General features: G+C 40.4%; 24 protein-coding genes, 7 long non-coding RNA genes and 1 pseudogene across 45 annotated transcripts; 13 read left to right on the forward strand and 19 right to left on the reverse strand.

The window, feature by feature from the left end:
• The first annotated feature begins 19,867 nt into the window (after positions 1-19,867).
• Positions 19,868-20,751, forward strand: LOC124644544. Its single transcript, XR_006986080.1, has 2 exons — positions 19,868-20,148; positions 20,407-20,751. It is a non-coding gene; the product is annotated as an uncharacterized LOC124644544 (long non-coding RNA).
• LOC124644543 (putative nuclease HARBI1) lies at positions 20,742-22,972 on the reverse strand. Its single transcript, XM_047183985.1, has 2 exons — positions 21,862-22,972; positions 20,742-21,753 (listed from the first exon to the last, which is right to left on the reverse strand). The coding sequence occupies exons 1-2, from the start codon at positions 22,083-22,085 to the stop codon at positions 20,883-20,885; spliced, it is 1,095 nt and encodes a 364-aa protein (XP_047039941.1). The 5' UTR covers positions 22,086-22,972; the 3' UTR covers positions 20,742-20,882.
• Positions 22,973-31,683: 8,711 nt separating this feature from the next.
• On the forward strand, positions 31,684-33,683 carry LOC124644644. The gene is made up of 2 exons (XM_047184136.1): positions 31,684-31,989; positions 32,081-33,683. Exon 2 carries the CDS (start codon positions 32,618-32,620, stop codon positions 33,614-33,616), a length of 999 nt encoding a protein of 332 aa, XP_047040092.1. The 5' UTR covers positions 31,684-31,989; positions 32,081-32,617; the 3' UTR covers positions 33,617-33,683.
• Positions 33,684-36,311: 2,628 nt separating this feature from the next.
• Positions 36,312-39,406, reverse strand: LOC124644632 (annotated as a pseudogene).
• Positions 39,407-45,487: 6,081 nt separating this feature from the next.
• Positions 45,488-47,965, forward strand: LOC124644694. The gene is made up of 3 exons (XM_047184202.1): positions 45,488-45,655; positions 45,743-45,811; positions 46,179-47,965. Exons 2-3 carry the CDS (start codon positions 45,793-45,795, stop codon positions 47,117-47,119), a joined length of 960 nt encoding a protein of 319 aa, XP_047040158.1. The 5' UTR covers positions 45,488-45,655; positions 45,743-45,792; the 3' UTR covers positions 47,120-47,965.
• A 6,443-nt stretch (positions 47,966-54,408) lies between these two features.
• LOC124644562 (adenylyltransferase and sulfurtransferase MOCS3) lies at positions 54,409-72,768 on the reverse strand. 2 transcript variants are annotated; one of them, XM_047184010.1, is made up of 11 exons: positions 72,576-72,768; positions 71,786-71,874; positions 66,333-66,466; positions 65,700-65,820; positions 64,861-65,011; positions 63,757-63,843; positions 62,941-63,055; positions 62,439-62,549; positions 61,519-61,625; positions 58,210-58,426; positions 54,409-55,133 (listed from the first exon to the last, which is right to left on the reverse strand). In XM_047184010.1, the coding sequence occupies exons 1-11, from the start codon at positions 72,693-72,695 to the stop codon at positions 54,979-54,981; spliced, it is 1,407 nt and encodes a 468-aa protein (XP_047039966.1). In that variant the 5' UTR covers positions 72,696-72,768; the 3' UTR covers positions 54,409-54,978. The 2 variants fall into 2 exon arrangements, with proteins under 2 accessions (XP_047039966.1, XP_047039965.1); XM_047184009.1 differs by lacking the exons at positions 54,409-55,133; positions 58,210-58,426 and adding an exon at positions 58,807-60,064.
• A 1,186-nt stretch (positions 72,769-73,954) lies between these two features.
• Positions 73,955-147,562, forward strand: LOC124644469 (endoribonuclease Dcr-1). Of its 6 annotated transcripts, none has more exons than XM_047183834.1 (42): positions 73,955-74,091; positions 92,511-92,665; positions 93,967-94,126; positions 94,570-94,695; positions 95,435-95,913; positions 96,297-96,446; positions 98,273-98,391; positions 99,310-100,220; positions 100,657-100,790; positions 101,003-101,107; positions 101,469-101,601; positions 101,982-103,027; positions 103,650-103,809; positions 104,386-104,491; positions 106,141-106,256; positions 109,764-109,932; positions 110,760-110,907; positions 112,057-112,173; positions 112,960-113,069; positions 113,992-114,278; positions 115,549-115,727; positions 116,020-116,190; positions 117,040-117,178; positions 117,611-117,669; positions 118,065-118,197; positions 118,671-118,785; positions 119,913-120,000; positions 120,775-120,866; positions 121,731-121,897; positions 122,787-123,311; positions 123,955-124,107; positions 126,303-126,440; positions 127,029-127,125; positions 127,943-128,118; positions 128,667-128,822; positions 129,259-129,346; positions 129,808-129,951; positions 139,113-139,242; positions 139,748-139,838; positions 140,599-140,707; positions 143,468-143,600; positions 144,581-147,562. In XM_047183834.1, the coding sequence occupies exons 2-42, from the start codon at positions 92,517-92,519 to the stop codon at positions 144,735-144,737; spliced, it is 7,965 nt and encodes a 2,654-aa protein (XP_047039790.1). In that variant the 5' UTR covers positions 73,955-74,091; positions 92,511-92,516; the 3' UTR covers positions 144,738-147,562. The 6 variants fall into 6 exon arrangements, 5 of the variants coding, with proteins under 5 accessions (XP_047039790.1, XP_047039789.1, XP_047039791.1 ...); XM_047183833.1 differs by lacking the exon at positions 73,955-74,091 and adding an exon at positions 90,209-90,511; XM_047183835.1 differs by lacking the exon at positions 73,955-74,091 and adding an exon at positions 90,209-90,511 and having other exon boundaries at positions 128,670-128,822.
• LOC124644470 lies at positions 78,643-86,348 on the reverse strand. Its single transcript, XM_047183838.1, has 3 exons — positions 86,077-86,348; positions 80,473-82,547; positions 78,643-79,410 (listed from the first exon to the last, which is right to left on the reverse strand). Exon 2 carries the CDS (start codon positions 82,540-82,542, stop codon positions 81,043-81,045), a length of 1,500 nt encoding a protein of 499 aa, XP_047039794.1. The 5' UTR covers positions 82,543-82,547; positions 86,077-86,348; the 3' UTR covers positions 78,643-79,410; positions 80,473-81,042.
• On the reverse strand, positions 79,841-80,770 carry LOC124644392 (the record flags this gene model as incomplete). Its single annotated transcript, XM_047183705.1, has 2 exons — positions 80,741-80,770; positions 79,841-80,170 (listed from the first exon to the last, which is right to left on the reverse strand). Coding segments are annotated over exons 1-2 (360 nt in total), but the record flags the coding sequence as incomplete, so codon positions are not given.
• Positions 137,313-137,893, reverse strand: LOC124644471. Its single transcript, XR_006986072.1, has 3 exons — positions 137,751-137,893; positions 137,501-137,613; positions 137,313-137,419 (listed from the first exon to the last, which is right to left on the reverse strand). It is a non-coding gene; the product is annotated as an uncharacterized LOC124644471 (long non-coding RNA).
• An 812-nt stretch (positions 147,563-148,374) lies between the features above and the next one.
• Positions 148,375-163,316, forward strand: LOC124644393 (serine-rich adhesin for platelets-like). Its single transcript, XM_047183706.1, has 4 exons — positions 148,375-148,452; positions 149,255-149,285; positions 149,645-159,861; positions 159,937-163,316. The coding sequence occupies exons 1-4, from the start codon at positions 148,375-148,377 to the stop codon at positions 161,926-161,928; spliced, it is 12,318 nt and encodes a 4,105-aa protein (XP_047039662.1). The 3' UTR covers positions 161,929-163,316.
• A 2,087-nt stretch (positions 163,317-165,403) lies between these two features.
• Positions 165,404-182,405, reverse strand: LOC124644660. Of its 2 annotated transcripts, XM_047184154.1 has the most exons (8): positions 181,932-182,405; positions 178,887-178,981; positions 178,496-178,603; positions 178,039-178,125; positions 177,421-177,611; positions 175,808-175,900; positions 175,007-175,144; positions 165,404-166,334 (listed from the first exon to the last, which is right to left on the reverse strand). In XM_047184154.1, exons 2-8 carry the CDS (start codon positions 178,969-178,971, stop codon positions 166,236-166,238), a joined length of 801 nt encoding a protein of 266 aa, XP_047040110.1. In that variant the 5' UTR covers positions 178,972-178,981; positions 181,932-182,405; the 3' UTR covers positions 165,404-166,235. The 2 variants fall into 2 exon arrangements, with proteins under 2 accessions (XP_047040110.1, XP_047040111.1); XM_047184155.1 differs by lacking the exon at positions 175,808-175,900 and having other exon boundaries at positions 181,932-182,400.
• A 6,167-nt stretch (positions 182,406-188,572) lies between these two features.
• LOC124644650 (dentin sialophosphoprotein-like) lies at positions 188,573-198,808 on the reverse strand. The gene is made up of 5 exons (XM_047184144.1): positions 198,768-198,808; positions 196,992-197,019; positions 196,397-196,555; positions 195,816-195,932; positions 188,573-195,125 (listed from the first exon to the last, which is right to left on the reverse strand). Exons 1-5 carry the CDS (start codon positions 198,798-198,800, stop codon positions 188,695-188,697), a joined length of 6,768 nt encoding a protein of 2,255 aa, XP_047040100.1. The 5' UTR covers positions 198,801-198,808; the 3' UTR covers positions 188,573-188,694.
• A 3,072-nt stretch (positions 198,809-201,880) lies between these two features.
• Positions 201,881-204,941, forward strand: LOC124644626 (adenosine 5'-monophosphoramidase HINT3-like). Its single transcript, XM_047184117.1, has 3 exons — positions 201,881-202,172; positions 202,800-202,993; positions 204,575-204,941. Exons 1-3 carry the CDS (start codon positions 201,968-201,970, stop codon positions 204,599-204,601), a joined length of 426 nt encoding a protein of 141 aa, XP_047040073.1. The 5' UTR covers positions 201,881-201,967; the 3' UTR covers positions 204,602-204,941.
• A 206-nt stretch (positions 204,942-205,147) lies between these two features.
• LOC124644625 (EEF1A lysine methyltransferase 2) lies at positions 205,148-214,219 on the forward strand. Its single transcript, XM_047184116.1, has 5 exons — positions 205,148-205,284; positions 206,127-206,327; positions 206,984-207,120; positions 212,873-213,029; positions 214,037-214,219. The coding sequence occupies exons 2-5, from the start codon at positions 206,132-206,134 to the stop codon at positions 214,192-214,194; spliced, it is 648 nt and encodes a 215-aa protein (XP_047040072.1). The 5' UTR covers positions 205,148-205,284; positions 206,127-206,131; the 3' UTR covers positions 214,195-214,219.
• A 7,556-nt stretch (positions 214,220-221,775) lies between these two features.
• Positions 221,776-224,505, reverse strand: LOC124644498 (motile sperm domain-containing protein 2-like). The gene has a single exon (XM_047183907.1). It carries the CDS (start codon positions 224,289-224,291, stop codon positions 222,921-222,923), a length of 1,371 nt encoding a protein of 456 aa, XP_047039863.1. The 5' UTR covers positions 224,292-224,505; the 3' UTR covers positions 221,776-222,920.
• Positions 224,506-225,496: 991 nt separating this feature from the next.
• On the forward strand, positions 225,497-303,691 carry LOC124644581 (alpha-1,6-mannosyl-glycoprotein 2-beta-N-acetylglucosaminyltransferase-like). Of its 5 annotated transcripts, XM_047184047.1 has the most exons (13): positions 225,497-225,947; positions 276,080-276,311; positions 277,895-277,957; positions 283,126-283,224; positions 283,799-283,938; positions 292,100-292,243; positions 294,046-294,143; positions 295,284-295,429; positions 296,127-296,287; positions 297,226-297,360; positions 301,449-301,666; positions 302,204-302,383; positions 303,492-303,691. In XM_047184047.1, the coding sequence occupies exons 2-13, from the start codon at positions 276,197-276,199 to the stop codon at positions 303,559-303,561; spliced, it is 1,569 nt and encodes a 522-aa protein (XP_047040003.1). In that variant the 5' UTR covers positions 225,497-225,947; positions 276,080-276,196; the 3' UTR covers positions 303,562-303,691. The 5 variants fall into 5 exon arrangements, with proteins under 5 accessions (XP_047040003.1, XP_047040006.1, XP_047040005.1 ...); XM_047184050.1 differs by lacking the exon at positions 277,895-277,957; XM_047184049.1 differs by lacking the exon at positions 297,226-297,360 and having other exon boundaries at positions 303,492-303,690.
• On the reverse strand, positions 284,796-301,249 carry LOC124644583. 4 transcript variants are annotated; one of them, XM_047184056.1, is made up of 7 exons: positions 301,002-301,249; positions 289,608-289,758; positions 287,307-287,408; positions 286,662-286,813; positions 286,350-286,421; positions 285,756-285,867; positions 284,796-285,134 (listed from the first exon to the last, which is right to left on the reverse strand). In XM_047184056.1, the coding sequence occupies exons 2-7, from the start codon at positions 289,638-289,640 to the stop codon at positions 284,874-284,876; spliced, it is 732 nt and encodes a 243-aa protein (XP_047040012.1). In that variant the 5' UTR covers positions 289,641-289,758; positions 301,002-301,249; the 3' UTR covers positions 284,796-284,873. The 4 variants fall into 4 exon arrangements, with proteins under 4 accessions (XP_047040012.1, XP_047040009.1, XP_047040010.1 ...); XM_047184053.1 differs by lacking the exon at positions 301,002-301,249 and adding an exon at positions 300,769-300,887; XM_047184054.1 differs by lacking the exon at positions 301,002-301,249 and adding an exon at positions 300,284-300,365.
• A 6,483-nt stretch (positions 303,692-310,174) lies between the features above and the next one.
• LOC124644704 (RNA exonuclease 4) lies at positions 310,175-313,157 on the reverse strand. The gene is made up of 2 exons (XM_047184213.1): positions 312,099-313,157; positions 310,175-311,841 (listed from the first exon to the last, which is right to left on the reverse strand). The coding sequence occupies exons 1-2, from the start codon at positions 312,936-312,938 to the stop codon at positions 311,647-311,649; spliced, it is 1,035 nt and encodes a 344-aa protein (XP_047040169.1). The 5' UTR covers positions 312,939-313,157; the 3' UTR covers positions 310,175-311,646.
• A 446-nt stretch (positions 313,158-313,603) lies between these two features.
• LOC124644703 (UDP-N-acetylhexosamine pyrophosphorylase-like protein 1) lies at positions 313,604-316,679 on the forward strand. The gene has a single exon (XM_047184212.1). The coding sequence runs from the start codon at positions 313,766-313,768 to the stop codon at positions 315,230-315,232; it is 1,467 nt and encodes a 488-aa protein (XP_047040168.1). The 5' UTR covers positions 313,604-313,765; the 3' UTR covers positions 315,233-316,679.
• Positions 316,680-358,766: 42,087 nt separating this feature from the next.
• LOC124644546 (regulator of G-protein signaling 7-like) lies at positions 358,767-390,634 on the forward strand. The gene is made up of 16 exons (XM_047183987.1): positions 358,767-359,660; positions 361,753-361,900; positions 374,218-374,304; positions 375,262-375,422; positions 376,943-377,001; positions 377,634-377,776; positions 378,754-378,834; positions 379,285-379,398; positions 380,434-380,521; positions 380,812-380,974; positions 381,688-381,801; positions 382,899-383,027; positions 384,557-384,685; positions 385,384-385,447; positions 387,951-388,043; positions 388,443-390,634. Exons 1-16 carry the CDS (start codon positions 359,599-359,601, stop codon positions 388,506-388,508), a joined length of 1,701 nt encoding a protein of 566 aa, XP_047039943.1. The 5' UTR covers positions 358,767-359,598; the 3' UTR covers positions 388,509-390,634.
• Positions 359,804-361,274, reverse strand: LOC124644547. The gene is made up of 2 exons (XR_006986081.1): positions 361,175-361,274; positions 359,804-360,015 (listed from the first exon to the last, which is right to left on the reverse strand). It is a non-coding gene; the product is annotated as an uncharacterized LOC124644547 (long non-coding RNA).
• Positions 390,635-397,283: 6,649 nt separating the features above from the next.
• On the forward strand, positions 397,284-446,156 carry LOC124644541 (serine-rich adhesin for platelets-like). The gene is made up of 25 exons (XM_047183979.1): positions 397,284-397,381; positions 398,113-398,146; positions 398,856-398,999; positions 399,891-399,947; positions 400,931-400,978; positions 404,242-404,289; positions 405,003-405,098; positions 405,573-405,620; positions 406,932-407,027; positions 407,252-407,299; positions 408,357-408,452; positions 409,048-409,095; positions 417,712-417,807; positions 418,300-418,347; positions 418,957-419,052; positions 420,049-420,192; positions 429,525-429,623; positions 430,021-430,068; positions 430,515-430,655; positions 430,940-430,984; positions 431,191-431,238; positions 431,484-431,531; positions 432,065-432,112; positions 432,827-444,778; positions 445,420-446,156. Exons 1-25 carry the CDS (start codon positions 397,340-397,342, stop codon positions 445,569-445,571), a joined length of 13,770 nt encoding a protein of 4,589 aa, XP_047039935.1. The 5' UTR covers positions 397,284-397,339; the 3' UTR covers positions 445,572-446,156.
• An 8,847-nt stretch (positions 446,157-455,003) lies between these two features.
• Positions 455,004-456,616, reverse strand: LOC124644568. The gene is made up of 3 exons (XR_006986086.1): positions 456,459-456,616; positions 455,956-456,098; positions 455,004-455,357 (listed from the first exon to the last, which is right to left on the reverse strand). It is a non-coding gene; the product is annotated as an uncharacterized LOC124644568 (long non-coding RNA).
• Positions 456,617-460,751: 4,135 nt separating this feature from the next.
• LOC124644590 lies at positions 460,752-462,005 on the forward strand. The gene has a single exon (XM_047184067.1). It carries the CDS (start codon positions 461,096-461,098, stop codon positions 461,921-461,923), a length of 828 nt encoding a protein of 275 aa, XP_047040023.1. The 5' UTR covers positions 460,752-461,095; the 3' UTR covers positions 461,924-462,005.
• A 15,633-nt stretch (positions 462,006-477,638) lies between these two features.
• Positions 477,639-478,303, reverse strand: LOC124644395. Its single transcript, XM_047183707.1, has one exon. The coding sequence runs from the start codon at positions 478,215-478,217 to the stop codon at positions 477,639-477,641; it is 579 nt and encodes a 192-aa protein (XP_047039663.1). The 5' UTR covers positions 478,218-478,303.
• A 23,153-nt stretch (positions 478,304-501,456) lies between these two features.
• Positions 501,457-502,319, reverse strand: LOC124644633. Its single transcript, XR_006986093.1, has 2 exons — positions 502,194-502,319; positions 501,457-501,836 (listed from the first exon to the last, which is right to left on the reverse strand). It is a non-coding gene; the product is annotated as an uncharacterized LOC124644633 (long non-coding RNA).
• Positions 502,320-529,721: 27,402 nt separating this feature from the next.
• On the reverse strand, positions 529,722-532,242 carry LOC124644491. Its single transcript, XR_006986077.1, has 3 exons — positions 531,953-532,242; positions 531,463-531,605; positions 529,722-530,519 (listed from the first exon to the last, which is right to left on the reverse strand). It is a non-coding gene; the product is annotated as an uncharacterized LOC124644491 (long non-coding RNA).
• A 3,586-nt stretch (positions 532,243-535,828) lies between these two features.
• LOC124644396 lies at positions 535,829-537,664 on the reverse strand. The gene has a single exon (XM_047183709.1). It carries the CDS (start codon positions 537,662-537,664, stop codon positions 535,829-535,831), a length of 1,836 nt encoding a protein of 611 aa, XP_047039665.1.
• A 2,172-nt stretch (positions 537,665-539,836) lies between these two features.
• Positions 539,837-541,476, forward strand: LOC124644564. Its single transcript, XR_006986085.1, has 3 exons — positions 539,837-539,982; positions 540,343-540,485; positions 541,083-541,476. It is a non-coding gene; the product is annotated as an uncharacterized LOC124644564 (long non-coding RNA).
• A 4,177-nt stretch (positions 541,477-545,653) lies between these two features.
• On the reverse strand, positions 545,654-550,398 carry LOC124644637. Its single transcript, XM_047184127.1, has 2 exons — positions 549,156-550,398; positions 545,654-546,938 (listed from the first exon to the last, which is right to left on the reverse strand). The coding sequence occupies exons 1-2, from the start codon at positions 549,475-549,477 to the stop codon at positions 546,001-546,003; spliced, it is 1,260 nt and encodes a 419-aa protein (XP_047040083.1). The 5' UTR covers positions 549,478-550,398; the 3' UTR covers positions 545,654-546,000.
• A 19,594-nt stretch (positions 550,399-569,992) lies between these two features.
• LOC124644683 lies at positions 569,993-572,880 on the reverse strand. Its single transcript, XM_047184188.1, has 4 exons — positions 572,805-572,880; positions 572,573-572,693; positions 572,218-572,439; positions 569,993-571,990 (listed from the first exon to the last, which is right to left on the reverse strand). Exons 2-4 carry the CDS (start codon positions 572,687-572,689, stop codon positions 570,011-570,013), a joined length of 2,319 nt encoding a protein of 772 aa, XP_047040144.1. The 5' UTR covers positions 572,690-572,693; positions 572,805-572,880; the 3' UTR covers positions 569,993-570,010.
• Between the last annotated feature and the right edge of the window lie 3,836 nt (positions 572,881-576,716).

Below are 576,716 nucleotides of genomic sequence, written 5' to 3' on the forward strand. Positions count from 1 at the left end.
CTTAGCAGTCGCATAGATTCATTGATCAAGGTTGTGTTGTGGATGTGACCATTTATCTAAACAAAAGAAGTAAAGTTTGTGACGTTGTGAATATCTCTGGATCTAGTCAGCCGATTTGGAAAATTATTACGTATGGTGCGTAAGTAATTTTCACAGGAAACAGCTATAATCTATGTCTATATGCTTTGAGTCTGACAAAGCTGTCATTTGTACATTTTCTGCAGCTGCTGCGACTAATCAGAAGCCAGAAAGTCTGTCAGTCTTACCATGGATATCGTCTTGTGTAGTTGACTGGATTGAAGATAGGTAGATAGGTAGTCGCTCCAAGCAAAATATTGGTACTCAAACAGATTCGGTGACTGGAAGCCAACACCAACATAGTTGGGGAATAGCTGGATGGATGATAAAATGAGTCATCATCATCAGCAGGCGCATAGGGTAGGATAGTTTCACTACTGGGGAGAAACACTTGTATGACGGGGATTTTCTGTGCACTTACTCACTATGATAAGGCTGACCCCACATTAGGCGTGCGTGATCCTCGGGCGTGTGAGTAGCGCGGGCGTCGCGAGCGCGCTGCGTGAACGTCGCGTTTTGCTGCCCTGCGGCCTGTGTGAAGAGTGCAAGCGACGCGCTCGCGGCGAGCACGCGGCGCTCGAGTTGCGTTCTTACCCCTTCGCCCGCTAAACGCCTTAGCAGTTAAACGTCAAGGAGAGCGGCGCGTGCAAGCCGCGAGCGCGCTGCAAATGCCGCAGGGCAGCAAAACACGACGGTCACGCAACGCGCGCGCGACGCACGCGCGGCGCCCGCGCTACTCACACGCCCGAGGATCGCGCACGCCTAATGTGGTGGCCTAAGCCGGGACTCCACCGAAATGTTTGCATTAGTTCACGAATAGGCAAAATGTACGTATCTGTGCGAGTCCACTTCATGTGTTCGTACTTGAAAACTGCAGTTTTGCCAAGATTTTCAAAATGTACGCTCGCAATTTGCCATTTCTTGGTGGAGCCAGCAAATCAAAAGAAACATAAGTGTTGTATACTGTGCGTCACTACCGCACACCGGGAAAATGTCGCTATTGCGGAGGACGTTTATATACCATATTTTGTGTCACACGTAAACAGGACGACAGTAAGTATCCACCGAAACACTGTCAAAGATCTGATGAACAAACAAATCAGACCTGACTTGGTCACCTGGGGCCAATCAGAGCTCTATGAAGCGATCATACGCTTTGGCTCCTACTGTTATTGTGGTTTCTGAAAATTTAATCACCTCATTCAACGATGAATGTAATTCTGATGGTACTATTAAGAACACTTGCTTAGCGCAGAAGCTGACGTTAGCAGGTCAAGTCTTTTGACTTCTCGAATAGGATACCATTGGTTTTTGTGCAATGCACACCTGCAATGCATTCTGGATTAGGATAGGATATAGGTGGATAGGATTTGCAACAGAGAACAATTCTGTCTTTGTGATTAAATGACATCAAACGTAGTTTTATACAAAAAGGTGTTTTTTTAGACTTGGCTCGGGTCTTACTGAGACTGTTCGTAATCGTGAACAGTGTATTTGCGATCAGAAGTTGAAAGTAAACTTGTCTCTGGTATGCGGCGCGTAATTTGTACGTTTTCAGACGCATAAAGCATTTTACGTGTGTATGGTATTAAATCGAGAAAGCTCCCATTTCTTATCTGCACTTTGTATCTGGGCTTGTTTTTAAAGCTACAGAATCCTACATTACCTACCTCACGCTTAGCAGCGCCTGCGAGAGATAGATCCTCATTTCTTCTAGGATTAATTTTACATATTTTGCATCAGAAAAAATAATTAAGGTCTACTTAATACTACTCACTCAAAGTAATTTGTTTTAAGGCCACCACATTAGTGGAAGATAAGCTAAACTATGTTTATGAAAAAATCCTGATATGAACTCCATCTGTAACTTTAAATGATAAGTAATTGTTCCACTAAAGTCATCATTTTTGACATAATGTTCAAAAAATAATTTAGATGGCACCGTTTTAAATTTGGCCGAGAACTATTAATTTTCCTTTCATCAAGGTAATAATTATAGTTGGATTTTGATGTGGCACGGCAAACTGACAAACACAATTGAAATGTCTATCGAAAAATTACACTTCGTGTTAAAATATGGTGAATTACGGAAAATACACAACTCCATCTGTTGAAATAATAATCCTCTATAAAGAATGTATGGTAATATTGTCATTTACCACCTCGCTCCTTTGACAAATTGATGATGTATTTTATTTACCACAGATGGAGCTACTTTAACCTTGGCTAAACAAAATTTTCATTTTTTTTTTCTTCCGAAGTTACTTATAAAGGTGTGATTTTCTGTGTAAAGATTAATAATAGGCCGATCAACTAATATAAGTACAACATTCAAATGTACAGTTATGACAAATAGATTGCGTGTCGTAATATTTTACATGTTGAATTCACAAAATTAATCATATCTTTTGATAGAGTGAATCGATTTCGATGAAACAAAAACTAAGTAATACCCCAAGTTACGTAGAATTTTTGTATATAAGCATTGTCTGCATTTAATTCGTGGATTTTACGTGAATCCCGAACAAACAAACAGATAAACAGACAAAAATTACAAAAATGATGGAAATGGGTTCTGTTAGTTATCCTTTAACATGCTGGCTATTTTTTTTGTCAATTTCTTCAATGTACAAAAATTACTTTTCTACAGATTTATTATATGTATAGATAAGTGTTTTTACAACATGAATGATTTTCAAACATACTTTTCATTTTTATTGTCATTTTTTTTATTGACTTATCTAGTACATTTATTTGTCTTTCAACATATTATTTATATTTTTAAATATTAGATTACAAAAAAAAGTAAAAAAACATTAAAAAATATAAAAAATAGATGGCCACCGATATCGGGCACAGGGTCCAAGGTACCGGTGGTTAGGGTCCCAGAGACAGAAACCTCCTCACAATACGCGCCGTATCAAGGAGTACTGCCTTCTGAATCAATCCCTTGATCCAGCCGCCCAACGAGAGCCTCCTGAGGTGTTGGTCGAGGCTCTTGGCTATTAGACCATTGGCCGTAATGACAATCGGCACAATAACAGCCGTGTCGACATCCCATATGGCGACAACCTCGTGCGCTAAGTCAAGATATTTTATTATTTTAATTGAAGTTTTTTACTTTACCTTAAAATTGTGAAATTATTATTTGTATGCTATTTCTAGCATGATAGCCAAACAAGATTGCTACCTGTGTACATTATTGAAAGATCTTGCATACCTGTGTATGTTAGTACCTACTCATGTTTAGAAATTAATAAATCTATTATATTCAATTCTATTCCGCACGACATGGGAATCGAACCCGGAACCTCGTGCACAGCAGTCGCGCTATACGACTACTAAACCAACGAGGTGAACAGCTCATGCATAAGATCCTAAACGTCAGTTGCACAAAGCGCCATCAAAATTAAAGCTTCATTAAATCTATTGCTGACACTTTTTATCTTGTTGACAAAGAAAGAGTCAGCAATAGATTTAATGAAGCTTTAATTTTGATGGAGCTTTGTGCAACTGACGGTTTGTGGGTAAAAAACTATGGTTGATGAAAATAAAACAAAAATATATTTAGTGTACATTTTATTTATTTCTTTAATTCATATTATTGACATATTCTTAGAAAACGCTGATCATTAAGTGCTGCACATAATAAGCAGCACACAATATTAAGTATACACATGTTACAAAATCTATTGAAAGCTGAAAATTAGCTATATAGGTACACAACCAAATCAAGTTTATGTCTTGAACATATACAATTTCCAGTAATTTGAATAATTGAATTCAAAATTAAATTCACATGGAATCATGATTATAAGTTAAGTACAAATTTTAATAGGTACACAGGGAGTTTCCCGCTGTGGGTGCAGCGTGAGGGAGTGTCAGACTCTTACTGACTAAAACCCACCATGTTCCTTCTTAAGCCCTTGACTCACGAATACATCCTCATATTATTTTAGATCTATTATATGTTTTTACAATTTAAAGGAGTTTATGTATTGCGTATTTATAATTACGTATGATTTAATTCTAAAGTCAGCAATTATAAGGAACGTATAACTTCTTTCCATTGACAAATTATTTTGCTTAAAAACTAGGAATTGAAAATTAAATGATTGAGATTCGAGCTTAACAACAAAACGGTAGGTATACATTACAATTAACAAAAATCAATGTAATAATGTTTGCATACCGAATGGTAAAATATGGCTGAACTTTATAATTATAAGAACTTTTGTATACCCATATTTGCAAAATAAAAATTCTATTCTATTCTATTCAAGTTAAACAATTATACTTATTAGCCAACAATATAATACCTAATTAAAATAACAATAGTTTTGCTAAATAGAAGTACCTATTCGAAGAATTTTTGGTCTCTCTTACTTAAACTAAACATTTTCATATTAGATTCAAAATAGGTAAGTATAAACTTAATGTTAATAAAAACAAAGAAGATGGATCAAAATTGCCCCACGTCCTATAACAATGTGACGTATCTCAAAAAAAAGATAAAAATGTTTAAAAAAATATGGCATACTCTCTAATTTATTTTTTTTACACCTTCATACGAAAAAAATGCTTTAAAAATTGTTCAGGCGCTGTTATGAAAACATCGTTCATAGGACTATTTATAGACTATTTTATTAAATTATTTTTTTGTTTGATAGGGTTTACCTCACAGGTGGTCCCATAATCATCAGGTCAGGATCTGATGATGGAAACCCTGAGAAATCCAGGGCAACTTTTGAAAGTTGTAGGCATGCGCAAGATAAAAACTTGACTATAAGGTGTATGTCTTATAACAATATGCAACAGTAAAGGTTTGGAGCTGATCTGATGATGGAGACGAAAGAAGGTCGAGGGAACTCGACAACCGAATATGTAAACTAGCTCGTGTTTGGGTTCATATTATTTGTATTGAATAGACCTTTGCAACAGTGAAGGTTTGGAGCTGACCCGACGATGGAGACCAGAGAAGGTCGAGGGAACTCGACAACAAAATATTTAAACTACCTCAGAAGTCGGTGTCTAATGGATGTACCTAAGTTTATTTCCCCACCGACTTCTAGGCCGATGTTCTTAAGACTAGTTTTTTTTGCTTTTCAGTGTTTTTGGAAGTTTTTTTTTTATTTTTGGCTTTTCAGTGACAAGCACAGTTGTCACTATCCGCATAAGTGGAAAGTTCTTATCAATACAAAAATTATGAGCCCAAATACGAGCTAGTTTACATATTCGGTTGTCGAGTTCCCTCGACCTTCTTTCGTCTCCATCATCAGGTCAGCTCCAAACCTTTACTGTTGCATATTGTTATAAGACATACACCTTATAGTCAAGTTTTTATCCTGCGCATGCCTACAACTTTCAAAAGTTGCCCTGGATTTCTCAGGGTTTCCATCATCAGATCCTGACCTGATGATTATGAGACCACCTGTGAGGTATACCCTATCAAACAAAAAAAAAATAATTTAATAAAATAGTCTATAAATAGTCCTATGAACGATGTTTTCATAACAGCGCCTGAACAATTTTTAAAGCATTTTTTTCGTATGAAGGTGTAAAAAAAATGAATTAGAGAGTATGCCATATTTTTTTAAACATTTTTATCTTTTTTTTGAGATACGTCACGTTGTTATAGGACGTGGGGCAATTTTGTATGGATTGTGATCCGTCTTCTTTGTGTAACAAAGTAATAACAAACATATAACATATAACAAAATAACAAACAAATATACAAAACATACTTACGAACTAAAGTTGCCAAAATATATTCATAGACTGGCTGTACCCCACGGTTTCAGCCACGCCCAAAGGACATACTTAGGATAATTTTTATCCAGGGGTAAAAAGTGGGTGATACCGGGGGGAACAGCTAGTCACACATCCCTGTTTCTGGGCGATACGCTAATAGGAAAGTTGTAAACTTTTTGGTTTGGTGGTTATTAGCCCAGAGCGTTAAGAATCAAGATCAACGTGAGTGATTTTTTTTCTTTGTTCTACTACGTGTATGACAATGGCGGCGGAGAATGGCTATGTGCCTCAGGCCATTCAATCTGCTAGAACATTTGAGAAACTGGATGAAGTAGGAAGCTATAACACGTGGAAATTCCAAATGAAAATAACACTTGTTTTGGAAGGCTTATGGAAATGTGTGGAGGGCACTGATACAGATTCCACTAAGGATCAGCGTGCTTTAGCCCGTGGGTGGATTTTCAAATTGGCATATTATTGGTGTGATTCTATTTTTTCACAAAAATACCACTACGCCATATGTAAAATATACCTAAGAATATTCTTTATACATTTATTTATGAATAGTAGGTAATAAAATAACAAAACAATTATACCACAATTTTAAAAACTTAAAAATTGTATCACGGAAATCATTTACTTCTCCGTTACTTTCATTACCATGCTTACTAGTTTTACAAAATCTCATACAAGTTTGCCTAAATCTTATTTGATTTAATTCCTCAAGTTTTAAGTATAAACTTAATATTTATTACTTTTCTAAATCGAGATTTACCCCTGACATCGTTACATAACCATTTAAAAATTCGTCACAAAAATATCGTCATTAGTTTCCACGATTTTTGTTTCAAGAAATTTGTTCAACGAAAATATTTAAACAAGTATCCAAACGCATTTCGAGTAGCTTCCCCCGCACGCCACCTCAGTCGTCGTTGATATTCATACGAGTTTGCACGTATACATAGTAAAATTACGTTTTGAAGTGAATTGATTTTATTTTGTCAACGAATTCCGTCATTAAACGATTGGAAATATTGTTGGTAAGTATATTTTACTTTATTTTAATGATAAATGAACATGGATCATATTGAATTTCTATTAATTATGAAGAACAGTGTTACATTGTAGGTTTGCGTTTGCTTTGACAGGAACGTGTTTCAACTTGTTTCGTCATTTATCGTAACATCATTCATCGTCAATTTGTAGATTTGTAGATGATGCAAAGGCTATGCAAAAGACGCAAGTATTTAGAAATAAAAAATGACCCCGAACTATATGCCTTAGAAAAAGAAAAACAACGAGCCAAATATAAGAAACGTAAAGAAGAAAAGAAACAGACATCCATCACAGAAAAAAGTCCACGTCAACAAAGAAAATTGCGTAAACAGTGGAAGGAAAATTCGAAGAAATATAGACAGCGACAAAAAGAAGCGCCATCAGAGTTTCCAAATGTAATTAATGTTCAAGCAGATGAAATTTCTGAAGAAACCGATTTTACAAAGGACCCTATCGGTTTATTTACAAAAGAAGACGTACAAAAAGCAGAAAGGAAGATAAGATATCACGAATTGAAGAAGAGAATTAAATTGGTAAATATTATAAAGAACCTTTTAAGGCTAAAAGCAAATCTCAATAACAAGAGTGACATATCAAAAAACCAGAATTATGATAGCAACCTAGAGATAACTAAAGAGAAGACGTGTATAAATAAGAATCGTTTTAGAGCTATTTCCCTTTTGAGGTCCAGAAAGAACACAAAATTACGCTTGCTTCGCCAACAAGTTTTAGAATCAATCGAAAATTTTTACAACAATGACGATGTAAGTACTATTTCTGCTGGCAAGAAAGAATTTATAACAAAAAACAAGAGGAGGATGCAGAAACGGTACAGCCCCACTGAAAGTTTTACACAAAAAATTACTATCAGAAGCAAATATTAAAGTAAGTTATTCATTTTTCACGAAACATCGCCCGTTTTGGGTACTTCATCCTAAACCTTCAGGCAGGGAGACATGTTTGTGTTCTCAACATACGAATATAGAATTATTAATTAAAGCTTTGTATAATGCATCCATTATAAGCATAGCTGGGCATTAACTCGTTAATCCGTTAATCGTTAATTAACGAAGTTAACATTTTGATTAGCGGATTAACTTTTAAGTTAACTTTAAAAAATGTTAACGGACTTGTTAACTTCCGTTAATTATGCAGAAGTCCGTTAATAGTTAATCCAATGCCTACTATTTACCGCACGGCTCCGCGGGAGGAGGCGCGAAAAACAGGTTCAGACAAGTGCCGGGCGCGGCGAGCGCGGCGCGTAGCAGAGAGTGAAAGACCAGATTTCAGACCAGATTTCAACCGAGTCAAAGGCCTTCTCATAGTCCACAAATGCTAGACACAGGGGCTGATTATACTCTTCGGTCTTCTGTATAATCTGCCGCACTGTGTGGATGTGGTCTATGGTGCTGTATCCGCTCCGAAACCCAGCCTGCTCCGGTGGTTGGAATTCGTCGAGTCTTCCGGCGCGAGTCGGTTCGTGACCACTCTTGAGAACAGCTTATATACGTGGCTTAGAAGGGAAATGGGTCGATAGTTCTTCAGCTGGGTTTTGTCTCCCTTTTTGAAGAACAGGACGACAACACTCCTACTCCACGCCTCTGGAGTTCTCCCTTCAAACAGGACAGCGTTAAAAAGCTTCTGCAGCTCCCCTAGTACGGGCTTACCTCCTGCTTTTAATAGCTCTGTCGTAATGCCGTCCTCGCCAGGGGCTTTTACATTTTTGAGCTGTCTCAGAGCGATCTCGATTTCGCGATTTTCTCGTGGCTTCTTCCAAGGGATTGTACGAACACCTTTGACCCCCGATTCAGCTCAATTTCTCTTTCAATGTCAAGAGTATTGGAGCACCGGATTCCTCGGAAAACAGATATTTATAAATCTATTTATTAAATACAATACTGCTATACCCTCAAGCGCTGCAGTAGAACGGCTGTTTTCCACGGGTAAAGACATTTTAACCCCAAAACGAGCCTCGCTTTCAGACGGGAACTTCAACATGTTAATGTTTATGAAGGGGAATATGCACCTTATGGCCGACGATTAAATTACACATTTATTTGGATGATACAAGTATTTTGTTTTGTTCCTAACCTGTTAACTTCCAAAACCTAAACCAACCAACAGGTTTTTTAAGTTCACTGACGCAACAATATAAAAATACAATTTTACACATAGTTAACGGATTAACGATTAACTTTAACTTGCGTTAATTCTTCCGAAATGTTACAACGCATTAACGTTTAACGAAGCTAACTTTTTTTGTAGCGGATTAACGAAGTTAACTATTTTATTAACGGTGCCCAGCTATGATTATAAGCGAAAATAACTCGCATGGATTAGTATCCCATTTATGTTGTGAACCCAGGAACGCAAAATGTTTATTAAGAGAGTGCATTGCTTGTCGAGATAAGAATATTAACTACAAAGAGTTTTCGAATGATTCCAATCTGATTTATTTTAAGTGGAAAAAAGCAACCAAAGAGTTAGTGACGAAAAAGGGATTTAAAAAGAATCAAGTAACAGTTAAGGAACGAATAATTAAAAACCACTAACAGCAATAAAAGAATTAGAAATGTTGATAAGTCCATTTTTCGTACATATTCATAATATTGAAGTCCAATATACTACAATGAAGAACTTAAAGGAAAATTTAACAGCATCAGAAGCCGTTATTCACGTAGATTTTTCAGAAAATTACGCTTTAAAGTATGCTGAGGAAGTTCAATCGTTTCATTTTGGAGGAAGCAGACAACAGGTTACTTTGCATACCTCAGTCATTAACACTCATAACTTTTCTTTAGGAGCATTACGACCAATATCTGTATGCACTATTAGTAGTTGTCTCCGTCATGATGTGGCTGCTTTTTGGGCGCATTTAATTCCTCTGATAAAACAAGCTTTAGAAATCAATCTTTTTATTACAACAATACATTTCTTGTCGGACTCACCCATTTCACAGTACCGAAACAAATTCATGTTTTATGTTATACTAGCTTCTGCCCGCGACTTCGTACGCGGATCCTGTCCCTTATGCCAGCGACTACGGGGTCAGCAAAATCAAAGATCTGAATAGTCTGATATTGAATTTTAAGGACCCGTTGACTTGAAAACAACGGAATACGCATAACCATTAGAAACGTTCCATATATTTAATTTTTGTACTTTAACGGCAAAAGCACAGCAGACTAAACAAAACGCTGAGAACTGAACCGCAATAGACGTGACCATAGGGATAAAAGCAGTGATTCTAATTAGTCCGCGTAAAAAACATTAAATAGATGACAAAGTCGTGGCGGTTTAGTGGGTAGAGAACCAATCTCTCAAGTATGAGCGTGCGTCTTTGATTCCAGGTCTGGCAAGTGCCTGCCAATGCAACTTTTCTAAGTTCGTATGTACTTTCTACGTATATTTTGGATACCAATGACCGTTATTTGGAGGGGATGTTAAACTGTAGGTTCCGGCTGTCATTGAACATTCTTGGCAGTCGTTATGGGTAGTCAGAAACCAGTAAGTCTTACCATGGGGTGTTGGGTTGAGCGGGTAACCGGTTTGTGGACGTCAGATAGGCAGTCGCTCCTTGTAAATACTGGTACTCAGTTGCATCGTGACTGGAAGTCGACCCTAACATAATTGGGACAAAGGCTCTTGAGATAATAACGACAATAATAATGAGATATAGGCACTGCAGGACATCTGAGGCTGATGACGGGGAGTAGCGACCCCGCGGGGCTATATATACTGAGTTCTCCAGGGAGAGTATACTGTCCCCCATCTCCGGCCGGTCGGAGTGAACTATGACGGGGGTAGATCTCACGCCTCTGGCTTGGCTTGGCCGTCCAGAGTGGAGTCGCTAGAGCAGGATTAGTAGCCCTGCTCGGAGGGTAGGTGCCTCATGGTAAGCACAGGGAGCGCGTAATCTGCGTTTCAAGTCCGCCGAGGTGTCCTCACCCTTCAGCCGCTCATGTCCCTGTTGCCCTCTTGTTGCTATTCAGTGACTGGTTCCCGGGGGCCCAGTAAGTGAGGTGGCGAGTCTCCACCTGCCATTTTTACATGTACCTAATACATTGTCATCCACTAATATCCCATCACAATAGCCCAAGTAGTTTTCCTCCATAGTTAGCAATAGTTTAGCACAGTACCGGGGATTGTCTTTTTTTTTTAACGACGTCCACCGGGGATTGTCCTTGGGTTCATTTTTATAGTGTTTAAAGGGATAATCGTCGGTTTTGTCATTTGTGTCACCATTTCATTAAAGTTGTCTCAAAAGGGCTTCAGCGTGTTGGCTTCGGCCCCACGTTTGCCTCCCAAAAATTCGGAACTTTGTAGTCCCGAGGTCTGGAAGAGACATACAAAATAATAATGAGATATAATAATGTTGTTGTATCTTCGTTATTATTTGTTTGTGAGAGAGAGAAAAAAAATACGTGTCCATTATTTTAGGGTTATCTTAAAGACGGGCTAATTACTTTTTTTGATTCACCATACCTATTTCATAACATTAATTTCTATACATTTCAAGTGTAGTATTGCTCTTGAAGTTCCACATCAGGTGTTCCAGATCTTCGATGTTTATATGTACGTCAATAGAGAGTGCTTATCAGATTGAACAACTTTTGCTAAAACGTCATACCTCTATATGCTATAGTCTAGCTGGGCCCCTGGAGTTCCACATCAGGTGTTTTAGATCTTCAATTTATATAAGTCAATAGAAAGTGCTTATCAAATTGAACAACTTTTGCTAAAACGTCATACCTGTATATGGTACAGAGAAGCTGGGCTCTTGGGGTTCCACATCAGGTGTTCCAGATCTTAAAATTTATTATCTCAACTGAAAATGCTCATCACATGAAACAATTTTTGCCATGGCACCATTTTTGTATCTCTTATAGTTTTGTTGGTCTGTTGGTGTTCTGCATCAGGTCTTCAAGTTTCGAAGATAAATTATAGCCTATATGTTGACCAGGCTTAATACTGATACAACAAAGAAAAAATCATTGAAATCCGTCCAGTAGTTCCGAAGATTAGCGTGTACAAACAAACAGACATACAGACATACAGACAGATTTTTTTTTGGATTTGTGCTCCATCACTGTTTCTAAACCCCACTCAATTATTTTTTTTTTAGTATATTCAATGTACAGACACAGTTTTTTTTACAGATTTTTACAGATTACAGATTACTTGGAATTATACAGAGGCAGGGCATGGAAAGGGTGCACCTGACGGTGTTGGAGCCGTTTTGAAGAGAACTGCCGCACTGTGGGATGGATTTCGGGTTGCATAGACATCCGATTAGTAACCTCGAAAGTGATGACTTTTACGCCTGAATATCTTTCGGAAGACCACATACATACTTTAAAATTGTATAATTATAGTATAGACTCATAAACGGCTCTTTGAGAAATTTTTATTCAAAAATTTGTATGAAGCTGAACGAATAAAAGGACATATCTCCGGTCTCGCACAATTGGCCCTAATTATTTTTCAGGGAGTCAATCTATGAATTATTTGAAATTTTTTGATATATTGCATTATACGGCCAGAGGTGCGAAACATTTTTTTTTTAATTATTAAACTTTTTTTTTGTAAGTATCAAAAGTTTTAGTTTAGGCCAGCTTGGCGTCTATATCTAGCGCAATAAAAATAGGAATATGAATAGGGCCATGACAATATATGATAAATATATATTTAAGTGACATTTATTGAACTTTTCTTTAAATTATTCGATAAATATTTTTGTATTTAAAATTTATTTGTATATCAGTATGTATAACATGTATGAGTATATTAATGTAATATGTGTATATGACTATGACACAAATTTCACAATATGGCTTTTAGGCTAGTTTTTTAATTAGCTTTTTACCTAATGATTCTGGTATCGAAATGGGGTTGTGACGATGCATCGAGCCAAAGTAGATATAAGCAAAAGTTGGATTCTGCAGACGATGATTCCAGCATTTTTATGACATCCTTAGTGCCTTTAAAAATAATGTGTGAAGACATAACAGTTTGGGAAAACCAAAAACCTTGTTCACCAGCTTTTTGTCGTCCAATGCAGTTTCAATTTGTAAAAGAAAGTGAGGCTGTGATGAAGGCCGAAGTAACGGAAATGGAAAAGCAAATTTCAGACCTTATGATGACAATGGTTGATGTCAAGATTTGCACTTATCTTTCAGAGGCTAAGTCCAATGCTGCATGCTACATTTGTTTAGCGAAACCGACCGAGATGAACAACTTGGAACTTGTAGAAAAAAGAGTGACATCACCGGAAATGTTGAAGTTTGGACTATCTACGCTGCATGCACGTATAAATGTGATGGGATGCCTTTTAAATATATCATACAGACTTCATATCAAAAAATCGTCTGTAAGAGGAAAAAGAAGAACAAAATGTAAGAGATGCGAAAAAGAAGATAGTTCAAGATCGTTTTTCAAAATGAACTCGGCTTACTGATTGATGTAGTGAAGCATGGCCATGGTACGACCATTGACGGTAATATAGCGAGAAAATTCTTTACAGATTCAGTGAAAACTGCCGATATAACAGGACTCGATGCGAAACTGATTCACAGGTTTGCTGTTATTTTGCAAGCGATAACTTCCGGTGAGGATGTGGATACCGTAAAATTCAAAGATTACGCATACAAAACTGCTAAAAGGTACGTATCCATTTATAATTGGTACTACATGACTGCAACCGTGCACAAATTGCTACTTCATGGAGCTGACATCATTACTTGTAATGCGATCGTACCACACAACCTCTCTGAAGAGGCTTCGGAAACCTGCAACAAGGATTTCCGAAGATTCAGGGAACACAACTCCCGTAAGAAAAGTAGAGTGAGTTCCAATGATGACATTTTAAACTTTCTTCTTCTTTCTTCGGATCCACTTATTTCATCAATAAGACCCACTTTTGACGCGAAGAAAAATAAAACTTTCTTTAGAGAAACCCTTGATTTACTTAAGCTTCAACAATCTGAGTTTGAATTCACAGACATTTCGCATTTAGACTCTGACTTTGAAATGGACTGTGACTCTGATTCGGACTCTGAATGATTGTGATGATTTGGAGTGTGATTGTTATTATGACATTAACTTTAGTTTCATGAATACCTACTTGTCTTTTTATTTTTTTTAAGATTTAAGATGTTTTTATTTTATTAATTTATGTTTTTTAAGATTGTTTCATAATATTATTTCCAAATTAATTATGACTTATCTTTGATTATGTTATTTTTATATATCGTGTTTATTATTTTAAATAATCGAATATTTCTTGATTGAGGAATAGTTTACAAATGGTTATGTTATGTATGTATGGTAAATCAAGTTAAATAATTGTCACTTAAATATATATTTATCATATATTGTCATAGCCCCATTCATATTCCTATTTTTATTGCGCTAGATATAGACGCCAAGCTGGCCTAAACTAAAACATTTGATACTTCCAAAAAAAAAGTTTAATAATTTAAAAAAAAATGTTTCGCACCTCTGGCCGTATAATGCAATATATCAAAAAATTTCAAATAATTCATAGATTGACTCCCTGAAAAATAATTAGGGCCAATTGTGCGAGACCGGAGATATGTCCTTTTATTCGTTCAGCTTCATACAAATTTTTGAATAAAAATTTCTCAAAGAGCCGTTTACGAGTCTATACTATAATGATACAATTTTAAAGTATGTATGTGGTCTTCCGAAAGATATTCAGGCGTAAAAGTCATCACTTTCGAGGTTACTAATCGGATGTCTATGAAACCCGAAATCCATCCCACAGTGTGCCGATAAAATGGTTCACTATGGACGAGATATTGGTGATTTTGACTCATTTTGTGAAGTATTAAAAGACAACGTTGAAAATATAAATATTATTATTGTAAAAGAGGATTCTATTAAACAAAGAGAAACTCTAATTCCAAAAAAGCTTAAGGCTTTCAAAGGAACCTTTTCCGTTCACCAAGTCCATTGGGATTTGTTCTCTACGAAACTTACTTTAAGAAAAGTAAGTTGTTTTTTATGTGGTTTTGATGAGCGTTGTATATGTTATGGACCATGTGATTAATTCGGGCATTATAAATAATGCCCGAGCATTATGAATAATGTCTAGCTTTATCGGGCCAAATGATTAATAACTATCTTAACTTCATTATTTATCACATTGCACGGGCATTATTATATTGCTACATGACAGTTGGGCAATTTGATAAAAAAGCTATATTTTACGCGGTGATATTTTCATTTGACTTTTATTAAGAGAAGATGTTAATTATGCCAAATAATAAGTCTAACCTCCCCACTCAGAGACATTTAATGATTACTTTACAAATCCTTCACTAAAGAATGGCTTAAGTAACCATTAAATGTCTCTGAGTGGGGAGGTAATTGCTTAAACTTTAGTTTATTTTGTTTTGTAATAATAAGTAATTTATATATATTTTATTTCTATAACAAATAAAATGTCTTGACTTAGCGCACGAGGTTGTCGCCATGTGGGATGTCGACACGGCTGTTATTGTGCCGATTGTCATTACGACCAATGGTCTAAAAGCCAAGAGCCTCGACCAACACCTCAGGAGGCTTTCGTTGGGCGGCTGGATCAAGGGATTGATTCACAAGGCAGTACTCCTTGATACGGCGCGTATTGTGAGGAGGTTTCTGTCTCTGGGACCCTAACCACCGGTACCTTGGACCCTGTGCCCGATATCGGTGGGCATCATATAAGATTTGTTGTAAAATTTTTGTTTTTTAATAATATTTTTTGTTATATTTTTAATGACTTTCCTTAACTTTAAAATGCAAAAACTAGTAAATTTTTAAGGCCGAAGTCCTTTATAATTAATCCAAATCATGAGGCTGATTATTTAAGTGGTTTGATATTTCATCATCTCGGGCATAGGACGTCCACTGTTGAACATAGGCCTCCCCCTTAGATCTCCACAGATACCTGTTGGGGGTGACCTGCATCCAGCGTCTTCCGGCGACCTTTATAAGGTCGTCTGTCCACCTTGTTAGTGGACGTCCTATGCTGCGCTTGCTAGTCCGTGGTCTCCACTCCAGCACTGTACGACCCCAACGGCCATCCGCTCTGCGAGCAATATGGCCAGCCCATTGCCACTTCAACTTGCTAATCCGGTGGGCTATATCGGTGACTTTAGTTCGTCTACGGATCTCCTCATTTCGGATTCGATCACGTAGAGAAACACCGAGCATAGCCCTCTCCATAGCTCGTTGAGCGACTTTGAGCTTTGAGATGAGGCCGATAGTGAGAGACCACGTTTCGGTGCCGTAAGTCATCACTAGCACACATTGGTTGAAGACTTTCGTCTTGAGGCACATACCTCATGTCGGACGAAAAGACATTGCGTAGTTTCCCGAACTCTGTCCATCCGAGTTGGATTCGGCGGTTGACCTCTTTCTCGAAGTTGGACCTGCCTAATTGGGCTCTTGTCCTAGCATAGCGTTTGATACTTAGTTTATTTTAAATTAAATGGCAATAACCATAAAAAAAATTGAAATTAGATATGTTTGTATTACTTTGCCCAAAAGGTCACGGGCAATATGTATAGTGCCCGGTCAATTTGATTTTTTAAATAATTATTATCAAATAGCACTCTCATATTGGGCATTTTTCATAATGACTGGGCATTATGTATACTGCCCAATTTATCACTTGGTCCATAACATATACATGGCAAGCACCTTGGATACTATGACATTATACAAAACTGTAATACTGAAAATAATTATAAAGAATCGGAAAATGTAATGATGTTATCCGCAAGTTCTGCAAGTAAAAGAAGTGTGAATAAAAATAAAAGAATTGTCATATTACAAGATTTAACTTTTAAGGATCAAAATGATATAAACTTGCATTATGCAAACCAACCATCTAGGTCTAAATCAACACAGCATTTCTTTAGACAAAACATGTAAAAAAATGTGAGTTTACTGAATTTCGATTGAAGGCTGATCGTTTTATTTTGTAGAGGCCACTTTTTGTTTAAACAAATTAAGATTAAAAAAAATATATATTGTAAGTTACGTATTAGAAATTGGAATGTGAATCATTAAGGTGGTGAGTGGTAGACCGCGAAATTTAAATTTTCTTATGTGTATTTGCACTTTGCAGGTTAGGACTTTTGATTCGCGAATATAATAGGTACGTATTTATGGAATTATAATCATTAGGCTCAATTCACACCAAAAGAGCGGCAAAGCGAAACGCGGTTTGAGTGTCATTTGAACCCGAACGAGTCCCGCCGCGGGCATCCGCGCGACTCTTTCGAGTTTGTCATGCGAAAATATACATTATAGTAATGGGAATAAAGTAAAAATTCAAATGACACTCAAACCGCGCTTCGCTTCGCTGCCCTTCGCCGCTCTTTTGGTTTGAATTGCGCCTTAGAACATCTTTGTAAGTTAGATTTGTACCATTGGAACAAAAGTGCTTAAGGTACAAATCTAACTTACAAAGATGTAGTACGTAGGATTATAATTCTGTAAATACGTACCTATTATAGTCGCGAATCAAATTTTGATTAAGATACAACCTGACACTGAAAATTGCGCAAAACTTAAGAGAAATTTATTTTCGTGGGCTACAATTGCGTATAATTTTTTAGAGGCTTATTTTTGAAAAAAAAAAAAAAAAAAAATTTTTTGTTGTGAATTTTATTTTGTTAAATACATGTATAAAATCAGACATAAGACATAAGGTGATTGTTTAATGTTCATTTTTCTTCCATAAAAAGCTGATTATAATCATTGTGTTTTATTTGCATCATTAACGTCTACATCTTATCATTGACTTCAACAGGCGATATCATTCACATCTACACAACATCATTCACTTCAATGCTATATTTATATTTCATTATTTTTCTTTTAAATGTGGTGTTTATATTATAGTTTAAATATAAAAAACTATTCGTTTTTCCATTAACAACGTAACAGTATTGATATTTTTAGTTATTCCAAGTAAAAAGTAATACCACACAAAAACTATCATATTAAATCGTAAAATGAAAATCCACCCCCGTATTCGCCTCGCTATTAAATCATGCTGCATTCAACACGTTAGATCGGCTAAAACATCGAAGGAGGCATAGGATGCCTTAAAATCTGTCTTCGAAGATAAAATTTTATTACGTTAACTTCATCGAGCTGACTACACCCATCCCATTACAACTCGATGAATGAGTATATTGAAGGTGTAATGACCCTAGTACCACAGCTAGCCGACATCGGGCGTGTTATTGAAGACAAGGAAGTTGCTGAAATTCTTTTGAGTGGACTACCACAAGAGTATGACTTCCTAGTATCCAGCCTGGAATGTTTATCGTCGCTAGAAGCTAACAAGTGAGATGGTACGTGCAAGGCTCTTGCAGGAACATTTTCGCCGTATTAACAATGGAAACAACAATGTTTGGAATCTCTAGGGTCATATCAAAATTACTCCGTGGTACCCAAAACGAACTTTCCTTAAAACTTTATAGTACCAAAACCAGTCATACAATATTTTTAACCGACTTCAAAAAAGGAGGTTTATTATAAAATAATTATATTCTTTATATTAATTTAAACCGATATCTGGACTTCAATTTCAACAGGTTATGGGCCCAGTCGCATCTGTATGAAATTAATTTATAGTAGTAGTAGTTTATAGTTGATTAAAGTTTATCAACTCCAAAGTTACGGCCACGCGGTCACCGGCGCGTATGTTTATAACGACTTCAAAAATCAGGAGGAGGTTCACATGTCGCTTAAAGGCAACTCTTGAAAATAGTAAGCACGCACGCAATTCTGTATTCGCGATATAAAAACTCTCCCTAAAACCACCACCTCGCTAGAAGCTGAACAATAACACAGTGATAGTCGGAAATGGCGAGGAAATTAGTGCGCTCGGGTGTGGCCAGGTGGCGGTACAGGTCTACAATGGCCGCGGATGGGCAAACACAACAATAGACAATGTACTCTTCGTTCGGAAATTGAAAACAAACCTGTTATATGTCAAATGTGCCACAGAGAGAGGTTATGTTAAAATGGACAATAACTTGTATAAATTCTACAAAGAAAATACTGTAAGGGCCGTAGCGAGTCGTAACGGAGATATATGTACTACATGGACGTGCGTCACAAATGTGAAATAGCGAACGCGACTGGAGTGAAATGTGGACTTAAAGAGTGGCATGAAAAACTTGCTCATCAAAACTTACAGTATGTTAGAATGGTGCTTAAAAACAACAACATTGAAGTGAAAGACTCTGACTTTGAGTGTGAGGGTTGCTTGGAGGGCAAACGCATCGTTTGCCTTTTAGTGCCAGTGAAAATAAGGGCCGATTTTTCAATCATCAGATAAAATGCCTAATAACTATTCTAAGGAATAACGTTATTGGACTGTTTATACAGACGAATAGATGCTCGTCGATTTTTCATTAGTAATTTATTGCATGAATAACGTTTTGATCCAATATTTCAACTCTAGCATTTTAAGCTTTTGAGAAGTGAAACAAATATATCGCTAAGCAATGCATTAGACAGAGACAGACTTTTTTCTATCCTGTCAAATTATCCGTCTATAATTTTTAGGTTAAAAATAGCCAGTTCAGTTTGAGTTGTTTTTGATTTTGTGAAAAACATAAAGTAAAATAATGGAAAACAAAAAACGAGAGCGCTCAGCCAATTTTGATTCTGCTGAAATTCAGCTCCTAATTAATTTAGTGGCAAAATTTAAAAATATTGTTGAAAATAAAAAAACTGATGCCGTTACTAATAAGGATAAGGAGGCAGCCTGGAGGCAAATAGAAGAGAATTTTAACTCCTGTGGAGTGTCCACAAATGCCCGATCGTGGAAGACCCTCAAATTGAAATACGAGGGTATAAAAAAAAAACACAAAAAAGAAATCTTCTCTGCAAAGGCAAGAGATGTACAAAACTGGAGGAGGGCCTTCAAAAGCTCCAGAATTCAGTGAAATCGATGAAAAGGTGCTTAGCATCTGCTCGAACATAACAGGACTTGAGCCACGTCACGACAGTGACACTATTTCAAGTAAGTATTGGCATGTTTTTGGTTACCAGTTACTATTTAAAGTGCAAAAGCTCACATGTAATAATATTTTTCAGAATCTACTCCTCTGGAAGAAGTTGAAGATAGTAATATTATTTTTGAAATAGAAGAAATACCAGAAAATTCATTCCAACCCCATCCAGTAGTTGATTTGGCCATCGGGGAAATTGTTGAGGACAATCAAAAAGGTATATGTCTATAAAAGTCAGATGTTCTTAAATTCAGTTATTTTATTTTAAGGAGCATTCTATGAGGCCATAATTTATAATTTATGCTTGCAGGCAGGTTGTAAGATTATAGTAGGGTACTACAGATTGTGTTTTGATATCTAATAATAAACCAAACAAATGAAACATGTTATGTTTAATTAGCCCATAAGCCCATACTAAATGTAGGTATACTTTCATGTAATGTATTGTATGTAATTGTTGTTGTATTACTTTCAGAAAATAATTGGGACAAATGGCACCCAAAGGCTTTAAAATCAAGGGTGTCCAATGTATTAAAACCAAATGTCTCCAAAGCTAGTGTCACCGCCAAACTAGACAAATTAAGCGAAGCTCGACTGGAGCTAGTACAGCTCCAAATGAAGACTGCCAAACTTGAGCACCAGTTTATGGAGGAGGAGCATAAACTGAAAATGTTGCATTTAGCTAATGATGAGAGAAGAAAAGAAGAATTACACTCATTACAATTAAAACAAAATGGGTGTAATTGTGGAGCAGTTCCAAATACCATGACTTAGATTTTTGTTCATTATTTTGAAAAATAAAAACTTGACTTTAATAAAATACCAATGTTTTTATTATGTAACATTAATTGAAAAAGAAATTGCACATATGATAAACATAAATTTCTATTGAATGAATATAAAGATTATATGTAGTAAAACTGTTGAAAAATTGAGCTTGGCTGCCCTAGATTATTCAGTAGGTAAGGCATGAAAATAATTTATTAAGATTAAGTTCCTAGTATGGCACCTTTCATCACCAGTAAAATCGGCTATAGCGGGTGGAAATATAGGCTGTGGTGGAATATGCAATTCTGGGTCCACTGGAGGTTCCTCCTCATTTTTTGATCTTGCCAAGTTGTGTAGTACAGCACAGGCTACAATCACATCTTGTGCAAGCGGCAGCCTACACCTTAATCCTATACTTAGGACTGAAAACCGTCTTTTCCAAACTCCAAAGCACCTTTCAATAACATTCCGTGTTCGAATTTGTGATTCATTATATAAAGTCTTAGTTGGTGTGTCTGGATTTTGAAAAGGAGTGAGTAGGTAATTAGTTAGTTCATAACCACTATCTCCAAGTATAATTCCATTGCCAAATTCACCATTCTCAAAGTGGTATTTCACATGTGAATTGGCAAATATCATGCAATCATGGGTAGAGCCAGGCCAACGTGCAACTATATCTTGAAACATCAAGTCTGCTGAACACATTGCTTGAACATTAAACGAAAAGAATCCTTTTCTATTCCTGAATTCTTCTGCAGTGTTACCACCAGGCGACTGAATCCTAATATGGGTGCCATCTATAGCCGATACTACTCTAGGGAATCTGGCTATTTTATAAAATTCTAGTTGAGTGCTTCTGATGTCTTCGTCACTTCTTGGCAAGTTTATGAATATTGTTCTTAAAGATGCTATAGCTTCAGTAACTTTTTTAATAATACGGCACATAGTGGAACTATGAATACCACCAAAATCACCAACAGTTATGTAAAAACTTCCAGTGGCATAAAATCGCAGTGCAATTAATAACTGCAACATGGGTGAAATACACTGATTTCTGAAACAAATAAAAGCCCTTATTTTAACTGATATTGTAAGTACATACATAGGTAAGCACTATCTTACATCACGGAAAGTGCGATATAACAGCTTACCGCTTACGTACCTTTCTGTTTGGTGCTTGATTTTATTTTCAATTAGGGAAAGTAAATATTGCACCGACTCTTTCCGAAGTCTGAATCTGCGATGAAATTCTTTTGAATCCCAAATCCTAAAGTGATCAGGCCTTGGGCGGATTATTCTTTCTTTTCTTTCGGGTGGATTTATATATTCATTTATTATAGTCTCTTCTTCGATAGCCAAGTCATCAATATTATCGAAAATATCCATAATAAATTGTTAATAGCGCAAGAAATAACTTTCAGGCCTTGGGCGGATTATTCTTTCTTTTCTTTCGGGTGGATTTATATATTCATTTATTAAAGTCTCTTCTTCGATAGCCAAGTCATCAATATTATCGAAAATATCCATAATAAATTGATAAATTGTTAATAGCGCAAGAAATAACTTCAAACTAAAACGTCATCTGCGTCAAATTATCAATCGAATAGTACTTACCTGGCGGTCAAGGCGGCAAATAAATTAATTCCTCAGATAAGGATTTATTCGTCCAATAGGTCTTACTCGACCATTGAAAAATTCATCAACTTCGCTATCTCTCGAATATACCCTATCTGTTTGTTTATCTGACAATTGAAAAATCGGCCCTAAAACGAGTAAACCATGCGAGTTAATACACGCAGATACGTGCGGCCCTATGGAGGTGCCGTCCGTGGGAGGATCCAGATACTTCGTAAATCTAAAGGATGACTTTTCTAACTCAGTCTCCTTTTTGTCTTTCCTCCTTCCTGTCCCTTTCAGTCTTCTTTCTGGTCAGTGTACTTTGTTAAAGGCAAAGATGAAGTTAAGAAATGTACTGAGAACTTTTTGTACAAGGCTGAAAATGTAACCAAAAACAAAGTATTGTGTATCAGAAGTGATAATGGATTAGAGTTCGTGAACAAAGAAGTTCAAAGTTTGTTTAAGAAACGTGGAATAAGCCATCAAACCACGGTTCTATATGTATACTCCAAGGCCGAACGAGAGAATCGAACTGTAATAGAAACAGGACGTAGGTACAATGTTGGGTGCAGCTAGGGCTGCCAACTCGAATTTCGCCAAACCCGGACAAACATATAAAAAACCCGGACATTTGGCGTAAATCGCATTTTTTCCCCGAACGAGTACGATTTTTTTTTAAACAAAATAATACCTAATTTGTAATCCATTTACTATTAACATATACTTAAATTCAATGAGGTGCTTCCTCACATGAAAAGTGTCCGGGTTTTCCCCGGACACTTCTTGAAACCCCGCCCGGACGCCCCCCGGACGGCCTCCAAACGAGGACAAATCCGGGGAAACCCGGACGGATGGCAGCCCTAGGTGCAGCAGGTTTACCCAAGAAGCTGTGGGCAGAAGCTGTTTATACTGCGGCATATAAATAGAACGAGTAAAAGCAATGAAACCGGAAAGACCCCATATGAAACGTGGACAGGCAAACAATTTGATATAACGGGACTTAAAATCTTTGGAAATCGTGTGTATGTCCATGGACATTAATACATTAATAAAAGTCTGCTTTAAGTTAAACGATTGTTAACATTTCTACAGGTCGAATACTAGTTATAGTTTCAAAACTCTAACTCCCAACAGCAGAGGTTTCAATCAAATTTTGAAAAATTCATATCTACGAACAAAATACCAAAACCGTCTAATTCGTCGTCTAAGTGAAATTACATCTATAATAATATTATAAAGAGGAAAACTTTGTTTGTTTGTTTGGTTGTAATGAATAGGCTCAAAAACTACTGGACCGTTTTTAAAAGTTCTTTCACTTTTCGAAAGCTCCATTATCCACGAGTAACATAGGCTATATTTTATCCCAGTACGGGCAGTAGTTACTACGGGACGCGGGGGAAACCGCGGAAAAACGGCTAGTTAGGAAATAAGCGTGAAATTCAAAATGAAAATCAATTTTTTTTTTTCGTCAGATATTGATGAGGATTACAATATATTTTAATCCATGAACATGACCGATGAGTGCCGGCGCAGTGCCGATATGTGATCATTGTTCACATACCGAAATTCTCGACTTACCTAGTTTTTAGTGAATCATCAATATCAATGTGAGATACCAATGATACGTAACTGTATCGGAAACATTTAAAAAAATGTGAAAAATTTAAAAAGTCCGGTTCTTCTCCATAAGACCCACTCTTTGGAAAACTATAGACCTATAGGAAATAAAAAAAATACTGTGATTTTATAAGATTTGAGATAACTTTTTTCGCCTATCAGCACTTCGCGACGGGCTTTTGAAGAAAATTGCGGATGAAATTAATGTGCCTCATTCTACGATTTTTCTGTGAGACACGATGAACCGAGAAACACATGGCTGTCGAAAGATTTGCAGAAATGGTTCCCGTTATACGCGAAACATTCGGGGTATTCAATATGCTGCTACTCAAGCATACCATCTTCAAACCTGCTGCTATACCAGTTTATTGTTTCTTTGGTTATATTGAGAAAAGGCTAGAAAGGAAAAAAGCCCACCATAGTTGGGAAAAGATGAGTTATGCTGAGAGTTTTTTATATACGGTAAATCTTAACAAAGCAAGACTTTTTATCCGGGTTCGGAAAATCAGTTTTTGGGTTACCTGATTGCAGACCCCCCTGCTGAAAATCATGGATACTTTATCGAATCAAAATGCTTCAACCAGCCATCAGCGAGGACATGGACGACAGTGCAAAGGTCGTCAAATATATCAACGTGGTCGTGTTGCTCAAATGGGATGCGTCAAAGGCGCCGAAACAGTCCGGAATGTTCAGGACGACATCCATCGGCAGCTATTCGTTGGTTCACACGAGGAGGATGCTCTAGACCGCCTTAGCGAACAACAGACTTTGAAAGCAATTACCCTTTCTATCACTACAAGGGGAATTGGCCTAGGAATCTGCCATCTAACTTTTATTTCCATATCATATCAAGAAAACATCATTCCTAACATATGTATATGCAATGTATCGTGTATTTCTAGGTTTGTTGAAGGCCAAACTTGAGGCCTTCAAAGCGGACTTACCGGTTGTTCCCCGTCTGACGGAACTCATCAAGCAACCCGGAGTTGGTAGTGACATGTTACGGACTGCACAGTCTATAACAATTGTGCCCGAACCAATTAGGAGAATCACTAACGCAATTGGGTTCGGGAAGTAGTTCCCTCAGACGTGGGTTCCCGCGGGGAACAGTTAGTTATACATTTAAAAACCCTGATTCTGGGCGATACGCTATCTATTTTGTTCTGCCTTTTAAAAATGTGAAAAATGAAAAATGTGGAAAATATTAGCGTGGTCAATAATACAGAGGCTCTCGTGTACACTACAGAGGAAATAGCTACAGCCAATGACGAATGGAATGAATGTGAAAACTGGAGAGGTTTAAATAAAGCCATTAAACGAAAGAACAGATAGATGAGTCACGGGTCAAAACACGCTCAAAACCGACGTGTTTGGAAGATTCCTGTATCACCTACTTTAGGCACCAGTCTCTCACATAGGTGTAAGTGTTAAGACCCCCTTGTGAAGAGAGAATATATGATTTATTATTATTGCCCCGAATGGGACTTTATCAAAAATTCAAAAACTGCCCACGCACCTGTTCTGTTAAATGGAAACATTGTAGACTCAGTCTCTTAATAACAGGTTTTTAAATATAACATCAACCTGTGCATTTGATTCTATTTTCCAGGCAGTTCTCTGAAGACCACTGTCAAATAGATCTTATTCAGATATCTTAAAATCCATGCAACTTTCCATCCCCGGTCTAAGATTCAGATGCCCCAAGACGTGATGGCGTGATGTAGTGGCGACATACATGAAGAAGTGCCATGTGTCACAATTTTGGAAAAATTAGGAAAGTTTACCCCACCACCATGTGGGATACACAGCAGGAAAAAAGAGAGAGTTTAAAATCGTCCGACTGTCCAATTATCAACATGGCACAGAGTGGCAACAATACCAGTAAAATATTGCGAGCACATTATGTTCAGCGCGTCTCAATATTGACGGATATGTCTTTGTTTAAAGAAGCAGTCAAGCCCTACACGTGCAATATAATGCGCTTCAGTCACGCACAGAATTAACGCAGGATGGATGAAATGTTGACCCTCGTATTCCCCTTAAACTAAATGGGAAAATTTACAAGACCTGCTGTCTTGTATCGATCAGAGTGCTAGCCCACAAAAGGAAATGATGAATGGAAAACAATTGCATAGCCAACCACAATGAAGTGTAATAATAATATTGGGTATGTTCCTTTATAAGCGCATGTAGTGCTGAGTTGCACTTTAGTTTATAACGTGTATGTTATAATAATTTTCTTTAGTCATTAAATAGTACTCAAGTAATGTGATTATCTCATTTAAAGCAACCGCTTTAGGAACCCCAACATTTCAACAAATATAATTGGGATGAGGGCAGGAGGATGTTGATTAGATGCAGAGTGCAATGCGGCTCATTTGACTCAATACGTTATGGAGAGAATACCGAGCTATACATCGAGCTGTTACGATTGCCAAATGTACCCTTAAATGATTAATTTACGAAAATCTCCTAATAATCAGCATTTAACCCCTCTTCGTCACAAAAGTGCCTCATCAGCATTTTTGTAATTGAGTGATGCCAGCTCTTTCTAGCCGCAGTCTCCTCCTAGATCCCGTCGCGAGCACATTATCCTAAGCGTGCCGGTTCCACATCCAAAATACATATCTTTAATTCTAATTAAGTGTAGCAATTAATTATTCTAGTTCAGTGTAACAAACAATTAAGTGCCAAGTGTAAATTGTTTTTTTTTTTAACTTTCCCGAAGGTTTCCCTTCTAACAGAGCTTTGATTGCTTCTGCGGATATAAAAACCAACATGAATACACATTAAGTGTTAACATGGACAAAATTCTTTGCCGAGGTTTCGCAAACACGTGGTACGTATTTGTAAGAAGGTGTACAGGAATCTGGGATTTATGTTGCGTCAGGCAAATGACTTCGGCGCATTAAGGGCTTTGTACGAGGCACTCGTGAAGTCATCTGGAATCCGAGCGAAATAAATTTTTAAAACGATGCTCGAGCGGAAACAAAACAAATATATCCGATTTATGTATTTAAAAATGTGTGGAAAATATCCGTAACTGCACCCCACCTTATTCTACCTCGGTAAGGTGGGGTCAGGAAAAAGGAAGTCAAGCGAGAAGTGGTATTGGCCACTTAGCTTGTAAAACGTTCGTCTACTCTAGAGGTAATATACCCACATAACTCTAGTATACTCTCAGAGATGAGTTTTTGTATACTGGCAAATTAAACATGTGAAAAATAAATAATAATAAGTATTCACGTTCATTAGTGTAAACATGGACAAAATTCTTTGAAAGGTTTTGATTTCATGCAGGAAGCTATCGATGATTGCATAACATCTGAAAAATCATGTTACCAGTGCAAAACTAAAACCTTATGTCAAAACGAATATGGGTCGCACTTGATAATAGACACATCTGCCATCAGTGATCCAGGCTACCCGAACAGTACCCGTATTGTGGGCCAAAAATTAAATTCAATAGCAAAAACAATAAAAGTAGGTGGCAAGACTTATATACTGGTAGGCATAATAAATTTTAAAATGCAGCAAAAACATTATTCCACGTACCTACAGCCTGACGGGTGAGTTCTGGTTTAAGTATGATGGCTTTATTAAAAAGCAATGCGAAATAGAATAACAGCGCATATCGTAATATATGCTGTGTATATGTAGTAATCCTCAGAATTCTACGACAGCGACAAAACAAAAAAAAAAACCGGAAACCGGAAAAATCTAACTATAGTCGACATCGTGTCGAACGACTTGTCCGACACGGAGTCACAAATGAGTGGAACGAGCGGCGTCGCAATCCGCCAGATGAGGAAGAGAGCCTTCCTCAAGCAGGGCTCCGGAGGCTCTTCGGACGCAGACGAGAAGCCCGCGAAGCGGGCGGTATTAGAAGCCGAAGACCGTCCAACCAGACTGTCCAGCCATGGCCAGCCACGGCGCCTATAGTGTCGTTTACGCGGACCACTCCTTGGAGGAAATGGAGAATCCTAGAGGTGGCCTCTAAGTCGTCCAATCTAAAGGGGACCTTCCAGAAGGGCCAGAAATGCCGGGCAGCGAGCTTGCTCGGCATTGTAAAGGAGTTGGCGCAGCGCATCACCTCCGATGAGACGCGGCAACTGCAGGCGAAGGTGGATCGCCCGCAGAAAGAGCACGCGCGCGTTGCCGAGCCCACGACGCCCCGAAGGGACGTCGGAAGGTCCAGCAACGATGCCTCCCTCTTCTAACTTTGAGGATATCATCCGCAAGGTCGTCATGGAGGAGAGGGCCTTCACCAGGGCCTGTTTTGCCGGCATCGAGGACCGACTCCTGCAGGAGACGCGTCTACGCCCTCCACTAGCGGCGGATAAGGCGCCCGGACGGATGCTCACCGCACCGGGGCCCTCAACGGCTCCAGCCCAGTCGGAGCCCCAGGTGCCAAAGACCACCAAGGGCGAGGGAAAGGGCAAGAAGACCTCACCGGCCCCGACTGCCCAGACGGTCCCTCCCGAACCGGTGAGGGAAGACCCACTGCTGCCCTCCACCACCTCTTCCAACCAGCCTTGGATTAAGGTGGTACCGAGGAAGCGGAAGGGGAAAAAGTTGGCTCCTGAGCCCCCTGCAGCCAAGCCTGCAGCTTTAGAGGACAAGAGGAGGAAGCTCGCTCCTCCAAGAACCGGAGCTGTGGTAGTCACGTTGACCCCAGAGGCAGCGGAACGAGGGGAGACGTATGAGTCCGTGCTGCGGCGGGCTCGTACAAACGTCGACCCTGCGGAACTTGCGGCTGGCAGAGTCATGTGCTGGAAGACTCAAACGGGGGCTCGTATCTTCGAGTTCTCGGGTTCCCAACGCGGCCCCAAGGCGGACCTCTTCGCGACGAAGTTGCGAGAGGCTGTCGCGGACACGGCCAAGGTTGTGAGGCCCGTCAAGTGTGTGGCTCTAGAGGTGACCTACCTCGACGACTCAGTTATGCAAGAGGAGGTGGTGGCAGCGGTTGCTGGGGCGGGGAGCTGCGCCGTCGCGTCTGTCAAGGGCCGAGCCATTAGACCTGGCCGCGGGGATATGAGCACTATGAGATTAGAGTGCCCGGTGTAGCTGCCAAGGCGGTTCTGGCTAAGGGTCGCCTCCCCACTGGCGGGAGGCATGAGGGGTCTACCGTGAGGCGGGTAATCGCCGGTGGGGGACTGGACGCCGTAGATTCGCAGGCTTCAAATATAAAATGAAATTGCTGAGTTTCCCATTGCATTGACGTCAATGCAATATCGGATATCCAGAAAAGACTGTTTTTACAGCATCAGAATAAAAAGTACTCTGTGACTATCTATTGGAATGTGCCGCTGCTAACTTTGGCCTAAGAACTAAGGAAGCCAGAACGTTTGCTTATAGGTTCGCTGTTGAATATAATAAAAAACCTTCTTCTTGGAATGAGCATGAAATGGCTGGAGAGGAGGTACGTTAATCGTCACTGGGTCACGATTAACGTACTCAACAACGCCGTCAATTTGTTAGCGTGTGGTTTGAAAGACATAGCCGCATGCGCACATCGCGAGATTTACCCGAATTCTCCGGCGACCATTTGGATTGGCTACAATTTAAGCAGGCGGGAAAACTTATGGAGGCTGCGAAAGTGTCTACGAGGTCAAGCAAGCAAGGGAAGCAGTCGCCGCATTGTTTATCAGCGCCACGTCGCCTGATAAGGTTATGGCAACGTTGGAGCTACGGTTTGGAAACCCCGACTGCATCATTTCAAAAATACTTCAAGGCGTAAAAAAGCTACAGCCCCTCCAGCAAGAATATTAGAAGGATATCGTCGCATTTTCTGTTAAAGTACAGAACGTAGTGGAAGCGATAAGGGTCAATTCCCACTGAAAGAGCAGCGGCCGGCAGCGGCCATAAGAGCACGGACAATGTAAGAGCGCGGCCCGCCGCGCTCGCGCTCAATCACTTGCATTTACGGCCGCTGCCAGCCGCTGCCGGCCGCTGCTCTTTCAGTGGGGATTGACCCTAAGAGCTGTTAAGCGAGAAGAGTACCTACACGGCGTCAACATCGCGTCAATTATCATATCTAAACTGCCCGCGCTGCTTGTCTCACGCTGGTCAGACTACAGTTACAATAAAATCTTAGAAGGTAAACGGCCCAGATTAATTATCTTATGTGATTTTTTGCATGAAGAAGCTGTAAAGATTGCCACCACCCCAGGCGAATTCACCTTGGGGTGCATTCAGAGTGCCAGGCAGTAAAATTCCTTGCACCTAGTGCAAAATCGCCATAAGTCCTATCGATTGTAATCTAGGTCCAGCCACTGTACTAACCTAGAATGAAGAAAGGATACTCGTAAAATGGATAATTTATGGCTGAAAAACACTTCCCATGTCGAACATGTCGTTTCTTTGCAATTTCAGAGGAACAAATTGGTTTATTTTAAAATAACCCCAATATTATCTTATAAAACGACATTTTCGTCAACTCAAATGAAGTTGGACCGGCTGCAGTTTGAATTTACGATGATAGCCTCGAATGATGGCACATCTAATGTACTAGCCATAACCTCGAGAAGGAAAATGTTATCTGGGGGCACGGCAGTGCCCCAGCCAAGTCTCGAGCAAAACGGGCACGGCCGTACCATCTTTTCTCGAAGCGATTCGCGGCGGTTTCGCCCCCCCTATATCTTCGACGTGGACAAAGCTAGGAGTTTAGGTTTTCGGTGAATAATAGTAGGCATTAGAACAAGCTTAAGTTCGAAATTACATGCCAATTGAATTAATAGTTTAGGAGTTACGGTCGATCAAAGTTACACCATTTTGTCACTCACTGACTCACTGACAGATCATCAAAAATCTAAGGTACTTCTAGCAGACTTAGAAACTTCAAATTTTGAACCAAGATAGGTCATTAGCCACATATAAAGGAAAAATTATAAAAACATTAAAAAATAATATGCCATAGAAAACAATTTTATATTTGCGGTTTGGCAAGAACATTATGTATGGATTTTGACTGCATTGTTAACTTTGTTCGTTGTTTAAGTACCTATTCAATTGGATGAATACATACATAGAATAGAAAAGAATAATATAAATGTAATACATAGACTATCATTAATACAAATTAATACATAAAGTTCATAATTCATTAAATTAATAAAGCTAAAACTCCATTGTATTGCGATAAATATTGTATGCGCGCTCGATAGATGGCGTTGTACCTGTCTGAATCGCGCTATGGTTTCGTTACAAAGCGCAGTCTAATTAGTACTTCAAAATAATTCGATAATTTTCATTTGATAGCGCCATCTGTCTATGAAAAACCATTTCGAAACAAAAAAATATTGTAGTGATAATTCATATTCGGAGAACTTTACGTGTTATTTAGTTTAGTTATAGTTTGTAAGTTAGTAGATATATATTTATTTAGTTAGTTATTTGTTAGTTTAGTTCTATTTAGTTTGTTAGTTATTTATTATACATATATATATGCATAAATATATATAAGTTTAAGCCCTATTAATATATTGTTATATAGTTCGGCCATTCAGAGAATGCGTTCCTGACACGTCGCGATTGAACTGACGACGTAACTTTGCAATGGCGTTGCAGTTACGATAAAAATATTTTTGCTGGTTGTTTACCGTTTTAACAATTGAGGAGCATTAAAACAACATTATTATATCAATAATCAATGAATGTTATAATTCAGTCAGTTCAATCGCGACGTGTCAGGAACGCATTCTCTGAATGGCCGAACTATAGTAGTAATTGTAAATATAGTGTAATGGAACGTGAAATATTGTACATAGAGTCTGGCCAACGAAAGCTGACCACGAATTAATTTCTAAAGTTTTGATATGGCAATATTTTAGAACTGTCAAAATTGTCCCATTGACGTTTCTTAATAAAGTCGGTTTGTTATTTTATTTCATCCTATTTTCATTGGTTTTGTGTAAAATAATGCCGAAAACAATCAAAAGTTCGACGAGAAAGCTTCTATTTACTATGATTGACAAATATAAAGACCTACAAAGTGATTTGAATCAGAAATTTGCAGAGAAAATACGACGACTGGATTCAATCATTTCACTTTTAGGTTAGTTTTTTGAATTTCCATTGAAACATCTTGATACTTTTGACTTATTTGCAAAAAACGCAATAGTTTTCACGGTGTATCTACTTTTCAGATAATATTAACGGGGACAACGGCAACGAGGAAACAAAACTTACAATTGCGGAAACAGTAAAGAAATTGAAAACTCTCGAAAATAATGAAATGTTTGCAAGTGAAACACAGTACTTAGAAAAAATATCTTCAATGACAGGTTCACTACATTAATTAAAAAATTATAGATTTATCAGTCAACTTATAAGATCTATGCTTTGAGAAAAAAATGTCTTAAACCAAATGTTTTTTTTTTGTTTTTTATATATTATTGGTCTTATGGGTATTATGGTATTATTATACTCTTACACAATTTTTGTACTTGTTCTTTTCAGATATAAGTGTGAAGACCTTAAGAAGAATTAAAATTGAAGGGTCTAAAAATCAAGGACAGTGGGATACTCCAGGAAAAAAACGTCCACATTCAGCAACAGTTTCTAATTTGGATAATTTTGACATTTCTGCTATAAGAAACAAAATAAACTCATTTTATGCAGTAAAAAAACAAGTCCCAACACTGAGAAGCCTGCACAATGAACTGAAGGAAGCAATTGGATTTATGGGATGTCGTGAAACCCTTAGAAATGTTTTACATAAGAACGGATTTGACTTCCAAAACAATAAAAATGAACGGGCTTTACTCACAGAAAAATATGAAATTGCAGCATGGAGACACAGATTCTTGAGAACAATACATCAAAAGAGACTAGAAGGTAAACAGATTATTTACCTTGATGAGACATATGTACATCAGAACTATAAAGTCAAAAAATCGTGGCAAGGACCTTCAACAAGTGGTGTCACAACAAAAATTTCATCGGGTAAAAGGCATATCATTGTGCATGCGGGATCGGAGGAAGGATTCGTGCCAGGCGCATTATTGGTATTTAGTACAAAATCCAAATCAGCTGACTACCATGATGATATGAATTCTACCAACTTCATGAAATGGTTTGAAGAAATGTTGCTACCAAATCTCACAAAACCCAGCGTACTTGTGATGGACAATGCAAGTTATCATGTAAAACAAGTGAACAAACCCCCTACTATGTCTGATTCTAAATCTAATCTCCGTATATGGCTTCAAGAGAATAATATTCATTTTGAAGAATATCATACGAAATCAGAACTAATGTGTCTAGTGAAAGATAATAAACCTGCAGTTATTTACGAAGCAGAAGAAGCCCTAAAAAAATACAGTCATATCTTGAATCACGAAATTTTGTTGCTGCCACCGTATCATTGCGACCTCAACGCCATTGAGCTTGTATGGAGTGAGGCAAAGAGAAAAGTGGCAAGTAGAAATATAGGTATACCAGGGTCGGAAATGCAAAATTTAATAAAAGAATGTTTTGCATCAATAACGGCCAATGACTGGAAGAAGTACACCGATCATGTACTTCATGTTGAAGAGCAATACAAATTAAGGGATCGTCTTATTGATACCGAACTTGAACCCTTCATAATAAATGTTGGAGGCACTAGCAGTAGCAGTGAAGCCAATTCTATAATATCAGGTGTAGAGTACTTGGAATCCGATTTCAATTATGACTCCTAACTCCTTCATTGTGTTGATATAGTTGTATCGGTGCTATCTATTCCATCGAATAAACGTTTTGTAATAACTTTTTTTTTAATTCATCCCTGTGGACTTCAATGCATGCAGAAGTTAAAAAATGCCATACCCTGGCTATGCTATGGCATTTTTAGGGTTTCGTACCCAAAGGGTAAAACGGGACCTTATTGTTTTCGCTCCTCTGTCCGTCCGTCCGTCCGTCTGTCACCAGGCTGTATCTCATGGACCGTGATAGTTAGAGAGTTGAAATTTTCACGGATGATGTATTTCTGTTGCCGCTATACCAACAAATACTGAAAACTAGAATAAAATAAATATTTCGGGGGGCTCCCATACTCATTTTTGCTCGATATCTATATATAAATATATGTATGTTTATAGAATAATAGTTTGGATGGTACGGAACTCTACGAGCGCGAGTCCGACTCGCACTTGGCCGGTTTTTAAATAATGTTATTACAGTCGTAATGTTCTGATATGAAACACTGATATAAATATCGCTATAAATAACAAGTATCAACTCCGTTTAAGCAGCGTATAGCCGGGGTTGTCAGCTCTTGATTTTTTAATATTGCCGCCTTTTTTCTTGGACAGCTTTCGTTGGCCAGACTCTAAATGGCGACCTTTGTCCACACAGAGTCATCTCTATTCCTGGAGATGTGTCGTGTTTATTTCATTCGTTGTCATACTGCATGTATGGAAGTTTTCAGTCGTCAAACGATATTAGGCGTGCTGTCGTCCATTATGTAGGGGAGAATTGGGATGATATGCAAGTCTATACCTGCGACGAACGTGGAGACGTTTATATCAATGCAGATATGTATTCAGCTGCAATGCTGAAAACAATCACCTATGGATCCGTATCCGAACTTAAAGCGACCGCTGCATTGTATCCCTTTATTTTCCAAGTTTACCAAAATGGTCGTTTGCAGGGATCATTCGGTGATGATCCTAGAAACCAGTGAAACGTTTACGATTTACTGGGATTTTTTTAGGAGGTCATTACGAAGTACTCGTTCCCGATAATTACTCCATAGTATCAGATCTTCAGGTAGATGAAAATACTTCTGATTCTCCTAGCTCGACCCAAGCTAGTGAAAAAAATCGTAGTGAAAAAGTAGCTAGTGAAAAAGTAGTATCAAAGCTCAGGAGACAACAATAGCTGAATATAATCGACTCCGAAGTATATATCGCCCAGACTTGTCTACCTTAGAAGTAACGAAGCGTCAGAGAAGAAACAAAAGAGATAGAGATAGAGAATGGGTTCTAAGCAAAGCAGTAGCTGAAGTCCAAGAAATTATGAGGTCACCTAAAAAAAAAGAAAGAAATACACTTACAAAAAATAAATGAGATCCCACCAAAAACATTAAATGTAAAAAAATGCCAAGTCTCTCGATGCAGTCTTTCCATCGTAAAAAGTTTTGAGATCTCATAGAAGCCAAGTCCTATTCAAAATATTTTGTAGTTATAAATCAACATTTAGTAATTGTATCAATAGTTTTCACATTTAATAATTATAGTGACTTGGCAATGAGCACAAGAAGAAACAAATAAAACGGCATATTTGGAGGAGTTGAAAGTTACACACACCGCATGCGTAAACATTAATATCACAAAATTAATTTTCTTTTGGTTTATCCGTGTCGTCCCAACCGAATTTCGGCAACGGCAGTCAGTCTTAGTGTACTCTCGATTCATTTACTTTCATAAAGCGATGGCCCGTAAGGTATTCTTAATTATTGTATTGGAGCATGTAGTCGGTAGTGACCATCATGATTCACACATAACAAATAATCTGATCACTGGTCTCGTCAGTAACATTTGCACATAATTCCAGGCAGCAAGCAGCTTTTAATTTGTGCTCATTGCCAAGTCACTATAATTATAATATAAAGAAAACTATTGATACAATTACTAAATGTTGATTTATAACTACAAAATATTTTGAATAGGACTTGGCTTCTATGAGATCTCAAAACTTTTTACGATGGAAAGACTGCATCGAGAGACTTGGCATTTTTTTACATTTAATGTTTTTGGTGGGATATGTTTTACCAGCTGAAGCCGGTGAATTACATAACTTACTTTTCACTATTAGGTTCCTGAAATTAAACATTGATACTGATTGAAAAAAGAGCTTTTCATTAACCTCCAAAAAAAAACGCAACAGAGATATAGTACATTCGACAGAGAATTACTATCAATCTACATGTGCATCAAGCACTTCAGGAAAATGTTCGAAGGAAGAGAACTATATAGTCGTTTACACGGATCATAAACCGCTCATCTACGCCATTCGCAAGCCACCGTCCGATATGGTCTAGTGGCCAGGATACCTTTACAAGTAAATACCCAAAAAAAAAGCGCTGACTTATTCGTACTGTCCATGACTGGTGACTTTACCTTATTGCGTATTGTCAACACACTGTGAACGAAAAAAAAGTTGGAGTGCCCTAACAGGGTCCACAAATAAATGATATAAATAATACCGTTTACACTAAGTGAGTAATTCTATATTTGATCTCATTCACTTTGATCTCATTTACTTGGTGTTTTTGTATAATTCAAATTTACTTTAAATGTCTATTCGTGTGTATAATTTAATTTTAATTGGAATTTAGTTTAATTGTCGTGTTTTGAATATTTTTATTTTATTTGATTTCATTGCATTGTTTTATTTTAATTTAATTTATTTTAATTGGTTTGTTACTATAATTCTAATTGTTTTTTTTTTTTTTTAATAATGTCGTATTGTTTTTTTTATTATTATAATTTAATGCATGCTGTGATTTCCTATAATTAAGGAAACACAAGAAAAGATAATATTTGTTCCTAAAACTTGTCTGTAATGTGTATTTCTTGTTGGAAATACAAATAAATAAATAAATAAGTGAGCCTGCTCAACGGCTGACAGTCAGTTTGTTTGAACACAGCCTTAGTATCAATTTGTGACTTAGTGAGAAGAATTGGTAAGACTGGTATCAGTCCCCACCCCTCCCCCCTCAGAAAGGCGTGCATTTTCAATATTTAGAGACGCTTATAGGCTTATACTGTATATACGCAGTGCCAGGCCACGTCGGCCATGTTTCGTACATTCGTACATTATCGGCGGGGACAAGTGAGCCTTCTTCCGCAATTTCATGTTCGAATACCATTCATTCCTAGTCGTGGGTAGATTTTATGTATGTAAGTTTGCACGCAGTAAACGGCGGAACCTAGCAGCATCCGAGGGTAGGCTTTTTAAAATATTTTGCCGGTAGATGTATACGCCAATGTACCACATTAACCGCCGCCGACTCCTACATGTCCGACATTGGCGCTGTAACTCTAGCTATTGCCGCTCTATGGTGTTGGTGTGTACTTTGCACCGAACGTTACTTGAGCCTGGTACTGGGGTCTTAAGGGATCCACAGGGATATTAGCAGTCTCTGCCGTAAATTGTCGGCTGTGGTTGACACTGGAATGTCCACGCATACCCAGTCTCAAGTGCACGCCCTTGTATGTCCGGTGCTGGTCGGACATAATATATATAGGAGTTAAGGCTAACATTTGCTGGATTTTCGGTATTAGCTCTACGTGTATTTTGTTTCTGAGTCGGCTTGTGGAACCAAATGACCAAGTTCGCGTCTGCAATGATCGATCCCTGTGGATCCCTGTCTGCAATGATTGATTTATTGCTGTAAAGGTGGGTTTCGTCGATGTTACATCTCTGTTTCTAAACAGATAATTACAGTTCTTGAACGTAACACACGACGTCATTTAGCCGGTCATGCGCGACCCAACGCTACGAAGGCGAGTCGACTGTCAGCCATGTTTTTACAGTGTTTATTGGTACTTTAAAAGTTTAATTAGTTTACTATTACATACACAACAAGTGTTTTAATTGTTAACAGACGTGCGACGGGTAGTCGAACTCCAGGTTAGTGCCATAACGAAAAGTTACAAAGGAAAACAGTGAAACCACACCCACGTGATTCCTTTACTTTATTTTTCCCGTGTCTCCAAGGGTTCCACATCCGGTGATGATAACCCGCTTCACAACCTTACCATTCCTACAAATCCATTACAATGGACGGACAATTGGCGCAAGTTCTGTCGCAAATAATGGAAACAATGCGTGGCATGCAAGCACAGCAGGCCAGCCTACAAACAGCGCTGCAAGGCCAAGGCATTCAAAGTAGAAACGTCGGTGGTATTACGCTGCAACCGTACGACGAAGATAATGAAACTGTTACAAGCTATCTACAAAGATTGGAAAATTACATTTAACAAAAAAAATACACAAATACAGATACGAAATTACAAATATTTTTGAACTGTATAGGTTATGGGCCTAGTCCCATCAAAATTGTTATCACAATGTGTTAAATTTTAGGAGAGTAGGGCTTCAATAGGACCAGATATGTAGGTCCTGGATATAATGCAGTATTTTTCTCGGAATTATCGAAGTTGAATGATGTACACAACTTAGTGCAAGGACAAGAGACGGAGACACATAATGTGTAAGAACCAATTTGACGTAAAAATACGATAACACTGACTAGAAAATGGATTTGACACGAAATTATGTCTCTAACGGCATAAAAACGGATTAGGAAAAAAATACCTGGGTTAAAAAAAGAAGACATGACAAACAATTATTGATATATACATGATAATTAAACACGTATGACAAAATTAAAAAAAAAAACTTAAGAAAGAAATAAATATTACGAAAGACTAGGCAGTATGGTCGAAAGACCTAAGAAGACCTAAAAGCCTGCCCTATGGGTAAAAGAAAACAAGAATCTGGTATAGAATAAAGATATTCAGTGTCTGTAGTAACATAAGCGAATTTCCGTCCAGTCCATGTCCGTTCTGATTCATCAGCTTATATGGATCCAGACGAAGGAAAGACTCATGCGGATTCTTTCAACTGATTCTATCGCATCAACTGATATTTCAGTGAGTGAGCTTCAAAGTCTTGAGAGAGTTGATGAACGAATCTGGTATAGAGTACAGAGATTCAGTGTCTGTAGAAACATAAGCGAATCTCCGTCTAGTCCAAGTTGTCCATGTTCTGATTCATCAGCTTATATGGATCCAGACGAAGGAAAGATTCATGAGGATTCTTTCAACTGATTCTATCACATCAACTGGTATTTCAGTAAGTGAGCTTCAAAGTCTTGAGAGAGTTGATGAACGAATCTGGTATAGAGTACAGAGATTCAGTGTCTGTAGAAACATAAGCGAATCTCCGTCTAGTCCAAGTTGTCCATGTTCTGATACATCAGCTTACATGGATCCAGACGAAGGAAAGACTCATGTGGATTCTTTCAACAGATTCTATCACTTCAACTGATATTTCATTAATTGAGCTTCCAAGTCTTGAGAGATTTGATGAACTGGTTGAAGAAAAGATACAGGGAAGACCACCAAACCGTTATGGCTATTCAAACATGTGTACATCAAACAATTTACCAAGTGCCGAGCAGATTGACCTTTCAGAAGCAACTTTATTAGAACCAACCATACCGAGACCAAATCCGACCCTTGAATAAAAGGATTTAAAATATCAAAAGAAAACCAAGTTGGAACAAAATGCATCATAAATCTTACAAATATGGTCGTTTTCGAGTCACCCCTATGAGTCTAGCAGCTTGTAACACTTGTGTCTCTTTGAAAGAAGTGGCGCTTAAGCTTGACCGTATTCAAAATTGACACATTACTGCGTGCAATTCGAATGCGCGATCTCATTTCGAAGTTTTATAGACAGACGATTACGACGAAAAACGCACTGAAAACATAACTGAAGATGAATATAAAATTAAATTATAAATTTTAAAAAACCCCCGACCCAAAAAAGTACGCAATTAGTATGACAAAAGGTTAAAAACCCTAAACCCTATAAAAAGCAAAAAATAACTTTTAACTCTACGTAAGTACCAATTAAAGCATGTCAGACTAAACTAAATTTTGTCGTGTCGGGGGACCGCTCTAATTTATTAGCCTAACGTTAGAAGTAATTAAGTATATACTACTTATAACTGTGTATATAATTTTGTTTTATACGAATGTTGTAATTAGGTAGGTATCATTTGATTTATGTAAGTATTTTTGAAGGTAAAAAGCGGTCCCCCGACACGTCAAAATTTAGTTTAGTCTGACTTGCTTTAATTGGTACTTACGTAGAGTTAAAAGTTATTTTTTGCTTTTTATAGGGTTTAGGGTTTTTAACCTTTTGTCATACTAATTGCGTACTTTTTTGGGTCGGGGGTTTTTTTAAATTTATAATTTAATTTTATTTCATGCTTTTTGAAGGAGCTCCTTAATTTTTCCTTCTTTCAGTTAATTTCTTTTATTTTAAGATGGGGTCGCTCTATGCGATCTCGGCCAAAGGATGCTGTTTAACAATCCTCATAACATACTGGCTCTGGGAGAATTGCACAGATTGAGGAAACATACACCTTTGGTCATTCTAGTATCAGGTTCTCGTCAATTGAAGAGAACTAGTCAAGACAAATTCAACGAGCCCAAACTCGATGGGTTTACTAAAAGGCAGTTCAGGGTTACGTCTCCTACCTTCGTGCCCTAACAGCAGACCAGCTCAGTGGTTCCAGAAGACATTAGTGTTTCAAATTTCAGATCCCACACATGCTTGCAAGTAAACTGAGCGTGTAACATTCCTCTCACACCTAACAAACGAGCTGATGACCTTGAAGACCTGAACCGATTTCCACCAAATATAGCTAAGAACACTCCCGAATGACACTCCTTTTAAACAAAAAAAACCGCATTACAATCGGATCATCCGTTTGGGAGCTACGATGCCACATACACACACACACACACACACACACGTCAAACTTATAACACCCCGTCGTTTTTGCGTCGGGGGTTAAAAAGGTCAAAGGAAAAAACATCGGGCCTTAGCTTCACATTATTTCTCACAACGGACCTTATGCCAACATTCACCGGCAAAGATAAAATGTATCCAGTGACACGGTGGATAGGTACAAGACGTCGAAGAAAATGGCTCATTGCGCCGAGATCCCTAGCAGGCACCGCACAATTTTGGATTTAAGCTGACTGAACGCCCTCACAAATCATGAGAAGAATTGAAATCGGCCGTGAGTAAAGAATTTCTCGACACGGTGGACATCAAAGCAATCCACGAGCTTATGACCCGAAAGAAAAAACGCGACGGCATTTGCATCGATTATATGATGGTCATGAAAGAATTGGGAAAACGAGGAAAACTTCCCGATTACGTGGCCATAAAGTACATTGTTGATGGCATTGCAGACAATAAACGGAATAAAATCATGCTGTATGGAGTCACCGCGTACCCAGACTTAAAGGAAAAGTTAAAACTTTATCGCTTTATTTTGCCACTGAATCCCACATATGTATATATCGGGTGTGTCGTACCTAATCATATTAAATCCTTTTACGATATTCTATGGCGAATTGTAAAAAAAATAACCTAATCCATTCAGTGGTTTGGCCACAGTAGTCTTTTTCGTTTTCATAATTTACAACATCATGTATAAAGCAGAGATAAAGTTAGGAGTATCGAGTGTTTTGACCAGTTGACAACTGTCAGTTCAAGGGAGAATTTCCGTTGTTGGTAATGACTGACTAATATGTGACTAGTGGGTGTTTAGGAAAAAATACAATAGCGACAATAATGTGCGTTTCAGGGCTAGGCTGGTTGCTGCTGGCTTCACCCAAAGAGAGGTGGTGGACTATACTTAAACATATTCACCAGTGCTTCGATACTCTACACTACGTTTGTTATTTGCAGTGAGTGTTACATTCAACTTTGAAATTACTCATTTAGATTTAACTACGGCATTCTTAAACGGTTATATAAATTAAAATGTGTACATGCAAGCTCCACCTCATTTAGATTGTAGAGAAAATTGTGTTCTGAAAGTAAATCGTGCAATTTATGGTAATAAACGATAGCTCTAAACTAAGGGACCAAGGAATAGAAATAGAAACGAGACATGTGTTGCTGGGGAGTTTGTTGCGCCACTTCTTCTTCCTAGCAAGAACACATAGGAGGTGGTGAAGGGTGGGCGTTTTGGAGGCTGTCTTTTGTAAATTTCTGACGTTCAAAAAGTGCTGTTTTGCAGACAAGTTTGGAAAAATTACGATGTAGACAGGAATTGTAAATACTAGGAAAAGTGACAATTCAGTGCAAGACACGAATTGGAAAAACTGGGAAAAGTGACAATTCAGTGCAAGACACGAATTGGAAAAACTGGGAAAAGTGACAATTCAGTGCAAGACACGAATTGGAAAAACTGGGAAAAGTGACAATTCAGTGCAAGACACGAATCGGAAATATTAGGAAAAGACAATATTGATCGTCAAGTAAGTAAAAAGTTCAATTCTCAGCTAATTGGATTACCCGGCGTAAAGTCCCCTAAATATGTAGCAGAGTATCAGACCCCATCAGTAACCAAAATCCTACCAAAAATGAATAAAATGATATCATTTCAAGGATATAACTGAATATGTACTGGAGAAAACAAAAGGTCTCGATGCCAGAAATAAAAATCAGCACGGAAAAATCCGTACAAATATTATAAAATAATGATTACCAGAGATAAACGTAAGACATTTTTTGATAATGAACTGAACAAGAAATTAAATGATTCCAGTTATAACACCCCCTAGCTGCTGCACTACTGATCAGGATTGGTGATAGAAGACTTAATAAAGTATCTCTTTTATCTTATTTACACAACCCTGGTAAATACTTTGACGAAAGAAATGATACTTTCGAAAGACTTAATAGTAATGAGACACTTGACAAAATGATTGATATTTTGCAAAGACTGAATTTGCGTTGTTATTATCTGTGGTACATTTATATTTATACTCTGTATTCAACATCCTGGTAACACTGTGTAGTTTCGTAATCTCGCATTAGTAACGCATTCTCTTCACCTCGTTTATTTTCCAATTTGAACATATTGTTAAGACTAGTGATTGTGTAATAACATGTAGGTACTGTTATAACCTTTATTACAAGGCGATAAAGCCTAAGTCAGCTTCACTCCCATACATAGTATTTTTATTACTGTACATTGCATGTTGCCATATGCTGAGCCTGCACTTTTCACGAAGTACGGAAAATAATATCTATATTAGTTAGTTCGATTCTGGACGCCACCGCGCCGCCGCGCCGCCGTCGCGTTACCAAATTTTGCCGATTAAGAGGGACATTTTACGGACAATTTTGTACAAAAACTTGTGTGTGTTGTGGAAAATTAAAGTGATTTTTTGCAGAAGATAGTCCTTTCTTTTTTTAAAAAGACTAACGGGGTCGGCCTAGTAACAGTACGCAAGTCATATTGACGAAACAAAACATGAATAACAAAAAGAGATTTATTTTAACATGCATCATATTGTTTTATATATATATATGTATATAATATTTAAAATAAATACATAAATACGCGGTGGACTCACATAGTCTTAAGACTAGAAGTCAGCAGACATAAGTTTGTGAGGCCAAGACGACGAAAATTATAATTAAGTTTTAAAAATGTCAATAAAAGCGCAGACCCCGAAGTCTGCGGTAAGGTTTTATTAACAATAAAAAAATACATGCATCATAGACGAAATCAACATAAATGACAGTGAGATTATAGTTCGGCCATTCAGAGAATGCGTTCCTGACACGTCGCGATTGAACTGACGACGTAACTTTGCAATGGCGTTGCAGTTACGATAAAAATATTTTTGCTGGTTGTTTACCGTTTTAACAATTGAGGAGCATTAAAACAACATTATTATATCAATAATCAATGAATGTAGTTACGTCGTCAGTTCAATCGCGACGTGTCAGGAACGCATTCTCTGAATGGCCGAACTATAACAATGATCAAGAAGTTGAAATGGTAGATAATGCAAATGAGGCTACTATAAAAAATGAAATGGAGAAAGCAGTAAGAGCAATGACGTCAGAAGGCATTAACAATAACAATTCCGAGCTAGACACAAATTGGAAAAACTAGGAAAAGCAACAATTCCGTGCTAGACACGAAAAACTAGGAAAAGTAAGCGTTAAAGAGTTTCTCAACAAAAGTACATGTCGATTTAGTGCCCACTAATTGCCGTACCTTTTTTATAACCATAATTTGAAAAGAGACTGGAATTGGAAAAACTAGGAAAAGTGACAATTCCGTGCTAGACAGGAATTGGAAAAACTAGGAAAAGTGGCAATTCCGTACTAGGCAGGAATTGGAAAAACTTGGAAATGTGACAATTCCATGCTAGACCGGAATTGGAAAAACTAGGAAACGTATCAATTCATAGTTCAAAGTGAAAAACCATACAAATGTTATAAAATAATGATTACCATACAAATGTTATAGAACAGCGATAACGTTAAGACATTTTAGACGGCGCGGCGTCGTCCAAGTGGCGACTGACAACTGGATGCGCAATCATCCTGGTCAAGCAATGACTATCCAATTCATTCCTGGTATTATTAAACAAACATTTCCTACTTCAGTCACCGATCGAAATGCAATTGTTGGATTTACATGTACCGATATAAGTCCATTTAATAGAAATATGTAAAAAAAACCACTGCAATAAGTGTCGTCGTTTTGCTTTTTACTCGAGTAATTTCCCTTAGAGAATATGTATCAAACAATAACATTGTAATTAAATATGTATCAACCTCAGAGATGCCAGCTGATATATACACCAAAAGTTAAAGTGCTAATAAACATTATAAATTCTTGAGTGCAATTGGCATGTCTGAAATTGAAAAGTAAAGTTATTACTTATATGATTGTGGAGTGTAGATTATTATACGAAAAAAAAGAATGAATATATTGTTTGTGAACCACAGATTGTCTATGATAAGAAAAGAATGTATAGCTCTCTCGCACGAAGACGCCATATTAAGAATACCTCCACCGGCATAACCTCCACACGACGTACAACGCGAGGTTTGGCGGTATTACTCTACGATCACGAGGCAATACAATGGCAGAGAGCAAGCAGAACGAGGCAGTCACTACAACTAATTCGTGGCACACGATGGATTCCGTCCCAGAGTTCACAGGCGACGACATGACATACTCATCTGTAAAATGGTGCCAAGATGTCGACGACAATGCGGAGATATTCGGGTGGACTCCACAGCAAAAGCTTATTATCGCTCGTCGATGTTTGTCCGGGACGGCAGAACTATGGATGAAGACTGAGAAGGCGTTTCGAACGTACGAAGAACTAAAAACGGCGATAGTAAAAGAATTTCCCGAGTCCGTTAATTGTAAAAAAATGCATGAAATTATGAGTGCGCGTAAGAAGCAAGCTAATGAGACATTGTATCAATACATGCTAACCATGAACGATCTCGGCAAGAGGGCTAAGTTCCCGGATTACGTGGCTATACAGTATATTATCGATGGAATTCACGATTATGAGTCAAATAAACTTCTATTCTACGGGGTAACCACCTATCCAGTGTTAAAAGAAAGATTATTACAATACCAGTGATGCCAGATGGGGGGGATTCCCCCCAATTTTGGGGGTATTTTCAGGCCTTTGGGGCAATTTCGGGGGGACAAATCCTTTGGGGGATTATGCGGAGGGAACTAAAACAGGCTTGGGGGGAATTGGGGTTTTTTGAAAAACATTAAAATCTTTTTTTTTTTCTGTACGCGATTAAAGGCGCTTATTACATAATCTGCACACATCCACGCACACTCACACACTCAAACACGCACAACGATGTGTAGGGTGGTACGAGTACGAACGAACATCGATGATAGCCGAGCGGTGCCGAAGCGAAGTTGTCATTGTCACTGTCACGCAGCGCAGCGCGCAGCCGCAGTCAGTCGTTTGTTCGGGTCGGACAAACAGGTTTATTTATACCGCCAATTGCTGAGTGTGTGCTATATTATTAAATTGTAAATCCTAAAAAGTGAGTGAAGATCATGGAAAAGACCAAACCAAAATATGTAAGAAGATATAGAAAGGAGTGGGAACAGGACCCAACATTTAAAGGTTCGTAATTCTGAAGTAACTTCATTAAAGTGTAGTGATTATAACCTAAATGAAGTAATGTCTCATAAAAGAATTTTATGTTTGTAGCTCTGAATGAGTTACCACTTGGACCAGCCGTTTAAACATCAAGTAGATATATGAATATTTCAAAAGGAGATATAAATGTAATAAGGTATAAGTAGGTATATTATCATTAACCTGGGCTCGGTTTGCTTTTACTAAAATTAAGGTGTGATTACAATATTATATATGTGGCATGCTAGCATGGCATTATTAATTTCAAAATCCCTTTCTTATGTTTTTGAGGGTTTTGGTTGGCGTGAGTTCAGCTTACAGTGTAAATGTGATTGGTTCGGTTTGGTTATGAAATGCTACTTTGAGAAGTGAGGTGTTCGTAAACGGGCGTTTTTTTTTTATGAATTAATCTCTCGTTTACTCGTTCTGAAATAGCACCCCTTGTACGTGCATGATTTGAATGTTATCAAACCTGTATTGCCATCTTATATTTTTTCCCAATTTTCAGGGTGGCTGACAGTTTGCATCGGTGACGATACAAAAGCGTGGTGCAAGGCCTGTAAGTGCACATTGATGTCTCATAAAAAGGATTTAGTAGAACATTCCAAAACTAAAAAACATGACCAATGTTTAAAACGGTCTAATATAGTTGGTCAGTCAAGTAAAATGTCAAATTTTTTTGAAAAGCCCTTGAAAGAGCCAAGAAAAAGAGCAGAATTAAAAATTGCTGCATATGTTGCTGAACATTCAAGTATTAAATCTGTGGATCATCTAGGTATAGTGATTAAAGATTTAGATCCAGCTGCTCCAGTTTTGAAAGATTTGAAGTTACACGGGTCAAAATGCACTGCTTTAATTAGAAATGTTATTTCTCCTTGTTTCTTGGAAGAATTATTGGAAGAAGTTGGAGACAATCATTACTCAATGATCATTGATGAAACAACTACTATTGACACGAAAAAAGTAATGTGTGTGATTATAAGATTTTTCAGTGAAAAACAGAATAAAATTATTACTCAGTTTTACAGATTGATTGAAATAGAATCTGCAGATGCAACTTCATTAACTGATAAGTTTAAAGCGCAACTGACTGCTGATGGCCTAAACACAGGAAAACTTTTGGGTATAGGAGTCGATGGTGCTAATGTCATGGTTGGTGAACATCACTCGTTTTCCTCTATTTTGAAAGAAGGAAACCCTGATCTGATAACTATTAAGTGCGTTTGTCATTCATTACATTTGGCGGCTGAAAATGCATTCAAAACGCTCCCCCGGTTTCTTGATTTTCTCATTAAAGAATGCCATAACTGGTTTTCAAACAGTACGAAAAGACAGACTGAATACAAGCAAATATATGAATTACTGTACGATGGAAAAACACCATTAAAAATAAACAAACTAGCTGGCACTAGATGGTTATCTAGATATGAGGCACTACAAATAAAATAATTTTCCAACAGTGGGGGATTTTTCTTAAAATATCCTAATTTTGGGGGGATTTTGAAAAAGGTTTGGGGAGAATTTATAATATTCATCTGGCAACACTGTACAATACGAAAGTTTCAAGCAAAAGACCAGCAAGCACAAAAATGCTTCACAACGATGAGATGACAAAGAAGAGCTCCCATTAATACATCTACAGCGGGAATTGCATAATAATATATCTCACATGTATCGGCCGGTTTAACCTGATCTTTGACACATGACACTTGCCGCGCTCTCTATGGTTCGAGACGCAGACGCGACGCACAGATCGCGGACACTATAGGGAGCACGATGGGGAGGTATTTGGGGAGTTTATAACATCAAAGTGCGACCTTGACGCCGAAATCAATAGCAGAATTGTTGCTGCAGCCGCTGCTTTTGGCAAACTCGACAAGAAGGTCTTGAGCTCCCATGACATAAAGCTGTCGACAAAGGTCTCTGTGTATATGGCAGTTGTGTTGCCTTGTATACTTTACTCCGCGGAAACATGGACGCCGTACCGACGCCACATCAAGCAACTAGACCGCTTCTACCTCAAATGTCTGCTCAAAATATTAAATATCCCTTGGTATGATCGTGTGGCTACCACAGAAGTTTTAAGAAGACTCAATGTAGGTGGCATTGAAGAATACCTCATGAGGAGACAAGTTCGTTGGTGCGGACATGTACTGCGCTTGCTGAATACTAGAATGCGCCACATGAAAAGCTATTCCACAGACCCGTCTCAGTGGGAGAATCTAATAAAAAATTTTTTTCTTCAGGTTAAATTTTTCCCACGCCACAAACGTATTCGAGTCATGGAAAAGATATAACTAACCTAAAAAAAAATAAACCGGCCAAGTGCGAGTCGGACTCGCGCACCGAGGGTTCCGTACAAATCCTGTACAGATAAAAAGTGAGTCTCGCGCCAACCGTTCAGTTTAGAACAATCATAGTTATGGTAATTTCGTGAGAGTCAAAATAGCTAATATTTTTTATTTTATAATATAACTAAAATAGTAGGCCAGTACTTTGTAAAAGTTATTTTATTAAAGTTATTTATATACAAAATTTAATAGTCATCATTCAGAAATCTGATTGAAAATAACTAATTATGTCTTAAAGGTCATTGGGCATATCTGACCCGCTTTGTAAAAAGTGGCGGACATGAATCAAAGTAGTTTTGAATCGTGGAGAATGGTATGACGTTTCTTTGAATATAAATATTTTATTAAAATTCCATGGAGACGAATGTCCAGGATCGTTTGAAAAATATAAAAGACAAGCAGTTTCAGAGGATTGTACAGGTTGCAATGCTAGTTTTTATTGTTAAAGACTTTTCATAAAGAAAGAACATGCCAATTCGGATGACCAGGTTCTGATGAGGATCTGGAAACCCTGAGAAATCGATGGCAACTCTTGAATATTGTAGGCACGCATCGAGTCAAAACCAGACATGTGAGTGTATTTTTGAGGGTACTTGTAAACAGTGAAGGTTTGGAGCTGATTTGATTATGGAGACTACAGAGAGTCGAGGGAACTTCTGAACGGTATGTTGCAACTACCACGTGTTTGGGCTTATTTTATTCGTATTGGCGAAGACTTTCCACATAGATAGGTTTAACTGCCATTGTGGCATCGATAGCAAAGATCAGATATAGTTATGGGAACTCCTTTACAATTTATAACGTAACCTAGTGTTGGAGCTTATTTTATTTTAGGTGATGAGAATTCACTACTAATGGGATCTTTTATTTTTTTAAACATACATAGAGTTCTCTCGACTTTCTCACGTCTCCATCATCAGGTAAGCTCTAAACTTTCACTGTTTGATAGTATCACCAGACATACATCTGAGAATCAAGTTTTAATCCTATGCATGCCTACAATTTCTGATAGTTGCCCTCGATTTTTCAGGATTTCCATCATCAGATCCTGACCTGATGACAATGGAAATAAACGGCGAGTATACTCTTTCACTACAAAGAAATGATTTCTCAAATCCGTCAAACTTGGTCGTTTAAATTCCCCATTGAAATGAGGAAAATATTTGATGTTTACACCTGATTTTCTCTAGAATCCCATGGTTCACATAGATGCGACTAATGCCATAGTAAATCAGAGCCTTTATCATTATACTGTGCTATATTTCGTTCGTATCCGCCGTGGGTATGGTTTCCATACTAAGGTGCCCAGTGACCTTTGAATGATTTAAAATTTTTCACAGTTTAGAGGCAATTATATTTAAGAAGTGTTTGATATGAATTTCAACTTTAATATCTCTACGCGTTCATGTAAAAAAGGGTAGGTAGTAAGTTTATAATTATTAAAAAAATATTTTATGTCGTGTAAGCAAAAATAATATTTTAATATTTTATGTAACTTCAAATTTATCATTTTCGCAATTTTTCCTTTATCTGTACTATATAACGCTGCTTCGTGGCGAATTTCAAGATTCTGAGTTCACGGGAAGTACCTTGTAGGTTTTGATTCCCTAGCGTGTGACGGAAATTCGTCTAAGGTGTCGGCATAACTGCTGTATCTTTTGATCGCGTTAACTTAGAAGTTTGATTTTTTTACTGCCTAAAGGGACAATAGACTTAGGTATTTGGTATAAATTTCAATTTGATATCTTTATTCGTTCGTGAGAAATAAGGTAGTAAGTTTCATTTTATTAAAATATTTTTTTTATATTATATAACTAAAAAAATGAGATTTTCGCAATTTTTCCTATATTTGCATTATGTGACAATGCTTCATGCCAAATTTCAAGACTCTGAGTTTACGGGAAGTATCCTGTAGGTTTTGATTCCTTTGCGAGTGTCCAAAATTTGTTGAAAATATCGACATAATTGGCTGTATCTTTTGATTGGCTTGGCTTAGAAGTTTGATATTTTCACAGCTTAAAGGGACAATAGACCTGAGTATTTCATGTGAATTTCAGCTTGATACGTCCACGCGTTCTTGAGATAAAGGGTCTTGACAGACAGACAGACAGACAGACAGACAGACGGACAACAAAGTGATCCTATAAGGGTTCCGTTTTTTCCTTTTGAGGTACGGAACCCTAAAAACGTATCTAGACCTCGTAGTTAAAAAAAGAGACCATTGATATTAGTGTGATTCAGGAAGACATTGTGATTAATAATATTAAATGTCGTTTCTTTTCTTACAGGTATGTAAGATGTTGCTGTTATAGTTCGGCCATTCAGAGAATGCGTTCCTGACACGTCGCGATTGAACTGACGACGTAACTTTGCAATGGCGTTGCAGTTACGATAAAAATATTTTTGCTGGTTGTTTACCGTTTTAACAATTGAGGAGCATTAAAACAACATTATTATATCAATAATCAATGAATGTTATTACGTCGTCAGTTCAATCGCGACGTGTCAGGAACGCATTCTCTGAATGGCCGAACTATAAGTACTTTTATTTCATGTGAATCACAGTGTACATGTAATGTTATCTTGCATCTGAAAGGGAAAAATGAAGCCGGGTATCCACTTAGGTTCGTTGTGGTTTGCGAGCGCGTCCGCTCCGCAAACCAAACATAATGGATACGTTGTGATCGCTGAGCGCGACTGGAGCACGATAGGAGCACGGCGGAGCGTTCAGGAAGCGGTTTTTTTTGCGCGATCTCAAAAGGGAGCGCAGTTTATTCGTGGACGCGAGCGTGTCACGACGTGTTTGTTAAGTTCGCGAACATGGAGTGGTACGATGAAAAATGTCTACAGCTCATAGAAGAATACCGTAAACATAATGTTTTATGGGACCCACGAGATGAAAACTACAAGAAAAAGAATTTAAAAGGAGAGGCCTGGAAGATAATTGGCGAAGCATTAAACACAGAACCCGACTTATGTAAAAGTAAAATATCTATACTGTTATCTGGCTTTACCGTTAGGATCACTGATTTTGCAGCCTAAGTGTGTTCGCGAAGCACACAGTGTTCGCAAACCACGGCGAACCTAAGTGGATACCCGGCTTTAGATAAATTAAGACGAGCAGAAACAGTAGAACAACGTAAATTGAACGAGCTCCATACCATATAAATAGCAAAGCTGATGAGTCCATGGAATATCACGATGTAAATATTTTACTATCTTGGGACAATAGGGAAAAATCAGGGTTTACATCTAAAATTAAATTATGCTGGCTTTACTTTCAAGGGTGACATGAGAGAAATTTGTAATTTTTGTGATGCTCTGAAATGTAGGAAAGAGACAAACGGGATGTGCTGCTCAAATGGAAAAAATGTTTTTTCAAATCAGGACCCGCCACACTTAGTTAAAAGTCTCCTTAATGGCGATCATCCCCAGTCGAAACATTTAGATAATATTCGTTTATATAACAGTGCTTTCCAAATGATTTCTTTTGGGGCAAAACAAATAACTAACGGAAAGACCGTTCATGCCAACCTTCAAAGTGCAAGGTCAAGTTTATCACCTTATTGGATTTTTACCACCCGCGGCCATCCAATATACCTACATCGGAGGAGTGCCGACTTGCAACGAATATGGACGGACATTCACTGCTAAAATTGGCTTTGTCAGTCACTGGAGAGCACACCAGCGAAGCTCTCAAAATTAAGCGCCGATCCAAGTCGCTGTGGCCGAAATCGGCCAGGATAAATATATATAACAAATAGTGAAAGCGACCCGTTCAAAGTTCTCCTCAACGTTAGAGACGAACACATACGCGTGAGTAATAGCGGGACCTAAACCGCTTCCAACGCCACCAATACTAACACTGCATAAAATGTTAGGAAAAATATTTATGATCCTAGGAAAAATATTTATGATGCTAGGAAAAACATTTATGATGCTAGGAAAAACATTTATGATCCTAGGAAAAATATTTATAACGTTAGGAAAAAAAATTAAACCAATAATGTACGCAATATTCTGCAAGCAAACACCTGCAAACAAACTTGGAAAAATAACCCTGTTACGGTATTTATGATGCTAGGAAAAATATTTATGATTCTAGGAAAAATATTTAATAATGCTATGTGTAGGGAGACATACATACGATGTTACTTCTGAGATTGCGTTTGTGCAATGTAAAGCAGCGCTTCATAAGGCCGCTACATTGTCGAATCTAATACTTGTATGGGAGCAGTATTACAGCAAAAGGTCGAAGGTCACTGGAAACCTCTAGGATACTTTTCGAAAGGACTCACAGCTACCGAACAAAAGTATTCTACTTACGACTGAGAATCGTTAGCCATTTATAAGGCAATTAAATATTTTCGCAAGTTTTTTGAAGGACGTTCTCTGACAGTGTATACCGACCATAAAGCACTGTGTTTAATATGGCAGAGTGGAGGTTATGGTAACTACCATAGTTTTGATATATCTATAATAAATTTGTATAATTTCAAGTCGGCTCGGAGCCCAGGGAAGTGCAGTGATGAGACCGCAAATGAGACCGAGTTTCTTCATCAAAAGTAAAAGCCAAAGTAATGTCATAAAGTAAAAGTTACGGTCAAATTCGCTTTTTTTCATGATTTTAACTATGAGTTTTGCTGTTACTTTGCCTTGAAAAAACGAATTTGGCCGTTACTTTATTGAAACTGAAGTAAGAGGACCATATCTATCCAATATGGGAAATTCGCCATCTATGGAAAATGTCGCGTTGGCACAGGCCACAGTTAATACTGGTGAGATTCATCATAAGTTGAACGCCATGGGTGTGATTGTAATCATATTGATGTTTATTGTAATTTGTGCTGCGATCTATGACATTAGGCTACAATGCCATCGTCGTATGAAGAATTGGCTTCGTCGTTAAGTAGCGAACGTGAGCCCACCCGTTTTACGAGTACAGACGGTGCAGCAACGGTCCTCTGCCGGACCTGCGGGAGCTTCCGCGGGATACGTATAGAGCCTCGAGCTCTCTAGGACCTACCTAGGTTTGGTTGTGTAAGTAAAATATTGTATAATAAGTATTGTTTAATATAGTATTTTAAGTGGCAAATTGTTTTTTTTTTAACTTTCCCGGAAGTTTCCCTTCTAACAGTTCAATCTAGGGATTTACGCGAAATATATCCGGCATCGGAATACCGTGTTTCTCTCAACCCCTGCACCCCACGACCAGAAGAGGTAGTACTCAATTAGGGATCCACCCAACAACCGATTAAAGCCGGCCTACATTTTAATCGATGAAAAGGTTATCAAACCTTTAGAACGCACGGACAGTAGCTGTAGGCAAGTAAATAACCGCGAAAATGTTGAGCCAGCGGAAAATAATAAGGTCACACCGACTGTAACACGACCAGGTCGCGTCAGCCGTCCAGTGGTACGATTTGCAATACATCCAGATCATCAGAAATATACAAGTGAAATACATTAATTCACTTTAGCTTACCACATTTCAGCAAATCACTGCAAGAATCACACTAGACAAATTGTTAAGTTTTTTTTTTTATAATAGGCAATTACGGCGGAAAGGAAGAAATCGTGGTGGCGCAAACTGCTGGCGGGTCAGAAGGAACCAGTATTTCCATCACTGAATTCACTATTAGTGGCGTTCTAATCGTCGGCGTCATAGCATTGGCGTTATACATGTACAAAAGCTGCAGGAAGAGATTACAAGAAGGTGTTGCGGCATGGAGTTTCTTGCCCGTTCTTCTCCATAGGAAGGTACTTTTGGAATGGGCAACTAGAATCAAACTTAGTTATATTTTTGACATTCATAAGTGCTTGTAAAGGCATAAATGAAATGAATGATTTGACTTTGTGCACACCAGGCAAGCTCAAATGGCTCCGGTCCCAAAAGTCTCCATGCGTTGCAGTCATCACGCAAACGGAGCCCAAGGACCAAGTTCGTGAAAAACGTCGCAAAAATGTGACTCAGTTTACTAAGCGCAGTAAAAACCTTGTTACGGTGAAGTGAAAATGTACAACCTATATAGCTTATCCCATAAGGGCAGTGTAATTTTAAGTTGGTGTAAAAAAGAAAGGGTAATAAATTATGATTAAAATAAAAAAGGAGGGAAGTTATGTAGAGCATAGATAGTCAGTGAACTTTATGTATGTCAAATATTATATATGATGAAATCTAATAAATAATTATTCTTCAGTCATTTACAAGTGCTCGCCGTAACCAGTTGTTTTATTTACATGACTCATCAGTCCCAATAGACAATATTATATACACTCTTTTGCAAAAAAAAGCGGGCACCTATGCAAAATCTTGGTTTTAAGGACTATACGTGTATTCCAAAGGGTAAAGTCGTGGTGGCCTAGTGGGTAAAGGACCAACCTCTCTCTCAAAGTATGAAGGCGCGGGTTCGATCCCAGGTCAGGCAAGTACCAATACAACTTTTCTAAGTTTGTAACAAAAAGACAGGTCACTTTATTAAGGACTACCCAAGGAAAAATAAACCCTGTACTTGGGGATTCTGAATGTAGTCTCTTACTCCTAATTAAAATCAGTGTTAATCTCAATATAAGTTTTCTTTAAGCCCATAAACCCATCACTATGTAAATACACAGACAGAACATACGTCAGTGTAAGCCTTTTTCATGATTTGAGAACCTCCTTTTTTTAAGTCGGTTAAAAAACACGATTTTAATGTCGAAAAGACACACCCGGTGCCCACGTACCTATACCACCGGCTTATAATAGCATGAAATGCATGCGAATGGTAACCTGTTACTTGAACCTCTTTTTTTGCAAGTCAGTTAAAAAATGCGATTGAAATATCTAAAACAGTACATATGCCAACGGCACAAATTTCCTGCTTATATAAGCATTCATTTTTAGTTGTGCCGTCGTCATTTTTAGTTGTGCCGTCGGCACTGTTTGTAAAATGACAATTACCCAGTTACTTAAGGCTAATAGATTGGGAACGTGTTATCCACGTCACTTGCCCACGCGTGCAGTCCGCCGATCACGTCGCGCACTTTGTGTCGCTCGTCTGTCGCTAGCATGTCTAGCACCATCTTAGCTGCGAGCTGAGAGTCGTTGCCTCGGCGGCAGATGAACACCACTGTGAAGAAAAAAGCATGTTAGGTAGGGATTAAAATTGTGTTAAAACATTAGAAAACACGAAAAGCCCGTCATGACAAGATGGTCACCCATCCACGAAGCGACCTCGCTAAGCGTTCCTTATGTACTTTCTAAGTTTATCTTCGACACCAATGACTCTGTTTCGGATGGCACGTTTAACTGTAGGTCCCGGCTGTCATTTAACATCTTTGGCAGTCGTTACGGGAAATCAGAAACGAGTAAGCCTGCCAACCAGTCTCACCAAGGCGTATTGGGTTGCTCGGGTAACTGGGTTGAGGTCTGATAGGCAGTCGCTACATGTAAAACACTGGTACTCAGCTGAATCTGGTTAGACTGTAAGCTGACCCCAACATATACGCGCTCACACACAGTTTTCAACTTTACAGTGTAGATTAAGTGTTTAAATATAAATATAACTTATTTGCCTATACTTTAGTCTTAGTAACAATAATAAGTAACATAGCCAATAATCTATACATCTATACATATAATAAATCTGTAAAAAAACTGTGTCTGTACATTGAATATATCAAAAAAATAATAATTGGGTGGGGTTTAGAAACAGTAATGGAGCACAAATCCAAAAAAAAAATTCTGTCTGTATGTCTGTATGTCTGCATGTCTGTATGTCTGTATGTCTGTTTGTTTGTACACGCTAATCTTCCGAACTACTGAACGGATTTCGATGATTTTTTCTTTGTTGTATCAGTATTAAGCCTGGTCAACATATAGGCTATAATTTATCTTCGAAACTTGAAGACCTGATGCAGAACTCCAACAGACCAACAAAACTATAAGAGATACAAAAATGGTGCCATGGCAAAAATTGTTTCATGTGATGAGCATTTTCAGCTGAGATAATAAATTTGAAGATCTGGAACACCTGATGTGGAACCCCAAGAGCCCAGCTTCTCTGTACCATATACAGGTATGATGTTTTAGCAAATGTTGTTCAATTTGATAAGCACTTTCTATTGACTTATACAAATTGAAGATCTAAAACACCTGATGTGGAACTCCAGGGGCCCAGCTAGACTATAGCATATGAAGATATGACGTTTTAGCAAAAGTGGTTCAATCTGATAAGCACTCTCTATTTACGTATAAACATCGAAGATCTGGAACACCTGATGTGGAACTTCAAGAGCAATACTACACTTGAAATGTATAGAAATGAATATTATGAAATAGGTATGGCGAATCAAAAAAAAGTAATTAGTCCGTCTTTTAGATAACCCTAAAATAATGGACACGTATTTTTCTTTTCTCTCTCTCACAAACAAATAATAACGAAGATACAACACGCTTGAATTTTGTGTTAAGTCACTGCTTAGTACAAATTTTACATACCTAGACGTGGCGTTACGAGCCCCCAATCTCCGACTTTGTTTCGTTATATCTCATTATTATTTTGTATGTCTCTTCCAGACCTCGGGACTACAGAGTTCCGAATTTTTGGGAGGCAAACGTGGGGCCGAAGCCAACACGCTGAAGCCCTTTTGAGACAACTTTAATGAAATGGTGACACAAAACCGACGATTATCCCTTTATACACTATAGAAATGAACCCAAGGACAATCCCCGGTGGACGTCGTTAAAAAAAGACAATCCCCGGTTCTGTGCTAAACTATTGCTAACTATGGAGGAAAAGTACTTGGGCTATTGTGATGGGATGTTAGTGGATGACAATGTATTAGGTACATGTAAAAATGGCAGGTGGAGACTTGCCACCTCACTTACTGGGCCCCCGGGAACCAGTCACTGAATAGCAACAAGAGGGCAACAGGGACATGAGCGGCTGTAGGGTGAGGATACCTCGGTGGACTTTAAACGCTGATTACGCGCTCCCTGTGCTTACCATGAGGCACCTCTCCGAGCAGGGCTACTAATCCTGCTCTAGCGACTCCACTCTGGACGGCCAAGCCAAGCCAGAGGCGTGAGACCTACCCCCGTCATGGTTCACTCCGACCGGCCGGAGATGGGGGACAGTATACTCTCCCTGGAGAACTCAGTATATATAGCCCCGCGGGGTCGCTACTCCCCGTCATCAGCCTCAGATGTCCTGCGGTGCCTGTATCTCATTATTATTGTCGTTATTATCTCAAGAGCCTTTGTCCCAATTATGTTAGGGTCGACTTCCAGTCACGATGCAACTGAGTACCAGTGTTTTACAAGGAGCGACTGCCTATCTGACCTCCACAACCCGGTTACCCGCTCAACCCAACACCCCTTGGTAAGACTTACTGGCTTCTGACTACCCATAACGACTGCCAAGAATGTTCAATGACAGCCGGAACCTACAGTTTAACATCCCCTCCAAATAACGGTCATTGGTATCCAAAATATACGTAGAAAGTACATAAGAACTTAGAAAAGTTGCATTGGCAGGCACTTGCCAGACCTGGAATCAAAGCCGCACGCTCATACTTGAGAGATTGGTTCTCTACCCACTAAACCACCACGACTTCCACTAAGTCACCACGACTTTGTCATCTATTTAATGTTTTTTTACGTAATAATACGTGTACCTAATATTTTTGCCACTCACAACTTAAATGCGGACTAATTAGAATCACCACTTTTATCCCTATGGTCACGTCTATTGCGGTTCAGTTCTCAGCGTTTTGTTTAGTCTGCTGTGCTTTTGCCGTTAAAGTACAAAAATTAAATATATGGAACGTTTCTAATGGTTATGCGTATTCCGTTGTTTCCAAGTCAACGGGCCCTTAAAATTCAATATCAGACTATTCAGATCTTTGATTTTGCTGACCCCGTAGTCGCTGGCATAAGGGACAGGATCCGCGTACGAAGTCGCGGGCAGAAGCTAGTGTTTAAATATAAATATAACTTATTTGCCTATACTTTAGTCTTAGTCAACAATAATAAGTAACATAGCCGACAAGAGCTTCCTCTCTCCTAACCCACTTATTTTGCTCGCTACCACCTAATAATACATGTGGAAAGCAATAACAGTATTGAGTATTGAGCATATTTGGGAATTTCCCGTATGACATCTCCACGCGTCATTTTGTTCTCGATACTACTTATTTACTTACCAATTTCTTTATCTTCCACAACCTTCATCAGTCTATCCAAGTTCTCTCCATTGAGCCTCTCAATAGGCCAATTATTAGCACCTACAATATGGCACATTTGATACTCGGCGTCCGCTCTCACGTCTACTATGTATGGATCCACCTTCTCTTTCAGGAGTTGGGACACTTCTGGCGCTGATATCCTGTTGCATTTCGGTAGAATGTGCAGGTCTAGTTCCTGTGGGAGGAAAGGTTGAGTTAGGATTGGGCTGGGCTGGTGGTTTAAATTATTTCCTGTGTATTTATTCTATCTACATCTATGCTAATATTATAAAGAGGTATAAGTTTGTATGTAGGGGCTAAAATCTTTGGAAACGCTGGTCGAATTTCCAAAATTCTTTCCCTGATAGTTAGCTACAATGTTCCTGAGGGGCTTAGGCTATATTTTATCAAGGTACCTACACATAATATAATATAAACTAATAAACCGATTTTAAAAAATTCTTTCACTCTTTGAAAGTAGATGGTACGGTCCCAAGTCATAAGGGCTATATTATGTCCGGGGTACGACGATTGATAAAGCGTGTTTTTAAACTATAAAATAAAACAATACACAAAAACATTGACATTATTTTAATTACAACATTTAACATAGGAAGGTATATGTTAATAACATTTATCGCAAGTTTTGTTCAATTGAAAAACTATCCAACAAATTACAGTTACTATAATTTGAAAAAAAAATCTTAACAAGAGTCGTCTCGCGACACAGGTGTCTGCCTGGTCTTGTTAACGTCTGTCGTGTCTGCCTGGCCCAGCGCGACGGCCGGGATGAGAGGTGCGAACTCTATGTCGTTCCGCCTCCTCCTTCTCGAGCATGACTGCTTCGCAGAAGGAGGAAAGAAAGCGTATTAGGGCGAAAACTGTAACGTTCCTCGTCCCCCGAACACCCGCATGTTGGCGCGCTACTTTCTTAGGAGATTTTGCGTTATATAATACTCCGCTAGTAATATTTTTCTCATCAAGGCCACTGTTCATTCAAATTATGTATTTCATAATAATACCCATCACATTTTTCAGCTTGAAAACTGAAACTCTGCACATTATGTTGCTTCACCAAGTCACAGATATCTCTTTCATTTTTAGGCTTAAAAATCCTCAAATTCTTCTTAAGAAGCACTTTTGAGAAAGTTTTCCTCGAAGCAGGTTTAATACCTTTAGACTTCATTTCGTTCACATACAAATTGTATAATTGGAATTGATTTTTCACATTCAAATCTATGTACATGATATTAGTGTTATCAGAAATGCAGAACTGACATTTTGGACCAACTTTTGGTAGGGTATCCACGTATTGGAGTACATTTTGTGATTTTATAGGACTTTTGGGGTTACCACACTTCGTGCGAGTGCCAAGCCAGCACCGTACCATGGCTTCTTTTAGCCCTAAAGTGTTCAAAAAGGTTACTCTACAAACTTGAACTTTTTCGTCATTCAATATCAAATGGTAGATTTTTGAAACGCCCTTTCTTGAGACGATTCCTTTGTGAGAACTTCTTCTTCGTTTCACAGGGACATTGTCAATTAAAGAACGAACATATTTCTTCTTGTCCTGCCATTCGAACTGCCAGAAGTCTTCGAAAATCTTCTGTCTATCAGAAGGGGTTAGTTTATTGCAGTGTCTGGTAACACTTTTGGTGCAAAATTCGGATTTGCAAGAAGGTTTTAATCTTCTCTCGGATTTTAGTACATCTTGTATCCAAACTGTCTTCTCTCCATCTTTCTGAGTTCGAAATCCAAAATAACTCTGTCCAGTCATACGTTTTTCTTTTTCGAGTTTTCTTCTTTCTGATTTTAGGCGGAATTCTTGTTTTTTCTGTGAAAGAAAATAAACTTTTAGAAAGAGTTCAGTCTTTACTGTATAGATGTTTTGTCTCTCGAAAGCGGGTGAGCTAGACTTGTTTGTGAAAATGCACATGCACATTTTGTTTGTGTGCGTAAGCGTGCTCAGTAGTGGCTGAGTCGTAAATCATAGTTAAGTAATAATATGTATTTAATAAAGATACAAAAATTAACTATGTCGTCAATACCGCGAATGTCACGAAAACAAAATGAACTCAATAAAACCAATAAAAAAGAAATAAAGATAATAGAAAAACAACAAATAATTTTAAGAAACTTACCTCCAACATTCGCAGTTTTGATTTTCTTTGAACACAGTTTTGATAAAATACATTGCTTCTGAAAGACCAGTGACAAAGTCTTGTGGCTTATAGACGGCACGGTATGTTTAGGAGACGAATCTATACTAATATTATAAAGAGGAAAACTTTCTTTGTTTGTTTGGTTGTGATGGATAAACTCAAAAACTACTGGACCGATTTTAATTCTTTCACCATTAGAAAGCTATATTATCTGCGAGTAACATAGGCTATATTTTATCCCGGTGCGGGCTGTAGCTCCCACGGGACGCTGGTGAAGTGAAATAGCAGCCCATTACGTGCTTCGCTACGTAAATAAACGAAGAACCACTCGTTTTGTGCAAACTTCACATGAACCATCTACATAGTAGTCCGAACAAAGCCTTAAACATGACAAAACGAAAATTGGCATTAATTTTATATACATAGATATAATGCAAATAAAGTTGTTAATATCAGTCTTCGTTGGTAGACTTTCAAGTCAAAAAGAATGGCAGCATTATGAAAATTAAATAATAATAATTTAAATAGTTCACTTACATACCACCTCTTCAACCAGAAAGCAAGAACAAAGAATAACATACATTTTTAATACCCTCATCTATGAAATGTTTTCTTAATTATATTAATACAAGTAGTAATAAGTAAAGGCTCCGAAACCACTAAACAGATTTGAAACATTCTTTCACTTTTGGAAAGCTAAACTATCCCCGAGTAACAGATATAGCTAGCTGTCTATTTGAAAATCAGTCAGTGAAAATTTCGACTGTCTTACAATCACGGTTCATGTGAAAGGAATAGCAAAGTTTTAGTAATATTTTTTTGATAAAATATAAAAATAGTTTTTACACTACACTTAATTAATCAAACAGAGTTGCACCTACCACTTCTATTTACCACACGTAGGTAGACTGGTAGAGAATGCCTTTTTTAATGGTAAATCATCAAATGACCCTCCCCGCTGTGTGTTATGTACAGCGTGAGGGAGTGTCAGACTCTCACTGACTAAAACCCAGTATGTTCCTTCTTAAGCCATTCCGAACACTATGTACACGAAATACTTTCAAACAATCCCAGTCTGGTAGAGAATGCCTAAGGCATTAATTCTGCTGTTAAACATAAAAATTACCTTATCATTAGCAGGCGCCCTGCAGTAGGCCTCGTAGTCGACGAGATGCGTGATGGTGGGACTGTCCGAACACGCCGCGCACATCGAGTTACGCTTACGTAGCTGCACTGAAAATTCATATTATTTTATTATGGACATATATCGATTTGGAATTAACTATATAACTTTTTTACTGAAATTGAGAAGATTAAGGAAAAAAACCGGCCAAGTGCGAGTCAGACTCACGCACGAAGGGTTCCGTACCATTATTTAAAATCACGTTTGTTGTATGGGAGCCCCCCAAAATATTTATTGTATTCTAGTTTTCAGCATTTGTTGTTATAGCGGCAACAGAAATACATCATCTGTGAAAATTTCAACTCTCTATCACGGTTCATGAGATACAGCCTGGTGACAGACGGACGGACGGACAGAGGAGCGAAAACAATAGGGTTCCGTTTTACCCTTTGGGTACGGAACCCTTAAAATTTCTTTAGTTCCTTCTTTCATCAGCCGTCAAACGTGACTGCTTACAAAGAAGTATATTTCGTGTCCAGAAAAAAGTAACTTTCCAATAAAAAATAATTTTGATATTAGTTTAGTTTTCTCTGTTAAGTTTGTCTTAAAGTTTGTAAGATTATTTTTTTAAGATTACGTAATTCAGTAGAAATAAGTAGCAACATTATTGAAATAGGTGTGGGTGTGACCTGTAATATTAGTTGTGTTTATTAAATAATCATAGTGGTGAAATACTGTTATCCCGTGCGAAGCCGCCAGCGTAAGCTAGTCTATACTAATATTATAAAGAGGAAAACTTTGTTTGTTTGTTTGGTTGTAACGGATAAAACATAAGCTATATTTTATCCCCGTACGGGCAGTAGTTACCACGGGACGCGGGTGAAACCGCGGGAAAACGGCTAGTATACAACAAAATGTCTCACCAGTCTTAGCAGTCATGTCTTCTGCATCGAATATGAACATTCTCTCGACGAGCAGCTTGCGCGGTGACACGTCCAGGATGCACTTTATAGCTTCCATCGCTTGTAGAGTACCTGTATGTGACAGATAGTCGGTATAATGACGGGTCTTTGGAAAGAAAAAAGGTAATTCCATCAATTTTAAATTAAATAATTTAAAATGACAAAAGTAAATGGAGATCTAAGGGGGAGGCCTATGTTCAGCAGTGGACGTCCTATGGCTGAGATGACGATGATGATGATGATGATGATGACAAAAGTAAGTAAGTCCCGTTGTTGCGCTTTTAGGTCAAATTACTGACGTTTTAAATAAAATTTGGTACTGACTACCTTTACAAGAGCAAAAGTGTGTGTGTTTTGTTTTACATTTTAAGAAAACTATAGCTCATTTATCGAAATGATTGCGAAACTACTTTTTAGCGATAACATGGACCCCTGTGTAGGGGGTCCAGCAGTAATACATTACCTATGAGCCCGGGCACGGGGCCGGCGACGCCATGCGCTGAGCACGAGCCCACCGCGTCAGGCGCGGGGGGCGAGGGAAACACGCAGCGGTAACATGGACCCCTGTATGTGCTGCCCTGCGAATTGATAGACTCTTTTTATTAAAGTTGGGTATATTTATCGGCACGAATCTTGAGCTCTGAACTTCACCTGCGCAGAAGTAATTTATTGGGTCCCTTTTGTGGTATGAAGTGAGGCGCGGGGGCGGGGTAAAGCGGTGATTGGCCCGCAGCGCATCGCGTCATAGCCGTCACTCGGGATTGGTTCTTTGCTAATAAATCACTTCTGCGCAGATGTAGGTCAGAGCTCAAGATTCGTGCCGATAACTATAAATGTTTAAAGAAACTGCTCAAAGGAATATGAAAGCCAGAATTTGCCAACGATTTCACTCGCGTCCCATGGGAACTTACTCACTCATGCGGATAAAAAGTAGTAGTGACTTTTACATGCTGTTCAAAATTAAGTAATATGAAACCTACACAAGTACCTTAAAAACCGATTGAAACAGAGTACCGATTTAAAAAAAAAATCCAGTGTTCGACAGGCCATTCATCAACGAAAGCTATTGGCTACTTCCTACCCTTTTGTACGAAGTGGCTCCGGGACACGGCTGAAAGCGCTGGCGGTAACTAGTCTATACTAATATCATAAATAAAGAATAATTAATACATTTTTTGTTTAAAAACTTGGAAACTACTGATTTGAAAAAATATTTCACTGTTAGAAAGCTACAATCTTCTAAACAAAAGCTAAAAACTATAAGTAAAGATATTCTCACCTTCTGCAGAGTATGTGTATCACTCCTATACCCGTATATCGTCAGTTGACCCTCCATCTTGAGTGCACTGCCCGATATTAGCGGTAACTGCAATACAAAATAATATAAAACTAAAATGTGACAAAAATATGTAAATTTTGACCATGACGTCAATAAATCTATTTAAAACATGGAGAAACTCGTGACCGTATCTTATGACCATTTAAAAAAAATCTATACTAATATTATCAAGCTGAAGAGTTTGTTTGTTTGAACGCGCTAATCTCAGGAACTACTGGTCCGATTTGAAAAATTCTTTCAGTGTTAGATAGCCCATTTATCGAGGAAGGCTTATAGGCTACTTTGTATCCGGGTTCGTGCAGAGGTTTCCTCGGGATGCGGGTGAAACCGCTGGCAGAAGCTAGTATTTTATATGTTTTTTTTTTATTTTGACTTGGAAAACATGTAAGGATTATGTTTCCATATTGCGAAATATCTTTCAGCACGTATCTCGCACAGTTACGCAGTGCATGCATAAGTTCAATTGTAAGTTCAAAAACTACCTTGAAGAATAAAAGTGTTTTCTGTTTGGCGCCCAAAATCTATAACAAAGTACCCAAAGCAATAAAACAAATGCCAGATACAATGTTTAAAACCAATCTTAAAAGGTATTTAATAAATAAATACAAGAATTTTTAAGTGAGTGATACACACTCATATTTTAAATTCTCTTTAGTGATTGTATTTATTTTGATCTCGTTTTTCTTTAATTACTTACATATTTTAATATTGTTTTTTTTTTTTTTTATATAGAGTCAATTTTAATATCTTAAGCTAGCTTAAGAACCATTTGAAATTTTGTGCGCCATCATAAGGCAAAACATGAGTTGATACTACTTTGTATAACACCTATGCTTTGTACCATGATTTACAAAATAAAGTATCTTTATCTTTATACATAACAGAAGAGAGTGAGAGACAGGCAGGGAGAGAGAGACAGAAGAATGCAACAGTTCTGATAGAAGAGAGAAAGAATAGGTAAGAGATAGTGGTAAAAGAGAGAAACTACGGAGCATAAAGCTATTCCTTGCAATGTTACTGCCTACACAACTTTGTTCGACGTACCTTAGTGAGACAGCTGAGATCGCTGAGCAGGTACCGAGTAGGCACGTTGTCGGTGCAGTCCAGTATGACATCATAGTGCTTGGCTATTTCCAGGGCGTTCTTAGAGTCCAGCTGTACGTTATACGAAGTTACTTTTATACGGGAGTTTATGCTGGAAGAGATATATTTCGAAATTAGAATTTTGTGGCCTTTTCTGCATTTGATTTGGAACTTTTTAAATACTTAAATACCAGAGCAGCGTTAGTTTAGTTAAGCATCTACTCAAATAGAGTAGACAAATACAAATTGATATATCAAACAATGTTTAAGGTTCTTCTAACCTAACAGACAGACATGTGTTGCTGGGGAGTTTGTTGCGCCACTTCTTCTTCCCAGCCAAAACACATAGGAAGTGGCGAAGGGCGGGCGTTTTGGGGCTGTCTTATGTAAATTAATGACATTCTAAAAGTGCTGTCTTGCAGCCCAAGTTTGAATAAATAAATTTTCGATTGTTTTTTTTTTTTTAGTATAGTGATTAATGAAAAGATAAAAAAAATAGTTTTGGATCAATTTCAGGTCAGGTGCAACCGATTAGCATAAGATTTGGTTGAACTCTGAAGTTGAATTCAGGACATTTCAATACAAGGAAGACGATTTTAGGAATAAATAATTGATATTTACTAAGGTATAGCAACTTTTACATATAAAAATTTGATCCTCCCTGTTGCACTTGGGTTCCATGGGAATTACTTTCCGCAACCAGGTAAAAAGTAGCTGATATTCTTTCTCAGGTTCTAGACTTAGTTTCGCATTTATAACATTAGTATAGAATATAGAACATAGATAAAACGGCTACATACCTTCTGAGTGTAGCGGCAGCTGACTCAGCCTTACTGGTATTCTCATCATATTCATAGTGTAGAATCTGTCTGTGTATGTTAGTGATCTCCACCACGTCATAGTCTATTATGCCAATCTCTCCTGCAGACAAATTAAAGTTAATTAGATAAATAATTTGTATGAATATTTCATATCATGTGAAATACAGAAATAAATAAACATGCCAACAAAAAAGAGACAAAAGATAGCATCCATCTTCACAAAACACTGAAAGGGACAAAAAAACTTTTCAAATGGCTTTAAGTCGGTATACACTAACACAGAATAAGTGTTAAGTGTGTTTGTTTTGCCAACCATGCTTATCTCAATTTTATTTAGGGTTGACACAACATTTTTTCTCCTTAAATACTCTTCAGCTTAATAATAGTAGTCTACTGACGTATATGATAACATTATTTAACCCTAAAGGGGTCTGGGCAGTTGGGTTGGATATTGTTAATGTATTCTACATTAAGGCATTTATCTGAAGCAAACACAAGGCCTGCAATAATATGTCTCCAAAAATTTAAAACTCTGTCTGCTAAAACTAGTGTAGCCTGAGGAATGCGAGCCTGACCTGACACCCCTATGTCTTGCAGGAGGATAGTACTCACCGACGCCAGCCGCAGCAAGATATACCGCCGCTGGGCATCCGAGGCCTCCAGCGCCTACTATCAGCACTCTAGCCTGACAGATGCGAGCCTGACCTGACACCCCTATGTCTCGGAGTAGAATCTGTCGGCTATATCTGTGAACAACAATAAAAAAATTAGTTGTTTGTAAAGTAGGTTTACGATCGAGATGTTTACGTGATAACGTCTTATTGGTGATATAAGTTTTTGGGAAGTAAGGAATTAATGAAGAACAAACTTTTACAAATTTTAAATTACATCTATCGTTTTATTCACACTTTTGATGATAAATTTCGGGTGTAAAAATCTCCTTTCGTTTGTATGCCGCTAGAGTGAGAGAGACGGAAGATCGGTCCACTCACTCGAACGCTATGTCAGCCTCCGCTCGTAAGGATTCCGCGTGACAAGTTTCACGGAATGACTGGCAGCGCTCGAGATGAGACAAGAGATCGGTCCGTCTCTCTCTCTCGTTATACCTGCGATCGCGCTTGTTAGATTATTGTATATTTCTTGATTTTAACTATCTTTGTAAACGAACTTTAAATGTCAAATATTGAATATTTTTACTGTCTCTGTAAACGCACATGAAAACGAGGGTACCTTTATGTAATTGTTTTATGTTCATTAAATTTTATATCTAAAATCTTACATGTTTAATGATAAAATAAATATTAAAATTATCGTTATGAGTTTTAAATAAGATTTGGTGTGTTTAAATTAGTTTATTTCAATTGTGAATTTAGTTATTTGTGTATAAAGCTTACTTGTCTGTGATTGGTCAATTGTGGCGGGATAGTATGACTGTTCGAAATAATGTTTTAAAATAGTCATGGCACTTTTCTGGTGGACGTTGAGGTGTAGACAACTCACGAAAGTTAAGTATTCTTCCTGATTTATATTTTCTTACTGTGATGTGATTATTGTAATTGTCGTTTTATGAATTATTGTGCTGATGTTTAAAATGTATAGTGATCTATCGCTTTATACATGTCTTTAAGATATATTTATGCTGTACTGTGTATTACATTGGGTACCATATGGAATTATTTCTTTATGATATATATGATTTATGTTCTAATGGGTTATAACCATACAGACAGAATTGTGTTGCTGGGGAGTTTGTTCCACCACTTCTTCTTCCCAGCAAAAACACATAGGAAGTGGTGAAGGGTGGGCGTTTTGGGGGCTGTCTATTGTAAAATCCTGACGTTCTAAAAGTGCTGTTTTGCAGCCAAGTTTGAATAAATGATTTTTCATTTCGATTTGATATTGATCATAGAAAATGTTTTATTTATTTTTTTATACCTTTATGTTTATTCCTTGCTTTCTACACTTATTCTTGAGAGTTCAGTAATTAAATAATAAATTAAATTGCTCTATTATGTATCAAATCTAACATCAGAAGTGGGATAGCCCTGCCTCAATTATATTTTTAAACGGTTTTATTTAGCTTACCCCGTTTGTTTTATTTATTCATTCTTGGGTCAAATTTAGTAATTCAAATTTCACCCTCTTCCTGTCAACCGATTAATCTCAAATTTTGTATACACCTTTAATTCCGATGACAATACAATATAGTAATATCAATAACATTGTAAATCCAATATGGCCGCCGGCACAAAATGGCGGATAACGTAGATTTTATCAATCCCATCAATATGGGTATCAAATGAAAGGGCTCAACAAGCAGAATACAATATACTATAAAAAATTGAAATCCAAGATGGCGGCCGCTACAAAATGGCGGATAACGTAGGTTTTATCAATCCCATCAATATGGGTATCAAATGAAAGTTCTCAACCAGTAGAATACAATGTACTATATAAAATTAAAATCCAAGATGGCGGCCTCTACAAAATGGCGGATAACTTAGGTTTTATAAATCCCATCAACATGGGTATCAAATGAAAGGACTCAACAAGTAGAATACAATTTACTATAAAAAATGAAATCCAAGATGGCGACCGCTACAAAATGGCGGATAACGTAGGTTTTATCAATCCCATCAATATGGGTATCAAATGAAAGTTCTCAACCAGTAGAATACAATGTACTATATAAAATTAAAATCCAAGATGGCGGCCTCTACAAAATGGCGGATAACTTAAGTTTTATAAATCCCATCAACATGGGTTTTACTTTACTATGCAAAATTGAAATCTAAGATGGCCGCCGCTACCAAATGGCTGATAACAATTTTTATCAATCCCACCAATACGGGTATCAAATGAAAGGGCTTCACAAGTAGAAAACTGTCAGTAACTCCAGCGGGGCCCAACAGGGCCAAGGCCTGCCTGGGCTGCGAGATTGTTCGAAAGAGTTACCGCGGCCCTGGTACATAAAAGGCCTACGACGGAACAAAACGGTTTCTAGTCAAGAGTCTGACACTCCCTCACCGCTGCTGACCCACAGCAGGAGAGGTCATGTGATGATTTTTGGGGTTGTTAAAAAAAAAGTATCTGGAAGGGCTATGTATTGAGGAATTAGATTGTAATAAATTGTCAGGTAAGAGACCGTGTAATAATGATACACTAAATGAATTAGATAGAATGAGGAATATTCGGTACGCATTTTCATTAAATACTAAAAACTAGAAAATAAAAAATCGGTAAAAAAACTTTTAAGTTAAACGGTTTTATCTTATGTGCACTGAAAACTAGAAAATAAAAAAATAGTTACTTACCTGTCAACCTACGTAGGTGGTCCCGGTCATATTAAACTAAAATAAAAACGTGGGGCCCCTGTGAAATCCTACCTATGGCAAAGCATATCTTTATACTTTGGTAGATCATGAGCTCGGCGTTCGCTGGTGAAGCCGCTACGGCTGATTATTGATTGTCAAAATCTCCAGTTACGATTATAGTAAGTCGATGCAATCCACACCTATTATACCTCTAGAAGAAAGTACTACAGCAATAGTTAATGGGCCCCACGTTTTTATTTTAGTTTAATATGACCGGGACCACCTACGTAGGTTGACAGGTAAGTAACTATTTTTTTATTTTCTAGTTTTCAGTGCACATAAGATAAAACCGTTTAACTTAAAAGTTTTTTTACCGATTTTTTTTTAACATATGGCCTTGTTTCAGGATGGATACTGAGACAATCGTTAAATCAAAATAATGATGTGGCGCTTCCAGTCTTTGATCTGAAAAAAAAGCGACAACGGTGCTACCAGGTGGTGCAACAACATTGAAACGGTCGCCAAGGATCTCACCTGGAGTAGCTTAAGAACAGTGGCTAAGGCAGGTAAGGCCCTTAAAGGGTCTGCTTTGATTTGGTTGGATCGAACGTTTTGTCTACAGTGGTTTATGTTGAATACGGCTTGTAATCGTTTGTCAGACTGGCCAAGCGGTTTGTGGAAGGTTCAGACTTAACTGTTCAAAAATCAACAGGTTTCACTCAAATTCGATTACTTATTGGCTGTAATGCCAACATTCCATCAATTCACTCTCGCCTTAATGATGTTAATGTTTCCGAACCTAGTATTGATGTAAGGGTAGATCGAGAATTAGCACGACATCGGTTGCAATCGAAGGCCATTAAATTTCAAAATCGTTTTGATGCTTGTAGGCGAAATACTACAAATTTTGAGATTGGAAATACGGTATATGTTTATATATATTTTGTATATAGTATTTTATTTTTAGTTTTTGTATGTTGTAAAGATAAGTAGTTTAAGTTTGTATATATTTAGCTAAAATAACCTAAATAAAAATGTACTGTGTATATCAATCAAAATCATATGGTCCATATACTATAATTTGTATTCTTCCTAATGATAGGTATACTTTGAGGGGTCTAGGTAATTCACGAAATATTATTAGTGCTAAGAATAAATTTAGACGTTGATGATAATGAGTCTGAATGATATACATTTATATACTTTTGTAATGATTGTTGTTTATTTTGTTAGTTGCTTAAAAATAAATCGATTATATATAAAATCATTGTATTAACGACTAATGTGTGGCTGTGCCTGTGGCTGTGCCTGTGGCTGTGCCTGTGGCTGTGCCTGTGGCTGTGCCTGTGGCTGTGCCTGTGGCTGTGCCTGTGGCTCTGCCAATAATAATTTATTTTATAAAGAGGTACTTCGAGAGCGAAGTACAGGTCAGTATGGCCGTGTTAGATTATTGTATATTTCTTGATTTTAACTATCTTTGTAAACGAACTTTAAATGTCAAATATTGAATATTTTTAATGTCTCTGTAAACGCACATGAAAACGAGGGTACCTTTATGTAATTGTTTTATGTTCATTAAATTTTATATCTAAAATCTTACATGTTTAATGATAAAATAAATATTAAAATTATCGTTATGAGTTTTAAATAAGATTTGGTGTGTTTAAATTAGTTTATTTCAATTGTGAATTTAGTTATTTGTGTATAAAGCTTTCTTGTCTGTGATTGGTCAATTGTGGCGGGATAGTATGACTGTTCGAAATAATGTTTTAAAATAGTCATGGCACTTTTCTGGTGGACGTTGAGGTGTAGACAACTCACGAAAGTTAAGTATTCTTCCTGATTTATATTTTCTTACTGTGATGTGATTATTGTAATTGTCGTTTTATGTATTATTGTGCTGATGTTTAAAATGTATAGTGATCTATCGCTTTATACATGTCTTTAAGATATATTTATGCTGTACTGTGTATTACATTGGGTACCATATGGAATTATTTCTTTATGATATATATGATTTATGTTCTAATGGGTTATAACCATACAGACAGAATTGTGTTGCTGGGGAGTTTGTTCCACCACTTCTTCTTCCCAGCAAAAACACATAGGAAGTGGTGAAGGGTGGGCGTTTTGGGGGCTGTCTATTGTAAAATCCTGACGTTCTAAAAGTGCTGTTTTGCAGCCAAGTTTGAATAAATGATTTTTCATTTCGATTTGATATTGATCATAAATGTTTTATTTATTTTTTTATACCTTATGTTTATTCCTTGCTTTCTACACTTATTCTTGAGAGTTCAGTAATTAAATAATAAATTAAATTGCTCTATTATGTATCAAATCTAACACGCTCGTGAGGTTTTGGTGTGACACAAGTTTCTGAACATGTCACCCGACTAAAACGATTTTAAAGACATTATCACGTCAATAAAAGGTTTTGTTAAGTAGATTTTTACTGCCAGCGGTTCCACCCGCTTGTGGATGGGACCTACTTAGACAACAAAAAATAAATCAATGCAGTACAACAGCATTACTTATTTCTTAAAAAATCTCTTCTGCCAGCCCTGATTATTTACTGAGTATTTTTATCAATGCGATTTTAGTTTCCACAAAATTAAACCTTGTAAAACTCTGGTGCTCATCCGGTTAGACTGAAAGCCAACCCGAACATAGTTGAGAAAAAGGCTCGGAAGAAGAAGATGATGGGAGATTAAACCACTGATAGAACTAAGCTTATAGCGTCATACAACTTACCTCTCTATGGCCCATTTGGGTAGCTGCCCACATTTGACCATAGATTCAGTCTCTTTACTCTGTAAACCTGCAGTTATTTCTGTCTGATTCTGAAAAAAAAAAATAACAACACTTATTAATTTTAAATTTTTAACTTTATTGATGTATGAATGACAATTGGCTGATATGATGAAGATGATGGATACCTATCCTCCAGTTGTGTTGGATTTTCATCCCATCACACTGTGAGAGAGAGGGAATAGTGTGTGCACTTGTCTGAGCAAAAGCTTGTGCAGTGTATGTGCAGCTAGCTGATCTCCTTATATGAAAACAGCAGACGACCCATTGACCAGTTACTGTGGCCGAAATCGGCTTCGGGAGCCATTATTATTACTTATTTATTTAATACTTTCGGTCAGTGGGTCGTCTTAGGAGCGGAGCACATTTTCTACAATGGCGGACTTAAATTGTTAAATTACTTGGAGTCAGCAGATTGCTTGTATAAAGTATCTGATTGCCTACATTACTAGGCATCTTAAAACATGGACAAGAAAGTTTATATAAAGTGCGTAAATACCTGTAAAGTTAACCCTGTTTGCACAAATGTTGTGCCGGTATTACAATAAGTAGGTAGGTATAGGTAAATATGTAATACTTTAATTTGAATAATAAATGCCGCGTTGTATCATGCATGGCATGGCTTTGCAATTATACTATTATATATTAAGGATTTCGGCATCAAAAATATATAAATCGGTAAATTACCAACTTTAAAAACGTTTTCACTGAAAATTTTCACATTTCAACTTACAATAAACAATTCTTTCCGTAGTTTCTCAAAATCTCTTTCCTTTTCCATTAAAGTTTTGCGCAACTCTTTGATTTCATTTTCTAACGCATTCAACTGCTCCATTTTTTGATGATTTTTCATAAAAGGTCGGGTAAAAAAATCTTTTTCACGGAGCACAAAATAAATACAACCGTAGAACGATTTGTTGGTTGGAAACAGGGGGAGGACACTCCGTACATTTTGACAGCTAAGTAAACGAAGAGTCGCCACCTTTTATTTGGCCCGGAAACTATTTACTATCTAAAAGATACCTTAAATTACCAACAGATGGCACTACACTATAATCGATTTTGTTTGTTAATATCAAATTATTTATGCAATATTAATTAGAGAAAAGTATGAGGAAAATATTAGACACTTTAAAAAAAGATATAATAGGCGAATAAATTAAATACGGTTTAAAAAAGCACAAATATCAAAATTCATCTAAAAAGACCTGGTGTCAGTATTCCAAGTAACTTAACAAAACCGATCATAATAATATCAATATGGCGGTTTTTTGCATTCCGCATACACGCGTAAATAAAAAGTAATATATAATAATTATTTGTTTTCCTTCGACCTTTTACTATATTAACGATGACATTTTCTATTAGGGTAAGTAGCACCATGTAACTATAACGATAACCAATGTTATAGTTATATGGTGCTACTTACCCTAATAGAAAATGTTATGAATAAGATGCATAATTATAATATTTTTATAGCTATAGCTATGTAGGTAGTTCGGGGCCAATTTAGAGAAAGATGGCGCATTGTCAAATTGGGTTGCAAGAATAACACGCGAGTGGGCTCTCTTTTCCCTATATATTACTTTACTCTTTGGTTGCAAAAGCTGGAAAACCATTCCAGACTACCATTACTTGTATTAGTACGCAACATTCGAAAGTGAGTGAAACCACAGATATACTTGTACTAAAGTGCGAAAGATACAGCTATGATAATAATGCATTACATTACAATAATCTCTCCGACATGAAACGCGCCCCCTTAAAAAAAATCTAGCGATGCTCCATCGAAATAATAGTCGATTGTATCATGTGATAGTCGATTTTGGAGTTATGGCTGCTAAAAATTGCTAAAATCAATGGATAAATAAAGGATATTATAAAAAAAATATGTTATTAATTGGCATCAAAAATATATCACGTCCACGTCTCGTCGCTACCAACGCTTTCGCAGGTTTCGATGTCTTGTCTCTTGACTTTTTAATTGGCAACTTTTATACGGTTCTGCCCCGTGATCACTGCGTAGTAAACTGTAATTTCACTTCAGCGCAGTGCCCAGATTGTGACGTAATAAGAGATTCCCCTAACAAAGACTCGGGACTTCTCTTAAAGCTAAAATGAGTTATTATCATACGAACTTGCTGGCTCTCGTTACATTACATTATATCATTAAACAATGTGCATTGTTATGGTTTTACAAAGTTAAGGTTTGTTTTATATGCTGACATGACGAAGAAACACTGTAATTCGTAAGTACCTATCTGTGTGTTCATTATGCTTGATATCTTACTCTTATTAATGACTAGCCATTTTCAAGCGGTTTCACATTCGCCTGTGGGAATCACTGCCCGTATCGGGATAAAATATAGTCCATGTTCCTCGGGAAGAGTGTAGCTTTTTAACAGTGAAAGATTTTTTAAATCTGTTGATTATTTCTGGGTCCCGATTCTCCTAATTTTACTTAAGCAACATACGATTCACGTTCGACTCGATTCGACTGAGACCCAATCCCGACTCGATTACGATTGAAACGTATGTGGCATTCCGCTATTTTTTCTTTGAAATAAACGTTTTTATCCTTTTCTGTCATTCAATAATGAATCATTTTGTCTGCAAATGATTAACGATTGCAAAATGATTGTACAGCAAACTACCGTATGGACCAAAATCATCAAAATAGCAGACCAATCGCACACCAATCAAATGTCAATCGAATACGATTGGTCTTTTATTAGTAGCAGAATGCCCGATATGGTTAAAACTGCTATTGCGATCATATTGCGATTCGATTTCTATTCGATTTTGACATAATTAACTTAGGAGAATCGGGCCCCTGTAGCCTTTATTGTGTTAGTATAGAAAGAGCGACAGTTTAACTAACGACGAATGTCTGATGTGCTTTCGTTGCTGAACGATGTTTAGACGGAAAGCTATGCCATTATCTAAAAGGTCCTTCTAGTACCTATAAATAATAATTTCGGCCAAGGTCGATTTCAGCCGCCGCGGCTGTTCTCATATAGAGAGTTCATCCAGCTATGTAGGACATACATACCAAAGTGCACAAACTTTTGCGCAAACATAGGTGCACTAACTACTCTTTCACTCTCATAGCCCGATGGGTCGGTACTCTGACGCCACCGGAGAGACATTCAAACGGGCGCAAGACCGACATTCACGTGCTCTCCGATGCACGGGTGTATCGATCACCAAGATCCAGACTCTGGACTGCTTTGTGAAAGTTTCTGCAAAGCGATTTCGGCCCGACCTGGACAGCAGTCGCGAACAACCACTAGATCAACGAGACAGTCACAATTTTGTAATAACAGGGTTATGGAGGTCAGGGGCCCGATTCTCTTAAGTTAATAATGTCAAAATTGAATAGAAAACGAATCGCAATATGATCGCAATAGCAGTTTTAACCATATCGGGCATTCTGCTACTAATAAAAGACCAATCGTATTCGATTGACATTTGATTGGTGTGCGATTGGTCTGCTATTTTGGTGATTTTGGTCTATACGGTAGTTTGCTGTACAATCATTTTGCAATCGTAAATCATTTGCAGACAAAACGATTCATTATTGAATGACAGAAAAGGATAAAAATGTTTATTTCAAAGAAAAAATAGCGGAATGCCACATACGCTTCAATCGTAATCGAGCCGGGATTGGATCTCAGTCGAATCCAGTCGAACGTGAATCGTATGGCGCTTAAGTATAATTAGGAGAATCGGGCCCCAGATAGGTAGTCGAACCAAGCACGGGCATGCCATAAGGTGCGCGGTCTGCAACATAATGTAGATGTTATATTAGGTACAAAATCACATTCCTATCCTAACCATGTGAATGGGTTGTATAACACTGAACATATTTTTTCGAATCGGATTACCATATTAGCTGTTCCACGGAATTGCATCCACCTCCCGGGGAAACTTCTTCCCGTACCCGGACAAAACACGGTGTAGCTTTTTAACAGTGAAATAATTATTCCAATGGGTTCAGTAGTTCGATTAGCCTATTCGATTCAAACAAACAATCAAATCTTCAGTCTTTCTTAATTAGGATAGATTGAAATTGATAGCCACAGACATGTATTTCATTATTTAATTTTGGATAACATACAGATAAAATATTACATGCATTAAATACTTAGCACCTTAAATTATAGCACACATGTATAAAAACCTTCATGATTTAAAACATTGCTTTAGTTAGAAACAAATATCAATATAATAATTTATATTCCCATACAGATCTGTAGTAAAATACATATTTTATTTATAGAATGCTCATAAATACATAATTATAAAAACGCTTACTGCCTCAACAATGCATTTAAAAATTTCATAAATCGTTATTAAAAACCGAATTTAGATGCATATAACTTAAATTCATCAAGATGCCAAAATTCTTACAGCCATCAAAAAAAGTTTATGATTGTCAGATGTCGTATTGCACTATAATGCCTCAGTAGCAGATTGAGACTACGGGATTGTTCGCGCGAGTTACCGCGGCCCTGGCACACAAAGGGCTTAAAAGGAACATGATGGGTTTAAATCAGTAAGAGTCTTAAAATCCCTCACGCTGCACCCGCAGCGGGAGGTGCCATCTGATAATTTCCCAACAAAAAAAAAACCGTCATATTAAGAAAACGCTTCCCTTATTTACATCATAAAAAGAAGTAATTTTTTACTAGATTATACACAAAGATAACGTGTTTACTAGTGGAGCACCCATGTACGCAGGGCCCGTATTATTTGCTATTCCTGCTATATTGTTAATCCGGCGCTGCAATGCCTATACATACAATACATTCAATACATCATACAATACATTACAATACATACAATACAATATATTACAATACATCATACTATACATGTTCAAGGCAAAGTTTGGTCTCGCTAGTCATGTACGAGCCCATGAACGAAATCAAACTGCCGATATATGCCAGGGTGTCGCCGTCGACGGAAACGTCTAGGAGGACATCATCATCATCATCACATTATAAACGTAGATAGGCCATGCAATATCAACATGAAAATAAGTTATCTATAAGGACATTCAATTCGATAGAAAATATATAAAAAAAACCGGCCAAGTGCGAGTCGGACTCGTGCACGAAGGGTTCCGTAAATTACAGTTAAATCAACCTATCTCAAAAACTATAAGAGATACTTTGATCAAACCAAAAATCGTTGAAAGAGTTAATTAGCATGCATCACCTCTATTTTTTTTAGAATTTTATACCCCGTAGTTATAAAAATAGAGGGGGGGGGGACATACTTTTTACGACTTTGAGAGCTGATATCTCAAAAACCGTTCACTTTAAGAAAAATGTTTTTTAGAAAACTTTATATCATTTTAAAAGACCTTTCCATTGATACCCCACACGGGTATGTACATCGAAAAAAAAAAATTCATCCCTCAGTTACATGTATGGGGGGCCCCACCCCCAATTCTTTTTTTTACTATTTAGTGTCATATTTTTGTAGCGGTTCATACAACACATATTCCCATCAAATTTCATCACTGTAGTACTTATAGTTTCCGAGTAAATCGGCTGTGACAGACGGACAGACGGACAGACGGACAGACGGACATGACGAAACTATAAGGGTTCCGTTTTTGCCATTTTGGCTACGGAACCCTAAAAACCTCTTCATCAAACAGGATAAACTATAAATATTTTTTAAGCATTTTCAGTCTTTCAAATAAACAAGAACATATCTGTAGGTATATAAAAATAAAATAAATAAGCATGTGTCCTTATTTCATTGCAATTATGAAACTTAATAAATAGTTTGTCATTTGCAAAGTTCATCCATTTAGTTTATCCCAATATGCTTAAATCTGACATATGAAATGATTAAGATTTCTTTATCCTATGAATAGCTTGCTTACACTCATGGTGAGTTACACCATTTAACTATTGTAACGATAACCGAACCATTTTCAGTTGTCAAATCGGCGACTGACCAATGGGCCGTACACGGCTGGTTATGGTTTGGTTATCGTAATAGTTAAATGGTACAACTCACTCTTAATATTCTATTTAAGTATAAAAAATGCTTCATAAATGTCGCCTACATTAAAAACATTGTAAAAATACATTTTAAATTAATCCAGGCCCGAAACAAGTTGTTTCATGCGGGAATTGAACCCACGACACGCAACGTAGTAGCTAATAAGGGTGCATCTACACGGTGCAAATAGCTTGGGCATGTTGAGGCACATGCGCAGGTTACATGCATTTTATAAACGTGCGGGTCCAGCGACTCGCGCATGTACCAAAGCGCAATACCCACCCGCGTGCTCTTGTCACTTGCGCATGTTAACACGCACGCATATTGAGCCACTATGCTAATCGTGTTGCCATTTAATGTATTAAGTATAGCTGTTATCCGCGGTATCACCCGCGCCCTGAGAAAACTAAAAAGAGACTTTTTCAGGCAGTATGTAAAGTGTCTGTGTACCAGACATTTACAGACAGACATACAGATATACTTTCGCATTTATAATATTATAAGTATGCTCAAAATGACTGAAAACTTCTGAAGTAAATACTAATTTCCTACAGCATCACTTGGCGATTATCAAAGTCAAAAAATCAAAAAGCTTTCAATATTTTTAACATACAGTATATGTAGGTACGGTAGACCGCACATCAGTGGTAACTGTCAAACACCTTAACCCAATAGTAATAAGTACGATTTTCCTATAAAACTGTTACCACTGACCTGAAGTTTACTGTACTTATCTTAGGAGCTGTTTTCCAATGTTCAGATTTTTTTATCACCGAATAAGTAAGCCAATATTTTAAGATAATAATTATGTCCAATATTTAAACTTACCCTTAAGATTAAAATCTGAATATTTGAGAATTGCGCCCATTCGCGGCACGGCACGGCAAAGTATTTTTAGGCTACAAATAAAAATATAACTTACTTGTACAAAATCAAAAATTTCCGTCTTAACTGTCGACAAAAACTACCATTGTTATCTTTTAAATTTCAACCTTATTTCCATACAATTACGTCACATTTTTATTTGCGTACCGTGCCATCAATGGGCGGCTCCCCTTGTCTTAATAAGACATAGGCCAGTTTTACCACTTCTGAAAAATTAACTATCAACCAAATGAATTTATAACCGAAAACAACATAGTCATAAAATTAATCGGCAGATAAATTAATCTCATGTAAAAGTAATGAAACTAGCCTCTAGTACAATTCTTGTCATATAACTTTACCGCTCTGAAGATGGTCACTAGTGGCTACGCAACTGTTAAGGCTGTGTCTACAGTAGACAAACAGTTAGCAGCCGAAGTTAGATGCAAACTCAGATCAATTTTCAGACTCAAATCACTTTTGCTGTGAGTCGACTACTCACTCGGCGCATGTAACGCTACAAACTGCGTAAAATGAGCTCGAACTAGCAAACTATGGACATTCCATTTCAAATATATGGAAGGTAATACGTACGGTAGACTGCACATCAGTGATAACTGTCATGCACCTTAACTCAATAGTAATAAGTACGATTTTCCTTTAAAACTATTACCACTGACCTTTTTTTTTTTTTTTTTTTTTTTTTTTTTTTTTTTTTATCGACGTAAAATCATCAAATGACCCCTCCCGCTGTGGGTTAGCAGCGGTGAGGGAGTGTCAGACTCTTACTGACTAAAATCGTCGTGTTCCGTCATAGGCCTTTTATGTACCAGGGCCGCGGTATCTCTTTCGAACAACCCGCAGCCCCGGCAGGCCTTGGCCCTGCTGGGCCCCGCTGGGGTTGCTGACGTCTCTTTGAGGAGCGCGTGGAACAACGCGCGCCGTCGACACGGGTCTGTCGTCTAGGAAGACAGAGGGACGATGAGCCACCCGAACTCACCGCCCACAGACCCACGCCTACGGTGGCCGGGAGTCATCTCGCGACACCCGGCGCCCATGGTGTCTACCTGGTCCAGCGCGGCGGCCGGGATGAGAGGTGCGGACTCTCTGGCGTTCCGCCTCCTCCTTCTCGAGCATGACCGCTTCGCAGAAGGAGGCGACGGCATCCCATTCCCTCTCGCCCCGGACCATGGCCTGAACCAGGGCCGGACGCGAGAGGTCGCCGCCGCCCAAAGCCTCGACGAGGACCCGGCGGTGCCCCTCCCATGCGGGGCACACCTGGACTGTGTGGTCCACCGTGTCCTCGGGGCTGTCCGCACAATGGTGACACCCGGGCGCCTCCTCACGACCGATGCGGTGCAGGTACCTCCCGAAACAACCGTGTCCGGTGAGGACCTGCGTCATGCGGTACGTGAGGGCGCCGTGACTCCTCCCGAGCCACTCCTCAAAGAGGGGACTTACCGCCACGATGGTGGCGTGCCCTGCACTGGGTTGCGATAGTCGCTCCCTCCAGGCCACCATGAGATCGCGCCGGAGCTCCGCCCGCTGCGCGACAACTTGCCGCGGCAACGGGGTTTCTCCCCGGCGCTGAGCCTCCTCGCGCCAGTCGTACAGGCGCAAGAAGACCCTCGCCTCCAGATCCCACGGTGGCAGTCCAGCGAGTAGGCCAGCTGCTTCGCGGGAGATCGTGCGGTACCCCCGGATTAGCCTAATGGCTATCACCCTTTGGGATTACCACTGACCTGAAGTTGACTGTACTAAACCAATAAACCAACTCAGTCGGCCAATAGCTTGCCAACTGTGAACACAGCCTTGTGTGTGTGCCAGTGCTTTCACACCAGCGAATCTTGCGCTCGGTTTTCGAACGATCCGAGTTTGAAAGCACTGTAACATGTATAAACACAAAACACTAACTCATGCGCAAGCCATCCAATGACTTACTTCAGATACGTAAAGTTTTTGACAAGAGCTGTATAAATGTTTTATCTCACGAAAGAGGTTGAATCATACTTGTGTGTAAATGTACAGAAGACGGAACATAACCTACTTCAATCTGTCAGATTTCTTCAATAGATTTTCAACCTTATCACAATAGTGGAAGGTTAATGTTCGATTGGTAAAATTTGACAGAATCGTGTAGGCCTGCTGGCGTCTACTTGTCGACTCGGCAACTATCGAGCTCTCGAGCTTACGCATACAAAGACAATGTGCATATACCTACTATTTACACACATAAGTATAGCTCGACCGCTTTCGTGAAAAAAAAAAAACATCTATAAGAAGGTTTTTCTTTCGATCCCATAACCAAAGTATCAAGGTTTATGTTTACCATCGAGAACAAATTCTATGAACCTCTGGCTTTGTTTAAACGCTTTCAATCTCTCTTTGTTGCAATCCTCCATTAGAACTATCGGAGAGAGTTTTCCGAACTCTCTATTTTCGGGAGTACTAGGTTTTTGAGTACTATGACTGCTAGTACTACTAGCACCAAGTACTTTTTCTGCAGTAAAAGTTCGCCTAATATTACAAAGACCCGGGTCTTTAACTACAGGAGTTTTTAAAGAACTAATGCCTGAAGTGGAGGGTTTGTTGAGTATTTTCGTTTGCACGTTTAATGGCGGGTCTGAGTAGCTAGCTTTTTTTTTCTCTTCTTCCCGAGTAGAAGCAGTACATTCAGCATTAGTAGATCCTCCGTCTAAAATCAATCTCTTTTTCTGATTGGCGATTTCTTCTAAATAGTCCAAACGAGCGGTTAATCGAGCCATTATTTGAGGTAAAACGACAGATTTTTCATAAAAATCCGGTCCTTTAGTGTACGTTGCTTTCAAATGATCAGGTTTCTGCTGTCGCTTCTTTTTGTACACTTTCTCGTCTTTCTGAATGGCTTTTACAGTGAATCTTGTTAAAGGGTTGCTGATTTGACTGTCGACTGGGCTCGTTTTGGGCTCAGGACGTGGTGTGACTTCGTTACTTCCGTATTCGAATTTTGAATTGGTGAAGCTATTATTCAAATTGTAGCGAGAAAAATCGGTAGTTACTTCGGATATGACTTCGTTACTTCCGGATTCGAATTTTGAATTGTTGAAGGTATTATTTAAATTGAAACGGGAAAAATCGGTGGTTATTTCTGTTAAGGGTACACTTTTATTTTTTTTAGGGCTATCTGATTTTAGTGCAGGCGCGTGAATAGTACTGCCAAGTTTTTGAGGACTGTCTGATTGCAGTTTAGGCAACTGTCTGGTTGTAACAGAACTGCCAAGCTTTTCCAAAGTCTTTTGAGTCAATACTTCGCGAACTAACTCATCAGGATCCTTCACCGGTTCGTCAAACACTTTTGGCACTAACACTCTCGGCGTTTCTTCGATAAAATCATGTTTCAGATCAGAAATTGTTTCCGTTTTATCCTGCCCTAAGTTAGTCCAGTCAATTTTCTCACCAGACTCTAACATATCGAGGAACCGGTCAAAACCGGGTGGATGTTCCACGTAGTCTGAACCCAAAACACTCGACGCACCATCATTTTCATTACTATCTGTATCTTTCTGCTTTATATGTTGCGGAGTCACGAATATATTTTGAAATAAATCGACTAAATCGTAGTCCCTATTTTTGTCAAAAAACGACGCGTTTAAATCTAAGCTGGCAACACCGGAATCTTTGGAACAATCGTCTATATCGATAAGTTTATCGACCTTGGCCCCATCACTAGTTTTGGCGGTATTTTTCTGCGGTTCCAAAATGTCGTAGACGTTGAAATTCTTCAACACGTTCGGCGGGATGGGGATCTTGCTCTCGTTTTTAGGATGCTGCATCTTTTCTGAAATGGACAAGAATTTGCATTATAATCTCAAGTTTGAATTACTGATCTCATCCTCCTCCTGCCCTTATCTATAACATTGAATTTCTTATCTTTCTAAGTATACCTACTAATAAAATACAGAGGATTTTTTTTGTTTGTTTGTAAAGGCGTCGAAACTACGGAAACCATTTAAAAAATCTTTCACTGTTGGGAAGCTAGACTATCCCCTGGTAATATTTTATTTATCCCGGTGCAGGCAGTAGTTCCCACGGGACGCGGGTGAAACTGCCTCAACACAGCCAGTGAACTTATAAACAAGGTCCAATATTAACTTCCTATACACCTTTTGGTTAGAGATTTACCCAAAAGATTAACAATCTGGATATGAGTTTTTATTTAAAAACTCAGTTTAAAAATAAAAAGCAATGTAAGTATGATAAATAACAATTACTAAATCAATTGAACATTTCAAGCAGTAGTTGATTTTATTTAGCAGATAAAATTGTAACAGATAAGCCTTGTTTGGATTTGTTTTGATCACTATTTGAATTTATAATCCACTAGTTGTGTTCCCGCGGTTTCACTTGGATCCTGTGGACACTACTGCCCATACCAGGATAAAATATAGCCTACATTACTCGTAGATAATGTAGCTTTATGATTAGGGTTGCCAACCATGCTATAATATATTATTATCCCTACTAATATTATAAATGCGAAATTAACTCTGTCTGTCTGTTACGCTTTCACGTCTTAACCACTGAACTGATTTTAATAAAATTTGGTAAAGAGATAGAGTTGACCTTGAGAAAAAACATAGGATAGTTTTTATCCCGGACTTTTGAAGAATTCTCTTGGAAACGAGATATAACCGAACGGCGGAAGCTAGTATACTATATTTCGGGTCTACCTACTATATACTGTTTAAAAAATATATAGTATGCAAAATACTATATTTTTCACAAAAAAGTCTAACAAACGAATCTTTCATTTTCATTAAAAAAAATAATGGACGCGCCTTTATACTACGCGCCACTATGGCTATAACTTTTAACTGTTGAGAGACAAAAATGTCCTCGTTGTAATATTAGTAGGTATAGATTTGAGTTACCAACCTTGATGTTGTTTTTTGCGTGTTTCGGAAAGCCCGATAGACGGTAGGTTCCGGTTATCATTAGATAATCTTCGGCCGCCTTATTTAAAAAATGTGGTCTTAAAAAAGTAAGAACCACCTTTAAAACACCGTCCCGAACAAAATCAGTGGACTAGAGCTATTACTAAAGCGGGTAATTCTTAAAACCACGTTTTATAATAAGGTGTGGACGGTTTTAAGGGTAGTCAGAGGCCAGAAAGTTTGACAACCAGTCTTAGTAAGGGATATTGGGTTGCCCGGGTAACTTGGTTGAGCAGGTCAGATAGGCAGTTGCTCTTTGTAAAACACTAGTACTTAGCTGCATCCGATTAGACTGGAAGCCGACCCCAACACAGTTAGAAAAGGCTAGGCAGATGATGATGATATACTTAGTATGTACTATAAATAATCTTGACAGGCCTTTTTACAAATAAACATTAACAAATAAACTACTGCTTAATGTTCCAAATGATTAAGTTACATTGATTTTTAGCTGCATATCTTGTAACGTAGTAAGTGTAAGTAAGTAACATCATTAAAAAGTAACTATTTTTAACTGAGGTATGTGTATGGAACTTGGTACTTATTCAGATCTCACTTCTTTCATAGGCGAAGCATTCCCATATTATCGAACTTGGCAGTCTTTCACATTTTTGTTTTGGGTGGGATTTCATTTATTTTGTAAGATTGTTTATTTTATTTTTTTCTTATGATTAAGTTAGTTAAGGAAATGTCTCATTTATACTATCTTTCAGATTTTTGAATATGCACTATGCTTCTTACAAAAAAATGAACGAGATTAACTAAATGGACTAGATGTACCAACTGACTGACATGACATGTTATCATATATTATGTTCGTGGATCAAAGTTACACATTCGTTATTTTCGAAAGCGACTCACACTTGGCCGTTTTCAGATTTTTACTTTACTTTGACTAAATACAAACCTTTGTAACGAATTTCAGATCGGTACGACCATTCGAAGATACATTATATCGGGTGTGTCGTTCACAATCACATTAAATTCTATTGTATATACTTTATGATATTCTATGGCGAATTGTAAAAAAAATAACCTAATCCATTCAGTGGTTTAGCCACAGGAGTCATTTTTTGTTTTTATAATTTACAACATCATGTGTAATACAGAGATAAAGTTAGGAGTATCGAATGTTTTGATCAGTTGACAGCTGTCAGTTTTCAAGGAAGAATTACAGTTGTTTGTAATGACTGACTTTTATATGGTGTTCTAATTTTCGCTCATTTTTATTCTATTTACTTTGTTTGAAAAATTCATTTTTTTATTTTTACGTATTTTTTTTTTCTTTGTGTTAATGGACATATATTAACCAGTATATTAACGCATTTCATTTAATGTGATTATGAACGACACACCCGATATAAATATAGATAAAAGTTCATTTTAGTTCCTTGGGGGTATAAATTTACACCGGGTATATAAACTGACTCACACTTGGCCATTTTCAGATTTTTCCCTTTACCTTGACATAAAGATCTGCCTCCATGCCAAATTTCAAGTCAATTGCGACCATTGGAAGTGGTCTAGGTTTTTGATGAGTGAGTGAGTCAGTGAGTGTATAGTAAAAATAGCGATTTTCTGATGTCAATATCTCAAGACCTTCAGTAGGTATATTAATGAAATTTTGTATTTTAGATAAGTGAGGGGGTCTCAACAGATACTAGAAATTTGATATGCGTAAATAAAATAGATTTTGAGTTATAGGGGGGTCGAATTTGGCCCGAAATGGTTCGTGTAATATAACCCACGGCCGGTGTGTCGCTTTTTTTGCTCGAACTTGGCGGACACACTGCCGTGTGTCTAGATAGTTGGGAAAAGGCTGAGCAGGTGATGATACTCTAAACTTTACTTATTATTAATTGGAACACCTTAACAAGCAAATATATATTTTTAGTTTTGATAGCGTATCTTTCTAGAAGTTTCAGTCTTTAACTGTTAATGGCTCTGAAACTACTGAAGCAATTAGAAAAATTCTTTTACTGTTGGGAAGCTACACTATCCCCAAGTAACACAGTCTATATTATATCTGGTTATGGGATCAATTTTCTCGGGATACGGGCGAAAACGCGGAAAATCAGACAGTAATAATGATGACATCCTGCTATCCCTCAAAGTTATTTGAGAATATGAATATCAATAGACACCCAATAGATCGTAAAATAAACATTATCTAACTAAATTCTATTACAAAATGTATAAATGCCAAACACCTGTTGAGGAAAATACAAAGCTTTATTTGTAAACAAAAATACCGCATTGATGATAAATAGGCAAAGACGCTTAAACTATTGTTATTGCGGCTTGTTATACTAATTACATACAACTTTTGAGACTCAAAGTAAGTATTTAAAACCAAAAATAAGTTCTTCTCACCATCAAAATATTTTCACCTCGCAGTCAACTCAAAACTTTTTTTATTTTTAACTTTTGTTAATCGGACTTTTTGGTAAAATTAACCCACTATGGCTATACTATAACACAAATATTTTAGCAGACATACACCGTTTGTTTGTTTCTCATAATGTATTAGAAAGAAAAACTTCACTTCGTAAAATAAAATAAACTCGGCTTCTCGAAAGAACTCAGAAATCGTATGAAGTGCGAAGAAGAAAAGAAACTAACTGTCAAAAATTTTAATTAGTACAGTCCCAGACAGCGGCGAATGATAACGAATGACGAATATTTTTGTGGCCACAAAGAGTATTTTTTTTAATACGTTATGCATCACACCATTTAAATAATTTAATGTAATAGATTTTATTCTTATCTATTTGCGTCTAACTACAGTATTATCTATACATATAATAAATCTGTAAAAAAACTGTGTCTGTACATTGAATATATTAAAACAATAATAATTGGGTGGGGTTTAGAAACAGTAATGGAGCACAAATCCAAAAAAAAAAATTCTGTCTGTATGTCTGTATGTCTGTATGTCTGTATGTCTGTATGTCTGTATGTCTGTATGTCTGTTTGTTTGTACACGCTAATCTTCCGAACTACTGAACGGATTTCAATGATTTTTTCTTTCTTGTATCAGTATTAAGCCTGGTCAACATATAGGCTATAATTTATCTTCGAAACTTGAAGACCTGATGCAGAACACCAACAGACCAACAAAACTATAAGAGATACAAAAATGGTGCCATGGCAAAAATTGTTTCATTTGATAAGCATTTTCAGGTGAGATAATAAATTTGAAGATCTGGAACACCTGATGTGGAACTCCAAGAGCCCAGCTTTTCTGTACCATATACAGGTATGACGTTTTAGCAAAAGTTGTTCAATTTGATAAGCACTTTCTATTGACTTATACAAATTGAAGATCTAAAACACCTGATGTGGAACTCCAGGGGCCCAGCTAGACTATAGCATATAGAGGTATAACGTTGTAGCAAAAGTTGTTCAATCTGATAAGCACTCTCTGTTGACTTATAAAAATTGAAGATGTAAAACACCTGATATGGAACTCCAGGAGCCCTGCTAGACTATATGAAGCATATGAAGATATGACGTTTTAGCAAAAGTGGTTCAATCTGATAAGCCCTCTCTATTGACATATAAACATCGAAGATCTGGAACACCTGATGTGGAACTTCAAGAGCAATACTACACTTGAAATGTATAGAAATGAATGTTATGAAATAGGTATGGTGAATCAAAGAAAGTAATTAGTCCGTCTTTTAGATAACCCTAAAATAATGGACACGTATTTTTTCTTTTCTCCTTCTCACAAACAAATAATAACGAAGATATAACACGCTTGAATTTTGTGTTAAGTCACTGCTTAGTATAAATTTTACATACCTAGACGTGGCGTCACGAGCCCCCACTCTCCGAATTAGTTGCGTTATATATATCTCATTATTATTTTGCATGTCTCTTCCAGACCTCGGGACTACAGAGTTCTGAATTTTCGGGAGGCAAACGAGAGGCCGAAGCCAACACGCTGAAGCCCTTTTGAGACAACTTTAATGAAATGGTGACACAAAACCGACGATTATCCCTTTATACACTATAGAAATGAACCCAAGGACAATCCCCGGTGGACGTCGTTAAAAAAAAAGACAATCCCCGGTTCTGTGCTGTACCATTGCTAACTGTGGATGAATACTACTTGGGCTATTGTGATGGGATGCTAATGGACTAGGAATGGGGAAACTACGGGAACTATGGCACCTGCCGATGACAATGTATTAGATACATGTAAAAATGGCAAGTGGAGACTCGCCAGCTCACTTACTGGGCCCCCGGGAATCAGTCACTGAATAGCAACAAGAGGGCAACAGGGACATAAGTGGCTGAAGTGTGAGGATACCTCGGCGGATTTAAAACGCAGATTACGCGCTCCCTGTCACTTACCACGAGGCACCTATCCTCCGAGCAGGGCTACTAACCCTGCTCTACCGACTCCACTCTGGACGGCCAAGCCAAGCCAGAGTCGTGAGACCAACCCCCATCATGGTTCACTCCGACCGGCCGGAGATGAGGGACAGTATACTCTCCCTGGAGAACTCAGTATATATGCCCCGCGGGGTCGCTACACCCCGTCACCAGCCTCAGATGTCCTGCGGTGCTTATATCTCATTATTATTGTCGTTATTATCTCAAGAGAGAAAAGTTGCATTGGCACTATTGGCAGGTACTTGCCAGACCTGGAATCAAAGACGCACGCTCATACTTGAGAGATTGGTTCTCTACCCAATAAACCACTACGACTTCCACTAAGTTATCACGACTTTGTCATCTCAGTATCATTTAATATTTTTTTACGTACAATATTATATACGTGTAATATTTTTGCCACACACTTAAATGTGGACTAATTAGAATCACTACTTTTATCCCTATGGTCACGTCTATTGCGGTTCAGTTCTCAGCGTTTTGTTTAGTCTGCTGTGCTTTTGCCGTTGAAGTACAAAAATAAATATATGGAACGTTTCTAATGGCTATGCGTATTCCGTTGTTTTCAAGTCAACGGGCCCTTAAAATTCAATATCAGATGATTCAGACCTTTTATTTTGCTGACCCCGTAGTCGCTGGCATAAGGGACAGGATCCGCGTACGAAGTCGCGGGCAGAAGCTAGTTAAATATAAAAACATTTCCTAGACAATTTTTTACACTTTTGACGATTTTCCTAGCTATGAGTAAGTAAAGTAAGCTTATGAGTCTGAATAAATCATCATAAAAAAGAAAAGTTTCAAGATTTTCGTCCTGTGTTTGCCGGTTTGTAGTTACGCCTTTATTTCTTACCTAGTATCGGGGAAGTCCTTGTGACAGGATCTGATGTTAGGGTGTTCACCCTAAAAACTACTGACAAAAATGGTACAAAAAGGTTCATTATTAAATTAATACTACCGTGTTAGATTACAATAATTAGGTCATTACGATGAGTAAGTACTTTGTAATGACGACACTGATAGGGTTTAGATATCTATATGCTAATATTATACTATGTGTTAATAAAATAATGAAGAAACATGTTTTGTTTGTACCATAAATGAAAAAGAAATAAAGAAAGAAACCGGAGTCGGCATTGCCGTGCTTTCTCCTTCACCAAAGGTAAAGCTACTAGACCGACATCTAGGTCCTATTCACGTTTACTGTGCGGGTATGGAAAACAAAATGACGAACAAAGATATTATCCGGAAATTCTCCAAAGAAAGTAGCGTCGCTTCGTCAAAATGCTGCTGTTCGGGAGACGAGGTTTTTTGGAACCCAGCCATTTTTTGAACTGAGCGTTTTGGTCAAGCCACTGTACCTATTTGAACTAGCTAGAAAGAAGGCGCCTGACCTATGTGCCTTATTACCATTCCGTGATGATGACAAAAAGTTTTGCGACTACTGTAAGTATAAATAGGTAGTGGTCGTCAAATGTATATTTCTTGCCGATATGAATAATGTTCATGAGCGAGCTACCATAATTATTTACGTTTGCAAATTGGCAGATTCATTCGCATAGAGATTACCTATATCCCAGTATCTCCCATATACTCCCTAACCGAATTTATTCCTTATTTTCTAACCCAATGAACCTCCTCCTCCTCTCCTCGGTTTGCTTTTGCCCCAGTTTCTTCGAACACATTAGGTTCAAAGGGCGAGCCCAGTTGTTCGGCCCAGGGGACGTATACCAGTCAAGATAGTCGGATACAAGCAGATTGTCGGACAATGACCACTAGTTTGCTACGTATATTAATCTGCAAACACCACCATGTAGTTCTCACGGGGTCAAATAATGTCCGTATAGGTGTACAGAATTTTTATATGCAGTTGATGGCTGTAAATTTTCAAAAGAAAATAGTATTCATCAACTACACCAAAAGTTTTTCAAACCATATTTAGTGGTTGCGATTCAAATCATTGCCGTAACGTGGTAGAATTTTGTTTATTAGTTTCTTCTAACATTTAGCAAGTTCGCGTCCGCCATTACTGTTTCTGACAATGACATTGACTCCTAACAAAATTGACGTTTTGACGTTTCAGTTTGGCATTTTTTTTGCATAGTTTGCGACTCCCGATCGCTACTTGCTGAGCTTTATTCCGACTTGTTTGTTACTTAAATTGTCGATTATATTCTTAACAACTAGGAATAAGCGTTCTGCGATCATAGAACAGAGCTTAGATCATCGTATGGTGACTTAGTTTGTCTTATAAGTCGTGTATTTGCGAAAACATGTAGCTTATAAGTATGTGTCGGCTTTAGTGATCATATTTCACGGTTCCGATAACAGTTTGTTTCATTGTGTCGCGAGAAACGAAGTGTTATGTTCGTGTTTTAGCGTTTAGCAGCCGTTAGGAGTTTGAAACGTGAGTAATTTATGGTTAATTCAACATCTTTGTTAACCTCTATTCTTATTGGATAATGGTTACATTTATGCTTGTACTGTCTATATCTTGTTGCCAATTAATATTTCCATCTAGATAATAAGTAGCTTTGTTTACCCCCGTCTAAAAATACTATTATTAAGAAGACCACGAAATTGCGAACTAGTTGACGCAATGGTCACCATGCCGGCCTGTCGAATTGATAGTCCCGGGTTCGATTCCCGGTACAGTCAACATTTGTGTGATGAGCATGTTGGTTGGCTGTGGTCTGAGTGTATATATGTTATGTGCCACTTCTGTTGGCACCCAAAAGACAAGCTAATCAATAGCTTACTATGGGGCTTTGTTTGTGAAAAGGTGTCCTGATATTAGGACATTATTTATTAATTCTTTCTGAAAATGTTCAGCTATTTTATAGTGAAATCATTACAGAAATCGGCTCATGATATATGCACTATAGTTCGGCCATTCAGAGAATGCGTTCCTGACACGTCGCGATTGAACTGACGACGTAATAACATTCATTGATTATTGATATAATAATGTTGTTTTAATGCTCCTCAATTGTTAAAACGGTAAACAACCAGCAAAAATATTTTTATCGTAACTGCAACGCCATTGCAAAGTTACGTCGTCAGTTCAATCGCGACGTGTCAGGAACGCATTCTCTGAATGGCCGAACTATAATGCTTGCTAATTTCTGCAAGTAGATACCATTATCATTTGCCAAGCCTTTTCTCAAAGAGTTAAAAATTACTGAAAGCAGCCAGCAACACAAATAATAGTAATTCTGTCTGTCTGTTAGATTGTTATAGAAAACTACTGAACTGCTGAACAGATAAAAATCAAGGTGTTGGCAATTAAAGTTTCATTGGAGACATTATGGCAATTCTCTTGCAACAAGTGCCAGTAACATCAAACAGTGCTTGCCTAAGCTGAAATAACCTTAACATTTGTGTACACAATCTTGTCAATATATACATACTAGCTTCCGCCAGTGGCTTCACCCACGTGGTGTATTGATAAAAAGTAGTCTATGTGTTAATCCAGACACACAAAAAAGTACAACCAAATCGGTCCAGCAGTTTTTGGGTGAAAGAATAACAAACATACATCCATACATTCTCACAAACTTTCACATTTATAATATTAGTAGGAAGTAGGATTAGTAGGATATTATCAGGATTATAATATTAGTAGGATGTAAGTCGTGGTGGCCTAGTGGGTAAAGGACCAACCTCTCAAGTATGAGGGCGCGGGTTCGATCCCAGGTCAGGCAAGTACCAATGCAACTTTTCTAAGTTTGTATGTACTTTCTAAGTATATCTTAGACACCATAAACTGTGTTTCGGATGGCACGTTAAACTGTAGGTCCCGGCTGTCATTGAACATCCTTGGCAGTCGTTACGGGTAGTCAGAAGCCAGTAAGTCTGACACCAGTCTAACCAAGGGGTATCAGGTTGCCCGGGTAACTGGGTTGAGAAGGTCAGATAGGCAGTCGCTTCTTGTAAAGCACTGGTACTCAGCTGAATCCGGTTAGACTGGAAGCCGACCCCAACATGATTGGGAAAAGGCTCGGAGGATGGATGGACTCCACATGCCGTTTTCCTGAGGTTCACCTGTGTCCTGTTGGAGCTACTGCCATACCACGCACAGATAGTAGTCTATACTACTCGGAAATAGTGTAGCTTCCAAATAATATTTAAAATAATTTCGGTTGTTTCGGAGCCTTTAAAACAAAAAAAGACTATTGCATTAGGTACATTAGTATGGACAGCTTCTTCGGACGCATTACGTGGACATATACTATCATGTCTTCAAAACAGTTTCGAGAGGCCCACAAGAGGTCCTCCACCATGCAGTCCTTGCTGCATCAGATCACTCTATGGAGATATGTAATTTATCATTGCAATCCTCATTACCTAGGACATGATGAAGAAAAACATGATGGATCAAGCTTTAAATTCTCTTTTAATTCCAGTTCACGATGATGGAAGCATGCTGTTCTCGCTTCACGTCAGCGGAGGGGGGCGCCCGCCTCGCTGCCGCCGCCGCCACCAAGAACATTCTTGCAGTAGAGTACGCTAGCTTCATACCCGTGAGGCTGTTGTATGAGAAGGCCTATCAGATTAGAGGGTGAGTTGCTTTGATGTAATTAAGGCATTTCAATAATGAAATTAAACAAACTTTAGAATTCATCATCTGCCTAGACTTCTCACCACTATTTTGGGGTCCGCTTCTAGTCTAACCGGAAGCAATTAAAACTAGAAGTACCGGGCTTCATGCTATACCTACTAAGACCGCGCACCGTCAATGCGATTGCATACATATTTTTTTTTTAATGTAGATTTAGCTAAACATATTTATTTATTTTTTTAATGTAGAAATAACAAATTAGAAAAAAAAAACATAAAATATGAAAAGAAACAAAGAAATAGTTAGTGAAATATTTAACAATGAAATTGCCTTGCCGTCAATTTGACTGACATGGTCTTTCTAGTGTTAAGTACCAGTGTTTTACAACAGCAACTAGCAGCTAAGATTTTTTCACATGAAATTGTATGTTACCTCACGCATTTGCGAATTGATTGAATTATCTCAATTGGTATGATCTCATCAGATTTGACACCCAAAAGTTATGTATGACAGTTGTAAAGGAATTATAAACATAACTTCACATAAGAGAGTGTGCTGAGCGTCCCTAGTTACGGTTGATTTATATTAGGCCGGGCCGTGCCGTGCCGTGTCGTGGCTTTTACAAAATTCTAAAGACGAGAGTCGTTTGTGGCCCGGACGGGCCACGGATCATGCACTATGTAATATAAACTGCTTCATACGAAATGTATGTCACGTTTCACATCCGTGCCCCGTACGAGCCACGTACACGGCACGCCCCGGACACGGCCCGGCCTAATATAAATCATCCCTTAGATTCATTTGCCATGGCTGTCGCAGTATATTCTGATAAGTGTGCCACTATTAGCCTGATTATTATAATACTCTGTATGAGATGACAATCATGTGGTGCTAGGGACTTTGTTGTGCGACTTCTTCTTACCAGCAATAACACATGATGATGTCCCAAACCGCTGTGTTTCAGCTTACTTTGAATAATTTGTTCCAGTGCTTTAAGATTCGCTATAATATTTGTAAAAAAAATTACATTACGATATTTTTTTTTTGTTTTTTGTTTTGTAAAAAAAAAAAAATATGGTGTGTTTGTTTGTCATGTTTTCACAAAATAAATTATCTTTATCTTTTGGTGCCAGGTACAGACAACTTCAGGTCAGTGGTAACAGTTTTATAGGAAAATCGTACTTATTACTATTGAGTTAAGGTGCTTGACAGTTACCACTGATGTGCAGTCTACTGTACATGACTTTGTGGCTTTACACTCTCAGATAATAATTAATCGTTCAATAACATATTTGTTCCAGCTCTCTATCTGAAGGGCGCAAACGCTCAGTCTACATTACCCGCGCGTCCCGGGTACGAGTGGTGGCCTTCGAGCTGAAGATACTCACAGACTTGGCCACGGCGGCTGCTCAGCTGTACCCTGACGTGAACGATTGGAGCGCCGAGTTGGAGACCAAGGAGGTTGGTTTAAACTTATTTACCCAGAATTATTTTTTTGTGGTCTATAAATTAGCGCGGTTTGTACTTTGTGATATACTGAGTTAAAATGACAGATGATGTATTTCTGATCCTGCTAGAAAAACAAATACTGAAACATGAATAAAAAAAAACTTTAGGAGGGATATTTTATGGAATTATGAATTACTCCATTAACAAAAGTACAAAAGTATTAATTCACTAATAAAAAGTATACAATTTAAAAGTATTGATATAATTGTGTTAATTATAAGTACTAAATAAAAAGGGAACTATCCACATAGCCGGATAAAAAGTAGCATACAACCTTCCTCGATAAATGGACTATTACACTGAAAGATCTATTCAAATTACTTTAATAGTACCTCAGATTAGCACATACAAACAAACTTTACAAGTTTGTAATTTTTTTTTCACAACTTTCCCAGGTCCTAATCTGCACGTCCTCAGTGCTGAAGCGGCTGCTAGAGGAACAACTCCTGAGCATCAGCAACATCAACGTGCTCATCATAGACAGCTGTCATCTCATATACAGCGACCAGGACTTGAAATATGTAAGTATAGTCAACTTCAGGTCAGTGGTATCAGTTATATAGGAAAATCGTACTTATGACTATTGAGTTAAGGTGCATGACAGTTACCACTGATGTGCAGTCTACTGTACATACTCCATTTGAGTAGACAATAATAGCGTCCAAGGCCAATTTCGACCACGGCGGCTGTTCTCATTTAAGGAGATCAACCAGCTGCGCAGGACATATTATAGTGCACGAGCATTTGCTTGGACACAGGTGCACTCACTATTCCTTCACTCTCATAGCGCGATGGGACGACAATCCGACACCACAGGAGAGAGATTACAAGCACGACACGATGCATGGGAATTTGAAGTCAAACAATCTTGATAGGACTTCTTACATAGCTGCCAAGAATGGCTATGTTTTTACAAAAATACTTAATAAACAAAAAAAACTACCACATCAAATCAGGGTTGGTAATATCTTCTAATGGCCTTCGTCAATAGATGGGGTAACTTAGAATTTTTCAAATTGACCCAGTAGATTCAGAGATAAGTTATACACTTATCAAGCAAACCAAAATTCTCCAGCTTTTGTTATAAGTTATATTTTTCCTACTTATTTAACTTATGTTACTCAGTAGTGAAGAGTGTAGCTTTATGAAAGAATTTTTCAAACCATTCAGTATTTACTTTTAGGGTCCAAACATAATTTTATATGACCAAATGTTCAATAATAGTAATTCTTCACTCTTAAATACTATTTTTATTTACAGATAATGCGATCATACAAAGAATGCCCACAAGCAGACCAACCAACCATACTAGCTCTCACTTACCCTCTATTTTCAACAAAAAAAGACTTAGATAAAGACAATAAAAATAAACCTAATGACACAAACAACACACAGAAAGATCTAGAACAACAATCTCCTGAAAAAGAGAGTGAGATTGAAGAAGAGAATACTACAGGAAAGATGGAGATTGAAAATACAAAAAATGTTGAAAATGATAATTCAAAAACAGAGAATGAGATTGAAGGTAAAGAAATAGCCTTAAAAGAAGAAATGACAAATGGAGAAGGAGAAAGACATGTACAAGTAGTGAAACAACAAGAGTTAGGAGAAGAGATGGGAGTGTATGAGAATTTGGATGATTTCGACATGTATGAGAAGTTAGAGTGGAAGATAGAAGAGTTGGAGAGTGAGTTGTGCTGTCAGATGGACTTGGCTGAAGATATTGATGGCGGGAAGAGGTAAGTTCGGATTTTTAATATCTGCTATCTGCTTCCCGCGGTTTCATCCGAGTCCCGTGGGAACCGCTGCTCATGTCAGGATAAAATTTACTCATGTTACTCAAGAAGAGTGTAGCTTTCCAACAGCGAAGGAATTTTTCAAATTGGTTCAGTAGTTTTGGAGCCTTTGGGGGTACAAACAAACAAAAAATATTTCCTCTTTATTCAAATATAAAAGCAAAATACCTTTATTGTCAGGCAACATTGACCTGTAGATACAGGTACGTAATACCTTTAAGTGCAACATATTTTTACTATGTTAGTATGGTACTATATTTGTACCTATATAGAGTAGATGATTCGTATAATGTTATTATTACTAATGCGAATTGAATACATTTCAGGACGGCCTCCTCAATCTCGAAGCCCAAAGAGCTAATCATAGAGTACGGTAGCCGTCCATCAGACGAGACGCTGCCCGCTCTGTACCAAGATGTAGATACATACATGAGAGTGACCGTACAAGACGCTTTACACTTCATTGATGATCACCGGTAAGTACATAATACTGCTAGAGAGTTCAATGTTCATCATAGAGTACGGTAGCCGTCCATCAGACGAGACGCTGCCCGCTCTGTACCAAGATGTAGATACATACATGAGAGTGACCGTACAAGACGCTTTACACTTCATTGATGATCACCGGTAAGTACATAATACTGCTAGAGAGTTCAATGTTCATCATAGAGTACGGTAGCCGTCCATCAGACGAGGCGCTGCCCGCTCTGTACCAAGTGTAGATACATACATGAGAGTGACCGTACAAGACGCTTTACACTTCATTGATGATCACCGGTAAGTACATAATACTGCTAGAGAGTTCAATGTTCATCATAGAGTACGGTAGCCGTCCATCAGACGAGACGCTGCCCGCTCTGTACCAAGATGTAGATACATACATGAGAGTGACCGTACAAGACGCTTTACACTTCATTGATGATCACCGGTAAGTACATAATACTGCTAGAGAGTTCAATGTTCATCATAGAGTACGGTAGCCGTCCATCAGACGAGACGCTGCCCGCTCTGTACCAAGATGTAGATACATACATGAGAGTGACCGTACAAGACGCTTTACACTTCATTGATGATCACCGGTAAGTACATAATACTGCTAGAGAGTTCAATGTTCATCATAGAGTACGGTAGCCGTCCATCAGACGAGACGCTGCCCGCTCTGTACCAAGATGTAGATACATACATGAGAGTGACCGTACAAGACGCTTTACACTTCATTGATGATCACCGGTAAGTACATAATACTGCTAGAGAGTTCAATGTTCATCATAGAGTACGGTAGCCGTCCATCAGACGAGACGCTGCCCGCTCTGTACCAAGATGTAGATACATACATGAGAGTGACCGTACAAGACGCCAAGAGGCGTCTGAGGGTTAACCGAAGACGTTCCTTATAATGGTAAAAAATCTTCAGGGCATCCCCGACAAGAATCGTACGATATTTTTGCGGGGACAAGGCCTATAGAGGCTGCGGGATTGTTCGAAAGAATCACCGCGGCCCTGGTTTCCCCATGATGGGTTTTAGTCAGTAAGAGTCTGACTTCCCCACAGCGAGAGGGGGGTCATTTGATGTCTTCCCAGGTTGGGCAGGAGTCGTTTGAAGGCAGCGGCGGGCTTCACCAGTTTGGGGCCGTAATGTAATGCTCCAAACATTGTGGGATTTTTTGGTATTTTCAAAGTCAAATAGCAGCCTGGGCGTTAATTGTAGACAATTCTTGTAATAGTAAAAATCTTCAGGGCATTATTCTCTACAAGAATCTACTATTTTTTTCTTTTGGCCGGCACTTTCATTTTTGGGTACGAAATGAATATTCTCCTAAGTAAACCTTTTTTACTGTTTGTTCAACCGATTTTGACTTCTATTGCGTTAGTAGTATGATTAATGGCGGCTGCAGTAAATACTTGGTATTGTAACCACTATTTTGCTTTCAATTCCGTTCTTTTGTCTACGGAATAGAAGTCAAAATCGGTTGAACAAACAGTAAAAAAGGTTTACTTTTTCTAATGTTATTTTAAATGGTGTATAGTCTATCCCACCAAAAACATTAAATGTAAAAAAAGCCAATCCTCTACGCAATTCCTCCACCGTAAAAAGTTTTGAGATCGCATAGAAGCCAAGTCCTGTTCTACTTTATTTGTAATAATAAATCAATATTTTGTGACTATATCAATAGTTTCGTTCACTTTATAATAATATTGACTTGGCCATGTGAGGAGAGTGAGGGGGAGAGTGTTTTGGCTGCATTCAGCCTAGATGATTTTGAAACAGTAATTCAACAACATAATTTATTCTCGTTTCCAGCCATGACCCCACAGAAATATACGGCGAGGAGATGTATGACGAGTTCATGAGTATTCCGGACCCCAAGATAGACCCCACGCTGGTGTTCAAGCAGTTCCTATACGTGCTCGATCAGTTGGGTGAGTTGTGAAATTTTAGACTTCATTGCAAAGGTTATGTTCAGAGTTCAATATTAGAATTAAGTTGTATGTTGAGAATTTGTTTCCCATGAAAAAAAAGTAAATTATAATGCATTAGTTGCTTCCCACGGTTTCACTCTCGTCCCGTCAGAACTAATTCCCGTACCCAGTTCAAATTCGTTCTCAGGGATAGTGTAGTTTACCAACAATGGAAGAATTTTTCAATTCGCTTCTGTAGTTTTGGAGCCTTCACGGTACAAACAAAAAAACTTCTAAAATACAATTACACTAGTCAACAGCATTTTCGTATCCAAGGTGAAACATATACATTTTTGCAGATTATCTATCACAGAATCGAAGTCTAGAACACCGGACTGCTCTAGCAGTTCTAGTTTTGGAGAAAAACCAATCTGAAAATGTCTGAAAACGCTTTTTTAACGATATTTAAAGCCATTTTTCTACAGACACAATTTTTTTTTCGTATTTTCTAACTAAAGGATCATTTAGTACTGCTCTTCTCAATTCAAATCCAGTTACTTTACATCATTACGAGTCTGTGATAGATAATCTGCAAAAATATATATGTTTCACCTTGGATACAATAAAAAAGGAAAATTTTGTTGACTAGTGTTATAGATAAACTAGCTTCCGCCCGCGGCTTCGCCCTCGTAGAGTTCGGTTTTATCGCGTTTCCAAGAGAATTCTTCATAAGTCCGGGATAAAAACTATCCTATGTTTTTTCTTTAGAAATTTTATCAAAATCGGTTCAGTGGTTTAGACGTGAAAGTGTAACAGACAGGGATATAAACAGTCAATTGATTTGTACATATATAAAACCATTGATTTACCGTGTACACAACCTAAATACCTCTATCTATCCTTGAAGAAATAAATCACCATTTTATCGTATAATTCCAGGCCCCTACGCAGCGGACAAAGCAGCTTTCGCATTACTAACAAAATTAGAAAAACTCAAAATCAAAATACCTTATGAACGCCACTTCATACTCATGTGTTTATGTACCACAGTATTTTTGAAAATCCGATGCTACGCCGAAATGATTTTCGAAAAAGTCGACGACGAATGGGAAAGATTAAAGACCTTTTCGTCGCCGAAAATCATGAGATTGGCCGAAATTTTGGAGAAGTTCAAACCGCCGGATATTCGGCCTAATAATTCGGCTGTTAACGGAAAGGATAGTCGGGATAGTAAGGATAGAGCAAATGAGGTTGTGTCTACTGGTTGTGATAACTTAAGTAAAGGGAATTTAAAGAAAATGTTAAGTGAAATAGAAGATTGTGATTTCGCATCTTTAGGCGACAGAATTGAAGATCGAGTGAATACTTACGTTTGTAATTTAAAAGACCTTGACTATCCTATAGAAGACTATCCTTTAAGTATTAATAGCCAAATCCTTTTAGATCAGGATATTAACGAGACAGATATTCCTGAATCGGCTGAAGATATTTCTAATAATGAAAGTTCAACTATCCCAACTGAAACAACCAATCTTATTACGAATGACCGGGATAGTGCAGAAAAATCAATTAATCGAACGGATAGTGGTGTTAATATCCCGGATAGTTGCGTTAACGGGCCGGATAGTAGTGTTAATCAGCCGGATAGTCGTAATACTGAAGTGGCGTTACAACAGCGAGGAATGTTAGGGTTTCCTAGACGTGCAGGGTACAGGATGAGGGGCAAGTCTCGGATGCAACGCAACAATGCAGCGAGGGTGCTGCAGATGCAACAGAACCCAGATGCACTTTGTGGCATCGTGTTCATGAAGGAGCCGCTGATGGCTAAGATCCTGTTTATGGTGCTCGTGGTAAGTGGCTTCTTTATATAACCGACTTCCCGAAGAGGGTTCTAACTTCAGATGTTTGTATATTTTTTTTGTTATTTTTAACCGAATTCCTTAAAAGTAAGAGGTTTTCAATTTGGAAGTTTGTAGTTTTTTTTTGTTTTATGTCTGGTTGACTATATCTGGTTTATTTACCAATCGATTGGAATAATTGTTTTTTTGGTTGAAAAGGTATGTTTCCCAAAAGTTCAATTTTCATCAGATCTGATGATGAAGAAGAAGATAATGAAGGCTACTTTCGCAAGTTAGTGGTCATGCAAAAGGTAGAAACTAATTACTCAGGTCTATGTCTGACTAACTGTTTCTCCCGGTTTCACCCGAGTCCCGTGAGAACTACTGCCCGTACCGGGATTAAATATTGCCTATACTATTGCCTATACTTTGTAATGGTTGTTCCCAGGATATGTCCCGGAGTAACCCCCACTTGTCGTACCTGAGCGTACAATACTGCGGCACGGAGCTGCCGGCCGACCCCGGGACTGAGCCCCGCGAGTGTCTGCGCCAGGGGAAGCGCCAGGAGGACGTGCTCAAGAAGTAAGTTGGATACCTAGACTATCCCCGAGTAAAATAGGCTATATTTATCGGCGCAAATAGAATGCAAGTCAGACAAACATCGTTTGATTACGTCATCCTTTTTTCAACGGTTAAACGGTTGTAAAACGTTTTTTTTTTCTAGTGTTTTTGAAACTATTGGTAAGTGGTATTTCTATTGTTTTTTTAACTGTTTACTATTTGTTTTGTTCTAGATTCCGCATGCACGAGTGTAACCTGCTTCTAGCGACGTCTGCGCTAGAAGAGGGCATTGACCTCCCGCGGTGTAACCTTGTACTAAGATGGGACGTACCGCCCTCGTAAGTAAAAATATAATAATCATTATTTACTCTTGTATAACAATTAACTATTTCCTCTTTATTATATTAGTTACTCTGTATTACATAGAGCAATAAATAAAACAGACTTTTCAATTTGGATTCATTACCAATTCGCTTGTAATGAAAAAAAAAACTATTGATTCAGTCACTAAATATTAATTTAAACTACAAAATGAGTTGAATGAACAGAACTAGGCTTCGATGAGATATCAACACTTTTTACGATGGAATTATTGCAATGAGACTCAACATTTTTTACGCGTTTTTGTCTATATTTTTTGCCTTTCGTTAAATAATTAAATTTACTACACACATATATTATTTATCATTTGTTACCCAGCTACCGCTCGTACGGTCTCTGTCGCGGCCGAGCCCGTGCCACTCGCGCGACAGCCGCGCTACTGTGCAGCAACAGTCGCGACACTACTGAGATGTTGCTGCAGAATGTCGCTACTTACAGGGAGCTGGATCAGGTAGGATTTATCATCATTTGCCTAGCCATGTTCCAAGTATGTTGGGGTCACTTCCAGACTAACCGGATGCAGCTGAATACCAGTGTTTTAAGCGACTACCTATCTGACCTCCTCAACCCAGTTACCCGGGCAACCCGATACCCCTTGGTAAGACTGGGTGTCAGACTTACTGTCTTCTGACTACCCGTAACGACTGTCAAAGATGTTGAACACTCGCGCGACAGTCATTGTACTGTGCAGCAACAGTCGCGACACTACTCTTATAAAATGCCTTTGATCCTACGTACCTAACGATTTATAAACTACTAGCATTTTCACCCGCTTTCCATCCATCCGGATAACAAATAGTACCTACTATTAATAATAATGTTTTCTTTCAGATTATCAGCAGAAAATGCGGCTGTGGCATTCAGGATGAGCCTCCGCAAACCGAGGAAGATCACGCGGACGCTTTCACAAGCTTCGTCAAACCCTACACTCCTATAGATAGTACTAGCCAAAATATACAGGAAAGCAAAGATACCAAAGAAAAAGATAAAGATAAGAATGAGAGCAAAGATAAAAATGCAGCTAGCAAAAGTAAAAAAGTTAAGTTCGAAAGTAAAGTTCAAGAAAAAGTTATAACTGATAATGCAAATGGGGTAGACACGGGTAATAATAATATAAGATTAAATAGTTCTGTGGATAATAATGTAAGTTTAAATAACGATAATGCGAATATTCATTCCAAAAATAACAACGAAAATGTTACTTTAAATGAAGAAGTTAACACTAAAAATAATGCCGAAAACATTATTAATAATGCAGTGAAAACAGTTAATAATGTTGTTAAATCTGTTAACGAAGTCATTAATAATGTTAACGAAGCTGTTAATATAGGAATTAACGATCTCATTAACCAAATTATTGACGAAACCGCTAGTTTGAATGTTAGTGATGAAATAGAAAACAATAATGGTGAGATTTCTAATAGTATAGACGCTGAAACGTCACAGAATAGCGAAACTGGTGAATTAGAGGTAAAATTGGACAAAAATCATGTTGATATCGATAATCATTCGATTAAAAACGACTCGATAACAAATGAAATCGATATTAAGCCAATTAAAACTGAAATCGAAAATCATTCGAGTACAAACGACTCGATAAGAACCGAAACCGATATCGAACCAAATACAAGCAAAATCGATAAACGATCGAATGACAAAGAAGAATCGAATAAAGAAATCGAGTTATCGTTCAATAATTGTGAGAAGTGTTACAATGTGAAGATCAGTGGTGTGTGTCTGTGTGCGAATGTTAATATGTACTATCAACTCTTAGCTAAAGCTAGTGCGATGAATAAATCGGATTTCAAGAAGAATATTAGTGAAAATGAACCTACTGCTAGCGTTGATTTGAGTACTGCCATTGCGTTAATTAATAGGTAAGTTTTTACCCTTACATTTTTAACCGGTAGTCAGAACCCAGTAAGTCTGACACCAGTCTAATCAAGGGATTGCCCGGGTAACTGGGTTGAGGAGGTCAGATAGGCAGTCGCTTCTTGTAAAGCACTGGTACTCAGCTACATCCGGTTAGACTGGAAGCCGACCCCAACATAGTTGGGAAAAGGCTCGGAGGATGATGATGATGATTTTAATCGCCTTTTTTTTACTATGTTTGCCTTTAATTTTGCCGGATATAAAGTAGCCTATGGCTTTCTTCATGTTTGATAAATGGGCTCATCATCATGTGCCTAGCCTTTTTTTAGTACAGGGGTCAGATTCCAGTCTAACTGGATGCAGCTGAGTACCAGTGTGCCATATGGGGCGAGTGCCTATCTGACCTTCACTATCCAGGTGCCTGGGCAACCTGATAACTCTTGATCAGACTTTATGTCAGCCTACCCGTAACGACTGCCAAAGATGTACAAATGACAGCCGGGACTTACCAATTTGACGTGCCTTCTGACACACGTAGGAACTCGTTATGAGCTAGCTTCTGCCAGCGGGTTTTCCCAAAGTCACTATTTCCCGCACCCGGATAAATATTGTCTTGGAATTTCTCAGATACTGCGGCAAACTACCTTCAGACACATTCACCCGGCTAGCTCCTCAGTGGTGGATGGAAGAGATCCAACTGCCGGTAGCCGGGTCCAATGATACCCGGACTGCTTACATCTGCACGCTGCGGCTGCCTCTCAACTGCCCCGTCAAGTATAATATAGTGGTGAGTTATAGTATACCCGTTTCACCCGCGTCCCGTGGAAACTTCTGTCTGTATCGGGATAAAATATAGCCTACTAGCTTCCGCCAGCGGCTTCGCCCGCGTGGTGTGTTGATAAAAAGTAGCCTATGTGTTAATCCAGGGTATTACCTATCTACATACCAAATTTCAATCAAATCGGTCCAGCCGTTTTTGCGTGATTGAATAACAAACATACATCCATACATTCTCACAAACTTTCACATTTATAATATAAGTAGGATGTTCATCGGGTATAATATAGCTGCCCGACAGTGATAGAATCTATCAAATCAGTCAAGTAGTGTCGGAGCCTTTAAGGTACAGAAAGATGTTTCATCTTAGTTATCATTATCTGTCCATGCCTTTCCCACGTTTTTTTGGTATTGTGCCACGGTCAATCCAGTTACCCGGACAACGCAACACCCCTTGGTTAGACTGGCGTCAGACTTACTGGCTTCTGACTACCCGTAACGGCTGCCAAGGATGTTCAATGACAGCCAGGACCTATGGTATACTTTTTCTATAGAACAAAGATAAATAATATAACATTGTTGCCAGGGACACCCGATGCCCACTAAGGTGTTGGCGCGAAGGATGGTGGCGCTACAAGCATGCAGGATACTGCACAAGAGTGGAGAACTCGATAACCAGCTGATGCCTATAGGTGAGTACACTTCGAATTAGAAGAAAAATAATCAAAATAAAATACGAGTATAAACATGTACACAAATTTTTTTGATTGTGAACAAATGGTCGTTTAATATATAAGGTTGATAGAATCAAAAGCAAAAAAAATAATTAAATAACTTCAATAATAGAAGTTATATGACTAAAAACTCGTAAGTTTGACATATAGTATGCTGCAACCGTATCAAATGCACTGTAAATGTAATAAAATCACGCACATACATACATGCTGGTCAAATTGAGAACCTCTTCTCTTCATCTTGAGGTCTTTTTGAAGTTGGTTAAAAACGGTGAAAATGTTGTCTTATATTTCGATACCGCTCAGTGTCATTCACGATAAATCCGTAACGTCGGAAACTCGGGAACGTTATGGTGCGCGCACTGTAAAAAGACGTTTTTTTTATCCTTAGCCTTTATTGTCCCACTGCTGGGCAAAGGCCTCCCCATATCTCAATCCTAAGAGTGCTCCCACCAGTCAGGGTTGTAGGCGTCCAGATCGTCACGCCATCTCTTCCGGGGCCTACCCCGTCTGCGGTGGCTATCCTGTGGTATCCACTGAATGACTATATTAACCCACCTGTCTGGATGCATTCGGCTGAGTGCCCAGCCCAGTCCCATTTTAATTTTGCTGTTTTTTGGCTCACATCGAAGATTCCTGTTTTGGAGCGTATGACGGTATTGCGTTCTCGGTCTATCCGTTTGATGCCTAAAGTACTACGCTCCATTGCTCTTTGGCAAACCTTGAGCTTGGACTTCTAAAAAATCGTTATTGTGTAAAAATAATCTCGTATACTAACTTTACAGACAACCATTTTTTTTTAACCGACTTCCCAAAAAGGAGGAGGTTCTCAATTCGTCGGGATCTTTTTTTTTTTTTTTTTTATGTATGTTCACCGATTACTCAGAGACGCCTCGACCGATTTGCAAATTTTTTTTTTGTTTGATAGGGTTTACCTCCCAGGTGGTCCCATAGTCACCAGGTCAGGATCTGATGATGGAAACCCTGAGAAATCGAGGGCAACTTTCGAAAATCGTAGGCATACGTAGGGTAAAAACTTGACACTAAGGCGCATGTCTGATAACACTATGCAATGGTGAAGGCTTGGAGCTGACCTGATGATGAAGACCAGAGAAGGTCGAGGGAACTTGAACAATGAATGTGTAAAAAACTACCTCGTGTTTGGGCTTATTTTGTTCGTATTGACGAGACCTTTGCAACAGTGAAGGTTTGAAGCTGACCTGATGATGGAGACCAGCGAAGGTCGAGGGAACTCGACAATTGAATATGTAAACTACCTCGTGCTTGGGCTTATATTGTTCGTATTGATGAGAACTTTCCACACGGATAGTGACAACTATGCTTGTCACTGAAAAGCTAAAAATAAAAAACTTTTTACAAAAAAATAAAACCGACTCCCAAAAACACTGAAAAGCAAAAAAAAACTATTCTTAGGTGCATCGGCCTAGAAGTCGGTGGCGTTATAAACTTAGTTACATCCATTAGACACCGACTTCTAGGCCGATGCACCTAAGAATAGTTTTTTTTTGCTTTTCAGTGTTTTTGGGAGTCGGTTTTATTTTTTTGTAAAAAGTTTTTTTTTGCTCCGTCGTTTATTTTTATACCAGGTAAAGAGAATTTCAAGGCGGCTGAGCTGGGCGGGTCGGGCGTTACTCGGGAGGCGGATGCCGGTGACTCAGCCCGCCCCGGCACCACCAAGCGCAGGCAGTATTACTATAAACGAGTGAGTTTTATGTAATAAATAAATAAAAAGCCCATTTATTTCCAATCTACATACAGTAGAATCCGGATATAACGACCTTCAAGGGACCGACGATACTATGTCGTACTAGCCGGACGACGCACAAAACGGACAGATTATTTCTTAATGTACCTACACATATTATTATAATGCATATCATTTTGGTTTTCCTGTTTAGTTAAATAAAACATTTCATAGAAATCAAAATGCTTTATTTTCTTAAACATTACAAATTACAAACATAGGTACATAAAGTACTATAATAGGAACAAATCGTAAATAAAATACACAATCACTAGAGACAAAGCTGTGTGTTAATTACGTAGAAAGTCTGTTATTTGAGTTTGTTTTTGACAAACTTTTGTTCGGTAGTACGAACTTCTTACGGCATTATGTATTCGTGACATCATTGTTTTCATCAGATCGTCATCAAGGTTAGTCTGAACGAATACACTGAGTGTTTCTGCTGCTTTCAACGCCTCAGACACACTCACAGTCGGACGAATCTCCTCTGATTCGCCATCATCACCGTCGCTATCTATGGTATTCGAGTCAGTGGCGATGATATTTTCCACAATGTTTTCATCAGACGGTTCTTCACAAGTGGCGACAGCATCATCGACAAACGCGTATTGTTCAAAGTCCTCATTTGTTATGGGTAACTGATGCCCATTAATAGCCCTTGCCCAAACACTCAGCGGAACGTCGTCTTCTTCGTTAAAATCATCTGCATTTGAAGAAGTAATGGTACATTCTACGTTGCTTTGTACAAAACCAGCGTGTTTGTAACAGTTAAAAATCGTGATTTGCTTGAGTTGGGTCCAGGCATCTTGAATCATTAGTATACCATCAAGAACAGTAATCTTTGGGTACTCAAAACTAGTGCTTCGGCAGCCATCTAGAAGCTGGATCATTTTCAGGACAAGGTTTTTACGAAAATGTGTTTTCAAAGCTCGAATAATTCCTTGATCCATGGGTTGCAACACTGATGTCGTGTTTGGAGGCAGAAACACCAGAGTTATGCTTTTTAAGTCGGCTATGTGAGGATGCGCAGGACAGTTGTCAACTAATAGCAGGATTTTCTTATTCTTTTTTGTAAGTTCACGATCCCAAGCACGAACCCATTTAGTAAAAATGTCAGCAGTCATCCAGGCTCTTCGATTGCTTTCATAATCCACTGGCAAATGTCGTACATTTTTAAAACATCTGGGGCGTTGAGATTTTCCTATTACGAGAAGCTTTTTTTTAACTGTACCACTCATGTTCGCTGCCACCATCACAGTTATTCTCTCCTTTGATAATTTTCCTCCTTTACATTTTTCACCTCTAAATTTCAACGTCTTGTCCGGGGTTAATTTATAAAACAGCCCGGTCTCATCTGCATTAAAAATTTCATCATCTGTAAATTGTGCACGTAGGGTAGGCCAAACTTTTTCTAGCCAATCGGTTACATCACTTTGGTGAACTGACAAACATTCGCCAGCAATCTTACCACCAACGATGTTGTGTCTTACTTTAAAACGGTTTATCCAACTCATGGAACACGTGAAATTTTGTATGTCTAACTGTCTAGCAAAAAAGTTTGCTTTCTGTTGTAGCAAGGGTCCATTAATAGGTATTCCCCGGTCGCGCTGAAGTTTGAACCACTGTAACAATGCCTTATCCACCTGCTCATGAGTAGACGTCCTTATACGTTTGCATTTCAAAACATTGGCATTAAATAGCGGCTCAATCTTATCTTTATTCTTTTTTATGGTGGATATTGTAGAATGAGATACGCCAAACTCCTTTGCGAGGGTTGCATTTGATTCACCGGCTTCCAATCGATGTAATATAGCACTTTTTTGCTCGATTGTAAAACACTTTCGCTTCACTGAACTCATTTTGTCGAACTTTATGAACTTGTCATAACAGGTGATAAACACGAACTGTGATTTACGCGCGCCAATAAGGATTAGAAGCGCGCGGGGTGGGGGTGCGAGTGCATAGGTAAACAAAACATTGCTCGTGTGTCGTTTTAACCGGACGTATTATAAAAAATATTGGTTGCTATAAGCAGTTGGTCGCTTAAACCGGAGTCGCACTAAACGGTTATATTGTCTTAGTACCTATATACGAAACCTAACTTGAGTAAAGATTATCGTCGCTAAAACCGATTAGTTGTTATAAGCGAAGTCGTTATATATGAATTCTACTGTAGTTATATACACTGCGATTACTTGTAAATATAAGTTTAAGTATTAATATAAAGTTTTCCTTATTCTCCTACTCGCTATCGTTGCTTTCTTCGGTACCATTGATCGGAACCCCTTCAAGGGTAAAGGCCTCTTCCAGCGTCTTCCAGAGCTCTCTATCCATAGCCTTTTCCCTCCATTTTCTTCCCGCTACCTCTTCTATATCTTCTATCCACCTCTTTCGAGTGTTATATATATTGTGTCTATATATTATATAGCTAGGTAAAGAGAACTTCAAGACGGCACCACCAAGCGAAGGCAGTATTGCTAGGAAGAAATTTTCGTGTAAACTAACTCTTCTGCTTAGAAAACTTCTGGAATTGAATTGTCTGAAAGCTGAAAAAAAATGCAGTGCCTGCTTGGCCTTGAAGCCATTTGAAAATAGATATTTATCTTTATGAAAACCACAATAATTATTCAAACATTTTCAGAAAGTACCTGTTGAGTACCAAGTATAGTTCTCCAAGAAGTACGTTTTACGATAACTCTAGCTTCTTAATGGAGGTAGCTTACGTATTCGACTATAAGTTCTTAGCTCAAGTTCACCCAAAAAACCAACCGTTTTTCTTAAAACAGTTATTTACTTTAAAATTCAAACAATTGTTTTAAAAACAACTGACGTTTATGTTTCCCTGAACATGGGACCTACTCTCCCGAAATGAGAAGCCCTTTAAAACATCATCCTCATCCTCCGAGCCTTTTTCCCAATCATGTTGGGGTCGGCTTCCAGTCTAACCGGATGTAGCTGAGTACCAGTGCTTTACAAGGAGCGACTGCCATGCCTGACCTCCTCAACCCAGTTACCCGGGCAACCCGATACCCCTTGGTTAGACTGGTGTCAGACTTACTGGCTTCTGACTACCCGTAACGACTGCCGAGGATGTTCAATGACAACCGGGACCCATAGTTATACGTGCCATCCGAAACACAGTCATTGATGTCTAAGATATACTTAGAAAGTACATACAAACATAGAAAAGTTGCATTGGTACTTGCCTGACCTGGAATCGAACCCGCGCCCTCATACTTGAGAGGTTAGTTCTTTACCCACTAGGCCACCACGACTTAAAGCCCTTCAGAACATCATTACTACCCGTGCCGATAAAGAATGGGATTAGAAATCGCGACAGCTGTATTTACCTCTCGCTCATACACTATAGCACATGAGCGAGAGTTGAATACAGCTGTCGCAATTTCTAATCCCATTCTTTATCGGCACGGGTTGTAAGTATTATTTCTCCCCCTTTACTTCCAGACAGCATGGGCATTCACGGACTGCCAGCCGGTCATAGACTCCACGGACGAGGAGATATACCCGGGCGTAGACCCGAGCACGTTGGACATAGACAGCGACACAGAGCCGGGACAGTCGGAGGATAGTCAGAAGGAAGAGGGGGGTGAGGAAGTCAGGAAAGAGGGGGGAGGTAAGTCTTGCAGACGTTTTAAAGATGTGAATGTGCTGTTGTCAGTTTTTGCAGAAGCGATCGGCGTACAAATATAGCTTATATATTTTACTACTTTGATGTTTGCAAAATCGATTCTTATTTTGGAATAGCCGTTCTCCGTGGTTTCAACTATGCCCAACAGGAAATATGTTAAATGAAGTTAGTGAAAGTCACCTCCAAATGGGTCTTCACATTTCAGATATTAGGCTTGATAAAGTAATAGATATTATTATTTTTTTAAACAAAGGCAGACACGTGTTGCTGGGGAGTTTGTTGCGCCACTTTTCTTTCCAGCAAAAACACATACTAAGTGGTGAAGGGTGGACGTTTTTGGGGCAGTCTTTTGTAATCCTGGCGTCCGAAAATTGCTGTTTTCAGCTCACTTTTAATAAATGTTTTTTTTTTAGTCACAATCATTTTCAACAAAATCTTGTTCCTCCTGCCCTGTTCCCAATTTGATTTGGGATCGGCGCAATATGTCCTCCTCTTCCATGTTCCCCTGTCACTCATCATACTGACACTCACTCTCTTCCTATTCATGTCATCTTTCAGGCAATCCATCCGTCTTTTCTTAGGTCTTCCTCTTTCTCTTCATCCATCTTTTTCAACAAATGATGTAATGAAACCAAGTCTAACCAAGGGGTTGCCCGGGTAACTGGGTTGAGGAGGTCAGATAGGCAGTCGCTCCTTGTAAAGCACTGGTACTCAGCTGTATCCGGTTAGACTGAAAGCCGACCCCAACATAGTTGGGAAAAGGCTCGGAAGATGATGATGATGATGTAGAAATAATTTTATCGTCTTCTCAGGTAATAAACGCAACATGCTATACGCGATAGTGTGCAAGCTGTGGTGTGCTCTCCCGGAGCGCTACAACACGCGCGGGCGCCGCCTGCACGCGCCGCAGCTCGCCAGCCAGGCCATCGGCATCCTCATGTCGCGGCACGAGCCTGACAGGTCAGTTGTAGAGAGAAACTCACTTAATTTTACTCAGGCCTTAAAGTCTGTTTTTTAATCTCGTAAACTAAATTGACACTTGCAAAATGTCAAACTTACAAATAATGTTGCTAGCTTTTTTGTGCAGTGTTGTACTTACGATACCGGTTTGTTGAATCGTAACTTTTTATCTATAATAGACGAATTTAATATTCATACAAAGTTTTATATTTACAATTCACGTACGTACACACGGCTGCACGACGTGCTACAAACTGCCAGGGATATCTGACCACGCAACGCCATGCGTAATCATAAGCCCATTATTTCAGGATGACTTATTGTAAAAAAACGATACTTGATTTTATTAACGCTAAGTTTCGGTCGTGCCACATCACTATTTAAGAATTTGCAATAAACTGACCACACTCGTAATGTCAGTTTAGTCTACGAGATTAAAAAACAGACCATAGTTAAAGTCACTTTAGCCTGAGGTGAAGTCACTTAATTTCACTCAGGCCTTAGTTAAAGTCAGTTTATTTGGCGAGCGCTACAATACGCGCCGCAGCTCGCCAGCCAGGCCATCAGCATCCATGTCGCGCCACGAGCCTGAAAGGTCAGTTCTACAGGGAAACTCACTTTATTTTACTCAGGCCTTGGTTAAAGTAACATAGCCGACAAGAGCTTCCTCTCTCCTAACCCACTTATTTTGCTCGCTCCCACCTAATAATACATGTGGAAAGCAATAACAGTATTGAGTATAATATTAAAGTCACTTTATTTGGCTCGGGTCTTTGAAAAAGTCGCTTTATTCCACTTGGGCCTTATTTAAAGTCACATTATTTGGCTTAGGTCTTAGCCAGAGTCACGTAATTTCATTTAGGCTTTTATGGGAAAGTTCAAAATTCTAATTAAAAAATAGTAAATAAAGTCCAAAAGTAGTTTCCTACGGGTAAGAATCGGTAAGAAAGTCCATAGTTATCTAATGCCTAGCAGTTTGCCAATTTTACGTGCTTTCTGAAAGTAAAGACGAGACGGCGACGATGACGATGATGATGATACATTCGAAAGACATCCACTGCTGGGCTGCTGGCTCCCCGTATTCTAGAAAGTACTTTAGTATTAAATGCGAACTTTGCCAGAAAATTAATATAAGTTCGTATATTTCAGCCTTCAGATCCCGGCGTTCCCTGTGTACACTCGGTCAGGCGAGGTCAGGGTGTCTGTGGAGCATGTACCGTCAGCAGATGTACGGGTCTGCCCGCGCAGAGCCAAGCTGGTCAGGAGGTAAGTGTTTGCACTTGGTGTTAGCCGACACAGTGTAAGGAGATCAGCCAGCTGCGCAGGACATATTATAGTGCACGCACATTTGCTTGGACTGCGGTGCACTCACTATTCCTTCACTCTCATAGCGCGATGGGACGGCAATCCGACACCACCGGAATGGCGGAGTTAGATCATAAGCAGGACCGACATTACGTGTTGTTTTTTTTTTCATTGGAAATCGTCAAAAGACTCTTCCCACTGTGACTAAAACCCATCATGTTCCTTCGTAAGCCTTCTAAGTAACAAGGCCGCGGTAACTCCTTCGAACAATGCCGCAGCACCGCTGGGGACGTTTACGTGCTCTCCGATGTACGGGTGTATCAATTTATTTATTTATTAACTATATTATTTTTGTATCGACCATGGAATTGAACCCGAGCCGTGCTCAGCAGTCGCACTAGAACCATCGGCACGAATCTTGAGCGCTGACCTTCACCTGCGCAGAAGTGATTTATTAGCAAAGAACCAATCCCGAGTGACGGCTATGACGCGATGCGCTGCGGGCCAATCACCGCTTATACCCCGCCCCCGCGCCTCACTTCATACCACAAAAGGGACCCAATAAATTACTTCTGCGCAGGTGAAGGTCAGCGCTCAAGATTCGTGCCGATGATTCTAGTGCGACTGCTGAGCACGGCTCGGGTTCAATTCCATGGTCGATACTTTGATGATTATACGCGACTAATAGACCAACGAGGCAGACTGATAAAATATGTTGATTAAATAACTTGATATTATCGTGATCAGATTCATGCGCTTCGTGTTCGCGGAGGTGCTGCGAGTGCGAAGACGCGGCATGAAGTTACAGAGCGAAGGCTCTACGCACAACAACTACTATATCGTGCCTACTGTTAAGAGTGAGTTGTTTATTTATTGGTTTTGCATGCTTAAAGTATATAAAAAAAAAAAAATGAATATCCTATTAAATCTAACAAATAGGTGTTATACTGAAAATTGCGTCAAAATTCTGTTCAGCCAAATAAATAATGGCGTCCACGGCCGATTTCGGCCACGGCGGCTGTTCTCATTAATTTAAATTTAAAAGGAGATCAGCCAGCTGCGCAGGACATATTATAGTGCACGAACATTTGCTTGGATACAGGTGCACTCACTATTCCTTCACTCTCATAGCGCGATGGGACGACAATCCGACACCACCGGAGAGAGATCAGGCGCAGGACCGACATTTACGTGCTCTCCGATGCACGGGTGAATCAATCACCAACTTCCAGACTACGGGCTGCTTTGTGAAAGTTTAAGAAAACCCGCAAAGCGATTTCGGCCCGACCCGAGACCTCGAGCACAGAGGCCGTGCTTGCGACCACTAGACCAACGAGGCAGTCGATCTTTCAGCTGGCTAAACAAAGATCGATTTGATTGTATTGCATACATAGAGGTCAAACTGAGCACCTCCGTTTTTGAAATCAGTTACAATAGTCGCTTTAGTCTTCCTCAGAAAAGGGCTATCTAACACCGAAATTTATTTTGTTAAAAAAAGGGGGCGCTCAATTTGGGCAGTATTTGTTTATTTTTGTGTGCAGCGTAGTAAGTGTCAGACTTAGAAGAGAGTTTTATGTACAGTCAACTTCAGGTCAGTGGTAACAGTTTTATAGGAAAATCGTACTTATTACTATTGAGTTAAGGTGCATGACAGTTACCACTGATGTGCAGTCTGCCAAACATTATAGAAGTGGATTTTATTTATTATTTAAATGTTTTATTTTTTTTTATATACTATAGTGTTATTACACTCAAAAATAATGAAATTTCAAATTCCAGCTACGAATGAAGATGGTACCCATAAAATAGACATAGACTGGGCATTCCTAGAACTGATCTACCAACATACAGAAGAAAAAAAACTCTCTGACATAGAGAAACCGCTCCTCTGGCAAGACAACCCGGATGAAGAGCATAGAGTGGAGAGGGAGAGCCATAGACGGAGGAGGGGGAAGAAGAGGATGGCTAATCCTCTTTTGAAGAAAGGAGAAGTGTTTGTGTTTGACGCTGAGAAGTATAGCGAGGCGGTCGTCACTCCGTGGTATAGGAATCAGGATCAGCCACAGGTATGTTGTATTTAACCGACTAGTGAAAAAGATGGGGTTGTAAAAGACTTTATTTTTAGGCTTCTGTTGAGGGAACTTGGTAATGAGGGCTACCGCGTATGAAATCGCCGCTAGAGGCGCTAGTGTAGCGTGAGGTCTTCGAAACGTCAAATGCTACTGTTTGTTTACGCGCGAGGGTTTATATTTCTAATTAAATTAATATTGTGAATATTTAACAATACTTTAGATTAATTATGGCAAATACAGATCAGGGTTCTATAAATGTCACTGCTTTGACACTCTTTAATCTTTCGGAAACTTGTGTTCGCATTTCTTTTTCGAGCAAAACGGCACTGCGCAACACTGTGGCATCACCAATACGTTCACACTATAGTTTTATTGTATTACATATGATCTAATATATTCATCTAATGAAGATATAAGTTTTAGCGGTCATAATACGAACTTTGATTGCCATAGTTTTAGACCTCACGCTACAGTTGCGCCATCTGGTGAAACAAAAACCGGTAGCCCCCATTACATGAATCTTTTCTAAGAATAGCACCTAGTAAGGTGCTTTCCTGCGGTTTCACCCGCGTCCCGTGGGAACTACTGCTGGTACCGGGATAAAATATAGCCTGTAAATGATAATTACGCTGGGATAATGTAGCTTTCTAAAAGTGAAAGAATTTTCAAATCGGCTCTGAAATTTCAGAGCTTTCATTAGGGCATAATAAAAAAAAATGACATCCGTAGAATATACCTTTCGCCAGTGGTTTTAACCTCGTCCAGAGAGAAAATAATCCCAATTTGGACAAAAAATATGACTATGTTATATGATAAATAAGCTTACTTACTGCCGAGTTTCATCAAAAACCATTCTGTAGTTTTTGCGTGGAAGAGGTTTCAATCATGCACCTAGATATTGACGTTTCTTAGCATCCGCAAAGGTTATTATTTCATACCAGCTTCTGCCAGCGGTTTCACCCGCATCCCGTGGGAACTATTTCCCGTACCGGGATAAAAAGTAGCCTATAGCCTTCCTCGATAAATGGGCTATCTAACACTGAAAGAAATTTTCAAATCGACCAGTAGTTCCTGAGATTAGCGCGTTCAAACAAACAAACATACAAACAAACTCTTCAGCTTTATAATATTGGTATAGATAGACCTATTCTATATGACCTTTGACTTTGACACACACACTTCCAAAATTCGCGTTTTTAATATTAGTTGGATTAGTATCTGAGTATCTAGACTACGTTAATCAACTTCTGTATTATTCTTTCAGTTCTTCCTCGTAGCGGAGATCTGTTGGAACCTGACTCCCGACTCCTCATTCCCGTCAGCGACCCACCAGAGCTTCAGAGACTACTACAGCACTAAGTACGGAGTCAGCCTGACCCAGAGGGAACAGCCGCTGTTAGATGTAGACCACACCAGTGCCAGGCTCAACCTGCTCACTCCCAGGTATGTGTGGACTGCACACCCATCTTCCGAGCGGCCTCAGCGACCCACCAGAGCTTCAGAGTAGGGTTAAAATGGAGGCCTTCTTAACGGAGGCGGATGCGAAGGCGATGTTTCACCTCCGCAGATGCGTAGGTTAACGGAGGCGGAGGCGAAGGTGCAAGATATGTAAATAAAATATTAATTTAAGGTTCAAAGTTAACTTTTTGTAATTAAAATTACGTTTGTCACTTTTAAGAATATAGCACCACGCCAGAATAGTTTTTGATAAGTAATGATTAACCCTTGTCCACAGATACGTGAACCGCAAAGGCGTGGCGCTTCCAGTGTCCTCCGAGCGTACTCGCCGAGCCAAACGCGACCGCCTCGACCAGAAACAGATCCTTATACCCGAGCTGTGCCGGGTGCATCCATTCGCTGCACCTCTGTGGTTCGCTACAGTGGCGCTGCCCTGTGTACTGTACAGGTAACAAAGTCAAAGTCAAATCATTTATTTCATTTAGGCCTTTACAAGCACCTATGAACGTCAAAATTATAACTAAGTTTGATTCTAGTTGGCCATTCCAAAAGTAGCTTCCTATGGAGAAGAACGGTCTAGAAACTCCATGGTTACTCTTTTTAAAAATAATATGGTATTACAGTTTGTATGTATTGATACATACAGTAACAGCATGCGAAGATCATGTAGAATCGCAAAGACAAATGAGGATAAAATGACAAGTAAAATGCTACATGGTGTTCACATTTACAAATTGGTTAATATTTTGGTACTAAGTTACAAACAAATAATCAAAAGATGAATACAATTTTACTTGCTGGTGTAATTTTAATTTGTACTAGCTTGTCAAGCAAACAGCAGATCCTTATACCCGAGCTGTGCCGGGTACAGTAGACCGCACATCAGTGGTAACTGTCATGCACCTTAACTCAATAGTACTAAGTACGATTTTCCTATAAAACTGTTACCACTGACCTGAAGTTGACTGTACATCCATTCGCTGCACCTCTATGTTATTGTATTAGCTAGTTACTTTGTCACACATCACGCCATCTACCGACACATCATTACCATAGTATAGCCTCAGTATCAACTCGACATCAAATCAAATACATTTATCCAAAGAAGGCTGAAAATCAGCACTTTTCAAACGTCGAAATTATATGAGACAGCCACCCACCCTTCACCTGATCCTGTGTGTTATTACTGGGAAAAAGCAGCGGCTACTTCGGGCTTATTTTATTCGTATTCATGAGATTTTCGTGTTTATTCTTCAATAGCAGCACGAAACTCAGCGTATTCCCTTTTTTTCCACAGAATAAATGCCCTTCTCATAGCGGATGAGATCCGTCGCGCGGTGGCCATCGACGTGGGGCTCGGCATACCCAAGATCAACGAGGACACCATGCCGGGCTTCCAGTGGCCTGCACTCGACTTCGGGTGGAGTCTAGCTGAGGTAAGGGAGTGGGCAAGGCTGGGCAAACTTGGTCCAGTGCTGGGCAAACCGTCCTCTTCGGGGAAAGTTAAGTCTAGTGCTGGGTAAGCTTGGTCCGCTTCTTCTTCTTCTTCCTCCTGCTCTGTTACCAAATTTTATTTGCGGTCGGCGCAATATATCATCCTCTTCCATTGTTCCCTGTCACTCGTCATACTGACACTCACTCCCTTCCTATTCATCCATCTTTTCTTAGGTCTTCCTCATCCTCTCCATCCATCTACATTCATACTTAGCACACTTGGTCCGCTATGGAGGTAAATTAAGTCCACGGCTGGGCAAAGACTTCAAAAGCTAACTCTACAAATGCTTTGCAAACGCATTGAGTACTACATACTTGTCAAATGCTGGGAAAACTTGAGAAAATTCTGAATTTTAATTAATTTTTTCTAACAGGTATTGAGCGCAGATTCAGAGAAGAATGATAAGAAGAAAGAAGAGGAAGAATCTAAGAAGTAAGTATTCCCCAATATTGCGTGTGCGAATGCCAATTCAAGCTGTAAAATTTCCAGTGGACATTGAACCTTATTATACTTCAGGGAAAAAGTTGAAAATCTATTGAAAGTCACGTTCAGTAAAATTCAAATGACAATGTGAGTTGCAAGTTTAATATATCTGACGGCCTCTGACGTGGAATTGTAACTACGATTGCTACTGAATATCATAACTGAATATAATGATTGCGGTAACCTCAGGAAATACTGATACCAATTTTTCTTCAAGTTTTAGATATTTATCCAAAAAGTTATTGGCCTCATTTTATTTGAGTGAGTGTAATATTTCCCACAGAACTTCTCTATGTAAGCTGTTACCTTATTACCACATAACATATTAAAAATATCTATTACAGAGAAAAAGAAGAAAAAGAAAAGAAGCAAATCGAAGAAGGACAGAAGAGCACAGAAGTGGAGAAGAGTGAAGAAGTCAGAGAGAAGACTATCAACGATATACTGCAGGAGAAGGAGGACGCTGCCGCTGAGGCGGTGAGTTACATTAACATGTGTTTAGCCTTTTCCTGACTATGTTGGGGTCGGCTTCCAGTCCGGACAAAGAACACAAACACAAAGTGGGCAAAGAACCAACCTTTCGAGCATGAGGGCGCGGGTTCGATTCCAGGTCAGGCAAATACCAATGCAACTTTTCTAAGTTTGTATGTACTTTCTAAGTATATCTTAGACACCAATGACTGTGTTTCGGATGGCACGTTAAATTAAACTGTAGGTCCCGTCTGTCATTGAACATCCTTGGCAGTCGTTACGGGTAGTCGGAGCTAATATCAAAATTCTATCTATAGTAAACAAATCTACAGATACAGAATATTAGGAACGGCCGTTAGCAATGAGCTATATGAATCAATCTTTCAATACATATATTTTATTCCGTTGCGGGAAGTAGATCCCTTAAGACTCGGCCAAAACCACAAAAAACAGCTACTTACTAACACATATATTTCTAGTTTGAAATCGGCACTTGGAGCAACGACATGGCGTCTTCCATCCCCGAGTCGAGCGAGTTCGACGAGCTCATGGAACCGCTGCCTTCTAACCTCACCTTCTGCACTTCTGCGAGTGGTAAGTCACAAAAGAGGGGGTTGCTGAGTTGAGAAATTAAAAAGAATTGAGGCTTATAGAAATCTACTTGGGGTTCCCACTTTAAGAGAAGATTAATATCTGGCGAAACATTCGTCGCGTATTATCGGTCCCGTAACGCCAGAACAAATCACTACATAGTGTAAAACAAAGTCGCTTTTTTTGTCCCTATGTCCCTTTATACGCTTAAATCTTCGAAACGACGCAACCGATTTTCATGCGGTTTTGATTAAAGAGGAACGTTTATATGAAAAGGTGTCCTGACATTATAATCATTCACACCAAACCGATGATGCGTTAGTGCGTCGATCATACGTTTACGATATGCTCGACGCATGTTTCGTCAGATATGAACCGACTCTAAAATACTTATTTAAAATCGAAACAAATTTTTCAAGATTTTCTAAATCTATTAAAAAAATAATTGAAACACATCACTTTTGAACATAAAAAATTACATGAGACATGCCTCGAATACCATCTTTCACGACTTTATTTTTCTGATTGTCTATACTCGACTCAGGAACCTAAGAGTACATTCACATATTAACACAGCAACATATTAGTAGGTATTGAATTCAACAAGTTTATTTGCCTTGATACATGATTATGACTGATATGATACTGACTTGATACTTGATTACTTGATTAACAAGCATATTATTTTATGAAGTATATTTTTTGTAAGAATTTAGAGAGACTAAGGGTTCGTTCAGACAGACCGGCTCGAAGAGGAGAGCAAATTCTTAACACGTTGAAAACAGAGTTCTTAGTATTTGTAGTAAGGTTTATTTTTGCATGTGCACTGCTTTTGTCATTAAGAAAGCTCGAAGGCGCTCGGTGTGAAATAATAAGAGGAGCTGATCGGCTCCGATCGCGTGCTTTTTTCGGTCTTACTGACGTTTAGATCCGATTGCATGCTCTCGCTCACGCAACCGGTCGGTTCTGGTTTGTGTGAAAAGAAAAATGCGCGCCGATGCTCTCCGACTCTGTCTGTCTGAACGGACCCTCATGAGTCAGTCCAGTCTTATCTTTAACAACTGGGTGGTGGGTGTGGGCACTAACACACACACACACACTCGCTGTATATACTAGCTGACTGTTAATAGGCGGCACCGACTGGTGCGATCCTACAGGCAGGCACAAGTACAGCAAGAACTTCGCCATGGCCGACAGTGATGACTCTTTTATGTCCAGGTGAGTTATATTCTGTTGCTGTTACAAAATTCATCGGCACGAATCTTGAGCTCTGACCTTCACCTGCGCAGGAGTAATTTATTGGGTAGGAAGTAATTTATCCCTTTAAAGGGGTAAAGCGGTAATTGTCCCGCAGCGCATCGCGTCATAGCCGTCACTCGGGATTGGTTATTTGCTAATAAGCCACTTGTGCCGATGATTCTACTAGTTTACTATTTCTCGCAAATGGTTAAAAGTCGCCTATATTTGATACTGATGTATAAGCTTATATTATTGCAAAGTATCATCAAAATCCATCCGATACTATAAGTTCTATCAACATATGTATTTTTAATGACTATCTTCTGACCGCGGATTCATCCGCGTCCTGACGGAAATGTATTCCGTACCCGAATGGGGATAAAATTGAATCATTGTTATAATCATCGGCACGAATCTTGAGCGCTGACCTTCATCTGCGCAGAAGTGATTTATTAGCAAAGAACCAATCCCGAGTGACGGCTATGACGCGATGCGCTGCGGGCCAATCACCGCTTTACCCCGCCCCCGCGCCTCACTTCATACCACAAAAGGGACCTAATAAATCACTTCTGCGCAGGTGAAGGTCAGCGCTCAAGATTCGTGCCGATGATTATATTTACATTTATAGTCAGCCGCATTTTATTGTTGACTCAATATTTGATACGTCCTGTCAAGAATATTTATAATGAAAAAAAAAAAAAAATTTATATAAACCCACTACACTACAATAGTAATTCATGTAATGTTTCCCAGTGACCTGGACTCGGATGACTCTGACCTGGATTACGACGGGACGGACGAAGAGACTGACACCAGTGGCTACGGGAGCGCCAAGAATCCTAACAGTAAGTATTCATTATATTTATGATTTACTTTCTCATCACATCATCTCCCGAGCCTTTCCCAATGTTGGGGTCGGCTTCCAGTCTAATCGGATGCAGCTGAGTTCTAGTGATTTACATGTACCGACTGCGTATCTGTTCTCGTCAACCCAGTTATAATCATCGGCAAGGATATTGAGCCCTGACCTTCATCTGCGCAAAAGTGATTTATTGGTTTATTGCCTTAAGTGTACAGTGCGCAAAGCGATCCCCACTCTTCCGCCGAGAGCTCATTATTCGTGCCGATAACTATACTTAGGCAACCCGATTCCCAATGGTATGACGGCTTGTTAGGCTTTCTGGCTTCTGACTACCCGTAACGACTGACAAACTATAGGCTAGACTGATGATGATGCGTGGACAGTTTTAAGATACATAGGCCTTATTTACAATTGAAATCTTGGTTAATATGACCTTATTTCTTAAATAAGTTGAGAATACTTTTTTTTGGTTGGAAATCACACTCTTACTGACTAAAACCCATTATGTTCCTTTTAAGCCCTTTAAGCCCTTTATGTACCAACGCCGCGATAACTCGCGCGAATAATTTCCCAGCTGAAGTAAAAAATATCTCATTTTTAACTACAAATATATAGTTATCGGCACGAATCTTGAGCTCTGACCTTCAACTGCGCAGAAGTAATTTATTGGGTCCCTTTTGTGGTATGAAGTGAGGCGCGGGGGCGGGGTAAAGCGGTGATTGGCCCGCAGCGCATCGCATCATAGCCGTCACTCGGGATTGGTTCTTTCCTAGTAAATCACTTCTGCGCAAATGTAGGTCAGAGCTCAAGATTCGTGCCGATAACTATACTATTTATTATTTCGCAGCATCAATGGGCGTCCGCATAGAATACAAGACAGCTCACGAGGCTGAAGCGTTCGACATCGAGCGAGTCAAGAAGGTCAACCCGGCACCGCTGCCCGACGAACATGATGACGCAGCCGACAGGGACGAACACGACAGGGTTATACGCCAGGGCAGTGCGCCACAAGAGGTAACTTCCCGCACCCGGGTAATAAGTCGCCTAGCTAGATAAATGGGCGTCTGACAGTGAAAGAATTTTTCAAATTGGTCCATTGGCTCCTGAGATTAGTGTGCTCAAGAAAAAAAACGAATTCTTCAGCTTTATTATATTTGTAAAGATTTTATTGCAGTATGTATATAATAAATAATTATTTTTTTAGCAAAAAGAAACGCTCAATACATTATGGCGAGATTTCATCGCATGTGTTCGGGCACAAAGGTTTTAGTTTCACGAACATTTTAGAAATGTTCGCATGCAATTTGTTACTATTTGCTAGAGCGAGTAGACAAGCGGGGTTAGCAAAAAAAAAAAACATCAATAAAGTTGGAATTCTTTACTTTTTCTACATAATCATTAGTTTGTTAGGTATTTTTTGCGAGTGACTATGTGCCTCAGGGTGCGTCCACATCTGGCGAATGAGCCGCGAATGCGCAGCACGCGAGCCGATTGCGAGCTGCCTGCGAGCTGCGCGCGTGCAGTCACTGCGATAGTTTGGTGTGCCTCTTTAGCACAACTCATGCAAGGCTCGTATAGAGTCACTCAGTTCTCGCCCTTACAGTTCCGTATACTGGCTCAGTACTATCGAAGATGTCAGACGTCGCGCGCCGCCTGCGCGCCGCTCGCGTGCGGCGCTTAGGTGGCGCGCGAACTGCGCGCGGGCCAAGCAGAAGCGGCGCACGAACAAAAATGCACGCGCGCAGCTCGCGGGCAGCGAGCAAACGGCTCGCGAGCTGCACATTCGCGGCACATTCGCCAGATGTGGATGCACCCTAACAATTCTATTGTGATTTTATTATTTTCTTAAACTATCAAACAACAATATTTAAACTTTTTTCTAACAAAAAATCGTCTTTCACAGTACATCGAAAAATTCCGCGCCTCAGTAGCCCAACATAAACAAGAGATCATACAAAAGAACCACCTAATTACCAAAGACAACCACATCACAGACATCTTACCAGAGACTAAAGACTCCTACCATAGTGCAGTCATCTGTAAACGCAGCGAGAACGATGCTATCACCGAACTCTTTCCTTATGGCACAGACGAATTAACCGTCAAAAACGGACAAATTGACATTGAAAGCATAGAAAAAAATAAACGAAAAATTCTCCAAGATTTGAAGAATAATTTGCCTAAGGAAGAAGTGAAGAAGTTGAATTGTTTCGCTATGAAAGACATAAACATTGATTCGGAAGATTATGTGAATGAAAAAGTGGTGAATGTTGGTTTCGATACGAAAGAAGGGTATGAGAAGGCCAGTAAAGGGGTGGGGGAGTTTAAGCCCTATTATGAAGACGGGAGGGGGGGCAAGGAGTTTGATTTTGATTACCAACCGACGCTAGAAGGACATCCGGGGCCAAGTCCTAGTGTTATATTGCAGGTAAGAGGTTTTTACACTTATTTGCCAGTGGTTTCAACGGCATCACGTGGTTACTCTGTGTACCCGGATAAAAATTAAGTTATGGGCATCCTCCAGATAAGTGATCCAGATAAGTGGGCTATCTGACACAGAAATATTTTTTTTTAATCGGTCCAGAAGTTTTTGAGTTTGAACTTACTATAACAAACTTGTCAGCTTTAAATATTAGCATATTTTAAACTATTTTGGCCTTACTACAAAAACTTAAACACCTGTTTTACACTTGTCTAAAAAAATGTGGCTGCAAAATGAACCATATGTCAACGTCATAATCTGTCATTTTTTTAGACAAGGCATAAACTGACGTTTCAAAGTTTTTGTGGTAAGACGGTTTATGTTTACATGCTAGCAGTACACTAGCTGTTTCTCGCGGTTTCAACTGCATCCCAAGATAAATACTTCGTGCTCCTTCATGAAATATAGTCTTTGTTACTCCCGAATGATCTACTTACCCAACGGAAAACGAATTAAAATCCGGTCGGTAGTTTCAGCGCCTACATGTAGGATGCATTTTTTTCTTTTAATAATATGTATCACTACGGGTACTGGTAAAACCGCGAGAAACAGCTAGAAAACTATAGTTCCTCTTTATTCTACTCCTCAGGCGCTAACAATGTCGAATGCCAACGACGGCATCAACCTGGAACGACTGGAGACCATCGGAGACAGCTTCCTCAAGTTCGCCATCACAGCATATCTGTACTGCGCCCACCCCACTGTGCACGAGGGCAAGCTCAGCCATATGCGCAGCAAGCAGGTGAGTGAGTGTGTGTGAGTGAGTGCTCTGTACTGCGCACACCCCACTGTGCACGAGGGCAAGCTCAGCCATATGCGCAGCAAGCAGGTGAGTGAGTGTGTGTGAGTGAGTGCTCTGTACTGCGCACACCCCACTGTGCACGAGGGCAAGCTCAGCCATATGCGCAGCAAGCAGGTGAGTGAGTGTGTGTGAGTGAGTGCTCTGTACTGCGCACACCCCACTGTGCACGAGGGCAAGCTCAGCCATATGCGCAGCAAGCAGGTGAGTGAGTGTGTGTGAGTGAGTGCTCTGTACTGCGCACACCCCACTGTGCACGAGGGCAAGCTCAGCCATATGCGCAGCAAGCAGGTGAGTGAGTGTGTGTGAGTGAGTGCTCTGTACTGCGCACACCCCACTGTGCACGAGGGCAAGCTCAGCCATATGCGCAGCAAGCAGGTGAGTGAGTGTGTGTGAGTGAGTGCTCTGTACTGCGCCCACCCCACTGTGCACGAGGGCAAGCTCAGCCATATGCGCAGCAAGCAGGTGAGTGAGTGTGTGTGAGTGAATGAGATTAGTGATGAGGGAGATTAAGAGAGTGAGAAATAGGGAGAGTGAGTGGGACTCAGTTAGAGAGCGTGAGATAGGAGAAGAGAGTGAATGCGAGAGACAATACAAAAAAATAAAACCGACTCCCAAAAACACGGAAAAGCAAAAAAAAAAAAGCTATTCTTCGGTGCATCGGCCTAGAAGTCAGTGTCTAATGGATGTTCCTGATTTTATACGCCACCGACTTCTAGGCCGATGCACCTAAGAATAGTTTTTTTTTTGCTTTTCAGTGTTTTTGGGAGTCGGTTTTATTTTTTTGTAAAAAGTTTTTACACGCTTTTTATTAGCTTCACCTGTATGTTTGTATGTTTGTAGGTTTGTTTGTAACCGACTTCTTTGGGCGCGATTTTGACCCACTTTAAACGGCCAGATTTCGTTCAAACTTTGTAGATTTATTGAGGACCGATGACAATACATTAATTTGATAAAATTATTCCATTTTTAACCGACTTCCCAAAAAGGAGGAGGTTACACATACACATCGATTACTCCGAGGTTTATAGACCGATTTACGTGATTCTTTTTTTGTTCGACTCGGAATAGCTGCCAGTTGGTCCCATAGTCATCAGGTCAGGATCTGATGATGGAAACCCTGAGAAATCGAGGGCAACCTTCGAAAGTTGTAGGCATACATAGGGTAAAAACTTGACACTCAGGTGTACGCCTAAAAGCACTATTCAACTGTGAAGATTTGGAGCTGACCTGATGATGGAGACCAGATATTCAGTTGTCGAGTTCCCTCGACTTTCTCTGGTCTCCATCATCAGGTCAGCTCCAAACCTTCACTGTTGCAAAGGTCTTGTCAATACAAATAATTTAAGCCCAAACACGAGGTAGTTTACATATTCAGTTGTCGAGTTCCCGACCTGCTCTGGTCTCCATCATCAGGTCAGCTCCAAACCTTCACCATTGCATAGTGTTAGCAGACATACGCCTCAGTGTCAAGTGTTTACCCTGCGTAGGCCTACAATTTTCGAAAGTTGCCCTCGATTTCTCAGGGTTTCCATCATCCGATCCTGACCTGGTGATTATGGGACCACCTGGAAGGTAAACCCTATCAAACAAAAAAAAAAAATGCAAATCGGTCCAGGCGTCTCAAAAAAAAAATATCCCGACGAATTGAGAACCTCCTCCTTTTTGGGAAGTCAGTTAAAAACAGTGTGACAAGTCAAAAAGAAAGTGAGTTAAGATTGGAAGACGATTCTGTAGATATGTCTGGATTATTGTGACATACCTCTGTATGTAACATATTTAAAAAAAGGACTAGAAAAAACAACTATTTAAGGTCTCTGCACACAGCGGGCGCGGCGCGGTGGGACGGGACGGCGACGCGACAATGAGCAGTTGTAATGAACTAGATATTACGGAGGCCGCCACACAGAGCCGTCCCGCTCGACGCGACGGTAACTGTCGCGCCACGCCGCCGCCACGCCGAGCGGGAATACAAGTCACGTATACAACACACACGAATGCAGGCGGGACGGGACGTGATCGCGCCCGCAGTGTGACCGATCCCGCCGCGCCAGCGCCGCGTCGCCGCCCCGCCACGCCCCGCCCCGTCGCGCCGCGCCCGCTGTGTGCAGAGACCTTTATGTATTTTTTCTGTCTAGGTATCGAACCTCAATCTATACCGCCTAGGACGCAACAAACGTCTCGGAGCGCGGATGATCGCGTCTAAGTTCGAACCTCACGACAATTGGCTGCCGCCCTGTCATAAACCACCGCCTACGCTACATCCTAGGATCAATGTAAGTATATTTATTTATTTTAAGAAGACTTACAGACTAAAAAAATACGTCCAAAGCCAATTTCGGCCATGGCGGCAGTTCTCATGTAAGGAGATCAGCCAGCTGCGCAGGACATATTATAGTGCACGAGCATTTGCTTGGACACAGGTGCACTCACTATTCCTTCATTTTTATAGGAGGGAAATACTACCCGATCGTAGATAAAAGAAGCCTATAGTTTACCTTGATAAATTTGCAACACTGAAATTGGTATTAAACTAGTTCCTAAGAATAAGAATCTTTAAGAGACACGGTATTAGGTACAGGTGTTTTGGTAAATTACATAACGTAAGATAAGATAAGGGCATTAAATGAATAAGATAAGGGGATTTAAATCTTCAGTTCTTGTCTAGCAGAGCAGAAAAGTTTTTAAACATACATTAGACTTTCTTCACTCAGGGATATTAGGTACTGAGTAGGCGGATACGAGATGTTTAAAATTCTTTTAGTTGTTAATAATTTATTCGTTTCACTTTGATAGAGTCGGGGCCTGAATTTCTCACCTTCAAAGACAAGTCTCAGTTTTGCGATATTTTGCCATGTTTTCAGGGCGAAGGCAAAGACATAATGCAGCACTTGGACACGCCGCAGGACTCGGCCGGATGCTTCATACCTTACAACCTCATCACGCAGCATAGCATACCAGGTGACGATTGTCAACTAAACTAATTTATACGCTGTTCTGTTTTATTGCAAAACTAGCTTTCGCCCGCGTCCCGTAGCCGGATGGTGACAAAAACTATCCTAAAACCTTCTCCCGGGTCTAAGTTACCTCCCCTCTAATTTTCAGCCAAACCGGTCAAGCCGTTTTCATGTTATGTCGCTTTACTAGCTTTTGCCCGCGGCTTCGCTCCCGTCAACTGACTTCTCTATTTTCCCCAATTTTTTTCATAAGAACCTTCTCCTGACTATAACAAACACAACAAAAAAAGAATTAGCCAAATTGGTCCAAGCGTTGTTGAGTTATGCGCTTACCAACACATTTTGCGATTCATTTGTATATTATATAGATATAGATAGTTAACAGAAGTAAAAAACACGCTAGTCATGTATTGTCATCAGAACTCGGAGCGTGTGCAAAATTTCAAGATTCAAGTGAGTCAAATTAAGATTCCAAGATTTTCTTACATACATAGTTACAAGTGAAGCTAATATAAGCGTGTTAAAAAACAAAAACATAAAAAAAAAGATCTCGACGAAAAGAGGCTACATTATTGTAAAAGAGATGTGTTAATGTAAAATGGCTGTTTTATTGTGAAACTAATGTTTCATTGTGACGTACTGGCCTTGCCGTTACGCAAACATTGAGATCATCTAGACTTCAAAGTTTGAAATCGGCAATCCACAGCTCGAGCACACATGGTGATTCACGGTCATTCCTTCTCTGTATGTCGAGAGACCTGGACCCTGCAGTTTGACGATAAAAAATCCTGGACTTTAAAAGATTTCATTAACGTTTTCAGACAAGTCAATAGCGGATTGCGTGGAAGCCCTAATAGGCGCGTACCTGCTAGAGTGCGGTCCCCGCGGAGCCCTGCTGTTCATGTCGTGGCTCGGCATCCGGGTGCTGCCGTGCCACCACGTGGCTCTGCACGACACCCACCCCTACGTGGCTACTGCCACCCGCAGCGACAAGCAGGTGAGTGTAGCGGCATGCAGGAGCCCTGCCAGTCCTGTACCCAGATAGACCAATGAGGCAGTTCAACTGCAAGTGCGGCTGAGCACGAGGTCTCGGGTTCGATTCCCGAGTCGGGCCGAAATCGCTTTGTAGGTTTTAGAAGACTCACAAAGCAGTCCGTAGTCTGGAAGTTACGATATGATGTCCTCCTAGCCGATTATCGGCCACGGCGGCTGTTCCCATTTAAGGAGACCAGCCAGCTGCGCAGGACATGTTATAGTGCACAATCTTGCTTGGACTGCGGTGCACTCCCTATTCCTTCACTCTCATAGCGCGATGGGACGGCAATCCGACACCACCGGAGAGAGATCAGGCGCAGGACCGACATTTACGTGCTCTCCGATGCACGGGTGAATCAATCACCAACTTCCAGGCTCCGGGTAAATGTAGTACAATAGTTGTCACTAATGTAGTTTTAAAATAGTGTTAAGTTCTTAGCAGTCGTATTATGATAACTCCTGTGAAGATGGTTATAAGGTGTTTACAATATACACAACTTATATTCCCAGCAGGCCGAGGCTTCCCCCCGTGGGCCGCGCAGCCGCGTGTCGTCGTGCTCGGAGGACGAGGCGGAGGAGGTGTTCCCGGCGCAGTCGTGGTCGTGGCCGTCGCGGGCTGTCGGCTCGCTGAGGCCTTATACTGATGAGAACGGACGGTGGATGCAGGTGAGAATTAGATCTTCTTTAATTAGACGTTGTTATGTTAGTCGGTGGGTAAAATAGTTCAGTACATAGAGAGAGAGAAAGGAAGGGATGGAAAGCGAGAGGATGTGAGAAAGTAAAAGCGAGTGCGGAAAAAGATAAAAAGAGAGGAAGGGTGAGAGAAAGAGGGAGAGCGAGGAAGAGAAAATAGAGCGATAGTCAGATGCGAGAGCGGAAAAGGGTTAGAAAAAGAGTGTGAGAGGGAGGAGGGAAGAAATGGAGAGAATGAGCGAACGATGTCGTGAGAGAGAGAGAGATCAGCAAAGAGTGAGAGACAGAGAGATCGACAGCAATTGATTCATATTTGGTTGATCCGTTCAGTATCCTTTAGTTTGATAGATGATATCGACATTCCAATTAATACATTTAATTTAAATAATAATATTCCTTTTATCCGTAGCCGATATTCGGGGAGCTGAAGGCGCCGCCGTCACCTCTGCTCCGGTACATTGAGGACCCCGACGGAGAGTTGGAACAAATGCTCTCAGGTATATTGTAAACTCTCATTACGGCTTGAGATTTAATTTTAGATTTCTTTCGATTATTTTCTTCTCTAAATATACATTTTTTATTAGCTTACGCTGTTCCACTGCTGGGCAAGGACCTTCCTTCATTTTTCTCCTATAAAGTCAAAGTAAAAAATCGTTTATTAAAATAGGCTAATTAGATTAGCACTTTTTAACGTCAAAGTTACAAAAATGTCAGCACCCCCAAAACAGCCACTTCCTAGTGTTATGGCTGGAAAGAAGTGAAGAACAAACTTCCCAGCAACTCAGCTGACTATTATATCCTCCCTGCCAATTTTCAGCTAAATTGGTTCAGCCGTTCTGGAGTTATAAGTGGAGTAACTAACACGACTTTCTTATATAATATAGATGTAAGATTATACATAGGTCTACCTATATACCTATATATTTTGTAATAAAAAGCAATATTTTCCGTCCCCCAGGCTACGACGCCCTAGAGCGCACGCTGCAGTACCGCTTCAAGGACCGCTCGCTGCTGCTGCAGGCGCTGACGCACGCCTCGCATCACGCCAACCGCCTCACCGACTGCTACCAGCGCCTCGAGTTCCTCGGAGACGCTATACTGGGTAATGTTATACCACGCTGCAGTACCGCTTCAAGGACCGCTCGCTGCTGCTGCAGGCGCTGACGCACGCCTCGCATCACGCCAACCGCCTCACCGACTGCTACCAGCGCCTCGAGTTCCTCGGAGACGCTATACTGGGTAATGTTATACCACGCTGCAGTACCGCTTCAAGGACCGCTCGCTGCTGCTGCAGGCGCTGACGCACGCCTCGCATCACGCCAACCGCCTCACCGACTGCTACCAGCGCCTCGAGTTCCTCGGAGACGCTATACTGGGTAATGTTATACCACGCTGCAGTACCGCTTCAAGGACCGCTCGCTGCTGCTGCAGGCGCTGACGCACGCCTCGCATCACGCCAACCGCCTCACCGACTGCTACCAGCGCCTCGAGTTCCTCGGAGACGCTATACTGGGTAATGTTATACCACGCTGCAGTACCGCTTCAAGGACCGCTCGCTGCTGCTGCAGGCGCTGACGCACGCCTCGCATCACGCCAACCGCCTCACCGACTGCTACCAGCGCCTCGAGTTCCTCGGAGACGCTATACTGGGTAATGTTATACCACGCTGCAGTACCGCTTCAAGGACCGCTCGCTGCTGCTGCAGGCGCTGACGCACGCCTCGCATCACGCCAACCGCCTCACCGACTGCTACCAGCGCCTCGAGTTCCTCGGAGACGCTATACTGGGTAATGTTATACCACGCTGCAGTACCGCTTCAAGGACCGCTCGCTGCTGCTGCAGGCGCTGACGCACGCCTCGCATCACGCCAACCGCCTCACCGACTGCTACCAGCGCCTCGAGTTCCTCGGAGACGCTATACTGGGTAATGTTATACCACGCTGCAGTACCGCTTCAAGGACCGCTCGCTGCTGCTGCAGGCGCTGACGCACGCCTCGCATCACGCCAACCGCCTCACCGACTGCTACCAGCGCCTCGAGTTCCTCGGAGACGCTATACTGGGTAATGTTATACCACGCTGCAGTACCGCTTCAAGGACCGCTCGCTGCTGCTGCAGGCGCTGACGCACGCCTCGCATCACGCCAACCGCCTCACCGACTGCTACCAGCGCCTCGAGTTCCTCGGAGACGCTATACTGGGTAATGTTATACCACGCTGCAGTACCGCTTCAAGGACCGCTCGCTGCTGCTGCAGGCGCTGACGCACGCCTCGCATCACGCCAACCGCCTCACCGACTGCTACCAGCGCCTCGAGTTCCTCGGAGACGCTATACTGGGTAAATTAACAACATTTTTACAGTCGTCGTCTTAGCTTGTCTAACCGCCTATTAATATTTTCCATCTCATCTCAATCAATCTCTAAAGTTGTCTGTGAGAGACCGCTCTTAGCGATAAGACAATTATGTTACCTACTAAAATCAGTTCTAATAGCAAATACATAAAATTGGTGTACCTAATCTATCTATCATAAAAAAGTCGTGTTCGAGAGACTAAAGTTAGCACTCATTTGACTCATTAAGTCAATATTTATTTTAAAAAGACCCTCCACCTTTGACCTGGACTTACTTTTTCACATTGTATTGGAATTAAATAATAAATAAATAAAATATTTATTTTTCCAAAGTAATTAATTATACAGATTCGACATATGATCATATATACGAATAACATATATTATTTGACCTAATCTATACAACAAAAATTGTAAGGCCTGCCTCTTAAACTAGGAGTCCTGTGTCTTAAGAGACAGTGTTTGACCAAAACAGTTATGTAATTAATTCCAAACAAAACACTAAAAAGCAAAAAAAAAAATATTTTTAGGTGCATCGGCCTAGAAGTCGGTGTCTAATGGATGTTACTAAGTTAATTTGACAGTTGACGTCTGTTTCGGCTTAGTCACTTGCAAAACAATTCCCTATTATTAATTTAAATAAGAGTCTAAGTGCATTAAAAACTTTATTATTATTTACATAGTGATAAACAGCTATACATAGTTTACAGTGAGCTTCAAATAGTGCGACCTTGGGCTGAAAATCAACAATTTAAAAACAGTGTTTTGGTGAGAACTTATACAGTTACCCGCCAAAATAATTTATTTGGTTTGCTGGACGTGAGTTCTACAACGTTGCCACAGACGATAACAAAGCTCCAATCGCGCATCACTATCAGCGCCATCTGTCGCGACATCGGTGACAAGCTGCTATCCGATCTGTGTAGTGGATCTCTTGTATCGCCATCTAGCGTGCCGGCCTGGAACTATTTGTGTAACAAGAATTGTACACCTTAAGGATGCCAGGTATCCAATGTGGAGGTTGCTCCCGCTTTGCCTCGCAGGTAGATGGCGCTAGGTGTGGGAAATGCAGGGTTCTATACTGCAGAATATGTGGAGGGTTCCCTGCCAAAGCCTCCATTCCTCCTACTTGGCGATGTCCCGAGTGTAAGAAAAATACTGTTAGGGACAACAGAAATGATACCCCAGTCAGAGGCTCCACGCAAATTCCTCCTAGCGATGACGCAGTGATCTCGAACCTGGACTCCAGCTCACCAAGTAGGAATGTAGCGTCGCTCAATGCCGCCTCCACCACCACTCGAGAGTTGTCACCTGTACCTAGAAATGACCTGCACGTAATCCTTCAGGAGTTGAGAGCGGTTCGTGCGGAGATACAGGTGTTTAGGAGAGAAATGGAGGTGGAAATGTCGGAGCTTAAATCCACCCTGAACTGCTGCAGCGCGCGCGTCGACGGTCTAGAGGCCAGGGTAGACGCACTTGAACAGCGTGCTACTTCGAGGCCGAACTCCGACAACGTAGGCGAAATAGTGGAGGAGCTGAGGCGAGAGCTCAATGATAGGGACCAGGAGCTTCTTGCCAATGACATAGAGGTGTCCAACTTGCCGGAGGAAAAGGCGGAAAACCCTATCCACATAATCAAAGCCTTAGGGCATAAGTTAGGGATCAGCCTAGACGATCGTGATATCGTCAGTGCGGAGCGTGTAGGTGGCAGGCAGCTCAACGCAACTAACTCAGCGGGACCAACTGTATCACGCCCGCGGCCGATAGTGGTGCGCCTTGCTCGCCGAGACCTGCGTGACCAGCTTATGGCGAGCGCGCGAGTGCGACGAGGCGCAACTACGACGGACCTTGGCATGCCCGGGCCGGCGCAGCGGTTCTTTTTTAACGAGCGGCTGACGAAAGTTAACCGCTTGTTATTTCGTCAAGCACGGGAAGCGGCCGGGGCTCTTGGCTGGAAGTTTGTCTGGACCAAGCAGGGCCGCATCCTCGTCAGGAAGGCGCCGGGGGATAAGGCGCAGAGGATCCGCACGGAGGGGGACTTGTCCCGTGTCTTCGGCACTGAAATTAATACGGCTAAGCTTTAGTAAAGTCCACCTTGATGTAATTATCTTTTTATATATAAACTGGCTTAGTGATTGCCATTATCTTTTCTGTACCGTGCTCAACCATAGACTGGATGTACGCGAAATCTACTTAACACACTTAACACAAATGACTCATCACTCATCTGCTATAAATTATTTATTTACACTATATTTACAATTTTTTTTTACACTTAACTATAATTATTTACATATCATATTTTCACTTAACCCTAACCACTTACAAGTTATACATACTTCCCATACATACATCCACTTTACATCGCCACGCTATTGTTTAAACTGGTACCATGCCCATACACATGTAATGCATACACCTAACGGTATCTATGGCTCCTAGTAAATACATTAAGTTTGGTCTATTTAATGCTGGATCTCTGGGTACTAAACAGGACGAGTTCTTGATCGCCATGGGCAACCACTCTGTGGACATCATGGCTATCAATGAGACATGGCTACGCAGTGGGGAAGAGGATCGTGCTCCCAGTATCTCTGGGTACAAATTTAAACATATACCTAGACCTATTTCTACACGAGGAGGGCGTGGCGGGGGTGTGGCTTTTTATATTAAGAATGGTATAAACGCAAGAGTCAAGGCTCACCCTGAGCACTCGACTGTTGAGCAGCTCTGGCTGGGCCTCACAGTAAACAAAACAAAGCTTCTTATAGGGACCGCGTACCGCCAACCCTGGCAGGATTTAGAACTTTTCCTCGATGCCATAACTGCTAGTATTAGCGCCCTAGGACCATACGACAACGTCATACTATTAGGAGACTTTAACGTCAACCTGCTTAATTCAAACAGCTTGTGGGTGATTGGGTGGTTTAGTACTACCTGCTCCGTTGGTCGTCGTGTGTTAAGGGTGTGGAGAAAAAGTCCCAAGTCCAGTAATGTAGCACGTGTAATTGCGTAAGCACAGGCACACACACACGGAAGATAGACAGCTAACAGATAGAATACACCACACAGAATAGAAGGAGTAGAAATTAAGTACAGGATTGGAAATATTAAACTAGATAGCGAGTACGTGCGATAGCAAAAGTTTTGCGAGCGGTAAAGCAAGCGACATGGGCTTCGCGGCCGATGACGAAATCTCGACTGGCGCGGAGTGTTGGACGGCGCGGCGCCGCAGGCGCATACGCCGTGGCAAGTTCCTAAAACCTGTTTGACAGGCGACCGCGCGACTGAGCCGTTTGTTTCCAATGCACGATATTGTAATTAGTAAATAAAATAGATTTAAGGAGATAGGCAGAATAGTAGGTGTTGTATATAATTCTTGTAAATAGTATTTAAATATAATTTTAGTGTAGTGTAGTGTAGTGTATATAAGTAATATACAAGGTGTTGATTTGCATTTGTGCCATAGTTCAGGAGGAGGACATACAATACGTAAATAATCGATTGGAATTACAGTAGATGGGAAATAACTAATATGCACTGCTTTTTTTGTCATTGTAATGTCGTGGTATTTTCGAAGTAATCCAATTTTATGAATGAAATTTATGAGTGATCGTTGCGTATGCTTTGTGTTTGCGTTTGTGTGGGGGTGCAGCACGGTTTTAACGCCAGTAACATACGCGACAAGTTTAAATAAGGCTAGATGACATTTACGGAATTCCGAAAAAAAATTAAAGAAAAAAAATTACGTACCAATTTTTTTATTGATTTGGGTCGAGAATCATTAGCATAATTACGTCCTTGAATATGGCACGGATGCAAATCAACAGCTTGTATATTGTAAATATATATTTTATGTGAAAAGGATTTGTATGTGTGTGATGAATGTGTGAGTGTGAGTGGCTACAAGCTCAAAGACTAGGCAGCTAATGGGATTTTTCGGCAATTTTAATCTGGTTCAAACTGTCACAGCAGCCACACATTTCGTGAACGACAGTTGCTCATTGATCGACATCATATGCACTGATGCTTTCACACGAAATGTCGAAGTGAACCATATTAGTGAGCTTGGTCATCATGCCTTCATCACCTGTGAAACAGTTTTCAGGAAGCCAAAGTGTAAACCAAGGATTGTCAGGTTTCGTCCTCTCGCTGACATCTTGCCAGATTATTTTGAGAAAGACCTAAACGCGATACCATGGTCTGATATAGGAGACTTGGATGACGTTGATGCTATGGTTCTAACATTTAATTCTTACATAACTCAACTCTTCGATCTCCACGCTCCTATGAAGACAAAGACCTATTATAAGCGGCCTACACCGTGGATTACCGACAATATTCGTCTAATGTTCAAGCTTCGAGATGAAGCTAGACAGAGAAGTCGCGAAACAAAGCTCCCACATCACAGGCAGTACTATCTGGATCTTAAGCATGAGGCAGCAGCCGCTTTAGTGAGGGAAAAGTCCGCATACTTTACAAAAAACATCAATGAGCTAAGTAAAGATCCCAAACTATTATGGCAGAATTTAAAATCAGATGTTCTTCCTGACCATAAAGATAAGCGGCTGCCAAGCCATTTTGATAACCCAGATAGTATAAACGCCGCCTTCTTGAATGTGCCAGGGAATTGTAGCGACAATATCTCATTGAACCACTACTTCAATTCTTGTAGGCATAGTCCAGCCAGGTTCTCCCTTACTAGTACCAATCGGCAGACTGTTCTGGGGATAATCAAGGGTCTGGGGTCAAAAGCTCAGGGTATTGATGGTATCAGTCTGGACATGTTGACACTCACTCTGCCAAACACTCTACAAGTCATCACTGATATCATCAACAAGTCCATAGAAACTAGTACATTCCCCAGCCTTTGGAGGCGTGCTATCGTTTGCCCTATTCCAAAAACTAGTGACCCAGTCAATCTGAAGGACCTAAGGCCTATAAGCATCCTGCCCTGCCTATCTAAAATTCTAGAGCGTGTGGTATACCTCCAGGTAATCGAATACCTGGAGGCAAATAATATTTTGCCCGAGTTACAGTCGGGATTTCGCAAGGGTAGAGGGACTGCAACTGCTTTGATGGATGTAGTGGGCAATATTCTGGAGGCACGCGACCGGGGGGAGGGGTCAATCCTTGTCTTGCTGGACTTTTCACGTGCTTTTGATGCAATTAATACCAATTTACTGCTGTCCAAGTTAACTTACTATGGTTTTGATGGCGCTGCGGTAGATTGGTTTAATAGCTATCTGAAGGACAGGTCCCAGCTTGTGCAAATCCACAAAGAGGACGGTACCATCATCTCGTCCCCTCCACTCCCAGTGTCTAGGGGAGTTCCGCAGGGATCGATATTGGGCCCATTGTTGTACATCCTCTACAGCGCTGATATAGTTAAATCCCTTGTGAACTGCAGATATCACATGTATGCGGATGATATCCAGCTGTACACTTCCTTCAAGGGGGATGATGTGGTAGCTGCAGTTCAAAGAATAAATGAGGATCTGCAGCGGATAGTTGCTTGGTCGGAGGGAAATTGTTTGCTGCTTAATCCCCTTAAGTCCAAGTTTATGGTGCTAGGTACAAAAAAACAGGTCACCAATATAGTAGCTGCCAAGCCTGAGATAGTCATTCAGGGGGAAAAAATTGAACGCGTAGAACAAGCGAGTAGTCTGGGCCTAACCTTGGATCCGGAGCTGCACTTTGAGGCTCACATAAACAACATCGTTAGAAACTGTTTCTACAGACTAAAGGTACTATATGGTATCCGTAATTTTCTTAGCCTGCCTCTTAGGAAACAACTTGTTGACACTCTAGTCCTATCTAAGCTGAATTACTGTGATACCGTATACGGGCCTTGCTTGCTTGCTAGGACAGATAGGCTGATACAGCGGGTTCAGAATGCCTGTGTCAGATTTTGCATCAAAGTCCCCCGCAGGCACCACGTAACGCCATATATCAATCAAATTAAAATGTTAAAAATGGCTGCCAGGCGAAAACTGCATCTTGCTAGCCTAATGTTTGGAATTGTTTCAACCCATAAGCCGCACTACTTATTTGAAAAACTGACATGGAAAGAAACATGCTACAGACATGGTCTTCGCTCCATAGTTGCTCCGCTTAGGGTCCCACCTCACAAAACTGCAGCTTTCAGGGGTAGTTTCAGATTTGCAGCCACACACTGCTGGAATGACCTTCCACCACCTTTAAGGGGCCTGAAAACAATACTAACTTTTAAATTCAATCTAAAAAATAAATTATTACTCGAGCAACTTTCTCAATAATAAATGTAAAATATTTTCACTTACCTTATGTGGTTTGGCCCACAGTCCTTGGGGGATCCCCAGCAGTGTTGTGGAGTGGTTTGGCTGCCTCCTGTCTGCTTCACTCGATATTCATCCAAAGTATATCACTTCTGGACCTGTTTCAAAGGCATAAATTTGGTATCACAACAAATTCTTATATTTAAATTAAATTTCAAATTATTTTATTTCACAATATTTGTTTTAATTATCTTGACATTGTTTATCACTATTTCGGATTCTATTTTGGACTTACCTTGAACTATCATTGGAAAGCATTTCACACACTGTGTCGCATGGTCATCCGCAACGGGTCAGCATTAACATGTTCGCCCCACACCACACTAATACTTATGATTCACACAATAAACATATCCACTCACAACCTCACAACACAATACACTTATTACATCACTCGATACAATTTCCGCCATCATAATTGCATAACAAGATATCTCTTGCGCAATTGGCCGGTTAACCTAGCTAGATCTTCATCTTTGACACATTTCTGACATTTCATTTGCCGCGCTGTCTATGGTCTGAGACGCTCACTGGGCAACTTTTTATTATTCACAAGCTTTTTGTCTATGTCTTTTCTCTTGATATTCTCGTATTGTGTTTGTTTTTGTCTATGGTTTGTTTTATATTCATTGTTACTATATCTGTTTACTACGTTTCTGTTACTTTACTAATTATGTATATATATATTTATTTATTTACCGGATTCGTGCCGAAACGGCGTCTGTTTGTATAGTCCCGAGGCAAAGTCATGTGGTGGGTCAGCGCTGAAAACCAGCGCTGTTGTCTCGTGCCTGCGTGTGCGTGACACAGCATTTATGCTGAGCGCTGCCCCTTTTTCACGCATAAGTGACGCAGCTGCAGCGCTTTTATTTTTGTTTTACTGTTAGTTTTGTCCCTAGATTTATTTGTTTGTATTTGTGTGTGTTTCGTTTTCTGCGTCATTTGTGTGTAAAATAAATGGTTTTTCTTTCTTCTTCTTTCTTTCAATTTTGCCACCGACTTCTAGGCCGATGCACCTAAAAATATTTTTTTTTTTGCTTTTTAGTGTTTTGGGAAGTCGGTTTAATTTTTTTGTAAAAAAGTTTTTTATTTAAAGCTTTTCAGTGATACGAATAGTTGTCACTATCCATACAAGTGAGAAGTTCTCATCAATACAAAGAATATAAGTCCAAATACGAGGTAGTTTACATATTCAGTTGTCGAGTTCCCTCGACCCTCTCTGGTTTCCATCATCAGATCAGCTCCAAATCTTCACAGTTGAATAGTGCTTTTAGGCGTACACCTGAGTGTCAAGTTTTTACCCTATGTATGCCTACAGCTTTCGAAGGTTGCCCTCGATTTCTCAGGGTTTCCATCATCAGATCCTGACCTGATGACTATGGGACCAACTGGCAGCTATTCCGAGTCGAACAAAAAAAGAATCACGTAAATCGGTCTATAAACCTCGGAGTAATCGATGTACATACATAGAAAAAAAAAAAAAAAAAAAAACATACCGGCCGAATTGATAACCTCCTCCTTTTTGGGAAGTCGGTTAAAAAAAATAGATTCTTTTGTATTGTCAAATATGTATGAAATATGTTTCTGTACACGTCAGACTACCTGATCACGCGTCACCTGTACGAGGACGGGCGGCGACACTCGCCGGGCGCGCTGACGGACCTGCGCTCGGCGCTCGTCAACAACACCATCTTCGCCACCCTCGCCGCCAGGCACGGCTTCCACAAGTTAGTAATTACATGTATTTCTGTGACGTTATAGATCACAATTTCATACAATTTACCGTTTGACCGTTTTTGACAGTTCAATGGTTTTGAGTTTGAGTATTGAATTTCTCTACACTCCATTTGATAATGTATGATGCCACTGCGGTAGCACCTTTGTGCGGCAACTGTCAACTACACCAAAAAAATGGTTAGACCAACTAAAGGACCATCTTGATATACTTATTTTTTTTATACTGAAACTAAATTTTAAAATGATATGCATCAGTAGTTTATTTTATTTCTTAAATATGTATTTGTATAAAAAGTCCTATCAAAATTATTTAGGTACCTTTAGTTACTACTCAAATGGAGCAAGATTTATCTCGCTACGATTAAAGTCGCTTGCAGAAGGTCCAAAATAGAATTTTGGAAATTCTTCCCAATGAAACAGTGGAAACCAAGACCAAAAGTTAACTTGACACTCCTTTAGAAATTTCTTATAATTTGTTTTGATGATAATTTGCAGATATTTCCGTCACATGTCTCCGGGCTTGAACGAGGTGCTCACCAAGTACGTCAAAATACAAGAGGAGAATGGACACTCCATTAGTGAAGAGGTAACCTTTACTTATCATCTGTCTTACCCAACTATGTTGGGGTCGGCTTCCAGTCTAACCGGATGCAGCTGAGTACCAGTGTGCCACAAGGAGCGACTGCCTATCTGATCTCCTCAACCCAGTTACCCGGGCGACCCGATTCCCCTTGGTTAGACTGGTTGACAGACTTTCTGGCTTCTGACTACCCGTAACGCCTGCCAGTCAGGGATCCACCAGGGGTGCGATTTTGCTATTTTACTTAGGCGACACACGATTCACTCCAAACACAACTAAATTACGATTGAAGCGTATGTGGCATTCCGCTATTATTTCTTTTAAATAAACGTTTTTATCATTTTCTGTCATTCAATAATGAAACATACTGTCTGCAAATTATTTACGATTACAATATAATTGTAGAGCAAACTACCGTATAGATATACCAAATAGCAGACCAATCGCAAACCAATCAAATGTCATTGGAATACGATTGGTCTTATATTAGTAGCAGAATGCCCGATATGGTTAAAACTGCTATTGCGATTCAATTTCTATTCAATTTAGACATTATTAACCCAGCAGAATCGCGACCCAGTTTGTCGTGCCTTCCGAAACACGGAAGAACTCGTCTTGAGAAGATGGTCATTCATCCACGGACCGACCTTTACCCGTTGTTTTACCTTATGATCGATCTATTCGAGCTCTCTTTAACAGTCATGCATGTTACATTTTAATTTGGTATTTTGAGTAGCTAATAATATGTTTGGTATATATTTTTCAGCACTACCTAATACAAGAGGACGAGATGGAGCAGGCTGAGGACGTGGAGGTGCCCAAGGCGTTGGGAGACTTGTTCGAGTCCGTCGCGGGCGCTATCTTCTTAGACTCAGGTCATTATCTGTACCAATGTTGTATAATATTTTTTAAATTTTAAAATAATAAATAAAAAATATAAATAACCAGCGGCCCGGTACGTGCTTCGCTACGTATAAATGAAGAACTGCTTGACCGATTTTGTGCAAACTTCACATAAGCCATCTACTAAATAGTGCGAACAAAGCCTAAACATGTCATCTGAATAGGTACACCTAAAAGTGGCATTATTTTTTGGGAAATTATAAGTGTAGCCGCAAAATTATTTATTGGACACATGATTAAACTTCTAATTTTATAACTAAACAACGGGGAAATGACATAGCCTCTAATAAACTAATTCGTCTTTTTTAGGACGCCAACTAAATATTCTATAGAAAGCTTCAAGTAAAGATCATCAATTATTGTGACTTGTCCTTCTTATTTATACATTGTCATCTAATTTACTAACTCGGCCTCGTTTTTAGTATATTGCCATTTGTAACCTTCAATTAAAAAACATTGTATTAAAAATTGAAGTTATAGTTCGGCCATTCAGAGAATGCGTTCCTGACACGTCGCGATTGAACTGACGACGTAATAACATTCATTGATTATTGATATAATAATGTTGTTTTAATGCTCCTCAATTGTTAAAACGGTAAACAACCAGCAAAAATATTTTTATCGTAACTGCAACGCCATTGCAAAGTTACGTCGTCAGTTCAATCGCGACGTGTCAGGAACGCATTCTCTGAATGGCCGAACTATAGTGACGAAAACGAATCGCTGCAAAACCGATTCCACGTAGTCTTGTCTGCCCTACCCCTAGAGTGCAATTCAAAACCGCGTAGGCGCGGAGCCGTGACAGAAGCGAGCCGTGCCGTGACAGAAGCGATGCTTGCTGCATGTCGCTTGCTTACATTTTAAACGTACTGAGTAAAAAAATTAGAAGCTAATTAAATATATTTTATGATAAATGACATCATCAATGATATCAATAGTATTTTCGAAGTTTACTGTTAGAATGCATGCTACAAATTTAGATGCTAAAAAATAACCATCATGCTGAGTTGTATTTAGAGTGGTTTACTTAGAAGATAACTAGTGGCTAAGATAGTATTATTTAGATGCTCGTTAATTGTGGCTGAATTAGTAATTTAGAAGGCAACATACATTTTTGGGGGCGAATAATGATATTAAAAAGAAGCCTGTTTAATTAGCACTCTTATTTTTTTATATGATTTCCTTGTGGAGTACAATTAAAATGTGAAGCAAAGTTAGTTCTGAGATCAATTGCCACAAACATTAACAATAGAAATGGGCTGTTCAAAAGGATCTGCTAGAAGTGCAAAATTATTTACAGTATGTATAGTTATTGGCACGGATATTGAGCCATGACCTTCACCTGCGCAGAAGCGATTTATGTGTACAGTGCGCAAAGCGATCCCCACTCTTCCGCCGAGAGCTCAATATCCGTGCCGGTAACTATAACAAATTTTATTTATATCGGTTTAATTGTTTTGGTGTAATAGTGCAAGAACCAATCAGAGTTGTTTTCGCATTTATAATATAAGTAAGGATTATATTATTTTTTAAAACAGTGTTGGCGCAAGCACACAACCTTGTTTGACCCCACAGGTGACAGGAAAGAACTCTGACTGGTCACCATTATAGGTAACACAGCAGGTCATCTCGTCGTGCAGAAGGCGAATCATTCTCACAAACTTCTCAGGACAACCTAATTTTGCCAGTAAAGTCCAGAGAGCTTCCCTCGGCAGGCAGTCAAAAGCTTTTTCTAAGTCCACGAAGCACATACACAAAGGTTGGCCTTGTTCTCGGCTTTTTTCCTGGAGTTGCCTGATGGAAAAGATGGCTTCGCCGGTGCCCCTGTTAGGTCGAAACCCAAACTGAGTTTCTGGCAATATGGCTTCGGAGACTGGTAAAAGCCGGTTGAGAAGAACTTTGGCATATATCTTCCCAGGGACAGAGAGGAGCGATATACCCCGGTCTAATAAGGTCTTACACACACATGATTTGAAGCTTTCGACAAAAATCTCCGTTTACAAGGCCATATCTTTTATACTCGGCTGAAACATGGGTCCTCTATCGGAAACATATACGGGCGCTGGACCGATTTCATCTAAAGTGCATAAGAGACATTCTGAAAATCAAATGGTCGGATCGGATTAGAAATACCGAAGTGCTACGTCGCGCGAATGTCTGCGGCATAGAAGCGTACCTGATGCGGCGACAGCTCAGATGGTGCGGTCATGTTTTACGCATGGATGATGATAGGGTGGCCAAGCGCATCTTCTTTTCTGAACTCCAGAACGGCAGACGGAAACAAGGTGGCCAGTTCTTACGCTTCAAGGATGTTCAGAAAAGACACATGAAAAGGTGCAACATTGATCCTCAGAACTGGGAGACAAAAGCCATTTGCCGCCCTGAATGGAGAGGCCTACTTAAAAATGCGATCAAAGATTTCGAAGAGCAAAGGAAATCCGCACTGGATGCGAAGCGTGATGCTCTTAAGGCTCCACCACCACCAAACCAAACACCAGTAGCCATTCATTATAACTACGTGGACGGTATCCTAACGTGCAGCCAATGCTCGCGCACGTTTACACATAAAATAGGGTACTGCAGCCATCAAAGGGCGCATAGAAGAGCTGATCATCCTAGTTCTTCTCTCAATGATAACTGAAAGCAGTCACCATAGCCGAAATCGGCAGGGAAGTATATATATATTATTTTTTAATATGTAAATTAATCGCCTACTACATTGCACGTTGCAGGCATGTCCCTGGGCGCAGTATGGAAGTCGTACGTGAACCTAATGGGTGCTGAGCTGGAGGCGTTCAGCGCCGCGGCCCCCAAGTCACCCGTCAGGGAGCTGCTCGAGGCTGAGCCTGATACCGCCAAGTTTGGGTGAGCGATCATTATTTTTTTTCTTCTGTAGATCAAACATATAGTTAACAGCGAGCAAAATCGATTTTTACTCCGGCTACTATCCACCAATGACCATGTATGAACCAACTTTTTTTTTGAAAAATCATCAAATGACCCCTCCCGCTGTGTGTTAGCAGCGGTGAGGGAGTGTCAGACTCTTACTGACTAGAATTCCATCGTGTTCCGTCGCAGGCCGCGTATGTACCAGCGCCGCGGTAACTCGCGCGAACAATCCCGCAGCCCCGCTGGGATTTATGACAATCTAAGCAAATTCCCGTAGAGGCAATAAAATACAAAAGGTTGAAATTCCAAATGCATTGCAAAGGAGGTAGTCTTAATTGTTTTGACAATTTCAAATAATTTTTAGTTGAAGCGAGTCATACATGTCAGTGGTCGGTAGTGATGATGATGATGTCCTCCTAGCCGATAATCGGCCGCGACGGCTGTTCTCGTGTAAGACGAAAATCAGTCAACTGCGCAGGACATATCTTGGACTGCGGTGCACTCACTATTCCTTCACTCTCATGGCGCGGTAGGACAACAATCCGACACCACCGGAGAGAGATCGGAAGCATTTTCCGATGTATGGGTGTATCAATCACCAATTTTCAGACTTCGGTCTGCAGTTATGTTACCAGTGTGAAGTTTTTCTAAAAAGCTGTACTTAAAACTGATATTTGAATGTTATTATTTTGCTGCGTTGGATAAAGACGAGACGAGACGTGAAATATCATAAACATCAAATATGAAAATTCGTAATGAACATTTTATAAGAAAACGGACGTTAATATTGTCGAATGAACTTGGGTCTCTGAATACCGAATACAGACATCGAAAAGTCAAATGTTTTTTTTTCTGAACACAATGAAAGTACAAATAAATATTTGCGATTTCTAATGATAGATTCATATCTTACACGGTATTAACAAACTCCTAATTTCTCCATTTGATGTCCGCAGCAAGCCGGAGCGGCTGGCGGACGGGCGGCGCGTGCGCGTGTGCGTGGAGGTGTTCGGGCGCGGCACGTTCAAGGGCGTGGGCCGCAACTACCGCATCGCCAAGGGCACGGCCGCGAGGTGCGCCCTCAGGCATCTCAAGGTGCATCGGCCACATTAGAACATAATAAAACAACCAAAATAATAGTTTAAGGCCCGGTTATTCGAAAGTTAAAGTTAAAATTTTACCACGTTGTCAATTTTGACCACGGTTTGTTTGATTGTGACGTTTTTATTATGAAGTTTTAACGCTCGTAGAACTAACTGGTACTTCAACAACGCTTTTTGAATTTAAACCCTGTTAATTTTACTGTAACTAGAATTTAACCCTAACTTTGACGTAACTGAGCTTCGAACAACCGGGCCTAAGAAACTAAAAAACACGCTTTTAGCAAGCACAAATTACAAAGTCCGCCATCTTGGGGAAGCCGCCATATTGGATTTGTAATAACGTGTCTTAGCTAGTCTTGTCTTAGTATTGTCATCAGAACTTAGCATGTGGAAAATGTCATCCTAATCGAAGGCCGGGAAATGGGTCAAAGTACGGTTCGAAATTAAGTTCCGATTTGTTATAAATATCTGTCATTATATTATAATGACTCGAAAAACTGTAATTATTACCGTATGTATGTTTACTATTTTAAACTTGACAAAGACATTATATATCATTTTAGTACTTTTTATTAATTGCACCACATTTTTTCGACCATCAAAAATAGTTCTAAATAAGGATCGCAATATATTAAAAAAATCCGTATGTAAGTAAGTATAGCTATTGTAAGTTTTGAAAAATGTTAAATGTGTAAGTTAGAATAAGAAAAATACTATAGATAATTTTAAGCTAATAATATAAGACAGTAAATATTTAACTAGTAAGCCAATTAATCTAGTTTGTAAGTCTTCTCTTACAAGATTGAATGAAATTCAACGCAAACTATCTTCATAGTTAAACCATTCATTCATTTTCAACCGGCCGATGTATTGAAAGTGAATGGAAATAGGTTCAATACGGGGACTACGATTGAATTTCATTCATTCTTTTAAAAATTATCTAATAATCGTGTTATAAAAACATGGAGAAGACTAGCGTAGATGTCGTAACTGAAAATCTCGTAAGAAAATAGCGCGACAAAATGCGTGTGTTCGAGAGACCAGGAACAATACTAACTCCGCCCCCATATACCTTTGGAAACCGCCCATTTGTTGTAAAAACCAAAAATCTTCAAATACGTAACTGGAACACCTCGTTAGGTTACTTATAACGGAGCGTGTTGGTCACGCCCACAGTATGTATTTGACCTAGGAAAAGCCGTCTCATTGGCATCTCCGCTCATCTTTCCTTCCTCAGTGGCTATAAAACATTTGTTGGCTGTAAACATGATATATAATGCTGAAAAGTGTCCAAAACACAAGTCTTCACTTATTCCGTGTTTAGAAAGACACAGCATTTGTAGGTCCCTTTTCGCAGTCGTTACGGGAAGTCAGGAGTCAGAAAGTCTTCAAATCATGCCAAGGAGTGTCGGGTTGCCCGGGTAACTAGGTTGAGGAGGTCAGATAGGCAGTCGCTCCTTGCGGGACACTGGTACTCAGCTGCATCCTGTTAGACTGGGAGCCCAGAGTTGGTATGAGGCTATTTAAGGATACTCGGTCTCGCCTGTGAAACTATACGCACATTCAACATGAGCAATATTTCGTCACGGCATATAAGAGTTTGTCACTCCACAAGTACCCCAATCTATACTAATATTATAAAGAGGAAAACTTTGTTTGTTTGTTTGGTTGTAATGGATAAACTCAAAAACTACTCGACCGATTTTAAATATTCTTTCACCATTAGATAGCTACATTATCTGCGAGTAACATAGGCTATATTTTATTCCGGGGCGGGCAGTAGCTCCCACGGGACGCGGGTGAAACCGCGGGAAAACGCCTAGTACAATATAAAATGTAGTCACAGTTAGATAATATAAAAGACAGCTAATCCTATATTTGCATGTGAAAACTATGTTCTTATTTGAAGCCAGAAATACGTGATAAAATCAGTGTATATTATAAAAGTTAAACAATGACCGTCACCCTGTCCGTCTTTTCGCGAGCATCGATAAACTACTGAACAGATTTTTATGTACTTTTCACCAATAGATAACTAAACGCCCTGAATCTGAATAAAATAACCCTCTGATCTTCTTAAAAATAAATATTTTAACAATGTTTTAGGCAGCTGGGCAGGTCGCTATCAGTCGTGCTACTTTTTATTTCCCAAGAAGTTTGTGGTTTCAAGTATTCACTAAAGGTAAATAAGTATGATGTGACTTTATATTTAAAAACTCAGTAAAAAAATAAAATGTGACAAAAACAACACAATGATAAAAAATTATCAATTGAATCATTATTTTAAGCAGTAATAAACTACTGCTGTTTGATATATGTACCTACCTATATTTCTTTGTGTAAAGTCATATCAAAATTGTTTGCCTTGTTAAGTGTACGCACTGACTCAAATGGAGTATGCTTAGATGTAAGTATAAATGATAATATAAGCAATTATAAAATCACTGCCAATTTGTATGTTTTGTGTATTTTTAATCACGAAGCTTATTTAATAAAATTTTAAGAGTGCTAAGTATATTATTTTATTCAATGTCTTACTTGTGCCACACAATCTCACTGTTTCCCGCCAACTGGCCATAGAGTATAGTATGTTATCTCCGCGTCTATGCGACAACGAGACGACAGATATTTGTGATAATACACTACACTAAACTAGGTACGGTAGACCGCACATCAGTGGTAACTGTCATGCACCTTAACTCAATAGTAATAAGTACGATTTTCCTATAAAACTGTTACCACTGACCTGAAGTTGACTGTACCCAAGTTACGATAACTTAGGGCAATGTTAAGTTATAACAGAACAGATATGCATAAATAAAGTCTTTATTGAAACAAGTGCAGTATTATTTGCATTAATTATGAATTTTCTCTTTAATAAAGCCATAAAGAAAGTTTTTATACGTCGACGTACGCAAGCAGTTGTTTCTGGGCAAATATTTTGCCCTAATAATTATTTATTAAGTTATTTATGCTAAGTAGATATTTCTCTCAAAGATTGGAACTGCATTTTGGGTCTTCTTCTCATCGAGTGAGCTCCAGGTTAATCGCCTAACAAGCCCTTGTGTCAGAGTTTTCTCAAACCAGCCTGACAGCCTCTGACGTGCGATTGTAACAACGACTGCTACAGAGTAGCGTTCGGTGATGCCGGCGACACGTGCCCTCCCAGGCAAAGGCGTGTAACATCGCCAACTTCTAAAGGCAAAAAGTTTTAAAGAATTCGGCATGAATCTGGCCCGACCCAAGAGTCGGACCAGACACCCAGACAATGATGTGTGTAAGGCCTCTTCTCATACTGAGAAAGAATGTTAATCATCGTATGTGTGAGAGGCGGAGTCGATGTCAGTTTATATAGTCCAGTTTTCTTCAAGATGCTATTTTTTGTCCACGAATCACGATATACTTACGCCTTATATGAGCTCCGCTTCAACCCCGAACCGGTCACTATAAGTTATGCAAATTAATAATAAATGCAAGCTTATTTACTGACAGAATGTATGTTATTCACAAACCAAACCAAACATAATAAATCATAAATACATCGTGCCTATAGAAATGGCAACTTACTATTAAGTATAAGTTGCATTGTACAAATAAACACGGGTTTAAAATAAAAACATTTGCTCAGCTGTTGTAATTGTGTTACCATGATATATAATGTTAGCGTTGGCAGTAAGAAACACAGACTCACCATGAAGGCTGTAGGGGCTCTGCTTCTTATAGTGGTAAGTTTATCAGTACTTATCGCTGCTTCAATTCAAAAGTACCACAAATTAAAAAAAATACAAAAGTATTTTTATCGCAAAAATGCAATCGTAAGTCTGTAAATGAGCTCCTCTGTAAAAAAGTGTAATTTTTATATATGGTAGTTTTGAATTGAAGCAGCGTTATATTCTCTCTCTCTTTCCTGCTATGCATCCCACATGGTGGTGGGGTCAGCTTTCCTTATTTTTCTTCTCCACTTCGCTCTATCCGTGACGTCGCTCTCGGACACCTGGCACTCTTTCAAGTCTTTCGACACTACGTCCCGCCATCTGGTCTTGGGGCGCCCTCTCGATCTTCGACCGGGGATGGAAAGTTGCAGAGCCAAATTTCCCACGTAATCAGGTGGTCTTCTCTTTACGTGGCCATACCACCGTAGCCGATTTTCCTGCAACTTATCTGCAACATCACGCACCCACCATAAACTTCCTCGCACGTATTCATTACGAATACGATCGAGCCTAGTGACGCCGCACATCCACCTCAGCATCTTCATTTCGGCAACCTAAATGCGAAAAAACCTTCCCAAACGTGTCTGTTTGTCGCACTTTAAGGCCCATATCTTAATTTTCATTTGAGGTCCTAATTGTGTACCTACTTTTCGACCATTTTTCTCCGACGTCTTTCCACAAGTAGGTAACATTATTTTCAGCCTGATTCTCATTTCTTTGCATATAGGTACTTGTTGGCAGGTGTTTTTAATAGATCACAGATTACATATCATCATAGATGTTAATTTATTATTAATACTCTTTTTCATCTCAGGCCCTGGTAGCCGTCCGGGCTTTTCCGCACAGTAAGTTATCATTTTAATTTAAAATATTTTAAGCTTTCTTTATATCCCAGACTACAAAATTAATCAAAATGTTCCAAAATGTTATTTGGTCCTCATCACTGCTAATCGAACCGCATAATTGATGAAAAGAAACCTGTGTGAAATATACATTTATTGTATTCTTATTGTAACTTGAATGAGTCTTTAATTCATTTTAATTTATCTATACGCTTGTTTTGTGGCCTAGTAGTTTGTCAGAAGATCGATCGATTCTTCTTTCTGTAAATCTATGTATGTATATTTATTACGTGATGTCAAAGAAATTATTACATACCATTGCATATTCCAAACCTCTCATAAAAATTAACATTTAATTGCAGCTTGCTCAGAAGGCGGCAATTCTGGAGATCCAAACAACGGTGGACCGGACAATAGACATGATTCTGAAGAATGCAATCACCAGCCTGAACATGGAGACAATACAAACGATAAGGAAGTACGTGATGAACATCGTGACAAGCCTGAACGCAATAGAAACACGAACAATGACAGACACTCGATAAACAATAATAACAATGGTGGAAAGACCCACGGTAATGCAGCTAAAAATCATCACCATCATCAAAAGAAGACTAATGAACGTAATCACAACGTTGGTAACCATGGCAACGCAGGTTCTAACGGCGGAGGATCTGGTCAAGGCGGGACAAATGACAATAATGGCTATAATACAAACACGGGCTCCAACAACCATAATTTAAATAATGGTAATGGTAGACCGAATCAAGGCAATGACAAAAAGCATCATCATCATAAAAGACCGAACAATAATAACGGAGGTTCAGCAAACAGTGAAGCAACTGGTCACGCCGTAAATGATGACAACAATGGCCGAAGTACAGTTGACTCGGAATCTAGAAGCGATGCCAGAACTGCTAGTAATGACGGGACCACCTCAGCTAATAGTGGAGCGACTGGGCATGCTAATAGAAACGACAATGGTGGTAGTACTACAGTTGCTACCGATTCTAACAGTCATGCTGAAAATAACGAGAATAGAGGAGCAGGGCTGCCTCAAAGCCATGTTAACAATCACCACCACCACCATCACCATCATAATAATGATAATCACAATAATGATGAAGGAAAAGGCTCAGCTCACGGTGAAGCTACCGGTCACGCCGAATCAGAAGGTAATAGTGACCGCAGTTCAGTTGATACAACATCTAACAGTAATGCGAGATCCGATGATAGTGGAAATAGCTCGGCCAATGGTGAAGTTACTGGTCGCGCCGATACTAATGACAATAGTGGTACAACTACTGTTGTCACTACATCTAACAGTCGTACTGAAAACAATAACAACGGAGGAGGGGTGAATCAAGGTAATGTCAAGAAGCACCATCATCATCATCATCATGATAGGCCACACGATAATAACGAGGGACATGACGCTCACGGAAACGGCAATAGTGGCGGTAATACCAATAGCAACGGAGGACCGAATCAAGGCAATAATAATGAAGGTCAAGGCTCAGCCCATGGCGAAGCCACTAGTCATGCCGACGCAAATAATAAAAACGAGCACAGTTCTGCGAATTCGACGTCCAATAGTGATGCTAGAACTGATAACAACGGAGGGACTAGCTCAGCCAGTGGTGAAGCTACTAGTCATGCAGAAACAAATGATAATGGTAGCAGTACTGCAGTTGACACCAGGTCTACCAGTCATGTTGAAAATGACGGGGGCGGAGGAAACGGGCCGAGCCAAGGTGATGGTAAGAAGCATCACCAGCATCCTCATCATCATCATCATCACCATCATCACAGACATGATAATAACGAAGGACAAGGCTCAGCTCATGGCGAAGCCAACGGTCACGCCGAAAATAACGAAAATGGTGACAGTAATAGGAATCATGAGGAATGCAATGATGAAAATCACGGAAATTCAGGGGAAGGTTCAACTGAGGGTAATCCTCATAGCCACATCAAGAACCACAGAAATGGAGGCAAGCATCATCATCATAAAAGACACAGAACTAAAACTCGAACTGGTAGCCATGTTGACCATGACGGCAGTGGCGACAGCTCTGATAATGACCATGATCAGAATCATAGAGATGGAGGTAAACATCACCATCATCATCATCACCACCATAGAAGACATGGTTCTACAGTTCATACTGAATCTAATAGTAACAGTCAGGCTGACAATGACGGAAACAGCTCAGATCATGGCAGCGGTACGACAGTCATCACCGAACCTAACAACCATAGAAATGGAAGGAAGCATCATCATGATCATAAACATCATCGCTCTACAGTTCATAATACAACGAATAGCCACGTTGAAAATGGTGGAAACGAAGGTGATCATGACGGAAGCTGCGAGTATGACGGTCACGGATCAGAGCATAACCACGATCACGATCATGACGAAGATCACAATGGCGGTCCCAGACATCATCATCATCATCACCATCACCATCATCATCATAAACGACATGACATTTCAGAAAATAATGGCAACGGAGGAAAAAGTTCTGCTTCGAGCGAAGCTTCTGGCCACGCTGAAGCAAGCAACGATGAAAGCACTACTGTAGTTGACGCTACATCTAATAGTCGAGCCGACAGTAATGACAATGATGGGAACAGCCCCAGCGACGGCCATGTAAGAAACCATGTCAGAAAACACCACAAAAGAACAACCCGAAGAAGGATACACCGTAGGAAACACAATACAGTTCACAACCACCATAGGATTCATACAGTTACTACCCGAAATAGAAACGAACATGTTAGGAATCATATAAATGATGTGAAATCTGTTAGTTCTACTGCTACTGCAGGATCAGCTGCAGAGGTCACACACAGAGGTCGGACAAGATGTCACAGACCTCACCATGATCATCATGATACGGACAATAATAATTCAGGTGTAAATACTGCAACTAACACTGGAACCACAACTACGACTACAGTAACTGGAACGGGTTTAACTGCTACATCTAACAGCGATGCGACTGCCACTGCCATAAATGAAGGTAGTTCCAACACTGCGACTGCTCAAACAAGCGCGTCATCTACTGCCAGTACGACTAGTAATAGCGACTCCGAAGACAATACGTGTGATGATGAGGATGAATATGACGAGGACTATGAGTATGATGAAGATGACGAAAACAATACATCGACTGCCTCTGCTGCTTCTAGTAGTAGCGCAAATGCCACCTCGACGAATGAAGATGGCTCTAATGTATCAACTGCTAACTCAGACAGCACTGCGACTGCCAGCTCCACTACTGCCATTTCGGGAGGCGACGTGTCTGCAACCTCTACTAATGATGAAGGCTCTATTACGGCAGCTGCTGCAAGCAACAGCAATGCCACTGCAACTTCCACGAATGATGATGGCTCAAACACTTCTGCTACTGCAGACAGTAATGCCACTGCCACTTCCACTAGTAGCAATGATTCGAATACATCCACTGCCAATTCGGGAGGAGATGCATCTGCAACCTCCACTGATAACGGTGGCACTAATACTGCTACTGCTGATTCTGGAAGCGATGCAACTGCAACGACAAACAACGCAGGAGGATCAAACACAGCAACTGCTGCAAGCGAAAGCAACGCCACTGCAACCACCACAAATGCAGATGGTTCCGATATAGCGACTGCAACATCTGGTAGTACCGCCACAGCCACTTCCACTAATGATGATGGCTCAAACACTACTGCTACTGCTGGCAGTGATGCCACTGCCACTTCCACTAGTGGCAATGATTCGAACACATCTACTGCCACTTCGGGAAGCGATGCAACTGCAACCACAAACAACGCAGGAGGCTCAAATACTGCTGCTGCTGCCGGCAACAGTAACGCGACTGCAACATCTACAAACGGAGACGGCTCTAGCACATCTACTGCAGCATCTGGAAGTAACTCTACTGCTACCACAACGAACGCAGCAGGGTCAAGTACTGCCACTACTCAGAGCAACAGCTCATCCACTGTAACTACGACAAATGACAATGACGCAGAAGACGACACATGTGATGATGAGGACGAGGATGACGAGGACTCTGAGGATGATGAAGATACTGCAACCACCACCAGCACTTCTACTAGCAGCAATACTACTGCAACCACCACTAATGCAGGAGGCGCTAGCACATCTACTGCTGCAGCAGATAGCACTGCTACTGCCACCAGTACCAATGGAGATGGCTCCAACACATCGTCAGCTGCGTCAGGAAGCGATGCGACTGCCACCACGACTAATGGGGATGGTTCAAATACTGCTGCTGCTGCCAGCAACAGCAATGCCACTGCCACCAGTACTAATGGAGATGGTTCCGGTTCAGCCACTGCAACATCAGGAAGTGACGCGACTGCAACTTCTACAAATGGAGGAGACTCTAACACTTCTGCTACTGCAGAGAGTAATGCTACCGCCACCTCCACTACTAGCAATGATTCTAATACATCTACCGCAGCTTCGGGAGGTGATGCTTCTGCAACCACAACAAATGACGGGGGCTCCAACACTGCTACTGCTGACTCTGGAAGCGATGCATCTGCAACCACAAACAACGCAGGAGGATCAAACTCGGCCACTGCCGCAAGCAACAGCAACGCTACTGCAACGTCTACAAACGGAGACGGTTCCAACACATCTACTGCAACATCTGGCAATGAAGCTACCGCCACTACAACTAACGCAGCAGGCTCAAGTACTGCCACTACTCAGAGCAACAGCTCATCCACTGTAACTACGACAAATGACAATGACGCAGAAGACGACACATGTGATGATGAGGACGAGGATGACGAGGACTCTGAGGATGATGAAGATACTGCAACCACCACCACCACTTCTACTAGCAGCAATACTACTGCAACCACCACTAATGCAGGAGGCGCTAGCACATCTACTGCTGCAGCAGATAGTACTGCTACTGCCACCAGTACCAATGGAGATGGTTCAAATACGGCTACTGCTGCCAGCAACAGCAATGCCACTGGCACCAGTACTAATGGAGATGGTTCCGGTTCAGCCACTGCTGCTTCAACTAGCAATGCTACCAGTACCAATGGAGATGGTTCAAATGCGGCTACTGCTGCCAGCAACAGCAATGCCACTGCCACCAGTACTAATGGAGATGGTTCCGGTTCAGCCACTGCAACGTCAGGAAGTGACGCGACTGCTACTTCTACAAATGGAGGAGATTCTAACACTTCTGCTACTGCAGAGAGTAATGCTACCGCCACCTCCACTACTAGCAATGATTCTAATACATCTACCGCAGCTTCGGGAGGTGATGCTTCTGCAACCACAACAAATGACGGGGGCTCCAACACTGCTACTGCTGACTCAGGAAGCGATGCATCTGCAACCACAAACAACGCAGGAGGATCAAACACGGCCACTGCCGCAAGCAACAGCAACGCTACTGCAACGTCTACAAACGGAGACGGTTCCAACACATCTACTGCAACATCTGGCAGTGAAGCTACTGCCACTACAACTAACGCAGCAGGCTCAAGTACTGCCACTACTCAGAGCAACAGCTCATCCACTGTAACTACGACAAATGACAATGACGCAGAAGACGACACATGTGATGATGAGGACGAGGATGACGAGGACTCTGAGGATGATGAAGATACTGCAACCACCACCACCACTTCTACTAGCAGCAATACTACTGCAACCACCACTAATGCAGGAGGTGCTAGCACTGCTACTGCTGCGGCAGACAGCACTGCTACTGCCACTTCCAACAATGGAGATGGTTCCGGTTCTTCCACTACAACATCTGGCAGTACAAGCACAGCCACTGCCAATTCTGCAAATGACGGAGGCTCTAATACGGCAGCTGCTACAAGCAACAGCAGTGCCACTGCAACAACCACAAATGCTAATGGGTCAAACACTACTGCTACTGCGGGCAGTGATGCCACTGCCAATTCTACTAATGAAGATGGCCCGAGTACTGCTACTGCTGACTCTGGAAGCGATGCAACTGCCACCAGTACTAATGGAGATGGTTCAAATACGGCTACTGCTAACAGCAACAGCAATGCCACTGCCACCAGTACTAATGCAGATGGTTCAAATACTGCGGCTGCAACGTCTGATAGTTCAGCAACAGCCACTTCCGCAAATGATGATGGTTCTAACACTACTGCTAATGCAGACAGTAATGCTACCGCCACCTCCAATAGTGGTAATGATTCGAAAACATCTACTGCCACCTCGGGAGGCGACGCCACTGCAAATTCTAGCAATGAAGGAGGGTCTGCTACCGCTGGTTCTGGAAGCGATGCGTCTGCAACGACAAACAACGCAGGAGGCTCAAATACTGCTACAGCTGCCAGCAACAGTAACGCCACTGCAACATCTACAAACGGAAACGGCTCTAGCACATCTACTGCAACTTCTGGCAGTGAAGCTACCGCCACTACAACTAACGGAGCTACTAGCTCAACTACCACCACTACTCAGAGCAACAGCTCATCCACTGTAACTACGACAAATGACAATGACGCAGAAGACGACACATGTGATGATGAGGACGAGGATGACGAGGACTCTGAGGATGATGAAGATACTGCAACCACCACCACCACTTCTACTAGCAGCAATACTACTGCAACCACCACTAATGCAGGAGGTGCTAGCACTGCTACTGCTGCGGCAGACAGCACTGCTACTGCCACTTCCAACAACGGAGATGGTTCCGGTTCTTCCACTGCAACATCTGGCAGTACAAGCACAGCCACTGCCAATTCTGCAAATGACGGAGGCTCTAATACGGCAGCTGCTACAAGCAACAGCAGTGCCACTGCAACAACCACAAATGCTGATGGGTCAAACACTACTGCTACTGCGGGCAGTGATGCCACTGCCAATTCTACTAATGAAGATGGCTCGAGTACTGCTACTGCTGACTCTGGAAGCGATGCAACTGCCACCAGTACTAATGCAGATGGTTCAAATACGGCTACTGCTAACAGCAACAGCAATGCCACTGCCACCAGTACTAATGCAGATGGTTCAAATACTGCGACTGCAACGTCTGATAGTTCAGCAACAGCCACTTCCGCAAATGATGATGGTTCTAACACTACTGCTAATGCAGACAGTAATGCTACCGCCACCTCCAATAGTGGTAATGATTCGAAAACATCTACTGCCACCTCGGGAGGCGACGCCACTGCAAATTCTAGCAATGAAGGAGGGTCTGCTACCGCTGGTTCTGGAAGCGATGCGTCTGCAACGACAAACAACGCAGGAGGCTCAAATACTGCTACAGCTGCCAGCAACAGTAACGCCACTGCAACATCTACAAACGGAAACGGCTCTAGCACATCTACTGCAACTTCTGGCAGTGAAGCTACCGCCACTACAACTAACGGAGCTACTAGCTCAACTACTGCCACTACTCAGAGCAACAGCTCATCCACTGTAACTACGACAAATGACAATGACGCAGAAGACGACACATGTGATGATGAGGACGAGGATGACGAGGACTCTGAGGATGATGAAGATACTGCAACCACCACCACCACTTCTACTAGCAGCAATACTACTAATGCAGGAGGCGCTAGCACATCTACTGCTGCCGCAGACAGCACTGCTACTGCCACCAGTACCAATGGAGATGGTTCGAATACGGCTACTGCTGCCAGCAACAGCAATGCCACTGCCACCAGTACTAATGGAGATGGTTCCGGTTCAGCCACTGCAACGTCAGGAAGTGACGCGACTGCAACTTCTACAAATGGAGGAGATTCTAACACTTCTGCAGAGAGTAATGCTACCGCCACCTCCACTACTAGCAATGATTCTAATACATCTACCGCAGCTTCGGGAGGTGATGCTTCTGCAACCACAACAAATGACGGGGGCTCCAACACTGCTACTGCAGACTCTGGAAGCGATGCTACTGCAACCACAAACAACGCAGGAGGTCCAAACACAGCAACTGCCGCAAGCAACAGTAACGCCACTGCAACATCTACAAACGGAGACGGCTCTAGTACATCTACTGCAACATCTGGCAGTAACTCTACTGCCACCACAACCAATGGGAGTGGCTCAAGTACCACCACTACTCAGAGCAACAGCTCATCCACTGTAACTACGACAAATGACAATGACGCAGAAGACGACACATGTGATGATGAGGACGAGGATGACGAGGACTCTGAGGATGATGAAGATACTGCAACCACTACCACCACTTCTACTAGCAGCAATACTACTGCAACCACCACTAATGCAGGAGGCGCTAGCACATCTACTGCTGCGGCAGACAGCACTGCTACTGCCACGGCTACCAATGGAGACGGCTCCAACACATCGTCAGCTACGTCAGGGAGCGATGCCACTGCCACCACGACAAATAGAGGAAGCACTAATACGGCAACTGCTGATTCCGGAAGCAATGCTGCTGCGACCACAAACAACACAGGAGGCTCTAATACGGCTACTGCTGCCAGCAACAGCAATGCCACTGCCACCAGTACTAATGGAGATGGTTCCGGTTCAGCCACTGCAACGGCAGAAAGTGACGCAACTGCAACTTCTACAGACGAAGGAGATTCTAACGCTACTGCTACTGCAGATAGTAATGCTACAGCCACCTCCAATAGTGGCAATGATTCGAATACATCCACTGCCACTTCGGGAAGCGATGCAACTGCAACCACAAACAACGCAGGAGGCTCAAATTCTGCCACTGCTGCCAGCAACAGCAATGCCACTGCCACTAGCACGGACAACTCCAATACATCGGCTGCGTCAGCGGACAGCAACGCCACTGCAACAACTACAAACGGAAACGGCTCTAGTACATCTACTGCAACATCTGGAAGTAATTCTACTGCCACCACAACAAATGGGAGCGGCTCAAGTACTGCCACTACTCAGAGCAACAGCTCATCCATTGTAACTACGACAAATGACAATGACGCAGAAGACGACACATGTGATGATGAGGACGAGGATGACGAGGACTCTGAGGATGATGAAGATTCTGCAACCACCACCACCACTTCTACTAGCAGCAATACTACTGCAACCACCACTAACGCAGGAGGCGCTAGCACATCTACTGCTGCGGCAGACAGCACTGCTACTGCCACCAGTACCAATGGAGACGGCTCCAACACATCGTCAGCTACGTCAGGAAGCGATGCCACTGCCACCACTACAAATGGAGATGGTTTTGGATCATCCACTGCTGCTTCAACTAGCAATGCTACTGCCACTTCTACCAATGGAGATGGTTCAAATACGGCTTCTGCTGCCAGCAACAGCAATGCCACTGCCACCAGTACTAATGGAGATGGTTCCGGTTCAGCCACTGCAACGTCAGGAAGTGACGCGACTGCAACATCTACAAATGGAGGAGATTCTAACACTTCTGCTGCTGCATACAGTAATGCTACCGCCACCTCCACTACTAGCAATGATTCTAATACATCTACCGCAGCTTCGGGAGGTGATGCGTCAGCAACCACAACAAATGATGGGGGCTCCAATACTGCTACTGCTGACTCTGGAAGTGATGCTACTGCGACCACAAACAACGCAGGAGGATCAAACACAGCAACTGCCGCAAGCAACAGTAACGCCACTGCAACATCTACAAACGGAGACGGTTCCAATACATCTTCTGCAACATCTGGCAGTGAAGCTACCGCCACTACAACTAACGCAGCAGGCTCAAGTACTGCCACTACTCAGAGCAACAGCTCATCCACTGTAACTACGACAAATGACAATGACGCAGAAGACGACACATGTGATGATGAGGACGAGGATGACGAGGACTCTGAGGATGATGAAGATACTGCAACCACCACCACCACTTCTACTAGCAGCAAAACTTCTGCAACCACCACTAATGCAGGAGGCGCTAGCACATCTACTGCTGCAGCAGACAGCAGTGCCACTGCCACCAGTACCAATGGAGATGGTTCGAATACGGCTACTGCTGCCAGCAACACCAATGCCACTGCCACCAGTACTAATGGAGATGGTTCCGGTTCATCCACTGCTGCTTCAACTAGCAATGGTACTGCCACCAGTACCAATGGAGATGGTTCAAATACTGCGACTGCAACGTCTGATAGTTCAGCAACAGCCACCTCTACAAATGGTGATGGCTCTAACGTTACTGCTACTGCAGAGAGTAATGCTGCCGCCACCTCCAATAGTAGCAACGATTCTAATACATCTAGTGCAGCTTCGGGAGGAGATGCATCTGCAACCTCCACTGATGACGGTGGCACTAATACTGCTACTGCTGATTCTGGAAGCGATGCTACTGCGACCACAAACAACGCAGGGAGCTCAAATACGGCTAGTGCTGCTGGCAACAGCAATGCCACTGCCACTAGCACGGATGACTCCAACACATCGACTGCGTCAGCGGACACCAACGCTACTGCAACGTCTACAACCGGAGACGACTCTAGTATATCTACTGCAACATCTGGCAGTAACTCTACTGCCACCACAACAAATGGGAGTGGCTCAAGTACTGCCACTACTCAGAGCAACAGCTCATCCACTGTAACTACGACAAATGACAATGACGCAGAAGACGACACATGTGATGATGAGGACGAGGATGACGAGGACTCTGAGGATGATGAAGATACTGCAACCACCACCACCACTTCTACTAGCAGCAATACTACTGCAACCTCCACTAATGCAGGAGGCGCTAGCACATCTTCTGCTGCGGCAGACAGCACTGCTACTGCCACCAGTACCAATGGAGACGGCTCCAACACATCGTCAGCTACGTCAGGAAGCGATGCCACTGCCACCACTACAAATGGAGATGGTTCAAATACGGCTTCTGCTGCCAGCAACAGCAATGCCACTGCCACCAGTACTAATGGAGATGGTTCAAATACGGCTACTGCTGCCAGCAACAGCAATGCCACTGCCACCAGTACTAATGGAGATGGTTCAGGTTCAGCCACTGCAACGTCAGGAAGTGACGCGACTGCAACTTCTACAAATGGAGGAGACTCTAACACTTCTGCTACTGCAGAGAGTAATGCTGCCGCCACCTCCAATAGTACCAATGATTCTAATATATCTACCGCAGCTTCGGGAGGTGATGCATCTGCAACCACAACAAATGATGGGGGGTCCAATACTGCTTCTGCCACAGGCAACGGCAATGCTAATGCGACTTCCAACAATGGAGATGGCTCCGGTTCATCCACTGCCACTTCAGGTAGCGATGCCACTGCAACATCAACAACCGGGAATGCCTCATCTACTGCAACTTCTAGTGGCGATGCTTCGGGCACTGCGACCAACCAAGGAGGCTCAAGTACTACCATCTCTCAAACGAATACCACAGTTACTATCACCAACACTGATGACGGCTCGGACGAGGATAACTGCGATACTGATGAAGATGATGATTCCGATACAGATACAGACGATGACGATGACTCTGATGAAGATGATGATAATGATTCATCAGCAGTCACTGCTACGTCTGGGAGTAATTCCAACGCCACCTCTACAAATGGAAATGGATCGAGCACAGCTACTGCTAATTCTGGGAGTAATTCGACAGCTACCACAAACAACGGAGGCTCAAACACTGCGACTGCTGCAAGCAATAGCAACGCCACTGCAAGCAGCAATGACGGGTCAAATACGGCTACTGCCACTTCGAACAGCGCAGCTACAGCAACAACCACAAATGAAGGCTCCACAGCAACAGCAGGAAGTGGTGGAACTGCAACATCTACTAATGGAGATGACACTAATACTGCAACTGCTACTTCTGAAAGCGCAGCCACTGCCACTACAACAAATAATGGTGGCCAAAGTACTTCTACTGCCACAACTGCAACTAACGCAGTCGCAAGTGCTCAAAATACAGGCTCTTCTGGTACGAATACGGCTACTGCTACTGCGAATTCTGCTGCTACAGCCACTGGGTCTAATACTGCAACAGGAACTAACACAGCAACTGCTACAAGCAACAGTGTTGCCACTGCAACGAATAACGGCTGCCAAAGTAATACTGTAACTACTTCTGCTGGTAACAACGGTCCTACTACGAATACTGGCAACACAGCACCAGTAACAAATTGTAACAATAGCAATCAGAATGGAGTACCAAACGTAAATAATGGAGGTTCTATATACACCAGTCACGTCAGTGAATCTAAGCAATCTTCAAGCATCCACACGGCTAAGAAAACAGTCATTACCAAGTCCAGCGACGGCAAAGAGTTCGTTGACACACAAGAGTCGGCAGCAAATGTTTTTGACGCCAAGAGGTCTGATGCTGATACCTTTGAAAGCAATATTGGAGGGACTCGCGTTACTCAAGTGAGACAAAATAATGAAGAGTTATACAACCAGGGTAACAGATTTCAGGCTACAAAATTAGAACGGGATAGTGATGGCAGTGTTAAGAGAGAAGTTTTTAATGATGTACAAGAAAGGGGACGGTATAGAGCGCAGGAGTTTGAGAGGAAAAAGGTCGAAAGTTCCTATGGTGTTAGTGACGTAAGCAGGAGGGATGTTAATGAGGATACCTTTGATAGACGGTTTAGAAGTAGGTCGGTGGACGGTACTGATGTTGATTGCGATAAATAATCTGTTGAGTATTTCATAATTCCAGATCTTACCAAAGGCCAAATCTATATTAACGAAACTATTGAACTGATTTGGAAAGCTACACAATACCCTGACTACTAAGGCTATTTTATAAGGCAAGGGTGAAACTGCGATACCAATCATTCATCATCATCATCATCATCATCATCTCAGCCATGGGACGTCCACTGCTGAACATAGGCCTCCCCCTTAGATCTCTACAGATACCTGTTGGAGGCGACCTTTATAAGATCGTCTGTCCACCTTGTACCAATACCAATCATTAAGTCAGTAAATTCGCACGACTAGTACATTTTTTAAGTGTTAAACTAAATAACACTATGAGTGTCGTTTAAAAATATTCAATGTCGATCGCTGCTTTCATAAAAACTCACCATATTTTAAAGTTTCTGCAGAAATCTATCACTTTTTAAGACGTTTACATTTTTTAAGAATTATCATGGCCGCGTTAATTCCCAGTGAAAAAAAAGGGAAAACAGACAATTATTTTACACTGACAAGCTTCTCGCAACTATTGTTTACACGAAAATTTTGAGTGGAGGCGGGAAACTCGAATTAAAATGTGATCCGATAAACTTTTTAATGCGAAATATACCGGTACATCGAATGTGAACTTATACGACACATTAAAAAGAAAATAGTTGAATTTTCCGTTACTAGTTGAAGCATTCAGATTCATGAATTACATTTTTACACATTTACTACAAAATATTTTCAAATAAATAATTTCAGCAAATTGCATTCCATACAAAAGCTGTCAAAACGTCAAACATATTCCTCAGATAACAGTTATCTGGCGATTGAAAAATCAGCCCTTAGGCATTTAAAATGAAATACGAGTGGATTTGTCGACTGTCGCCTGTTCCCAATATCTATCGGTTGATTTGCTAACTAATAAGGGCTGATTTTTCAATCGCCAGATAACTTCTATCTGAGGAATATTTTTAACGTTTTGACAGCTTTTGTATGGAAAATATGTCAAACCGCCATATTTATTCCTCAGATAGAAGTTAACTGATGTTTGAAAAATCAGGCCTTAATAGAATATTTTGAACGTTCCTTTTACACGGCTTTAGTCAATAATTAGGATAAAAATAAGCAAACGATTAACTGACTCCGATATGCTTTTTTTTTAGTTTCTATGATTTCAAAATTTTGTGTTTGGATATATTTTTTTTTTTTTTTGTAAAATTGTCTTTGGTCTTGTTAATAAATTGACGAACATTATTTTTATTTTATTTTTTCTTATGTGTTTGTGTAGTACCTTAGATATGATTTTACCCCATGATTTCACTGAAGAGTTTTTTTCAACAATATGCGGACTTGTGATGCGACTGGGCTTAAACTTTTGGCTGACTTAAACTTTACGGCTAATACTATTACGGCTAATATTATAATACGGCGCACGAAGGGTTCCGTACCAGAGCAAAAATAAGCAAAAAAATAACTTCGTTTGTTTAAGAGCCCCCCAAAATATTTATTTTATTATAGTTTTCAGTATTTGTTGTTATAGAGGCAACAGAAATACATCATCTGTGAAAATTTCAACTCTCTAACTATCACGGTTCATGAGATACAGCCTGGTGACAGACGGACGGATGGACGGACGGACCGAAGGACGGACGGACAGAGGAGCAAAAACAATAGGGTCCCGTTTTACCCTTTGGGTACGGAACCCTAAAAAGCTAGACTTGTGATTATTCTACGAGTAGATAAGATGACGTATCTAATCTCTATTTTCTCTCGTTAATTTTGAACTATTTCTCCTGGAATGCGAGTAAAACCAGAAGAAACGACAGGGTTCCTGTAACTACTATAATTAGATCTGTTTCGCTAATCGTTCGGCGGAACATCAAAGATGCGGTTTATATCAATTTGTGTAGTCGATAAAACAAATTACTTGGATTTCTGGTGTTAGGGGGACTGTGAGTCGGGCAGTTTTGTGGACTGTCTTTAAGTTAGTAAGTATAAATTGTAAGGTTGAGAAAATGTTATAAATACTTTCATGGACTCTATTAAAATTATGTTAAAAATAATTTACTTAGAAGGGATAAAATCGAAAACTGTTCCAGAAGTCTGTGTCTGCAGGTCTATTTTACCAATGACTTCTAGAGCCATGTCAAAAGTTTTGTGTCAGAGTTTTTTATGTAAAAGTTTTATTTCGCATTTTAGGCACTGTCTAATGGATGGGTCTAAAAAACCATAATCTTTTTACCATTTCTTAAACTCGCAATAGTAGGTATATTTTTTAAAAAGTGTCAATGCTGCTAACAAACAACCTTTGAAAATTTCCCTGGACCGCAACTCGCTTTATTTCATAATTTCCTAAGATAAATTACGGAATCAGGCGCTTGAGATCCATGACAAAATTGTTTTGGAAAAATATGCAGCGTTTCCCAATTTCACAAAATCCCAGGACAGTCTCAACAAGGTTCGTGCAAGATGGTCTCCCTTCGCGCACGCGTCTACCGCGCCACATGGCCCATAGCGGATGCTCAATATAAACTGTAACAAATTCAGACACCTTATGTATTACAGCTATTTATAGATAGACATGTAAGCACAGGTACTTGAACACTGCGGCAGTGGAAAACTTTGAGAGTTCTTTGAAGTAATTGGACTGGTATTTGGAAATTTGTGGCTAGATGACAGCCACGCGGGTCGATCCAAAAACGCTTGGTGCATGGGAACTAGTTTTTTGTGTTGGGTCATCATCAAATGACTCCTCCCGCTGTGGGTTAGCAGCGTGAGGGGGTGTCAGAATGTTACTAACTAAAACCCATCATTTTCCTTCGTAGGCGGTAACTTGTGCGAACAATCCCGTAGTGGCGCGGTGGACCTAAAAAACGTTAAATTGGCGCGTCACGACGGTGATCGAACCAACATCTTTGGCAATCGCTAAGGGTAGTTAGAAGTCAGAAAGTCTGTCAACCAGTTTGGTAAAACTGGTAGCGAGATGCTCAGGTAGGTAGGTTTGTAATTGGTCTGATTGGCAGTCTCTCCATGTAGAACATTGGTACTCAACTTTATCCGGTTAAACAGGAAACCGACCCTAATATAATTCGGCTAAAAGGCTAGGCAGATCCCATTTACTTTGGTTGGTTATTTGGTCTAAAGAAGGGTGCAAAGGATAGGTCATGGGTATGTAAGATTATTCAGGAACCTAAAGATGCGACGAGATTTAAACAAAATTGTATAAGTATGCGTCAATTTTACGGACAGTTTAGTTATGTTCGCACGCAATTTGTTAAAGTCCATTTCACGAAAGAAGTCCCGCGGAAAATTGACACTAGCGCTGCGTCTGCGTTAATTCTTTCGTGAAATGGACTTTACTGTTTGATATAGCGAGCTGACCAGAAGCTACATTTGCGTTTGTCACTGTGCCGCACACTGGGGAAACTACTGATAAAATAACTCTTTAGATAGAAATCAGGAGATTAATAAAATGCACTCAAACGGTATTTACATAGAGATATATTTGGCACTAAAGTCTTTGGTATAATACGTTGCATTAAGTACATTCATAATTATAATTAAATTAACTTAATTAATAGATACAATAATATCATATTTACTTTAATCATTTCAATAAAATTACGACTTGTCACAATTATAAATGGATCTTAGTATGAACTGTATTTTTTTTAGTATTATCACTATCATCGTTAAAAAATCTCTACAAACAAATTGAAAAAGCAGAAACAAATTGATCAATAGCAATTGGGGTACCAATAGATAGAAAAGTTGTTGTCTTATTTATACCTTTTCAGTTTATTAGTTGAGATTTTTCATGCAAGAAGGCTTTATTATTTTATTTATCATTGCACTCTAGGTATATATGTACAAAATTATTTTGGCAAAGAAATACTTAAACGATTAATACATATTGCGGTTTTATCTTTATTTTATTAATCATTGCACTGTAGGTAATAGGTATACCTATTATGTACAAAATTATTGAGGGTAAAAAATAAACAGTACAATCTATAGTGCTGCCAAGTTTCATCAAAATCAATCAAAACTGTTCAGCCGTTAGCACTTGACGACTTTTGATTTTGATGACCAACCAAGGGGTATTGGGTTGCCCGGGTAACTGGGTTGAGGAGGTCAGGCAGGGCAGTCGCTTCTTGTAAAGCACTGGTACTCAGCTGCATCCGGTTAGACTGGAAGCCGACCCCAACATAGTTGGGAAAAAGGCTCAGAAGATGATGACTTTTGATTTTGATTTTGCAGAAAGTTGTAACAAGTAAAACATTCAGAAACAGCTAGTACTATGTGAATGAGTATTAACTTTGTAAATTCTGTTCGCTCTTGAGTTCTAGAGCCCACACATGTTGCGGCCAGCCGGTGCGGCCCTTGCCTCTCTTCTCTGCTGATGATGATTGCTGTAACAAAGACAAATATTTAATAAATAAACTTCTTTAAAAGTAAACTGGGGTTGAAAAGTGCTGGAGTGGAGACCACGGACTAACAAGCGCAGCGTAGGACGTCCACCAACAAGGTGGACAGACGATCTTATAAAGGTCGCCGGAAGACGCTGGATGCAGGTCGCTTCCAACAGGTATTTGTGAAGATCTAAGGGGGAGGCCTATGTTCAGCAGTGGGCGTTCTATGGCTGAGATGATGATGATGATGATGATGAAAAGTGAGCTTTTTAAGTATTACAATAAGTAGGTATTATGAATGGGAAAGTTCGCTCTGGTGGGTTTTAGAAACTTTCACTAAGCAGCCCCTAGTCTGCAAGTTTGGTGATTGATTTGGTCTGCGGTCCCATCGCGCTATGGGAGTGAGGAAATAGTGATAGCACCTGTGTCCAAGTAAATGCTCATGCACTATTTTATGTACATACTGCGCAGCTGACTAAAACTGTCGTGTATTTGCCGCCCACCAGTCAATTAGGCGATTTGACAACGAAAAATGGTTCGGTTATCGTTAAAGTAATGCTTCTTCACGACCATATCAAAGATAGGAATTTGTTATTACTTGTACAGGACTCATTTCAAAACCATATCTCTAGTAAGCATATTATTTGGTACGGCCGTTAATCAATCACATCCTTCGACAAGTTTACCTACACAACTTCTTACAAATACCGGAACGAAAAAAACTCGAAAACAAAATGCTACTGTTAACATATTTTTTATCTATCTTCTGTGATAAGGTAAACTATACATTTCACAGACAAAATGCTTGTAACAGAGGCACGTGTGCTCAATTACATGAAAGTTTACGAACTCGTAAAAAAAAATACACAAAAAAGTACAAGTTTTACGGCTCCCGGGAGCCGGCGGATAATATTTTTTGTTCAAAACGTGTACTTGAGGTTATAAACGTTATTTTTGGTGCAGTTTACTGAAATTTAAATTTAAGCTAGGGCTCATTATTTTAACGTGTTTTCCGAAACACGGAGGAACTCGTCATGTCAATATGGTCATTATTGATCGACCCGTGCGGATGTAAGGTGGTCCCTGGACGAAAATATAATTGCTGACGATTACGATAAAAATATTCTCGGCCGATTAACCTTTTTTTTTCAGCTGAGGAAAATGCCTGACGCATACACACACCGCCACGGGGAGACGGTGGGGTTATGTGGGGCTTGCACCCACTAAAAACCTCAACTTTTGTGCCGTCTTCTGCCTTTTAGAGAGGGGCCAAAAGGACCAAAGACGACTTTCGTGACCTCTCGGCAGTAGCTGGTCGCCTCCATCTACTGGCGATCCATCTCAGCAGCAGCTCATGCAATGCAGGTGGCAGGAGTTCCCCGGTCTGCTACCCACTGCGGCCGATTAAAGTTCGCAGTGGGCCAGAACTTCAAAATTAAGAATGTATCAAGTCTGTATTTAAAGAATAATTGCACCTGTGAATATGTTTACAGCAGCACGCGAGTGTGTTTATATTTTATTTACAGTATGTTTAACTGCTTCCCTTGTTCTGTTTATGTTTAAACCGGATACTCCTTCATATGTAAATTATTGTATGTGTAACACTTTTTATAAATGACTACAGACCGTAGACTGCTTGACTGTGTCCTAGATTTTGTAATACGTCATATCCTCGACGATTTTTACAAATAAATATTATGCTTATTTGGTAGTTGTAAATGAGAAAATGTATAAGACCGTCTTTTAGATAACCCTGAATTAAAGGTCACGTATTTTTTCTTTTCTCTCACATACAATCTATGTAGCGTTACAAATATCTAAGTAAATATTATGTTTTGACAATAATCCGTCGTAGAGATAGATTCTAACCCTACACTTCTAAATCTATAAGCCCTAATTTTACACTTAAGTTAAATACTTGATTATAGTATGCAATAGTTTCATCTACAACTTAGTCAAAATCAATGTAGCTTTCCAACAGTGAAAGAATAAAAAAGAAACAAACAAAATTACATATTTTCCTTTTTAACCGACTTCCCAAAAAGGAGGAGGTTCTCAATGCGTCGGGATCTTCTTTTTTATTTTTTATGTATGTTCACCGATTATTATAATATTAAGTAGTATAGATTGTATAAATAAAATAATTGTGTAAAACAGCTCAGTATATCTGTTTGGTTGTGGTAAATTATCGGAGAGCGCGCGAACAGACGGCCATGTGGTGAAAAGTAATGAAATCTGGTTTGGTGCAAGATGGTGGCGAACGCGGTTTTTGAAGAATTTCAGTATTTTTAGCATTCATGTAGTTTAGTAGTTTACAAGCTGTCGAAGGTCATCTTTACTAATATTATAAAGAGGTAGGGCTGCCATCCATCCGGGTTTCCCCGGATTTGTCCTCGTTTGGAGGCCGTCCGGGCGGGGTTTCAAGAAGTGTCCGGGGAAAACCCGGACACTTTTCATGCACCTCATTGAATTGTATATTTTAATAGTTAATGGATTACAAATTAGGTATTATTTTGTGTAAAAAAATCGTACTCGTTCGGGAAAAAAATGCGATTTACGCCAAATGTCCGGGTTTTTTTAATGGTTGTCCGGGTTTGACGAAATTCGAGATGGCAGCATATATATATATATATAGAAGGTTTTTTTTGTTTTTGTTTGGGATAAACTCAAAATCTACAGGACCAATTTTAAAAATTATTTCCTTGTTGGAAAGCTACGCTCTTCCCGAATAACATAGGCTATTCCATCCCACATATTTTATCCCGATTCGGGCAGTAGTTCCCACGGGACGCGGGTGAAACCGCGGGAAAATGACTGGTAGTTTATCGCTCAGCTTTTAACTTAGACCGAACATAGCCACGCGCTGATCGTTTATTACTTCGCTAAATAACTTTATTGGTGTACCTGGTGTTTGTCTGACGTGGCCATACACGTCCGTGGTCAGGTTCCGTCTGACTGCGATAACATGGCGTGATGATACACAGACTCTCTGCTCGTAGTTGTGAAATACGGGGAGTTTTTTGGCAGTAATTTTTAAGAGAACTTTGAAAAGTTTTCTATTGAATTATATGTTGTAATAATGAAGATTCTAGATACTGTATGCCTTTTTATCCATGTACAGACAACTTCAGGTCAGTGGTAACAGTTTTATAGGAAAATCGTACTTATTACTATTGAGTTAAGGCGCATGACAGTTACCACTGATGTGCAGTCTACCGTACGTACGTACTAGTTATTTTCCCGCAGTTTCGCTCGCGTCCCATGAGTTCTTTTTCTTGTACCGGGATAAAATGTGGCCTATATTACTAGGGGACAGCCTATCTTCCCGACGTGGTTTCAGACGCGGTTCCTTCTGCGTACGGATAACTACTTCGCGCACTTTGATAAAAGTCAGGCTATAGACTCTAGACTATTGTGTAATGGCGTCCACGGCCGATTTCGGCCACAGCGGCTTTTCTCATTTTAAGGAGATCAGCTAGCTGCGCAGGACATATTATAGTGCACGAGCATTTGCGCAGACACAGGTGCACTCTCTATTCCTTCACTCTCATGGCGCGATGGGACGGCAATCCGACACCACCGGAGAGAGATCAGGCGCAGGACCGACATTTACGTGCTCTCCGATGCACGGGTGAATCAATCACCAACTTCCAGACTACGGGCTGCTTTATGAAAGTTTAAGAAAACCCACAAAGCGATTTCGGCCCGACCCGGGAATTGAACCCGAGACTTCGGGTACAGCGGCCGCGCTTGCGACCACTAGACCAACGAGGCAGTCAAACTATTGTGTACTAAATGTTTAAATAGTGTTTGTAGTTTTTCTTGAAAACCGGAACGACAGACAGAGTTACAATTTAGATATAGGTAGCGAGCTACTACTTTCGCATTAACTTATGCACAATCAAGTAATGTTCCATCTTAAGAGATTTCTTCTGTTTTATTTATTTACATCGTTAGGTATATACATAGATATTTACAACACAAAAAAAAACTATCTTAGTAAAACAATAAAAAAAACTATATCTAAAAAGCGTCAAAAAAATCATCCCCATCGCTGTCAACTGGGAGCGTACTCAAGAGGCTGGCAGCATTACCTCGTTGGATGGCCATGCTGATCCTTTGTCCGAGGTAATAGCCAGCCTTTTGGTCACGAGAAGCGTCAACCAGCCGCCTAGACAGATCTTTAAATAAAATGTGCGCATTTGGACCCCACGACCCGAGGGTTTCAACCCCAAACGGTTCGAAAATATAGTAGGTATATTTCTTAAGATCAAAACAATTTCTACAATCACCAACACAGCTAACAGAATGAACCTACTATTAAACATGTTAAAAATAACCCTAAGCTGCGTAGTCAAGTGCATTCTCGCGGGAATCATGGCTTATCAGTCACATGTGGTTACAAGTGCTGCGCCGGCGCCAGTGAGCTCATGACGACGTGGTGTAGTCGAGTTACTCGACTCCAGTACCTTTGTGTGAAATTGTAATTTTTGTATGGAGATCGTGGCTTGTAGGTTGGTTTGTTTGTTATTGAAAAGTATGTATTATAAATATTGTATGATACAGTACCCATACAGCCATTTTTGGTCGCAGATATGATAAAGATGTAACAAGTCGCAACAGTTTCGTAACAGGTACGACACAACGTGACTGTGTAAGGATTAGCTTTTATGTGTTGTAACGGTTCAGTAAAAATGTGACGGAAACTAGATTCAGTAACTTTGTGTGGTCGCTGTTTCGATACTTTACAGCTTAAGTTGTAACCACACATTTTAGAAACTTTGCGTTTGGTTTGTAACCAGTGTGCAATGTTGACACAATTGTGTTGTAACTGGGTAGTAACATGGTGTAGTCGATGTTCCAGAACACTTTAACACTAACTTGCATATATAAAAACATGACGAGAGCCAGTTATTCTCAAACTGTCTATGTTTTCTGCCGTTATCAACCATTTAATGAAATTTAAAATGAGTAAACAACCAAAAACCTTACGTAAACTCCGATGGACTTCAACTTTTTACAGAAGAGTTAAAGAAATAAGTACGTCCCAAAATATCTCAAGTACCTAATTGTACTCGCACACAAGTTTTTTTTTATTATAATAATATTTTTTTCATAATGTTGCATTGTTGGTAGGGCAAATTGACGGATACCCATTTTATTGAACTTAAAACTTATTCTTTTCTAGGCCATTTACAGGAAAACAGTACGGAATTTCGTACCGAGGAGCTTAGTGGTATCGTCCCTAGTGCCAAAGTTTCAACTTTCGAGCTCCAAATCGCAGTTTTTTCTTTTTCTCGGCCAAAACAAGACGTCTTCGTCTTTAACCCAAGTACTCGGCACAAGCGATATTAATTCTGATGAACAATGCAAAAAGGCATCTTGACTTGATAAAAACTTTAGAAAACACTGTAACCAAATATTAAGAGAAACCATCTTAAAAATCTAGTAATTTTGTAACAATTTACCGTAACATGTCGACACGTGTCGACACATTATCGTAACTTTGTGACTAGTTGCGACGAGCATATTTTTCAAAACAAACATCAAAAATGTTTTTTCATAGTTCATTATTTATCAATTCTATGAGTAAATCTTGCTAAAATAATTTGTATTAGGATTAAAATATTTGATATTGTATTTAAATGGAAGCTTTTGAGCACTCGATGTGCATCATTTTATATTTTTATTTTATTTAACAAAAGTTTTTCTTTCGCCAGAATTATTAAAACATGATATTACGGTGGCGCGTTGGAAATATCAACATATTCAAAGAAATTACACAGTAAACTTTTTTTCCCAATAAGATTTGAGCATTATAAACCATATTAATTTATGAAAACTAAAACTTTGTTTACTTGCCTTGAGTTCATCAACTCAAGGTAAGTAAACCATCATTATGGGATTTCTTGTATTTTGTATTATTTCGTCGTGTCACTCACGCACGAGCCAACGAAATTGATCGAACGAATGAATGATTGAATGATTAGTGCGAACTCTGGTTAAAATATGGTAACAATGCTACGACACGGCGACGTAAATTAGAAACCAAATGTTACTTGTTTATTGTGTCGAGATCTTCCCCATTTTTAGTTGCAGCGACGGCGCTAACACGGAACGTCGACGAGATTATGTTTCGAGATAGATCAGTGTCGACGCTAAGTGTCGAAACGGTTACGTTATGTTCGCAAAAATGGTTATATGGGTAGCTTCATGTAAATTATTTAGCTTCAATATCTAATGGCCAAACATCGGTTAATCTACATAAGGTACCTACTTAGTTGCATCCGATTAGACTGAAAGCCTATCCTAACATAGTTGACAGTATAAAGACAAGGCAGATGATGACAGGGTAAGAATGCTCATTAAGTATGAAATTATGTAATGGAATCTTAATCTTACCTAACCATCTTCTACTGTCGAACTGGGGCCCGATTCTCCTAATTTTACTTAAGCGACATACGATTCACGTTCGACTCGATTCGACTGAGAACCAATCCCGACTCGACTACGATTGAAGCGTATGTGGCATTCCGCTATTTTTTCTTTGAAATAAACGTTTTTATCCCTTTTTGTCATTCAATAATGAATCTTTTTGTCTGCAAATGATTTACGATTGCAAAATGATTGTACAGCAAACTACCGTATAGACCAAAATCACTAAAATAGCAGACCAATCGCACACCAATCAAATTTCAATCGAATACGATTGGTCTTTTATTAGTAGCAGAATGCCCGATATGGTTAAAACTGCTATTGCGATTCGATTTCTATTTGATTTTGACATTATTAACTTAGGAGAATCGGGACCCTGATCTGATGGTGAAGTCAGGATGTATGAACTGGAACTTCATGATAGAACTAGTTTAAAAGTTGTGTTTGGGCTTGTTAGAAAAATCTTGTAATGATTTTTACATGCATTTACAAAAGTTAAAATAATGTCTTTCTTTAATAGGTAAGCGGCTTTTTCTTCAATTCACGAATTTTAGTTCTCTTGCGATTCTAACTTTGTCGGAATAACCAGATGCAATGTTACGTGAGCACAAAATAAACAGAAATCCATAAAATATTATTTCAGAATCATTTTTTTATGATCATGTTTAATATAATTTCCTGGTATAATAAAACGTATTAGACGCTATAGTAATAAAAGCTAGCATCTGTTTTGTTTTATATCTTTCTTTGTACTCAGATCTGTTCATATTTACCTACCTTCCTACGTTAAAAGTTTTCTCCGACTACGGTGAAGCCAAAAATATCTTATAGGTAACTTTAATTAAAACGACTGAACCGATTTTGATGTTATCTATGCTAATATTATAAAGAGGAAAACTTTGTTTGTTTGTTTGTTTGGTTGTAACGAACCCACCCAAAACAAAAATGTGAAAGACTGCCAAGTTCGATAATATGGGAATGCTTCGCCTATAAAAGAAGTGAGATCTGAATAAGTACCAAGTTCCATACACATACCTCAGTTAAAAATAGTTACTTTTTAATGATGTTACTTGGCAAGTTTTCACACACCTTGTTATAAACCTACTAAACGCATGAATCAAGTATTTAATTTTCTATTAAAACGATTTTAAAACCGACTCACACTTGGCCATTTTCAGATTTTTCCCTTTACCTTGACATAAAGACCTACCTCCATGCCAAATTTCAAGTCAATACGACCATTGGAAGTGGTCTAGGTTTTTGATGAGTGAGTGAGTCAGTCAGTCAGTCAGTGAGTGTATAGTAAAAATAGCGATTTTCTGACGTCAATATCTCAAAACCTACAATAGGTATATTAATGAAATTTTGTATTTTAGATAAGTGAGGGGGTCTCAACAGATACTAGAAATTTGATATGCGTAAATAAAATAGATTTTGAGTTACAGGGGGGTCGAATTTGGCCCGAAATGGTTCGTGAAATATAACCCACGGCCGGTGTGTCGCTTTTTTTGCTCGAACTTGGCGGACACACTGCCGTGTGTCTAGATAGGCTCAAAAACTACTGGACCGTTTTTACTAAAAATTCTTTCACCATTCGAAAGCTACATTATCCACGAGTAACATAGGTTATATTTTATCCCGGTACGGGCAGTGGTTGCCACGGGACGCGGGTAAAACCGCGGGAAAACGGCTAGTAAATTAATATTCATATATTTATTGTTAAATACATATGTTCATGTTTACTCTCTCACCTGCTTTTATGTAAAAACCACACCTAAATTGGTAGATCTTTAGGAACTACAGTCTATCGGAAGGTTAAAACAGCGTTTCAAACAGAAAGCCCACCTTTTTGCGTGCCTTTGACCCTGCAGGGCAGCGCTGTACAACTCCACGCCAGGAGGATATACGAGAAAACTCTGACACTAGAGCATGTGAGAGAAGAGTGTGTTGTGTGCATGTTAGCAGCCTTCTGCTCACTCCTTATTGAGGAGACAGTCGTCTTCTGCTGGACTAATGCATCTCAAAAGGTGGGCGAATTTGTCCATACTCACCGCGTTAAGCACGCGTGTTTTCTGAGCGCAGTGTAGGATATTTTACTTCGTGCTGTATGGTAGTTCCACCGCCACTAGTCGGTTGCCAGAACCTCGTCCGAATTCCAACAAGGTGCACCATAGGCAGATTGGCAATTGGGGCATGCCCTTTTAGAACCCTCAAAGACAATATAATCAACAAATTACCTGATTCCCTTCACCAGTCCGTCTCCTAGGAGGAGTATGATGCAGATCAGCTCGGAACCCCCCCGCGGGCTCTCCATCCGTCTCCAGCACCTTCAGAAGGTAGGAGATGTACGAGGTGGCCAGCCGCAGGGTCTTGATCTAACAGGAAAAGAAATGTTAATCCCTGATTAAAATTTGAGAAATGGATTCTAGACCCCTGGGTGGGTTTCGATGTTTTTGATGGTACTTAAATAGCATTCGATTATCTGGCTGATCTTCGTGAATGGTATAGTTATCGGCACGAATCTTGAGCTCTGACCTACATCTGTGCAGAAGTGATTTATTAGCAAAGAACCAATCCCGAGTGACGGCTATGACGCTATGCGCTGCGGGCCACTCACCGCTATAGCCCGCCCCGCGCCTCACTTCATACCACAAAAGGGACCCAATGAATTACTTCTGCACAGGTGAAGGTCAGAGCTCAAGATTCGTGCCGATAACTATATGCAGACTCAACCGGCGGTTGCCGTTTTTCTGACAGTTAATATTGAAGGTAATTGTGAAGCCGATCCTTGTAATGCCCCATACTGATTTGTGACTCTGATCAAACTATTGGCCCACTGACATTAACTGCAAAGTCCACATTTAAATACTCGATTTTGCAAGTTGCATTTTAACACTAAAATGGTTTCTCATTGAACTAAGTTTGTAAGTCTCTAGTTTGAGAGACAAGATATAAAAATAGAGTTAAGTATATTTCCAGAAGTGTGTATAATAAAGTACCACCAAAAACTCTTTGTGTCACCCAGAAGTCGTACTAACCTTTGTCATCTTAGTGTCGGGAAGAACATTGGGTATATGCTGTCTCAGACTCGAGAACGCGTTATTGATGCTCTGCGATCTCTTTCGCACCATCTGGCGATGTTACACGCAAGAATAAGACGGATGTATGTCCGTCGGTACAGTTTTTAGAGGAAAGTGGGTTTTTGCAATTTTCTTTTTAGCCCGACTTTGAGAAGCAATCTTAAAGCAAACATCTGTGCTTCTATTGAAGACAGCACACACTTATTCTGTCTCTCATTCTTTTAAAATCACATATATACTTTTCTTATTGTATTGAAAATTGCAAATCTTCTAATACATTGTCTGGGGTAAGAAAAAATTATAGTGCCGTCACCAACATTAAAATAATACACTTTGTCACATTTCTATTCCTCCATTATCATTGTCCTTATCCCAATTTATATTGGGAAATAATAAGTGTAGCCACAAAATTATTTATTGGACACATGATTAAACTTCTAATTTTATAACTAAGCAACGGAAAAACAACATAGCCTCTAATAAACTAATTCGTCTTTTTTACAACGCCAACTACTAGAAAGCTTCAATAAAAGATCATCAATTATTGTAACTTGTCCTTCTTATATACATTGTCATCTAATTTACTAACTCGGCCTCATTTTTCCAAAAACGAGCCAAGAAAAACGAGATCAACGTTTTTCTTGGCTCGTTTTTTTTTTTTGATGGTAGAATTTAATTTGGATTCATTTTATTTAGCATATTGCCATTCACCTTCAATTAAAAAACATTGTACTAAAAATTCAAGTTAGTGACGAAAACGAATCGCTGCAAAACCGACTCCACGTAGTCTTATCTGCCCTACCCCGAGAGTGCAATTCAAAACCGCGTAGGCGCGGAGGGGCGAGGTGGCCTGCGAGCTGAGGCGCAGGTAGTTTCAGCGCTCGCCGCCGTGGCTGAGGCTGGCCGGCCGAGCCGGCCAGCAAGCTGAAGCTGCGGTGGTGAGCGTGAAAACCATCTGCGACGATAAGCTCGCATGGGACCGCTGGAGCCCCGCAGCGCCGGAGTCGTGACAGAAGCCATGCTTGCTGCATGTTGCATGCTTACTTCCATGCTGGGTCAATTAATATGGGATGTGTTATATTTTAAACAAAAACTCAGTAGGTACGAGTTAAAAAAATAGAAGGTAAATAAATATTTTTATGATGTAATTTAATAGTATTTTCGAAGTTTACTGTTAGAATGCATGCTACAAATTTAGATGCAAAAAAATAACCATCATGCTGAGTTGTATTTAGAGTGGAAGATAACTCGTGGCTAAGATAGTATTATTTAGATGCTCGACGCTTTACTAATTGTGGCTGACTTAGTAATTTAGAAGGCAACTTACATTTTTGGGGGCGAATAATGATATTAAAAAGAAGCCATACTTCATCATATACATAATTCTTCTTCCATACATTTTTGACGCCATCTCACAAGCACTCTTTGCAGCCATATCGTCTCTCACACAATCCATCCATCGTTTTTAAAAATCCTCTTCATCCATCCATTCATGCTCTACTGTTTATACCTAGTTTCTTCATTTATCTACAACCGAAAAGCTACAGTCTAAAAAATTGCAGTATCCTTACCTTAGAAAGCTTGGTATCAGGAGGAACATTAGGTATACAGTCTCTGAGGTCTGAGAATGCAGTGTTGATGCTCTGCGTCCGTCTCCTCTCCTTCTTGTTGGCTGTGGTCCTTCGCTTGGCGACCCTCACGAAGGAGGGGGGCGCTGGCCGGTCGTAGCGGAGGGGGAGGGATTGCAGGTCACAGTCTAGACCTTGGAGAAAGAACGGAAATCGTGGTTAAGTAACAGCCGCTTCCTCCGTGTTTCGGAAGGTACGTTAAATTGGCGGTCATTTGAACGTCTTTGGCAGCCGTTACGGGAAGTTAGAAGCCAGAAAGTGTGAAAATCTGTCTTATCAAAGAGTATCTATATATCTTAGCATAGAGTATATTTTGGCAAATAAATGATTTCTATTTCTATCGGGATGTTCAATTAACTAGGTTGAAGAGGTCAGATAGGCTGTGGTACCATTTGTGTAGCACACAGGTACTCATCTGCATCAGGTAAGACTAGAAGTCGAATCCAACGTAGTTGAAAAAAAACTAGCACATTATAGGTCGCTCTTGACTTCATTCTTCATAATTAGTCAGCTGTACGACTAGGCAACATAGATTTAATCAACGGTGTTCACTTGTCTTACCTGTATTATTTGGCGGGAAACTATGTTGTATATTGTGGTGATACGTATCGTAGGGCTCGTTGCCGACCATCTGCATTTCTTCATAGCCTGCAACAATCATAGTAACACCTAACTCAAGATAGGTCACTTCAAGATGCGGCCAGACCCAATAATTCACCGCTTGCGAGTGGCAAGCGTAGTCACAACATAAAACGCTCGGAAATCGGCTAGTATGAAAACCGATTGTCGCCTACGGCAGCTGTTCTCATTTAAGGAGATCAGCCAGCTGCGCGGGACTTGTTATAGTGTACAAGCATTTGCGCAAATACAAGTGCACTCACTATTCCTTCACTCTCATAGCGCGATGGGACGACAATCCGACACTACCGGAGAGAGATCAGGTGCCAGATTCGATCAAACTATAGGCCGACTTATAGTGTGCGGGGGATCGCCTTACTAATTATTTAGTGGAACTCACCGTAACCTCTTCCTATGTAATGTGTGGTATCGTACACGTCCTGAGCATCGAACTCGTGAGCCTCGCCGTTGGCGGCCGGCCAGTACACTCCACCGTCCATTGGACTACCTGCGAACAAGAGTCTTGATCACGTCCCTGAATTTTCTTCTGCTAAAACTAAAAAGCGTCACTGAAAGGTATCTTTCAGAAAGCGTTTGTTTGAACGCGGAGAAAAAAGTACCAAGGTTTGGATGTTTGATACTCTTTCGCACAAACACGACCGAACCGTTTTTGGAAAAAATACAATAATATAGCTTAGACAACAGACTAACAAGAATGCTACTTTTTAGTGTGCTAAACAGTTCCCTTGTGACTCAAATCGCAAGAGGCAGCATCACATTGAATGGTTTACCTTGATGCGACGGCTGGCAGTAGTACGGAGCCTCATATCTGTCAAAACCTTCGTCGGAAGGAGACATACTACCGTAACTTGACATTTAGCGGCACCTGTAAATAGAGAATTTATTGCAGCGATGTTCCAATAAATAATAAAAACAGCAGAAAACTCGCTTTTATAAATGAACAAGTCCAAACACAGCTATGATACGATGTTCCATCATGAAGTCCCAGTTCATATCTTCCGGCTCCATCATCAGATCAGTTAGACAGTACCATATTATTGTATTGTCATCAGAACTACATACAGCTGACAATGTTCATGACGCTACGGTCCTTGGAAGTTGGTTTATTAAGTTAGGTATTATATATTTTACTAGCCGTTTTCGCGCGGTTTCACCCGCGTCCCGTGGGAGCTACTGCCCGTACCGGGATAAAATATAGCCTATGTTACTCACAGATAATATAGCTTTCTAATGGTGAAAGAATATTTAAAATCGGTGCAGTAGTTTTTGAGTTTATCCATTACAAACAAACAAACAAACAAAGTTTTCCTCTTTATAATATTAGTATAAATTACAAAGTTACGTAAAGATCGACGTAATATTAAAAGTGTGTTAAAAATCGCGTCCTCGTGAGTTCAGCTAGCATGTGTTCGTGCACAAAGGTTGCAGTTTCGTTCGACATTTTGCAAATGCTCGCATGCAATTTGTTACTTTTTACTAGAGCGAGTAGATCAGAATACCTATAGGTATACATTGGCACTGGTTTAATCTCACCTTTAATATGTTTGTAATATATTCCCTTTCTTTAAACATAACCAGGTTGAGGAGGTCAGGGGCCCAATTCTCCTAAGTTAATAATGTCAAAATCTAATAGAAATCGAATCGCAATATGATCGCAATAGCAGTTTTAACCATATCGGGCATTCTGCTACTAATAAAAGACCAATCGTATTCGATTGACATTTGATTGGTGTGCGATTGGTCTGCTATTTTGGTGATTTTGGTCTATACGGTAGTTTGCTGAACAATCATTTTGCAATCGTAAATCATTTGCAGACAAAATGATTCATTATTGAATGACAGAAAAGGATAAAAACGTTTATTTCAAAGAAAAAATAGCGGAATGCCACATACGCTTCAATCGTAATCGAGTCGGGATTGGATCTCAGTCGAATCGAGTCGAACGTGAATCGTATGTCGCTTAAGGAAAATTAGGAGAATCGGGCCCCAGATAGTCAGTCGGCTTCCAGTCCAGCTAAGTACCAGTATTTTAAAAGGAACGATCCTATCTGCATAGTTACCCAGGCATCCCAATACCTCTAGGTTAGACTGGTTGTCAGACTTACTGATTTCTGACTGCCTGGAACGAACTGGCAAAGATGTTCAAATGACAGCCAGGACCTACAGTGCCGTCCGAAACTCGGTCGTTGGCGTCGCTTGACGTGGAATCGAACACAGACTCATACTCGAGAGGTTGGTTCTTTACCCACTAGGCTACCATGACTTTAAATGCATATATTTAGTTTCAAGTGGTTCTTGAGTAAGTTTGAAAGATAATGCTACCGTTGTGCATCTCAAGCATATGTTTTTGAACGATTTTTTTTTGTCTTAAGAGCCGATGCTTTTTTGTGCTTCATAGATAACGGTTCATAATCGTTTTTGGAGTAAAATCAGCTGGCTGTAGAAAAAAAATGTTGTAGACAGGAAAACAATTTGTTAGTGAGTATTTTTTCAGAGTTTCAGGCAACAAATCTTGCTAATAGGTGTATTACAACGGGAAAGTTGGTTTGTTCTTCTGCTACGTAAAAACTATTCGATGAATTTTGATGATACTTGGCAGTAATGTACAACCGAGGGGTATTGGTCAGATAGGCAGTCGCTTCTTGTAAAGCACTGGTACTCAGCTGCATCCGGTTAGACTGGAAGCCGACCCCAACATAGTTGGGGAAAAGGCTCGGAGGATGATGATGGCAGTGATGTACATCTAGCTTATGTAAGGGCGAATTTTTTATCTATATGCGAAAAAGAGTTTCCTCGAAACACGAATTAAATCACGTGATTCTGCTACCTTTCGGCATCTTATTTTAATTTTTAACACGCTTTTTGTACTTTTATTTATAAGGTCCACCTGTAGATATGTAACTGTGTAGGTAATGGAATCGGTAACTAATTTAACCATCTTCCAAGAATCGTATAGCCAGCTGTATGTACCTAGTTCTGATGACAATACAATAATATGGTACTGTCGAACTGATCTGATGACGGAGCCGGAAGATGTGAACTGGAACTTCATGATGGAATATCGTACCTATCATACTTAGCTGTGTTTGGACTTGTTAGAAAAACTTGGAATTATTTTTACGTGCGTTTGTAAAAGCGTTTTTTACTAGTATTCTGAAGCTATTAATTTTTACCATAATCACTGTCAATAATTATCCGAAACGGAAGTGTTTCCATCGAAGTGTTTCACACAATATTATTATGTTGTTAGTCTGATTAAGGTCAGTGTTCACGACATATTGTCTCGTCGTAATGTAAACTGTTTACTTTAGACTCATTTGATAACCAAATGTTGCGCACGTGTGTGCTAGCTTTATGGTTATTAACTGACTTTCAAAATACGAGGTCCTCCTATACATTTTTAGGGGATTTAATTATTATTTCGGTCAAACTCTAAGAAAAATACAATCGGGATCGGGTAAAAAGGGTGTTCACAGGTGTTCTGTTTAACATAGGTAAAATGTGAAATCCAGACCTATGGAGTCACAAAAAATCTTTTTATTAAAAACTAGCCGTTTTAGCGCGGTGTCACCCACATCCCGTGGGAATTACAAAAAATGGAAACGGTTTCTTCTTTATCGTTGTAGTTCATTTTTTTAAATCTTAATCTAATTTTGTTTCAGCTTAGTCAATAATTATTAATTGTGTATGGCTAAGTTAAGTCTTAATTTTGCTTTCTGACTAAAAAACTGCATTCAAAATAAAATTAATAAGTTGAAAATATTTTTTAACCATTTTGAAAACAGTCATAAATAAAAAGAAAAAATTATCCTTACCGTAAAAATCGACTAATTTATCACTAAAATGCACAAACTATTTTGTAAACACATCACTAATATTTAATTTAAAAAAAAAACTTTATTTATTGTTTCACCACTTTAATTAAATTTTATTAATTATCACTTTAAATAAATTAATTAAAATATTCACAAGCACTTTATTTAATAAACAATAACAATGGTAATAACTGTATATATTTTTGTAACACTTTAATATTAATAAATTTAATAATATCATCAACGAATGTCAAACATTTTGACAGGCGAGTGACATGCTATTTCGCGCCTTTTTAGTGACTGGCCGGTTTTTCTTAGTCGAGAATTTGTTCGGACATGTGGGCGGAGCTTATTTATTGGGGAGCGCTGAGATTGGTAGAAAAAGGGCGTAAGTCCTTGTCGTTTTTCGATAGCAAGAGGATACTAAAAATGTATTAAGTATCGATCGATACCATTATTGTGTGATTAATAAAGTACTCGATAGGATTGACGTCTTTTCGTGTAATATTTAAAAAATCGTCTAACTGCTATTGCATTGAGTACCTATACACACATATATCCCGTGATGATAGCACGAATAAAAAATATTTTTTAAAGGAAGACATCTAGGTACATGGAACATTAAAAAAATAGAATGAGCAAACTTGTATGAATATGAATATAGCTACCTACATAAAGTTCCCTCGCACATAGTATCTAGCAATTTTCATAAAATATATGAAAAAGACTTGTAGATATTACGTGCACATTATTTTGTATGGACGTTAAAGAAAAAATTGTAATAGGAGTCGCTTATGACCTTTTCTATAAACAACTTCACTGCACAATCCGTGAACTGAAATATCTTCCCCCGCCCTAATAGGGAGGAGCTTGTCAGAAACTTTTTATCTCTTTCTTTCACTAGAAATGTATGTATCTGCTTCTCTTTCCCCCATTTAATGATATTATTGCAATTTTATCGCTTTATGACTTGATTATGGTAAGTGTATTTCGTAATATTTTTCCTAATTCTATTATATTTTATTAACATTTGGTTTTGCTGCTTGTGGTTTCACAGATTGCAAAGGAGCCCTTTGCTAAATGACAGCTGATAATACCTGGAGGTGGATGGGTGTTCCTCCGTGTCATAATGAGTTCTTCCGAGTTTCGGATGGCACGTGTAATTGTCCAGCTTCCGTTAGAACATCTTTAGCAGTCGTTACGGGTAGTTTTAAGTCATAAAGTCTGATTAGTTAGTCTTACCAAGAGGTACCGAATCTAAAACAGTTTAGAAAAGGCTAGGCAGACTGTTTCTTCTGAACGCGGGTAAAGCTGCGTGAAGCAGCTAGTCTTTAACTATCAATAATCATTCCTCGCACTGTCGTCCCGGGGAACTTCTTCCCGTATTCTGATTAAATAACTTATGTTACGTTACGGACTGTTACTCAGGAATAGTGCAGCTTACCAATAGTTAAAGATTTTTTCAAATTAAGGGTACAAATAAACAAAAAAATGTTTCCTCTCTATTATATTAGTATAGATAAAGATCTTAATAATCACTTTAACCTCATCTAAACCTTTTATCATTAGAAGGCGTGAATGAACACACAATTAACAGAACCCCGACCACAAACAAACATCGATTATGATTGTAACATAATCTAGTTACGTCCCCTCCCTACTCGTCACCTTATCGCTTATAATTATATTATTATCTGTGCTACACGGTTTTGCAATCGCTCTAATGATCTGCGGTTTCAATCTTTCAATCATTTATTTTTATTGATGACAATATTTTGACATTTGATATTGTAGCGGTAATTTGATTTTGAAATAATATGATCACTAGTTTCTCCAGCGGTTTTATTTGCTTCCTAGAAGTATTTCTTCCCGCACTCGGGTGAAAAGTAGACTATTATGTTATTCTGATGTACCTATAAGCTATAGGTATTAGGTACTTCCAAGTTTCATCACAAATCACAACTAGCAGTATTCCCCCGGTTTTACTTTCGGTGTATCTTGGGAACTACTGCCCGTTCCCAGATAAAATATGTATTTAAATATGTAGTTAAATGAGACGTAATCATTGTTCTTTCTATAGTCTGTTTTTTAATCTCGTAGACTAAATTGACACTTGCAAAATGTCAAACTTACAAATAATGTTGCTAGCTTTTTTGTACAGTGTTGTACTTACGATACCGGTTTGTTTAATCGTAACTTTTTATCTATAATAGACGAATTTAATATTCATTCAAAGTTTTATATTTACTATTCACGTACGTACAAACGGCTGCACGATGTGCTACAAACTGCCAGGGATATCTGACCACACAACGCCATGCGTAATCATAAGCCCATTATTTCAGGATGACTTATTGTAAAAAAACGATACTTGATCTTATTAACGCTAAGTTTCGGTCGTGCCACATCACTATTTAAGAATTTGCAATAAACTAACCACACTCGTAATGTCAGTTTAGTCTACGAGATAAAAAAACCGGCCAAGTGCGAGTCGGACTCGCGCACGAAGGATTCCGTACCAGAGCAAAAATTAGCAAAAAAAATCCAAAGTATTTATTTTATAAAAAAATATATATTTGTTGTTATAGTGGCAACAGAAATACATCCTCTGTGAAAATTTCAGCTCTCTAACTATCACGGTTAATGAGATACAGCCTGGTGACAGACGGACGGACGGACGGACAGAGGAGCGAAAACAATAGGGTCCCGTTTTACCCTTTGGGTACGGAACCCTAAAAACAGACTATAGTACGTAGTACCCACATATATCTATGATTTAGAAAGCTTGTTGATAAAATTCAGGCTTGGTCTTAGTCTCATTAAAAAAAGTGTTTTAGATAATGTAGGTACAAATAACACCCAGCATTATCTAAGTAATTGATAACGCAAAAATCTTTAACCAATTACTAGAAACAAAACCCATAGTTATAAAATTCTATAAAAACTACTTTTGCCGGCACGCGAGTGCACCCGAGGGTGTGATCACGCCCATGCCTTGTTAATTACCAGAAAATAACAACTTTGACACGGCTCGTGTCGGATGACAGTACAGCTGTCAGTTTTACCGCGTTTTTAGGGTTCCGTACCTCGAAAGGAAAAAACGGAGCCCTTATAGGATCACTTTGTTGTCCGTCTGTCTGTCTGTCTGTCTGTCTGTCTGTCTGTCTGTCTGTCAAGACCCTTTATCTTAAGAACGCGTAGACGTATCAAGCTGAAATTCACATGAAATACTCGGGTCTATTGTCCCTTTAGGCTGTGAAAATATCAAGCTTCTAAGCCAAGCCAATCAAAAGATACAACCGATTATGTCGATATTTTCAACAAATTCTCGACACTCGCAAAGGAATCAAAACCTACAGGGTACTTCCCGTAAACTCAGAATCTTGAAATTTGGCATGAAGCATTGTTATATAATGCAAATATAGGAAAAATTGCGAAAATCTCATTTTTTTTTGTTATATAATATAATAAAAATATTTTAATAAAATGAAACTTACTACCTTATTTCTCACGAACGAATAAAGGTACCAAATTGAAATTTATACCAAATACCTAGGTCTATTGTCCCTTTAAGCAATGAAAAAATCAAACTTCTAAGTTAACGCGATCAAAAGATACAGCAGTTTTACCGACACCTTAGACGAATTTCCGTCACACGCTAGGGAATCAAAACCTACAAGGAACTTCCCGTGAACTCAGAATCTTAAAATTCGGCACGAAGCAACGTTATATAGTACAGATAAAGGAAAAATTGCGAAAATGATAAATTTGAAGTTACATAAAATATTAAAATATTATTTTTGCTTACATGACATAAAATATTTTTTTAATAATTATAAACTTACTACCTACCCTTTTTCACATGAACGCGTAGAGATATAAAAGTTTTGAATAAAAAGTGAAATTCATATCAAACACTTCTTAAATATAATGGCCTCTAAACTGTGAAAAATTTTAAATCATTCAAAGGTCATTGGGCACCTTAGTATGAAAACTATACCCACGGCGGATACGAACGAAATATAGCACAGTATAATGATAAAGGCTCTGATTTACTATGGCATTAGTCGCATCAATGTGAACCATGGGAATCTAGAGAAAATCAGGTGTAAACATCAAATATTTTCCTCATTTCAATGGGGAATTTAAACGACCAAGTTTGACGGATCTGAGAAATCATTTCTTTGTAGTGAAAGAGTATACTCGCCGTTTACTTCCATTGTCATCAGGTCAGGATCTGATGATGGAAATCCTGAGAAATCGAGGGCAACTATCAGAAATTGTAGGCATGCATAGGATTAAAACTTGATTCTCAGATGTATGTCTGGTGAAACTATCAAACAGTGAAGGTTTAGAGCTTATCTGATGATGGAGACGTGAGAAAGTCGAGAGAACTAGGTATGTTTTAGTTACGTCGTGTTTGGGCTTATATTATTCGTATTGACGAGAACTTTTCACAAAAGTTAAAAATAAAAACTTTTTACAAAAAAAAACAACTTCTAAAACAACAAGAAAACTGTTTATATGCATCGGTCTAGATCTCGGTGGTTAAATAAATATAGATGCATCCTCTAGACACCGACTTCTAGACCGATGCACCTAACATCTTTTTAATTTCTTTCTTGCTTTTGTTTTCTTGTTGCTTTTTTATATGATTGAAGTTGGATTTTTTTGTAAAATGCTACAAAATAAAATAATGCCGACTTTATAAAACAAAGAAAGGGACAGAATTACACTTTTGTCAAGGCTCTAGAAACGTAAAGCCAGCAGCCCCGAATCCTACTCTCTAGAAGTCGTTGTTACAATTCGACAGCTACAAGTCGTCAGGCGGTTTCGAAAAAAACCTGAAACTGGGGCTCTTTAGGTGATTAATCCCTCAAAAATAAAAGATCCCATTCCTGCAATGGCTGCTTTAACCCAAGTTAGTAGTGAATTCTCATCACCTAAAATAAAATAAGCTCCAACACAAGGTTACGTTATAAATTGTAAAGGAGTTCCCATAACTATATCTGATCTTAGCTGTCGATCCCACAATGGCAGTCAAACCTATCTTTTTGGAAAGTCTTCGTCAATACGAATAAAATAAGCCCAAACACGTGGTAGTTGCAACATACCGTTCGGGAGTTCCCTTGACTCTCTGTAGTCTCCATAATCAAATCAGCTCCAAACCTTCACTGTTTACCAGTACCCTCAAAAATACACTCACATGTCTGGTTATGACTCGATGCGTGCCTACAATATTCAAGAGTTGCCCTCGATTTCTCAGGGTTTCCAGATCCTCATCAGATCCTGGTCATCCGGATTGGCACCTTCCTTCTTTATGAAATGTCTTTAGCAATAAAAACTAGCATTGCAACCTGTACAATCCTCTGAAACTGCTTGTCTTTTATATTTTTCAAACGATCCTGGACATTCGTCTCCATGGAATTTTAATAAAATATTTATATTCAAAGAAACGTCATACCATTCTCCACGATTTAAAACTACTTTGATTCATGTCCGCCACTTTTTACAAAGCGGGTCAGATATGCCCCATGACCTTTAAGACATAATTAGTTATTTTCAATCAGATTTCTGAATGATGACTATAAAATGTTGTATATAAATAACTTCAATAAAATAACTTTTACAAGGTACTGGCCTACTATTTTAGTTATATTATAAAATAAAAAATATTAACTATTTTGACTGAACGGTTGGCACGAAACTCACTTTTTATCTATACAGCATTTGTACGGAACCCTCGGTGCGCGAGTCCGACTCGCACTTGGCCGGTTTATTTTATAAGGAACGTGATGCACTGGGATTTTGTAGCGGTTTACACGACTGCGGAATAGGAGCATAATGTTTTTGACGAGAGTATTTTTTTGGTATTTCTAATTAAGGTCTAAGAATTACTTGTCGCTTGTGTAATTAGTTCCCAACTATGACGAATAATGGCGTAATGCCACATACGCTTCAATCGTAATTGAGTCGTGATTGAATCTCAGTCGGATGTGAATCGTATGTAAAATTAGTAGAATCGCGCCCCTGTGTGACGCCAACCCATCGCCAACCTAAACTATCAATGAACTGATGTCAAAGTTCCCGCTCTTTCGCCATTTTTTACCACAGACTATAATTGAGTGCAACTTATCCGTGTAAGGAGGTGTTAATGATGGGTAAATTATGCTTAAAATAAACGCGGAAAGGAAATGGCGGACATTACTTTAATTTGATACTTTTAGGGAGAAAATATTTAGTTTGTTTGTATATAGATCCGTAGAGTAATGTTCTTATTGATTCGAATTATGTTTTACACAACTGCAAAGAAGGATTTATTTTTATGCCTTGAGGTGAATGCTTCGACTCGTAACGGGAAACCTGGGTTTTTTTTATGATCGGATGACGGAATTGTCAAAAAAGATTTTTTGATAGCTGGATTCGTATTTATTTCGGATTATATTCGAATTTTCTTTAAACTTCGGAACTTCTTAGGTACCAATTAATTATTTAATATATGAATTTCCAAACTACGTAGTTATTTAAATGGCTTGGATATAGATTTTAAACAGACAGCTTAATCCGGTATCATTAAAACTTTCGAAGGGATGCAAGTTGGGTCCCTGATTACACAATGAATTACAAATAAAAATCAAAAACAAAGCAAAAAATAAACTTTACTGAAGTGAAGTACTTCTACACAATAAGTAAAAATTACAATGCATTTTCTAAAATTATAGGACTGAGACGAAAACTTTCTTATGGCAGAATCCCTTTCTTCTTAGTACTGAGAATCCTGACTCTGTTCACTATGACCGCTAGCTTCAGATTTCTTTTCATCAATAGTTTTGTCTCCTGTGTTAGTAACACTTTCTTCTTTCGAAAGTGATACACCTGCTGAACTCGAGTAACTAGAAGACTCTTGGTGATTAGAAACGTCAGAATTTGAATTGTCAGATTGCTGGTTGCCTAAAGCTGCATTTCTAGACTGTCCAATACAGTTGCCGCCATTTTGATTTTTTTTCGCTTTATTCTGTGTTACTCTTATAAGGATTTCAGCTAACTTATTCTTCTTAGTGGCAGCTTTGTTAGTTACGAAGCTGGTTGTTTTACTTGTACTTTTAGACTGACTTGAATTATATTGAGATTCGTTCGTTTGGCTGTCTGATCCGGCTTCAGTCTTAGACACAGCGTTTGCATAATTAGTATTTGAATCAGTGGCATCATTTCCATTGTTCTTGTTAGTTGAATCATTCGAGTTCATTGTAACAGTTGCTGATGAAACATCATTGCTGTTTCCATCAGTAGAATCAGTAGCATCTGAAGTGTTGTCATTGTTGCTAACAGTCGTTGAGGATTCAGAAACTTCACCGTTTACATTCGATGATGAATCTTTATCTACGTTAGTACTTGAGGTGCTAGTAGTGGAAGTAGTTGAAACAGTTTGACTTTGTTCAGTAACTGATGGTTGATTGTTTAAATCAGTTTTGTTATTGTCATCATTATTTACGTCAGATACAGTGGTACTATCCCCTCCTGTGTTATTGCTGTCTGATGATTTGTCGTTTCCGTTATCATTATTTTGATCTGTAACTGTTTGAGTTACTTCATCATTAGTGTTCGATTGATTGCTCGTAATAGTTTGACTGTCTGTACCGTCTTTAGAACTCGAAGTCTGGTCTTTGGATGCTGAGAAATTGTTAGTTGCAGATAAGGATTTATGAACAGCAACGCTTTGATTTTTGTCTGCATTTGTTGGTGATGCATCATCTCCTGTGTTGCTATGACCGGCTTTGCTTGGTGTATGGTGTCTGCGCCTGTGTTTCAAAACTCTGTGAAGTTTCGACCAGTTTTTAGTATGATTTTTATCTTTTTTGCCAACTACTGATGCGTTTTGATTCTTTAATTGGTCATCATCAGAGCTAGGAACATTACTGTTCTTGTTATTTTCTGTTGTGTTTGATATATTATCATTGTTAGAGTCATCGTTGCCACTGTTGCTATCAACACCATCAGTAGTTACAGAACTTGAAGATGAGTTATTTTCAACTACTGTTTGGTCAACGTTTGCAGATCCATTTTCATTTTTATTTTCAGTGTCAGATCCAACACTTGATGTGCTTCCATCAGTATTGTTCACTGTAGCGGTATTTCCATTATTGATCTGATTTCCTATATTTTTGTCATTGGTTGTAGATTGGTCACTACTATCTTCATTTGCAGACTGGCCATTGTTGCTGTCACTGTTATCTTTGTCAGTACTTATAACATCTGAAGATTTTTCAGTATTTCCCGAATTTCCATCGATATTGGTTCCATTTTCATCGTTACCTGCAGAGGTAGAATCTGTTGCGGAGTCCAATACTTTGTCAGTTTTATTAGAATCGTCGTTGTTATTGCTGTTCGTACCATCGTCATCATTTACATTCTCTGTCTTATCATTGATGTTATCATTTGAATTTGAACCGTCATTGTTCAAGTATCCGTCATCGCTACCATCATCAAAGTTATCATCTTTCGATGATTCTACGTTCTTATTAGAATCCTTGTTAGCATCATTGTCATTTTGGTTACTGTTTACAACATTGTCTGTGTCATTCTTGTCTTCGGTTATTGTCTGGTCTTTTGAAATTTGGCCTTGGCTGCCTGAATTACCATCTGTTGAAGGTACAGTTGATTTATCAGTTTGTGTAGAAGAAGTGTTTTCATCGTTGTCGTTGTTTGTGGATTGATCAACACTACTATTAGTAGAGTCAGAACTATCATAGCTAGTTGTTGTTGTACTCGATTTCTCAGTTTCACTGTTATCGTTACTAGAGGTATTTCCAGCGTCTGAAGTATTGTCAGTTACAGCTGATTTATTTACATTTGTCGAAGAAGTGTTGACATCAACATGTTTGGAGTCTTGATGATCAATATTAACACTCTTTTCTCCAGTGTTTGTGTCATCTGAAGTTTTGTCATTAACAATTGAGTCATTATCAATTATGGATCCATCACCATTACTGTTTCCTCCGTCAGAACCGACGTCGTTTGGAGCGTCTTTATTATTATCCGTTACTTTATTCGTGTTTACAGTATCTTCATTGCTATCGGTTGCAGAAGATTTATCAATAATGGTAGATGAAGTACCGTCGGTGTTTCCAGAATCGGTATGATCGTTCTTTTTGTTTCTGTGTCTCCAAATTGGTTGAATATGGTGATGTATTATGTGGTTTTTGTTTACATTATCTTTAGAGTCTGAAGTTTTGTCAGTTAAAGATGTATCATCATTGGTTAGAGCGCTGTTATCACTTCCATCGATAGAGTTAGATGTTTTATCGGAATCATTACCGTTTGTGTCCTTATTGTCGTCATTTTGACTACCATTATCATTTTTGTCGATCACACTTGTTGTGTCATCCTTAATAGATTGGTCAGAATTTCCAGTAGAATTGTCATCGTTTGTTAATCCTGACGTTTCGTTATTTTGGTCGTCGTTACTAGTACCTTCTGTAGCTAACGTTTTCTCTAACGCGTCGTTATTGGCTGTAATATTACTGCCTTCTGTGGTGTCAGAATCATCGATGTTCGAAGTTTTATTAATATTGTCAGTGTCTTTACCGTCATTAATATCCTTATCAGTTACCAAGGTACCTGAATTGTCTACATCGTCATTACTTTTAATGTCAGTAGTTTTGTCAGTTGTATGATCAATCGTTGCAGATCCGTTGTCAACTACACTGCCAGAATTAGAATCTTCGACATTTATAGATTTCGATGCTTCAACTGTTTTATCGGAATCTTTACCGATGTTGTCGCCATTTTGAATACCAGTTTTGTTAATGTCGGTTACACTTGTTGAATCATCTTGGCTGGATTGATCATTATTGACAGTTTTTGGGTTATCATTTGCTGCTCCTAAAGCGTCATTTTGACCGTCATTACTAATACCGTCTGAACCTGATGTTTTGTTCTGAACTGGGGAATCTTTAACATCCGTTTTGTGTGTCAAAATGTTATGAATGTGATCATTGATTTTATCTTTTTTGCTCCCGTCATCAGCATTTGCAGCATTAGAAGTTTTGTCAGTAACCGATAAATCACCATTGTTTGCAGATCCGGAAGTCTGGTTATTTTCATCTACCTTTGTGGAGCTATCATTATCAGCAATTGCTGAATCTGTCTGAATAGAATTAGTGTGTTTGTCCTTATTGATTCCATCGCCATCATTCGTAGCGCTTATAGTTTTGTCAGTAACAGATGAATCATCATTGTTTGAAGGAGCATTCACATCGCCGGCGCCGCTGTCAGATATATCATTATTCGTTTGACTATCGTTACTGCCCGCTTCCTTGCCATTTTGATTATCAGTTTCAGTTTCGTTGGTCACGTTTGCTGTATCATCTCCAAGATTTTTGTTGTCACCGTCAGAGTCAGAATTGTCTTGGACCAAGTTCGAACTATTAACAGATTTTTCAGTAACAGACGAATCATCATTCTTTACCGATCCATTATCATTACCATCTGCTGAGTCAGAATCTTTGCCATTTGAAGATCCAGAAGTTTTATTCAAATCTTTAACTTTATCGGTATTGTTATCATCACCACTATTTTGACCATCTGACGTTTTGTCAGTTGTACTTGCTGTGTCATCTTTACTGGATACGTCATCACCAGAATTGTCATTTTTATCAGTTTGTATGGTATTTTTGTCGCTGTGACTGTTATTTACGTCAGTATTTTTAGCGGATGCGCTGACAGCACTGTGATCAGAGACAATATTGTCATTGTCTGTGTCTGATCCAATATTTTTGCTGTTCGAGTCTATCGGGCCGTTGTTATTTTGGTCATTATCATTTAAATTGTCTACCTGTGAGGAATCTGCAGTTTTGACTGACTTAGTAGTGTCTAACGAGACATCATCATTGCCTTGCTTTCCAATATTATTTCCATCCTTTGAATCATTTTTATCACCCGTTGCTTTAGATACATCCAAATTATTCTTAGAAGTTCCATCGTTGTTGTTGTCCGTTCCAGAGTTGTTATTTATCTTATTCTTCAAAGTATCAGTATTTTTCGTTGATGATTGATTATCAACAGTGGTCGATATATCACCTTCATTTTTATCGGCATCATCTTTGGTTTCGATTATCAATGTTGTATCATAGTCATCCTCATCATTTACAACCTTATGACCAGAATCATCAGAATTGCTGTCTGTAAGTTTTTGGTCACTGGTGGTGGTTACTGTGGAACCAGCTTGTGCAGTAATTGCGTTAGTATCGCTGTCTCCAGGTACAGCTCCAGTTTTATCCTTATTTTTAGACACTGAATCTTTGTCAAGTACAACACCAGAAGCAACCTTAATAGAAGCATCGGCATTGACAGCTGAATCGTCGGTTCCATCAGTATGTTTGAATGGGAATGATTTGTTCTTATCAACTCCATTGATTCCTGAACTTACTCCTGCTAATGCGTGCCCTGTAAAGTCCAAACTTCCTAGGGCAGATCTGAATTTAGTAGCAGGATGAACTCCCTCTGTGCCAGAGATGAAATCGAGTCCTGAACCGAATACTCCGTCTCTGTAGTAGCTATTATGTCCCGGGCCATTCGCTATCTGACCAGATGCTCCAACATTGTAACTGCCACTACCATCAGCAATAATGACAGGCGATGGGTTGCTTACATACTGACCATTAGCACCATTATAGTATCTTATTCCTTGGTTAGGGCCGTAATTTATACCCTTGTTACCAGAAAGATTGACGTATCTACCACGATTATTCCCAAATCCGTTAGACGCCCCACTTCTATATTTTAAGATATTTTGAGCTTTCGTTAAAAGATCGCTGATGTATTTTGTATTATGATCGCCATCATCAATTGCGTATTGTCCAGAATTATTTCCATCTACAGGTCCAGTCTTCACGGCACCAAGGGCACGATGTAAGATATCATGGAAGTACTCATGTGAATCAGTTCCTTGGTACCCATTAGTATGAGCTCCAGTCAGATATTTCCCAGAGTCTAGTCCCTGTTTTGCAGCCCCGGTTATATAAAGAGCTGCGTCTAATCCTTGACTGATAACACTACTTAAATCCTCATTAGAATCTGCACCGTAGACATATTTTCCAGAATTAGCACCTTGGTTTCCATTACCACCTACAAATTGACCAGTTTTGATTCCACTGAGGATCTGACTTAAATGCCCATTTGAACCAACTGCTTCATAATGAGAAGCGTCGTGAAGTCCAAATTCTCCACCTAAATATTTTCCAGAATTTGCGAGTTGGTGTCCAGCTTGACCAGCATTAATTCCATGGTTAAGGGCACCAGTTAAGTGTCCTTCCAAACTTCCCTCGAATTCATTCGCAGAGACATCATGAACATGTGTAAGACCTTCTAAATATTTTCCAGAGTTACCTTGGTTTCCAGTTCCACCAACCAAGTGGCCCGAGTTTACAGCGTGATTTAAGACTTCTCTTAAATGCCCGTTCAAACCAGCATTTTGGTTAGCTTCAAATCCGTGGGTGAGAACTCCTTCCAAATACTTTCCGGAGTTACTGTTCTGGTGTCCAGCTGCTCTTAAAAGATCTGATGTTATTCCGTGATTTGAGACTCCACTTAAATCCTCGTTAGATCCAGCAGCATATTGGGTAGCATCATGACCGTGAGAAAGAACTTCTTCCACTAATTCTCCAGAATCTTGAATTCCAGAACCACTTGCAAACTGACGTGCACCTCCATTTACGAAATGATTCGAATTAAAGCCTTGATATCCGGATACATGTTTTGAAATATCAATTCCATGATTATTGTTACCAATAAGCTCTCCAACATTTCGTCCATGTTGTACCTGGATTCCAGACTGACCTCCCTGGTAATTCCGTTGTCCAATCCCACTCACGTATTGACCATTACCATGTGCTTTATTCAGAACACCATTGACATACCCGCCGCTGCCAAAGTTAGCAATATGTTCATTCGAAATTGACTGTCCACGGTTTTCATCAACAATTCCAGTTAGACCGACATGTTTTCCATTACCACCTCTGTAAATTCCATTATGTTTATTTGTTATGGTTTCAACCGGACTTTGGTTTGCGTGATGAGTTTGGGATACTTGATCAACTGGGCCTCTCTGTAACACTATCGGTGCTCCAGGGTTTGCTATGATTCTTTGAATATTGTACTGATCAGCTTCACCTTGGTTTTCCCCGTTCTGAGAACCTGAAAAAACATTATTAGCTGCTTTAAAATCAACGGTGATTTTTCATGCACGCTTGAACTATCACAGTTTGCGGACGCGAAGTCTTCCCGCACATTACAAACGATTACTGTTACTGTTACAGCCTTTTTATCGTCCCACTGCTGGGCTGCGGCCTCCTCTCACAAGGAGAAGGATTGAGCATTAATCACCACGCTTGCTCAATGCGGGTTGGTGATTTCAGACTACATAGTCCAGGTTTCCTCAAGATGTTTTTCTTCTCCTTTTTATCAGCCATTGGTGTCCAAGATATACTTAGAAAGTACATACAAACTTAGAAAAGTTGCATTGGTACTTGACTGACCTGGGATCGAACCCACACCCACATACTCGAGAGGTTGGTTCTTTACCCACTAGGCCACCACGACTTACAAACGTTTAGTCGGCCGATACTTTTTTTGTCTCATAAACCAGTAAGAAGATGAATGTTAGCACGTTACTTTTGAAACGGAAACTTTGATTGGAAACATTTTTTTTTTGCAATTTGCTAACCATCAGGTCAACTGTTTAATCTACAGTATGCATAGAGATAAGTGTTATGCGAGCCGAGAGGTCTTAGCATTAGGCACGAGGTCCCATTTTACCCTTTAAGTATAAGAACATACCCTGTACCTACCCTAAAAACTAACTGTTATTAAATGAGAGAGTTTTACCTTGGTTCGCTTGACTGTTGTATGCATTATTTCCATTGCTTTCCAGCAAGAGCTCACTGGAATCATTGGAGCTCTCGAAGGAGTTTTGTCGTGTCGCACCTCCTTGCTGGGAAATCACTGCAAAGTAACATTTGTAGAAAATTAAATGATTTGTGAATGATGTTCTTATTTTGATATCGCTTAATCTGAGAGACCTACGAGTATTTTGATGACACTTTTTACACTAGCTATCATACATATTTCATGAGAGGCTGTGTAGACATTCTGTAAGATTTCATTCTTAACTTCGCGTCTGAATCCGCCGTGAGTTTCGTGATTGGCATTCCCAAACTACACAAGCGCTACTCTTGCGAGCGTGTTTGCGAGTTGAACTAAAATAAACTCGAGATTTTGACAGATAAAGTATGAGATGACTTTTAGAACGTTTTGCATCGAATGCGAAGTAAGAGTGAATAGCGAAGTGAAATGCGAGTTGTTGTCTGAATTTTATAGAATCGACGTACTGGTGACGGATAGACGAAGAGCGAAGTCTCAGTAAAAGGTCCCCTTTTCTATGTACCTAGTGTAGTATCCTTAGTTACCTTGACTATTTCTTCCGAGTCCACTCAGATCATTATGAGCGCGTGCATGGTCGTGCTGTGTGTTAGCCTCCAAGAGAGCATGTCCGTCCTTCTTGGTGACACCTTCTCCTTGGCTAACAGTAGTTCCAATGTCTGATGTCTGAACGCCGTGGTTCACCGCTGTGAAGAGAGGCACATTTTGATTTGTAATATGTACAGTAAACTGCACAATAGTGGTAACTGTCATGCACCTTAACTCAATAGTAATAAGTACGATTTTCCTATAAAACTGTTACCACTGACCTGAAGTTGACTGTACAGAGAAACTGCATGAAAACCAGCTGTCATAGTATATGATGCGGAGGAATGAAAGTCATGTTGTAAGAAAGGTTTTTGACATGAATAAGATGGATACAGAGGATGAAACGATGGATGTACTTAATGAAAGTCGATATGGCTAGATAGAAATAATGTTACTTGTGAGATGATGGCAGATAGGAGAGTATAGAAGGAGAAAATATGGTGCGCCGACCTCGAATAAAATTGGGATAAGGGCAGGGGGATGATGATGATAGGTCGACCTAATAAAAGGATATTGGTGAAACCAACTACTTACGTGGCAAACCGTTGATGGCTCCTACGGCCTGGAAATAGAATAGAACTTTAAGAAATTGCAATAGGCATGATGACAGTAATCAAAAATCATTAAAATAATATATTTATTAAATTAAACTTGAAGCTTGGAATATAAAACGCGCATTGTTTTCTTTATTAATAATGTGATTAATATGTATTTTTATAAAATAAAATTACGAAATAAGGCAATCCGCCATGATATCTTGAACACCAATCAGAGCTCGTGACGTCATCTCTGAAAACAACTCGCGCGAAAGCGCGCGAACGTCACATTTCGTTATTGTGAACTTCCACTGCGATCTTTGTTTTTAATTAATTAATTGTTTATAACACGAGTTATGGAGCCCGGATTTATCAAGGCAAACAGCGCTAATTTGCCTAGAATTGATATCATAATGCTGGGAAAGTTTTTGGCATCAAATAAAGATTTTTGTTCAGCTGAATTTAGAAATGTTAAAACTTCCATGTAAGTATACTAGTTTAATTAAAAAACAATGAGAGATGAAACCTAACCTCGAAATAGTTATTTACATTATAAACTATGCTAGAATCTAGAGAACTACGTAATAACTTACTTCAAAGTGATCTTCACAAAAATACAGTTGTACCCTGGGCAATATTGCTTTTGAATCTCGCCTTGCAAGTTTAAGCCACTTGTTTCGTATTTTTTTATTGTGAGGAACGTACACAAATAACTTATCAGGAGTTGTTTTGGATGTGTTCTTACTTGGTCCCCCAGTGACCCCACAACACCTATGCCCTTTCGAATTCATATATAATAACACAAAAAACTTAATTATTGCACGAGCGTTGTTTACTTGCGTCTTGTAATTTCAGTCGTGACGTCACAAGTGACGACATGACACTGACAAGCGTTTTCGCGCCGGATTCAAAGTGGAGAGAGAAAAATGCAATTATTTGATAAAAAAACTTCGCATTTTCTTAAAATTAATAATTTTTCACATAAAATAGACGTATACCTACATCATACAAAGGAATTTAAAAATTTGTCATCATGCCTATTAATATTTTGGAACGTCAAACCTGCAGATTAAACTGTCTTCCTGCTATGTGTCCAAGTATCGACAAATCGCAACCCTATCAAACGTTTAAGTCGACTTTTAATTCTTGTAACGTTATATGATAATTAGGGTACAACCACCTCCATACTGGATTGAAAGACCGACTTTATATAGGTACTATATTTTAACAACCAAACCAAACATACTTTTTTTTGACGACCTCTGTGGCGCAAAGGTCACCAAGCCGGACTGCCGAACCTGAGGTCCCGGGTTCGATTCCCGGTTCGGTCGATATTTGTGTGAAGAGCATGCTTGTTGGCCGTGGTCTGGGTGTTACTATATGTATTTATAAATATGTATATATGTAGCTATATGTAGTTTATCAGTTGTGTTAGCACCCATAACACAAGTTAATAAATAACTTACCATGGGGCTAACCGACCGTGTGTGAAAAGGTGTCGCGACATTATTACTATATTTTATATAGGTTATTTATATGAAAGTTTGCCGTTTGCGGATTGCCTTAGGAATTTAGGTGATACAGAATTGAACTGTTTAATTTAACAACCCTTTCGTTTGTTTGGTCCAAACTTGAAACCAGTAGACCAATTTTGATGAAAACTTAAGTGACGCAAAAAGATCTTAGACTAAAAATTACGAGTAGAATAGGACGTAAGTATCGCGAGAACAGCTTACGTTAGTGGTAATTTAATTAATTATTATTTTAAACTTACCACAAACAGCAAAACCACAGTCACACACTTCATTTTACAAATGATTTACAAAACTAAATGCGTAATCAATTTTATATGGCGTCTTTAATCCAAAATTTGTTTGTCTCATTACAAGCTGTGTCAATATTGAACCCTGCCTAGACTTACCATTGTATCATCAAAATTACATCGTATTTCATTACTATTTGAACAAAAGCTGTTTGGTTTATAAGATTTGTGGATCTGTGGCATTGTTGTTTTTCATTTTTACCTATTCGGAAAGAGGACGTCATCTTTGTTGCAGAAATTATTTGCTGTACTTCATCGTCGTCACGACTGAAGAGCATCCACTGCTGAACTGTTGCCTTCCCTGGGCTAGGGGGATTTGCCCATACTCATTTCGTTGGGCACGCGGGTTGATCAGTTTTATTTGAATGCTTGTTTACTATATAATGATGTCCTGGCCACAGTAAGCACCTGTTTCGAGAGAGCCAGCTGCGTAGAACATATATGAAGAGCGGGCGCCGTTATGACGAGATCATAAAATGGTCTAACATTGGTCTCCGAGGTACGGATATCAATCACCAACTCCCAGACTACGGATGTATCAACAACATAGCGCTATGCAACAGCTAGACGGACTTTTTTTTTTATTTAGCCTGTGTTGTCCCACTGCTAGGCAAAGGCTTCCCCCATAGCCTTCCATCTTTCCCTATGGGTCGCCATTTGTGGCCAGTCCTTGTGGATGTTGTCTAGGTCCTCTCTCCAGCGTTTTCTTGGTCTTCCTCTTGGTCGCTTACCATCATCAGGGATCCATTTTGTGGTGATGTTGGCGGGCGCCTATCATAAATGTGAATAAGGACAGATTTTTTCGTAATTAGGTACAAGTTGCGCTTAAAAATAATGTTTCCTTCCCACTGTAACTCTAGTCTCTACGTTGGAACATACATATTTACTGCTGCTAGGTAATAAATTATTGGGGTTTGTATTGTCAAAGCATAATTAATGATCTATATTAATTAAACAACGACACAGTTTACTTTGGCAGTTGCAAATTACTCAATAAATGAATTATTATTGTTTGTTTTTACGTCAGTTGTAGTGTTTTGTTATGGAATTTTACAACTTTTATACACTGTTTTCATAGGTAAATGTACCTAAGTCTAGTGAAGGCTCAGACCAGCTAGTCGAGTAACTTTTCCTCTCTGAGTCATTTAACGCCTCGCTCAGGCGGGTTGATTTACTTCACGATGGCAAAATCGGAACGGCATTTGCACCAATTTGACATTATTCGAATACTAATTATATAATTATATTATTTAACTGCCTCGTTCGTCTAGCTGTCGCAAGTGCGGCTGCTGAGCACGAGGTCTCGGGTTCGATTCCCGAGTCGGGCCGAAATCGCTTTGTGGGCTTTAGAAGACTTTCACAAAGCAGCCCGGAGCCTGGAAGCTGGTGATTGATACACCCGTGCATCGGAGAGCACGTAAATTTCGGTCCTGCGCCTGGGGCCCGATTCTCCTAATTTTACTTAAGCGCCTTTCGATTGACGTTCGACTCGATTACGATTGAAGCGTATGTGGCATTCCCCTATTTTTTTCTTTGAAATAAACGTTTTTATCCTTTTCTGTCATTCAATAATGAATCATTTTGTCTGCAAATGATTTACGATTGCAAAATGATTGTACAACAAACTACCGTATAGACCAAAATCATCAAAATAGCAGACCAATCGCACACCAATCAAATGTCAATCGAATACGATTGGTCTTTTATTAGTAGCAGAATGTCCGATATGGTTAAAACTGGGCCCCGATTCTCCTAATTTTGCTTAAGCGTCATACGATTCACGTTCGACTCGATTCGACTGAGATCCGATCCCGACTCGATTACGATTGAAGCGTATGTGGCATTCCGCTATTTTTTGTTTGAAATAAACGTTTTTATCTTTTTCTGTCATTCAATAATGAATCATTTTGTCTGCAAATGATTTACGATTGCAAAATGATTGTACAGCAAACTACCGTATGGACCAAAATCACCAAAATAGCAGACCAATCGCACACCAATCAAATGTCAATCGAATACGATTGGTCTTTTATTAGTAGCAGAATGCCCGATATGGTTAAAACTGCTATTGCGATCATATTGCGATTCGATTTCTCCTCGATTTTGACATTATTAACTTAGGAGAATCGGGCCCCTGCTATTACGATCATATTGCGATTCGATTTCTATTCGATTTTGACATTATTAACTTAGGAGAATCGGGGCCCAGATCTCTCTCCGGTCGTGTCGGATTACCGTCCCGTCGGGCTATGAGAGTTAAGGAATAGTGAGTGCACCTGTGTCTGCGCAAATGCTCGTGCACTATAGGTAATATGTCCTGCGTAGTTGGCTAATCTCCTTACAGCCGCCGTAGCCGATAATCGGCTAGGAGGACATCATATTATTAGCCAAACTGTGTGGGTAGTTTCAATCCCCACCACTTCCTATAAAAAGCGAGCGCTCAGTTGCGCTCCGAAAGGTGGTTGGCGATGATAATAATATTGTAAGACTGTTCCTTTTGCTTATCTTAATTTCTCTAATCGTGTTGATTTTGTGTTGGAGAATTAACGGTGGTTTTCGTTATATTTTTGTTCTGTGTTGAACTGTTAAGTTTAATATTGTTGTTTACATTTTCGAATTATTCTGGGTTATACTGAATTATTGTTAATTTCAGTCAATTTGTAATAAAAACAACACAACTTTAACTTTAACACTTCTGGTTTTTTTTTAATAATGTTGTTAGTAAAAACTGTCTAAGAGTTCCTCTCAAGTCTCATGAGAAATAGGTAACTCTGGTTATTTCAGTGTATCCTCGTTGGAAATTAAAATCGATGCATTATTTTAAGTCCTTAGTGTAAAAGAAAGCAGTTCATTAATGAAAAGTTGTCGTTGACGAATTTACTAAAAAAAGGTTTGTAAAAACCTCCACTGCTCACCACTCTAAATTAGAAAGCGCTGTTAAATATAATGCTTGTTAGTGTTATCGTTCAAAAAGCCAATTCCTTTATTGACATTCCACGCCCAAACCAGAATAAACTCTCCACATTCAAGTGCAAATAGCGACAAACGTCAAGCTGACAACACCTAAATCGAATACACTATGGACATTTGACATTAGGAAACGAAAACACGAACTATATAGATTTACGTTTACATAGAATTTTCTTTTTAAAATGACTACGTTACCCGCGGTTCAAAGGTCAGCTTGTATATTCTGTAACATAGCTAACAAGCTAGAACCCACAGAAATTATATATGAAGACGAAGATGTCTGTGTTTTTCCCGATATAAAACCTGCGAGCAAATTACATCTACTTGTGATACCTAAAAGGCATGTAGAAGACGTTAAGTGCTTAACGTCTGAAGATAAAGATCTCGGTAAGTCGTTAAATCGTAATTTCTCATTAAAACTGTGGTCTAAGGTGATTAAAAGTGTTATCGTTCATCGTCTGATAATATGATAATAGAGTGGCGTACTCTGAAATTTTGAAGTCCCCGATGTTTGTAATATTTTTATTAAATTGTTGTATAACATTACGTACAATAGAAATTGGGACCAAGAGCGGGTCTGATAATCGAAATTCGGATAATCAGACATAGACTGATAATATAGGAAATCGAACGCACTCATAGAAAACACTTTATTTGATCATTAGGTACTGTTTACCATAAATGATGGGTTAAATCTTAGTTCAAAAATTGGCAACACCATAGGTGCAGTCCATCAAAACATATTGACATTTGGAAAGCACAAATAAATAAAAGTTTGTTCATTTTATTGACAATTTTATCAATAGAGAGAGTAGCTGCGGGTTTAATATCTATGCATTTTTTTTGTTGCTGGGGAGGTTATTGCGCCGCTTCTTCTTCCCAGCAAAACACATGAAGTGGTGAAGGGTGGGGATTTAGGTGCTGTCTTTTGTAAATTTCTCGAAGTTCAAAAAGTACTGTTTTGTAGCCAAGTTTGATAAAAAAAAATTGAATTTGAGTTTATTCTGATTTCAGTTGATAAAATGCTGTCAATAGCTCACGAACAGTTAGCGAAGAACAATTTACCGCTAGAAGACTCTCGGCTGGGCTACCACTGGCCTCCATTCCGTAGTGTGAGACATCTACACTTGCACACCATCGCGCCGGCGTCTGACATGGGCTTTATATCGCGACTCATATTTAGAAAGGATTCATACTGGTTTGTTTCTGTAAGTATACATAAAAAGCAATTTTTATCATTGAAATTAATATTTAGTGGCAGCATTAGGACACTTATTACTACGCGCGGCGAATGATGATCATTACAACTGTCAGTTGAAATGTCATAGGGATCATGATTCGCCGCGCGTAGTATATGTAATTATGCACTTTTCTAACGGCCATTCCCAATATTCTGTCAGTCTTGTTTTGCTTTTTATTTTTACACTAGCTTCTGCCAGCGACTTCGTCCGCGTTAGAGTCGGACTTTGTGCAAAGAGAGGAAGAAATAATAAACACCAGCCCCTCCAATTATCTAAATCTATGCGTACTTACTGCTTCTTTAAGTAATAAAATGTAAACTATTAATAATTTGTAATTTGAACGAATATTTAAACACAAAAATAACTAATAGATACCAACCTATTTTATAAAATAACAACAAAAGAAAGTTAAAAATAAATTATTTAAAACCTAAAAGTCGCGCAATAAGGTTGAACGCTCTGAACGTCTATTCGCATCAATCGCACCAACAGCCAAATATTGTATGAAGCTCGCGCAGCCACTGCACCGCGCCGCGAGTCGCGTCGAGCGCGGCGACCGTTGCACAAAAATGATCCTTATAGCGTGCGTGATTCAGTATTCACGCGCGATGGCTTATTACCGTTTTTCATGTATAACTTTGGTGTTTCTTTACCGATTTAAGTCATTCTTTTTTTAATTAATAGATAATACTGTTCACTATGTTTAATTAGTGTGAGTGAGAGTGTTATAAACGAAATAGTAGACAAATATAATCAGAAAGCTCCGAACTGCTAAGCTACCGAGAGTTTTACGTGTTATTGTGAGTCAACCATAAAAGATAGACATATGCTGCCATGGGATATTTTTTACATAATTTTATGAAGAATATTTCCGTCGTACATGGTTTCTGTGTAGCTGTAACCATTAAGGCTGCACACGCGACGGAAGCTTAAAAAATGGAGTAACTTCTCCCGTTTTCCCAACATTTACCTTCACTGCTCTGCTCCTATTGATCGTAGCGTGATGGAGAGTATCCTATAACCTGCCCAGGAGTATGAAGAATATTTGTGCCAAGTTTCATTAAAATCCGTCCAGTAGTTTTTGTTTCCATAACGAACATACAGACAGACAGACAGACAGACAGACAGACAGACAAAAATTTTACTGATTGCATTTTTGGCATCAGTATCGATCACTAATCACCACCTAATAGTTATTTTGGAAATATATTCAATGTACAGAATTGACCTCTCTACAGATTTATTATAAGTATAGATAGATTAGGAATTTGACGTTACTTGCATGGGGCTAATGTCAACCATTATGTCAACTGATAGATATAATAAGACGTCATATAAACTTTAAAACTGCAAATGTTAACGAAAACAGTGATGGTTATAGTTCTCGCCAAAAATAATGTCTTCACTGCACATGCCGCGAGATGATGCAGTTGAATTTTATAATTATTTAATAGCTCCAAGTCTGAAACTTTTAACAGAGAAAGATGTGTCTTAAAAAAAATTGAAAAATAAGATTAATATGTATTTACAATCTGCTTTTGTTTTCAGCCGGACTACGTCACATCGAGGCTATGATGTGATCTCTCTTCAATAGCTTATATTATGTACTTTTCCTGATTAATATAATCTACTTTAGTTAGGTCGAATAATATGCCAAAAATCGGTTCAATTAGTAAACTTGTATTAAAGCTGCTAGCCTGTGATGCAAGGAAGAAGAAGCTAGCCTAGTTAATTTGACAATAATTATATATTTTACCACCGTAGTACAACATTCCTAAATGAAAAATAAGTTTAGTTTTGATTTTTAATCGCTCTAGAACGTTTTAATGCCATGTAAATATATATTTATTTAGTTTTTCTTGGTTTGTTAGTCTTTCTTAATAATGTATAATAAAGAATTTGTCCTGGGTAAAAATTGTTTTAATTTTCTGACAATAGGATTGTGGTTTTTACAGCAATAAACCGAATACATCTTGTACCAATCGTAAGTTTCAGCGCAAACTTATTAGAAAGAAAAACCATTTATTTACACATATATATATTTATTAGTAATAAGTGATTACGAAACAGGAAGTAGTTTTTAATTTAATAATCTGGGCAAAATTACCAAGTGAAAATTATTTAATCGACTAAGATAAATCAACTACAACCTCAGTTTAATGACAGACAACACTACTAACGTCAAAACAACTGATGGAGGTTATCAAAATAAAAACACGATTTCTATCTTAATAAAACTTTGTATATAATCATAAAAGGTAAGGTTCACAGTTAGTAAATATCCTGATATTAAATTTCGTACTGTGTATCAAGTCCGTGTGTTTTGTGGACAAACAGTACATCAACGGTTTGTTTTTATCGATGTAACCTCAAAACAACAATATTAAAACGAAAGTTATTCCGATAAGTTTGTTTATATTTTATCACGTAAAACAGCTCTTACATTTCGTTAAGTCAAATACTGAATGAAATTAAAGGTCTATTATATTACATACTCCATTTAAGTAGGCACTTAAGGTAAAGGTAGGTAAACAATCTCGATACGACCCCTAAGATGACTCACTGACCCGACTTTTTATTTGAAAATGCGTTTTAAAAGTAAAATGCGGCTAAAAGGTAATGCAAGTACACTAATAATAGATACCCAATTAATATGAGTATTATTTTATGCAGTAGTTTATTTGTGTACTGGGGGTAGTAGTTTAAAGTCTTACCTAGGGGTATTAGGATGCCTGTCCACCGGAGCGGAGCTAGGCTGCGGAGTGGAGAAACTGAGAAATATTAACCAATAGGATTGAGGAGCGGAGATTTTGTGCAATCCTATTGGTTAATATTTCTCAGTTTCTGGACAGGCAGCCTTCAATTACCAGGATAACTGTGTTGAGGAGGTCTAGACAGGCATTCGCTCTTTGTAAAACACTGGTACTCAGTTGCATCAGTTTAGACTGGAAGCCAACCCCAACATAGTTGAGAAAAGACTAAGCAAACGATGAGATATTGTGTAAAAAAAATTCTTATTGATATATAGATACATGCTAATTGTAAATCTTACTATACTTAAAACTTTTTTCACAACACAAGGTTTAAATATAATTTTCAGTAACAATGTCAGATGCCGAGCTGGACCCCTCAGAACTGGGCACACAAGACTACTGGCAGCGGGCATACATCAAGGAGATTCGCAACTTCGAGGAGCACGGAGACACGGGGGACGTTTGGTTTGGGGAGGACAGCGCCGATAGAGTAATTAATTGGATCTGCAACTGTGGGGTTGAGAGGGATACACCTGTTATAGATTTAGGTGAGACTAGGTTAATAAGAATAGTACCTAGCTAGATAGATCAGCAATCAAGTGATTGTAGTGAAGCCAAAACTGAAATGTATCAGTTGAGTGACATTTTCGTATAGTTATAAATAAATTGGGCTTTAAACAAGCCAAAAAAAATCTTGCATAGAACATAAGAATAGAATATAAGAATTGATAGTATACATAAATGTTATAAGTTTGTGTATTTCTTACTTCTTCACACTTAAACAGATGAAGAAAGTTTGACAAAAGTTATTGAGGTAGCTGACAAATTTACTGGGTTCATTTCAGACAATTTTAGTCTCAAGGTCTGATCGGCAAACCCTCTATGTAAAACCCTGGTATAATCATCGGCATGAATCCTGAGCACTGGCCTTCACCTGCGCAGAAGTAATTTATTGGGACCCTGTTTTGGTATGAAGTGAGGCACGGGGGCGGGCTAAAGCGGTGATTGGCCCGCAGCGCATCGCGTCATAGCCGTCACTCGGGATTGGTTCTTTGCTAATAAATCACTTCTCAGCAGGTGAAGATCAGCGCTCAAGATTCGTGCTGATAATTTTACTTAGCTGCATCAAAGGGGATATTAGAAAGAATACTCATCATAAAAATATGTATCTCTGTTTATAAAAATAAACCCTACATTATTCCAGGTTGTGGTAATGGCTACACACTGTCAGAGCTGGCACGCGAGGGCTTCACAAACCTGCTGGGCGTGGACTACTGCCCCGAAGCCATCACCCTCGCAGAGAAGGTGACACAGACTGAGTTCCCTCATATACAGTATAAGGTAATTATTGAGCAAATAAAATACTATTGTTAATTACCACGACAATTTTTACAAATTGACAATATCCTTAGTACCTACATTCCACTGTGTTTGCTAGAATGCATACAAACAGAGGTAGAAGTCGTGGTGGCCTAATGGGTAAATCATAAACCTCTCAAGTATGAGTGTTTGGGTTCAGCCCAAGGTTAGAGTAGTACACACAAGCACATTTTCCATGGGCGTAGCCAGCTTTGGGCTCAGGGTGGGGCAGCAGTCAACCTATCCCCCGGGGGAGGGCGGGGGCCCTCCGATTTTTTGTATCTTAAGCCGTTAATCTCAAACTTGTTAATCTCTTAATTTGAGAGGTTTATATTTTCAGGTACAGAAAATAAACAATCACACACACAGGACAGATTTTAGGTATATATTAAATAGGTATAAATTAAAGTTTTATCTAAGTATACCTATGTATGAGTAATATTACTTCAAGAGAAGACGGCGTGGGTTCTGGCAGAACCTGTCAAGCACTTCTTCTAAAAAAATATTTTTCGATTCTGAGACCCTTGTTCTGTGCACACTTAGCATACCTACACAGGCCGCTTAAACGATTTTCGCTCATGGTTGAGCGAAGCCACGTTTTGACCCGCTGTAATGTGCTAAACCAGTGGTTCTTAACCTTTTAGTCATGTTAGATTTACCAAAAGTTTGTCTTGCCGGGGACCACCTCATCGGTTTACCTAAATTGAGAGTACTTTGATAAAGAATACAAGCATACTTTATAATTAGCACTCATTTTTTTATTATTTAGCAAAAAACTGCTACAGATTTTAATTTAATGAGATTTTTGTGACAGCATTCTCTTTACTAATTTCTGAATTTTTGTTACAGTACTACTCAAAGCTAAACGCATGTCAGCAGTTGTTTAGATAAGCAAATGCAAAGAAAGAAAAACTTGCCTATGTAGCTTCCAAACACGCGAGCGAAGCGAGCGCGAAATTTTTATCGGACTTAAACCAAATATTACGTGAAATTTAGCCCAAACGTACTTAACTTTTTGTTTGTTGACGAATGCAAAAATAAGGGCATACAGTTTCTGAATACGCGAGCGAAGCGAGCGCGATATTTTAATTATTTTTTAAGACCCAAAACCAAAAACTACGTAAAATGTCGTCCAAATATACATTTTCATGAATGGGGGGACTAGGTACGACACGCGATATACGTCCATACGAAAACCCCCTTGCTTCCATAGATAAGTCGATAAAAATAAAGTTAGATAACGTATAGCAACGTCGCGCAGCTAAGCTTCGCGGACCACTTGGAATGCCTCTAGGGACCACCAGTGGTCCGCGGACCAACTGTTAAGAACCACTGTGCTAAACGATCGTTCTATTGTACAGGTCGTACATGGCTGGACAAGCAAAATAGCGAGCGCGGTTTTTACACTTGGATAAAACATTTCCGAAATTTTGATCACATCTACCAGTTCCATCTCCTTCAATGCATTATTTTTTGGATTAGATGGAGAAAATTGCACCGAACACCAGTGCGAGAGAAGGAAAACTCGGAAAAAAACCCTCTATCAACCCGTCTGGCCAGCGTGATAGCAGTAGGCTATATTCCTCTAATGTGCAGAACAAAAAAGCCACGGCCCCTAGTTCCCGGCAGTCCCGCTATTCCCGGTCACGGTGGCGACCGTGGTTACGGTGGGACAGGGGGTGCGAAGAATCTCCGGGTTACGGGAGGCCACCAAACACAACTGACTCTTGCGACGTACAACGGCCGCACGCTACGGCTTGACTCGCATCTGGCGCAACTCGAGGTGGAACTTGGGAAGATTAGGTGGCACATATTAGGGTTATGTGAAGTTCGAAGAGAGGGGGAGGACACCATAACCCTCGAATCAGGTCACCTAATGTACTTCCGAGAGGGAGACCAACAATCCCAAGGTGGCGTTGGGTTTCTGGTTAATAAGTCCCTAGCTGATAACGTTGTGGAGGTGTCTAGTGTGTCGAACAGGGTAGCGTACCTTATCATAAAGCTCACCGACAGGTATAGCCTCAAGGTAGTGCAAGTGTACGCACCGACCTCGACACATTCAGACGATGAAGTGGAGGATATATTTGATGATATATCAAGGGCCCTCCACTTCACTACAAAGACCCATTACACCGTTGTCATGGGGGACTTTAACGCTAAAGTGGGAGTACAGATTTGCGGCGAATCGGCAGTAGGATCCCATGGATTTGGAAGCAGGAATCATAGGGGGCAAATGCTCGTCAACTTCCTTGAACGCGAGGGGCTCTTTTTGATGAACTCCTTTTTCAAAAAGCAGCCCCAAAGGAAGTGGACGTGGCAAAGCCCCGACACTATGACTAAAAATGAGATTGACTTCATCATGACGAACAAGAACACATATTCAGAGACGTCTCCGTGATCAATAGGTTTAATACCGGTAGCGATCACCGACTTGTCCGAGGCTCTCTGAATATCAACTTCAAGGCCGAACGTTTCCGTCTGATGAAGGCCAGGCTCCGACCAACACTGCTCCAAACCATGACAGGATCCGAAACGTTCCAGTCAAATCTGGAGAACCGATTTGCCGCCGTGGAAACCACAACAGACGTTAACCAGAACCACGAATATGTGGTTCGGATCCTCAGGGAGGAAGGTTCGAGATTCTGTAACATGCAGCGTAAGGGCAAGAAATCAAAGCTTTCGGAAGAGACATTAGGGCTTATGAAGAAACGACGTGAAAACCCGCCTGTCACTTCGTCAGCTAAGCGGGCTCTAAACCAAGAGATCAACAAGCACGTACGACGCGACCTCCGGTGCTCCAATACTCTTGACATTGAAAGAGCAATTGAGCTGAATCGGGGGTCAAAGGTGTTCGTACAATCTCTTGGAAGAAGCCACTTGACGAAGCTGACCACAACAAGTGGAGAAGTCGTTTCTTCGGTGCCGGCAGTCCTTTCGGAAGTGGAAAATTTCTATGGCCGGTTATACGCATCGCATGCATCTCGACCTGATCCCGGAAATGAGGATTCTAGAGCCACATTAACACGCCATTTCACCGAAGACCTGCCAGAAGTCAGCAGTGGCGAAATCGAGATCGCTCTGAGACAGCTCAAAAATGGAAAAGCCCCTGGCGAGGATGGCATTACAACAGAGCTTTTAAAAGCAGGAGGTAAGCCCGTACTGGGGGAGCTCCAGAAGCTTTTTAATGCCGTCCTGTTTGAAGGGAGAACTCCAGAGACGTGGAGTAGGAGTGTTGTCGTCCTGTTCTTCAAAAAGGGAGACAAAACCCAGTTGAAGAACTATCGACCCATTTCCCTCCTAAGCCACGTATATAAGCTGTTCTCAAGAGTGATCACGAACCGACTTGCGCGAAGACTCGACGAATTCCAACCACCGGAGCAGGCTGGGTTTCGGAGCGGATACGGCACTATAGACCACATCCACACAGTGCGGCAGATTATACAGAAGACCGAAGAGTATAATCAGCCCCTGTGTCTAGCATTTGTGGACTATGAGAAGGCCTTTGACTCGGTTGAAATCTGGTCTGTTCTGGAGTCCCTGCAGCGTTGTCAAGTAGATTGGCGATACATCCAAGTGATGAGATGTCTCTACGAAGCCGCTACAATGTCCGTCCAAGTACAGAATCAGCAAACAAGGCCCATACCGTTGCATCGAGGAGTGAGACAAGGGGATGTTATTTCCCCGAAACTGTTCACTTATGCAATGGAGGATATGTTCAAAACGCTGAACTGGAAAGGACGCGGCATTAACATCAATGGCGAACACATCTCTCACTTGCGATTTGCTGACGATATCGTCATCATGGCGGAAACGCTGCAGGACCTACAACAGATGCTGAACGACCTGGCTGAATCTTCTCTACGCATCGGCCTACGGATGAACTTGGACAAAACCAAGGTCATGTTCAATGAACATGTTCTACCGGAACCGATTGCGATACACGGCGCCGTTCTCGAAGTTGTTCGGAAATATGTATACCTCGGGCAGACATTGCAGTTAGGTAGAAACAACTTTGAGGACGAGGTGAATAGGAGAATTCAGTTGGGTTGGGCTGCATTTGGGAAGCTACGTCGAGTCCTAACATCGTCGATCCCACAGTGCCTAAAGACAAAAGTCTTTAATCAGTGCGTCCTACCTGTCATGACTTACGGAGCCGAAACGTGGACACTGACGGTACGGCTGGTCCACAAGTTTAAAGTCGCTCAGCGGGCTATGGAAAGGGCTATGCTCGGCGTTTCTCTGAGGGATCGCATCAGAAATGAGGTAATCCGTCAGAGAACCAAGGTCATCGACATAGCCTATCGAATCAGCAAGCTGAAGTGGCAGTGGGCTGGCCATATTAGCCGAAGAACCGATAACCGTTGGGGTAAACGAGTTCTAGAGTGGAGACCGCGCCTCGGCAAACGTAGTGTAGGACGTCCTCAGGCACGGTGGAGTGATGACTTGCGCAAGACGGCTGGCAGGAGCTGGATGCGAGAAGCCGAAAATCGATCTCAGTGGCGTGCACTTGGAGAGGCCTATGTCCAGCAGTGGACTGCGATAGGCTGATGATGATGATGGACGGCTCGGCTCGCTACTCCACATAGCACCTATTATTTTAGGGAATACGGCTCGCTTTCAAATGACGCGCGCACCGCGCACGTTCGGGAACTCGAGCGTGCATTTTGTTTTGATCGCGCTCTTTTCGAAGTCGTCAATTTTTTTTGTGCAATAACTTACGGATAGTATGATTGTTGATGTTGTTAGTTAGAGTTAGTAAAAAAAAACATTGTTTGATCAGACACCTTATAGTTCAGAGCCAGGGCCCAGGGTGGGGCAAGTGCCCCAGCTTGCCCCAGTGTGGCTACGCCCATGACATTTTCTAAGTTTGTATATATATACTAGTTGATCCCGCGAACTTCGTATCGTTCAAACCTTCCCTGGACCTCTACAAATATTTTAAAACCAAAATCAGCTCAATCGGCCCAGCCGTTCTCGAGTATTAATCAGACTAACGAACAACAATTCATTTTTATTTATATATATATATACCCGCGCGCGGTGTATTTTTTGCCGCTCTGGTACATGGTGAGCAGTAGCGTCTACCTACACTTGGTATTGCTTTACTCATATAAGTTATGCTACCCTGGTACATGGTGAGCAGTTGCATCGAAAATTCGTTATTGGTATACTTTACTAAGGTGAATTATGCTGTTCTAGTACTTTACTTTTGTGGTTCTGCGGCATTCCGTAAGTTGGTTTTTGTCTAATCACTCCCGTCCCGGGAATCTTACTCGCAATTTTTTTTTCCTTATTTGCTCACCGTTTAGACCTACCCTGGACTACGACAAACATTTTAAAACTAAAATCAGCTCAATCGGCCCAGCCGTTCTCGAGTTTTAGCGAGACTATATAACGAACAGCAATTCATTTTTATATATATAGATTGGACATCGTGAAGATTAAATTAACTTGAAGGAATACATCTTGATGAAAACTGGACAATAGTCTGAAATCACCAACCTGCATTGAGCAAGTGTGGTGACTGATGCTCAATCCTTCTCTGGGTGAGAGGAGGCCGCAGCCCAGCAGTGGGACGATAAAAAGGTTGATTATTACGAAACTAATACAGGATAGATAAATCTTTATACTTTTAACCGACTTCTTTAAAAGTCCCTCCTTTTTAGGAAGTCGGTTCTCAATTCGTCAGGATCAATATGTATTTTTTTTTAATTTTCTTGATGTAATTTCTCAGGTATTCGACATTTTAGAAGACAGTGTCACTCAGCTCGGCAAGTTCGGCATCGTGCACGACAAAGGCACGTACGACGCTATAGCACTCAATCCCGACGACCCTAAGACGTGTCGACAGAAATATATACAGCAAGTCCACAATATGCTCGATACTGATGGTGAATATAAACTTATTTATTTACTGCATAATAAGCCGTTTACTGCCTGTTCCGGCCTATGCTACTCGGGAAGAGTGTGACTTTCCAACAGTGAAAGAATTTTTCAAATCAGTTCAGAAGTTTCGGAGCCTTTAGGGTACAAACAAACAGTTTGTTTTCTTTTTTCAAAATATTATATTAGTACAGATTTACCGGTGAAACTGGCTAAACTACTCAATCGATAAGGTAGTTGCCACGACGAGGAGTGATCTTGTGATATCAATCGCTATAATAATATAACATAGAGTAATCAAATGTCTTTGTTTCGTCATTCAATAAACGCGCTAATCATGAAATCAAATAGCAATTGCAATTGGATGACTGCGACATTTCACGGAGTAATGATGAAACCTGAACCTTAAGTCTACAAATCACCTATCCGCCTTGAGCCCATTCCTAAAAAAGGCTGCTGATTTTACCTTTTTGTCTTCCAGGGGCTCAATTCTGCTAATTTCATAATGTGTTAATTGAATATCAATGGAATCTCAATAGCAGTTTTAACCATATCGGGCATTCTGCTACTAATATAAGACCAATCGTATTCTAATGACATTCGACGTTATTGGTTAGTGAATACTCAACTACAGTCCCCCTTCCTCCGAGCCTTTTTCCCAAATATGTTGGGGTCTAGTCTAACCGGATGTCGCTGATTACCAATGCTTTACAAGGTGCGACTGCCCTATCTGACTTAATCTGACCCCCTCAGCCCAATACCCAGGCAACCCAATAACCCTTGGCTAGACTGCTGTCAGACTTACTGGCTTCTGACTACCCGTAACGACTGCCAAGGATGTTCAATGACAGCCGGGACCTACAGTTTAACGTGCCATCCGAAACACAGCCAATGGTGTCTAAGATATGCTTACCAATGATTGTGTTTCGGATGGCACGTTAATTGGTAAGTAATCTAGTTAATTGGAATATTTAACTACGGTATAGATATCAATTTGAATGTAATTTCCTTCCAGGTCTATTCATAATAACGTCGTGTAACTGGACGGAGGAGGAGCTAATAAAGCACTTCTCGGAGAAGCTGCGGCTGAAGCGCGCGCTGCCCACGCCGCAGTTCCGCTTCGGCGGGAAGGTGGGCAGCGTCGTGTCTTCCGTCGTCTTCGAGAAGATATAGGAAATATACATATTTTGTTACTTTATGTTTGTCTTATTTATTTCATACTTTCTACACTTTCTGCTGGAGTTGAGGTGGCCTAGTGGGTAAGGACCAACCACTCGAGTATGAGGGCGCGGGTTCGATCCCAGGTCAGGCAAGTACCAATGCAATTTTTCTAAGTTTGTATGTACTTTCTAAGTATGTCATTGAACATTGTTGACAGTCGTTACGGGTAGTCAGAAGCCAGTAAGTCTGACACCAATCTAACCAAGGGGTATCGGGTTGCCCGCGTAACTGGGTTGAGGGGGTCAGATAGGCAGTCGCTTCTTGTAAATAAAGCACTGGTACTCGGCTGAATCCGGTTAGACTGGAAGCCGACCCCAACATGGTTGGGAAAAGTCTCGGAGGATGATGATGAAGCAGCTGCGAGTACCGGTGTTTTACAAGGAGCGACTGGCTATCTGACCTCAACAGAGTTACTCGAATCCCTTTACTTGCCCTACCCCTCGGTAAAACTGGTTGTCAGACTTTCTGGCTTCTGACTAGTCGTAACGAATGCAAATGACAGCTGGGCCCCGATCTATCGTCCCTACCAAAACTCGGAAAAACCCGAGAACTCGTCATTAGGGTCCGTTCAGATAGACCGGCTCGGAGAGAAGAGCAAATTTTTTACACGTTGAAAATCGAGTACCTACTTGGTATTTGTAGCAAGGTTTATTTTTGGATGTGCACTGCTTTTGTCATTAAGAATGCTCGAAGGCGCTCGGTGTCAAATAATAAAAGGAGCCGACCGGCTCCGATCGCGTAATTTTTCTTGACGTTTGGCTCAGATTGCATGCTCTTTAATGCTCGCGCAGCCGATCGGCTCCGGTTTGTCTGAAAAGAAAAATGCGCGCCGATGCTCTCCGAGCTGGTCTGTTTGAACGGACCCTTACAAGATGGTCACCCATCCATGCGCCGACCCAGCGATGCTTAACCTGATGATCCATCCATCGCGCGCCTTTGGTTTAGCCACGAGCTCTTATAACATGAGATAGAAAACTAATTTTAAGTATTTGTTGTTATAGCGGCAACAAAAATACTTGAAAATTTCAGCTCTCTAACTATCACGGGTCATAAGATACAGCCTCGTGTCAGACGGACGGACAGACGAGCGAAAATAAAAACAACTCAAATATTTTTATTACACTTTATTTACTAAACATCCTTTACAATAACCAACCAGTTAAAAATCTTTGTTACATAAAGCGCTTGAAAGTTAAATAATAACGATAACCTGAAACCTTTAGTACCGATGCCTCATTCATTTTCAACCTGCCATCATAATTCAAGTTTAAACTAAACAGAAAAAGATAATTTTAAATGCAATAAGTAACAATAGAAAACATTGTATTCATGGATAATCTCTCAACTTTTGTGAATTAAAAAAAAAACAACCAGCTAACTTTGTAATAATCACAAAACACAGAAAGGGATAAAATAAAACTTTTGACGTGGCTCTAGAAGTCGGTGGCTAAATAGACTTGCAGACACCGACTTCTAGAAAGTTTTATTTTGTCCCTTTTAGTTTTTTGTGAAGTCGGTTTCTATTTATTTCTATAAAAAAACGCTTTTTGCAACTGGATATACCTAGGCAGAACGAAAAAAATATTTTTCAAAAGCCAAAGAATATTGGAGGAGGGTAAAAATACAGGCCCAACGTGAATAAGGCATCCCCAAATAGTAATACACGTAAATAATTATCTACAACCCTTACCGACTAGTTATAGCTAGGTATAATAATAATAATTGTGCATGATATAATATGTATGTAGGGCGGAGAACATTTGCAGCTATTTTGGAAATGCAAAATCACTGTTTACTAATGTTGGATAGAAGGTATAGACCATGGAGAACAAAATTACTAGTGGAGATGTCTTAACGCAAAATCTCGTAAGAAAGTAGCGCGACAACATGCGGGTGCGAGGGGGACGAGGAACGTTACTAGCTTCACCCTTACACGCTTTCTGCCGAACTCGACCATTATTTTGAAAACCAGTCAAGACCAATCTTAGACAGATCGGTTTAGATTTTGAACCCGAACGCCTCGTTAGTTCTAGTAACCGAATCGGTATGGCATCTCCGCTACCTTTCTTCCCAGATCCGTATTTTATCCAGTTCTTGCAAGTACCTACCATTGTAACTTTTGTAAGTTATACACAGGTACTTTCTCAGTTTGACTGAGTAAAGAAAGAAAACATCATGATGAATCCAGGGCCTCAATAGATAAACGCTCATTCCTTCTCCGTATGAGAAGAGACAAAATCTGATAATATTCTCCACCCTTTGACATGGAATTTCTAGTCATCATCCTCCGAGCCTTTTTCCCAATCATGTTGGGGTCGGCTTCCAGTCTAACCGGATTCAGCTGAGTACCAGTGCTTTACATGCAGTGACGGAATTTCTAGTATCTAATACTAATTTACAGTAACAAAGTAATTTTACAGGTACTTGACAAGCTTTTCAAATATATTAGGATTTTTTTATATATTTAATTTATTCTAGAGAATTTTAATTTACATGAATCAAAAATAAATGCTACAGCCGGAATTACAATCTCATGACCCTGAGTTAAATTAATATTGTTTTTTCTTTCATGTCCTCTTGATAATAGAAAAAAAAACATGATGTGAAAAAACTATTTATAAAAAGACTAGAAAAATAATGTTTGGTTAGTGTACGAACATGGAGAACAAAATGACTAGCGGAGATGTCATAACGCAAAATCTAAGAAAGTAGCGCGTCAAAATGCGGCTGTTCGGGGAACGAGGAACGTTACTAGCTCCGCCTTTATACGCCTTCTATGGGACCAATCAATCAAGACCAATCTTAGACAGATTAGTTTTACTTATGGCATCTCCGCTATCTTTGTTTCATCCGTGTGTGTGAAGAATTTAAATAGTAGGAAAAAAATCTTTGAGGAACCAAAAATCTCGCACAGTTAGTAAATTTTGGTACTTATATCGTAATTACTAATACAGGATTAACAATGCAAGTAAATAATGATAAAGTGAAAAACTAATAGATACTCAACAGCTTATCTTTGATAAAAACTAGGCCAAGAGACTCGATTTACTGATAAATCATTTTGAAATATTCTGATGAAATATTTATCAATGATTACTTTTCTAATTCACAAAGCTTACGATTTTTTTTTAATTTAAAAACTCAAATAGTGGGAAGGTTAACGCAAAATACCAAAATAAGAAAAAAAATGGAAATATGTGGAATTTTTTCGAATAAAAAGTATTTTATCACAAGTCGCTAGACACATACATAAAGATAGGCCTTAAATAGATAATTTCTTATGTAATACCAGTCGTTTATACATGTGACATATTTCTTTATAAACTAAAAAACTTTACACCTTGCCGGAATAATAAAAAAATGTAAGATAGTTAACTCTTTCACCCAAAATTAAAAGATTAATATTTTTACCCTTTTGAAGCACAGTCACATTATAACATTTCTGTAGCCGACTGCAAAAAAATACTATTTCAAGCCTCAGTATCCCAGCGGGGCCCATCAGGGCCATGGTCTGCCGGGGCTGCGGGATTGTTCGCGCGAGTTACCGCGGCCCTGGTACATAAGGGTCAATTCCCACTGAAAGAGCAGCGGCCGGCAGCGGCCGGCAGCGGCCGTAATTGCAAGGGATTGAGCGCGAGCGCGGCGGGCCGCGCGGCGCCGCACCGCGCCGCGCTCTTACATTTTCCGTGCTCTTACGGCCGCTGCCGGCCGCTGCTCTTTCAGTGGGAATTGACCCTAAAAGGCCTACGGACGGAACACGACGGTTTTTAGTCAGTAAGAGTCTGACACTCCCTCACCGCTGCTAACCCACAGCGGGAGGGGTCATTTGAAGATTTTTGATTTGTTAAAAAAAGCCTCAGTATTAATTTTGAATTATAAAACTATGAATACATTGCAAAAAGAAATGGATCCAAATATAAACTGTAACAGTTTTAATTAGTTTGAAATAAGTTATTTAACAGCTATGTTACCGATTATGAAAGCCCTAATTTAATATATTTTACACAAATAAGCATTAGGTACATTTCAAAAATGTGCGCTCATAATTTTGGAAAATCTCGCTATATGCTTTTATTGCAGACAGTCTAAGTGTTAATACAATTATTTTTAACTAGCTTCTGCCCGCGACTTCGTACGCGGATCCTGTCCCTTATGCCAGCGACTACGGGGTCAGCAAAATCAAAGATCTGAACCGTCTGATATTGAATTTTAAGGGCCCGTTGACTTGAAAACAACGGAATACGGATAAACATTAGAAACGTTCCATATATTTAATTAAATTGGACTAAATAAAACGCTGAGAACTGAACCGCAATAGGCGTGATCATAGGGATAAAAGTAGTGATTCTAATAAGTCTGCATTTAAGTTATGTGGCAAAAATGTTACACGTATTATTACGTAAAAAAACATTAAATAGATGACAAAGTCGTGGTGACTTAGTGGAAGTCGTGGTGGTTTAGTGGGTAGAGAACCAATCTCTCAAGTATGAGCGTGCGTCTTTGATTCCAGGTCTGGCAAGTGCCTGCCAATGCAACTTTTCTAAGTTCGTATGTACTTTCTACGTATATTTTGGATACCAATAACCGTTATTTGGAGGGGATGTTAAACTGTAGGTTCCGGCTGTCATTGAACATTCTTGGCAGTCGTTATGGGTAGTCAGAAGCCAGTAAGTCTTACCAAGGTATGTTGGGTTGAGCGGGTAACCAGGTTGTGGAGGTCAGATAGGCAGTCGCTCCTTGTAAAACACTGGTACTCAGTTGCATCGTGACTGGAAGTCGACCATAACATAATTGGGACAAAGGCTCTTGAGATAATAACGACAATAATAATGAGATATAGGCACCGCAGGACATCTGAGGCTGATGACGGGGAGTAGCAACCCCGCGGGGCTATACTATATGCTGAGTTCTCCAGGGAGAGTATCCCCCATCTCCGGCCGGTCGGAGTGAACCATGACGGGGGTAGGTCTCACGCCTCTGGCTTGGCTTGGCCGTCCAGAGTGGAGTCGCTAGAGCAGGATTAGTAGCCCTGCTCGGAGGGTAGGTGCCTCATGGTAAGCACAGGGAGCGCGTAATCTGTGTTTAAAGTCCGCCGAGGTATCCTCACGCTTCAGGTTCCCGGGGGCCCAGTAAGTGAGGTGGCGAGTCTCCACCTGCCATTTTTACATGTACCATTGACATCCACTAACATCCCATCACAAATAGCCCAAGTAGTTTCCCTCAATAGTTAGCAATAGTTTAGCACAGAACCGGGGATTGTCTTTTTTTTAACGACGTCCACCGGTGAATGTCCTTGGGTTCATTTCTATAGTGTATAAAGGGATAATCGACGGTATAGTGTCACCATTTCATTAAAGTTGTCTCAAAAGGGCTTCAGCGTGTTGGCTTCGGCCCCACGTTTGCCTCCCAAAAATTCGGAACTCTGTAGTCCCGAGGTCTGGAAGAGACATACAAAATAATAATGAGATATAACGCAACAAAGTCGGAGAGTGAGGGCTCGTGACGCCACGTCTAAGTATGTAAAATTTGTACTAAGCAGTGACTTAACGAAGCGTTGTTGTATCTTCGTTATTATTTGTTTGTGAGAGAGAGAGAAAAGAAAAATACGTGTCCATTATTTTAGGATAGGATTCACCATACCTATTTCATAACATTCATTTCTATACATTTCAAGTGTAGTATTGCTCTTGAAGTTTCATATCAGGTGTTCCAGATCTTCGATGTTTATACATCAATAGAGAGTGCTTATCAGATTGAACCACTTTTGCTAAAACGTCATATCTTCATATGCTATAGTCTAGCTGGACTCCTGGAGTTCCACATCAGGTGTTTTACACCTTCAATTTGTATAAGTCAACAGAGAGTGCTTATCAGATTGAACAACTTTTGCTAAAACGTCATACCTCTATATGCTATAGTCTAGCTGGGCACCTGGAGTTCCACATCAGGTGTTTTAGATCTTCAATTTGTATAAGTCAATAGAAAGTGCTTATCAAATTGAACAACTTTTGCTAAAACGCCATACCTGTATATGGTACAGAGAAGCTGGGCTCTTGGGGTTCCACATCAGGTGTTCCAGATCTTCAAATTTATTATCTCAACTAAAAATGCTCATCACATGAAACAATTTTTGCCATGGCACCATTTTTATATCTCTTATAGTTTTGTTGGTCTGTTGGAGTTCTGCATCAGGTCTTCAAGTTTCGAAGATATATTATAGCCTATATGTTGACCAGGCTTAATACTGATACAACAAAGAAAAAATCATTGAAATCCGTTCAGTAGTTCCGAAGATTAGCGTGTACAAACAAACAGACATACAGACATACAGACAAACAGACAGAATTTTTTTTTTGGATTTGTGCTCCATTACTGTTTCTAAACCCCACCCAATTATTATTTTTTAAATATATTCAATGTACAGACACAGTTTTTTTACAGATTTATTATATGTATAGATTTAACAACCAAAAGATATATAGGTATTTACATGTTTAAATAACGCCAAAATATATTACATAGTTTACATACAAATAATTTCTCAACTTCTAGCCAATTTTTTTTTTTCAATAAATAGTTGTTTTATTTCTAAAATTGCACACAACTTTACTATGAATTGCTTATAAGCAGAATTTACAGTGCTTGGCACCTAGTTAATCTAAAACTATTTCCCGCAGTTTCTCTCGCATCTTCCTGTATCCGGATAAAGTATGTAATGTATTTAAAGGTAGCAAATTTAACCATCTTCCAAGGATCGTAGCGTCATGAAAATTGGCAGTTGTATGTAGTTCTGATGACAATACAATAATATGGTACTGTAGAACTTTTTTCATGATGGAGCCGGAAGATATGAACTGGAACTTTATGACGGATTTTAGTTGTCACGTGCATTTATAAAAACGTGTTTTAGTAGTGATTTTGAATTATTACATAGTTTATTTATCCGGAAGCGCATAAAACTGTAGGAAGAAGCTACACAATTATTAGTACATTGGTTATGTATGTACCTATGACAACGCCCAGTTGATTCGGGTACAAAGTGACGTGGGAGCTACAGGCGACGGGGGCATCAACTGACATTTAGAAGCCACGACGAAATTAGGCTGCGGCGAACTTACTATGACATTTCCAAATACAGAAATAAAAAATACCGGCCAAGTGTGAATTGGATTGCGCACAAAAGGTTCTAATTAACGACGGAAAAGAATTTCTGTTGGACTCTAAAATATTTATTTGAATCTAGTTTTCAGTATTTGCATAGCGGCAACAGAATTATCTGTAAAAATTTCAACTGTCTACTAAGTACTACAGCTGTGAACTACACAGGACAGGACCGCTAAGTCTTAGTAACAGGGTAACAAATGTCATGAACAATTTAGCATAGAGATAGAAAATAGAAGAAAATAATATAGTTCTTTATGGAGGAGGAATATAGTTCTTTGCAAAACTTCTATCAAGCAAGTGAAACTGCGGAAAACAGCGAGTATTTTTATTTTTTGAAGAATAAACGAAAAAATAATAATTTGACTCATATTTGTTTAAGTTACTCATATTTATTTTCGTTCTTTTCGAACGCGGACCTAAATATCTTTTATCTATATAGTGTAATCTACTACCTACGACAGGTGTACCTATACCATCTGACTCAATGTTCTTATCAATTGCATATCTATTTTCGTCTTTACAAATTTCACTAATCTCGGAATGTTTCTTTAAGAATATTAATTATATTTTTAAACTAATTACACAAGAAAAAATTTGGATATCACGAAATTAGTTGGAAAATCGATTCACAATTTTTTTTCGAAAATTAAATACATTTTTATAAGTTGTTAATTGGAATGGCAATATTTGAAAAAAAAAAATGCATATAAATGGTAATTTGACATAACAAAACATTTTGAAACTGTATTCATGTTGTAATTTCTACAGTTTAAACTATAATGAATGTAACTGAATTTTAATAGAAACTAAACATGGTTAAGATCAAACGCTTCTGCACTATAATATGTCCTGCACAGCTGGCTGATCTCCATATATGAGAACAGCCGCCGTAGCGAATAGTCGGCTAAGAGGACATCATCATATTAACACAATTTAGTATTTCAGTGGCATATTGTAATTTCTAAGGGATTGAAAAGTTAGAGTATTCACCAATTTCAAAGTGTTTTAATTTTAAACCCCCGTCCCATAATACCGTAATTTATAAAGCACCTAATACAAATAATTGAAGTTTTGATAAATAATTTAGACATGGATTGCATGTTCTGTCTAATTATTCTAATTAGACATAATTTAAGAAAAAAAAATTAACAAACGTCTATGCTGTGTTGAACCAAACAGTCCAGAGTGTAAGAAACCAAATTTCATTACTAAAAACGTTTTTATAGAAAATACTTAAACTCACATAAACCATGATATTATTGTTTTAAACTGCTGAAAATATTCATATAATATAGCAAAATCTGTAATTTTTTTATCAGTTCAACCCAGCAAGATCCGTATTTTATAACCTCACCGTTTTAACCAGAGAGTTACCGAACAGACAATAGACTTATTTTACACATGAGCTGACTATACAAAATATAAAGAATAACATTAACTATCAACATTAGTACAAAGATCGCCATCAAATGGTCGACCTTGAAAGTGGCGTTGATCACCACTAACTCCAACGGCTACAAACGTTCACAGTACTTCGCGTCCTCACTCACATTCTCATACAGGAGGTATCCGAGAACAGCGACGAGCACTGTCATCGTCAAAGTCAGGAACTGCATCAGCTTCAATTGTTTCAGGTCTCGGTGAAGCGTAGCATAGTTCATTTCCAAATTACTCAACGTAGTTGACACTGAATCGGATTTCTCAGGAGCTTTGCCATCAATAACTGTACCGTTTTTAGGCACGTCTTTGTCTGGGAACAGGCATTTTAGACGGTACTCATCAGTCTTACTACCGGTTGACGCTTGCCAGATTTCCGTCAGTTCTTTTGGTGTCAAATCTGTCTTAGGTATCTGGATTGACATAACTAGGAATCGATCTTTGGCTACTGTTCTTAGTTGAATGCCTGGTTGGACAACGATCATGACAGTTTGTGAGGCCCCAGTAGCTAAGGTACCTGAACTGGGTCGTACACGGAACTTCTCTGGTGCCGTAGTCCTTATTTTGAAGGACACAGGACTTTCATCCATGTTCGTAATGGTGAATTGACTGGATATCTCGTCACCTTCGGTTTTGAAGGTGATTGTATCGTTGGGAACGAGCCGCAGCATCTCACCGGGAGAGTGCTGGCCGTCTCCTTGCTCAGCAAACGTGACCTTCTTCGGCGTATGTTCAGACTTGTTTTCGGGAATAAATTCAAACGTGTAGTTATCCTTACCGCCCCAGCATGTCAGAGCTTGTTCAGGAGGCACCACATCCTTCAAGGAGTCTTTGTTGACAAACCTCATCTTTTCGACTGCTCTAGCAGGTAGCAACGTCTTCACAACTTTGAAAGCAGCGGACAATACCCAGGGCATCTGGTAAATCACTATATAGTTGAGGAAGTATGGGTAATAAGCCTTGAACAGCGTGATCAGGTACTTCACGAGCTCCATGTCCATGTTGCCGAGGCCACTGCCGTCCATATCAAAAAACATAGTGATTCTCTTACCTGCCTCCTCGCGCTCCACTCTGTCGAACCAGTATATCATGATCTTCTTCAGCTCGTCGTAGTCTCTCTGACCTTTAACATGCATTTTAGCCTTGAACACGAGTAGCAGACAGCCGTCAATGTCTCGTCCTCGCGGAAAGAATACCCCTTCTTTGACATAATCCAATCGGATGTTGGTTTCGTTAATATCACTCGCGCCGACAGATTTCCGCCAAGTTAAGATGTCCCACAGCATGTCTGCGGCAGCTTTCGCATCTTTTTCGCTGTGAGCGAGCACTCTTTTGAGGTATTTCTCATCTTTCGCTCGCTCCAAGTCCAACGGATGGAATTCCGGGGGTGGCGAAGTTTCTTTCAATCTCGCCTCGAATAGAGCTCTAACGTCGGCCGGCGTCGCCATTTTCAACGAATGTTAATATCATGCGTTAATTAGGATGTAACGAACACTGTTTTTCGTCTCGTTAATTGAAATAACACACGATAAGTCCAAATTGAGATGTTGAAGTTCAAGTGATTTTTATTTTTTTGTCAATCAAATGTCAGTTGTGAGCGATTGCGACACAAAAGGTCGAGGTCCAACAAAGTTAAAAGTTTAATAAAAAAATGCAGCAATTTATTTTATTTAATTTGCCAGCGAAAATAGAAACCATGTAACTATATAGATATATTCTTCAAAACCTTTTAATTAAGTTTTCAATAGTACTGCGTTAGTTAGAAGTACATTTTTTTGACTATTTGCACTTGAATATAAATACACTCAATATATTTATTGGATTTAAAAATGTACTCTGCGTATAAAGAATCGCTGCAGAAGTGACATAAGTTTTCAAGTGTTGCTGCTTTAAAAGAAAATTACTATGCTCGTACAATCCGGGGCAAAACTGGTTTCAGAAAATCTACAGATTTTTAACCAACTTTCCGAAAAGGAGATATTTTTCATCTCAGTGGTTGTGATTTATTTTTATTGCTTATTTTTATTTACCAACCAATTTTAACGATTATAAAAAAAAAACTTGTACTGAAACTCGGAAACATTCATACATCATCCTCCGAGCCTTTTCCCAATCATGTTGGGGTCGGCTTCCAGTCTAACCGGATTCAGCTGAGTACCAGTGCTTTACAAGAAGCGACTGCCTATCTGACCTCCTCAACCCAGTTGCCCGGGCAACCCGATACCCCTTAGTTAGACTGGTGTCAGACTTACTGGCTTCTGACTACCCGTAACGACTGCCAAGGATGTTCAATGACAGCCGGGACCTACAGTTTAACGTGCCATCCGAAACACAACCAATGGTGTCTAAGATATACTTAGAAAGTACATACAAACTTAGAAAAGTTGCATTGGTACTTGCCTGACCTGGGATCGAACCCGCGCCCTCATACTTGAGAGGTTGGTCCTTTACCCACTAGGCCACCACGACTTTTTTGGAAACATTCATACATTATCATAAAAAGATATAAGCCGCATTCGATAATATAATCTATTTCCAGCTTTACGTCAACGACTCCAGAATACTTAGAGACCAAAAATATAGTTGCATACAATTTTATCCTGATGGCAGCACAAAGACATAACTGTCAATTTTCCTACCATCGAAAGTAGGTCGAAAATACCTACATATTTTGCCACTTGCTCCGTAGTGGCCTGCATTGACTTTTTATTCAATTTAAAACTGTTTATTCACTCAATTAGCATCATGTGACTGACTGCACGGCCTAAAATAGACGCCCGTATAAATAAACACAACACGACCCCCACATTTCAAAAGAAAGCCTGCAAATTAGGAAAATAACACAGTTTTTTTCATACATCGTAAACCAATCGATAGTAATCGCGAAAAATTATAAAATACAGTTGTAAACAGCTGTAATAGTGTCGCATAACTGTTTTGGAACATTAATAGCGCTTTAAAAACGCAGTGCTGTGTGTGAAACTTGTGTTTTTTGATATAAAATAGTAGTTAAAGAATTGTTTCTGTTATTTTTACGTAATATAAATTAATAAGGAGTTGTTATAAGTTGAGTGCGGAGAAAGCATGCTCGCGTTGTTTTTCTGGTGAGTAAACCTGTTTAAGTACATTATTACCACATGAAGTAGGTCACTCTAACATTAAATTTAAATAATAATTTTATTCACAAACTCAGTCCGGTTTTTCGACTTTATCTTATGTTAATTATGTTTTGAAGATATTTTACGCAACACAACTATTATAGCGTGTTTTTAATACAAAAATAAGTTATAAAATTATTGTTTTGTAAGAGTGACATACTTATATTGGAGTTAAGTTGGATTCACTAAAACTCAGAGAGTAAATAAATTAATTTTGCGTGAATATCAATTATACAATTTAATGTAGCTTTTTAAAATTTTATTCTGGTAAAGTTACCGGCATGGATATTGAGCTCTCGGCGGATGAGTGGGGATCGCTTTGCGCTCTCTACACATAAGGCAATAAACCAATAAATCACTTCTAAAAGCGGCTTCTAAAAGCTTCTAAAAGGTGAAGGTCAGGGCTCGATATCCGTGCCGATAACTTTAACATAAGTGAACTTCTCCTTCCTGTCCCGTTTTCAACATAAAATATTAAGTAATATGAACTCAAAATATCTTTACACAGTAACTTAATGAGTGTTAACTCATTTTGAACCCTAATAAATAAAAATATAACTAAACTACTATATGAATTTATTGGTCATTTTGATAAAATTAACCTCTGAATGTGCTGGCACAGAAATTTAATTTGCCAATTAATTTCTACTATTGGTTTGTGTTAAATATTTCCCGCACCTAGATAGGAACTAGCCTGTATGTATAAAATATATTACTGTAAAGTTTCACCAAGATCTGTTCAGTAGTTTTTGCCTGAAAGAGTGACAAATACTAACTTTCATATTTATTATCACTGGTTTCAGTCATGTAGCAGAGAAAGAGATAGACACTGGGATAAAATATAGCCTATGTTACTCGGAAAGAGTGTAGCTTTCTAACAGTGAAAGAATTTTTCGAAATGGTTCTGTAGTTTTGGGACCTTTAGGGTATGACCTAACAAATATAAACTGTTTCACAATAAGAATCAGAATCAGAAATATTTATTTGTTAAACATGAGTATCTTATTATTATACACTAGCTTCCGCCAGCGGCTTCGCCCGCTTGGAGTGTTGATAAAAAGTAGCCTATGTGTCAATCCAGGTTATCACCTATCTATGTTCCGAATTTCAATCAAATTGGTCCAACCGTTTTTGCGTGATTGAATAACAAACATACATCCATACATTCTCACACTTTCACATTTATAATACAAGGTATTGATTTGCATTTGTGCCATCGTTCAGGAGGAGGACATACAATACATATAATCGATTGGAATTACAGTAGATGGGAAATAACTAATATGCACTGCTTTTTTTGTCATTGTAATGTCGTGGTATTTCCGAAGTAATCCAATTTTATGAATGAAATTTATGAGTGATCGTTGCGTATGCTTTGTGTTTGCGTTTGTGTGAGGGCGCAGCACGGTTTTAACGCCAGTAACATACGCGCCAAGTTTAAATAAGGCTAGATGACATTTAAGAATTCCGAAAAAAAATTAAAGAAAAAAAATTACGTACCAATTTTTTTATTGATTTGGGTTGAGAATCATTAGCATAATTACCTCCTTGAATATGGCACGGATGCAAATCAACAGTTTGTATAAGTAAGATAGTGCACTATGTGTTACCGTTATTATGTTTATGGTTCTTCTATATTATATAAGTATAGATATGTGTGTGGTAAATACATGCTATCTACTTTAGTTTTTGACATTTACAGGAGTTAGAATTTGTCCAAAAATTCAAAAATAAATAAAATTTGCAGCCATTTGATAGAATCTTGAAATCCCTCAAAATTTTGAAAACTGTTTAGGACTATGTATGAGGACTTAAATAAGAAAACATCCCTTAGAAAGAATCAAAATAAGCAAAAAGATCTGTGTCTCATTACTATTTCTGTATTTGTCGCAGATATACTTATAGGGAATGTTTCATTAGACCTTGAATCTCAAAATAGTCATACTTGAGAAGTAAGCTCTTTACCCACTAGGCCACCATGACTTAGCATAATACCTATTTATTAGTTCAAATCAGTGCCGGATTTATATTTTTAATGAGTGTAGGCTACTTAGTTTCCTCCGCCCCATGTACAAACCTTACAAATCATAATTTTCCATATTTGTAGTAAATACGGCCAAGGGGACCTTTTTTTTCTAGTAAAGTCGGGGTGGCCTAGTGGGTAAAGAACCAACCTCTCGAGTATGAGGGTGTGGGTTCGATTCCAAGTCAGGCAAGTACCAATGCAACTTTTCTAAGTTTGTATGTACTTTCTGGACACCCAACGGCTGATAAAAAGGTGAAGGAAAACATCTTCAGGAAACCCGGACTATTTAGTCTGAAATCAGCAACCCGCATTGAGCAAGCGTGGTGATTAACGCTCAATCCTTCTCCGTGTGAGAGGAGGCCGCAGCCCAGCAGTGGGACGATAAAAAGGCTGTAACAGTAACAGACCTTTTTGTCCCTGAAATCTGCCGCCCCTGTGACGCTGCCACTCCAACGGCCTATTCATAAATCCAGGACTGGTTCAAATAAATACTGAACCACTGTGTTAACCCACTGGTCTCCACACCTAATTAGCTCCACACCTATTATGTATAGCTAATGAAAACGAACAGTTTTTACTAATTAATTTTCGTTTATAATGCCGATAAGGAAATCATTAATTAGCTCCCAGTAATGGCCAGCTTTTTATCAGTTTTTATTAGACTAGTTATTTCGTGCGGTTCCACCCGCGAACTACTCTTCTTATCAGGGTAAAATATAGCCTAAGACATTTATCAAATAACTAGCTTTCGCCCGCGGTTTCACCCGCGTCCCGTAGCCGGATGGTGACAAAAACTATCTCTATAACTAAAACCTTCTGCCGGGTCTAAGTTACCTCTCCTCTAATTTTCAGCCAAATCGGTCAAGCCGTTTTCATGTTATGTCGTGACAACGGAAAGCGGGTTTCATTTTTATATATATAGATGTGCATTTGTATTCGTAAAAAGAATGTTCAGAATCGGTTTCGTAGTTACAGAGGGATTATTCCCTACAAACTCACTTACTAAACAATACATTTCTTGTTCGCGAACAAATGTGCGCGGCTGTCATCATCTTGGCAGTAGGTACCTAGTTAGTTACGAGTAATCAGAAGCCAGTAAGTCTGGCTACCAGGTCAACCAGTCTTACCAATTGGTATCTGGTTGCCCGGGTAACTGGGTTGAGGGGGGTCAAAGACGCAGTCGCTGTTTGTAAAACACTGATACTCAGCTGCATCCGAATAGACTGGCAGCCGACCCCAACATAGTCGGGAAAAGGCTCGGGAGGTGATGAACAAATGTTCGCGAACACTTGCCATCACGCTTACATGCCTCAAAGTAGACACAAAAATGTCTACAAATTAGCCATTTGCCACTGCAGACATCGGCAACGCGTTACAATTCAAAATATTATGTTTCGGTTCATTCATGCATATCTTAGCGCGTGTGCGCAGCGTAGTAGTCGCTCATGTTTTGTCAATATTCACGTAACATTACATAGTTTGTAATCTCTTTGTTAAGTGAAAGCTGCACGGGACCATTGGGGAAAGGTTTGTCTCCTCTCAAATGTTTTTTTTTTTTATGGAAAATCATCAAATGACTCCTCCCGCCAGAGGTGTGTCAGACTCTCACTGAGTAAAACCCATCATGTTCCTTCGTAGGCCTTTTATGTACCAGCGCCGCGGTAGCTCGCGCGAACAGTCCCGCAGCCCCCATTATGTCATAACAAAGTCTTCTGTGTTCTGGAAATCATTTCAGCTGTCATTTGAACATCTTTGGCACTCTTGATTGTCCCAGGTAAATCATCAACTCTGTTTAAAAAAAATTGCAGTTGCATGGCAGTTCAGATTTATAATAAAATTCACAGGCATTTCCGAGAGATGATACTTGCAAAATTTAAAATTAAATTTAAGAAATGGCTAATTGACAAATGTTTTTATTCAATAGCTGAATTCATGTCTTGTACGTCGAGAAATATAGAAAGTTATTTGTAATTTTTTTTTTGTTAAATCGCATTTATTTATATACATATAATTTGGTTTGTCAAATATGCCTAATGACTTTGTTTTAATATTCAATATTATTTTAGATTTTTTAAATTGTAATTCCACATTATGATAATGGTCATAATAATATTTGCATGCCGGTTAAACGGCGAGACATGTGAAACACATACCTACTGTAACATCTTGTAATACCATACCATGTTTCTAGCAAATAAAATTTCTGATTTCTGATTTCTTTTAGGGTCATAGTCTTGTCTAAAAATCAGTCTTACCAGGGGGTATTGGGTTGCCCGGGTAACTGGGTCGAAGGTGTCAGAGAGGCAGTCGCTCTAAGTAAAATAGGTACTGATATTCACAGACATTCATTTTGACACATGTGTTTGGTACAGCGTTGTGCAATTTCAACAGTTTTTCTGCACGGCTCCTTATAAAATGTTCAATCATCAAAGTAGCCTAAGTACTCACAACATGTAATATACTAACTGTTTTTCCGCGGTTCTTCCCCGGATAAAATATAGCTTTCCAACAGTGAAACAATATTTCAAATAGGTTCGTTACTTTTGGAGCCTATTCATGAGGGAAAAAGACAGTCAAATCTTTCGTCTTTATAATATATAGTGTAGACTAGCGCGACCCGCTCCGGCTTCGCACGGGATAACAGTATTTCCCTGGTATTTAATGTATGGTATTATACATGTCGTAGCCATATCGTAGAATTGACCACTTCATGAAAAGCTTGAGCATTTCATGAAATGGTTGCGTTTCATGAAATGTTCATGTTAATTTGACCAGATCGTTAAATCGTCAACATTTCTCGATTTTGTCATCCACGTCTGGCCGTATGGTATAATAGGGTATCCATAAAATATTTAATATAAATCCACAATATTTTGGGTAAGGGGGAAACTCGCGTAGCGTAGGTAATTCGACCCATTGGAGTTTAATTTCATAAAATCTGGATATAAACCTTCCTCTTTAATCACTCTATCTATTTAAAAAAAACCGCATGAAAATCGGTTGCGTAGTTTTAAAAATTTAAGCATACAAAGGGACATAGGGACAGAAAAAGCGACTTTATTTTATACTATGTAGTGATGACTGCGAAAGCTCCACCAAAATTGGTCCAGCAGTTTCAGTGAAAATTGCTGATGGTAAGCGGAGGCGTATAGTTTAGTCAGTTTTTATCTGAGTACTTTTACCTCCGTGATAGCGATAACGACTGTAAATATAGCTCTCCAGTTTTACAGATAAACAGTTCTGTATTAACTACTGTAATTTGCATCGATTTTTTTTGCATTTATTTATTTAAATAACTTTTTAATAATAAATCGATTTCCATAAAAAAAAAAAGTGTTCGGAATGTCACATCGCTCTAGAATATAGAATTTGGTTGCTAAAGAGCTAAAAAATAATAAGAAATTACTTAAGATTACTTTAATGATAACGATAAAAAGTCATTTCTTCAAATTAGACTGAAAATCTTTACTTTTTGAAAAAATCGTTTGATGAGTTGTTATTAAGTTACTCTGCGGATATCCACGACATACCTGTATTATATACTAGCCGTTTTCCCGCGGTTTCACCCGCGTCCCGTGGGAGCTACTGCCCGCACCGGGATAAAATATAGCCTATGTTACTCGCAGATAATATAGCTTTCTAATGGTGAAAGAATATTTAAAATCGGTCCAGTAGTTTTTGAGTTTATCCATTACAACCAAACAAAAAAAAAAGTTTTCCTCTTTATAATATTAGTATAGATTTTTGGTTTTTCAGTATTTGGGTCCGAAACTGTATATTTTTAACACAGTGCTAGTCCGAACCATTAAATGTGGAAAGTCCTTACCAATATAAATAAAATTATGCCCAAACAAACAAGGTAGCTACCACATACATATTTTTTCCGAAGAATAAATGTTTTCCTAATAAAGATTTTGTTGTTTATATGAAGTCAGACAGGCGTGAACACCGTGCGACTTTCCTTCAAAAATACTCAAAATTTTTCCTTCACTCTCATTTTTGCCCGATAGGCATTGGCGACCGATGTCAGGCTGACAACTTATACTATCTCACGTAACGAAACCATAGCGCGATTCAGAGAGTGACAACGCCATCTATCGAGCAAGACTGTAAACTTTTACATACGAACCATGTAATGGAATTTTAACTAATTTTAACCATCTTCCAAGGATCGTAGCGTCATGAAAATTGGCAGTTGTATCTAGTTGTAATGATAATACAATAATATGATACTGTCGAACTGATCTGATGATGGAGCCGGAAGATATGAACTGGAACTTCATGATGGAACATCGTATCATAGCTGTGTTTGTACTTGTTAGAAAAGTCTTGTAATGATTCTTACGTGCATTTATAAACGTGTTTTTCTGGTATTTTTATTACCGTTATTTGTGCTTCAGTTCAATACACGATCAGCTGTTATATTAGTGTTTTTCGTATCAACATTTCGAACACACTTATGACCATACGTGACAGAATGTCGCCTACGCGAGTACAACATGTCCTGCATAGCGATCGTGCTGAGTAAGTAACCTTAGCCGAAACTAATTGACGTAGTAACAATACATTAAAATAGAATTATAATATGAAAGAAACACTCGAAATTTGTACCGCAAAGTACTACATTGATCACGAAAAATGCGAGAGGAGAGAAAATTGGGCAACTTCAGAAGTGCAAACCTATTTGGCGCGAATATGCGTGACGACCGTTTGTTCACTTATAACGATGAATGGCTGTGACTGTGACGTATTAAACCTGAAGTATACGGTAATTCTAGCGGGGATTTTATACGGTGGCGTCATCAAATGACTACATATAGGTACCTATGTCCCTTTACGTATCAATTGAAAATACGAAAGTACTTAACCTTCTCTGTCTGTCGCGATTTTGCCCCAAAACTATTGAATCGATTTAAATGAAATGTACACAGATGAGAACCTCTTTTTTTGAAGTCAGTTGAAAATGGCAGTTACAAAAGGGACTTTAATATTCCTGAGGATGCTGTTGAAAAGACATTGGGCATGGTAGTTTTCTAAGCTTGTATGTTCTTTCTAAGTATATCTTGGACACCAAATACACCAATGACTGTGTTTCGAATGGCACGTTGAACTGTAGGTCCCGGCTGGTCCCGGCTGTCAGTGAACATCTTCGGCAGTCGTTACGGGTAGTCAGAAGCCAGTAACTCTGGCAACCAGTCTTACCATGGGGTATTGGGTTGCCCGGGTAACGGGTTGAGGAGGTCAGATAGAGTAGTCGCTCCTTGTAAAACACTGGTACTCAGCTGCACCAGTTAGATTGGAAGCCGACCCCGACATAGTTGGGAAAAGGGTCGCAAGATGATGAGATGATATTAGAAAGCTACATTAAATCTGCGAGTAACATGGGCTATATTTTATCTTGGTACGGGCAGTAATTCTCCTTAATCTCACAGTACGCGGGCAAAACCGCGGGTTAACGTTTAGTCATGTATACTTTCGCCATATTGTCAAAATGAAGTACATTATGTCACGTTTTCCGTGTCGTCATCGCGTCGAGCACTCACTGAAGATGCAGATTCTAGAATCCGGTCAAGTGCGTATCTGTTTTATGCAAAAAAGGTCGTATGTGTATATAGAAACATGTTCACTCAAGACTTTGTTTTCCTGAACTGCGGGACTGGTTTTAAATAAATACATAAATAAATAAAATGTTTATTTCCAAAAAAAGAATCAGTAGGTACCTACAGTTTACAATGTAACATTGGCCCCAAACTAGGCAAGTCTGTATCTTGGTGGGTTTCACCATTTAAGTAGTATAACCAAACCATAACCAGCCGTGAAATACCCGCCCATTGGTCAAATAGGCGGTTTAATAAAGATAGGAATTCTACTTTACTTACACATTATATAATAGGGCTAGATTCTATCTCTAGTAAGGAAATAAACAGATAGAATATAGGAAACGGCCCATAAAACTCGCCTTCGAGATACATCTTCAGTTAGTATTCATGTTCTCTCACACCTAGTTTATTTAAATCCATTGATTTGCGTAGTTTTTAGTTACAATTAGTTTTTACTTGTTTCTCGTTGTCGGTAATTCGTTACAAGGCTGGTAGGTGATGCGTTTAATTGTTGTGTACTCAAGTTTACTTTGCCTAAGGTGAGGCAAAAAATCTGTCTGTATTTGTAATATTTGGCGGTTTTTCTGTGACTGTGATCATATTTGGTTTATGTAACTGATGATATGGGTCTTTTTAGTATGTAGTTAAAGTTGAAAATTACTTGACACTGAAAGTACTCGTCGCTGACGGCCGCTGCCATTCCGGAGTGACTCGGGCCTTGAAACCCTCAGCTCACTCTTTAAGAAGACACCTTTACGGCTGTTGCAATATTCTATCTGTAAACCAACATCTACATATATTTAAACTGTGCCAACATAAACTCTAACCGCCTTACCACAAAAACTTTTAAACGTCAGTTTATGCCTTGTCTAAAAAAATTTCAAGTTATGACGTTGACATATGGTTCATTTTGCAGCCAAAATTTTATTAGACAAGTGTAAAACAGGGTTTAAAGTTTTTGTAGTAAGGCCATAAGGTTCTAAGCATATCTTAGACACCAATGACTGTGTTTCGGATGGCACGTTAAACTGAAGGTCCCGGCTGTCATTGAACATCCTTGAAAGTGGTTACGGGTAGTCAGAAGCCAGTAAGTCTGACACCAGTCTAATCAAGGGGTATTGGGTTGCTCGGGTAACTGGGTTAAGGAGGTCAGATAGGCAGTCGCTTCTTGTAAAGCTGGTACTCAGCTGCATCCGGTTAGACTGGAAGCCGACCCCAACACAGTTGGGAAAAAGGCTCGGGAAATGATCTGTAAAACAACAAATAGAATATTGGGAAATACCGTAGCTTAACTCAGTCTACCCTTTAAAGCGTCATACTATAAAACGCTCGGAATAACAAGATAATTGTATACAGCGGATATTTGTAAATCCGAACTAAATACGAACATGCCAGTATGTACTTGGAACGCGAAGTAATGTAGGCTAGTTGTGAAACCAAGGAGTTCGCGTTGGTAGACTTGATTCGTTGCCATTTTATATCTGTGATTGCTGATTTGTTGAACTAGTTAATCTGCATTTTTCCCGGTTATTATAAGTATACTAGCTTCCGCCCGCGGCTTCGCCCTCGTAGTGTTCGGTTATATCGCATTTTCAAGATAACTCTTCAAAAGTCCGGGATAAAAACTATCCTATGTTCTTTCTCAAGGTCAACTCATCAGTTCAGTGGCTTAGACGTGAAAGCGTAACAGACAGACAGAGTTACTTTCGCATTTATAATATTAGTAGGGATGACCACTATGACCAGCCAATTCGTTTCTTAGACTATTATAAAATGACTAGCTGCTTTCCCGCGGTTCCACCCGCGTCCCGTGGCAGCTACTGCCCGCACCGGGATAAAATATAACCTATGTTACTCGGGAAAAGTGCAGCTTTCATACAGTGAAAGAATTTTCAAATCGGCTTAGTACTTTCCGAGCCATTGTACTATTAGTATTGAAGTATGGATTATTTGCCTAGTTTCTAACACCCACAGAGCGATTTCGGCCCGACCCGGGAGTCGAACCCGAGACCTCGAGCTCAGCAGCCGCACTTGCGACAGCTAGACCTAGGCATTTAAGCAAACTTATTGCATACTAGCCGTTTTCCCGCGGTTTCACCCGCGTCCCGTGGGAGCTACTGCCCGCCCCGGAATAAAATATAGCCTATGTTACTCGCAGATAATATAGATCTCTAATGGTGAAAGAATATTTAAAATCGGTCCAGTAGTTTTTGAGTTTATCCGTTACAACCAAACAAACAAAGTTTTCCTCTTTATAATATTAGTATAGACAATATGTTGAACTAATATAAATTAAACAAAGATGTGCTAGATGTGCTATGACTTGCAACTACTTTTAGTTAGAAGTAGTTCACAGAGCATGAAATAAATATTTTCTATCGTTATCTTAATCCAATTCAATATAGTTAATGCGAATATAATTTGTTTAAACCGTTTTGTGATTTTAACCTTTTACAAGGATATACATTTTTATCGTCATGATAGGTCTTGTCGGATTGCCGTCCCATTGGGCTATGAGAGTGAAGGAATAGTGAGTGCACCTGTGTCTGCGCGAATGCTTGTAGACTATAATATGTCCTGCGCAGCTTGGCCGAAATCGGCCTTGGACACCATTATTATACAAGGTGTTGATTTGCATTTGTCCCATAGTTCAAGAGGAGGTCATAAAATACGTAAATAAATCGATTGGAATTACAGTAGACGGGACATAGCTAATATGCACTGTTTTTTTTTTATTATTATTATCTTGTATGTCTCTAACCGACCACGGGACTACAGAGTCCCGGATTTTTGGAAGGCGAACGTGGGGCCGAAGCCAACACGCTGAAGCCCTTTTGAGACAACTTTAATGAAATGGCGACACAAAACCGACGATTATCCCTGTATACACTATAGAAACGTACCCAAGGACAATCCCCGGTTCTGTGCTAAACTATTGCTAAATCTATACATATAATAAATCTGTAGAAAGTGATTGTTTGTTCGGGATTCACGTAAAATCTACGAATTTAATGCAGACAATGCTTATATACAAAAGTTCTACGTAACTTGGGGTATTACTTAGGCTTTGTTTCATCGAAATCGGTTCACTCTATCAAAAGATATGATTATAAGATGTAAAATATTACGACACGCAATCTGTTTGACAAAACAGTACATGTTAAAGTAGCTCCATCTGTGGTAAATAAAAAACATCAAGAAGCGAGGTGGTAAATAACAATGAATTACCATTTACATTCTTTATATACTATTATTTCAATAGATGGAGTTGTGTATTTTCCGTAATTCACCATATTTTAACACGTAGTGTAATTTTTCGATAGACATTTCAATAGTGTTTGTCAGTTTGCCGTGCCACATCAAAATCCAACTATAATTATTACCTTGATGAAAGGAAAATTAATAGATCTCAGCCAAATTTAAAACGGTGCCATCTAAATTATTTTTTGAACATTATGTCAAAAATGATGACTTTAGTGGAACACTTAATTATAATTTAAAGTTACAGATGGAGTTCATATCAGGATTTTTTCATAAACATAGTTTAGCTTATCTTCCACTAATGTGGTGGCCTTAAACAAATTACTTTGAGTGAGTAGTATTATTTTTTCTGATGCAAAATATGAAAACTTAATCCTAGAAGAAATCAGGATCTATCTCTCGCAAGCGCTGCTGAGCGTGAGGTAATGTAGGCTTCTGTAGCTTTAAAAACCAGCCCAGATACAAAGTGCAGATAAGTAATGGGAGCTGCCTTATCGCGTCTGAAAACGTACAAAATACGCGTCGCATACCAGAGACATGCTTACTTTCAACTTCCGATCGCAATTAATACACTGTTCACGATTACGAACAGTCTCAGTTAGACCCGAGCCAAGTCTAAAAAAACACCTTTTATATAAAACTACGTTTGATATCATTCAATTACAAAGACAGAATTGTTCTCTGTTGCAAATCCTATCCACCTATATCCTATCCTAATCCAGAATGTATTGCAGGTGTGCATTGCACAAAAACCAATGGTAACCTATTCGAGAAGTCAAAAGAGTTGACCTGCCAACGTCAGCTTCTGCGCTAAGCAAGTGTTCTTAATAGTACCATCAGAATTACATTCATCGTTGAATGAGGTGAATAAATTTTCAGAAACCACAATAACAGTAGGAGCCAAAGCGTATTATCGCTTCATAGAGCCCTGATTGGCCCCAGGTGACCAAGTCGGGTCTGATTTGTTCGTTCATCAGATCAGAAAGTGTTTCGGTGGATACTTACTGTCGTCCTGTTTACGTGTGACACAAAATATGGTATATAAACGTCCTCCGCAAGAGCGAAATTTTCCCAGTGTGCGGTAGTGACGCACAGTATACAACACTTATGTTTCTTTTGATTTGCTGGCTCCACCAAGAAATGACAAATTGCGAGCGTACATTTTGAAAATCTTGGCAAAACTGCAGGTTTCAAGTACGAACACATGAAGTGGACTCTCTCAGATACGTACATTTTGCCTATTCGTGAACTAATGCAAACATTTCGGTGGAGTCCCGGCTTAGGCCACCACATTAGGCGTGCGCGATCCTCGGGCGTGTGAGTAGCGCGGGCGCCGCGCGTGCGTCGCGAGCGCGTTGCGTGAGCGTCGCGTTTTGCTGCCCTGCGGCATTTGTAGCGCGCTCGCGGCGCGCACGCGCCGCTCTCCTTGACGTTTAACTGCTAAGGCGTTTAGCGGGCGGCGGGGATAGCGGGCGAAGGGGTAAGAACGCAACTCGAGCGCCGCGTGTTCGCCTCGAGCGCGTCGCTTGCACTCTTCACACATGCCGCAGGGCAGCAAAACGCGATGTTCACGCAGCGCGCTCGCGACGCCCGCGCTACTCACACGCCCGAGGATCGCGCACGCCTAATGTGGGGTCAGCCTTACCATAGTGAGTAAGTGAAACTATCCTACCCTATGCGCCTGCTGATGATGATGACTCATTTCATCATCCATCCAGCTATTCCCCAACTATGTTGGTGTTGGCTTCCAGTCGCCGAATCTGTTCGAGTACCAATATTTTGCTTGGAGCGACTACCTATCTGATCTCTTCAATCCAGTCACATTACAAGACATTATCCATGGTAAGACTGACAGACTTTCTGGCTTCTGATTAGTCACAGCAGCTGCAGAAAATGTACAAATGACAGCTTTGTCAGACTCAAAGCATATAGTATGGAATAAAACTACTAGGGCTATTGGGATGGGATGCTAATGGACTAGGAATGGGGAAACTACGGGAACTATGGCACCTGCCGATAACAATGTAATAAATACACGTAAAAATGGCAGGTGGAGACTCGCCAACTCACTTACTGGGCCCCCGGGAATCAGTCGCTAAATCGCAACAAGGGGGCAACAGGTACATGAGCGGCTGAAGGGTGAGGATACCTCGGCGGACTTTAAACGCAGATCACGCGCTCCCTGTGGGTCCAGCATCACCGGCCCACTCGCCACTTACCACGAGGCACCTACCCTCCGAGCAGGACTAACCTTGCTCTAGCGACTCCACTCTGACCGGCCGATGAAGGCAAGCCAAGAGGCGGGAGACCTATCCCCCGTCATGCTTCACTCCGGCAAGCCGAAGATGGGGGACAGTATACTCTCCCTGGAGCACTCGGATATATAGCCCCGCGGGGTCGCTACTCCCCGTCATCCGCCTCAGATGCCCTGCGGGGCTTATTATTATCTTGTATGTCTCTACCAGACCTCGGGACTATAGAGACCCGGATTTTTGGGAGGCGAACGTGGGGCCGAAGCCAACACGCTGAAGCCCTTTTGAGACAACTTTAATGAAATGGTGACACAAAACCGACGATTATCCCTGTATACACTATAGAAATGTACCCAAGGACAGTCCCCGGTTCTGTGCTAAACTATTGCTAACTATGGATGAAAACTACTTGGGCTATTGTGATGGGATGCTAGTGGACTAGGAATGGGGAAACTACGGGAACTATGGCACCTGCCGATAACAATGTAATAAATACACGTAAAAATGGCAGGTGGAGACTCGCCAACTCACTTACTGGGCCCCCGGGAATCAGTCGCTAAATCGCAACAAGGGGGCAACAGGTACATGAGCGGCTGAAGGGTGAGGATACCTCGGCGGACTTTAAACGCAGATCACGCGCTCCCTGTGGGTCCAGCTTCACCGGCCCACTCGCCACTTACCACGAGGCACCTACCCTCCGAGTGGGCTGCTAACCCTGCTCTAGCGACTCCACTCTGACCGGCCGATGAAGGCAAGCCAAGAGGCGGGAGACCTATCCCCCGTCATGCTTCACTCCGGCAAGCCGGAGATGGGGGACAGTATACTCTCCCTGGAGCACTCGGATATATAGCCCCGCGGGGTCGCTACTCCCCGTCATCCGCCTCAGATGCCCTGCGGGGCTTATTATTATTATTATTTATATATTAGGTCTACCAACAATGTTGTACATCAAAGCATGCAATAACAGTAATTAATCTATAAGGTACAATGCAAACATTACTTAAAGGTAAACACCACATACCAAAAAGAATAAAAGAGAATCTTAAAACTAAACAAAAAAAAAAAAAGACTTTAAACTAAATAAACTTTACAAGAAAAATTAAATGAAATGACTTACAAATAAAGCTGAAGTACAAATAACTAAAAAACTAACTAAATAATACTTATAATATTACTTGAAATACGTTTTTTCATAGGCTTGGAATCAAAGTGAAAATCAATCCTGTCTTTTTGTCATTGTAATGTCGTGGCATTTCAGAAGTAATCCAATTTTATGAATGAAAATTATGAATGATCGTTGCGTATGCTTTGTGTTTGCGTTTGTGTGAGGGCGCAGCACGGTTTTAAGGCCAGTAACACACGCGCCAAGTTTAAATGCGGTTGGATGGCAATGACGGAATTCTGAAAAAAAAAAAATAAAAAAAAATTACGTACCAATTTTTTTGTTGATTTGGGTCGAGAATCATTAGCATAATTATGTCCTTGAATATGGCACGGATGCAAATCAACAGCTTGTATATTATATTTTAATTACCTATATGCTGGTAAATTCTTATGTGATGGACGGTTATGGGGGACGGGATATAGGAATCTAGGGAGTATTGGGTTGCTCGGGTAACTGGATTGAGGAGGTCAGATAGTCAGTCGCTCCTTGTAAAACAGTGGTTGTCAACTGCATCCGGTTATACTGGAAGCCGATCCCAACATTGGGACAAGGTTAGGTAGATGATGATGACTCTATTTTAACAGTTGAATAATAAACGTTCCTTGGTTCATAGTTTTAATAAGATAATTGTCGTCTCTTGTAAAGTTCTTCTTATCGAGTGGGCTGCACGCCACTTAGCAGGCCCTTATCCTCATATCAGAGTTTCTCCAATACCGCCTGACGGCCTCTGCCGTGGGATTGTAACAACGCCTGCTACTGAGTAGCATTCGGGAACGTCGGCGACACGTGCCCTCTAGGCACGGGAGTGTAACACCGCCAACTTCCCGACCATGGTCTGCTTTGTGAAAGTTTCTAAAACCCACAAAGCGATTTCGGCCCATCCCGGGAATCGAACCCGAGACCTCGTGCACAGCACTTGCCCTATCGATAACTAGATCAACGAGGCAGTACTGATAAATAATAAGTATTGATTGGTTCAAAATTTCAGTAAGTACAATATATGTTGAAACTTACGAGCATCGGAAGTGACGATTCGTCTGTTGACGCTAACCCTATTAGGCGATGGGAGACTCACGTACCTGCCAGGCTAAGATGTTCCTATTGTCCATTGTTCTATCAGGATACTTACTATGAGAAATTAAACATATTGGACTCATTTGAATTTTTATTGTTACTTATTTTATTAACACTACTAGCCGTTTCCCCGCGGTTCCACCCGCGTCTCGTGGGAGCTACTGCCCGCACCGGGATAAAATATAACCTATGTTACTCGCAGATCATACAGCTTTCTAATGGTGAAAGAATATTTAAAATCCGTCCAGTAGTTTTTGAGTTTATCCATTACAACCAAACAAACAAAGTTGACGATGCTAGAACCAGAGTGATCTAAGTGACATTTTTGCCAAAAATGTTTTTTTTACACAATTGCATGGAAAAATCATAATTCTTTCAGGCCATACTGATCTAAGTGCTTCCCAGTATCATTTTCCTTGAGAAATCAATTTGAGTATAGATTTATATTAGCTTCACTTGTAACTATGTATGTAAGAAAATCTTGGAGTCTTAATTTGACCCACTTCCCGGTCTTCGATTATAATGAAATTTTGCACACGCGCTGAGTTCTGATGACAATTACATGACTAGCGTGGTTTTTTAGTTTTTTAAACTATTTTTAGGGTTCCGTACCTCGAAAGGAAAAAACGGAACCCTTATAGGATCACTTTGTTGTCCGTCTGTCTGTCTGTCTGTCTGTCTGTCTGTCAAGACCCTTTATCTTAAGAACGCGTGGACGTATCAAGCTGAAATTCACATGAAATACTCGGGTCTATTGTCCCTTTAGGCTGTGAAAATATCAAGCTTCTAAGCCAAGCCAATCAAAAGATACAACCGATTATGTCGATATTTTCAACAAATTCTCGACACTCGCAAAGGAATCAAAACCTAAAGGGTAAACTCAGAATCTTGAAATTTGGCATGAAGCATTGTTATATAATGCAAATATAGGAAAAATTGCGAAAATCTCATTTGTTTTGTTATATAATATAATAAAAATATTTTAATAAAATGAAACTTACTACCTTATTTCTCACGAACGAACAAAGGTACCAAATTGAAATTTATACCAAATACCTAGGTCTATTGTCCCTTTAAGCAATGAAAAAATCAAACTTCTAAGTTAACGCGATCAAAAGATACAGCAGTTTTACCGACACCTTAGACGAATTTCCATCACACGCTAGGGAATCAAAACCTACAAGGTACTGAACTCAGAATCTTAAAATTCGGCACGAAGCAACGTTATGTAGTACAGATAAAGGAAAAATTGCGAAAATGATAAATTTGAAGTTACATAAAATATTAAAATATTATTTTTGCTTACATGACATAAAATATTTTTTTAATAATTATAAACTTACTACCTACCCTTTTTCACATGAACGCGTAGAGATATTAAAGTTTTGAATAAAAAGTGAAATTCATATCAAACACTTCTTAAATATAATGGCCTCTAAACTGTGAAAAATTTTAAATCATTCATCACCATCATTGGTCATTGGGCACCTTAGTATGAAAACCATACCCACGGCGGATACGAACGAAATATAGCACAGTATAATGATAAAGGCTCTGATTTACTATGGCATTAGTCGCATCAATGTGAACCATGGGAATCTAGAGAAAATCAGGTGTAAACATCAAATATTTTCCTCATTTCAATGGGGAATTTAAACGACCAAGTTTGACGGATTTGAGAAATCATTTCTTTGTAGTGAAAGAGTATACTCGCCGTTTATTTCCATTGTCATCAGGTCAGAATCTGATGATGGAAATCCTGAGAAATCGAGGGCAACTATCAGAAATTGTAGGCATGCATAGGATTAAAACTTGATTCTCAGATGTATGTCTGGTGATACTATCAAACAGTGAAGGTTTAGAGCTTATCTGATGATGGAGACGTGAGAAAGTCGAGAGAACTCGGTATGTTTTAGTTACGTCGTGTTTGGGCTTATATTATTCGTATTGACGAGAACTTTTCACAAAAGTTAAAAATAAAAACTTTTTACAAAAAAAAAAAAACAACTTCTAAAACAACAAGAAAACTGTTTATATGCATCGGTCTAGATCTCGGTGGTTAAATAAATATAGATGCATCCTCTAGACACCTACTTCTAGACCGATGCACCTAACATCTTTTTAATTTCTTTCTTGCTTTTGTTTTCTTGTTGCTTTTTTATATGTTTGAAGTTGGATTTGTTTGTAAAATGCTACAAAATAAAATAATGCCGACTTTATAAAACAAAGAAAGGGACAGAATTACACTTTTGTCAAGGCTCTAGAAACGTAAAGCCAGCAGCCCCGAATCCTACTCTCTAGAAGTCGTTGTTACAATTCGACAGCTACAAGTCGTCAGGCGGTTTCGAAAAAAACCTGAAACTGGGGCTCTTTAGGTGATTAATCCCTCAAAAATAAAAGATCCCATTCCTGCAATGGCTGCTTTAACCCAAGTTAGTAGTGAATTCTCATCACCTAAAATAAAATAAGCTCCAACACAAGGTTACGTTATAAAATTGTAAAGGAGTTCTCATAACTATATCTGATCTTAGCTGTCGATCCCACAATGGCAGTCAAACCTATCTTTGTGGAAAGTCTTCGCCAATACGAATAAGATAAGCCCAAACACGTGGTAGTTGCAACATACCGTTCGGGAGTTCCCTTGACTCTCTGTAGTCTCCATAATCAAATCAGCTCCAAACCTTCACTGTTTACCAGTACCCAGTACCAAAAATACACTCACATGTCTGGTTATGACTCGATGCGTGCCTACAATATTCAAGAGTTGCCCTCGATTTCTCAGGGTTTCCAGATCCTCATCAGATCCTGGTCATCCGGATTGGCACCTTCCTTCTTTATGAAATGTCTTTAACAATAAAAACTAGCATTGCAACCTGTACAATCCTCTGAAAGTGCTTGTCTTTTATATTTTTCAAACGATCCTGGACATTCGTCTCCATGGAATTTTAATAAAATATTTATATTCAAAGAAACTTCATACCATTCTCCACGATTTAAAACTACTTTGATTCATGTCCGCCACTTTTTACAAAGCGGGTCAGATATGCCCCATGACCTTTAAGACATAATTAGTTATTATCAATCAGATTTCTGAATGATGACTATAAAATGTTGTATATAAATAACTTCAATAAAATAACTTTTACAAGGTACTGGCCTACTATTTTAGTTATATTATAAAATAAAAAATATTAACTATTTTGACTCTCACGAAATTACCATAACTATGATTGTTCTAAACTGAACGGTTGGCGCGAAACTCACTTTTTATCTATACAGCATTTGTACGGAACCCTCGGTGCGCGAGTCCGACTCGCACTTGGCCGGTTTATTTTTTATTCGTCGACCTGTATGTAACTATGTAATGCAATCTAACGTAACTAATTAAACCATCTTCAAGGATCGTAGCGTTATGACAATTGGCAGCTGTATGTAGTTCTGATGACAATACAATAATATGGTACTGTCGAACTGATCTGATGATGGAGCCGGAAGGTATGAACTGGAACTTCATGATGGAACATAGTATTATACTTTGTGTGTTTAGAATCCATCCCGTTTTAGATCCTTCACATCCTTCACGTTTTAGATCAAAGATCATAAACGAAGGAAAAACAGAAGCGGTAGTACAAACCAATGTAGGGGTCAATGTGTAGGTCACTATAGTTAATATAATATAATTAAGGAAATTAAGTGCCATAAATATTGTGTAAATTGTAGTTGTTTTTGTGTTTCTTTATATTTTTGTTAATCTATTTTGTAACGTGAATACTGTATTTTTCTTCTAGTTTGTTTTGAATGTTGTGCACGTCTGTAATTGTCGTAAACACTTGCTATATGTCTCTGTTTCGTGTCTCTTATAAATGTTTGTGTTTATGATGTTGACGTGCCTTAATACTAAATAAATAAATAAATAAATAGAATTGTTGGAAAAGTCTTAATTCTTATTTATTTCACCCGTCTTCCTAAAGAGGTTGTGAATTCGGATGTTCATATATTTTTTCAGGTTCCAAAATCACAGAGTTGTTCGAGCATTTAAAATAATGTTTATTTTTTGTGAATACCAACACAAAAGATTTACCGTCTTACCACAAAAACTTTTAAACGTCAGTTTATGCCTTGTCTAAAAAAATGTCAAGTTATGACGTTGACATATGGTTCATTTTGCAGCCTAATTTTTTTTAGACAAGTGTAAAACAGGGGTTTAAGTTTTTGTAGTAAGGCCATTTGTTTTTGCATGCTAAACGCTTAACTACACCTGTCCTTGTCATTTGCTTAACAATAAAAAGAGAAGGCTGTATATTGTCAGCTGTCATTATATTTACTTCTAAAGATGTCAAACGGGGTCAGCTTTTATTAATATACAACCTTAAGCTCATTTGTACGTTTTTGTAGACTCACATAGCGAATTGCTAGACCGATTTGGGTGTTCAGAATGTTGTTTTTTAGAGAGACAAGTTTTTTTATCATTGCGTTGTATTTAGCCTACTAAGCTGAGCATTTTCCAGTTAAGTAATAATGAGTTTTTAATCGAGAAGCCACCGAGTGGATTGCGAATAATCGATATCAGATAAATGGTTAATCGGTTTATAATGCTCGACGTTGTTTCATGGCATAGAGAAAGCAGAAAGGCTCAATTCATGTTTAGGAAGACCACCAAGTTTTTTTTTCTATACTAATATTATAAAGAGGAAAACTTTGTTTGTTTGGTTGTAATGGATAAACTCAAATACTACTGGATCGATTTTAAATATTCTTTCACCATTAGAAAGCTGTATTATCTGCGAGTAACATAGGCTATATTTTATCCCGGTGCGGGCAGCAGCTCCCACGGGACGCGGGTGAAACCGCGGGAAAACGCCTAGTATTTTATACAGTTAGACCAAACAACCAACCTCTCGAGTATGAGGGTGTGGGTTCGATTCCAGGTCAGGCAAGTACCAATACAACTTTTGTAAGTTTGTATGTACTTTCTAAGTAATCTGAGACACTATTGGCTGATAAAAAGGTGAAAGAAAACATCTTGAGGAAAACTGGACTATACAGTCTGAAATCACCAACCCGCATTGAGCAAGCGTGGTGATTAATGCTCAATCCTTCTCCGTGTAAGAGGAGGCCGCAGCCCAGCAGTGGGACGATAAAAAAAAGGCTGTAACAGACCACTGATTACTCCAGACTCCAGGATGCAATGAAAACGCGGGAAACAGCCGCAACTAGAGTGACCATAATTTTTATGCTAGCAGGAAGTCCTATTATTGCTAATTGTGTGCCTCATTTACCGGACATGGGCTATTAACATTAAAACCACATATTACGACGGACAGCCCGACATTTGACTGACGGACAGATGAGATGGACATGCTGAGAGATAGAAAGTCATTAGATACAAATTAATAATTTAAAAAAAACCGGCCAAGTGCGAGTCGGACTCGCGCAGCGAGGGTTCCGTACAAATCCTGTATAGATAAAAAGTGAGTTTCGCGCCAACCGTTAAGTTTAGAACAATCTTAGTTATGGTAATTTCGTGAGAGTCAAAATAGTTAATATTTTTTATTTTATAATATAACTAAAATAGTAGGCCAGTACCTTGTAAAAGTTATTTTATTAAAGTTATTTATATACAACATTTTATAGTCATCATTCAGAAATTTGATTGAAAATAACTAATTATGTCTTAAAGGTCATTGGGCATATCTGACCCGCTTTGTAAAACGTGGCGGACATGAATCAAAGTAGTTTTAAATCGTGGAGAATGGTATGACGTTTCTTTGAATATAATATTTTATTAAAATTCCATGGAGACCAATGTCCAGGATCGTTTGAAAAATATAAAAGACAAGCAGTTTCAGAGGATTGTACCGGTTGCAATGCTAGTTTTTATTGTTAAAGAATTTTCATAAAGAAGGAAGATGCCAATTCGGATGACCAGGATCTGATGAGGATCTGGAAACCCTGAGAAATCGAGGGCAACTCTTGAATATTGTAGGCACGCATCGAGTCATAACCAGACATGTGAGTGTATTTTTGAGGGTGCTGGTAAACAGTGAAGGTTTGGAGCTGATTTGATTATGGAGACTACAGAGAGTCGAGGGAACTCCTGAACGGTATGTTGCAACTACCACGTGTTTGGGTTTATTTTGTTCGTATTGGCGAAGACTTTCCACATAGATAGGTTTTACTGCCATTGTGGGATCGATAGCAAAGATCAGATATAGTTATGGGAACTCCTTTACAATTTATAACGTAACCTTGTGTTGGAGCTTATTTTATTTTAGGTGACGAGAATTCACTACTAACTTGGGTTAAAGCAGCCATTGCAGGAATGGGATCTTTTATTTTTGAGGGATTAATCACCTAACGAGCCCCAGTTTCAGGTTTTTTTCGAAACCGCCTGACAACTTGTCGCTTGTTCGCTGTCGAATTGTAACAACGACCTCTAGAGAGTAGGATTCGGAGCTGCTGGCTTTACGTTTCTAGAGCCTTGACAAAAGTATTCTGTCCCTTTCTTTGTTTTATAAAGTCGGCTTTATTTTGTAGCATTTTACAAACAAATCCAACTTCAAACATATAAAAAAGCAACAAGAAAACAAAAGCAAGAAAGAAATTAAAAAGATGTTAGGTGCATCGGTCTAGAAGTCGGTGTCTAGAGGATGCATCTATATTTATTTAACCACCGAGATCTAGACCGATGCATATAAACAGTGTTCTTGTTGTTTTTAGAAGTTGTTTTTTTTTTGTAGAAAGTTTTTATTTTTAACTTTTGTGAAAAGTTCTCGTCGATACGAATAATATAAACACGACGTAACTAAAAACATACCGTTAAGGAGTTCTCTCGACTTTCTCACGTCTCCATCATCAGGTAAGCTCTAAACCTTCACTGTTTGATAGTATCACCAGACATACATCTGAGAATCAAGTTTAAATCCTATGCATGCCTACAATTTCTGATAGTTGCCCTCGATTTCTCAGGATTTCCATCATCAGATCCTGACCTGATGACAATGGAAATAAACGGCGAGTATACTCTTTCACTACAAAGAAATGATTTCTCAAATCCGTCAAACGTGGTCGTTTAAATTCCCCATTGAAATGAGGAAAATATTTGATGTTTACACCTGATTTTCTCTAGATTCCCATGGTTCACATTGATGCGACTAATGCCATAGTAAATCAGAGCCTTTATCATTATACTGTGCTATATTTCGTTCGTATCCGCCGTGGGTATGGTTTCCATACTAAGGTGCCCAATGACCTTTGAATGATTTAAAATTTTTCACAGTTTAGAGGCCATTATATTTAAGAAGTATTTGATATGAATTTCACTGTTTATCAAAACTTTAATATCGCGTTCATGTGAAAAAGGGTAAGTAGTAAGTTTATAATTATTAAAAAAATATTTTATGTTATGTAAGCAAAAATAATATTATTTTAATATTTTATGTAACTTCAAATTTATCATTTTCGTAATTTTTCCTTTATCTGTACTATATAACGTTGCTTCGTGCCGAATTTCAAGATTCTGAGTTCACGGGAAGTACCCAGGTTTTGATTCCCTAGCGTGTGACGGACATTCGTCTAAGGTGTCGGTAAAACTGCTGTATCTTTTGATCGCGTTAACTTAGAAGTTTGATTTTTTCATTGCTTAAAGGGACAATAGACCTAGGTATTTGGTATAAATTTCAATTTGGTACCTTTATTCGTTCGTGAGAAATAAGGTAGTAAGTTTCATTTTATTAAAATATTTTTATTATATTATATAACAAAAAAAATGTGATTTTCGCAATTTTTCCTATATTTGCATTATATGACAATGCTTCATGCCAAATTTCAAGATTCTGAGTTTACGGGAAGTACCCTGTAGGTTTTGATTCCTTTGCGAGTGTCGAAAATTTGTTGAAAATATCGACATAATCGGTTGTATCTTTTGATTGGCTTGGCTTAGAAGTTTGATATTTTCACAGCTTAAAGGGACAATAGACCCGAGTATTTCATGTGAATTTCAGCTTGATACGTTCACGCGTTCTTAAGATAAAGGGTCTTGACAGACAGACAGACAGACAGACAGACAGACAGACGGACAACAAAGTGATCCTATAAGGGTTCCGTTTTTTCCTTTCGAGGTACGGAACCCTAAAAACACTTGAAAAATAGGTACGCTTTTATAAATGCACACAGAATTCATTACAAGACTTTAATAACAAGTCCAAACACAGCTATGATACGATGTTCCATCATGAAGTTCCAGTTCATATCTTCGGGCTCCATCAACAGATCAGTTCGATAGTACCATATTATTGTACTGTCATCAGAACTACATACGGTTGTTAATGTTCATGACGCTACGATCCCTGGAAGATGGTAAAAGTTACCTAAGATTCCACTACATAGTTACATACAGATTCGACCTAATGAAAGCGTGTCAAAAAATATACTAATGCGAATTCAGAAAAATTTTGGGAAGTCGGATAAAAAAGTCGAAAATGTTTATCCGTTCAGTGCTTTTGCGTGAAAGAAAGAAAGAATTCGATACTTTTCTTGTACACGGAGAGTTCTTTTTCCTTTAGAAGTCTGGTCCCTTATACAGGGCTTTTCTGTTAATGATAAGCGTTGCAAATAGGTCCCCATCATTAGCATAACAAATGATCTATTAGTGCTAACAGTCGTACGCTTGTTACCGGCGCAGGAAGTTTGCACACGACGCAACTCAGTCGCAATGGTATGAAAAGAACCAACCTCTCAAGTATGAGGGCGCGAGTTCGATTCCAGGTCAGGCAAGTACCAATGCAACGTTTCTAAGTTTGTATGCACTTTCTAAGTATATCTTGAGCACTAATGTGTGTTTTGGATGGCACGTTAAACTGTAGTAGGTCCGGCTGTCATGATTGAACATCCTTGGCAATCGTTACGGGTAGTCAGAAGCCAGTAAGTCTGATACCAGTCTAACCAAGGGGTATCGGGTCGCCCGGGTAACTGGGTAGAGGAGGTCAGATAGGCAGTCGCTCTTTGTAAAACACTGGTACTCAGCGGAATCCGGTTAGACTGGAAGCCGACCCCAATAGTTGGGAAAAGGCTCGGGAGATGATGATGTTCCTACTGAAAGTCAGAAGCCTGAATCCTGTCTTCCGAAATAAGTTGCGAAGTGTACAACTGGCCTATGTCGGCCATTTTGCTACAAACGTTCACCGATGACCTTAGCGCACGTCATTTGCATGTCAAGTAAAGAAAATGCACGCGTGCTGATGTAGGTAATTTTTGTTCACGTGGAACTTCCATTGTGCCTACTTTGGGCTGTAAGTATATAAAAATATGACGATTTCAGTAATAAACTTAGGTCTGACAAATACTTTATTCAGCCAAACGTGAGATTATCGAATCTCCTTCTGCGAAGCAGTCAAGCTCGAGAAGGAGGAGGCGGAACGCCAGAGAGTTCGCACCTCTCATCCCGGCCGCCGTGCTGGACCAGGTAGACACCACGGGCACCGGGTGTCGCGAGATGACTCCCGGCCACCGTAGGCGTGGGTCTGTGGGCGGTGAGTTCGCGTGGCTCATCGTCCCTCCGTCTTCTTAGACGACAGACCCGTGTCGACGGCGCGCGTTGTTCCACGCGCTCCTCAAAGAGATGTCAGCAACCCCAGCGGGGCCCAGTAGGGCCAGGGCCTGCCGGGGCTGCGGGTTGTTCGAAAGAGAAGCCGCGGCCCTGGTACATAAAAGGCCTACGACGGAACACGACGGTTTTTAGTCAGTAAGAGTCTGACACTCCCTCACCGCTGCTAACCCACAGCGGGAGGGGTCATTTGATGATTTTCAACGTGGCTAAAAAAAAAAAAACCGGCCAAGTGCGAGTCGGACTCGCGCACCGAGGGTTCCGTACAAATGCTGTACAGATAAAAAGTGAGTTTCGCGCCAACCGTTCAGTTTAGAACAATCATAGTTATGGTAATTTCGTGAGAGTCAAAATAGTTAATATTTTTTATTTTATAATATAACTAAAATAGTAGGCCAGTACCTTGTAAAAGTTATTTTATTGAAGTTATTTATATACAACATTTTATAGTCATCATTCAGAAATCTGATTGAAAATAACTGTCTTACGTGTCTTAGGGTGCGTCCACATCTGGCGAATGCGCCGCGAATGCGCAGCACGCGAGCCGATCGCGAGCTGTCCGCGAGCTGCGCGCGTGCAGTCACTGCAATAGTTCGGTGCGCCTCTTTAGCGCAACTCACGCAAGGCTCGTATAGAGCGCGCGAGCGGCGCGCGATCTGCGCGCAATCAGTTCTCGCCCTTACAGTTCCGTATATTGGCTCAGTACTATCGAAGATGGCCGACGTCGCGCGCCGCCTGCGCGCCGCTCGCGTGCGGCGCTTAGGTCGCGCGCGAGCTGCGCGCGTGCGGCGCAGAAGCGGCGCACGAACAAAAATGCACGCGCGCAGCTCGCGGACAGCTCGCGATCGGCTCGCGTGCTGCGCATTCGCGGCGCATTCGCCAGATGTGGACGCACCCTTAAAGGTCATGGGGCATATCTGACCCGCTTTGTAAAAAGTGGCGGACATGAATCAAAGTAGTTTTAAATCGTGGAGAATGGTATGACGTTTCTTTGAATATAAATATTTTATTAAAATTCCATGGAGACGAATGTCCAGGATCGTTTGAAAAATATAAAAGACAAGCAGTTTCAGAGGATTGTACAGGTTGCAATGCTAGTTTTTATTGTTAAAGACATTTCATAAAGAAGGAAGGTGCCAATCCGGATGACCAGGATCTGATGAGGATCTGAAAACCCTGAGAAATCGAGGGCAACTCTTGAATATTGTAGGCACGCATCGAGTCATAACCAGACATGTGAGTGTATTTTTGAGGGTACTGGTAAACAGTGAAGGTTTGGAGCTGATTTGATTATTGAGACTACAGAGAGTCAAGGGAACTCCCGAACGGTATGTTGCAACTACCACGTGTTTGGGGATATTTTATTCGTATTGGCGAAGACTTTCCACAAAGATAGGTTTGACTGCCATTGTGGGATCGACAGCTAAGATCAGATATAGTTATGGGAACTCCTTTACAATTTATAACGTAACCTTGTGTTGGAGCTTATTTTATTTTAGGTGATGAGAATTCACTACTAACTTGGGTTAAAGCAGCCATTGCAGGAATGGGATCTTTTATTTTTGAGGGATTAATCACCTAAAGAGCCCCAGTTTCAGGTTTTTTCGAAACCGCCGGACGACTTGTAGCTTTCGAATTGTAACAACGACTTCTAGAGAGTAGGATTCGGGGCTGCTGGCTTTACGTTTCTAGAGCCTTGACAAAAGTGTAATTCTGTCCCTTTCTTTGTTTTATAAAGTCGGCATTATTTTATTTTGTAGCATTTTACAAACAAATCCAACTTCAAACATATAAAAAAGCAACAAGAAAACAAAAGCAAGAAAGAAATTAAAAAGATGTTAGGTGCATCGGTCTAGAAGTCGGTGTCTAGCTAGAGGATGCATCTATATTTATTTAACCACCGAGATCTAGACCGATGCATATAAACAGTTTTGTTGAGAAGTTGTTTTTTTTTTGTAAAAAGTTTTTATTTTTAACTTTTGTGAAAAGTTCTCGTCAATACGAATAATATAAGCCCAAACACGACGTAACTAAAACATACCGAGTTCTCTCGACTTTCTCACGTCTCCATCATCAGATAAGCTCTTAACCTTCACTGTTTGATAGTATCACCAGACATACATCTGAGAATCAAGTTTTAATCCTATGCATGCCTACAATTTCTGATAGTTGCCCTCGATTTCTCAGGATTTCCATCATCAGATCCTGACCTGATGACAATAGAAATAAACGGCGAGTATACTCTTTCACTACAAAGAAATGATTTCTCAAATCCGTCAAACTTGGTTGTTTAAATTCCCCATTGAAATGAGGAAAATATTTGATGTTTACACCTGATTTTCTCTAGATTCCCATGGTTCACATTGATGCGACTAATGCCATAGTAAATCAGAGCCTTTATCATTATACTGTGCTATATTTCGTTCGTATCCGCCGTGGGTATGGTTTTCATACTTAGGTGCCCAATGACCTTTGAATGATTTAAAATTTTTCACAGTTTAGAGGCCATTATATAAGAAGTGTTTGATATGAATTTCACGTTTTATTCAAAACTTTAATATCTCAACGCGTTCATGTGAAAAAGGGTAGGTAGTAAGTTTATAATTATTAAAAAAATATTTTATGTCATGTAAGCAAAAATAATATTTTAATATTTTATGTAACTTCAAATTTATCATTTTCGCAATTTTTCCTTTATCTGTACTATATAACGTTGCTTCGTGCCGAATTTTAAGATTCTGAGTTCACGGGAAGTACCTTGTAGGTTTTGATTCCCTAGCGTGTGACGGAAATTCGTCTAAGGTGTCGGTAAAACTGCTGTATCTTTTGATCGCGTTAACTTAGAAGTTTGATTTTTTGACTGCCTAAAGGGACAATAAACCTTGGTATTTGATTTAAATTTCAATTTGATACCTTTATTCGTTCGTGAGAAATAAGGTAGTAAGTTTCATTTTATTAAAATATTTTTTTTATATTATATAACTAAAAAAATGAGATTTTCGAAATTTTTCCTATATTTGCATTATATGACAATGCTTCGTGCCAAATTTCAAGACTCTGAGTTTACGGGAAGTATCCTGTAGGTTTTGATTCCTTTGCGAGTGTCGAAAATTTGTTGAAAATATCGACATAATCGCATGTATCTTGTGATTGGCTTGGTTTAGAAGATTGATATTTTCACAGCTTAAAGGGACAATAGACCTGAGTATTTCATGTGAATTTCAGCTTGATACGTCCACGCGTTCTTGAGATAAAGGGTCTTGACAGACAGACAGACAGACAGACAGACGGACAACAAAGTGATCCTATAAGGGTTCCGTTTTTTCCTTTCGAGGTACGGAACCCTAAAAAGATTATCGTTCACAAACATACATACATACGTGCATGTTAAACTAAGCAGCTCCTTTTTTGAAGTCGATTAAAAATATAGAAAATAATCGACTGTAATGAGGACCATATTTCTATTGCACGTGTTTTGTTAGGTACATGTTGACATTTCATATGAACAGCGATTTCTCAGTTATATTAAGATCGGCTTCTAAGTGCGTGCAGCTAAGTACCAGTGTTTTACCTATCTGACCTCCTCAACCCAATGTCCTTTGGTAAGACTGGTTGTCAAACTTTCCGGCTTCTGTCTACCCGTAACGACTGTCAACGACGTTCAAATGTTCAACCAACCCCCAAGCCAACACGTGTCTTCCGAAACACGGAAGAACTCGTCATGACCATCCATGGACCTACCGTATTACAATAAATACAATACTTATATACTTAGTTTGATGACCGGTAATGCATTATAAATTGTGGGGTAATTGACACCATGGTATCTAATTTACACAATTTCCCACGGTCAGCGTAACGTAATATTAAAATTAGTGATTCCGTTTTTTTTGTACTGTCATCATGCGTATGTAATTTTACGAGACACTCAGATATGAACCCTGGATGGTTCCGCACCCAAAAATGTAAAACGGGACCCTATTACTAAGACTTCGTTGTCCGTCTGATATCAGGCTGTATCTCATGAACCGTCGTGGTTAGACAGTTCAGTTGCCGCTATGACAACATAATATGCTGAAAACTAGAAATGTCCCATACGACAAACTTGAACTTTTTGCTCGTTTTACAGATTATGGTACGGAATCTTTCGTGCGAGAGTCCGATTTACACTTGGTCGGTATTTAAAATAAGTTTTTCCTTGAAAATCCCGTATTTTTGTTTACTTATATACAGAACTAGTTTGTGTCCATAAACATTAAACTTTTTCGAATGGCCCTTTGAAATAATATCGATAGAGGTCCAAAAGTTTTCATAAAATGAATAGTATCGGAAAAAATCCATAGCTAACCGGCAGGCTTTTTTATTTCAAAAAGACCAAAAAAGTTCCAGAATTTATTCTAAATCTTTAACTGGAGGACGACGTTCACTACCTCTTCAAAAAAAGTTTTGAACTTGTAACGAAAAAGTCCTGATAGTATTTCATACTCCATGGTTGCCGTGTCTTATTTATATCACATTACATTCGAGCGATATTATTGTATGCGTCAGCCTAAATTATAAGCGAGTGGGTTCATGATGATATCATACCGTTTTACCTAATAACGGCCGATCCCAATATGCTATCTATCTTTTCATTTTCTTACTACAGATCATTATCTCACGAGTCTTTTCTTAACCATGTTGGGGTCGGCTTCCAGTCTCACCGAATACAGTTGAGTACTAGTGTTTTACAAGGAGCAACTGCCTATCTGACCATCGCAAGCCAGTTATCCGGGCAACCCAATACCTACTGACGACTAAGACTGATTATCAGACTGACTTCTGGCCCATAACGACTGCCATAGATGTTCAATGATAGCTGCGACCAATAGTTTAACGTGCCATTCGAAACACAGTTATTGATGTCCAAGATATACTTAGAAAGTACATACAAACCTAAAACCAATGCAACTTGCATTGGTACTTGCCTAACCTGGAATCGAACCCGAAAGGTTGGTTCTTTACTTTACCGTCATCATCCTCTGAGCCTTTTTCCCAACCAAGTTGGGGTCGGCTTCCAGTGTAACCGGATGTAGCTGAGTACCAGTGCTGTACAAGTGCTTTTGGTTCTTTACCCTCTAGGATGGAGAAGGAAGAAACCGGTCAAGTGCGAGTCGGACTCGTACACTGGTGCTTCCGTAAAAAGCGCGAAAAAAAGATTATAAATTAAAAATATGTAATGTTACATAATAAATTATCATAAATGCAGCATTGTTTTACACTGAAATGCTATAAAAAGGGAACGTCTCAATGTCAGGGTACTTAGAGCAATTTGTAATACTTAGTATATTACACTGTCTGTACTACGGAGGAAGGAAAGATGAGAGATGCCATAAGGCAGGCAGGTTAGGCGCCTTCTTGTAGGTCAAGCAACGTATGGTTGGCGTGACGTTTGGGTTCCTTGTCAAATCAAAACTAATCTGTCAAAGATATTGATTGATTGGTGATTTTATTTTGAAAATAATGGGCGGGTTCCATAGAAGACGTGTAAAGGCGGAGCTAGTAACGTTCCTCGTCCCCCTCGCCCCGCATGTTGTCGCGCTACTTTCTTAGGAGATTTTGCGTTATGACATCTCTGCTAGTCATTTTGTTCTCCATGGTCTGTCCTCATTGCTGTCGTGAATTAATCATAATAATATTGTGAAAATTACCGACGTAATATCTTACTGTTAATGTATGTCATAACCTTTTATGACGTAACGATTGTTTACTAGCATTTTCATGCGGTTTCACCTGTTTCCTAACAAGCCCTGGTGGCAGAGGTTTCTCAATCCATCCGACGGCCAATGCAGTGGATTTTTTTGCGATTGCTACTGGGTAACTGTCGGGAATGCTAGGTTTAATTGGCGAGGGAGTAATACCATCAACTTCCAGACTTTGGGCTACATTGTGAATGTTTTTGAAAACCCATTTTTTTTTTCAAAACTCGCAAATGACTTCAATGATATTCTTACCTAAAACCTTTCCCTAGGTATGACAAATACTATCACGAAAACCGCATCTAAATCGGTTCAGCTAAACGTGAGATAATCACGCACAAACATACATACAGGTCAAACTAAGGACTTCTTTTTTTTGAAGTCGGGCAGAAAGCAATTTCGGTGTGACAACTGATTGAGCTTGACACGGGATTCAAATCGGGACTGAGTACGGCAGTTGGACTTTCTACCTCTAGTGCAACGGTGCAGTCAATTTATGATTTCATGCGTGGTATACAGTGTTATACACGGATCTTCGGTGTACGCCATACATATAGGATAGTACATAAATCGTCAAAAATGAAATACACCAGTTCAGTGACTTTTTTGTTAATACGTGCTTTCCTGAAATTCAATTTTGAATTTTAAATTTTAATGGGAATTTGTGGTGTTTTTTGAATTTGCTTATCAAAAAAATATATTTTGGACTCAGACCACATCTAACACGCATTGCCAATCTATAAAACGGTAGGATCCTAAGGGAAGGTTCATATCTATCAGAACATGCTTCCGCGATATCGGTAGCGTTACGCCTAAAGAGACAAATCCTACTTCCTACTTTTATACATGTGAAAGTTTGTGAGAATGTATGGATGTATGTTTGTTATTCTTTCACGCAAAAACCTCTGGAACGATGGTATGTAAATAGGTGATACCCTGGATTAACACATAGGCTACTTTTTATCAGTACACCACGCGGCCGAATCATCCTCCGAGCCTTTTCCCAATCATGTTGGGGTCGGCTTCCAGTCTAACCGGATTCAGCTGAGTACCAGTGCTTTACAAGAAGCGACTGCCTATCTGACCTCCTCAACCCAGTTACCCGGGCAACCCGATACCCCTTGGTTAGACTGGTGTCAGACTTACTGGCTTCTGACTACCCGTAACGACTGCCAAGGATGTTCATGCGAGCGGAAGCTAGTAAGTATACAATAAATCTATGGTCTAGCCTTCACATATGCCTAGGAGCCCGAATTACCATAATTTTCGCATGAGTTTCCTTGAACCGTGGCGTTTCACTCCAGTTATATAGTCGCAAGCATCTTGTTCAGTAACAAGGTAGCTGTCATTGGACATACGTAGGTACTGTTACGTCATAACAGTTGTATAACGATTGCCCATTGGACCGTGATGCGGTCATAACCAGAATCATACTTTCACTAGAAATGGTTTAAATTAATTATTAATGGTTGTTTTGTTTATTTTTGACAGTTGGTTGCTTAGTAACGGTCGCATTTAGATTAGGCTCCTATTCGTAGAAACTGCATGTCTTGGGCACCCTGTCGACAGTAACAACACTCGCATTTTGTGTTGAAGCAATCCTAACTAACAACAGTGGATTTCTATAACCTATCTTTCCGTAAATTTGCGATAAGAGATAAAATCTTGATGATCTTCGCGATGACTATTTCCTCTTTTGAAGCACTACATCGATAAGCCGTAGATACTGGTACCTATAAAATTTCAAAAATCTTATTCACGGTAAACATCATTGTAAACAAACTCCCTGACCAACCGTTCGTTACATAACTGACATTCCTTCTTACTGTAGCAACGTACTATGTTACAAGAAGAATTCTATCAATTTTCAAACAAAATGTTGTAGACCGCTTTCACACTAGTGGATTTCCCGCGTGTTGATTGTATACGAGCAATGACACAGTTTTAATAGGGTGTACTATGCCAAATCGAATGACAAATAATCGAATATCAATTGATCGACCACTATAAATTGAAATTCTAAATACTCGAACATTCATAATATCGAATGGTTATTAAATCGAACATTCAATACATCGCGCAGTCATACATCGAGTGTTCAAAATATCGAATGTTCGTTTGATCGAGCGTTAAATGCAAAACATATTCATCCTATCGAAAAATCCTTATTTTTTATGAATACAAGAAAAACTCAAAATTTATGAATAAATCATATTTTAATGTAGTTTTTATTATTATTTAACATTTTTTCTATAGCATTATCCTCCCTTTTGCCTCTTTTTTGTAAAGTAGGTCTTCCCAATCCCGCGTTTGCCTTTTCAATTCACACAAAATTTTAAAATGTACCTTTAAAAGATAAGAATTAAAGATTAAAATGTGATTTATTAGTAAATTTTGAGTTTTTCTTGTATTCATAAAAAATAAGGATTTTTCGATAGGATGAATATGTTTTGCATTTAACGCTCGATCAAACGAACATTCGATATTTTGAACACTCGATGTATAGACTGCGCGATGTATTGAATGTTCGATTTAATAACCATTCGATATTATGAATGTTCGAGTATTTAGAATTTCGATTTATAGTGGTCGATCAATTGATATTCGATTATTTGTTATTCGATTTGGCATAGTACACCCGTTTTAATATATATTCTCTTTTTAACCAAAAAGGAGGAGGTTCTCAATTCGTCGGGATCTTTTTTTTTCCTTTATATGAGAACATCCGCCGTACCTAGCCAATAATCGGCAAGGAGAACATCATATCATCATAGCGCTTAGATTTTATTATATTTTTAGAGAAATTTGTATCAGGATGTTTTAAATTATGAATTTTACTATGGTATCTGTTTTTCGTGCCGTGGCGTCCTAAAAGTCCCAACCGCTTAATTTGAAGTTAGTGTGTAGAAAACCACCCATTTTCTTTCTTTCTCTCTATGTGGCAACACCAGTCTCTCGCTGACTTCCTGAGCTATGCATCCCCTGGTATTCCCTGATAGCCTGCTGAGAGATGAGGTGGCTGCTCGCCAAGTATGCCAGCACCGCGCCCTGATTGGCCCGCATGTGACCCAATAGCTACCCGTCACAGGCCTGATTACTCTAATTAATTACGGCCAATTTCACTACGTAATCGGTTAGTTCAACGACTACATTTTTTTGCTATAATGCGGGATTTGTGAAAGCTTGTTCATTTTAGAAAAAAGAGTCCCAAACAACTTTCTAAGTATATCTTGGACACTAATGGCTGATAAAAAGGTGAAGGAAAACATCTTGAGGAAACCTGGACTATAGTCTGAAATCAGCAACCCGCATTGAGCAAGCGTGGTGATTAATGCTCAATCCTTCTCCGTGTGAGAGGAGGCCGAAGCCCAGCAGTGGGACGATAAAAAGTCCCAAGCCTTTTCACTATGTTGGGGTTGTCTTCCAGTCTTACCGTAGCTGAGTACCAGTGTTCCACGTGAAGCGACTGCCTATCTCACCTCCTCAACCCAGTTACGATATCCCTTGGTAAGGCTGGTTACCAGACTTGCTGGCTTACTACCCGTAACGACTGCCACAGATGTAGAAATGAAAACCTGCAGCAATTAATTGTGCTTTACGAAACATGTTTTAGAAACATAGGTCCCAAAGATTCGCTAGTAATAATTGATCCATGCTTGTTAATTTGTCAGATAACACTCATTTCTGTTAATCAGCTAGAATGTCTTCTATTTGCGAAGTTTATCCTTGCCTAAAAGAGTGAGGCTTAGTTAAACAACGTGCACTCGAGCAATGAAAGCGATTAGATAGCGAACGCTATTAAAACCTCATTTGAGTACAGAACATCAAACATTATTTAATTATACGAAGAGTATTCGTACACTGCAGATTTTTAGGCCAACTGCTTACAGTTTTAGGGCGTTTGATAAGTAAGAAGATCTATGAGAGTTCGCACATAACAACGATCAGATAATTGGCCCGCATTAGATCGATTAAAAACTGATTAAATACACAATTTCCAAAAAACCGGTCAAGTGCGAGTCGGACTCGTGCACGAAGGGTTCCGTACCGATTTATAAAACGGACAAAAAATCACGTTTGTTGTATGGGAGCCCCCCAAAATATACAACATGTAACGTAATTAACGCGCAACCTCAAACACCCCAATTAGAATATTATGTTATAATCTTAATACACTGAATTTTTAATTTAACATGTATATGCATTGTTATTTACTAAATTAGTTACACCAATTCTTGGAGAACTTTTTGGTCATACTAATGACCAAAAAGTTCTCCAAGAATTGGTAAATAATCATGCATGCAAATATCGCGCCGCGCGCCGCTCGACTCGACACAACATAACGAACTACGGAAAAAGCCGACAATACACGAAGTCTTATTACTTTGAGTTACGGTCTATTTGAATTTGTTTTGACTGTACAGGATTAATATGACAATAATTTCCGTAGTTTTAATTATTTTTGGGATAAAAAAATACCTATACTAAAAATGATATAAATCGATTCAGTAAACGATTCTGAACAAACTAATTTCAGGATGTGCGTTAATTAAGTTACATGTTGTTTATTTAACTCTAGTTTTCAGTTAGTTAAAAGTGTGTTGATGATGAAGCATTCTTTACTTCGTGGAGCGAGTAAAACTGCTGTGCTAAGCTGAACTGAGGACTGTAGGCATCTTCCTTGTCATAAAGATAGTACAGTAATTAATGCAATTAACACTTTAAAACGAGATTATACCGTGTCAACAATAATTTGGTCGTTAAAGACTAGTATGGAAAATTTTGACTAGTCCTATGTAAATAGCCTCCTTAAGCCGTATGATCCAATTTTAACGACAACGAATGTTATCTGTCAACACATAACATTGTAACTAATAATCTAACCACCGTTTCCAGTATTCTATCCATCTGTTATTTTGCTTACTAGAGATAGAAATTTGACATTACCTACTTGTATGTGGCTAATGTCAATATTATATCTCTAATAAGCATATCTACAGTTGTTTGTTGAATATTAGAAAAAGTGTGAGTTTAGTTGTTTGTTAACCTATCACGGAATAGTCAGAGACCCGAGGTCCACAATAACATAAACGTCCGTTTTTATGTAACGAGAAAAAAAGATGCTTTTTAAAAACTGTCATTTCAGCTGTCGGTGATCTTGGGCTAAGGACTGATTGGAATCTAAATATTGATTGGTTTAGCTTGAATCCGGTTACTGGTTGCTGTTTTTGCATATGACTCCGAGAAGATTCTTCACTGTTTAGGGTTCCGTTCCTAAAGAGATAAAACGCGACCTAATTTTTCACCGTCCGTCAATTTGTAAGGGACCGCAAAGTAGTTGGGAAAACCTACCCTAAATGATGACATTTTGCTGACAATACCGCTACCGTTGTATTTTAAGCTATTGCATAGCTTCTATCGCAGGCCTTGAGCGCAGGGACCAAATCCAGAAATTCCGTAACGAAAAAACCTCACGCTCCCCACTCCGACGGGCACGGAGGTGTGGCTTGAAGGCCGTGCATCGTCTAACGTCGTGTCAGTTCAGCAGTCTTCGACACGGCGCTGTGTGTCGTGCGATTAGACGTATTGTACGACTTTACGGAACTCGCCCGAATCGAGACGAGCTGCTCCGAAATCGGACGAATACAATACAGAATGCTATGCAATAGCTTTACCGCGGCAGTCCCCGAGTGCCACACGTATTTTTATTTTAAGTTGTCAGCGCAGTAATTGGCGTTCTAAATGACCTTGGATCGCACTGCAGTGGCAAAGGGCAGGGGTCAGTTTGCTTTTGGCTACCAGCCAGTTACATTAAGCATAACCTGAAGTAAACAATGTAGGTGTGACGTCATACCTTCTAGTAGTTTAAAGGTTAGAACACCTTTATTTCTAAGTATTTCTTAGACACCAAGGACTGATTTAAAGGTGATTTAAACGTGGACTGCAAAGGCTGAAATCACCAACGAGCACTAAGCAGGCGTGATTAATATTTTCTGTGTGATAGGAGGCTTGTGCAGTGGGACGATGAAAAGTCGATGATTTATTTTTTTTTTTTTTTTTATTTTATTTATCAAACAGCTAATTTTATCTTTACAGGTACTTAACCTAATACGATAAACTAGTTACATTATATTCGAAAACTAAACACAATATCACAAATTCAAATAACACTACCAAAGTTTGAACTTACATACTACTTATAATATAGGTGGCTCTTGTGAACTCATTCAGCGAACAAGTAAACAAATCGACCGTACTCGCCACTGTGTTGAGCGTGCGCAAGGCGCGCGTCAGTGGCGCTCGCTGCAGCAGGTTGGTGCGCGCGCTCGGCACCGCCAGCAGCTGCGGCCGCCGCCGCCTACTCACATACCCATCCGGCACGCACATGCGTAGCTCCATAAGAATTGTGGAGTTAAATAATTTACCCCGCAATACTTTAAATAAATAAACAGCCAGTGCCACTTCCCGCCTAGTCTCCAGTTTGAAGTATCCCACCATACCCAACACAAATAATGTTGGGTATAGTAGAGGATAGCCGGGGTATACCTTGTATATTTTTAAATACAAAAATCGAGTGAATTTATTTTGTATCCTCTCAACCATGAATTTGTATTTGGCTTCACTTGGTCCCCATATCACTGCACAGTACTCGAGGTGAGATCTAACCAAGGCGTCATACAAAGCCTTGAGAGCCCCCATATTATTAAAGTCATTAGCTTGTCTCAAGATAAATCCCAAATTTCTAAATGCTTTCTTACTGACTTTAATAATATGACTTCTGAATTTTAAATCGGCCGCAAAATAGACACCAAGGTCTCTAACCTCCGTCACTCTCTCCAAAGTTTCACCCTCTAACTTATAACAGTGGTGGTGTGGACTGCGCGCACGAGTGAAAGACATTACTGAACATTTGGAGACATTGAAATAAAGTCTGTTGTCATGGCTCCATTTAACAACTTTGTCTAAATCTTCCTGGAGAACATTATGGTCAGTAGTGTCTTTCATCACACGGAATAATTTTAGATCATCGGCAAAAAGCAAACAAGATGATTCTTGGACTACTGCTGGTAAATCGTCAATCATTAATATGAAAAGAAAGGGACCCAAGTTGCTGCCCTGACTAACGCCTGATCGCGTATAATATGGCTCAGAAAGGCATCCTCCACAGTCGACAAACTGACGCCTGTCCCGCAAGTAACTGGCAAAGAACCTCAACGTATGTGGCGTGCAACCCTTGCCAGCTAACTTCGAGAGCAAGACATCATTATCGACTGTGTCGAACGCCTTCCTGAAGTCAAGATACGCGACGTCTACTTGCAACCCAGCATCCACCGCTGGTACTAATGTTGACATAAGATGAAGCAAGTTTCCTGTGGTTCCACGTCCCGGACAAAAGCCATGCTGAGCGCTAGACAAGTGAGCCTTAACCTGGTCATAGAGGGAACTACGCACAGCTGCTTCAAATACTTTGGCAGGAGAAGACAGGACAGCAACAGGTCTATAATCGCTCGCCTCTGTTCCGCCACTTCCTTTTGGGACTGGCACGACGCGCGTAAGTTTCCACCTCTCTGGAAAGGTCGAAGACGAGATACAAATATTAAAAATGTGTAACAGTGGTTCACAGAATACGTCGCGACAGTCCCTCAGAATGAATGGTGGTATGCCGTCCGGTCCCACGGAGCGCTTAGATGGTAAGCGGGCGAGCGAGCGGTACACCGCTGCTTTGTCTAAACGGTCGAGTTGCGCTCGTGCTGCACACCGTGAGGCCGTGGCACTGGCTGCATTTACGTCTAACGTGGCAGGCTTGGGGCTATATACTGAGTGAAAAAATTGTGCAAACTCTTCGGCGCATTCTTTGTCAGTGAGAACTAACCCGTCTTTAACTAACTTATATTTATTAGAAGTCCCTTTTTTGGATCTCACATAATTCCAAAAAGCCTTTGGGTCTTTGGCTAAATGGTTCTGCACTCGGTCACGATAACGATCATGAGCCAACTTTGTTTCAGTCTTTACTCTCGCTCGGCACAAAGAAAACGCCTCGTAATCGGTAACTGATTTACTTGCCTTATACTTCTTATGCAGATTGTATTTTAATTGAATACTACTAATAATATCGGATGTATACCATACTGGATACGTGTACCTATTGTTATTTTTTAACTGTTTCTTTTTGAGAGGTACGCACGAATCAAATACGTCTTCTACATTCTTATAGAAAAAATTTAATGCTAAATCAATATCATTTAAAGCGTATAAGTCACTCCAGTCTATATCATTTAATAAACTATACATTTGAAAAAAATCTGCTTTATTAAAGTTCCACTGCTTAAAATATATATTATGATTTTGTATTTGATGCGTGTCGCCTGAGCGCAAGGGAGTCGCGGCAGGCGCGAGCGGCGCGAGATGCGCGGGGAGCGCGGCCGCGGCCGCGCCGATAGATACGTCGAGCGGCGGGTGATACGCATCCACGGGCTGCAAGCCCTCGTCCGCCGCGCGCACTGACACCCCCCCGCGCCCGCTCAACACTAGGTCCAACTGCCTACCGTTACAATTAGGTACTGAGTTACACTGAATGACCTCACAAAAAGCCACGAAATATTCAAAATAATTAAGAACATTATTATTACATGAGAATAAGTTGAAATCGCCTAATATTATTACATTACCTCTATACTTTATACAAACTTTTTCCAATAGACTAAACATTAACAAATATTCATTTTCTTCAGTCTTTGGCGGTATATATACAACACAACAAGTAAATAAAAATCTATTTTGTAAATGAACAGTAGCACAAATCAATTCAAATTGGTGTTTGTTTACATCTACATCGCGCGGCATAGGTACTTGCCTCAACTCGAACCGCGGTGTGGCCACTAAAAGGACGCCGCCTTGTTTGCGCCCGTCCGCTCGATCACATCTAAGTATAGGGTACCCGGGTAGAGATATTTCCGCATTGTGCATGGATTCACTGCATCCAGTTTCCGTGATGGCAAATATATCCGAACCCGATGACTCAAGTAGGGACAAAAAATTTAATGTTTTTGTTCTCAGTCCTCTTACATTTTGGTATAATATATTAAAATATTTACAGGTTTTGTGGCTTGTGTGATGTTGTTTGGGCTGTGCCACGAAACCAAATCCATTCACTATACTCAATATCTAAAGGCCATACTTCCGGATTACATATCTTATCATAGTTTCTTTCAGTTACTCCCACTTTAAAAGAAGCATAATTCCTTTCTACTTTAGACTTTACTTTTTGGACTACAATGTCCGCATCATTTCCCAATATATTCTTGACAAACTCTTTTAAACTCTCTTCAGTAGTGCTTTTTTCTAGTCTCCACACGTGGAGAAACCTCTTGCGTTCCACAGCTTTTAAAGTTCCAATAAGTGTATTACCACCTCGGTTTATTGGGGTGATTCTTTTCTTGGCTCTCACTTCAGTCCACTCAGATAGGTCTGTACTATCGCGCGTGCTCGCTGTATTAGTGGCCACACTGGCCACGGCCGCATAGCTAGCGCTCGGTTGCGACGGCGGCGGCTCGCGAGCAGGCGGGGCGGGGGAGGGCGCGCGCGCGTCCGCGGCCGGTGCGGGCGCCGGGTTTGACTGCTTGAAAACCGATGTGCTGACGCTCGGAGACATCTTAGATGATACCTTGCCCGAGGGTTGTTGATGAATGGGATTGGCGATTGCTTTTTCCTTTACTTGACCCTGATTTACTGTTTTTAACATTTTAATTTCTTCTTCTAGACTAATGCACTTCTTATTTGCAACGATTAATTCCTGGTTTAATCTACTATTTTCTAATGCTAAGTTGGTTACACTCGTCTGAATTTCTTGTAACAAATTTGCTTCCAATATTTTGAATTTATTAGAAATAACTCCTTTAACCATTTCCATTATACTTTCCATTCTACTATCAATATTATCAGATAATTTTGAAGATGAATTGTCCTTTATTAACTGTATGCCAATTTCCTCACGGTTAGCTTTCTTTACATTCTTTACATTCGTAATTCCGGTACCAGTAAACATTCCTCTCACTGGAGTATCATCAGTTACCCGCAAGCGATGGGTAACATTCGCGCAGGAACCGCACTTGAAACCCTTCTCCAATTGTTTCTCCATCGTGTTTAAACAAGCACGGTGGTATCCAGTTTTACAAGCAATGCATTCAATTAGATCACCATCCGAAATTGCGTTATTGCAGGAATCGCAAAACATTTTGTTTCCCTGGCGTACTGTGCGACAAGGACGGAGCGAGACACTTATGGGAGAGAGAAAGGGTACGTCGCGACCGCTGGCTCGTGCCGCGCGCGAATTGTTATTGTTTGTTAACACACTTAACTTATTACTTCCAAATTATGTCAAATACACTTATTAGCACTGAACTACACGTTCCACATATGGTACAAAGTTAACTTTACACTTTAGAAGCATTATTAGTACATAATAATCCATATTTCCCATTTTTAACAAATTTTTAACGCGGAGCTCGGTAGATAAGGTCACGCCTCGACGCGCGCACGCGTACAAAGATGATGATAACTCGCACTTGGCCGTTTTTTTGTTGCTACCGTCAAAAATGACATGGAGTTTCATTGTTGTTGAGTAGAACCCTTATTTATTTTCATAAACCGCCTTACTTTCTTCTATGTAGGTTCATGAGTTTCACCTGGTAACATTCGGCAAGGTTAGCCAAGTCTTGGTAATAGGATCGCATCATCTGCCGAGCCTTTTCCCAATCATATTGGAGTCGGCTTCCAGTCTAACCGGATTCAGCTCAGTACCAGTGCTTTACAAGGAGCGACTGCCTATCTGACCTCCTCAACCCAGTTGCCCGGGCAACCCGATACCCCTTGGTTAGACTGGTGTCAGACTTACTGGCTTCAGTTCTGACTACCCGTAACGACTGCCAAGGATGTTCAATGACAGCCGGGACCTACAGTTTAACGTGCCATCCGAAACACAGCCAATGGTGTCTAAGATGTTAACAGGATACCTTTTTACCTAAAAACCTGTTTTTCAATTTATAAAACTACTAATAGCACTGTGACACTGTAGCTTTCCGTAATTACTTCAAGCAGTAGCAAAGGTCGAACTATAGTGACGAATAAAAACTGGCCTTGTACACAATTACTTATGAAGGGCGATGTTTAAGTTTTTAAAGAAGGTTGGTTAGTAATTAAGTAAATACACGCTTAGATTGAACTACTTAATTAATAAATAAGCCCTCGTGGCAAGTGATAGCCACAGGGGTCGATCGATTCAGTTTAAGCTGCGTTTGGCAGAGTCGATTTTCCGATGTTTGACCATCTATGTTATGACAAAATTAATCCGTGACAGCCAGTCAGTTTCAGTTCATCACCTGTCTGTCCTTTTCCCAACTATGTTGGTGTCGGCTTCCACTCTAACCGGCTGCAGCTGAGTACCAGTGTGCCACAAGAAGCGACTGCCTATCTGACCTACAAACCCCATTTACCCGGGCAACCTGATAGATGAAGATGAAGATTGGTTGTCACACTTTCTGGCTTCAGATTACCTGTAACGACTTCCAAAGATTTTTTAATGACAACCAGGATTCACCAATTTATGGTGACTTCCGAAACACGCTTTTTCATGTAAAACACTGGTACCAGCTGCATCGGGTTAGTCTTGAAGCCCAACTTTAGATATTTGTCACATTCGTGCTACATAACAGCAAATATTGCAAACTTGACTTGAATACATAATTCAGTGGGCTCCCATAATTGTATGTTTATTGAAATATGATTTTTAGATAGAGCAGTCGCTCCTTGTAAAGCACTGGTACTCAGCTACATCCGTTTAGACTGGAAGCCGACCCCAACATAGTTGGGAAAAAGGCTCGGAGGATGATGATGATTTTTAGATATTGGTACAGAACCCATCGCGTGCGAATCCGAAATCACTTGATCGGTTTTTTGACAGTAGGTATCGTCGCTCGGACCGTTTTTGATAATAAAAATTCTGCAAGTATAAAGTGCGACATTTTCCCTCGAAAACTGACAGCTGTCAACTGCATTTAAATCATTCGGTTGGTACTCCCTTACTGAATTAGACTACTTGTTGACCATAATATTGACGAAAACTAGGCATACAGAATTACTTGAGTAAAAAAAACAGACTTATAGTTATTGGCACGGATAATGAGCTCTCGGCGGAAGAGTGGGGATCGCTTTGCGCACTGTACACTTAAGGCAATAAACTAATAAATCACTTCTGCGCAGGTGAAGGTCAGGGCTCAATGTCCTTGCCGATGATTATACAAACTCAACCTCTTTTTAACCCCCGACGCAAAAACGACGGGGTGTTATAAGTTTGACGTGTCTGTGTGTGTGTGTGTGTGTGTATGTGGCATCGTAGCTCCCAAACGGATGATCCGATTGTAATGCGGTTTTTTTTGTTTGAAAGGAATGTCATTCGGGAGTGTTCTTAGCTATGTTTGGTGGAAATCGGTTCAGGTCTTCAAGGTCATCAGCTCGTTTGTTAGGTGTGATAGGAATGTTACACGCTCAGTTTACTTGCAAGCATATGTGGGATCTGAAATTTGAAATACTAATGTCTTCTGGAACCACTGAGCTGGTCTGCTGTTAGGACACGAAGATAGGAGACGTAACCCTGAACTGCCTTTTAGTAAACCCATCGAGTTTGGGCTCATTGAATTTGTCTTGACGAGTTCTCTTCATGTTTCTGATTGACGAGAACCTGATGCTGGAAATGGGATGTGGCGGATGAAACCCTGAAATGCCGGAATGAAACGGATTAACCGATTTATATTTTTGCTGAAAATCTAGAATGACCAAAGGTTAATCTTTGTTGTTTCGCAATCTGTGCAATTCTCCCAGAGCTGGTTTGTCATGAGGATTGTTAAACAGTTTCTTTTGGCCGAGATCGCATATAGCGACCCCATCTTAAAATAACAGAAATTAAATGAAAGAAGGAAAAATTAAGGAGCTCCTTCAAAAAGCATGAAATAAAATTAAATTATAAATTTAAAAAAACCCCCGACCCAAAAAAAAGCACGCAATTATTATGACAAAAGGTTAAAAACGCTAAACCCTATAAAAAGCAAAAAATAACTTTTAACACTACGTAAGTACCAACTAAAGCATGTCAGACTAAACTAAATTTTGACGTGTCGGGGGACCGCTTTTTACCTTTAAAAATACTTACATAAATCAAATGATACCTACCTAATTACAACATTCGTATAAAAAAAAACACGTATCTAAACAAAATTGTATAAAAAGTTATAAGAAGTATATGTAATGTAGTAGTATATAATTACTTCTAACGTTAGGCTAATAAATTAGAGCGGTCCCCCGACACGACAAAATTTAGTTTAGTCTGACATGCTTTAGTTGGTACTTACGTAGTGTTAAAAGTTATTTTTTGCTTTTTATAGGGTTTAGCGTTTTTAACCTTTTGTCATAATAATTGCGTGCTTTTTTTTGGGTCGGGGGTTTTTTTGTTGGCATATAGAAGTATGTAATTAAAAAGTTAACACATTCACCGCGCCCTATTTGCTTCATAAAAACGATAAGCTGGGAGTGGTTGGCTACTAATTAAAATTTATACTTTATTCAACATTTTATTCTTGGAAATTGGAAATTAAAAACGTGTTAACATTAGGGTGCGTCCACATCTGGCGAATGCGCCGCGAATGCGCAGCACGCGAGCCGATCGCGAGCTGTCCGCGAGCTGCGCGCGTGCAGTCACTGCAATAGTTCGGTGCGCCTCTTTAGCGCAACTCACGCAAGGCTCGTATAGAGCGCGCGAGCGGCGCGCGATCTGCGCGCAATCAGTTCTCGCCCTTACAGTTCCGTATATTGGCTCAGTACTATCGAAGATGGCCGACGTCGTGCGCCGCCTGCGCGCCGCTCGCGTGCGGCGCTTAGGTCGCGCGCGAGCTGCGCGCGTGCGGCGCAGAAGCGGCGCACGAACAAAAATGCACGCGCGCAGCTCGCGGACAGCTCGCGATCGGCTCGCGTGCTGCGCATTCGCGGCGCATTCGCCAGATGTGGACGCACCCTTACGTCCGCACACTCGAAACTTTTAGTCGGCCGATAGTTGGTTTGGACTCATAAATCATTATGGAGATGAATAGCAGTACGCACATTACAAATAGCAGGTATTTAGCTGGTATAGACCGACTGTGTTTCTGTTTCGGATGGCACGTTAAGCTGTAGGTCCCGGCTGTCATTGAACATCCTTGGCAGGCGTTACGGGTAGTCAGAAGCCAGTAAGTCTGACACCAGTCTAACTAAGGGGTATTGGGTTGCCCGGGTAACTAGGTTGAGGAGGTCAGGCAGGGCAGTCGCTTCTTGTAAAGCACTGTTACTCAGCTACATCCGGTTAGACTGGAAGCGGACCAAAACAAAGTTGGGAAAAAGGCTCGGAGGATGATGAAACCGACTAAAAACTATGATTGGAATCAAGATTGTCTTTAAAGAAAAATGTTTGCCAACCACCGGGTCAACTGTCGGCCCACTGTTCAGTCGCCAATGTCCAGGTAGTCTAAATAATAAATGTTAGTCTCCCGAGAGTTGTAATTCGCGGACATTTACATCCTGCCTTATGTCCAAGTTCACCGACAACATAAACGTCAGTTTTCTAAAGTACAACTGTTTAGTATGAATTTTCACGTTCAATTTTCAAAGTAAACAGTTACTTTTAACTTTTAAAACTGGCGTTTATCGGTGAACTAGTGGTTTATTCGGGTTCGTGGGAACCTCTGCACGAACCCGAATAAAAAGTAGCCTATAGCTATCATCGATAAATGGGCTATCCACCAGGACCAGTAGTTCCTGAGATTAGCGCGTTCAAGCAAACAAACAAGCTCATTAGCTTTATAATATTAGTATAGATTTGGGATTTATATGACATTACTAGCTGTTGCCCGCAACTTCGTCTGCGTGGGCAATATAGAATAGTCAAAATACTACTTATCCCGTAGGTGCATTCTTTCACGTGACAGTATAATTAGGATTAGCACTTAGCAGTCGCATAGATTCATTGATCAAGGTTGTGTTGTGGATGTGACCATTTATCTAAACAAAAGAAGTAAAGTTTGTGACGTTGTGAATATCTCTGGATCTAGTCAGCCAATTTGGAAAATTATTACGTATGGTGCGTAAGTAATTTTCACAGGAAACAGTTATAATCTATGTCTATATGCTTTGATCTCAGTGGCATGCACTTAGAGAGGCCTATGTCCAGCAGTGGACTGCGATAGGCTGATGATGATGATGATATGCTTTGAGTCTGACAAAGCTGTCATTTGTACATTTTCTGCAGCTGCTGCGACTAATCAGAAGCCAGAAAGTCTGTCAGTCTTACCATGGATATCGGCTTGTGTAGTTGACTGGATTGAAGATAGGTAGATAGGTAGTCGCTCCAAGCAAAATATTGGTACTCAAACAGATTCGGTGACTGGAAGCCAACACCAACATAGTTGGGGAATAGCCGGATGGATGATAAAATGAGTCATCATCATCAGCAGGCGCATAGGGTAGGATAGTTTCACTACTGGGGAGAAACACTTGTATGACGGGGATTTTCTGTGCACTTACTCACTATGGTAAGGCTGACCCCACATTAGGCGTGCGCGATCCTCGGGCGTGTGAGTAGCGCGGGCGTCGCGAGCACGCTGCATGAACGTCGCGTTTTGCTGCCCTGCGGCATGTGTGAAGAGTGCAAGCGACGCGGCGCTCGAGTTGCGTTCTTACCCCTTCGCCTGCTATCCCCGCCACCCGCTAAACGCCTTAGCAGTTAAACGTCAAGGAGAGCGGCGCGTGCGCGCCGCGACCTCGCTGTAGGTAAATGCCGCAGGGCAGCAAAACGCGACGTTCATGAAGCGTGCTCGCGACGCCCGCGCTACTCACACGCCCGAGGATCGCGCACGCCTAATGTGGGGGAGGCCTAAGCCGGGACTCCACCGAAATGTTTGCATTAGTTCACGAATAGGCAAAATGTACGTATCTGTGAGAGTCCACTTCATGTGTTCGTACTTGAAACCTGCAGTTTTGCCAAGATTTTCAAAATGTACGCTCTCAATTTGTCATTTCTTGGTGGAGCCAGCAAATCAAAAGAAACAAAAGTGTTGTATACTGGGAGTCACTACCGCACACCAGGAAAATTTCGCTCTTGCGTTTATATACCATATTTTGTGTCACACGTAAACAGGACGACAGTAAGTAAAAAAAGTCCACCGAAAAACTTTCAAAGATCTGATGAACGAATAAATCAGACCTGACTTGGTCAACTGGGGCCAATCAGAGCTCTATGAAGCGATCATATGCTTTGGCTCCTACTGTTATTGTGGTTTCTGAAAATTTATTCACCTCATTCAACGATGAATGTAATTCTGATGGTACTATTAAGAACACTTGCTTAGCGCAGAAGCTGACGTTGGCAGGTCGACTCTTTTGACTTCTCGAATAGGATACCATTGGTTTTTGTGCAATGCACACCTGCAACGCATGCTGGATTAGGATAGGATACAGGTGGATAGGATTTGCAACAGAAAACAATTCTGTCTTTGTGATTGAATGACATCAAACGTAGTTTTATATAAAAGGTGTTTTTTTAGACTTGGCTCGGGTCTTACTGAGACTGTTCGTAATCGTGACCAGTGCATTTGCGATCAGAAGTTGAAAGTAAGCATGTGTCTGGTATGCGACGCGCAATTTGTACGTTTTCAGACGCATAAAGCATTTTACGTGTGTATGGTATTAAATCGAGAAAGCTCCCATTTCTTATCTGCACTTTGTATCTGGGCTTGTTCTTAAAGCTACAGAATCCTACATTACCTACCTACCTCACGCTTAGCAGCACTTGCGAGAGACAGATCCTCCTTTCTTCTAGGATTAAGTTTACATACTTTGCATCAAAAAAAATAATGAAGGTCTACTTAATACTATTCACTCAAAGTAATTTGTTTTAAGGCCACCACATTAGTGGAAGAGAAGCTAAACTATGTTTATGAAAACATCCTGATATAAACTCCATCTGTAACTTTAAATGATAATTAATTGTTATACTAAAGTCATCATTTTTGACATAATATTCAAAAAATAATTTAGATGGCACCGTTTTATATTTGGCTGAGAACTATTATTTTCCTTTCATCAAGGTGATAATTATAATTGGATTTTGATGTGGCACGGCAAACTGACAAACACTATTGAAATGTCTATCGAAAAATTACACTACGTGTTAAAATATGGTGAATTACGGAAAATACACAACTCCATCTGTTGAAATAATAATCCTCTATAAAGAATGTATGGTAATTTATTGTCATTTACCACCTCGCTCCTTTGACAAATTTTATGTATTTTATTTAACACAGATTACCACAGATGGAGCTACTTTAACCTTGGCTAAACACAATTTTAATTTTTTTTTTCTTCCGAAGTTACTTATGAAGGTGTGATTTTCTGTGTAAAGGTTAATAATAGGCCGATCAACTAATATAAGTACAACATTCAAATGTACAGTTTTGACAAACAGATTGCGTGTCGTAATAATTTACATCTTGAATTCACAAAATTAATCATATCTTTTGATAGAGTGAATCGATTTCGATGAAACAAAAACTAAGTAATACCCCAAGTTACGTAGAATTTTTTTATATAAGCATTGTCTGCATTGAATTCGTAGGTTTTACGTGAATCCCGAACGAACAAACAGATAAACAGATAAACAGACAAACAGACAAACAGACAAACAGACAAAAATGACAAAAATGATGGAAATGGGTTCTGTTAGTTATCCTTTAACATGCAGGCTATTTTTTTTGCCAATTTCTTCAATGTACAAAAATTACTTTTCTACAGATTTATTATATGTATAGATTCTAACTACCTGTTTCCTGCGACTGCACTCTCGTCCTGATAGAACGTCTTTCCGCGCGGGTAAATAGTAGCCTACGTGCTTTCTTAGCTTTTATACAATTTGCCTATCAAGGTTCAGTAGTTTTGATGTGAATGCGTAGCGGATAGACAGAGTTACATGCGCGTTTACAATTGTATTAGAAAGGAAATAAGGATTAGAAAGTAAATAATAAAGATATGGGGGTTTCCCAAATCTAAGTGGAATTTCTTATCACTTTTGTCTTAACAAAATGAAGATAAAAGAGATAATAGGTACCTCAGATAGCAATCTCTCGCGATATAGCAGTGATAGTCGTTTTCTCGCGGTTCCCTCGCCTCCCGTGTGAACTACAGCCCGTACGGGGATAAAATAAGCCCACATTACTCGCGGATAATGTAGCTTTCTAATGGTGAAAGATTCTAATCAGTCTAGTAATTTGAGAGTACAGTTTTTTATTTACAAAGAACTGTTTTGATTAGATGGATATTCTTACTCTATTGGTACTTTATTCCCGTGCATCGGAGAGCACGTAAATGTCGGTCCTCCGCCTGATCTCTCTCCGGTGGTGTCGGATTGTCGTCCCATCGGGTTATGAGAGTGAAGGAATAGTGAGTGCACCTGTGAGCCCAAATGTTTGTGCACTATAATATATCCTGCGCAGTTAGTTAATCTCCTTATGTGAGAACAGCCACCATGGTCGATAATTGGCTAGGAGGACATCATTATTATTTAGTACACGTGAAACTAATCGTATCGTAGTCATGGAGTGTGTATTAAATGTAAACGCACCTTCATGGATGAAGCGGAACACTTGAGATAGAGTTATCATATGCCCTTGCACACTTATTGAAACTGTTAGAAGTGCCTTTGGCAATGATTTTATAGTTTCACATATTATATTATTTACAGTTTTCAAGGTCACAGACCTTCGAGTTTGATCTTTATCTACTCAAACTCAAAAACGTTAATTCAAATTAGACTGATAAATCAGCACTTTTCGAACGTCAAAAACAAAAGACAGCCCTCAAAACGCCCGCCCTCCACCACTTCCTATGTGTTGTTGCTGGGAAGAAGAAGTGGCGCAACAAACTCCCCAGCAACACATGTCTGTCTGTTAGGATGGAAGAACCACTTTTGATCTCTCTCTGCGCGGCTGTGAGTATGTTTGTGCACTGAAAGTCGGGGGCTAAATTGGCCACAGCACCAAAGGTCTTAGCACTAAAGAACTTTCCAAATTTTTAACCAACTTCTATAGGTTCTTCGGTTGAAGTATGTATTTTTGTGTGCAATTATCTCACGTTTGGCTGAACGATTCTGATACGGTTTTCAGCATAGTACCTATTTGTCAGACTTAGGAAATGGTTTTAGATATATAATATTAAGTGGTCATATTTTTTGTATAACTTTTTTTTTTATTTACATTAACCTCCAATTTATCTTTATTCCATAGAAAAAACAAGCGCCGCGCAAAATGCCGTGAAACGCAAACATGGGACAGCGCCATCTATCGGGCGGCGGGCGAACCACGTAAGATGCACTTAGCGCCACCTGTCGAGCGTTGAACGAGATGCCACGCTTAAAATATGCGTCGGTCGCACGAGTCGTTGTCATACTGGGCTTGTTCTGTCTGTGGCTGCAAATCATGCTGTCGGCTTCTACCGGGGGCATGTATAGGGATGGAGGTACGTAACCTTTTTGTGTATTTTTTGACATTTATATGGTTTATATTCTTGTAGAGAAGGAGCCAGTTAAGCAGCTTACCGGATTAGCGAAAAAGTATTTGCCTTATGTACAGTTCCTAAGGAATTCGTGGTACTAATTAGGACAAAGTTCCCGTGCATCGGAGAGCACGTTAATATCGGTCCGGCGCCTGATTTCTCTTCGGTGGTGTCGGATTACCGTCCCATCGGGTTATGAGAGTGAGGAATAGTGAGTGCACCTGTGTCCAAGCAAATGCTCGTGCACTATAATATGTCCTGCGCAGCTGGCTGATCTCCCTAAGTAAGAATAGCCGCCGTGGCCAAAATCGGCCGTGGGCGCCATTATAGTACAAAGTTAGTATTAGTAACACTAAACTTAGCGAGTTATGCTAAAAGCAAAACAGAACTTTCTTTCTTGCTACTTATTATTACTTTTTTGCCCGGGTAACTGGGTTGAGAAGGCCAGACAGGTAGTCGCTCCTTGTGGCACACTGGTGCTCAGCTGCATCCGGTTAGACTGGAAGCCGACCTCAACATAGTTGGGAAAAGGCTCGGGAGATGATGATACTATGTAGACAATAATAACATACATATAAAATGAGCCATATTTCCAAGATTCATTTAGGAATTTACACAAAATTGGCTGTAAGGTTTTTATTTGTTATTTTTATAATTTTCTTTGTTGAAATTTCAGACAATGATTATGGTATTCCATTGCAAGGGATGTTGCTCACAAATAAACATGACTACAAAGTAGAAGGTTTTTATTTAATTTTTTTGAAGTTTGTAAACTTTTTGTTAATTTTCTTGGGCAATTTTAAGATCAGACTTCAATTCTATTTACTTTCTTAAGTTTTTTTTTCGTTAAGTATTTTTTTTAACTACCTATTTGTTCATGTTCATGGGTATATTTTTGATCAGACTGCCATTCTAGAATTTTATTTGTTATTTTTTTATCATATTCATTGGGATTTCTAATTAACACAAAATAAGCAGATTACTTATCTTCTCTTTTATAAAATTGCAACTGTAATTTTCTATTATTTAATTTCTTCTATGGCTACGGTCATTAGGAGCTACCAAATGAATATGGGGCAATCTGTACAAAGTAGACACCCAGGCTTATAAAAAAAAAACTGTCCCAGGTGCAGACGATATGAGCCTACCTCAATCTGTAAACTTCAATAGATTTTCAACCTTATCACAATTGTTGAAGGTTGATGTTCGCAAGCGCAGCGTAGGACGTCCACCGACAAGGTGGACAGACGAACTCATAAAGGACGCCGGAAGACGCTGGATGCAGGTCGCCTCCAACAGGTATCTGTGGAGATCTAAGGGGGAGGCCTATGTTCAGCAGTGGACGTCCTATGGCTGAGATGATGATGATGATGATGATGTTCGATTGGTAACATTTGACAGATTCGGGTAGGTCGAATTGTTGGCGTCGCGTCGGTGCAATACATAGGTTCCCTATATAAAAGTTTTGTACACTTCTAGAATAATTTAAGGAATCCGCCATATTTTTTTCTTAATTAAATTAATTATTCTTCTTTACAATTTTGCAGATAACAATAATTCTGATACTAACATGACATTGGATTCTGTACTAACGCAATTGCCATACAAAGGTTTATTTTTTAATTTATTTATTGTTTTTTTTCTTATGTTTGTTTGTATGTGTTGTTTCTTTTTTTTACACAACTGTCTCAATGTATAAAACCTTTTTGTAAGAAAATCGAGTTATACACCTATTTATATTTGTCGCTAACTTTGTATAAAAGAAAAGTCAGATAAATTATTATTTGTCTGATGGACAATCTATGTATTTATTTATACACAACCTTACATCTACCCTTACAGGACTTGCCTAATGCGGCAGATGGGTTCTTATTAATTTATTCTAGACTAAACTAAAAACACATACAAAACACATACATAACAAATCAATACAATACAAACACATACATCACAAATCAACACATACAAACTTAACTAGATTCGTAGCTTACCACCCTAGTGCGCGACTACAGTGAAGTCACTCAGCGAGCACGTAAATAAATCAACACATACAAACTTAACTAGATTCGTAGCTTACCACCCTAGTGCGCGACTACAGTGAAGTCATTCAGCGAGCACGTAAATAAATCAACACATACAAACTTAACTAGATTCGTAGCTTACCACCCTAGTGCGCGACTACAGTGAAGTCACTCAGCGAGCACGTAAATAAATCAACACATACAAACTTAACTAGATTCGTAGCTTACCACCCTAGTGCGCGACTACAGTGAAGTCACTCAGCGAGCACGTAAATAAATCAACACATACAAACTTAACTAGATTCGTAGCTTACCACCCTAGTGCGCGACTACAGTGAAGTCATTCAGCGAGCACGTAAATAAATCAACACATACAAACTTAACTAGATTCGTAGCTTACCACCCTAGTGCGCGACTACAGTGAAGTCATTCAGCGAGCACGTAAATAAATCAACACATACAAACTTAACTAGATTCGTAGCTTACCACCCTAGTGCGCGACTACAGTGAAGTCACTCAGCGAGCACGTAAATAAATCCAGCCGGTTGGCTTTTAATGTTTATGTTTCTGTTGGGTATAGACTACAGAGTGCTGATTCCGGGTTTTGTAAATTAACGCTCTGGATACGTAATTATAACAAAGCTGGAATTAAGAGTCTTAACCAAGAGGTATTAGGTTGCCCGGGTAACTGGGTTGAGGAGGTCGGATAGGGCAGTCGCTTCTTGTAAAACATTGGTACTCAGCTGAATCCAGTTAGACTGGAAGCCGACTCCAAAATGGTTGGCAAAAAGGCTCGGATGAAATTAAGAGTCGTCACAAGAAATACATCATTTGAATATTACACCTTCGTTCATTTTGACGGATAACTTGTTATGTCATGAGTGAGCGCGTTTATAATACGACCAAAAGCCGATGACAGCTTTATCAAATAAGCAGTTCTTAAATTAATGCTCCGTAATTAAGTTGTTTGATAATTTCGCATCGAGAGTGTTCACTTGCAAAACTCACAACGCCACTCTGTAGTCTGCTACAATTCTCTTATTTTATATACATAGTTCATTAAAAGTAAAACATATTGTTATATATTAATAACAACTGTATTTTGTTTGTTTCATTGTTTTAAACGTGTTTTTTTCAATATTGTTTCCTACTGTCCTCATTGTGGTTATACTGAAAACCGCTGATATATTTACTTCTGTGTTTTTTTTATATCATTCTTATTGTGAACCTTTTGAACTGAAATTTCTGTACTATAGTTGACCCCAGGATGTCGAAGGGTGACTGTCAGATATTAATATAAATCTTAATATAATATAAATCCTCTTTAATCACTCTATCTATTAAAAAAAAACTGCATGAAAATCGGTTGTGTAGTTTTAAAAAATTAAGCGTATAAAGGGACATAGGGACAGAAAAAGCGACTTTGTTAAACGGTTTTATTTAGCTTACCCCGTTTGTTTTATTTATTCATTCTTGGGTCAAATTTAGTAATTCAAATTTCACCCTCTTCCTGTCAACCGATTAATCTGAAATTTTGTATACACCTTTAATTCCGATGACAATACAATATAGTAATATCAATAACATTGTAAATCCAATATGGCCGCCGGCACAAAATGGCGGATAACGTAGATTTTATCAATCCCATCAATATGGGTATCAAATGAAAGGGCTCAACAAGCAGAATACAATATACTATAAAAAATTGAAATCCAAGATGGCGGCCGCTACAAAATGGCGGATAACTTAGGTTTTATAAATCCCATCAACATGGGTATCAAATGAAAGGACTCAACAAGTAGAATACAATTTACTATAAAAAATGAAATCCAAGATGGCGACCGCTACAAAATGGCGGATAACGTAGGTTTTATCAATCCCATCAATATGGGTATCAAATGAAAGTTCTCAACCAGGAGAATACAATGTACTATATAAAATTAAAATCCAAGATGGCGGCCTCTGCAAAATGGCGGATAACTTAAGTTTTATAAATCCCATCAACATGGGTTTTACTTTACTATGCAAAATTGAAATCTAAGATGGCCGCCGCTACCAAATGGCTGATAACAATTTTTTATCAATCCCACCAATACGGGTATCAAATGAAAGGGCTTCACAAGTAGAAAACTGTCAGTAACTCCAGCGGGGCCCAACAGGGCCAAGGCCTGCCTGGGCTGCGAGATTGTTCGAAAGAGTTACCGCGGCCCTGGTACATAAAAGGCCTACGACGGAACAAAACGGTTTCTAGTCAAGAGTCTGACACTCCCTCACCGCTGCTGACCCACAGCAGGAGAGGTCATGTGATGATTTTTGGGGTTGTTAAAAAAAAAAGTATCTGGAAGGGCTATGTATTGAGGAATTAGATTGTAATAAATTGTCAGGTAAGAGACCGTGTAATAATGATACACTAAATGAATTAGATAGAATGAGGAATATTCGGTACGCATTTTCATTAAATACTAAAAACTAGAAAATAAAAAATCGGTAAAAAAACTTTTAAGTTAAACGGTTTTATCTTATGTGCACTGAAAACTAGAAAATAAAAAAATAGTTACTTACCTGTCAACCTACGTAGGTGGTCCCGGTCATATTAAACTAAAATAAAAACGTGGGGCCCCTGTGAAATCCTACCTATGGCAAAGCATATCTTTATACTTTGGTAGATCATGAGCTCGGCGTTCGCTGGTGAAGCCGCTACGGCTGATTATTGATTGTCAAAATCTCCAGTTACGATTATAGTAAGTCGATGCAATCCACACCTATTATACCTCTAGAAGAAAGTACTACAGCAATAGTTAATGGGCCCCACGTTTTTATTTTAGTTTAATATGACCGGGACCACCTACGTAGGTTGACAGGTAAGTAACTATTTTTTTATTTTCTAGTTTTCAGTGCACATAAGATAAAACCGTTTAACTTAAAAGTTTTTTTACCGATTTTTTATTTTTTTTATACTATGTAGTGATTTATAATTAAATGTTAACAGGTCACTGAAATGTCAGATTTTTTCTTCGACTGTTCTGGTGTCAACTACTTATCCACTGTAATACGTTAGCTTGTAAATATTTTCTGTAAAACCTTTTTATTGGTGATATTTCAGGGTATTTTCTTCGGTAATGCTAATATTACTTTGTGTTATTCACTATCTCAGATGATTTGCTGCGGATTTCAATAACGGATCCGTCCGTAGTTTTGCAACTGGAGATTGAATTTTGCGTGTTTTATATGAAGCTAGTATCAAAATTCAATCTCTTATCACAAAACAGCGGATGGATCGCTTATTGAAATCCGCAGCTAACTAGTATTACGGCGAGTTGCACCATTTAAGGATAGCGATAACCGAACCATTTTTAGTGGTCACCGATTCGACCAAAGTTCAGCAAACACGGCTGGTTATGGTTTGGTTATCGTTATAGTTAAATGGAACAAACCCCCTAAAACCAAATTTTTGATGCAAACTTATGTGTGTGTAACTTTAAGTAACTTACGTCCCCACTCAGAGACATTTAATAGTTACTTAAGCCATTCCTTAGCGAAGGATTTGTATGACATTCCGTCACTAAGGAGTGACTTAAGTAATCATTAAATGTCTCTGAGTGGGGAGGTTAGTCTCTTCTGTTCTTTTTTTCTTCCCATTAAATAAGTTTGAGATTGAGTGTGCTGTTTCGCAGTTTGTGGTAAACAATCGATAGATGGCGCTTTTACCAATTTTGAATTGAGTCAATCCTCGGTGTATTTGCGATTTCGAAAGGCCTGTTGAAATTAAATATTGTATTAAAATAAATTTAAAGCGTAACGGTTTAATTACAAAATTCTGTCTCCAGTATTGGCTGATAAAGGTTACTGACATCCGATGTTAGTACTCAGTATTAGTTATCTGCTATAGGTAAATTAACACTAGAAACCGCTGTATAATAACAGGTCAGTCAGAAGAATTCCAGTACTTCTGTGTTTAACCTAAAATCTAAATAATTGGCGTCTGCCTGGCAGTAAGCCGAGTTTACGTTATTTTCGAGTACTTGACACACTTCACACAAATATTTCACAAGTGTGTGACAGATATTTTAATACAATTATCTTTCTATGGCTTCACTCGCTTCTTGAGAGAATCGGAATAAAATTATCTCACTAAGGTCTCAAGGAGGTCTACAGGAGGGGAAAAATGATGGGACACCTTATACGACACGACGATTTTATCAGAAACATCGTGGAAGGGAAGGTCGAAGGAAAGAGAGGAAGGGGTCGTTCAAGGTACAGCTACATCAAGCAAATTAAAGAAAAGGTGAAGGTTGTGACGTATAAGGAAGTTCAGGAGTTAGCGCTAGATAGGTGTAAATGGAAGGAGCTGCACCGACAAGAGTTGGGCTCTTCAATTAATGATGACGATGAAGGTCACAAACTTTTCTAATTGGAAATTCAATTAATGTAACTAAAGGAAATGGGAATGGAATTATATCTCTAGTAAGCAAATTAACAGGTAGATGTTTTTCTGGGATAGTTTTTTATATGTATTGTTAATATGTGAATAAACAAGTCGGCGGTGCCTAACAGATCGAGTATTAGGAACAGCTATAAATGTGTTTAATCCCTAAAAAGTTACAACTGACAAACAGCACAATCAAATCTCAACCCTATTCAATACATCATCAAATCTATTTTCATATCTCCCAAAACCTGTTCTCATGTTTCAAACTCCTTGAAGACATGTCGGTTGAAAATGCACCTTAAAGTCAATGCAATACGGTTGATTTCAGAAGAGCTGATGAATGGGAACGACACTTCGGAGCAGGTACTCGCTCTGGTGCCTCCGGAGCTACACAAGTACCTCACGGTACATCCCAGGAATTCCACAGGTGAGGAAAAGATAGACTACGCATGATCGGTGACCAATTTTTTGTCGGAGAAAAGTAGAACACACTGATAGCAATAGTAACGTCTTAAAAAAAGTCGGTCAGAAAATCCTAGTCAGATAGTCCACAAAAAGTCGGTCCGATTTATCTGTCCTACGTCTGACGTTGGCAACCTTACTAAACAGTACCGTTTACGCCACGTGGCTTTGCAATTTTGAAGTTAGCCACTAGACATCATGTGCATTTGTTCGTACAGTCAACTTCAAGTCAGTGGTAACAGTTTTATAGGAAAATCGTACTTATTTCTATTGTGTTAAGGTGCATGACAGTTACCACTGATGTGCGGTCTACCGTACAAATATCCAGGGTTTCCTTGAGATGTAATGTATTCCTTCACCTTTAATCGATATTTGTTGTCCAAGATATACTGAGAAAGTACATACAAACTTAGAAAAGTTGCATTGCTACTTTCCTGACGTGGAATCGAACTCACACACTCATGCTTATGAGGTCGGTGCTTCACCCACTAGGCCACAAAGATATGGATTAACTTAATGAAATTGTTCTCTGCTTCCAGTGAACTCCACAGAGCGCATAGCAACTAAGAATATAACAGAAATCAGGCGAGCCATCCAGAGGAACAATGAGGCGCAGATCATTTACAATGAAGATATATTCGGACCAGTGCAGAACGACACCGTCATCATAGCTATACAGGTTAGTTTATCATCATCAAGAGTGTTTAGCTAAGTAATAGCCGCTCGATCGATCATATGGTCAAAATCATAACATTTTATTTCGTTTAGGCCTTTACAAGCACATATTATGAACGTCAAAATTGTAAATCGACAATTCCTTATTCCATTGCTTCCTATGGATAAGAACGGGCAAGAAGCTCCATATGTTTAAGCAACACCTGGCGTCGATCCGTGGGTCATGATGAGATCCTCTGCTTAGGACGTTAAATTCGTGAGTCCCGGTTGTCATTTGATCATCTTTTGTACTTGTTACGGGTAGTCAAAGCAGAAAGTCTACCAGAAACTTACCAAAGGGGTGTCATGTCACCCGACAATACGTTAATCTCTTGAATTTTTTTTAGTAATTGGTTGAAAGACCGGGGTAGTTCCTCATATACGGATGAAATGAGCTTCCATTCCTCCCTGTCACTCGTCAAACTGACACACTCGCTCCCTTCTTATTCATGTCATCTTTCAGGAAATCCATCCATCTTTTCTTCACAAACAAGTATTTGTGGCGAGTCGGACTCGCGCACGTAGGTTTCCGTACCATCCAAACTAAAATTCTATATATATTTATGGATATCGAGCAAAAATGAGCAAAAAATCACGTTTGTTGTATGGGAGCCCCCCGAAATATTTATTTTATTCTAGTTTTCAGTATTTTTGTTATAGCGGCAACAGAAATACATCATCTGTGAAAATTTCAACTCTCTAACTATCACGGTTCATGAGATACAGCCTGGTGACAAACGGATGAACGGATGGACGGATGTACGGAACCCTAAAAAATCGAGTATCAAAATTATAAACTGTCTAGAAAATAAAACACCCACATTATTTCTAAAACTTTATTAAACTTGTAAATTACTACCTAATACAATATCACCAGCCTCCATAATACTTACCACCTTCTCACTTAAAACCGCTCAAAAACTTAGGTTTGGGCATCTTCCTTCTAGCCAGTATTAAGTCCTTGCCAGACAGTCCGGTCAAGCAGGGTCTCTTAGGAATCAGTCGAGAATCTTTGGGCTTAATACTTTGTTGTTTTTTCAACGCCTTTTTTTCCTCTTTAGTTAGGGGCTCCTTTCTGTTCGGTGAGCCTGGTCTATGCTCCATCCAGATGAGTTGGGCGTCTTCTGGAATGTTTGCTTGCAGTCTGAATCTTCGAGGGGTCTGTGAATTAAATGGAGGTCTTAATTGTGTCCGTTCAAGCTTTGAGTCAGTACGACCCAACAGGACCCAATTAACTGTACCGGTTGATTTGATGCAATATTGACATTAGCCTCATAAAAGTTATGTCAATTTTCTATCTCTAGCAGGCATACCAACCGATAGATAGGTTATTGAAGTCCGCCGATAGTCCGTAAGTAAGATTTTTTGGTCTCGTACTTCATATAGTCTTGTCCATTATCAGTGTTTTGGAAAGCACGATAAACTGTAGGTCCCGGCTGTCATTTGAACTTCTGTGGCAGTCGTTACGTGTAGTCAGAGTCCAAGAAATCTGACAACCAGTCTTACGAAAGTATATTGGGTTGCCCATGTAACTGGGTGGCGGAGGTCAGATAGGCAATCGTTCCATGTAAAACACTGGTATGCTGCTGCAGCCGGTAAAACTGGAAGCCGACTCCAACATAGTTAGGGAAAAGGCTAAACAGATGATGACATACGGGGTCACTACAGGCCCCTAAGGTGTCCATTTTCTGAACACATAGTTCTATAAAGCATTGCCAATCTAATAAACGGTAGTGGGTTCCTAAATCTATGATGGTGTATATAAAACTTCAGAGGGCTTACCAGGTACTCATTGCAGAACTCCTCAGGGGGTTCATAGTGAGGTAGCACTTCACGCGGCGGAGCCCGCGGTATTCTTGCGAACATGGTCTTTGGAAAATCTGCCTTCTGATACCTGAGGACATGTGACGTTAGTTATGAAAGGGAAAATAAAAAACACGCTTTTATAAAATATATGTAAATAGGTAAGTATTACAAGACTTTTCTAACAAATGCCAACGCAGCTATGATACCATGTTCCATCATGAAGTTTCAGTTCATATCTTCCGGCTCCATCCATCAGATTTAGTTCGACAGTACCATATTATTGTATTGTCATCAGAACTACAAACAGCTGACAATATTCATGACGCTACGATCTTTGGAAGATGGTTAAATTAGTTACCATAGATTCCATTACATAGTTACATACAGGTCGACCTAATAAAATCATGTTGAAAAGAAACAAGTGACGGACACAAATGTGAAATCTTCTGGTGTACTGGCTCTAGCAAACAGTAAGAACGCGCGTGAACATTTCTGAAATCCGTGAAACTGCAACTTTCATGCTCGAACAATTTTGTTTTAAACTCGATATTAGTACAAATAATGATTTACCATACTAAATCCCAGTGGTCTAGGTACAACGGTTTCGGATTCAAAATTTGCATCCATCGTAGTATGTCACTCCTGTAAAACAAAACAAATTCTAAAACAATTTTAGTAAATGATGCATCTGGTCTAACACCAGTCTTATCTAGGGGTATTGGGTTGCCCGGGTAACTGGGTTGAGGAGGTCAGATAGGGCAGTCGCTCCTCGTAAAACGCTGGTATTCAGCTGCATCCGGTTAGACTGGAAGCCGACCCCAACATAGTTGGGAAAAGGGTCGGGATATGATGATGCAACTAGTGACATCAAAGTCTCGTCACCTGGTCCAATTCTGTCGTATCCCCCACTGCATGCCGGTCCTGGCTTTGAACCACGTGCAGTGCGTGAGCGGCTTCCGAAACGGCAAGCCGATGCTCCGCGAGAAACGAATGAAGTCGGTCACATATAGCTTTCTTACTTCTGCGGTTATTTTCTGAAAGTTATTCATTCATTAAAAAGCTTATTTCAACAAAACTGGTTTCGAAGTTATATTGTATTCTTCATGACAAGTATAACTTGTGTCTTCTTCTTCCTGTCCTTTCCCCAATTTTATTTGGTGTCGGCGCTATATGTTTTCTGCTTCCATTCCTCCCTGTCACTCGTCATACTGACACTCACTCCCTTCTTATTCATGTCATCTTTTAGGCATACCATCCTTAGCACTCACTTATAACTAGAGAGACAGAGTATAACTTGTTTGTACGATAATGTTTTGAACAGACACCAGTACAGTCAACTTCAGGTCAGTGGTAACAGTTTTATAGGAAAATCGTACTTATTACTATTGAGTTAAGGTGCATGACAGTTACCACTGATGTGCATTCTACAGTACATCAAACTACTCCAATCTCTCAAATCCCAGTCAACATTGAACCTTATTCTAAAGAGATAAAGTTGAAAATCTATTGTGTACTCATATAACTTACTGCAATATGAGCGTAGTCGTGTATGTTGATGTCAGGCAGAGACGACGGCAGTTCCATTCGCAGCAGTCTTTTGCCATTGATTTTGTTAGCGAAAATACATCTCTGAAATACATAAAACTATTGTTTTTAAAAATGTACATATTATTACGAACTACTTTTAAAGGACAATGCTATTGTTTGTATGGAAATTGGGCTCAAGAGTTGCCCACAGTAACTGCATAGTGTATTATATTCCATAGGCTTATAATAGGTCCCAGACCGAAATATTTCGAAATCTATCCCAGGAGTCCTGAGAAAAACTGGGTTGACTCTTAACTATTACAAAAAATATGCTTACGAACTCTTAACTATTCCACTTTTATTACCTTAATTGAAATGCATTATAATATTAATCGACAAATACGAGATATTGAACGAGATTTTTTTTTTACCGACTTCAAAACTTGGAGAAGTTTCTCAGTTCGTTTGTATTCTTTTTATGTAAGTACGTGCATAACTCCGTCGTTTACCAACCGATTTAAACAATCATTTTATTGTTTGAAAGGATTTACTTTCCAAATGGTTCTTTTGTTATTCGGTCCAGGGTCTGGTGATAGAAATCTTAAAACAATAGGGAACTCTCGGAAATTGTAAGCACATATCGAATAAAAACTTGTCATTCGGGTATATGTCTCCGACACCACAAAACTGTGGAGGTTAAGACCTGACCTGACGATGGAGACAACAGTGAGACGAGGGAACTCCTCAACGGTATCTATTTACTACCTCGTGTTCGAGCTTATTTTATTCGTCTTGATAAGATTTTTCCATTGCCATTACGGATATTATATTGCATGACGCTACACGAACTTAGGACTGATTGTGGTAGATAGAGACAACCATTACCTTTAAACGTCTATTGCTGTTTTTTTTAACCTCTTAACAGTGAAACCACTAACTATCTGAATGTTATTTCAAGAAAAGAGGTTGTTAGGTTTGTGGCTGCTTAAAATAGCTTGCTAACAATGGCTGGCTAACATTTGAACCGGTTTTTCTCGGGACCTCTAGGACTGATTCCAAAAATATTTAGATTCCGTGTTAAGAGTGAAGTAAGGAACCTATTTTAACAATTTCCACTACTGGGCAAATGGCTTGGGCTTTATAAAGTGACTGTTCAAGTTTAACATTAGAACCGGTTTTTCTCGGGACCTCTGGGACCGATTTCCAAAATATTTAGATTTCGTGTTGACAGTGAAGTAAAAAACCTATTCTAACCATTCCCACTTCTGCGCAAATGGCTTGGGCTTCATAAAGTGACTGTTCAAGTTTAACATTAGAACCGGTTTTTCTCGGGACCTCTAGGACCGATTTCCAAAATATTTAGATTTCGTGTTGACAGTGAAGTAAAGAACCTATTCTAACCATTCCCACTTCTGCGCAAATGGCATGGGCTTCATAAAGTGACTGTTCAAGTTTAACATTAGAACCGGTTTTTCTCGGGACCTCTGGGACCTATTTCCAAAATATTTGGATTTCGTGTTAACAGTGCAGTAAAGAACCTATGTCGACCACTTTCACTACTGGGCAAATGGCTCAGGCTTTGTTAAGTGACTATCTATGGATAACATTTGAACCGGTTTTTTTCGGGACCTCTGGAACCGATTTCAAAAATATTTGGATTTCGTGTTCAGAGTGCACTATGGAACCAGCTGGAACTACTCCCACTGCTGGGCAAACTTTGAGCCCAGACCCTGGCATTGTCCTTTCAACCCTTCACAGCTTTGTTTACACCTGTGAGGGCTTGATAAGTATCCAGGGTTCCATATGTAAGATATTTTACCATAAATGTTACACAGTTGCGCGAATCCACTGTTGCAGTTTCGCGGACATTTTGTATCCTCACACATTTGGTTCGTACAAATATTGTCGAGAAGCTATACATGAAAAAAAAAAAAAACTCAACTCTACAGCTTTTGCGGGAGGCGTCAAAATGTCTCAACTTCAGTATTGGGAAATTGACATAGTGTGTGCTAAGTATGAATGTAGATGGATGGAGAGGAAGAGGGAGACCAAAGAAAAGATGGATGGATTGCCTGAAAGAAGACATGAATAGGAAGGGAGCGAGTGTCAGTATGACGAGTGACAGGGGAAAATGGAAGAGAATGACATATTGCGCCGACCCCAAATAAAATTGGGAGCAGGGCAGGAAGAAGAAGAAGAAGAGTATTGCGAAATTAACTTAAGCACTCCTCTTCTTGTACCTACTTCATTCTAAGTCCTGTACTACGTTGTACAAAATGAAATATTAACAGTGATACGCACCCTATACTGCGGCAAGCCGACGACGTTCACCATCCACTTGGCGACATCGGTCTCCGTCCACTTGAACGCGTCAGGGTAGTCCAAGCTGTCCACCACGGCAGCACTCAGCTCATACAGTGTCAAGGGCGATATTAGACATTGTCGCAGCTTACTGGAAGTTTTCAAAACAATTGCTTACTACGAGGGAAATTTTACCCTACCGTAAAGGCTCCAAAAATATTGAATTTGAAAATCTACGATTTGAAAATCCTTTCACTGTTGGAAAGCTCTTCGGTTATATTGTGTACGGTCGAAAGTCCAGACGAAACGCGAGTGAAACCACAAGAAACAGTGTGTAGTTATTAGAAAGACAGATAAAGTGGACTGAAGAGGACGTTAGATTTTCATCAAAACTTCCGCATCATTTTAGGAAAAGTTGGAAACATAATTCATCATTTCGATCGAAGATCCATAATTTAGAATTATCGTCTATTTATTTATAAATGCGAAAGCATCTCTGCCCTGCTGTTTCACGCCAAAACGACTGACCTGTTTTAATAAATTAAGCATCCTAAGAAAGGACATAGACCAGTAGCAGTTGTGACCCTTCGTGACCAAATTGAAGACGCTCAAGAAACGAGTACAGAGAGAAAGAGGTATAGAACTTCGCGATGGTAACATAAGTAACCTCCTTACATAGGAACGGGCTTTATTCCGGCAGTCATGACCATGATCTTGGGCTCTGGTATCGCCACGGACAAGGCGCGGCGTGGAATCTTTATTCTCTTCGGTCGACGCCTCGCTGGTAAATCGGATTTCGTCCGGCACTAGAAGACGAACATTTTTATCATCATTTTGGGGACGGCTTCTCAAACCAGATTCGGCTAAGATTTAAACGCAATCACATCTCTACAATATTTGTATGTTTTGAAAATTTTGTATAGCAACGGTTCTGGAATCCGAACGGATAGAATTGTGTTGCTGGGGAGTTTGGTTCTACTACTTCTTCTTCCTAGCAAAAACACGTAGGAAGTAGAGACGGGCTGCCTTCAAAAAGTGCTGATTTTCTGCCTTCTTAGAATAAATAACTTTAGTCTTTTATATTTATTTGGGTAGCCCCTTGATTAGACTGACAGACAAAATTCCTGTCTTCTAACTTCTCGTAACGACTGCCAAAGATGTACAAATGATGAATTCGTCATGACAAGATGGTCACCCATCCACGGAGCACGCTAAGCATTGTTTAACCTTATGATCAATTGACCCGTATGGTTGTAACTCAACTCTTGAGCCTATCAAATGAATGGTCACACATCCATGGACGCATTTATGGTTTTGAAAGGAAAAACTATCAACTTTGGTTAAACACGCTTTTATTAGGTCGACCTGTACCTATGTAACTATGTAATGACATCTAAGATAACTAATTTAAACATCTTCCAAGGATCGTGGCGTCATGAAAATTGTAACCTGTATGTAGTTCTGATGACAATACAATAATATGGTACTGACGAACTGATCTGATGATGGAGCCGGGAGATATGAACTGGAACTTCATGATGGAACATCGTATCATAGCTGTGTTTAGACTTTATAGAAGACTTGTATTGAATTTTATATGTATTTACAATAGTGGGTTTTTCTATATAGTGTTTTACAAACTATTAATTTATTTGAATTGAGATTACGTATACGTAAAATATTTTAAAGGTTACGTCAAGTTACGCGTAACTCTAATACGAAAACTTACGATTATTAAACTGGTTTCTTCGTCTTCTTCCATCATTTTGTTTTGACGAAATAATAATAAAAATAAAGATTTCTAAATAATAACGTTGCTTTGAAATAATTGTATTGATTTGATTATTTGATTTGACAGATTTGTCAGTTTGATAAGTCAGGGTTTTTTTATAAAGAGGTTTGGGAAAAAGTTTTTCGTTGTGGTCACGAACGTCTTTAGATTTTATCTCCCGTATTTTTACATATCTGCCACCATGTGACACATACTATGCACATATTATACGATAATGTTTCTTATTATATTGTTTGTCGATAGTTATTATACAGAATTATAGATAGCAAATAGTTACCAATCATCCTACTTTTTTACATCTAAAGAGTTTCTTTGTTTGTACGCGCTTATTTCAGGAACTTCTGGACCAATTAAAAAATCTTTGTATATTTTATCCAAATGCGCGGAATAAATCCTACGGGACGTTGGACAGTTGGAAGTTATTTAACTTCATACAAACGAGCTCCTCTCTTTAATAAACTAACTTCTACCTCCTGCCGCTCCTTTAAATAATCATCATCATCATCCTCCGAGCCTTTTTCCCAACTATGTTGGGGTCGGCTTCCAGTCTAATCCGGATGTAGCTGAGTACCAGTGCTTTACAAGAAGCGACTGCCTATCTGACCTCCTCACCCCAGTTACCCGGGCAACCCAATACACCTTGGTTAGACTGGTGTCAGACTTACTGGCTTTAAATAATAAGAACGTCTATTACTTGCAGGTTCACACTCGGCTAACGTACCTCCGTCACCTCATAGTCTCGTTGGCTCAAGCGAAGGAGATCGACAGAACTCTTCTCATATTCTCACACGATTATTATGACGAGGAGATTAATAATCTAGTGAGAAGCATCGACTTTACTAAGGTATGTGTTGTGTATGATCGATCGGGATTGTTTTGGGTTCCTCTAGTTACTTGGCGCTTCAAAACACTGCCGTCCGAATTAAGAAACTCCTCTTTATTGGAAAGTAGTTTAAAAAATAATTTACTTTTAGTGCACAGTCAACTTCAGGTCAGTGGTAACAGTTTTATAGGAAAATCGTACTTATTACTATTGAGTTAAGGTGCATGACAGTTACCACTACTGTGCAGTCTACTGTACACACAACTATTACATTCAAGACTATTTCCACACTAAAGTTTTAAAGGCGATTTGTCTGTGTGTGTGTATGTTAGTTTTAGACGCGTGTTTAGGCCGCAAGGATTTTGAAGAAACTTGTCAATAACGCATATAAGTTACTATTGGTGCGAGAAGCAATTTCGTTAAGAAATGGATGTAACCGCTAGTGGGAACTAGTAGTCCAATAAGAAACACATAGATTCTATATTATGTCAATTATCTCAATAGATAAAAAAAAACCGGCCAAGTGCGAATCCGACTCGCGCACGAAGGGTTCCGTACCAGAGCAAAAATGAGCAAAAAAATCACGTTTGTTGTATGGGAGCCCCCTAAAATATTTATTCTATTCTAGTGTTCAGTATTTGTTATTATAACGGCAACAAAAATACATCATCTGTGAAAATTGCAACCCTCTAACTATGACGGTTCATGAGATACAGCCTGGTGACAGACGGACGGACGGACAGAGGAGCGAAAACGATAGGGTTACGTTTTACCTTTTGGGTACGGAACCCTAAATATTGTAACCCTATAACTTCGGCCGTTCAGAGAATGCGTTCCTGACACCTATCAGTTAGTCACGACTAGTGATGGGCACAACATAACACTGAGTTCGTTACCGTTCCTTCAAAATGAACCGCCGCATTATTTTAAGATTATTTTCGTTTTAAATTGGCGGAATCATTTGTTTTATATTTTAGTTATTTAAGTGGAAACCAAAAAAAGGTAATATTCATATAATAAAATTGTTTTATTTATTCTTTGTTACAAGTACATTGAATTGAATGTGCGAACAGAATATTAATCAGACTCCGATTTGCTTGAGGAGGTGGTGTCTTCATCATCATCTTCGCCTACATGTATAATTATATTATTATCAATAACAGAATCAATCCTGATATCTCGGTCTAACAAAAGCCGGGTAATCAAATAAAAACAGATCGAAAACACTTGAAAAACGTGGTCTATGCGCACGAAACGACAACGGACGACTGTTTTAGCGTCACAAAATGGCGGCCCATAACGCCATTTGGGGTTACCATTTTTAATCTAAGTATAAAAATGCGGTTTGGTCATAGTTTTATTTTTATTTTTCATAAAAGTTATAATTAAGTCTTATAGTCCATTATTTTCCAATTCTTAAAAAGAAAATCAAAACGTATTATTTTATATTATAACTGTATAAGAACAGATTACGATACTTGCCTGTTATTTTTAGCACAGCACTACAAAATATAAACCGCTGACATAACCTTGTAATAGCGCAGTATAGATTTAGAAAAATATTGTTTACCAAGTTATTTGACACTCAGTTTGGCACAAAATTATAACATTCATTGATTATTGATATAATAATGTTGTTTTAATGCTCCTCAATTGTTAAAACGGTAAACAACCAGCAAAAATATTTTTATCGTAACTGCAACGCCATTGCAAAGTTACGTCGTCAGTTCAATCGCGACGTGTCAGGAACGCATTCTCTGAATGGCCGAACTATAATTATTAAAATGAGGATATAAGTAAAATATTGAGTGTAATGTTCGCAGGTAATGCAGATATTCTACCCGTACTCGATACAGACGCACCCGCACGAGTTCCCGGGCATGGACCCCAACGACTGTCCCCGAGACACCAAGTTTGAACAGTAAGCTATCTATCTACATATAATAAACATTTTCAATATGAATCCCTACTAATATTATAAATGCGAAAGTAACTCTGTCGGTCTGTCTGTCTGTTACGCTTTAACGTCTAAACCACTGAACTGATTTTAATAAAATTTGGTAAAGAGATAGAGTTGACCTTGAAAAAGAACACACGATAGTTTTTATTCCGGACTTTTGAAGAATTCTCTTGAAAACGCGATATAACCGAATTCTACGCGGGCGAAGCCGCGGGCGGAAGCTAGTATAAATATATTAATAAAATCTTACCTCCGTGATCAATTCAAAAATTCTTTATCTTTTGAACTATGTAGGATAATGAATGTTTTAGAAACAGATTGAATCCTAGAGATATCGATATTGTTAGCTTCACTAGCGTTCCGACTGTTCATTAATTTTGGATGAAAATTGTCAATAATACCGTTCTTTTTATTACAGCTGTTACCTAAAGGTGTTTTGTTCCTTTTTTTTGTTATTAGCTTTAAGTTTTTAAAGAGTTCCTTCCAAGTACAGCCACACTTTGTTTGAAAATACAAATCTGGCAAGATCTGCCACCCGCCCAATTCTTAATGGAGGCATGCGTTTAGTGGGCCGCATAAAAGGCCTACGACGGAACACGACGGTGTTTAGTCAGTAAGAATCTGACACTCCCTCACCGCTGCTAACCCACAGCGGGAGGGGTCATTTGATGATCTTTGACGTCGTTAAAAAAAAGGCATGCGTTTAGTTCACTTCAAAATTAATGGTGGCTCGTGCCTAATTTTTTAGTTTTTTTTTAGTATTGTATGTAGTGTACATATTTATATATACACATATATATTATTATTAACTTATTTGTGTATTTTAATATATGTAGGTTTATGTCTCATACTAGTTTTTCGGTTCTGTTTGCACCTACCAACACTTTCTCTCCGCCACCCAAAGGTAGACTGGTAGAGAACGCCTTAGGCGTTATGTCCGCCATTGTACTATATGTGCAAGAAGTATTAAATAAATAAATAAATAAATAAATAATTTCCGAACATATATTACACTGACCAGTATATTTCAGAACGATTCGCCAGTAGGTATGACAGGCCAGTATTTTCCTGTTTACTAATAAGTGACGTCACATATTCCAGGGCAGTTAAACTAGAATGCAACAACGCGTTATACCCGGACTTGCACGGGCACTACCGCGAGGCGAAGTACACGCAGACTAAACACCACTGGTGGTGGAAGGCCAATAGGATATTCAACCAGCTGCAGTGCACTGCTGGACATACAGGTGAATATAAAGGGCTTTGAATATTCTAGAACTTTTTAAACATAAACCGTCTTACCACAAAAACTTTTTAACTTCAGTTTAAGACTTGTCCAAAAAAAATGTCAAATTATGACGTTGACATATGGTTCATTTTGGAGCCACATTTTTTTTAGACAAGTGTAAAACGTAACGTAAGTGTAAAGTTAAAGTTTTTGTAGTAAGACCGTAAATTTTTACTTAGGCCCAAGAACAAAAACGTCCGCTTTTCTTACCGCAACTGTTTGCTTTGAAAATTCAAGAAAATATTAAACAGTATTTTTAAGAAAACTGACCCAATGTTGTCAGTAATGTCTAAAAGGTAGACCCAATTTATTTGTTATCTTGTATGGTACCTACTTTTATGTGTTCGCTTCAAACTGGGGTGTTTTTGGTCGGTTTTTTTATCTCACTTATTTCATCTAGCATAAACGCGCTACGCATTTCAAGGGGCATAAAACTTTCGAGCGGTTTTTAACGTTATTTTGATACATATAACGGTTGGCTATTATTTGCCGTCAAAATCGCCTGTATGAACCGGGCGAAGTCTCTTAGTTTCAGCGCTCTGAAAATGGGCCTATTTAAAAATTCTGTTTTGTGTATTTCTTTCTTTATTTACTCTTTCATTTCTTGCGCTTTGGCGATTTCTGCTGTATTAAACAATCTGTTTTCCAATTCCCAGGTTATGTGCTCTTCTTAGAGGAAGATCACTACGTAGCGGAAGACTTTCTGCACATCCTCTCTCTGCTGAAGTCCACGGCAGACAAGAGCTGTCCTCAATGTGAGATACTGTCCCTGGGTACCTATCTCAAGACCTACCAGTACCATGTCAATGGTGATAAGGTTAGTACCAACGTTACCATAATAAGGCCCGGTTGTTCGTAAGTTACGGTAAAGTTAAAGTTAAAATTTGACCGATGTCAATTTTGACCACGGTTAATTTGACGTTTTTATTATGAAATTTTTACGTTCGTAAAACTTACTGGTACTTCAAGAACGCTTTTTGAATTTAAACCCTGTTAATTTTACTGTAACTAGAATTTAACCCTAACCTTGATGTAACCGAGCTTCGAACAACCGGGCCTAAAAACGTCAAATTAACCGTGGTCAAAATTGACATCGGTCAAATTCTAACTTTAACTTTACCGTAAGGTACGAACAACCGGGCCTTGAACTAATTAAAATATGTATTGTCAAATTGTCAGCTGTCAAGTGCACATAATACGCGGTGACACTGTACCCAGTAAGCTATACTTCTTTTTCGACACGAATATTTTCCAGAAATCGTTTTCCATGCTTTAAAATAATATAGATTTTTTAATTCATTTTTTAAATAAATATTAATTGTAAATAAGCTAAATAAATAAAAAATAAGATACTTAATCGACAAAATTCGTAAAGAGAAGCGGCCAACTTGTAATAAACTGATAATCCTGATTCCATTTTCTTTGACAATCTATTCGATAAAAGAAAAGAATCGATTGAATTTCGCAAGCTTACATCACTATTATCTTATCGCGAAAGAAGTTTAGTTATATTTTATGTTGCCATTTAAAATCATCACTAAAATCACCAGCACATACCGCCGACTAGCACGATGGCTGGCTGACAGTTTATTTTGAGTACAGTAGACTGCACATCAGTGGTAACTGTCATGCACCTTAACTCAATAGTAATAAGTACGATTTTCCTATAAAACTGTTGAACCAACCACTGACCTGAAGTTGACTGTACATTCGTAAACATAATATATGTCATTTGTCCATATTAACATTGAACAGAGGAAGAAGAACCTAAATCTGAACTACATCCAGCAAGTAAAGGCCGCCAACGAAGAGAGACGGAAGAAACGAACCGAAAACCTACCAACATGGAACTTTCAAGTGTACCCCAACCTATACTCGGCTACACAAAAGGTTTTACTTTACTTTATACTTACTGATTACGGTGGATTTCAATAACCGATCTAATTACGTAATTTATATGAAGCTAGTGTCAAAGTTCTATCTCTAATTGTGGAACGATGGATGGATTCGTTGGTTACTGAAATCTGCAGATAGAAGATTGACTGTTAGACCCGGCGTCAATGAGGGCTACCGCGTATGAAATAGCCGCTAGAGGCGCTTGTGTAGCGTGATGTCTACGAAACGTCAAATGCCACTGTTTGTTTACGCGCGAGGGTTTATATTTCTAATTAAATTAATATTGTGAATATTTAACAATACTTTAGATTAATTTTGGCAAATACAGATCAGGGTTCTATAAATGTCAGTGCTTTGACACACTATAATCTTTCGGAAACTTATGTTCGCATTTCTTTTTCGAGCAAAACGGCACTGCGCAACACTGTGGCATCGCCAATACGTTCACACTATAGTTCTATTGTATTACATATGATATAAGTTTTAGCGCGCATAATACGAACTTTGATTGCCATAGTTTTAGACCTCACGCTACAGTTGCGCCATCTGGTGAAACAAAAAACGGTAGCCTCCATTGAAGGCACTTTTAGGCGACGGATAAATAATGAAACTTATTATTTAGGCCTATTTTCACTAATCAGAGAAACGCCTCATTGAAGGAATTAACTGTTTATTATAAATTGTAAACCTATTTGAGACTTCTATTCCTAAAACAATTTATTCCCAATAGAAGTTCGGATAGAAAAGTTACACGAAAATTTTGTAGTAAAAAAAGAAAAACGGCTGTTGGTGATTGGCTTTTAATAGTATGTAAATAAAATTGAGATTTTCAAACAGTTTTTTAGTATTGAAACCAAAAAAATTGTATCGCCAACTTTGAATTTTCAACTTTATTTCCATATCCACGAAGTTTTACATATTTTTATTCGTCGCCTGAAAGTGCCAAAACGTCGAGCCTTACGCCCTTTATGAAGCTTATTCTTCGTACTAATGCGTACTGTATGAAACTTATTGGCATGCCAGCTTTGTACAAAAACCTTAAGAAACAGGCTACATGGAATGTTGTATATAGGAACTGTATTTAAGTATATGTAGCTATGTAGTAATACTATTTTAATTAACTTTTCACTGCCAAACAATACTGGTCTAATTTCAGACATTAACAGCCAGTTTCTTCATCAAAAGTTAAAGCCAAAGTAAAAGTCAAAGTAATGACTAAAGTTAAAGTAACGGTTAAATTCAATTTTTCTATGAATTTTGCTGTCACTTTAGCCTTGAAAAAACAAATTTGACCGTTACTTTAACTTTAGACATTACTTTAACTTTAACTTTTGATGAAAAAACTGGCCGTTAGACAGATGGTATTAAAGTTTTAAAGAAATGGTCTCCAATTTAATGTTTGTACTTTGTATGGCAGTTAGAAAATTAATTTTGTTACTGTTGGTTTTTATACACTCTTTTGCAAAAAAAGCGGGCACCTATGCGAAATCATAGTTTTGAGGACAACGATAGGTGCCCGCTTTTTTTGCAAAAGAGTTTATTAGCTTGTACAAAGTATAATTCTGTATATTTAAAAGCTTTTTATATTTTAATGCATCTTTATAGACTGTATTTTCTTAAATTTGCGGTTCAAATAAAACGTTTTGACTGAAAATGAGCAAGTGCAAATAATATTATGACTATACTGCATTTGAGTAGTCAATTAAAGTAAAAATACATGTTAAACAAATAACCTACTGCTTAAAACAATGATTTAAATTATTTATCAATTTTTATTATCGTATTTACATTGATTTTTAGACCCACTTCACTTTCAAACTAAGTTATCAAATATGATTGTTTGTGCCTGTTCAAATCGAGTACAGGGCTTCCTATGTACAAAAATAATTGGTCACATTTCGGTTCTTTGCTGAAAATGAGTCAGCAAAAAATCGGCCGCTGACTTTACGTTTTGTTTGAACTATTTCTATTACAAAAAGGCTAAATATAGCCTCGCTTTTTAGCTTTTAGCATGAGGTGGTGGTTGAAGCCAGCATGTACTGTACCTATTTACATTACTTTAAAATAAAAATACTGTATCTACATAGTTTTCTAACACCTTAAGGTGCGTCTTGAATGCTAGCTGAGGACCGCACATGCCGCGACTGCATGAAGTCGGCCGCAGCTACACAAAAGGTTTGTATGTATTTATATGAAACCGTTTTGGATCGAAGCGAAGTATGTGCGGTCGGCAGTTGCAGTCAGCAGCCAGCATTCAAAACGTACCTTACGCTTAGATAAATAAACTGACTTAACCATACCAAAATCATTGATATACAAAAACCCAACATGCACAGTCTCGAATAAAAGTAACGCTCGAAAGTGTCCCCGAACACTAATTCTGTCTCTTTCTGTAAGGTACAAGCACACGTTATTGCAAGTTCAACTTTACGCGAATTGTTTAAAGTCGTTTTTACAACGCACTGTAGTTAAAGCAATTAAATGTTAAGACCGAAGTGGTCGGCTAGGACAAAGCAAATGAGCGCACAATTTTGAATGTTGCGCTCATTTGGTGAGGTCGTTTTGGGATGTTGAGTGTGCATCTTGGGTTTTTTTGTAAATCAATGACCGAAATCCTGTATAGCTATGTAATCTCACGAAAGCGGGTGAGTCACACTTGTGTGTGTAAATACATACACATTGTGTTTGTATTCGTGAGCTCGGGAGCGCTCAGTAGTGGTTGAGTCGCCTAGTTTTGAAATTGCCTAAGCATGTACTTGCATACTTACTTATATTTGTATTATTTGAATCCGCTAAAATGCAAGCTATGTTGTTTAAATTAAAACAGGGCTATCTGTTTTAATTTAGACATTCTATTGTAGAGTTTCAGTTGTTCTTTAGAAAAAGTCATTTACCGGATTATAGTTAGTTTACTTACCAGCGTTGCTAGACAGTCCCGATTTTTTATCAATGAAAGCGTAAACGAGTGTCACAGACGACAAAGTAGAAATCTGAAAAAGTCCTTTCATTTAAGTCCCGATTTCCTTTCATTATTTTTGGAAGCCGCACCCCGAATCCCTACTACCTCCCTACTACCTACTACCGTCTGTCTGTTACGCTTTCACGTCTAAACCACTGAACTGATTTTAATAAAATTTGGTACAGAGATAGAGTTGACCCTGAGAAAGGACACAGGATAGTTTTCATTCTGGACTTTTGAAGAATTCTCTTTGAAACGCGATATAACCGAACTCTACTCTATTTAATAATATACCTATCTAAATTTTTTATATTTTTGTGTCCAAAGTAATTAATCCGGCCTTATGTCTCCATCAGCGATTGCGAAAAAAATTGCTTTTTTTCGCTTTAAGGTTCTAAAATCTCGATTTGGCATTAAAAAAATCTCTAAACACTATTACTTACCGACCAAATGAAAGTATGTACCGATTTCTTCGTTTCAAATAAGTAGGTACCTACACCTTGTATTACTTATATCTTCTACTAAAGGTATTTATATTCAATTGCCTTGCATTTAACTTGCATGATAGCTGTAATATTGTAAATATGCTATTATACCTGTGTATGTATTTCTTTATTGAGTTAATGCTAATAAGTAGTTTATTAATGTAAATATGTAGTTTCTTATAGTTACTTACTTTTTTATAATAAGGTGGGATTACATTCGCAATACCTATTTAAAATAATGAACCTCGTTATCTCGACCCTGAAAGAATTCACAAAAGCTCTGAATCTGATCGCATTATATCATACGACGAAATATTTGAGAACCCTAAGAATATCTGAAGCTGCAAATTATTTACTAAACATTTGTTAATGAAACAATAAGTCGTACTTTCATAGAACAAACAGAATTTTCGCAAATGCAAATCCACCATTAATTCATAATTCTATTAACTGTCAAAGTCACCGCTAAGATTGACATTTCACATCAGTCAAAACTCCCGCCATAATTTGACACTTTTTTTTTTAATTTATTCTTGGCCATAGAATAATTTGACACATTAAAAAAATGTTGCCACTCCAGACATTTAAGAAAGCTACTAAATTATAAAAAGTATTAATTGAAAAAATAACGATTTTAGGTGGAAATAACGCCGTGGCATTCTAGTATGCACAACATGGGTTTTGCCTTCAATAGAACGGTTTGGGGACACATAATGGCGCTGCAGAGTCAGTTCTGCGCGTACGATGACTACAACTGGGACTATTCGCTGTTACATCTGTCACAGAACATGCCAGGGAGGGAAAAGTTTAAGGTCATCGTGTGTAAGGGGCCACGGGTGTTTCATATAGGAGAATGGTAAGTAGTAAATAGGAGTATTTTATTCTTTGTTTGTTTCTTTAATTTCATAATTTCAGTAAACTTTCTTCAGTAAACTATTTGTATTTGTTTAAATGACGGGCTTCCGCATCAGTCCTTTTAATGCCCCACTGCTGGGCTGCAGCCTCCTCTCGCACTGCGAAGGATTGAGCGTAAATCACCACGTTTGCTCAATTCGCGTTGGTGATTTCAGACTCCATAATCCAATTTTCCATCACTTTTAATCAACTATTTGTATCTAAGATATACTTAGAAAGTACAAACAAACTTAGAAAAGTTTCATTGGTATATGTCTGACCCGAAATCAAACCCATACTCATACTTGAGATAAAGATAAAGATATATTTATTTTGCAAATATGGGTACAAAGTAAATGGTGTTATAAAATAAACAAGTTCTGCCATATTTTGCCATTCGGCGTGCAAACATTTACAAGAGTTGAGAGGTTGGTGCTTTACCCGCTAGGCCACCACGACTTCTTAAGTGAGCATTTTATTAAATACATTTATCTTCCAGCGGTTTCCACCACAAGAAATCGAACTGCAACGCGTCGACAGTGATCAGTAAAGTACAGAAGCTACTGCAGAACGCCAAGCCGTACCTGTTCCCGACGCGAGTCAGCGCGACCGTCACCGCCGGCGGCGCCAAGCATAACAAGAAGCTCGTCAAGGGAAACGGCGGATGGGGGGATATTAGGTAACAATATCAATTAAACCTGTTGTATCATCATCCTCCGCGCCTTTTCCCAACTATGTTGGGGTCGGCTTCCAGTCTAACCGGATGCAGCTGAGTACCAGTGCTTTACAAGAAGCGACTGCTTATCTGACCTCCTCAACCCAGTTAGCCGGGCAACCGGATACCCCTTGATTAGACTGGTGTCAGACTTACTGGCTTCTGACTACCCGTGACGACTGTCAAGGATGTTCAATGACAGCCGGGACCTACAGTTTACCGTGTCATCCGAAACACAGTCATTGGTGTCTAAGGTATACTTAGAAAGTACATACAAACTTAGAAAAGTTGCATTGGTACTTGCCTGACCTGGAATCGAACCCGCGCCCTCATACTCGAGAGGTTGGTTCTTTGCCCACTAGGCCACCACGACTTTCCGCAATTAAACCTGTTGTTTACAATGGACAATTGATTTTCTATCGTCTTGCTAGTGGTAGAGTTCGAATTTCGTCGATAAGATAACAGTCAAAATCCAAAACACTTGTTTTGGATTGGTTACCAGTGACCATTTTCTAATAAAGAGTTCCTTCGTGTTTCGGATTTCACGTGTTAGTCGTGAGTCCCAGCCGTCATTTGGACATCTTTGACAGTCACCCGACAGTCAAAGAGTCATAAGCTAGAACCAAGAAGTTGCTGATATTGAGGCGGGATTGAGCTTAGAAATTATGTAGTAATAAATTTATGTAGTAGCTTAATAGATAGCTTTCCTCAACAACTAGCTCAATTAACTAATATTCTTCTTCAATTTAAGAGCCCAGCTCTTGTCGGTGAGCCGTTTCCATTTACGCCTATCTAGCGCCAACTCGTGAACTTCCTTATACGTCACAACCTTCACCTTCTCTTTAATTTGCTTGATGTAGCTGTACCTTGGACGACCCCTTCATCTCTTTCCTTCGACTTTCCCTTCCACGATGTTTTTGATAAAATCATCGTGACGTATAAGGTGTCCTATCATTTTTCCTCTCCTGTTATCTATGCTATGCAATAGTTGTCTTCCTCCCTATTCTATTGAGTACTTCTTCATTGCTGATTCTTTCATTAACTAATATAAGATTGTTTTTTTTTTTCACAGAGATCAAGAACTGTGTGCTAACATGACTCGAATAGGACGACAGCAGCGACCTATCGCGTACTACGCATAATACTATGTACACACACATTCCATATGCTTTTATATATATACACACATATATGTATATGTACAACTCTCCCGTATATCGCATCGGCACCTAAACTAGGTACATAGTTAAAATCATGATCAGGGGCCCGATTCTCCTAAGTTAATGTCAAAATCGAATAGAAATCGAATCGCAATAGCAGTTTTAACCATATCGGGCATTCTGCTACTAATAAAAGACCAATCGTATTCAATTGACATTTGATTGGTGTGCGATCAGTCTGCTATTTTGATGATTTTGGTCTATACGGTAGTTTGCTGTACAATCATTTTGCAATCGTAAATCATTTGCAGATAAAATGATTCATTATTGAATGACAGAAAAAGATAAAAACGTTTATTTCAAAGAAAAAATAGCGGAATGCCACATACGCTTCAATCGTAATCGAGTCGGGATTGGATCGGAGTCGAACGTGAATCGTACGTTGCTTAAGTAAAATTAGGAGAATCGTGCCCCTGAACTTCTGAATAAGGGTTTTTCTGTCAGACTTTTAATACTTACTGAGGAACCATGTTCCTTTTTTAGACTGAGACGTCCGTGTCTGACATAGCGTTGAGGTATTACCTTGACTGTTGAACCATTTAAACCAGTTACAATATTTGATAAAGAGATTTATCTAAGCGTATAGTTTAACCCTATAGGTTGTGGATATTCAATTGATGAACCTATCAATTAGGTTTTTACTTTTAAACATAAATTATTATTAGAAAAATGTGATGTAATGGCCGTAATGGGTGCCGACGGCACTTAACAGTAAGTTTTCATCATTAAATATGCTGTCCAGCAATAGAAATAAAATCCACACGCGGAACGAAAGGAATCAACGTGTGAGCGTGATGGCACTATACATAACTATGTAGGTGTAAAAGAGACAGGTATACGTAGATTAACGTACGAAATCCCTTCGTTTCCATGCGCTTTTAGAAATACATTTTCTGTGTCTTGCAATCGACTGGCGTTTCAATAATCTATCTGTCTATGGTTTTTGCTTACTAGAGATAGGAATTTGACTTGTATGAAGCTAATGACAAAATTCAATAGGTTATTGAAATACGTGTTTAGTAACTGGCTCTTCGAATATTATGTAGTCAATCCTTAGGCAAAATTTATAGAAATATACATATGTAATTTATTTTATTATTATTTAAGAGCTGTTAGTTTCGTTTGCAAGGCAATGAAAATGAGATTAAATTGAAACCATAATTGTTAAAGAGTTATGTAATATGACCCCGCTTCGCACAACTTGCATATATTCTAAAGTCTATAAAATATAAAAACTTACTGCCATCCCGCATAGTAAGAGTATTAATTAGTTAAACATGTTTACATACTAGCTTCTGCCCGTAGTTTTGCTTAGATATTGTGCACGTAAAAGTTATATTAAGCACTCAGTAATTTTTTTGTTGATGTTTTTTTTTTTATAATATTTTAAAATACCGTTCTTGGCAGTCGGGTAAAACAAGAAGATTTATTTGACTAACCATGTGACGCCACGCGCAGTGGTGTTTTATTTGTACATATTGAGTATTCTAAAGATTTACGTTTTCTAAAAGTACCTACGTTTTAAATGATAGCTGCCGACTGCAAGTACCGCGACTGCATGAAAACGTCAACAGCTGCGCTGCTGGTTTGTATGTGTTTATATGAAACCGTTTTGGATCAAAGCGGCAGTGCAGCCGATTTTAATGCAGTCACTGCAAGTGCGGTTGGCAGTTGTCATTCAAAACTTACTTGCAGAAGGCAAATTAGGTAAGATTTTTCTCAGCTCACAAACGGTATGTTGTATGGTAGTGTCAAATATTCAATTGTACCTTTAAACAGCAATTGTAAATTATTATTTGAAGACTGATTGTTGTTATTGGCAGCTAATTCACATTCCTAACATTATTTGGAAATTATATTTTTAATTTTAGTTATTTTGTAGGAACCCTACTACTCGGGATGGCAGTCAAAACATTGTTATACCAAAAAGTATTTTTTTTGTTATTGTAAAGATCCATTAATGTAGTTTTTTTTATCAATTTTTTTTGCTACACATCGTCATGCAATGTTTTTGTAGACCAAAATTTAGTGTTGCCACAAATTAGAAAAAGCTACTATAGTGTTAGTATTTTAAATAGCAACAGAACGTATTGAGATATGTACTTATTACTTTAGCTGTATATAATTTGTTGAAAATCGTATATTTAAAGTTTATAGGGCGAGTGCACCGGTTATTGGTTATAATAGGCGTGATGAGACAGGGTTGAAAATAATGATTCTAATTACCCCGTCTTTTAGATTACCCAAAAAAATTTAGCCACGTATTAAAAAAAACACGAAAAATTCACTTCGATTGGAAAGGTTGGGACGTCACGTTGATATAAAAATTGTACTCCAAAATGACGTAACACAAAATTCAATCGTGTTGTATCTTCGTTGTTATTTCTTTGTGAGAGAAAGAGAAAAGAAATTATACGTGTCCATTATTTTAGCGTAATCTGAAAGACGGACTAATTACTATTTTTCATTCACCATGCCTATTAAAGTTTTTGAAAAGTGATGCTTTAAATTAGATATATTATTATTTTGAGAGCTGAGTATCGGTGCGATCGCTCTGTTTTCTGTTATTTAATCGTAAACAAGTGATTTATTATTTTATTTAATTTTCTCTGCAATTGACAGAAATATTGATAATGTTTAATAAACTTTAAGTTTATGTGATACCGTCCCTTGAGATTAAATAGTGAACTTTTTTGTGATTGAACCTATCTTGATTGTTTTATAATTTACTAACTTCCGCCCGCGGTTTCACTCGCGTTCCGTGATAACTGCTTCCCGTATCTGGGTAGTGACTAAAACTTTTTAAACTTTTTTTTTTAACGACGTCAAAAATCATCAAATGACCCCTCCCGCTGTGGGTTAGCAGCGGTGAGGGAGTGTGCTCTTACTGACTAAACACCGTCGTGTTCCGTCGTAGGCCTTTTATGTGCCAGGGCCGCGGTAACTCGCGCGAACAACCCGCAGCCCCGGCACTAAAACTGTCCTATATCCTAAGGGGTTTAAGGGACAGTTTAAGCTAAACTTTTAAGCACCGAGTACGTCAAATATTTTTTGGTAGCAATTTTAGCTAACATACCTAAGTTTTAACCGACTTCCCAAAAAAGGAATCTTTCATTTAAGTATGTATATATTCAATTCCAAAAAAGTTCTCGTAAAAAAACAAAAGTATCTCTTCTCTTGATTGATAGATTGATCAATATTTCTGCCGTCAGACTGATCAGTACCTAAGTTTATAGAAAAAGGTGCGTAGTTATAACATAAAGCTATCTTAAATATACTGATACTAGCTTCCACCCGCGGCTTCACCCGCGTCCAGAGATAACTGCTTCCCGTAGCCGGATGGTAATAAAAACCTATGTCCTTCTTTTTAATTTTCAGCATAATCGGTCCAGCCGTTCACGTGTGATAACGTGACCAAGGGATATAGTATATTTTTTATAGGAGACCTATCCTATATACAGATATATGAAAAAAAAAATAATTTTGCAATGGATAAAGTCAAAACTACTGGACTGATTTTAAAATTCTTTCACTGTTGGAAAGTTACACTCTTCCCGAGTAACATAGGTTATATTTTGTCCGGGTACGGGCAGTAGCTCCCACGGGACGCGGGTGAAACCGCTAGTGTTTAATATTAATAGTTGTCATCAATGCATTGTTGTGGAAAAAAAAAATATGGAGGAGATTTACACGAAACGTACCTTTATTTCATTTGAGTAGGCATTTAACTAAAGGATAACAATCTTGGTATGACTACACAAATACATATTAAACAAAGAAAATACTGCTTTAGCTTAAGTAATGGTTTACATTGATTTTTAGCCATATTTATTTAGATAAAGAAGACAGCAAGATGGTTTATCTTTAGTTAAATGCATACCAAATGGATAGATTGTCTATGGAATGTTTTAACGTGTCTCAAAAATTCCGTACCTAATTCTAATAGTATTTTGATTGGTAAAAACTTATAATTATTATAATAATAATAATTTGAAAACAGTATTGTACACTTTTATAATAAGACAAAAATTATATTGACCTCGGCCTCGAATATTTTAGTTGTTAATGACAGCTGCAAAAATGGCGCGAATTTTAAAAATTGAATTCGAATATTAGTAATGCAATAAAAATGCATATTTGTATAAATATGGAAGTGTAAATCTTCACTCTAAGAACAATTTAAGAACGTTATTAATGCACAATAAGTAGAAAAACTATTGTATAAAGTTATTAACAAAATCTTTTTATTTATATATTGGCCCGTCTACACAATAGCTAAGGCTGATCGACCGTTAATTGCGATTGTCATAAAAGAGTATTATTAAAAAAATCCATATTTGTTTTAAGAGTGAAATGATGCTGAAAATTGTGCACTGTTTTAATATGTAATTTGAACAGGAACAGTCACTATTAACTTATGGTAGATTTCTATAACCGACCTATCCATTTTGACATAAGGTTTATATAAATTATGTCAATCGCAAAACTGCGGATAGTTTATAGAAATCAACCGCCGACCAGCATGGACGATTGTGTAGTTGCCCCTCAATCATTATTCTACCTAGTCATTGCGTTGCTTGTACTGAAATATTTAAAAAGATATACTTATTTAATTCGTTGATTTCAGCGCCCTCTAGTGGTCTATGACAATAAACACCTTATTAAATTTCGTCATTGAGTAACATTATCCCGACTTTTCATTTGTAAGTCGCTTATGTAAAAATCACGTAACTCACTTCTGTAAGTTGTGAGAAGTTCTAAGAAATTAGTGTAAGCGACATTTTGTTAATTTATCGTAAGCTACTTGCAAGTGTAAAGGCGGCCGTATTAGGTATATTTATTATCAATTTTATTTAACTAAATATGTGATTATATTCTATTGTATATAATAGTATGTAAAATATATGCACTTCTAACTTTAAAATGTTAACAAACTCTAACGTATATTTCTTCAGATAATAGTTGAATATTGATCAATGAGAATTTAGTATGTACCAAAATGTACGTAACTGAGCTGTCATCGTTATGTACCGTTTGTAATTTAAATTGATCTATGATTAATTCTACCAATTCATATTATCAATTTCTGTATAAATACCTACCTATTATCGTTTTTATATTATTTGCCCATACTTGCTATTTTAAAATTGAAGAAAACATACGTATTTATAATGACAGCTCATAAACAAATATGGCGGCTACAGCTGTCAAATTGACAGGTACATGTTATAATCTTAAATTGATACAACAAAATATGTCTCACTGACAATAACCTACAATAACTCTTCTAACCAATACTTGAAATCTTGACTATCTTCACAAATGTAACCAAGAATGCCCAAATGCCTTAAATTAGAAGTTAATTGTACGAGTCAATGAGTACATTAAATTAAGCACAATTTTTAGAGAAAATTCCCCAGATACAAAATGTCTAATATTCACTGTATATGCCTCACGTTTTGACAAAAAAGATGAAGTGTAGACCTACCAAGCAATCTGTTTAGTTTACCAACATAGGAAATTAAAGCTTAACAATCGTTTAATTCAGTAATACAAGGACTAGGAAATTTAATGAGCTCAAAATAGAAGGAGATTGATAACTAACCATTAATTGAAAAACATTTTGTAATCCCTTCAAAGATGTTTTAAAAATGGCAACATAAACAGATTGCTCGGTGGGTCCTATACAAGGCTACTCATATGTTATGAGGATGACAGATGAACTACAATATGCAATACGCCATCTCAAAATATCATATTTGATAAAACTTAAACTGAAAATAATTTCAATTCAAAATGGTGACTTCAATTATGTCATTTGTCAGCCTCATTCATTAATACCCATATCGATACAGTACAGTAAATGCCATAAAAATGTTTGTCCCAGTATAAAATGTCCATCCATACATTTTTGAGCAAGCAACGAAAATCAGCTAGATTATAGTATAGTTAGCGTCATGTAAAAATTGAATTTTAACTGTGGCATAATATTATAAAATTTGTAATAAAGTAATATTGACATAATAAAGTGCAGTTCGTTTTGAAAAGCTACTATTTTATTTCTCCTCGCCTGACGTTTTTAATGCATCCCAAGTGACTTCACGCACCGTTTTTTGGTAGGAAATCATCAAGTAACTCCTAGCTGTGGGTGCAGCGTGAGGGAGGGTCAGACTTACTGATTAAAACCCGCCAAGATCTTTCTGTAACTCTACCATAAGTGTAAAACTGTAAAGCAATAGTATCTATCGATACTCGGTACAGACGTTTTGTTTTTGTATGGCTAGTTCCGTAAGCGACCGCTAGAGGCGCTGTAAAAAGAAGTCAAGAAGAAACCTAGAGACGGTTATAATTTATGTAAGTACAGCAAACTAGACTATACATAGGAGAAACAAATGTGTAATTTGTTGCTCTAATAAATGTAAATATATCTATCATCCATTATTTTCTTAGGAACTATTTTTCTTTAAATCTCATATAGAAAACCTCCCATTCTACCTATTTAATCCAAAGGTGCATTTAACAAATGAAACAACAATTCGTAATAATAAAAAAATATATTTAATCAGCAACATCAACATCGGGGAACACGTTAGTGAATGAAGAATATTCTTCTCCAATCTATGGTTTGACATGCAAAAACCTTCAACATTTTACTTCTTACTAAGTACCTACAGTTTAGGTGAATTAAAGTACAGATGCTCTATTTCAAAACAACTATTTACTTAGAAAACTGAACGAGAAAATTCATAATAAACAGTTGTTTTATGAACTTGAGCATAAGAATTCGAGCGAGGTAACAGAATCAGATTGTCTATGAAAACATGGCCGCCACGGCGCGCCCGAGGACATGAAAAATGTAAAAGGCACGACACACATTTGCAAAAGATTTTAGCAATATAAGAATGTTATAGAAAAAATTACATGATGTGACAAAATTATGACATTCTGAATCATAAGTTGATAACTGACTGAATTATTTCGAACACAACACATCTGTTCAATTAGCCTATTTACAAATAAGGCATTTAGAAAACTACTACAGCGTTTTCACACAGCAGACTTTCCAAAAACGGAGTGGAAAATGCACTAGTGTGACACTGTTACAGTCAAATCTACCGTAAACGTTCATTGACGAAAGGAATAAAAATATAAGTGTGTCCACTTCGTCATGACACATTTTTATAAAAACAGCTTGTTTTACGAACTATAATTTCGTAAGTATTATTTTTTTTTTTACAACTTAAATTACTTAGTTAACTAACTAAGTAATTTAATCACAACGGTAGATCCTGCTACACAAGTTAGGAAACATGGAGAAAATTTGTCTAAAATGATAGAAGATGATCTCTTTAGCACATGTTATGTAGTAACCATGAGAAAAAAATCCTATAAAAAGCTTATGTTAAAAATACCATTAAGGTTTTGGTATTCATTACATAAAAGTTAAACAGACGTTTGACAGGTGTTTTCGAAAATCTTGCATTTGCATACATTCTTGAACAAGAGTTAAAAATCTGTTTAACTTTTTTGTAATACAGCAATTAATTTCTTTGTTATAATCATATTTTATTATTTATTATGTTTCTTACTTTAATTTTAAATCAGCTGAAGTGATTTAGATGCAATTTGATACAAAAATCGATTTGACTTTAGACAGCTACTTTTTAATCACTTTGCAGAAAAGGAATAATGATCAAATCCCATGGTTAACATATACCAATATTATAAAAAAATGGGTGAGAACCATAGATCTAGAATAGTAGATAATTTGGCTATCAAGGGACTTTAGTGAAGCAAAAAATTTACTACATCAGTTCAGTGAAATTTTCATGTCTGAACTATAAAATCGGTATTTACAGTGTAAATAACAAACTTATTAGATATTGTTATTGAAACTTGTGTTTGATGGCTTCAAAAGTAGACAACATGTAGTTATTTGTCATGCATTGCCAAACTATCAAACTGTAGCACTATCCTAAATCTATGGGTAAAACAGATTTTACTAGTCTAATCATCATCCGGGTTAACTTTCTTCTTGCCGCGCTTGTCAACAAGGGTTGGCTCCCACTGTCGAGCCACACTGCAGTATAGTTGCATGGCCGCGCGGGCGTCTTCTACGGAGCTGTGCTCGCCGGACTGTATGTCTATGCCGAGGATCTCCTTAGCGAGCCGCTTGAGCGACGGTGTGCTGCCTTTGGTTATCTGAAAAGTGGGAAGTTTATCTTTACTAATGTGATAGAGAGGAGACTTTTTTTACTGAGTTCAAAAAATGAGTTTTCGGTTTGACCTTTATGTGGGATTATATCAAGTTTGGCTGACCCGATTTTGATGCGGTTTTCAACATAGTATTTATCTGTTACACTTAGGAGATTATAGGAGCTTCGAGTTATAGGAAGAAGTTCGCTTAGGATGTCAGTGAAAATTAAAAATACAACTAGTTTAGTAGACACAATATTTACCTTCCTAAACGGTTTATATCTTGACGTATCTCTAATATTTCTCTTAGGATGTGAGAGGAACAATACAGACAAGTCATTCTTCAAAGAATGACCAACTAGTATCCTTCCCTTAATCAGTTCAGAAACTTCTTTCTGAACTTTGGTAAAATCTTCTCCGTTCAATAAATCCTCTTTTCTCACTCCACTGACATCTGTTCTATAGTCTTTGACCTCTTCCCGCGCTTTCACGAACTTGTCATAGATGCAGTCTCCGAATTTGTTGACTATGGACACTCTAGCAAGCATATGATCGTTACCGTCATAACCTACGCCTACCATTTCACAATCCATCGCTAAGAACTTTGTTATACGATTTTTATTGTTATTATTGTTTTTCACAGCACCATTAACATTGTTAGAGTTACAGTTTTTATCTAAATCTACTTTATTGACTAATGTATCTCCATTCGAAGCCAAGTTTAAAGTTTTCATGTCATTTTGTACATTGTCGTGGTCTTTTGCCTTTTTCTTCCTAGCGCGACGGAATGTGCCTGAATATTGAGCTTTGTTATTTTCCTGAGCTGGTTTCTCTGTTTTCTTGTCCATAATAAGGCTGCTTGATAAGAACTTTTGCCAGTTTGCATCTATAGCACCGCGGAGGGCAACCGTTTGGTTAGGTTGGTCATTTGAATTTCTCTTGCGTTTTTTCGATGATTCGGTCATATTTACATTAAAAACGTAATGTAATAACAATTTCAGTAATAAAAATATACTGTTTATCACACTGTAAACAATAGCAAGCACGAATTCAATCGCGATCAGGAGTAAATAAAGTACTTTCTGAATGAAGACATTTGACATCTTTTTTGACAGGTCGCCCGCATGGCGGCCATAGACTAATTAACTAATCCCAAGTTTTCATTCAACCTCTGACGTTTACTTCTGGTAAATCCCCGAGCTTGAACAACATAGTCTTACGTTAAAACAATGCTTATTATTCACATTAAATCATATTAATTAAGGAACATGTTTAGAACAAGAGTATTTTTGTAATTTTAAATGCTGAATGCTGCTGATGAAATAACGAGATGAAATTAAAAATAATAAATGTCAAAAAATACCATAGACAATTTTGTAGTGTGCGTTTGGAAACCTTAGCGTGAAATGTAGAACATTAAAAAGTTTTCTGTAAAATGCTGATATAATTTTGCAATGTTAATTGAAATAAGAATGATTAATCTAGTTTAGTGTTTGGTAAGAAAATACGACGACTGCTATTTGAAATTGTAATAAAACCTTTACTTTAAAACTTATTAAAACGGCATAACAATAAAGTCTAGCCAATTCAGAACGCACTGAAAACTGGTACCTATAGACAAAACATTGTTTACAAATATTAAACAATCTAAATTGACGCTTTTTTTTTAGTAAACCGAACAGAATGCCTGTTAAACAAAGCAATGTATACTGCTGCCATTCAAAATACCGCAAAGTTAGTAACATGGTACATCCACGAATGTAAATACGGCATTTGTATACAAAAATGTATGGAAATGTCAAATCGAGCCGACGTGTATCTTGCTCAGCCGTGGTGGGAGATTCAGTGAAAATGTTATCTTGTACTTGTTCGCAACTATGAGCCAGTGTTCGCTTTCTAATCGCGCCGGCCAGACATAGCACGATAAATAATGTCGTACGACAATTTGATCGAGAACCTAAACAGCCACGGTCAAGGGCACTTGCTGAAATACTGGCCGGAACTGAACGAAAAACAGCGGGACCAATTGATTAGTGATTTAAAAAAAATCGACTTGGCCGAAGTCAATGAGTTATTCCGTCGGGCGAATGATACGAGCAAAGTTATTTCGGAAAAAGTTGAAGACTTGAAGCCGATTCCCGACTCTCATTATGAAGCTGTTCCTAACTTGACGAACGAGAAAATAGAAGAGTATGAAAGTATTGGTTTGAAAGAAATTAGTGATGGAAAGGTCGGTGTGCTACTTCTCGCGGGCGGGCAAGCTACCAGGCTCGGCTTCGGCCATCCGAAAGGTATGTACGATGTCGGCTTACCTTCGAGAAAAACCCTGTTCCAAATTCAAGCTGAAAGAATTGTCAGAGTGCAGCAAATGGCAGCTCAGAAGTATGGAAAAGAAGGTCGTATTACCTGGTATATAATGACTTCGGAGCACACGAGGGGACCAACCGCAGACTACTTCAAAAGTCATTCCTATTTCGGTTTGAACGAGGAGGATATTGTGTACTTTGAGCAGGGAACATTGCCGTGTTTCGATTTTGAGGGAAAAATATTCCTGGATGAGAAGCATCATGTTGCGTCAGCCCCTGATGGTAATGGAGGACTCTACAGAGCATTGAAATCCCAGGGTGTATTAGCCGATATAGCTAAGCGTGGTGTTGAGCACTTACATGCTCATTCTGTTGACAATATCCTGATCAAAGTGGCTGATCCAGTATTCATCGGTTACTGTAAGAGCAAAAATGCTGATTGTGCTGCAAAAGTTGTTCAGAAGTCTTCTCCAAGTGAAGCTGTAGGTGTGGTGTGTCGTGTGAATGGACATTACAAGGTTGTGGAATACTCAGAACTGACTGATGAGGCTGCAGAAAGTCGTACCGCTGACGGCAGACTCACATTCTCAGCCGGTAACATCTGCAATCATTACTTCTCATCAGAATTCTTAAACAAAATCTGTAACTTTGAATCTAAACTGAAACTCCATGTGGCCAAGAAGAAGATTCCATATATAGACCATGAAGGGATCCGTCAGAAGCCAACAGAACCGAACGGAATCAAAATGGAGAAGTTTATATTTGACGTGTTCGAGTTTGCTGAGAACTTCATTTGTTTGGAAGTGGCCAGAGATGTGGAGTTCTCTGCTCTGAAGAACGCTGATGCTGCTAAGAAAGACTGTCCGTCAACTGCCAAGCAGGACTTGTTAAGACTTCACCGAAAATACATCAGGGAAGCCGGCGGAATTGTGGAAGATAACATTGATGTGGAGATCTCTCCGCTTCTGTCGTACGGTGGGGAGAACTTACAAGAGCTGGTCAGCGGTGAGGTCTTCACAATCAGCCCCTACCACTTGAAGAATATGCAAGAGTCCGCAGCCAACGGTAACGGAGTGAACGGTAATCATTAGTACTGTATGTGCTTTTAAAAAAATGTATATAAAAACTTTTTGGTTGTTAAAGATCAGGCAAATGAAAAATCTCTTCTGTTTAGCTATTGGTAAAATAACTTTTGAAGTTATTCAGAAAAAAAATACAAATTCTATATTATTTATTTGAGTTAAAAACAACAATATTTTAATTTGAAAGGTGTAAGTGATGTGAAATTTAAGTCATTATTATTTAGGAAATTTATCGTTATATTTTAATTTGCTTTCGATTAAGTAATTGAGGCAATAATTAGTTTATTACACAATTTATTGTAATTAGTTTAATGACAGCTTATTAAGTATCATGATTATATTTTTATTTGGAAATCAGAAAGCTTAGCTTTCATGTTAGATTGCATGCATTTCTATCATCATCACAAGAAATATTCTATTAAATAATTAATGAGGCAATTAAAAACCATAGATGGGAAATTATAAAAATGGTCTTAAGGGAAATATAGTTAGTCTTAAGTTAATGCTTCGACGGAAAGTGATTAAAATTATATACGTACTGGCCGTTTTCCCGCGGTTTCACCCGCGACCCGGGGTAACTACTGCCCGCACCGCGATAAAATATAGCCTATGTTACTCGTGGATAATGTAGCTTTCGAATTGTGAAAGAATTTTTAATAACGGCCTAATAGTTTTTGAGCCTATTCATTACAACCAAACAAACAAACAAAGTTTTCCTCTTTATAATATTAGTATAGATTCCATTTGAATTGTAAGAACTTTCAAAGTTAAACAAGGACACCGAAAAATATTTTGGGATATATTATAGCCGTGAATAATAAGAGCTCTGCCTCATTAAGACGCCATGGCGACGTCGCCAGCGGCGCAGGTCTGGCTACTTAAACGTCGCCAAGTGAGTTAGGTACCCATATACATTTCAATATTAACTGCTTGGATACGTAGCCGGCGACGGCGCCATTGGCGTCTTGCTCTAAGATCACGCCTCATATCGAATGTTAACTTAGGTAAAACATCGAAAAAATATAAAATAATATTTGAATTTTCCGCTGTCAGTCGAAGCATTCAGGTTAAAACTACCAGCGCAATGCAGATTAACAGTCGGCCGACAGTTGACCCGATGGCTGCAAAAACTTTTTCCTAAAGAAAATCTTGATTCCAATCAAAGTTTTCAGTCGGACTGATATCGGCTAAATACTTGATCTTTGTTACGTGCGTACTAGCATTCATCTTCCTACTGATCTATGAACCCAAACAAACTATCGGCCGACTAAAATTTTGCAGTGTAGAACCTATTTTTACAAAATGAATTTTATAATCTGTATCTGATTTGGCGCCAACGCTTTTACTTTCAAGGTCGCATAGTGAATCTCGTTTCACATAAGACCTGTTTGGTCTGACCTCCTTCGTCGAGGCGCTATGTTATTACGTTATAATATCGTAATCATGAAGAAATCTGTATTTTGTTGATAAAAAAAAAAACTTTAAAATGTTGTGATTGAAAGATAAATACGTAGATAAATTGGCTAGATTGAAAATGATTTTTATCGTACTTCCTTTTCGAAGAAATATTTTTTGTTTAGGTAGAGTTTTCTTGGAAAATTTAATTGAATTATTGTAAATATTGTTTGTTAGTCTGTTTGCTGAGAATAGGCTCTGAAACTATTTTACTGTTGTGGAGGAGAAATAATAGTAATTACTTGAATTAAAAGGATAGATCTTTTTTACTGCAAAATATGCACAAAATTTTATTGAGCTATTTGACTGCCTCTGAATAAAAAATATTAGTGTTTAACATGTGCATAAAACAAAAGCTTTTAATATACTGCCATGTTATTTTAATTTTGTAAATACTTTTTTCACAAAAATTCTATCTCTAGTAAGGAAATCTACAGATTTATAAATTATTGGGAGAACCGTTAGGATCAATATAGGTTTTATCACTTTAAGGCTACCTTACATCACATTTAATTAAAATACTTGTAATATAGTACTCTCGGTCTTATTTTATTGAAGTAGACAAAGACAGGACTGCATTGTTTAAATATTACAATGTCTTTCTATTCTCCATTTGAGTAGGCACTTGACTACACCCCCGTGCCTAGGACGTGTCGCCGGCGTCCCCGAATGCTACTCAGTAGCAGTCTTACAATCCCACGTCAGAGGCTGTCAGGCGGTATTGAGGAAAGTCTGACCCTAGGGCTTGTTAGGTGATTAAACCTGCAGCTCACTCGATAAGAAGTGCCTACTCAAATGAAGTATAGACCCTGAATACAATTTATTATTTACATAACTGTATTGAATCTATGTAATGAATTGTATACCAATGTATAGTACCTAGTATATATAGTACCATACGTATGGTCTCTGGCTAATCCAAGGCATAGCAAATTGGCAATATTATACTCTCAAAATATGTTTTAAATTGACAGAAATATTTTATTATATTTTACGTTATTAAAAATAATGATTCGTTGTTGTGAAATTAAATAATTAGGTATTTTTTATACTATGTTATTTTTCGGTTTTCAATAGATATAAATTATTGTTTTTTTTTTTGTATTGTAAAAATCTCAGGTTTTTTAGCATTCCTAAGCTTAAGTTTGTAAAGGAAGCAATTTTATGAGCCTATCTACGTAACTAGGCTCTTGTATTATACTGTACTTAAATTTTAGTCAATAATGGTAAAATATTAATGAGATTTTACATTATATCGTTCCTTTTAATGATAAAATTATTAAAGTACCTTTTTTTAAAAAGAAAATGCATTTTATTTTACTTCTTTTCTCATGAAGCAGGTGTGAAAAGCAATAGAAAATTTTGTTCCTTTAAGGCATCTTGAGACTCTCCGGGGTAAGCCTGACATACTCATTGAACAGAACTCCTACCCGTCACATAACTTTACCTCCCCGAAGTTGGTCCTACACAAAATGCACGAAAAAAATACTAAGTAGGTACTAGGCATGCGTGAGTGCATCATATTCCAATTATAGCCATCTTCAAAGCATGAAGAGAACGGTTTTTCTATCGCCTTTTTATGGTTCCGTACCCAAAGGGTAAAACGGGACTCTATTGTTTTCGCTCCTCTGTCCGTCCATCCGTCCGTCCACCAGGCTGTATCTCATGAACCGTCATAGAGAGCAGAAATTTTCACAGATGCTATATTTTTGTTGCCGCTATAACAAAAATACTGAAAACTAGAATTGAATAAATATTTTGGTGGAATCCCATTCAACAAACGTGATTTTTTGTCCATTTTATAAATAATGGTACAGAACCCTTCTTTCGCGAGTCCGACTCACACTTGGCCGGTTTTTTATAGTCCCACTGCTGCTGGGCACAGGCCTGCTCTCACACGGAGAAAGATAGATTTTTCAAAACTATTTAAAAAATAATAAACCCATGCATTTTTTCTATTTTATCCAATTGCTATTTCAATTTTTGAATAGAAGGTAAGTAAGTCATATTATTCAACCTTCAAATTCTTCAAAACACTTGCCCAAGCTAATGCATGGACTAATATTTTGATTCAAAAAATTATTGTAGGCACCCAGACAGAAAATGATTGCAATTTTTTGAATGTCGCAAGTTATTTTCGTAATGCCTGCCATGCGGTTGCCGATTTACAAACCTGTCTAGCTGGTTTGGTAATAAATATGTATATAATGTAAGCTAAATGCCAACTCTTTGTCTTTATAGTTCAAAAGGTTAGGTTTTAAAAGTTCAAATGATGATAGGATTTATAATAGGATGTGACATTTGATAAGTTCAGCTCTCGTCAAATAAGTTTTCCGTTGTGAAGATGGCTATTAGTGACGGCGCAGTAACGTGAGATATGCCCAGATAAAACAAAATTCGTTCAAAATATCACTTTTTATTACTTGCTATAAAAACTTGTTTACACTCTAAAAACTCCGTAACTACGGAAACGATTTAAACAATTCTTTGTTGGAAAGCTACGTCATAATTCCCGGGTGACATCTAAGGCTATATTTTATCCAAGTGCGAGAAATAGTTTGTACACCACACGGGTGAAACCGCGGGCAACAGCTAGTTGAGCATAAGTTAGTTTTAAGCAAGTTCTGGTGACTGAAAGTGAAAGGGACTCGAATAAGGTCGTACAGTTTTAGTTATTAAACTTAGAAACTGGTTCCAAATGATATTGAAATTATTTATTAGCGCCTTGTTATGTAATTTGTTTTTCAATTTCAATGTTCGAGAATGTTCTGCGTGGTTTTGATTTCAGTTGGGGGCTATAGTTATCGGCACGGATATTGAGCCCTGACCTTCACCTGCGCAGAAGCGATTTATTGGTTTATTGCCTTATGTATACAGTGCGCAAAGCGATCCCCACTCTTCCGCCGAGAGCTCAATATCCGTGCCGATAACTATAATAACCGGTCAAGATTGAGTTCGGCATTAAGGATCCTTTAATTTTAGACTTGGATGTTTGATAACGCCGTTCCTTGCCTATTTGTTGTCCTAGTGAAGGTGGAAGAGCGACATCATCACCGCGACACCGATATTCGCCTCTCTGAAATAGGTCGTGCGTGGTGGATGCGTGGGAGAGCAGATCGCAGCGCACCCCGTGCAGCCGTGGTAGAAATTCGCAGCAAATTCGGGAAATAATTTCAGTCAGGCACGTTTTTTTGGAATCTTCCGCTATTATTCCCAATCACTCGTTATACTGACTGTCACTCCCACCTTACACATGTCATCTTTCAGCCAATCCGTCTTATCTTTTCTCAGGTTTTCTTTTTGCGATGGCAAATATTAGGTATCATCTATGTATCAAATGACAATCAATCAAAATACCTACCCCTCCCGCTGTGGGTTAGCAGCGGTGAGGGAGTATCAGACATTTTACTGACAAAAAATCCAACCTGTTTCTTCGTAGGCTTTTTATGTACCAGGGCCGCGGTAACTCTTTCGAACATCCCGCAGCCCCGGGGTGCCTTAGCCCTGATGAGTCTTCTTCTCGGTCTTATAAGTATCTTACAAAAAATAAATATTACAACTATTTACATAAGTTGCCAATTCCAGATGTCATAGTACACGCTCAAACGCATCAAACTCGCGTAACGCGCCATTATTATGCCATTTTCTTAGGAACGAAACGCGCTACAACTCAATATTGCAACAAACGGGCTGCATAGCATAAGGTTCAGTGCCCTACCGCGGTGAAGGTTGCTCGACAGTCAGGGCACGTCGGCGCGAGACCAGCTGTAATGTGTAAGCTTTGTTTTAGAAAACAAATGACGCAATAAGATTAGGCACAAGCTTTTAACCGATTTCCAAAAGGTCGCATCTATAGCCTTTTAAGACCCAAGTTCTGTGACAGCAAAAACGTCTGCTTTTTAGGGTTCCGTACCTCGAAAGGAAAAAAACGGAACCCTTATAGGATCACTTTGTTGTCCGTCTGTCTGTCTGTCTGTCTGTCTGTCTGTCAAGACCCTTTATCTTAAGAACGCGTGGACGTATCAAGCTGAAATTCACATGAAATACTCGGGTCTATTGTCCCTTTAGGCTGTGAAAATATCAAGCTTCTAAGCCAAGCCAATCAAAAGATACAACCGATTATGTCGATATTTTCAACAAATTCTCGACACTCGCAAAGGAATCAAAACCTACAGGGTACTTCCCGTAAACTCAGAATCTTGAAATTTGGCATGAAGCATTGTTATATAATGCAAATATAGGAAAAATTGCGAAAATCTCATTTTTTTTTGTTATATAATATAATAAAAATATTTTAATAAAATGAAACTTACTACCTTATTTCTCACGAACGAATAAAGGTACCAAATTGAAATTTATACCAAATACCTAGGTCTATTGTCCCTTTAAGCAATGAAAAAATCAAACTTCTAAGTTAACGCGATCAAAAGATACAGCAGTTTTACCGACACCTTAGACGAATTTCCGTCACACGCTAGGGAATCAAAACCTACAAGGTACTTCCCGTGAACTCAGAATCTTAAAATTCGGCACGAAGCAACGTTATATAGTACAGATAAAGGAAAAATTGCGAAAATGATAAATTTGAAGTTACATAAAATATTAAAATATTATTTTTGCTTACATGACATAAAACATTTTTTTAATAATTATAAACTTACTACCTACCCTTTTTCACATGAACGCGTAGAGATATTAAAGTTTTGAATAAAAAGTGAAATTCATATCAAACACTTCTTTATAAATATAATGGCCTCTAAACTGTGAAAAATTTTAAATCATTCAAAGGTCATTGGGCACCTTAGTATGAAAACCATACCCACGGCGGATACGAACGAAATATAGCACAGTAATGATAAAGGATTTACTATGGCGTTAGTCGCATCAATGTGAACCATGGGAATCTAGAGAAAATCAGGTGTAAACATCAAATATTTTCCTCATTTCAATGGGGAATTTAAACGACCAAGTTTGACGGATTTGAGAAATCATTTCTTTGTAGTGAAAGAGTATACTTGCCGTTTATTTCCATTGTCATCAGGTCAGAATCTGATGATGGAAATCCTGAGAAATCGAGGGCAACTATCAGAAATTGTAGGCATGCATAGGATCAAAACTTGATTCTCAGATGTATGTCTGGTGATACTATCAAACAGTGAAGGTTTAGAGCTTATCTGATGATGGAGACGTGAGAAAGTCGAGAGAACTCGGTATGTTTTAGTTACGTCGTGTTTGGGCTTATATTATTCGTATTGACGAGAACTTTTCACAAAAGTTAAAAATAAAAACTTTTTACAAAAAAAAAAAACAACTTCTAAACCAACAAGAAAACTGTTTATATGCATCGGTCTAGATCTCGGTGGTTAAATAAATATAGATGCATCCTCTAGACACCGACTTCTAGACCGATGCACCTAACATCTTTTTAATTTCTTTCTTGCTTTTGTTTTCTTGTTGCTTTTTTATATGTTTGAAGTTGGATTTGTTTGTAAAATGCTACAAAATAAAATAATGCCGACTTTATAAAGCAAAGAAAGGGACAGAATTACACTTTTGTCAAGGCTCTAGAAACGTAAAGCCAGCAGCCCCGAATCCTACTCTCTAGAAGTCGTTGTTACAATTCGAAACTGGGGCTCTTTAGGTGATTAATCCCTCAAAAATAAAAGATCCCATTCCTAGCTGCAATGGCTGCTTTAACCCAAGTTAGTAGTGAATTCTCATCACCTAAAATAAAATAAGCTCCAACACAAGGTTACGTTATAAATTGTAAAGGAGTTCCCATAACTATATCTGATCTTAGCTGTCGATCCCACAATGGCAGTCAAACCTATCTTTGTAGAAAGTCTTCGCCAATACGAATAAAATAACCCCAAACACGTGGTAGTTGCAACATACCGTTCGGGAGTTCCCTTGACTCTCTGTAGTCTCCATAATCAAATCAGCTCCAAACCTTCACTGTTTACCAGTACCCTCAAAAATACACTCACATGTCTGGTTATGACTCGATGCGTGCCTACAATATTCAAGAGTTGCCCTCGATTTCTCAGGGTTTCCAGATCCTCATCAGATCCTGGTCATCCGGATTGGCACCTTCCTTCTTTATGAAATGTCTTTAACAATAAAAACTAGCATTGCAACCTGTACAATCCTCTGAAACTGCTTGTCTTTTATATTTTTCAAACGATCCTGGACATTCGTGGAATTTTAATTTTTCTCCATGGAATTTTAATAAAATATTTATATTCAAAGAAACGTCATACCATTCTCCACGATTTAAAACTACTTTGATTCATGTCCGCCACTTTTTACAAAGCGGGTCAGATATGCCCCATGACCTTTAAGACATAATTAGTTATTTTCAATAAGATTTCTGAATGATGACTATAAAATGTTGTATATAAATAACTTCAATAAAATAACTTTTACAAGGTACTGGCCTACTATTTTAGTTATATTATAAAACTAGCTTCTGCCCGCGACTTCGTACGCGGATCCTGTCCCTTATGCCAGCGACTACGGGGTCAGCAAAATCAAAGATCTGAATTGTCTGATATTGAATTTTAAGGGCCCGTTGACTTGAAAACAACGGAATACGCATAACCATTAGAAACGTTTCATATATTTCATTTTTTTACTTTAACGGCAAAAGCACAGCAGACTAAACAAAACGCTGAGAACTGAACCGCAATAGACGTGACCATAGGGATAAAAGTAGTGATTCTAATTAGTCCGCATTTAAGTTGTGTGTGGCAAAAATATTATTATTACGTAAAAAAACATTAAATGTTACTGAGATGACAAAGTCGTGATGAGTTAGTGGAAGTCGTGGTGGTTTAGTGGGTAGAGAACCAATCTCTCAAGTATGAGCGTGCGTCTTTGATTCCAGGTCTGGCAAGTACCTGCCAATGCAAATTTTCTAAGTTCGTTTGTACTTTCTACGTATATTTTGAATACCAATGACGGTTATTTGGAGAGGATGTTAAACTGTAGGTTCCGGCTGTCCTTGAACATTCTTGGCAGTCGTTATGGGTAGTCAGAAGCCAGTAAGTCTGACCAGTTTTACCAAGGGGTGTTGGGTTGAGCGGTAAACCGGGTTGTGGAGGTCAGAAAGGCAGTCGCTCCTTGTAAAACACTGGTACTCAGTTGCATCGTGATTTGAAGTCGACCCTAACATAATTGGAACAAAGGCTCTTGAGATAATAACTACAATAATAATGAGATATAAGCACCACAAGCCGTGTAGCGACGGCTAGCCGTGTAGCGACGGCTTAAGAATACGTATGTCGCTACCCCTTCTTCCAGTGGGTGTCGTAGAAGTCGACTAATGGAGTAAAGAATGCACCGAACACCAGTGTGAGAGAAGGAAAACTCGGAAAAAAAACCCTCTATCAACCCGTCTGGCCAGCGTGATAGCAGTAGGCTAAATACCTTCATGAGCAGCACAAAAAAGCCACGGCCCCTAGTTCCCGGCAGTCCCGCTATTCCCGGTCACGGTGGCGACCGTGGTTACGGTGGGACAGGGGGTGCGAAGAATCTCCGGGTTACGGGAGGCCACCAAACTAAACTGACTCTTGCGACGTACAACGGCCGCACGCTACGGCTTGACTCGCATCTGGCGCAACTCGAAGTGGAACTTGGGAAGATTAGGTGGCACATATTAGGGTTATGTGAAGTTCGAAGAGAGGGGGAGGACACCATAACCCTCGAATCAGGTCACCTAATGTACTTCCGAGAGGGAGACCAACAATCCCAAGGTGGCGTTGGGTTTCTGGTTAATAAGTCCCTAGCTGATAACGTTGTGGAGGTGTCTAGTGTGTCGAACAGGGTAGCGTACCTTATCATAAAGCTCACCGATAGGTATAGCCTCAAGGTAGTGCAAGTGTACGCACCGACCTCGACACATTCAGACGATGAAGTGGAGGATATGTTTGATGATATATCAAGGGCCCTCCACTTCACTACAAAGACCCATTACACCGTTGTCATGGGGGACTTTAACGCTAAAGTGGGAGTACAGATTTGCGGCGAATCGGCAGTAGGATCCCATGGATTTGGAAGCAGGAATCATAGGGGGCAAATGCTCGTCAACTTCCTCGAACGCGAGGGGCTCTTTTTGATGAACTCCTTTTTCAAAAAGCGGCCCCAAAGGAAGTGGACGTGGCAAAGCCCCGACACTATGACTAAAAATGAGATTGACTTCATCATGACGAACAAGAAGCACATATTCAGAGACGTCTCCGTGATCAATAGGTTTAATACCGGGAGCGATCACCGACTTGTCCGAGGCTCTCTGAATATCAACTTCAAGGCCGAACGTTTCCGTCTGATGAAGGCCAGGCTCCGACCAACACTGCTCCAAACCATGACAGGATCTGAAACGTTCCAGTCACATTTGGAGAACCGATTTGCCGCCGTGGAAACCACAACAGACGTTAACCAGAACCACGAATATGTGGTTCGGATCCTCAGGGAGGAAGGTTCGAGATTCTGTAACATGCAGCGTAAGGGCAAGAAATCAAAGCTTTCGGAAGAGACATTAGGACTTATGAAGAAACGACGTGAAAACCCGCCTGTCACTTCGTCAGCTAAGCGAGCTCTAAACCAAGAGATCAACAAGCACGTACGACGCGACCTCCGGTGCTCCAATACTCTTGCCATTGAAAGAGCAATTGAGCTGAATCGGGGGTCAAAGGTGTTCGTACAATCTCTTGGAAGAAGCCACTTGACGAAGCTGACCACAGCAAGCGGAGAAGTCGTTTCTTCGGTGCCGGCAGTCCTTTCGGAAGTGGAAAATTTCTATGGCCGGTTATACGCATCGCATGCATCCCGACCTGATCCCGGAAATGAGGATTCTAGAGCCACATTAACACGCCATTTCACCGAAGACCTGCCAGAAGTCAGCAGTGGCGAAATCGAGATCGCTCTGAGACAGCTCAAAAATGGAAAAGCCCCTGGCGAGGATGGCATTACAACAGAGCTACTAAAAGCAGGAGGAAAGCCCGTACTGGGGGAGCTCCAGAAGCTTTTTAATGCCGTCCTGTTTGAAGGGAGAACTCCAGAGGCGTGGAGTAGGAGTGTTGTCGTCCTGTTCTTCAAAAAGGGAGACAAAACCCAGTTGAAGAACTATCGACCCATTTCCCTCCTAAGCCACGTCTATAAGCTGTTCTCAAGAGTGATCACGAACCGACTTGCGCGAAGACTCGACGAATTCCAACCACCGGAGCAGGCTGGGTTTCGGAGCGGATACGGCACCATAGACCACATCCACACAGTGCGGCAGATTATACAGAAGACCGAAGAGTATAATCAGCCCCTGTGTCTAGCATTTGTGGACTATGAGAAGGCCTTTGACTCGGTTGAAATCTGGTCTGTTCTGGAGTCCCTGCAGCGTTGTCAAGTAGATTGGCGATACATCCAAGTGATGAGATGTCTCTACGAAGCCGCTACAATGTCCGTCCAAGTACAGAATCAGCAAACAAGACCCATACCGTTGCATCGAGGAGTGAGACAAGGGGATGTTATTTCCCCGAAACTGTTCACTAATGCAATGGAGGATATGTTCAAGACGCTGAACTGGAAAGGACGCGGCATCAACATCAATGGCGAACACATCTCTCACTTGCGATTTGCCGACGATATCGTCATCATGGCGGAAACGCTGCAGGACCTACAACAGATGCTGAACGACCTGGCTGAATCTTCTCTACGCATCGGCCTACGGATGAACTTGGACAAAACCAAGGTCATGTTCAATGAACATGTTCTACCGGAACCGATAGCGATACACGGCGCCGTTCTCGAAGTTGTTCGGAAATATGTTTACCTCGGGCAGACATTGCAGTTAGGTAGAAACAACTTTGAGGACGAGGTGAATAGGAGAATTCAGTTGGGTTGGGCTGCATTTGGGAAGCTACGTCGAGTCCTAACATCGTCGATCCCACAGTGCCTAAAGACAAAAGTCTTCAATCAGTGCGTCCTACCTGTCATGACTTACGGAGCCGAAACGTGGACACTGTCGGTGCGGCTGGTTCACAAGTTTAAAGTCGCTCAGCGGGCTATGGAAAGGGCTATGCTCGGCATTTCTCTGAGGGATCGCATCAGAAATGAGGTAATCCGTCAGAGAACCAAGGTCATCGACATAGCCCACCGAATCAGCAAGCTGAAGTGGCAGTGGGCTGGCCATATTAGCCGAAGAACCGATAACCGTTGGGGTAAACGAGTTCTGGAGTGGAGACCACGCCTCGGCAAACGTAGTGTAGGACGTCCTCAGGCACGGTGGAGTGATGACTTGCGCAAGGCGGCTGGCAGGAGCTGGATGCGAGAAGCCGAAAATCGATCTCAGTGGCGTGCACTTGGAGAGGCCTATGTCCAGCAGTGGACTGCGATAGGCTGATGATGATAAGCACCGCAGGACATCTGAGGCTGATGACGGGGAGTAGCGACCCCGCGGGGCATATATACTGAGTTCTCCAGGGAGAGTATACTGCCCCCATCTCCGGCCGGTCGGAGTGAACCATGACGGGGGTAGGTCTCACGCCTCTGGTTTGGCTTGGCCGTCCAGAGTGGAGTCGCTAGAGCACTATTAGTAGCCCTGCTCGGAGGGTGGGTGCCTCATGGTAAGCACAGGGAGCGCGTAATCTGCGTTTAAAGTCCGCCGAGGTATCCTCACCCTTCAGCCGCTCATGTCCCTGTTGCCCTCTTGTTGCTATTCAGTGACTGGTTCCCGGGGGCCCAGTAAGTGAGGTGGCGAGTCTCCACCTGCCATTTTTACATGTACCTAATACATTGTCATCCACTAACATCCCATCACAATAGCCCAAGTAGTTTCCTCCATAGTTAGCAATAGTTTAGCACAGAACCGGGGATTGTCTTTTTTTTTAACGACGTCCACCGGGGATTGTCCTTGGGTTCATTTCTATAGTGTATAAAGGGATAATCGTCGGTTTTGTGTCACCATTTAATAAAAGTTGTCTCAAAAGGGCTTCAGCGTGTTGGCTTCGGCCCCACGTTTGCCTCCCAAAAATTCGGAACTCTGTAGTCTCGAGGTATGGAAGAGACATACAAAATAATAATGAGATATAACGCAACAAAGTCGGAGAGTGGGGGCTCGGGACGCCACGTCTAGATATGTAAAATTTGTACTAAGCAGTGACTTAACACAAAATTCAAGCGTTGTTGCATCTTCGTTATTATTTGTTTGTGAGAGAGAGAAAAGAAAAATACGTGTCCATTATTTTAGGGTTATTTAAAAGACGGACTAATTACTTTTTTTGATTCACCATACCTATTTCATAACATTCATTTCTATACATTTCAAGTTTGCTCTTGAAGTTCCACATCAGGTGTTCCAGATCTTCGATGTTTATACGTCAATAGAGAGTGCTTATCAGATTGAACCGCTTTTGCTAAAACGTCATGTCTTCATATGCTATAGTCTAGCTGGGTCCCTGGAGTTCCACATCAGGTGTTTTAGATCTTCAATTTGTATAAGTCAATAGAAAGTGCTTATCAAATTGAACAACTTTTGCTAAAACGCCATACCTGTATATGGTACAGAGAAGCTGGGCTGTTGGGGTTCCACATCAGGTGTTTCAGATCTTAAAATTTATTATCTCAGCTGAAAATGCTCATCACATGAAACAATTTTTGCCATGGCATTATTTTTGTATCTCTTATAGTTTTGTTGGTCTGTTGGTGTTCTGCATCAGGTCTTCAAGTTTCGAAGATACATTATAGCCTATATGTTGACCAGGCTTAATATTGATACAACAAAGAAAAAATCATTGAAATCCGTCCAGTAGTTCCGAAGATTAGCGTGTACAAACAAACAGACATACAGACATACAGACATACAGACAGAATTTTTTTTTTGGATTTGTGCTCCATTACTGTTTCTAAACCCCACCCAATTATTATTTTTTTAATATATTCAATGTACAGACACAGTTTTTTTACAGATTTATTATATGTATAGATAAAAAATATTAACTATTTTGACTCTCACGAAATTACCATAACTATGATTGTTCTAAACTGAACGGTTGGCGCGAAACTCACTTTTTATCTATACAGCATTTGTACGGAACCCTCGGTGCGCGAGTCCGACTCGCACTTGGCCGGTTTATTTATTTAAAACGACTTTACTTAGTTTTACTAACTTTTTTTTAAACCTTATCGTGCTCAAAGTTCATCACAAGACTTTTCTAACAAGGCCAAACACAGCTATGATAAGATTTTCCATCATGCAGTTCCAGTTCATCTTCCGGTCTACATACAGATGTCAAAACTAAAGTTAATTTTCAATAGGTACCTTTCAAAATAACATCGCAAATGAATGTCAGGATGCCAAAAGTTCATCTGTGGGCTTTTAGTTCAGTACCGAAATCGTGATCAGAATTAATAACTAATAAATATACCTAAAGTTTATATGAAAAAAGTTGGAATGCCGCAACGCGACACGTTTCTAAATTTCGTCTTAATGTCAGGGCCATTTTAAATGTAGTCTTCTTCTTAAACGAGACAGAAATTAACAAATTCTTCTACGTCCGTTCCCATATTTTATCTAGTATCTGTTGATTTGCTGACTAGATATAGAATTTTGATAATAGCCCCACGCATGTAATGTCAAATTCCTATCTCTAGAGCTAGTAAACAAAACAACAGAATGATAAAATATTGGGAACGTCTGTTAGCCGTCCACAATTGGCTTAGCTTTTTTGTTGGGTTTGGCTTCCAGTTTAGCCGGATGCAGCAAGTACCAATGACTTACAAGGAGCGACTGCCCATCTGACCTCCTCAACAAAGCCGGTGCACCTGTATACCCCTTGTTTGGACTGGTTATCGATTTCAGGCTTTGACTAAAAGACTGCCACAGATTATGCCAGCCGGGATCTGTTTTAAAGCAGCTTTCGAAGCAGTGAAACTCGTCCTGCTGGCAAGGTTGTCACGGAAGGTACCCAAGGATAGTTCGCGCCAAGCGATGCATTATGAAATTAAGGAACAGCAATGGAGTAGTCGAAAATGTTGGCATAAAAAGCTGTAATAATGCAAATACTAGATATTATAATTCACAGACATAACAGGTCTTTTCTTTAGATTTTAACGACACACGACCTCATTTGCAAACGTATCGTTCTGTAGTCTATGCTCTTTCAACGTAACTTTCGCGCGCTAATATTAAATGTCAACGGTAATGGCGGGAAATGTCAAGGTCAACTGACGTTCTTTTATTATTATCGAGTATCGAGTGACGCGACGATGAGTACATAATAATTAATTGATTTCTAGCCTTATTGAAATTGTTTATATTAGTTTTTTTTATCTATTAGGTACTACTTTAATTTATTTTTATTCTTAAAACATGCACCAGTTGATTTATTTACTTTTGTTTGGTTATCCATAAGGCAGTAAGTAGATAATTGAAGTAAATACCTACCATAATATTTGGTATTTATAACAACAGTAGGTCATATAATATTATTGTAAACTAGCTGACCCGGCGAACTTCGTACCGCCTTTTCCTTATTTGCTCACCGTTTAGACCTACCCTGGACTACGACAAACATTTTAAAACCAAATTCAGCTCAATCGGCCCAGCCGTTCTCGAGTTTTAATCAGACTAACGAACAACAATTCATTTTTATTTATATAGACTAGCTGTTGCCCGCAACTTCGTTTGCGTGGGCAATATAGAATCGTCAAAATACTACTTATCCCGAAGATGCATTCTTTCACGTGACAGTATAATTAGGATTAGCACTTAGCAGTCGCATAGATTCAATGATCAAGGTTGTGTTGTGGATGTGACCATTTATCTAAACAAAAGAAGTAAAGTTTGTGACGTTGTGAATATCTCTGGATCTAGTCAGCCAATTTGGAAAATTATTACGTATGGTGCGTAAGTAATTTTCACAGGAAACAGCTATAATCTATGTCTATATGCTTTGAGTCTGACAAAGCTGTCATTTGTACATTTTCTGCAGCTGCTGTGACTAATCAGAAGCCAGAAAGTCTGTCAGTCTTACCATGGATAATGTCTTGTAATGTGACTGGATTGAAGAGATCAGATAGGTAGTCGCTCCAAGCAAAATATTGGTACTCGAACAGATTCGGCGACTGGAAGCCAACACCAACATAGTTGGGGAATAGCTGGATGGATGATGAAATGAGTCATCATCATCAGCAGGCGCATAGGGTAGGATAGTTTCACTTACTCACTATGGTAAGGCTGACTCCACATTAGGCGTGCGCGATCCTCGGGCGTGTGAGTAGCGCGGGCGTCGCGAGCGCGCTGCGTGAACATCGCGTTTTGCTGCCCTGCGGCATGTGTGAAGAGTGCAAGCGACGCGCTCGAGGCGAGCACGCGGCGCTCGAGTTGCGTTCTTACCCCTTCGCCCGCTATCCCCGCCGCCCGCTAAACGCCTTAGCAGTTAAACGTCAAGGAGAGCGGCGCGTGCGCGCCGCGAGCGCGCTGCAAGTGCCGCAGGGCAGCAAAACGCGACGCTCACGCGGCGCGCTCGCGACGCACGCGCGGCGCCCGCGCTACTCACACGCCCGAGGATCGCGCACGCCTAATGTGGTGGCCTAAGCTGGGACTCCACCGAAATGTTTGCATTAGTTCACGAATAGGCAAAATGTACGTATCTGAGAGAGTCCACTTCATGTGTTCGTACTTGAAACCTGCAGTTTTGCCAAGATTTTCAAAATGTACGCTCGCAATTTGTCATTTCTTGGTGGAGCCAGCAAATCAAAAGAAACATAAGTGTTGTATACTGTGCGTCACTATCGCACACTGGGAAAATTTCGCTCTTGCGGAGGACGTTTATATACCATATTTTGTGTCACACGTAAACAGGACGTAAGTATCCACCGAAACACTTTCAAAGATCTGATGAACGAACAAATCAGACCTGACTTGGTCACCTGGGGCCAATCAGAGCTCTATGAAGCGATAATACGCTTTGGCTCCTACTGTTATTGTGGTTTCTGAAAATTTATTCACCTCATTCAACGATGAATGTAATTCTGATGGTACTATTAAGAACACTTGCTTAGCGCAGAAGCTGACGTTGGCAGGTCAACTCTTTTGACTTCTCGAATAGGATACCATTGGTTTTTGTGCAATGCACACCTGCAATGCATTCTGGATTAGGATAGGATATAGGTGGATAGGATTTGCAACAGAGAACAATTCTGTCTTTGTAATTGAATGATATCAAACGTAGTTTTATATAAAAGGTTTTTTTTTTAGACTTGGCTCGGGTCTAACTGAGACTGTTCGTAATCGTGAACAGTGTATTAATTGCGATCGGAAGTTGAAAGTAAGCATGTCTCTGGTATGCGACGCGTATTTTGTACGTTTTCAGACGCGATAAGGCAGCTCCCATTTCTTATCTGCACTTTGTATCTGGGCTGGTTTTTAAAGCTACAGAAGCCTACATTATCTCAGATAGATCCTGATTTCTTCTAGGATTAAGTTTTCATATTTTGCATCAGAAAAAATAATACTACTCACTCAAAGTAATTTGTTTAAGGCCACCACATTAGTGGAAGATAAGCTAAACTATGTTTATGAAAAAATCCTGATATGAACTCCATCTGTAACTTTAAATTATAATTAATTGTTCCACTAAAGTCATCATTTTTGACATAATGTTCAAAAAATAATTTAGATGGCACCGTTTTAAATTTGGCTGAGATCTATTAATTTTCCTTTCATCAAGGTAATAATTATAGTTGGATTTTGATGTGGCACGGCAAACTGACAAACACTATTGAAATGTCTATCGAAAAATTACACTACGTGTTAAAATATGGTGAATTACGGAAAATACACAACTCCATCTATTGAAATAATAGTATATAAAGAATGTAAATGGTAATTTATTGTTATTTACCACCTCGCTTCTTGATGTATTTTATTTACCACAGATGGAGCTACTTTAACCTGTACTGTTTTGTCAAACAGATTGCGTGTCGTAATATTTTACATCTTGAATTCACAAAATTAATCATATCTTTTGATAGAGTGAACCGATTTCGATGAAACAAAGCCTAAGTAATACCCCAAGTTACGTAGAACTTTTGTATATAAGCATTGTCTGCATTAAATTCGTAGATTTTACGTGAATCCCGAACAAACAATCACTTTCTACAGATTTATTATATGTATAGATTACGTAGATCAGCTATGTGCACTATGTGTGCACTACGTTCACAGCTGACACGGAACCGAACAAACTTCAGTAGGTAATAATCGAACCAAATGACATAATCTGTAGTAGATAAGACAATATCATGATAACCCGTGATTTAATACTGATTTAATGCTCACATTACGTACCTACTTCTCAGTTCACGACCTAACTAACTCGCTAACTTTCCTGCCTCGTAAAAAAATAAAACCACTTATTTCTAAAAATACTGAAAAACTTTTAGGCTTCTCCAGAAGTTGGTGGCGAAATCAAGAATACTGCAAAATGCAGTCACCAACTTCTATAGCGATGTACTTAAGTAAAAATGTATAATTTTTTTGCTCAGTATGCTTTCAGGAGTTTTAAGGTTCTTGTTTATAATATTGTTTTGGGTGATATATTATAATAAAATTGTGATGTAAAGGAAGTGAGCTGTAATGTTATTTTCTCGGAGAAATAAGCTTAATTCCTTAGCTTTAAGCGATGCGTTCGTCATTTACCTACTTTTTAGTTTACTTTGATTTATTTATTAAATTATACCTACACAGTCATTAAGTAACCCCTTATCACTTTAATGGAACTATGTTACACAGTAGCTTTGTCAAGGTCGTTGATAAAAATGTAAGCATTCGCATATCCTGCTCGAATTTGGCAAATTCATGCGATTTAAAAAAAACATCCATTTTGCAAATAGGTTGAAATCAAGATTTCTATACTCTCTTCTTTGAAAGCGAGATGAAGCCGTTATTTTCTATCTGACTATACCTTGGAAAAAAACACGGAAACAAACTGAAGGGCTATGGTCCAAACGTACATGACTACACCAAGAAACGCTCTGGTAGCGCGGCAGGGGGTCCGAGAAGGAGCATTCCAAGCCGCTCCGTCTTTATTTACCTCTATGTCGAGGAGAGGAATAAACAATTACGAGTCACAGGTAGACATAGACCGGTTGCTTAGAAGGCTCTCTCTCTGTATGTGTTGCTGGGGAGTTTGTTGCGCCACTTCTTCTTCCCAGCAAAAACACACAGGAAGTGGTGAAGGGTGGGCGTTTTGTGGGCTGTCTTTTGTAAATTCCTGACGTTCAAAAAGTGCTGGCTTGCAGCCAAGTTTGAATAATTGCTTTTTGATTTGATTTTTGTAAACTTCTGACGCTGCTACTTTCAAGTCATAGAGGTCAACAAGAGGTTTTTAAGTCTTCCGGGGATGTGGGATTGTTCGAAACAATTAACGCGGCCATTACAAAGGGCTCCAGAAGTCAGGAAGAGTCTGACACTCCCTCACGATGCACTCACAGCGGGAAGAGTCAATTAATGATTTAATTGATGATTGTTACACGATCCATGCAGGTCACTCCATAAGAAAAAGAAGACTCCGAGATAGGAACAGAAGTCATGCATGTATATTTTGATAAATATGTACATAGTTATATAGCAAAAGTTGTAGTTTTGTTAATTTAATATTAAGTACACCTACACTTCGTCGTCGTTCGTTGTTTCTGCCCAAAAACATGACCTGCAAAACAAAAGTCCAAGTTTCAAAACTTTCCTCTATCTTCAGAAACCCGCATCCACTGCTTCCCGGCGACCTAGGCCAGCACAGTGGTCCTACACTTCAGTATATGTTTATTTACACACCTGCAATATTAATCTTAGTGGCCTCTTACAGCAAATAACCACTTGTCCAATCAGTGTTGCAATTAAACAATATAATTGAGAAATTCTTAACCTAGATACCAGTCGTTATCGGTTGATACCCAAACACTTGAAAATGTAATTGATCGAGAACCATGCAGGTACCCATCATTTATTACTACAGTAACAATTAAAGTAGGATAATCTAATCTATGCTGCTATTAGGTATCATACTTAGGGAGGTACTATTCTACCTACTTCTTTCCAACTGAAAAAAAAAACCTATTCAAAAGTGTATGTTTTACCCGCTTAAGAGGTCCAGACCACGGAGTAAGGAAACGTCATTTTGTTCTCCATGGTCCAGACAGACACGCATTGCGGTCATTGATATACAAAAACCATGATTGCGGTCAAACTTATTACCGAGGAGTTTGTTGCGCCACTTATTCCAAGCAAAAACGCATAGGAAGTGGTGAAGGGCGGGCGTTTTTCGGGGTGTCTTTGTATGACGTTCAAAAAGTTCTGTTGCAGCCAAGTATGAATGTTTTTGAGCTACTCCTCTTTGGTAAGAAATTACAAGCATAATAAATATGACTCATTCTTATAAAGGAGAATCAAATTACTATAATAATTTGCATAATAGAATACTAATTGTTCAATTGATCACTGTTTATCAACGGAAGCGGATGTGATATCATTCGCATATCGTAGCAGTGCACGTTGAAAGTTCTGTAAATTCATAGACAATTAGTGCGTTTTGTTTTTGTTATTACGCAGAAGCTTTTTCGTTGATGTCCTGTGGGAGCAGGCCCGCCGTAAGCGGGCGTGCAGCGCGTGCACCGCACGCGGGCGGCACGTCCTAGGGGGCGGCAAATCGAGCGACCTATCACGTAATATTAAAAAAATACAATATCTTTTTACCAATTATTTGATTTCAATATTTCCGAACACAGCAATAGCGCTAAGAATATAACTTACACTGCCGGTATCAGTTACATCTGTTGATCATTTTCAAAATTAAAAATTATTAAAAAAGATTTAAGATCAACCATTACCGTAGCGTGGGGGGAGAGAGCAGGGGGGCAAATGCCCTGAGCGGCACTAATTAGGGGGCGGCAAAATTAACCCATACGGCACAATTAAACTATAATTACCTAATAAACATATTTTTACTAAAAATAGATGAGTAGATTAGCAATAAAATTTTAGAAAAAGCCGCCCTCGCTTTGGTCGTCCCCTATCAATTTTGACGGGTTCATCCTTTGCATCCCCAAAAAAATTCGCGCTCGCTGCGCTCGCAATCAGTATCGATTTTAGGGTAGGGCGTGGTTGGGCTACGGCCCAGGGCGCCGGATATAAGGGGCGCCGCAGGCGCCCCCAACCAATCCTTGATCAGAATGTTACTCCTATTTTTGTTTTAAATTTCATCAAAGATTGCAACTTACAAGAACTGTACCCAAATGAATGGATAGCATCAGGGCCATCTTAACCTATGGTGCAGCGTGCGCGAATAACCCGGGCGCCGCGGGCTCAGGGGCGCCGAAGCGAATTTGTGTTTAATTCCGCGTTAAATTTGAGAAATTCTCGAAGAAACACTAATTTTATGTCCCAAAACTCAAAAATTTTCGCGCTCGCTTCGCTTGCGGTTTCCTTACTTAAACGCTTCAATTTTTTATCACATATAGCTACTTTTAATGTCCCAATACTCAAAAAAATTCGCGCTCCCTTCGCTTGCGGCTTCTTCACTTCACAGTCGCTTTTTATTATATATGTTTAGGACTTTTAGTGATCCAAAACTCAAACATTTTCGGGCTTCCTTCACTTTACAGTTGTTTTTATTTTTCAAGATTTTTTTAGTCTACCCTAACAAACCTAACTACCTACCTACCTACCTACCTACTTTAAGTCCCAAAATTTTAATACATAGGCGCCATCATCAACAAAGAGTTATGTACGTTTGGGCAAAATTTTAAGTAATTTTTGTTTTGAGTTCTAAAATATAACAAAAATTTCGCAATCAGAAGACATGTTCCAGTGTTTTGGCATTCATCAACCAGCAATAACTTATGTACGATTGGGCTACATTTTACGTAATTTTTGCTTCGACTTGTTAACTATAAAAAAAAATATTCGCGCTCGCTTCGCTCGCGCAATCGGTAACTACATGCGTCTCTGTTTTTCGTATGGGTTTGAATTGCGGTTGTAGGGCGCCGTAGAAATCTCGCCTAGGGCGCTGGTAGAGTAAAAACCGGCACTGATCGCAATTTATCTTTGTTTAATTGTTGAGGCATTCAATTCTGAAAAATCATTTTTCGCTCACGTCCGTTATAGCTTTTTGTTCACTTTGGCTTTTTATGATATGTTTACTTCATGAAAACTCTAAGGAAAAAATCGCGCTCGCTTCGCTCGCGGCTTCATGTACATTTGCACTTCATTTCTGTGCATATCTTACTTTTTGACTTTGCTTTGTTAATTTACAGTGGTTTTTATTTGTTTTGTGTCCTTAGACTAAAAAAAATTCGCACTCGCTTCGCTCGCGCTTCCTTACATATGAACTATGTCTCATGCGTTGACTTTTTCAACGGGAAACCCACCAAAAACCATTAATAACATATTTTACTGAAATTAAACATTGCTACAGATATTTAAGTTCGTTAGTTTAAGTTACCCATAATCTGTTCTAAGCACTTTGATATGTATATGTTACCGTAAGATTACAAACATCGTTAGATTACAATCTATCTCGAGAGATTGTAAACTGTCGAATTATTGTGAACCGTAACATCTGATTGCAATTTAACGCATTATTTTTCGCTATATTATAATCTATCGATGAGAAATTGTCAAATTGTCAACTGTCCGAAAGCTTTCTCTGATTGGTCAGTCTTTTTGTAAGATCGACCAATCACGACCAGCCGTTCTGTTCCCATGGAGTTCCCGTAGAGTTAGGAATGAAATAGAGGTGTCAGTTAAATAAAATAAATGCTCTTCAAAAATTCTTCAAGTATTAAATTTATATAAAAATAACTCTTATAAAAATACAGTTAGGTATTTTGTCTTCAAATACAAACTAATATTTAAAAATAAAATAAAAGGGGTGCTAATTAAACAGGCTTCTTTTTAATATCATTATTCGCCCCCAAAAATGTATGTTGCCTTCTAAATTACTAAGTCAGCCACAATTAATAAAGCGTCGAGCATCTAAATAATACTATCTTAGCCACGAGTTATCTTCCACTCTAAATACAACTCAGCATGATGGTTATTTTTTTGCATCTAAATTTGTAGCATGCATTCTAACAGTAAACTTCTTAAATACTATTAAATGACATCATAAAAATATTTATTTACCTTCTAATTTTTTAACTCGTACCTACTGAGTTTTTTGTTTAAAATATAACACATCCCATATTAATTGACCCAGCCCGGAAGTAAGCATGCAACATGCAGCAAGCATAACTTCTGTCACGGCTCCGGCGCTGCGGGGCTCCGGCGGTCCCATGCGAGCTTATCGTCGCAGATGGTTTTCACGCTCACCACCGCAGCTTCGGCTTGCTGGCTGGCGGAGCCGGCCAGCCTCAGCCGCGGCGGCGAGCGCTGAAACTACCTGCGCCTCAGCTCGCAGGCCGCCTCGCCCCTCCGCGCCTACGCGGTTTTGAATTGCACTCTAGGGGTAGGGCAGACAAGACTACGTGGAGTCGGTTTTGCAGCGATTCGTTTTCGTCACTAACTTCAATTTTTAATTGTGTGTAATTTGAGTCTTAAAAATTAAGTACAATTTTTGATTTTATAAAAAATTAAACCGTCACTTATTTTTGCACGTCAAAGAGCTGTGACACCGGGAGTTGCAAAGAACATTGTCTTTTTTGACGTTCTACCAATCAGCGCGCAAGATGCATTCCGTTCTACGCCAGTTGACAATTTGACCGCTCTACATCGCTCTCGATCTTACAAAAAGACTGACCAATCAGGGAGAGCTTTCGGACAGTTGACAATTTGACAATTTCTCATCGATAGATTATAATATAGCGAAAAATAATGCGTTAAATTGCAATCAGGTGTTACGGTTTACAATAATTCGACAGTTTACAATCTCTCGAGATAGATTGTAATCTAACGATGTTTGTAATCTTACGGTGACATATACATTATGTTGGTACCTACCCATTAATCACAATCTTTCAATACATAGGGGCCACTTGGGTAATGATTGCACATATTTTTTTCTGTTGGAAAAGTAAGATGGATATGAATGGGCGGGGGGGTCCGGACCCCCTGGACCCCCCCCCTTATATATTTTTTGACAAAACCCAGTATAATATGTAGTCGTAGGGCAGCGTAATCGGTTTTGCACGCGGGCGAACAAACAGCTAGCGGCGGGCCTGTGTGGGAGTTAGGGCGGGCACATACAGTAGCGGCGTAAGGGGGGGCGGAGGGGGCGGTCCGCCCCGGGTGCCACATCTCGGGGGGTGCCATCTTGGTCGGCACATATCTGCACGACTAGGATGGCGTGGCGCGGGTACAAGGGACAAGTCACTAAGGGTGCCACTCTAATCTGCGAAGTTTAGGTTCACTACCATTTACTGCGCGATATTCAAATTTTAAACAAAACTACAACAGTGCATGTGCGAGACATCGAGGCGTTCACCCCTCTCAGTCCGACTGTCACCCTTCTCTTGTATTTTTGCTTTTATCTGATTACTTAAATTAATTCCTCAAAGTTAGAAAAAAAAATCCTTGGATTGCTCTTCATTTCTAAGTTATTTGTGCTTACTTATTGAGTCCTCAATCTAGCAAAAAGTTAAAGCACCGAAGTAGCAAATACAACTGACACTCGCTTCAGTCACGGTTTCTTTTAATTTGTGATTTATTCTGAGTTGAATTAGAGAGCAGGCCCGCCGTAAGCGGGCGTGCAGCGCGTGCACCGCACGCGGGCGGCACGTCCTAGGGGGCGGCAAATCGAGCGACCTATCACGTAATATTAAAAAAATACAATATCTTTTTACCAATTATTTGATTTCAATATTTCCGAACATAGCAATAGCGCTAAGAATATAACTTACACTGCCGGTATCAGTTACATCTGTTGATCATTTTCAAAATTAAAAATTATTAAAAAAGATTTAAGATCAACCATTACCGTAGCGTGGGGGGAGAGAGCAGGGGGGCAAATGCCCTGAGCGGCACTAATTAGGGGGCGGCAAAATTAACCCATACGGCACAATTAAACTATAATTACCTAATAAACATATTTTTACTAAAAATAGATGAGTAGATTAGCAATAAAATTTTAGAAAAAGCCGCCCTCGCTTTGGTCGTCCCCTATCAATTTTGACGGGTTCATCCTTTGCATCCCCAAAAAAATTCGCGCTCGCTGCGCTCGCAATCAGTATCGATTTTAGGGTAGGGCGTGGTTGGGCTACGGCCCAGGGCGCCGGATATAAGGGGCGCCGCAGGCGCCCCCAACCAATCCTTGATCAGAATGTTACTCCTATTTTTGTTTTAAATTTCATCAAAGATTGCAACTTACAAGAACTGTACCCAAATGAATGGATAGCATCAGGGCCATCTTAACCTATGGTGCAGCGTGCGCGAATAACCCGGGCGCCGCGGGCTCAGGGGCGCCGAAGCGAATTTGTGTTTAATTCCGCGTTAAATTTGAGAAATTCTCGAAGAAACACTAATTTTATGTCCCAAAACTCAAAAATTTTCGCGCTCGCTTCGCTCGCGGTTTCCTTACTTAAACGCTTCAATTTTTTATCACATATAGCTACTTTTAATGTCCCAATACTCAAAAAAATTCGCGCTCCCTTCGCTTGCGGCTTCTTCACTTCACAGTCGCTTTTTATTATATATGTTTAGGACTTTTAGTGATCCAAAACTCAAACATTTTCGGGCTTCCTTCACTTTACAGTTGTTTTTATTTTTCAAGATTTTTTTAGTCTACCCTAACAAACCTAACTACCTACCTACCTACCTACCTACTTTAAGTCCCAAAATTTTAATACATAGGCGCCATCATCAACAAAGAGTTATGTACGTTTGGGCAAAATTTTAAGTAATTTTTGTTTTGAGTTCTAAAATATAACAAAAATTTCGCAATCAGAAGACATGTTCCAGTGTTTTGGCATTCATCAACCAGCAATAACTTATGTACGATTGGGCTACATTTTACGTAATTTTTGCTTCGACTTGTTAACTATAAAAAAAAATATTCGCGCTCGCTTCGCTCGCGCAATCGGTAACTACATGCGTCTCTGTTTTTCGTATGGGTTTGAATTGCGGTTGTAGGGCGCCGTAGAAATCTCGCCTAGGGCGCTGGTAGAGTAAAAACCGGCACTGATCGCAATTTATCTTTGTTTAATTGTTGAGGCATTCAATTCTGAAAAATCATTTTTCGCTCACGTCCGTTATAGCTTTTTGTTCACTTTGGCTTTTTATGATATGTTTACTTCATGAAAACTCTAAGGAAAAAATCGCGCTCGCTTCGCTCGCGGCTTCATGTACATTTGCACTTCATTTCTGTGCATATCTTACTTTTTGACTTTGCTTTGTTAATTTACAGTGGTTTTTATTTGTTTTGTGTCCTTAGACTAAAAAAAATTCGCACTCGCTTCGCTCGCGCTTCCTTACATATGAACTATGTCTCATGCGTTGACTTTTTCAACGGGAAACCCACCAAAAACCATTAATAACATATTTTACTGAAATTAAACATTGCTACAGATATTTAAGTTCGTTAGTTTAAGTTACCCATAATCTGTTCTAAGCACTTTGATATGTATATGTTACCGTAAGATTACAAACATCGTTAGATTACAATCTATCTCGAGAGATTGTAAACTGTCGAATTATTGTGAACCGTAACATCTGATTGCAATTTAACGCATTATTTTTCGCTATATTATAATCTATCGATGAGAAATTGTCAAATTGTCAACTGTCCGAAAGCTCTCTCTGATTGGTCAGTCTTTTTGTAAGATCGACCAATCACGACCAGCCGTTCTGTTCCCATGGAGTTCCCGTAGAGTTAGGAATGAAATAGAGGTGTCAGTTAAATAAAATAAATGCTCTTCAAAAATTCTTCAAGTATTAAATTTATATAAAAATAACTCTTATAAAAATACAGTTAGGTATTTTGTCTTCAAATACAAACTAATATTTAAAAATAAAATAAAAGGGGTGCTAATTAAACAGGCTTCTTTTTAATATCATTATTCGCCCCCAAAAATGTATGTTGCCTTCTAAATTACTAAGTCAGCCACAATTAATAAAGCGTCGAGCATCTAAATAATACTATCTTAGCCACGAGTTATCTTCCACTCTAAATACAACTCAGCATGATGGTTATTTTTTTGCATCTAAATTTGTAGCATGCATTCTAACAGTAAACTTCTTAAATACTATTAAATGACATCATAAAAATATTTATTTACCTTCTAATTTTTTAACTCGTACCTACTGAGTTTTTTGTTTAAAATATAACACATCCCATATTAATTGACCCAGCATGGAAGTAAGCATGCAACATGCAGCAAGCATAACTTCTGTCACGGCTCCGGCGCTGCGGGGCTCCGGCGGTCCCATGCGAGCTTATCGTCGCAGATGGTTTTCACGCTCACCACCGCAGCTTCGGCTTGCTGGCTGGCGGAGCCGGCCAGCCTCAGCCGCGGCGGCGAGCGCTGAAACTACCTGCGCCTCAGCTCGCAGGCCGCCTCGCCCCTCCGCGCCTACGCGGTTTTGAATTGCACTCTAGGGGTAGGGCAGACAAGACTACGTGGAGTCGGTTTTGCAGCGATTCGTTTTCGTCACTAACTTCAATTTTTAATTGTGTGTAATTTGAGTCTTAAAAATTAAGTACAATTTTTGATTTTATAAAAAATTAAACCGTCACTTATTTTTGCACGTCAAAGAGCTGTGACACCGGGAGTTGCAAAGAACATTGTCTTTTTTGACGTTCTACCAATCAGCGCGCAAGATGCATTCCGTTCTACGCCAGTTGACAATTTGACCGCTCTACATCGCTCTCGATCTTACAAAAAGACTGACCAATCAGAGAGAGCTTTCGGACAGTTGACAATTTGACAATTTCTCATCGATAGATTATAATATAGCGAAAAATAATGCGTTAAATTGCAATCAGGTGTTACGGTTTACAATAATTCGACAGTTTACAATCTCTCGAGATAGATTGTAATCTAACGATGTTTGTAATCTTACGGTGACATATACATTATGTTGGTACCTACCCATTAATCACAATCTTTCAATACATAGGGGCCACTTGGGTAATGATTGCACATATTTTTTTCTGTTGGAAAAGTAAGATGGATATGAATGGGCGGGGGGGTCCGGACCCCCTGGACCCCCCCCTTATATATTTTTTGACAAAACCCAGTATAATATGTAGTCGTAGGGCAGCGTAATCGGTTTTGCACGCGGGCGAACAAACAGCTAGCGGCGGGCCTGTAGAGAGTCCTCAAAAATAACAATTTAAAAATTCTTTTTACAGTGGATATTTCTAAGCTATTTAGGCGCTATTTGTAAGCGGAGGTGGAGGACTTTTGGGTCCCAAATCTCAAAACATTTTAAGCTCGCTACGCTCGCAGTTGCTTCACTTTCCGGTCGGTTTCTTTTTTCAAACTTGTTTGAGTACTTTTGTGTTCCAAAACTCAAAAATTACGCGCTCACTGCGCTCGCGCCTTCTTCACTTTACAGTGCTTTTTTCAAAGTTGTTTGGCTACTTTTGTGTTAAAAAACTCAAAAATTTCGCGCTCGCTGCGCTCGCGCCTTACACTTTACGGTTGTTTCCTCTGATTTTAGATATCTTTTGCATCCCAAAAACAAAAATTTCGAGCTCGCTACGCTCGCGGCTTCTTCACTATACGGTCTTTTTTAGGGTTCCGTAGCCAAAATCGCAAAACCGGAACCCTTATAGTTTCGTCATGTCCGTCTGTCCGTCTGTCCGTCTGTCACAGCCGATTTACTCGGAAACTATAAGTACTACAGTGATGAAATTTGATGGGAATATGTGTTGTATGAACCGCTACAAAAATATGACACTAAATAGTAAAAAAAAGAATTGGGGGTGGGGCCCCCCATACATGTAACTGAGGGATGAAATTTTTTTTTTCGATGTACATACCCGTGTGGGGTATCAATGGAAAGGTCTTTTAAAATGATATAAAGTTTTCTAAAAAACATTTTTCTTAAAGTGAACGGTTTTTGAGATATCAGCTCTCAAAGTCGTAAAAAGTATGTCCCCCCCCCTCTATTTTTATAACTACGGGGTATAAAATTCTAAAAAAAATAGAGGTGATGCATGCTAATTAACTCTTTCAACGATTTTTGGTTTGATCAAAGTATCTCTTATAGTTTTTGAGATAGGTTGATTTAACTGTAATTTACGGAACCCTTCGTGCACGAGTCCGACTCGTTTCAAACTTGTTTGGGTACTTTTGTGTTAAAAAACTCAAAAATTTCGCGCTCGCTACGCTCGCGCCTTACACTTTACGGTTATTTTCTCTAGTTTCTTTAGATATCTTTAGCGTCCCAAAAATCTAAAATTTCGCGCTCCCAACGCTCGCGGCTTCTTCACTATACAGTCCTTTTTTCAAACTTGTTTGGGTACTTTTGTGTTAATTCTGTATTTTTTTTACTACGTAATTATATTTTATCGTTTTTTTTGGGGGGGGAGGGTGCTCAATAAGTAGTCCGCCCCGGGTGCCACCCGATGCTACGCCGCCACTGGGCATATACACTCATGATTCCGGTTACCTAGGTTAATTTTATTCCAAACTTCATATTTTAATTTACAGGAGTGTATATTTTAATTCGGAATAACAGCTTAGCTAATAAATAAAATAACAAGGAAAGTTGTGTCTTGTTTTTCGTATGTTCCTTACAGATTTACCTGCTCAAAATTTGAACTGAATTAGAAAAATTCTAACTTTAAAATGCTGTAGTGGGCTAAAAAGGGGAAAACCCCGCGTCTGACCGATTGCCTTACAAACACTTCGGCCTTATCATGTCATTGACGTATTATCTGTCATTATACAACTTGGAAGGTTTTACTACAATAAATAATATTCTTCAGAAATCAATAAAGACTTTGATTTTCACGAAGTCGTTGATAAAGAGTGATAATATTGAGTTTCAAGTATTTACTCAGTAGGTACTTAGGCAAGGTAAGGTTAGTTCTGTAGATCGATAAAAACATCCAGACCAAAACAGCTTCTAATAATGGCGTCCAAATCTGATTTCGGCCACGGAGGCTGTATATTATAGTGCACGAGCATTTGCTTGGACTGCGGTGCACTCACTATTTCTTCACTCTCATAGCCCGATAGAACGACAATCCGACACCAGCGGAGAGAGATCAGGAGCAGATAGGTACCGCGACTAACGTACTCTCCGATACACGGGTGTATTAATAACCAACCTCCAGGGTCCAGACTGCTATTTGAATATTGCCATAACTATTTAGTAATCTGTGATATTACTAAAACCCACAAAGCGATTTCGGCCCGTCCCGGGAATCGCTTCCGTGCACAGCAGTCGCATTATGTGACCACTAGGCCAACGATGCATTTACGTGGTTTATAACTAACAACGTTAAAGTACTTTGCACTACGTTATCAAATTCATAGCGAATCGCAATAAACAGAAATAAATCGTTATCAGCGGTGATAAGTTTCTTTATTCATTTTAAAATTGCATTTACTGAGATAAGCCTCTGTCCCCATACCCGTGTTTATACATAGTGAATGTTATACTGCATACATCATCTACTTAGCTTTTCCCATGTTGGGGTTGACTTCCAGTCTAACAGGATGCAGCTGAGTACCAGTGTGCCACAAGGAGCGACTGCATATCTGGTCACCATGAGTCGTACTGTAGATCACGGCTGTCATTATAAATCTGTGGCTGTCGGTAGAAGCCAGTAAGCCTGACAACCAGTCTTACCTAGGGTTATTGGGTTGACCGTGTAACTGGGTTGAGGAGGTCACACTGCGTCTAGGGCTGATGCATCCATGCTCGCTAAGAGTGGAGTGCACCCAGGCGCCAAGGAAATAGCTACCTCTACCGTTATCATCGCTACCGATAAAAACTGAATGCTGAACTGCACAAAACATCCTTCATTGCAATGCACAGTCGGGAATAAGAGGCGCTTCAAAGGTACTTCGTGACAGGCACTTCGTGGGGTCAGCTCGGCGCAAGTAGATCTAAGTATAAAGATATTAGTGCTGTAGGTACTTTAAAAACAGCAACATTCTTTAGCGAGGCGTGGCGAATTTTACATTTGAATTGCTAATTTCCCCACAACAGATAAATGTGAGTTGTCTTGTATTTATAGTCGCTTCAAATACGCGGTGGAAACGTAAAATATCATTAAAGTGTTGATGTGACAAAGTGTCATAATCCACGTAGTCGATTATCTTCCACGGCGGATGTTCTCACATAAGGAGATCAGCCAGCTGCGCGGGACATAGGTATTATATTGCACAAGCATTTGCTTGGACACAGGTGCACTCACTATTCCTTCACTCTCATAACCCGATGGGACGGTAATCCGACACCACCAGAGATACCTTTAGAGTACATACTATCGCAAACTTTTAGTCGGCCGATGTCAGTTTGTATGAGCTCATAAATCAATAAATAAAGTCATTTTTAAGCTATTGCATAGCTTCTATCGCAGGCCTTGAGCGCGGGGACCAAATCCAGAAATTCCGTAACGAAAAAACCTCACGCTCCCCACTCCGACGGGCACGGAGGTGTGTGGCTTGAAGGCCGTGCATCGTCTAACGTTTGTGTCAGTTCGGCAGTCTTCGACACGGCGCTGTGTGTCGTGCGATTAGACGTATTGTACGACTTTACGGTGTTGGAATATACGCACGATGTACGTATAATACCTCCTTTACAAATATCCAAGATTATATAAAGCATACCTACTTCAATCATTCGTCAAACATTCAATCATTCAATGTTCACTTTAATCGTACGTTCTTACATTCGAAATATAACAGTCGTTCAGGATACATGTGTTTTCTTTGTCTCACCTGCACCCATATCCAACAGGTTATGGGCCCAGGCCGTTTTCTGTAGTTAAAAGTAATACAACAAAATTTTAAATTCAGTGAAAGAGTGTAAATTAAAATTGCATTAACAATGAACAAAATATCACATCTTATGACGGTGTTATTTCTGCGTTGCTAGGTGATGAGCAACTCAATATGGTTTCTGTGAAGACTACGCCTACTCGAACATGAATTGTATAATAATAATGAGACCCACACTCAAAATAAAAATAATTAGAGCTCTCGCTGTGGCGGCATATTGGGCTGACAAAGTGTAGTCTCACTATAAGACATGTCATCGACACGAAAGGAGAAGAATAAAAATAATTATCAACCCGGAAATTCAATGCATAAGTATAATATCAAAAAAAAAAAAAATGTATTGTGATCATTGCGGACGTCGGAATAATTTCAAAAAGGACTGCCGTTACTTAAAGGAACTGCAGCAAAATAATCAATGGGTGAACTTGAAAAGTCTGCCAATAACATTGAATACTGCAACAATGACCAGGACGGTTTCGTTTTTATGATTTCATAATATAAATTATCTGCTAATTATGTAGAAAATAATACTGTTTATTTTCTTTTAGATTCTGGTGTGACAGATCATGATGACATATATTGAAAAATAAAAAAATAAAAAAAAAATTGAAAAATTTACCATGTAAAAAGGTTTTAACCTCGTACGTCGAATTATCCACACCATTGAAGATCGGTGTTGCTAGGAAAGGAGTTTCAATCCTGGAGTTTGGTAAAGGGTAAATCGAGGTAATGAACAACAAATTTTAAATTCAAGGATCAATTGATGACGTTTTATATTCACCGGAGGTACGTTAGAATATGCCAAAAGACTGGTACCTATGTCGGTAATTTTTTTTAACATTTATGGTAAAAATAATAAATGTTTTATGACAGGTGAGAACATCAATCAATAATGTTTTTAGTATTACTTTTAAACAGTAATAATTCTCGGAGTAATTTTAAATTTAGTTGAAGAGAATCACCAAGACTGTAAAAGAGTATACATTACGGCATAGTACACTAGGTTACTTAAATAAACAGAAAAATCAAATGTTCAAATATGGAGTTGATGAAAATAATGTTTTTATTTGATAATTCTGATGAATTATGTGAACGTTGCAAACTTGGTAAAAACCATGTACTTACTGTAGATGATAAGAACTATTTTGTTACTTTTATAGACAATGTTATACATTACAGTGTAATATTACACTGTTATACATATCTGATGTACGCTAAGTCAGAAGTGCTGAAATGTTTTCAAGATTTTGTTGCTAAAAGTGAAAATTTATTTAACCATAAAGTAAACTAATTTATATTGCGATAGTGGGCGAGAATATCTTTCTAATGAATTTAAAGATTATTATTGTGTTTGTAAGGAATAACTTAGGTACTGTTTAACAGTATCGAATAGCCACAACAAAATGGTGTCGAGGAGCGTATGAATCGTACGTTAACCGAAATGGCTCGACCATTGGTTACAAGTGCGAAATTATATAAAATATTCTGGGATGAAGCTATATTAATATACATATTTAACAAATAGACTACCCACAAAAGCGCTCGCCAATAATAAAACACCATACGAAACATGACACAATCAATACCGAAAATACGAAACCGAAAATAAGTCATTCAAGACATTTAAAATAATGATGATGATTCGGTTCAACATGTTCATGATAAAACTAAAGCCTCGAAATTTGACGAAAAGTCATTTAAAGCCATATTAGTTGGTTACGACCAAAATGGTTACAAACTATTTACCTAATACAGAAAATAACCAATTCCCTATTGCGAGGGATGTTGATTTGATGAAAGAAAGTGCTTGCGGCACTAATAACCGCGTAGACAAGCACTGCCACAATCATCTGTCCAAGATGCTCTGTGGCCAATGATGATGATGATTTGATGAGTTGTATTTCTATAATACCTGTTCAAATTCCCGCCTAAATTAACAAGCACGATAACGACGATAAATCGGCAAAGTTAATAGGCAACAAACACAAACATAATCATTCCCCTGATAATAGCTCAGAAGCTGGACCTTCATCTAGCAAACTGAGACGTAATACAAATAATTCTCAAAGTACCCCAATAGATTATAAAAGGATTGATGACCCATTTTTGCTTATCGCTCACAACTGTTCAATCACTACCATGCACCTATTGTGACATTTTTAGTGGGGATGATTCTATAATATACATATATACATTATAGTATACATATGTTGAAAACCACAAAAAGTGAAATAGAGTCTAATCATAGAAATAATACTTGGACTCTCATAGCAAGACCTAAAAAATTTAACATAAAAAGCTCAAATTGGGTATGTACAATTAAAAATAACGAGTTGGGTAAACCTACATGGTATAAAGCCCGATTAGTAGCTCGTGGTGTCACTCAACAATGCTTACAAGATTATAACGAAACGTTGACTCCAGTAGCTCAAATATAATCTTTCCAATTTATTTTAACTCTTGCAAATCAGTTTGATTTACATGCCCATCTTATGGATGTAAAAACCGCCGTTTAGAAAGGCATTCTCAAGGAAGATATCTATATGGAAATGCCTTATGTACGCAATGCGCATGCAATGCTTAGTACATGACCAGATATTTGTGCTGCTATAGGTATTATAAGTCAGTATCAAAGTAAAATTAATGAAGTTATGGAAGTGGTTAAAACATCTTTTGAGATACATAAAAGGAACTCTTAAATTAAAGCTGACCTATGTGAAATGTGATTACAAACAACTGATGGCAGGGTATGCAGATTCTGATTGGTTGAGGCGACGTTATTGACCGCATAAGTACAACAGATCACATATTTAAAGTGTTTGATAATTGTACAATTTCGTGGAATACACGGAAACAAAATAGTCGCCGGTTCCTCAACAGAAGCTGAATATATGCTTATTTGAAGGTATAAGAGAAGCTATTTGGATAAAATCATTATAACATAGTTCTATTCTGATAAAACAGACAATGATGATATATGAAGTTAATAACAGTTGTATTAGCATCGCTAATAATCCTACAAATCACAAACGATATTGTGACGAATTTAGTTAAGTTTTTATGTGTTGATTTGTGTGATGTGATGTGATGTATTATTTATGTGTTTTTAGTTTAGTTTAGAATTAATAAGAACCCATCTGCCGCATTAGGCACGTCCTGTAAGGGTAGATGTAAGGTTGTATATGTAAATAAATAAGTAAATGTAATAACAAAATACCAGACAACCAGGCAACAGTCTGGAACTGAATGACATGAGGTTTAAAACTCATATATAAAAAAAAGCCACACTTTTTAAGAAAGCATATTATAAGTTAGAACATTAAGTTCAAGATAAAAATGCTTAGAAATGTGGTGGTCCTGCTCCATAGGACATAACAATATCTAATTAATAACCAAATTAAAATTTTACCAGCTAGTAAAATTGTATTTTTCCTTTGACTATTTGTCTGGTGACAAAATATGTACATATAAAAGTATTAATTAATGTAAAATATGTGAATGTTTATACTTATTACAAGATAAGTTACAAAGTACATTAAAAGATTCATATCATGTTTAATAATTATTCTTATAAATGGTATTTGACTCATGCATTTTCGTGAAACATGAAAATTTGAAGCATGAAGCATTTTAATGGTAATTTAATTCTCATATGTTTTTGTTTGTGATTCTACATGACCTTCGCATGCTGTTATTGTATGTATCAATACATATAAACTGTAATACCATACTATGTATTAAAAAAAAAAAAAAAAAAAAAAAAAAAAAAAAAAAAAAAAAAAGTAACCATGGAGTTACTTGCCTGTTCTTCTCCATAGGAAGCTCCTGTTGGAATGAGCAACTAGAATCAAACTTATTTATGTTTTTGACTTTCATAAGTGCTTGTTATGGTCTAAATGAAGTAAATGTTTTGACTTTGACTTATGATGCAAAGTTTTTAGAATTAAGTTGAACTTAATGTAAATTTTTGAATAATTTCAGTTCAATGATTTTATTTAGAATGCTATTATGTTTATAATCTAAGCTGTTGATCAAAGTTATTGTAATTTGATATGCAGCAGGTACTATTTATGACTGTATAAAGTGTATGTAAATATTGCATATTGTCCTATACTGCAATGTACAAATTGTATTGTATACTTTATATATCAAACAATGTTTAAGGTTCTTCTAACCTACAGACAGACATGTGTTGCTGGGGAGTTTGTTGCGCCACTTCTTCTTCCCAGTAAAAACACATAGGAAGTGGTGAAAGGTGGGCGTTTTGGGGACTGTCTTTTATAAATTCCTGACGTTCAAAAGGTGCTGTTTTGCAGCCAAGTTTGGGTAAACGATTTTTGACTTATGATTGTATAAAATGCTTGTACATTTGAGGGGGGCTGTTGGAATATACGCACGATGTACGTATAATACCTCCTTTACAAATATCCAAGATTATATAAAGCATACCTACTTCAATCATTCGTCAAACATTCAATCATTCAATGTTCACTTTAATCGTACGTTCTTACATTCGAAATATAACAGTCGTTCAGGATACATGTGTTTTCTTTGTCTCACCTGCACCCATATCCAACATACGGAACTCGCCCGAATCGAGACGAGCTGCTCCGAAATCGGACGAATACATAATCAGCTGTTTGTGAGAAAGTATATAGGTGTATAAGTATTTATCTACAACAGTGAACGGCTGTACTTGTAAAATTTGTGTATAAAGTGAAACTTGAATTAATATCAAAGAAAAAGAAATACTGTATGAATAAAATAAAAAATAAATAATTACCTATAATTGCATAAGTTAATACAAAGTGCTATGCAATAGCTTTACCGCGGCAGTCCCCGAGTGCCACACGTATTTTTTGTTTGTTTGTATAAATGTTATCTATACATATAATAAATCTGTAAAAAAACTGTGTCTGTACATTGAATATATAAAAAAAAATAATTGGGTGGGGTTTAGAAACAGTAATGGAGCACAAATCCAAAAAAAAAATTCTGTCTGTATGTCTGTGTCTGTATGTCTGTTTGTTTGTACACGCTAATCTTCCGAACTACTGAACGGATTTCAATGATTTTTTCTTTGTTGTATCAGTATTAAGCCTGGTCAACATATAGGCTATAATTTATCTTCGAAACTTGAAGACCTGATGCAAAACTCCAACAGACCAACAAAACTATAAGAGATACAAAAATGGTGCCATGGCAAAAATTGTTTCATGTGATGAGCATTTTCAGCTGTGATAATAAATTTTAAGATCTGGAACACCTGATGTGGAACCCCAAGAGCCCAGCTTCTCTGTACCATATACAGGTATGACGTTTTAGCAAAAGTTGTTCAATTTGATAAGCACTTTCTATTGACTTATACAAATTGAAGATCTAAAACACCTGATGTGGAACTCCAGGGGCCCAGCTAGACTATAGCATATAGAGGTATGACGTTTTAGCAAAAGTGGTTCAATCTGATAAGCACTCTCTATTGGCGTATAAACATCGAAGATCTGGAACACCTGATGTGGAACTTCAAGAGCAATACTACACTTGAATTGAATAGAAATGAATGTTATGAAATAGGTACGGTAAATCAAAAAAAGTAATTAGTCCGTCTTTTAGATAACCCTAAAATAATGGACACGTATTTTTCTTTTCTCTCTCACAAACAAATAATAACGAAGATACAACAACGCTTGAATTTCGTGTTAAGTCACTGCTTAGTACAAATTTTACATACCTAGACGTGGCGTCACGAGCCCCCACTCTCCGACTTTGTTGCGTTATATCTCATTATTATTTTGTATGTCTCTTCCAGACCTCGGGACTACAGAGTTCCGAATTTTTGGGAGGCAAACGTGGGGTCGAAGCCAACACGCTGAAGCCCTGAGCTGAACTTTAATGAAATGGTGAAACAAAACCGACGATTATCCCTTTATACACTATAGAAATGAACCCAAGGACAATCCCCGGTGGACGTCGTTAAAAAAAGACAATCTGTGCTATACCATTGCTAACTGTGGATGAATACTACTTGGGCTATTGTGATGGGATGTTAGTGGATAACAATGTATTAGGTACATGTAAAAATGGCAGGTGGAGGCTCACCACCTCACTTACTGGGCCCCCGGGAACCAGTCACTGAATAGCAACAAGAGGGCAACAGGGACATGAGCGGCTGAAGGGTGAGGATACCTCGGCGGACTTTAAACGCAGACTACGCGCTCCCTGCGCTTACCATGAGGCACCTTCCCTCCGAGCAGGGTTACTAATCCTGCTCTAGCGACTCCACTCTGGACAGCCAAGCCAAGCCAGAGGCGTGAGACCTACCCCCGTCATGGTTCACTCCGACCGGCCGGAGATGGGGGACAGTATACTCTCCCTGGAGAACTCAGTATATATAGCCCCGCGGGGTCGCTACTCCCCGTCATCAGCCTCAGATGTCCTGCGGTGCCTATATCTCATTATTATTGTCGTTATTATCTCAAGAGCCTTTGTCTCAATTATGTTAGGGTCGACTTCCAGTCACGATGCAGCTGAGTACCAGTGTTTTACAAGGAGCGACTGCCTATCTGACCTCCACAACCCGGTTACTCGCTCAACCCGACACCCCTTGGTAAGACTTACTGGCTTCTGACTACCCATAACGACTGCCAAGAATGTTCAATGACAGCCGGAACCTACAGTTTAACATCCCCTCCAAATAACGGTCATTGGTATCCAAAATATACGTAGAAAGTACATACGAACTTAGAAAAGTTGCATTGGCAGGCACTTGCCAGACCTGGAATCAAAGACGCACGCTCATACTTGAGAGATTGGTTCTCTACCCACTAAACCACCACGACTTCCACTAAGTCACCACGACTTTGTCATCTATTTAATGTGTATTTACGTAATAATACGTGTAATATTTTTGCCACACACAACTTAAATGCGGACTAATTAGAATCACTACTTTTATCTCTATGGTCACGTCTATTGCGGTTCAGTTCTCAGCGTTTTGTTTAGTCTGGTGTGCTTTTGCCGTTAAAGTACAAAAATTAAATATATGGAACGTTTCTAATGGTTATGCGTATTCCATTGTTTTCAAGTCAACGGGCCCTTAAAATTCATTATCAGACTATTCAGATCTTTGATTTTGCTGACCCCGTAGTCGCTGGCATAAGGGACAGGATCCGCGTACGAAGTCGCGGGCAGAAGCTAGTATTAGTATAAATTATACGGCTAATTTTAGTCCTACCCCTACTGAATAAGGAAAAAGGGCGCCCTCTGGCCAGTGACCTCTCTTGCGAAAGTAAATGACCTCCAGCTGAGCTAGTGACGCTGATGCCTTGCATTCTCTTCACGCTTCCTTTGTTTGACTTGATAGGTTCTTGTTCTTGTATGTACCCTTTGAGTAAGTAGCCATTGCGCGTCCCTGCAATTTTAGATTGATTATCGAGATTCAATCAAAATCGTTCGCAAACAAATGTGAAGGTACTTACGACGTTAGCAGACAAAGGTTGCAGTTTTGTGGACATTTTGAAATGTGCACATTTCATATTTTGAAATGTACACAACATTTATTATACTGTTCTAGATCGAGTAGACCAGTGGTATGTCACTTCTAAGTTCAAGGTAGCCCATATTTATCGAGAAAGGCTGCGATTTCAATGCCATTATTTTTTCAGTTGAAAGCTGGCAAGCTGGGTTTTCAGCGATGGTTCTAAGGAACATTCCATCAAAAGAAGTTAAATGCTATTTTGTCAAAACGGCAGAGATGTACGGCACAAAAATGCAGATATAGTGCAGTTATGTCGTGCTTTTGTTTTGATTAGGTATTATGTTGTGTATCTTTCGAATCGTAGCCATCACTATCACCGACTGTCGTGCTTCGTGAAGTCACGATTCACGATGTAATAGGCCTTTTTTTAACGACGTCAAAAATCATCAAATGACCCCTGTGGGTTAGCAGCGGTGAGGGAGTGTCAGACTCTTACTGACTAAAAACCGTCGTGTTCCTTCGTAGGCCTTTTATGTACCAGGGCCGCGGTATCTCTTTCGAACAACCCGCAGCTCGACCAGGGCCCCGATTCCCCTAAGTTAATAATGTCAAAATCGAATAGAAATCGAATCGCAATATGATCGTAATAGCAGTTTTAACCATATCGGGCATTCTGCTACTAATAAAAGACCAATCGTATTCGATTGACATTTGATTGCTGTGCGATTGGTCTGCTATTTTGATGATTTTGGTCTATACGGTAGTTTGCTGTACAATCATTTTGCAATCGTAAATCATTTGCAGACAAAATGATTCATTATTGAATGACAGAAAAGGATAAAAAGGCTTATTTCAAAGAAAAAATAGCGGAATGCCACATACGCTTCAATCGTAATCGAGTCGGGATTGGATCTCAGTCGAATCGAGTCGAACGTCAATCGAAGGTCGCTTAAGTAAAATTAGGAGAATCGGGCCCCTGTAATAGGCCTACCCCAAAACAGCATTCAACCGTGATAATGCCTACTAAAATGCTTGTAAATAAACCGGCCAAGTGCGAGTCGGACTCGCGCACCGAGGGTTCCGAACAAATCCTGTATAGATAAAAAGTGAGTCTCGCGCCAACCGTTCAGTTTAGAACAATCATAGTTATTAATATTTTTTATTTTATAATATAACTAAAATAGTAGGCCAGTACCTTGTAAAAGTTATTTTATTAAAGTTATTTATATACAACATTTTGTAGTCATCATTCAGAAATCTGATTGAAAATAGCTAATTAAGGTCATGGGGCATATCTGACCCATTTTGTAAAAACTGGCGGACATGAATCAAAGTAGTTTTAAATCGTGGAGAATGGTATGACGTTTCTTTGAATATAAATATTTTATCAAAATTCCATGGAGACGAATGTCCAGGATCGTTTGAAAAATATAAAAGACAAGCAGTTTCAGAGGATTGTACAGGTTGCAATGCTAGTTTTTATTGTTAAAGACTTTTCATAAAGAAGCAGGATGTCAATTCGGATGACCAGGATCTGATGAGAACTGACCAGGATCTGGAAACCCTGAGAAATCGAGGGCAACTCTTGAATATTGTAGGCACGCATCGAGTCAAAACCAGACATGTGAGTGTATTTTTGAGGGTACTGGTAAACAGTGAAGGTTTTTAGCTGATTTGATAATGGAGACTACAGAGAGTCGAGGGAACTCCTGAACGGTATGTTGCAACTACCACGTGTTTGGGCTTATTTTATTCGTATTGGCGAAGACTTTCCACATAGATAAGTTTGACTGCCATTGTGGGATCGATCTGCAAAGATCAGATATAGTTATGGGAACTCCTTTACAATTTATAACGTAACCTTGTGTTGGAGCTTATTTTATTTTAGGTGATGAGAATTCAGTACTAATGGGATCTTTTATTTTTGAGGGATTAATCACCTAACGAGCCCCAGTTTCAGGTTTTTTTCGAAACTGCCTGACGACTTGTAACTGTCGAATTGTAACAACGACTGCTAGAGTGTAGGATTCGGGGCTGCTGGCTTTACGTTTCTAGAGCCTTGACAAAAGTGTAATTCTGTCCTTTTCTTTGTTTTATAAAATCGGCTTTATTTTATTTTGTAGCATTTTACAAACAAATCCAACTTCAAACATATAAAAAAGCAACAAGAAAACAAAAGCAAGAAAGAAATTAAAAAGATGATAGGTGCATCGGTCTAGAAGTCGGTGTCTAGAGAATGCATCTATATTTATTTAACCACCGAGATCTAGACCGAGGCATTTAGACAGTTTTCTTGTTGTTTTTAGAAGTTGTTTTTTTTTTTGTAAAAAGTTTTTATTTTAAACTTTTGTGAAAAGTTCTCGTCAATACGAATAATATAAGCCCAAACACGACGTTACTAAAACATACCGTTGAGGAGTTCTCTCGACTTTCTCACGTCTCCATCATCAGGTAAGCTCTAAACCTTCACTGTTTGATAGTATCACCAGACATACATCTGAGAATCAAGTTTTAATCCTATGCATGCCTACAATTTCTGATAGTTGCCCTCGATTTCTCAGGATTTCCATCATCAGATCCTGACCTGATGACAATGGAAATAAACGGCGAGTATACTCTTTTACTAAAAAGAAATGTTTTCTCAAATCCGTCAAACTTGGTCGTTTAAATTCCCTATTGAAATGAGGAAAATATGTATTTGATTTGATTTGATAATACTTTAATATTTTATGTAACTTCAAATTTATCATTTTCGCAATTTTTCCTTTATCTGTACTATATAACGGTGCATCTTGCCGAATTTCAAGATTCTGAGTTCACGGGAAGTACCTTGTAGGTTTTGATTCCCTAGCGTGTGACGGAAATTCGTCAAAGGTGTCGGTATAACTACTGTATCTTTTGATCGCGTTAACTTAGAAGTTTGATTTTTTCACTGCCTAAAGGGACAATAGACCTAGGTATTTGGTATAAATTTCAATCTGATACCTTTATTCGTTTGTGAGAAATAAGGTAGTAAGTTTCATTTTATTAAAATATTTTTTTTACATTATTTAACTAAAAAAATGAGATTTTCGTAATTTTTCCTATATTTGCATTATATGACAATGCTTCATGCCAAATTTCAAGACTCTGAGTTTACGGGAAGTATCCTGTAGGTTTTGATTCCTTTGCGAGTGTCGAAAATTTGTTGAAAATATCGACATAATCGGCTGTATCTTTTGATTGGCTTGGCTTAGAAGTTTGATATTTTCACAGCTTAAAGGGACAATAGACCTGAGTATTTCATGTGAATTTCAGCTTGATACGTCCACGCGTTCTTGAGATAAAGGGTCTTGACAGACAGACAGACAGACAGACAGACAGACAGACAGACAGACAGACAGACAGACAGACAGACAGACGGACAACAAAGTGATCCTATAAGGGTTCCGTTTTTTTCCTTTTGAGGTTCGGAACCCTAAAAACGCCTAGAATGTGACAAGGTCGTAAGTGAATGTTGCTTGCGCTGATCAGACACGGAACAGTTACGTTGTAGGGTGACTACAAGTTAGAGATTGTCGCGAGACTGACTTGGAATTAAAGGAATTCGATTCCTTAGGGTGCGTCTACACGGTGCACGTACACGTGCGTGTATACCTTTTAACAAAGAGGATGAACACACCTTTCATGTGGTTTTGGTTGGTTTGGAACCATCTATCTATTTCACTCTCATATGCAGACACTATAGTTTTATTTCAGCATTGCCAAAACGGTTGCGAAAAAATCCATGCCCAGTGTGTCCTAGTCGATAAATTAGCTGATGGTCACCCTACACAATTGCAACTAGTAAATAGTAAGTAGGTATGTATAATAGTGGGTACAATGCAATTTAGATTGCGTTTGTATCAGCTGTCTATTATTAAACATTTTACTTTTGATTTCCAAGGCTGTTCGCTTTTATAACTGTGATTTTTAAAGGTCATAAGTAGATAGGTATTAAGGTACCTACGCCTTGAAACAGAGCGTGAACCAAATTGACCTTTTATTGAAATCTTTACGGGTAAAATAGGTAATAAATAATTTACTTATCTTCTAAATAGGTAAGTAGGTTTAACTTTTATAAATTATCATTTCCCGAGCCTTTTCCCAACTATGTTGGGGTCGGCTTCCAGTCTAACCGTATGCAGCTGAGTACCTACCTACCAGTAGGACAAGGAGCGACTGCCTATAGTGCCTATCTAACCTCATCACAGTTTCCTGGGCAGTCAACAATCCCTTCTTGGCATGATCATTTCAATTTTAATCCTGATACCCTGATACTTAATCCTCTTGACGTTATTTTAAAACCATCACAAAGCAATCCATTGGTTAAGAACGTCCAAAGGAGCGAATTTTCAACAAAATTTAACGCTCGTACGAACAAGATAAACTACGAACAAGTGCTGCCATCTCTTACGTATATCTTGAACCGATACGCCCCTGCAGAATATTCCCGTAAACAAACAATTAAATTTATCTCACAAATTATTTGCTAATGATACTTTCATTAGCAATAATTAGCGAAGGATATGTATGGAATTATTTATTATAACATCCTACACACTTTCCTGTTGTTTTTCTGATCTAAAAATAGCACCAAATAAGGCGTTCGACTTCTAAACACATGCGCCATCTATTCATTAATTCAAACGACCAAATTTAGTAGGACATTCAACACGTATTTCAATTGCCTTCGTTGCGACTCTTTACTTTATTCGTGTTATGTGGCCATAGATTTGGTTTCTCTTTCGCTCACAGACCCTTTAAATCTGTCATCTCTTTTCAAAAAGCTCGCTCTCGGACGATGATAAATGGCGAACGGTCTTGACATTTCGTGCTATTATCAAAATGTTGAATTCTGTTATCGGTTGTTATTATTTACGTTTTATAAATAAAACAAGATGGTTTTTCGCGTAATTCAGATTCTTGTGCCTACGAACTCGCCGTGTGCAGTGATCGGACAGTGAAAACATTGAGGGAATACACCTATTCAAGTGGGTCAAATAATTACAAATATTAAAGAGAATTGTGTATAAAATAATAATTTATGTACATTTAACAACTCTTAAAATCATAAAGGATGCTGTGAAAATACTCTGCACCTCAGTTTTGATTGATAAAATGGATATTTTGTGAGTTGAAATAGAGCAGTGTTTTTTTTTTCGTAAATAAGTTATGAAGTGAATTTACGTGCGATAATACTTAATTATAATAGGTGAAAATTGTTTATAAATTTGTGGCGTTTGTAGACCTTAGTTTGGAGTGTGTGTTTAGATAATTTCCAAAAATTTCGCAGTTAATAGCAATTTGTGGCGTTGTAAAATAGACCACAAAGTGTTAACCACAGGTTTAAGAACTCTATCGTTGCCAAAGAGTGATTTAAAAAAAAGTTTTAATATATATTTTGGCGCCAAATAAAAACAATATCGAGAAATTGATTTGTTTCATCGTGATATGAATTTGTATTTTGAAAATTAAAATGGTGACGATGAATTCTTCGGAAAAGGCGGCATCTAAGGCCTGTCAGCAGGGGCCATCCAGGTAAGTTAGTCCAGGTAATTATTAACAAAACTTGTGTTAGTCCTTTACTACTAGTTAGTTACTACATCGTCTGCAATAGACATTGGCAGAGTAGTCGACAATACATGGGCTGTCACAAAAGCTAAAAAAATAAACTACTACTCTTCCTTTTTAGAAATCTTTACTTCTATACCATTAAAATAAAGAGTAAAAGAATTAGGCTCTGAAAGTACTGAACTTCTTCTTCTTAGCGTTTATCCCGCCTTGTGACGGTGTCCGCTTTCCGTATCTTCTTCTTCCACTTCGCTCTATCCTGGACATCTTCCTCTTTTAGTTCGCAGATTTCCATGTCTTTCTTACAAACATCTTGTCTTCTCTGAAAGTACTGAACTGATTAAAAAATATCTTTCATGATTAGAAAGCTATAGTATTCTTGGATAACATACGAGGCTACATGTGGTCTAGTTCGGGAAGAAGTTCCCCCGGTTCACAGATGAATCTGCTTGCAACAGCTAGTTTATTCATAAATCACAATTTTATTATTAAAATTGAAGGTAATTGGGCCATCTTAGGTTGAATTCATTTCAATAATAACACGAAGATTTACCCCCAAAGCTCCTTAAGTATAACAAAGTAAATATTAATACAATATTGACGGAGCTCATGGCTTAGTTAAAACCTAACAGGTCAATCAATTAAGGTTAGGCAATGTTATGACGAATTCCTCCATGCTTCAAAAACATTTTTGACGTGATAACGTCTTTAAAATCGTTTTAGTCGGGTGACATGTTCAGAAACTTGTGTCACACCAAAACCTCACGAGCACGATCGCAGGTATAATATATAAATAAGGTAGATGTATAAGAGAGAGACGGACCAATCTCCCGTCTCATCTCAAGCGCTGCCAGTCATTCCGTGAAACTTGTCACGTGGAATCCTCACGAGCGGAGGCTGGCATAGCGTTCGAGTGAGTGGACCGATCTTCCGTCTCTCTCACTCTAGCGGCATACAAACGAATGGAGATTTTCTCGTGCGGATAAATGTATAAAAGTATGTTTGTATGAATGTATGTATGAAGAAAAATGTAAATCATAGTCGAATAAGTAAACTTGTCATTTTACACCTGAAATTTATCATCAAAAGTGTGAATAAAACGATAGATGTAGTTTAAAATTTGAAAAAATTGTTATCTTCATTAATTCCTTACTTCCCAAAAACTTATACCACCAATAAGACGTTATCACGTAAACATCTCGATCGTAAACCTACTTTACAAACAACCAATTTTTAATTGATGGGTTATCATCATCATCTGCCTCGCCTTTTCCAAACTATGTTGGTCAAAAATCGGGTTGCCTACGTAACTAGGTTGTGGAGGTCAGATAGGCAGATAGATCAGATAGTCACACCATGTGGCAAACTGGTACTCAGCTGCAACCGGCTAAGACTGGAAGCTGTTCCCGACAGTTGGGAAAAGGCTGGAATGATGTATTCTTGAATACCTTGTCATTGTCATGTACTGCTTCTATACATACTTCCTGAATCTGACTGCCTCGTTCGTCTAGTGGTCGCAAGCGCGGCTGCTGTGCTCGAGGTCTCGGGTTCGATTCCCGGGTCGGGCCGAAATCGCTTTGTAGGTTTTCTTAAACTTTCACAAAGCAGCCCGTAGTCTGGAAGTTGGTGATTGATTCACCCGTGCATCGGAGAGCACATAAATGTCGGTCCTGCGCCTGATCTCTTTCCGGTCGTGTCGGATTGCCGTCCCATCGGGTTATGAGAGTGAAGGAATAGTGAGTGCACCTGTGTATGCGCAAATGCTCGTGCACTATTGGCGATGCAAAGAATACGCGCACGCCTCTAGTGGCGACATTAAGAAGCTGTCCTAGAACGACACTGACAGCCTTTTCTATACAATTTATGTCACGATACAAATTGACACCTTTTCTTTTAAATTTCTTCGCGCGGTATTTTGACACAAATTGTATGGATATCTGTCAAAGTGTCGTTCTTAGACAGCTTCACAATTTTGACACTAGAGGCGCTAGTTAGAATCTTTGCATCGCCAATAATATGTCCTGTCCTATACATACTTCACCTAAATAATTAATTACAGAGACAACTCAAAATGTATAAAAGAAGAAAAAGAGAAGGATCGAGACAAGAAGGACAATGCTACGTCCAGCCTGCCGCCCGGCGTGCAGGCGCTCATGTCCACCATACCCTCGCCTGAGGAGTCACCCAACTATCTTGTGTATAAGAAGGTAAGCCAATCTAAATGATGTTTGGTACACAGAAAGTCTACTAAAGCCTGGGAAAGGACGTAGGCTACTTTTTATCTGAATACAGGAAGTTGTTACCTCGAAACATGGGTGGAACCGCGGGGAACAGCTAGTATCATATGATAAAGAGGAAAACTTTGTTTGTTTACAATGGATAAAAAAAATAAAAATTATTTTAAACATTCTTTCACCATTAGAAAGCTATATTATCTGCGAGTAACATAGGCTATATTTTATCCCGGTACGGGCAGTAGCTCCCACGAGACGCGGGTGAAACCGTGGGAAAACGGCTAGTACATATATAAAAACTACTATCTGAGGGCACGGCAGTGCCCCAGCCAAGACTCGAGCAAAGCGGGCACGGCCGTACCATCTTTTCTCGAAGCGTTTCGTGGCTATTTCAGCCCCCTGTATCTTCCATGTGAACAAAGCTAGGAGTTTAGGTTTTCGATGACCAAGAGTAACTATTAGAACAAGCTCAGTCTCAAAATTACAAGACATTTGAATAAATAGTTTACGAGTTATGAGCGATCAAAGTTACACGATTTTGTCACTGACTCACTGACCGATCATCAAAAGTCTAAGGTACTTCTAGCAAACTGAGAACCTTCAAATTTGGTACCAAGACAGGTTATCAGCTACATATAAAGGGAAAATTATAAAAACCTTAAAACTTAATAAAAAAATCGGAAACAAATTTATATTTGCGGTTTTTCAAGAACATTGTGTATGAATTTTGACTGCATTGATAACTTTGTTATTTATTTATGTACAAAATGTATTTGTTTTATTGTTACGTAGTGTGGTATATTGTTATTATGTATTAAATATACAACATATGAATAAAAAAGCTAGGTTTAAATGAAATGCATATTAATGCAGTGCGATAAACACTGCATGCTCGCTCGATAGATGGCGTTGTCCTGGTCTAAATCGCGCTATGGTTTCGTTACATAGCTTAGTATAAGTAGTACTTAAAAAAAAAAAACAAATAATTTCATGTGATAGCGTCATCTACCTCTGAAAAATCTCTTTTATTCTAAAAGATATTCGATTAAAAAATTCAACAATTTCGAAATTTTTTAGGTTAAAAAAAATATTGTTTACGTGCTACTTTAGGTGTACATATTTAGTTTGTTATATATTTAGTTAGTTGCATGTAAGTTAATTTAATTTGTTATACCTATACTTAGAGAAGAAAGAGACCTACAAAAAATAAATTAGATCCCACCAAAAACATTAAATGTAAAAACAAGCCAATCCTCTACGCAATCCCTCCACCGTAAAAAGTTTTGAGATCGCATAGAAGCCAAGTCCTGTTCAACTTTATTTGTAATAATAAATCAATATTTTGTGACTATATCAATAGTTTTGTTCACATTACAATAATATTGTCTTGGCCATGAGCACAAGTTAAAAGCCACTCCTTGAAATAATGTGTAAATACCATTGAATTGATAAATTCTATATGGACATGATTTTACGATTGGACTGATTGGAATTTGAGATCACCATGGACTAAACATGCGCCATAGTACATGTGCAGTTCATTGATGTTGGATGATACTGACTGTCGGTCATTTAGTAACAATTGAATAAACTAAAAGTATTTAATTCTGTGATATTAAACTTCATGTTTGACTTTCACCTCTCCAAGATATGCTGTATTATATTTGTAGTTTATTGTGCTCATGGCCAAGTCAATATTATTGTAATGTGAACAAAACTATTGATATAGTCACAAAATATTGATTTATTATTACAAATAAAGTTGAACAGGACTTGGCTTCTATGCGATCTCAAAACTTTTTACGGTGGAGGGATTGCGTAGAGGATTGGCTTGTTTTTACATTTAATGTTTTTGGTGGGATATACTTTAACCAAACGGTTAAGCATAGTGCTTAGGTTCCCCTATAGAGTAGCTAAGCGCTGATTTTCAGCTTCAACTGAATGATATATATTCTGTTTCTGCTATAACAACAAATATCGAACTCTAGAACAAAATAAATATTATAGCAGTCTCCCCTACCTACAACAAACGTGAGTTTTTACCCCTTTTGGCTAGAAATCAATCCCACCAAAAACATTAAATGTAAAAAAAAGCCAATCCTCTACGCAATTCCTCCACCGTAAAAAGTTTTGAGATCGCATAGAAGCCAAGTCCTGTTCTACTTTATTTGTATAATAAATCAATATTTTGTGACTATATCAATAGTTTTGTTCACATTACAATAATACTGTCTTGGCCATGAGCACAATAAACTACAAATATAATACAGCATATCTTAGAGAGGTAAAAGTCAAACATGAAGTTTAATATCACAGAATTAAATACTTTTAGTTTATTCAATTGTTACTTAATGACCGACAGTCAGTATCGTCAAACATCAATGAACTGCACATGTACTATGGCGCATGTTTAGTCCATGGTGATCTCAAATTCCAATCAGTCCATAATCAGTCCAATCGTAAAATCATGTCCATATAGAATTTATCAATTCAATGGTATTTACACATTATTACAAGGAGCGACTTTTAACTTGTGCTCATGGCCAAGACAGTATTATTGTAATGTGAACAAAACTATTGATAAAGTCACAAAATATTGATTTATTATACAAATAAAGTAGAACAGGACTTGGCTTCTATGCGATCTCAAAACTTTTTACGGTGGAGGAATTGCGTAGAGGATTGGCTTTTTTTTACATTTAATGTTTTTGGTGGGATCTAATTTATTTTTTGTAGGTCTCTTTCTTCTCTAAGTATAGGTATAACAAATTAAATTAACTTACATGCAACTAACTAAATATATAACAAACTAAATATGTACACCTAAAGTAGCACGTAAACAATATTTTTTTTAACCTAAAAAATTTCGAAATTGTCGAGTTTTTTAATCGAATATCTTTTAGAATAAAAGAGATTTAATTCAGAGGTAGATGACGCTATCACATGAAATTATTAGATTTTTTTTAAGTACTACTTATACTAAGCTATGTAACGAAATCATAGCGCGATTTAGACCAGGACAACGCCATCTATCGAGTGAGCATGCAGTGTTTATCGCACTGCATTAATATGAAAGACTAGCTTTTGCCCGCGACTTCGTTCGCGTGGAATAGTGACTTCCGGCAGATTTTTGGTTTTACCCACATAGTTCCCGATCTTGAATTAAAACAATAACATGAACCGAACACGTGTAATGACACCATTGCGCGATTAACGCCATCTATCTACGGAGCATAGGAACAGCTCGACATTTGACCAATAGATGGCACTGTATGTCCGTAATAAAGAAGATGGATCAAAATTGCCCCACGTCCTATAACAATGTGACGTATCTCAAAAAAAAGATAAAAATGTTTAAAAAAATATAGCATACTCTCTAATTCTTTTTTTTTACACCTTCATACGAAAAAAATGCTTTAAAAATTGTTCAGGCGCTGTTATGAAAACATCGTTAATAGGACTATTTATGGGCTATTTTATTAAATTATTTATTTGTTTGATAGGGTATACCTCACAGGTGGTCCCATAATCATCAGGTCAGGATCTGATGATAGAAACCCTGAGAAATCCAGGGCAACTTTTTAAAGTTGCAGGCATGCGCGGGATAAAAACGTGACTATAAGGTGTATATCTTATAACAATATGCAACAGTGAAGGTTTGGAGCTGACCTGATGATGGAGACGAACGAAGGTCGAGGGAACTCGACAACTGAATACGTAAACTACCTCGTGTTTGGGCTTATATTATTTGTATTGAATAGGACTTTGCAACAGTGAAGGTTTACATCTGACTTGATGATGGAGACCAGAGAAAGTCGAGGGAACTCGACAACTGAATATGTGAACTACCTCCTGTTTGGGCTTATATTATTCGTATTAATGAGAACTTTCCACTTATGTGGATAGTGACAACTGTGCTTGTCACTGAAAAGAGAAAAAAAAAACTTTTTACAATAAAATAAAACCGACTCCCAAAAACACTGAAAAGCAAAAAAAAAAAAACTATTCTTTGGAGCATCGGCTTAGGTACATCCATTAGACACCGACTCTTGAGGTAGTTCACATATTCAGTTGTCGAGTTCCCTCGACTTTCTCTGGTCTCCATCATCAAGTCAGATGTAAACCTTCACTGTTGCAAAGTCCTATTCAATACAAATAATATAAGCCCAAACACGAGGTAGTTTACGTATTCAGTTGTCGAGTTCCCTGGACCTTTTTTCGTCTCCATCATCAGGACAGCTCCAAATCTTCACTGTTACATAGTGTTATAAGACATACACCTTATAGTCACGTTTTTATCCCGCGCATGGCTGCAACTTTAAAAAGTTGCCCTGGATTTCTCAGGGTTTCCATCATCAGATCCTGACCTGATGATTATGGGACCACCTGTGAGGTATACCCTATCAAACAAATAAATAATTTAATAAAATAGCCCATAAATAGTCCTATTAACGATGTTTTCATAACAGCGCCTGAACAATTTTTAAAGCATTTTTTTCGTATGAAGGTGTAAAAAAAAAGAATTAGAGAGTATGCTATATTTTTTTAAACATTTTTATCTTTTTTTTGAGATACGTCACATTGTTATAGGACGTGGGGCAATTTTGTATGGACTGTGATCCGTCTTCTTTTATTTTTATTTTTATTTTTTGTAATAAAAACTATCCTATGTCCTTTCTCAAGTTTCAAACTATGTCTGTACCAAATTTCACACAAATCGGTTCAGTAGTTTAGGCGTGAAGAAAAGACAGACAGACAGACAGAAAGACAGACAGACAGACAGACAGAGTTACTTTCGCATTTATAATATTAGTTTGGATTTTATCATTATTCATTTCATTTAAACCTAGCTTTTTTATTCATATGTTGTATATTTAATACATAATAACAATATACCACTACGTAACAATAAAACAAATAGTAACATTTTGTACATAAATGAATAACAAAGTTATCAATGCAGTCAAAATTCATACACAATGTTCTTGAAAAACCGCAAATATAAATTTGTTTCCTATTTTTTTATTAAGTTTTAAGGTTTTTATAATTTTCCCTTTATATGTAGCTAATAACCTATCTTGGTGCCAAATTTGAAGGTTCTAAGTTTGCTAGAAGTACCTTAGACTTTTGATGATCGGTCAGTGAGTGAGTCAGTGACAAAATGGTGTAACTTTGATCGCTCATAACTCGTAAACTATTTATTCAAATGTCTTGTAATTTTGAGACTGAGCTTGTTCTAATACTTACTCTTGGTAATCAAAAACCTAAACTCCTAGCTTTTTTTACATGGAAGATACAGGGGGCTGAAATAGCCGCGAAACGCTTCGAGAAAAGATGGTACGGCCGTGCCCGCTTTGCTCGAGTCTTGGCTGGGGCACTGCCGTGCCCTCAGATTATGGTACGGCAACGTTCGTTCGCGAGTTCATCTATGTTTTTTTGTTTGTTCTAATTTGAAAAATACTTTCACTGTTGGAAAGCTACACTCTTCCCGAGTAACATAGGCATTTTTTTTATCCCGGTACGCACATTCCCACGGGACGCGAGGAAACCGCGGGAAAAATGCGAGTCCCTACTAATATTATAAATGCGAAAGTAACTCTGTCTGTTACGCTTTCACGTCTAAACCACTGAACTGATTTTAATACCATTTGGTAAAGAGATAGAGTTGACCTTGAGAAAGAACATAGGATAGTTTTTATCCCGGACTTTTGAAGAATTCTCTTGGAAACGCGATATAACCGAACTCTACGCGGGCGAAGCCGCGGGCTGAAGCTAGTAATATACTAAAGAGGATATAAATTTTTTTTGTTTATGCCCGAAAGGCTCCGAAACAACTGAACCGATTTACAAAAATAGTGGCTTAGGCCATATTTTAACCGGGTACGGAAAGAAATTCTCTTGGGCCGCCTGGTAAAACCGCGGGAAATTGCTTGCTGAGAGTGTTTATGGGAAGTCGGCAAAAAAAAGGACGCTTTCGTCATCGTTTAGAAATCTAACAGTAAATTCTACGCTAAACACTACCGTTCGATATTCTACCGGATGCAACTTAAATCGTATGTGTTGCCTCATTTCCGGCAAGCTGTGTCTGTACCCACATACTAGTTCCTTCCTGCGTCCTGTTGACTTGCTAATATGGGTCGCGATAGAAAGCTCATCAAATAACTTTGCCATCCTGAAATTAATTTGACGCCTCTCGAAGCTGGTGTTTTGTTTGTCAAAATGTACGATTGCCTCGTTCCCGGGTTGAGCTGAAATCGCTGTTTGAGGTTGAGAACATCAGATCGGAGTCTAGAAGTTGGTGACTGACACATCCGTCCCTCGGAGAGCACGTAAATGTAGTCGAGTCTTCATGTTGTACAACAAAGTTTTTATGTATGTATTGTTGTCTGTTTGTTTTGCTCCCGCATCTCTGCGTCGATAAATAAAACTAACTGATGTTAGCTGATATATAAATGATAGACAGAAATAACAAAATGATAGTGCTCTAAACATTCTTCACCAGAATATAGCGGGGTTTAGAAGTAAGAAAGAACATCTGGAAATAACAATTGACTCATTTAATGACAAAAATAAAAACATTAATATTTTATGTCTAACAGAGACTTTTATTAAAGCTGGCGATGAGAGCAATGTTAACTTAAGGGGATACAAATTAGCTGATTGGTTCTCTAGGAAAAATAAAAAGAGAGGAGGTGTTTGTGTATTTTGCCAGAACTTTGTTGAATATAAAGTCATAGAAAAAGTAAAACAATTCGCTAAGGAACAAGTTTTTGAGTGTTGTGGCATAGAACTGCCGCAATACAACATTTTAGTAATTGTCCTGTACCGGACACCAAACTCAAACCCGTTTACTTTTCTAAAAAATTAAACCGACTTCCCAAAACACTAAAAAGCAAAAAAAAATCTATTTTTAGGTGCATCGGCCTAGAAGTCGGTGTCTAATGGATGTTACTAAGTTAATTTTGCCACCGACTTCTAGGCCGATGCACCTAAAAATAGATTTTTTTTTGCTTTTTAGTGTTTTGGGAAGTCGGTTTAATTTTTTTGTAAAAAAGTTTTTTATTTAAAGCTTTTCAGTGATACGAATAGTTGTCACTATCCATACAAGTGAGAAGTTCTCATCAATACAAAGAATATAAGTCCAAATACGAGGTATTTTACATATTCAGTTGTCGAGTTCCCTCGACTTACTTTCTCTGGTCTCCATCATCAGGTCAGCTCCAAACCTTCACTGTTGCAAAGGTCTTGTCAATACAAATAATTTAAGCCCAAACACGAGGTAGTTCACATATTCAGTTGTCGAGTTCCCTCGACCCTCTCTGGTTTCCATCATCAGATCAGCTCCAAATCTTCACAGTTGAATAGTGCTTTTAGGCGTACACCTGAGTGTCAAGTTTTTACCCTATGTATGCCTACAACTTTCGAAGGTTGCCCTCGATTTCTCAGGGTTTCCATCATCAGATCCTGACCTGATGACTATGGGACCACCTCGGGAGTATATCCTATCAAACAAAAAAAGAATCATCAAAATCGATTAATAACTGGCGGAGTAATCGCGTAACAAACATACAAAAAAAAAAAAAAAAAAAAAAAAATACGGTCGAATTGAGAACCTCCTTTTTTGAAGTCGGTTAAAAACATTAGAAACGATGTTGTGCAAACTTCGTAATAAATTTAAGAAAAAAATAGTATTACTAGGTGACTTAAATATTAATATACTAGGTAGGAAGGATGGGAAGCACGACAGTGTATCTGAACTGAATAGAATAGCATTAAATTTTGGTCTACAGTTACACATACAACAACCAACTAGAAGACACGCATGTCTGGATCAAATTATTAGCAATATAAAAGACTCGTCTTGTGAAGTCATTCCATTAGGACTATCAGATCATGAAACGGCCCAGTTAATATCAGTGCCGATTGAGACAAAAATCGAACCAGATCGTTTCCGAAAAATTACTAAACTAGACTTTAGCTCCGAAAATAAACAAAAATTTTATTACTATCTATCTAATTTGAATTGGTCTGAAGTATATAATGAAAAAGATGTGAATATAGCGTTTGATAACTTTCATGAAAATCTTATGTTATTTTACCACCTTTGCTTTCCTAAAATAACAATAAAAATAGATGTAACTAAAAATAACATGAAATGGATCAGCAAAGGGATAAAGAAATCGGCTAAAACTAAAAGACTCCTTCGCTTTCAATACTATCGTATGCCTAATAAAGAAAATAGAAACAAATATACTAAATATAATTATTTAATGAGAAAATGCATACAAAAAGCGCAAAGGCTAAGTAATACTAAATATATAGACAAGGCTAAAAATAAATTCAAAGCAACGTGGAACTTAATCAGGTATAATACAAATAATGAAAAAACATATAACACTCATATTCAGGAATTAGAAATAGATGGAACAACTATTAATAAACCTATAGAAATAGCGAACCATTTCAACAACTATTTCATTAAATTAACTAATAAGGAGTTTGATAGTAAAATCAACAATTACAAAATTAATCAAACTGACTCAAGTATATTTTTACGGCCCGCCACTAGTTATGAAATACTTCGAATAATAAAATCACTCAAAGATAGTAACGCAACCGGATATGACCAGATAAACACACAGATCATTAAGTTAGCTGCGCCAATAATAACCCCGATACTAACTCATTTAATAAATCAATCTATATCAGCTGGTGTATTTCCAGATAGACTAAAAATATCCGTAATCAAGCCAATATATAAGAAAGGTGATAAAAGGAATGCCTCAAACTACAGACCGGTCGCTTTGATTCCCATTATCTCCAAAGTTTATGAGAAAGTTATGCATTCAAGAATACTACACTTCATAAATAAATTTCAAATACTAAGAAAAGAACAGAATGGTTTTCAGAAAGGTAAATCTACTACCCTCGCCGCATTCTCATTAATCAGCAAAGTTACCAAATATATAGATGACAAAATACCGACCACCGTAGTATTCTTTGATATGTCAAAAGCTTTTGACTTCGTATCACATGACTTACTATTAAAAAAATGTGATAAATATGGATTACGTGGTAACGCTAACAATTGGATTAAAAGCTATCTCACAAACAGATCACAATTTGTTGAAATAGAAAGTAAGGGCCACGATATAAATTGGTCAACGTGCCAAAGCACGCAAATTGAAAATAAATTCGGGGTTCCGCAGGGTAGCATTTTAGGACCATTGCTTTTTCTTATTTATATAAATGATCTCCCAGACGTAACCAACTATACCTGCACACTTTTTGCTGACGATGTATCGGTAACTATACCTAAATTAGAGAAAAATTATGAGGATGAAATCAACTGTACAATAAATGAAATAGCCAAGTGGATGGAAAATAATAATTTAAAACCTAATGTAGACAAAACAAATTACATACAATTTTACAATAAAGATGCAACTAAAACGAGCCTAAACTTAAAACTAAATAACAAATCATTAAATAAAACGGACAAAACCACCTTTCTAGGAATGGTTCTTGATGAACGATGTTCGTGGAGCGGTCATGTGGAAAAAGTGTGCGGAAAAATCGACAGATTTGCATATGCTTTGTGGCGATTAGGTCATGTTTCCACAAAACAGGCGACTATGCAAGCCTACCATGCATATGTCGCATCAGTATTAAGATATGGCATTTTAATATGGGGAAACTCGGTGCATGTTGGCAGAGTTTTTGTCTCACAAAAACGGTGTATTCGAGCTATTTGTAATGTGGATAATTTAACATCATGCAAACCGCTTTTCAAACAGCTAAAAATTCTAACACTTGCATGCATTTATATAGAGGAAGTTTGCAAATTTACAAAATTGTATGAAGATATGTTTAAGAAACTTGGTGATGATTGCACATTTAACTGTAGATTCCCAAAGAAATTAAATTTACCATTTATGAGAACCGAATTGTACCGTAGAAATTGTTACCCAATGTGCATTCGAATATACAATAAGCTACCATCTCGCATTAAAGACCTACCAATGAGTAAATTTAAGAGGTCCCTCAGAAATTGGCTTATTGATAAATGTTTTTATACAGTCAAAGAGTACCTAGAGGAGAAAGAGTTTTAATGTAAAATGATTGTAGGTACTTTTTTAGCTATAAGATTATAGAACTTTAAATATTTGCATGACTAATTATAAGTCGAATATAGTGAGACCATATTTTTTTTTTTTTTTATTGTATCGACCATCATATTGTACCTATATTCTGGCAAATAAATAAATTTCATTTCATTTCATTTCATTTCATTTCATTTCATTTCATTTCATTATAGTCTCTATTCGCAAAATAATTAAAGATCTCGAAATCTCAATGGCATCCATCTTCATCCTCCGAGCCTTTTTCCCAGCTATGTTGGGGTCGGCTTCCAGTCTGTACAAGGAGCGACTGCCCTATCTGACCCCCTCAACCCAGTTACCCGGATACCCCTTGGTTAGACTGGTGCCAGACTTACTGGCTTCTGACAACCCGTAACGATTGCCCAGCAAAAACACATAGAAAGTCGTTGGGGGTGAACGTTTTACAAATTTGAAAAAGTGCTGTTTTTCAGCCAAGTTAGAATAAATGATGACTTTTGAATTTATTATGTGTAGCCAAATAAAATGTATGAAACCTATATCTATACTAATATTATAAAGAGGAAAACTTTGTTTGTTTGGTTGTAATGGATAAACTCAATAACTACTAGACCGATTTTAAATATTCTTTCACCATTAGAAAGATATATTATCTGCTTACTCGCAGATAATATAGCATAGGCTATATTTTATCCCGATGCGGGCAGTAGCTCCCACGGGACGCGGGGGAAACTGCGGGAAAACGGCTAGTAATAAATATCCTCATGGTTGGTGTGTTAAGGCACTTTATATTTACCTGATAGCGGTGTATGGCTCCCTCAGCTGCGCGATAGGGTAAGACCCCATCAGTATCTGTATGGGGCGGGGCACTTTAGACGGGAAGACCAGACCGGGACAGTCGCACAGACGGACCTGGGAACAAAATCATATTAAACAACATTTTAACATTTACTTCTACATATTTTTACCCACGACGGAACGGAACAGGTACAACAAAGTTTTTATGTATGTATTGTTGTCTGTTTGTTTGCTCCCGCATCTCTGCGTCGATAAATAAAACTAACTGATGTTAGCTGATATAGTCTCTATTCGCAAAATAATTAAAGATCTCGAAATCTCAATGGCATCCATCTTCATCCTCCGAGCCTTTTTCCCAGCTATGTTGGGGTCGGCTTCCAGTCTGTACAAGGAGCGACTGCCCTATCTGACCCCCTCAACCCAGTTACCCGGATACCCCTTGGTTAGACTGGTGCCAGACTTACTGGCTTCTGACAACCCGTAACGATTGCCAAAGATGTTCAATGATAGCCGGGATCTATAATTACCGTGCCATCTGAAACACCGCCATTGGTGTCTAAGATATAATTAGAAAGTACATACAAACTTGGAAAAGTTGCATTGTATTTCCCTGACCTGGAATCTAACCCGCGCTCTCATGCTCGAGAGCTTTGTTCTTTGCCCACTAGGCCGAAATCGCAATGGCAATGCGCAGCTAATTTCAGAGTACATAATGCGCGCATGTGGCCCGTAAAGATTGTTTTGTACGCCGCGATTTGCGCAATGTTCTGTGACGACATAAAGTTTGGCAAGAACTAGATATGTATTACTACTACTACTAGCAAACCCGGCGAACTCCGTTTCGGCACCGGATGGGAAAGTACTAATCATTCATTCATCAGGGTATCTATGATTCCCTACCCACTTATGATTCACTAGTACTTTTTTGTAACATTACTTCATGTTTATCAGAGATGGCGCTGTATGTGAAAAAAGATTTCCCGCATTTCTGTTGAATATTTTCCTGAATTTTCTTTGCTATAAACCTCACGGGGCCCAAGACCTTTCCAACGAATGCAGAACCGTGGAAATCGGTTCGTGCGTTCTGGAGTTATAGCGTCAGGAAGGAAAACCCGACTTATTTTTATTATAGTAGACTAGCCGTTTTCCCGCGGTTTTACCCGCGTCCCGTGGTAACTACTGCCCGTACCGGGATAAAATATAGCCTATGTTATTCGTGGATAATGTAGCTTTCGAATGGTGAAAGAATTTTTAAAAACGGTCCAGTAGTTTTTGAGCCTATTCATTACAACCAAACAAACAAACAAAGTTTTCCTCTTTATAATATTAGTATAGATGTGTATGTATTAGAAGTTATATGTTCTCTTACAGATGGAGGCCATCATAGAGAAGATGCAGGACGAGAACACGGGCGTACCCGTGCGCACTGTCAAGAGCTTCATGACCAAAATACCCTCAGTAAGTATGAACGGTATTTATTTGAAAAAATCATTTCATACAAATTGCATGCCACAGTGACAAAGACGAGACGGATACCAACAGATAGATGATAGATAGAATGTAGGGAACAGCCGTCATCCGTAAGAATAAATAAATAAAATAAAATCTTTACTATTTCCAAAAAGAACACGAATTTAACATTTTTGGATCATGGCAATATGCGTCAGAGCATAAGGACCCTGACTGCTAAACTAGGAAAAATCCTGTATTTTAGAAGCCAGTGCACTTTCGCAATTATAATAACGAATAAGCCAATACAATTACCTGGATAGGACCATTACAAAAAAGTTACAGATCAAAGGAAGCTAATCCAGGGCAAAAAATATTGATCGTGGAAACAGTGCACGGATGCAAATCAACAGCTTGTATATATATTTTTTATTCTTCTTTGCATGTAGATTATATTAAAAGCTGCACCTACCACTGCTATTTCCCCACCACCCAAAGGTAGACTGGGAGAAAACGCCTAAGGCGTTAAGTCCGCCATTGTACTATTTGTGCAAAAAGTGTTATAAATAAATAAATAAATAATAAAGCGAGAGAAAAAAATAATAATAATGTGTGTGTGTGTACCTATCCTCCATTTGACTCCGCAGTTTTTAAACGTATAGACCGATTTGGTTGTGTTTTTTTTTAAGTTGAAAGCTGGTTTTAAAACGTGTTTCATAAAAAAACAGCCTCGAGAAGTTGTAAAGAAATTATACCATACACAAGTCACAATTTTTAAATATATTTTCAAAACTCCTTGACAACTTGACCTGCTGTACTTCAATAACGGGCGTAGTACGGTAGACCGCACATCAGTGGTAACTGTCATGCACCTTAACCCAATAGTAATAAGTACGATTTTCCTATAAAACTGTTGAACCAACCACTGACTTGAAGTTGACTGTACAATCTGTATTTCTTTCGCAGGTATTCACAGGCTCAGACCTAGTAGCGTGGCTGACTCGTCATCTCAGCCTCGAGGAGACGTGGGAGGCGCTGCACGTGGCACACCTACTCGCCGCACACGGGTATCTGTTCCCCATAGACGACCACTGCCTCACTGTGAAGAACGACAACACTTACTACAGGTCAGTTGGTCAGTCAGTTTGACACTCAGTCGGCTAGTCAGTTTGACACTCAGTCGGCTAGTCAGTTTGACACTCAGTCGGCTAGTCAGTTTGACACTCAGTCGGCTAGACGGTTTGAAACTCAGTCGGCTAGACAGTTTGATACTCAGTCGGCTAGTCAGTTTGGCACACAATCGGCTAAACAGTTTGACACTCAGTCGGCTAGACAGTTTGACACTCAGTCGGCTAGACAGTTTGATACTCAGTCGGCTAGTCAGTTTGAACTCAGTCGGCCAGTCAGTTTGACACTCAGTTGGCTAGTCAGTTTGACACTCAGTCTGCTAGACAGTTTGACACTCAGTCGGCTAGACAGTTTGACACTCAGTCGGCCAGTCAGTTTGACACTCAGTCGGCTAGTCAGTTTGACACTCAGTCGGCTAGACAGTTTGACATTCAGTCGGTTAGACAGTTTGACACTCAGTCGGCCAGTCAATATGACACTCAGTCGGCTAGTCAGTTTGACACTCAGTTGGCTAGACAGTTTGACACTCAGTCGGCTAGTCAGTTTGACACTCACTCGGCCACTCTGCCAGTGAGCTAGTTATTTAAACACTGGGTTGAACAGTCGGTAAGACAGTCAATCGAGAGTCAGTAAGACAGCCAGTCAGGAGTCAGTTAGTGAGTCCTATAGTCAGTCAGTCAGTAGCGTGGCTGACTCGTCACCTCAGCCTCGAGGAGACGTGGGAGGCGCTGCACGTGGCACACCTACTCGCCGCACACGGGTATCTGTTCCCCTGTACCTGTAAAGGTCAGTCGGACACTCTGTTGGGCTGTCAGTCGGAAGTCAGTTAGACACTCACTAGGTCACTCTGCTAGTGAGCTAGTAATTTAGACACTCGGTTGGACAGTCAAAAAGACAATCAATCGAAAGTCAGTAAGAAGTCAGTTAGTGAGTCGTATAGTTAGTCAGCCTAGAAACGTGGCTGACTTCTATTCACCTTAAGTTTTCCAGACTGACTAAACCTGTGCCGAACACCTAAAAAATTGCTGAACCACTTTTCATGACACTTATAGCAGATAGGTCACATCAAGAATATATCTTCTTCTTCCTCCTGCCCTAGTCCCCATTTTATTTGGGGTCGGCGCAATATGTCATCCTCGTCCATTTTCCCCTGTCACTCGTCATACTGACACTCACTCCCTTCCTATTCATGTCATCTTTCAGGCAATCCATCCATCTTTTCTTAGGTCTTCCTCTTCCTCTCCATCCATCTACAATCATACTTAGGACACACTTAGTTGCATGCGTGTCATCCCTCCTCAATACTTGCCCATACCATGACAATCTTCTATTTCTCATCTTTTCTGTAACTGGCACTACTGTCAGACTTCCTCTAATGTAATCATTCCTCACTTTATCCATTCTTGTAACACCACTCATCCTCTTCTCATCCCTCTTTTTCAATGCCCAACACTCCGATCCATACAGGACGACAGAAGATAAGATATATAATATTAAACAATGTGATGTGATGTTCCAGGTTCCAGACTCCATACTTTTGGCCCTCCAATCAATGGGAACCGGAGAACACTGACTATGGTAAGTGTATAATACTTTAAACCGGTTGTTTTTCTTGTCAGTTTGAGGACTAATCAGAGAAAAGCGATTTGGGATTAAATTGTCACCGCTTGATGCTTGGTTCCCGGTGCTGATCCAAGTGGCCAATTACAAAGGTCCTGTGGGCCGCAGTTTGAGTATGGCTGCCTAAGACTATCTGTCTATCCAAGTATTTTGCATAGAGCGACTGCCTATCTGACCTCCTTAACCCAGTTACCTGGGCATCCCAATATCTCTTGGTACTTTCCCGTAACGATTGCCAAAGATGTTCAAACAATTGCAGAAGACCCTTCAAGACAAGGTCGTCATCCATCCGAAGACCGACTTCGCCAAGCATTGCTTAACTTTATGATGGACTAGCCGTTTTCCCACGGTTTCACCCGCGTCCCGTGGGAGCTACTGCCCGTACCGGGATAAAATATAGCCTATGTTACTCGCAGATAATATAGCTTTCTAATGGTGAAAGAATATTTAAAATCGGTCCAGTAGTTCTTGAGATTATCCATTACAACCAAACAAACAAACAAACAAAGTTTTCCTGTTTATAATATTAGTATAGATAGTCTTGTGTAGCTGATAATTAATTCTTATTCTTATAATTGTTTTATTTCCAGCGGTGTATCTTTGCAAGCGAACGATGCAGAACAAAGCCCGGCTGGAGCTGGCAGACTACGAGGCGGAGTCTCTCGCTCGCCTTCAGAACATGTTCAGCAGGAAGTGGGAGTTCATATTCATGCAGGCCGAGGCGCAGAGCAAGGTATGACTATCCGGCTAGGCGCTTCCCTGCATCATGCAGAACAAAGCCCGGCTGGAGCTGGCAGACTACGAGGCGGAGTCTCTCTATGTACATAATCCCAGGATAACCGCACTGCAAGGTCCGTTAGTAGTGAGGTTCTGAAATCCCGGAGTCGTAGGACCCCGGGGTTGCAAGATAAAAAAAATAATAGTTAAAAAAACTAAAAGAGTGAAAATTACATAAACGCTCCACGCTTACTTTCATCAAACTAAATGTCCGAGTTACTTTGTATTTTTTTAAAGCGTGTTTTTTAGTTTTTTTTAACTATTATTTTATTTAATGCTTTTTTTTGTTATCCCACCAACAAACCCTTTCATTTGATACCCATATCACGGGGGTGGATTTTAAATAGCCAGTCCGCCATTTTGGGGAGGCCGCCATATTGGATTTGTAATGACGTTCCTTAGCTAGTCATGTATTGTCATCAGAACTCAGAGCGTGTGTATAATTTCATCCTAATTAAAGACCGGGAAGTGGGGCAAATTAAGATTCATAGATTTTCTTACATACATAGTTACAAGTGAATATAATAAACATAAGCGTGTTCACTAATAAAATATCAAATATTTTTTCGAATAAAAAAGTTTTTAAACATTCTGAACTTATTTTCAACTTCCGTACCCAAAGGGTAAAACGGGACCCTATTGTTTTCGCTCTTCTGTCCGTCCGTCCGTCTGTCACCAGGCTGTATCTCATGAACCGTGATAGTTAGAGAGTTGACATTTTCACAGATGATGTATTTCTGTTGCCGCTATAACAGCAAATATTGAAAACTAGAATAGAATAATTATTTTGGGGGGCTCCCATACAATAAACGTGATTTTTTTGTTCATTTTAAATAATGGTACGGAACCCTTCGTGCATGAGTCCGATTCGCACTTAACCGTTTTTTTTTTAATATCACCAGAGTCTAAAATACATGATTACTCTGTTCGCAGGTGGATAAGAAACGCGACAAGCTAGAACGCAAAGTGTTGGACAGTCAGGAGAGAGCATTCTGGGATGTTCACCGACCGATGGTGAGATACCTTCATCTTTTATTTATCTTTGCTTTTAATGTGCATTTCCATGCCATCGTTGACCTTTATTCATTTTAGATTTGAGTGATAATAAAAAAAAATAACAAAAGAGTTTTGGCTTCGGCCTCAAATTCGCCCTCCGAGAATCCGCGACTCCGCAGTCCCGTGGGCTTTTAGACATATAAAAAATAAATATTATTGCAGTGAATTTACTATGTATGATGCATCATTATTGTATTCACTTTTTGTCTGTCTGTCTGTAATATGATAGTCTCTGAGATTACAAGAGCAATGTTGATGGGTGTTTACTGTCAGATAGCTAAAGTAATAAAGAGAAAATTTACCTGTTTTTATCTTTTTTATGTCGAAAACACGACGGAAAAAGTAACTTTGGCATTTATAATATCAGTAAGGATTTTTCAAGCATTGTTTTTATCTGTATATTTCCAGCCGGGCTGTGTGAACACCACTGAGATGGACCCCAAGAAGCTGTCCCGCATCAACGCACTCAAAGCGAAGAGGCTACGCCAATGCCAGGAGCTCATTCTGCAGCATAACCTCAAGGTAAACTATCCGGCTAGCCGCTCCCCTGAACATCGTACATCGCACGTCTTATAGACTTTCTGTCTTTGAAATCTATCAGTCACGTGAATAGGCATGATGACAGGGCATTGACATACAAATAACTAGTCCGCCATCTTGTATATTTAGCCATTTTGGATTTAGGATGACGTCACATAGCTTAACATGCATTGTCATCCAAACTAAACATGTACGCAAAATTTCAGCTCAATCGGTTGAGGGCAAGTGCCTTAAATTTGAGTTGTAAAATTCCGCCCGAACACACATAGTTACAGACATACGTACATTGCAAGTTAAATAAAAGCTTGTAAAAACCCAAGATGCACACTCAACGACTCATAAACATCCTCACAAAATGAGCGCAATATTCAAAATTGTGCGCTCATTTGCTTTGTCCTAGCCGACCACTTCGGTCTTAACATTTAATTGCTTTAACTACAGTTGTAAAAACGACTTCAAACGATTCGCGTAAAGTTGAACTTGCAATAACGTATGCTTGTACCTCATAGAAAGAGGCAGAATTAGTGTTTGAGGACACTTTCGAGCGTAACTTTTATTCGAGACTGTGCATCTTGGGTTTTTGTATATCAATGTGACAGGGTTAAAAAGTAATGTCTCTAATTATTCCTCAGTGTTTTCACTTCAAAAATATATCATCATCATCATCGGCCTAGCCTTTTCCTAAGTATGTTGGGGTCAGCTTCCTGTCTAACCGAATGCAACTGAGTACCAGATACAGTCTAAGTCCCGACTTTCATTTGAACATCCATGGCAATCGTTACGGGTAATCAGAAGCCAGTAAGTCTGACGCCAGTCTAACCAAGGGGTATCGGGTTGCCCGGGTAACTGGGTTGAGGAGGTCAGATAGGCAGTCGCTCCTTGTGGCACACTTGGTACTCAGCTGCATCCGGTTAGACTGGAAGCCGACCCCAACATAGTTGGGAAAAGGCTCGGGAGATGAAGATGATTTAAATATTTTTTTTATACACAAAATGAATATTATATGTATGTTTTCAGAATAACCCAATAGTGACGATCACAAACCCTCAAGAGAGTGAAGAGGAAATACAAAAGAAAACTACAGACCACAGCATCAAGGAGAACGGTAACTATACTCCTTACACGATAACAAAATAATCCAGGAGTCCGATTCTCCTAAGTTAATAATGTCAAAATTGAATAGAAATTGAATCGCAGTAGCAGTTTTAACCATATCGGGCATTCTGCTACTAATAAAAGACCAATCGTATTCCAATGACATTCGATTGGTTTGCAATTGGTCTGCCATTTGGTCTATATGGTAAGGTCACACAACCAATAGGATCCCGTTTTACCCTCTGGTTACGGAACCCAAAAAAACTCCTATTTTGAAAATGGTAATTTTTTCCCTTACAGGAGAAACATCCCAACCCGAGATCACAGTGACGTGTTTACCCGAGTCGGGAGTCAAACCCCCGGCCACTGTAGAGCAGCAGATAGAAGCAGCCAAGCGACAGGTGGCCATGCTGCGAGCCAGGCTCGAGAGGCGCAACGTGCGAGTCAGCAAAGTGGCTGACATGTGAGTATCCGCCTAGCCGCTTAGTTAACAGCCTGGCCAGTGTGTTATTACGGCCACGGTAGAGCAGCAGATTGAGCCATTTTATGAGAGAATATTGACCCTAGGGCACAGCTTAAAGAAGTTGGAGAGTTTAACAGTAGCTTCATCATCCTCCGAGCTTTTTTCCCAACTATGTTGGGGTCGGCTTCCAGTCTAACCGGATGCAGCTGAGTACCTGTGTGCCACAAGGAGCGACTGCCTATCTGACCTCCTCAACCCAGTTACCCGGGCAACCCGATACCCTTTGGTTAGACTGGTGTCAGACTTACTGGCTTCTGACTACCCGTAACGACTGCCACGATCAGATCAGTGTGTCTCGCAAATTTTTTTCGAGGGCTCGTTCTGCCTCTTGCAGACAGACTTACTAGTCTTAGTAATAAGGTTCTGTTAAATAATTTTAGTAGTGAACCCCTATTATTTTATTTATTACTAGCCCATAATGTCCCACTGCTGGGCAAAGGCCTCCCCATCCCGCTTCCACACTTCTCGATCCCTCGATCGAGTCCACCAGTCCCGACAGTAGGCGTCCAGTTCGTTACGCCATTTCTTCCGGGGCCTACCCCGTCTGCGGTGGCAACGGGGTGACAATAGTGACTGAACCCCTAAAAACGAATTTTCAATTTATTAATATTCCAAACCCTAATAAAATCTAAATTTATTTGTTTTAATTCCAGGTTCATAGCGTACTGCGAGCAATACGCGGAATACGACGCGTTCCTGACGGCGCCCGAGTGGCCCAACCCCTGGACCAGCGACACCACCGACATGTGGGACCAGGAGAAACAGTGGTATGCTTACACTATATTATATCGGGGGTGTCGTTCATAATCACATTAAATGAAATGCGTTAATATACTGGTTAATATATGTCGATTCACACAAAGATAAAAAAAAAATACGTAAAAATAAAAAAATGCATTTTTCAAACAAAGTAAATAGAATAAAAATGTGCGAAAATTAGAACACCATATAAAAGTCAGTCATTACAAACAACTGAAATTCTTCCTTGAAAACTGACAGCTGTCAACTGATCAAAACATTCGATACTCCTAACTTTATCTCTGCTTTACACATGATGTTGTAAATTATAAAAACGAGAAATGACTCCTGTGGCTAAACCACTGAATGGATTATTTTATTTTTTTTACAATTCGCTATAGAATATCATGAAGTACATGTGATAGAATTTAATGTGACTATGAACGACACACCCGATATATGCTTAACTTCAAAGCTATTGTTTATGAGTCATATTTTGGATTTTATCCAGGTTCACCCTTATTTGGTCGAACAACGTTTGGTATAATATTACTACATCGAACAATGTTTAAGAAAATCATTACTTTGTATAACATCGTTCGACCGAATTTTCAGTTCGTCGAATATTGATTTGCTATAACAACATTTGCGCTAATGATCAAAAGGTTTGATGTAATGTTTTGATGGTATAATATGTATTTTATCGAATATTGTTAGGTCAGGTTTTTTTTTATGATAGGTTTGGTTAGGTTAGGTTAAATACGGCGTGGCGTTAATTTGATAGGTGAAGAAACAATGTTAGTTTATAGACGACTAGCTGTTTCCCCGCGGTTTCACCCGCGTCCCGTGGTAACTACTGCCCGTACCGGGATACAATATAGCCTATGTTACTCGCAGATAATATAGCTTTCTAATGGTGAAAGAAATTTTCAAATAGGACCAGTAGTTCCTGAGATTAGCGCGTTCAAACAAACAAACAAACTCTTCAGCTTTATAATATTAGTATAGATGACTTTTTTGCAACTAAAATTCGGCGAAGTGATTTTCGACGAAACGTTGTTCGACCAAACAAGGGTGAATCATTTATCCAGGCCCTAAATTAATATTATGTTTGTCTGTGTTACAGTAAGGAGCCACTGCCGCTTCGCCGCGTCCGGCGCTGGTCGTTCTCCCTGCGCGAGCTGCTACAAGACCACGCCGGCCGCGACCACTTCGCCAAGTTCCTCAGCAAGGAGTTCAGCGGGGAGAACCTCAAGTTAGTACTGTATAGTTATCGGCACGAATCTTGAGCTCTGACCTACTTCTGCGCAGAAGTGATTTATTAGCAACGAACCAATCCCGAGTGACGGCTATGACGCGATGCGCTGCGGGCCAATCACCGCTTTACCCCGCCCCCGCGCCTCACTTCATACCACCAAAGGGACCCAATAAATTACTTCTGCGCAGGTGAAGGTCAGAGCTCAAGATTCGTGCCGATAACCATAGCTGTATATCTAGATAAAAAAAGCAGCCAAGTGCGAGTCGGACTCGCGCACGAAGGGTTCCGTACCAATATTTAGAAAATGAGCAAAAAAAATCACGTTTGTTGTATGGGAGCCCCCCAAAAATATGTGTTTAATTCTAGTTTACAGTATTTGTTGTTATAGCGGCAACAGAAATACATCATCTGTGAAAATTTCAGCTCTCTAACTATCACTCATGAGATACAGCCTGGTGACAGACGGACGGACGGACGGACAAAGGAGCGAAAACAATAGGGTCCCGTTTTATCCTTTGGGTACGGTTTGGGTGGGGTACGGAACCCTAAAAAATACGCTGGCCGCGGAGGAGGGGGAAATGGGGGTGATGGAAAGGATAGGGGATTGACGCGGGCAATGGGGAAGAGAGGGCGTTGTGGACGACGATGCCTGGCAGGAGTATGGGGAATTGTACGAGGACTGTGTAGGATTGCGACGGGGGCTATAATAAATGATTATGGCGTCCACGGCCGATTTCGGCTACGGCGGCTGTTCTCATTTTAAGGAGATCAACCAGCTGCGCAGGACATGTTATAGTGCACGAGCATTCGCTTGGACACAGGTGCACTCACTATTCCTTCACTCTCATGGCGCGATGGGACGACAATCCGACACAACGGGGGCTATAGGCGTATATGGGGACATGGAGAGGAAATTATGTGGTTAAATGAATAGGAGGACGGTGAGACATGGGGGATGTGACAAGGTTAGTGAGGGGACGCGAGCAGTGGAAAGTTGGGGACATCGACCGTGAAGGGAATTTGATCGACCAATATATGATTTCACAGACCCTTTATTACAAAATAATACATGGACATTTGAAGGGTCCTTGAAAGACTGAAATAAAACAATTTTATTTCTATTTATTTATTTAGAACTACCTATTGCCCGCGACTTCGTTCGTGGTATAGTGACTTCCGGCAGATTTTTGGTTTGACCAATAGATGGCGCTGATGTCCGAAAGTTTTTTTTTTTTTTAATAAAATCTATCCTGTGTCCTTTGTCAAGTTCCAACCTATGTCTGTACCAAATTTCACACAAATCAGTTCAGTAGTTCAGGTGTTAAGAAAAGACAGACAGATAGAGTTACTTTCGCATTTATAATATTAGTAGAGATTCATTTGATCTTATTTTTTTTTTCTTAGCCGGTATTTTCCCACTGCTGGGCAAATGCCTCCCCATTTTGTCTCCACACCTCTCGATCTTTTGAGTCTTCCCACTTCCCATTCTTTTGATTTTAATATGAAATGTTTATTTCTGTTCCTAGATTCTGGCTGTCAGTGCAGGAGCTGAAAGCTTTGCCCATCCGTCGCGTGTCGACACGAGCCAAGGAGATTTGGAAGGAGTACCTCGCGGCCGATGCACCGTCGCCTATCAATATCGATGCTGCTAGCAGGTACATTAATACTTATACTGTTACAGCCTTTTTATAGTCCCACTGCTGGGCTGCGGCCTCCTCTCACACGGAGAAGGATTGAGCGTTAATCACCACGCTTGCTCAATGCGGGTTGCTGATTACAGACTTTATAGTCCAGGTTTCCTCAAGATGTTTTCCTTCACCTTTATATCAGCCATTGGTGTCTAAGATATACTTAGAAAGTACATACAAACTTAGAAAAGTTGCATTGGTACTTACCTGACCTGGAATCGAACCCACGCCCTCATACTCGAGAGGTTGGTTCTTTTACCCACTAGGCCACCACGACTTTTAATACTTATATCCCACCAAAAATCCGTGGAATTGTTTGAACTGTGAAAGTTGTCCGTGAATGCAAAAAGTTTAAGAAACACTAATATAAGGTACTTTTTATCCATGAACGGGAAGTAGGACCTCAAGAGACTCTGTAATATCTCCATACGGGTGGTGTATTCAAAGACCTGTTAATTTTTTATTGCCATATAACCATACAACACAAAAGTACTTAAAACTATTCGCTGATTAAGCGCAACGTACTTATTTGTTTGTCAATCAACCTTGAGTTACAGAATTTGTTCTTATATCCTTACAAAACGAGTAAAACATACTATAATTCGGTGGTTTTAAGAAACTGATTTTGACAGTGAACTTGAATCTAAATTTTTATATTATTTCAGGGAATTAACTCGACAGAAGGTGGAATCAGGCACCGCCGACAGATACTGCTTCGATCAAGCTCAGGTATGTACAGTAGACCGCACATCAGTGGTAACTGTCAAGCACCTTAACTCAATAGTAATAAGTACGATTTTCCTATAAAACTGTTACCACTGACCTGAAGTTGACTGTACTATATATGTCACCGTAAGATTGCAAACATCGTTAGATTACAATCTATCTCGAGAAATTGTAAACGGTCGAATTATTGGACTGTATCACGGAATCTCGAAGTTCAAAATGCCGAAGTACTGAAGCCATAAAGTACACAAGATCGATGCACGTGACTTAGAATGTACGCTACATCGAAGTACTGAATTGCGAATGTTCATGATACCGATGTACGGAATATCGAAAGTTTGTTATAGCGAAGTACGTGATTGCGATTGTTCTGAATCCCGATGTACGGAATATCGAAAGTTTGTGACACCGAAGTACCTAATATCGAAGGGTTTAAAATCACGGAATCTGCGGTAATTGGTAATATCAACCGGAAATGCTTTAAATATCGTATTTTGATCAATTTCCAGTAAAAAATGCATTGCTTTAATGTACTTGTGTTAAATCTACGAGATCTTATGTTGTTATTCCACGACTTTGTTTTCGATTTCTGTCGTGGTTCACATTTATTCATCATTATTTGCCGAGCCTTTCCCAACAACCACCCACCCACCTAACATTGTATTGAGGTCTGCATTATATTGAGCCTAGCCTTTCCCCAACAACAATGTTGGGGTCGGTCTACGAGATCTTATGTTGTCGCTCCTTGTAAAACATTGATGCTCCCCTGGCCCCAATACAATGCTGAAAACAAAAAGTGTATATAATATATAATGCAGACCTCAATACAATGTTAGGTGGGTGGGTGGTTGTTGGGAAAGGCTCGGCAAATAATGATGAATAAATGTGAACCACGACAGAAATCGAAAACAAAGTCGTGGAATAACAACATAAGATCTCGTAGATTTAACACAAGTACATTAAAGCAATGCATTTTTTACTGGAAATTGATCAAAATACGATATTTAAAGCATTTCCGGTTGATATTACCAATTACCGCAGATTCCGTGATTTTAAACCCTTCGATATTAGGTACTTCGGTGTCACAAACTTTCGATATTCCGTACATCGGGATTCAGAACAATCGCAATCACGTACTTCGCTATAACAAACTTTCGATATTCCGTACATCGGTATCATGAACATTCGCAATTCAGTACTTCGATGTAGCGTACATTCTAAGTCACGTGCATCGATCTTGTGTACTTTATGGCTTCAGTACTTCGGCATTTTGAACTTCGGGATTCCGTGATACAGTCGAATTATTGTGAACCGTAACATCTGATTGCAATTTAACGCATTATTTTTCGCTATATTATAATCTATCGATGAGAAATTGTCAACTGTCCGAAAGCTCTCCCTCATTGGTCAGTCTTTTTGTAAGATCGACCAATCACGACCAGCCGTTCTGTTCCCATGTTGGTTTATCGTTCAAACTGCTTTACTTTGGTTAATCACAGATAAATTTTACATCCTCAACACTTTTATATAACTAATTCTGAAGATAAATAAAATAAAGATATAAGTTATTTTCAACAGAAAATCAATTTATAATCACGAAAACACAGTTGTTTACACAATCGACAACAAACGAAATAAACAAACAAAATGGCGAAAGCCGGAGCGGCGCGGGGGCACATTACGTTCTACCAATCAGCGCGCAAGATGCATTCCGTTCTGCGCCAGTTGACAATTTGACCGCTTTACATTGATAGATTATAATATAGCGAAAAATAATGCGTTAAATTGCAATCAGATGTTACGGTTCACAATAATTCGACAGTTTACAATCTCTCGAGATAGATTGTAATCTAACGATGTTTGTAATCTTACGGTGACATATACATATAAAACCAACATCATCATCTGCCGAGCCTTCCCAACTATGTTGTGGTCGGCTTCCAGTCTCACCGGATGCAGCTGAGTACCTGTGTGCCACAAGGAGCGACTACCACCTATCTGACCACCTCAACCCAGTTACCCGGGCAACCCGATACTGGTTTACCCCGGGTTAACCGGGAAACCCCTTGGTAAGACTGGTTGTCAGACAGTGAGGGTTTTAATTTTTCTTTTTTAAAGTCAGTTAAAATAATGCGTCCCTATCATATTATTTTTTGTGTACATCCTACTTATATTATAAATGTGAAAGTTTGTGAGAATGTATGGATGTATGTTTGTTATTCAATCACGCAAAAACGGCTGGACCGATTTGATTGAAATTTGGTATGTAGATAGGTGATACCCTGGATTAACACATAGGCTATTTTTTATCAACACACCACGCGGGCGAAGCCGCTGGCGGAAGCTAGTAACACAATATCTTTTACAGTGGATTTTTCTTAGTAACATCGTCTTTCAGCAAGATTTTAATCAAAAATTGTCAAGTTTTTCCGGACATTAACCGGAACAAAAGTACAAACATACAATATTCTCTTATTGATATGAATAAATAATATATTATGTTTAGGCACATGTGTATCATCTGATGAAGTCTGACAGTTACTCGCGGTACCTGCGCTCCGAGATGTACAAGGACTATCTCAACGGATCCAAGAAAAAGGTACGTTTTACTATTTTAGATACTTCTTTTTAGGGTTCCGTACCCAAAGGGTAAAACGGGACCCTATTGTTTTCGCTCTTCTGTCCGTCCGTTCGTCTGTCACCAGGCTGTATCTCATGAACCGTCATAGTTAGAGAGTTGACATTTTCACAGATGATGTATTTCTGTTGCCACTATAATAACAAATACTTAGAACTAGTATTAAATAAATATTTTGGAGGCTCACAAACGTGATTTTTGCTCATTTTAAATAATGGTACGGAACCCTTCGTGCGCGAGTCCGACTCGCACTTGACCGATTTTTAGCAACCCTGTTCTTTTCGACTTACGTAAGCACTAGTATCAATTATAACTTTACTAATATTTTTAAAATAAACTTTAATGTATTTTATTTTTCAGACATCAGTGAAAGGGATTCGCTCAATTGTATCGTTCACGGCGCGTAAAGAAACATCAACTAATTAAGGAACGCTACTTCTTTAGTTCTATCAAGAAAACATCACTCCCTTTGTCCTAAGAAGGGAACATGACTCCTCTTGTCCTAGCAAAGTAAACATGTCTCCTATAATCCTTACAAAGGGACACACGGCTCCTATTGTCCTTATTATAAAAAGGAACATTCATTTTGTTCAAAATAAGGAACAGTACTTCTTATAAACAAAGCAACTTGACTCCTAATGTTCTTAAAAAGGAACATGACTCCTTTACTACCGATCCCAACATTGAATCTATCTGTTGTTTTGCCTAATGAAGATAGAAATTTGTCATTACTTGTATGTAGGGCTGCTATCCGTCCGGGTTTCCCCGGATTTGTCCTAGTTTGGAGCCCGTCCGGTAGCCGCCCGTGCAGGGTTTCAGGAAGTGTCCGGGGAAAACCCGGACACTTCATGAAAGGAAGCACCTCATTGAATTTAAGTATTATGGTAATAGTAAATGGATAAAAATAATGTCTTGTTTTGTTTTCGACTTTGTCCGCGAAAAATATGCGATTTACAAAAAATATCCGGGTTTTTTTTGAATTTTTGTCCGGGTTTGGTGAAATTGGAGATCGTAGCCCTACTTGTATGGAGCTAATTTCTAAATTCTATCTTTAGTAAGCAAATGACGAGATAGATTATTGGAAACGGTTCAACTCTACAACGGCACTAGTGTGCCGGAATTGATAATACTCATTGTTGTAATAAGAATTATTCATAAAATCTATAAAAATGTATGAATTTCAAAACGGTCAAGTTCGAAAGGGTATATATGAAGGATAAATGTTTTAAGTGAAGTTAGTAAAAAATATATTACAACTAAAATTTCTATTCTTACGATTTTATTTTTAACTTGTATGTAAGTATGAATCTGTCTGTAATGTGTATAAAAATCATTTTTTGTTCGACCTATAATATGAATACATATATTTATATACCATCTCCTGAGCCTTTTCCCAACTATGTTGATGTTTTTCCAAAATAGTTGGGAAAAGGACTCTATTCTCGAAAAAATATATAGCCCAATGAAAGTATATATTATTATGTCATTTCAAAATTATTCTTCATTGAAATTCTTCCTTATGCGGAGAAGAATATTGAAAAAAAAAATACATGCAAACATGCATAATTTATAATATGTAAAAGATCTTATATATTATCTTCTTTAAAAGTTCAGAAACATATGTATTTAATTAATATTGTGATTTATCTAAAGTAAAGAAAATCATAGCAGGACCTTGTCTAAATTAGAAACTAGATATTAATGATAATTAATAATTTTATTATAAAAAAATACTTAACTCATTTTATTCATTCACTCTCCATACCAAATCCCATCCGAATCTGTTCAGCCATTTTACCGTTACAGCGTAAAAAACTCATTCATAAAGTTGTGTAGTTTGAATGTGTTTCCTCTTAACTCGAAAACGGCTGAACCGGTTTAGATAAAATTTATGGTGTAAGTTATAAAATTAGTTAAGTATTTTTTAATAATAAAATCTAAATGAATGTCTCAAATGTATAGAGGCTTTAATGTTTTTCTGTTAATTGTAATATTTAAATTTAAATTATAATGATATTAAACTCGACAAGTGACTGTACATGCATCAAACTGCAATAATTTAGTTGTTTTAAGTAGTTTTAAATATTTTGTTTCCGAAAAAAAGTATGAGGTTGCAACTGATTTGTGTTCCAAAAATTCTGGAAACATCGATTAGGAACTATTTGCAAAAATACAAAAAACAATAATAGGTACATAGAATTGTGCACCAAAAAGAAAAAAAAAAATGTTCTAAATTCAAAATATGACAAATGAGGTTTTTCTTAAGGTGACATTCCGATCCCCATGCCTGTCGCGTGCTGCCGCCGATCGACTCCTGTGCCAATAGTAAACTGTAGGTATCGAGCCTTCCGTAGTCGGCCGCACGCGACTTAACGCTCGGGTCCGAAATGCACCTTTACTGAAACCTTGTGAGATTAGACTACATTGGTTACAATGTGTTATTAAATGATATTGGTTTTAAGCAATTTTATTAAAGCTGGTTTTCAAACAAATATGTGAGGAACAAAATCAGTTGCAAAAAGCAAAATCTAAAGAAAATGACTAAAAAGAAATTGTAATTTTCTTTACCCGACCCACAGAGACTTGAACAGCCAAAGTATTTCGTTTTTAAATTTTTAATTTCGACAAAAAAGACTGTTTAAAAAGATACTGCCCGTTTTTTCTCTTTTTGTTTAAGAAAAAATAAATTTAAAAAACTCAATGTTTTTTAATAAAAATAATGATTATTATTATTAAAATAAAAAATAAACTGTTGTAAATACTTATATTATATGGTATAGTTGTGTTTAAATAATAGGCAATATGGAATTTAAATGTGACACGGTTCTATGTGAGAGAAGATTGTTTTTTGTATAAGTGACATCTAGCGGTGGAAACGAGAAACTCAGTTGACAATCTGTGTTCATAGAGGGCGCTGTGTTATTTTTCTATACTAATATTATAAAGAGGAAAACTTTGTTTGTTTGTTTGGTTGTAATGAATAGGCTCAAAAACTACTGGACCGTTTTTAAAAATTCTTTCACGATTCGAAAGGTACATTATCCACGAGTAACATAGGCTATATTTTATCCCGGTGCGGGCAGTAGTTACCACGGGACGCGGGTGAAACCGCGGGAAAACGGCTAGTTCTTTGATAAAACTGGTAATGATAATTCAAATGAATATTACCTACTTGTCGTAATGAATATACTGATGATCGGTTAAGTAGATTGTGCGTGGAAGCGCAGCAAACAAAGGGACTTTCGCATTTATAATATTACTAGCATTCGCCCGCGACTTCGTTCGCGTGGAATAGTGTCTTCCGGCAGATTTTTAGTTTGACCAATTAATGGCGCTATATGTCCGAAATACATTTTATTTTTATATTTCTTTGTAATAAAAACTATCTTATGTCCTTTCTCAAGTACCAAACTATGTCTGGACTAAATTTCACAGAAATCGGTTCAGTAGTTTAGGCGTGAAGAAAAGACAGACAGACAGACAGAGTAACTTTCACATTTATAATATTAGATAGGACTTGAATTGTGATGAATAAAATTGTCTTCTCTCATATAAAATCGTGAATATGTATAGCGTAGGAGAACAATCGCTTCCTTCAAAGGTATTGTTATATATTTGTGGTAATATAGGGTTTAGCTTCGACTTGACGACGGCGATACGATTCTGTTACGATTGGATGACAATTTACACTTCTTAAAAAAAAACCACACATTTGTCGGGTCAAATTTTTCTATTTTTAAATTATTATATTTTTAAATTAATGACAAAATACATACTATATATATGACTTAATTTAATGAAATGTTTAAATAATATGAAGCCTTAATTCTCAAAAAATAATACACCTAAAAACAGGTAAAATTAAGCTCTTTCTTCTATTTAAGTCGGGTTAAAAACTATAGTTATCTGAATTTACCAAAAAGTTTCTTATTTTCACAGATTTACGTTTCAGAGTCGTATTGTCGTTAAACAAATAAAAAATATAGTATTAAGTAGAAACGTATTAAGGACGACATATTTGAATATTACTTATTTTATTATTTAGCATTTTTTGTATCTGGTTGTGTAAATCTTATGTAATATAAAATTCAACATCTGCCTAGACTTTTCCCAACTATGTTGGGGTCGGCTTCCAGTCTAGCCGGATTCAGTTGTGTACCAGTGTGCCACAAGGAGGGACTGCCTATCTGATCCTCTCAACCCAGTTACCCGGGCAACCAAATACCCTTTGATTAGACTTACTGGCTTCTGATTACTCGTAACGACTGCCAAAGATGTTCAATGACAGCCGGGATCTGCAGTTTAACGTGCCATCCGAAACACAGTCATTGGTGTCCAAGATATACTTAGAAAGTACATACAAACTTAGAAAAGTTGCATTGGTACTAGAAGCCGATCTTAACATAGTTGGGGTAAAAGACTAGGCAGGTGATTTAAAGTCATTTTAAGACGTATTTTCAGGCTCGTATTTATTTACTGCAAAATCAATTTTGTCTTCCAATTCACTAGTCCAGCCGTTCCCAAATGGGGTTCCGCGGAACCCTGCGGTTCCGTGACAGGCCCTCAGGTGTTCCGCGGAAAATTCAAGATTTCCATATGGTAAATCGTTTCACTGTTGACAATATTAAATTATTATTCATTTTCAATTAAATTGTTTTAAATATTGCATTCCAAAATTCCATTTAGGCACCATGTAGCCTGTAGGTGGGTACTGTACTCGGGAGTGTAACTCTCGTACTTTCGTGACAAGTGGCGGGGAAGGCCTCGGCAGCAGATAATTTAATTCCGTTTTTTACAAATTGTAGATTAACTTAATACCTCCAGATCTTCGGCAATCGGCAAAAGTAAGTAGCGAGTCGGCCAAAAATCACCGCATTTTTTGGGCTTATTTCATCGCTAGGATTATACGTTTTCCTACATTTGACAGGACGTGAATTGACACGGCATACAGTATTGCCAGTGGCTATTTTTACCATGAATCAAAGTGTGACATTTCCAATTTTTGCACCTCCGCGAATCCGAAAATTTCGCGCTCGCTTCGCTCGCGACTCCATGTTACGTGTGATGCTTTTATATTAGTTTAATTGCTCAAGTATCCAACACCGAAAAAATTTCACGCTCTTCCGTCGAGGTTTCCTTTGATGTTTATTTTTTATTCCTCTGGTTTAGAAAAAGCAATAGCGCTTTCTACTCTAGCTGCTTCTTATTCATTTGCATAATTTGCTTTTTTGTGTGGATATTGTACTTTTTGAGACCTTATTAATTTACAGTGGTTTTGTTTATTTTGTGTATGTAGGTACTTAAACTAAAAAAAAAATCGCGCTCGCTTCGCTCGCGATACAGGCTACCACTGAATTTCTTTAAAATGCTAGCGGGTGCTAAGAACTTCTTCTTATAGTTAAAAAAAATCGCGCTCGCTCGCCTCGCACCTGTACAAACCCAATCTATTTCTTTTTGCGTTTACTTTGTCAGTCTTCAAACTGAAAACTATTCACATAATACACAAAGTCAAGGGCAGCTAAATTGTTTTCTGGCCCGTGTGGCAGATAGCCATGCTACGTCTGAGTATAATGAATATGTCTCTAACCATATAACCATTTGGTGCGCTACCACACGCCACGAGCCGTACCTAAGTGTATTTACGTCTTTAGTTTACTTCTTACTTAAGCTAAGGTTCCGCCGAAAAATGGTGAAACGAAAAGGGTTCCGAAGCCAAAAGAATTCGGGAACCGCTGCACTAGTCCTATATAATAATTTTGAAACTCAAAAATGTCGCCCTTAGTATTTAAAAATTGATGTTAGCAAACTATGTCACATTAGCATGAAATAAGCCGAAATATATCTAGTTTTGTGGCTTCAAATATTCACTAAGTTACGTTTCTATTGCTTCCAGTTCATCATACAAAAGTATAGTTATCGGCACGAATCTTGAGCTCTGACCTGCATCTGCGCAGAAGTGATTTATCAGCAAAGAACTAATCCCGAGGGACGGCTATGACGCGATGCGCTGCGGGCCAATCACCGCTTTAGCCCGCCCCCGCGCCTCACTTCATACCACAAAGTGACACAATAAATTACTTCTGCGCAGGTGAAGGTCAGAGCTCAAGATTCGTGCCGATAACTATACCCATATTCCTTTTTTTAATATGCTATTAAATATTTTGAAATCGTTGAAAAAAAAATCCGTATTGAAATTACTTATTAGATACCTGCAAAACTAAATATATTTTTCTAAAATTAAATAATTCAGACTTCTCTCTATGTTTAATTATTACAACAAAAATAATACCAAAGTTATTATTATTACTTTTTTTTAGATTAGAATTTTATTTTTTTATATTTTTTTGTCTTTTTAGATTTAAGTTTTTATGTTTAAGTTAGTGTCACAGTATTTGCACAAAATATTGATGTAAATTGCAGACTGCACAAAATTGTGCACAAAACCTGTGTTTAAAAGATATAATGTGTAACTTGTGTTAGAACTCCGACATAAACATTGATACCAACAAAGATTTAGTAATTGTACTCAAACAAAAGTGTCACTTAGATTTCATGTACAATTCTTGTCAAATAACTTTGCCACTCTGAAGTCAGCCATATGACATCTCGAACAGACGCCAGCAGGTTAACCTACCCGAATCTGTCAAATATTACCAAACTAACATTGGCCCTCCCTTATTGTGATAAGGTTGAAAATCTATTAAAGACAGATTGATTGAGGAAATTTTGACTAGTTCAGTCACTCGTACCTAACTTCAGATGGCCGATGGGGTCGAAAAGTGCTGAAATGGAGACCATGGACTAGCAAGCGCAGCGTAGGACGTCCACCAACAAGGTGGACAGACGACCTTATAAAGGTCGCCGGAAGACGCTGGATGCAGGTCGCCTCCAACAGGTATCTGTGGAGATCTAAGGGGGAGGCCTATGTTCAGCAGTGGACGTCCTATGGCTGAGATGATGATGACCTAACTTCAGACCGGCAAAGTTACATTGCACAAAATTCATGTAAAAGCGTCAGCATGCACAATATCTTTATTACGCTTAGTTGAATTTATTTTAAACGTATTTTAGTCTCCACGCATTTGTTTTTTTAGACTTTTTTTTGTCAGAAAGTAGTTTGTATGTTAAATAATGTTAGTTATGGAATCATATCTTTGGAAGTCGTTGATTAAATATGGGTATGTGAAGAAGTCAGGATTTGAAAATAAAAGTCAGAATTAAAAGTGCGCTAATATGTGTTATTTCAACAAAAATGCGATTTGACGTTGACCAATTTGACATAAGCTGTCATTATATTTTTGAAACTTGTAAAGATTTGTAAAAATTATCTGTGCTACTTTTTGAACTAAATTATTCATTAAAGTAAATCAACAGCTTTTCAAGAACACTACGATTTTAGAAATGCATGTAAAAATAACTACAGGGCATTTCTAACAAGTTCAAACACAGCTATGATACGATGTTCCATCATGAAGTTCCAGTTCTTCCGGCTCCATCATCAGATCAGTTCGACAGTATCATATTATTATTTTAGTTTTTACGTGAATTTATAAAAGCGTGTTTTTGTCTACTCATTTCATTATTTTTTGGGGAAAAAATATAGACTTCTGGTCACAGATTATATTAAGCGCAAATTCTTTAAAGTTATGCAAAGTTCAATAATAATTGGTAGGAATTGAATTCATTGATATTGTCATTAATTTTGATGCTTTTTCACTTTTGATTTAAGCAAATTTCCCCAAAACAATAAATACTCTTTTATTCTATTTTGCAAAGAAAATGACAATATCAATGTACTGTATTTAGGCGGTTGATATTTAATCAAAGATTAATAATTAAATACATAAATGTGTACCTACAAACCTGTACCAAAGTGTATTAAAACAATAAATTATTTTAAAACGTAATTTACGTTTTATTTCATTACTAGCGTTTTCCTTGTGGTTCAACCAAATCATGATTCTATGTTTTACGCCTCCACGGGATCCTAGAGAAACAGGCAGCTTCCAAGTCTCAGAGAGAGGGAGTTCTAGAAAATGAATCTATACTAATATTATAAAGCTGAAGAGTTTGTTTGTTTGTTTGAACGCGCTAATCTCAGGAGCTACTGGTCCGATTTGAAAATTTCTTTCTGTGTTAGGTAGCCCATTTATCGAGGAAGGCTATGGGCTACTTTTTATCCCGGTACGGGAAGTAGTTCCCACGGGATGCGGGTGAAACCGCTGGCAGAAGCTAGTCTGTGATATAAATGTAACAAAATCAGCTCGGAAGATTATCCTATTAATATTGTATGTTTGTTATTATTTCAAGCAAAAACGGCTGGACCGATTTGGTTGGACACACCACTCTGTGTTCAAAACTTCTAACATGTCTACACACACCGTTGTGATACGATATCCATCATGAAGTTCCAGTTCATATCTTCAGGTTCCATCATTAGAACAGCTCGATAGTACCATATCATTATATGTATTGTTAAACAGCCGTGTTGGTCTTTTTTTTTTATTAGCCTATGTTGTCCCACTGCTGGGCAAAGGCCTCCCCCATAGCCATCCATCTTTCCCTAGGTCACTATTTGTGGCCAGTCTTGGTGGAAGCTGTCTTAATCTTCTCTCCACCGTTTTCTTGGTCTTCCTCTTGGTCGCCTTCCGTGTTGGTCTAGTAGTCGCTTATGCTCAGAGAGCAAGAGGTCTCGGGTTTGATTCCCGGCTCGGGGCGGAATCGCTTTGTAGGTTTAAACGAATTCTCAAGGCAGCTCGGGGCCCGGAAGTCGGATTGCCGTCCCATCGGCCTATGAGAGTGAAGGAATAGCTAGTGTCTGCGCAAATGCTCGTGCACTGTAATATGACTGATCTCCTTATAAATATGAGAACGTCCGTCTTGGCCGATAATTGGCTTGAAGACATCATCAATTTCTTGCCTTTTTCATCAGGCTTCAACTAAATCATGATCCAGGGTCTGGGATTATAGAAAAATCCAGGTAAGAGTAAAACTCAAAGGTTTTATTTCAATAAAAGCGTGATAAAAATGAGTTCCACCAAGCTCTGACGCCTTAGTATCAAAATACTTGAAACACGTCACAAAGCGAATGAAAACTTCAACACAATTTCGTACAACCGCCGAACAAACACATTGTTTGTACAGTTGTTGAATATTTGTACAATTTAATTATATAAATCTTGTTGAATTTCGTGTGGATTCACAGTGGTTAGCAGATACGATTTATCTGTCCACTTGAAGAGTGATCTGAACTCGACATGCGATTGTACCACGGATTACTGTTGGCACTGTTGATAATTGTAAGTAGATCTTCTATTGTTTATAAGTGCTGTGACAATAGTGTGACAAGATGTGTCTGTGTTATACCTACGTGAATAAGAGTCCACGCACATTGACAACTTTTTATCGGCCGATAAATTGGTGACGTTCACAAAACGGTAGGAGGAATGTTAGTATGCAAATTACAAAAGCTTATAACAAACCGAATAAACTTTTAAGTACATCTTTGGATACAATATTACCTTCGAAATTATCTCTCAGACAACTATCGGACCAACTGGCCAACGGTTGATGAAAACGACAAAGATCCAGTTGCACCATTTAACTATAACGATAACCAAACCATAACAAGCCGTACCTATACTTTCTACCCATCGGTCAATTCAACGATTTGACAACTGAAAATGGTTCAGTAATCGGTAAAGTTACCTAAATGATGCAACTCACCGTAAAAGTTGCGAAAATTAGTAATAAGCATTCATTCGGCTTATCAAAATATTCCTTTGATTATTTCAATACATCATCATCCTCCGAGCCTTTTCCCAATAATGTTGGGGTCGGCTTCCAGTCTAACCGGATTCAGCTGAGTACCAGTGCTTTACAAGAAGCGACTGCCTATCTGACCTAACACAATTTTGTCAAATGTTTGAATTCTCAACGAAGTTTTGCCTGATGAGACAATTTCACAACCTTATGCAATAACGTGTAATTTGAAAGCTCCTCTTACTACATACATTGTTTTATGTTGTAGGTCCAAGTGACATTAACAGTTGCCGAACAATCAGGTAAGAACGATTCCGATATTATACAAATTGTTTGTTGTTCCATGCTCGGCAAGTTTTCAAAAAGACTAGGCTCGTAAAAGCAAAAAAAAATCGGTCATTTACATACATACATTATTGCTGGCACTGCTACGGTATACCGTAGCGATTGTGTTATGTTTCTTCACTAAACGCCTTACTGTCAGTTGCACAAAGCTTCATCCAGCTTCATTAAATCTATTGCTGTCACTTTTTATCTTGTTGGCAAAGAAAGAGTCAGCGATAGATTTAAAGAAGCTTTAACTTTAATGGAGCTTTGTGCAACTGACGGTTAATTGATTGAAATCTTTGCCACAAAGATGTGACACGTTACATTTTCAATATATTGGGCAAGACAGACTACCCATTTCCCCAACGAGCAGACGCGCAGGTCAGTTCTATTTCTTCTTTAGACTAGAAACAGTGCAGTCGATGTAGCTACATCTGTGCAAGTCTATGAACGCGTACACAGCTACGCTGACGGTATGCGCGTGATTTTGTATGTTATTCGGTCGGGACTTACGGTCAGCACTGACCGTCGGCCGAGCACTGTTTCCAGCCTTAGTTGAGCTTAGCGGGAGTCCGTCAGACAATAATCATTTCTAGAGAACATAAAAGTTTGAGAACAGTTGAGAAAACTTTTTTTATATTCTTTAGTTCTTTCCTGAAAGCTAAACTAACCCTTCCCTTGCAGCGAACGATGAAGCCGAAAGAAAACACCATCATCGGCCGAGGAAGCACTCTGACGAACATACTACACACGACGACTACATCGAGCCGGCCTCAGACGAGGACAGCTGGGGCGCGAGGCACCGGCATCATAGGAGGAGGGACGATGGTAAGCCTCACATGGGGACGGAGTGTAGGGAGGGTGGTAAGTCGTCCCCAGGCGAGGACAGCTCGGGTGAGAGATATAGACATCATAGGCAGAGAGATGATGGTCATTTTGCCTCAGATGAGGACAGTTGGGGCGAGAGGCATAGACATCTTAGGAGAAGAGACGACGGTTAAAATCTTGATACATAGATCTTTTTGAAGGAGAAATCATCAAATAACACCTGTGGATCGGAGTGGCAGTTAAGGTCAGACCCTATTCAATTGAGACCACTCATGTTCGTCTGCCATTTGTGTTCCAGAGTTCAAACATACCCGCAGAAATGGCAACTGAGATTACTAATACTATCTATTTTATTTACAAACTTCATCTACGTCTAGTTTTTGTAAAACTGTATAACCATGTAACATAACCTGTTGCTTACCTCGAAAATAGCGTATGGTGACGTCACGCAAGCTAATGTAGAATCATCGGCACGAATCTTGAGCGCTGACCTTCAACTGCGCAGAAGTGATTTATTAGCAAAGAACCAATCCCGAGTGTCGGCTATGACGCGATGCACTGCGGGCCAATCACCGCTTTAGCCCGCCCCCGCGCCTTACTTCATACCACAAAAGGGATCCAATAAATTACTTCTGCGCAGGTGAAGGTCAGCGCTCAAGATTCGTGCCGATGATTATAAATAAATGGGCAAATCTCTGGGGCAGCTTAGGGCGGCCACCAAAGAGGTGGTCTGATGATATGACTATGATCAAAGCTGGACAAAGGCCTAAACAAGGGGGGAGGTCTATGGCACAAATTAACTATAATAGTTACCTTTGGTTAGCAGTCGTCATATATCTGGGATATAGTGTAAATTAAAAACATTTACGTATTTTAAAACTTATATTTCAGAAGCGGAACACATAGTTCCCATCTCTGATGATTTGAGAAGAATACTAGGAATAAGAAGTAAGTAACATTTATTAACTTATCAATCAAGTCTGCTTTTAGAGTTTCTCGTCTCTTTTCTCGTAGAGAAGAACGGTTACCAAAAATCTAAAAGGCTTAAGTACCAATGCAACTTTTCTAAGTTTGTATGTACTTACTTTTTGCCTCTCTGACATCGTGAACCCAGTTTATTTATTTATTTAATGGTTCACCTACAATTGTTACATCAATACATTGTTAAGTACAGTGCACAAAATTACGACTAGATGTACAATATTAATCGGTAAACACTACATGCTATACGATATATCTATGAACAAATAAAAACAACACAGGGAAAAACAAAACATATTGCAAACAATTTTGTGTACAAATAATACAGCTACAGGCTTGGAGCCCGTGACTAACTTGGTTGGTCTGTGTTCGAGCTACCGAAATGCCAAAGATGTACAAATAAATGCGGGAACCACGGCTCGTCGTAATTTCCGAGAAAATAAAATAAATAAGCATGTGACAGTAAAATAAATATGTTTAAGACCTCTATTTGCGTTGGCTTCTTGTTGCTATCGACCGTTGCGGCTAATACTTGGCCAACAGGGGCACGATTCCGCTATTTTATTTAAGCGTCATACGATTCACATCCGACTGAGATCCAATCCCGGCTAATTACGATTGAAGCGTATGTGGCATTACGCTATTTTTTTATTTTAAATAAACGTTTTTATCCTTTTCTGTCATTCAATAATGAATCATTTTGTCCGCGAATGATTTGCGATTGCAATGTGATTGTAGAGCAAACTACCGTATAGACCAAAATCACCAAAATAGTAGACCAATCGCAAACCAATCGAATGTCGAATGGAATACGATTGGTCTTATATTAGTAGCAGAATGCCCGATATGGTTAAAACTGCTATTGCGATTCAATTTTGACATTACTAACTTAGCAGAATCGGGCCCCAGTTATTGTAAATAGTGTTAATGATATGTTCTTGTATTTTCAGGCCACAAGGAATGCAGTGACCTTCTGTATCAGCTGACCGGCCATCACGGTAAGTGTTTCTGTATTGATCAAATACTAGATGTAGAGGGCATTTTCGTTTTCATTAACAATCCCTACTAATATTATAAATGCGAAAGTAACTCTGTTTGTCTGTCTGTCTGTTAAGCTCGTCGCTACGTCTGATAAAATTTGGTTCACAGATAGAGTTGACCTTGAGAAAGAACATAGGATAGTTTTTATCCCGGACTTTTGAAGAATTCTCTTGGAAACGCGATATAACCGAACTCTACGCGGGCGAAGCCGCTGGCGGAAGCTAGTTGAATAATATAAAGAAAAGCCCCGTCTCTATTACTCTCTATTGAGAGAATAAGTCTCGTTAGACTGTTCAGTTCATTCAGTTGAATGCATTCATTCATTGAGCCACTAGGGGCGACTGCCTCTCTGACCACCTCTATCGAGTTACTCCGGCAACCCGATAAGGCGTTACCCTATATTAAAAAGGGTTGTCAGACTTAATAGTTTTTTACGTGGGTGGTACAGTCAACTTCAGGTCAGTGGTAGTTTTATAGGAAAATCGTACTTATTATCGAGTTAAGGTGCATGACAGTTACCACTGATGTGCGGTCTACCGTACCACAATTTCAATATTTTCTTAATTATCACAAATGATGACAATGTTTAGGGTGAGCGCACTACATACTTTAAGTTGACCGATTGTTTGAGCTCATAAATGCCTACAAATATGAACGTTAGTGGGCAAATTACAAAAAAATAAGTATTTAGCCGGTATCAGACCGGCTGAAAACTTTGATTGAAATCAAGATTTTCTTTTATAATTTTTTTGACCACCACCGGGTCAGCTGTCAGCCGACTGTTTAATTTGCGGGTAGTCTAAGCCCTTAACAAAAGCTACTAAATAACTGAAAACAAGAAAATTGAGCAAAATTAGTTTGAATTGAGCAAAGTTTTTTTCCTCCTATTTAATTAACTTAATATCTATTTGAAATACCCAATTGAATTCAGTAAACGGAATGACCATTACAAACAAGGGAATTAGCGATTATCAATAATTGCTGTTGACACAAATTATAGTCAGTTTGTTCAGCCGGTGCACCGAGGCTGAAATACGTAGTTACTTACCGAGCTGCGCAAATAGAGACGGGGAAAATATATTGACTGAACGCGAATATCGGAGAAAACGACGCTGTTCCTTGTATGTTTAATTCGACGCAGTATATTGACGCTTTTTTTTGGATGACAAACAAATTATAGCTAAAGTTAAATTCTTGTTCTTATCGAGTGAGCTGCAGGTTTGATCACCTAACTACTAACTAGCCTTGGTGTCAGAGTTTACTCTACTCCGTTTGACGGCCGTATTGCCGGAGTTACGTACGACTGCTACTAAGTTGCCCTTAGGGTCATGGCACATTATAGCAGCACCGCAACAGCATGCCTGCAGCACGGCATCGCTTCGAATTTAGACTACGGCTAGCTGCCCGCGCGCTAACTACGCGTTGTCCGCAAGGTGCAAGCTCGCCGTCCGCGCGCAGGCGGCGACGTGTAAGCTTGCTGTCACCGCAAACTCAATATTATTTTAAGACAGTTATGATTGAACACGACGCAATGACGTGATTTCGCTGCCGACTCGGAGTCGGCGCGTAATGAGCATGCCGTCGGCGCGCTGTACGCATAAGGTCCGCTTGCAGCACGCGGGCGGCGAGTCGAGTTGTGTGGAAGCGGCAAGCGCGCTGACTGCTCGCCGTTGGCTTTTTCATATTGACATTACGAAATATAATATACACGATTTAATGCTCTAAATTGAATGACAACTTAAATGCTGTTGCGGTGCCGCTATAATGTGCCATGTCCCTTAACTGTAGCACCACCAACTTTAAGAATCCAGGCAGGCTGCTTTGTGAAAGGTTCTGAAACCCACAAAGCGATTTCTGCCCGTCCCGGGGATTGATACCTACCTCGTGCACAGCAATCGCGCTATGCGACAACTAGACCAATGAAACTGTCCCTAAAGTTAATAATGGTTCGCAACTAAATCCCTGGCAGTCGTTACAGGTAGTCAGAAGCCAGTAAGTCTGACACCAGTCTAACCTAAGGGTATTGGGTTGCCCGGGTAACTGCGTTGAGGAGGTCAGATAGGCAGTCGCTCCTTGTAACGCACTGGTACTCAGCTACATCCGTTTAAACTGGAAGCCGACCAGAACATAGCTGGGAAGACTAGGTAGATGATTTCTAACCTCGCCAATTATAAGATTGAACATATTTGTACCAAAACAAAGTAAGCTTGACATCTTTATGCTTGAAATACGCGTTTCTCTAGAGATATTAAAATACTAGCTTCCGAAAGCGGCTTCGCCCGCGTGGTGTGTTAATAAAAAGTAGCCTATGTGTTAATCCAGGGTATCACCTATCTACATACCCAATCAAATTGGTCCAGCCGTTTTTGCGTGATTTAATAACAAACATACATCCATACATTCTCACAAACTTTCACATTTATAATATAAGTAGGATATAAGTAGGATAGAAAAACTAGCTTCCGCCAGCGGCTTCGCCCGCGTAGAGTTTGGTTATATCGCGTTTCCAAGAGCATTCTTCAAAAGTCCGGGATAAAAACTATCCTATGTTCTTTCTCAAGGTCAACTCTATCTCTGTACCAAATTTTATTAAAATCAGTTCAGTGGTTTAGACGTGAAAGCGTAACAGACAGACAGAGTTACTTTCGCAGTACGGATTATAGAGGTTATTGACCTATCAACGTTTTTCTGAATTCTAAAGTGCCAGATGCAAGCGAATGCAAATATGCGCAGATGCATCTGTGCACTCAGTAAGATACAATATTTTGTCATGAAATATTGACATGCAGTGCAATTATGGCAACGTTTCGAAACATGGGTCAAGTTCAAATTCAATAGTGGTTAAATAGTGATTTTAACCTATACACTTATAACAATGTGACCCAACTGCAAGTTTACTCTTTATATGAAGAAAAACGTTTTCAAATCGGTCTTACTTCGATAAATCAGCAAACACATAGGAAGTGGCGAAGGCCGGGCGTTTTGGGGGCTGGCTTTTGTAAATTTGACGTTCAAAAAGTGCTGATTTTCAGCCTACTTTGAATAAATGACTTTTGATTTGATTTGATTTGAATCAAGTAACAAGGACAAAAAAAACTTCCGCCTTTTTTGAAGTCAACTATAGGCATAGGCAACCATAGAGCCTACAGTTTAACCCGCAGGGAGTGGGGGCTGCATCAATGTCCATATGTAGCCTAAAATGATTTTGTTTTGTTTTCAGACGAGACCTCTGCCTTGAAGTACATCGAAAGCATCACAGGACTCAGTGGTTTGTACTAGTTTTTAAACGAAACATTTACTTACTAACGGCCAGTTTCTTCATCAAAAGTAAAAGCCAAAGTAATGTCAATAATGTCATAAAGTAAAAGTAACGGTCAAATTCGTTTTATCTATTAGTTTTCTGTTACTTTAGCCTTGAAAAAACTAAATTGACCGATACTTTTACTTTACGACATTACTTTGGCTTTTACTTTTGATGAAGAAACAGGCTGTTACTGTTACAGCTCACTGTATCCAGGGCTTAGACTTATATTTAGAGCTGTTAAATTCATAGAATTTCATTCAACGATGAAGTTCAGCTTGCTGTGCTGCTGCTGCCGCTGCGGCTGCGGAGGACCTCAAGCGGCGGGTAGTGGCCTGGTCAGAAACGATATTTTCAAACCCTTTGGTTGAAACCCTCGGGGGTTCCGAATGCCCACGTTCTTTTTAAAGACCTTTCTAAACGACTGGTTGATACTTCGCGTGACTAAAAGGCTGGCACTATCTTGGATAAAGGATAAGCATTGCCATCCAGTGTGGTAATGCTGCTAGCCTTTGGCACGCTCGCAGTCGACAGCGAGGAGGAGCTTTTTGACGCTTTTCAGTTTTAGTGTAACATCTTTTATAATATTTTTAAGTAAAAACTTTGTAAATAACTCTGTACATATTTTTATTGAAATAAAATGCAAAATTAACAATCTATTGAACTGATTCTGTTGACAGATGAGCATCAAGTCTTCGAGTTCCTGAGAAAGGCGAAGGGTTCCAGGAGTTGGAAATACGTGGTGGAATTCTTGAAGCTCATGGACGATGCTCCATGTAAGTATTTCAATAAATAAATACCAGTAAGATGAAAATGTAGTCAGCCTTTAGAGCTCTGCCTCATTAAGACGCCATGGCGAAAATGCCAGCGGCGCAGGTCTGGCTACTTCTGGCATCTAAAGGTCGCCAAGTCGAGTGGCCATGACGTCTCGATATTCAGTTCGTAGAAGAAATTTAATAGCACGCTGACTGGCGACCCCACTGGCGACTGAGAGATTGAGGTGCACTTCACCGTGTACATTATAGTTATAGTGGCATTAGTGGCAACGTTGCTAAGCTGCCAGAGTATCCAGAAGCCACGTACAGAACTGTAGCTTGTGGCCACCCTTCCAGTTTAGCGATGTCTCCAAACCGTCGCCAAGTGAGTTAGGCACCATACATTTCAATAACAACTGCTTGGATACGTAGCCAGCGACGTCGCCATTGGCGTCTTAATGAGGCAGAGCTCTTAACGTTGATTTTGTTTTGCAGATATCAACACGATTGTGGAGCTGTTGAAACAAATGACAAACGAGAATGGTGAGAACACTTACTTTAAGATATTTGTGTCAATCTTTGCTAATGTTGTCGCGCTTAAATAATGCCTAAACTAACTGAACCGATTGTGAATTAAAAGGCTGAATGCACCCAAAACACTCACTTACGTACGAGAGAGAAAGAGAAGCCTGTTGACGCGACGTTCGTAACGTTCGGAACATACATATAAATTAACTAGCTTCTGCCAGCGGTTTCACCCGCATCCCGAGGAAACCTCTGCACGAACCCGGATACAAAGTAGCCTATAGCCTTCCTCGATAAATGGGCTATCTAACACTGAAAGAATTTTTCAAATCGGACCAGTAGTTCCTGAGATTAGCGCGTTCAAACAAACAAACAAACTCTTCAGCTTTATAATGTCAGTATAGATAGCTTTAAAATGAGTTGAGTAATCAAAATTAAAAATTAACCAAGTTCTGTATTTACATATGGACTCGTTTATGTTACAAACTATCAATGTACGTTGATAAGTAATACAGATATTTTTGTTGGAAGATCATTTTAGAGGTAAGTTTACAATTTTTTTGTACCGAGAAAACTTTTCGAAAACATGTTTTGAAATTAACAGGGTTCTCAGAAATATGTTAAAGAATAACATATTTTTTGTTGCCGTCAAAAACTGTATAGATTTTGCTAAAAAATTGCTTGAGCTAAGCCAATTTCGGCATTCAGCCCCTTAATGAAATTTTATACACAAAAAGTAGAAAGTAGTCGTTAGAAGCCGTAAGCCTGACGGGTCAGGGGGTCGGGACTGGTCGGGTCGCCCGGGTAAGTGGGTTGAGGAGATCATATACTTAGCTGCATCCGGTGAGACTGGCAGCCGATGAGCCGACCCCAACATAGTTGGGAAAAGGCTCGGCAGTTGATGATGATGACACGGAGCAACTGATTCTAATATACCGATCTATGAACCGTCCGCGCCAAACCTGTCCAACCCCACTAGTCGAGCCGACCGTATACGTCGACCTTTACTTTCTCCTTTGCACCATTTATTATCATCGGCACAAAGCTTGAGCGCTGACCTTCATCTGAAGTGATTTATTGGGTCACTTTGTGGTATGAAGTGAGGCGCGGGGGCGGGGTAAAGCGGTGATTGGCCCGCAGCGCATCGCGTCATAGCCGTCACTCGGGAGTGGTTCTTTACTAATCACTTCTGTGCAGGTAAAGGTCAGCGCTCAAGATTCGTGCCGATGATTATATCTCAATAACATAACCAGCCGTGAAATAGCCACCCATCGGACTACTGAAAATGTTTCGTTTATAGCCCACCGTAACTAAATGATGTCATTTCAGACGTATTGAAGGCGTTTGCTGTTATGAAGCCTCTGATCGGCCATGATGACTTCGACGGCATTTACGAAAGTCTGCAGAAAATTTCGGGCGAAAAAGGTAAGGTTTTTGCTATAGATTTCATATTCCAGTACTCGTTATATTCTTATAAATTTTTTAGTTATCTTACACCTGAACTACTAAGATCGTTTTTTTGAGGTTCCGAACCCAAAGGCGAATACGGGACCGTATAACTAAGACATCCCTTCCCGCGTGAGAACCCTTGGTGCGCAAATCCGACTCATATTTGGCTCTAAATAACATGTTGCTTGTAAAATTTTCAGATCCGCACGAAATTGCTGATTATTTCAAGCATATTGCTCACACAAGCGGTAAGTATTGTTTATTTAAAGAAATAACATTGAATTATCGTCACTCAATACACGCTGGATGCAGGTCGCCTCCAACAGGTATCTGTGGAGATCTAAGGGGAGGCCTATGTTCAGCAGTGGACGTCCTATGCCTGAGATGATGCTGTGTATCACTCACGCCAACACTACAAAACTGACTTAAATAGTACCTATACAGAATCTAGAGCCTGAGAAGTCATATGTATTTATCAATGTTAAATACATTATACGTCGAGCTCTTGTTGCCGTCGGGGTACCAGCTGTATTAGAACCAAACGGCTTGGCACACGACGACGGTAAGAGACCAGACGGCATGTCGTTATTCCCTTGGAAGATGGGTAGGCCTTTAGTATGGGACGCAACCTGTGTCGATACTCTTGCGCCATCACACCTTCCAAGTTCTGTGTGCTGTGCTGCTGCTGCCGCTGCGGCTGCGGAGAACCTCAAGCGGCGGAAATATAGTGGCCTTGTCGGAAACTATATTTTCGAACCGTTTGGGGTTGAAACCCTCGGGTCTTGGGGTCCGAATGCCCACATTCTATTTAAAGATCTCTCTAGGCGGCTGGTTGACGCTTCTCGTGACCAGAAGGCTGGCTATTACCTCGGACAAAGAATCAGCATGGCGATCCAACGAGGTAATGCTGCCAGCCTCTTGGGCACGCTCCCAGTTGACAGCGATGGGGACGAATTTTTTGACGCTTTTTAGTTGTTTGTTTTACTAGGATAGTTTTTGATTTTTATTGTAAATATGTATTGTAAATATCTATGTAAACAAATAAATAGCTTTAATGTTAAATTGTTGAATTTTAAAATTGTGTATAACCAATATTGAATTGTATAAGTTGTAATTTAATTATAATTTAATTGTAATAGACAGCTGTGTTACTGGGAAGTTTGTTCTTCACCACTTCTTCCCAGCGATAACACTAAGAAGTGGTGAAAGGAGGGCGTTTTGGAGGTGCTGTCCTACGTGAAAAAGTGCTAAAAACTAGCCTAGTTTCAAAACGTTTTTGACTTTGACTTTATCTTTCACTTTCAGGAGTAGAAGGCGTGAAGCTTGAGATCTTGAAGTTGACGAGTGGTATTGGACCAGCGGAGTTCCCCAAACTTCTAGAAGTACTGCTGCCTGAGATAGGTGAGAATACTGTTCACTACAGCTTTTCAAATTCTTTAGTGACACTCCTAGCGGAAGACGCAACGAGATGGATGGACAATCAGGCCAAGGTCGACGGGAAGCGATTTTTCTCCAGAAAAATCATTTATTGGCACAACATAATTCTACATGTTGTAACATGAAGACAAATATGTAGATGGAAAAGTAGTTACATAAATTAAATAAAACCGGCCAAGTGCGAGTCGGACTCGTGCACGAAGGGTTCCGTACCAGAGCAAAAATGAGCAAAAAAAAATCATGTTTGTTGTATGGGAGCCCAAAATAGTTATTTTATTCTAGTTTTCAGTATTAGTTGTTATAGCGGCAACATAAATACATCATCTGTGAAAATTTCAGCTCTCTAGCTATCACTCATGAGATACAGCCTGGTGACAGACGGACGGACGGACGGACGGACAAAGGAGCGAAAACAATAGGGTCCCGTTTTACCCTTTGGGTACGGAACCCTAAAAATAACTTGGACTGCAGTCAGTCAGACAATTTACGATGCTAACTTGGGCAAAATACATAATTTTAATCAGGTTTTATTTTTATAGACTTTGATTTTTTTCCACAGATATGAAGGGAGCATTCAATCTCCTTATTTTGGGCACGAGGACCTTAGGTAAGTACAAAACTTATATTGATATTACACTTCCTTATGTACTCACCTTATGTACTTCGTTATATACTTCCTTATGTACTCCCTTTATATGCTTCCTTATGTACTTCGTTATATACTTCCTAGTGTTGTAAACTGACGGTCACATACGATAAGTGTCCGTCAATTAATATTAAATGACCGGTCACATTGGACATTTATTGTCATACTGGTCAGATATATTAAATAAGTATTTTTTACTTGGCACAATTATTATTTTCGTCTAAAGCAAATTAAAAACATTATGAATGTGAAATAATACCTATTGCCTTTCTAAACCAACATAGTGCATAGATAACCTTTTAAAAAGATTGCTTTCAAAACTATTTAATCAAGTGTTTCGTTTTACTGTGTTAATAGCCCGGTCAAAATATACATTTGAAATAACAAAAAATCTCGGAAAGCTGAATTTTGGTGGAGAGCTTGGGTTTATCATTATAAATAAAATATTAAAAGTCCCCATCGATCCCATATGTGCATCAAAAGTTATTCGACCTTAAATGTCAAAATTTTAGTTTTTTTTTTGTTTTTTTTTTTTTCGAAAACGGTAAGTTTTATCAAAAAAGAACTTCAGACCAAAGTTGTAGATCTTAAAATTTTCTACAAAAATGGCATCAACAGTTTTCTCCTAAATGATACCATTCCTGAGATATCGCCATTCAAAGAGTCACACTACACATGATATGCACATATAAGCCACGTATATACGACGGCTGCCTTTAAGTTGTGTCGTTTGAAATAAGTAAAGACAATCTAATAGGTTAACACCATTTATTGTTTTTCATTTTTTGTTATGAGTCAACAGCTTTTTAAGGTGTGCTAAAACGTTGACCACGAAGACTGCTTAATTTTGGGGAATTTTAAAAAAATCGTTAAGCCCACGGATCTCACGGTATTTTACATGTTGGTCTGCGAGAATTAACTGCCACATAGCCTCGATATTATCTTGGGTCATGGCGGGTTTTCACGTGGCTTGTCACTGAGGCTAGAGTGCCCACGTTGAAATTCTAAATCCAAATCAAAATCTTTTTATTTCAAAAAGGCCTTTGCAGGCTCCTATAAAACGTCACACTATTTGCACGGTTCCAAAAAGTTGGTCTCAGGTCTGGAGAAGAGCCGGCAAGTAACTCCATAGACACTCTTTTACAAGCTTTTTTTAAAAGTAATATTTTCACAAACAGTCTATTACATACATAGACATAATATAGTAAACAGGACTGCGCACTTTTACCCAAAAAACGAGCCGAGTGAAACAGTTAGTACGGAGTCCGTCTGTCCCTTTCTAATAGGGTGACTATGAGATTAAGCTATGTGAGACAAATCCGAATTTGCTAAGATTATTAAACACAGATTGGTATTGAAATTTGAATAAAACATAAGGAAGTTATGTACTTCGTTATATACTTCCTTATGTACTCCCTTAATATACTTCCTTATGTACTTCGTTATATACTTCCTTATGTACTTCGTTATATACTTCCTTATGTACTTCGTTATATACTTCCTTATGTACTCCCTTTATATACTTCCTTATGTACTTCGTTATATACTTCTTTATATACTTCCTTATGTACTTCGTTATATACTTCCTTATAAACTTCCTTTATATACTTCCTTATGTACTTCGTTATATACTTCTTTATATACTTCCTTATGTACTCCCTTTATATACTTCATTATGTACTTCGTTATATACTTCCTTATGTACTTCGTTATATACTTCCTTATGTACTTCCTTATGTACTTCGTTATATACTTCCTTATGTACTTCGTTGTATACTTCTTTATATACTTCCTTATGCACTTCGTTATATACTTCCTTATGTACTTCGTTATATACTTCCTTATGTACTTCGTTATATACTTCTTTATATACTTCCTTATGTACTTCGTTATATACTTCCTTTATATACTTCCTTATGTACTTCGTTATATACTTCCTTATGTACTTCGTTATATACTTCCTTATGTACTTCGTTATATACTTCCTTATGTACTTCGTTATATACTTCCTTATGTACTTCGTTATATACTTCCTTATGTACTTCGTTATATACTTCTTTAATATACTTCTTTATGTACTCCCTTTATATACTTCCTTATGTACTTCGTTATATACTTCCTTTATATACTTCCTTATGTACTTCGTTATACAAGCTGTTGATTTGCATCCGTGCCATAGTCAAGGACGTAATTATGCTAATGATTCTCGACGCAAAACAACAAAAAAAATTGGTACGTATATTTTTTTTTCCGAATTCCGAAAACTGTCATCTAGCCGTATTTAAACTAGGCGCGTGTGTTACTGGCCTTAAAACCGTGCTGCGCCCTCACACAAACGCAAACACAAAGCATACGCAACGATCATTCATAATTTTTATTCATATTTGATTACTTCTGAAATACTACGACATTACAATGCCAAATAAAAAATCGGTAAAAAAACTTTTAAGTTAAACGGTTTTATCTTATGTGCACTGAAAACTAGAAAATAAAAAAATAGTTACTTACCTGTCAACCTACGTAGGTGGTCCCGGTCATATTAAACTAAAATAAAAACGTGGGGCCCATTAACTATTGCTGTAGTACTTTCTTCTAGAGGTATAATAGGTGTGGATTGCATCGACTTACTATAATCGTAACTGGAGATTTTGACAATCAATAATCAGCCGTAGCGGCTTCACCAGCGAACGCCGAGCTCATGATCTACCAAAGTATAAAGATATGCTTTGCCATAGGTAGGATTTCACAGGGGACCCACGTTTTCATTTTAGTTTAATATGACCGGGACCACCTACGTAGGTTGACAGGTAAGTAACTATTTTTTTATTTTCTAGTTTTCAGTGCACATAAGATAAAACCGTTTAACTTAAAAGTTTTTTTACCGATTTTTTATTTTCTAGTTTTTAGTATTTAATGAAAATGCGTACCGAATATTCCTCATTCTATCTAATTCATTTAGTGTATCATTATTACACGGTCTCTTACCTGACAATTTATTACAATCTAATTCCTCAATACATAGCCCTTCCAGATACTTTTTTTTTTAACAACCCCAAAAATCATCACATGACCTGTGACCATGACTCTCCTGCTGTGGGTCAGCAGCGGTGAGGGAGTGTCAGACTCTTGACTAGAAACCGTTTTGTTCCGTCGTAGGCCTTTTATGTACCAGGGCCGCGGTAACTCTTTCGAACAATCTCGCAGCCCAGGCAGGCCTTGGCCCTGTTGGGCCCCGCTGGAGTTACTGACAGTTTTCTACTTGTGAAGCCCTTTCATTTGATACCCGTATTGGTGGGATTGATAAAAAATTGTTATCAGCCATTTGGTAGCGGCGGCCATCTTAGATTTCAATTTTGCATAGTAAATTGTATTCTACTAGTTGAGACCTTTCATTTGATACCCATGTTGATGAGATAGATAAAACCTACGTTATCCGCCATTTTATAGCGGCCGCCATCTTGGATTTAATTTTTTATAGTATATTGTATTCTGTTTGTTGAGCCCTTTCATTTGATACCCATATTGATGGGATTGATAAAACCTACGTTATCCGCCATCTTAGATTTCAATTTTGCATAGTAAATTGTATTCTACTTGTTGAGTCCTTTCATTTGATACCCATGTTGATGGGATTTATAAAACCTAAGTTATCCGCCATTTTGTAGAGGCCGCCATCTTGGATTTTAATTTTATATAGTACATTGTATTCTACTGGTTGAGAACTTTCATTTGATACCATATTGATGGGATTGATAAAACCTACGTTATCCGCCATTTTGTAGCGGCCGCCATCTTGGATTTCAATTTTTTATAGTATATTGTATTCTGCTTGTTGAGCCCTTTCATTTGATACCCATATTGATGGGATTGATAAAATCTACGTTATCCACCATTTTGTGCCGGCGGCCATATTGGATTTACAATGTTATTGATATTACTATATTGTATTGTCATCGGAATTAAAGGTGTATACAAAATTTCTGATTAATCGGTTGACAGGAAGAGGGTGAAATTTGAATTACTAAATTTGACCCAAGAATGAATAAATAAAACAAACGGGGTAAGCTAAATAAAACCGTTTAAAAAAAGCAGTGCATATTAGCTATTTCCCGTCTACTGTAATTCCAACCACCCAAAACAAAAATGTGAAAGGTTGCCAAGTTCGATAATATGGGAATGCTTCGCCTATAAAAGAAGTGAGATCTGAATAAGTACCAAGTTCCATACAAATACCTCAGTTAAAAATAGTTACTTTTTAATGATGTTTCTTGGCAAGTTTTCACACACCTTGTTATAAACCTACTAAACGCAATGAATCAAGTATATATATTTTCTATTAAAACTTGCCAAGTAACATCATTAAAAAGTAACTATTTTTAACTGAGGTATTTGTATGGAACTTGGTACTTATTCAGATCTCACTTCTTTTATAGGCGAAGCATTCCCATATTATCGAACTTGGCAACCTTTCACATTTTTGTTTTGGGTGGGATTTCATTTATTTTTGTAAGGTTGTTTATTTTATGTTTTTCTTATGATTAAGTTAGTTAAGGAAATGTCTCATTTATACTATCTTTCAGATTTTTGAATATGCACTATGCTTCTTACAAAGAAATTAACTAGATTAACTAAATGGACTAGATTTACCAACTGACTGGCATGACATGTTATCATATATTATGTTCGTGGATCAAAGTTACACATTCGTTATTTTCGAAAGTGACTCACACTTGGCCGTTTTCAGATTTTTACTTTACTTTGACTAAATATAAACCTTTGTAACGAATTTCAGATCGGTACGACCATTCGAAGATATATTATATAAATATAGATAAATTTAGTTCGTTTTACTTCCTTAGGGGACACCGGGTATAAAACACCTTCATTATTTGGAAACTGACTCACACTTGGCCATTTTCAGATTTTTCCCTTTACCTTGACATAAAGACCTACCTCCATGCCAAATTTCAAGTCAATACGACCATTGGAAGTGGTCTAGGTTTTTGATGAGTGAGTCAGTCAGTCAGTGAGTGTATAGTAAAAATAGCGATTTTCTGACGTCAATATCTCAAGACCTACAAAAGATATATTAATGAAAGGACAATGCCAGGGTCTGGGCTCATAGTTTGCCCAGCAATGGGAGTAGTTCCAGGGGGCTCCTTAGTGCACTCTGAACACGTAATGCAAATATTTTTGAAATCGCTCCCTGGGGTCCCGAGGAAAACCGGTTCAAATATTCTCCATGAAGAGTCACTTTACAAGGCCTGAGCCATTTGCCCAGTAGTAGGAGTGGTTGGAATAGATTCTTTACTTCACTCTTAACACGAAATTAAAATATTTTTGAAATCGGTCCCAGGGGTCCCGAGAAAAACCAGTTCAAATGTTCTCCTTAGATAGTCACTTAACAAAGTCTTTGGCATTTGCTCAGTAGTGGGAGTGGTCAAAATAGGTTCTTTACTTCACTCTTAACATGAAAACCAAATATTTTTGAAATCGGTTCCTGGGGTCCGGAGAAAAACCGGTTTTAATATTCCACATGAACAGTCGCTTTACAAAGCCTGTGTCATTTGCCCAGTAGTGAGAGTGATTGAAACAGGTTCCTTACTTCATTTTTAACATGAAATGAAAATATTTTTGAAATCGGTCCCAGGGGTCCCGAGAAAAACCAGTTCAAATGTTCTCCTTAGATAGTCACTTAACAAAGTCTTTGGCATTTGCTCAGTAGTGGGAGTGGTCAAAATAGGTTCTTTACTTCACTCTTAACATGAAAACCAAATATTTTTGAAATCGGTTCCTGGGGTCCGCAGAAAAACCGGTTTTAATATTCCACATGAACAGTCGCTTTACAAAGCCTGTGTCATTTGTCCAGTAGTGGGAGTGATTGAAATAGGTTCCTTACTTCATTTTTAACATGAAATGAAAATATTTTTAAAATCGGTCCCAGGGGTTCCGAGAAAATCCGGTACAAATATTCTCCTTACATAGTCACTTAACAAAGTCTTTGGCATTTGCCCAGTAGTGGGAGTGGTCAAAGTAGGTTCTTTATTTCACTCTTAACATGAAATTAAAATATTTTTGAAATCGGTCCCTGGGGTCCGGGTGAAAAACTGGTTCTAATATTCCACATGAATAGTCGCTTTACAAAGCCTGTGCTATTTGCCCAGTAGTAGGAGTGATTGAAATAGGTTCTTTACTTCACTCTTAACATGAAATTAAAATATTTTTGAAATCGGTCCCAGGGGTCCCGAGGAAAACCGGTTTAAATGTTCCACATGAACAGTCTGTTTACAAAGCCTATGCCATTTTCCCAGTAGTGGGAGTGGTTGGAATAGGTTCTTTAATTCACTCTTAACAAGAAATCAAAATATCTTTGAAATTGGTATCAGGGGTCCCGAGAAATTAATCTGATAAGACTTTTCTGCCAAATAAGTCTTACTCATATGTATATTGTCAATCTCAATGCCCAGGATACCGTTGAGGAGTTCCCTCGTCTCTCTGTCGTCTCCATTGTCAGGTCAGATCTTAACCTTTACAGTTTTGTGGTGTCTGAGACATATACCCGAATGACAAGGTTTTACTCCATATGTGTCTACAATTTTCGAGAGTCGCTCCCGATTTTTTTATTAAGGCCCCAGTACACGTTGGCCCAAGTGCGGCCAATACACGCCATCACCAATGTGTACACGGGGTATTGGTGCAGGTTGGCGGACATTTGCCAAGGTTGGCGCGCATTCGGCGAATTGTCGGTTTTTTGGGCACACATCAAAGGAATCGTGGCCCAGCTTGGCGTGTGGTGTTTACACATTCGGCCAATGTTTGGTTCGTCACCGGCCGCTGAGGATAGTATATACTTTTGTATTGCGTGTAAAAATAAATATAGTAGTAAATATAGTAGTGTAGTATAATATAAATATAGTAATATAGGTAAATATAGTAGTGTAGTATACAAATAAATAGCCGCAGCCTTAGTCACTTCGACGTCCATCGCAAGTGGTTTGCCAGGCAGCAATGAGCCATGCGGCAATGTGTAAACACCATTTGATCGTGGCCTACATTTGTGCATTGCACAGCTTGGCCCAACACAGGCCAACGTGTACTGGGGCCTTTAGAGATTCCATCACCAGACCCTGGGCCGGATGACAAAGGGACCATTGAGGAAGTAAGCCCTTTCAAACAATAAAATAATTGTTGAAATCAGTTGGTAAATGACGGAGTTATGCACGTACAAACGTAAAAAGAATACAAATGAATTAAGAACCTCCTCCATTTTTGGAAGTCGGTTAAAAAAAGTTGTCGTGTACAATACCTCGTATTTGTCAATGAATATAATTCATTTCAATTAAGGTAATAAAAGTGGAATAGTAAAGAGTTCGTAAGCTTATTTTATGTAATTTTGAATAAGAGTCAAACCAGTTTTTCTCAGGACTCCCGGGATATATTTCGAAATGCTTTGGTCTCGGACCTAATATAAGCATATGGAACATAATACACTACGCAGTTACTGTGGGCAACACTTGAGCCCAACTTCCATACAAAGAATAGCATTGTCCTTTTGTATTTTAGATAAGTGAGGGGGTCTCAACAGATACTAGAAATTTGATATGCGTAAATAAAATAGATTTTGAGTTATAGGGGGGTAGAATTTGGCCCGAAATGGTTCGTGTAATATCACCCACGGCCGGTGTGTCGCTTTTTTTTGCTCGAACTTGGCGGACACACTGCCGTGTGTCTAGATCGATTGTTTACGTATTTTATGTCCTCCTCCTGAACTATGGCACAAATGCAAATCAACACCTTGTATACTTCCTTATGTACTTCGTTATATACTTCTTTATATACTTCCTTATGTACTTCGTTATATACTTCCTTTATATACTTCCTTTATATACTTCCTTATGTACTTCGTTATATACTTCCTTATGTACTTCGTTATATACTTCCTTATATACTTCCTTTATATACTTCTTAATATACTTCCTTATGTACTTCGTTATATACTTCCTTATATACTTCCTTATGCACTTCGTTATATACTTCCTTATATACTTCCTTTATATACTTCCTTATGTACTTCGTTATATACTTCCTTATGTACTCCCTTTATATACTTCCTTATGTACTTCGTTATATACTTCCTTATGTACTTCGTTATATACTTCCTTATATACTTCCTTTATATACTTCCTTATGTACTTCGTTATATACTTCCTTATGTACTCCCTTTATATACTTCCTTATGTACTTCGTTATATACTTCCTTATGTACTTCGTTATATACTTCCTTATATACTCCCTTTATATACTTCCTTATGTACTTCGTTATATACTTCTTTATAAACTTTCTTATGTACTCCCTTTATGTACTCACCTTATGTACTTCGTTATATACTCACATTGTACGCGTGTGTCGCCATTGTACATAAACTGTCTTTTTTTTATTATTATATATTGTTAAGTGTGCAATAAAGAATAAGAATAGTTCCTTATGTACTTAAATCCGGCACTGGATGGAGGTACTCGCATAACACTAGTTTCTGAAACTACCGACACTTATTTTGATTTGTACGCAACTTTCAGACATTGGTGACGCGATAACAGCTGTCAACCGATTGTTGAAGACCAATTCACTCACCGAGAGTATAATTCTGTTGAGAACTGTGACTAAGCAGACACGTAAGTAGCTACGGCCTTTCAATTTCATATTTTGTACGCATAAAAAATAGGTATGTACTGACAAAGTCGTGATGGCCTAGTGACTAGTGGGTAAAGAACCAACCTCTCGAGTATGAAGGTGTGGATTCTAGGTCAGGCAAGTACCAATGCAACTTTTCTAAGTTTGTATGTACTTTCTAAGTACCTATATATTTTGCACACCAATTGCTGATAAAAAGGTTGAAGGAAAACATCTTGAGGAAACCTGGACTATAAAGTCTGAAATAACCAATCCGAATTGAGCAAGCGTGGTGATTAACGCTCAATCCTTCTCCGTGTGAGAGGAGGCCGCAGCCCAGCAGTGGGACGATAAAAAGGCTGTAACGACGAATTAAAAATTGGCACTAACAAAATATAAATGCGAGAGCCTGTCATAGAATTTTGTTTAGCGTCAATAAGTGAAGTATTAGTAGATATAAGTAAGAAGTATTTAATGGATTTTTTTCCTTTCAGAAACGAAATACGCCTTAGAAGAACTAACGCAATCCTTGAATCGCGGCAGTAAGTATTTACAGCTAAGCTCTCAAGTACAATAAATTGTCAAAACTCTATTGGCCATGCGAAAAGCATCAAATTCAGAACGACAAAGTTCTATCTCTTGGGGTGAACGCACGTCTATGAGCCTAATGCAAAGTACGCGCCGAACCGAGTCCAATTTGGCTCGACTGCCAGTTGCGATTACCGTCAGAATCGCTGTTACATAGAAAGAAAGAAAGAAGAGAAAGAAAGAAAATGAGTTTTATTGCGCAAAATATAAGCCGCATAAATGCCCTTAACAAAATGAGCTTTACGTCACACCGATCCCTTCGAAATACATATGGAGAATTGCTACCTAATTGTTACCAGCTACCATTAGTTGCTACCAATTGCTACCCTCGTGGTTTTGAAGTTATTTAGCATTTAAAGGTGAGAGCTTCTGATATCAGGATGATGATGCAGTCCTTGGCAATTCTGACGGTAACCAGTTGCGTATCTACATTTTGATAGGATTTTAAGGAATATAACTATTCCTTCGGCACGATCCACTAGAAGACATGCTTTCATCTGTAATTTCTCTTATTATAGACGGTACGTATATATTTGTTTGTGAATGTTTTATTATTTCCTCAGGTTTGAGGGTGATTATAGAGAACCTGTACAAGGTGGGCGGCTGTGACAGCTTGCTGCAAGTTCAACAGATATTCAATGAAGTGTTCGGAACTGACAGTAAGTACTGCATACTTAAGAGCTTTGCCTCATTAAGACGCCATGGCGACGTCGCCAGCTGCTACTTAAGCGACATTCGACTTACATTCGACTGAGATCCAATCACGACTCAATTACGATTGAAGCGTATGTGGCATTCCGCTATTTTTTCTTTGAAATAAACGTTTTATCCTTTTCTGTCATTCAATAATGAATCATTTTGTCTGCAAATGATTTACGATTGCAATATGATTGTAGAGCAAACTACCGTATAGACCAAAATCACCAAAATAGCGTTGGAATACGATTGGTCTTATATAAGTAGCAGAATGCCCGATATGGTTAAAACTGCTATTGCGATCATATTGCGATTCAATTTCTATTAGATTTTGACATTATTAACTTAGGAGAATCGGGCCCCTGGCTACTTCTGGGTCGCCAAGTCGAGTGGCCATGGCATCTCGAAAGTCAATTGTTTACGTCATCGCTGAAGAAATCGCACGTTGACTGGCGACCACACTGGCGACTGAGTGAGGTGCACTTTACCGTGTACATTAAGAATGACTCACGCTAGACCGTGTCGGGTCCGAGCCGAGTGTCGGCCGTAGCACGGTCCGTTGTCCGTTGCTCGGGCGTCACTCGGTTGCCGCTCGGTATAACGTGAGTGTGTTCATACAAAATATATGTAATATTAGTTGACCGTGCTACGGCCGACACTCGGCTCGGACCCGACACGGTCTAGCGTGAGTCATCCTTTATAGTGGCAACCGTGGCATCGTCGCCAAGCTGCCAAAGTATCCAGAAGCCACGTAGAGAGCTGTTGCTCATGGCCACGCTTCCAATTTGACGATGACGCCAAACCGTCGCCAAGTGAGTTAGGTACCATAAATTTCAATATTAACTGCTTGGATACGTAGCCGGTGACGTCACCATTGGGTTCCTAATGAGGCAGAGCTCTTAAAACTCATTAAACCGCTTCTAGAAGTACATTAAACTATCAACAAACCTCTTTCGCAGACATAGTGGCCGTAATCCATAAGATTAACCAGGTGACAAAGCGTCAGTATGCGCTGTACTTCCTCAACTCCCTGGTGGACGTCACGCAGACGAAGAACATTCGAGAAGCCGCCGACGTCATTCTGGGACTTACGGATAGACAGCGTAAGTAATTTACTTTTTATTTTATTTGGGAAACCAAACGATACTACATTACAAAGTTACGTGTAAATAGGCAACAAGAGCTTGTATAAAACAAAATCAATGCAGTAATCAAATAAACCGGCCAAATGCGAGTCGGACTCGCGCACCGAGGGTTCCGTACAAATGCTGTATAGATAAAAAGTGAGTCTCGCGCCAACCGTTCAGTTTAGAACAATCATAGTTATGGTAATTTCGTGAGAGTCAAAATAGTTAATATTCTTTATTTTATAATATAACTAAAATAGTAGGCCAGTACCTTGTAAAAGTTATTTTATTGAAGTTATTTATATACAACATTTTATAGTCATCATTCAGAAATCTGATTGAAAATAACTAATTATGTCTTAAAGGTCATGGGGCATATCTGACCCGCTTTGTAAAAAGTGGCGGACATGAATCAAAGTAGTTTTAAATCGTGGAGAATGGTATGACGTTTCTTTGAATATAAATATTTTATTAAAATTCCATGGAGACGAATGTCCAGGATCGTTTGAAAAATATAAAAGACAAGCAGTTTCAGAGGATTGTACAGGTTGCAATGCTAGTTTTTATTGTTAAAGACATTTCATAAAGAAGGAAGGACCAGGATCTGATGAGGATCTGGAAACCCTGAGAAATCGAGGGCAACTCTTGAATATTGTAGGCACGCATCGAGTCATAACCAGACATAAATAATGTCGCGACAATAAATAAATAATGTCGCGACACCTTTTCACACACGGTCGGTTAGCCCCATGGTAAGTTATTTTATTAACTTGTGTTATGGGTGCTAACACAACTGATAAACTACATATAGCTACATATATACATATTTATAAATACATATAGTAACACCCAGACCACGGCCAACAAGCATGCTCATCACACAAATATCGACCGAACCGGGAATCGAACCCGGGACCTCAGGTTCGGCAGTCCGGCTTGGTGACCTTTGCGCCACAGAGGTCGTCAAAAGACATGTGAGTGTATTTTTGAGGGTACTGGTAAACAGTGAAGGTTTGGAGCTGATTTGATTATGGAGACTACAGAGAGTCAAGGGAACTCCCGAACGGTATGTTGCAACTACCACGTGTTTGAGCTTATTTTATTCGTATTGGCGAAGACTTTCCACAAAGATAGGTTTGACTGCCATTGTGGGATCGACAGCTAAGATCAGATATAGTTATGGGAACTCCTTTACAATTTATAACGTAACCTTGTGTTGGAGCTTATTTTATTTTAGGTGATGAGAATTCACTACTAACTTGGGTTAAAGCAGCCATTGCAGGAATGAGATCTTTTATTTTTGAGGGATTAATCACCTAAAGAGCCCCAGTTTCAGGTTTTTTTCGAAACCGCCTGACGACTTGTAGCTGTCGAATTGTAACAACGACTTCTAGAGAGTAGGATTCGGGGCTGCTGGCTTTACGTTTCTAGAGCCTTGACAAAAGTGTAATTCTGTCCCTTTCTTTGTTTTATAAAGTCGGCATTATTTTATTTTGTAGCATTTTACAAACAAATCCAACTTCAAACATATAAAAAAGCAACAAGAAAACAAAAGCAAGAAAGAAATTAAAAAGATGTTAGGTGCATCGGTCTAGAAGTCGGTGTCTAGAGGATGCATCTATATTTATTTAACCACCGAGATCTAGACCGATGCATATAAACAGTTTTCTTGTTGTTTTAGAAGTTGTTTTTTTTGTAAAAAGTTTTTATTTTTAACTTTTGTGAAAAGTTCTCGTCAATACGAATAATATAAGCCCAAACACGACGTAACTAAAACATACCGAGTTCTCTCGACTTTCTCACGTCTCCATCATCAGATAAGCTCTAAACCTTCACTGTTCAGTGGCGGATTTACAAATTTGCCGCTAGTAGGCCATTCAATTTTTGCCGCCCCTAATGATTGTGAACTTAATGATATTTCTGTCAGTTACTAGATTATTTTTGCAACCCGCTATGTACCGAAGAGTTTAATGTTGACCTAACAAGTTTATCTGACAGCGACTTTAAAGCGTAAAACCTCTGTAACTTTTAAACGGCTCATTGATTTTCATGAAACTCGCCCGTAAAACACCTGTAATACAAAAAAAATACTAAATTAAAATCGGTTCATTCGTTCGGGTAGGTACCTACTATATCAGAGGCGCACCCAACGGGTGGCACCCCCCCAAAAAAACGACACAATATAATCACGGACTAAAATTGTAATTGAAGTACTTAAAAATTGTGTAGAAATCATTCATGGTGCTTTTTGCTAGGTTTAACATAAAGAAACCGGAGTCATACCACTGCAAAGTTATAAAGCGCTAACTAGTTTTATAGAATCCAGTGTCAAGTAAAAAAGCCGCGAGCGCAGCGAGCGCAAAATTTTTAAGATTTAGAACAGTAAAGTACCAAAACGAGTTTATAAAACCGGCCTAAAGTGAAAAAGTCGCGAGCGTAGCGAGCGCCAAATTTTTTGAGTTTTGAGGACACAAAAGCGAAATTATTTGGGACACAAAAGTCCTCCACCTCCTGAACAGCTTAGAAATCGTCAGCGTAGAGCGTCAGTTGTTTTTGCTACTTCGGTGCTTTAACTTTTTGTTAGATTGGACTCAAAGAGCGCAGAATAAACCAGAAAAGATGAAGAAACCGCGAGCGAAGCGAGCGGATTTTTCAATTTATTTTTATTGAAACGCTATTGGAATATTTTAAAATTCATGATCACATAAACCTAAGCATATATTAAATAAAATAAAAAATAAAATAAAAATAATAAATAATAGTTTTAAAAAAACTAAAAAAACACGCTTTTTATAGAAAAACGAACCAAAAAATAGAAAATAAATTTTAATGAATTTAAATTAAGAAAACAGTGTTAAAAATTTCAATGAATATAAATTAATAATAGTGTGAATACAAAAAAAAATATTTAAAAAAAGCGTGGGGTGCATGGTGTCAATAGTTATAAATATTTTATTGACAGATATGAGTACAGTGATTTTCATTTAGATAATATCTTAAAAAGCACCCCACGCTTTTTTTAAATATTTTTTTTTGTATTCACACTATTATTAATTTATATTCATTGAAATTTTTAACACTGTTTTCTTAATTTAAATTCATTAAAATTTATTTTCTATTTTTTGGTTCGTTTTTCTATAAAAAGCGTGTTTTTTTAGTTTTTTTAAAACTATTATTTATTTTCTACTTTTTAGTTTGTTTTAAAACTATTATTTGTTTTGTAGAATTAAAATTATCTTTAGTATACAAAAAATTGTCAATATTACAGAAAACTGCTAAAGATAATTATTGGAAATAAAAATTAACATCGAGTCCTGCCTTATCGACTGTAGAGAAAAATTCTAGAAAATTTTAATTAATTTTCTTACCTTATTGACTATAGATGAAAATTATATAAATTAACAAAAAAAATATTTTGCAAATTGAAAAGCCTAGAAGTCGGTGTCTAATGGATGTTACTAAGTTAATTTTGCCACCGACTTCTAGGCCGATGCACCTAAAATTAGTTTTTTTTTTGCTTTTTAGTGTTTTGGGAAGTCGGTTTAATTTTTTTGTAAAAAGGTTATTTATTTAAAGCTTTACAGTGATATGAATAGTTGTCACTATCCATACAAGTCCAAACGAGGTATTTTACATATTCAATTGTCGAGTTCCCTCGACTTTCTCTGGTCTCCATCATCAGGTCAGCTCCAAACCTTCACTGTTGCATAGGTCTTGTCAATACGAATAATTTAAGCCCAAACACGAGGTAGTTTACATATTCAGTTGTCGAGTTCCCTCGACTTTCTCTGGTCTCCATCATCAGGTCCGCTCCAAACCTTCACTATTGCAAAGGTCTTGTCAATACAAATAATTTAAGCCCAAACACGAGGTAGTTTACATATTCAGTTGTCGAATTCCCTCGACCCTCTCTGGTCTCCATCATCAGGTCAGCTCCAAATCTTCACAGTTGAATAGTGCTTTTAGGCGTACACCTGAGTGTCAAGTTTTTACCCTATGTATGCCTACAACTTTTGAAGGTTGCCCTCGATTTCTCAGGGTTTCCATCATCAGATCCTGACCTGATGACTATGGGACCAACTGGCAGCTATTCCGAGTCGAACAAAAAAAGAATCACGTAAATCGGTCTATAAACCTCGGAGTAATCGATGTTTATGTGTAACCTCCTCCTTTTTGGGAAGTCGGTTAAAAATGGAATTATTTTATCAAATTATTGTATTGTCATCGGTCCTCAATAAATCTACAAAGTTTGAACGAAATCTGGCCGTTTCAAGTGGGTCAAAATCGCGCCCAAAGAAGTCGGTTACAAACATACAGGTGAAGCTAATAAAAAGCGTGTAAAAATAGCCTTTATTCAGACCTTGTTTACAGTATACAATCTTAATCTAACAACTCTGACGAGTTGATGACACCAACGACCTGGTCTGTTTGCCCAACTTTGGCAAAGGCCTCCTCCATTTCCTTCCACTCTGCTCTGTATTGGGCTCTTCTAGTCCATATATACCCTGCTATGCTTTTAATTTATCATATCATATCATTTATTGCATTCCATAATGTACAGTTGGTGGAAAATATAAAATAATAGAGGTAGTCGCAATTATGGACCCTGATGGGCACAGCAAAATAGTTAGAAGAGAGGAAGGCGTTTAATGTAATATAGTAGTATCACAGATTATATAATAGTTAGTAGTATGAAGTATAATATTTAAGTATTTATTTATATTATAATATTACGTATATTTTTGTGTAGCATAACTTCGTTTTATAGTTATTTTTATTTATACGTTGCTTTTATTTAATTTTAGGTTATTTTTTTATCGGTTAATTTCGTCATTCCATCTTCGGTACTGTCTTCCTCGATTTCTTTTCTTGTCCCTAGGGTACCAAGATATTATGTTTTTGTTCCACTTGTCATTGCCTCTGACTATGTGGCCGGACCATTTCCACTTTAGTTTCCTTATTCTAGTTGTGACATTCTCAATTTTCATGCGCCTTCGGATAGTGGTGTTTCTTATTCTATCAGATTTTCTTATATTTAGCATGCTTCTTTGCATTGCCGTCTGACACGTTTCAAGTTTCTTATATTGCGCTTTGGTGAGAGCCCATGTCTCGCAGCTATATGTCAAGACTGGGAGTATACAAGTGTTATACAGTTTTGTTTTCACGTACGTTTTGATTTCTGTATTCTTCATTATTTCCTTAAACCCCCAGTAGCGTTTCCATGCATTCCCAATCCTTGTGTCGATTTCTTTTGTCATTATATCAGTGACCGAGATTTGTTGGCCCAAGTAAGTGTACCTATTCTTTTACAAACTCTACTGGTTCGCCGTTTAAAAGAATATTGTCTTGCAATGCGTTTGTCATAGCTTTGGTTTTTGAAGTGTTCATCGTCAGACCTACCTTGCGGCTTTCTCCATCCAGATCAGTGATCATGTATTGTAGTTGGTCTTTGCTCCTTGCCAGTATTATTATGTCATCAGCGAACCTCAAGTGTGTAAGATTTTCGCCATTTATGTTAAGTCCGTAGTGGTCCCATTCCAGTCTCCGAAAGATATCTTCCAGTACAGCTGTGAATAATTTAGGTGACAGTGGATCTCCCTGGCGTACGCCTTTGTTTATGTTTATTTGTTTCCCTTGTTTCTCTAGTTTTATTCTTGCTGTACTGTTAGTGTATATGCTTTTTTTAAAATCCTAATGTATTTCTGGTCGACTCCTTGTTTCTTCAGACATTGCCAGATACTGTTGTGTTCTATTGAGTCAAATGCCTTGTTGAAATCGATGAAGCAACAGTAGAAGGGCACTTTAAACTCTTTGGCTTTTTCAAAAAGTTGTCTTACCGTTAGTATATGGTCCAATGTTGAATAGCCTGACCGGAAGCCAGCCTGTTCCTTGGGCTGGTTTTCATCAAGAGTTTTGGTTATTCGCCTTAGGACAATTTTTGCAAAAAATTTGTAATGTTCGACATTAGGCTTATTGGTCTGTAGTTGTTAATTTCTCCTTTGTCCCCCTTTTTATGGAGTAGGATTATTGTTGATGTAGTCCACTGTGCAGGAATTTCCTCGGTGTGCAATATGTCGTTGAAAATGTGTTTAAGTAGTGGTACTAGCTCGTTTTTACAATCTGTAAGTAATTCGTTGCTGATATTATCAGGGCCGGGAGCTTTATCCTTCTTCTGTGTTTCTATTGCCTTGTATATTTCTTCTATTAGTATAGGTGGAACCGCGTCGGTGTTATTTAAGTCGGTGTTTACTATTTGGTTCTTGCTGGAGTAAAGGTTTTCGTAGAATGTAGTTGCTATTGACAGTATATCATATCTTTTTGTTTTCGTTTTCGAAAGTCGGTCTTTCATATTGGGTATCCAGTTTTTCTTTTCTTTTAAAGTTTTTAGAGCTTTTTAATACCTCCGGTTTTGCTTATGTATTTTTCAAAAGTTTCACGCCTCGTGCGTTCTCTGTCTTTTCTTATTTGGTTTTTGATTTCTTTACTTATTTCGCTTATTTTGTTTCTGATAATTTTTGTTTTCTTTGTAGTATTTAACAGTTTTGATCTTGCTTCTAGGAGTGTAATTACTTTCTCTGACAAGTTTTTCTTATCCTTCGTATTATATTTAGTATCAGGTTCTGGTCTCAATGTCAATATTTCATGTAGTATGTTGTACTTCTGCTGAGTATTTATACCCTCAAAGGATGATTCTGTCACTAATTTCAGTTTGTCTTTGATGGTGTTTAACATTTGTTTGTTATTTGGTGTTGGTCTTCTGACTTTGAAGGGTCGACTTTTAATAGTGCCCATTGACCTGCTCAGACGTGCTCTGAGGACTCGGTGGTCGCTATTAAAATTTAGATAAATGGTGCCGCAGTCGTCAATTAATTTTGGTCTATTTGATAAGATGTAATCAATTTCGTTTTTGAAACTGCCGCCTGGCGATTCCCAAGTCCATCTTTTTGAAGTTCTTTTCTTGAATAGGCTGTTCATTATCCTCATGTTATTTTCCATCGCCATTTCCATTAGTTTTTGTCCGTTCCTTGTTCTTTTCCCTCTGATGTAAGGGCCAAGTACAATATCTTCTCCATTTCGTGGACTTCCAATCTGAGCATTGAAATCTCCCATTACTATGCAGTGTTTGTATGTGTACTTTTTTAGGGCGATGTTGAGAGTTGAGTAAAATGCATCGATTTCTAAAGTAGATGACTGCTCTGTTGGTGAGTATTTAATTTGTTGAGTTTTGAGGACACAAAAGCGAAATTATTTGGGACACAAAAGTCCTCCACCTCCTGAACAGCTTAGAAATCTCAGCGTAGAGCGTCAGTTGTTTTTGCTACTTCGGTGCTTTAACTTTTTGTTAGATTGGACTCAAAGAGCGCAGAATAAACCAGAAAAGATGAAGAAACCGCGAGCGAAGCGAGCGGATTTTTCAATTTATTTTTATTGAAACGCTATTGGAATATTTTAAAATTCATGATCACATAAACCTAAGCATATATTACAGTGAGTTTATTAATCGTTTATTTATATATGGATTGTGTACTCGTATAATTATAAAAAAAAAAAACTGTAAAAAAATTCGCAAAATTTGCCGCCCCTCTAAATCTGCCGCTCTAGGCACTGGCCTACTTGGCCTATTGGTAAATCCGCCACTGTCACTGTTTGATAGTATCACCAGACATACATCTGAGAATCAAGTTTTGATCCTATGCATGCCTACAAAATTTCTGATAGTTGCCCTCGATTTCTCAGGATTTCCATCATCAGATCCTGACCTGATGACAATGGAAATAAACGGCGAGTATACTCTTTCACTACAAAGAAATGATTTCTCAAATCCGTCAAACTTGGTCGTTTAAATTCCCCATTGAAATGAGGAAAATATTTGATGTTTACACCTGATTTTCTCTAGATTCCCATGGTTCACATTGATGCCAATGCCATAGTAAATCAGAGCCTTTATCATTATACTGTGCTATGTTTCGTTCGTATCCGCCGTGGGTATGGTTTTCATACTAAGGTGCCCAATGACCTTTGAATGATTTAAAATTTTTCACAGTTTAGAGGCCATTATATTTAAGAAGTGTTTGATATGAATTTCACTTTTTATTCAAAACTTTAATATCTCTACGCGTTCATGTGAAAAAGGGTAGGTAGTAAGTTTATAATTATGAAAAAAATATTTTATGTCATGTAAGCAAAAATAATATTTTAATTTTTTATGTAACTTCAAATTTATCATTTTCGCAATTTTTCCTTTATCTGTACTATATAACGTTGCTTCGTGCCGAATTTTAAGATTCTGAGTTCACGGGAAGTACCTTGTAGGTTTTGATTCCCTAGCGTGTGACGGAAATTCGTCTAAGGTGTCGGTAAAACTGCTGTATCTTTTGATCGCGTTAACTTAGAAGTTTGATTTTTTCATTGCTTAAAGGGACAATAGACCTAGGTATTTGGTATAAATTTCAATTTGGTACCTTTATTCGTTCGTGAGAAATAAGGTAGTAAGTTTCATTTTATTAAAATATTTTTATTATATTATATAACAAAAAAAATGTGATTTTCGCAATTTTTCCTATATTTGCATTATATGACAATGCTTCATGCCAAATTTCAAGATTCTGAGTTTACGGGAAGTACCCTGTAGGTTTTGATTCCTTTGCGAGTGTCGAGAATTTGTTGAAAATATCGACATAATCGGTTGTATCTTTTGATTGGCTTGGCTTAGAAGCTTGATATTTTCACAGCCTAAAAGGACAATAGACCCGAGTATTTCATGTGAATTTCAGCTTGATACGTCCGCGCGTTCTTAAGATAAAGGGTCTTGACAGACAGACAGACAGACAGACAGACAGACAGACAGACAGACAGACAGACAGACAGACAGACAGACGGACAACAAAGTGATCCTATAAGGGTTCCGTTTTTTCCTTTCGAGGTACGGAACCCTAAAAATTCGCATATTGACAAATAAATAATAATATGCTATGAGAAAAACTTATTGCTGTCTCAGTTATAATATTCTAAGAAACACTTTTGCAGTTTTTCAAACCACAACACCAATTAGGTACTAGTTATTGTAAATTATCAAATAAATTACGTTACATACCGTAAGCATATTTTACTGTTTTATTCGATGTAATTCAATGCAAAAAATTGCGAGTTTTATATATTATTACCCCCACGACTTATCCCGCCCCAGCTGTCACCCGCGCTGGCCATCTTGCTATTTCATGTGTTTGGATTTAAAGTTCGCGAAGGTGACAATTTATATTTTTTCTTTGTTTTAGTTAGACTTTTATAGATTTTTTTTTACTTTCCAGTGTCTCTTTTGGACGTCTTGGAGCAACTCCGCATCAGATCAGGTCATGAAGATATCATTGACTTCTTTAAGAGACTCATGTCCATTACTGGAACCAAATGTAAGTGGTAACTTACTTTACAAACTCTAATGTTCATAATAATCGGCATTCTAGCCGATTTTCTGTACGACAGCTGTTCTCATATAAGGAGATCAGCCAGCTGCGCAGGACATAGGTATTATAGTGCACGAGCATTTGCGCAGACACAGCTGCACTCACTATTCCTTCACTCTCATAGCGCGATGGGACGGCAATCCGACACAACCGGAGAGAGTCTAGGCGCAGGACCAACATTAACGTGCTCTCCGATGCACGAGTGTATCAATCACCAAGCTTTAGACCAGTGGTTCTTAACCGATGGTCCGCGGACCTCTGGTGGTCCCTGGAGGCATTCCAAGTGGTCCGCGAAGCTCTGATTCCCAACGATGCGTTATCTAACTTTTGTATGTTGTTTCAGCCGTTCAAGAAGCGTGGCAGGTGTTGATATCGGTCACATCTACCACCGGTGAGTTTACAAACATTACGAACTCTTCAAAATATTGCTCTGAATAGGCTGAAAGCATTCTCTCTCTGATCAGAGATCTAGGTACATGTAAACATTATTTATTTTAAAAAATAAATATGTTGGTATATATTTCACCGGAAAATAACAAGACTCGTAAGTTGATAAATTTTCTAGGTAATTGATCAACTCTCGGAAAATATTAAACGGCAGCTGAAATGTACTATTTAACGCATTGAATTTTAGATAATTGGCTCATTTGTGGATGATTTTACTTGTAGCAATATAGTTAATTATTAAATTACGGCTAGTTACAGTAAGTTGACCAATTAGCTAAAATTCAAACTACACTTTTTGAACGCCCCCAAAACGCCCGCCTTTCATCACTTGCTACGTGTGTTTACCGGAAAAATAGAGTGAATTCTTATACAATGTCATTTTCCTTTCAGATATATTCGTTTTCTTCGACAAAGTGAACAAGTATACGAGTGTGGAGGTCATAGTGTTCCTCGAGACGATACTACGAGTCACCAATGCTACCAACATCAGGGTAGCGGCCGCCATGTTGGCTAAAATCTGCGGGTTAGACGGTGAGATGACAATTCGCACATATACTTTTTTAGAGTAATACACTGCAAACTTTTTGTCGGCTAATAAAAACTATCCTATGTTCTTTCTCAAGGTCAACTCTATCTCTGTACCAAATTTTATTAAAATCAGTTCAGTGGTTTAGACGTGCAAGCGTAACAGACAGACAGACAGAGAGACATACAGAGTTAGTTTCGCATTTATATAAAGTAATGCCTGATTCCATCATTTATTGTTCCTATACTCCTGAAGCAGTCGGGTTATTTAGAACTTTGCTTGTTTACAGATTTCTTCGACATCATCCTGGTGATATTTGAAATAACAGAAATGGGTATGTATTATTAGTTTACATCACTTAAGTACAGTCAACTTCAGGTCAGTGGTAACAGTTTTATAGGAAAATCGTACTTATTACTATTGAGTTAAGGTGCATGACAGTTACCACTACTGTGCAGTCTACCGTACTAGCTATTTTGTTTTAAATATTCAGGAAAATAGATTTATTTAGAGAGTTTTGACATTATTATATTTTTACAGATATCGTCAAATTCTTCGAGAACATTATAACGATCAGTAAAGCATTTTGTAAGTACCTTCTTATCATTAACTATATTTTTTAAAGAAAATGTGTGCTTTTAGGGGTCAGATAGGAAGTCTTAGGTATATAAAACCGGCCCTGGTACATACAGGCTTGCGAAGGAACATGATGTGATTTAGTCAGTAAGATTCTGACACTTCCTCATCGCTGCTAACCTACAGCGGGATCATTTGTTGATTTCCCATCAAAAATAAATAGAAAACCTACTCAGCTAAATCATTTTTTTCCACAGATTTAGAGGAAGCTGTGCTTGTAACTGAGGATTACACGTCTACAGACAGTAAGTACCAAGTCGTCCAAAATAATCAGAAGTAATTATGAGTCTTAAAACATAGGGAACTAGCGACCCGCCCCAGCTTCGCACGGGATAACAGTATTTCCCCACTATTTAATGTATGTTATTATACATATAAACCTTCCTCTTGAAACACTCTATCTGTTAAAAAAAACCGCATGAAAATCGGTTGCGTAGTTTTAAAGATTTAAGCGTACAAAGGGACATAGGGACAGAAAAAGCGACTTTGTTTTATACTATGTAGTGATGATGGTTATTGAATTATGATATAAACTGGATATAAGTTATGTCTTATATCTACTCGCAAAATATTGGATAGATAGACTATAAAAATCGATAGTAGTCGATCTAAAGTATCTAGTTGTAAATAACTGTTTTGTGTATGAAGACTGTTTATAATGTCAATCCTTCTCCATGTGAGAGGAGGCCTGTGCCCAGCAGTAGGATGATAAGAAGGCTGATGATATTGACAATCGAAACAAAATACATGCCTACGTAACTTTTTTCTCTTTGAACAGATTTCATCGACGCATTGAGGGACTTAAGAAGAGCTACAGGACAACCAAGTAAGTATCCGCTGCACTTTACAAAACTGTACAGTCAACTTCATGTCAGTGGTAACAGTTTTATAGGAAAATCGTTCTTATTACTATTGAGTTAAGGAGCATGACAGTTACCACTGATGTGCAGTTTACTGTACTTTTCCATGTACAATATTCTAGGACAATATTTGACCTCTTAGTTAGCCACTGATGTAAATGTTATTAAGAATTCTGACTACCTCGTTGGTCTAGTTGTAACATAGCGCGACTGCTGCGCACGAGTTCTCGGGTTCGATTCCCGATTTTTTGTGGGTTTAAGGAACTTTCACAAAGCCGTCTGGAGTCTGAAAGTTGGTGACTAATATACTCGTGCACCGGAGAGCACGTTAATGTCGGTCCTACGCCTAATCTCACTCCATTCGTGTCAAATTGACACTCCTTTTATGACAATCGGATAGAAGGACATAATTAATCATTCATTTAACCCCAACTATCATATATCATCATCCTCCGAACCCTTTGCCCAACTATGTTGGGGTCGGCTTCCAGTCTAACCGGATTCAGCTGAGTACCAGTGTGCCACAAGGAGCGACTGCCCTATCTGACCTCCTCAACCCAATTGCCCGGGTGGCAACCCAATATTCCTTGGTTAGACTGGTGTCAGACTTACCGGCTTCTGACTACCCGTACCAAACTTAAGCAAATAACTAAAATAAATTATCCATTTAAATATTTCAGCCATGATAAAAGCGATAGACTACATAAAACAGAACAAGCCTCGCATCGCCCGATCGACGACCACTTCAACGACAACAGTTCGGCCAACAACAACCACTGAACAATATTACAGCGAAGAAGTATACGACGACGATGACTTCTCCGATGAAGAAGCTACTACTACAGAGAAAGAATGGACCACTAGAGACAAACCGGTTCATACCGGATCTAATCATAAACAAGAATATGGAGAAAATGATGAAACTGTTAATAAGAAAGACACTAAAAAGAATACCAGTTCTAACGATGACCAAGATTACGAAGATGATGAAACTGTTCATAATAAAAAGAAAATAACTACATCTACTGATGAACATGATACTAATATACAAAGAAAGAACACTCATGTTAAGAAATATACCACTTCTGAAGACGATTATACTACTAATGAAGATGAAACAATATCTGATGTAAATGAAGACACTGAAGATGATGAAATTGATCGATCTTCTACGAAAGCAACTAATTCACATAAACACGCAAGTTCCACTGATGAACATGATTCTGAACATAAACATACCTCTTCCACTGATAAACATTCTAATAACAAAGAATCTACTACTGATGATTATGAAGATGATGAAGACATCATTGAGGACCAAAATGACGAAAACGCTACAAGCGTAATATCTGCTGAGAAACAAACAACTACCAATGATGAAGAAACTACTGATAATGAATCTACTTCTAAAACACAGACTGGTACCAGAAAGCAATCTTCTACGAAACACAACACTTCTAACAAAGAAAATAATGATACTGAAGATGATGAAGATTTTACTACGTCTACTGAGGATGACGATGATTATACCGACGAACAAACAAACAACAGAAAGAAACATGTCACTACTAATCATGAACATAGAATAACAAGTGAAGGCCAAGATAATTCTGACAACCAAGACAGTATAGATGAAGATAATTTTACTGATGAAAAGACTACTGAATATTTAGGCTCCAAAACGTACTTTACAACTGTATCAAGTACTATTAAAGATGATGATGTAGTAGAAATAGAAGATATTACTACAACGGACTCTAGTGCTATACAGGACGCTGATACTAGTGACTCCATTACTACAAAGAGCACTATTGAACAGGACCACAATGCAATAACAACAGACAGTACTCGTACTGTAGAAGTCACGACTGATGACATTAGCGCTGCAGATGAAAGTACCATAAAATCAACTACAGCTGAAATTGCCTACACTGTCACAGAAGGTACTGTAACCACAGAAATCGCTGTTATCAACACAGAAGGCGCTACTACTAACACAGAAGACGATGTTGTCACCACTGAAGATGACGTAACTACCGATGAAAGTGTTGTTACCTTGACAGAAGGTGCTGTTACAACGGGAAGCACTATTACCACAACACAGGCCTCAATTGACTCCACAGATGGCATTATTGTTACACCAAAAGGCACCGTTATTATCACAGGCAGCGCTGCTCCTACAACTGAAGGTGACTTAACTAAAGAAGATGCGGTTACAACAGAAGGTGTTGTTACTATAACAGAAAATGCTTTTACCGCCAGTGAAGGAGCTGTTACCGACTCAGAAGGCACTATTACATCAGAAGGCTCTATTAGTACGACGGAAAGCACCGTGACCGTCACGGATGCTGCAATTACGGGCACAGAAGGCGCTGTTTCCACAGAAGGCTCTATTAACAACATCGAAGACACTATTACCGCCACGGATGCTGCACTTACGGCTACAGAAGGCGATGTTACTGCAGATGGCGATGTAACAACAACGGAAAGCGCTATTACCACAACACAAATTTCTATTGCCTCCACAGAAGGTACCGTTACTTCAACAGAAGGCGCTGTGAATGCAACTGAAGACGCGATTACTACAGAAGATGATGTTACTAAAGACAACGCTGTTACCACCACAGAAGGCGCCGTTACTATCACAGAAAGCGCACTCACTGCCATTGAAAACGCTGATATCTCGACAGATAGCGGTATTACCGCAGACGGTGTTGTTATAACCACAGAAGGAGCTACTAGCACAGAAGGCGCTATTAGCACAGAAGGCGCTATTAGCACAGAAGGCACTATTAGCACAGAAGGCGCTATTAGCACAGAAGGCGCTACTAGCACAGAAGGCGCTACTAGCACAGATGGCGCTATTAGCACAGAAGGCGCTATTAGCACAGAAGGCGCTGTGGCCACCACGGAAAGTGACATTATCCCTTCAACTGATGCAGCCATTAGTGAGGCTAGTGGTACAACTGACGCTGTAACTACAGAGATTAGTAGTAGAACTACAAGTGACTCTGTGACCACAGAAGTCATTGGTACAACTGGCGCGATGACTGCAGAGGCTAGTGGTACAACGGGCGCTGCCACAATAGAAGACAATGGAACTACAGAAGCAGCTACTAGTACAAATGACGCCACGACTAGAGAGGCTAGTGGTACAGCTTCCGCTGTGACTACAGAAGTCATTGGTACAAATGAATCTGCTACCGAACAAACTACAGAAGTAGTTTCCGATGAAACAAATATAAAACAGGATTCAACTAGTGGCGCAGAATCTCTGTATCAAGATATTACTACAACCGAACGGAATACTGTCAGAGACAGCGGTATAACTACTGAGCAAGCTAGTACTTCTGAGGGCGAAACTGGATCTACAACTACAGACAGCCCAGTCACTACAGAGAGCGCAGTTACCACAGACAGTGGTGTAACCAAAGATAGTGCAATAACTACAGAAAGCGTTATTGCCACAGAGAGCACAATTACCATAGATAGCAACGTTGAAACCGAGAGCGCTGCTACCACAGAGAGCGCAGTTACCACTACAGAGAGCGTTACCACAGACAGTAGTGTTACTGAAGAGAGAGCAGTCCCCACAGGTGTTGTTGATGAACATGCTGTTGCTGAGGGCACTATTACCACAGACAGCCCAGTTACTATAGATAGCACAGTGCACACAGACAGTGGTGTTACTATTGACAGCGCAGTCACAAAAGACAACGCAGTCACTGATAGCGAAGTTACCACAGACAATGCAGTGACCACAGAGAACCCAGTTACCACAGACATCGCTGCTACCATAGACAGCGCAGTAACCACAGGCAACGAAGTTATCACTGAGAGCTCAGTTTCTACAAAGAGCGCAGTTACCGCAGACAATGGCTTTAACAAAGAGACCGGAATAACTGCAGAGAGCGAAATTGCCACCACCACCATTGACAACGCTGTCACTACAGAGAATGCAGTATCCACTGACAGCATTAATACCACAGACACAACAATTACCACAGAGAGCAAAGTTGAAACAGAAAGCGCTGCTACCACAGAGATCGCAAGCACTACACAGAGCACAAACGCAGTTAACACAGACACTAGTGTTACCGAAGAGTGGGCAGTGTTTACAGACAACGCACTTACTACTGATATTACCACAGATATTGTTGATGGTGACAATACTGTTGCTGAGGGCGCTGGTACCATAAACAGCCCAGTTACCACTGACGATGGCGTCACAAGTGCGGTTACTATAGAAAGCGCAGTGACTACCGATAGCGCGGCTACCACCAGTAGCGCAGTTAACGCAGACAGTAGTGTTGTCACTGACGGCGCAGTCACCACAGAGAACACAGGTTCCACAGAGAGTACATTCACCACAGAGAGAGCAGTTACCACAGGTAGTGATATTAACACAGATGTTAGAAGAGGAGAGAATGCAGTTGTTGAGGGCGCCGTCACAGATAGCACAGTTACTACTGATAGCGCAACTACCAAAGATAGCGCAGTTATCCCTGAAAGTGCAGTAACTATAGACAGTAGTGTAACTACAGAAAGCGCACTGACCATCAATAGTGGTGTCACCACAGACAGTGGTATTACTGATGACAGTGGCATTACTACCGAGCGCTCAGTTACCACGGATAACACAGTTGTTTCTGACAGCGCAGTTAACACAGACAGTGACAGTGGCGTTACCACAGAGAGCGCGGCTGCCGCAGAAAACGTATTTACAACTGAGAGCGCTGTTATCACGGACAGTGGAATCACCAAAGTGAGTGATGTTACTGCAGAAAACGCTATCTATGAAGGCACAGTCACCACAAAAAACGCTTTTACCACTGTCAGCGATGTTATCACAGAGGGCGAAGTTACCACAGAGAGTGCAGTTACCAATGACATTGGTGTTTCCACAGAGACCGCGGTTACCACAGAGAGCGCAGATACCTACGATAGCTCTGTTACCACAGACAATGCACTTTATTCAGAGCGTGCAGATACCTCAAAGGATGCAGTTACCACTGACAGCGCAGATATCACCGATAGCTCCGTTACAGACAGCTATATTATCACAGAAGGTGCTGTTACCACAGACAATGATGTAACTACAGACAACAAAGTAACCGTAGAGCGCGTAATAACTACAGAGAGCGCCATTGCTGAAGACAACGCTGACACTACGGACAGAGCTATCACTACAGACAGTATGAATACCGTAAGAAACAATGATGTTACAGAAAGCTCTACCACAGACAAAGCAGTTACCACAGACAAAGCAGTGACCACAGACAAAGTTACCACTGAGAGCGAAGTTACCACAGACAATGCAGTGACTACAAACAACGCAGTTACCACTGACATCGCAGATATCACCGATAGCTCCGCTATCATAGACAACACAGTTACCACAGATAACGCAGTTACCACAGAGAGTGCAGTTACCACAATCAGCACAGATATCACCGATAGCTCTGTTATCACAGACAATGGTGTTACCATAGACAATGCAGTAACCACAGACAACGCAGTTACCACAGAGAGTGGAGTTACCACAGACAACGCAGTTACCACAGACAACGCAGTTACCACAGAGAGTGGAGTTACCACAGACAACGCAGTTACCACAGACAACGCAGTTACCACAGAGAGTGCAGTAACCACAGACAACTCACCTATCACTGACAGCAAAGTTACCACAAACAATGCAGTTACCACAGACAGCGACACTACCATGGCAGTTAATTCGGATAGTTCTGACAATGTTCCAACAGAAAAAACTGTGATCCCTGATGGCATTGATAGTGCAGAAGAGTCTATAACAACAGAAGGTGCTGTTGATAGCAAGGACGCTGTCGTCGAAGGTGAGGACACCACGAAGAGCACTGACAGCGAAATTACCATAGATAATGCAGCTACCACTGACAGTGAAGTAACCACAGACAACGCAGTCATCACTGATAGCGCAGTAACCACAGACAACGCAGTCATCACTGATAGCGCAGTAACCACAGACAACGCAGTCATCACTGACAGTGAAGTTACCACAGACAACGCAGTCATCACTGAGAGCGAAGTTACCACAGACAACGCAGTCACCACAGAGAGTTCTGTTACCACAGACAACGCAGTCATCACTGATAGCGAAGTTACCACAGACAACGCAGTCACCACAGAGAGTTCTGTTACCACAGACAACGCAGTCATCACTGATAGCGAAGTTACCACAGACAACGCAGTCATCACTGAGAGCGCAGTTATCATTGAGAGCGAAGTTACCACAGACAATACAGTTACCACAGAGAGTCTTCTTACCACTGATAGCGAAGTTACCACAAACAACGCAGTCATCACTGATAGCGAAGTTACCACAAATAACGCAGTCATCCCTGACAGCGAAGTTACCACAGACAACGCAGTCATCACTGATAGCGCAGTAACCACAGACAACGCAGTCATCACTGATAGCGCAGTAACCACAGGCAACGCAGTCATCACTGATAGCGCAGTAACCACAGACAACGCAGTCATCACTGACAGTGAAGTTACCACAGACAACGCAGTCATCACTGAGAGCGAAGTTACCACAGACAACGCAGTCACCACAGAGAGTTCTGTTACCACAGACAACGCAGTCATCACTGATAGCGAAGTTACCACAGACAACGCAGTCATCACTGAGAGCGAAGTTAACACAGACAATGCAGTTACCACTGAGAGCGAAGTTACCACAGACAACGCAGTCATCACTGATAGCGAAGTTACCACAGACAACGCAGTCATCACTGAGAGCGAAGTTACCACAGACAACGCAGTCATCACTGAGAGCGCAGTTATCATTGAGAGCGAAGTTACCACAGACAATACAGTTACCACAGAGAGTTCAGTTACCACTGATAGCGAAGTTACCACAAACAACGCAGTCATCACTGACAGCGAAGTTACCACAGACAACGCAGTCATCACTGAGAGCGAAGTTACCACAGACAACGCAGTCATCACTGAGAGCGCAGTTATCATTGAGAGCGAAGTTACCACAGACAATACAGTTACCACAGAGAGTCTTCTTACCACTGATAGCGAAGTTACCACAAACAACGCAGTAATCACTGACAGCGAAGTTACCACAGACAACGCAGTCATCACTGATAGCGCAGTAACCACAGGCAACGCAGTCATCACTGATAGCGCAGTAACCACAGACAACGCAGTCATCACTGACAGTGAAGTTACCACAGACAACGCAGTCATCACTGAGAGCGAAGTTAACACAGACAATGCAGTCATCACTGATAGCGCAGTAACCACAGGCAACGCAGTCATCACTGATAGCGCAGTAACCACAGACAACGCAGTCATCACTGACAGTGAAGTTACCACAGACAACGCAGTCATCACTGAGAGCGAAGTTAACACAGACAATGCAGTTACCGCTGAGAGCGAAGTGACCACAGACAATGCAGTTATTAGTGACAGCGCAGTTACCAGTGACAACGTCGTTACCACGCAGACCTCAGATACAAGTGACAGCACCGTTACCACGCAGAGCTCGGTTACCAGTGACGTTACCACGCAAAGGGCATTTACCACAGAAGGCACTGGTGCCACGGAAGGTGTTGTAGTCAGAAACGACGCTTACGCTCAAGGAGCGTTCACTGCAGAGCTTGCATTTACCACTGATAGCAGCTTTACCACGGAAAGTGCAGTTACCACTGAGACTGTTCTTACCACAGATACAGCAGTCGCTACAGATGCCACTGTCACCACAGAGGGAGCCGCTACCACAGATACAGCAGTCGCTACAGATGCCACTGTCACCACAGAGGGAGCTGCTACCACAGATACAGCAGTCGCTACAGATGGTACTGTCACCACAGAGGGAGCCGATACCACAGATACAGCAGTCGCTACAGATGTCATTGCCACCACGGAGGCAACAGTCACTACAGATGGCTCTATTACCACAGATGCTGTTGCAACAGAGAGAGACAATACTAATGACAATGAACGTCCCACAAATACCGCTCTCACTACCGATGAAGCTTATACTGTTAATGACGTTGTAACTAAAGAAGGAGGTTTTACATCAGAGGCCCTTGACACCAATGATAACACTGTTACCAGTGAAAACACTGTAAGCACAGATATCAGTGTTACTACAGATAAACTTGTTACCACTGAGGGTTCTGTTACCACAGATAATAATATTAACACAGATAATGCACATAGCGATGTTACCACAGTCAATGAATACAGCACTGTTACCACTGAGAATGCTTTCTCTACCGAAACCGCTGCTAACTCAGAAGGTGCCGTGACTTCAGAAAGTGTTACCACTGAGGGCGCAGCTACCACAGAAGGAGCCATAACTACAGGTGTTGTTATCACAGATAGCAATGTTATCACTGATAGCATTGTTACAGCGAACAGTGCTGTTATTAGCGCAGAAGATGCTGTTACCACTGAGGGCGCAACTACTACAGAAGGCGCCATATCTACAGAAGATGCAGTGACTACGGAAGGCGCAGTGACGACGGAAGGCGCAGTGACGACGGAAGGCGCAGTGACTACGGAAGCTGCTATTGCCACAGATAGCGATGTTACCACTGAGAGTGCTGTTACTACAGGTAGCGATGTTACCACTGATAGCATTGTTACAGCGAACAGTGATGTTATTAGCGCAGAAGATGCTGTTACCACTGAGGGCGCAGCTACTACAGAAGGTGCAGTGACTACGGAAGGTGCAGTGACTACGGAAGGCGCAGTGACGACGGAAGGTGCTATTACCACAGATAGCGATGTTACCACTGAGAGTGCTGTTACTACAGGTAGCGATGTTACCACTGATAGCATTGTTACAGCGAACAGTGCTGTTATTAGCGCAGGAGATGCTGTTACCACTGAGGACGCAGCTACTACAGAAGGCGCAGTGACTGCGGAAGGCGCAGTGACTACGGAAGGTGCTATTACCACAGATAGCGATGTTACCACGGACAGTGATGTTACCACGGATAGTGCTATTACCTCAGAAGATGTTGTTACCACTGAGGGCGCAGCTACTGCAGAAGGCGTCGTAACTTCAGAAACTGCTGTTACCACAAACGGTGATGTTACTCCAGAGAATGCAATAACTGCAGAAGGCGCTATTGCTACAGAAAGCACTTTTACCACAGAAAGAGCTCTAAGTACAGAAAGCGCTATTACTATAGATAGCGATGTTACCACAGACAGTGCTGGTTCCACGGAGAGCGCTATTACTAATGATATGGTTGCTAAAGAGGGTGTAACTAATAATGAAATTACTACCACAGACGATGGTAATAGTACTGAAGGTAAAATCGATAGTTCAATCACTCCGGACGACGGTATTAGTGCTGGTGACGTTAGCAGTGTTGTTTCCATCGAAGAGGCTGTTAACGCAGAAAGCACCTTGACTACAGAAAGCTCTGTTTCTACGGAGAGTGCTGTTTCCACGGAGAGTGCTGTTACCACGGAGAGTGCTGTTACCACTGAGACTACAGTTACTGAGAGTACTGTTACCATAGTGAACGCTGTCACCACCGAAACCACTGCTACGTCAGAAGGCACCGTGAACACAGAAGGCGTTGTTACCACAGAGAGTGATGTTACCACAGATAACGCTGTTAACACGGAGAGTGCTGTTACTACAGAAAGCGCTGTTACAACGGTCAATGCTGAGACCACGGGGGATTCTGTTACCAATGGGGATGATGTTACCAATGAGGGTGATGTTACCACCGAGGCTGACGTTATCACAGAAAGCGCTGTTACAACAGATAGTTTAGTTACTGCAGAAAGCGCTGTTAATACAGATAGCACTGTTACCACAGAAGGTGTCGTTACCACAGGTGCTGTAAGCACTGAAAGCGCTGCTACCACAAATAGCATTGAAACTACAGAAGGCGGAGTTACCATGGATAGTGCAGTTACTACAGAAGGTGATATTAGCACTGATAATACTGCTACCATAGATAGCATTTATACCACTGAAGGCGCCTTGACTACAGAAAGCACTGTTACCGCAGATAGTGACGTTACTACAGTAGGTGCCGTTACCACAGAAGGTGCTACCGAAGAAAAAGCTGTTACCGAAGAAAAAGCTGTTACAACGGATATTGCGGTTACTACAGAAAGCGTTGTGACTGCTGAGGATGCTGTTACCATAGAGAGCGTTCTCACCACTGAAACTGCTGCTACTTCAGAAAGCAGATCTACAGAAAACGTTGTTACCACAGAGAGTGATGTTACTACAGAAGGTAACGTTACTACAGAAGACGGTGTTACTACCGACAGCGCTAATGCCTCAAAAGACGCCATTAGTGCAGAAGGTGATGTTACTACAAATAGTGCTATTACCAGTGAAAGTGTTGATTCTGAAGAGGGAGCAATCACTAGTCATTACACGACAGACGATGACGTTAATACTGAGAGTGCTCTTAAAGCAGATAATTCAATCACTTCAGAGAATAATATAAAGTCTGATGATGTTCGAACAACTATTAATACTGGTACCATTGAGAGTGCTGTATCTAATGACGGTACTGGTACCACGGAGAAGACCACAGACACTCAAGTTACCAACGATGACGATTCATATGCTGTCAGCACTGAGAGTACGCTTCCAACAGTCAACTCTATTACTGCAAGCGACGCTATAACTACTGCTAATGTTGACACTACAAATATTGCTGTTACTTCCGAAAGTACTGGTACCAGTGACGACACTGCTCCCATAGAGAGTAGATTGAGTGTTGCTATAGATGACACGATTACAACAGTACAAGCAGACAAAGAACAACCAGATTCAGAAGCAACTTCAACAACTGAACAACCAATTGACACGACTTCAGAATCAAGTTCTGATGCCATACGTCCTGATGAACAGCTTGATTCTGCAGAATACAGTTCCGAAAATGATTCGGCGACATGCGGACCTGATGATTACGATTCAAATGAGGATTATTCTGAAGAAGAGTCTGGAGAACAAATTCCGACTACAACAGAGTCAGTTGAAGGTAACGATGTTGAATTGCCGACAGACAAACCCGCAGCTACAACTACATCTCCTGAAGAAATCGTTGATCAAACAACTAAAGGATCACCATTGACTGTCCCTGTCACAGAAGTTGCTACCGCTCCACTTTCTACGAAGGCAACTTTGACTGATGCATCGACTTCTCAACAAATTGACTCCGAAGCACAACCTGAAGGAACTACATCAGAAACTGAAGCTCTTATATCTGAATCAGTAACTAGAACTGAAATACCTGTACTATTTGAAACTCAAGATTCGACGACAGATTCTACATATTCTACTCCCGAAGCAAGCAGTGAACAACATGCGCCTATTGCAACACAAAGTGATGAGTCGAGTGCTGTAGAAAGTCTGCAAATTGAAGGATCATCAACTGAACAACCTATTGTAAATGCTGATGAAACTGAAGATTATGAATCTAGGAAGCAACCGGACTCCAGTATTACAAGGCAACAGGAAACAACAATGACTGATGATGGATCATCCCAATATCCTACAAGCGATAGAGGATCGGTCATTGATACATCGACAGATAAAGATGGAACAACAATAGAATATGAAAGTACATCTACAGACGCAACTGTAGCCGCTGAATCTATTGCAAGTCTAGAAGGAACGACACCCTCATACCTTACTGACAATGAACCCGCAAAACAAATGAATATAGAAACAACAACGATTGAAAGTGATAGAACTGAACTGACTAATACAGAAACTAATGATTTGACTACACCCAGAGACGCAAAATCTAATGTATATACTAAAGATGGAACAAAAGCGATAGGAGATTCTATTGACACTACTACAAGTAGAGCAGATTCGACGACAGCTAATATACTTACACGTGCTGATGCATCGATCATAACAACTGACCATACTACAAATGACGGAACCTCTGAGAGAGATTTAACAAATGAAGACGCAATATCTTCTGAAGAAGCAACAACAAAAACAGATATAATTACTCAAACTACTGAAGATCAATCTGTAATTGACGAAACAACATTTGATAATAAACAAACTGACGGATCTACATCAAGCGCTGGTCAACAAACAACATCCATATACGACCAAACAACAACAGCGAATGTTCAGAATACAGATAATGCAGAATCAACTACCAATGAACAAGATGCAACAGATACTACAATTACAGAAGAACAATACCTAACAACTACAGAAGATAACAAACAAATAGCAACAGAAGATGCAAGCAACAAACAAATTATTGAAGAACAATTAACATCTTCTGCAACAGAAACTGCATATAAACATCAACCAAGTGAAATAGAAGACCAATACATAAAACAAAAGCAATCACAATTAGAATCTGCTTATCAAAACCAAGAATATAACAAACAACATGAAACAACAGTTGAGCAAGAATCAGACCAAACAACAGAAGATCAACTGATAGAAGAAATACCAACAACAACAACGAATATACAAGAGAACAACGGTTCTGCCCATTCTCATACAAGTTACGCCTCAGAACCGAAACCACCTGGAACGCAATCTGTCATATTCGAAACTGAAGTAGCGATGCCTAATACAGGAGGAAAGTTGGGCCTTAACCACGGCAGGAGAGGTAAGTCGATTCAATATAGTTTTTATTTACTAGCTGTTCCTCGCGGTTACACCCACGGAAGAAAGAAGGGCCCGATTCTCTTAAGTTAATAATGTCAAAATCGAATAGAAATCGAATCGCAATATGATCGCAATAGCAGTTTTAACTATATCGGGCATTCTGCTACTAATATAAGACCAATCGTATTCCAACGACATTCGATTGTTTTGCGATAGGTCTGCTATTTTGGTGATTTTGGTCTATACGGTAGTTTGCTCTACAATCATATTGCAATCGTAAATCATTTGCAGACAAATTGATTCATTATTGAATGACAGAAAAGAATAATAACGTTCAATTCAAAGAAAAAATAGCGGAATGCCACATTGCCACATACGCTTCAATCGTAATCGAGTCGGGATTGGATCGCAGTCGAATGTGAATCGTGTTGCTTAAGTAAAATTAGGAGAATCGAACCCCAGATAGTGTAGCTTTCTAAGTTAAGAAGTTCAAAAAGCCTGTAGCTAAGGCGCTAATTTAGAGGGTTTACTAATACAATTGACTAAAATACAAGTTTGAGAGGACTTCAGCGAATGAACTTAAAATCAATTAATGTGATGATGATTTGATCATGAATGTCAACCATTTTGTTATTGTTACAGAAATAATGAACGCTTTAGAGAGCAACATGCGTCTGAAGATTCTGCTGCTGCCGAAGGGTCCCGCCGGTAAGAACTGCTACTGCTCATGTGACAGCAAGACGCCGCCCGCCATCATTCCTCTGTCGGAACTGCCGCCACAACCTACCGCGTAGATACTGCATTCACTGCACCCTTTCAATATTCTGTTGTTCTCCTTGCTAGAGATGGGAATTTTACATTGACTTGTTAAATTCCTTTCTGTAGTAATCAACACATAGATATATATTGGCGACAGGCGTAAGTCCAATAGATGCGGCGCTTGTGTCTATGCCATTGCTTAGTTATTACAAGCAGTAAGTGAATAGTTCCAGAATATTCCGCTAGACTTATTCAATAAAACTTATTACGAACCATCCATTGTTTTAAGATTGGATATAGAATTTTGACATTAGCTTCATATAAATTATGCTAAATTCTAATCTCTAATCAAAAAACAACGGAAGGATCTGTTACTGCAATCGGCAGTCAGCTGATATTTTGAGAAAAGTATCAATTAAAACTCAAATGCCGAGAAAACAATTATTGTTATTACTCAGTATATTAATTAAACGGACTCCTAATGTTTTGAATGTTACTATGAATACATTTTCTAATGTAAGTTAAATATCGATTATTTTTCAACATATTTATACTAATATGTATTGAAATCATTATAAGAATAATAATATTTTGTGAAATAAAACTATATATTACTGGCATTTAGAATTTTATTTTAAAACCTACAATCCTACTTACAGTTAGGTTTTATTTGGAAAAGAATTTATACAAAGCAGCCTGAAATCTGGTGAAAACATATAACTTAAGTACTAGTACATCCACAGATGATACAATACTAGGAATCATTGTTACAATAATTAAAAGCTGACATTATACATACATGTTTGTGCAAATAAATCTATCTTTATCTTTATAGGCACACATTTAAAACGCTCCCTAGACTGCACAACATAATTTCGAAATATTACAATATTCTTGTTCATAATTACAATTAACGTTTAAACTATAAAAAAATTATTACACAATATATGCGCAATTATATTGACCATCTGGAGAGCGCGAATTTATAAACAAATTCAATATTGCAAACAGCGCCATCTATTGACAAACAGCAGTAGTATATTATTTCACCAATAAGTGGTGGAAGGGTGGGCGTTTTGGGTCTGTCTCTGTCTCTGAGTGATTACTGGGAAGAAGTGGCGCAACAAACACCCCAGCAAGCCAGCAACACATGTCTTTCATATAAATAAACCGGCCAAGTGCGAGTCGGACTCGCGCACCGAGGGTTCCGTACAAATCCTGGTTAGATAAAAAGTGAGTCTCGCGCCAACCGTTCAGTTTAGAACAATCATAGTTATGGTAATTTCGTGAGAGTCAAAATAGCTAATATTTTTTATTTTATAATATAACTAAAATAGTAGGCCAGTACCTTGTAAAAGTTATTTTATTAAAGTTATTTATATACAAAATTTTATAGTCATCATTCAGAAATCTGATTGAAAATAACTAATTATGTCTTAAAGGTCATTGGGCATATCTGACCCGCTTTGTAAAAAGTGGCGGACATGAATCAAAGTAGTTTTAAATCGTGGAGAATGGTATGACGTTTCTTTGAATGTCCAGGATCGTTTGAAAAATATAATAGACAAGCAGTTTCAGAGGATTTTACAGGTTGCAATGCTAGTTTTTATTGTTAAAGACTTTTCATAAAGAAAGGATCTGGAAACCCTGAGTAATCGAGGGCAACTCTTGAATATTGTAGTCACGCATCGAGTCAAAACCAGACATGTGAGTGTATTTTTGAGGGTACTTGTAAACAGTGAAGGTTTGGAGCTGATTTGATTATGGAGACTACAGAGAGTCGAGGGAACTCCTGAACGGTATGTTGCAACTACCACGTGTTTGGGCTTATTTTATTCGTATTGGCGAAGACTTTCCACATAGATAGGTTTAACTGCCATTGTGGGATCGATAGCAAAGATCAGATATAGTTATGGGAACTCCTTTACAATTTATAACGTAACCTTGTGTTGGAGCTTATTTTATTTTAGGTGATGAGAATTCACTACTAATGGGATCTATTATTTTTTTAAACATGCATAGAGTTCTCTCGACTTTCTCACTTCTCCATCATCAGGTAAGCTCTAAACTTTCACTGTTTGATAGTATCACCAGACATACATCTGAGAATCAAGTTTTAATCCTATAATTTTTTATAGTTGCCCTCGATTTCTCAGGATTTCCATCATCAGATCCTGACCTGATGACAATGGAAATAAACGGCGAGTATACTCTTTCACTACAAAGAAATGATTTCTCAAATCCGTCAAATTTGGTCGTTTAAATTCCCCATTGAAATGAGGAAAATATTTGATGTTTACACCTGATTTTCTCTAGATTCTCACGGTTCACATAGATGCGACTAATGCCATAGTAAATCAGAGCCTTTATCATTATACTGTGCTATATTTCGTTCGTATCCGCCGTGGGTATGGTTTTCATACTAAGGTGCCCAATGACCTTTGAATGATTTAAAATTTTTCATAGTTTAGTGGCAATTATATTTAAGAAGTGTTTGATATGAATTTCAACTTTAATATCTCTACGCGTTCATGTAAAAAAGGGTAGTTAGTAAGTTTATAATTATTAAAAAAATATTTTATGTCGTGTAAGCAAAAATAATATTTTAATATTTTATGTAACTTCAAATTTATCATTTTCGCAATTTTTCCTTTATCTGTACTATATAACGCTGCTTCGTGGCGAATTTCAAGATTCTGAGTTCACGGGAAGTACCTTGTAGGTTTTGATTCCCTAGCGTGTGACAGAAATTCGTCTAAGGTGTCGGTATAACTGCTGTATCTTTTGATCGCGTTAACTTAGAAGTTTGTTTTTTTCACTGCCTAAAGGGACAATAGACTTAGGTATTTGGTATAAATTTCAATTTGATACCTTTATTCGTTCGTGAGAAATAAGGTAGTAAGTTTCATTTTATTAAAATATATTTTTTTATATTATATAACTAAAAAAATGAGATTTTCGTAATTTTTCCTATATTTGCATTATATGACAATACTTCATGCCAAATTTCAAGACTCTGAGTTTACGGGAAGTACCCTGTAGGTTTTGATTCCTTTGCGAGTGTCGAGAATTTGTTGAAAATATCGACATAATCGGTTGTATCTTTTGATTGGCTTGGCTTAGAAGCTTGATATTTTCACAGCTTAAAGGGACAACAGACCTGAGCATTTCATGTGAATTTCATCTTGATACGTCCACGCGTTCTTGAGATAAAGGGTCTTGACAGACAGACAGACAGACAGACAGACAGACAGACAGACAGACAGACAGACAGACAGACAGACAGACGGACAACAAAGTGATCCTATAAGGGTTCCGTTTTTTCCTTTTGAGGTACGGAACCCTAAAAATATCTTAATGATTACAAACAATGCAATACTTTCGGTATATGATGCTGACCCCGGTGATTTCCCGCCGACTTATCTCGACTTTAGAGTCTCGATGAAGACCGGGATCCCGTTTTTATTCAGTTTCCTTCATATCAGGCGTATGTCGGTTCACCTAATGGACCATTAGGGTTCTTCATTGTCGCGGAAGGTCTCCCGGCAGCGGCAGGTCGCTGTATGTGACATGCATGCTGCGTATCAGGGCGTTAGACTGTCTCCGCGCCGAAACTAAGTACGTTGACCTGATCCAGTCCTCCAGTAGAATGGTCTGCTTCTGAAATGAGAAAAATATTAATTATTCATCTGTGAACATTTAAGCAGAATACCTATTTGTGATTTTAAAGGGGCGATTTATCAACCAGTGTTATGGGTAAGTCAGAAGCAAGTAAGTCTGACAGCAGTCTAACCAAGAGGTATTGGGTTGACTGGGTAACTGGGTTGAGGAGGTCAGATAGGCAGTCGCTGCATCCGGTTAGACTGAAAGTGACCCCAACATAGTTGGGAAAAGGCTCGGAAGATGATGACGCGGGTGAAAATAAGACTAGTGGATACAGAAAGCATGCTAGTAATATGGATAGCAGTGGTGTACTCGCCTGGAATGTTAGCAGATCACGCGTCCAACTGTGAGGAACCATCAGGCAAGCCGCTACGTATTGCGAGCGATGTCACGGTCTACTACTATTCTACTGCATCTATCTGAAGCTATACATATTCTTACACGACAGTTTTTTACAATTAAATAAAAAAATATATATATAAAACTACAGGTTTACACTTATAGACAATGCAAAAAAATATGGATGAGAAAATGTATAGCAAAACAGAAAATAGAAAAGAAAATACAAAACAGAATTTAAAGTATAAAAACTAAATAAAGTAAATATTTACAACAATTCGATATTATAACACTACAAACACTAGTAATTACAACTTTACAAATATATATATAGCACTTCTATCTCATTTCCACGCCAAGCAGAACGGTATTGTGCCATTGCGGACTGTAGTGACACACACATATGTAGCTATGTAAGTGCACGTACATGGTCAGGTATAGCAAGGTGTCGCGAGCATTATTCCCGATCCCATACTTCGGTCTGGTTGAGATCCTCGTTCCTAATTGTTGTTTCTAAATTACTATATAATTGGTGTGTAACTATATCATATTTTGAAGTACTTAAGTGTTTGTAACAATTCCATATTGGTGAACTATAGTGCTGTGTTAAAGTACAAAAAAATAAAACCGACAGGCAAAAACACTGAAAAGCAAAAAAAAAAAAATCTCTTTTTGGTTTTATTTTTTTGTAAAAAGTTTTTTCTTTTTAACCCCCGACGCAAAAACGACGGGGTGTTATAAGTTTGACGTGTCTGTGTGTGTGTGTGTGTGTGTGTGTGTGTGTGTGTGTGTGTGTGTGTGTGTGTGTGTGTGTGTATGTGGCATCGTAGCTCCCAAACGGATGATCCGATTGTAATGCGGTTTTTTTTGTTTGAAAGGAATGTCATTCGGAAGTGTTCTTAGCTATGTTTGGTGGAAATCGGTTCAGGTCTTCAAGGTCATCAGCTCGTTTGTTAGGTGTGATAGGAATGTTACACGCTCAGTTTACTTGCAAGCATATGTGGGATCTGAAATTTGAAATACTAATGTCTTCTGGAACCACTGAGCTGGTCTGCTGTTAGGACACGAAAATAGGAGACGTAACCCTGAACTGCCTTTTAGTAAACCCATCGAGTTTGGGCTCATTGAATTTGTCTTGACTGGTTCTCTTCATGTTTCTAATTGACGAGAACCTGATGCTGGAAATGGGATGTGGCGGATGAAACCCCAGAATGGTATATGGGGGATTCTCTGTAAGCTCGTTCAGCTCCATACAAATTCTGTCCTGGCAATTTTTTTTTAAATTTGGCAAAAAACCTAGTCCTATGCCAAAGAAAATTAACTATTTATTTAGTTAGACAAGGAGGTCCACTGAATTTGTACCTATTTTCCGAGTTATTAGCGATTTTCCAAAAAATCATGACAGGGGACTGTTTGAAACATCAGGGGACTGTTTTGAATGTGAACAGAAACCCACATTTTATGACTTTTCTATTATCAAAAGCTATTTATTTCGGGTTTTTATTACCGCAAGCATGGCACGATCTCGCCAAACAATCCTCATTATACCGGTCGCAACATAGATCTTCCAACAACTCCTGGTAATTGTTGTAAGTTAATATGTTAGCAGTATGAAGAGCGCTGACATTCATGTTTATGTTACTGTGAACTATACAAAGATATGTATCGCGATTTTGAGCGTTTCGATTTCTTTACAGAACTGCTTACTAATGACGTCGCCGGCGAAAAAGTCGTGGTGGGCCTAGTGGGTAAAGAAGCAACCTCTCAAGTATGAGGGCGCGGCTTCGATTCCAGGCCAGGCAAGTACCAATGCAAATTTTCTAAGTTTGTTTGTACTTTCTAATAACATCACAGACACCAGTGACTGTGTTTCGGATGGCACGTTAAACTGTAGGTCTCGGCTGTTATTGTACATCCTTGGCAGTCGTTACGGGTAGTCAGAATCCAGTAAGTCTGACACCAGTCTAGCGGGGGTTTTGAGGTAGGGCACGCCACCATAGTAGCGGTAAGTCTCCTCTTTGAGGAGTGGCTCGGGAGGAGTCATGGCGCCCTCACGTACCGCATGACGCAGGTCCTCACCGGACACGGTTGTTTCGGGAGGTATCTGCATCGAATCGGTCGTGAGGAGGCGCCCGGATGTTACCACTCAGCGGACCACACAGTCCAGGAGTGCCCTGCGTGGGAAGGGCACCGCCGCGCCGGGTCCTCATCGAGGCATTAGGCGGTGGCGACCTCTCGCATTCGGCGATGGTCGGATGGAATGGGATGCCGTCGCCTCCTTCTGCGAGCATGACTGCTCGAGAAGGAGGCGGCGGACAGAGAGTTCGCACCGCTCATCCTGGCCGCCGCGCTGGATCAGGTAGACACCAAGGGCGCCGGGTGTCGCGAGACTTATCCTGGCCGCCGTAGGCGTGGGTCTATGGGCGTCCAGATCGGGTGGCTCATATCGTTCCTCCGTCGGCGTGTCGGCGGCGTGCGTTGTTCCACGCGCTTCTCAAGGAGATGTCAGCAACCCCACCGGGCCCAGCAAGACCAAGGCCCGCCTGGGCTGCGGGATTGTTCGAAAGAGTTGGTACAAGGCTTATGACGGGACACGACGGATTTTCACTCAGCAAAAGACACTCCCTCACCGCTGTTAACACAGCCAAAGGGAAAGGGAAAAAAGTCATTTGATCATTTTTAGCGTCGTTAAAAAAGGGGTATTGGGTTGCCCGGGTAACTGGGTTGAGGAGGTCAGATAAGACAACCGCTCCTGCCGCTCTGTTTCTCTCTTTTTCTGTAGTAATTCCAGTCGGGATAGCTTCTTCTTTTTAAGAGCCATATCACGTGCGTTTGATCAGCCTGTGTAATATAATTCAAGTTTATAAAAGAATAAAATAATGCGAAGCAATGATAGTTTGATTCTTAAATTTATAAAAGAGACTAGCGAATCAATTTACACAAACAATTCATGAAAACTTTTGAAGTAATACGCAAAATACACAGTCCCCTGTTTTGTTAAATAGTCCCCTGCTGCGTTTTTAGACTGAGGACTGTTGTCAGAGGACTGTGTATTTCAGTTAGATTTCACAATATTTATAAAACCGGCGGCTTATTGTTTTTTAAGAACCTACCGATCAATTTAGGCATAAATAATGTAACAATTAACTATAAATAGAGATAATTTAAGTAATTAAATTACACAGAATGATTTACCAGAGGAATGTGTGTGGTAGCGGCCCAAATGCGTCTTCACCTCACAAATGACGCTCTGGCACTAAACATAATGGCCTCTCGTTACCGCATTTGACAAGGTTGCTAACTTCATAACAATTGCGTTTCGTTTCAGTAATAAACCGATTATAAAACATTATAGTTTTTCTTAATTTTTGATTTAAATTTTTGGCAGGGGACTGTATTAAAATTCTCAGGACAAAGTTTACAGGAGTTTATTAAAATAAATAAAGTTGAAATGAGTGCTTGTTTTAGGAAAATAATATAATTTGATTATTTTTGTTTGTGATACTAACTGCCAAGTGAATGTAGTTTCATTAACTTTTTCGGAAATCGCATTTCTAGGTGTCAATGCAGTGAAAGGGACAGCCAGGGGACTGTATTTTTAGAGCTTCCATAACGTTTAGAAAAAAAATTAAAATAATTATGGTTATAAAAACAATGGGCCCGTGAAGTTTCGGGGTTAAAGTTTCATAAAATGTGAATGTTTTTTAAAGAATTAAACTATTTATTGAAAAAATCGGTCAGGACAGCCGATTACGAGCTTACAGAGAATCGCCCATATAACCCTGGATCACCAAAGGTTAATCTTTATTATTTCTCAATCTGTGCAATTCTCCCAGAGCCAGTTTGCCATGAGGATTGTTAAACAGCTTCCTTTGGCCGAGATCGCATATAGCTACCCCATCTTAAAATAAAATAAATTAAATGAAGGAAAAATTAAGTAGCTCCTTCAAAAAGCATGAAATAAAATTAAATTATAAATTTAAAAAAACCCCCGACCCAAAAAAAGTACACAATTATTATGACAAAAGGTTAAAAACGCTAAATCCTATAAAAAGCAAAAAATAACTTTTAACACTACGTAAGTACCAACTAAAGCATGTCAGACTAAACTAAATTTTGTCGTGTCGGGGGACCGCTCTAATTATCTAATTAAGATTCGTGTTTTTTTTATATACGAATGTTGTAATTAGGTAGGTACCTATCATTTGATTTATGTAAGTATTTTTGAAGGTAAAAAGCGGTCCCCCGACACGTCAAAATTTAGTTTAGTCTGACATGCTTTAGTTGGTACTTACGTAGTGTTAAAAGTTATTTTTTGCTTTTTATAGGATTTAGCGTTTTTAACCTTTTGTCATAATAATTGTACTTTTTTTGGGTCGGGGGTTTTTTTTGGCTTTTCAGTGACAAGCATAGTTGTCACTATCCGCATTTGTGGAAAGTTCTCATCAATACGAATAATATAAGCCCAAACACGAGGCAGTTCACTCATTCAGTTGTCGAGTTCCCTCGACCTTCTCTGGTCTCCATCATCAGGTCAGCTTCATTCTTTCACCATTGCAAAGTGTTATCAGACGTACACGTCTTTGTCAAGTTTTTAATCTATGCCTACAATTTTCGAAGTTGCCCTCGATTTTTCAGGGTTCCGATCATCAGATCCTGACCTGATGATTACGGGACCACCTGGAAGGTATACCTTATCAAACAACCAAAAAAATTTGCAATTCGGTCGAGGCGTCTTCGAGTAATCAGTGAACATACATAAAAAAAAATCCTGATGAATTGAGAACCTTCTCCTTTTTGGGAAGTCGGTTAAAAATAAATAACTTAAGTGTTGTCAAGCATTTTATTGAATACTAGCTTCTGCCAGCGGTTTCACCCGCATCCCGTGAGAACTACTTCTCGTACTGGGATAAAAAGTAGCCTATAGCCTTCCTCGATAAATGGGCTATCTAACACTGAAAGAAATTTTTCAAATCGGACCAGTAGTTCCTGAGATTTGCGCGTTCAAACAAACAAACTCTTCCGCTTTATAATATTAGTATAGATGAATATCCATCCGGGCGGGCACACTTGTACACTGACAGAAAGCATTTCAAACGAAGCTTGCAATGAGGGTTTTCTAAAATGGCGTCCACGAGGTGGCAGCACCGAGTCGTCAGGTCCAGGTAACTGTCAAAGTGCTTATCTTTACTATGAATAGTGAACGATTTTAGTGTTTTTTTTTAATTTATAATTAAAGCACTGCATTATTGTTTTACTATTACGGTTGAGTAAATAAAAAAAACTAAATCATATTGTGTTAACAAATTTTTCAACAAGCTTTTCCTTAGTACCAGTGACTTTTGCACCCTCTCTCTTAGCTCAATTTTTAGTTCGGAAACCTTATTCTGACCGTAGTCCATAATAAAATCAATAACACTTCCAATATAACAGAATTTCAATAAACAATAAGTTCGGCACCTACAATTCCATACTATTTGACAGCTGTTTGGACCAGATGCATACGTGGCGCCACCCGGTGGCAGAAAAAATTGAAAAAACCCTCATTGCCACCATGCGCATGTAAACAAACAATTTATAACATAATATGCTTTAAAACCAATTGACCTTTGTCAGTTTAGTATAGACTAGCCGTTTTCCCGCAGTACCACCTGCGTTCCTACGGGAACTACTGCTCGTACCGGGTTAAAATATAGCCTATGTTACTCACACATAATGTAGCTTTATAATGAGTATTGCAATACTTACAGGAGACTGTCAGACTTCACACTACTGGAGTTCTACTCGTGTAGTTTCACTCGCATTATCCATGGCTGACTCTAAAGACAATAAAAATTATTGTTATTATCAGAATTTTTAAACTTTGTAATGCTGATAAATGGACATTAGCACTTGCAACTAGAGACCTAAGATTTGTGGCAATGCGTTTAGTGAATTTAGTTCAATTTAGTAATAATTATGATGATTAATAATCATTGGCTCATTATTATGAAATTTTTATTCTATTTACTTTGTTTGCAATTTTTTTTTTTTTTGTTTTTGGTGTATTTTATTTTTTTCTTTGTGCTAATTAACATATATTAACATATTTAATTTAATGTGATTAGGTACGACATACCCAATACCCGATACCAGAGAAGGTGGAGGCAACTCCACGACTGATATGTTAACTTCCTCGTTCCTACATTATTCATATTTATGAGAACTTTAGACTAATGCAGATAGGGACAACTATGCTTATCAATGAAAATCCAAAAATATAAAACCATCCATCCTCCGAGCCTTTTTCTGAACTATGTTGGGGTCGGCTTCCAGTCTAACTAAGTCAAAATAACTAGAATTATGGTAAGGATTTCTCCCGGGACGCGGAACGGTAAACTGCTAGTGTCTAATAAGAAGCAAGGCAAGGAGACGTACCGTCAGAAACGCATCGCGCGCCACGTCACTCAGCGGGAGCTCGCTCGCACAGCTCGGCGCGGCACTCGCACGCGTGTGCCCGCCAGCTCTCTGCGCCGGCAGCGAGCACGCGGCAGAACACCCCTCACGCGCCCCCAACAACCCTGTAAGCGTACACACGTGCGCAGTTAGCGGTGCACTAGTCAAGCGTGCCGCGTGCAAGCTCCCCGCAGCAGCAGCAGCGGCGAGAGCGCGGTCACGGCGCGCCGCAATGCACATGCCTCACTCACTAGCTTATGTTATCTCACAGGCAGAAAACGCTAAATAACGTCGCAATCAGCGTTCAATATGAGTACACACGGTCCCAGGATGCAATGAGAACTATTTGGTTGCGCAAATCATCCATATTCAGCCAAATAAATTAAAGGTATTGTCTAACGAAGCCCACGTGGACGCCGGCCGGGTGTCAAGCGAATAGAACAGCAGCAACGATACTTGGATATTTATTGAAATGCAGAACTTACCCATGTTAAGAGTTTGCTTCAATGGTAAACGAAAATTCGATACAGATGTAGCATATTTTAGCAATATAAAGCGAAAGAAACCGAAGGGCGAGGAATGGAGGAACGAAGATTTGTAAAATCAACTGTCAATGTGCAAATTGCAATGCAACAGCACAGCAACCCATAAACAGGAAACAGTGTGACCAATATTACACAGACTGATAAAGTACTGCAAAAATCTTCGTAACTTTATATAGAGAAAAGTGCATAAGCTTTGTTACCGCTATAACAATAAATATCTGAAACAAAATCAGACACATAAAAAACACTTGAAGGACACATAAATGTTCTTCGCTGTTGAGTACAAAACTGGTTAAAAATTTAGAAGGAAAATTAGCTAGAATCGTAGAAATCTATCGTAAATGGTAACACTAGCATCAAGGACAAAATAATAGAGCATCAATTTCCGTGTCACAGACCACAAATATAACTGGAGTACAACCAAAAAATAAAAAATATTGTGATAATGCAATAAGGCGGCACATAGACGATCAATTAAATTACAGACTATTATGAAGTCCAAAAAATCAAATCAAAAAAATATATATGTGTAAAGGGTCTTCAATGAAATTTGGGGTGAACTTCAAGGCTATTTATTTGCTTACAAATGTGTAAACATTAATACTATACTCGTATGACTACACTACTCTATATGGATCGACGCGCAGTAAGGTCCCGGCCAGTTCGTGTCGTGACGTCACGAAACAAGCAGGATACACCACCACGGGGCGAGCGGGCGGAGGCTCAGGCTAGGCGGGCTCTTCCAATGCGTGGATACAGCGGCGCGCTAGCGCAGTGACTGCCGATCGTTTTTTTTTTTGACGTGACAACGTCTTATAAATCGATAAAGCCGGCTGCACGCACGAAAAAACATGACTCATGCGGCGTTACCTCGCTCTGAGGCGTTCCGTTCACGGCTTGAAGTGCAAGCGAGAGCACGCAACGAGAGACAAGGAGGCACGATCGGCCTCTGCTTTCGGCAGCGCAGCGTTCGACATCTGACGATCAATTTCTTATGACGTTGTCACGTTCGACTATCGTCAGTAAACCGAATAGTTATATGTCAATGGAATTTACAGACAACCGTTTTTTTGACGTGACAACGTCTTATAAATCGATGGAGCCGGCTGCACGCACGAAAAAACATGACTCATGCGGCGTTACCTCGCTCTGAGGCGTTACCTCGCTCTGAGGCGTGACCTCGCTCTGAGGCGTTACCTCGCCCTGACGCGTTCCGTTTAAGGCTTGTAGTGCAAGCGAGAGCACGCAGCGAGCGACAAAGAGGCACAATCGGCAGCTCCTCACGTTGTCACGTTCAACTATCGTCAGTAAAACGACTTTACAGACAAAGGTTTTTTTTTTTTGGTATGGGATCTCGCAGTTCAGCCTAGGAGGCCGTGTACTGCTTAACCGGACTTATCCCTGTGGGTGCCTAGAATTTAAGGCCTCCAGCCAGGGGCGTAAATCAACTTATAAACTAAGCTACTGCGCTCAGGGTACCCCCTGTGGGGTCGGACCTCGGCTTAGGGCGTCGCTGGGTGCCGATCGATGGCTCGGTGGCCCCTTATAAAGGTGGCGCGGAGAGCTAGTGTGTGTCTGTGTCCCGTCCCGACACAGTGTGAGTGCGAACGCGCGCGCGGCGTGCCTTCGGTGGTGCTACATAAGTGTATACATACATTGTAGTTTCTGAACTTCCATACACGTGAAAAAAGTCAGTTTATTTTTGTTGATGAGGTGACTTTGGACTTATCTGTCTATCAAAGTCTGTTGTATGCAAAAATGAAAAGTTTTCTGGGATATGCATTGTTAAACATAATGTGCATTAATTTCATTTTGAAGTAAAGTTTTATACCTCTTTGCACAAATAATAACTGAACGTGAAAGAAGCTGTGGCCTGAACCTCGTGTGTAAGCAGAAACGTCACATTTTAGAATAAATGTTGAAAATCACGAAACGTTCCTTATTCTCCATACTCAACCTACAAACTTCTTGACTTACGTCGGCTCCACACGTTGGCCCCAACGCTCGTTCCAACGCTATGCGTCCAACGTGAGGATCTAGACACACGGCAGTGTGTCCGCCAAGTTCGAGCAAAAAAAGCGACACACCGGCCGTGGGTTATATTACACGAACCATTTCGGGCCAAATTCGACCCCCCTGTAACTCAAAATCTATTTTATTTACGCATATCAAATTTCTAGTATCTATTGAGACCCCCTCACTTATCTAAAATACAAAATTTCATTAATATACCTATTGTAGGTCTTGAGATATTGACGTCAGAAATTCGCTATTTTTACTATACACTCACTGACTGACTGATTAACTGACTCACTCATCAAAAACCTAGACCACTTCCAATGGTCGTATTGACTTGAAATTTGGCATGGAGGTAGGTCTTTATGTCAACGTAAAGGGAAAAATCTGAAAATGGCCAAGTGTGAGTCGGTTTCAAAATAATGAAGGTGTTTTATACCCGCTGTAAATTTATACCCCTAAGGAACTAAAACGAACTAAATTTATCTATATTTATATAATATATCTTCGAATGGTTTGTATTTAGTTTAGTTAGAAGTAAAATAGTGTAGTTAGAAGTAAAATAAAAATCTGAAAACGGCCAAGTGTGAATCACTTTCGAAAATAACGAATGTGTAACTTTGATCCACGAACATAATATATGATAACATGTCATGTCAGTCAGTTGGTAAATCTAGTCCATTTAGTTAATCTAGTTCATTTCTTTATTTGTAAGAAACATAGTGCATATTAAAAAATCTAAAAGATAGTATAAATGAGACATTCCTTTAACTAACTTCATCATAAGAAAAAAATAAAATAAACAACCTTACAAAAATAAATGAAATCCCACCCAAAACAAAAATGTGAAAGACTGCCAAGTTCGATAATATGGGAATGCTTCGCCTATAAAAGAAGTGAGATCTGAATAAGTACCAAGTTCCATACACATACCTCAGTTAAAAATAGTTACTTTTTATAGTTCGGCCATTCAGAGAATGCGTTCCTGACACGTCGCGATTGAACTGACGACGTAACTTTGCAATGGCGTTGCAGTTACGATAAAAATATTTTTGCTGGTTGTTTACCGTTTTAACAATTGAGGAGCATTAAAACAACATTATTATATCAATAATCAATGAATGTTATTACGTCGTCAGTTCAATCGCGACGTGTCAGGAACGCATTCTCTGAATGGCCGAACTATAATGATGTTACTTGGCAAGTTTTAATAGAAAATTAAATACTTGATTCATTGCGTTTAGTAGGTTTATAACAAGGTGTATGAAAACTTTCCAAGTAACATCATTAAAAAGTAACTATTTTTAACTGAGGTATGTGTATGGAACTTGGTACTTATTCAGATCTCACTTCTTTTATAGGCGAAGCATTCCCATATTATCGAACTTGGCAGTCTTTCACATTTTTGTTTTGGGTGGGATCTAGAAAATGGCATTGGTCCCAACGTTGGGGCGAGCATTGGTAGTTGGCTGTCTCGTATCGGTTTTATCAAAGGATCTGCGCGCCAACGTTAGCGATCTGTCCACACGTTGGCGCTTTGCTCAGTTCTGCTACAACACGCAGCGAGTGCGTACGTCGAGTAATAACGGCTTCCTCGTCCAGCAAATCGCTACCGGCATGGACAAATGAAAAAATTAAATACAATTTATCGAACTATATCAAGCACACCCCATAATATGGGACGCAACTCGAAAGGATCATAAAATATTTTTTTTATAATAATTCCGAGTTTCTCAGAGCAGTTTTGATTTCTGTATCGGACATCTTCACATTGGCCCTGACGGGACAGAACTAGTTTATTGGCCAACGTGTGTACGCCTCATCGAGTTTGTGGTCCAAAGTTGGAAAGAGCTTTGGTACGAACGTGTGAAGCCGGCCTTATAGCTAGTTAAATGCAGTGTGCCCAGTTCAATAATATTTCTACCATTATGTCAGATTTCGCCCATGTCGTTCGCAAGAAAATAAATACGCCCAATTCTTCCTGGCTTATGCGTCTTATGTCCTGACAAGGTACAATACCAAATCATCGATATCGATAATACGTTAAATTAAGAGCAATAGCGCAGTACGTCTACGTGATCTCAACAGCGCCAGGACCAGGACCGACAAAGTGCTTCCATATTGAAGAGAAATTCCCCTTTTAATGGGAAATTAGAAATTAGGGTCAAGAGGGGAAATACTATAAAAGGGGAAATAGAGTAGTTTAAGGAAATTGAATAGTATGTGAGGTACGCTTCGCTACACCACCCACAACATGGGATTGAAGACCGCTCGCGCCGAACGCGTTATATTTACGTTCGTGCTATCTCGCTCGCGCGCGCATCTGTCTCGTTTCTTTTAGGTACTCACAGAGTCTTATCAGAGCGTTCTTATTGGACAATCGCGCGACGCTCTCGCTTGAGCGTTAACACTACTTCGGCCCCTGTTATTTTAGACTTAAGCTCGTTCTGTATTTACAAAAGATACGATATACTATACTCTTCTACTTTACACCATCATTGCTGTTTTATTTATCAACTTTACCTGCATTGCTGCTACATTTTGGTGACCCCGAGAGAAAAATGATGGAACACAAGCAAGAAGTTAGCGAGCCTACAGAACTCGCTGTCGTCTCCGTGCAGTCGCGTCTCCTTCCCTTCTGGCGTGAATATCCTCGCATGTGGTTCATTCAATTCGAAGCCGTCGTCGAGCCGCAGAAGACCAGTGACGAAAACAAATATCGTTACGTCCTGGGCCAACTACAACCGACCGACCTTCAACATGTCACAGACATCGTGATCAAGCCGCCAGAAACTAAGAAGTACGAGGCCATCAAACAACGCCTTCTCTCCGTGTACGAGCAGTCCGAGGTGAAAAACTTTAAGAACCTCATCAGCGGATTGGAACTTGGCAACCAAAAACCGTCTCAGTTGCTACGACGTATGCGCGAACTCGGCGGCAACATGATCACCGAAGATGGCATCAAGATTGAGTGGATGAACCACCTTCCGCCGCAAATGCGAGTTGTGCTGTCTGTGAACACAGATTCATCACTCGATATGCTCGCGGCAATGGCAGACAAGATGATGGAATATTCCGAGTCGGCAAATATCGCAGCTGTCTCTTCATCTCAACCAGATTCTGCGGCAGTAAACCAGCAAATCATGTCCGCGCAGATACAAGTTCTCTCAAAACAACTCGAGAATCTGACACTCGAGATCTCCGAACTTCGTAGCCGTGGAAGACCAAACCATCGCCGTTATCAGCGTTCCCGCTCAAGATCAAAGTCCACTGCAAGGCATCAACACGATCCCAATCGAGTATGTTACTACCACTACCGATATGGAGATCAGGCAAGACGCTGCGTGTCACCGTGCGCTAGGCGAAATCAAAAGAAGTCGGAAAACTAGAAGAGGCACCGACCGTGGCGGACGTCGGTGTAACTACGACAAGTAACCGCCTATGTGTCTTCGATCGCAACACGAATCACCGTTTCCTTGTTGACACCGGTGCGGATATCTCCGTCCTAGCCGCCACCCCAATACATAAGAAGAAATGTTCGCCAACATCATACAAACTATACGCCGCGAACAGTTCACCAATCAATACCTACGGCGAGAAAGATCTACAAATCGACCTAGGCCTCAGAAGACGATTTCGCTGGTCATTTGTAGTCGCAGATGTCAAAACATCGATACTCGGAGCTGACTTCCTTCGCCACTTCAAACTCCTCGTCGACTTGCATCAAAAGAAGCTAATCGACAAGGTGACACAACTATCGATAAACGCCGTAGAAATCTCGTCGATGCAACAAGCCGTTTACGTACTTAGCAACAAGCAGACATATCAAGACATACTCAAGCAATATCCAGATCTACTGCGACCTATGTCCTTGAAAACGCCCGCTAAACACAACGTCGTGCATCACATCGAGACTACGGGACAACCTGTCTTCGCCCGTGCTCGCCCCCTGCCGCCCGACAAATACAAAGCGGCTAAGGACGAATTCGAACGCATGATGGAAATGGGCATATGTCAACCTTCCAACAGCCCGTGGGCCAGCCCACTCCATGTGGTAAAGAAGAAAGATGGCAGTCTACGAGTGTGCGGCGACTACAGACGTCTAAATTCAGTCACGCTACCAGATAAATACCCGATTCCGCGCATACAAGACTTCACCTATCAACTACACAATAAGAAGATCTTTTCAAAACTCGACATGAAAATGGCCTACTACAAAATACCAATAAACAAAGAAGACGCTCAGAAAACGGCAATCATCACACCCTTCGGGTTGTTTGAATTCACCTGCATGCCGTTTGGCCTACGTAACGCTAGTCAAACTTTCCAACGATTCATGCACGAGGTTCTGCGCGGCATCGAGGGATGTTTTTCATACATCGACGATATCTTGTTGTACTCAGATAACGAACAAGAACACAAGGAATTACTGCATCGAGTTCTTGACCGCTTGAACAAATACGGCGTATCACTCAACGTAAACAAATGTGAATTTGCACAGGCGAAAATCAATTTTCTCGGCTATGAAGTAACAGCGGACGGCATAAAACCAACCGAAGAACGGATAAAAGTCATATCCAGTTATCCTCAACCGAAAACTATCATCGAGCTTCGTCGTTTCCTGGGCATGCTGAACTTCTACAGAGATTGTTTACCAAATCAAGCCGACATGCAAAGTGAACTCAACAAATATCTGCACAATGGGAAAAAGAATGACAAAACGCCTATCACGTGGACGCCGGCCGCCGAACAAGCATTTCAAAAATGCCGCCAAAGCATACTGGAATGTGCAACACTATCGCACCCTATCGCCGGCACCCCACTCTGCATCATGACGGACGCTTCTGACCACGGCATTGGAGCGGTGCTACAACAACGTGACAACGCAGCCTGGAAACCGCTAGCATTCTTTTCCAAAACATTGAGTGCTACGCAATCACGATACAGCACGTATGATCGCGAACTACTAGCGATCTACGCGGCTGTGAAACATTTTCGAAGACTCATCGAAGGCTGTGACGTCACCGTCTACACTGATCACAAACCGCTGTCCTATGCGCTCTCAAGGCCGCAAAGTAGCAGCGACACTCAGCGACGTGAGCGACAACTCCACTTTATCAGTCAATTCGTCAAGAACATCGTGTACGTAAAGGGAGAAGAAAACTCAGTCGCTGACGCCTTATCTCGTATTGACGAAATACAATGCCCGTCAAACATCGACTACGACAAGTTATCACGTGATCAAGATCAAGACGATGAGCTGAAACAATTGAAGCTGCAGCCGAATTTAAAATTCATCTCAGTTACTTTGCCTGGCACGCAACGACCAATCACGTGCGAGATGTCAACGTCCACGCTTCGCCCATACTTACCACCGGCACATCGTTTTGCTGCATTCAAAGCGCAACATGATCTCTGCCACTCTGGTATCAAGGCGACTAGGAAGCAAGTGACATCGAAGTTCTTCTGGTCATCCATGAACAAAGACGTAACAACGTGGACAAGAAACTGCGTCGGCTGTCAGCGAGCAAAAGTACATCGTCACGTCGTCACGCCGCTAGGAAGTTTCCCGCCATCTCAACGCTTCGAACACATACATATCGATATAGTCGGCCCACTTCGACTATCTTACGATTATCGATATTGTGTTACGATCATGGACAGATTTACAAAGTGGCCAGAAGCTGTACCAGTGCGCGAAATAACAGCTGAGATCGTCGCAAAAGCGCTGTATGAAAACTGGATTGCGAGATTCGGCTGCCCACTACGTATATCAACCGATCAAGGCAGGCAGTTTGAATCGTCGTTGTTCAGCGCGCTAATGAAGAAACTCGGCATTACTCGCATACGTACAACTGCATACCATCCGCAGTCAAACGGTCAAATAGAGTGCTGGCATCGTACGCTAAAAGCTGCGTTAATGGCTAGAGGCGCAACTACCAACTGGAGTGACGAACTTCCCACCGTACTACTTGGCCTCCGAACAGCGCTGCGTGAAGACAACAACCTAAGTCCCGCGCTAATGACCTACGGTTCTACGCTACGTGTGCCATCGGATTTCTTCGCGCCGACTACTACAATTAACATGTCGGACGAAGATTACGTACGCTGCCTCACACAAACGATGACGTCACTCTCACCTTCGTGCACTACCGCGAGAACATCAGCCAGTCCCTTCATACATAAGGACCTCGGTACGTGCACACACGTCTTTGTGAGGAACGATACCGTTCGAGCGCCGCTGACACCACCCTACGATGGACCGTATCCTGTGCTACAGAGACACGAAAAATTCTTCAAGATACAGCTACCGAATCGAGAGACAGTTGTATCGCTGGATAGACTGAAACCGGCATACATCTGCAACGAAAATGATTCGCCAAACACTACGTGTCCTACGAGTACACCGAGCATCGTGGATCCTGTACCTTCACAGCAACCCTACGTCACCAGGACCGGCAGAGTATGCAAGCCAAACGTACGCTTCGCTAAGGGGGGGGTACTGTGAGGTACGCTTCGCTACACCACCCACAACATGGGATTGAAGACCGCTCGCGCCGAACGCGTTATATTTACGTTCGTGCTATCAAAGTCAAAGTCAAAGTCAAAGTCAAAATCATTTATTAAAATAGGCTAATACGATTAGCACTTTTTAACGTCAAAATTTTACAAGAATGACAGCACCCCCAAAACGCCCCCCTTTCACCACTTCCTAGTGTTATGGCTGGAAAGAAGAAGCGGTGAAGAACAAACTTCCCAGCAACACAGCTGTCTATTACAATTTAATTATTATTAATTTATTTTACAGTTATACAATTCAATTTTATTTATTATTAATTTAAAACACCGAATAATACAAAATAAAATAAAGCACTTTTGTTCCACTTCAGAGCTGCCATCTGCGTTTATCTGTGAAATAATCATTAACATTATAATATGCCTTTTTAACAAGAATTTCTTTAATTTTATTTTTAAAAGAACTGTCCGTTAATTCCAACAGATGAACCGGAATTCTGTTATAAATGCGTACACAAAGCCCCACAAATGAACCGTGTACCTTATGTAAACGATAATTAGGTGCGGTTAACTTGTGTTTATTTCTAGTATTAAAATGATGTACGTCGCTGTTTTTACTATATGAATATCTCGCTCGCGCGCGCATCTGTCTCGTTTCTTTTAGGTACTCACAGAGTCTTATCAGAGCGTTCTTATTGGACAATCGCGCGACGCTCTCGCTTGAGCGTTAACACTACTTCGGCCCCTGTTATTTTAGACTTAAGCTCGTTCTGTATTTACAAAAGATACGATATACTATACTCTTCTACTTTATACCATCATTGCTGTTTTATTTATCAACTTTACCTGCATTGCTGCAACAAGTACTTTCGGAAGTAATGAGGGTTATCGCGTATGATAAATGATGGCTCTAACTGCTACATGATTGGCGCATTTTCACATTATCTATCAATGACATGCCAAAAATATCCATTCGTGCAGCACTCGGACGGTCCTCAAAAATCACGCCGCGTTTTACCATCTAGCGGATTTTTCCACGTTTTATACCTATGTAAAATTCACGTACGTACACACGGCTGCACGACGTGCTACAAATTGCCCGGGAAATCTGACCACGCAACGCCATGCGTAATCCGCCCATGTTTCGATGACATTAAATTAAACAAAAAATATATAAATGCCAACAGTGTTGTTTCCGTACGTATTAAAGTATAAATCTATTTTTATTATTTGTAAAACAAAGGTAAAAGTAAAATGTTGATCTTAAAAATAAGTATAGTGCACTATATGTTCAGTCTATGGTGAGACGTACAAATATAAAACAATCCCTTAAAAAATAAATTACAGAATTAAAATTAAAACGGCAACGGCAAAATTAAAATTGCGTTAAAATTTCACTAATTATCTGAATCAGATTTGCGCGAATACCTGCATTTCAAAGTATATGTTTTACATTATTAATTGTGTATCATTGCGTTTAAAAGAAGTGTCTACACGTTGAGGGATAATTTATTTAAAAAAAAACGATAGTTGATTTTAGTAACGCTAAGTTCGGTTGTGCCACATCACTATTTAAGGATTGTGCAAACAACTGACAACACTAGTAATGTCAGTTTAGTTTACAATACAAGATTAAAAAACAGACTTTAAAAGGGGAAATCTTTGCCAAGATTAAAACAAAAAGAAGGGTAAATCTGAGTTGGCGTGTGGGAAAAGGAAATCGTTTTAGTGGAAACACTGCCCACGGCTGACTTCACTCCCCCCTCTTCCCCTCAACAATGGACGGTTCGGTCGGTTGTGGTCGGAGGTTGGAAAGTGGAAAAGATCCTTGTGACTGTTAGAATTTTACTTAATATCTTATCTACAATTTTCGATAGCAAATATTATATCAGCACACCTCAATCATGGGTAAGTTCTGCATTATTATTGCTCCTGTTGGCTTGACGCTCGCCTCCCGCCTGGCGTCCACGCCACGTGGCGTCGTTAGACTATACCATTCATTTTTATGAAATTGAATGCTTTTACGCAACCAAATATTTCTCATTGCATCCTGGGACCGTTGTGTACTCATATTGAACGCTGATTGCGACGTTATTTAGCGTTTTCTGCCTGTGAGATAACATAAGCTAGTGAGTGAGGCATGTGCATTGCGGCGCGCCGTGACCGCGCTCTCGCCGCTGCTGCTGCTGCGGGGAGCTTGCACGCGGCACGCTTGACTAGTGCACCGCTAACTGCGCACGTGTGTACGCTTACAGGGTTGTTGGGGGCGCGTGAGGGGTGTTCTGCCGCGTGCTCGCTGCCGGCGCAGAGAGCTGGCGGGCACACGCGTGCGAGTGCCGCGCCGAGCTGTGCGAGCGAGCTCCCGCTGAGTGACGTGGCGCGCGATGCGTTTCTGACGGTACGTCTCCTTGCCTTGCTTCTTATTAGACACTAGCAGTTTACCGTTGGATACCTGTATGGATGAACTTATAGCCTTTCATCATCATCATTCTCCGAGCCTTTTCCCAACTATGTTGGGGTCGGCTTCCAGTTTAACCGGATTCAGCTAAATACCAGTGCTTTACAAGAAGCGACTGCCTATCTGACCTCCTCAACCCAGTTACCCGGGCAACCCGATACCTCTTGGTGAGACTGGTGTCAGACTTACCAGCTTCTGACTACATGAACGACTGCCAAGGATATTCAATGACAGCCGGGACCTACAGTTTAACGTGCCATCCGAAACACAGTCATTGGTGTCTAAGATATACTTTTCTACGTTTCTATGTACTTTCTAAATATATCTTGGACACCAATGGCTGATGAAAAGGTGAAGGAAAACATCTTGAGGAAACTTAAACTATGTATTTCTAAAATCACCAACCCGCATTGAAAAGAAAAAAAAATAACTTTTACTATAAGTTTACTTTCAACTTATAATGACATTTCTTTAACATATTTGACACAATTTAAAAGTTTTAAAAGCTTGTTGCGAGATTTAAGTACTTGTATTTACTTTCTTAGTTTAAAATTACGAGTGGGTACTTAAATCTTGGCTTCCAGTCTAACCGGATTCAGCTGAGTACCAGAGTTTAACAAGGAGCGACTTTCTATCTGGCCTCTTCAACCCAGCTACCCGGGGAACCCAACACCCCTACATAAGACTGGTTGTCAGACTTACTGGCTTCTGACTACTCGCAACAACTGCCAAAGATGTTCAATGACAGTCGGGCCCTAGTATTTATTTGTTCTGTATAATCAAGATGTGTTATTTATGTTACCATGGCAACGCACATTACCAACGCCGCTCCGCCCCCTGCTGCTGACTGCTCCCGTGTGTCTCACTGCGAGTTATCTCACAGGGTTGTGCTGCCGCGCGCTGCCTGCAGGCGAGCACTGCCCTGCTGCCTCGCTCCGAGTGACGAGTGCCTCGCGCCCTGTGCCTCGCTCCGAGTGCCTCGCGCCCTGTGCCTGGCTCCGAGTGCCTCGCGCCCCGTGCCTCGCTCCGAGTGCCTCGAGCCCTGTGCCTCGCGCCGTGTCTTCGCCTCGCGTGTCTCGCGGCGTATTATGTATTTCCACCAGGATTTCTTCTTCCAGTGAGACGCTACATTACACTATTATAGCTAAGTGCTAAATGATTATTATTATATAACAAACTTGTTTTATGATGTTGCGGTTAAACAATATTGAGCACGTATGACAAAAACTTTACAAATGAGCTTATTATGTAGAAGGATTGATGTACCTAAACCTTTTGTATGTTTATCAACCTACATTGTTTAAATAATGATTGATTTGCTTATAACAAGTAATGAGGCAGGAGAAGTCGGACGGTAAGGCGACCAGCTCGTATGCGAGTATCTCAATTCTTACAGGAAACACTTTCACTTATGTTTGCAATACTCGCGGCCGTCCTGACAGTTGTCTACATCGGAGAGTTTTGTGTCACCGCTAATGTTGCACTTTGCGCATGATTTTTTCTTTTTAACAATTTTCAATCATTTGCCAGTCGTTAGGGGCTACCATTGTAATCGTTATAGGTTGTTGTGGCGCGGCTCCCGCTGGCCCCATTTTCGTGTCAACGGTTCTGTTACATGACGAACACGGGTAGACGCCTTCCTCCCGTCTCGAGAGAGACGGAGATTGAGCGTTCGGGCTTAAAGATTTAAGGGTCGCTACCTTCGGCTCCTGTAGAGGCCAGAGGCTCTACCATACGTTTCTTTGTATTGATCGAAAGCAACCAATTAAATCTCTTGGGGGCCAGTATCTTTCTTATCCCCTATGTTCCACGAAACCAAAAGCTAAACAGTTCGTTATTACTTAATACAGTACAATCGCACTGTCACAATCCTAACTACAAAGTGTCACTGTCACGGAAGCGTCACTGTCGCACTACACTACACTACAGATGGCGCTGTTAAAATGCTGCAAGTGGCGCCACTATCGCGTCCGGGCTAGGAGCTCCACCTCCGCTATACCTGCGGCGGCGCTGCGTCAGCATTGACCGTCATAGGGTGGGCGCGTCGCTTGTGCACACCCAACCCTATTTGCGTGCCAAAGGTCCTGTTACACAAACAACAAGGATACCCGCTTTCCCCCCGTCTCGAGGGAGACGGAGATCGAGCGTTCGGGCTTAAAGATTTAAGGGTCGCTACCTCCGGCTCCTGTGGGAGGCCGGAAGCTCGACCATACGTTTCCTTATATGAGTCAAAAGCAACCATTAATCTTGTCCTCCGCTTGCTTGCGGAAGAATGCGAGCTGCGCCTCCTCCATCGCTTTCCTGTACTTACTGCGGAGCATGCAACACTCCTCTCGTGCATCATCTGCCATTAGCCCCGGTCGTTTTTTGGCCTTCTGCCAATGTTTTCGTGCCCTGTTGTAGCCCCTGCGCATGGATTCCAGCGCAGGGTTCCACCATTCATACCCTCTTTCATTCCGATTCCCTACCGTACCAAGACAATCATTCGCAGTCCGCGCGATGACTCGCGTGAACTCCTCGCACACTAGGACGATAGGCCTCTCCCATTTCAACTTACCTATCCGAGACTGTACCGCACACTGGAATTGCTCCCAGTCCACGCCGCGGTCTCGGAATCTCGCAGGCTCTCCTGGTGAAGGCTGGCCCCGTGCGTGAGTGGGGGATGGCCGACGACGCGTTGGATCACCGAGCTCGAAGGTGATGAGCTGGTGGTCGCTCGAGCTGGCTCCCTCGTGGACTCGCCAGTTATCCACCCGGACGCCACGTGTGGACAGGGTGACGTCTATATTTGATTCCCCATTAACCGTGGCGAATGTCGGCGGCTGGTTGCCGACATTGTGGAGGATGAGGTCATGCGCCAGGATAAAATCCTCCATCGCCTCCCTTCGCCGGGTCGTCTCGCCACCCCTCCCGATGTAGTGCCGCTGCTCGCTGTGCCACAGCGGAGAGTGCGTGTTGGTGTCAGCGCCTACCAGGACTCGGCATCCTCTTAGTGTGTTTAGTACCCGCGCCAGATGTTCTAGATGCGGCGAGATATCTTCAGAGTACTGGAAGTAGGCGCTGACCATGTACATGGATAGACCTCCGATGAGGATGTGGCAGACGAGGCAGTGGGGGGTGCTTAGGTGTTGAAGCACCGCACACGTGGTTGTTCTGTCCGCCACGTAGATCCCCACTTTTGGGGCGGAGCATTCTGGTAGTGTAAGTGAAGGCGCTGAACTTCCACAGTAGGACTCCTGTGCCAGCACGATGTGCACACCCATGGCCTTTGCGATCACCGGCAGCTCTGTAGTCGCCAGGGCTGAGCCTTGCAGGTTCAGCTGCGCTATCTTAGCCATGGACGGTGGAGTAGCTGGTTCCGGCTATGGCGCGGGACTCCGCGCGAATGCGCGCCGGACAGTCCCTGGCTGCCGTTCTATGTGAGCTGGCTCCTGGGCGCCCAAACTTCTTGCAGGTAGCGCAGCTTACTGTGGCACTTTGGCACTCAGTCGCCTTGTGGCCGTCTTCACCACAGTTCCCGCACACCATGTTTTTAGCCCGGCAGTACTTTTCCGGGTGACCATACTGCTGGCACCGATTACAGCAGGTCACAGATACGTGGTCGGTGACCTCGACCACGTCCCATCCTATATAAAGTTTCCCCTTTGTGATTAATTTTTGGCGTAGCTCCTGCGACACCTGGCACACCCATCTGGTTCGATTACCGTGCCGGTTTTTTTTTATAGGAGCCGCAATTCCTTCTCAATTCTCTCCCGAGTCCACTCGGGCTCCTTCTGTAGGTTCTGCTCCTTGAAGTCGTCCAGGACCTCGTCTAAGGAGGTGTCCTTGTCGACACCCGTCAAAGCAATTAACGGCTGCCGTTCCGATGGCTCCGCCGTATGTAGCGTCGGCGGAACAGCCTTCCTTAGAGTATCCGCGGCGGCGGCGGAGGCAGTCTGGATGATGACTCCAGCATTGCCCACCTTACGAACCCCCGCGATTTGGAGGCCCAGCCGCCCAGGGTGCACTGCGTCCAGCAATGTGCGCCGAGTGTCGTCAGCCGTCTTGATGACGCCACGTTGATCCTCCGCCGGGTAGATGGCAACCGCTGGCCCAGGAGGGGGAACGGCGGGAAGCATCCAGCCCCCTCCAGTCAGAGCTCCTGCAAGGCGTCAAATTCTGCAGCCTTTTCTGCGCAGTAAAACGCCACCGCGATGCAAAGTGTCACTGTCACACTAATACCTAATAAACGTCACTGTGGCACTGATAGAGTGTTACTGTCACAAATGTTCCTCGCACTACACGCTAGGTGTCACTGTCGAGGGACTTGCCACAAGATAGTAAGAGAGGGGCCGATTTTCGACATCGACGAATACAAAAGCCGGAAAATAACTACACTAATACTACTACTTAGATGACGAGGCATTTGGCTATTTTAACGCCTATTCACTTGCCAGCGTCCTGAGTGACTACTTTCGTAATCATCATGGATTGTTGTGGCGGGACTCCCACTGTCCCCGTACCGCCACCAAGCGAAAGACATTGCGCCAGTGGGATCTTAAGGCGACATAGTCTAGATGTTACATAAAATAAACGGGTCAAGACTTATGGGAGCTTTCGACCATGTCATGGGCCCGGCGTCGCCCCTACACCACAGGAACCCGAACACTCGCTCCCCGCCCTACTCAATACGGGTGGTCATGCGGTTAAACCTCGTCCAGTTCATGTGAGAACCTCTTAGCACCAATGACGGGATGCCGGAGAAAACACCTTCATCCAGCCCGACCAAGCTCTTCAGTTCTTTATAAGAACCGAGGCTCCAAACGCCACGCCAGGAAATAGTGCATGACGTGGCACGGACGCTCTGTTTACAAGGCAAATCCAACAAGGCAGCCTTCTCAACAAGCTCATCATGATTCCCGTATTTACTACGTTTCTCACGATGAAGCTCATCGAGGGGCCGCTGCCCAGAGACCTGTGCATCCACTATCACGCCAACCCCATTCCTAGACGCAACAATGTCAGGCTTTCTCAGACCCAATGAGGTCCTGATATGAGGCTCCTTCAGCACGTTCCACCCTTTGTCCACCATGGCAGAGCTGACGACGTCCACAATGCAGTTATGGCGCTCTATACGTCCACCGTGCGTTCTGTGGCACTGCTGGATGGTATGTGCCGTCGTCTCCCTAACCATGCAACCTGCACGGCAGTTCAACTCCGACAGCATACCCTCCCTGCGCCCACGCGAGTTACGCACCCGAGACGGGAGCGCATTCACGTGGGTGTGCACGAACTGCACGAAACCACGGCCCGTATACTGCGTGCATCGCTCCCGCATCCACTTCGTGGACGCGGCCACACGTGGAGACTCCCTTAATTCGAAGCCATCCACCGATGCATTCACGCCAATACATCGCGGTCGTCCGCTTCCCAGACTTGGGGCTTTCCTTGCTGAATTTGAGGAACTGCCTATCGGCCCACCTCAGTTCCTTCTGGATCCTTTCGGATCTGGCGGCGGCTCTGGCCACTGACCACCGCGACGAGTTCAAGCGACCGAACCTCTTAATAATGAGATCCGGTATTCACGTCCTCAATGATAGGATCGCCAAGCCGCCGTCCTTGGTCCCTGCGTGGAAGTACCCAACAGGCACATCCTTCGGGAGCCTCAACCACTCCCTCACTGCACTCCGGTTCTGGACGTCGAGCAATTTCAACCTATCATCCGTAATGTTTCCCAGCACCAGACCATGCAGGAATCGGCTTGAGGAGTGCCTTTTTGATGTTGTTCAAGGCACTTTTGATGTCATGCTCTGACTTCACGCATCCAGACGCCCGGAAGTCAACACCGAGATAGCGCCATCGTTCCACGCAGGTCACCTGCCTCTACCATCGCTTCCCCACCTTAAAGGTGCGGTCTCCTAAGGTAATGCAACTTCTTGCGCTTCCCATCTGGCACCATCGACAAAACAGCGCTTTTCGCATGACTGACGAAGAGCCCCATCGTCCTGCCAGTGCTCCACACACTGTCTATGGACATCTGCATCCCAACCTTTGACCCCGCAAGCAGGAACAGGTCATCAGCATAAGCCAGAGCTGAAACACGCTCACACTCACATAACCGACTCCCAGCGGCAGGGATGCGAGAATAGCGTCCATCGCCATGTTAAAGAGCAGAGGCGACAACGGGTCTCCCTGGCGAACTCCCTGTCCGACTCTTGCAGGACCGCTGCGTATTCCATTCACATCTAAGACAGTCTCAGACGTGGTATACAACCTCGCAACGTGGTTGCAGAAACCATCCGACAGGCCACTTTCCCTCAGGACTTCTATAAGTGCCGTATGCGACACCGCAGCACTGTCACATGGCATGCCTTCAACTTCTTCCTGTAGTCTCCCAGCACAGCCGTATTCTCGAGTGTGCCGTCGGCGCGGATAAATCCGCGTTGTCGTGCATCAGGAGGGCAGCATGCCTCCAGCCTGCGCGCCAATACCGAGTGCATGTGCCTGTGCATCGGCCGATACTCCCCAGGGCAAGCAGGCACCTCAGTCTTGGGCACGAAGACTGTTCGTCAGCCCCTAAGTCTTTCAGGGACCTCACTAGCCGTCATCCACGCATTAAATATTTCCGTCTGAGTTGCAGACGGAACTCTATTCCAGGCCCCTGGGAGAATACCGTCAGGGCCCGGAGCCGACGCATTGTCGACACGGCATGCCTTCACCTCTTCCGAGGTGAACGGCACCCACAGCTGCGAAAAGTCGCGGGCTCCCCCGTACTGTTCTATTCGCTTTAAAGCAAGTAGAACCTCCGGTGTGGGTCCGGGGGCATCCGACACAGCCTCCGGTCGCCAATAAGCTTCCAGTTCCGCGAGACTATGTCTTACCCCCCGGCTATGGCCATCAATGACCTCCGCAGCTGCTCTTGGTCTGCAGGTCTTATAGAGTTCCTGCACCCTCGCGTACTCTATTCTGCGCTGCTTGCGTGCAGATAACCGTGCTGATGCAGCTTGTGCCATCGCCGCACTATGGGAAAGCCCCATACAAGGCCGTCTCAAAACCGTTTCACCTGAAAGTCATTGTTATGGAGTAAAACTAATTAATTAATTTAGTCTTATAAATAAGCTTTCTTTTCTATATTTTTTAAATTATTTTTTGCTAACCATAATGTATAAAAAAAAGGCATCAAAGCTAACCCATGTTCAATGATGTGATTTTGGCACAATACATTACTACAATTCAACGCCACATTACTCGAAAGTTTTTGATATAAATGTATAAGTATTATACATTTTTGAAATGCTTATAATCTCCTCATAACGTTTCGTAAATAATATTATGTATAATAAATAAATAAATAAAAATTAACCAATGTAGTTTAAGATGGTATAATTTTCGGGTTACTTTTTTTTTTAATGAGACTTACCCGGTTGCCGCTGTTTGCCGATGTCGAGATATTTGTTGTATTACGATCTTTATACATTAGTTTACACAAGGAGAAAAAAAAAAGTTGCGCATACTTGCGCCTTTTCTGACACGGTGCCAAAACATATCGCGAGATAAAAAAAATATTTTTTTCCAATATGTTTTTACTTCTCACATAATCATCTGTTATCTATTGTGTCAAATTGATAAAATGGTCATTACAGTGATGAGTATTATTAATAGTTATTTGTGGTTTTGATATTGTTTTGACCACCTTGTATGATAAAATATGGTCACTTTATCTATTAGGGTCAAGTTAAAAACAGGTTGGTTATGGGAAGAATGCAAATATTAGTTTCTTATCTTTTTGCACATAGCACTATTTAATTGGCCTATAAAAGAAAGGCGAACCCTGAAACATCCACAGTTGTTCGTCAGAAATTCAGTTGCTTTTAAAAAGCAGTTCAAACCTATTTTCAAATATTCACAGAAGTTATCTGATTTGAAAATAATGGGTGAATTTGTTTGTAGTAAACGAGAGTTGTGCAATTTGTTGATAAATGGGAATAATATAGAAGACTACTTGCATGAAAATTTCAATTTGTCACCAGACGATATGGCTACTGTGATCTCCTACATTCAAAGAAACTTGGTGTCTTAATGTAACGAACGCTGGAGAAATGCATCCCGGAAAAGAGAACGCTTTGAAAGTAAGAACGTCGACTGGTTAAATGGTGAATTTCGTGTTCCACTGGAGTGTCGAGTCACAGTTAATGACCCTAATACATCTGGAAGCAGTGCAGGTGGCAGACCATCGAAACCATACGAAGCATCTTCAGAAAAAACAAAGAAACGAAAAAACATGCAATTAATACAAGAGTACGGATTGGAGTGTGTGCTCAATGCATAATACTCAGGAGTTGCGGTCTATGGGTGAGACCGAGGAGGCCACTATTGTTAATATTATACGAACTGCGCCAAAAAATGATAAGAAAAAGTTTCTTAAATTCATAACTGAGAACCCTGAAGACGTTACACCTTTTACAAAGGAAGAAGCACTACGGACATTTATTGACTTAGACCTTAACAAAGAACAGTATGGGAAACTTCGAATTTGTTTGGCGGACAAAAACTGCTCAGTGTTTCCTTCTTATCCAACTTTAGCCGAAGCGAAGAAGATGTGTTACCCACCAGATTCGAGCATAACCATTACTAACATAAGTGCAAAAGTCAATCTGCAGGACTTATTGGATCATACTGTAGCACGTATATTACTAATTGGTTCAGTTTACAAAAACGGTTTAAGACAGTTGAAACTATTCTGCAAATGGGGTTGTGACGGGTCATCAGGGCAAAGTGAATACAAGCAAGTTTTGCCCGAAGAAAGCGATTTCATATCAGATGCGAACCTTTTTATTGCTTCACTTGTACCCATTAAACTCATAGATGTGACAACTAATATCGTTATTTGGAAAAATGAAGCTTGCTCATCCGTAAGATATTGCCGACCTATATTAATAGAATTTGCCAAAGAAACTCCTGAAAAAACCGCGTCTGTTGTGGCTGATATCAAAAATCAAATTAAAAACCTGTCCCTTTCCATGATAAATAAGAATGGTGAAGTAATTGAAATTACTCAAGACCTATTTTTAACCATGATTGATGGTAAAGTAGCACAAGTTTTAACTGAAACTCCTTCGAGCGCTTCTTGTACAATTTGTGGTGCTACTCCTCGGCAAATGAATAACTTAGAGGCAGTTAGGACACGATATGTGAATGAAAGTTCATTTCAATATGGACTGTCAACACTACACGCTTGGATTAGAAGCATGGAGATGATTTTACACATTTCCTATAACTTGTCTTTCCAAAAGTGGTCAGCCACTACACCAGAAAATAAAAAAAACAAAGACGAAAAGAAAAAAGTGGTACAAAAGCGGTTTAGGGAGGAAATGGGACTGCATATCGATAAACCTCGACAAGGCACTGGAAATAGTAATGATGGAAACACAGCTCGGAGATTTTTTCAGAATTACTCTTGCTCTGCAAACATTACAGGTGTAGACGTAGAACTTATAAAACGAATGTACATTATACTACAAACTATGTCATCTGGAATGGCTATTGATTCAAAAAAGTTCGGTGAATACGCATATAGTACCGCCCAACTGTACGTAAATATTTATAATTGGTATTATATGCCTTCCTCCGTACATAAAATACTTATTCACGGAGAAAAAATCATTGAGTACTATGCTATTTTACCTATCGGACAATTGTCCGAAGACGCTCAAGAATCCCGCAACAAGGATTACAAAAAGTTTAGACTTCATCATTCTAGAAAGTGTTCAAGAGCGGCTACCAATACAGACGTTTTCCATACCTTATTGTACACTTCTGATCCATATATATCAAGTTTGAGAAATACCTCAGAAACAATATCGAAAGAACTTTTCGATGAAGCCAAGTCCCTTCTTGCTGTCAACAAAAATCTGTAGGAGCTTGTTGAATTTTGTATATTATTGTTTTCTCGTTAGACACTGTTTATACAATGATATTTAATTCTATTTAATGTAAGTAAATTACAAAAATAAAATATATTTTTTCTTATAAATGCATGTATTTTTTTAAGTTTTATTTTTTAAATAAATTAATAAACATAATTTTTTAAATTATTATTTTTTTATTAAACCTTGTACTTTCAAGTATATGTGTGCAAAATTACAGATCATTTAGTTTTGAAATAACTGAGATACGGAGTTTTGAGACGAAACATACGCGATTTTCCCATAGTGCGCCGGTGTCCTTCCTTTATGCTTTCGCTGCGACTTCCCTCTCCTCCCCCCCACACCCCTTGCCTTCCTTGCTTCCGCCTCCCCAAGGAGGTCTTCCACAATTCCAGCATGGTCTGGTGCACTGGAGAACGTCATAGGGTCTTGCAGGGTCGCAGAAGTAGGACCGTCTTCAGAAGCGTCTCCCCTTCCGGAAGGCCGCTCCGGCATCGTGCCTTCGGCAGCCCTGTTACTGGGGGTGCCCCTTATCGGCGATTCCGCCGCCCCTTGTGGTACCTGAGAAGAAGCCATCTCGGTTATGTACGCTTGTACTCGACTCTTATATGACTCCTTCCTCCGGTACCCTTTTATGGCCTCGAGGGAGCGCCCCAAAGAAGGCAACTCCCTCATAAGCGCATTGTTCATGGCGCTGCCTCCAACACTAGCCAGACGCGCCTCCGTCCGGGCTAGGAGCTCCACCTCCTCCTCGGCCCACCTCCGCTTTACCTGCGGCGGCGCTGCGTCAGCATTGACCGTCATAGGGTGGCGCGCCGCTTGTGCACACCCAACCCTATTTTCGTGCCAAAGGTCTAGGATACCCGCTTTCCCCCCGTCTCGAGGGAGACGGAGATCGAGCGCTCGGGCTTAAAGATTTAAGGGTCGCTACCTCCGGCTCCTGTGGGAGGCCGGAGGCTCGACCATACATTTCTCTATACGTATCGAAAGCAACCATAAATCTTTTAGGGGGGAGGCTGCTAACCTCCCCCCCAAGTTCGTCCACAACTATCTTATGTCCCCACCGTATGAGCTGCTGGACTTGAGGAACTCTTCGAGAACCTCCAGAGGGACCCCCGGGTATCTCAACCTGGGCAACCTGATCTTCACCCCAAGGGGTGTTGCGCACCATTCGCTAGATCGAAAATCCTGGCCTATTGATTGAAGGCCGGAGACTCGACTATACATTTCCTTTGGAAACATACATTCATGTTCACTTTCCATGGTCATGTTGAACAACAAATGCGACAACGGATCTCGGTGGCGAGCTCCCTGTCAAACGCAGGCCGGCTACAGGCTCCACTCGCGTCCACTACAGTGTCAGACGTGGCGTACAGACTCGCCACGCAAGTACGACAGTGCATCGTGAGACACCCTGTCTACTGTGACACATTCGGTGTACTGTACGAAGCGGGTTTAAGGTCGGTGTTACAGGCGTCATCGTTGCCGATAGCTATGTGGAACTTGTTTCTGCCTATTTTTAATGCAGTCAGGATATTTCGTTTTAATATTGAATGATTGACTTCACGTGTATTGCAAATGAAAGTGATTGTAATGATATTGTAATGCAATTTTAGATTTGCTATTTATGCTTTACCGTATCGGATTTCTCTGTCCTCTGATGTGATATAGGCAAATGACCATGGTTGGTGACATAGGCACTAGGTAACAAAGTGTCATTGATTGCAACAATTGGTTTAACTTAATGTGAATTGCTGTTACATTATATGTTTACTTCTTTAATACACACATACTGCTGTCTCTTTCTTTGACAAGATAATAAATGATAGCAATAGATTTAATGAAGCTTTAATTTTAATGGACCTTTGAGCAACTGACGGCTTGGAAGACTTACAGCTATATACAAACTTAAAAATAGAAAGAAGTCATAGACGTAGTTTTCATTGGTATTGTTTAACGTATCTGTAGGTATTATTTTACCTATTAGCCAAACTAATTTTGTAGTTATATACAGCAAATCTAAACATGTGTTGCTCGGCATTTATAAAAGTGTGTTTTTCTAGTGTTTCAATGTATGTATGTAAAATTCCTGCATTCTTTGTTTTGTCCTAATTATCACAAAAGATTTGATCTTGAATTATATTGTAGTGGTTTTAAACAGTAAATGAATCTAAGCATTGGCAGATTATTCAGTAATAGAATGTAACTGAATTTTAACCATATGTCGATATCCTTATTACATTTATAGCTTTACATTATTAAGAACAAAGTGTGTTTGTATCTGATATTGTTTTGTTAAATATGTTTTAGCGATATGTGTGAATAATGTCAAAAATAAAGCTACGTAATTTGCATTGTATTCTACGAATAGTGTGCATGTCTGTAACTTATTTGCACAAGAGAAAATGTGTAATTTCAGGTGAAACAATAACTGTAGATACATAGTTGGTGTGCCTTGTAATAAATAAATAAATCTATTCGTCAATCGATGTAAATGGAGTGTATTATTTTATTTGTGTGCCCAACCATTCTCAAACTGCGGTCACATTTATTATGACAAATCTAGACACACGGCAGTGTGTCCGCCAAGTTCGAGCAAAAAAAAAGAGACACACCGGCCGTGGGTTATATTACACGAACCATTTCGGGCCAAATTCGACCCCCCTGTAACTCAAAATCTATTTTATTTACGCATATCAAATTTCTAGTATCTGTTGAGACCCCCTCACTTATCTAAAATACAAAATTTCATTAATATACCTATTGTAGGTCTTGAGATATTGACGTCAGAAAATCGCTATTTTAACTATACACTCACTGAATGACTGATTCACTGACTAACTCATCAAAAACTTAGACCATTTCCAATGGTCGTATTGACTTGAAATTTGGCATGGAGGTAGGTCTTTATGTCAAGGTAAAGGAAAAAATCTGAAAATGGCCAAGTGTGAGTCGGTTTCAAAATAATGAAGGTGTTTTATACCCGGTGTAAAGGAGATGGCCAAATTTTCATAGTAAAAAAACCCAGAATCGACAGCAACGAAATGGGTACCAATGGGTTCATTATGATAGACCTTTGATGGTGCCAAAAATTCTAGCCTGAAATCCATGGGGTATAGGAGCTATATCATATTTTCGCAAACATAGGTTATGTTGATTTTAGAGATTATTTACATAAAGGACCATAAAAATAAACTATATTAACATTATACATGCCAATAGTAATATCAACATAGTTACAGAGTTTGCCTGGTTATTAAAAGGTCTTGAGTTTGACCCCCACCCATTGCACTATTCACATGAACCACTCCAGATACGATTAAGTACCGACCTTACCTACTTGAAGAGGTTTCCCTATTATATGTAGGTAACATTCTGAACTGGCAAAGGTAAATAAAAAAAATTTTATTTTTTTTTTATTTTTAGCTTTTTAGTCACTATTCGCATTAGTGAAAAGTTCTTCTCAATACGAATAATATAAGCCCAAACACGAGGTAGTTGATATTTACCATTGCCGAGTTCCCTTAACCTTCTCTCTTCTCCATCATCAGGTCAGCTCTAAACCTTCACTCTTGTATAATGCTAACAGACACACACCTGAGTGTAAAGTTTTTACCCTATGCACAACTTCTAATGAACAGCAATCAGAAAAGTTAAGCTTTTTATGTACTAAAATCGTCATCGAAAAAACCTTGTAAAAAGAGAACCCCATGGTTTTTAGATGATATGAAATACTTTTTGGAATCTACACATTATACTGAATCCAACCATACATACGAAGTTTCTGTCGACTCTGGGTTTTTTTTTGGCCATCTCCTTTATACCCCTAAGGAACTAAAACGAACTAAAATCTATATTTATATAATATACCTTCGAATGGTACAAAGGTTTGTATTTAGTCAAAGTAAAGTAAAAATCTGAAAACGGCAAAGTGTGAATCACTTTCGAAAATAACGAATGTGTAACTTTGATCCACGAACATAATAAATGATAACGTCATGTCAGTCAGTTGGTAAATCTAGTCCATTTAGTTAATCTAGTTCATTTCTTTGTAAGAAGCATAGTGCATATTTAAAAATCTAAAAGATAGTATAAATGAACCATTTCCTTAACTAACTTAATCATAAGAAAAAAATAAAATAAACAACCTTACAAAAATAAATGAAATCCCACCCAAAACAAAAATGTGAAAGACTGCCAAGTTCGATAATATGGGAATGCTTCGCCTATAAAAGAAGTGAGATCTGAATAAGTACCAAGTTCCATACACATACCTCAGTTAAAAATAGTTACTTTTTAATGATGTTACTTGGCAAGTTTTAATAGAAAATTAAATACTTGATTCATTGCGTTTAGTAGGTTTATAACAAGGTGTATGAAAACTTTCCAAGTAACATCATTAAAAAGTAACTATTTTTAACTGAGGTATGTGTATGGAACTTGGTACTTATTCAGATCTCACTTCTTTTATAGGCGAAGCATTCCCATATTATCGAACTTGGCAGTCTTTCACATTTTTGTTTTGGGTGGGTGAGTAGTTACAGTAACGACCCACCTTTAGGCAGTTGTCCCACCAAAGACGAGAAAACTACTAACTATCGGCTATTTTCTCGCTCAAGAAACGTACAATAGATATACTTTCCGTGTGAATAAAAGAGATGCATATACAAATAGTTGATCGCTGACTGTTCACACTGCCGGCGAGCACTCGCTTCACTAGTTTGTCGCTGAGCGACAAAATCTATGGAAGATAACACTCGCTCGGCGACACTCGCCAAGCGTTTAGAACTCACGCCGAGAGAGCAACCAGTGGTCATTTCTCTACAGTGCGTATCTAGCGAGCGAGTGATGCGAGTACTCGCCCGCCTCACTCGCGCACTCGCTTATAGCCGAGCTACACAAATATCGGAACTACGCACTCGCTCCCCGCGTCTCGCTAACTCGTTTCTAGTTCTAGCTCTACTCGTTACTCGTTAATCGTTGCCGGTGAGACAAGTGCCTTAAGGTACTTACGTTTTGAATTCTTACTGCTGACTGCATCTACGGACCGCACATGCCGCGACTGCATGAAGTCGGTCGCAGCAATCTACAGGTGTTATATGAAACCTTTTTGGATCGAAGCGGCTTACTGCCGTATCTTTAGAGTACCCTGGACACTGCAGACTAAACAGTCGTCCATTCCAAATAAACAGTACGCACAGGCCGTACAGCGCCAGGCCGCTATGTGGCGCCATCTAGGTAATAGCAACCTAAATAGTTCGATTTATTATTAGCTTCCGCCCGCGGATTCACCTGAGACAGGTACGACACACCCGATATACATTAGACCCAAACTTGGCAAAGCCTGTATCTAAGGGTGCTTACATAACGAAACAGGTTGCCGGTACAGACAAACCTGTACGGGTAGGTACCGATCAGTGCAGGTATAATATTTCAATACAATCCTATTGACTCACTTATAAAGAAACAGGTTAGGTACCTGTTTCTTTAGAATATTATACCTGCACTGATCGGTACCTACCCGTACAGGTTTGTCTGTACCGGCAACCTGTTTCTTTATGTAAGCATCCTAAGGCTCTAATTTAGAGGGTTTACCAATACAATTGACCAAAAATACAAGTTTGAGAGGAATTTAGCGAATGTACTTAAAATCAATTAATGTGATGATGATGATTTGATCATGAATGTCAACCATTTTGTTATTGTTACAGAAATAATGAACGCTTTAGAGAGCAACATGCGTCTGAAGATTCTGCTGCTGCCGAAGGGTCCCGCCGGTAAGAACTGCTACTGCTCATGTGACAGCAAGACGCCGCCCGCCATCATTCCTCTGTCGGAACTGCCGCCACAACCTACCGCTTAGATACTGCATTCACTGCACCCTTTCAATATTCTATCTGTTGTTTTCCTTGCTAGAGATGGGAATTTTACATTGACTTGTTAAATTCCTTTCTGTAGTAAGCAAATCAAAAGAAAGATATACATTGGCAACAGGCGAAGTACAATAGATGCGGCGCTTGTGTCTATGCCATTGCTTAGTTATTACAAGCAGTAAGTGAATAGTTCCAGAATATTCCGCTAGACTTCTATACTAATATTATAAAGAGGAAAACTTTGTTTGGTTGTAATGAATAGGCTCAAAAACTACTGGACCGTTTTTTAAAATTATTTCACCATTCGAAAGCTACATTATCCACGAGTAACATAGGCTATATTTTATCCCGGTGCGGGCAGTAGTTACCACGGGACGCGGGTGAAACCGCGGGAAAACGGCTAGTCTATACTAATATTATAAAGCTGAAGAGTTTGTTTGTTTGAACGCGATAATCTCAGGAACTACTGGTCCGATTTGAACAATTCTTTCGGTGTTAGATAGCCCACTTATCGAGGAAGGCTATAGGCTACTTTTTATCCGGGTTCGTGCAGAGGTTCCCACGGGATGCGGGTGAAACCGCTGGCAGAAGCTAGTATTCAATAAAACTTATTACGAACCATCCATTTAAGATTGCAGATAGAATTTTGCCAAATTCTAATCTTTAATCGAAAAACATCTGTTACTGCAATCGGCATCAGCTGATATTTTGAGAATAGTATCTGTTCAGACTTCATGGTCATATCCTCATTCCTATCTTTTTTATTCTTCCTGCCATGACGGGTTTCGCTTTTGTTTTCACTTCTCTTTGGGAAAGTCAAAAAATTGGTATCGCCCGCGGTTCGTCGCGCGATAAAAATAAGAAAAACCCATGAAAAGCCTCGCTAGAAGTGCTGTCTGTTAGTGCCTCGATCACCCGGACTCGTGAAAAGACAATACGAAACAAGTGCAGAGAAAGTGTCCCGCTGGCCGGCCGGCATTCGAGTGCCCCGTCGTTGGCAGACTGCCTTCCTGTCCACTTCCCTGTTTCTCAGGTAAGTTTGTCTTTTTCACTCATATTGAGGGTCACGGGGTTTCAACGGGGACTTCAACGGAGTTTGCAGTAACGCCAGCAATTTCTCCAGCGAGGCTCATCCAGTATCAATTAAAACTCAAATGCAGAAAAGAACACTTATTGTTATTACTCAGTATATTAATTAAGCGGACTTTTATACCTCACTAATGTTTTGAATGTTACTATGAATAAATTTTCTAATCTAAGTTAAATATTGATTACTTTTTTACACACTTTTACCTACTGTGTAAACCATTATAAGAATTATATTTTGTGAAATAAAACTATATATTACTGGCATTTACAACTTTTATTTTAAAACCTACAATCCTACTTACAGTTAGGTTTTATTTGTAAAAGATAATTATACAAAGCAGAGTGGAATCTGGTGAAAACAAATAAATTAAGTACATCCACAGATATTACAATACTGGGAATCATTGTTACAATAATTAATAGCTGGGACATTATACATATATATTTTGCTAATAAATCTATCTCTATCTTTATAGGCACACATTTAAAACGTTCCCTAGACTGCACAACATAATTTCGTAATATTACAATATTCTAGCACAATTAACGCTAAAACTATAAAATACAATTTACAACACAATATATGCGCATTTATATTGACCATCTCGAGAGCGCGAATTTAAAAACAAATTCAATATTGCAAACAGCGCCATCTATTGACAAACAGCAGTAGTATATTATTTCACCAATAAGTGGTGGAAGGGTGGGCGTTTTTGGGGCTGTCTCTGTCTCTGAGTGATTACTGGGAAGAAGTGGCGCAACAAACTCCCCAGCAAGCCAGCAACACATGTCTTTCTTATAAAATTCATGTAATGTTCATGATGAACAGTTCATCTAATGGACCATTTGGTTCTTCATTGTCGCAGAGGATCTCCCGGCAGCGGTAGGTCGCTGTATGTGACATGCATGCTACGTGTCAGGGCGTTAGACTGTCTCCGCGCTGAAACTAAGTACGTCGACCTGATCCAGTCCTCCAGTAGAATGGTCTGCTTCTGAAATGAGAAAAATATTAATTATTCATCTACGGGTAAGTCAGAAGCAAGTAAGTCTGACAGCATTCTAACCAACGGGAATTGGGTTTACTGGGTAACTGGGTTGAGGTCAGATAGGCAGTCGGTCCTTGTGAAACACTGGTATTCAGCTGCATCCGGTTAGACTGAAAGTGACCCCAACATAGTTGGGAAAAGGCTCGGGAGATTATGACGCGGGTGAAAATAAGACTAGTGGATACAGAAAGCATGCTAGTAATATGGATAGCAGTGGTGTACTCGCCTGGAATGTTAGCAGATCACGCGTCCAACTGTGAGGAACCATCAGGCAAGCCGCTACGTATTGCGAGCGATGTCACGGTCTACTACTATTCTACTGCATCTATCTGAAGCTATACATATTCTTACACGACAGTTTTTTACAATTAAATAAAAATATATATTTATAAAACTACACATAGACAATACAAAAATATGGATGAGAAAAACATGAATGGCAAAACGAAAAAAGAAGAGAAAGAAGAAAAGAAAATACAATACAAAACTAAATAAAGTAAATATTTACAACAATTCGATATTATAACACCACAAACACTAGTAATTACAACTCTACAAATATATTACAAAAGAAATAGTGTTGAACAACATATGGGCGTTACAGGCAGCTACTCCACTCAGTCATTAGTGACTACCATTGTAATCATTATGGATTCTACAACAAGAGTTACGTTACGAATACAATAATGTTAGACAGGCAATCCGTCAGTGAGACAATTATTGTAGCAAAAGTTAATATTTAGATCTGTTTGTCATCATCAGTCTTTTTTATGTTCAGCCACTGTTGGCTGCCTATGTTTAGACAGAGATAGCAAACCTTACTAATATTGAAACAACGTCATATTTCTCTTCTCCTATGTGTCTGTGATGCAACTATAATCCGGAATAGATAATATTAGACTGACAAGAGGCTGCGGCTATGAATGACCTCGGCAGCTGCCCCAGGTCTACAGGTTTTATAGAGTTCTAGCACCCTCGTGTACTCTATTCTACGCTGTTTGTGGGCTGATGCAGCATGTGCCAGGCCGTACGGTGACCTTGAGCCTTCTCGAATAGTAGTTTCCCTTAATGTGATATATTGCCATTTCGATAGTTTCACACGTCGTGGTTTTGTCCGCCACGTAGATGCCCACTTTAGGGGCGGAACACTCTGGTAGCATCAGCATGCTCGACGGCGCTGAGCCTCCGCAGTAGGGTTCCTGTGCCAACACGATGTTCACACCCATGGCCTTTGCGATCACCGGCAGCTCTGTAGTCGCCAGGGCTGAGCCTTGCAGGTTTAACTGCGCTACCCTAGCCATGGGCGGTGGAGTAGCTGGTTCCAGCTATGGCGCGGGACTCCGCGTGAATGCGCGCCGGACAGTCCCTGGCTGCAGTTCTGTGCAAGCTGGCTCCTGGGCGCCCAAACTTCTTGCAAGTAGCACAGCTTAACGAGGCACTTTGGCACTCTGACGCCTTGTGGCCGTCTTCTCCGCAGTTTCCGCACACCATGTGTTAGCCCGGCAGTACTTCTCCGGGTGACCGTATTGCTGGCACCGGTTACAGCATGTGACAGATACGTGGTCGGTGACCTCGACCTTTGATTACCAGGATGCTGCGCAAGTCCCGGGAGCACTGGCACACCCATTTCCGGCGGCCTCCGTATCGGTCCCTCTTGAATAGGACCCTTAGGTCCCCCTTAATACGGTTCTCGGTCCAGTCGTCGAGCTCCCGCAGGTTTTGGGATTTGATGTCCTTGACCTGCTCAACCTGCGGATGCGCCGTCCAGGCCGGTGAGGGCAACCAACGGCTCGCGCACGGCAGGCTCGGCCGCTCTAAGGGTAGCCGGCACCGCGCTTTTAAGGGCCGACGAAGTTGTACTAACCAGCAGCCCCGCATTGCCCATCTTTGGTCGAGCTGGTTGTCCGGGGGGGGAAGGGGCAGGCACAGTGCAGCCTTTTCGGCGGCCGCCAGGCGGAGCGTGAGGTGGGTGACCACAGCCAGCAGTCGCTCCGTATGTACCCCTATAGCCGCCATCTCGTCCTTGTTGAGTTTAGACGACTTAGACCTTACTGCTTCCATTATTCCTTTGGACGAGGCGGTTGCGAGTCCTGCAAGCTTTTCCACGGGGGCGTCCACCAGCTCGTCCGAGACTCCTTGGCCGTCCCTGCAGGAACTTCCCGAAGAGGTCGGGGTTTCCTTAGGGCCGACGGGCCGAGAGAGGAGGCCGCCGATGGGGGGCACGCCGTCATCACGCACCACCCTACGCTCGTTTACCCTGCGCCGCACTGCAGCCTGGACGTTTTCCGGCGAAGTCAGCATTGCGGACCGCTTGTCGCCTGGCTGGGGAAAGAGCTCGTCCGACGGCGACGAAATAGGTTGATCCAGTAAATGCTCGCTCATAGGCGTTGCGAAGCCCTGTGGCGGAGTGCGTGCCAGTGATGTCCGGGGGGCAAAGCCGCTCACCATCCGAAGCTCCGATAGAGCTCAATAAGGTCCTGTTCCAGCTGAGCTGGATCCGTCTCGGCCATGACTGTGCTGGCAGCGGGCAGGCGGACACGCCGCGCCCTTCCTGTTTAATAGCGTCGTCAGTCCCACCCAATGTCTTTACTTCTATACACACCCACCCCCTAAGCATAACCTCCTTTTTTTTAAATAATGAATCTTTCTTATCCCCTATGTTCCACGAAACCAAAAGCTAAACAGTTCGTTATTAATTAATACAGTACAATCGCTCTGTCACAATCCTAACTACAAAGTGTCACTGTCACGAAAGCGTCACTGTCGCACTACACTACACTACAGATGGCGCTGTTGCAATGCTGCAAGTGGCGCCACTATCGCGTCGCGGGGTTAGGGGGAGGCTCCGCCCACTACGATCTCGCACTAGCTCACCCACCAAGATGGCCGCGGGCTTAAATACGAGTTGCCCCAAGATAGAACGAGAGGTCTTCCCCCTCCCCCCTCCACCCACGCCTTCTTCGCCTCAGCCTCCCTAAGGAGATCATCCACGACTCCAGGGTGGTCTGATGCACTGGGAAGTGTTATCGGGTCTTGCACGAACATGGAGACGGCCTTCATCAGAGGTATCTACCACCCTTCCGGAAGGCCGCTCCGGCATCGTGCCTTCGGCAGCGCTGTTATTGGGGGTGGCCGTTGTGATATCGATAGAAGAGGCCATCTCGGCCAGGTACGCTTGTACCCGACTCTTGTATGACTCTCCTCTGGTACCCTTTTATGGCCTCGAAGGAGTGCCATAAAGAGGGCAACTCCCCCATAAGCACTCTGTTCATAGCACTGCCTCCAACACTAGCCAGACGCGCCTCCGTCCGGGCTAGGAGCTCCACCTACTCCTCGGCTCACCTCCACTTTACCTGCGGCGGCGCTGCGTCAGCATTGACCGTCATAGGGTGAGCGCGCCGCTTGTGCACACCCAACCCTATTTGCTTGCCAAAAGTCCTGTTACACAAACTACAAGGATACCCGCTTTCCCCCCGTCTCGAGGGAGACGGAGATCGAGCGTTCGGGCTTAAAGATTTAAGGGTCGCTACCTCCGGCTCCTGTGGGAGGCCGGAGGCTCGACCATACATTTCCATATATGAATCAAAAGCAACCATAAAATTTTGGAGGGGGGAGGCTGCTAACCTCCCCACACGCTCCTGAATCCTAGCCTGGAATTGGCCCCAGTTCCCACTACGCTCCCGAAACCTCTTTGGCACGACCGACTGCTCTGCGGGGGGAGCAATCGTGCGATGTCTCGTGCCGTGCAGGTTGAAGGTGACGAGTCGATGGTACGTCTACACCGCGCGTCGTGATGGTCACGTCAATGTTCGACTACTGCGAATGGGGCGCAGTGCAGAATGTCCACGGCTGTCCTTCCACGTTGTGTGTATGAAGGTCGTGCGCCAGCAGAAAGCCCTCCATTAGTTCCCGTCTCCGGGTAACTTCATGACCTCTCCCAATATAGTGGCGCGGCGCAGAATGCCAGAGGGGTGAGTGCGTATTGACGTCAGCCCCCAGCAGCACACGGTGTCCTCTGAGGTCTTCCAGCACTCTCCCGAGATGTTCTAGGTGGGTGTCAATGTTGGCCGAGTACTGGAAGTAGGCGCTGGCTAGGTGGACTGACGCATCCCTCCAGACTAGGTGGCACACGATGCAGTGCGGGTTGGTCAGGTGCTGCAGCACCGCACATGCCACCTCCGTGCGGGCTAGATACATGCCCGCCTTTGGGCAGGGCCCCTCCGGCAGCAGCAGCTGTTGAAGCGCGGCAGGGGAGCCGCACACCGCGACGTATGGCTCCTGGACCAGAATGACGTCCAGGGCTTCTTCTTCGGCTAGTCGCGGCAATTCGGCAGTAGCCACTGCAGACCCCTGTAGGTTTAGCTGCCCCACGCGAAGTCTCTGCACCGGTCGCCTGTTATCCATGGTTGGAGTAATTTGTTGCGGCGATCAGTCTTTGTTCGGCGTGTATCCGGGCAGGACAGTCCCGCGATGCAGTGAGGTGATGCGGGCCCTTCCTCCCGAACCGTTTGCATGTAGCACAGGTCGCGGCGGCCTGGCACTCGGAGTTTCTGTGCCCCTCCTCGCCGCATTTGCCACACACCATCGTTTTAGCCCTACAATACTTCTCGGGATGGCCATACAGTTGGCACCGGCTGCAACATGTGACCGAGACGTGGTCAGTTACTTCGACTACGTCCCAGCCAATATATATTTTCCCCTTTGTTATTAATTTTTGGCGTAGCTCCTGCGACACCTGACACACCCATCTGGTTCGATTACCGTGCCGGTTTTTTTTAAATATAAGCCGCAGTTCCTTCCCGATTCTCTCCCGAGTCCACTCGGGCTCCTCCTGTAGGTTCTGCTCCTTGATGTCGTCCAGGACCTCGTCTAAGGAGGTGTCCTTGTCGACACCCGTCAAAGCAATTAACGGCTGCCGCTCCGATGGCTCCGCCGTACGTAGCGTCGGCGGAACAGCCTTCCTAAGAGTATCCGCAGCGGCGGCGGAGGCAGTCTGGATGATGACTCCAGCATTGCCCACCTTGCGAACCCCCGCGATTTGGAGGCCCAGCCGCCCAGGGTGTACTGCGTCCAGCAATGTGCGCCGAGTGTCGTCAGTCGTCTTAATAACGCCACGTTGATCCTCCGCCGGGTAGATGGCAACCGCTGGCCCAGGAGGGGGAACGATTGGCACCGGAGCGGTTGTCTTACCCAACCTAAGGGCGTTCGCGAAGGAGAGGGGTGTAGGTGCAGCAGGCTCGGCGACGGGACGGCGCTGAGCAGCACGCTCAGCTGCGGCAAGGCGCAGCGTGAGGTGTGTTATGACCGCTGCCAGGCGCTCGGTGTGCGAGCCAATAGCGGCAATTTCATCTTTATTCAGCTTGCTGCTCTTGCTGCGCACTGCTTCCATTATCCCCTGTGTGCTGGCCGTTGCCATTCCGGCCAGTTGCTCCAGGGGGGCGTCCGCGAGCTGGTCGACCACTGCTTGGGGCTGACGTGGGGTAGCAGCTGGGCTGGCCGTCTGCCCGAGCAGAAGGCCCCCAATCGGTGGGACTTCCTTATTCCTTTTCCCCTGAATTCTGCGGCGCACCGCCTCCTGCACCTCTTCTGGCGAGCTTAGGTGCCGCTTCTCGCCCGGCTGTGGCAGCGTTCCAGCTACTGCCGCTGGTCCCTTAGCCGGTGTTGCTTCCTGGGGGGGCACGGAGTTGTCCAGTATATCTTCCGGAGAGGCAGGCACACATGCTGGACTATGGGGGGGTGTGCGCGCCAGCGATTGCCGGGGCATGAATGCCCCAGCTCCCTCCCGTTGCATTTCCAGGAGGGCGTTCAGCTCCTCCTCCTTCTCTCGCAGCGCAGCCTCAACCAGGGCCCGCTGCTGTCGTCGGCATTCCTCGTCCTCGTCCATGCCGTCAGTAATCTCCAATACACGAACAGGTCCGCCCCCGCTCTATTATCAATGTGGCGCCGGCGCTATATGACACTTACCACAAGATAATACGAGAGGCACCGATATTTGGCATCAGCCAATAGCAGAGCCGGAATAAAAATAATCGCGCACAGAGCTCTACGCACGACCGCTCGCCACAACTGTCGGCAGCGAAATAGATAGGGACAGTGGGAATCTCGTTAATCCATTCATGCGCGTCACTAATTAGATGACGAGGCATTTGGCTATTTTAACGCCTATTCACTTGCCAGCGTCCTTAGAGACTACTTTCGTAATCATCATGGATTGTTGTGGCGGGACTCCCACTGTCCCCATACCGCCACCAAGCAATAGACATTGCGCCGGTGAGATCATAAGGCGACGGTCTTGATGTTACATAAATTAACGGGTCAAGACTATGGGAGCTTTTGACCATGTCATGGGCCCGGCGTCGCCCCTACACCACAGGAACCCGAACCCGGTGGGATGGAACCACAGGAACCCGAACCCAGTGGGATGGAACCACAGGAACCCGGACACTCGCTCCCCGTCGTACCGAAGCAAGTGAAGTGGTTTCTAGCGTGAATAAAGAAGAGTTTGCAAATTCCAGCGCTGCCGCATTCCCTCCACTTGTTAATGCAGTCTCCCAGTACAGTCGAATGCCGGCTCTTAGAGAACTCCTTCTACCGGTATACTTCTATTGCACTCGTTATGCACTCGTTCGTTCGTAGCGCTACCTCCAACCGGTCCAGGCTAGGACCTCTATCTCCTCTTAATCACTATTTTATGCCAAATGTTCTGTTACACAAACTACACGGGTAGACCCTGTACCTACCTCCGAACCGAACTCTCCTTCCTCCCCCCCCCCCACGTCGCAAGAAGACGGAGATCCGAGCTATACAGAACTATTATTCTATTCTATTCTGACGCGGAGACCTACTCCGTGCATCGGAGGGCAGCGCGAAGAGCTTTGTTTCGTCGGTTGTCGAGCGGTGCTCCACCTGGTTTTTAGCCTGGGAAATTGCCACTGTTATGCCGGGGGAGGGCTATGGGTACCGGCGCGGATTTGAAGGTAGGGGGCGGGGGGAGTTAAAGGGCATTCACGCGAAAGCGCGAAGAGTCTACACTGAACGCCGAGCAATTTCAACCTTTCATCAGTAACGTTCCCCAGCAACAGACCATGAAGGACACGCGGGATCGGGCGTCCCCTCACGATTTCAATTCGCTGCTGCGGTTAGAGGGGTGCCATTTTGATGTTGTTCAAGGAATTTTCACTCATCCAGACGCCTTCAAATCTACTTTACTATCTTTTCGCAGCGCATGTTGCTGTGGCATTCTGGCATTCTGCCGCCTTGTGGCCATCTTCGCCACAGTCGTTGTGTCGCCATGTGTTTAGCTTATATAGCTGGCACACCCATTTCGCGAGTTTTGGCGTCCTACGAAGCGCTTGCGAGTGAATAGGACGCAGCTTTTCTTCCGTTTAGTTCTCGGTTCTTGGCTGTCAGGTCGTCTTATATATTCGGTTTACGCCCCGTTTATTTATTTTGTTCCTCTTATTTATATGTATGTCTCTTACCGCTTTTATTTTGCGAACCCAAAGGTCGACATCCTTAGTTGTCCCCAACTCGTTCGTGTAATATAATGACACCTCGGTCCGCCCACCACCGACTTTCCTCGACAGCCAGTCACGGAAAAGATTTGGGTAATTCGCCGGGGCTCCGGGGCACACACGTCCCCTTGCCACTAGCGCAGGCAGCGAAGTTAGATCACTCGCCCAAACCATCGCTTGACATGAGTTTTACCATTAAAAGTCAAAGTATTTACTATTTGCTTCAGCCTTGAGGTGTTGTCGTTCAGATAGTGATGCTTCTAGCACTTCCCATCTGGCACCATCGACAACACAGCGCTCTTCGCATGCCTGAACAAGAGTCCTGCAGGACGAGAATAGCGTCCATCGACATTTTGAAGAGCAAAGGCACCGCATCACATTATCGACAACATTGCCAACATTAGTTGAACTTTTGCGTATAAAACTAAATTTTCATCATCAGCATTCACTTTCCTCGTTTTGTGCAGGAACAATCTTAAATCCCTTAACGACGGACTTAACGATTTAAGGGTCACTACTTCGGGCTCCTGTGGTCGCCTAACCTATATCCTAAGCCTAAAATCAAAATTAGAAGAAAACCAAAACCAACACTATAGTACAAATAAACAAAAAATTACGAATTAAATAAAATATACCACTAAAAACTAGCCTAATAATATCTACTAAGAATGATTGGATATTGAATCACGGCCCGTATACTGCGAGCGTCGGTCTCGCATCCACTTCGTAGACGCGGCCACTCGTGGAGACTCCCTTATTTCGAAGCCATCCACCGACGCATGCAGGGTTTCACGCCAATGCATCGCGGACATCTGCTCCGCGTCACTGTCACAAACTTATCCTAAGTGTCACTGTGACGTCGCGAAGGGGAGGGGTGTTGACACTCACTCCGCCCACTCAAATCGTGCTCGCTCTCGGGCGACGCCTGGATAGACATCATGGATAGATTGCCGCGAGCCTAAATAGGAATTCGCACAACGTAGTAAGAAAGGCAGTAAGGGAGAGAGGCGTTGTGTTATGGCGGACGCTTTGGCAAGTGTAAAAGCAGTGAGCGCAGCGAGCGTGAAATATTTGAGTTTTTAAACAGAAAAGTACCAAAACGAGTATATAACGAGTATAACCGCCGTAAAGTGAAACAGTCGCGAAATTTTTGATTTTTGGGACGCAATGATATCTAAAGAAATTAGAAAAATGTCACTGTCAAGTAAAAGGCACGAACACAAAAATACTCGAACAAGTTTGAAGTCATAGGTATGGTTTCGTGAGAGTCAAAATAGTTAAATTTTTTATTTTATAATATAACTAAAATAGTAGGCCAGTACCTTGTAAAAGTTATTGTATTAAAGTTATTTATATACAACTTTTTATAGTCATCATTCAGAAATTTGATTGAAAATAACTAATTATGTCTTAAAGGTCATTGGGCATATCTGACCCGATTTGTAAAAAGTGGCGGACATGAATCAAAGTAGTTTTAAATCGTGGAGAATGGTATGACGTTTCTTTGAATATAATATTTTATTAAAATTCCATGGAGACGAATGTTTGAAGTTCCAGGATCGTTTGAAAAATATAAAAGACAAGCAGTTTCAGAGGATTGTACAGGTTGCAATGCTAGTTTTTATTGTTAAAGAATTTTCATAAAGAAGGAAGATGCCAATTCGGATGACCAGGATCTGATGAGGATCTGGAAACCCTGAGAAATCGAGGGCAACTCTTGAATATTGTAGGCACGCATCGAGTCATAACCAGACATGTGAGTGTATTTTTGAGGGTACTAGTAAACAGTGAAGGTTTGGAGCTGATTTGATTTTGGAGACTACAGAGAGTCGAGGGAACTCCTGAACGGTATGTTGCAACTACCACGTGTTTGGGCTTATTTTATTCGTATTGGCGAAGACTTTCCACATAGATAGGTTTGACTGCCATTGTGGGATCGATAGCAAAGATCAGATATAGTTATGGGAACTCCTTTACAATTTATAACGTAACCTTGTGTGCTTATTTTATTTTAGGTGACGAGAATTCACAACTAACTTGGGTTAAAGCAGCCATTGCAGGAATGGGATCTTTTATTTTTGAGGGATTAATCACCTAACAAGCCCCAGTTTCAGGTTTTTTTCGAAACTGCCTGACGACTTGTAACTGTCGAAGTAACAACGACTGCTAGAGAGTAGGATTCGGGGCTGCTGGCTTTACGTTTCTAGAGCCTTGACAAAAGTATTCTGTCCCTTTCTTTGTTTTATAAAGTCGGCTTTATTTTATTTTGTAGCATTTTACAAACAAATCCAACTTCAAACATATAAAAAAGCAACAAGAAAACAAAAGCAAGAAAGAAACTAAAAAGATGTTAGGTGCATCGGTCTAGAAGTCGGTGTCTAGAGGATGCATCTATATTTATTTAACCACCGAGATCTAGACCGATGCATATAAACAGTTTTCTTGTTGTTTTTAGAAGTGGTTTTTTTTTTTTAAGTTTTTATTTTTAACTTTTGTGAAAAGTTCTCGTCAATACGAATAATATAAGCCTAAACACGACGTAACTAAAACATACCGTTAAGGAGTTCTCTCGACTTTCTCACGTCTCCATCATCAGGTAAGCTATAAACCTTCACTGTTTGATAGTATCAAGTTTAAATCCTATGCATGCCTACAATTTCTGATAGTTGCCCTCGATTTCTCAGGATTTTCATCATCAGATCCTGACCTGATGACAATGGAAATAAACGGCGAGTATACTCTTTCACTACAAAGAAATGATTTCTCAAATCCGTCAAACGTGGTCGTTTAAATTCCCCATTGAAATGAGGAAAATATTTGATGTTTACACCTGATTTTCTCTAGATTCCCATGGTTCACATTGATGCGACTAATGCCATAGTAAATCAGAGCCTTTATCATTATACTGTGCTATATTTCGTTCGTATCCGCCGTGGGTATGGTTTCCATACTAAGGTGCCCAATGCCCAAACCTTTGAATTATAAAATTTTTCACAGTTTAGAGGCCATTATATTTAAGAAGTGTTTGATATGAATCTGAGGGCACGGCAGTGCCCCAGCCAAGACTCGAGCAAAGCGGGCACGGCCAAGTCAATATTATTGTACAGTGAACGAAAATATTGATATAGTCACAAAATATTGATTTATTATTACAAATAAAGTAGAACAGGACTTGGCTTCTATGCGATCTCAAAACTTTTTACGGTGGAGGAATTGCGTAGAGGATTGGCTTTTTTTTACATTAATGTTTTTGGTGGGATTTCACTTTTAATTCAAAACTTTAATATCTCTACGCGTTCATGTGAAAAATGGTAAGTAGTAAGTTTATAATTATTAAAAAAATATTTTATGTCATGTAAGCAAAAATAATATTATTTTAATATTTTATGTAACTTCAAATTTATCATTTTCGTAATTTTTCCTTTATCTGTACTATATAAAGTTGCTTCGTGCCGAATTTCAAGATTCTGAGTTCACGGGAAGTATCTTGTAGGTTTTGATTCCCTAGCGTGTGACGGAAATTCGTCTAAGGTGTCGGTAAAACTGCTGTATCTTTTGATCGCGTTAACTTAGAAGTTGGATTTTTTCATTGCTTAAAGGGACAATAGACCCGAGTATTTCATGTGAATTATTTATTTTACGTATCGTAAACGTATCAAGCTGTTTATTTTTATTAAACAGCTTGATACGTTCACGCGTTCTTAAGATAAAGGGTCTTGACAGACAGACAGACGGACAACAAAGTGATCCTATAAGGGTTCCGTTTTTTCCTTTCGAGGTACGGAACCCTAAAAACCAGTGGGAAAGTGTAAAAGCATCGAACGCAGCGCGAAATTTTTTGAATTTTCGGACACAAAAGTCGTCCACCTAATAAACAGCTTAGAAATCTTCGGCGTAGAGCGTCAGTTGTTTTTAACCCCCGACGCAAAAACGACGGGGTGTTATAAGTTTGACGTGTCTGTGTGCGTGTGTGTGTGTATGTGGCATCGTAGCTCCCAAACGGATGATCCGATTGTAATGCGGCTTTTTTTGTTTAAAAGGAATGTCATTCGGGAGTGTTCTTAGCTATGTTTGGTGGAAATCGGTTCAGGTCTTCAAGGTCATCAGCTCGTTTGTTAGGTGTGATAGAAATGTTACACGCTCAGTTTACTTGCAAGCATATGTGGGATCTAAAATTTGAAATACTAATGTCTTCTGGAACCACTGAGCTGGTCTGCTGTTAGGACACGAAGATAGGAGACGTAACCCTGAACTGCCTTTTAGTAAACCCATCGAGTTTGGGCTCGTTTAATTTGTCTTGACTAGTTCTCTTCATGTTTCTAATTGACAAGAACCTAATGCTGGAAATGGGATATGGCGGATGAAACCCTAGAATGGTATATAACCCTGGATCACCAAAGGTTAATCTTTATTGTTTCTCAATCTGTGCAATTCTCCCAGAGCCAGTTTGTCATGAGGATTGTTAAACAGCTTCCTTTGGCTGAGATCGCATATAGCGAACCCATCATAAAAAGAAGGAAAAATTAAGGAGCTCCTTTAAAAAACCATGAAATAAAATTAAATTATAAATTTTAAAAAACCCCCGACCCAAAAAAATACGCAATTATTATGACAAAATTTTATAAACGATAAACCCTATAAAAAGCAAAAAATAACTTTAAACACTACGTAAGTACCAACTAAAGCATGTCAGACTAAACAAAATTTTGACGTGTCGGGGGACCGCTTTTTACCTTCAAAAATACTTACACAAATCAAATGAAAACTACCTAATTACAACATTCGTATAAAAAACACGTATCTAAACAAAATTATATAAAAAGTTATAAGAAGGAATGTAGTAGTATATAATTACTTCTAACGTTAGGCTAATAAATTAGAGCGGTCCCCCGACACGTCAAAATTTTGTTTAGTCTGACATGCTTTAGTTGGTACTTACGTAGTGTTTAAAGTTATTTTTAGCTTTTTATAGGGTTTATCGTTTATAAAATTTTGTCATAATAATTGCGTATTTTTTTGGGTCGGGGGTTTTTTTTAATTTATAATTGTTACTTAGGTGCTTTAACTTTTTGTTAGATTGCGGACTCAGAGAGCGCAGAATAATTCAGAAATGTTGAGAAAACCGTAAGCGAAGCGAGCGGTTTTTTTTAATAACTTTGATGAATTAAATTAAGTAATCAGGTAAAACAAAAATAAACAAGAAAAAGAGGGGTGACAGACGGACTGGCACCCTTCTCAGTGCCGCCTTGACGTCTTGCGCATGCACTGTTTAAAATTTGAATAGCTTGCAGTGACTGGTAGTTAACCTGGGCTTTGCAGATTTGAATGGCACCCTCAGTGACTTGTCTCTTCTGCCCGTGCCATCCTGGTCGTGCAGATATGTGCCGACCGAGATGGCACCCCCCGAGAAGGCGCTTGACGGTGGGGGTGCGGTAGCCAATGTGTTCGTAGATGAGTCTCAGTAATTTCCTTATCGCAGGTACTTCCCTGCTTCGCTCGCCGGGTAAGCCGCGTCGCACCACTTCGTGCACGTCCTCTGGCGAACTCGGGAAAGAGCCGCTTTTCTCGCGGCTGTGGCATTGACACCGGCGGGCGCTAGTGTTGATAATGGATCAACAGTTGCTTCAGGAGGATTCATTCTGTTACTTACATCTCGTGGGCGCGACGTCGCGTTACACAACGATTCGGGTGGTCATGAAATTCTTTTAAAGCAGAATGCGTGCCCGACACGTGCAACAGATCGTGTGTTGTTGATTGAACCTTGCGCAGCACCTAGGACGGTGTATATGATCCATTGCGGCATTCAATACAGCCGAGTGTTCAGTAACCGCTGGATGGTATGTGCCGATGTCGTGCAGGGGTACAAAAAACCCTTAAAACATTTTTTTTATTCATCTGATTTTTCAATCCCCGTCTTGTGCAGAAAAAGTCTTAAATCCGCCTCCCCGCTCTCCCGTTATCCCCCCCTTTTCCCCGTACCCCCCAGCCTTCCCCCGTTAACCCCCCTTTTCCCCGTACCCCCAGCCTTTCCCCCTTAAACTCCTCCCCTTTTCCCCGTACCCCCCAGCCTTTCCCCCTGAACACCCCTCCCCTTTCCCCCTTAATCCCCTCCCCCATATCCGGACTTAACGATTTAAGGGTCACTATTTCGGGCTCCTGTGGTCGCCTAACCTATATCCTTAGCCTAAAATCAAAAATAGAAGAAAACCAAAACCAATGCTATAGTACAAATAAACAAAAAAATACGAATTAAATAAAACATACCACTAAAAACTAACCTAACAATATCTACTAAGAATGAGTAAAAAGACCTTATAATGTACTAACACAAAAGACTGCGCATCCGGGCTTACAGATTTAAGGGTTGCTACCTCCTGCTCCTGTGTGAGGCAGAGGCAGACATTTAAATCTCGTTGGGGGAAGGGTGCTTACCCCCCTCCCCTTTCCCCCTAAAATTGACAGGTATCGTATGGCCTCAGCGTATGAGCTGCTAGACTATCTGTCAGTCACATCTATCGGTCGGACAGATCTATCTGTAGATTTTTTTATTAGAAACAGAATTTTAAAATAAGCGCGATACAAGTAATAACAAGAGCTTATCTCTAGTAAGTAAAACAACAGATAGATGTCATATTGGGAATGACTATGTTAACCAACCTCGCAGGAGCACTCAGTTGATGCAGCTTCTGCCTGAGAAGCGGAAGTTGGACGTTGTCATAAGCTGATGCAACATCAAGAAAAAAACCAACAATGCTTTCATTTTTAGAGGGGTTATTCCCGCTCGGTATCACCCTTGTGAACGAACGAAACTTTTTTTTCCCGATCGTCAACAGTGTTGATGAAAGGGTGTTACCGAGCGGGAATAACCCTTTTAGAGAAAGCGATTCGAACATCCAAAACGAAAATACTAAGGCTGTCCAGAGTACCCATTCCTCTTCGGAAGCCAAACTGTGAAGAAGTTGCCTTTACTTTCTAACATCCTTTCAAGCCAGTTCTTGATAAGGTTCTCCATGATTTTAGATAAAACAGAGGACAGTGCTATGGGTCTGTATGAGGAGGAACCTTAACTCCGCCCCTAAGACGACCCACTGACCCCTTTTTCAGCTCTACAATGACTGTAGTCACTGCATAATTATTGTTCTAAAAAAATTAAAAAAATACCAATCAGTGTAATTTCCTACCTTGACGTTGGCAAAATCTTAGATACCAAAGAAGGAGCCATAAACAAAAAGAAGAAGTATTATGTTAAGAGTTTCTGTGCACTATCACTTGTGTGTTAATATAACATGAATTTTCTTTCTTTTTTTTTAATCTATTAAATAACAAATCAAATATCTATTATCCAAACTTGGCTGCATGAGAACTTTTCAAACATAAAAAATATTTAAAAAGTCAGCCCCCAAAATACCCACCCTTCATCACTTCCTTTTTTTTGCTGGGAAGAAGTGGCGCAACAAACTCCCCAGCAACACGTCTGTCTAAAGGCTAGAAGAACCTTTCAACATTTTATATATAAAACTTTGTATGTGTAACCTCAAGAGCACTTAATAGTAGCAGAAATACACGGACTATGTGTGCAATTTATATAACACACAAGTATGCCTCATCCACTTTAGTAAGATAAATAAAAAGCGTGTAGAAAAAAAATAGGCCTAAATATATGCCCATCACCTGGTGACTCCCGGCATACCCAGGACTGACAGAACAGTGGATCAACACAAAGTAGGCTTATGATGATGTCAAACAATATGTAATGCACAATTGCACCTCGTCCAGTTCATGTGAGAACCTCTTAGCACCAATATTAGTATATACAGTAATCTTTAATTATCAGACAATGTACAGTCCAATGACGGGATGCCAGTAAACACACCTTCATCAAGCCCGACTAGCCACTTTAGCTCATTATATGAACCGAGGCTCCAAACGCCACGCCAGGAAATAGTGCATGGAATACTGATTTAATCATGTGAAGTAATGCCTTCCACTAATGAATTAGATTTGCTTATAATACAGATGAAAGTTAAGAACTTAAAATTACCTTAAATTAAATATGCTTAAATACTATAATATACAACCTTCTTTCTAATTATTCAATTGAATACAATAATTCACTTCCAATAGTTAAGCTAAGTACTTCACTAAGCATGAAATTATCAACCATTCAGAATCATGTATTGAAACTTGGCTAATTATAGTTCGGCCATTCAGAGAATGCGTTCCTGACACGTCGCGATTGAACTGACGACGTAACTTTGCAATGGCGTTGCAGTTACGATAAAAATATTTTTGCTGGTTGTTTACCGTTTTAACAATTGAGGAGCATTAAAACAACATTATTATATCAATAATCAATGAATGTTATTACGTCGTCAGTTCAATCGCGACGTGTCAGGAACGCATTCTCTGAATGGCCGAACTATAGATTAGCACTATACGCATACTTGGATAATTTTAATGGACTTCAACGGACTATCTTGATGTTACATACTATTTCTCAAATTAGAATAATAGTACACGGTAATAGTACACATACTTTATCTGGTGTCTCTCTACTGCTACCCCCTGCTAACACTTCATAGGGGTTGCTAGAATCACATGCATAGCCATGTTGAACAACAAATGTGACAACGGACGTCACCGTCCAAACCATACTTGTCCTCACAATCTATCTCACGTAATTCCGTCACGAACATAATAGTTGTGGTGTCGCAGTCAGCATTCTACACTACAGGATGTCAGCATACTGAAGTAACATGAAGGGAGTACCGTCACTCGTGCTCCGTGCGACACAGCTCGGCGCGGCACTCGCACGAGCGCCACTCGCACCCGTGTGCCCGCCAGCTCTCTGCGCCGGCAGCGAGCACGCGGCAGAACACCCCTCACGCGCCCCCAACAACCCTGTAAGCGTACACACGTGCGCAGTTAGCGGTGCACTAGTCAAGCGTGCCGCCTGCAAGCTCCCCGCAGCAGCAGCAGCGGCGAGAGCGCGGTCACGGCGAGCCGCAATGCACATGCCTCACTCACTGGCTTATGTTATCTCACTGGCAGAAAACGCGAGATAATGTCGTAATCAACGTTCAATATGAGTACACACAGTTCCAGGATGCAATGAGAACTATTTGGTTGGGCAAGTCATCCATATTCAGCCAAATAAATTAATGGTATTGTCTAACGAAGCCCACGTGGACGCCGGCCGGGTGTCAAGCGAATAGAACAGCAGCAACGATACTTGGATATTTATTGAAATGAACTTACCCATATTTAGAGTTTGCTTCAAATGATATTGGTTAACGAACATTAGATCTAAATATAGTATAATTATATTACACAATATAAAGCGAAAAAAGGTAGAAGTAACGGATTTGTGTAATAAACTGTAGAATCAAATGTCAAATGAATGACAATGTCAATCCATTGATACATGGTAGTTTCTTCTATACTCTATGATCCATTGCCGGAAACTCGGAAAGAGTGTGACCATTTCATAATTTAAACTCGGCTTTACTAACTCGGAAAATTTCACCTCGAACCATTGACATATATTCTAGCGATAGACAAGAACATCCATCCAAAAAATTTACCCGCTTATGTCGTCTGTTGACAATATGTTCGCTCGTATTTTGCCTACATTTTTCATTACTCAAAAAGTTTATATCTAAGTGAATTCAAAATCATGTAATATATCAAAAAGTTTATTTATATCTAAGTGAATGCAAAATCATGTAATGTATTAAAACCAGGAACTTATTTTTAGGGTTTTTTAATATTAATTACGATGTTTTTTTTCTTAAGAGGGCTTTCACAAATTTTCGCGAATTTAAACGCACTGATATATGTTGTAGTGTTTTTACAGTAGCGAAATACATACGACGTCATATTATTTTTTCTTGAAAGTAAGAACATACCATGACATAGTGAAGTCTGTTATCATTGATATTTTACTTACTGCCAGATTTATGGCACATCTGTTTCTGCACGATTTTCTTAATTCATAATTTAAGATGGCGGGCGGGAACAAATTAATGACCTCTATATTTACCACTGTGTGTAAATATAGAGGTCAGTGGTACTAATTGTTTCACGCGGCTCGTTTTTTGGGTAAAAGTGCGCAGTCCTGTTTACTATATTATGTCTATGATTACATCTATGTTGGATGTTGGTCACACTGTTTCCGAATTTCCGGCAATGAATGGATTGACTGACTTGACAGTTGATTCTACAAATCACTACAAATCTTCGCTATTTTCGTTTTATATTGTGTAATTGTAATTATGCTACATTTAGATCTAATGTTCGCTAATATCATATGAAGCATACTCTAAACATGGGTAAGTACTGCATTTCAATAAATATCCAAGTATCGTTGCTACGGTTGACACCCGGCCAGCGTCCATGCGGGCATTGTTTGTAGCACACAAGCATTACTTATTACTTTATGCTGTATTTGGATGCTTTATACAACCGGGCGCGCATTTCATTGCATCCTGGGACCGTGTGTACTCATATTGAACGTTGATTGCGACGTTATTTAGCTTTTTCTGCCTGTGAGATAACATAAGCTAGTGAGTGAGGCATGTGCATTGCGGCGCGCCGTGACCGCGCTCTCGCCGCTGCTGCTGCTGCGGGGAGCTTGCACGCGGCACGCTTGACTAGTGCACCGCTAACTGCGCACGTGTGTACGCTTACAGGGTTGTTGGGGGCGCGTGAGGGGTGTTCTGCCGCGTGCTCGCTGCCGGCGCAGAGAGCTGGCGGGCACACGGGTGCGAGTGGCGCTCGTGCGAGTGCCGCGTCGAGCTGTGTCGCACGGAGCACGAGTGACGGTACTCCCTTCATGTTACTTCAGTATGCTGACATCCTGTAGTGTAGAATGCTGACTGCGACACCACAACTATTATGTTCGTGACTGAATTACGTGAGATAGATTGTGAGGACAAGTATGGTTTGGATGGTGACGTCCGTTGTCACATTTGTTGTTCAACATGGCTATGCATGTGATTCTAGCAACCCCTATGAAGTGTTAGCAGGGGGGTAGCAGTAGAGAGACACCAGATAAAGTATGTGTACTATTACCGTGTACTATTATTCTAATTTGAGAAATACTATGTAATGTCTGGATAGTCTGTTGAAGTTCTAGACACACGGCAGTGTGTCCGCCAAGTTCGAGCAAAAAAAAGCGACACACCGGCCGTGGGTTATATTACACGAACCATTTCGGGCCAAATTCGACCCCCCTATAACTCAAAATCTATTTTATTTACGCATATCAAATTTCTAGTATCTGTTGAGACCCTCTCACTTATCTAAAATACAAAATTTCATTATCATACCTATTGTAGGTCTTGAGATATTGACGTCAGAAAATCGCTATTTTTACTATACACTCACTGACTGACTCACTCATCAAAAACCTAGACCACTTCCAATGGTCGTATTGACTTGAAATTTGGCATGGAGGTAGGTCTTTATGTCAAGGTAAAGGGAAAAATCTGAAAATGGCCAAGTGTGAGTCAGTTTCAAAATAATGAAGGTGTACATTTATACCCGGTGTAAATTTATACCCCTAAGGAACTAAAACGAACTAAATTTATCTATATTTATATAATATATCTTCGAATAGTCGTACCGATCTGAAATTCGTTACAAAGGTTTGTATTTAGTCAAAGTAAAGTAAAAATGTGAAAACAGCCAAGTGTGAGTCACTTTCGAAAATAACGAATGTGTAACTTTGATCCACGAACATAATATATGATAACATGTCATGTTAGTCAGTTGGTAAATCTAGTCCATTTAGTTAATCTAGTTCATTTCTTTGTAAGAAGCATAGTGCTAATCAAAAATCTGAAAGATAGTATAAATGACTCATTTCCTTAACTAACTTAATCATAAGAAAAAAATAAAATAAACAACCTTACAAAAATAAATGAAATCCCACCCAAAACAAAAATGTGAAAGGCTGCCAAGTTCGATAATATGGGAATGCTTCGCCTATTAATAAAAGAAGTGAGATCTGAATAAGTACCAAGTTCCATACACATACCTCAGTTAAAAATAGTTACTTTTTAATAATGTTACTTGGCAAGTTTTAATAGGAAATTAAATACTTGATTCATTGCGTTTAGTAGGTTTATAACAAGTTATGTGAAAACTTGCCAAGAACCATCACTATAAAGTAACTATTTTTAACTGAGGTATGTGTATGGAACTTGGTACTTATTCAGATCTCACTTCTTTTATTAATAGGCGAAGCATTCCCATATTATCGAACTTGGCAGCCTTTCACATTTTTGTTTTGGGTGGGATCTAATATTATCCAAGTATGTGTAGGTATAGTGCTAATCTAATTAGCCAAGTTTCAATATGTGATTCTGAATTTCATGCTTAGTGAAGTACTTAGCTTAACTATTGAAAGTGAATTATTGTATTCAAATGAATAATTAGAAAGAAGGTTGTATATTTTATTTAAGGTAATTTTAACTTATTAGCTTTCATCTGTATTATAAGCTAATCTAATTCAATAGTGGAAGGCATTACTTGATATGATTAAATCAGTATTCCCTGCACTCTTTCTGTTTAGAGCCTAGGTTCATAAAATATGAGCTAAAGAGTCTGGTCGGGCTTGATGAAGGTGTATTCTCCGGCATCCCGCCACTAGTGCTGAGAGGTTCTCACGTGAACTGGACGAGGTGTAATTGAGCGTTATGTATTGTTTGACATCATCATAAGCCTACTTTGTGTTGATCCACTGTTCTGTCAGTCATGGGTATGGCGAGAGTCACCGGGTGATGAGCAAATGTTTAGGGCCATTTTTCTCTTACTAAAGTGGATGAGACATGCTTGTGTTTGTAAATTACACACATAGTCCGTGTATTTCTGCTAGTGTTAAGTGCTCTTGAGGTTACACATACAAAGTTTTATATATAAAACATTGTTGAAAGGTTCTTCTAACCTTCAGACAGACTGTGTTGCTGGGGAGTTTGTTGCACCACTTCTTCCCAGCAAAAACAGGAAGTGATGAAGGGTGGGCATTTTGCGTTGACTTTTTAAATATTTTTTATGTTCCAATCCAGTCCAGCTTAAGTAATATATATTTGATTTGTTATTTGATTCAATAGAAGTATACTGGAAGAAGCAACCCAATTTATCAGGATATATAAATGGCCCTGCACGAGCAGAATATGAAGGACCAGGAGAAATGGCCCCTGGACAGAGTGCTCAGAGAGGCGAAGGGGCTCTTTAAGAAGACCAGGTCGCAGGGTGCGGCCATCGCGGCCGTGTTTTCGTGTACGACGGAGCTGCGGGAGGAGCTGCTGCAGCGCGGCACAGTCTACATTGGCTGGCAGGCGGTAGAGGTCACGGACTACGTAGACGTCACCTGTTGCAACAGATGCCAGCAGTTCGGGCATCCCGAAAAGTACTGCCGAGCTGCGGAAGTGACGTGCTCACGCTGCGGCGTCACGGGCCATAAGAGCGACGCCTGCCAGTCAACTACGGCTTGCTGCGCCACCTGCAAGAGGTTTGGCAGGAAGGAAGCAGCCTCACACTGCACAGCGGCGCGCGACTGCCCGGCCCGACTATACGCGGAAAAAAGGAGCGTGGCCATGACCAACTATGGCTTCTAAGTTTATCCGATTTGGCCAGATAAACCTGGCGGGGTCCGCACTGGCCACCATGGAAACCCCGGCACTGCTCAGCGAGCACGGGCTGGATGTCCTGCTAGTCCAGGAGCAATATGCGCTAGCAGGGCACCTCATACAAAAGGGCCCGGATGCCAAGGCGGGCATCATCATGAGGCGCAGTGGCGCCGCTTGTGTGGTACTGGACCACCTCAGCAATACCCACTGCATGGTTGTCCACCTGGAGGAATGCAACATGCACGTGGTGAGCGCATACTTCCAGTTTGGCGAGCCCATCGACCAGCACCTGCACCACCTCGACATCGTTCTGGAGGCTCTGCGAGGGAGGCGCGTCCTGATCTGCGCGGACGTGAACGCCCACTCACCGCTCTGGCACAGCGATCCCCGACACTACACAGGAAGAGGACACGACGCGCTCCACCGCAGAACAAGCCTGGAGGCCTTCATCTCCGCGCATAACCTCGCCGTTCACAACGTGGAGGGCCAACCCTTCACATTCAGTGGCCCGAACGGCGAGTCCAACATTGATGTCACCCTTACCACCAGAAACGTCGCGGTGGATGAATGGTCTGTCCGAGTGGGAGTCAGCTCCAGTGACCACAGACTCATCTTGTTCCGGGCGCTGTCGGGGAGTCGTGACACCAGAGCGGTCTCAACCCCTGGGTCAAGCGGGGCGCCGGTTCGCTTTCGCGATCAAGGTGTGGACTGGCCGCGCTTTCGACGAGCTATCCATGCGCGAATGGGTCAAATAAATTTTGACAAACAAGCATATGAAGTTATGCGAGGTGAGCGAATGTAACTGCGGCGTGGAAGAGGAAGACCTACGCCATGCGCTGTGGGTCTGCCCCCTGTATGAGGAGATGAGGCGTAAGATGATGGATGGGATTAGTCGTGAGGAGGCCGGCCCGATCTATTACGGCGATCTAGTCAGCACACCGGCGAACTTTGCAAGGCTCAGGGAGTTTGCACATACGTGGCACAAAAGGAGGAGCGCACTGGAGCGATGCGCGGAACCGGAACCCGAACCAGCAAACAACACCACCAGCAACAACAACAACAACATCGCAGCCACAACACCACTAGCATAAGGACGTCGTCGCGGCGAACACACCAGAAACGCGGCTACTAACAACACCAGCGCAGCCCGGCGACGAAGTACTGTTTCTTTGTGCTGTTAGCAGACCCAATTTTGGGAAGAGTGCTAAAGGGACACACATGGTCAACTTGTAGAGATCAAGCAGCGCCTGCGGACGCAACCAAAATAGATTGCCAAGAGAGCTGGATGTCCGCAGCCGCCTCACGTTTCGGCCCGTATAACGCTGAGCGTTGGAAGGGCCATGGGAAGGTGGAGGGAGTGTCCCTATCTACTACTGCGCGGCCGACTACGAGAGTGGACGGACGTGCTTTGTGCGCTCTACAGAAATATATATTTTTAAATATTTTAATTTATAATTTGCTGTTTCAAGAGTGTGCTGAATTTCAGTAAAAAATAATCAGTGAAAATTGGTGCAATATAGCGAAAGTGTGTGTTCCACGAGGCTGCGAGGTTGGACCGTGTGGCGGCCACGAGAGGTATAAGTAGCCGTATTAAACTGAGGTACTGTGCAATTGATCGTATAACTAAGTGCTGTGGCTTATGCAATTAATTATTAATTAAAATCCTTTATTAAGAGCACGATCAGACCACGTGCAGCATATAAGGTCAGACAAGGTTAACCGCGTGGCGTGCACATTGTGCCGGCCACGTGAGTAATACCAACTTAATTAAGGCGCTGAGCGTTGGACTAATATAGAGAAGTGCTTGTGTAATTAATTAAAGTGCATATATTTCAATTAAAATCGTGCTGCCAATTAGATCATATTTGAGGTTAACCGCGTGGCGCTCCGACAGCGCGGTTGATCACGTGGAGTGCTGTCAGTGTCGTGTGTGGGTGACGTGTGTCGGTGTCAATCCTTTTTGACGTACGTCATTGTCATCTGTCGGGCGGGTGACAGCTGTCAGTGTCAGTCAGTTTGACGTGTCATCTGCCAGTGTCATTTACGTTTGACAGCTGTCATTGTCACTTTGACGGCTGGCACTGACAGGTGTCAGTGTCACTGTCAGACCTGACACTGACGTTTGGCGCTGGCGTGTGGCGGCGAGGGTTGGGACTGTCACTGTCACTGTCGCATGATAGGTGATTTATTTTATTATATTGCAGACTTTATTTGTTTATTAGCACTTATTAGATTTACGTAAACGAGCCAGCATACAAGTAGGGATGGACGAGGTCAGTGAGGCTGAGCGACGCCAGCGAGCGTTACTGGATGCTGAGGAGCTGAAGGCGCTGCGGGAACTTAGCCGCGAAGTAGCCCCGTTCGCCCTTAGGAAGTCATTGGCCCGTACATCCCCCCAGAGTCAGCAAAACGTGACGCCAGTCCCCGAGTCATGTCCGGAGCGCACCTCGGCAAGCGAACTCTTGCCAAATGCTGGTGAGAAGCGGCTGCTCAGCTCGCCGGAGGAAGTACAGGAGACGGTACGACGACGTATACATTCGGTCTCGAGACGCAAGGAGGTACCGCCTATTGGGGGTCTGATTGTCGGTCCTTCGCAAGTGCCGGCCACCCCTCAGGACACCTCCCCCCGTCAGGACCAGGCCGGTAACGTCGCCCCGCTAACAGACCTCGTCAATGCCTCTGTGGAGTGCCTTGCTGGGCTGGCCACTGCCAGTACCCAAGGCATCATGGAGGCCGTCCGGAGCAAGTCCAGCAAGTTGAACAAAGACGACATCGCGTCAATAGGCGCCTATACCGAGCGGCTATCAGCGGTCATCACGCACCTGACAGTACGTCTGGCCTCCGCTGAGAGTGCAGCGCGGCGCCCAGCAGCAGTCCACGAGGTTATGCCTCCTGCCGGCCCAGTAACGCAGACACTGTCCTGCGACATGGCAGCACCAAATTACGCGGCCGTACTAAAGATGCCAAAGGGTAGGCCACTAGTCGCTTTAGAAAAGAAGGGTCCGGCGGTAATCTTTTACCCAAACACGGACAAGATCAGCTCGTCCGAGGAGACGCTCAAAGAACTGCGGGAAAAGATAAAGCCCGGCCCAGAAGGCATTAAGGTGCAGGCGGTGCGCCGAGTCGGAAACGCAGGGGTGGTCGTAGAGACTACCTCCAAAGAGGCAGCCACAAAATCGAAAGAAGCGGCTCCTGCAACGTTGAGAACGGCTGACCCCAAGGCACGCAGGCCACTTGTGGCTCTCCGAAATTTAAGCGGCAACCCAGAGGTGGAATCAGTTCTCGAAGATCTGCATAGGGTCAACCTGGCTGAGGACAGCAAATGGCCCAGGGATCGCTTACTGAAGGAAGCTAAGTTCGCCTTCAAAAAAGGACGCCAGGGAGGCAATACTACAACAGTAGTCTTAGAATGCTCGCCGCTACTGCGCGACAAACTAGTTAGCTTGGGACGGGTATACATAGGATGGGACGCTGTCGAGGTATGTGACTTCGTCAGGGTCACCTGCTGCTCGAAATGCCAGCAGTACGGGCACCCTGAAAAGCACTGCAGAGCCACCGACACTACGTGTGGCAAGTGTGGTGAGGCCGGACATCGCAAGGATGACTGCAAGGCCGAGACTAGCTGCTGCGCGACCTGTAAGAGGTTCAAGCGGCCTGAAGCTAAGGGCCACAAGACAGCGGCAGCTGAGTGCCCAGCTAGGATACACGCAGAGAGGCAGTCCGTCGGCATGACCCAATATGCCTAGGCACGCTATTAGAATGGGACAGCTGAATCTCCAAGGCTCTGAAGCGGCCACTTTAGAATTGCCGGTGATAGGGCGCACCTTGGGATTAGACCTAGCACTGGTCCAGGAGCAGTATTGCGATACTAGGACCAATATAATTCAGTGCGGGCCGGACTCAAAGGCGGGCATATTGGTGCTGAACCTTGGGATAGCTGCTACATTTCTGGACCACCTTAGTAACAACCACTGCGCGGTGGCACACATCAGTGATCATACCTCGAGGATAGACATTTACGTGGTCTCCGTTTACTGCCAGTACAGCCATGATATATCGATCCACTTGGAACACCTGACACAGGTACTGGACCAACTGGCAGGGCAACGCATACTCGTGGCTATGGATAGCAATGCACACTCTCCACTGTGGCACTGTGAAAGTAGACAATATGTAGGTCGAGGACCAGACACCGAATATCGCAAGACCCAAATGGAAGGATTGATCCTAGGACGCGGACTGGTCATTCACAATGTGGAAGGCGAACCGCCGACATTCCACGGACCCAACGGCTACTCAAATGTGGACCTGACCCTCACCAACAGAGGAGTCCCAGTGTCACGGTGGAAAGTTCATGAAGGTGCCATTCTTAGCGATCATCAGCTGATCACCTTTGAGGTGGGAACATGCGCGGGGCCCGCCTCGACGACTACGACAAGGACAGAAGCGACGACAACGTCAGTATCCTTCCGCGAGAAAGGCGTGGACTATGATCGGTTTCGCAACGTGCTCCACAGTAGGATGGGTAGGCTCCAGACAAGGAAGCCGGCACAAGAAATCTGCAAGCAGTACACCGAAATAGTCACGGACGCCGCGGAAACCTGTTTGGGAAGACGCGGGAAGAAGGATACTGGCGGGTACGAATGGTGGACACCAGAACTAGATAAGAAACGCCACACAGTCTACAATGCGCGTAGAGCTTGGCAACATGCCCGCAGGAGCAAGAAACCCAATCAGGGAGAACTACTGGAAGCCCTGCGTACAGTGAGGACTTCATACAAGACTGCAATGAGGGAAGCCGAAGTTGCATACTTTCGTGGCATTTCGGAGTCAGGGAACGACGACCCATGGGGGCTCGCATACAGAGCCGCGTCGGTCAGAGTGCGCCCCCCCCCCTCAATGTCATGCACGGCATTAGACTTGCGGAAGGGTTCTCTACAACAGCAGAAGGCTCTGCAAACGGCCTACTAAAAGCTTTATGCCCAGACGACGACCTAACCAAAGATACACCGTACCACCGGCTAGTGCGAATCGCAGGTGCGTGTGCCCCATCGGGCCGGGACTCGGAACCACCCAATCGTGCGATACTCGCACGTATTATAAAAGATCTACCAAATACGGCCCCTGGACTTGACGGACTCACTGCCAGGATCATCAGGCACGCGTGGAGAGTTAGCGCAGCGGAGATGCTACTTATGTACTCCGCGTGTCTGAGGGAGGGTGTGTTTCCTGACATCTGGAAGATAGGCAAGTTGGACGTCCTGCCAAAGGGTAATGATCGGCCGCTCTCGGATCCCAAAGCGTATAGACCGGTTACACTTCTCCCGATTTTGGGCAAGATACTGGAACGCCTAATAATTGCGTGCGCTCCCTGCTTATACCTCGGTATTTCGGAATCACAGCACGGTTTCACGAGGGGTAGGGTAAGTCAACGGTCACGGCGTTGAACGCGATTCAGGAACGGGTGGCAAACTCTTCGGAGAAATGCGTTCAGGTTGTAGGTACTGTTAGATATCTCGGGGGCATTTGACAACGCATGGTGGCCCATGGTCCTGACGAAGGCAAAACAGGGCGGATGTCCGCCAAACATTTACAAGATCTTGGTGAGCTACTTCACAGATAGGCGCGTCGGACTATTCATGGGTGACCAGGCGGTGTGGAAGCGGTCCACTATGGGCTGCCCTCAGGGGTCAGTATTAGGGCCAACACTCTGGAATCTCCTGCTCGATGACATCCTCAGGCTGCCGCTGCCGGCGGGCGTTACGGTAGTCGCTTACGCGGACGATATAACTGTTATGATCGAGGCGCCGAATCGGGCGGCGATCGAGCGCAATGCGCACACGTCGCTCGAGATGGTGTCCGCCTGGGGGACTCGGAACCGTCTATCTTTTTCAGCTGCAAAGTCGCAGACCCTCACCTTGAAGGGGAAATTTCAGCGTCCCCCCACAGTACGCATGAACGGCGCCTCAATCGCACACGTTGCACAGGCCAAGCTGCTGGGTGTCGTAATAGATGAAGCAGGCTTCACGTGCCGCATGTGAATTTGGCCGGCCAACGGGCTGTGAACGCATTCAGGAAGATGTCGAGAGTATCCGCCTCTTCCTGGGGCATCAGGTATCGGGCCCTACGAGTCCTGTTTTCAGGGACTTATGTGGCGATTATTACTTATGCTGCGGCCGTATGGTGGCGGAGTACACAAAGATATGCAATGCCCAGAACTCATTTTATTGTCAAAGGCTTACAGGTCGGTCAGCACCGCAGCGGTACCTGTGCTGGCGGGCGTACTTCCGGCTGACCTGGAGGTCTGTAGGGCGGGACGAATCGCGCAGGAGTGTTCCGCATTGGCCAGTAGGGAGCGTCGGGTGGCAATAAGAAACGTTAGGGCGGAGGTTATTGCTCAATGGCAGGAACGATGGCAACATTCACTTAACGGTAGGAAGTTGTATTTATTCTTTCCAGACGTTATGGACCGACTATCGTACGGTTGGGTGGAACCAGAATATGTGACGTCACAGATCCTAACGGGACACGGGAGCTTCAGGAGCCGCCTACACGCAATGTCGTTATGCGACACTGCTAAATGCTATTGTGGGCAGACGGATGAAACTCGGGATCATGTCCTGTGGGATTGCACTCTGTACGTCGAAGAGCGAACGGAAATGTTGGCAGACTGGAACAGGGAGGAAGCTGGACCGATTCATCACAGAGAACTCGTAGCAAGTGCTGAAGGATTTCGGAGACTGAAAACCTTTGCTCACAAGTGGCACAAAAGGAGGAAAGAGCTGAACTGAAGCAAGAAACCGAGCATCTCGGACGCGCAGTACTGTAATGTGGTGTAGCACACCCCAGAAAGGGGAGAGGTGACAAAAAAATGACAGACATAGAATTTGGAGTCAACAAAGCACTTCCTGGTATATATGTATATGGCGGTCGCCCCGGTCGAGAAACTTGCGGGATTCGCAGCCGCCTCCACTAAAGGCATCATGGAGGCAGTGAGGTCGAAGTCATCGAAGCTAAACAAGGACGTGATGGCGGTAATCGGGGTACACTGAGCGTAACAAACGCTCGGTGTACCGAGGAGATGAGATGCGTGATGATGGATGGATTGACTCGCTCTGAGGAGAGGGGGGGGGGGGGGGGGGCACAACGACTTAGTTGCGTCTGAAGCAACAAATGGCACAAATGGCACAAGGCGCGAATCGCCATGGACGAGTAGGTTTAGGTTAGGTCGGGCAGCGAAGGCGTTCATCGTGTCGTCTTCCCAAACGGGCTTGGCTCGCAGATGCCGCCCCAGAATGTGTGGGGACACACAGGGAACCGCTCAACTCACCTCGCAGCCCGCAGTGTATATCAGGGAGGCTGTGAGAAGCAGCTCAATAAGGACGAGATAGCGGTAATTGCCTCACACAAGTGCCGTCAGCGGTGGTAACACCTTACATCCTGTCTGGCATCCTCCGTGACACGACTCCTCTCCTCCTCCCCCTCATACTATCTTGTGCGAGTTCGTATCTAGGCTCGCGGTGATCTCTCTATTACAGCGATTGAGTGGGCGCAGGGTCAAATGTCTTATCATCACAGACACATAGGAGAGGAGAAATTACTTTGTTGAATATTTGCAAGATTTGCTATCTCTGTCTTCTAAACATAGGCAGCCAACAGTGGCTGAACATAAAATAGGCTGATGATGACAAACAGATCTAAATATTAACTTTTTGCTACAATAATTGTCTCACTGACGGATTGCCTGTCTAACATTATTGTATTCGTAACGTAACTCTTGTTGTAGAATCCATAATGATTACAATGGTAGTCACTAATGACTGAGTGGAGTAGCTGCCTGTAACGCCCATATGTTGTTGAACACCATTTCTTTTGTAATATATTTGTAGAGTTGTAATTACTAGTGTTTGTAGTGTTATAATATCGAATTGTTGTAAATATTCACTTTATTTAGTTTTGTATTGTATTTTCTTTTCTTCTTTCTCTTCTTTTTTCGTTTTGCCATTCATGTTTTTCTCATCCATATTTTTGTATTGCCTATGTGTAGTTTTATAAATATATATTTTTATTTAATTGTAAAAAACTGTCGTGTAAGAATATGTATAGCTTCAGATAGATGCAGTAGAATAGTAGTAGACCGTGACATCGCTCGCAATACGTAGCGGCTTGCCTGATGGTTCCTCACAGTTGGACGCGTGATCTGCTAACATTCCAGGCGAGTACACCACTGCTATCCATATTACTAGCATGCTTTCTGTATCCACTAGTCTTATTTTCACCCGCGTCATAATCTCCCGAGCCTTTTCCCAACTATGTTGGGGTCACTTTCAGTCTAACCGGATGCAGCTGAATACCAGTGTTTCACAAGGACCGACTGCCTATCTGACCTCAACCCAGTTACCCAGTAAACCCAATTCCCGTTGGTTAGAATGCTGTCAGACTTACTTGCTTCTGACTTACCCGTAGATGAATAATTAATATTTTTCTCATTTCAGAAGCAGACCATTCTACTGGAGGACTGGATCAGGTCGACGTACTTAGTTTCAGCGCGGAGACAGTCTAACGCCCTGACACGCAGTATGCATGTCACATACAGCGACCTACCGCTGCCGGGAGATCCTCTGCGACAATGAAGAACCCTAATGGTCCATTAGATGAACTGTTCATCATGAACATTACATGAATTTTATATGCCTTTGTACATGTCTTCTCTGTGTTGTGTGTATTTTTATATGTTTTTGTGTACAATAAAGAATAATAATAATAATATGCAAAATTGGCAAACCACACTTAGAATCAACCAAGGCACATCATCTGTATCTACTGAGCCAATCTCTATAAAACGTGGAATCTTCCAGGGAGACGCTCTAAGTCCACTGTGGTTTTGTATGGCACTAAACCCACTCTCTCACCTGCTCGACAAATCTGAAATAGGATACACACTCACAGACAACAACACATCATACACCTTGTCACACCTCCTGTATATGGACGATATTAAGTTATATGCAGCTAACACAAACGACTTATTCAAATTAGCCGACATCACCCAACAATTTTCTAACGACATTTGCATGCAATTTGGGGTAGACAAGTGCAAAATCTTATCAATTGTTAAAGGTAAAATACATAACTCATACACACTTGAATCAGGAGAATCAATACAACCAGTAGATCAGCACAGCACTTATAAATACTTAGGTTTTAAGCAATCCAGACAAATACAGCAAAAGACCACAAAACAAGAACTACACAAAAAATTCACACACCGCATCAATCTTATCTTAAAAACCAATCTTAACTCTAGAAACACAATCAAAGCTATTAACACATTTGCTATACCCATCCTCACATACTCTTTTGGAATCATACAGTGGTCTAATACTGACATCCAAAAATTACAACGCACTATTAACACTTCATTCACTAAACACAGAAAACACCACCCCAAATCATGCACACAACGTCTCACACTGCCAAGACAAGAAGGAGGAAGAGGATTGATGGACATACACAACCTACACAACAAACAAATATCGACACTCAGAACATATTTCCACAACAAATCTGAACATTCACCACTACACAGACACATCACGAACACCGACATACAACTAACACCACTCAACCTACACGACCGAAACACACAAACTAACGAAACAATAACAAACACACAGCAAAAAATAGCAGCATGGTCCACCAAAGCCTTACACGGAAGACACCGAGCCTTCCTGTGCCAGCCACACGTCGATAAACTTAAGTCGAACGAATGGCTCAGGAGAGGCGAGTTGTTTCCGGCGACCGAAGGGTTCAGGCTCGCTATACAAGACCAGATTATAGTTACTAGGAACTATAGAAAATATATTATATAAGACCAAACTCAGCCGACTGACCTATGTAGACACTGCAACACTGCGTCTGAAACGATACAACACATTACAGGGGCATGTAAATCCCTTGCACAGACCGACTATAAACACCGGCACGACCAGGTTGCAGCAATCATACACCAACACCTAGCTTACAGATACAAACTCACAGATAAGATGGTACCGTATTATAAATATAAACCCGAAACAATTTTAGAAAATCTTAATCATAAAATCTACTGGGACCGCACAATATTAACTGATAAAACGATACACTATAACAGACCTGATATTACAGTAAACGATAAGTCTACCAAAACCGTCTACTTAATAGACATTGCAATACCAAACTCGCACAATATCCAAACAACCATATCAGAAAAACTAAGTAAATATCAGGATCTTGCAATAGAACTAAAAACCCAGTGGAAAGCACAAACCGTCCACATAGTCCCCATTGTACTGTCATCCACCGGTATTATACCCAAATCTCTCTCACAAAGTCTAAACACATTACACATGCCTACCCACACACTACACATGCTTCAAAAAGCAACTATACTCAACACTTCCGCATTACACGTAAATTCCTAACATCATCCACACTATCATCTACTTTTTCGATATAATCATCCCCTTACACGCTTGGCTCCGGCCCGCATGTAAGGTTTTACACTCTCTTCATAGAGAAGAAAACTAAATAACATACAAAATATAATAATAAGAAAGACATGTGTTGCTGGCTTGCTGGGGAGTTTGTTGCGCCACTTCTTCCCAGTAATCACTCAGAGACAGAGACAGCCCCAAAAACGCCCACCCTTCCACCACTTATTGGTGAAACTACTATACTACTGCTGTTTGTCAATAGATGGCGCTGCTGTATGCAATATTGAATTTGTTTTTAAATTCGCGCTCTCGAGATGGTCAATATGGCTTAATTATATGGGGTAATAGCACTGATCAAAATAGAGCGTTTGTCGCTCAAAAAAAATGCATTAGAGCAATATATGGGCTTCAACCTGACGACTCTTGTAGGCCGATATTTAAAAAACTTGATTTGTTACCGTTGCCGTCCCTTTATATTTTAGAAATTTGTTTGTTTGTCCGAAGACATATAGAGCTGTTCACTAGAGCCAGCGATATTCATTCTCGAAGCCGTCGCGACCCTTACAGGCTCACATTAGATGTTTTGCCAAGACTTGCAAAATACAATAAAAATTGCATGTTTATGTGTGTCCGCGTGTATAATAAAATTCCAAATGAATTCAAAATGTTAAATATAAGATTATTCAAAATCAAATTATATAAATGGTTGTCTACTAATAGCTTTTACAGTGTCAAGGAATTCCTAGAGCATAAGATTAGATAACTTATTATTGTATTGTTATGCATGTAAAATTTGCACGCTTATGTATTGAGCAAAACATGTATGTTCAATTATATTTTAACTTACCATCTTGTATACCATGTTTTATGCAAATAAATGATATTCTATTCTATATTCTATTCTATTCTATAAATGCGCATATATTGTGTTGTAAATTGTATTTTATAGTTTTAGCGTTAATTGTGCTAGAATATTGTAATATTACGAAATTATGTTGTGCAGTCTAGGGAACGTTTTAAATGTGTGCCTATAAAGATAGAGATAGATTTATTAGCAAAATATATATGTATAATGTCCCAGCTATTAATTATTGTAACAATGATTCCCAGTATTGTAATATCTGTGGATGTACTTAATTTATTTGTTTTCACCAGATTCCACTCTGCTTTGTATAATTATCTTTTACAAATAAAACCTAACTGTAAGTAGGATTGTAGGTTTTAAAATAAAAGTTGTAAATGCCAGTAATATATAGTTTTATTTCACAAAATATAATTCTTATAATGGTTTACACAGTAGGTAAAAGTGTGTAAAAAAGTAATCAATATTTAACTTAGATTAGAAAATTTATTCATAGTAACATTCAAAACATTAGTGAGGTATAAAAGTCCGCTTAATTAATATACTGAGTAATAACAATAAGTGTTCTTTTCTGCATTTGAGTTTTAATTGATACTGGATGAGCCTCGCTGGAGAAATTGCTGGCGTTACTGCAAACTCCGTTGAAGTCCCCGTTGAAACCCCGTGACCCTCAATATGAGTGAAAAAGACAAACTTACCTGAGAAACAGGGAAGTGGACAGGAAGGCAGTCTGCCAACGACGGGGCACTCGAATGCCGGCCGGCCAGCGGGACACTTTCTCTGCACTTGTTTCGTATTGTCTTTTCACGAGTCCGGGTGATCGAGGCACTAACAGACAGCACTTCTAGCGAGGCTTTTCATGGGTTTTTCTTATTTTTATCGCGCGACGAACCGCGGGCGATACCAATTTTTTGACTTTCCCAAAGAGAAGTGAAAACAAAAGCGAAACCCGTCATGGCAGGAAGAATAAAAAAGATAGGAATGAGGATATGACCATGAAGTCTGAACAGATACTATTCTCAAAATATCAGCTGATGCCGATTGCAGTAACAGATGTTTTTCGATTAAAGATTAGAATTTGGCAAAATTCTATCTGCAATCTTAAATGGATGGTTCGTAATAAGTTTTATTGAATACTAGCTTCTGCCAGCGGTTTCACCCGCATCCCGTGGGAACCTCTGCACGAACCCGGATAAAAAGTAGCCTATAGCCTTCCTCGATAAGTGGGCTATCTAACACCGGAAGAATTGTTCAAATCGGACCAGTAGTTCCTGAGATTATCGCGTTCAAACAAACAAACTCTTCAGCTTTATAATATTAGTATAGACTAGCCGTTTTCCCGCGGTTTCACCCGCGTCCCGTGGTAACTACTGCCCGCACCGGGATAAAATATAGCCTATGTTACTCGTGGATAATGTAGCTTTCGAATGGTGAAATAATTTTAAAAAACGGTCCAGTAGTTTTTGAGCCTATTCATTACAACCAAACAAAGTTTTCCTCTTTATAATATTAGTATAGAAGTCTAGCGGAATATTCTGGAACTATTCACTTACTGCTTGTAATAACTAAGCAATGGCATAGACACAAGCGCCGCATCTATTGTACTTCGCCTGTTGCCAATGTATATCTTTCTTTTGATTTGCTTACTACAGAAAGGAATTTAACAAGTCAATGTAAAATTCCCATCTCTAGCAAGGAAAACAACAGATAGAATATTGAAAGGGTGCAGTGAATGCAGTATCTAAGCGGTAGGTTGTGGCGGCAGTTCCGACAGAGGAATGATGGCGGGCGGCGTCTTGCTGTCACATGAGCAGTAGCAGTTCTTACCGGCGGGACCCTTCGGCAGCAGCAGAATCTTCAGACGCATGTTGCTCTCTAAAGCGTTCATTATTTCTGTAACAATAACAAAATGGTTGACATTCATGATCAAATCATCATCATCACATTAATTGATTTTAAGTACATTCGCTAAATTCCTCTCAAACTTGTATTTTTGGTCAATTGTATTGGTAAACCCTCTAAATTAGAGCCTTAGGATGCTTACATAAAGAAACAGGTTGCCGGTACAGACAAACCTGTACGGGTAGGTACCGATCAGTGCAGGTATAATATTCTAAAGAAACAGGTACCTAACCTGTTTCTTTATAAGTGAGTCAATAGGATTGTATTTAAATATTATACCTGCACTGATCGGTACCTACCCGTACGGGTTTGTCTGTACCGGCAACCTGTTTCGTTATGTAAGCACCCTTAGATACAGGCTTTGCCAAGTTTGGGTCTAATGTATATCGGGTGTGTCGTACCTGTCTCAGGTGAATCCGCGGGCGGAAGCTAATAATAAATCGAACTATTTAGGTTGCTATTACCTAGATGGCGCCACATAGCGGCCTGGCGCTGTACGGCCTGTGCGTACTGTTTATTTGGAATGGACGACTGTTTAGTCTGCAGTGTCCAGGGTACTCTAAAGATACGGCAGTAAGCCGCTTCGATCCAAAAAGGTTTCATATAACACCTGTAGATTGCTGCGACCGACTTCATGCAGTCGCGGCATGTGCGGTCCGTAGATGCAGTCAGCAGTAAAAATTCAAAACGTAAGTACCTTAAGGCACTTGTCTCACCGGCAACGATTAACGAGTAACGAGTAGAGCTAGAACTAGAAACGAGTTAGCGAGACGCGGGGAGCGAGTGCGTAGTTCCGATATTTGTGTAGCTCGGCTATAAGCGAGTGCGCGAGTGAGGCGGGCGAGTACTCGCATCACTCGCTCGCTAGATACGCACTGTAGAGAAATGACCACTGGTTGCTCTCTCGGCGTGAGTTCTAAACGCTTGGCGAGTGTCGCCGAGCGAGTGTTATCTTCCATAGATTTTGTCGCTCAGCGACAAACTAGTGAAGCGAGTGCTCGCCGGCAGTGTGAACAGTCAGCGATCAACTATTTGTATATGCATCTCTTTTATTCACACGGAAAGTATATCTATTGTACGTTTCTTGAGCGAGAAAATAGCCGATAGTTAGTAGTTTTCTCGTCTTTGGTGGGACAACTGCCTAAAGGTGGGACGTTACTGTAACTGCTCATTTGTCATAATATATGTGACCGCAGTTTGAGAATGGTTGGGCACACAAATAAAATAATACACTCCATTTACATCGATTGACGAATAGATTTATTTATTTATTACAAGGCGCACCAACTATGTATCTACAGTTATTGTTCCACCTGAAATTACACATTTTCTCTTGTGCAAATAAGTTACAGACATGCACACTATTCGTAGAATACAATGCAAATTACGTAGCTTTATTTTTGACATTATTCACACATATCGCTAAAACATATTTAACAAAACAATATCAGATACAAACACACTTTGTTCTTAATAATGTAAAGCTATAAATGTAATAAGGATATCGACATATGGTTAAAATTCAGTTACATTCTATTACTGAATAATCTGCCAATGCTTAGATTCATTTACTGTTTAAAACCACTACAATATAATTCAAGATCAAATCTTTTGTAATAATTAGGACAAAACAAAGAATGCAGGAATTGTACATACATACATTGAAACACTAGAAAAACACACTTTTATAAATGCCGAGCAACACATGTTTAGATTTGCTGTTTATAACTACAAAATTAGTTTGGCTAATAGGTAAAATAATACCTACAGATACGTTAAACAATACCAATGAAAACTACGTCTATGACTTCTTTCTATTTTTAAGTTTGTATATAGCTGTAAGTCTTCCAAGCCGTCAGTTGCTCAAAGGTCCATTAAAATTAAAGCTTCATTAAATCTATTGCTATCATTTATTATCTTGTCAAAGAAAGAGACAGCAGTATGTGTGTATTAAAGAAGTAAACATATAATGTAACAGCATTTCACATTAAGTTAAACCAATTGTTGCAATCAATGACACTTTGTTACCTAGTGCCTATGTCACCAACCATGGTCATTTGCCTATATCACATCAGAGGACAGAGAAATCCGATACGGTAAAGCATAAATAGCAAATCTAAAATTGCATTACAATATCATTACAATCACTTTCATTTGCAATACACGTGAAGTCAATCATTCAATATTAAAACGAAATATCCTGACTGCATTAAAAATAGGCAGAAACAAGTTCCACATAGCTATCGGCAACGATGACGCCTGTAACACCGACCTTAAACCCGCTTCGTACAGTACACCGAATGTGTCACAGTAGACAGGGTGTCTCACGATGCACTGTCGTACTTGCGTGGCGAGTCTGTACGCCACGTCTGACACTGTAGTGGACGCGAGTGGAGCCTGTAGCCGGCCTGCGTTTGACAGGGAGCTCGCCACCGAGATCCGTTGTCGCATTTGTTGTTCAACATGACCATGGAAAGTGAACATGAATGTATGTTTCCAAAGGAAATGTATAGTCGAGTCTCCGGCCTTCAATCAATAGGCCTGGATTTTCGATCTAGCGAATGGTGCGCAACACCCCTTGGGGTGAAGATCAGGTTGCCCAGGTTGAGATACCCGGGGGTCCCTCTGGAGGTTCTCGAAGAGTTCCTCAAGTCCAGCAGCTCATACGGTGGGGACATAAGATAGTTGTGGACGAACTTGGGGGGGAGGTTAGCAGCCTCCCCCCTAAAAGATTTATGGTTGCTTTCGATACGTATAGAGAAATGTATGGTCGAGCCTCCGGCCTCCCACAGGAGCCGTAGGTAGCGACCCTTAAATCTTTAAGCCCGAGCGCTCGATCTCCGTCTCCCTCGAGACGGGGGGAAAGCGGGTATCCTAGACCTTTGGCACGAAAATAGGGTTGGGTGTGCACAAGCGGCGCGCCCACCCTATGACGGTCAATGCTGACGCAGCGCCGCCGCAGGTAAAGCGGAGGTGGGCCGAGGAGGAGGTGGAGCTCCTAGCCCGGACGGAGGCGCGTCTGGCTAGTGTTGGAGGCAGCGCCATGAACAATGCGCTTATGAGGGAGTTGCCTTCTTTGGGGCGCTCCCTCGAGGCCATAAAAGGGTACCGGAGGAAGGAGTCATATAAGAGTCGAGTACAAGCGTACATAACCGAGATGGCTTCTTCTCAGGTACCACAAGGGGCGGCGGAATCGCCGATAAGGGGCACCCCCAGTAACAGCGCTGCCGAAGGCACGATGCCGGAGCGGCCTTCCGGAAGGGGAGACGCTTCTGAAGACGGTCCTACTTCTGCGACCCTGCAAGACCCTATGGCGTTCTCCAGTGCACCAGACCATGCTGGAATTGTGGAAGACCTCCTTGGGGAGGTGGAAGCAAGGAAGGCAAGGGGTGTGGGGGGGAGGAGAGGGGAGTCGCAGCGAAAGCATAAAGGAAGGACACCGGCGATGGCACAAGCTGCATCAGCACGGTTATCTGCACGCAAGCAGCGCAGAATAGAGTACGCGAGGGTGCAGGAACTCTATAAGACCTGCAGACCAAGAGCAGCTGCGGAGGTCATTGATGGCCATAGCCGGGGGGTAAGACATAGTCTCGCGGAACTGGAAGCTTATTGGCGACCGGAGGCTGTGTCGGATGCCCCCGGACCCACACCTGAGGTTCTACTTGCTTTAAAGCGAATAGAACAGTACGGGGGAGCCCGCGACTTTTCGCAGCTGTGGGTGCCGTTCACCTCGGAAGAGGTGAAGGCATGCCGTGTCGACAATGCGTCGGCTCCGGGCCCTGACGGTATTCTCCCAGGGGCCTGGAATAGAATTCCGTCTGCAACTCAGGCGGAAATATTTAATGCGTGGATGATGGCTAGTGAGGTCCCTGAAAGACTTAGGGGCTGACGAACAGTCTTCGTGCCCAAGACTGAGGTGCCTGCTTGCCCTGGGGAGTATCGGCCGATGCACAGGCACATGCACTCGGTATTGGCGCGCAGGCTGGAGGCATGCTGCCCTCCTGATGCACGACAACGCGGATTTATCCGCGCCGACGGCACACTCGAGAATACGGCTGTGCTGGGAGACTACAGGAAGAAGTTGAAGGCATGCCATGTGACAGTGCTGCGGTGTCGCATACGGCACTTATAGAAGTCCTGAGGGAAAGTGGCCTGTCGGATGGTTTCTGCAACCACGTTGCGAGGTTGTATACCACGTCTGAGACTGTCTTAGATGTGAATGGAATACGCAGCGGTCCTGCAAGAGTCGGACAGGGAGTTCGCCAGGGAGACCCGTTGTCGCCTCTGCTCTTTAACATGGCGATGGACGCTATTCTCGCATCCCTGCCGCTGGGAGTCGGTTATGTGAGTGTGAGCGTGTTTCAGCTCTGGCTTATGCTGATGACCTGTTCCTGCTTGCGGGGTCAAAGGTTGGGATGCAGATGTCCATAGACAGTGTGTGGAGCACTGGCAGGACGATGGGGCTCTTCGTCAGTCATGCGAAAAGCGCTGTTTTGTCGATGGTGCCAGATGGGAAGCGCAAGAAGTTGCATTACCTTAGGAGACCGCACCTTTAAGGTGGGGAAGCGATGGTAGATGCAGGTGACCTGCGTGGAACGATGGCGCTATCTCGGTGTTGACTTCCGGGCGTCTGGATGCGTGAAGTCAGAGCATGACATCAAAAGTGCCTTGAACAACATCAAAAAGGCACTCCTCAAGCCGATTCCTGCATGGTCTGGTGCTGGGAAACATTACGGATGATAGGTTGAAATTGCTCGACGTCCAGAACCGGAGTGCAGTGAGGGAGTGGTTGAGGCTCCCGAAGGATGTGCCTGTTGGGTACTTCCACGCAGGGACCAAGGACGGCGGCTTGGCGATCCCATCATTGAGGACGTGCGTACCGGATCTCATTATTAAGAGGTTCGGTCGCTTGAACTCGTCGCGGTGGTCAGTGGCCAGAGCCGCCGCCAGATCCGAAAGGATCCAGAAGGAACTGAGGTGGGCCGATAGGCAGTTCCTCAAATTCAGCAAGGAAAGCCCCAAATCTGGGAAGCGGACGACCGCGATGTATTGGCGTGAATGCATCGGTGGATGGCTTCGAATTAAGGGAGTCTCCACGTGTGGCCGCGTCCACGAAGTGGATGCGGGAGCGATGCACGCAGTATACGGGCCGTGGTTTCGTGCAGTTCGTGCACACCCACGTGAATGCGCTCCCGTCTCGGGTGCGTAACTCGCGTGGGCGCAGGGAGGGTATGCTGTCGGAGTTGAACTGCCGTGCAGGTTGCATGGTTAGGGAGACGACGGCACATACCATCCAGCAGTGCCACAGAACGCACGGTGGACGTATAGAGCGCCATAACTGCATTGTGGACGTCGTCAGCTCTGCCATGGTGGACAAAGGGTGGAACGTGCTGAAGGAGCCTCATATCAGGACCTCATTGGGTCTGAGAAAGCCTGACATTGTTGCGTCTAGGAATGGGGTTGGCGTGATAGTGGATGCACAGGTAGTCTCTGGGCAGCGGCCCCTCGATGAGCTTCATCGTGAGAAACGTAGTAAATACGGGAATCATGATGAGCTTGTTGAGAAGGCTGCCTTGTTGGATTTGCCTTGTAAACAGAGCGTCCGTGCCACGTCATGCACTATTTCCTGGCGTGGCGTTTGGAGCCTCGGTTCTTATAAAGAACTGAAGAGCTTGGTCGGGCTGGATGAAGGTGTTTTCTCCGGCATCCCGTCATTGGTGCTAAGAGGTTCTCACATGAACTGGACGAGGTTTAACCGCATGACCACCCGAATTGAGTAGGGCGGGGAGCGAGTGTTCGGGTTCCTGTGGTGTAGGGGCGACGCCGGGCCCATGACATGGTCGAAAGCTCCCATAAGTCTTGACCCGTTTATTTTATGTAACATCTAGACCAGTGGTTCTTAACCGGTGGTCCGCGGACCACTGGTGGTCCCTGGAGGCATTCCAAGTGGTCCGCGAAGCTTTGCTTCGCAACGTTGCTATCCATCTTACTTGACCAACAGAAAAAAAATAAGGTTTGAAATGTAGCCCTTTTACGTAATTTTGGTTCTGAGTCTTAAAAAATAATTAAAATTCCCGCTCGCTTCGCTCGCGTATTCAGAAACTATATGCCCTCGTTTTTGCATTTGTCAACAAACAAAAAGTTAAGTACGTTTGGGCTACATTTTACGTAGTTTTGGTATTGAGTCTTAAAAAATAATAAAAATTTCCCGCTCGCTTTGCTCGCGTATTCGGCAACAAACAAAGAGTTGAGTACGTTCGGGATACATTTTACGTCCGTACGAGTCCGAAAAAATTTCGCGCTCGCTTCGCTCGCGCATTTGAAAGTAGTACTAAACCAAGAATTTTGTAGTTAGTAAAGCGAATGCAGTCACAAAAATCTCATTAAATTAAAACCTGTAGCTTTTAGTTTCTTGCTAAATAATAAAGAAATGGGTGCTAATTATAAAGTGTGCTTGTATTCTTTATCAAAGAACCCTCAATTTAGACAAACCAATGGGGTGGTCCCCGGCAAGCCAAACTTTTGGTAAAGTGGTCCCTCATGACAAAAAGGTTAAGAACCACTGATCTAGACTATGTCGCCTTAAGATCCCACTGGCGCAATGTCTTTCGCTTGGTGGCGGTACGGGGACAGTGGGAGTCCCGCCACAACAATCCATGATGATTACGAAAGTAGTCACTCAGGACGCTGGCAAGTGAATAGGCGTTAAAATAGCCAAATGCCTCGTCATCTAAGTAGTAGTATTAGTGTAGTTATTTTCCGGCTTTTGTATTCGTCGATGTCGAAAATCGGCCCCTCTCTTACTATATATCTTGTGGCAAGTCCCTCGACAGTGACACCTAGCGTGTAGTGCGAGGAACATTTGTGACAGTAACACTCCATCAGTGCCACAGTGACGTTTATTAGGTATTAGTGTGACAGTGACACTTTGCATCGCGGTGGCGTTTTACTGCGCAGAAAAGGCTGCAGAATTTGACGCCTTGCAGGAGCTCTGACTGGAGGGGGCTGGATGCTTCCCGCCGTTCCCCCTCCTGGGCCAGCGGTTGCCATCTACCCGGCGGAGGATCAACGTGGCGTCATCAAGACGGCTGACGACACTCGGCGCACATTGCTGGACGCAGTGCACCCTGGGCGGCTGGGCCTCCAAATCGCGGGGGTTCGTAAGGTGGGCAATGCTGGAGTCATCATCCAGACTGCCTCCGCCGCCGCCGCGGATACTCTAAGGAAGGCTGTTCCGCCGACGCTACATACGGCGGAGCCATCGGAGCGGCAGCCGTTAATTGCTTTGACGGGTGTCGACAAGGACACCTCCTTAGACGAGGTCCTGGACGACTTCAAGGAGCAGAACCTACAGGAGGAGCCCGAGTGGACTCGGGAGAGAATTGAGAAAGAATTGCGGCTCCTATAAAAAAAAACCGGCACGGTAATCGAACCAGATGGGTGTGCCAGGTGTCGCAGGAGCTACGCCAAAAATAAATCACAAAGGGGAAACTTTATATAGGATGGGACGTGGTCGAGGTCACCGACCACGTATCTGTGACCTGCTGTAATCGGTGCCAGCAGTATGGTCACCCGGAAAAGTACTGCCGGGCTGAAAACATGGTGTGCGGGAACTGTGGTGAAGACGGCCACAAGGCGACTGAGTGCCAAAGTGCCACAGTAAGCTGCGCTACCTGCAAGAAGTTTGGGCGCCCAGGAGCCAGCTCACATAGAACGGCAGCCAGGGACTGTCCGGCGCGCATTCGCGCGGAGTCCCGCGCCATAGCTGGAACCAGTTACTCCGCCGTCCATGGGTAAGGTAGCGCAGCTAAACCTGCAAGGCTCAGCCCTGGCGACTGCGGAGCTTCCGGTGATCGCAAAGGCCATGGGTGTGCACATCGTGCTGGCACAGGAGTCCTACTGTGGAAGTTCAGCGCCTTCACTTACACTACCAGAATGCTCCGCCCCAAAAGTGGGGATCTACGTGGCGGACAGAACAACCACGTGTGCGGTGCTTCAACACCTAAGCACCCCCCACTGCCTCGTCTGCCACATCCTCATCGGAGGTCTATCCATGTACATGGTCAGCGCCTACTTCCAGTACTCTGAAGATATCTCGCCGCATCTAGAACATCTGGCGCGGGTACTAAACACACTAAGAGGATGCCGAGTCCTGGTAGGCGCTGACACCAACACGCACTCTCCGCTGTGGCACAGCGAGCAGCGGCACTACATCGGCAGGGGGGGCGAGACGACCCCGCGAAGAGAGGCGATGGAGGACTTTATCATGTCGCATGACCTCATTCTCCACAATGTCGGCAACCAGCCGCCGACATTCGCCACGGTCAATGGGGAATCCAACATAGACGTCACCCTGTCCACACGTGGCGTCCGGGTGGATAACTGGCGAGTCCACGAGGGAGCCAGCTCGAGTGACCACCAGCTCATCACCTTTGAGCTTGGTGACCAACGCGTCGTCGGCCATTCCCCACTCACACACGGGGCCAGCCCTCACCAGGAGAGCCTGCGAGATTCCGAGACCGCGGCGTGGACTGGGAGCAATTCCAGTGTGCGTTACAGTCTCGGATAGGTAAGTTGCAATGGGAGAGGCCTATCGTCCTAGTGTGCGAGGAGTTCACGCGAGTCATCGCGCGGACTGCGAATGATTGCCTTGGTACGGTAGGGAATCGGAATGAAAGAGGGTATGAATGGTGGAACCCTGCGCTGGAATCCATGCGCAGGGGCTACAACAGGGCACGAAAACATTGGCAGAAGGCCAAAAAACGACCGGGGCGAATGGTAGATGATGCACGAGAGGAGTGTTACATGCTCCGCAGTAAGTACAGGAAAGCGATGGAGGAGGCGCAGCTCGCATTCTTCCGCAAGCAAGCGGAATCAGGCAACCAAGACCCCTGGGGGTTGGCATACCGTACAGCCAGTGGCAGGTTCAGGCCACCAGGCAATATCATTAACGGGACCAGACTTGCGGAAGGATTTGCAGAGAATGTGGACACAGCGATGCGGAGCCTGGTGGGAGCACTGTCGCGTCAGGATCTGGACAAAATTATTACTCTCGTACTATCTTGTGCGAGTTCGTATCTAGGCCCGCGGCTATCTTCGCCCGAGAGCGAGCGCGCGATTTTAGTGGAAGGAGTGAGGTGACCCCCCCCCCTCGCGTGCCACAGTGATGGGTGTCATCGTGACAGTGATTATTTTTGGACTTAGAAAAAGTTTTGGACTTGTGTCAGAAATCATCTAATGGTGCGCAACACTCCTTGGGGTGAAGAGTTCCTCAAGTCCAGCAGCTCATACGGTGGGGACATAAGATAGTTGTGGACGAACTTGGGTGTTAGCAGCCCTCCTACAAGATTAATGGTTGCTTTTGACTCATATAAGGAAACGTATGGTCGAGCTTCCGGCCTCCCACAGGAGCCGGAGGTAGCGACCCTTAAATCTTTAAGCCCGAACGCTCGATCTCCGTCTCCCTCGAGACGGGGGGAAAGCGGGTATCCTTGTTGTTTGTGTAACAGGACCTTTGGCACGCAAATAGGGTTGGGTGTGCACAAGCGACGCGCCCACCCTATGACGGTCAATGCTGACGCAGCGCCGCCGCAGGTATAGCGGAGGTGGAGCTCCTAGCCCGGACGCGATAGTGGCGCCACTTGCAGCATTTTAACAGCGCCATCTGTAGTGTAGTGTAGTGTAGTGCGACAGTGACGCTTCCGTGACAGTGACACTTTGTAGTTAGGATTGTGACAGTGCGATTGTACTGTATTAAGTAATAACGAACTGTTTAGCTTTTGGTTTCGTGGAACATAGGGGATAAGAAAGATACTGGCCCCCAAGAGATTTAATTGGTTGCTTTCGATCAATACAAAGAAACGTATGGTAGAGCCTCTGGCCTCTACAGGAGCCGAAGGTAGCGACCCTTAAATCTTTAAGCCCGAACGCTCAATCTCCGTCTCTCTCGAGACGGGAGGAAGGCGTCTACCCGTGTTCGTCATGTAACAGAACCGTTGACACGAAAATGGGGCCAGCGGGAGCCGCGCCACAACAACCTATAACGATTACAATGGTAGCCCCTAACGACTGGCAAATGATTGAAAATTGTTAAAAAGAAAAAATCATGCGCAAAGTGCAACATTAGCGGTGACACAAAACTCTCCGATGTAGACAACTGTCAGGACGGCCGCGAGTATTGCAAACATAAGTGAAAGTGTTTCCTGTAAGAATTGAGATACTCGCATACGAGCTGGTCGCCTTACCGTCCGACTTCTCCTGCCTCATTACTTGTTATAAGCAAATCAATCATTATTTAAACAATGTAGGTTGATAAACATACAAAAGGTTTAGGTACATCAATCCTTCTACATAATAAGCTCATTTGTTAAGTTTTTGTCATACGTGCTCAATATTGTTTAACCGCAACATCATAAAACAAGTTTGTTAATAATAATCATTTAGCACTTAGCTATAATAGTGTAATGTAGCGTCTCACTGGAAGAAGAAATCCTGGTGGAAATACATAATACGCCGCGAGACACGCGAGGCGAAGACACGGCGCGAGGCACAGGGCTCGAGGCACTCGGAGCGAGGCACGGGGCGCGAGGCACTCGGAGCCAGGCACAGGGCGCGAGGCACTCGGAGCGAGGCACAGGGCGCGAGGCACTCGTCACTCGGAGCGAGGCAGCAGGGCAGTGCTCGCCTGCAGGCAGCGCGCGGCAGCACAACCCTGTGAGATAACTCGCAGTATGACACACGGGAGCAGTCAGCAGCAGGGGGCGGAGCGGCGTTGGTAATGTGCGTTGCCATGGTAACATAAATAACACATCTTGATTATACAGAACAAATAAATACTAGGGCCCGACTGTCATTGAACATCTTTGGCAGTTGTTGCGAGTAGTCAGAAGCCAGTAAGTCTGACAACCAGTCTTATGTAGGGGTGTTGGGTTCCCCGGGTAGCTGGGTTGAAGAGGCCAGATAGAAAGTCGCTCCTTGTTAAACTCTGGTACTCAGCTGAATCCGGTTAGACTGGAAGCCAAGATTTAAGTACCCACTCGTAATTTTAAACTAAGAAAGTAAATACAAGTACTTAAATCTCGCAACAAGCTTTTAAAACTTTTAAATTGTGTCAAATATGTTAAAGAAATGTCATTATAAGTTGAAAGTAAACTTATAGTAAAAGTTATTTTTTTTTCTTTTCAATGCGGGTTGGTGATTTTAGAAATACATAGTTTAAGTTTCCTCAAGATGTTTTCCTTCACCTTTTCATCAGCCATTGGTGTCCAAGATATATTTAGAAAGTACATAGAAACGTAGAAAAGTATATCTTAGACACCAATGACTGTGTTTCGGATGGCACGTTAAACTGTAGGTCCCGGCTGTCATTGAATATCCTTGGCAGTCGTTCATGTAGTCAGAAGCTGGTAAGTCTGACACCAGTCTCACCAAGAGGTATCGGGTTGCCCGGGTAACTGGGTTGAGGAGGTCAGATAGGCAGTCGCTTCTTGTAAAGCACTGGTATTTAGCTGAATCCGGTTAAACTGGAAGCCGACCCCAACATAGTTGGGAAAAGGCTCGGAGAATGATGATGATGAAAGGCTATAAGTTCATCCATACAGGTATCCAACGGTAAACTGCTAGTGTCTAATAAGAAGCAAGGCAAGGAGACGTACCGTCAGAAACGCATCGCGCGCCACGTCACTCAGCGGGAGCTCGCTCGCACAGCTCGGCGCGGCACTCGCACGCGTGTGCCCGCCAGCTCTCTGCGCCGGCAGCGAGCACGCGGCAGAACACCCCTCACGCGCCCCCAACAACCCTGTAAGCGTACACACGTGCGCAGTTAGCGGTGCACTAGTCAAGCGTGACGCGTGCAAGCTCCCCGCAGCAGCAGCAGCGGCGAGAGCGCGGTCACGGCGCGCCGCAATGCACATGCCTCACTCACTAGCTTATGTTATCTCACAGGCAGAAAACGCTAAATAACGTCGCAATCAGCGTTCAATATGAGTACACAACGGTCCCAGGATGCAATGAGAAATATTTGGTTGCGTAAAAGCATTCAATTTCATAAAAATGAATGGTATAGTCTAACGACGCCACGTGGCGTGGACGCCAGGCGGGAGGCGAGCGTCAAGCCAACAGGAGCAATAATAATGCAGAACTTACCCATGATTGAGGTGTGCTGATATAATATTTGCTATCGAAAATTGTAGATAAGATATTAAGTAAAATTCTAACAGTCACAAGGATCTTTTCCACTTTCCAACCTCCGACCACAACCGACCGAACCGTCCATTGTTGAGGGGAAGAGGGGGGAGTGAAGTCAGCCGTGGGCAGTGTTTCCACTAAAACGATTTCCTTTTCCCACACGCCAACTCAGATTTACCCTTCTTTTTGTTTTAATCTTGGCAAAGATTTCCCCTTTTAAAGTCTGTTTTTTAATCTTGTATTGTAAACTAAACTGACATTACTAGTGTTGTCAGTTGTTTGCACAATCCTTAAATAGTGATGGGCACAACCGAACTTAGCGTTACTAAAATCAACTATCGTTTTTTTTTAAATAAATTATCCCTCAACGTGTAGACACTTCTTTTAAACGCAATGATACACAATTAATAATGTAAAACATATACTTTGAAATGCAGGTATTCGCGCAAATCTGATTCAGATAATTAGTGAAATTTTAACGCAATTTTAATTTTGCCGTTGCCGTTTTAATTTTAATTCTGTAATTTATTTTTTAAGGGATTGTTTTATATTTGTACGTCTCACCATAGACTGAACATATAGTGCACTATACTTATTTTTAAGATCAACATTTTACTTTTACCTTTGTTTTACAAATAATAAAAATAGATTTATACTTTAATACGTACGGAAACAACACTGTTGGCATTTATATATTTTTTGTTTAATTTAATGTCATCGAAACATGGGCGGATTACGCATGGCGTTGCGTGGTCAGATTTCCCGGGCAATTTGTAGCACGTCGTGCAGCCGTGTGTACGTACGTGAATTTTACATAGGTATAAAACGTGGAAAAATCCGCTAGATGGTAAAACGCGGCGTGATTTTTGAGGACCGTCCGAGTGCTGCACGAATGGATATTTTTGGCATGTCATTGATAGATAATGTGAAAATGCGCCAATCATGTAGCAGTTAGAGCCATCATTTATCATACGCGATAACCCTCATTACTTCCGAAAGTACTATTCAATTTCCTTAAACTACTCTATTTCCCCTTTTATAGTATTTCCCCTCTTGACCCTAATTTCTAATTTCCCATTAAAAGAGGAATTTCTCTTCAATATGGAAGCACTTTGTCGGTCCTGGTCCTGGCGCTGTTGAGATCACGTAGACGTACTGCGCTATTGCTCTTAATTTAACGTATTATCGATATCGATGATTTGGTATTGTACCTTGTCAGGACATAAGACGCATAAGCCAGGAAGAATTGGGCGTATTTATTTTCTTGCGAACGACATGGGCGAAATCTGACATAATGGTAGAAATATTATTGAACTGGGCACACTGCATTTAACTAGCTATAAGGCCGGCTTCACACGTTGGTACCAAAGCTCTTTCCAACTTTGGACCACAAACTCGATGAGGCGTACACACGTTGGCCAATAAACTAGTTCTGTCCCGTCAGGGCCAATGTGAAGATGTCCGATACAGAAATCAAAACTGCTCTGAGAAACTCGGAATTATTATAAAAAAAATATTTTATGATCCTTTCGAGTTGCGTCCCATATTATGGGGTGTGCTTGATATAGTTCGATAAATTGTATTTAATTTTTTCATTTGTCCATGCCGGTAGCGATTTGCTGGACGAGGAAGCCATTATTACTCGACGTACGCACTCGCTGCGTGTTGTAGCAGAACTGAGCAAAGCGCCAACGTGTGGACAGATCGCCAACGTTGGCGCGCAGATCCTTTGATAAAACCGATACGAGACGGCCAACTACCAACGCTCGCCCCAACGTTGGGACCAATGCCATTTTCTAGATCCTCACGTTGGACGCATAGCGTTGGAACGAGCGTTGGGGCCAACGTGTGGAGCCGACGTAAGTCAAGAAGTTTGTAGGTTGAGTATGGAGAATAAGGAACGTTTCGTGATTTTCAACATTTATTCTAAAATGTGACGTTTCTGCTTACACACGAGGTTCAGGCCGCAGCTTCTTTCACGTTCAGTTATTATTTGTGCAAAGAGGTATAAAACTTTACTTCAAAATGAAATTAATGCACATTATGTTTAACAATGCATATCCCAGAAAACTTTTCATTTTTGCATACAACAGACTTTGATAGACAGATAAGTCCAAAGTCACCTCATCAACAAAAATAAACTGACTTTTTTCACGTGTATGGAAGTTCAGAAACTACAATGTATGTATACACTTATGTAGCACCACCGAAGGCACGCCGCGCGCGCGTTCGCACTCACACTGTGTCGGGACGGGACACAGACACACACTAGCTCTCCGCGCCACCTTTATAAGGGGCCACCGAGCCATCGATCGGCACCCAGCGACGCCCTAAGCCGAGGTCCGACCCCACAGGGGGTACCCTGAGCGCAGTAGCTTAGTTTATAAGTTGATTTACGCCCCTGGCTGGAGGCCTTAAATTCTAGGCACCCACAGGGATAAGTCCGGTTAAGCAGTACACGGCCTCCTAGGCTGAACTGCGAGATCCCATACCAAAAAAAAAAAACCTTTGTCTGTAAAGTCGTTTTACTGACGATAGTTGAACGTGACAACGTGAGTAGCTGCCGATTGTGCCTCTTTGTCGCTCGCTGCGTGCTCTCGCTTGCACTACAAGCCTTAAACGGAACGCGTCAGGGCGAGGTAACGCCTCAGAGCGAGGTAACGCCTCAGAGCGAGGTAACGCCTCAGAGCGAGGTAACGCCTCAGAGCGAGGTAACGCCTCAGAGCGAGGTAACGCCGCATGAGTCATGTTTTTTCGTGCGTGCAGCCGGCTCCATCGATTTATAAGACGTTGTCACGTCAAAAAAACGGTTGTCTGTAAATTCCATTGACATATAACTATTCGGTTTACTGACGATAGTCGAACGTGACAACGTCATAAGAAATTGATCGTCAGATGTCGAACGCTGCGCTGCCGAAAGCAGAGGCCGATCGTGCCTCCTTGTCTCTCGTTGCGTGCTCTCGCTTGCACTTCAAGCCGTGAACGGAACGCCTCAGAGCGAGGTAACGCCGCATGAGTCATGTTTTTTCGTGCGTGCAGCCGGCTTTATCGATTTATAAGACGTTGTCACGTCAAAAAAAAAAACGATCGGCAGTCACTGCGCTAGCGCGCCGCTGTATCCACGCATTGGAAGAGCCCGCCTAGCCTGAGCCTCCGCCCGCTCGCCCCGTGGTGGTGTATCCTGCTTGTTTCGTGACGTCACGACACGAACTGGCCGGGACCTTACTGCGCGTCGATCCATATAGAGTAGTGTAGTCATACGAGTATAGTATTAATGTTTACACATTTGTAAGCAAATAAATAGCCTTGAAGTTCACCCCAAATTTCATTGAAGACCCTTTACACTTATATATTTTTTTGGGTATGATTTAAGCTGTCACCAATTTAATTCATTTTGTGTTTCTTAAATAATAGGGTTTGCCCTCAAAATAGTAGATTTGTCACCAAATGTAGTCACCAAACAATATAAAATCAATTCCACAATAAATTACCGAAAATCATGGAGATATGGGGTCAAGTACAAAATAAATGGTTTTGTATGTATTATAATAGGTTTGTCCTATATAATAGTATTTAAGCAAACTAATTTTAAGGGATCACCAATAAATCATATATTATATCACTAGAAAATGTCATGAAGGTCTAAAAATGTAGGGTGGTCGTCATCATTCTTTCAACCAAAAGAGTCTACTACTTAACTGGCCATGTGCCTCCCCCAAGGGTCTTAAGTTCCACAGGTAGTATAAATATATTTAAATTAAATTTCTAGCTAAATAGTAAATAAAACACTTAATTAAAGTAAAAATAATCAAACTTTATTGTTAAAAATAACAATTACTGAATAATCAGCGCTGGTTTGCATTTTGAAGGGCGCCCCCTTTTTCGTTTCTGGCCGATTAGTACATTTTTTGCTTCTGGTGGGGGGTTGGCTAGCTTTAAGCGTATGGCTAATCCGCTAATATGCTTGCACATATAATTTTTGTAAAACGCAGGGCAGTTGCATTTTCCATGTATCCAATCAATATCGTGCGGTAGATCCACTCTCCATTTGCTGAACCATTGAACTTTGTAGTCATCAAAATCAGTCCATGCATTTTCAAAGTGTTGTATTATGTCTGCCTTCCCAGCAGGTACTTCGTAGTGTTTAAAAGTATCGTCACTATTCGTCAGTAGTACTTCTTTAGGCAACTTCGCCCATTGGTAGGCTTCTGTCCAGTCTTTCAGAGTCATAGTTGGTAATGTCGCAAATACTTCATCGACAGCTAATGACCATCCATTTACAAACTCTGAGGCAACTGTCAAGAAACGAGACAGTGGCAAACGTTCGCGGAGCGTGTATTCATCTTTGATTACTCGGTTGTGTGATTCTAATGCATTATTAGTCGCTGGTGAACCCATGTGAGCACCCAAGTACCAGTTCCGGTTTTGTATGAGCCATTGCTCCTCAAAATAATGGATAAAAGTTGTCCCATTCTCCCATTTCTTCAAGAATGCTTTTGAAGCTAACTCGAACGTTTCTGAATCAGTTACTGCTTGCAGAGTATTCACATCTGACAATAAATCTTTGTGAAAAATTTTTCGTGTATCTTTCTCTACATGAGCTTGAATTTTTTTTTTAGCATGTGCCCAACACATACGAATAGTGACATCTTTACCAAATACCTCTATAAATGCATTTTGTACTGCTTTCGCTGCATCACAGACTAGAACTTCAGGTTTCAAGACGTGTGAGTACAACTTAAAGATATTAATCTTGATGGCATCAAACAACAACTTAAAGTCTTCTTTTTCCTCATTAGTTGGAACCCCAAGCCCGAATGGATGAAATCTTTTGTTTTTGTCTGTACTTCCAACGACGAGAACGGGAAATCCTTGCCATACCAACTTGTATGTAGCATCAGCATGAAAAACTTTTACGTCACGTGCTTTTTGCAGCAAATATTTTGTTGATAGTACAAATCTAAAGCGCGATGAACTAGTATCTTCAATCACTTCATACCCAATAACATAAACTTCATGTTCGTTGTCAGGAATCGGCGAATGAGACCTTAACCAAGCTTCCAATTCACCTAGGCTGATCGTGGGCTGTCCATATTTACAACGGCGTCTGTCAATTAAATAAGTCCTTAGTTGGGACATTTTTGGCACTTTAATATCATCAATTTTAGATAAATTTGCAAGTATGGCTTTTGGTTTGAGATGTAAGTCGTATAACTTGTTTATTTCTTCCTTTACTCTGTCACTAAGCCCATAACAAGCGAGCGTTTTCGAATCGTGGTCATGATCAGAATCTGTCCGAAACAACAACACTTCATCCGAGAATGAATACATGAGTAAATACAACTGAGCTGAACATTGTGGTCCCTTCCGCACCACTTTATTGCATCTAAAGTACTTTTTTCTCCCTTCCTCTATATCATGCGTTCGTACAAAAGACCAAGTTTTTTCAGCCTTTACGTACTCCTCAGCACTGTGTTTGTTTTCAAATTTTTTAACGAAAATCCAAACCTTGCTTTGTGACCGTTTCTTCTTTGGTATGGTGCCTCCATCAGTGACGGTATTTTCCTCATCAGACTCCAATATCGGCACTTTCTCCACAAATGATTGCTCGACGAACGACGATAAACTTTTTGAATGAATTGCATTACCTTCACCACTACTTGATGCCATTATCCAAAATAAACAGTTAAGAAATTAACTAAAACAACAAATTGTTTACAACGATAATAAAATGCACCCACAACAATGAACGTAATCGTCGCGAATGAAGTAAACTTGCGTCTCGCTGCCCGCGCCCCGCATCGTATGATCGTACCTACAACCCATTGGTTGAGGCCCGAAAGCGCGCCCTTCCCTTCCTCTTTACTTTAAACATATTTTCATTAAAATTATAAACTGATGTATTAAATTGCTAACGAATACATTATTTTAATAACTGAACGAAATAAAATGTAACTACTGTATTGGTGACAAAATAACAAATAAAAAGGAATCGCAGTCTGGGATCGATTATTCAATTTATTTGGTGACAGATCTACCATTTTGAGCACCAAGCTATTATTCAAGTAATAAAACTATTATTATAAGAACGAAGTTTATACTCATGTAATGCACTACAATTTTATTGGTAATCCATCTCATATTTTGCACATTATATTAACAATAATTTGGTAATTCATACCTGGGAACACTCTTTGTTTATTTGAGAACGAAAATATTTCGTGGCGATAGATCTATTTATTAGGTGATACAACTTGATGACAAATATAAATTTTGGTGACAAAAAATATAGTTCCCTATTTTTTTGATTTGATTTTTTGGACTTCATAATAGTCTGTAATTTAATTGATCGTCTATGTGCCGCCTTATTGCATTATCACAATATTTTTTATTTTTTGGTTGTACTCCAGTTATATTTGTGGTCTGTGACACGGAAATTGATGCTCTATTATTTTGTCCTTGATGCTAGTGTTACCATTTACGATAGATTTCTACGATTCTAGCTAATTTTCCTTCTAAATTTTTAACCAGTTTTGTACTCAACAGCGAAGAACATTTATGTGTCCTTCAAGTGTTTTTTATGTGTCTGATTTTTAACCCCCGACGCAAAAACGACGGGGTGTTATAAGTTTGACGTGTCTGTGTGTGTGTGTGTGTGTGTATGTGGCATCGTAGCTCCCAAACGGATGATCCGATTGTAATGCGGTTTTTTTTGTTTGAAAGGAATGTCATTCGGGAGTGTTCTTGGCTATGTTTGGTGGAAATCGGTTCAGGTCTTCAAGGTCATCAGCTTGTTTGTTAGGTGTGATAGGAATGTTACACGCTCAGTTTACTTGCAAGCATATGTGGGATCTGAAATTTGAAATACTAATGTCTTCTGGAACCACTAAGCTGGTCTGCTGTTAGGACACGAAGATAGGAGACGTAACCCTGAACTGCTTTTTAGTAAACCCATCGAGTTTGGGCTCGTTGAATTTGTCTTGACTGGTTCTCTTCATGTTTCTAATTGACGAGAACCTGATGCTGGAAATGGGATGTGGCGGATGAAACCCTGGAATGGTATATAACCCTGGATCACCAAAGGTTAATCTTTATTGTTTCTCAATCTGTGCAATTCTCCCAGAGCCAGTTTGTCATGAGGATTGTTAAACAGCTTCCTTTGGCCGAGATGACATATAGCTACCCCATCTTAAAATAAAATAAATTAAATGAAGGAAAAATTAAGTAGCTCCTTCAAAAAGCATGAAATAAAATTAAATTATAAATTTAAAAAAACCCCCGACCCAAAAAAAGTACGCAATTATTATGACAAAAGGTTAAAAACGCTAAACCCTATAAAAAGCAAAAAATAACTTTTAACACTTCGTAAGTACCAACTAAAGCATGTCAGACTAAACTAAATTTTGAAGTGTCGGGGGACCGCTTTTTACCTTCAAAAATACTTACATAAATCAAATGATAGGTACCTACCTAATTACAACATTCGTATATAAAAAAACACGAATCTTAATTAAATAATTAGAGCGGTCCCCCGACACGACAAAATTTAATTTAGTCAGATATGCTTTAGTTTTTACTTACGAAGTGTTAAAAGTTATTTTTTGCTTTTTATAGGGTTTAGCGTTTTTAACCTTTTGTCATAATAATTGCGTACTTTTTTGGGTCGGGGGTTTTTTTAAATTTATAATTTAATTTTGTTTCAGATATTTATTGTTATAGCGGTAACAAAGCTTATGCACTTTTCTCTATATAAAGTTACGAAGATTTTTGCAGTACCTACTTTATCAGTCTGTGTAATATTGGTCACACTGTTTCCTGTTTATGGGTTGCTGTTGCATTGCAAATTTGCAATTTGCACATTGACAGTTGATTTTACAAATCTTCGTTCCTCCATTCCTCGCCCTTCGGTTTCTTTCGCTTTATATTGCTAAAATATGCTACATCTGTATCGAATTTTCGTTTACCATTGAAGCAAACTCTTAACATGGGTAAGTTCTGCATTTCAATAAATATCCAAGTATCGTTGCTGCTGTTCTATTCGCTTGACACCCGGCCGGCGTCCACGTGGGCTTCGTTAGACAATACCTTTAATTTATTTGGCTGAATATGGATGATTTGCGCAACCAAATAGTTCTCATTGCATCCTGGGACCGTGTGTACTCATATTGAACGCTGATTGCGACGTTATTTAGCGTTTTCTGCCTGTGAGATAACATAAGCTAGTGAGTGAGGCATGTGCATTGCGGCGCGCCGTGACCGCGCTCTCGCCGCTGCTGCTGCTGCGGGGAGCTTGCACGCGGCACGCTTGACTAGTGCACCGCTAACTGCGCACGTGTGTACGCTTACAGGGTTGTTGGGGGCGCGTGAGGGGTGTTCTGCCGCGTGCTCGCTGCCGGCGCAGAGAGCTGGCGGGCACACGCGTGCGAGTGCCGCGCCGAGCTGTGCGAGCGAGCTCCTGCTGAGTGACGTGGCGCGCGATGCGTTTCTGACGGTACGTCTCCTTGCCTTGCTTCTTATTAGACACTAGCAGTTTACCGTTCCGCGTCCCGGGAGAAATCCTTACCATAATTCTAGTTATTTTGACTTAGTTAGACTGGAAGCCGACCCCAACATAGTTCAGAAAAAGGCTCGGAGGATGGATGGTTTTATATTTTTGGATTTTCATTGATAAGCATAGTTGTCCCTATCTGCATTAGTCTAAAGTTCTCATGAATATGAATAATGTAGGAACGAGGAAGTTAACATATCAGTCGTGGAGTTGCCTCGACCTTCTCTGGTATCGGGTATTGGGTATGTCGTACCTAATCACATTAAATTAAATACGTTAATATATGTTAATTAGCACAAAGAAAAAAATAAAATACACCAAAAACAAAAAAAAAAAAATTGCAAACAAAGTAAATAGAATAAAAATTTCATAATAATGAGCCAATGATTATTAATCATCATAATTATTACTAAATTGAACTAAATTCACTAAACGCATTGCCACAAATCTTAGGTCTCTAGTTGCAAGTGCTAATGTCCATTTATCAGCATTACAAAGTTTAAAAATTCTGATAATAACAATAATTTTTATTGTCTTTAGAGTCAGCCATGGATAATGCGAGTGAAACTACACGAGTAGAACTCCAGTAGTGTGAAGTCTGACAGTCTCCTGTAAGTATTGCAATACTCATTATAAAGCTACATTATGTGTGAGTAACATAGGCTATATTTTAACCCGGTACGAGCAGTAGTTCCCACGGAACGCAGGTGGTACTGCGGGAAAACGGCTAGTCTATACTAAACTGACAAAGGTCAATTGGTTTTAAAGCATATTATGTTATAAATTGTTTGTTTACATGCGCATGGTGGCAATGAGGGTTTTTTCAATTTTTTCTGCCACCGGGTGGCGCCACGTATGCATCAGGTCCAAACAGCTGTCAAATAGTATGGAATTGTAGGTGCCGAACTTATTGTTTATTGAAATTCTGTTATATTGGAAGTGTTATTGATTTTATTATGGACTACGGTCAGAATAAGGTTTCCGAACTAAAAATTGAGCTAAGAGAGAGGGTGCAAAAGTCACTGGTACTAAGGAAAAGCTTGTTGAAAAATTTGTTAACACAATATGATTTAGTTTTTTTTATTTGCTCAACCGTAATAGTAAAACAATAATGCAGTGCTTTAATTATAAATTAAAAAAAAACACTAAAATCGTTCACTATTCATAGTAAAGATAAGCACTTTGACAGTTACCTGGACCTGACGACTCGGTGCTGCCACCTCGTGGACGCCATTTTAGAAAACCCTCATTGCAAGCTTCGTTTGAAATGCTTTCTGTCAGTGTACAAGTGTGCCCGCCCGGATGGATATTCATCTATACTAATATTATAAAGCGGAAGAGTTTGTTTGTTTGAACGCGCAAATCTCAGGAACTACTGGTCCGATTTGAAAAATTTCTTTCAGTGTTAGATAGCGCATTTATTGAGGAAGGCTATAGGCTACTTTTTATCCCAGTACGAGAAGTAGTTCTCACGGGATGCGGGTGAAACCGCTGGCAGAAGCTAGTATTCAATAAAATGCTTGACAACAAAGTTATTTATTTTTAACCGACTTCCCAAAAAGGAGAAGGTTCTCAATTCATCAGGATTTTTTTTTTTATGTATGTTCACTGATTGCTCGAAGACGCCTCGACCGAATTGCAAATTTTTTTGGTTGTTTGATAAGGTATACCTTCCAGGTGGTCCCATAATCATCAGGTCAATCTGATGATCGGAACCCTGAGAAATCGAGGGCAACTTCGAAAATTGTAGGCATAGATTAAAAACTTGACAAAGACGTGTACGTCTGATAACACTTTGCAATGGTGAAAGAATGAAGCTGACCTGATGATGGAGACCAGAGAAGGTCGAGGGTACTCGACAACTGAATGAGTGAACTGCCTCGTGTTTGGGATTATATTATTCGTATTGATGAGAACTTTCCACAAATGCGGATAGTGACAACTATGCTTGTCACTGAAAAGCCAAAAAGAAAAAACTTTTTACAAAAAAATAAAACCAAAAAGAGAATTTTTTTTTTTGCTTTTCAGTGTTTTTGCTAGTCGGTTTTATTTTTTTGTACTTTAACATAGCACTATAGTTCACCAATATGGAATTGTTACAAACACTTAAGTACTTCAAAATATGATATAGTTACACACCAATTATATAGTAATTTAGAAACAACAATTAGGAACGAGGATCTCAACCAGACCGAAGTATGGGATCGGGAATAATGCTCGCGACACCTTGCTATACCTGACCATGTACGTGCACTTACATAGCTACGTATGTGTGTGTCACTACAGTCCGCAATGGCACAATACCGTTCTGCTTGGCGTGGAAATGAGATAGAAGTGCTAGCAATGCTAGAAGTGAGGTGAGCAATGTGGCCATTGCTAGTTTTACTGGCGGAGTGCCTTGTGCTGGTGTTGGACTGTCTGTGAGTGCAGTGGTTATGTCAAGTACCTCGCCTGTAAAGGATGCTCTGCTTCCTACCGCTGTAGTACCTATTATCATAAAAAATTTTCCATTTATCAATGCTTTTTGGGAAGTCCTCCTCCTTTTTGGGAAGTCGGTTAAAAATGGTGTAACTTTGATTGCTCATAACGCTTAAACTACTGTTTTAAATGTTATGTAATTTTGAGACTGAGCTTGTTCTATTACTTATAGTCATCGAAAACCTAAACCTGTAGCTTAGTCCACATCGATGATACACGGGGGTGGGGGGTGACAAAGCCGGGAAACGCTTCGTGCTACTTCTGGGTTGCTTTCAGGCACTGTATGAGATGCATCTTCAGTTAAAGACTAGCTACACAAAGCCTGACATATGCTTGACTAGTGCACCGCTAACTGCGCACGTGTGTACGCTTACAGGGTTGTTGGGGGCGCGTGAGGGGTGTTCTGCCGCGTGCTCGCTGCCGGCGCAGAGAGCTGGCGGGCACACGCGTGCGAGTGGCGCTCGTGCGAGTGCCGCGCCGAGCTGTGTCGCACGGAGCACGAGTGACGGTACTCCCTTCATGTTACTTCAGTATGCTGACATCCTGTAGTGTAGAATGCTGACTGCGACACCACAACTATTATGTTCGTGACGGAATTACGTGAGATAGATTGTGAGGACAAGTATGGTTTGGACAGTGACGTCCGTTGTCACATTTGTTGTTCAACATGGCTATGCATGTGTTTCTAGCAACCCCTATGAAGTGTTACCAGCGGGTAGCAGTAGAGAGACACCAGACATTTCTATGTTTTCACATAATACAGTCAGAATATAACAGTCAACACAAAAAAACAAACACTCATGGTGTACTATTCCAATCTGAAATCTATTATTCCAATTTGTAACGTCTTCAAATATGCTAATCCAATTAGCCAAGTTTCAATGAATGATTCTGACTTTGGTTGATAATTTCATTCTTAGCCCAGTATTTAGTTAAAGTAATTTGAGTTAAATTAAATAAATAGAACACTAGGCTGCATATTATAGAATTTAAGAATATTTAATTTAAGGTAATTTTAACTTCTTAACTTTCATCTGTATTATAAGCAAATCTAATTCGTTAGTGGAAGGCATTACTTGACATGATTAAATCAATTTATTGTTTGACATCATCATAAGTCTACTTTGTGTTGATCCACTGTTCTGTCAGTCCTGGGTATGCCGGGAGTCACCGGGTGATGAGCAAATGTTTAGGGTAATTTTTATCTTACTAAAGTGGATGAGACAAACTTGCGTGTGTAAATTGCACACATAGTCTGTATATGTCTGCTACTGTTAAGTGCTATTGAGGTTACACATACAAAGAAAGTTCATTTATAGCTTACACAAGTATAGCTCGCCCACTCTGAATTAATACATCTTACCCCCGTCGTTTGGTAGCGATACCGATTTGGACTTGTTATCAATCGTTATCAATTTATTCATGTCTTTGTGGTCCCCATGCCAGTAGTGTTCAAAAGCCATCATAGGACGTAGGCACATAAGATAGTTGTGGATGAACTCGGGGAGGTCGGCCCGCCATCTGATTCATCGATTGCTTTTGAGCAATATAATGAAATGTACGGTCGAGCGCCGGCCCCCCACAATAGGCGGAGGAAGCGACCCTTAAATCTGTAAGTCCGGATGCGTAACCTTCTTCCGAGGCGGATGTAAACTCCTAAAAAGTTCCTTCACTTTCTCCATTTAATAATATACGTTTAATGTTGTAATTTATTTAGTTCGCATTTTTTTGTTTTCTTATACTTTTGTGTGTATGCGTCATGGCTGCATCATTACTTATTTATTTCTTTATTAAAAGCTTTTATTTAACTTGCTTTGTATGTATGTGTGTTACGGTGAATTCTTTGAACTCAATTCTTAAGTCTTAACCGATTAAGCTGATTTATTGTACACTTTGAAAATTTTGTTTTAAATTAATAAATTAATTCGTTAATATATATTAAAAGTGAGATAACAAATTAGGCTTTTTCAGAAGTTACAGGGGCTTGAAGATTTTTGATTTTGTATAGGCGCTGAACTTCCACAGTAGGGCTCCTGTGCCAACACGAGGTTAACCCCCATGGCCTTTGCGATCACCGGAAGCTCCGCAGTCGCCAGGGCTGAGCCTTGCAGGTTTAGCTGCGCTACCTTACCCATGGACGGCGGAGTAACTGGTTCCAGCTATGGCGCGGGACTCCGCGTGAATGCGCGCCGGACAGTCCCTGGCTGCAGTTCTGTGCGAGCTGGCTCCTGGGCGCCCAAACTTCCTGCAGGTAGCGCAGCTTGCCGTGGCACTTTGGCACTCAGATGCCTTGTGGCCGTCTTCACCGCAGTTCCCGCACACCATGTGTTTAGCCCGGCAGTACTTCTCCGGGTGACCGTATTGCTGGCACCGGTTACAACAGGTAAGGGATGCGTGGTCGGTGACCTCGAACACGTCCCATCCTATATAAAGTTTCCCCTTAGTTACGAGGATGTTGCGCAAGTCCCGGGAGCACTGGCAGACCCACTTCTGGCCTTGAATAGGACCCGCAGGTCCCCCTTAATGCGGTCCTCCGTCCAGTCTTCGCGTTCCTGCATGTTTTGGGACTTAATATCCCTGATGACCTGATCCACCTGAGAGGCGCCGTCCAGGCCTGTAAGGGCGACCAGCGGCTCGCGAACGGCGGGCTCGGCCGCTCTGAGGGTAGCCGGTACCGCGCTTTTGAGGGCCGCCGCAGCTGCCGGCGAGGTAGTGCCTACAAGCAGTCCCGCATTTCCTATTTTGCGGACGCTATGTATTTGTACTCCCAGCTGCGCCGGATTGATGGCCGCGCGAAGTGCCTTCTTTGTTTCGTCCGCAGTTCTTAAGGTCTCCCGTTGGTCACTACACACACCAAATTACAGTACTGCGCGACCGAGCTGCTCGGTTTCCTTGTTTTAGTTCTGTTGTTCGACCTCTTTCCTCCTTTTGTGCCACTTGTGAGCAAAGGTTTTCAGTCTCCGAAATCCTTCGACACTTGCTACGAGTTCTCTGTGATAAATCGGTCCAGACAGACCTCGACAGCGTCCCATCCTATGAATACCCGTCCCAAGCTAACCAGTTTGTCGCGCATTAGCGGCGAGCATTCTAAGACTACTGTTGTAGTCCTGCCTCCCTGGCGTCCTTTTTTGAAGGCGAACTTAGCCTCCTTCAGAAAGCGCTCCCTGGGCCATTTGCTGTCCTCAGCTAGGTTGACCCTATGCAGATCTTCGAGAACTGCTTCCACCTCTGGGTTGCCGCTTAAATTTCGGAGGGCCACAAGTGGCCTGCGTGCTTTGGGGTCAGCGGTTCTTAATGTTGCTGGAGCCGCTTGTTTCAGTTTTGTGGCTGCCTCTTTGGAGGTAGTCTCTACGACCACCCCTGCGTTTCCGACTCGGCGCACCGCCTGCACCTTAATGCCTTCTGGTCCGGGCTTTATCTTTTCCCGCAGTTCTTTAAGCGTCTCTTCGGACGAGCTGATCTTCTCTGTGTTAGGGTAAAAGATTACCGCCGGACCCTTCTTTTCTAAGGCGACAAGTGGCCTACCCTTTGGCATCTTTAATACGGCCGCGTAATTTGGTGCTGCCACGTCGCAGGACAGTGTCTGCGTTACTGGGCCGGCAGGAGGCATAACCTCGTGGACTGCTACTGGGCGCCGCGCTGCACTCTCAGCGGAGGCCAGACGTACTGTCAGGTGCGTGATAACTGCTGACAGTCGCTCGGTATAGGCGCCTTTTGACGCGATGTCGTCCTTGTTCAGTTTGCTGGACTTGCTCCGGACAGCCTCCATGATGCCTTGGGTACTGGCAGTGGCCAGCCCAGCCAGGCACTCCACAGAGGCATTGATGAGGTCTTTTAGCGGCGTGACTTTGCTGGCCTGGTCCTGATGGGGGGCAGTGTCCTGAGGGGTGGCCGGCGCTGGTGATGGACCGACAATCAAATCAAATCATTTATTCATTTATCGAAGTTCACATTAAACAACATTATTTCTTAAAATCTAAACATATGTGCTAACATTATAATTGCTTGAACTAGGTTAAACCTGTGTCTCAAGCGAAAAGAGACCTTATTTGCTAATTTGACAACATAAATTGACAATCTAATATACAAAAAATTAAATAGCTAAACATCGATTAAAATACATACTTTGCTTATACCTAATACTTATTTATTATTGTTTGCGTTTGCAGTTTCATTTACACACTGTAAGTAGGTCTTCCGTGTTATCATAAGACAGGCTTTGCAGATAATTACGAACACTTTTTCTGCATTTAAAGTAGTTAAGGCTATAAATGCTTAGTTCACTATTTAGTTTATTGTACAGAAATGAGCCTAAAAATCTAAAGAATCTATTCGTATACACATATTTTGAGGTGGAGTTTGAACTGCAAACTATATCCTTACGTCTTTTGTTTATAATGTTAGGATTGTAGGAAAGCTGAGAGTGTTGTGTTAGTATTGCGTGCATGATAAATAATTGCCTGACAGTTAAAACATTGCAAGATTTATATAGCTGATCTGTGGGAAAGAGGAAAGGACGAAAGTAAGCTACTTTTAAAAGTGCTCTCTGGGCTCGTTCGAGAGGAAGCATTGTAGTTTTTGGTGCTCCTCCCCAAGAGGTAATACAATACGTAAGGATGGATTGACAAAGGGCCAGATAAATTTGCGTAACTAGCTTATTGTCTGCGATTGTGCGTAGTTTTTTAAAAACAAACATTAATTTCCGTACTCTAGACACCAAGCTCTCGATGTGTTGTTTGAAGGAAAGAGTATCGTCAATTATAACACCCAGATATTTAATATTATTTGTTTTAAGGACTATAGGACAATGACATGAGTTGATTAACGGATCACTACATTGATGTGCATATAGATGCGTGTTAGTATTTTTATTTTGACTTCTGCGCATAGAAAAGTGCATAAATTTAGTTTTATCAACATTTAGGGTTAGTAGATTGTTTTTAAGCCAGTTAGTGACAATATTAAAACCTTTTTGTGCGCTTTTGTAGAGTTCCTCAGTAGTTTTCGCAGTAAATAATAGCGCTGTGTCGTCGGCATAAGATATTATTTTTCCGTTTTCTATATCCAGATTACATAGGTCATTTATGTAAATAAGGAATAGGGTAGGGGCCAAAATGCTGCCTTGCGGAACACCGAAAGCATGGTTTTTTAGGTTATCACTTATGGTCGTATCGATTCGAACGCATTGACAACGATTATTTAAGTAATCTGCTATTAGTTTTAGCTGTGTGCCTCGAATTCCTACCGCCTCTAGTTTGTATAAAAGCAGGGGAATTGATACAGTATCAAAAGCTTTTGCTAGGTCAATGAAGATTGCTAAGCTTTGGTACCCCTTGCCAAGTTCTTCTGTGACGTAGTCGGTCAGGGTATGTACCGCATTTGCTGTGGATAATTTAGATCTAAAGCCGAATTGCATAGGTGATAGTAAACCGTGTTTTTCCAAGTAGTTGACTAGTCTAGTGTTAATAATTTTTTCTAGTACTTTGGATATCGAAGGAAGTATTGATATTGGTCTATAATTACTTATTTGATCTTTGTTTCCTGATTTGAAAATAGGGATTACTACTGCTTTTTTTAGAAATTCAGGAAATACACCATCTGAGAGGCATAGACGAAATATATACGTTAAGGGGGGCACCAGAATATGTTTGAACCTTTTTAATATTTTATTGCTTATATTATCCCAGCCAACTGCAGTATCATCTTTCAGTCCTGAAATAATTCGCGTGATTTCGTGTGTATCAGGGTCAAGCATTCCAAAAGATTTATCACTCGTGGTTAAGTGTTGAATGCGCGATGCTTGTATGACCGTTGAATGTGGGATCTGCTCAGCAAGGATTTTCCCCACGTTTACAAAATAGTTATTTACATTGTTAGCTGACAAAAGCGGTGAAGTATCATGAAACAGTAAACTTGAGATTGATTCACGCTGTTTTGATAAATAAGTGACGTTTTTTATGTATTGCCATAATGATTTGGTATTGTTACCTGCTTTCTGCAATTCATTTTTATCGTAGTTAGTTTTTAGTCGTTTTAAGAGGTTGTTGCAAAAATTTCGATACCTCTTATATGTTATTTGGAGTATTAAATTATCAGGTGATCGAAAGATCGAAAGATATTATAGGTGATCGATCAGACCCCCAATAGGCGGTACCTCCTTGCTTGAGAGTATCCGCCGTCGTACCGCCTCCTGAACTTCTTCCGGCGAGCTGAGCAGTCGCTTCTCGCCAGCATTTGGCAAGAGTTCGCCTGCTGAGGTGCGCTCCTGACATAATTCGGGGACTGGCGTCACACTTTGTTGACCCTGGGGGGGTGTACGGGCCAATGACTGCCTTGGGGTGAATGGGGCTACTTCGCGGCTCAGTTCCCGCAGCGCCTCCAGTTCCGCAGCGTTTTCTGCCAATGCAGCATCCAGTAGCGCTCGCTGACGCCGCTCAGCCTCACTGTCCTCGTCCATCCCTACTTGTATGCTTTCTAGTGTATGTAAATCTAATGGGTGTTAATCAACAAATAAAGCCATCAATATAATAAAATTAAAAATTAAAAGTTAAAAATTAAAAATTAAAACTGTCAAGCGACAATGACAGTGACAGTCCCAACCCTCGCCGCCACACGCCAACGCCAAACGTCAATGTCAGGTCTGACAGTGACACTGACACCTGTCAGTGCTAGCCGTCAAAGTGACAATGACAGCTGTCAAACGTAAATGACACTGGCAGATGACACGTCAAACCGACAGTGACACTGACACCTGTCAATGCCAGCCGTCGAAGTGACAATGACACTGGTGGTGCGTGTTGTTACACCACCACACCCGTGTGGTGGGCTGTATCGAAGGACCGTAGCGGATGCGGGAAAATAGCTTGGTCGGTGATTAGGCGAACCGAGACACAGTATGAGTGAAGCTAAAGGGTTTTGGTGAAAGGAAAAAGGACTTACTTGCGCTGGATGGTGGACGAGTACGTTGTCGCAGGCCTGCGATGCTGTTTTCTCTACGCGTAGGTTAAATACACTGTCACTCACGATTAGTTCTTGTGTGCCGGCTACACTAACACTGATTTTATGCGGTTTGAGATGAAGCGGTGCGGTTATTTAATTTATTTTCACATAAAATGCGGAGCGGTGTCGCGGTGATTCGAAAAGTTTTCGGAATACAACGGCGGGAGCGTTGCGGCGCTAGTCGCGCCGAGAGTTGGTGCGCGCGGCGCATCTTCCTTCTCTTTCTGGTGTATTGTAGCGGGATAGGAGGGAAAGGGAAAGATAGCCAACTCATACTGTGCGGTTGCGGAAGTATAAAATGTTAGAAAAGATGCGTTCAGAAATCGTATTAGAAACAATATAACTAATGAAGTTGACTGGCAGGCGTCGGCCTTATGGCCCGTGATGCCGCAGCGTGAGCACGTCACTTCCGCAGCTCGGCAGTATTTTTCGGGATGCCCGAACTGCTGGCATCTGTTGCAGCAGGTGACGTCTACGTAGTCCGTGACCTCTACCGCCTGCCAGCCAATGTAGACTGTGCCGCGCTGCAGCAGCTCCTCCCGCAGCTCCGTCGTACACGAAAACACGGCCGCGATGGCCGCACCCTGCGACCTGGTCTTCTTGAATAGCCCCTTCGCCTCCCTAAGCACTCTGTCCAGGGGCCATTTCTGGTGGTCCTTCAAGTTTTGCTCGTGTAGGGCAGTTAGCACTTCCTCGTACGTTGGGTTGCCCTCCAGCCTGTTGAGGCAGATGAGGGGCTGCTTCCGTTTCGGCTCCGCGACGCGCAGCGTGGGTGGCATGGCTTCTTTTAGTCGGCTGGCAGCCGCCTGGCTGGTGGTCTGCACCAGTACGCCAGCGTTGCCCACCTTACGCACCTTGGCCACCTGGACCCAAAGTTTAGTCGGATCGACCGCCTTCTTGAGCGCCGCCTTTGTATCTTCAGCCGTCTTCAGTTCGGCACTCTCCTCCGCTGGGTACACCGCCAGCATTGGGCCAGGGTTGGGCACCATGTGGATGGTTTCCTGGCGGCGTGGCAGCTTCAAGGCCGAGGCGTAGGTAGGCGTCGCGTCTAGCGTTGCGCTCGTCCTAGGCTGGTTTTCTAGTTGAGCGCTCCTCCTCTCTGCAGCAGCCAGTCGGAGTGCCAGGTGCGTCACCACTGCAGACAGGCGCTCGGTGTGTGAACCAATGGCGGCAATCTCGTCCTTATTGAGCTTGCTGCTCCTGCTGCGCACCGCCTCCATGATCCCCTGTGTGCTGGCCGTTGCCATCCCGGCCAGTTGCTCCAGGGGGGCATCCGCGAGCTGGTCGACCTGGGCTTGGGGCTGGCGTAGGGTAGCAGCTGGGCTGGCTGGCCGAGAGAGGAGGCCGCCGATGGGGGGCACGCCGTCACGCGCCACCCTACGCTCGTTGACCCTCCGCCGCACTGCAGCCTGGACGTCTTCCGGAGAAGTCAGCATTGCGGACCGCTTGTCGCCTGGCTGGGGAAAGAGCTCGTCCGACGGCGACGAAATAGGCTGATCCAGTAAATGCTCGCTCATAGGCGTTGCGAAGCCCTGTGGCGGAGTGCGTGCCAGTGATGTCCGGGGTGCAAAGCCGCTCGCCCTCCGAAGCTCCGATAGAGCTTTGAGCTCCTCCGCCTTCCTTTCCATCTCGGCCTCTATTAATTCCTGCTCCAGCTGAGCAGGGTTCGACTCGGCCATGTCCAATAAGTAAGCAATTTGTTCATGTATTAATTAATTAATTAGTACAGCGATTAAAGTTTGAAGAAAAATAAGAAACAACAATCAGAAAGCAAACCTGGCTCAAATGACAAGTGTCACTGTCACAATCCAAATAAGGCTCGAGCTGTCACACTCTTGAGCACAACACAAGTGTCACTGTCACGGAAACGTCGCTATCGCACTGTCACAACCCAACTATAAAGTGTCACTGTCACAAAGCGTCACTGTCGCACAACACTACGCGTCGCGGTTAGGAGGGAGGGTATGTCACCACGCTCCGCCCACTAGATCTCGCGCTCGCTCACTCGCCAAGATGGCCGCGGGCTTATATATGAAATGCCCCAAGATAGTAAGAGAGGGGCCGAGTTTTGGTGTCGACCAATGAGAAAGCCAGAGAATAAATATTCGCGCACGGAGCACCGCACACGTCCGCTCGCCTCGAGTGCAGGCGACGAAGTCAGGGGGGCAGGGACAGTGTAGCCTTTTCGGCGACCGCTAGACGGAGCGTGAGGTGGGTGCCACAGCCAACAGTCGCTCAGTGTGTTACCCCGATAGCCGCCATCTCGTCCTTGTTTAGTTTTGAGGACTTTGACCTCACTGCTTCCATGATACCTTTGGACGAGGCGGTTGCGAGTCCTGCAAGCTTTTCAATGGGGGCGACCGCCAGCTCGTCCGAGACTCCTTGGCCGTCTTTGCACGAACTTGCTGAAGAGGTGGGGGTTTCCTTGGGGCCGATTGGCCGAGAGAAGAGGCCGCCGATGGGGGGCACGCCGTCACGCGCCACCCTACGCTCATTGACTCTGCGTCGCACGGGCGCCTGCACGTCCTCTGGCGAAGTCAGCACAGCGCTCCGCTTGTCCCCTGGCTGGGGAAGGGGCTCGTCCAATGGAGCGGGGGCTGTTCGCTTAATGGCGTGCCGACGCCCTGTGGCTGTTCAATACCGCTCCTGGACCAGAGCTAGGTCTAATCCCAAGGTGCGCCCTATCACCGGCAATTCTAAAGTGGCCGCTTCAGAGCCTTCAGAGGTTCAGCTGTCCCATTCTAATAACGTTCCTAGGCATATTGGGTCATGCCGACGGACTGCTTTTCTGCGTGCATCCTAGCTGGGCACTCAGGTGCCGCTGTCTTATGGCCCTTAGCTTCAGGCCGCTTGAACCTCTTGCAGGTCGCGCAGCAGCTAGTCTTGGCCTTCCTATGCCCGGCCTTACCACATTTGCCGCACGTAGTGTCTGTGGCTCTGCAGTTCTTTTCAGGGTGCCCGTACTGTTGGCATTTCGAGTAGCAGGTGATCCTGACGAAGTCACAGGCCTCGACAGCGTCCCATCCTATACATACCCGTCACAGGCTAACTTGTTTGTCGCGCAGTAGCGACGAGCATTCTAAGACTACTGTTGTAGTCTTGCCCCCCCCCCCCCTGGCGTCCTTTCTTGAAAGCGAACTTAACTTCCTTAAGTAGGCGATCCCTGGGCCATTTGCTGTCCTCAGCTAGGTTGACCCTATGCAGATTTTCAAGAACTGTTTTCACCTCTGGGTTGCCGCTCAAATTTCGGAGGGCCACAAGTGGCCTGCGTGCCTTGGGGTCAGCCGTTCTCAAAGTTGCTGGAGCCGCTTCTTTTAATTTTATGGCTGCCGCTTTGGAGGTAGTCTCTACGACCACCCCTGCGTTCCCGACTCGGCGCACCGCCTGCACCTTGATGCCTTCTGGGCCTGACTTCACCTTTTCCCGCAGTTCCTTAAGCGTCTCCTCGGACGAGCTAATCTTGTCCGTGTTTGGGTAGAAGATTACCGCCGGACCCTTCTTTTCTAAAGCAACAAGTGGCCTACCCTTTGTCATCTTAAGTACCGCCGCGTAGTTTGGTGCTGCCATGTCGCAGGACAGTGTCTGCGTTACTCGGCAGGAGGCATAGCCTCGTGGACTGCGGGGCGCCGCGCTGCACTCTCAGCGGAGGCCAGACGTACTTCTTCTTCTTTCGAGTCGATGACATGTCATATGAGACTACACTATGTCAGCCCAATATTCCGCCACAGCGAGAGCACGGCCGGATGCGCTCATTAAGTCCTCCCGCGAGCAGGTTTCAGGGCACAGTGGACATGCGATTAGCGTGATGACCGCTGATAGCCGCTCGGTATAGGCGCCTATTGACGCGATGTCGTCTTTGTTCAACTTGCTGGACTTGCTCCGGACGGCCTCCATGATGCCTTGGGTACTGGCAGTGGCCAGCCCAGCAAGGCACTCCACAGAGGCATTGACGAGGTCTGTTAGCGGGGCGACGTTGCCGGCATGGTCCTGACGGGGGGCGGGGAACTGAGGGGTGGCCGGCGCTGGCGATGGACCGACAATCAGACCAACAATAGGCGGTACCTCCTTGCGTCTCGAGACCGAAAGTATGTGTCGTCGTACCGCCTCCTGTACTTCTTCCGGCGAGCTGAGTAGCCGTTTCTCACCAGCATTTGGCAAGAGTTCTATTGCTGAGGTGCGCTCCGGACATGATTCGGGGAATGGCGTCACGTTTCGCTGACTCTGGGGGGGTGTACGGGCCAATGACTGCCTAGGGGTGAACGGGGCTACTTCGCGGCTAAGTTCCCGCAGCGCCTCCAGCTCCGCAGCGTTTTCTGCCAATGCCGCATCCAGTAGCGCTCGCTGGCGTCGCTCAGCCTCACTGTCCTCGTCCATCATCATCCGCCGAGCCTTTTTCCCAAACTATGTTGGGGTCGGCTCACTGTCCCTCACTGTCCTTTTTTTTTTTTTTTTTGGCAGGGGGAAATCCTCATGGACTTCCCTCCACCTGGGGTCGGTGGAGGGGGTGTGCCGGACTCTTACCGGCTAAAAACCCACCCAGTGTTGCCTTCTACCTTACCTATTGTCGAGGGCACGGGTATCGCGAAAGCATTCTTCCGCACCCCCGACAGGTATTGGCCCGCCAGATGTTCAAAGGCGGGCCCCGTCAACCTCTGTGGCCGTCACCCAGCGGCCACAGCAAACTCCACTAAGAGAGGCGCGCGCAACACAACGCCACCGTCTCGAGGCCTGTTTCTGATCGGACGACAGACGCCCCTAGTCTGTCGCCCGCAGGCCGCGCCCTATGGTGGCCGGAGATCAGCCACCCTGCGACGCCCACCACGTCTGCTGCGGGCGGGGAGAGAGGAAGCAGTTTCTCTCTCCCTTTCCGCCGCCTCCTTTAAAACCATCACATCCTCACAAAAGGAGGCGACGGCGTTCCACCCTTCTTCGCTGCCGACCATGCAGGACACGACAGCCGGCAGCGAAAGACTTCCCGCAGCATCTACTGCTGCCGCTAGGTCACGGCGCTGCGTTGCCCATGCTGGGCATTCCATCAACGTGTGCAGCGCCGAGTCCTCGCTGCAGATCCCACAGTGGTGGCATTCGGGCGTGGGCTCCCGGCCTATGCGACACAGGAACTTTCCGAAACACCCATGTCCGGTAAGAACCTGTGTCAGGCGGAAGCTGAGGGCGCCGTGGCTTCTCTCCAGCCCCTCCTTCATAACGGGCCTGACCGCCGCGACAACGGCGTGCCCTGCCGTGGGTCGCGCAAGTCGCTGCTCCCATTCCACCATTAACACCTGGCGGAGCTCTGCCCTGCGCGCCTCAACTTGTCGAGGCACGAGGCACTCACCCCGCTGCACTGCTTCCTCGCGCCATGTATAGAGTGACGCGAGGACTTTCCCGTCCAGGTCCCATGGTGGGGATCCGGCTAGAAGGCATGCCGCTTCAAAGGAGATCGTACGGTATCCCCTTATGACCCTGATGGCCATCGCTCGCTGAGGTCTTCGCAGCACTGCAAGATTGCGGGCCGTTAGGGTGTTCGCCCACACTGGCGCGGCGTAGAGCGCCATCGCCCGTACGACCCCCATATAGAGCCTCCGGCAGGAGGTATTGGGTCCCCTGAGGTTGGGCAGCAGGCGTGAGAGCGCAGAAGCTGCGGCGAGCAATCGGGGAGCGACACGTTGGAAATGCGGCCCGAAGTCCCACCGACTGTCGAGAACGAGACCGAGGTATTGTCCCTCACTGTCCTCGTCCATCCCTACTTATATGCTGGCTAGTCTAAGTAAATCTAAAAAGTGCTAATAAACAAACAAAGCCTTCAATATAATAAAATCAAAAATTAAAAAAAAAACAACTGTCATGCGATAGTGACAGTGACAGTCGCCAACCTTCGCCGCCACACGCCAACGCCAAACGTCACCCCCTCCCGCTGTGGGTTAGCAGCGGTGAGGGAGTGTCAGACTCTTGCTGACTAAAAACCGTCGTGTTCCGTCATAGGCCTTTTATATGCCAGGGCCGCGGTATCTCTTTCGAACAACCCGCAGCCCCGGCAGACAACCCGCAGCCCCGGCAGCACGCGGTTAACCTTAAATATGATCTAATGGGCAGCACGATTTTACTTGAAATATACTTTAATTAATTACACAAGCACATATGTATATTAGTTTAACGCTCAGAACCTTAATTAAGTTTGTATTACTCACGTGGTCCACGCCACGCGGTTAACCTCTAGTCTGACCTAATATGCTGCACGTGTTCTGATCGTGCTTTTGATACAGGAATTTAATTGATTGCATAAGCCACAGCGCCTAATAACTCTCGTGGCCGCCACACGGTCCAACCTCGCAGCCACGTGGAACACACACTTTCACTATATTGCACCAATTTTTCACTGTTTATTCACCACAATAACTATAACCACAACACTAGTAGATCGTGTATTATTTGACTGAAAGGACAACGCTCATGAAGTATGAGAAAAAAACCCAGGCCCGGCGTAAAAGAAATGTAACTCAAGATATAGGTAAAAATAAGTAATTAAATATTACATAGGGGGCATTATCGAAATCAGTGGCTATATGTGTGAAATTGCTATTCGAATTTTAACATCTGCGGTACATTGCTATTCAAGATTTTAGAGGTAACATAATGTATTAGTAAAAGGAACAGCAAACAGATACAGTTGTGGTTTAAGAGTGCTCATAATGACATGTTTATAGCAACTTCTCCACTATTCTACCTACTTTTACAAGATAATAGGATGATAGAACTAAAACAGGATATGAATGTACTTTTCATTTTAATAATAACGCTTAAAAGTCATCGATTCTTTATTTCTAACACGACGAGATCCAAAAATGTTGCGGGATGCGCGAACTGTTCCTCATGTCTAGCCCACCCTAAGTAATGTAAAACGCTCATGACGCGATGACGTGGGCGCTGCAGCCTGTACTTCGGTATTGATTTATCTTTTTGGAGAAGCTTATTACTTGCCATATTACTTGTTTGTTGTTTCAGATAGCACTTTAATTAAACTATAAGCCCCAGCTGCTCATGTTAAACCTTTAAAAAATCAAATAGCAATTTCACACATTTAGCCATTGATTTCGATGATGCCTCCTATGCAGTATTTCATTACTTATTATTACCTATAATTTGAGTTACTTTTCGTTTGCGCCGGGCTTGGGTTTTTTTTGAGCATTGTCCTTTCAGCACACTCATGAAACAACCAATTTTAAAATAAATATATATGCAGGGCGCACAAAGCACGTCCGTCCACTCTCGCAGTCGGCCGCGTAGTAGATAGGGTCACTCCCTCCACCTTCCCATGGCCCTTCCAACGCTCAGCGTTATACGGGCCGAAACGTGAGGCGGCTGCGGACATCCAGCTCTCTTGGCTATCTATTTTGTTTTCGTCCGCACGCGCTGCTTGATCTCTACAAGTTAGCCATGTGTGTCCCTGTAGCATTCTCCCCAAAATTGGGTCTGCTGACAGCACAAAAGATACAGGACTTCGTCGCCGGGCTGCGCTGGTGTTGTTGCTTGCCGCGTTCTTCGTGTGTTCGCCGCGACGCCGTCCTTATGCTGGTGTTGTGGTAGCGATGTTGCTGGTGGTGTTGTTTGTTGCGACTGGTCCCGCGCAACGCTCCAATGCGCTCCTCTTCTTGTGCCAGGTATGTGCAAACTCCCTGAGCCTTGCAAAGTTCGCCGGTGTGCTAACTAGATCGCCGTAATAGATCGGGCCGGCCTCCTCACGACTAATCCCATCCATCATCTTACGCCTCATCTCCTCATACAGGGGGCAGACCCACAGCGCATGGTGTAGGTCTTCCTCTTCCATGCCGCAGTAGCATTCGCTCAAATCGCATAACTTCATATCTTCATATTAGATCTTCCGGAGAGGCAGGCACGCATGCTAGACCTTGGGGGAGTGTACGCGCTAGCGATTGCCGGGGTATGAATGCCCCAGCTCCCTCTTGTTGCATTTCCAGGAGGGCGTTTAAGGCCCGGTATCCACCAAAGCGGAGAGGAGAGGAGACGAGAGGAGATGAGGCGCGAAGCTGGCAGGTTATTTCCACCAAAGCGGAGAAGAGATGCGTTGCGGAGAGGAGATGTGAGCTGTGTGTAGCTCTGTCTACGAAAGCAGCCAGTCAATCGAATGACGTTTCGGGACGTGCGAGGCGCGCGGAGAAGGCAGCGGGGTCAGCGTAGCCCGGCTGCCCGACTAGACACTTCTCCGCTCTGCCGCGCCGCTTGCTCGCTCGCTGCACAAAATCCAATAGAAAAATGAGACATCTCCTCTCCTCTCCGCTTGACCCATTTCCACCAAAGCTAAGCGGAGAAGAGATGCGGAAATAACGAAATCGGATTGGTTTATTGGGAAACGTCAACACACTCCGCCCACTTTATGTTCGCATTCGCTCTATTATCAATATGGCGCCGGCGCTATATGGCACTTACCATAAGATAATACGAGAGGCACCGATATTTGGCATCAGCCAATAGCAGAGCCGGAATAAAAATAATCGCGCACAGAGCTCTACGCACGACCGCTCGCCACAACTGTCGGCAGCGAAGTCCCGGAGCTGTGTTAGGTAGGTCCTTAACTATTTTCTCCAGATCCTGATACGACAGAGGAGGCGCATCTCTCCCACAAGTTATGCAGGCGGCAGCCAGCCGCACCCGCCTGTGGTACGCCGTGTCCCGCGATGGATCATCGTCGGGTCACAAAGCGCCCACCAGGCCAAGCATGGCGCCGCCGAGATCCGTGGCATATCCCTACGCAAGTCGGATACCATTTACTATATTTGGAGGGGATCAAAATCTACCACTGGCCGCGCGATACGCCAAGCCCCATGGGTCTTGGTTTCCGCCGAGGTCTTCCAGCACTCTCCCGAGGTGTTCGAGGTGGGTGTCAATGTTGGCCGAGTACTGGAAGTAGGCGCTGGCTAGGTGGACTGACGCATCCCCCCAGACTAGGTGGCATACAATGCAGTGCGGGTTGGTCAGGTGCTGCAGCACCGCACATGCCACCTCCGTGTGGGCTAAATATATGCCCGCCTTTGGGCAGGGCCCCTCCGGCAGCAGCAGCTGTTGAAGCGCGGCAGGGGAGCCGCACACCGCGACGTATGGCTCCTGGACCAGAATGACGTCCAGGGCTTCTTCTTCGGCTAGTCGCGGCAATTCGGCAGTAGCCACTGCAGACCCCTGTAGGTTTAGCTGCCCCACGCGAAGTCTCTGTACCGGTCGCCTGTTAGCCATGGTTGGAGTAATTTGTTGCGGCGATCAGTCTTTGTTCGGCGTGTATCCGGGCAGGACAGTCCCGCGATGCAGTGAGGTGATGCGGGCCCTTCCTCCCGAACCGTTTGCATGTAGCACAGGTCGCGGCGGCCTGGCACTCGGAGTTTCTGAACGATCGGCACCGGAGCGGTTTTCTTGCCCATTAAAGCGTTCGCGAAGGAGAGGGGGGTAGGTGCAGCAGTAGGCTCAGCGACGGGAAGGCGCTGCGCGGCACGCTCAGCTGCGGCAAGGCGCAGCGTGAGATGTGTGACGACCGCTGCCAGTCGCTCTGTGTGGGCCCCGATAGAGGCGATTTCGTTTTTATTAAGTTTACTGGCCTTGCTGCGGACGGCCTCCATGATTCCATGGGTGCTGGCCGTGGCAAGCCCTGCGAGGCGCTCAATGGTAGCGTTTGCCAGATTGGATGCCGATTCCGGGTCCGTTGAGGCGACTCCTTCGCTGTCCTTGCACGCCGAAGAGGTTAGGGTTTCTTTGGTGCTGGGGCCGATTGGCCGAGAGAGGAGGCCTCCAATGGGGGGCACGCCGTCACGCGCCACCCGACGCTCATTGCCTCTGCGTCGCACGGGCGCCTGGACGTCCTCCGGCGAAGTTAACATTGCGCTCCGCTTGTACCCTGGCTGGGGAAGGAGCTCGTCCGATGGTGATGATGGGGGCCGATCCAAGATGAGCTCACTTAATGGCGTTCCGAAACCCTGCGGCGTAGTACGCGCCAGTGATGTGCGGGGGATGAAGCCGCTCGCCATCCGAAGCTCCGACAGTACCTGGAGCTCCTCCGCCTTCCTCTTCATCTCGGCCTCAATAAGATCCTGTTGTAGCCGAGCTGGATCCGTCTCGGCCATGACTGTGCTGGCAGCGGGCAGGCGGACACGCCGCGCCCTTCCTGATTAATAGCGTCGTCAGTCCCCACCGAATGTCTTTACTCCTATGCACACCCACCCCCTAAGTATACCCTCCTTTTTTTTTAATTAATGTATCTTTCTGATCCCCTATGTTCCAAAACCGAAAGCTAAACAGTTCGTTCATGTATTAATTAATACAGTACAATCGCACTGTCACAATCCTAACTACAAAGTGTCACTGTCACGAAAGCGTCACTGTCGCACTACACTACACTACAGATGGCGCTGTTGCAATGCTGCAAGTGGCGCCACTATCGCGTCCGGGCTAGGAGCTCCACCTCCGCTATACCTGCGGCGGGGCTGCGTCAGCATTGACCGTCATAGGGTGGGCGCGCCGCTTGTGCACACCCAACCCTATTTGCGTGCCAAGGGTCCTGTTACACATACTACACGTGTGACCGCCTTTACCCCGTCTTGAGCAAGATGGAGATTGAGCGTTCGGGCTTAAAGATTTAAGGGTCGCTACCTCCGGCTCCTGTCAGAGGCTCGTCCATACGTTTATACTCTGTTAGGGGTTATAACCATTATAGTTAGGGGGCAGGCCGCTAACCTCCCCCCCCCCCCCCCCAGCTCCGCTGACGTAGCGTCGGCGGAACAGCCTTCCTTAGAGTATCCGCGGCGGCGGCGGAGGCAGTCTGGATAACGACTCCAGCATTGCCTACCTTACGAACCCCCGCGATTTGGAGGCCCAGCCGCCCAGGGTGCACCGCGTCCGGCAATGTGCGCCGAGTGTCGTCAGCCGTCTTGATAACGCCACGTTGATCCTCCGCCGGGTAGATGGCAACCGCTGGCCCAGGAGGGGGGACGATCGGCACCGGAGTGGTTTCCTTACCCAACCTGAGGGCGTTCGCGAAGGAGTGGGGGGTAGGTGCAGCAGGCTCGGCGACGGGAAGGCGCTGCGCGGCACGCTCAGCTGCGGCAAGGCGCAGCGTGAGGTGTGTTATGACCGCTGCCAGTCGCTCTGTGTACGAGCCAATAGCGGTGATCTCATCCTTGTTGAGCTTGCTGCTCCTGCTGCGCACCGCTTCCACGATGCTCTGCGTGCTGGCCGTTGCCATACCGGCCAGTTGCTCCAGGGGGCGTCCGCGAGCTGGTCGACCTGGGCTTTGGGGCTGGCGTGGGGTAGCAGCTGGGGTGGCCCCAATTGGTGGAATTTCTTTGCACCTTTTACCTTGGATTCTGCGGCGCACCGCCTCCTGGACGTCTTCCGGTGAAGTTAGCATCGCACTCCGCTTGTCTCCTGGCTGGGGAAAGAGCTCGTCCGATGGCGACGAAAGGGGCCGATGCAGTATGAGCTCACTCATTGGCGTCGCGAAGCTCTGTGGAGGAGTACGCGCCAGTGATGTGCGGCGGGCAAAGTCGCTCGCCATCCGAAGCTCCGACAGTGCTTGGAGCTCCTCCGCCTTCCTCTCCATCTCGGCCTCGATAAGTTTCTGCTACAGCTGAGCCGGGTTGCTCGCAGGGCCTCCAGTACAATGTCGAGGTGGTGCAGATGCTGGTCGATGGGCTCGCCGAACTGGAAGTAGGCGCTCACCACGTGCATGTTGCATTCCTCCAGGTGGACAACCATGCAGTGAGTATTGCTAAGGTGGTCCAGTACCACACAAGTGGCGCCGCTGCGCGTTATGACGATGCCCGCCTTGGCATCTGGGCCCTTCTGTATGATGTGCTCTGCTAGCGCTTATTGCTCCTGGACTAGCAGGATATCCAGCCCGTGCTCGCTGAGCAATGCCGGGGTTTCCATGGTGGCCAGTGCGGACCCCGCCAGGTTAATCTGGCCAAAGCGGACAAATTTCTTATATGCCATAATTGGTCATGGCCACGCTCCTTTTCTCCGCGTAGACTCGGGCCGGGCAGTCGCGGCTGCTGTGCGGTGTGAGGCCGCCTCCTTTCTGCCGAACCTCTGGCAGGTGGCGCAGCAAGCCGTAGTTGACTGGCAGGCGTCGCTCTTATGGCCCGTGATGCCGCAGCGTGAGCACGTCACTTCCGCAGCTTGGCAGTTCTTTTCGGGATGCCCAAACTGCTGGCATCTGTTGCAGCAGGTGACGTCTACGTAGTCAGTGACCTCTACCGCCTGCCAGCCAATGTAGGCTGTGCCTCGCTGCAGCAGCTCCTCCCGCAGCTCCGTCGAAGATGAGAACACGGCCGCGATGGCCGCACCCTGCGACCTGGTCTTCTTAAAGAGCCCCTTCGCCTCTCTGAGCACTCTGTCCAGGGGCCATTTCTCCTGATCCTTCATATTCTGCTCGTGCAGGGCAGTTAGTATTTCCTCGTATGTTGGGTTGCCCTCCAGCCTGTTGAGGCAGATGAGGGGCTGTTTTCGCTTCGGCTCCGCGACGCGCAGCGTGGGTGGCTTTCTCGAGTCGGCTGACAACCGCCTGACTGGTGGTCTGCACCAGCACAGCAGCGTTGCCCATCTTACGGACCTTGGCCACCTGGATCCAGAGTTTTGTGGGATCGACCGCCTTCTTGAGTGCCGCCTTGGTTTCTTCGGTCGTCTGCAGCTCGGCACACTCCTCCGCCGGATACACCGCTAGCATTAGGCCAGGGTTGGGCACAATGTGGATGGCTTCCTGGCGGCGCGGCAGCTTCAAGGCCGAGGCATAGGTCGGCGTCGCGTTCAATGTTGCACACGTCCTAGGCCCGTTTTCAAGTTCAGCGCTCCTCCTCTCCGCTGCAGCTAGTCGGAGCGCCAGGAGCGTCACCACCGCAGACAGGCGCTCGGTGTGCGAGCCAATAGCGGCAATTTCGTCTTTGTTGAGCTTGCTGCTCTTGCTGCGCACTGCTTCCATAATCCTCTGTGTGCTGGCCGTTGCCATCCCGGCCAGTTGCTCCAGGGGGGCGTCCGCGAGCTGGTCGCCCTGGCGCTGGCGTGGGGTAGCAGCTGGGCTGGCCGTCTGCCCGAGCAGAAGGCCCCCAATCGGTGGGACTTCCTTACACCTTTTTCTTTGTATTCTGCGGCGCACCGCCTCCTGCACCTTAAATAGTGACCTTAGATGCAGGTGCAACTGTACTTACAGTGTAACTCCTGGTAACTGTGTTGCTACTTTTTGTTTTTTATTTTAGCGTACTTTACCAGGAAGTACTTTGTAAATGATTTCTGTTTTCTTTTCTGTCACCTCTCCCATTTCTGGGGCATGCTACACCACATTGCAGTACGTGTCCAGGCTGCACCATTCTACGAAGGTTGAGGAGGTCGTAGAGTATCTGCGCGTCAAAACAAACTGGACCTTGAGGGTCGAGAGATTGGTGCCGCGTCACAACACGAATTTTAACTCGTTCGTGGCGCGTATTCCGACACAAGGTCTCGAGAAGGTCCTCAAGGAAGATTTTTGGCCGAAGGGTGTTGTTTATCGCCGGTTTCGTGGCCGGCTACGTGACACCAGTCAGCGTAACACGACGCCGACACATCGTGTGCATTAGTTTTAAGAATATTAATTTGTTATGTATTTATAGTATGTTTAAGTTTTTATAGATATAGTATTGTATTTATATATTGATATGGTGTTTTTTTTTTATGTATTAGTTTATAAGTATTGTAATGTACGATATATGTGTATTTGTATTTTTATGGGCCCTATAGTTGCCTGAAATAAAGGAATAAATAAAAAAAATAAATAAATTGCAGTACTGCGCGCCCGAGCTGCCCTGTTTTCTTGTTTCAGATCTGGTCTTCCAGCTCTTTTCTTTTTCTGTGTCACTTGTAAGCGAACGTTAACAAGTGGCACAAAAGTGCTCGCTACGAATTCTCTTTAATAGATCGGTCCAGCTTCGCCCCTGTTCTAGTCTGCCAACATTTCCGTTGTTTTTTCGACTTACAGACGGCTCCTGAAGCTCCCGCGTCCCGTTAGGATCGGTGACGTCACATATTCTGTAGTTCCGGCCAAATTTGCATGCGGCACGAAGGAGCCTACTTCATCTATTACAACGCCCAGCAGCTTAGCCTAAGCAACGTGTGCGATTGAGGCGCTGTCCATGCGTATTGTGGGGGGACGTTTAAATTCCCCTTCTACGTAAGTGTCTGCGAATTTGCAGCTGAAAAAGATAGACGGTTTCGAGTCCCCCAGGCGGACACCATCTCGAGCGACGTGTGCGCATTGTGCTCGATCGCCGCCCCAGGCAGTGCCTCGATCATAAGGCCGCTGCCTCGAATTTTGCGGGCAGCGGGGCGGCAGCGGCTGCGGCGCGGGAGCGGCAGGATCTTACGCGTATAATCAAATGGACCGGCCCTCGAATACAGCGGCGCGGGGAGCGGGCAACGAGCGGTGAGCTCCAGTCAAATGGTGACCGCCCGCGCCGCCGCCGCTGCCGCCCCGCTGCCCGCAAAATTCGAGGCAGCGGCCTAAGTCTTCGTCCGCATAAGCGACTACCGTAACGCCCACCGGCAGCGGCAGCCTAAGGATATCATCTAGCAGGAGATTTCAAAGTGTTCGCCCCTGAGGGCAGCCCTTAGTGGACCGCTTCCACACCGCCTGGTCTCCCATGAATAGTCCGACGCGCCTATCTGTGAAATAGCTCACCAAGATCCTGTAAATGTTTGGTGGACATCCGCCCTGTTTTGCCTTCGTTAGGACCATGGGCCACCATGCGTTGTCAAATGCCCCCGAGATATCTAACAGTATAACCTAAACGTATTTCTCCGAGGAGTTTGCCACCCGTTCCTGAATCGCGTTCAACGCTGTGACCGTTGACTTTCCCCTCGAAAAACCGTGTTGTGACTGAAATACCGCGGTAAAGGCAGGAAGCGCACGCAATTATTACGTGTTCCAGTATCTTATCCAAAATCGGGAGGAGGGTCTAATTGTAAGGGAAATTTGTTGATCCATTCAAGCGCGTCACTAATTACATGACGAGGCATTTGGCTACCTACTTATGCTTAGGTTGCGATACCTGGGGGTCACTCAGGAGGTTCTCGTAGAGTTCCTCGAGTCAAGCAGCTCACACGGTGGGCACATGAGATAGCCGTAGATTAACTCAGGCGGGGAGGTCCTGCACCCTGCCCACTTAAGAGATTTAACAGTTGATTTCGATTAATAGAATGAAACGTATGATCTATCCTCTAGCGTAGCTCGGACAGCACCTGCAGTTCCCCCGCCTTGCACTACATCTCAGCTTCTGGTCCCGCTGTGCCCGTGCAATTTGCTTTCGGCAATGGTTCATAGGGCAGGCGGAAACGCCACGCGCGCTTTTATTGGTTTTGTTTTTTTTCTTATGCTATTTAAAAATGTCTCTTAATCCCTTTTCTTCTGCGAACCCTTAAATCATATGTTTGGGAATAATCTTTAACTGAGAACTATCGTTGAGAGTTTCTATTGATCAATTTTTTTTTATACTGCAAAATGAGAAGACTTACGTTTTCTAATTTTAGTGGACCTTTTGAGTAGTATCAATAATACCTTTTTGGAAGATATCAGTCGAGCCTCTGCAATTCAAGGTAATTTTTTTAAATATGTACCCGCTCTTGTGGCAAACCAGTGTTAATGTACTTTTCTGCTTCTTTAGCACGTGACAGCGGTAAATCGTTCAGAACATAAAATTGCCTCTTGAGCAGAAATACTAGTTAGGAATATGTTGGATCTTATTCGTAATGAGTCTTAAACACTTTTATTTCCTTTTTCGGCTTTATCCAAAGCTTCGCGTAAAAGACGTGACATCCCTCGGTTAACCTTGTTTATGTAATCAGCAATCTATACTGCGTTTGCTTTGTGTAAAGCTACGATTTTTTACTAAAAGGTTTAATAAATACATCCTGAGGTCTACGTTGAAGGACATCCGCAGATCGATTTAAGGTGAAATTCCAGTAGCAAATATGTAATTTTCAATTCTAAATCTTAACTGGTGGAAAAAATAATAAAGAAACTATAGCGCGATTCGGCCAAATATATGATCGACACCATCTTTAAACTACGAATTTTTAGACAAACAATTATTACGTAAATTAAACCCAAAAGTACATTATTCGTAGCCAATATTCTTAATTCAACAATTTAATCGAAATATTAATAGCAATAGTTCTCCTTTGCTTAAAAAAATATCTTCTAAAAAATGACTATAATTTATGTATTATTTTGGATTTGCAACATGGAAACACTGCTAGACGACTTTTGGTCATTCTCCTTTCTGCTTTCTAACGCTAACGGTCCCTGAGATTATCCACGAGCGGCGACACTATGACTATATATACGTAACGTCGCCTTCTCGAGTTGCAATCTCGTCCATGTATCATGCGCGTCACTCCGGATAGGTCCACGTTCACTCACGATTTCCTTACGACGCAGCAAAGAGCTAAAGTAAAATAAAATTGTTAGAAAGGCCGTGGGAAGGTGAGGGGGCGTACTTCTACTTTTCACGTTACAGACATTCCTGATTATGTGTTCCTAGTGAGTATAGTATAAAATATTCAAATGCCTCATCACCACAGACACATAGGAGAAGAGAAATTACGTTGTCGAATATTTACAAGTTTTGCTATCTCTGTCTTCTAAACATAGGCAGCCAACAGTGGCTGAACATAAAATAGGCTGATGATGACAAACAGATCTAAATATTAACTTTTTGCTACAATAATTGTCTCACTGACGAATTGCCTGTCTAACATTATTGTATTCGTAACGTAACTCTTGTTGTAGAATCCATAATGATTACAATGGTAGTCACTAATGACTGAGTGGAGTAGCTGCCTGTAACGCCCATATGTTGTTGTTGAACACTATTACTTTTGTAATATATTTGTAAAGTTGTAATTGCTAGTGTTTGTAGTGTTATAATATTGAATTGTTGTAAATATGTATATTATTTTATTTGTACATTTTGATTGATTCTGTATTTTCTGATTTGCCATCCATATTTGTTCATATTGTCCTATCTACAAATATTGTTTTGTCTTAATTGTGTACAATAATAGTTATTTGTTGCACAAGAGTGTAAAGTTGCTTTTAGTATTAGAATCCTGAAGAAAACAAATCCTGAGCGATAGCGTGAGAATCAAAAGAGCACAAAGTGAAAAATCTTTACACTCGAGTGCAACACGTAACTTTTCATCCCACTTCATCGAGTAAATTATTAAATGCAAGAAAATGGCGCGCATGTAAATGTAAAATTAAAAGAGTAACCATTAAAAAACTCAGTTTAAACATGAAATAAGGCTAAAAATCTATCTAAAAACAACATTAATAATAATCACTTAATTACTAACTGCTGCGGAGGAATACTTAGACGCCTCGTCAATGTTCTTTTATGCAAATTCAATGTTCCTTGCCTAATATATGTTCATTGTTTTGTATATAGTATTTAATTTTTAGTAGAGTAGTTTAGGTTTAAGGTAAATATAGTGTAGATATTCTTATTTAAATAAAAATTATTCTTAATTACTTTATTTGTGTGTGTATTTTCTTCTTGAAATAAAAAAAATGTACCCAAGAAAATGATATATGGCGTTATATCTATTACGTTACTATACCTTCACCAAAATGCAAAGGTTAAAAAAAAACATTGCGAGCCCTTTAAGTGGTTTGGTTCAAGAAATCCAGATTTCTGGACAAATTGTACCCACCAAAAACATTAAATGTAAAAAATGCCAAGTCTCTCGATGCAGTCTTTCCATCGTAAAAAGTTTTGAGATCTCATAAAAGCCAAGTCCTATTCAAAATATTTTGTAGTTATAAATCAACATTTAGTAATTGTATCAATAGTTTTCTTTATATTATAATTATAGTGACTTGGCAATGAGCACAAATTAAAAGCTGCTTGCTGCCTGGAATTATGTGCAAATGTTACTGACGAGACCAGTGATCAGATTATTTGTTATGTGTGAATCATGATGGTCGCTACCGACTACATGCTCCAATACAATCTAGACACACGGCAGTGTGTCCGCCAAGTTCGAGCAAAAAAAAGCGACACACCGGCCGTGGGTTATATTACACGAACCATTTCGGGCCAAATTCGACCCCCCTATAACTCAAAATCTATTTTAATTACGCATATCAAATTTCTAGTATCTGTTGAGACTCCCTCACTTATCTAAAATACAAAATTTCATTAATATACCTATTGTAGGTCTTGAGATATTGACGTCAGAAAATCGCTATTTTTACTATACACTCACTGACTGACTCACTCATCAAAAACCTAGACCACTTCCAATGGTCGTATTGACTTGAAATTTGGCATGGAGGTAGGTCTGTATGTCAAGGTAAAGGGAAAAATCTGAAAATGGCCAAGTGTGAGTCAGTTTCAAAATAATTCAGATTATACCTCTAAGGAACTAAAACGAACTTTTGTCTATATTTATATAATATATGTTCGAATGGTCGAACCGATCTGAAATTCGTTACAAAGGTTTGTATTTAGTCAAAGTAAAGTAAAAATCTGAAAACGGCCAAGTGTGAGTCACTTTCGAAAATAACGAATGTGTAACTTTGATCCACGAACATAATATCTCGACACACGGCAGTGTGTCCGCCAAGTTCGAGCAAAAAAAAGCGACACACCGGCCGTGGGTTATATTACACGAACCATTTCGGGCCAAATTCGACCCCCCTATAACTCAAAATCTATTTTATTTACGCATATCAAATGTCTAGTATCTATTGAGACCGCCTCACTTATCTAAAATACAAAATTTCATTAAGATACCTATTGTAGGTCTTGAGATATTGACGTCAGAAAATCGCTATTTTTACTATACACTCACTGACTGACTGACTGACTGACTCACTCATCAAAAACCTAGACCACTTCCAATGGTCGTATTGACTTGAAAGGACTTGTCCGAAAATGGTTTTTTATTATTTAAAAATTCCAACCAGAGTAAGTTAAATATATTTGGATAGACATCTCAAAACCCAGTGCTTCTGCATCTATCATACATTTTTAAACACCTCCACTTTTGAGAAAAATCGTATTTTTATTTTAGTGAGAATTTACTTCTAAAACGAACAAACCTTTTTCTAATCATCAAGTTAATAAAGTGAACACACCCAAAAAAAAGTTCTCTTGTCAAAATTGGCACATGAAAAGTGTCATTACTGTCAGTGTCAATCAATATTTGATTTAATCAATGTAAACAAAAACAATAATACGCTTGCTATTGCTGGTTGCATTATTTTTCGACTTGACTGAATGTTCACGAGCAAATTACAATATTTTACTAAGACCTCGACCAACAAAATGTGCATGTTTCAGCATATTACACAAGAGCTTATAATCAGTCGGAGATAATGAGTAATACTATAACTTATTACTATACTTATAAGACGACCCACCGACCCATTGTTCAAATCATCATCCTCCAAGCCTTTTCCCAATCGTGTTGGGGTCGGCTTCCAGTCTAACCGGATTCAGCTGAGTACCAGTGCTTTACAAGAAGCGACTGTCTATCTGACCTCCACAACCCAGTTACCCGGGCAACCCGATACCCCTTGGTTAGACTGGTGTCAGACTTACTGGCTTCTGACTACCCGTAACGACTGCCAAGGATGTTCAATGACAGCCGGGACCTACAGTTTAACGTGCCATCCGAAACACGGCCAATGGTGTCCAAGATATACTTAGAAAGTACATACAAACTTAGAAAAGTTGCATTGGTACTTGCCTGACCTGGGATCGAACCCATTGTTCAAATACATAGGATAAGAAATTATCCTATTTCTTTTATTGACGGGGAATCGAGATCAGAAGCCGATGAAAAGTCTTTCAACATTATGCTATTTAAAAACGGATTAATATCAGAATATCAAGCTATAATTAGACGCTAATGTACAGGTTTTGTAATGAATAAAACTTAGGTTTTTAAATAGTATTTATTTATTGATTTTCTTCATTTTCAACGTCTTCTCTTATTAAAATACTGTCGAGAAACTGCGCAGGTGGAGATATATTATTTTGATGCCGAGCCCATCCAAGATACCAGACTATTGTCATCACATGAGCACAGCTTCCAACAGTTCTTTTTCCAATTATGCAACTACAATAATAATCAGAAATGCAGTTTTGCCAATTAGTCTCTGCCACTTTCAATAAAATATATGTGTAATACACTCGACTACTAATGTGGCGTGACTTTATTCGTCCTCTGATTAATACTGTCTCATGTGATGACGAAATGCCTGAAATATTTATCAATTGTACATCTTCACTTACTTCTACAGTAAAAGTACCATTTGGCCGAATATGTTCCCCATAATAAGAGTGTGCCTGTTTAATTTGATAAATACCCAAACTAAATAAAACTAAATCTGACATCTCCATGATGGGGAACACATTCAGCTGTGGCATTTGAGCATTTATATGGACGAAACTGGCTCGGCGTCTATTAAGCTGATGCCTAATCACATGGTTAGCTAAATAGTTTTCCATGTTCATTCTCTGATTAGCTCTTTCCAGTATATTTTGAGCATCAGGATGGTCAGTCAAAACAGGATGAAAATGGTTTAAAATAGCTCCTGCAATTTTGAAGTCATTCATTAGGTTTTGAGACCCTATATTAAAATATTTATTTCGAAATATTTTGAAATCCCGTTTAAACCGACCATTTACAACTTCTACAACCCACCTGCACAGTGTCACTAGCCGTGATTTGTTGGCTTTTTCAGTCGATAATTGAGTTTCCCCTTCGCTTAGGGTCTCAGGTTTACAAACAGTATATCCCAAAGATGTCAATAATGGGATAGAGTCTCTAAAACCACGGTCGAGAATAAAAACATCATTCTGTCTAAAATATTGCCTTAACTCCGAATTTTCATTTTCGAACAGCAGTCGCATAATTGTAGCGTCTGATGTTGTGGCTGCGTATGGGCCAAATATGTCTATAATGTGGCCATCAGTGGCCACCAGTAAAAAGGGTTTTACAAGATTTGCAAACTTGTGTAAGCTATATGTTTTTTTTTGGAACAGATAGTTAGATGATTTCTGTAAATATATGTATGTCCCATCGCAAATAATTATGGGGTTATTTTCTGCTGTTCCAAAAAGACCCTGTGGGATTAAAAGGTTTCTACTGGACAGGCTTGTTCGAGGAATATGATTTACACCTAAATGTCTAGGTACATAAAATTCGTTCAAGCAGTGACGTGCCTTTTTCATATAACTGCATGCCACCGATTTATTCATGCTCATTAATGATGCAATTCGTCTAATTGGCTCCCCAGTTCTTATTTTCATGAGGTACAATCCTAAAGCTGTTTTAGGTTTTTTACATATATTTGACAATTCACTTGTAATACAGCTCAGTAGTGCTAAAAAGTTCAATACAGTTAAGCCTGTCCAATAACGACAAATATGGTTGTTCATATTTTCAACATTTTCAAAATCAATAATGTTTACTGTTTTTTTTCTTAATAAATCTAGCATTTCTACTATATGACTTTGAGTAAACTGCGTTGTAAACTGATATTCAGTCAACAGTTCCCAATTATATACACTTGCATGTTCTTCACATACTCGGGCATTAGGTGAGACATACAATTTGTAGTCAATTAATATTTGTTTCTTAATGTAAATAGGAACTCTTAGACGTTCCGAGTTTGTACAATCGGGAACAAAACAATGGTTAGATGAATTTGGAGTTCGACTGTAACCTTCTAGTTCAACAAGTACATTGTCATTTTGAACTATGTCCATATCAATTTCCGAACTGAATGTACTTACAGGTGCAGCTACAGAGCTGGACCTACTTTCTGCATTGTCACTAGTTTCTTGGGACTCAATTGGTGGTTCAATGACTTGTAGAATATTGCTGTGGGCCCTTTGCCAACAGGCATTACATGCTCGACCATTTGGTGGAATCTGAAATAAAGCTTTCAATAAATGTGTGTTCTGGTAAACAGCAGTACAAATAAAGTGTAAATCTTCTTCTTATATATAAAAATGGATTGCTGTTCGTTAGTCTCACTAAAACTCGAGAATGGCTGGACCAATTTGGCTTATTTTGGTTTTAAAATGTTCGTAGAGGTCCAGGGAAGGTTTAAATGATTCGAAGTTTGTTGGGTCAGCTAGTATTTAATATATTTTACCTGTCGGGGGCTGATGATGCCAGCTACATAAGCCCGCTCAGGATGATCATCCGTTAAGGGACGAGAACGTCTGCCCGTTCTTCTTGAAATGGATATACCACACCAAACACAAACTGATTGATGACCTAGCTGTCGACCACCAATATTATTCTCATTTCTGTTGTTCAGTTCCGTGAGTATAAGGTTCATGCATTCTTGGCAAATGCGATCTCCATCAGTTACCTATGAACAAACCAATATGTTAGGTTAGACATACACACTATCATTCTTATGCATGTTCTTTGAGCAAACAAATGCTTTTTAATCTTTTTCAACATAAATCCCTAATAAAGTAGGTAAGTTAAAAATACATTACCTGCCGAGTAATCCATTCTTCAAGTATTGAGACTATTTCAGGACTCATGCTTAAAGCATCATAGTCATACTGCTGATTAGCATGTATACCTATGTTACAATTCACGCAGAGAGCCATTATACTGTAACAATAAATAAAAGCAGAACATAAAGTTAATGATTGAAAACTATAAGGCACTTATTAAAAGAAAAAGTGGAAATAAATCCCATATTGAATAAAGAACAGTACTTACATTCGGGGTAATCCGAAAGCCGAAGTCTTAATCACGTGCAATATCAAATAACCGGTACGAAAAAGCAAAGTCGTCAGAGTTATCCTTACTAATATTATAAATCGGAAAGTGAGTTTGTTTGTTTGTTTGTTTGTTTGTTCCGCTTTCACGCCGTAACTACTGAACCGATTGCTTTGAAATTTTGCAGACGTAAAGTTAGAAGTCCGGATTAAATAATAGGGTACTTTTTATCCCGAAAAAAATAGATATTCCCGAGGGAAAACAAAAATATTGTTTGCTTGATGGATGGATTGTAGATGGCGCTGTGTGTCGTTTAAAACAAGGTAATATATTGCAAACGAATATAAACATGTAAATTTAGAAGCTAAATGATACGATAATGAATCCCTGAAAATGAGGAATTCCCGAGGGATGATGTACAATTTGTTTAATCGTCTAAACTGTTTTTTTTTACATCTACTTATATATTGCAAACGAATATGAACATATAAATTTAGAAGCTAAATGATACGATAATGAATCCTCGAAAATGAGGAATTCCCGAGGGATGACGTACAATTTGTTTTATCGTCTTAACTGTTTTTTTTACATCTACTTATCCTGAAATAACTATAATTCAACGAATTACTAATTGGTATAAGTATTAGTTAAGTTATTTAGTTCTTGAGGTATGCGATAGATGGCGCTGGGTGTTTTTAAAACGTGGTAACGATGTGTTTTTAAATACGTAAGAAGTGGAATGATAGCTTTTTAAAACGTGGTGACGTTGTTTTTTTTAAGTTACGTAAGAAGTGCAATGATATCTCGCGCTTTAACCTGTAGCTCATCGTATCCAGCGTTACATCGCGCTTCTTAGATTTTTCCGTGGGAATGAGAAGTTTTCTTATAGTTGTGATTTATACCGCAATATAACCGAATTCCACGCGGGCGAAGCCGCGGGCGGAAAGCTAGTAAGTTCATAAATAATCATGTGCAAGTAGAAGAATCCGTAAAATCAGAAAAATCAGCAAAGCACAATAATAACAATAAAGTACGAGCGAACCAATGGCGCGATCGAACGATACTGTGACATTCCAAGTCAATAGGGGTGTTATCTGAAATCAATTAATTGAAGAATCGATTTTTCTAGGCAGAAAAATCGATTTATCAATCGATTTATTATACAAAATCAAATGTTGATTGTCTAGGACATTCTTTATGTTGTATTATGTATTTCTAATTAAAAATACATTTGGAAAATAAATGTCTTCTTGTCAGTGGCAATAAAATAATTGTTATTATCGAACTCTCGCATCACAAGAATTTCAATCCGAGATAACTTTGAAGCTTGTCCTAAGTTAGCACATCTCTAACGCCAGTGACGGATGAATGTCAAATACATTAAGACATTGACACTGAGTGGCGGAGCTTTTTTTAAGGGCTGCCAACAACAAATAAAATAGTAATAACATCAATTATTATTTTATCGTTTTTCTCTTAAATGGGGGGTTTTAAAAATATTATTTCAGTAGTTCCAAGTTCCGTATTTTTGTCATATTTACTTGAGCAGAGTTTGATGCTGGTTGGATTTTTCTCGGAATAAAAAACCAACGTCCATACAAAAAGCGGACAACTCCTTTGGCATGGAGGTAGGTCTTTATGTCGAGGTAAAGGAAAAAATCTGAAAATGGCCAAGTGTGAGTCAGTTTCAAAATAATGAAGCTGTACATTTATACCCGGTGTAAATTTATACCCCTAAGGAACTAAAACGAACTAAATTTATCTAAATTTATACAGGAATGAATTTTAAGCAGTGAGCAAAAAAAAAACTGGTGGTCCAGAATCATTAACAGAACATATCTGCATCATCAGTAAAAAAAAAAATTCATTCTTTTGTCCGGCCTAAAATCAGCAAAATATGGATACCAACTAATCTTACGCGCTTGGAGCAGCGCTCGCGTCAGTAAACCGGTTTCACGTTGCCGCCGTGCGTACTATGACGACTGTGACCGTACAATCGGTTACAAAATAAACATCTTTCGATATCAATAACTTTTCTTTTTTGTACTAAAACACGACTAAATAAAAATATACGTATCTATAAAACCCTTTTAACTATAAGTTGACAAAGTTTGCGCACTGGATAAAATTCATTCCTACTGTATAATATATCTTCGAATAGTCGTACCGATCTGAAATTCGTTACAAAGGTTTGTATTTAGTCAAAGTAAAGTAAAAAACTGAAAACGGCCAAGTGTGAGTCACTTTCGAAAATAACGAATGTGTAACTGATCCACGAACATAATATATGATAACATGTCATGTCAGTCAGTTGGTAAATCTAGTCCATTTAGTTAATCTAGTTCATTTCTTTGTAAGAAGCATAGTGCATATTCAAAAATCTGAAAGATAGTATAAATGAGACATTTCCTTAACTAACTTAATCATAAGACAAAAAACAAAATACACAACCTTACAAAAATAAATGAAATCCCACCCAAAACAAAAATGTGAAAGACTGCCAAGTTCGATAATATGGGAATGCTTCGCCTATAAAAGAAGTGAGATCTGAATAAGTACCAAGTTCCATACACATACTTCAGTTAAAAATAGTTACTTTTTGATGATGTTACTTGGCAAGTTTTAATAGAGAATTAAATACTTGATTCATTGCGTTTAGTAGGTTATAACAAGGTGTGTGAAAACTTGCCAAGTAACATCATCAGAAAGTAACTATTTTTAACTGAGGTATGTGTATGGAACTTGGTACTTATTCAGATCTCACTTCTTTTATAGGCGAAGCATTCCCATATTATCGAACTTGGCAGTCTTTCACATTTTTGTTTTGGGTGGGATAATTAAGAATACCTTACGGGCCATCGCTTTATGAAAGTAAATGAATCGAGAGTACACTAAGACTGACTGCCGTTGCCGAAATTCGGTTGGGACGACACGGATAAACCAAAAGAAAATTAATTTTGTGATATTAATGTTTACGCAACTGTAACTTTCAACTCCTCCAAATATGCCGTTTTATTTGTTTCTTCTTGTGCTCATTGCCAAGTCACTATAATTATAATATAAAGAAAACTATTGATACAATTACTAAATGTTGATTTATAACTACAAAATATTTTGAATAGGACTTGGCTTTTATGAGATCTCAAAACTTTTTACGATGGAGACTGCATCGAGAGACTTGGCATTTTTTTACATTTAATGTTTTTGGTGGGATCTCATTTATTTTTTGTAAGTGTATTTCTTTCTTTTTTTTTAGGTGACTCATAATTTCTTGGACTTCAGCTACTGCTTTGCTTAGAACTCTATTTTTCTATTCTATCTCTATCTCTTTTGTTTCTTCTCTGAGGCTTCGTTACTTCTAAGGTAGACAAGTCTGGGCGATATATACTTCGGAGTCGATTACTTTTTAACCCCCGACGCAAAAACGACGGGGTGTTATAAGTTTGACATGTCTATGTGTGTGTGTGTGTGTGTGTGTGTGTGTGTGTGTGTGTGTGTATGTGGCATCGTAGCTCCCAAACGGATGATCCGATTGTAATGCGGTTTTTTTTGTTTAAAAGGTATGTCAGTCGGGAGTGTTCTTAGCTATGTTTGGTGGAAATCGGTTCAGGTCTTCAAGGTCATCAGCTCGTTTGCTAGATGTGATAGGAATGTTACACGATCAGTTTACTTGCAAGTATATGTGGGATCTGAAATTTGAAACACTAATGTCTTTTGGAACCACTGAGCTGGTCTGCTGTTAGGGCACGAAGGTAGGAGACGTAACCCTGAACTGCCTTTTAGTAAACCCATCGAGTTTGGGCTCGTTGAATTTGTCTTGACAAGTTCTCTTCATGTTTCTGATTGACGAGAACCTGATGCTGGAAATGGGATGTGGCGGATGAAACCCTGAAATGCCGGAATGAAACGGAT

The sequence above is a fragment of the Helicoverpa zea genome, chromosome 30 (genome assembly GCF_022581195.2).
Source record: "Helicoverpa zea isolate HzStark_Cry1AcR chromosome 30, ilHelZeax1.1, whole genome shotgun sequence".
Lineage (NCBI taxonomy): Eukaryota > Metazoa > Arthropoda > Insecta > Lepidoptera > Noctuidae > Helicoverpa > Helicoverpa zea.

Excerpts from the sequence above, each read along its gene's own strand:
- LOC124644590 (XM_047184067.1), top strand. The coding sequence starts at position 461,096 with ATGATGGAACACAAGCAAGAAGTTAGCGAGCCTACAGAACTCGCTGTC.
- LOC124644637 (XM_047184127.1), bottom strand. The coding sequence starts at position 549,477 with ATGGACGAGGACAGTGAGGCTGAGCGGCGTCAGCGAGCGCTACTGGAT. Across the intron at positions 546,939-549,155 it reads GGTACCGCCTATTGGGGGTC|TGATTGTCGGTCCATCACCA; the intron begins TGATCGATCACC and ends AATGATTTGATT.
- LOC124644650 (XM_047184144.1), bottom strand. The coding sequence starts at position 198,800 with ATGAAGTGTGTGACTGTGGTTTTGCTGTTTGTG. Across the intron at positions 197,020-198,767 it reads CTGTGGTTTTGCTGTTTGTG|GCCGTAGGAGCCATCAACGG; the intron begins GTAAGTTTAAAA and ends TTCTATTTCCAG. Across the intron at positions 195,933-196,396 it reads ACTCGGAAGAAATAGTCAAG|TGATTTCCCAGCAAGGAGGT; the intron begins GTAACTAAGGAT and ends GTTACTTTGCAG.
- LOC124644704 (XM_047184213.1), bottom strand. The coding sequence starts at position 312,938 with ATGTCAAATGTCTTCATTCAGAAAGTACTTTATTTACTCCTGATCGCG. Across the intron at positions 311,842-312,098 it reads GATATAAACCGTTTAGGAAG|ATAACCAAAGGCAGCACACC; the intron begins GTAAATATTGTG and ends CCCACTTTTCAG.
- LOC124644703 (XM_047184212.1), top strand. The coding sequence starts at position 313,766 with ATGTCGTACGACAATTTGATCGAGAACCTAAACAGCCACGGTCAAGGG.
- LOC124644546 (XM_047183987.1), top strand. The coding sequence starts at position 359,599 with ATGGTGACGATGAATTCTTCGGAAAAGGCGGCATCTAAGGCCTGTCAG. Across the intron at positions 377,002-377,633 it reads ACCGGAGAACACTGACTATG|CGGTGTATCTTTGCAAGCGA; the intron begins GTAAGTGTATAA and ends TTTTATTTCCAG. Across the intron at positions 378,835-379,284 it reads GGGATGTTCACCGACCGATG|CCGGGCTGTGTGAACACCAC; the intron begins GTGAGATACCTT and ends GTATATTTCCAG.
- LOC124644543 (XM_047183985.1), bottom strand. The coding sequence starts at position 22,085 with ATGGATATTTTCGATAATATTGATGACTTGGCTATCGAAGAAGAGACT. Across the intron at positions 21,754-21,861 it reads ATCAAGCACCAAACAGAAAG|AAATCAGTGTATTTCACCCA; the intron begins GTACGTAAGCGG and ends TATTTGTTTCAG.
- LOC124644396 (XM_047183709.1), bottom strand. The coding sequence starts at position 537,664 with ATGGCATCAAGTAGTGGTGAAGGTAATGCAATTCATTCAAAAAGTTTA.
- LOC124644470 (XM_047183838.1), bottom strand. The coding sequence starts at position 82,542 with ATGCAGCATCCTAAAAACGAGAGCAAGATCCCCATCCCGCCGAACGTG.
- LOC124644498 (XM_047183907.1), bottom strand. The coding sequence starts at position 224,291 with ATGGCGACGCCGGCCGACGTTAGAGCTCTATTCGAGGCGAGATTGAAA.
- LOC124644393 (XM_047183706.1), top strand. The coding sequence starts at position 148,375 with ATGATATATAATGTTAGCGTTGGCAGTAAGAAACACAGACTCACCATG. Across the intron at positions 149,286-149,644 it reads CGTCCGGGCTTTTCCGCACA|CTTGCTCAGAAGGCGGCAAT; the intron begins GTAAGTTATCAT and ends ATTTAATTGCAG. Across the intron at positions 159,862-159,936 it reads AGAGCAACAGCTCATCCACT|GATGATGAAGATACTGCAAC; the intron begins GTAACTACGACA and ends GAGGACTCTGAG.
- LOC124644625 (XM_047184116.1), top strand. The coding sequence starts at position 206,132 with ATGTCAGATGCCGAGCTGGACCCCTCAGAACTGGGCACACAAGACTAC. Across the intron at positions 206,328-206,983 it reads TACACCTGTTATAGATTTAG|GTTGTGGTAATGGCTACACA; the intron begins GTGAGACTAGGT and ends ACATTATTCCAG. Across the intron at positions 213,030-214,036 it reads CAATATGCTCGATACTGATG|GTCTATTCATAATAACGTCG; the intron begins GTGAATATAAAC and ends ATTTCCTTCCAG.
- LOC124644644 (XM_047184136.1), top strand. The coding sequence starts at position 32,618 with ATGGGATGTCGTGAAACCCTTAGAAATGTTTTACATAAGAACGGATTT.
- LOC124644583 (XM_047184052.1), bottom strand. The coding sequence starts at position 290,317 with ATGGTCATGACTGCCGGAATAAAGCCCGTTCCTAT. Across the intron at positions 286,422-286,661 it reads ATACGACAGAATTGGACCAG|GAGTGACATACTACGATGGA; the intron begins GTGACGAGACTT and ends TTTGTTTTACAG. Across the intron at positions 285,135-285,755 it reads AGTTCTGCAATGAGTACCTG|ACCCCTCGAAGATTCAGACT; the intron begins GTAAGCCCTCTG and ends TTTAATTCACAG.
- LOC124644541 (XM_047183979.1), top strand. The coding sequence starts at position 397,340 with ATGCGATTGTACCACGGATTACTGTTGGCACTGTTGATAATT. Across the intron at positions 404,290-405,002 it reads AAGCATCACAGGACTCAGTG|ATGAGCATCAAGTCTTCGAG; the intron begins GTTTGTACTAGT and ends TTCTGTTGACAG. Across the intron at positions 430,656-430,939 it reads TAAAATCTGCGGGTTAGACG|ATTTCTTCGACATCATCCTG; the intron begins GTGAGATGACAA and ends GCTTGTTTACAG.
- LOC124644395 (XM_047183707.1), bottom strand. The coding sequence starts at position 478,217 with ATGACGGTCAATGCTGACGCAGCGCCGCCGCAGGTAAAGCGGAGGTGG.
- LOC124644581 (XM_047184047.1), top strand. The coding sequence starts at position 276,197 with ATGCCACGCTTAAAATATGCGTCGGTCGCACGAGTCGTTGTCATACTG. Across the intron at positions 276,312-277,894 it reads GGGCATGTATAGGGATGGAG|ATAACAATAATTCTGATACT; the intron begins GTACGTAACCTT and ends ACAATTTTGCAG. Across the intron at positions 295,430-296,126 it reads GTGCACTGCTGGACATACAG|GTTATGTGCTCTTCTTAGAG; the intron begins GTGAATATAAAG and ends TCCAATTCCCAG.
- LOC124644683 (XM_047184188.1), bottom strand. The coding sequence starts at position 572,689 with ATGGCTCTCTGCGTGAATTGTAACATAGGTATACATGCTAATCAGCAG. Across the intron at positions 572,440-572,572 it reads AAGAATGGATTACTCGGCAG|GTAACTGATGGAGATCGCAT; the intron begins GTAATGTATTTT and ends GTTTGTTCATAG. Across the intron at positions 571,991-572,217 it reads GCATCATCAGCCCCCGACAG|ATTCCACCAAATGGTCGAGC; the intron begins GTAAAATATATT and ends GCTTTATTTCAG.
- LOC124644562 (XM_047184009.1), bottom strand. The coding sequence starts at position 72,695 with ATGAAAAATCATCAAAAAATGGAGCAGTTGAATGCGTTAGAAAATGAA. Across the intron at positions 61,626-62,438 it reads AGACATGACTGCTAAGACTG|TGCAGCTACGTAAGCGTAAC; the intron begins GTGAGACATTTT and ends ATGAATTTTCAG. Across the intron at positions 60,065-61,518 it reads GGGCGCCTGCTAATGATAAG|AAAAAACAAGAATTCCGCCT; the intron begins GTAATTTTTATG and ends TTTCTTTCACAG.
- LOC124644660 (XM_047184154.1), bottom strand. The coding sequence starts at position 178,971 with ATGTCAAGTTACGGTAGTATGTCTCCTTCCGACGAAGGTTTTGACAGA. Across the intron at positions 178,126-178,495 it reads TTACATAGGAAGAGGTTACG|GCTATGAAGAAATGCAGATG; the intron begins GTGAGTTCCACT and ends TGATTGTTGCAG. Across the intron at positions 175,145-175,807 it reads CCGACACTAAGATGACAAAG|ATCAAGACCCTGCGGCTGGC; the intron begins GTTAGTACGACT and ends TTTTCCTGTTAG.
- LOC124644626 (XM_047184117.1), top strand. The coding sequence starts at position 201,968 with ATGACTACGTTACCCGCGGTTCAAAGGTCAGCTTGTATATTCTGTAAC. Across the intron at positions 202,173-202,799 it reads GTCTGAAGATAAAGATCTCG|TTGATAAAATGCTGTCAATA; the intron begins GTAAGTCGTTAA and ends TTCTGATTTCAG. Across the intron at positions 202,994-204,574 it reads ATTCATACTGGTTTGTTTCT|CCGGACTACGTCACATCGAG; the intron begins GTAAGTATACAT and ends TTTTGTTTTCAG.
- LOC124644469 (XM_047183834.1), top strand. The coding sequence starts at position 92,517 with ATGATGGAAGCATGCTGTTCTCGCTTCACGTCAGCGGAGGGGGGCGCC. Across the intron at positions 101,602-101,981 it reads CTTACAGGGAGCTGGATCAG|ATTATCAGCAGAAAATGCGG; the intron begins GTAGGATTTATC and ends GTTTTCTTTCAG. Across the intron at positions 129,952-139,112 it reads CCTCGGAGACGCTATACTGG|ACTACCTGATCACGCGTCAC; the intron begins GTAATGTTATAC and ends TGTACACGTCAG.